This window comes from Ambystoma mexicanum, chromosome 3q (assembly GCF_040938575.1).
Source record: "Ambystoma mexicanum isolate Mex_15411 chromosome 3q, UKY_AmexF1_1, whole genome shotgun sequence".
In the NCBI taxonomy this organism is placed as follows: Eukaryota; Metazoa; Chordata; class Amphibia; order Caudata; family Ambystomatidae; genus Ambystoma; species Ambystoma mexicanum.
Window position 1 is genome coordinate 747,112,041 of NC_090926.1, and position 576,716 is coordinate 747,688,756.

Here is a 576,716-nt window from a genome sequence, read left to right on the forward strand (position 1 = left end):
TCTCCCATCACCCCCACCCCCTAGCAGTGCAGGGGCAGCCTCCACCAGGCCCCCACCCATGTCTACCACCACCCCCACCCCCCAGCCACCAGGGGCAGCCTCCACCAGGCCCCCACTCATGTCTCCCATCACCCCCACCCCCCAGCAGTGCAGGGGCAGCCTCCACCAGGCCCCCACTCATGTCTCCCTGCACCCCCACCCCCCGGCAGTGCAGGGGCAGCCTCCACCAGGCCCCCACTCATGTCTCCCTGCACCCCCACCCCCAGCAGTGCAGGGGCAGCCTCCACCAGGCCCCCACTCATGTCCAACTCATGTCTCCCATCACCCCCACCCCCCAGCAGTGCAGGGGCAGCCTCCACCAGGCTCCCACACATGTCCCCCTGCACCCCCACCCCCCAGCCACCAGGGGCAGCCTCCACCAGGCCCCCACCCATGTCTCCCATCACCCCCACCCCCCAGCCATGCGATTTTCCTGGGTACGTGTACTTCGGGGTGCGCGGGAAGTTCCACACGCGATTGGCCTGGGTACGTGTACTACGGGGTGCGCAGGAAGTTCCACACGCGATTGGCCTGGGTACGTGTACTTCGGGGTGCGCGGGAAGTTCCACATGCAATTGGCCTGGGTACGTGTACTACGGGGTGCGCGGGAGGTTCCACATGCGATTGGCCTGGGTACGTGTACTTCGGGGTGCGTGGGAAGTTCCACACGCGATTGGCCTGGGTACGTGTACTACGGGGTGCGCGGGAGGTTCAACACGCGATTGGCCTGGGTACGTGTACTTCGGGGTGCGCGGGAAGTTCCACACGCGATTGGCCTGGGTACCTGTACTTCGGGGTGCGCGTGAACTTCCACACGCGACTGGGTCTGTGAGAGTGGGGTACGTGTATTCCAGGGGTGGGCGGGAATATTCCCACGTTCGCCTACGACGTGCCAAAAAATAAATGGTCCAATCCTGAAACACGTACACCAGCATGAAGCAGGCGTACGTCGACCCGCGCAGCATAAAAGTGCGTGCAAACAACAAACAAGCTCATACGCCAGGATGAATATACCGTTCCTAGCAGCAGTGGCCGTGGGTTACCAAAGGAGGAGGAGGAGGATAGTGAGGGCCAGAATTTTCACTCCCAGAACCAGCCTTTTTGGGATGCCTGATGACCAGGTGTATGGGAGGTACAGGTTTCCACCACACATAATACTGGACCTGGTCAGTGAGTGGGAGGATGACCTCACATCACCCACCCTGTGCTCCCAAGCACTCAGCCCCCTGGAGAAGGTCCTCAATGTACTGCACTTCTTGGCCACAGGATCATTTCAGCGGACAAGTGCCATAGTGGGTGGGGTGTCACAGGCCACGCAGTCACGCTGCCTACACCAGGTCTTGAACATCATCACTGCACGCCCATCAGTCCGTAGGCACATATACCTGCCCAGGACACCTGCAGAAAGGCAGGCTGCCACCCTCGATTTCTACGGTGTGGCACAATTCCCAAAAGTGCTAGGTGCCATTGACTGCACCCATGTGGCACTACGTCCCCCCAGGGCATCTGAGCACATCTATAGGAACCGCAAGCACTGGCATTCCATCAACGTGCAGGTAGTATGTAATGCTAAGGGAATCATCACCTCAGTATATGCCAACTATCCAGGGTCCACCCATGACAGCTTCATTTACCGAATGTCTACCCTAAGCCGGGACCTAGAAGCTGGGCGGCATGGCGATACATGGCTGCTTGGTGAGTATGAATGCCACTGCACATGCATGCATGTCAGATGCAGAGTTATGTCACTACCCCACTAATGATACCCATCACCCCCCTCACCTCCTCACCAGGGTACAGTGCCTACCCTCTGAGCACCCACATGATGACGCCAATTCGGAACCCCATCACGCCTCCAGAGGTAAGATACAACACAGCCCATATTGCAACCCGGGGCATAGTGGAGCGCACATTCGGAGTGCTCAAGTCACGCTTTCGCTCCCTTGACCATTCTGGCGGGCAGCTGTTATATGCGCCCCCAGTAGTGTGCAGGATCATAGTGGCAGCATGTGTCCTGCACAATGTTGCAACACGCCGGGGCCTGGCTGTGGACATGGTGGTGCCCCCACATCCCCAACCACATGCACGCCCGCTGCGCATGGGAGGGGAGAGGGCACGGGGTGAGGCAGCCCATACGCAGCTGGTGGCTAATTACTTCACATAGAAATCACACCCCAGTGGAGTGCACACAGCCCTGGCACATACCATCTGTAAGCAATGATGACTCGACCTGACAATTAAGACGAACAAAGGGACAGTCAACTGTCAGAACCATAGCAGCCTGAGATTGTTCATGTGGAAGTGTCACAATGTGTGCATCCCTACCTACACAAACACCACCAATGCAGTGTCATCAAAAGACACTTCCATGCTGCAGAAATGAATTCCCACTCGCAAAATACTACATGAAAACAGTGCCATGTCACCCAACCCCTCCCCGGCACGGCCACACAACACACCATGGCATGTCATGCAATGTGAGAGGAAAGACATTAATCCCCACAACATGCCCCAAGTGTCACCAGCTACAGTGTCCCTAATGGAAACATGTCCACACATAAAATGCTCACAGTAATGCAGGACCTACAACACACATTACCAAATACTTACCAAGAATACCAATCACCTACACAACCTCCAACCTACCTTAAACATGACATTACAGACTTAAAAATTTGGTAGCCTCACTACCTGATGATGCCAGCCCTCCAAACACTTCCAAGTATACAGTGTTAGCGCCATGCAAGAGTGTAGGTGCACTGCTTACAACATGGACTCCAGTTCCAAGGTGGACCGCATTGTGAAGACATGAGGAATGGACCTGCAAATTAGGAGGATGATGGATGCAGAGGCACATATCAATACACCATGCAGTGTACAATACAACAACAATATGCACTATGAATGTATACACAGTATTGACTACAGACTGCCCACACAGCTCATGGGAGTCCAATGTCACCATGTACGTCAATGTCACTTGGGCACACCCTTTGCAAGCCCATGGAAACGGGAAGCAGGAGGGGTGTGTGACACAAAAACCCAAGCATCTGAACCAAATTCATGACTAGCCTGCATGTGCCCAGCCACAATGCAGCGTATGCCCACGGGTGCCACACAAGGCAACACACTGTCCCAAAAAAAAAAAATAAAAGAAATCAAAAATGGCCATCAATGGGCCCGGGGGCTGGGGGAGGCCACCCAGGAGGTCCGAGGACAGGGTGCACACCAAAACCCACCTGTGTGGATCTTGCGAAAAAAAACCACCTCCATGGGCTCATGGCCTACACGGCTACCCTATTGTGGGAGTATCACTGCTGTCGCTCTCCTCACCCTCGGCAGCTGCATCAGGAGGTGGTGGCACTATGGGAGGCAGCCCACGCAAAGCCCTAGTCTGTTCCTCCATGGCAGCAAGCATGCGGGTGTGGTAGGTCTCGTTCTGGAGGATAAGTGTGCGGAGGTCCCCATGCAACAACTCACGAGATGCCTGGACCTCCGCCCTAGTTGCCTGCATCTCAGCTGAGAGCGTACGTGTGAGACGCTCCAGCTGCTGTTCTGTCCTTCTGTTTGTTGAAGCCTCAAGCTCAACAAGAGTCGTCCTGAGGTGAAGGAGTTCCACCCTGAGGGCTTCCTTGTGGCCCTGGAACTCTATGGAAATCGCTTCCTGCAGAGTCGCCAGTACCGCCCGCCTGTCCCTGTCAGATGCCAACATGTCCTCCCTGTGTGACTGGCAGATGGAGTCGGTTGCCTGCTGTAGTCGCTCCATCAGCCTTTCGGGAGGGACAATGGAAGTGGCCACCCTATCCATGGCCTGAGCCATCATCTCTGATGATGCTACCTGTTGGGTTGCCATACCGTATATGGATTGCTCCCATGCGGTATTGCAAGGTGGCGTGCGGCCACCACGTCGGCGGGCACCACACCTGTCTGGGGCAAGGCGAACTGCGCCTTGCTGTGCCGGCACTGGCTGAGGCTGCAGGACTGCATTCCCCCTCTGATTTGCTGGCCCAGGAACAGGATCAGATGTCGCGGAGTGTGACCCTGAATCCGTAACCACCAAAGGTGTACCTGCCAACACTGACATCTCCATTGAGGGTTCTAACCCTGGTGCAGGTGGGTCGGACAGAACAGAATCCCTCCCAGGAACACTCACCTGCGATGGAACATAGGTCTGATCATCCGAATCGACACCTGAATACAGGGGAGGTGCAGCCAGAGACACCCCTTGAGAGCACGACCTGCAGCAGTTGTGGGTTCTCACCCACCACCACACCACGTCCCTCACTGGTGGTCGGTCGGCCCTCAGACCCCTCCTGGGTCTGGGTCTGCACCATCTCCACAACCCCAGCAGTATCAAGTGCGTCATCCCCTGCAAAGACATAAAAGAAAACAAATGGAAACAGGCATTAGCACTATGGCACACAATTAGGGCTGAGAGGCTACAGAAACAGTACTTGATTGACACATGTCCCACATGACTAAAACCCTCCCATGCATGCACCGTCACTGCGTGTGAAGGGGAGGCAGATGGCACACATTGATGACACCAAGATAGAAGATGAACACATTTGCTGCATGCTGCCTAGCAGTGGCATCACACATTGGCCAGTGATTGGCAGGTCAAATACACATGCCATCACACAGATGGCATGTACCCTAGCCATGAAGTGAAGAGGGAGAGGAGGTCACCAATTGTTCATTCAGTCCAGTTTGCTCATGTAATTGATTTTTTCATTGAAATGGTTCAAATGTTTAACCTGCAGCTGCCAGTCCAAAATGGTCCAATAGCACAGGGACATGTCTAAACTAATCATGTCCAGGAAACTAAGCCAGTCCACTGTACCATAGCCATGTCAGACATGTGACAATAGGACTGAGAAATCCTGAGTAAAAGTGGTGGTATGCAAACAATCTGCCTGAATAAACAGAGGTAAATAAGCAACAATGTTGTGGCAAGATGACACTCCAAGGGCAACTGGCGTGGTGTTGGGCTGGATGTCTAATGTTGGCAGAAGGGATGCTGCTATACCCAAATGCTGGTGCCAAGAATGTATAGGAAGAGGCACATGGGTGACCCAAACCACTCAGGCACACACACCCTCACCTGGCACCCAAACAGAAGCCCTCCCACACACACCATGCACATGGATGACACACACATGCATGTGCACTCACCGGACAATGCCTCGTAATCTGCCAGTTCTCCCACGCCTTGGATCTGTTCCTCCATGACGTAGGTCCCAGCAACCTGCTCATGTGGAGTGAGTTCTATGTCATCTGCTGGAGACCCACTTCCAGTCACTAGAGTTGCGTCATGACTTGAGGCCAGCTTATTCTTTGCCCTGCGCTTCAGGTCATTCCAGAGCTTGTAGCATTCATTAGCTGTGCGCCTCACGAAGCCAAGGTCACTTATGATGTCCGCAATGGTCTGCCAGTGTGCCTGACGTTGTGCAGGTGTGGTCTTGGATCCTGCAACAATCACCATTTCGCGGTCATGTGCGGACACATACTCTACAAGTGCATTCAGTTCGGCCTCATTGAAGCTGGCCTTCCTTGACGGGCCGGACTGTGTAGCCGTGTCTGGGGCATCAGCCTCTACTGGACGAGCACTCTTCCTCTTCCGCGTGGAAGGTGGTGGGGATCCTGAGTGTCCTACGCCGCTCTGGACACTAGGGGCAGGAGCGTGGGTTTGCACACTCAGCATGGGAGTTGGTGCAGGCATTAGCTCAAGTGTGATGGTGTCAGGGGGAATGTCAGCATGATGGACTTGGACCGACACTGTCCTGGCTGGGTGTGTGAGAGGTGGGGTGGATGGAGCCGCAGCTGCCCCTGCAGCCTCCCCAGCCTGCCTACGTGGGGCAGCAGATGACCTAGCTGCCCCTGATCCACGTGGCCTGATGACACCAACGTTCACCGGCGCACGTGGCCTAGACCTGCTGACCTGGAAGTCAGCCATGGAGTTACCCTGTGCCAGTTCTGGTTCCACAGTGGGCTGGTCCAACAAGGGCTGAGCATGGATGGTGTCAGCCACGTTAACCTCAACCAGGGGGGGGGGGCATGGGTGTCCCTGACTGCTCCTCCACACATGGGGGGCTAGGGGCACCCTGCAAGTCATGGCCACATCCCCTACCGGATCCACCACGGCCACCACTTGGGGCTCGGCCACCTTTGCCACCCTTATGGCTTGGTCGCCTCCCAGCCATGGCACTGATGTTATTGTGCGTATGGGAGTCGATGTGAACTATTGTCATGGGCAATTGGGGGTCAAAGGGGTTGGGTACCAGATGGTAATCGTACCCTAGTGCTCTAGCAAGGCTGTATGTCACCCCTGGGGAAAGATGACGGGTCACGCAACGCACAGGCACCCCAAAAAAGGGAAGTAAGGTGCACGCAACCCCTCCTAGACCAGGTGCGTGGAAAAATAAACCTGCACTACGCTCTGGCACCCAGAAACACAAGAATGAACGTATGCGTGTCACACGCAGCCTAGAATGACCTCTGAAGGGGTACGCGACACACGGGGCAAGCACAGATGTTAAATACGTGCGCGACTCACCGCCTGCCAGGAACAAAAGCGTGAAAAATATGCACGTGTGCGCGTTGGCAACACCCCCGCCAAAAGAAGAATTGTACGCTGTCTGAGGAGACAGGACAACAGTAGAAGGGAACGCTGTTTGAGGAAACAGGCCTAGGAAAAAGAGGAAAAGAGAAAAAGCTGTCAGAGGTAACAGGGAGTACGAACTGGAAACGCTGTGAAGTAAATCGCGTGTGAACCGACAAGAAGTACAGATTTCACCCACTCGCTCTCCACAAAAAGCATGTACAAGGAAATGGCGTTCTACACGTACCTTTTATACACACGTCACAGACGCGCATACGCGATGAGGCCATTTCCACCAATTACACGCTTTAACACTCGGACGTGTATCTCTTTTTTTTTACACGGGCCATTCTCTACGGCCATGCGCGTGATGTCACAGCTGCGCATGGTGGCCTTTGGGCCAATGAAATCGCATATGCAAGCACACGTGGTAAAACTGCACGTCCGAGTGTCATCGCGTGTAATTGGAGGGAAGTGAGCGTACACGCGATTGGCCTGGGTACGTGTATTTCTGGGGTGCGCAGGAAGTTTCGCACGCGATTGGTGGAAATCCACGTGTGCTCTGCCATCACGTGTAATGAGGGAAACACTCGCGCGCGTCACGTCACACACGCGCTTACGCGCTAAGGGCCTTTGGTCCAATGAAATCGCATATGCGTGCTGACATGCATGCGCGCTAAGGGCCTTTCCTCGATTTACACACAGACGTGCAGGATGTTCACGTGCCAAATCACTCCGTATCAAGCTGGCCACGCGTAAGCACACGGAAGACCACGCTCTTGCCCAGAAGGCCGAATTACTGCCCCCCAGAGCCCTGAGCACGCTCCCACCTGCCATCTGCTGCTGCCTGACTGCCTGCTGCCCACGAGCCCTGCTATTTGCTGCCTGCACATCAGCCAGGGGTGCTGTTGCTGTGACCACCCCTGCTGGAACCAAAGACTCCCGACTGGGATTCCATCGCTCCACAGCCCAGCCCCAGGACCCAGTTGCCCACCCACTCCTGCCTCTGGGGTTGTCATGTCGGGCACTGCAACATCTGGCACCACTGACAACCCCCGGCCAGAGAGGCAGAGGGGCACCAGCTTCAGTGCCAGGGAAGTTGGTGTCCTGGTGGAGCAAGTCCTGGGGCAGTATGATGCCCTCTACGGAAGTGTGCGCGCCGACAAGGAAGGACGGACTCGGATCTGGACGGACATCGTGACTGCCATCAACGCAGAGGGGGTGGCAGTCCGCGACTTCCAACATGTCAAGAAGCGCTGGGAGGACTTCAGGTCCAGGACCCTGAACAAGGCCCGGCGCCTCTTGAAGGCAGCGGATGCTAAGGGGCGCCGGGGCCACTTGTCGGAAGATCAGATGAGGGTCCTGGAACGCATATCCCCAGCGCTCCACGTCCAGGTCCTTGAGAGGCAGACCCTTCTGGAGTCGAGCGGTAAGTGTACATGCATCATGATTGTAAGCTGTGCGTGTGGTGATGTGCCAGTAGTGTGCCGGTTGCACATCTGTTTGTATGGGGCCGAGTATGTGTGGGGGTGTACAGGACCATGAGGCTAACACATGCAAGGGCTGTCATGTGTGAGACATGGATGGTGCTTTTGTGTGTAGGCTTGCATGCCAGATGCAGTTGTGTGGGCACACATGTTTGGATGAATGTGTATGTAAGTGGGCATGTTCGTGATGTCACGCATGTATGTTGTTTTCAGCTGCATGTATCAGCACTGTGTACATGTGCATGTGTGTGTATTTGACAAGGGTGCAACAGTGATGCAACATGGATGCATGTGACAGCGGGATGTGGAAGCCTGATTGGCAGATGTGACATGGATGCCCATCGGAACACTGCGACAGTTGGCTGAGGTGTACACATGCATGCAAGTGTGGTGGTGTGCGTGCATGTGTAGTGCACTCGCTGTGTTGCATGTGATGTCTGGCTCACCTTTGCCTGCTCATGCTGTTGTATGTGTATGGATGGTGCTGGCAGTTGCGATGTGGCTGTGGTATGGCTCATGTGTGCAAGTTGAAATGACATGTGTGTTGCCGATTGTGATGCCATGTCTGAGGTTTGCCAATGGAACTCATGTGCAACTGTCATGTGTGTATGTTTCCATTGTACAGTGCCCTGATGCCTGTGTTTTATTTCTCCCTGTCTGCAGCGTCAACTGATGAAGAGGGCGGAGAAGGTGCTGTGGAGCACAGCGGCGGGGATCGCACCGCCAGCCGGAGACGCAAGGCCCGGCTCCCCTCCCAGGTTGTGATCTCGTCGGGGAGTGAGGAGTCCGGTGCCGCGTCCCAGGCCGCAGCTGCCGGGGGGAGGTCCAAGAGGCGGAGGTCAGAGTTGGACTCCTCGGCAGCAGAAGGGGCAGCTGGGACCCCACAGGGCCCAACGGGGGAAGATGGCACGGAGTCATCCAGGTTGGTGGGGGGTTTGGTGGAGGAGGAGGTCGTGCAAGCAACAGAGACACGGTCTGGAGGTGAGGATTCCACTGGCGCTAGTGGTGCAGTGCAGGACCAGGGACAGGAGGCAGCACAAATCGCCGCGGAGGTGCCTGTGTGCAATCCTGTCCCTGATCCTGTCACTGCATCATCTTGCACTAGCAGGGATGCCTACGTCCAGACCTGTTTTCAGGCAGGGGATGAGCTCACGACAACTGGCCTTCCTCTGCCTCTGGACGTGGCTATCCGGGTCCGGGTTGAGCCTGTCCTGACTGGTGTGGCGTTGCGTCAACGGGCCATGCAAGGTGACCTGCAGTCTTTTCATGAGGAGACTGCACGTCATCTCGAATGGCTCGTTGACCGCGTCTGCCTACTGGGACTGGTGACCCAGGCCGGATTCCTCCGTTTGATGGGGCTTGCTACGACCCCCTCCTCAACTGAACCCCCTATGCGCCAGTCGTCCTCCGTGCCATCTTCCCACCCATCAGTCACCTGGGTGCCCTGTGGAGCTGCCTCTGACGGTGCGGCCAGGCTGGTGGAGGAGGCATCCCTGCCACAGTCGGGAGTCGGACGTCCAGCAGGGGTGGCCACATCAACGACTGCACCCCAGCCAGCGGAGGATGTGCAGGCAGCAGGAGACAGTGCAGGGGCAGAGGCGCAGCAGCGCAGCAGCAACGTGGTGGGAGCCATGATGGCTCGGGGCCTTCCACATCGGAGGGGCAGGCATCAGGGGTGGACTGGCCTTTAGGGAACTCTAGAGATTTCCCGGTGGGCCTCTGCACCCTGGGCCTCTTTTCTGTGGTATTTCCAAATTTTCTCGTTGCTGAAAATGTGTCATATAGGGCCACTTTGAACTTTATTTCCAGGGCCTCTTTTGGTCCCCAGTAATTATTTCCAGGGCCTCTTTTAGTTCCCAGTCCAGCCCTGGCAGGCATCGGCCGGAGGGCAGGAGGAACCAGGACGGGAAGTGTCTTCCGTGTGGCAGCGGTTGGGCCACGCCATAGATACGGAGCGGCAGCGGGCGGAAGAGGCACGGCCCACGATGGTCAGGGCGGAGAACTCCATGCGGAGGGCCCTGTGGCGTGCCGAGTGCCTCGAGGCAATCCGCAGTGAGTTTGGGGGGAACATGTGGACGGCCCTGCGGACCCTCGGGGCCATGGAGGAGGAGCGCCTCCGGGACATTGAGCAGGAGTTCGATGATGCCCTGGCCCGGAACATCCCGAAGTGAGCCGTCGGACTAGCCCGCTGCCCTTGTAAATAGTTCTATAGTTAGTGTTAGGTTTCCTTTGGTTTAGCATTTTATTTGGACCTTTTGGACAATGGGCACATTTTTGTATATAGTTATTTTTTTTAGGTAGTGTTATTAGATAGGTTTCATTTCTTCGGTTGAGATCATGGACCCTGGATTGTTTATCTGTATATAGTTGACTTTTGGATTTTCAATTTTTATTATGATTTCGCCATGGAGCAATGGTTTTCGATTTTAATTTTCCATTGGATTTACTTTTGTGGACTGTTACTTTGGACACCTTTCCTTTGCATTATGATTTGTGGTTTTGCATTATTTCACGGACCTGCTGGTTTTCTTTTTTTAAATTTCTACTATTGTTTGTTTATTTTTGATTCAATTTATGTTGCTTTTAATACATATTTTTGATTCAAAGTTCAATGTGTAGTATCATCTCATTGGTTTCATGCATTTCATGATATGGGTTTTGACATTCACTGACACCCATTGGGTGTATGTGAGGGACATGTGTTCATTTCCAAACTTGCAATTGGGCTTCTATCATGTTTTTGCCATTTCTAAGTGGGTGGATGCAATACTCGGGTGGGTGTTTGGCATTTGGAGGCTGACCATAAGGGCCAGGAATCTACATTGTGGTGACATGTTGGCTGGGGGACATGAGTGGGGGCCTGGTGGAGGCTGCCCCTGGTGGCTGGGGGTGGGGGTGGTGGGAGACATGAGTGGGGGCCTGGTGGAAGCTGCCCCTGCACTGCTGGGGGGTGGGGGTGGTGGGAGACATGAGTGGGGGCCTGGTGGAGGCTGCCCCTGCACTGCTGGGGGGTGGGGGTGATAGGGGACATGAGTGGGGGCCTGGTGGAGGCTGCCCCTGGTGGGTGGGGGGTGGGGGTGATAGGGGACATGAGTGGGGGCCTGTTGGAGGCTGCCCCTGGTGGCTGGGGGGTGAGGGTGATAGGGGACATGAGTGGGGGCCTGGTGGAGGCTGCCCCTGCACTGCTCGGGGGTGGGGGTGGTGGTAGACATGGGTGGGGGCCTGGTGGAGGCTGCCCCTGGTGGCTGGGGGGTGGGGGTGCAGGGAGACATGAGTGGGGGCCTGGTGGAGGCTGCCCCTGCACTGCTGGGGGGTGGGGGTGGTGGGAGACATGAGTGGGGGCCTGGTGGAGGCTGCCCCTGCACTGCTGGGGGGTGGGGGTGGTGGTAGACATGGGTGGGGGCCTGGTGGAGGCTGCCCCTGGTGGCTGGGGGGTGGGGGTGATAGGGGACATGAGTGAGGGCCTGGTGAAGGCTGCCCCTGGTGGCTGGGGGTGGGGGTGATAGGGGACATGAGTGGGGGCCTGGTGGAGGCTGCCCCTGCACTGCTGGGGGGTGGGGTGGTGGTAGACATGGGTGGGGGCCTGGTGGAGGCTGCCCCTGGTTGCTGGGGGTGGGGGTGGTGGGAGACATGAGTGGGGGCCTGGTGGAGGCTGCCCCTGCACTGCTGGGGGTTGGGGGTGGTGGGAGACATGGGTGGGGGCCTGGTGGAGGCTGCCCCTGCACTGCTGGGGGGTGGGGGTGATAGGGGACATGAGTGGGGGCCTGGTGGAGGCTGCCCCTGGTGGGTGGGGGGTGGGGGTGATAGGGGACATGAGTGGAGGCCTGGTGGAGGCTGCCTCTGGTGGCTGGGGGGTGGGGGTGCTAGGGGACATGAGTGGGGGCCTGGTGGAGGCTGCCCCTGGTGGCTGGGGGGTGGGGGTTAAGGGAGACATGAGTGGGGGCCTGGTGGAGGCTGCCCCTGCACTGCTGGGGGGTGGGGGTGGTGGGAGACATGAGTGGGGGCCTGGTGGTGGCTGCCCCTGCACTGCTGGGGGGTGGGGGTGGTGGTAGACATGGGTGGGGCCTGGTGGAGGCTGCCCCTGGTGGCTGGGGGGTGGGGTGATAGGGGACATGAGTGGAGGCCTGGTGTAGGCTGCCCCTGGTGGCTGGGGGGTGGGGTTAAGGGAGACATGAGTGGGGGCCTGGTGGAGGCTGCCCCTGCACTGCTGGGGGGTGGGGGTGGTGGGAGACATGAGTGGGGGCCTGGTGGTGGCTGCCCCTGCACTGCTGGGGGGTGGGGGTGGTGGTAGACATGGGTGGGGCCTGGTGGAGGCTGCCCCTGGTGGCTGGGGGGTGGGGTGATAGGGGACATGAGTGGGGGCCTGGTGGAGGCTTCCCCTGGTGGCTGGGGGTTGGGGGTGATAGGGGACATGAGTGGGGGCCTGGTGGAGGCAGCCTCTGCACTGCTGGGGGGTGGGGGTGGTGGTAGACATGGGTGGGGGCCTGGTGGAGGCTGCCCCTGGTGGCTGGGGGGTGGGGGTACAGGGAGACATGAGTGGGGGCCTGGTGGAGGCTGCCCCTGCACTGCTGGGGGGTTGGGGTGGTGGGAGATATGAGTAGGGGCCTGGTGGAGGCTGCCCCTGCACTCCTGGGGGGTGGGGGTGGTGGTAGACATGGGTGGGGGCCTGGTGGAGGCTGCCCCTGGTGGCTGGGGGGTGGGGGTGATAGGGGACATGAGTGGGGGCCTGGTGGAGGCTGCCCCTTGTGGCTGGGGGGTGGGGGTGCAGGGAGACATGAGTGGGGGCCTGGTGGAGGCTGCCCCTGGTGGCTGGGGAGTGGGGGTGGTGGGAGACATGAGTGGGGGCCTGGTGGAGGCTGCCCCTGTACTGCTGGGGGGTGGGGGTGGTGGGAGACATGAGTGGGGGCCTGGTGGAGGCTGCCCCTGCACTGCTGGGGTGTGGGGGTGGTGGTAGACATGGGTGGGGTCCTGGTGGAGGCTGCCCCTGGTGGCTGGGGGTGCAGGGGGACATGCGTTGGTGGGCAGTAGTGCAAGGTGACATGTGGGTTGGCTGGGGGGGATGGCCGTGGTGGATGGGGTGCCTGCAGGACATGTGCAGGATAGGCCCCTGTGGTGTGGGCCACCTGCAAGGGCCGTGGAGGGTGTAGAGGGAACACCTGGGAGGACCCACACGTGCAATTCACGTGTGGTGCTCCCCGCGCACCCCTGAAATACACGTACCCTGCTGCTTTTGTGTGTGATACTTCCCGTGCACCCCTGGAATACACGTACCCTGCTGTTTTTGCGTATGATACTTCCCGCGCACCCCTGGAATACACGTACCCTGCTGTTTTTGCATGTGATACTTCCCGCGCACCCCTGGAATACACGTATCCTGATGGAATCGCGCGTGATACTTCCCGCGCACCCCTGAGATACACGTACCCTGCTGCTTTTGCGTGTGATACTTCCCGCGCACCCCTGAAATACACGTACCCTGCTGTTTTTGCATGTGATACTTCCCGCGCACCCCTGGAATACACGTATCCTGATGGAATCGCATGTGATACTTCCCGCGCACCCCTGAGATACACGTACCCTGCTGCTTTTGTGTGTGATACTTCCCGCGCACCCCTGAAATACACGTACCCTGCTGTTTTTGCGTGTGATACTTCCCGCGCACCCCTGGAATACACGTACCCTGATGGAATAGCGTGTGATACTTCCCGCGCACCCCTGAGATACACGTACCCTGCTGTTTTTGCATGTGATACTCCCCGCGCACCCCTGAAAGACACGTACCCTGCTGCTTTTGCGTGTGATACTTCCCGCGCACCCCTGAAATACACGTACCCTGCTGTTTTTGTGTGTGATACTTCCCGCGCACCCCTGGAATACACGTACCCTGATGGAATTGCGTGTGATACTTCCCACGCACCCCTGAGATACACGTACCCTGCTGCTTTTGCGTGTGATACTTCCTGCGCACCCCTGAAATACAAGTACCCTGCTGCTTTTGCGTGTGTTACTTCCCACGCACCCCTGAATCACACGTACACAGGACAATCGCGCGTGGAGCTTCCCGCGAACCACTGAAATACACATTCCCCGCTTGGCGTTTGCTGTTTGCCAGCCCTGTGAACTGGTCCAGGGTTAGCGCAGCCCTTTGCGATTATTTGGGGATTTTGAAGGCTTTTCCTTGCGCGAGGGCGTTCTTGGGGGCGTAACTGGCACTGCTGCAGGGTCACTGCGCCACGCTGCGCCACGGCTGGTTTTGGATGCGAAAATCCATGAATACGCTGTGCGCGGAAATCGATTTTAGCACACGCGGCTGGCGCAGACATTCGCACGGGCACGCTGTGCGCCAGCCGCGTGCGCCACTTTTGTGCGAATTTCTATGAATTACCCTGATAGGCTTTAGTATTGAAAACAAATGACACATCAGATACAGCCTCACAGTGATGCCGGGACACCATACCGAGTGTTACACACATGCAAGAACAAATAAGCCTGGGTTTAATAGCCTCGTGTTTGGAAGAGGCTTGAGTTTGGTACAGTATTAAGTCATATTTTTCTAGTGATCATGATGTATGAATTTTTTACATCGCAGCCATCTGAAGACTGCCCTCGACAATTAAACATGTAAATGTAGTGGTATGTTAAAGATGTTTGTTGCCCTGTGGTAAATTGGTTTTCACACCAGTATTATGAAATAGAATTTGAAGTTACAAGTGAAAAACATGGAAAAATCAAAAAGAAAATCACTTAAGGAAAGTATAGCATAATCACTTTCTTGTATAAATTAATAATCGCAAATCTCTCTTCAGGAAGTTTGATGTCTTCTGACAATGTATACATGTAATATATAAATATAGAAAAGATGGAGAGTGGTGTATATGTTTTTTAAAACACTATTATTATCAGTATGGTGCAGGACTAGAGCTCGGCTCCTCCAAACAAGGGATTTAAAAACTGGAAAGCCCCCATAATGAAGAGCATAAAGGATAAGTCTGGAGAAATTATGAGGTAGGCACATTTGAAACTTGGGGAACCAAGGTGTCAAGCCTTATATCCTGGCATGGCCAATGGATGATCTTGTGATCCTTGAGAAGTCACCTAACCTCTGTGTATGGTGTTGTGCTCTGTGAAACCTTTGCCTTCCCACATTCCTGGTCAACACACAACTGATCCTGTGATAAAACCTCATTAAAAAACATTCAGTACACCAATACATATTTTCAAGCATGATTGCCCCATCTTTCATTACTTCCAATCATGCTATTCATAATTAATAAAGTGCATCTTACACATATATTGGGGAGTCTCTTGTCTTTTTGTCTTTTTCTAGCTCCCTAAGGTCAACATTAGTACAATAATGTATTCATGTCATTGAGTACAGCATTTTGGGATTCATTATTTAACCCGCCTTCTGTTCCAAGACAACATTTAAAATTGCTATTTGGTGATTCTATAATCAGTGCCCACACATTGGCACTGTCTTCCCTGGGTATATAGTTAGCCATTGTCTGTTCTTTCTTTGTTGTAGTCTTGTTGTAGTCTTTTTTCCTTTTCTAGGAGTGACCTCTGACAATCTTGTTGGGACAAACTTTGAAGATGTTTCTCAGCATATTGGAGTAAGAAAAGCAGTCATCTAACTTGTTAGTTGGATTCTAGGGTCGTCTCGGATTCTCTATTGAATATGTTCCCAGTTTGTTCTTTCATCATCCCCACCTGTATCTTCATTTCATCTCCTCATCCGATATTTGGCCACCCACATTCCTGAGGCAATGCTTAGACCATTGATTTTTGCTTCTTTTCATGTAGTCTATTTGAAAGAAAAGGGTCCTAGACAGAAGAGAGATGACCAAATGCTACTGACCTCTGGCAAACTTACTTTCAGGTTTGTTTATTTGTCACAAAAACGATTTGCTTTTTTGTATAATTGCAAATGTTCTTCATCTCATCATGAATACAGATCTGCAAATCTATGTCAAACAGTGACTGCACGTGGGGGATTGCATCACGCAGTTTCTATTGGGTGTATTTAATGCTTTAAAATATGGTGCTAAAACACTGAGATTTTTAGGCTTACATCAATTCGTTATTCATAACAAGTTTCTATAAGGGTTCCTTTTGAATTGTTGTCATGTTGGGTTATCATGTGATTTGTGTACTTTACAAGTGTGGTCTACAAAATAGGGTATTATTTTTGTTCATGAAAGTCAAACAGTCACAAATAATTGCAACTTGCTATATGACATGAACTTAGAAACAATGCTGACAACTGCTGAAATTGTAGACTGGGCTCAAACCCCAGCTTCACCATTTAACCAGATTGTGTGATTTCAGGCTCCTTTAACCTCATAGGGCTCTTCCTATTAAAATTGCCAGTACCAAGATATTTCAAAATTGTCATCCCCTAAGAGTGATTTAGTTCTAGGATTCACTCTCCAAAATAGCCTCATTCGTGGTTTAAAGTGCTGCAGTGTTGTTTCCTATACAATAATAGCTTCCATTGATATATAAAACACCACAAAGTCATGGGTTTATTTCACTATTTATGACAACACCCCTTGAAAACAATAGCTGCTTTGTAATCTCAGTCTATGTTGGTATACATGATATTTCCCTGAAATCTCTCCTTCTCCGTCTCCCACCCTGACACCCTTAACTTCTCCCATTTCTCTCTCCTTTCTCTCACATCTTCCCCTACGCACCTCTCCTCACCCCCTCTTCCCTCTCACCCGAACAGATTAATTGCTCTACTTACTGTCTTTGTATTGGTTTGATTCATGTTTGTAAATTGCTTCTAATGTAATAAACTTTATGTACCTTCTTGGTATAATGTAAACCGCTTCGGATTAAAGCGCTATATAAACACAATAAATACAAATACAAATACGAACTTCTAATCTGTATGTTATATCTATTTTGTGAAATGTGCATCATCCTTGTTGCTTCGAATGTGTCTCCTATATTCATTCATGAATGCTTGTGCATTCTGTGAGGCTGCTAATCTTGGTTGTGTGTCCATGCCAGGGAATATGTACCTTTTTCATGTCTACTAATCTGTGTCCTGCATTTATAATACAGCCTGTACACTGTCCTTGTGACTCCTATTGTTACAAGTGTGTCCTGTACCGTCTGCTAGAACATGGGTACCCTTGTCATGGACTGCTAATGTTGCCCTTGAAATGTCACTTATTTATTATTCTAATTTCAGTAAGCCTGAGGAAGGTTTGGGGACTTTAAGGGAATATCAATGATAATGTTGATCATTGCTGCTGCAGCATATCAAGCTTTGGGTTGCAATTGCAACAAGACTGAGAATGCAACCAGTCATTCATTGATCGCTTCAATTTTTTGGTTTGTGGTGGGGTTGGGTTTGTGCACCAGGCAACAAAATGCCTTAAGATGGTCCGAGAATCAATGCCCTGAACCATAGCACTCTTTCATGCCAAGGCAGCACTTCGAACAGGAAATAAAGGGATTCCAAGTGCCACCATTACTGCCAGTTTAAGTCTGAAAACAGCATTTCCAAAGGCCTGATTTTTTGAGAGAACCATTATCTACATGGGGATGAACAGGTTCGACAACATACAAGCCACGCAATGCCGATAGCCCATCTTTATCGACAGACCAGTATTGGCATGTGGGGTACCTGCACTGAAAAGGAAGAGACGTCATAAAGGTGAAGGAGAGTGTCCCACTAAAAGCTTGTCAGTATCCCCAATAAGTGTTCTTCAACACCAAATGTAAGTAACTGTGCTGTATTGTGTAGCTATTTCCTGTTTCATCAACCTTTGTAAACTATTACACTTTCAATTGGAAGTGAAAGAGTTCAGCACTGTGTGCTGAGCTATTCGCACGTGTGAGGGTGTCATTCATCATTTTTTATTGGCATTGAAAGGGTTTAATACTATATGGGGTACAGTAATTTGTTTTGTATTATTCCCATACATGATCAAGTCATTCATTTTCTGCTGGCATTGGAAGGGCTTGATATTGTATAGTGTTGGGGTCTGCCACCTGCGGCTCTCCAGATGTTCTGGACTACGACTTCCAGGATCTCTCACCATTGACTGTGCTGGCTAGAGCTGATAGGAGTTGTAGTCCAAAAACACCTGGAGAGCCAAGGGTTTCAGACCCTTACTATATCGGGGATCAGTATTGATTGTTATTGTGTTCTTACCATTTGCGAGGCCCATGACATCAGCTATTGTTGTCTTCTTAATTTCTTTAGCTCCAATACATCGGCTGCTTCTACTGGACATCATCTTGAAGAATGATAATGCCATGGAGTGCGAAAAAAGGTCCAGGGCTATATCAACCTAACTAATGTCTCAGCAGTGGGGGAGGTGCAGGGAGTGCACAATAAAGCTGGTGGACAAGCATGGGTCAGAATCTGCCTACCATATTGCTGATGTAGCTGAGGTTCAGCAAGTGCAGGAATGTCCTTCAAACATCCTTCAAACAATACCTGGAATCTGCAGGCTGCCGTACACCCCTGTCCTCCTGGATGCAAGAATGTTCACTGAACTATGCAGTTAGAAGTGGTATTTGCACATTCTTTGGAACTATATGCACCCATTAAAGAGGGCAGTAAAATTGGAGCAAAGGCAATCTGCAACAGGAGGCACTGTTGGGGACATTTGATATACACACTATATCAACAAGGAAGAATCCGGGGAGGAGTACATGACCCCAGCCATCCATGACATACACCCTAGCATGCAGTGCCTGAAATGACCACTGCCAGTCCTCCACAGACTGCCGTATCCCCCATGCTTTTTAACAGTCATCATAGTGACCTCATCCTCACCTCAGCACCCTAACCCGGCATGCCCGTTGATCCCCCACGAAAACGTTCCCCTTTACAACATCACTAATGAAGTTTTGCCCACACTACGTTTCTGGACATTTGCACCACAGTAACCCCTGTCCATTGCTGGAACCCCTGACCCAGTTGCTTCCGTTTGGCAGCTCAGATTCCTTACCACCACTCATAGTTCAAAGGTTGTAGAGGTCAGGTGCACCATTGCCAAATACCCATTGTGAGCCATTGTGCAGAAGGATCAGTAGGTCATTGTTAGTGTTTCCAAACACCTCCTGAGTATGATGGTCCACCTTCTGCCTCAATATTCAGTCACAGTTGAACAGTAACAAAAAGGGTTAAAAAAAAATAACTTAGGCGGGTCAGAAAAGTCATCCCTGCCTTTTAATCTGAAGATCATGATTCAGTCCTTTGTGACACACATCGCACCTATCAGGCTCTCTTCCCCGTAGTCAGGTAAGTTTCTTTTCCATCTCCCTCAGGCCAACACACAACTCTTCTCTTGATCCTCCAATGACTCTCCAGGACACAACAGGAACCTTCCAGCCCGCCACCCCAAACCATATACCCTCTGATAAATGCAAACTTATTTATTTGTGTATTTTTAATTTATGCATTTATGGTATATATTTATAGGATGTCCAGATAGCCGATTTGGACATGCCATCTTCAACTGGTACAGTACAAGTGACGAATGGTGAAATAATACAATATTTGTACTTAATCGCCCTATTCAACTTTCTCTTTTTGTAATTCCGAGTAATACGGTTTCCTCATTCTAGCATGTACCTAATCACAGAAATAGGGACAGTAGTTTCCATGTGAACGGGCCATATTAGAATGATGTGAGCGAGCATGACACCACATTATGAAGGGCTTGCTTTTCTTTATGAACTGTGCATCTGGCCGGATCATCAATGCTGCTTGGAACCCTCCTCGCTCCACACAACATCCACATACACCAATACACAGATGACATGCAGATCTACCTCAAGATATCCTCCATCGAAGACATCCACAGGCTCAAGGCTGTAACGCTTACCTGGTCTCTGCGGGAGCGCCTGCAGCCTCTGGACGGTAGATGCTGCCGGGGAGTTGGGTGGTAGCTGTCTGTAGGGACTGCACCTGAGTATATATGCAGATAGGCTCTCCGTCCTGCTGTCTGTCACAGGGGTGCCGTTGTACACTACCAGTTCCTTCACTGGTACTTAGCCCCAGGCCAACTGTGGCTTAAGGGTGCACCTTTGCTGTCCTTCAGTGGTTAAGGCCCGGTAGAGCGGCCTAATGGGGTTCAGTTGCCTTGTTTAGGCTGATAGTTCTGTCTGCGCTTCTCTGCACTGTCCTGTGTGTTCCCACACTGTTCCACGTGGATCCCAGGGAACCTGGAGGGTATGTCTGAGGTGGGAGAAGCGTATTGCCTTCTCTATGTAGAGCGTGTGCAATCAGCTGTTTTTGGTTCTGCTGCTGCTAAACCATGCTGCTCTGTATGGAAGTCAGCTGCTTGCTCTGAAAGTTCGGTAGCAGAGTTGTTTGCTGTCAGCTGCATGAGGTAAGTCTTGGAGAATCAGCTGCTTGCGGTGTGTATGGTTCTCAGGATGCGATTTGGCTGTGTTCTATGTGCTTGCCCGTCGGCCTAACGTTGTCTTTTCCTCTTTCAGGAGCTCGGAGCTGCAGCTAAAGAGAGATGGTGTGCCGGTGCTGTACAGACTGATCCGGTGCTTCGGGAGTGAAGAGATACCGGCCGGATGACAAGCGTTTGCTGGAAATGCCCCTGAAAGAGTTACAGGATTCAGGTGTTGTACGCGGCATTAAATGTAAGCCTGGAGTTTCTGCTCACATCTTCAATAATGCTTCCCCTCTAATATATTGGGCCTCATTACGAGTCCGGCGGCAATCAGCCGTTTTTTCCGGCTCGGTTACCGCCGGACTCGTATTACCATTCCGCCTCCGTGACACCCGGAATCACCAGGGTCGTAACCCTGGTGTCCCGGGAATTCCAGAGGCAGAATTTCGGTAAATCCCCATTCCCATTGAGTCCAATAGGACTCAATGGGAATGGGGAAGTGGAAACACCGGCACCATCTCGTGATGGTGTTTCCACATCCGCCTGCAGGCGGGCGGTGTTAAGCCCTCCAGGTCAGACCTGGCGGGAACGCCACCTCCCGCCTGCAGGACTCGAGATCGGGTGGTCTGGAATTAACAGTGGCGGTGGGTTTACCGCCACTGTTATTTCCGGACCGCCCGACCCGTCATGAGGCCCATTGTCTTTTCTCAATTGCCGGTCAGAAGCTCGTAGGAGGCAGAGGCTCGCTGGTAACCGTTACACTGCATTGAGCAGAATAACACAAAGCACAGGCGAATGTCTGGGAGTAGCTAATATAACCAGCCACTCCCAGTAACTAGTAAAGCATTCCCCACAGGAGTCCTATGGCCTGCTAATCAGCCATGTTAGGTGTACCAGGAAGCAACCACCCCTATAGTGTCTGTGAATTTAAAGAGCACCAGGTGCGTCAGGAATCAGCCCAACTTGCCCTCCTACCAGTCTTCTTGGGCCTGAGAGCACCTTGCGTGTGAGTATAAAGCAACCTATACTTGATTGGTGAGGGGGCTTTGTTGGTATTCATGACAGCATTCCCCCCCAAGGCCACTCTCAAGGACGGAGTACCGGGTCCAGGTTTGGTTGGATGGTTTTGGTGGAACCTAGTTATGAGCCGTGATGCAAGAATATTAGGGCTGGGTTCCAATGTTCTATCTTGTGGGCCATACCTCTTCCAGTCTACAAGATCGTACAGGGTCTTTCAGACAACCTTGGAATCCAGTATATCCTTGACCTCGTACTCAGGTTCACTCTCTATGGATACTGGAGCCAGAGGTGCCTTGACCCGAGTGCCAGGTTGGACTGGTTTAAGTAAGGAAACGTGAAAAACTGGGTGTAACCACATATTAGAGGGTAATGACAGTTTAATTGCAACAGAGTTAGTCACAGCCTCGATGTTATATGGGCCCAAGTACATCGGATGGAATTTTCATGGCCCTTTCAGGGGTACATGCCTGTTAGCCAGCCATATGGTGTCACCCACTTGGTAATTAGGGGGCTCTTTTCGGTGACGGTGTGCACATTTCTTGAGCGTCTCCTTGGCTGCTGACAGCTGTTTGGTAGCTTTATTTAAGACCTGAGAGATGGTGTTATGTAACGTCTTTACCGCTGGCATCTCCAGTGTTTCTTGTGGGTCGTAGATCGTAGCCCGTGGATGCCACCCGTAAAGCACTTAGAAAGGACTATGTCCAATAGAGGTGTGTGTCAAATTATTGTATGCATACTCAGCTATCCATAACACATCCACCCAAGAACTCTCAGTTTGATGGAGCATGCATCGAAGATACTGTTCCAGTGTCTGGTTGGTATGTTGTGTTTGTCCATCAGTCTATGGGTGATGGCTCATGAATAACCGTACATCAATGTATTCCAAGTTACAGAAATTGACAAAATACACAAATTGACTGCCCTGATCTGATATTATGACAGAGGGGAAACCATGAAGCCTAACAATGTGTTCCAAAAAGGCTTTATCCAGGGTGGGCGCTGTTGGAAGCCCTTTCAGAGCTACAAAATGGGCCATCTTGGAAAAGAGATCCACCACGACCAGAATGGTGTTATCTCTGTTACAGGATGGGTAATATGTGATGAAATCTAATGATATGGTGTGCCAGGGTGTTGGCGGAACACCTAATGGTTGTAGAAGTCCTGCTGTTTTTTTGTTTTTGAGCCTTATTCTGTGCACAGACCCCGCATGACAGGATATATTGCGTGAAGTCTTTACGCCAAGTTGGCCACCAGTAAAACCGCTCAATCTTGGCCATGGTCTTGGTGATTCCGGGATGTCTTTCCATCAGCGTATTATGGTAATTTGCTATGACCTGTTCTTGTAATGTGTGTGTTGGGAGATACAAGCATCCTTGGAAAAGCGGTAAGCCATCCTGGATGGTACGGTGTGGATCTTCGGCAACCCAAACCTGTTATTTGTCTGCAGGCATGTTGAGTTTTACTTCTGTCTTCAAAGCTTCCAGGGGTGAGATTGTGGTTGTTAATGCACCAAGGAGCTTATCTCCCGGGATGATGACCACTTGTTCAGGTGTAGCATAGGTATCATCTCCCTTCCCTAAGCGCAAAACTGCATCAGCCTTGCCATTGCATACTCCAGGTCAGTATGTGATTACAAAATTGTACCCTGCGATGAACAGTGCCCACCGAAGTTGACGCGATGATTTAGCCTTGGGCGATCATAGATACTGTACATTTCAGTGATCTATGACGACTGTAATGGTGTGTTTTGCTCCCAGCAGGTAATATCTCCATTCCCTGAGGGCGGCTTTGATGGCCAACAATGCCTTGTCGGTAATGGCATAGTTCAACGGTGCTGTAGTGAATTTCTTTGATCAAAATGCCACGGGGTGTAGGTGGCCAGTATCTGGGTTCCTTTGAGAGAGCACTGCTCCCATGCCCACATTGGAAGCATCTGTCTCGACCACGTATGGGAGATCCGGATTTGGATACTGCAAAACTGGAGCCGTTGTGAACTTACGCTTCAGGATTAGGCAGGGGACCAGTCTAATTTCCTACTTTTTCGGAGCAAGGAGGTGATTGGATGTACTAACTGGGAGAATCTGGTGATGAAATGACAGTAGAAATGAGCAAACCTCAAGAAACTCTGGACCCCTTTCACGGTAGTAGGTGAGGGCCAGTTGAGGATCTTGTCCACCTTTCCATTATCCATTCGTATCCCCTGACGAGTTAGGACAAATCCCGGGAACTCAACTTTCGAGACATGGAAGGAGCATTTCTCCAGTTTTGCATAAAGCTGGTGTTGCCGTGGTTTATTGAGGACAACTCGTACATGAACACTGTGGCCTTGGATGGTGGCGAAGTAAATCAGGATGTCATCGATTTACACCACAGCACACAAATCTAACTTTTCCCGCAAAACATTATTCATGAAGTAAAGGACATTGCCTAATACTCATAAAGAGCATATTTGGTGCGGAAGGCGGTCTTCCATTCGTCTCCGTTATTTACTCGCACCAGATGGTATGCCCCCATGAGGTCTAAATTGGTATAGATCCGCGCATCTTTAACCTGATCTAGGAGCACCGGTATAAGCGGAAGTGGGTATTGGTTCTTGATTGTTATCTGGATCGTCAATGCATGTTCTTAGGTCCCCCTCCTTCTTTGGCACAAAGAAGAAGGGAGAGGCTGCCAGAGACTTGGACGGCTGGATAATCTGGTCAATATAATTCTCCAGGTGGAGATTTTCCTGCTCAGTAAGTGCATAAATCCGGCCACACAGGAATTGGGATTAAGAAATGAGGTTGATTTGGCAATCGTACAACCTGCGCGGAGAGCGAGTATTTGCTTGTTCTTTTTGAAAGACATCCAGGAACTCTGTGTATTCAGGAGGCAATACTCCAACCAAGCCAAGGGTAGAACCAGACTTCTGGATGGTCTTTACCTGGTTTCTTGGAGCATAGCCGTCTGTGTAACATGAACGTCCGCACTTGTTGGAGAAGGTCAGGGTTCTTGCACACCAGTTGATGCAGGGGTTGTGGGCTTCCAGCCAAGGCATTCCAAGGATAATCTGGAACTGATGGGCGCTGATTAAATGAAACGAGATATCCTCCCTGAGCCGTACTGACAATGCAACGTGATTTCTTCTGTGCATTGTGTCACAGGGCTGGATAGCAACTGGGTACAGTTTACTGCAGTGACGTCTTCGGCTATGGGTTTAGAATGAATGCAACCCCAGATCCTGTTTGCCAGGTTGTGCTCCATGTAGTTGCCCACAGCCCGGCTGTCCATGTATGCTTCCAAAGCATGCATCCCGGAAGGCTGTTGATGAGATATTAGGATCACGGAATGACTAGGTGTGAGGTCTGAGATGCCTTCTCTATGCTCGACAAGTTGACCTCTATGCTTGCCGGGAGTTGGAGTTTTCCGATTTCACTCTCTCCCTTGTCTAAGGCTCCCACCGTCTTCCTGGGTGGTTTGACTGGGCAGTCACGAAGAAAACGACCTGCCTTTCCACAGTATAGATACCGTTTTTTGTTGTCTCCTTTGCTCCCTTTCTTCTTTCGTGAGCGGACTCCGAACACCTCCCAGCTGCATAGGTTCAGGATGGGTCTTGGGGTGACGTGTTTGAGTTTCTTTCGCACGGACGTATAACGCCCTTCCCACCGAGCACACACAATCTATTCTGCGGTACTGTAACTGGTGGTCTAGTGGTACTGCCAGGTCAATGTATTCTGCGCAGTTCTCAGGGGGGTTGACAACTTGAGCCAGGACATCCTTTAATTCCCCCCGCAAGCCCCTATAAAACAAGGTGTTTTTTTTTTCTTTGGGCCAGTTAGTTTCTGCGACTAGCCAATTGAAAGTAGCTATATATGCTACAAGGTCCTAACTGCCCTGCCGCAATAACAGCAATTTGTTGTCCAAGGCTTGTCCCCGAGTGTGACAGGCAAACAGTTTCTCTAATTCCTGATGAAACCCTGGAAAATTGCGAAGAAGAGGATCGTCCTGGTTTACTAAAGGGATAGACCAATCTGCAGCGTACCCCCACAGACAGGACAAAATGAAGGCCACCTTAGATTGATCGGTAGGGAACACCCCTGGTCTACAAAGGAAGTGCAGGTGGCACTGATTCATGAAAACAGCAAACTTATTGGGGTCCCCTGTGAAACGTTCTCGGGGTGGGGCAAAGTAACTGTACCAGGTACAACCACCTGGTCTAGGGTGACTGGAGGAGCCTGGGGCTGCTGCTAGGCAAGGGAGCCTGCCCTGCTTCAGTTTGAAGCAGCTGTCTAGCCAGTTCCTCAGTGTGATCTCTGTTTACTACCAACTCCCACCGTAATGCGCTTGTCCCCGCTCTGTCGGAATGCACTTCAGCTTGGAGCTCCCCTAGCAAATGGGATAGCTGGTCAATTTCAGAGGTTTCCATTACGCTCGGCAGAGATTTGGTGTTTTGGCTTCGCTTTCTGTTACGCTTAGCTGGTCTCTGCGGGAGCGCCTGGATCCTCTGGACAGTAGATGCTGCCAGGATGTAGAGTGGTAGCTGTCTGTAGGGACTTCATCTGAGTATCTATGCAGCTAGGCTCTCCATCCTGCTGTCTGTCAGAGGGCGTCGTTGTACACTACTAGTTCCTTTACTGGTACTTAAGCCCAGGCCAGCTGTGGCTTAAGGGTGCACCTTTGCTGTCCTTCAGTGGTTAAGGCACTGTAGAGCGGCCTAATGGGGTTCAGTTGCCTTGTTTAGGCTGATTGTTCTGTCTGCACTTCTTTGCGCTGTCCTGCATGTTCCCACGCTGTTCCATGTGGATCCGATCCTAGAGAACCTGGAGGGTATGTCTGAGGTGGGAGAAGCGTATTGCCTTCTCTATGTAGAGCGCATGCTATCAGCTGTTTTTGGTTCAATAACGGAGCTGCTGCTAGAGCATGCTGCTCTGTATGGAAGTCAGCTGCTTGCTCTGAAAGTTCGGTAGTGGAGTTATTTGCTGTCAGCTGCATGAGATAAGTCTTGGAGAATGAGCTGCTTGCAGTCCCTATGGTTTGCGAGATGCGAGTTGGCCGGGCGCTATATGCTTGCCTGTTCTCCTGCTAACATTGTCTTTTCCTTTTTCTGGAACTCAGCGCTGCTCCTAAAGAGGGATGGTGTGCTGGCGCTGTGCGGGCTGATCCGGTACTTCGGGAGTGAAGAGGACCGGACGGATGACAGGCGAATGCTGGAAATTCCCCCGAAAGAGTTACAGGATTCAGGTGTTGTATGCAGCATCAAAGGTATACCTGCAGGTAAGAAGCTCATAGGAGGCTCGCCGGTTAGTGTTACGCTGCATCTAGCAGAATAACGCGAAGCACGGGCAAATGTGTGGGAGTGGCTTATTTAGTCTGATGGCCTGCTAATCGGCCATCTTAGGTGAACCAGGAAGCAACCACCCCTACAGTGTCTGTAAATGTAAAGAGCGCCAGGCGCACAAGGAATCAGCCCAACTTTCCTCCTACCAGTCTTCTTGGCCTGAGAGTGTGCTGCGTGTGGGTATAAAGCAACCTATCCCTGACGGGTGAGGGGGCTTTGTTAGTATTCATGACAGCGGCTTGCCCCCCATTGATTCAGTTCTGGATGTCCAATACCTACTTGAAGCTCAACTCCGCCAAGACTGATACCTTACTGCTGACCAACAACATCAAACACCCGGACATCCAGACCTGGCTCTCTGTTATGAATCACTAAGTCTCTAAGGTTTGACATCAACAGACACCTCACCTTCAAACAGCACATAGCAAAGAAGACACAAATGGCTTGGTACCAACTTTCTCTCCTTTTGAAAATCAAGCCATTCATTCCAGAAACCAACTTCAGATCCGCTGTCCAAGCCTGGGTCCTCACCTGGATGGTGGCAATTCCCTTTTGGAAGGCCTTCCATAGACTACCCTGGCACCCCAAAGATGTGTCCTGCATGCACCAGCATGATTCATCAAAGCATTCTGCAAATTTGACTACATCACCCTGACCCTCATGGAACTGCATTGGCTCCCGTTGCAAGCCTGTATCATCTTCAAATCATGTTGCATCATTTATAAGGCTGTCACCCTGAAGTCCTCAAGCTACATCACTGAGAAACTCAGCATCTCCAGAGGCCTGCGATCCACCAGAAGTAAAGACGTGGGCAGACTTGAACTCCATCAGTGCAGGAAGTAAAGAGCCAGAAGACAGGGCTTCTCTGCCTACGCCCCAAGACACTAGAACCTCTTCTCTGTCAACATCAGACTTGCCCCATTGGTTATACAGTTCAGGAAAGAGATAAACATCCTCTTGTAGGAATGTCTCCTCACTAACACCTAGGTCCAGACACCCTGCACTCCCCACCCTACCTGAGACTCTGTGATCTGATCATCACTGTTTCCTCCCCACGTTGCTTGTAGATCCCTTGCTGCCAGTTATCCCCATCCCCTGCTCTTAGCTCTGCGCTCCCCTTTTCTCTTCTTCCCTCACTATGCTCTTGCACCTCTGACTGTAAAGCTCTCTGTTGCTTTGCAAATCTAGGTCTGCAATCCATAAAATCCCTGATAATAATAATGCTGCTGTTAAGTGGGCTCCTCACATCATGGCAACAGTTATCAGTATAAGGGAGAATGCAACAGTGCACTGATCACTGTAATTCCAAATCAGGCAGGTACACCAGCAAAAAACTTTAATCCTATTGCTTTACTAATCATCATCATACATTTGGATACAAATGTACAGGTAAAGGTCTTGGTCTACAGACTGCAGAAAGTCATCCCCACAGATTACATTCTCCATTGCCCATCTACCCTAATGTAAAGCTTGGTGTCATTGGATAATATTTAATTCTTAAAATGTGTCCTATGGTTTCATTCTATGTCAAGACGGAGGCGAGTATTAAGCTTTCATCTTCTTTATTCTCTACTCTCCAGCAGTTTCAACAAATATAACTTTGTAAACTTTCAATTTAAATTCTTTTTTTTTTTCAAACAAACTTCAAATCCCATCAATCCTGTAGTCCCCTTGTCTCTGGCCATGTGACCTAGTCCTTCCTGTTCCTCTGTCCTTCCTCTTCCTTTCCTGCTCTCCACAAGATAAGTACCTCTTTATCTTAGCTGCGTAATATTCACTTAACAAAACGTATTTTATGTGATTAACGTATATAGAATTGTACAACGTGGACAATAATAGAATAAACATGTACAGTAGAGCGCGCGAGCATTAGTGTTTTAGTATTTAAAAGGGATCCGGAGGCCCCGTGTCGTAATGCACGACACCTCAGGAGCCTGCCGTACCCCCTAGCAGAGCGCAAGTTTGCAGCCCCAACCCTTGGAAGGGCGGAGCTCTACGCAGGCGGGAGACTTCCTGCGAGCCGAGCAGAAGCGGCCACGCGCAGCGAATATTCCAATAACGAATGCCTCCTGCGCGGGGGCGTGACTTTAGACAGCGGCGCCGCACGATTATAGAGTATTACCAGGTAAATCGGAAAGATATATCCTGCAAACATACATATTGTATAAGCAAGGAGCAGCCTCGAGCAAAGTGAATCTGTGGACGTGCCACTACACCTAGACAGGTATTGATTCAGGCACCGGCCAGCACGATGTCGAACTTCGAGTGGAGCGAAGAGGAGCAGGAGGCAGTCTACCAAGAAGACCTAGCCTATAGCTTCAAAGAAGTGCTGGGAGATTCACTGACAGAGGCAGTGGCCCAAGGAGTGCAGCCTTTACAAGAAAGGCTAGATACCATAGAACTATTCCTGAGCCAGAAGGAAGAACGCACCAAGCAGGAAGAAAGCGCGTCCACAAGGGCAACGTTTAACGACCCTAAGGGGTGTAACAGGGCCCGGAAGAGCAAAGACTCTTCTGACCCCCCGGGCCAACCGACAGGGGCGAGTACAGGAGCCCCTGAGGCTACGGACACGTTCCTCAGACTAAAGGAAGCGTTCATGAAAGATTCCCAGGTGCTGAGCCTCCGGACCCCTTACCCAGGGGAAGACAATATGGGTTGTACAGAGGAGGAACCCCCAGAAGGCTTCCCAGACGAGGAACTGCCGATATCCCCCACATCCACTCAAGCGGATGCAGATAATGAAGGGGATGAGGGGAGCCAACCTCCGCCTAAGAAAAGGCAACGAAAACTCCACCACGTAGAAGAGGACGAAACGGCGGACATGTTCCAACTGGAAGAAATCAGAAATCCGAGATCCTCGGAGTGGGTGCCATCGCCGAGAGTGGCGAAATACATGACGCAGAGATTGAGGAAAGCTCTCGACAAAGAGGTCAGACAAAGACTGAGGGCTGAATGTCCAAGACCAGACCTGCTGGGCAAAGCCGCAGAAGGACCAGAATTGGACCCTAAAATGTTGTTGTTCGTCTCCAAATCGTACAGAGACCAGAGGAACGGCATAGACCGCTCCTGGAGAAACTGCCAAGAAAAACTCCTCGACCTAGCATGTCCGCTAGCTAAAATAATGGACCTAGCCGAACGAGCCAGAGATACAGGCGAGGAGGTAGACCCAGGAGTGCTAGCGAACTGGGCCCAACAGGCCGTATGTAGACTAGGAAACACAAACTGCGCGATTTCATCAGAGCGCAGGAGAGGCCTCCTTTTGAAAATCGACCGGAAACTAGGAGATCTGTCGTCATACGAAGCCGGCGAGGCAGCACAGGGCCTATTGTTCGGAGAGACTTTTGGTAAGGAGATGGGGAGGTTTGTAGGGACCTACACCTCCCTGGAGAAAGCACAGGCTTCGATGAAGAAAATTCTCCCAGGGAGAGTTTTTGGCGGGACCGGTCGATACAGAGGTCGCTCGACCGGTCGATACCAAGCATCCAGAAGGCCTCAGAACAACAGAAACCAATACTGGGAATCCAGGCAGCCTGATACCTTTTTTCCCCCAATAGGCCGCTTCCCTAGAGGAAGACGAAGCAGGGGACAGGGAAGAGGACAAAACTTCCCCACAGGTGAGAAATTTTACATATCCGCCAGTAGGGTGGAGGACAGTTATATTCTGGGAAAATTGGCGCTCGCTTTCCAGCGACGCTTGGGTCCTTCAAACAGTGAAAGGCATGTGTATAGAAGTCACAGAAACCCCCGTTCAGGACCAAGTGCCACACCCCGTAGTCACGACGCTGACCGAGAAAGAGCTGCTAGACACAGAATTGCGCAGCCTAGCAGAGAAATGTGCGATCGAACCACGCATAGCGCCGCCAAGATTTGTGAGCAACATGTTCCTGGTTCACCGAAAAGACAAAGTGAGACCAGTATTAAATCTAAGACACATGAACAGCTGGGTGGCCTACAACCACTTCAAAATGGAAGGAATCCACCAGGTCAGAGATACGCTCAGACAGAATGACTGGCTGGCGAGGAAAGACTTGAAAGACGCCTATCTTACAATTCCTGTTCAGAGGGATTTCCATCCATTCCTAGCATTCGACTGGGAAGTGCAATTATGGCAGTTTGCAACAATGCCATTCGGGCTCTCCTCGGCGCCGTGGGCATTCACAAAAGTGATGAAGCTGGTAGCCGCAGCGATCAGAGGGAAAGGAATTTGCATGATTATATATCTAGGCGACATCCTACTGATGGCCGACAGCCGAGAGACCCTAGTCTACCAGACCGACTGGATAGTACACCTCTTAACCTCGTTAGGTTTCCTAGTGAACTGGGAGAAGTCGGAGATGGCTCCGGCGAGGAGGATAGAATTCCTGGGGTTTGTTATAAACACCAGGTCGGCGACATTGGAACTCACAAACAAAAAGATCAGAGACATAAAGAGAGAAATAAGAGCATGTCTCAGCAAAACGAGTATATCACTCCGCACCATAGCGAGAGTAGTAGGCTTACTAGCGGCATCAATACAAGCAATCTTCCCAGGGCCATTACACTACCGAGCCCTTCAGAGGCTGAAGATACGGCATCTTCAACAAGGCCTACACTACCACCAGCTGGTACTCTTAGATCAAGAGTCCAGGACAGAGTTGGAATGGTGGTTAGCGAACATGGAGGCCTGGAACGGCAGAGCCATCTTCGGCGACCACCCAGACCTGATAATAGAATCAGATGCCAGCAGAGCAGGCTGGGGAGCCCGGTGTGGAGATCTCCAGACAGGAGGGAGATGGAGCGCATCGGAACTCCAACTACACATAAACTGCCTAGAGTTACCAGCCGGATCCTTTGCGATCAGGGCATTTACGAAAGGGAAAGTGAACTCCTGTATTCTGCTAAAAATGGACAACATTTCGGCAGTCAAATACATCAACCATTTAGGAGGAACAAGGTCCAAATTGCTGGCGGAAATAGCCAAGGATTTCTGGCATTCCTGCCTAGAATCAGGGAGCTCGGTGGTAGCCGAATACTTATCAGGTTTGTTGAATGTAGTAGCGGACTGGAACTCCAGACATCTCTCAGACTCCAGCGACTGGATGCTGGACCAGATGATTTTTCAGAAACTGGAAAAGATCTGGGGCCCAATATACACAGATCTGTTTGCATCCAGGCTGAACGCTCAGAAAGAGAGGTTCTTCAGTTGGAGATTGGACCCAGCGGCAGCCGGGGCGGACGCTTTCCTACAAGATTGGAGGTAGCACACACTTTACGCTTTTCCCCTATTCATAATGATGAACCGAGTACTAGCAAAGGTACGCAGAGAGACAGCGGACCTAATAGTGGTGGCTCCGATCTGGAAATCCCAATTATGGTTCCCAGGACTCATGGAACTATTGGTAGATTACCTGAGAATATTGCCCCAAGGAGAACGCCTCCTCACGGACCCAGCTGGGTCATCTCACCCTCTGAGAGTGAAGGGGACACTGCCATTGATGGCGTGCAGGATAGCAGGAGACGCTGGAATCTCCCGGGCATTTCGTCACAAGCTGCAAGTCTCATCGCAGAGTCATGGGCTCCATCAACTCGAAGGAGCTACGACGCAGCTTGGAACAAGTGGTCGACATGGTGCAGAAGGAGAAATATTCATCCCGTTTCTGCCCCTCTAGTTGAGATCTTGAATTTCCTATCAGAACTCTTCCAGGATGACAAAGCATACAGAACAATAGGGGTATACAGATCTGCAATATCAGCAGGTCACCTACCCGTGGAAGGAGTACCGGTGGAAGAGAACGTAGCAGTAATACAGCTACTAAGAGGAATAAGATTCAGGAAACCACCGCAGCCGAGATATGAATCTTTATGGGACGTAGCAATAGTATTGAAACTATTTGCGGACTGGCCCGACAACAAGTATCTGTCCCTAGGACAGCTGTCCGAAAAACTAGCCATGCTACTATGCTTGATGTCATGCAGGAGAGTAGCAGACGTGAGAGTCTTAGAAGTGAATAGGAGAACGTACGGGCCGGACGGCGTGACGTTCAGTTTAGCCAGAAGAACTAAAACTGATTCTAGTACCATCACATAACTGTACATGCAGGAGCACCCAAAATGGTGCGTAGAGGCATGTATAAAGGAATACGAAAATAAAACAGCCGAACTAAGACTGGCGGGGATGACTCAATTATTAATTGCGCGCAGAAAGCCACACAGAGGAGTAGCAACAGCCACCATAGCACGGTGGGTCAGAAACATTATGAATTTAGCAGGCGTAGACATGACAAGGTTTGGGGCACACTCAGTCAGAGGAGAGATGGCCTCAAAAGCACTAGGACTAGGCGCAACATTACAAGACATCATGAAAGCCGCAGACTGGGCTAGTGATACGACATTCAGAACGTTTTACTACTGACCTATTAATGCGATGGCAGGAGTAGTAGTAAGAAGCTTTGAACAAGCTTAATGCTCGCCTCTGTCTTGACATAGAATGAAGATTCCCCCTGCTAATAGCGCAGGGAGCTCTTGATTCTATTAAAGACAAGGAGGCGAGCATTAAATTCCCATCCCGAATACACAATGAATGCAATGATGAAATACATGTTGTGAAGTACTGTTGATAATTAACATGGCTATTTCTTCCAGAATAGGGTGTGTATTCCCTCCCTAACATACACAATTTTGTTTCTTATTGACTTTAGGGGATGAGCAAAAGAACAGCTGAAAGCCCTAATCAGAGCAGGTCGCCTGGAACAACTTCGCAAGCTAGTATGTGAGAGATTGAGCCGGTACAAAGCAGGAAGTTCAGCACAAGTTCAACCATTGAGTGTGCAGTTAAAGAGAAAGGACAGTTCAAGCAGTCAAAGAAGAGGAAAGACAGAGGAACAGGAAGGGCTAGGTCACATGGCCAGAGACTAGGGGACTACAGGATTGATGGGATTTGAAGTTTGTTTGAAAAAATTTTTTTTTTAAATTGAACGTTTACAAAATTATATTTGTTGAAACTGCTGGAGAGTAGAGAATAAAGAAGATGAAAGCTTAATGCTCGCCTCTGTTGTGTCCTATTTCTATGGACGTGCATTGTCAGTATGTGTGTCCTTTCTCTTTGTTAATGCCAGGGTGGCGGGGTGACGCCGATAATAAAGAAGAGTAGATCTCATTTACCCCGGCTCCCGTGTCTCATTTCATGCGCCTGATTTATTTGCATGCTTCATTAATCACGGAGTTCCGATCCCGTCGGAACTCAACATTGGCGACGAGGACGACTGACCCAATCACGCAGGCAGCTCCTGGGACGCGCGCGGATCACGGAGGAACGCAGAAAGCCCCGACCCCAGCGTCACACCAAGTCAAAGAGGCGGTGGTGGAAAGGCGCCCGCCAACTCACGCACGCTGCAAGAGAAAAGGCCGTTTGCTCTCCAGTGACGCCCCATGCAGACCAGATCACTGCTAGCCCCCACATTCAACCGGCGAGGCCGTGCTGAAGAAGGAAGGCGAGGTGGACCCGCAGTGCACACCAGTCCAGTGAGTAGAGTGCCACAGCAGCGCAGCTCAGACACACCTACTAACATGTAGGCAAACAACACTGACAGCGGCCTACACAGCCCTCAAGTCAGCTCCACTCCGAGAGCAGCCAGTAACAGTGAGGACATTTCCTCTGAATCTTTGCAGCTACAAGCAGTGCCTCATTTTGATATGACTGATACCAATAGCCTGGCCCCCAGATGGGCTCGCTGGCTGAAAGAACTCCACATTTACATTGATGCACCTGGTGTGAGAGAAGAACGCCGGTTGAGAGGCATCCTGCTTCACTCATTGGGTCCCATGGTGCGGGACATTGTATTCGAAATGCCTGAAGCCAACACCAACTCATTTCAAGGTATAATTGACTCATTAAATGCATACTTCGCACCCCTAAGGAATGTCGACTATGAGAGACATGTCTTCCATACAACTACACAAGACAAAGAAGAGAGCATGGATAACTTCATCATGAGGCTAAGGAAGAGAGCCAAATACTGTGACTTTGACAAATATTCCACTGCAGAGGCCATAAAATCACAAGCCATCGCAGGGGGTGGTTCTCCTGACTTTCGCAAAAAATTACTGCAAAAGAGCAGGACATTGGAAGAGATTCTTCAAATTGCAAGAGCGGACGCTGCATTAACCCTGCAAACCGAGTCTCTGGGTAACATCTCCATCACACAAAATGGCAAGTCAGCGTCGCTCTGCCCCATCCGCACACCTGCTGGCCCGTCAGAACAAAAGAAATGCTACCGATGTGGATTCCGCTTTCCCCATGTAGGCCCATGTCCCGCGATTGGACATCAGTGTGATAAATGCGGGGGGGAAACCACTTCCAATCCGTCTGCAAGAACATTAAATTCCTCCAAGGCACAGGAAGCACGAGAGAAGGCGGGAGACATGAAGGTGGACGCTCCAGGCGGGAAAGCCCGCGCAAATATTCAAGTCGAGGCTCCACGTATGAAAGGAGGCGTTCTCACAGTTCACCCAAGGAACACGCGCCACCCTCGAGGAGGCGAGAAGAAAGGAGAGATACATCCAACCACCGCGAGAGCAGACACCACTCCCCGCACCGCAGAACAAGACAAAGGATCAGCTACGTGGATAATTCGCCTCAGGAGAGACAAACAAACAGGTCATCTTCATCCAGTGGGGAGAGAAAGCGAGCATACGTACACGCCATCGGAAATGCCACTGCGGCTGAATACAGTCCGACCTTGTTACTCCAATTGAATGGGCAAAACCTAGAATTTCTGATCGACACAGGCGCCACTGTTAATGTGATAAATTACATGATATACACATCTCTGCAAAGTAGGAAAGACTTACAGGAAGCTGACACCGTAATATACCCCTACGGGTCCAACAAACCGCTAGACTGTATAGGAATGTTTAATGCACACTGTCAATACAAAGAGCAGAGCCAGAAAATAAAAATATACGTAATTAAAGGAGACGTTCCGGGAGGAAGCATCCTAAGCTTCCGCACGGCCATACAAATGGGTCTAATTAATATCATGTATCAGATCATGTCTGCATACACCTCCAGCGCCAAAGACATGATTCAGAAGTTATTTCCTTCACTTTTCAAGGGACTGGGGCGCCTAAAGGATAGGCAAATCAAATTACACATCAACCAACAGGTGAAACCCATTGCTCAGCACTACCGGGGCATTCCCCTCAATATACAAAGGCAAGTAGAAGACGAGATACACTCACTACTCCAACAGGACATAATTGAACCAGCGTCGGGCCCAACCCCATGGGTGTCACCAATAGTCCCAGTACCCAAGAAAGATAGTACCTCCAAAATACGCATCTGTGTGGACATGCGTGCACCAAATGTAGCCATTGAAAGAGAACGACACTTGGCTCCACGCATGACTGACATGATACACCTTCTCCACGGAGCCACCACTTTCTCGAAACTTGACCTGAACAAAGGTTATCATCAGCTCGAACTTCACCCTTCATCACGGTATATCACCACATTCTCAACTCATCTGGGACTCTTCAGATATAAAAGACTAAGCTTTGGAGTTTCGTCTGCGGCCGAAATCTTTCAGAATGAAATACACCAAATAATAAAGCACATTCCCCACTGTTTGAATTACAGTGATGACATTCTCATTTTCGGCAAATCCCAAGAAAGTCATGACGACACTCTAAGAAGGGTCTGCATGGCGTTAGAAAACGCTCATCTCACTCTCAACCCGGAAAAATGTGAGATTAGCAAAACCACGCTCAAATTCTTTGGACACATATTTTCAAACAAAGGCATGCGTCCAGATCCAGAGAAAGTACAAGCACTGGTGGATGCCCCCACTCCCACTTCATCATCGGCCATAGGATCCTTTCTGGGCATGGCGAGCTATTGCACGAGATATATTCAAGACTTTGCGTCAGTGAGCACCCCGTTAAGGGTCCTCACCGGAAAAGACCAGGAGTTTGAATGGACAACAGAATGCGAAAAAGCTTTCCAGGAAATCAAACAACGCATATCATCAGCTTCATGTATGGCCTACTATGACCCTGATTACGACACAGAACTCACAGTAGATGCCAGCCCAGTAGGCCTGGGTGCCATTCTAGCTCAATCCAGACCGGGAGCCCCTCCCAATTCACCCAAGCGCATAGTAGCCTATGCCAGTCGGAGCTTGTCAAAGGCAGAATGTGCGTATTCGCAACCCGAAAAGGAAAGCCTCGCAGTTGTATGGGCGTGCGAACACTACCATCTCTTCCTATATGGCCGCCCATTCACTGTTGTTACAGATCACCAGGCGCTGACAACGATATATGGCAAACCCACTGCCAAAATGCCTCCCCGGATTGCCAGATGGGGTCTGCGTCTACAAGAATATTCCTTCAAGATTGTGCATCGACCAGGTAAAGAAAATAATCCCGCTGATTTTCTGTCAAGATACCCGTTACCAGCTCAAGTGGAACGCCAGTCCACAAAAGCAAACCAATACATCAACTTTTTGGTCAACAATGCAATTCCAAAGCATGTCTCCATCGCTCAACTTGTGGAAGCCACATCGGCAGACAAGCTCCTACCAATTGTAAAGGAGTGTCTGCAAACGGGCCGGTGGTACATCAAAGAACTGACGGAAGCAGAGAAAGTGCAACTTCGTGTTTTCAAGCTGATACAACACACATTTTCTGTGCCCCCTGAAGGTTTGCTCCTTAAAGAGAACAGAATTGTAATCCCCACCAGCCTGCAAAAACAAATACTGGACATAGCTCACGCTGGCCACCGTGGCATAGTGTCCACAAAGAGACAACTGAGAACAAAGGTCTGGTTCCCAAAACTGGATGAACAAGTGGAACAAATCCTAGGCAACTGCCTCACATGCCAGGCGGTGGGGCCCCGAACATTCCCAGCACCCCTCCAGTCGTCAGAGATGCCTCTGCAAGTGTGGGACAGAGTGGCCGTAGACATGTTTGGACCTTTGGCAAATGGGAAATATGTGCTGGTAATAGTGGACGAAATGTCAAGATTCCCTGAGGTACATCTCATTCACTCAACAAGTGCACAAGCCGTGATACCTGCTCTGGACAAGACTTTTTCTGACTATGGCATAACATCAATAGTAAAGTCAGACAATGGCCCACCTTTCAGTGGGCACGACTTCGCAATGTTCGCGGAACATCTCGGTTTTCAACATAGAACAATCACACCACTGTGGCCACAAGCAAATGGAATGGCCGAGAAGTTCATGAGCTCTCTCAAGAGAACCCTCCAAGGATGCTCAATCACAAATCGTTCATTCATGCAGGCCATCTGCACTCTCCTACGAGAATACAGGAATACTCCACATAGCACCACAGGGGTATGTCCATCCACACTAATGTTTGGCCGTATCATACGAACACAACTGCCTCATAACCCCCGTGCCCTACCATCGCCAACCATAGTAGGTGACGCACTCAATCGTGACAAGCGAAGCAAAGAAAAAGCAAAGGCATACACTGACCAAAAGAGGCAAGCCAAGTCTTGTCACATTCAAGTGGGCGACGTGGTGTTAGTAAGACAAGAACAAAACACCAAGGACACCCCGGCGTTCAGACCTGAACCCTTAGAGGTGACACACGTCAACGACTCTATGATAACAGCTGCCAGCCCACGGGGAACCATTACGAGAAACTCGTCATTTTTCAAAAACTTTGTGGGAAGCACTGAACAGGCCACTGATCGCTTGAGGATTGACTATGAATCCTCAGATGTGGAGTCCGAATACCGGATGGAAGAACGTGATGCAGATGACAGCGACAGTGACAGACCTATGGACTGGGAGAAGACACCACGGAGGAGCCCGTCCAAAAGGAACATACGCCGACCCACTCGGTGGATAGAAGAAATGAAGTAACACGTACTCCTCATTTAAGTGAGGGGGAGATGTTGTGTCCTATTTCTATGGACGTGCATTGTCAGTATTTGTGTCCTTTCTCTTTGTTAATGCCAGGGTGGCGGGGTGACGCCAGGGAAAGGGGAGAGGCGGGGTTACCGCCTCGGAGTTCAGTTTGGCGCCGATAATAAAGAAGAGTAGATCTCATTTACCCCGGCTCCCGCGTCTCATTTCATGCGCCTGATTTATTTGCATGCTTCATTAATCACGGAGTTCCGATCCCGTCGGAACTCAACAGCCTCCTTGTCTTTAATAGAATCAAGAGCTCCCTGCGCTATTAGCACAGGGAATCTTCATTCTATATGTTTTCTATCTTTTTTTTGCAAAGTTATGCTTTTTATCCAAACATCTTATGAGAGCAGCCAGGGCCTTCATCTAGACTGCTGCAAATCTCCATTAGCAAGGATCAAGGTATAACGCCCATGAACACAAGAGGTGTACTTTTCACCCGTTTGTAAAATAGCAAAAATTAAGGGACGTTTCTGATCATTCAAATTGCATCCCATATTTAAAATGCGCAGAAAACAAAATCTGTACCCTGCACTTGTTTGGAACAAGCGCACGCAGATGTGAAATGCATGATATTGTCCCTTACAACCTTTCATTAATGTTCCTTTGAGGGGAACAGTGACAGTATGAACTACTGCTGTCCCGCATGCATTTCTATCCCTCAAATACAGATAGAAATAAGCCCGTCATTATGAAATGTGCTCCCAGTACAAGCATGGATTTTGGGAACCTATCAGCGTCAAGAATGAGCTCTTGACACTAATGTATGCAGGAGGTCTGGCCAATAAGCATATGGGAGATTATTTGTGTAAAACTCGAACCCTCCTCGAATTTCCATGGGTTCAGCCAGGTAGAACTTTGCTGAGATTTCCTGAGGTTCGGCTCTAATAGGTCTGATATTGTGTCTGTGTAAAGGAAGGCGCGTTATAAGCAAAATTGGACTTGTGTATGTCACTTATAATTTTTGAAAACCTTTTTAAAAAGGCTTGTCACACTCTTTTGGGGATTTTGAATTTTCCAGAGTATGCTTCCTTTGGACTAATTTAAAAGCCTAATTCCTAATTATGAGAAGCTTCTCTGAGTGACAGCAGCTGTTTTGAAGGCTGCAGGCAATAGGAATGTCCGTGAGGAAGGGCCTGGACAATCCCAGCCAGCAGCAGATGCTTAGAGACAGGCGGTATTCCACTTGTTTTCGTTTTCTTTTGAAGGGGAATTGTGCTTGCATCTTTTTTCAACTCTTGAAGTAAACTAGTAGGTCACTCCTGGGTTGGCATTGAAGGAGGCAGGCGCAATACTATGACGTTCTGCCTCTGGATACTTAGGGAAAGGAATTTGTGTAGTAAGGGCACCTGGAGAATTAGGATTATTTGTAGTGTGGGTGAAAGTAGTATTACATCGATAATTGTGCCTAGATAGATTAAGGGAATCGGGGTAAAAATGTGGGGGAAGTTTGGAGGCACATGATTTGTGCGTAGAGGCTGGGCAGCACAGCAAAGCAGGAAAATGCAAAATCAGTGAGAGCCCCATGAGCTTTTAGTAGGGGGGAGAGCGTGAAAGCATTGTCAAGCACACCGGAATGTTGCAGGCTGGGGAGTATGTTAAATCATAGCTCTCAACCATTTATGTTGCAAAGGCGGGTGAAAACACCCGATTTTATTTTTGGCGGCTGAGAGGCCCATTGAAACGAATGGGTGTAGAGGAGGCTTGGCGGGTGAGTCAGCTGTTTACAAGGCGGGTGACCCCCGCCAAAAGCGTGTGAGTTGAGAGCAATGGTTAAATTAGTTTTAGACAAACATGCGATATGCTGAAAAATATATAGTTCATTATACAATTATAAATAGAATCTCTATAAGGTAAAATAATTACCATTGATTAAACACAATACAAACACAAAACATCTATTTTAGCAATAATCCCAGACCGGGGGATGGGGGTGGGGCATTACCACTTGTTAGGCAGAAACCTGTGCAGTTCCCTTAGGGAACACTGCAAAAGATTTAAGACTACAGGTGTTGGCAGTAAACCCACTTGGTAGCAGTCTGTACCACCCAGGTTTACCTGGTAGCTGTGGCTGAGCAGTCAGACTTCCCTCAAGAGAGTTAGGCAGTATGCAAAGTATACTCAATAGGCACTCAGATACAATAATACAAGCAAACACCGAGCAGAGCTTTGGTATCAAAGTATATAATTATTTATTTAAAAACACACAGTTGAAACACCCCAGCACTCTTATTGTAAAATACAGTTACTATTATGATATATACACCCCTTTTTCCCTATTAGAAAATCACAGTAAAACACCACTTATTTTCATACAGAGGTGAGCGCTTAACTAGATTGCACTCTAATAAGTTTGTGAAAAAGGGGGGAAGAAGACAGAATATGAAAAGGTACACCACTCTACAATTCCAGAACACTGTTAGCAAGGCAGAGAGCAAAAAGTCACTGGTGAGCCAAAGTCCAAAGGCTGGGCCCACTCTTAGAAAACACAGTTACACTAGGCTTAGAAAGTCTTGCAGAGGGTTCAGAAAAGCGTTGTGAGAGGCTTAGAAAAGTTTAGCCAAGGTGTCCCAGGCTAACCCAGGTTCGAAAGCCGGGGGCTAAATCTACCCCGTACAGTCTGTAGCAAGGGAAGCCAGGCGGGACACGGTACCTTAAGTGGGAAGTATCCTCCAGCGGTGGTAGTTGTTCCTGGTAGTGGGTGCAAGTTGCGTCGTCGTCCAGGGGAAGAGAAGATCTCGACTTGGAGGAAAGATGAAGGTCGTTGCACTACCAGGGCAGAAACCAGCCGCGGAGTTTTCCGGTTAAAGGTGGTACCTTTGTCTCGCGGTCGTGGTAAAACGTGGTATCCCGGTTGCTGGGGTGCTTGGCACGGGCAAGGCGGCCACGAGATACGTCGGGAAAGTGAAAAGACGGTGAAACTGGTTATCCCCACCAGTCAAAGGAAGAAGACTCTCAGGAGGGAGATCTCCTCTGTCGTTGGGAAAAGTGGTGAGGCAGTCCAGCAGGGCTCCACCGGTGGTGGTGTCGTGGCAGGTCGGCTCAGCTTCTCCCTTGTCAGATTCTTAGGTCCTGTGGCGACTTCTGAAGTTCCAGTCCACAAAGCCCTGCTTTTATGCAGCAAACCCCCATTCACTCAGCCTAGCTGTCACTCAAACATGCTAAGTGGTGAGCCGGCCGACTCACCACTTGGGCCAATCAGGACGGAGTGCGACTTGAGTTGCGTAGGCAACTCAGTCCAGGGTGCCTAAATTCCCCTCCACCCCTCCTAAGTACCCCAGACACAGTGGCACCACTTTGGAGGGCTTCTGTGGAGAAGCCCGCCAAAAAGTGAAACAAAGGGCTCGACTTGGGTTGGAGTCACAGAAGAGAACACAAACGCCATTTTAGAATCAAGTTTTGGCAAAAAATACCAACCGGAGAATTAATATTAATTAAATAAACTGGCGGTATGTTCGAGGCTACCGTAAATAATTAAATAAAGGTAGTAGCCTAAAACAATGGGAAATCCCACAGGAAAATATTCGCGGTTGAATATAAAAAGTAGTATCCACTGCCACCAGCCAAAACTCGATCAGGGGGGACAGAGACGTGCCCCCTCGACTAACAGACCCTGGGGCAATCGAATTGCCCCAGCCAGTACGTCCACAATATGATGGTTTGTACTGGTTCTGTTCAGAATTTAAGACTAGTAAAGTCAATGGTGACTTTACATGCCCTGGGAGACAGTAGTCAGTCCCAGGGTATGGAGTCTATACTGGGGGGTCACTATGACACCCCTGTGTCACTGCACTGAGGGTGCTGTGTAACACACATCACAAAAACACATGAAGCCCTATGGGGTAAAAGACCCCATAGCCCATTAAACACATCTAGATTCAAAGAAACACACTCAAATCATGCCCAAGAGTGAGGGTAAAAGAGTCTCACTCTTGGCAGGAGAAAAAAATAAACCCCAAAAAATCCAGCAAAGCTGCTGGGGGACTCACTAGGTTAGGAAATTCAGCCTAAACAGAGAATTCTCCCTAACACCACTTCAGGTAATGCCCTGGGGCCCATAGTTACAGGCCTGAGTGAAGCAAGGGCCTTAACGCAGGCCCCAGGCCATTACATGAAGCAGTAATGGGCCTCCCCTGCCGGGGCTAATTGCTATTAGTAGCCCGGACTGTAAGATCGGGATACTAAAAGCAATTGATTTCAGTTGTGAAACGCTCCAGTGTTGCGCAACAAAAAAAAGACAAAAGAAATGGCCGCCAAGGAAAGGGTAACAAAGTCTGTTCTCCCTTTCTATGGCAGCGAAAGAGTTTAAAACAAACAAACAGAATGCCCGCCATGCAACAGGAGAAGGGACTACACATAGTCCTTTCCCTTTCCATGGCGTCCATTCAAAAAATAGGAAAAAAGTAAACAAAACAAAAAATGCGCAGATGCGCTCGGGACAGAAGTGTTCCCAGCACATCTGCTACGAAAAGGATCCAAAAAGAAGGTAAGGGATGAGGGAAGGGAAATCTGTGGACTGGGGGAGGGTAGAACCTATCTTGTCTGATGGGGAAGATGGCGGCCTCCGGTCCTGAGGAGGCTCAGGGTGGCGGGATTACCCTCTGGTAATGCCCCCGTCCCGAGCACCCTTATTGGCTGCGAGGCTGCCCACTTCCCCCACACCCTTGGGAACTAATATAAAATAATGATTGGTTAAAACCCAAACTACTTCTAAACTAACTCTGTTGCCCATTACCTAGTGGTAAACACATCACAGGGCCAAGGGATGGGAAGAAAAGAGGGACCCTAGACATTCAAAACACACAGCACCACCATTAAACACATTCAGAGGGTTCCATAAACCTCTAAGGCATAGTATTATATACAATACAAACTGCCCACCATACAGTGAATGTACGGCCTACAGGAATAAAACGTGGTTAAATACTTTAGGACACCAAGCCATAGGCCACTGAAAGTCAGAACACACTTGGCTTATATCAAAAACTCATTACACTCCTATGAAAATAGGTATAGTAACCCTTTACAGTAATAGATTGTAAAAAGGCATTCTCAATAGGCAGGAATGTAATGTAAGACTTTACAAATACATATAACAACAGTGATACTTGCTAAAGTTCTAGTCTTTGGCCAAAAACTCAATGAAACCATGGGAGGGGAAGCAGGAAAAATGTCCAGTGTCCTCAAAGGTCATTTAGGAGAGCTGTGTGTGAATTTAAAAGTTCCCCATAGAAATTCATGGAACTAAGTCAGTAGGCACCTCCATGTTTATGGGGGAAAGGACGTTAAGTTCAATTTCTGCCCCACAATTGTGGAGAGGACAGCAGCAAATCCAAGGTGATCCCCTCTTGTAGAGATCCAGAGCCAGGCTTGTAACCCAGCAGCCCCAGGAAGAGAGCAGCCGAGCAGTATTTGGGCCAATGGATGTCTATGCCAAAAACACGGTTGAAGGTGGCCTGCAGAAACCTTTGATCCCTGACCACAGGGACCCAGTAGGGTAAATATCATGAATAACCTACCAACCCAATACCAAAAGATACGTACTCCTTAATCCGGAAGGCCAAAACAAACCGGTGAGTACAGATCTTTTAACATAGGTATAATTTATAGGATCCAGTCACCCACAAACGAGAACCCTGGACCAACAATTACCCAGACGACCAAAAAAAAAGAAGAATCAGTCTTTCCAGGAGTGGGACACCAGCCAGAAGTGAAAACAGCTTAGATTGATGCTAGGAGATTTAGGAACCTGGCCGAGCAGATTTGAAAGGCTTGAAAGAGAAAGAGAGGCAGCCAACCAGCAGAAAATATTCCCACAATAAAAATGTAATAAATAGTTGGGCTCTCCTGACCAGGTAATTCCGAACATGTCTGCTAGTTCCAGCTCCAGCCTTGGCCGACCTCTGCAACCTCTCTTTCACCCCTGGAGTTTTCCCCTCTCCTCGCAAGCACTCTCTCGTGCACCCTCTGCTCATAAAACCTTCCGCCGACCCGTCCATTGCGGCAAACTATCGCCCGATCTCCATCACTCCTTTCCTGGGAAATCTCCTGGAGAAGCTGGCTATCACTCAACTTACCCTCCATACTGAATCTGTTGGTTGTCTTAATGACCATCAGTCTGGCTTTAGAACATCCAGAGGCACAGAAACTGCTCTTCTGAACACCCATGAAGACCTGCTCTCAAATCTTGACTCTAACTTTCCCTCTGTCCTTATTCTTCTTGACCTCTTTTCTGCCTTTGATACAGTAAACCACAACATCCTGATCACCTGTCTCCGTGATACCTTGGGCATCAAAGATCAGGCCCTGGCGTGGCTTGCCTCCTTTCTCTCTGAACGGCATCCCAGGTGGAACTTGGTCCCTTTATCTCCTCTACCACTCTCTCTATGTGTGGTGTCCTCCAGGGATCTAACCGTTCCCCCAGGTTCTTCGATATCTACATGGCCCGGTCCACAGGATCTCTACCCTTACCTCTAACTTTCAGTGTTATGTAGATGATACGCAGCTCTCTTTCAGGCTACTCTCGGCCTCTTCCTCCTCCTAGCTCATCCCTGATTGTCTATCCGCAATTCAGGCTTGGTGTGCTGCTAACAATCTCTGCCTGAATGCCAGTAAGACAGAGATTGTACTCATTGGGATCCCTGCTCCTGCCTTACTACTTTCTCACTGGCCTGCCTCCCTTGGCCCTGCGCCCTTGCCTACCAATGAGACAATATATCTTGGGGTCATCTTCGACACCACTCTCTCCTTCTCTTCTCACAAGTTCAACTACCAACAGCACCTCCTTAGAGGTACTTTACCTTTTCTCACTTTCCCCCAGAGGCTCATCACCTCGAGAGCCCTGGTTCTCTCTAGGCCTCTTTCTCAAATCTTCCTACTTCTACTCTCCGTCCTCTACAATTCATCCAGAACAGAACCGCAAGACTTATGCTTGGCCTCAAGCACTGGGAGCGCATCTCTCCGGCGCTGAAATCCCTCCACTGGCTCCCTGTGGCTGCAAGGATCAAGTTCAAGATCCTCTGCATAATCCACAAGGCTTTCTGGGGTCGAGGCCCACACTATCTACAATGCTCTCTCCCTAAATACTCTCCCTCTAGAGCCCTCTGTTCGTCCTCCTCCAACTCTCTGCCGGTGAGACGCTTTCACAAACAGAGATTTGAGGGTAGATCTTTATCCTCTGCAGGTGCATCCCTCTGGAACAGCCTCCCTGACTCTCTCTGTCTCGAGCCGGAGCACCTTAAGTTCCTGAAACTCCTCAAGACCTTCCTTTTCTCTTCCTCCTTCAAGCCCCCTCTCCCTTGCTAACCTCCTTTCTTTCTCTTCACCCTCCTTTTCCCCCTAACTCTGTTCAGATTTTTCTGACTGGTTGCCTGGCTCACCTCCAGAGCCTAAAGGTCTCAGGCTCCCTGCCAGTCTTTTTGCACATGCCTTCGGGCCGCTGCACTTTGTTCAGCATTACTGCACGTTCAGCTCATGCTCCATGCCTGTGGCAACCTCCCTGCACTTAGCCCAGGGCCCTGCTGGACCGGACTTGTTTTATTCACCCCCACACCCCGTTCCCTGCACCTCTGTCTGTACGTATGCATTACCTATATGTACTAGTACCATTTAGATGTCTGTCCTGTTCCCCACTGTCTCTCGCCCCCCCCCCGTAAGCTTGGTCGCTACTTAACACTTCATGCACTTGCACTAGGAGAAATGTTGTCAGACCTAATATCCTAGTTATCTGTGGTGATCATTCGGAATCTTCAAGGCCTATGAATGATTACTGTATTCTCTTGCTCCCTTCCAGCCTTGTAGCGCTTTGAAGCATTTCACCTGTGTATAAGCGCTATATAAATAAACAATAAATAAAATAAAATAACAGTGTTAGCAAGCGCATAATAATAGTAAAAAGACTAGCAGAAAGACCTTGCAGAGGCCTTTGTGCTATGTTCACCACTAATGCATACTTGCCAACCCTCCCGATTCATGTGGTAGACTATTGCCTACCGATTTTCCTGTCAAAACCTACCGATTAATGATGGCTCCACTGGACCTGGCTGCCTATTCCAGTGTATTGAAGGTGGGCGTGTTAATGGCCCGTTCATTTTGATTGATGGCATGCTGCCTGGCGTGAAACAGACACTCTCTGCTATGCGCACCCTGAGGTCAGTGTCAGAGTGACAGCGCGACCGTGCCATCCCATGCCTCTCAGATACCTGCCTCCTCATGCTGTGTTTGTTCAGAGCAGAGCAGGAAGTTCTTCTGAACTTCAGGCTTCTGTGTCTGTCACTGTCTGTGCTCTGCTGTAAATACATGCAGCTGCTAGCTGCAAAAGTCGTCTGAGTCAGGTTCGTAAATTAGTTACTTTGTACGTTTGTTAAATGACATCAGGGCAGGGACGGCATCAGGGCCTTTCCACCTTTTCAGTTGAAAGGGGCCATGCATGAGCCTCAGGGCAGCCCCAACAACTGCCCCATGTGATCCAAGAGCATGTATGCTTCCTTTTTTAAAGGATCACAGATTTTAACCCCTTTACTGCAGAGCTTTAATCAAGTCTATGCAAAAAGGACGAGCATGCTCGGCCTTAGCACTTCCTCCTTAGCACTTAAGGGGTGTCCACAAAGGAGCTTCCGGCCCTCTCCCCTTGCTGTGCTCATCCTTTCTTTCCCACATCCTGATGCACACTCACCCTTATCCTCACTTCCGTAGGTGGGGAGGTGGAGATGGATTGACCCCGAGCAGCAGGCGAGCTATGCAGCCAGGAAGTCCATGAATGTTTCCAAAACGAGATATCTATGTCAGAGCCGGTTTTACATGTTTGATCTCTACAGCTAGCAACCTGCAAGCAAATGAATGGGCATTCAGCTATAGTCATTTGTCTTTCCCCTGCAGACAGTTTCCAAAAATAGCCAATACGCTGGGTTTCCTTGATGTGCATGCCTTTTGTTATAAATATTATTAAATAGCAGGTGTAGAGCTAGAGTTACATCGCAAATCGGTTGGATTATTCTGAACATTTTCTGAAAATTTTCATAATAATCCAACCAATTTTCTCGCCCTCCTTTTATTAACTCGGGGCACACCTGACAAATGTCATTCGCAGCAAATGAGCTTCAGGAATATTGCGCTTGTACCACACCTAGAAAGAATCTTTTTTTAAATGACCTATGTTGTGTATCATGAAACGCTAACCTACAGGCATATTTCGGACTTTTAAGGTAAGTAAGATGTTAGAGGCGAGTTAAGCTGGTAGGGGCAGGGATGAGCTGAGGTGGAGGGCACAATTGGTAAGCTAAGGTGGGTACATTAAGTAGGGTTGAGGATGGTAGGAATGGGCTGAAGAGGTGAGTGGCTGTAGGCAGGGGTTTGGCTAGGGAATAGGGTTGGTGGGGATAGGCAGGGATGAGGTAGGCTGTGTACAGGATCTTAGGGGTGAGTTAAGGTGGCTGGGCTTAGGATCGGTACGGAAGCGTGGATGTAGGGTGAGTAAGGAGGAGGATCAGTAGGACGCGAATAATAGTAAAGGCCTAGCCATCCCGATAGCTATGGGGGATTCCCTACCTAAAGGAATAACTAAGCTACTCATCAGTCATCAGTGTCCAAAAGAATACGTAAACTGTCCAAACTCTACCTATCTGACCATTTTACTAATACAACAAAAAAAAAGGGCAGGAGAATGACTCCCTTCTCCTGCTTGGTGCTTTCCATACTTATTTTCTTAAGAGATGATCTTTCTAGATTATTTGGTCATTCTTTTGATCAGTTCATACAGTCATTTTTTCACACTGGCCCACTTGTTTCCCACCTTGGGCCTAAGTGTACTTGATTTGGGTTGATTTATGGCATGATGGAGGGGTAGAGTAATGTGAGGTGGGTAGAATGGGGTGAGGGTAGTGTGAATGGGGGTAGAGCTAGGTGGGGTTTTGGGTAGAGTTACGTGAGATGAAGAGGGTGGGCAGTGGTAGTAGAGTGGGCTAATATAGGGTGGGTAAAGTGGGGTGAGTCTTTAGGGGTAGAATGGGATGATGTACAGTGCAGTGGGGATGGGGAAAATGGGTAGGGGTGGATTGTTGTGGGTTAGACTGTGGTAGGGTAGAGAGGGTTAGAGTGGGGTGGAGTACAGTGCATGGGTGGGATAGAGGGAGAGAGGATAGAGTGGAGTGAGGTGGGGCTAGAGTGGTGGTGAAGTGAGTGGGTGGGGTAGAGCAGTTGGGTGGTGTAAACTAAAAGAAGGGATATGGCAGCGGGATGGGGTAGAGTAAGAGAGAATGATGGAGTAGAGTAGTGGGTTGGATTAAACTAGTGGGGTTGGGTACTGTGGTAGAGTTATGGGTAAGATACGGAAATGGGATAGAGTAGTGGGGTGGTGGTGATATTTGGATGAGGAAGAGTCATGGGGTGAGGGCTGTCTCGGTTGGGCATAGAGTGGGGTTAGCTTGTGGTGCATTGTAGAATTGGGTGGGTGGTGGTGGTAGAGCAGGGTTTTTATTATATTTTATCTATTGGGTATTTATAATGAGCCTATACACAATGTGTTTCAAGGCACAATAAGGCAAAGGGGCGCAGGGATGACAACACAAAAAAAGGTCCTACTGGGCCTTGTGTCATTCAGATCGAGCATGTGCAGTAACAAGAAGTGCAGGGGCGAGTGGATAGAGGGAGTGCTGGTGAGGGCAGAAGGGCCTGTGGGTTAAGCGAGTGCCAGGGGAGGCCAGGTGGACAGAGCCAGGGGAATGCAGAGAGTGCCGGAGAAAAGAGCTCCACAAGCTAAGTGCATGGAGCGGGGCTGCAAGGGCTCCAGGGGTTCAGGCCCAGCCAGGCTAGTGCAGGGGGAGGGGGAAGGAAGGGCAAGTGCAGGTTTAACTAGAGTAAGGGTAAGGTTTAGGAATGAAGTTAGGGTGATTGTGAAGGGGAAAGTGGAGGGGGCAGTGCTGTACATGGGATCAAACAATAACAAGAAGTACAGCCAGCAGGTGGCAGGTGCAAGGGTAAGTGCAGACAGCAAGTGTCCAAAAGTGCAGGTAGGGGGACTGTATGGTTACAGATACAGACCCAAGTGCAAGGGTTGCCGGGAGGCAGAGTGGGGGTGCAACTGGGTGGGTAGGGACCTGGACCCGAAATCAGAGGGTAGCCAGGTGACCAGTGCAGACAGGAAATCAGCAGGGGAGAGGAAGAGAGAAGGCAGAAGCAAAGAGGAAGGTATTGAGGTGCTTCCGGAACCTGAGATGGTTCTCCTCAAGTTTCAGAGAGGCAGGGGGGCTGTTCCAGAGGGAGGCCCCAGCCGAAGAAAGAGATCTACCACCTACTCATTGCTTGGAGAAGCGACTGACCCTGAGGGAGTTGGAGGTGGAGGAGCGAAGAGCTCAAGTAGAAAGGTATTTACGAAGAGAGTGTAAGAGGTATTGAGGACCAAGACCCCAAAAGGCCTTGTGGACAATGCAGAGGGTCTTGAACTTAATCCTTGCAGCCACTGCGAGCCAATGCAGAGATTTCAGTGCTGGAGAGATACAATCTCTGGGCTTGAGGCCAAGGACAAGTCTCCCAGTCCTGTTCTGGATGAGTTGCAGAGGGCAGAGATTTAGAAAGAGGCTGTTGCAGTAGTCCAGCCTAGAGAGAACCAGAGCTCTGGAGACAGTGAGCTTCTGGGGTAAGGAGAGGAAAGGAAGAATACCTCTGAGGTGGTGCAGTTGGTGGTTTGACTTCTTAGAGACGTCAGAGATGTGAGGAGCAAAGGAGAGTGTGGAGTCAAAGATGACCCTGAGGTTCTTAGACTCACAGCTGGGACCAGGAAGAGGGCCAAGGGAAGCCGGCCAGAGAGTGACAGGAAAGGAGGGTACAGGTGTGCCGATGAGGAGAATCTCTGTCTTGCTGGCATTAAGGCAGAGATAGTTGGCGGCACACCATTCCTGGATAGCAGACAGTCAGAGATGAGAGAAGGAGAAGAGGTGGCAGAGGGGAGCCTGAAAACGAGCTGAGTGTCATCTGCATAGCACTGAAATTTGGAGCAGAGAGCAGCAATGCAGTGGGCGAGAGGTGCCATGTATTGGTTGAACAGCCAGGGAGAGAGGTTAGACCCCTGGGGAACACCACAGGTAGAGAGTGAGATAGAGGAAAGGAAGGACTCAAGCTGAACCTAGGAGGGTCGATCAGAGAGAAACAAGGTCAGCCAGGCCAGGGCCTGATCAGTGATACCCAGGTCATCACAGAGACGATTGAGCGGGATGCTATGGTTGACCGTGTCAAAGGCAGAAGAGAGATCGAGTAAGATGAGGGCAGAGGGGAGATTAGAATCAAGGTTAGAGAGCAGGTGTTCATGGATATCCAGGAGAACAGTTTCTGTGCTTCTGGCTGCTTGAAGCCAGACTGATGGTCATGGAGACAATCAACAGATTCAGTGTGAAGATTACGCTGGGAGATGGCCAACTTTTCGAGGAGTTGGCCCAGGAAAGGAGTGATGGAGATCGGGTGAGGGAAGGAGGGGTCAGCTGAGGGCTTCCTGAGAAGAGGGTGCACAAAAGAGTGCTTCAGGGGGGAAAGGAAGGCTCCAGTGGCAAAGTAGTGGTTGCAGAAGTCAGCCAGGACCGGAACGAGGGTGTCAATGTGGTCCTTGATTGTCTTGGACGAACAGGGAAGAACCGGTTTTGATGAGACTTTCATAGATCGGACTTGTCTAGAAACCTCATCAGGGGAGAACAGAGGAAAGGAAGAGAAAGAGGGAGGAGATGTGGCCACAGGGGTGCCAGAGGTAGAGGACAGAGTAGAGGGAGAAGGAGGAGAGGACGAGAGGGTGGACAGGATGTCCTGAGTTTTAGACATGAAATGAGAAGCCAGGGCCATTCAGAGGGCCTTGGAGGGGACAGGAGAGGTAGGGACTGCAGCAGGATTCGCCAGCTCCTTGCAGATTTTAAAGAGTTCCGCAGAGTTGTTAGATGCTGCAGAGACGCAGGCTTGGATGTGGGCTCTCTTCTTAGTGCAGACACAGAGCCGGTATTGCCTTTGGAGCAGGCAGCAGGCCAGTTTGTCAGAGGATGCTGAAGAAGCTAGCCATTTCCTCTCAGCCACCCTGCACTTGCATTTAAGGGTGACGAGGTCAGAGCTATACCAGGAGTTGCACTTGGCTTTGGGTTTCAAGTGGATCCTCATAACAGGGACAAGAACATCAAGAGTATCAGAGATAGAAGAGTGGAGCATGGAAAGGGCTGTGTCAGGGTGTGAGTCAGCCAGAGTAGGAGGAAGGGGAGAGAAAGTGGCGTAGAATGCCTCAACTGACACACGCTTCATCGGTCGGATGATCGAGAAGGTAAGTGGCAGTGCTTTAGTTGGCTTGGCCTGGGGTTAGAGAGGGAGAGATGGGAGGAAAGGAGAAAGTGATCACTCCAGGAGAGAAGAGTGGTGAGGGAGATAGAGAGGGGGAGGTCTGAGGAGATCAGAGCGTCCAGAGTGTGCCCTGCAGAATGAGTCGGGCCAGATGGGAGAATAGAAAGAGAGAGAGTCGCAGAGGTCGAGAAAGAGTCCAGAGGAGGGACAGGAAGCATCCAGGTGGATGTTGTCGAGGGCACGAGGGAGGAGGTAAGGACCACCCACTCAGAGAGGAAGGAGGTGATCTGACCAGGTGGCCAATATATTGTAGCCACCGAAGCCACGGTAAGAGAGTGGCCAGGAGAGAGTGAGCCTGCAGACAAGGCATTCAAAGAGGAATAGGCCTGCATAGCAATGACAGAAGCAGGAATCCACTCTGGAAAATCAAGGCTACACCCCCTCTGGAACGGTTGGATCTGGGTGTAGAGGGGATCTTGTAACCATCAGGGCGGGGGGGGTCAAAGCTTGTGACATGGCTGGCCGTGAACCATGTCTCGGTGAGACCGAGGCTATCGAGATCAAGTTCTTCCAGGAGGCGGCAGATGTCAGAGGAGTGTTTGACAGCTGAGCGAGAGTTGAGAGTGGCAATATGGAGAAGGTTGCCAACCTTGAATGACTTCTGGGGAGGGATACAAATCAGAGGTACGCAGAGGTGTTGAAGGAGCCCGGTGGAGGGTGCAGAAGAGGAAGGAGGAGATGGCAAGGTAGCCAAGGAGGAGGCAGAGGGAGGAGGCAAGGAAGCCAAAGAAGGGAGAGAAGGGACAGCAGGGGAAGAAAGGAAATTGATGAGGCACAGGAATCATCTATCAAAGAGGAGAAGGTTGGCCTGCAGGCCTGGGACCAAGGCGCTGCCATTCAAGTGAACATTACTGATGACCATAGAGGAGTGGAAGGGGCCCAGGAGGGCATCCCACTGGGTGCCACCATTAATGGGAGAAGAAGAGAAAGGAGAGAGCACAGAGACCATATGAAGAGTCCATAGGTCTGGCGAGGGAATGACAAAGAGGATGTAGGTGAGGGTCTGTCTGGAGGAAGCACTGGTATAGGTGTCAGTGATAGGGAGGCCTAGGTTGGAGACCAGGATATCCTTTTTGAACTTCTTCCTACCAGACTTAGTGGGGAGAGCAGGATAGTCGATAGAGAAGCAGTTTGAAAAGATAGGAGAAACAGAGAGCACCATAGAGTAGGTGGGGGAAGAGGCAAGTGGAAAAGGGGTGGAGGGGAAAGGTGGGGGGGCACTAGAGGAGGAAACAAGGAGGGGTGCAAGCAGACAAGACAGAAAGGCACAAGACAATAGTGGGCGATTGACTAAGTAGACAAGAACTCAGATGGAAGAGTAAGCAGATAACAAGGCAGTCCGGTAAGCAAATCAGGTTACCAGGGCATCAGGAACAGAGCAGTCATTAAAAAGAGAACCTAGAGTAGGATGGAGCACAGCAGAACACAGAACAATATACAAAAGAGCAAAGCAGTTGACAGTTGACAGTAGAAGAAGGAAGAATGCAGAAGAACACAAAGCAATACAGTGTAAAACAGAGCAGTCAATGAGGAAGAGCAAAGGGGGCGCATGGGTTCAGGCGCCCGGAGATGGGCGGGTGCGAGGCACACGCAATCGGGAGGCGCCACTGCAAGCGAACTGCACACACATGCTGCAACGCGAGAATATAACTTTTACAAATGCACAACTTACTGTGCCACGGAGCACCTGTCCTCATCCCAGTACCGGAGAAGTTGATGTTGGCGTTGCCTGATGATGGTGGGGATGGCCTGTGGGGACAGAGAAAGTAAACACACGTTGGTACATACTTACCTGCTGTCTGGACAGGGGCTCGGGTCCTGGGTCCTCCTGGTCCGAACAGGTCCAAGCAGGAATTGCTATTTTCTTCATCTGCCCTTTGCTTCAGACGCCCAGGGCGAGAGCCGCCCTTGATCTAAGAGTTAAGAGCAGAAAGGAAGAGGCAGGGCTAAGAAGGTCAGTGGTGCTTAGACCAGGTAACCTAGATCCACTTGCACCTGCTCCCATTCTGCAAAGGAAAAGAGGCTGGAGGGCTCCTTAAGTAGGGGAAAAAGAGCAGCAACCAGGAAGGCACCAGGTGGGCGGGGCTTAGGCCAGGAGGGCTCGTTATGTAGGGAAAAAGAGCGGCAACCATGAAGGCTCCTTAGGCCAGGAGTGCTCCTCAAGTAGGGAAAAAGAGCTGCAACCAGGAAGGCACCAGGTGGGCGGGGCTTAGGCCAGGAGAGCTCCTTAAGTAGGGAAAAAGAGCAGCAACCAGGAAGGCACCAGGTGGGCAAGGCTTAGGGCAGGAGGACTCCTTAAGTAGGGAAAAAGAGCAGCAACCAGGAAGGCACCAGGTGGGCGGAGCTTAGGCCAGGTGACCTAGATCCACTTGCACCTGCTCCCCATCTGCCCAGATGTGGGCCCCTTGCTTGCTGCACCATAGAGAACCAAGCTGCACCTTACTGAGGAGGTCCAACAAGGCCGAAACATGTCTGTGGTGGCTTGTGTTTCCTTCCAGAGGGGACCTGGCCTCGCAGTTCGGGTAGGGATGCTCCCATTGGTAGCAGTACCTGACTGATTTGCATATGGCTGGACCCCTGTTGCAATGGTGCACACTGGCTAAAAAAAGGGGGTATGGAAGGTTGCTTAGAGCAATGCCTGTGGTTCAGATTAATTCAATACCTTTCACCCATCACTTTTTTGGTTACATTTTCCTGGGGACATTTTCATATAGAACCAGGGTTAGTGGGTAAAGTGGGTTGAGGAGGGCATAGCGTGCGGTGAGGTAGGGTGTGTTGGGGTAGAGTGAGGGGGTAGACATCCAGTGTGTAGAGGTAGATTGCAGAGAGGGTTAAAATGGGGCACAGTGGGGATGGATAGAGTGGGATAAGAGAAGAGTGGACTGAAGTACAGTGCATTGGAGTAGAGTAGGTTGAGATATGGTAGCGTTGGTTGAGGTGGTAGTTGAGTGGGTGGGATAGATTAGTACAGTAGAGTGGGTATAACATTTTGGGGAGGCAAGTGGTAGGGTAGAGTAGTGGTGTGGCATACTGGAAGAGAATAGTGTGGTAGGATAGGGAAGTGGGATATAGCAGTGGGGCGTGGTTAAACATGGGGAAGAGTAGGTGGTGGGTAGAGTAATTGTTTGGGCTAAGCAAGTGGGTAAGAGTAAAGTAGTGGGGTGGGGCCAAGTAGTGTACAGAGTGGGTAGAGTTGAAGTGGGTGTAGAGAGGGGTGAGGTTGGGGTTAGTGGGGGTAGAGTAGTGGGTTGAGGCAAGGTGAAGGGTATGGTAGAGTGGGCTCAGGTTACAGTAGGTGTGGGTAGAGAAGGCAGAGCAGTGGGCTGTGGTAGAGTAGCGAGGTGTTGGTAGTGTGGTTAGTAGAGTATCAGGATGGGGTACAATAGTGGGGTAGATTAGTGGACTGTGTAGAGACATTGGGGAAGTAGAGGAGTGGGTATAGTATTGGGGTGGGAATAGAGTGGGATGTAGTTACGAAAAATGGGTGAGGTGTGGTGGGATAGAGTAGGGTGAGGTGGGGTTGAGTGGGTAGGGTAGAGTGGGTATAGTTATAGAGTGAGGTGGAGTATTGGTGTGGGCTATAGAAGTAGAGTGTAATATCACACATGGCATCAAGAACACACCAACTCTCAAAGACAATTCAAGGGTTTTTATTTGAGGATTCGAAAAAGGGCTTGTGAAAGACCATCCCTCTCTCTATCATCTACTGCAGGCACTTCCCCTGCAGCCTAGACATCCCTCAACACCAGGATGGTCTCTAGTGATTGGTAACTCCTACTATCTAAAGTTATTTTTGACCTTCTCACACAGTCACCCTCTGGAAATAATCTATGTGGTCCCTGAGCTAGGTTCTCTGATGCAGTGTAAGTAAAGAATAGGTGCTTTTCAGACACTTAGGCACCACTTGGATGTTTCCTTTCACTCCCTCTTCCTCCTCTCCCTAGCTCGCTCTGTCTTTCCCTTTTCTCCTCCTACTCTCCTCCCAGTTACTCCACCCACCGTCTCTCCTCCCTCTCCCTAGCGCTCACTCTTCTGTCCCTCTGATGTTCCTCTCTCTTCTTCTCAATGACCTACCTTCACTCTCTGATCTTACTCTCAATCTCCATTCCTGAATTCAGCCACACTAAAATTGTACTGATTTAATCTCTGCTGCTTTAGAATTTAGCCATTGTTAAACGGTAATGATTTGGTTTCTGTTGTTTTAGGATTTGTCCACTTTTAAATTTTACTGATTTAGTTCCTGCTACTTTTCAATGTAGGCGCTTTTCAACTATACTTATTTGGTGTCTGCTGCTTCTGAATATAGTGATCCTAAAACTGTACAATTTGATTTCTGCTGCTCCTGGATTTAGCCACTTTCATACTGTACTGATTTGGTCTCTGTTGCTTCTGATCTTAGCGACACTAAGTTTGTACTGATTTGAATTCTGCTGCTTTATAATTTAATTCCATCGCCACTGCTTTTGAAGTTAGCCACACAAAGTTTGTACTGATTTAGATTCTGCTGATTTAGAATTTAACCACACAAAAGCTGTATGAGTTCAATGTCTGCTGCTTCTGAATTTAGCCACACTTATGCTGTACTGGTTCAATCTCTGCTACTTTTGAGGTTAGACACACTTAAACTGTACTGGTTTAGTCTCTAATGCCTTTGAATTTAGCCACACTAAAGCTGTATGGGTTCAATCTCTGCTGCTTCTGAATTTAGCCACACTGAGGTTGTCCTGGTTCAATCTCTGCTGCTTTTGAAGTTAGCCACACTAGAACCATGCTGATTTGGTTTCTGCTGCTTTAAATTTAGCCACATTAAAACTAAAACTGAGCTAATCTGGTTTGTCCTGTTACTGAAATTAGCCACACTAAAATGTTGCTGTAATGGTTTCTGCTGCTCCTGAATTTAGCCACACTAAGACCCTACTGATTTGGTATCTATTGTTTTCAAATTTAGCCACATAAAAACTGGGCTGATATGGTTTCTTCTGTTCCTGAATGTAGCCACAATAAAACTTTGCTGATTTGGTTTCTACTGATCCTGAATTTAGTCACACTAAAACTATACTGATATCGCGGCTGCTGTTTTAGATGAACTCGTTCAATCTCTGCTGCATTTGAATTTAGCTACTTTTAAACTGTACTGGTTTAATTGCTGTTTGCTCTGAATTTAGCCACCTTTAATACGTTGATTTGATCTCTGCTGTCTTCTGCTGCTTTGAACCCAAACACACTTAAACTGTACTAGTTAGATTTCTGCTGCTTTCGAACTTTGCCACACCAAAGCTGAACTGGTTCAATCTCTGCTGCTTTTGAATTCAGCCACTTTCTTAGCTTCTTAAATACCAAGCCACATTATACCTTCAAACACAAAACTCCCAACGACATACAACAGAAACTGGAAAAGACTTGACCTTGAAACTTTAACACAACTGTTAGAAACTACCAAGCCAAACAACTCCCACCTTTACCATATGACACCAGACAGAGTCTAAGAGAACCTTCACACCTGGGTCACAGAAGAGTTAGACCAACAAATACCCGGAAAACTCTTCAAACCCACACTGAAAAAAGTCACAGCAAGGTGGTTCACAGACAAACTAAAAAAAAAACCTGCAAGCTAGAAAAGCGATAGAGGAAGCACTACAACCAGACGGACAAAATAAACTACCAACGACAAATTCAGCTGTATAAATCGACAGTTCTGACAGTTTTCCTTAAGAAGGGCAACCCATAGAACTACCCAATTCAATATGATTTATAAGGTACCTGCAGTGGTGGAATCATGTGGTGCAGTATTTTCGTGTGACAGTTGTGGGTCACAATTTGTATCCTCGATTAACTGACCAAGTATTTCAACATTGTGAACCTGATAAAATGCATAATATTGATTGGCTCATGCTCTCCTCTCTGATGTGGAGATGGTTGGGGAGAGTGGCAAAAAGAACTGCTAGCAATCTTAAAGGCATGGTCTAGTAAAACTTTTTATTGTCCCTACGGGTCGGCCATGTTTTTTTAAGCCTAAGTGGCTCGATTTTAGAAAACGTTCCTATGGACCTTACCAGAGTTTTCGTCCATTAAACACACGCGAAAACAGGCACCAGGAAGCCGCCATTTTGTGATAATCCTATCACTTGCCGCATCGCCCTGGCTGACCTGCTTCTGTGGCACTAAATCAATTCCCCCGCCCCTGAGCCTGACATTATCCAAACATTCATATTCCCCGCCTCTCTCCGTGACGTTACTGTGCTGCGTAGGCAAACGCGCCCAGTCGTCTTCTACGCGACTCCACACAGAACCCGGAAACCACACTTGGTAAAGTACATTTATTTGACATTAAATGTGTAGAGAATATTCAGCAATTGCCATATGAAATCCGAAAGCCATTTATTTTCTTTTATCTGTATCCGCAATGGTAGACAGGGTGTTGCTTTTCGTTAAAAGAAGCACTTTGGAAGCACGGTGAACCGCAAGGCTAAGGCTGTTCCATCAACTAGGCACTAGTCCATCGTAAAGGTTGATATGTTGCTTCTAGCCACTAGTACAGCATAAGGGCATGTGGGCCCTTGGCGATCGTCCCATAAATTTGTCAGTGTGCTCCAGTTGTTCATACGAAGCTGCAGGTGTCTCACGAAGAAACCGTCTGCTGGTGTCTCAAACCGATGGTAGTAGCAGAAGGGGAGCAAATACCTGTTATGAAAACAAAAAAATGATAATTAGTCTCGCCAGCCGATCTTCATTAATATTACTCATTTTATTTATTACAGCCGATCAGAAACTATTTGCTTGCAATGATAGTTCAATGGAGTATGTTCGGCTCTAAAATCAATGCGAAAAGTAACGAAATAAATCGAGGCCAACAGACAATGATAAACGACAGTTAGTCTACATGCGTGTGGAATGATATGATATATGATATGGCATTTGTAACGTGCCTATACTCAAGTGTTTCAAGGCGCGACGAGGCAGGTGGGGAACAAGGGCAGACAGACAACGATCCTACTAGGCCAGGTGTCTTTCTGATCGCGCATGGGGAAGGGAGTAGGGGGGTAAAAGTGCTGTACATGGTTAGTTGAATACAAATTAAATAATAGGGCCAGCTGGTGGCAAGTGCAAGGTAAATGCCGGGAGAAGGGGCTGAAGGATACAGAGACAGTCCCGTAGTGCAGGTAGGCAGTGCAGGGAAAAGTGGCTGGGCCAAGGACCGAGATCGGTGAGACCAGTGGACCTGCATGCCCATGTGCCCACTACGAACATGTATTCCTTGCTTTTCCTAGCTCTTCATTCATTCATTTATTCATGCATCCATTCATTAAATCTTAATCCCGGTATAAAAGGGTGTAAAGATTTACTTACATTATATTTGAAATTTCCATTGTGTCTCTTCGTAATGCAGTCTGTAAAACGGACCGTGCTCTTGACAACAATCTTTCGTATACTGAACTAAAATGAAACTCGGTCTAGTTTCAGAATTTTCTGCCTTATCGTCTCTTACGTTATTGCGCACCCCCTTCAAATGTAGTTCTTTCGGCATGGTCCCTGTCTCAAGGTCAAAAGACAATAGAGCCTTATACTTCCAGTGCGACTTGTGGGCCTCATCTGGGCGTGAGCTGAAAATCAAAGCCGCTGTCCTTCGCATTCTTTATTTGCAACATCACGTAGTATAGGCATCTGTGAGAACTTGAAGTTTAGAATCCCTCTATGTAGTGCGCCTCAATGTGCAAATGCAAACTGGCTTCTCTCCCAAATGCCACGGCCCGCTTGGCGCGTTCTAAGGGCCCCAATTTTGTCCCCGTTGTCTGTGAGCTTTGCAGCCCAAATTGAGGCATTTAATTTTTGGCGGAAGGTCAGGGAAAGTATAAAGTACCACAGGAGTTGGGTTAAAAGTGAGATTTATTGTTTGTTTGTTTGTTTTATTATTTGCAATACGCAAGCCTCCCCACCATTAACAGTGCGCAACAGTGCGCAGCATTTATATTTACATGAGATGAGACATGAGAAAAATATATACATACACATATATGAGGTGAATAGAGAGAATTCAAATATGACACCCAGCTTGTTCGCCACCCATGATGGTGAAGGTAGGGGTTAGGGTTACAGGTACACTGTACAATAACATTTATTTACAAAAAGACAATCGTATTGCAATTATTTCAACCGGGATTTGTACTTCACAACCAGCTGTGCTTCGGGTGGGCATGGCACAGTCGCAATGTTCGGTGGCAATGGATCACTGCTCTGCACAGAAACGTCCAAAATTCCATATCTGTGCTTTTCTAACACAGCAACAATAAGGCCTTTCACAAAGTCGAACTGCATTTCATCATAAGAGTATCAGAGTTCGGGAGGATATCTCGCGCTCACACCAACAACTTATTATAAGACCTATTATCACTGTTGCTAAATTTCCTCAGGATAGGTTCAAAAAATCCTCAAATTACATAACGCTTTTCAGTTCAATATATTTTAACTCATCTTCCAAAGTAAAGAACAGCCGACACGTGTTTCGACCTTTGGTCGTTATCAAGGCTGTACAGGTAATTACATTCATCCAATATATCACACATATTTTTTGAGGAAAAACTAAATTATTGTTTTATGTTCATTTTTCTTTGAATATTCATCTTATATCTTGACTATGGCGTGAATTTTCCCATATCCTGACCTGACATGTTGGCACCATATGGTATGGTTTTTGAATTTTCTCTTTTTATTCTCCTTTTTTCGATATAAAGCGTTATGTAATTTGAGGATTTTTTGAACCTATCCTGAGGAAATTTAGCAACAGTGATAATAGGTCTTATAATAAGTTGTTGGTGTGAGCGCGAGATATCCTCCCGAACTCTGATACTCTTGTCTACTATTTTACAAACTTTGTGGGAAGTTTGAGGGAGTGATATCACTTGCTGCCGACCCCCCCTTATTTTATTATATTATAAATTTTTTTGAAATTTGAGAGTGGAAAATAGCGCACGCAATTTGATAGCGATCCCACAACAATTGGTATTTTGCATTTCATCATAGACTGGTTTGATCACCCATTGCTTACTTCGTTTTGAAAACATCATAGTGTAGCGAGGCATCCTTACTTTACCCCTAGTCCTAGATTGTTCACGTCCGACATTGCAGTTATGGGCCAAGACCGCTAGTAGAGTGCGATGTTTCATGCCCCGAAAGCTAAAATGCAAGCGCTTTGGCCTGTACTTTAGGCACATATTGTGGAACACCTCCAAATCTCCTGTGTGACAGAATTCTGTCAGTCCTCTCAAATCTCTTGATAGAGTTTTGTCGAAAACAATCTTCTCAATGGCTTTGTGTGTTGGTGAAGATGGAATCAACCACTTCTTCTTCCGTGCCTCCTCTGGGGACAAAGGGCCATGTTCACATTGGTGGAAATGTTGATTTGCTGTCCAGCTGTTTCAAGTAGTATTTCCACTGACCCTTCACAAGTTTTTGAGCTCCACCAAAGATGGTTGGTGATAGAATGGGACCACTGCAAAATACTTTCAAAACCTTTTTTTTTTTCCTGCAGCCGAGATTTTCTTACTGATTGATTTAGCAAGATGCCATACGTCAAACTGATGATTAATATGTGGGAACTGCTCTCTCATTGTCTTGGCAATTGAAACGTGTCTGTCCGTGGCTATGAGGTCGATGTGCATTCCCCTTGATTGTAGATATTCCACTGATTTTATAAATCCTAGTTTCTCCATGGCCACTGATGATGTACATTGTGTTACCTGCACGACCATCAAACTCATAATTTTCTTACTATCCATGTCCTGAAAGTGGTAGGTGCAGTACTTGGCAGAAAATCCAGGGCTGTCACACTGTCCATCGCCGGCTAGCCTGAATCGTTTGACTTCGAATGTACTTGCTAGAGACAATTGTTCAATTTTCCAAGCATCACTAATGGCCGGAAACAGATAATCACGTTGGTATATGTAGTACAGCACTTTAGAAATGAAATGGAGTCCCACAAACTGAAAGAAAGCCTCTAACTTTCTAAAACTGGAGCCACTAAAAAGTGATGCAGCTGCACACAGTAGATTCCCCAGCATCGGTTGTGCAGACCATGAGCACCTATGATTTAATCTACAGGCGGCATTTATTTTGACGTTACTGCCTTTTATTTGACGAGTCACATTAATCAATGGCTTCCCACATACTTTCCCTCTAATGGAATGCACACATTTCAGCATACTTATAATTTCCATCAAACAACTGTCGAATACAATGTATTTGCTCTCTTTCATTAGACTGTCATCCTGCGTCAACGTTGTTTCGGCCTGTGACGTTGTGGAGATTTCAACACATTGGAAAGTAATATCGCTGATATCAAGTTCTGATGCGTCTATGGATGCTGCGGCTGGTTCGTTCTCTGTCATTTCAACATCTATTACTTCAACATTGATGGGAGAACACAACAATGTCGACAGGTTTGTGGGTGGCAAATTTTTGGCGGGTGTAGATTGTGTGAATTGATCTGCAACTACTTCAGAGCTATCTTCAATACATTCAATAACATCTTCTTGTGGTGGTGCGGTTGCACTGTAGCAATGGTCCAATGCAACTTTGCTGTAGTCTCCAAACACAGTTAATTCATGTTCTGGCCATTGGACATGAGCATCTCGAGCCTGAACACGCCTCGCCTCAATTAATAGTTCCTCCATAGTGTACATGGTCTGGCAAGCAACATCTCTCATTCGCTTCACTGTCTGTGTATGTATAGTTCTGACACCCACGGGTAACTGGAGGAGAGATTGGAAAAGGGATGTTCAGTTTAAACACAAGATAAAGTGTAGTCCAATTGACTGGAAAAAAACATAAAATAGTCCCCAGCACAAACATTTTTTTAAAATTATCAACTGTTTGTAACTAACCTTTTTTTGTTTTTTTTTCTTTGCAACTTTTTTGGCTCGACCTTCAACATCTGCACGCTGTAGCTCCGATTCGTTTCCGCATGTCCTCCCTTCCTCTTGCGCTGCAACGACTATATTTTCTGTATCCGCATAGACAGCACGGAATGAGGCTCCATTGTCTCCCTGAAACATAGTACTTTCATTACTATGTATCAAAATATTGTTAGCATAAAACACACGTGAGGACGAACACACAGGTACATCTCAATAGCCAAACACGATTTAAACATTGTGTGCAACAATCAAATGACAAGTATTCGACCAGTGATGATCTATTTCGATGGAGCTGTCAGTATCCATACCTCTGGCTCTGCATGGACTGCCATGAATGGTTGTATTGGAGAGGAGGCATCCGCATCTCCCTGAAACACAGTACCTGCATTAGTATGGTTTTCAATATTGGAAACGTAACATACACTTGGGGTCGACGGCACAGGTACATATAAAGAGATAACCACAAATGATGCATTGTCTAAAACAATCAAGGAAAATATAAGTATGCAGATTTCATCGACTTATTTCTCCGATTCCTTTACATCTGCATCATCAAAATGGGATGTTGTGATTGTAGTGGAAGCTCCGTCGTCTCCCTGAAACACAGTACTTGCATTAGTATGGTTTTCAATATTGGAAACATAACACACACTTGGGGTCGAACGCACAGGTACATATAAAGAGATAACCACAAATGATGCATTGTCTAAAAGAATCAAGGAAAATCTAAATATGATCACATTTCATAGACTTATTTCTCCGATTTATTTACATCTGCATCATCTAAATTGGATGTTGTGATTGTAGTGGAAGCTTCGTCGTCTCCCTGAAACACAGCACTTGCGTTAATAGGGAAGAAAGTATAGCAAATGGAATCACGTTATATGATCATGCATGATGGAGCTGTCAGTATCCATACCTCGTGCTGCTGAAGAATATCTATGGATGTTGCAAATGTAGTGCGCACTTCCGAAAGCTGTTGCGCTGATTCGTATACGCATGGTCCCGCTTCCTCTTCCCCTGGAATTACTTGAATGTCAGGCTCTGCATCAAGTGCAGGGGTTGACGCTCCATCAACTGCCTGAAACATACTACTTGCATTAGTGAGGATTACAATAGTGAAAACATAACACACACCTGGGGTCGACAGCACAGGTACATATCAATGGCTAACCATGAATGAAACATTGTGTAGAACAATCAAACGACAAGAATTCCAGCTCTGATGATGACGCTCGATGGAGCTGTCAGTATCCATACCTCCTGCTGGTGAAGAACATCTAGAAATGTTGTAGATGTGGCGGACGCTTCAGCATCTCCCTGAAAGACAGTACTTGCATTAGTATGGTTAACACTAATTATAACTGAAAACAAACACCAGTGGACGATAACTAAGGTGTATATCAATTGGAAAGCACTAACCAAACATTCGGTAAAATAATTACACGATAGAATAAAACTATTACTTCACATGCATAAAACAAGTATGTAGCGGATTAGCCTAGTAAGATTACCTGATACGCGCTAGAAGTGGTTGATAACTGCAACCACGTCAAGGATGTAGAATTTTCTTGCTTCAGATTCAAGGGATAGTCAAGAAGTTGTAAAGGTAAATTAATGATTGATAATGAAATGCCAATATTAAAAATAGCCATGTAAGGTGACAGAATACTTGAAAAATGCTCAATACAGCACAATTCTCTGTTCCCATATATATATATACATTGCGTTTGTGGGTTATGAAATCGAAAAAGAATATATGATAAATGTCATTATTCAAAAAACTATACACTCATATCAATATCGAAATTATTACAAGGGATAGAACACCTACAATATCAATTAATCCATTCGGCTACCTACACACTACCGCAAGGCCTAAAGCTAAATCCGGACACTTGACTCACTGGTGGCAGAATGTGGACGAATAGAGTGGGAATAGCGTTTGAGCAATTTCCGTGTCGTTCGCCGTTTATTCTTCTTTGTTACTCAAGATGTTGTGTACATTTCCAAGGAAAAGTGCCGGCGGCAGATGCGGTATCGATCACCCCTTTTGTCCTGTAAGACTTGTTGGACTCTACTTTCCAGCTCATCCAGTGGATATCTGCAATGTCTGACCCATTCTCTTATTCGATCAACAGTTTTTGGGAATACATGCACTGTAGTGCCTTCAGATTTTGCATGGGTCTTCGAAGGGCAACCGCTAATCGAACATGCAGGCATTGTTGATAAATCTGAAAAGTAAATATCGATATTATTATACAATCTTCATGAATAAAGATTTGATACAAAAGTAAATGAATCATACAATGATCAATGCAAGGTTTGTTTTGGTCTCAGGAACTATACCAGTTCATTATGTGCGGCTAAGTATTTGCATAAGTTGCAGAAATGTATAAATGATGTGACTAAAATCTGAACATGTGACTCGTCCCTTGGATGTTCTGTCTTGCACGAGAAGGAAACATGCTTACATTATAGACTGGGCCCCCGAAGGATGCAATTCGATGACAATAGACAAAGATGAAAATAAATAGATCTATTGATAGCATAGCAATGGAAACTCAAGTCAATAGCAATGAGATCAATGAACATAGCACTATTGTGTACTCTACTCGCAAATAGATAGAAATTAAAAAATCTGCGAAATCTGACTAGGATACATGGCCTTACCTTGACCAACAAACAGTTGGATTCAGCAAGCAGAGCAGTATGTTGCAGGAGAATAGGTGGGTGGCCACAGGTAGCACACTGATGGGTTTGCTCTAAGCGGTCACAGAAGTTCACGGATAGCACGATGACGAGTATATTAGCGTAGATCACAGTGGTTGCCAGGTAGCACGTTCAGGAGTTGACTTGCAAAGCACAAAGATGTTCTCATGAGACATATCAAGTGGTTTATAAAGTATTAGAAACAGGGGTGTTTGTGAATGAATGACGTATGTATGTCGTGGTATTAGGGGGGCGGCCTGCTTCAAGGGGAGGCCTGGCTGGAGACACGGGGTCTGAGGAGGCCATGTGACCGATGGCCCCTTGGCGTGGGATACCTTTTGAAGTGTACATGTTGTTTGGCACCTTGACCTTTCGCGCCCCTGCCAGCGCGCATCCACTGGCCCGAACCACCTTTGATAGAGGAGGGTGGGCTGGATGGGCATGAGGCGTGCAGATAAGGCACAGGAAGACTGCTGAATGGAGACACACTTATGTGGATTGCAGGGGGGCGGCCTGCCTCAGGGGAGGCATGCATGGAGACACGGGGTCTGAGGAGACCATGTGAACGATGGCCCCTGGGCGTAAGATACCTTTTGAAGTGTACATGTTGTTTGGCACCTTGGCCTTTCGCGCCCCTGACAGGGCGCATCCACTGGTGCGAACCGCCTTTGATAGAGGGGGGTGGGCCTGGGGCGTGCAGATAAGGCACAGGAAGACTGCTGAATGGAGACACACTTATGTGGATTGCAAGGGGGCGGCCTGCCTCAGGGGAGGCATGCATGGAGACACAGGGTCTGAGGAGACCATGTGAACGATGGCCCCTGGGCGTAAGATACCTTTTGAAGTGTACATGTTGTTTGGCACCTTGGCCTTTCGCGCCCCTGACAGCGCGCATCCACTGGCGCGAACCGCCTTTGATAGAGGGGGGGGCCTGGGGCATGCAGATAAGGCACAGGAAGAGGGTTGAATGGAGACACACTTATGTGGATTGCAGGGGGGCGGCCTGCCTCAGGGGAGGCATGCATGGAGACACGGGGTCTGAGGAGACCATGTGAACGATGGCCCATGGGCGTAAGATACCTTTTGAAGTGTACATGTTGCTTGGCACCTTGGCCTTTCGCGCCCCTGACAGCGCGCATCCACTGGCGCGAACCGCCTTTGATAGAGGGGGTGGGCTGGATGGGCCTGGGGCATGCAGATAAGGCACAGGAAGACTGCTGAATGGAGACACACTTATGTGGATTGCAGGGGGGCGGCCTACCTCGGGGGAGGCCTGCCTGGAGACACAGGGTCTGAGGAGACCATGTGAACGATGGCCCCTGGGCGTAAGATACCTTTTGAAGTGTACATGTTGTTTGGCACCTTGGCTGTTCGCGCCCCAGACAGCCCCACATGCCAGCGCTCATCCACGGGTGCGAACTGCCTTTGATAGGGGGGGTGGATGGATGGGCCGGTGGGCGTGCAGATAAGTGTGTGGGAACGAGGGGCCATCAGGCCTCTCTCGATGGCCCCTCTCATGCTTTACTTCTCAGTAGAAACTCGGACCAAGTGCCTCCAGTAGTGGGTTCACCCCTTGCCCTTATGTGATAACTTTGGTTGACAATCGCGTAGATGGGACCACTGAGCATGACTCTTCCTCTGAGATCACTGTCCTGCATGTGAACCAGCCTGAACTAAGCACATCGCTCGTTCATCTCCATAAACGTGTCCTTGCCCACACACCCTCGCCAGTGGAAACTTACTGCCATTGTGACCCTGTGTACCTGCAAGGTATTCTCTTCAAGTGCCAGACCACTGACCACGACATGATGCCCACCTAGCAGATCCCCAATTAACATTAGACCCCTACTGCAGTATATCGTTGCTTATCAATAACAAATGCCACATACCAGAGATTCTTGTGAGCACAGACCCACACTTCAACCGGTGTATTACAGTGGTCAAGACCCTTAACCTAAGGCCTGTATAATCCAATGTTAATTGTTAGTATAGATATATGTGTGACTTTTATAGAGACATAACCTACTGAAAGACTTTGAACAAGTGTTATTTAGTGCATGCATTATCGAGAATATTTTATGTTAGCTTAGATAGTGACCACCCTGCTTCACAGCGACCAGACCTTCACCCATTCGGAGCACAGATGTCTGATGTCCATCCTTGAATGGAGACACACTTGATTCATTTAAATAAATCGAAACAACCGTTGTTAAAATATATGTGGTGTTTTATTTTGTATCTTATTTTCATGACATAAAAATACAAGACTTTAAAGATTATACAGGTCAGGTTGCAGCACAGCGAGAGAAAATCCCCTGTACTGACCGCTGTCACTCGGGAACGTTTCTCTTATGGCACGAACGGCACAGGTGGGTATCACTCTTCGAATACGGTGTCCAAGCCTCCAGTGGAGCCACCATGTAAAGGAACGATAGGCCACCAGCCTGTTCCACCTGTGAAAAGGAATGAAACAAACTGTTTTTAAATGACCAAGATAAGTTTAATAAACGTTTGCTGTCAATGACAATTCTTGTAACTAATGGCATTCTGCACGGACAAACGCTATCTAGACAATGCACACTATTGAAAGACTTACATGCGTTACAATGATATGTAGATGTAATTTTGGATATAGTAGAAGAACATGAAATAGGAGTGGCATGACAAGCAGAGTATACTTACTCGTTACTCGGATTACGAGGACGAACAGTTGCGCGAAGTTTGTGCATAAGCACCATCATTATTCTCAACACGGCCCGTGTGAGGCAGGCTGCCCTGAAGTCTGGCAGCTCGTTGATGCATTGCGGTCATGGCTCGCCTTCCGAAATGTAGGCCAGGCATCCCGAGTTTTCTCGGCAGCAGCAGTTCTCCTCCTCGATTGGCATTAGCTCGCACAGATTGCATGTGCACCAGGTGGAGACGCCGTCCATGCGACTAGGCCCAGGCTCTTCATCTGTTGATTCGTCCTGCCAACTGCCGTCCGAATCCCCATCGTTTTCGCGTTCTTCCCTTTCCAGTAGTTCCTCCTCGGTATACTCGGGCTAGTACATGTAGGGCATTATTGTAGCCATTGTGTGGTAAACAAAGTAAAATAATTTACCGAGATGGTATAGGTGTTCACACGGGCTACAAGCGGCGAAGATAGCTGACCACGGAAACGAGTCACAAAATACTCTAAGTAACACAGAGAGAGGAATGGAATCGAAAATCTGCTGCTGTGTTTTGTGAAACGGTCTGTTTATACTTATTGAGCAAAGAGGCGTCCTGCCATTTCCATGTCGACACGTCATTAGCTGAAGCGCAGCGAATGTTGACACAAGACGTGCTTTGGCGTTGGGAAATGGGCGGTACGAGTCTGCTGATGACAGGCTCAGGGGCGGGGGAATTGATTTAGTGCCGCAGAAGCAGGTCAGCCAGGGCGATGTGGCAAGTGATAGGATTATCACAAAATGGCGGCTCCCTGGTGCCTGTTTTCGCGTGCGTTTAATGGACGAAAACTCGGGTAAGGTCCATAGGAAAGTTTTCTAAAATCGAGCCACTTAGGCTTAAAAAAACATGGCCGACCCGTATGGACAATACAGATTTTTACTAGACCATGCCTTTAAGACCTAGGGGGCTTTCTGTAGTACCCCAGCAGGCACATGCGGCAGTAGCAGGTGGCCCCTGCATGTCCTAGATCATGGTAGAAGGGGAAGAAAAACGAAAGCCATGTGTGGCAGGTGGCAAGCCACAGGGCTCAGCAAGCCTTCCCATGCCCAAGGCCAGTTGCACAACCCCAACACCTGACTCACAAACTGTGCAGCTCTTGGAAGACCCAATTTCTACAGCCCATAGGTAGGGAAGTGGGAGTAAGAGTAAAAGAAATTTAGTTTGGGGTCTCCTTCCACAGTCATGGTCCCAGCACGCCCCCTCACCAATCAAACATTGCAGTACTTAATTTATTTTTATTTTCTATTAATAGATACACCATGACTCCCAAGTTACAATGCCACAATGAATTATCAAAGAAAAGGACAATTCAGCCTAGGATGTGAACTAAACAACAAACGTGGCAATGCCCTAAGCATTTATATATGGAGGAAACATTGTACTCTATCAAGAACCATATACGAGTTACGCTTTTTGTGAAGAGTTTACTTCACAGAACCACTTCTTGGTAAGCCCAATTTTGACAGCCACAGAATTAAGATCATTTAAGTAGAGTGATAATCCGAGGATCACATAGTTTGATCAAGTGGGGATTACTGGGTGGGAGCCCAGGTTTTCTGAATGCATAGTTTGAAAATGTGCAGGCTTCATACCACACATTCCCCTGTTGCATCTTTAGTTGTCCTAGGTAAAGGATGCCTCGCAAGTCCTGACTTTTTAGCTCACAAGTACCACAACGATAGAGCTGTGAACATTCTCACATGTGCAGAATCAGTGCAGAAGGATGCCACAAGATCCCTGCATAGATATGTCCAGCCTCTTAGGTAGGCCACTATCTTTGGTGAGGCAAAATCTAGGACTATGCCTCCTGGAACCACATATGCAGTTGTGCACGCATCCTGGGTGGCTCTCCTGTACCTGTGACTTGGCGCTAGAGCTGCTAGCTGTATTGAGCGTTCGATGGGGCCAATGTTCACTTAAATTGAGTGAACCATAATGCTACTACAGAGATCCTCTCAACAATCTATGATTGTTGAGCCCGTGCCAAGGCCTAAGATGGACTTTCATTTTGTAAACTCTACTGCTGTTACACTAAGCCTCTGTTTCCATTATTGGCAAGTACAGGGTGGTTTGGTGTTAAATCTAGTAAAGTAGAGTTATAGGCATCCTGTTGAACCTTTTTGTCAGCGGACACTCTGGCAGCTTAGTATACATAGCCATAAGATTCCAAGTTGGCCCGGTAGAATTCACACAGGCTCTTGTGCAGTAAGACCACTGAAACAGAGTTCTTAGCAGCATTTGGTATTGATGCTCTGTCAGCGAGTGGGTGAGAATGTCATGGTTTCCATTCTTCGCCCTTTTAAGCAGGACGGGGAGATATTTACTAACTATGCAGACGACACACATTGTCACGTCCCAATTATAGGTTCTCACTCTCAGGACGAGGAAGAACTGAACAGAGTGTACACTATCATGGAAAATTGGATGGTGTGGCACAATTTTGCCTTGAATAGGGACAAAACTGAGTTGTTGATTGTGGGCACTCAGTCAATGCTGGCTAAACTTGGTCCATCTTACAATAATTTTTATCTTGGAGAGGTCACAATCTCCCCCCAGAACAAGGTAAACACTCTGGGAGTGGTTTTCGATCAGCAGTTAAACATGAAAGCTCATGATGGAGATTTGTCTCCTCAGCAGCTTATTTTATTAAGCTGCTGGCTCACCTTAGACCTTTTATTTCTCAGGATAATGCTGAGAAGATATCTAGAGCAATTATCGGATCCAAAATAGATTACTTCAGTATACTCCTGGTGGGGCTTAGTAAAGCCGATGCGAATAGGCTTCAAGTGGTGCAAAATGGCGTGGTTAGGGTAGTTGTGGGATTATCCCGCAGCAACCATGTTTCAGCTGCCAGAAAGTCCCTGCACTGGCTCTCTGTGGTTGCAGAGGCTCTTTTTCGTCTTTTGGTGATCACTTTTAAATGTAGACATATCTGCAAGTTCTCATCTCCAACAAGGTGAATAGCAGATCCTTGTGGTCTATTAACCAGATGTATCCTACCCTTCCTAGAAGTAGGATTAAGAAGGTTGAAAGTGGAGCATTCTTTATCGCCACTCCGAAAGCCTGGAACTTGCTTCCTTCTGATCTTCGTGGTCAGGAGTCCTTAGCATGTTTCAAGAAAAACTGAAAACATGGCTGTTTATCTGATTCTCTTGGGTAGTGTAGTTTAGGAGTTTCCACGTTAGAATGTATTCCTATTTCTGTTCAGTGTTTTTCAATTCTTGTCTGCGCCCTGATGCCCATGGGTCCATGGTTGTGCTATACAAATAAGTAAGTAAAAGTAAAGTAAAGTCATTGCTCACGTTGATGACTCTTGGAAGATTAGCTGTGAACTCACGGGTTGCATTTGTATTGTTGAGTTGGTGGTAGCCTACATTTAGGTTTGGAGAACCACTTAGTCCCATTCTGATCTGCCAGTATTTTATCAATCATAGGAGTTCTAAACCACTTGCTCTCTCTCTCTCGCTCAATGGCTTTACCTGAGAATATCATGTCTATGCATATGTGTGCCTTAGCGTGTATCTTTGCCATCTTCATGAGGACTATGGGGCTTGCCACAAAGCTGAGCCCTCCACTACTTCAATGCTGCCCCCCTTTTCCAGTTACAGTAGATCCATTTCAACCTTCTCATGGGTATGGGATGGGATACAGCAGTGCCTGAGCTCCACTCACTGCACAGATTCATTGGTGTGATGATGCATCTGCTTCCCTTAAAACCATCCAATTGTACTAGGATGTTGTGGGATACATTATGTAATCTTTGATGTGTATACTTTTGAGTGAGATTCCTGGTTGTCTCAAAATCTTGCAGCTCAGTTTCACTGATTTACAACTTTGAAGGGGTTTTTCAGAATCTACTATGGTGAGGAATTCTGGAAAGCCATCTTAGTGGACCAGAAAAAGTTCACACTATAATCTAACCAAACTTGCAACAGTATAGCAGCATAGCAGTAAGGCGTAGACTCTGGAAGGTGTAGGATAGGTACAGAGTACAATTAACATTTACACAGACTGGTAAGTAACTAAAGTCCACACTTTGAGCAGATCTGCCTTGTCACGCCTTCATCCTTGCTGAAATCCACCCTAGGTGGTCCACTTCTACAAGAAAGGCATGCAGGATGGTCTCTAAGGCTGAGATCACCTCCTCTGCCAAGAATAGGTTCTATAGCAGGGCCAGGTGCCTCAGGCTCAGCTGGAGATGGGACAGAACATTTCACTTTCTTGGCCTTGGGTTTCCTCTGTGTCTTAGGCTTGGGTTGAGACTAGGCTGCAGTCAGTGCCTTTTTGGTTAGTGACCTAGTTCTCTGTGGAAGAGATGGTGTAGTAGAAATCAGTGCTAGTTCCTTAAGATCATTGCTTAAGTGCACCCTTCCTGGAAGCTGCTTCTGAATGCTCACTGGTAAGGTGGCTATGATCCCACTCTTTAAAGGAGTGATGGGCATAACTGGGACATTTCAAAGGGGGCATTCCGTCAGTTTGGTCATCCTTAGAAGAGCCATAGCAAGTTCCTCTAGGTCTACTTATTAAGCAATAAACTCCACCATACAGGTGCATAATGGGGTCAGGTACCGGGTACAGGTCAGCTTTGCTCGGCCTGTAACTTGGCTCTGTGCCGCTCCTGTCCATATAATGCCCCTGCATGGAGGGGTTTATTGCTATTAGAATCCCAACATGCTTTTCCAGGATGCTAATAGTTTTAAAGCGTGGTTGCTGTTTCTCAACTTTAAAAAGCGACAAAGCAAGATGGCCACCAAGGAGAAGGGAACTATACATAGTCCCTCCTCCCTTTTCGTGTTTGTCATTGCTGCAGCAGGGAAGTGCCAGACAGCTGAATGCTCCAGGCATCGGCTAGGGACGTGGCAGCTGCAGGTAAGTGGAGCAGCGGTTGAAGTGGTGGGGAGTGGGTAAGGGAGGTGGGATTTGGAGGGTGATTGGAGGAAAATAGGTCAGGCTAACTTACCTGTTGACGGTAGGGAAGATGGCGGCTGCCCCGCTTCTGAGGAGGCTTCGAACGTGTGCATTAACATGAGGTAAAGCCGCATTCCGAACTTCCTCATGTAGCTTGCACACTTATCACTCTTGTGGCCCTGCTTGTGGGTTATGTTAATTTGACAAATCTTTTTCTTTCTGCTTCTTGCCCTCGACATACTTATGAGAAGCTCCTTTGTCCTTTTGGGCACTCATGGGTCAGCAACTACTGCCAGCTTTTCAGGATTGAACTCCTTTGAGTCTGCCACATGCTGCTACCATTTCAGGGTACTTTGAATGCATCACAAAGTAAGACACGGACAACAGATTCACTTTTTCTGAAATAAAGGATTTTATTTGTCAGTATGGAATAAGGCCTAACCTGCCCTATGCTAAGGTGGGATTCCCCTACCTAAAGAAACTAAGGGTAGTATGCATCGTTAAGTTCAACTAAAAATTCTGTTCTCACAACTAAAGATATAAAATGTATAGGGATGTCAGCAACCAAAGAAACAGTGTTCTAAATAAAGTTCTGAGCTTCTTCCAGCTCTTTGGCTTGTGTTTCAGCCCCTTCTCCAAGTTCAAAACAGTTCCACACAAAAGATCGCAGGATTCCCTTCCCTAAGTTTATCACAGTTCCAAAAGGCAACAGGATTCCCATCTCCAAGCTCAACACAGTTCCAAAAGGTCTCAGGGTTCACTTCCACAAGAAGGCATCTCTTTTAGCTTCCAAACCACAGTCAGCTCTCTTGACTTTCAATAAGTATTCCAAACCAACTTTGCAACCTTTCAGGCTTCTCACTAGTTCAATTAGCTTGCTCTTTTCTTGAATGACTTTAATACTTGATAGGCACAACAGCTTCAGTATCTTATCTTTCCTTGGTTCACTTGAAGTACAGGTTATTCGGTCTAGGCGCAGTTGTCGGACCACACGGTCCACCCATTACAGGTCACGCAACCGATAACCCGTGGCATTTTGTTATATTCACTTTTTCTCATTGGGCTTCCTTGCTAACAGAGACTCCCTCTTTGAACCTGTGTCAATTGCCCATTTACAGTTCTTTTTTTCCTTGGCAGTTTCTTGCCCTGCCACAACATGACTTTCACACCATTCACTTTGTGGGTTGTTTTCCTTGTTACCACATTGCTTTCACACTTCACAATAGTGCTTATTATTTGCTTTTCACTTGCTTCCTAGGCCCTTGTTACTGGCTTTCATTTGGCTCATACATTCACATTGTCCATCAATGCTTTATGCTTGCTTTCACTGTATTCGAAAATGCACATTACTTTAATTTTACTTGTGCGGTACTACCATGGACTTTTATAACTTTTCCTTAGTTCGGTATTTAATAATGCATGAAACACTTTGCAGCTCGTTTTGCATTCACAAACCTTTCCTTAGGTCTCCCGAACCTTTTATCATAAGGTTTCATTTAATCGGCTTCTCCTTGTGCCCAAACCAACCCATGGAGTGCCCCGGCGTGACTTTTCCCTCTCCGTCACTCACGGCATCCGGCAGGTCCACCGGGTGCTTTCAGTTTTCTCCTCTGCTGTCTCTCACTCCCCTTTCACTTGTTGGGAGCTCCGATGAGCAGCGCTCACTTCTTCTGAACATTCCTGCTGCTTTTGGGGACTCCCTGGAGTCTTCATTGTCCCCCGGCTACAGGTGGGTACACACAGCACTGAATTCTGCACGGCTCCCAACATTCTCACAGCCCGTTTGGGCTGCAGCATCTTTCTCGCTCTCCTGCAGTGCTCAATGTCCTTTTCACTGGCCCCTCTCCAGCTTGCTCCGTACCGGGTTGATGTGTCCTGTTCCCCAAGCAGGTTTCTTCCTCCAGGCGGAACGCACCCCCCCACCCCGCAGTGGACCTATCTTTGCCTCTTGCATGTTTCTGCTTATATACACCTGTAGCGTGTGTGTGTGTGTGTGTGTATATATAAAAGAGGGGCAGACTGATAATAACCTACAAAGGTAGGGGGAAGGAAGGGTGTATTCTGACAAGGGAAGGGGGGATACCATGCCTCATCTGAAGACATCCTCTCCCCACTCCCCAAGTTCCCTCTACCCAGGTGATCCTCCCTTGCATATTCACCCCCAGGGTCAGAATCCAAAAGCGATGGCCTTTCCCTGGCCACCTGAGAAGAGGATCCAAGAGGAGTAGATGGGAGGATGCCCTCAGAATCCTCACAGTACATGAATCAAAAATATGCCCAGGTGTGACCATACTGACTACGGCCACCAAAGCGTTACTATGTGGCCATCTATCCAACCATTCAGACTCTTAAGGAAGTCCCAAACAAAAAATACTCACTGCGCACACGCATTCTTGCTTTGCTTTTGTTATCGCTGAACTTTCTTAATTATTGGGCAGGAGTCCTCACAAACTTACAAAATAGCGCTTCTTTCATTCTGTCACCAAATATTGTTACTAGTTTTCAACTCAAGAATAGCATTCTAGCAACTCTCTGGGAATCTAATAACGAGACATGCTGCATGATCCCAGCACCGCGCCTAAGGTATGCTTGTATGCTAGCAGTGTGGCATGGTGTATAGCCTTGCGGATTTAGTGTCCTGCATACATGTTACATGTTATGGACGATGCAGCCCATGGGTGCAATTAGGGTAGTGTGGATAGTGCCAGCGCATACTACTCATTTGCTGTCAAAGCAGGTTTCTGGCTGAGTGACCTCAGTGTAAGCCTGCACATCTTGCAACCTTTTGGTGGACCAAATTTCATGGCTGAAATGCACTGAGCTATTGAGAAAAGACTTGGTAAGTGATCCTAGGTAACTGTATTTCACACATACTTTTCTTGACACGTGGGCAGGTAAAAAAATCAATCTATTGAAAAGGTCTCCAAATATATGGAGACTCCTGTCCCCTGCACACCTTTTCCTATAAATACAGGCAATACCCTAAGTAGGGTATTGCCTGTATTTATTGTATACCCTAAGTAGGGTATTGCCTGTATTTTTAGGAAAAGGTGTGCAGGGGACATGAGTCAGGCAATACCCTGATTAGGGTATTGCCTGTATTTATAGGACAAAGGTGTGCAGGGGACGGGAGTCTCCATATATTTGGAGATTTATTCAATAAAACTGGAGAAGGATGTTGGCAGAAACGAGGTGTAGTGGTTAGAAAAGCACAAACACACACCTAAGGCTCAACTGGCTGAAGCCATGGAACCCCATGGGTCCAAAGTGGCTTAAAGCTGTCTTGTAAATCAAGGTCTACAGTGGCAGCACACAACACTGATTCTAAGAAAAGTAGTAGAAAGTCATGGTTACTGTAAAGAAGGAAGCAGAGTACCGGCATTTCATATGTGAGGGGACTGCAAACAGGACGCATATGCCTAGGCTCCACCACCTTTGGTAAAGTTAGGATAGCTTCAGGTGGGCTTCGTATCCTTTCAGGACAGGTGTACTTAAGGATCAATAGATAATCCAGCACCCTGAACTCAGAATATCACTAGCAAGACCCCCACAGGACAGAATATTGTTGGGGAAACTGGGCTCACTGATAGCTTCTGCAGGAACAGGCCCCTGGTAGGGGATGCACAAAGCTTTCTCCCACTGCTGGGTCTGACAACAGCCGATACACCTGGATTGGTAGAAGATGGCAGAATTCTGAGTCCCACAAAGCTAGTCCCTCCCCATGATGAAGAACGGCAACAGCAAGTGGTCTTTGCTGTCCAGAGAAGGTGCACATGAGGTTTCCAGCCCCAAAGTGAGAAGGTCTCTATACACTGAGATAGTCCTGCTCGCGGAGGACACAGGTGAAATGATGCAGCACTGCAACTCTTCCGAGTTCTGGGCCAGCGAAGACAGCAAGCAGAACTTCATACTGGTTGGTGCCACCAGTACAAGGGAGGTAGACACATCTTGGTGGCCTCCCTAGTTTAGAGGAAGGCAGAGCTTCCCTACATTGTGGTTGGCAGAGTCAAAACTGGTCACAGCAACATTTCCCCAGAATCTCTCTGATGTATCTTCTACATAGGATCCTAAGCTCTAGTGGTCAACATGAAGAAATGGGTTCAGATCCTTTCCCTCTAGACTAACTGCATGCTTGTGGGATAACTCAGCCTTCCCATGGATGGGACCTGCAACATTCAACTAGGTAGAGGCTGTTCATTCACAGTCAACCAGATACCCCACATCTGCCCAGCAACGAGACACATTCTGGCTGGGATTGTACATTGGGGCCGTACAGCCCCGATTCCCAGTTCAGGCACAAATAGCAATGACTGGGGCTTCCTTGGAGGAACCCAGGGAAAGTGCATGACCATATATGGCAATTTCTGACCTAGCCAGGCAGGAAGAGGGCCAACAAAGGGAATGCAACAAAGAACAGTGCTTAAACTACAAGGAGCAGCTGATTTTAGTATATTTTACTTAAAAAGGCATTATAACAGTAAAAGAGAATTGTGCACTGTGTCATGGTTTATTGGACGGTCACTCTCACCCCAAGGAGTCCCCCCAAAAAAGGTGGCGCACAACAAAGTGCTTACCAGATTCAACTTTATATTAACATTCAGCAGATACCCTCTGTACCACCAATAAGCTAGGAACCAGGCTGGTGTATAGTAATAATATATGTATTTATTTAAATTTTACTACAATGAATAATAAATCAATCACAAGGACAGCAGCCACCGACTCCATGGCACAATGCCATATAACAACTTCAAATTACTTGCATCAATTGATGGACATATATGTCTAATAGACCTTCAGTTACTACAACAACACAGGTAGAATTCAGAGATTTGCAGTCACAACTTACGTCAGATTTCTTTGCAAATGAACCGATAGAAAAAGTTTAAGACACACAGTGATTGCTCAGTTTATCCCAATGCTCTTTTCACCCAGCAACCCCCACCCTCCAGGCATCAATTAGATATGACCCTGTTATAATTGGATCCGTGGGTTTGGTCGGTGATGGCATGTGGAGTGTGGAGTGATGTCACTGAAGGTGGAATGTTTGTGCATGTGCTGTGAGCTAGGTTCTATGGATGGCAGTTGGTCCTGAGTAGCTGAGCTGGGTGGATGTCCCAGTGCATTCTTCTCTACATCCTAACTATAGAATAAACATACTTGTAAACTTACCTTCTGGTTCCTGGCATTGTGTAGGAGGTGGCTCAGTTTACATTACTGGCGACGAGAAAATGGGATCCTGCTGGGAAGAAGCAGTATAGAGGAGCATTGCCTTCCTGGAAGACGTCCATCCAGTGGGGTCCAGCCCTGCATTGGCTAGAGGGAATTCGCCTGTGCAGATCTTGTAGGCCGGGCGGTGCAGGAGTGGCGGAGGTCCAAGGTCAAGGTCCAGGACGGGGTCCCTGAGGATCCAGTTGGAGCACAAGGTTTTCTGCAGTCCAGGAAGGTGGAGGAACGGCCTGGGGGTGCCGTGAAGCCTGTTGTGTCAAACAGACGTGCAGTGGGCTGAGGTGGCCCATTACCAGGTGCTGCGGTCTGAGCTTGCATGTCAAGTCTGACCACGTTTGGCTGTGAGGGGCGATCAGTGCACAGAGGTCCTGTTTTGCCTAAGAGTGGCTGCCTGTGTCTCTACAGGAGCCCTGCACGGAGAGCAGTGGGACGGAGCAAGCTGCAGACCGGGTCGGTCTTCGGGAGGAGCACGTTCTGGGATCAGAAATTGTTTTGTCACTTTTCTGTGATGGTTGCGAGGACTGAGGTGACTGGGGCATGGCTGAGGCAGTTGGAGTTTTGCCTGTTGGCCGTGGTGTTGACTCCTTGGTGCCGGAGAGCAAAATGATGATGTCACGGCACAGGGGGCAGGCGTTCAAGTGGGTCCAGCTGGAACGCAACGTTCTTTTGGAACGCAACGTTCTTTTGGAGTGCAGCGCAGGTGCCAGAGGCAGGCGCTAGTGTGTTCCGGAAAGGCAGTTAAAGGCTAAGCTGTCTCTGCACATTGCTGGAGAACGTGACGTTAGAGTGGCTACAGAGTTCTTTGGGGCGCATTTTGTCTGTGCGTGGCCCACAACCGAGATTGTTGGTGGGCGAGGAGACGGTGCGTTTTTAAAACTGTTAATGAGCGCGGAGGGCGCGGCTCCTGAAAGGGGTGTGTTTTTGTAGCTAAAGGAGAGCGCGGAAGGCGCGATTGGATTTGTGGACATTTGCTTCATGTGCGCTTGGAGATGGGAGAGGTTGTTACGAATGCCGTGGTCCTGCAGGAAGGTTGCAAAAGTTGCGGGAGCTGGATCCAGATTTGTGGGGCTCCTGATCTGGGCCCCTGCATCCGGATCAAGAACCCATCAATGGTTTGATTATGGTAGGTGTCTGGGAGGACTGTTATGATTGTTGTCATTTCTGGTGTGCTCTTGGGTGTAGTGCGTTTTACGGGGTTGGGTCCTGGGTGAATTTTAGTTTGTTATCAGGCCTGTACATGGCGGTTGTAGATTGTTGTGTCTATGTCTGTGGCCTGTTACATTAGGATTTTTCCCAGGGTTTTGCCGTGGACTGGAGGGTGGGGGTCAATGGTACTGGGGAGTGTTTTCATTGTTATACTTCTTCTCTGCATAGGTGGGTGGTTCTATGGACATGGGGGTGCGGGGTTGGCGCAGGGACTTTTGCGCCATATCATATTTTGCATCTTTTGAACATGTGGGTGCGGGGTTGGTGCAGGGACTTTGGCGCCATGTCATATTTTGCATCTTTTGGACATGTGGGTGCGGGGTTGGTGCAGGGACTTTAAAGCCATGCTCATTTTTCTTGTTATGCATTTTTGGGGTTGGTCTTGGGTACGATGGTCATTGTTTGGAGAGTTATCTGTTGTCTTGTAGTGTTTTGTTTTGTTTGTTTGTCGTAGGGGAGCGTTACCCTGGTGGATTCCGGAGTGGCCGGGTGGGCTCTGGAGCTGGAGAGTGTGGTTTTTGTCTATTTTGTGGCTGATGTGAGGTGTTTTATGCCATTAGTGGGCAGTCTGAGTGCAATTTTCTGGTGGTGAGGGTATTTCGTCGTTTATGTGGTTGGTCTTTGTATTGTGGCGCTTAGGCTGTTTCCGTGTTAGTTGGGGTTGCAAGGTTGTACTATTTTACACATTTGAGAACATTGTTTTGTCTTTTTATTTGAAAGGCAGGGTTTGGGAAATGGGGAAATGAACTCAATGGGGAAATTGTTTTTCAACACTCATTCAGATGAAATGCAAGGTTTTGGGCTTCTGATTTGGGAATAAATGGGAACATTTGTTTTGCACACACTACATTCACTTGAAAGGCAGCTTTTTATGGCTCCTTATTTTGGAATTAAGGACATCCCTCTTCTGTAAGGAAGTCAGGGGTTACAGGAATATAGGGTCACCCAATTACTTTATTGATTATAATGGCTGGAACAGGCTCGGCATGACATGTGTTAGTTTCAAATTGTAACAAAACTCAACCCGTGATCTTTTCTATATGGTAATTAATTGTGCTAAGGGTCTACACAGTTTTGACCCCTCACCCAGAATTAAATGTACAGGAGTAAGGCAGATGGTTCCCAACACAATTTAATTTAAATGGATAGGGTTTGTTTCTATGAGGAATTAGTTGAGTTATCTCTTTAGTCAAATATGGCCAGGGTCTACACAGTTTTGCTCCCCCCTGCCCACTATGCAAGAAGGAGATGAAGGCTGGCAGAATCCCCTCACACTTTTGTTGTCATCAGAATCAATCTACTTACATGGGAAACCTTGGTTATTGGGTACTCAGGGAAACAACAGGGCCCATCATGGGAAAGCACAGATCTGATCAAAGGCTTCTGTCAAGGATAGTCACCATCACCCAGTCCTCATCTGGCTCCTCCAATGTCAGGCCCAGTTAGCTTCTAGATTTCCCTGTCTCTGCCGCCTCTGAAGGTTTAAGGCCTCTCCAGGTAGACAGCTTTTCTCCTGGCAAAGTGGTACCCCAGTGGTTTTGTTAGCGCTCCTTGCCTCTTGGGTTAGTTGTCCATCGCTAGAATCGCATCTCAGATATGAAATTGATATTATATAGTGCTGATGACACTTAACCATTATCAATATTCCCATGGTATGGATTGGCTACCTCTTTCCCTCCCCTTCCCACCAATTACGCCCACTGCTTGCTGATAGGACAAGGAGTTGGGAGGTGTGGATTATGGAGACTGAAGGGAGGAGAAAAAGGCAGCACTCCAAAATGACATGTTTGTTTATCATGTTGGTTTTCATAAAACTTACCTACATGGCAACTATCTTTATTTTTCAGATAACTGCATGAGCATATATATTTTTGAATTCTACATTTAATGGCTAATCGGGAAATACTAATTTCACTTAGGCACACCCTTCACCGGAGGAGCTATTGTTTTTTGCGATTTGCTCCTGAGCCGAAATAGTCTAAAATATTCCACTTCACAATTCAAACATTAATTTCACAACCTATCCTCACCAACTTTCCACTTCCTCGGAATTATGAGAAGGTCAGAATCATGGTTTTCTTTGTAACTGAAATTTTATACATCACACATGGTTAATATTGACATGGAACTGATGGGCTTTTTATGCCCTTTAATATGAGTCCTGGATGAGCTCACCGGGATGCACAATTCTCTTTTTATAAAGGAAAAAGCAGTACAGTGTCAATCATAGGCAATGCATCACATGGGATCCTGAGTTTCACATCTTTAAAGATCTCTGTTCAAAGTTAATGCACAGTTCATGGGGATGACCTTAAATGTAATTTCTTCTGGCTGTCTTATCTGTACCCTCCACATCTACTCTTTTTATTTCTTTGCATTTTATGCTGAAAACCAGATCTGCTTCTCCTGGTGGACCCAGCCCAAAGGTCTTGAGGTCAATGTTTTAGAGGCGCAGACCTTTCAGTTCAGTGGGGACAAGCTACATACACAATTCTAACAGAATAGCATTTTAAATTGAAAAGATGTATTTTACACATGCCATTCTGTATCACATCTTGTCAAGGAATTAAATATTTATTTAATACAATAATTAAAAAGATATGAGTCTCACTTTCAGTATTATTCACACATAGGCCACAGTTAACATAGGAAACTAGTGTTCACTTCTACCACAAGTAGACCTTTCCTTTTCAATTATGTCATTTTCAATGTTGGTGGAGCTCCGGCGCAGAGTTCAGTCTGCAGCAGGTATTGTCTGTGAGAGGAGCTGCAGCAACTGTTGGTGTTTGAACACTTGGTTTTTTCTGCTGACTGGCCCTTTAAACTTTGCGAGCCCACACCCCCTTAAAAACTCCAGGCATGCGCAGAGCACGTGCAGAGTTCAGGCACAGAGTTCAGTCTGCAGCAGGTATTGTCTGTGAGAGGAGTTGCAGCGACTGTTGGCATTTGAACACTTGTTTTTTTTCTGCTGACTGGCCCTTTACTCTGTGCGAGCCCACACCCCCTTAAAAACTCCAGGCACGCGCGGAGCGCGCACAGAGTTTGGGCGCAGAGTTCAGTCTGCAGCAATCCGCAGGAGGAAGCGGGAAGCAGGTAAGCAGAAAAGCGGCCCTGCAAGAAATGGCGGATAAGGGGCCTTTGACTCGGCAAAAAAGGAAGCAATTTCATGCCAGACCTCAGGAAATAAATAAATCATTCTCGCAAGATGAGACAAATTATATAAATACATCAACTTGTGACTTGGGGGGGTATGACTGGTCCCGACATCATAGTCATGGAATGACCCAAGTGATAGTGCCGCGACTAGCAGTCTTGGCGAAGGCATGAATGAATAAGCAAAAGCCACCTAATACAGTAAACACTTCCAATATCGAGAGTGACGCGGATGCCGCTTTGGGTGCTCCATGGGCAGGGACGGAGGTCGCTGACCATGGAGGCCCCAGTGCGGGCAAAAGCGCCCCGATAGGAAAACATTCCGAAACAAGTTATGCTGAGAATCCAATGGCGATAGAGATAAATATTGCCGCATTCCAATCGCCGTTTGATGTAACAGACATCAAATTATTGGAAATGGAAGTCCCTCGCATGACAACTGGCTTAAATATGTACAAATTTACTTTTCCAACCTCGCCAGTAAGCGAAAAGGCAATACTAACAGAGATTCAACACGATCAAAATTCGCCAACGAACATTAGTGCGATAACGAATTCAAACAACGACCATGTAATATCGCCTTAAAAAAAGCCTCAAGTCTCAGAGTTTGTTCATAATGAAAGCTGTGGTTGCCAAGACAACACAAAGGAATGGTCTTCGGTGCAAGGAGAAGCCTGAATACTAAATACAGGCAATATAGGCATACTTTCAACATATCCCACGCAAGACGTACAGCTTATTGCGGAATATACAACTCTTGACCATTTAATAGGAAAAACAAACTCGACATCAAAAGGACCCGTCTTGGCAGGTCGCGAGGCCAGACTAATTGAGCACCTGAAAGCTGACTTCGAGCTGATGAAAGGTAAGCTCACAGAGAGCTTTTCAAAAACGAACAAAACAAAGGAGAGACACTCTGTTTTGCGAATGGAGAAAACGCCACAACAATTTCTTTCGGTATGCAAAAAAACATGAACTGAACGAACTAGCACTCCGTCATTAGGATACATCAATGAACGCGCAAAACCGAGTAAACTAATAAATTGCAGCGCATTGAAAGATCGACGAATAATGGGTGAAAATAAAAAACTGGCAACAGAAATTCCGAAATTGTAGCTCAAAGTGGCAATGAGCGTACAAATTCCGTAATTAAAACCAAGGCAACTATATAGATCAGGACTGCTCAACCAAATCAAATTTGTCGGTGGCAGCCGCAATACAAAATCATAATAATGTTTTAGCAACAACTTCACTGGCACTGATTCCTTTTGTAAAACTCTATGAATCACTAAATGAAGCAGTATGTAATAATGGAGCAATACTGGGGACATTATCTGAAAAATTAACAAAAATAGAAACTCTAAATGAATTGCTCCAAAAACGGCTCGATAGTGAGGCGGAAAAAAACGCCACATGGCAAAATAGAAGTGATTTGGCAATAAGAGACAATAATGATAAAACTACCTTAATGGAGGCTCAAACACATAGGGCCTCATTATAACCCTGGCGCTCCCGTAATGAAGGGGACCGGCCCCCTTCATTATGGGAGTGCCAATTACGAGGTTCCCTTTGCGGGACCTGGATCAGACGTCTGGTAAAACCAGACATATTTTCCGGGTCCCGCGAGGGGAAGAGGGAGGTAATAACGGGCCATTCGTAATTTGCCCGTCATTACCTCCCTCTCCATTACCATTGAGCCCTACGGGGGCTCAAATGGGAATGGGGAATGGTTCCTTCAAGGAGGAATTACCGGGTCCTCCAATGTTGGAATGACCCGGTTATTCCTCATTGAAGGAACCCGGTAATGGAGCCGGGTTTGTAGGCAGCCATGGTGCCAATAGCACCATGTGCCAATAGCACCATGGCTGCCTCCAAACTCGTAATGAGGCCCACAATGTCGAATGATCACGACACCCACCCTCCACTTAAAAATCAGGGTTGCCAATCCGAGATCTCCCAACAACAGAAAAAATGTCAAAGCCAGGCAAATCGTGCCACACAACCGACATCAGACACTTTAACATCAGCCCAAGTCGCAGAAAGAGAAAGGGGCCAAAATACTGTCGCTCCTATTGCGACACAGGATGATATTGCTATGGAACAACGCAACCTGCAGGCTGAAGAAACTCAAAATATCCAAGCTGAAGGACCTACAAATGCCAACTTGGCTGTAATCGAGAAATTAAAAATCCCCATTGAAGCCGCAGCAGACGCAGTTAATGGAAATGTTTCGGTAGTCTTGGATGCATAGGCCCCAGTCCAAACTTCTAATGCAGGACAAACTGCTAAGGCGACATTTGGTTTATGTAACGGTGCAGCTAAAACTTTTCACAATCCCCCGAATTCGACAAACAAGCAAAAAGACGAGAAAGGATCAAACAAAAAACTGGAAAAGAAAAAAATACTTGACCAAAAGTAAACTCGGTCAAGAAAATGTATAAGGAATCTGTCAACACCAACAAAACCAAGTGTGTTCTCAAGCGAGAAGTTTGATCTACCAAAACAAAGCACACAAGTCAAAAGAAAGAATAAATCTATGGAGGCATCTAATGAGATAAACAAGAGAAATCCGAAAAAACGTCCAAGATTAGATCTTATTGACATCTCGACATATTCAACTGCCTCTTCTGTGGACTTATGTAATATGCCAACTTACTCAGTAGACTCTGATGGCGCTAGTAGTCCAGACAGTAACGAAGTTGCGATGGATTGCCCCACAAATCCAGTGTCTTCGAGTAACTATACATCGGAAAAATCTGCCAAGACTAAGAGCCAAGACTCTCAAAAAGAAAACAAGAACCCTATGAAATTAGAGGTTGCGACTAAGCTAGGAAGCTCATGTGAACAGGAAAACAAGAACGCCCTTCAACAAAAGGTGGCAATTTCAAACAAAACGCAAGCTAACTTAAATCTGAAGTTAACTTCAGCACAGAGACAGAAACAAAATCACTAACCAATAAAACAAAACTTGGTTGATTCGAAGGCCTTGTCTTGGAAACTTTGAATTGAAAACATATTTGTGGACGACAACAAAGTTAATTTAAATAGAGGAAACGTTATGCGTCTATTGCACATGGTTCCAGCTGTTCATACAGTAACCACTAATGACATATGTATAGTTGAGTACGTAACTGAAGAATCCCGTTGACACGGTCCCATTACATTTAAAATCACAGGCAGTACGAAAAACTCTGCTGGCAGCGAGGGAAGAACTACTGTTCCTTGGATTCGATATTTCAGAAGAAGATATCAAATCAAATACAAATGAAATCACCGGAAATGATTCTTCTTCGGACGTTCGAACAAATGAACAGAAACGAGATGAGCCAAGCAAAAGATTGTCTCGACAACGACTGCAGTAATAAGACAAAATACAACATATGAAAGTCAGACAGCTAAGTACCACTCAAAAGTAGGAGTGCCTAAAAATTAGCTAGTACAGGAAGAAAAAGAAGACCTCTCAACATTGATATCATGGAACACGAGAGGCTTCTGACATTTATTCAATGAATTTCCAGTAGACCTGACCAATAACTTTGCCATTTGTCTACAAGAAACCTGGTTGCGAAATCCACCAGCGAAAGATGGTTATCTGACATTTCTAAATTTGGCCAAGAAAAACCTCAAGGACGGCCATTCTCTGGTTTAATAACAATGGTAAAAAATGGAACAAGCTGGGAAGTGATAAAAACGAAAATCCAAACATCTTCGTCCAAAGCACTCTCCTACAACGACTCTTTAGTGGAGTGCCAAAGGTACAATATCTTCTCTTGATTAACGTGTACTGGAATCCAGCAAAGATCTCATCAGAAAGTTTTGTATCTTCTGTACTGTCTCTAATAGACTAATACCAAATACATCATAACGATTTATCAATAATTCTCTGTGGGGACATGAATCTTTTATGGTTCGAATCAGTGAAAGCACATGAGCTGTCTGAATACAGAGAAACATCTAAAACAAGCAGCCGACGAAGTAGATGGGAAAAAGCCATCAATTCACGAGATTGTGAGATGGTCAATGGGAATGTTCACGGCGACTTGCCACCAATGCCTACATGGCATAGTCTGAACACAAACAAGACTCTAGACTATATCTGAACTTTTCGGAACATGTGGAATAAAATCAAAAAGTACACCATAAACCTGACTACCAATAGTGATCACGACGCTTTGGAACTGTCTTGGCATCTACAGTGTAAAACCGGAACACTCAATTCAAATCAATCAATTGAGACAAACTATGGAAGAAATAGACTCAGGATAAATGTTAAACAGATAAATCATTTAACAACCATACTACAATCATCGAAAATCCAAACTGAGGAAATGATCAATTATGCACCATTGTTACTTCACCCAAAAGCTGGATCAAACCAGGTGAAACGAACTTTACAACCATACAAACACCAATGGAGTGCAAACGTTAATAAGGAAAAAAAAAACAACTGAACAAAGACATTCGAGAATTAAAGAAAACATTTAGCTATCTAGCCACAAGCAAAATTAAAAAACGAAGACAGAAATATCGAAATTGGCTAAAAGCATACTCCTATTGGCGAGACCAAGAGCGTGGAGAACAGATGCTGTCCTTAATAAAAACAGACAACTCAAGAGATATTTGGCGCATCTTGAATAAAGGGTATGTAAATCAAAGCGCAATATTGGCAAATGTGGTACCAGAGATCCTCTGGATCAAACACTTTACAGAGGTATTCTATGCGAAAGCAAAAACAATCGTGACACCTACCTGGCAAGACGCAACGATCTAGGACATCTCTGAGTGTGAGGAAGATATTGCTCACGCAATTTCAAAGCAAAAAAACTTGCGAGCAGCTGGCCCTGATGGCATCACGAATGCCATGCTTAAAGCAAATAAACAAGAGTGGTCCAGATTCATCGCAATACTATTCTCAAAAATTGCTGATTTAAAAAGTCTTTCATCTTCTTGGGTCTCCGCGATAATCGTCCCAATAGTTAAGAGGGGAAATCGGGCTGACCCATCGAACTATCGCCCGATTGCCCTTCAGGACACAATCAGCAAGTTACTCATCACTTTCTTGCAGAAAAAACTAACAGCATGGGCAATGAAAGCCGGAGTAATGGACTGCCGCCAGACAGGCTTTACAAAGGGGGTTGGAACTGAGGCAAACCTAGCTATCTTACATCTGCTATAACTTGATGCCGTGGAAAAGAAGTCAAACATATTTTTTGCATTTGTAGATATGCGTCAAGCATTCAACACAATAGACCTTGAGATCTTATGGACAAAACTACAGAAATTGGATTGTCCGAAAAATATACTACAGCCAGTTAAGGCATTTCACACAAATACTTCAATCCGAGTTTGATTAAATGAAAAGGGAGACCTATCTGAGGCCATTGCTACCAACAACAGAGTCAAACAGGGATGTCCTCTTGCTGCGTTGTTATTTAAATTGGTCATCGCTGATATCCCAAGTGCCCTGAAGACCGTGAAATGTTTTCCTCCAAAAATAAATGGTCACTATATACGATGTGCAACATATGCCGACGACCTAGTTCTTTTCGACACCACACAGATGGGTCTCCAACGACTTCCCACAAAACTCGAAACCTATATGCAAGTAAATGAACTACAGATAAATGTGATAAAAAACAAAAATAATGACGATTGGCCCAATCAAAGGTACTAAGAACAGGAATTTCAGTTGGTTTATTAATGAAGAACAAATTGAAATAATCTCTGAAATTCGCTACCTAGGCGTGATGTCCAACAAATCAATCCGAGAATGGAGCTGAGTTCAAGATCTAATCCAACGAATGAGATCCTTCTCCCTACAAGGTGCAAAAATACATAACCAATATGGAAAATTCTCCCTGATTCCAGCACGCACGTTATATATGCAAAAAGTGATTCCGGCCATTACATTCGGAGCAGAAGCAGTCTGGAACATAGACCACAACATCTGGTCATATCTAGAAGGGCTATATTGGAGACGAGTGATGAAGTTACCTAAAAACATCTCAATGACCATCATTCGCCATGAATTGGCCCTAGATGCTCTATATGGAACAGTAATGGGGAAATCAATGGTGTTACTAAGGAAAATGATTACAACAAAAACTGAACCGGCATATGAAATATTCGCACCATCCACATGGAGGTTTATTACTGTTATGGGACCAGAGGTTGAAGGAGATTCTCCAGTTGACTGATATAAAATTGGAGACATTACTGGCTAAACCACAAATCGCCCTGGAAACAGCACTTGATTTGGGACCCACTACGAATGCACTAGAAAAACTGCCAAAATATCTACAAAAGTTTCCGTCAAGACACCATCAAGATTGTTTTATGCAATTGCGGATAAATGCTGTTCATGAGACATGATCGAGACACCAAAGACAATGTATGTAGATATTGCCAAATCAACGTGGAATCAACGAAACATCTAACTATTGAATGTCCACTGCTCAAAGATCAACGAACATTATATCTTGGAAAATGTGCGCCATTAAACACCAACATGGAGGACTGGTGGTTCCTTATCCTAAGTGGGAATATTGTGCAATTAACTTTGGCAACTATAAATTACCTTGATAAAATATTAGTGTGAAATTGAAACGAGTCGCTTCGAAAACTCAAAGTAGCAATGTTCTACACTAGGAAAATAAGTTGAATGCGCTGGAAATCATGTAATTAAAAACTGATCTAGTTGAAAGTTAGAATTAAGATATGAACAAGATGTGGAAAGGAATAAAATGTTTGTGATAAAAAGTTTGTAATAAACTAAATGTTACAATAAAAAAAGAATGTTGAAAAGCAAGGGTTTTCTTTGTGACAAATGCAAAGTGCTTGGCTTCACTTTACATTTCTAGATCACAGTCTTGAGCTGCATTTAAGTCAATGTAACATGCTGCTATCTCTCTCTTTAAGTGAAATTGTAGCTTTTCATATTTTATGAAAAACGCATTTTTAGCCACAGCTGTCTTTTGCAACTGCATTGGGCGCATTCGTCTGTATTAATGATTTAAGACACGCTTTCCTTCTCCTTCCCATTTGGTAATGTTGAGAGGGGCCCACTTTTCGGACACGCTTTCCTTCTCCTTCTCATTTGGTAATGTTGAGAGGGGCCCACTTTTCGGACACGCTTTCCTTCTCCTTCCCATTTGGTAATGTTGAGAGGGGCCCACTTTTCGGACACGCTTTCCTTCTCCTTCTCATTTGGTAATGTTGAGAGGGGCCCACTTTTCGTACACGCTTTCCTTATCCTTCCAATTTGGTAATGTTGAGAGGGGCCCACTTTTCGCATTCAACAGGCCTCATGGAGTTATCTCCGAAATGCAATGGCAAATGAGCCTATATTGCTGAGGATGCTGTTTGCCTCTATCTATGATATTTACCACAGTTAAAATACTATTTTTTGCGAAATATGCCTAAAGCATTGGATATTATTCTGTAATTATTTCACGAGCAAAGAACTTACATTTGAACAAAACACCAAGGATTATATTGGTAGGTTATATAGCAGCTTTTGTATAAGAGCAGCTTGAGAGCGTCTGGCCTACTGTGTGGTTACACCCATTTTTTTTAAACATTTGATTTGGGATCCCTGTGTCACAGGATCTTTTTCCAGACAGCTCCTCTATATATTCTTAACGGAGTAACTAGAATTTAATAAGTATTGAATTCAATTATTTTGAGGTGGTGCCCACTTTATTCCCTCCGTTCCTCCTAATTGCCAGTTCTATGTTCTCTGATGTGAACCCTTGGAGATCTGTGTGCGTGGAGGGGTTGCAAGAGCTTGCTGCTCTGTGATGATCTGCAGCAAAGAGGCCGTCAGCATCATAATGAGCAAACACGCGCATAAAGGTTGCCATTTCTGGAACTTGCGCCCGTGCACAAGGAATGAATGACCTTTAATTGTCATGCGCGCTGATCTTGGTTGCCCATATGCCTATATGTCTGTGTCATAGAAAAGAGCAATCTTCAAAGAGAGACGGCACCCAGGGACAGTCTGTGTTCTCAGAAGATGAGAGCCTGCTTTCTAAGGCACATTCTGACACTGAGAAACCAGGTCCTCCCATAAGTGTCATAGGGACAGTGTGTTCACTGATTTTCAAGCCTGCCACACTTTGAATGATGCTTCCGGCCATTTCTCTGCAGACAGAGAAATCTCTATTATACTTTTATCTGGAGAGAATGGGTACTTCTCTGCACACTGGTTTGTCACATGTAAGTATTATGTAATGTATCAAACTCAAATCTAGATGACAAGCAATGCAGCACGGTACATAGCGAACACACCCGAGGTTTACATGAGGGATGTGGGAGTAGACGAGCCATATGTTTAGAGCATAAGTGCTCCTATAAGGGCAGGCCTGCCAAACGGTTACCAGGCGAGTATGTGCACTTATGATTCAGGAATGTGAAATGTTCCCTGGGACAATATAGCTTTTCTCTGAAGGCTAGACTGCCATAGAATTAAATGGACAGTATAGATTCTTCTCTGAAGGCAGAACGTTCATATGCTTGACAGGACAGTATGGGCACTTCTCTACAGACATGACTTCCATATGTTTAAAATGATGGTTGCAGGCACTTGTATGCATGCGAGGCTGCTATATCTAACTGGACAATGCAGATACTTCTCTAGAGGCAGAAACTCCATAGGTTTTAACAGGGCAGTGATGTGATTGCTCTTTACTGTATGGATGGATGGATAGATGCAGGTTTGGAATGTATGTGGCTGGAGTGAATGATGGAATAATAGAATGTGTGAGTGTGCGAATGCTATGTCCCTGGCGTTCCAACTCTGGCACTTGGAGAGAGGTAGCCTGGGTGTTAGTGCCAGTGAGCTCCTGTCCAGTAACCATCTTTGACCTATGTTGTAACTTAATAAAGCAACTTAATGGATTTACCAGCAGTGTACTGGACGCATCCCTTATAACAGGCAGTACAGACACGTGTCTGCAGCATGACTGCCATATATTTAACAGGACCGTATAGGCACGTGTGTGCAGGCAGGACTGTTATGTGATTAACTGGACATTGCAGGCACTTCCCTACAAGCAGAACCTCGACATGTTTGTCAGGATAGTACAGACACTTCTCTGCAGACAGAATGGCCATTTATACAACAGGAAATGACATTCTCCTTTCTAAGGAACATTCATAGTATTACCAGGACACAGCAGGCCTTTCTCTGCAGAGAGGACTCCTGCCATGTGTTTAATTGGCACTTCTCTGCAGGCAGGTTTGCCATTAGTATAATGAGAGCCCAGAAACACTTCTCTAGTGGAAGAGCTATCGTATACTACAGTAAGCACAATATTCATTGTATAGTCTTTTGTAAATCCTCTTGTATTTTATGTGTAACCCAAAGTGTAACTATTTTAATGTACATTGCTACAAAACCATTATATTAAAAAAAGACAGTCACAAGGAGGCACGGATGGGGTGGTGTTCAAAGACAGTTAGGATGCATGCTGAGCAGTCGAAAAGCAGAGCTTCAGGAGGAGCTTGAGTACCTCAAATGAATGTACAACTACGCCGTGTTACCTCAAGGTTTGGGTGTAAAATCAAATGTAATAAATAAAATAAATAAATAACTTGGATAGGACGAGGCTTCAATGAAGGAATGGCCACCAACTGTGCAGTAGAGCACACCACCTCTTCTGTGCACGGATAGGATAGGTTTAATGTCACGATACTCGCGCTTAGCGGGACACAGGCCTTTCTCTGTCAGGAATCACAGGTCTTCTCGTATATCACTAGCTGAACAGGTCTCGGGGCTATCCCGAGGGACCCAGGCGTTAAGTCGCTGTAGGTTTCTTTGCACGAGCCCAGATATCATTAAGAAGATGCAGCCCACCTGTTTATACAGCAACTTACTAAATCTGATTCTGTCCACACAGCTACTAATTGAAATCACCTGCATACCAGCACAGCCTCCATGATGAATGTTTGTGACAGGAAAGCGCTAGGAGAAGAACAAAAACAGAGCAACAGAACAGCAGAAGGGATCCAACCCTGTTAATACTTTTACATTGTTTTGGGATTCAACCCTGTTATTACTTACTTAAGTGGTTTTTGGCTTACTGCACAAAAACCGAGACTCATTTAAAAGTGGAAAAGGTCGCTTTAATGTGACAGGCCAAAGCTTACAATTAAACGCTTACCTGGCTCCATGGCCTTACAAACATAATAAATATTTTAAACAACCAATTAAATAATTAAACATTTTCATTTCCCCCCAACAATTAAATAATTAAATAAAGCCACTTCCTCCCTAACTATCTCTTGGACCCTACCATCTCCTTACCCCTTTTCCAGGCGTCCCGCTTTCTCCCCGGGGCCATACCCCTCCAGGCTCAATACCTGTTCCCCCGGGGTGGCATGCTTGTGCAAACAGCACCACCCCACCCTTTCGCGTGCCATTCCCCCATTGTGCTTCGCTCCCCCCCACATCAAAAGGGGCCATGCCCCCGGAGCCCAGAACCACTTCAATACCCCTCAGACTCTGCTCTACACCAATCTCCCCCTTCCTATTACCTGCAGCCAGTCTGACCTGCCACATCAGCAACAGAAATTTTACATTACAACTTCACTAATGACCCGACCTGTCACACAAAACTATTAGACAATAGCCCCTTAACAGACACCAAAAAACCCCGTAAAAAACTTGACATGGGACGTAAAAAACCCAGCAGAACCCAAGTACAATGGTCCCCCCCCTTTTAATAAAACCAGTCCACGGACCTAAACCAAAATGAAGGGGTGGGAGGGCAGGACAATCACCAAGTCCAACTGTTGCCTGCCTGCCGAACCTTAAATACCCTGAGGAGGCACTCTGCCCCTCACGACCTCTCGCTGGCCGTGTGCAGCGCCAAAAACATCCCCGGGGGAAACCCTTCGCATTCCCCCCGGCCCCCCTTTTGGCTTACTGCACAAAAACCCAGACTCATTTAAAAGTGGAAAAGGTCGCTTTAATGTGACAGGCCAAAGCTTACAATTAAACGCTTACCTGGCTCCATGGCCTTACAAACTAAATAAATATTTTAAACAACCAATTAAATAATTAAACATTTTCCTTTTCCCCCAACAATTAAATAATTAAATAAAGCCACTTCCTCCCTAACTATCCCTTGGACCCTACGTCTCCTTACCCCTTTTCCAGGCGTCCCGCTTTCTCCCGGGGCCATGCCCCTCCAAGCTCAATACCTGTTCCCCCATTGTGCTTCCCTCCCCCCACATCAAAAGAGGCCATGCCCCCGGCACCAGAAAAACCCTCCACCAAGGTGTTCTTTCTGTATCACCCCCCCACCAATTTTCTTTACCTCCAACTCCTTAACCCATCTCCCAGCCAAGAGCCCAAGTCCGCCAGATAATGATTATTCCCATAAAGCGACAAGTGTACACCATCCTCTCTAAAGATCATGAATCCTTCATAGACTATTTCCTTATGGTCCATAACCTGTACCGCCACCGAGGCACAAAACTTAACCATCTCTCTGTTTATCCCCTTCCTAGCCCGCTCTATCGCTCCCTCACTTCTCACTCCCCTCCAAACTCTCCTCGGCAACAACATAGTCCACACTACCGCTGCTTGTGGCCACATTTTCCGTCACCCAGACTAAATCCCTTTTCATTTTCCTTAGCAGAGCCACCCCCGTATCCCTTACCAGGTAATTCTCCCCAGCATGAATAATCAACGCCTCTGAAGCCCCGTAGCGTTCCCTCAACCCAACATAGGAAGCAACTGATCCCAGCGCAGCCCTCCAAGCCCGGACCATCTTACCACAACATCTTTATAGTTGCAACCCAGTTGCCTACCAACAACCCTTTTTTAAGCTTCTTTCCCCACCCACTTAACCCTAGAATGTCCCACAACCAGATTTTTGACATCTGACCCGACCTCCTAGCAGCATCTGAAAAATAAATTACAAAATCACTTACAAATCAACAACATCCTAATAAATGCAACACTCCTGCTACCTACTGAAAAATTCTATAAAGACATCCCGTTTGCCCCGTTCCCTGCCATACCCTTTGTATCTCCCAGCGACCCAACCTTTTCACCTACTCCTTTTAATAGCCAAGCCTGCTACCTTCAGATGCTGCACCCCTCCTAAATGAATGAGTTCCAACCTCCTAACCTTTCCCACACCACTAGCAACACCTTCCTCAGTACCTTATCCTTCCTGGCCATCTCCTTATCCCTCTCTGGAAACACTCCCTGTCCTCTCCTACCTGTCCCCCTATATTTCAGACCTTTCACCTGACCTTTAAACAATACACCTAAACCCACTTGGCCCCATTTTTTCCTCTAAACTATTACCCTCCTGCTCCCCTTGCCCCCCACTTTCCATCACCTTATTAATATGGCCCTGTGTTGCCCCCCCCTGCACCAGGGGCCCATGTGCACACCCGTCCATGCAGGCCCTTTTCTTTATTACTCCTCTTCGCCACTGCACCAGGGGCCAAACGTGCACCCCCGTCCATGCAGTCCATTCCATATAACTAATCTTCAAGCTCCTTGCATCCATTACCGCCTGTTTCCCACCTGCACCAGGGGCCCTAGTGCACCCCCATCCATGCAGGCCCCTTTTCTGCCTTACTCTTCTCCACCGCTGCACCTTGGGCCAAACCTGCGCCCCGTCCATGGAGACCATTCCATATAAATTCCTCTTCCAACGCCTTGCTTCGTTGCTCCACTTTTTTCCCCCAGCTGCACCAGGGGCCCTAGTGCACCCCCGTCCATGCAGAGCAGACCCATCTCATCACTTCCCCCTGCTGCACCAGAGGCGCTCCCGCACCTCCGTCCATGCAGCCTGAAGCTTACTCACCTTGTCGTGCGGCAAGCGTGAGGGCTTTGCCACCGTCGACCCTGCCCTCCAAACGACGCCACCACCTCTTAACAATTTCCACAGTTACATCCCCCCTGCGGCCCTCCCCTGCCCTACCTACATGTCTTCCTCCTCACCCCTCTCCTACCCCCTTTGGATTGCCCCCAAAACCTCTCATCAATCCTTGTGCCCCCCCTCCTTTTATGATAAACTGAGCCCGACCTACCAGCACACCCTAATTTACCTGGCATGCGGTCCTTCCCCCTACCTCCTTGCCCCGCTCCTTTCCCTGACCCACTGTCCCGTGCCTGAAAACAATCTGTAACCGGATGCCGACCCGCACACCTGCTGCACTCGTGTTTAAATTTGCACATCCAGCTCGTGCAGCCTTCTTTATTGAACGCCCAACATGCTGTTGAGGGCTGTCCTTTTCCTCCTCCCCCCGCCCCCTCATGGGCGGGGCGACCAAGAAAGGGCCGGTAAGGCACAGGCAGCCCATTTGCTGTGTGCAATGTCGGGGCAGGCCTCGTCAGAGCCATCCATTGCAGCCAAAGATCCATGTCTATCTCCCCCCAAACAGCCTGACTGTCCTCCGCCATTCTTGATCTGAATTCCTCATCATAGCGTACCCAGGCAAAACCCCCCAAAACTCGTGAAAGCCTTCCTAATTACGTCCATATATTTAAGCAGGGCAACGCTCCGGGAATTTTTCGCAATAAACACTGGCATAAATGATAAATGCTGACATCCAATTCTCAATAGTCACTGGGACCCTTGGGCGCGAAGCCAGTTCCCTCTCTTCTTCCTTAGACCCCTCCTTTGCTCTCACTTCCCTATGGAGCAGCTTAAAAACATCTACAAATTCCCCCGCCTGAATCTTCTCCCTGGTCGCTGCCATCAAGTGCGCCCCCGAGGGTTTTGTGATACCCATGTATGGCAGTTTTTTCTCCTTGCCTTTCACTTCAACCTCCTTTTCTTTTCCAACTTGCACCTCGAGCACCAATGGCTCCACCACCTTGTCGGTTTGAACCTCCACTGAGCAAATGCTCTTCTCATCCCCAAGGCTCCAATGGCCTGTACACCAACTTCTTTCCTTACCCCTTGCAGTCCAGACCCTTCATTTCCCGTCCCCCTTCTCGTGTCCACTCTCTGCCATGCAGATGACCATTCCCTTTCCCGCTCACCTCTTTCCACACAGGCCGTCTGCGGTCTGGCGTCCACACCGATGCTCCTCATCTCTTTTCTTAGAGGGCTCCTACTGCGGGGACAAAACATATCAGCAGACTCACCCAGCCAATAGTTCCCCCGACCTCTTGCCCCCGACCACCCTGCACCTGCCTTTCCCGATCCCACCTCAAACTTCTTCTCTCCTCCCCCCTTTCCCTTACCGACCTATAACCTTCTACCTCGCCCTGCCCCACATAATCCTCCTATCCAACTTCATCACCCCTTAAATACCATTGTGGATGCGAGCTCATGCCCTAGTTGAGTTGATCTTCTTCATGCGAGCCCGGGGCGTCCGCCCGGCCACTCTTTTTACGTCTTCTAGGTGGGGTCGCAGAAACCCCTGCCTGGTCCTCTTCTCTCGGGTGAGGCGTGCCGTCCTCCACCCTGGAATCCTCATCGCTGGGGCTGTGCTGCACCCTCTAGGCTCTCCTTGCGCTGACCGAGGAGGGGCTGTTCTAAAACCCTCTACCTCCACCTGAACAGCGGGGGCTGCACAGCGCCCTCCGGCCCTCACTCCTCCTACCCGGGTGGGCCGTTCCGCGCCCCACTCTAACCTCCTCAATTGATGGGGACCTCTCCCTCCTTCTCCCACCTGCACTCTTCTGCAGGTATTTACCCCCTCTTCCCCTCTGCTCTGTCACCGCCTTCTGCGCCCCATCACCGCCCCCACCGTGGTTCCATTGGCCCACCTCTTTTTGAGCACTCCTAGCTTCCCTAGGGCTATCATTCACTCCCTCCCTCACTGGCTCGCCACCCGAAATCATTTCTCCCCCGGACGCCCACCTGTTTATCTCCCTCCTCATCTTCCTGCCCCTGGATTCCCAAACTTCCCCTCTCCCCGCCGCTGGGGTGCAAGCCACCACTGCCGCTAGAGCCCCATCAGCCGCAGCTCTACGCTGCAGCCTGCCCCCACCTACCTCTCCCTCTCCCGTTACTTCCCCTACCGCCCCTTCCAAAAGGGCCTTAGATGCCCTGCTAATGATCTCCAGGGCCTCCATCAGAGCCCTAGCATCCACCAGCCCCTTCTTACTTGCTCCCTGTCCCACCATTGTGCCCTAATACACTTAGTGTGCACTAAACTTATGCCCCTGCAGCTAACTAGCTAAGCCACCGAGCCAAAACCTACCCGTGGACAATATCCTAGGAAAATTGGGACAACCCGTAAAGCAGATAGCACTACAAAGCTAATAGCTCTGAGAAGTCCAATACCTTGTAATTACAAGATATAAGTATTATAAAAATATATATATTTTTTTTAAAACCCCTCTTAATATTCCCAAATTCGGCCCCCTCTAGCCCTAACTGCTACAGATGAAAAATGCACCCCCAAAAAAGCAACCCAGGCTCAACTAGGCCCCAAAAAACGAACTTTACACACTGCCCCCTGGAGGATTGACAACCTAACCGCACTTGCCACAAAAAGTTCTTTATTTAAACCCTAAAATGACCCTTTCCGTGATGGACCCCTTCCTCAACTTAAAAATAGCGTCACCACCACAAAAGACCACAAACTGGGCTCACAGGATCCAAATTGTTGAAGAAAAACCGTGGTAGACACTGCCCTTTAGCGGCGTACCAGGAGAACCGCACTGCAGCTGCTCTATCTAATAAACTGGCCCTTTAGGAAACCAGCACTGCCCCCTCTGTCAAGAGACAGCTAACGTGCCACAAAACAAACGCTTCAAAGAGAAATGCTTGCCGGCCCCTTTACACTCCCTGAACACTAAGATACGCATGCCTAATCCTGACGCTCGACGCCACCCCCTCCTCCCCCTTTGCAGAGGCAGAAACGTTCCGATCCACAAAACCTGCACTGTGCTATGTAGCAGCTCCTAAATACGGCGCTTTCCTACCCGCAGGCAAGAAAAAATGGAGGTACCTTATTTACGGTACCTCCACTATAAAAAAAAAAATATATATATATATATATATATATAAATATATTTTTTTTTAATATACATCTTACTACCTATCCACCCACCCACCTACGCTACACTGCCCTACTCCTCACCTCACTTGTAACACCCCTCAAAGGCCCAACTTAGGGAAGGCTCGGGAGCAGGCAACAGGACTTGACAATCACCAAGTCCAACCATCGCCTGCCTCCCGAACCTTCCCTGAATCCTTAAATACCCTGAGGAGGCGCTCTGCCCCCCACGGCCACTCGCTGGCCATGTGCAGCGCCAAAATCAACCCCGGGGGGAAACGTTTCGCGTTCCCCCCGGTGCCCCCCTTTTGGGATCTAACCCAGTTATTTTTTATCAGATATGATTTGACTGGGAACTGGAGAGCGCGCCTCGCCATCCTCTTTTTTTATGAATGTGCATGCTCAGCACTTACTTTGCATGCATTTCTCAGCGGTGCACCAGAAGAGCAACCATGCATGCATGCGCTTACACTTTGCCAGGCTATGACCACCGTTAACGTGGGTGATACTAACATGTATTATTTAAAATGCTGTGAAGCTAATTGTATTCCTTTACCTATGACAAGTATTCTAGTCATTGTGAATGTTTGAGTGATGCACACTGCAATATGTGCATCTGGTGTCAAAGCCACTCCCCCCAGCCCCATGCCTCCGTTGCCAATCTAATATTCCAGGGCAGCACATTGAAAGCCGAAGTAAACCCTTCTTTTTTAAATTGTTTAGTTTAAATGTCTGCTTGTCAGGACCACATACACTGTATTACTGCAAATCTTTCATCACATCACCGACAAGAACAAACTCCAGGTCCTTGTCAAATAGATTTACCAAAAAAACCTTTAACACATAAAAACACACTATTCCATATCCATACAAATCCATATAATACCAGTCTACATAAAAAATGCACTTCTATAAACAAGTTTAAAATTTCACAATAACATTTCTATCAAGTAATGAATTGTATTCTGATAAAAGAAAATTGGTATAGCAGCATCGCAATGCTCGGGCTTGTTACACAGAGCTCTCTAAAGGCATTAGAACAGACCTAGGATCCTGGGGGATGCGGGCAATCTCGTGGCTCGGTATGATATGATATGATAGGTTATTCGTAACGCTTGATACCCAAATGTTTCTAAGCGTGGACCGAACCTGTGTTGCTCTCTGTCGTCTTGCTTCCAAGGCGAGCACGTTGCTACTGAGCTATCCTCCCGAGACAGTACGATTGCCACGGTGTAGATGAACATTTTACCTCCTTTGCTACAGTATTTTCAGGCGCTCCTGGTTGCTATCTCTGCCCACGCGTTAAAAAAAGGTGCAACGGGACATCCTGGAATATGTGTGGAAATGTGGGAGGGCCAGGATAGCCAGAACAACCCAATTCAGACCTAGGGAAGGGGATGGTATGGCAGTGCCGAACATAATGCGGAAGTACCAAGCGGCGCAATTGAGAATTTTAAACATGACTGGGTTAAACCGTACACTACCAAAGGTTGATGTCACATTGAGGAGGATATATCGGGCAAACTGCTCCGGTACATCCCTTGGCTAGTGAGACGATATAGGGCATTGCGTATGAATTAATTACCTATCCCTAGAGTGATTATGCAGGTTTCGGATACAACGGCTATATTATTATTATTATTATTATTATTATTATTATTATTATTATTATTATTATGGTATTCATTGAGCACGGACCTAGCTTCAGGAAACAGCAGAACGCTTTACAGAGGTACACACCAGTACAGATACATAATGGAGTGCTTTACAGAGGTAACAACAGAACAGATATACAGCGGGGGTAGGATACAGATGTACCAGGTGGTGGGCAGAAGAGAGGCGGGTGGCATCCACAAGTCAGGTGGCGCTTGGAGCAATGTGATGGCCTAGGTGTTGAGGAGGAGCCACTCCTTGAAGAGGTGGGTCTTGAGTTCTTTAGTGATATGGGTCTAAGACTCTCTTCTATCCCCTTCCCTATCACTCCTTTTCACTGTAATCCTCGCTTTCAACCGCCCAAGGGAGAGTAGCCTTTGCTAACTGGAGAGTGGGTGGCTGCGGGATTTTTTGCACACATGTTTGAGAATGCCCCAATCTGGTCCTTTAAATCCTGTAAGGGAACCTTTTGGGGTTGGTGAGAAAGATAGGTTTGGATACTGGCAGCTTCGACACTGGGCAATGCAACCTCTCTATAGGAAGGCACTCACTAGAGCATTGACTGCGTTTGAGAAAATGATACTGTCGCAGAGTGACTCCACAAGCCTCTTATCTCGTTTATATAGCTGCCTAGGCAATAACAGGGCACAATACTACACAGCCTTACATACAGGCCTGGCCTGGCACACTGGGTGGAACTCCCAATGGAGAGCTGGCGGGAAGCCTGCAGAGGAATGAAGGGATCAACCAGGAGTGTACAATATGCAGGGAGAAGTTTCAAATTCTCAGCTAAAGGATACTTAAGCTCGGATAGAATAAGACACATGAGCACGGGGAGGGAGGACGGACTATGTTGGAGGAGATGTGGGGGCACAGAGAACCTATGCGCACACCTGGTGATGATATCGAAAGCTTACACCTTACTGGTCAGAGACAATGACTACACTTAATAGCGTAAGCAATGCATCGCTACCAATGGATCCGATTGTCTGCCTGCGAGGCGTCTTCAGAAGTGGTAAAGCAGTTAAGTACTGTACAAACATACTCCTGCTGAGAACTATGCTCCTGCTAGCAAAGGTCACAATCGCGGCCTGTTGGAAGTCACTGAGGCCGCCTACGGTGGAAGACTGGTGGGCATATATGTGGTCGTTAGTGGCGACAGAGAACGTTGTGTACTTTTCGGAAGATGAAGAGCAAACATTCTTTGCAAGATGGCGTCGTTTCCTGTAGTATGCACAAATACAGACTTCACCTGTCCCACTAAGATGGGGTACGGGGTGACAGTGTTATGGGTTTGCTCGCATGCTCCTAATGTCTTGCCCAAGCCTCCCTATGCTCAGTTGTTGAGATGGAGAAATGAATATTGTGGTTTCATGATGCGAGCCATTAAGATCAGCCGAGGACAGAGCACTATTGCTGTTTGGTTTGTGTTATTATAAAATGGCAATAAAAAAGATTAAAATACAAAAAAAAATATTGGGTATAGTGCAATCAGCAGCGCAAAGTGGTAGCAGACAGACGCCCCCACAAGGCCTCCCAGGGAGCGATTCTCAGGTTTGACACATATAATCCGAATGTTCGCAAGTGCCTCCCTTCCACTGGAAGGTGCCTTGTTTCACTGTTTCCTGAACAGTATCTGCAATGTGGAATAACTTCCCCTATCTCTTTCCACAAATTGAAATGTGCTCGAGTTGGTAGCATGTTGAGTCTAAACCTCAGAATCGACATACCAAACCACCAAGATAGATATTTAGCCAATTAAGACGCCTGTTTTCCTAATTGTTTATGAGTTTTAACCAAATCTCTGTACCTCGTGTATTCACCAAATTTGTCGCAAGTGTTGCACCAGTTGAGCCTCCATAGATGTTTTTTATTGGCTAAAGAGTCCATAAAAAGAATCTTCCAATTACTGGCCGCTTTTTTAAACTGTTCTGCACACGCTGCGACATAGGGCTTGACAGCCTTTAATGCGTCTAATTTAAAACCTCCATATAAGGAATGCTGGGTGTTGGGGGAGGGGCGAGGGGTTGGGGTGTGTGTACAAGCTTTCTGTATTCGTATTTGTATTTTGTTTATTTGTAAGGGCATCAGGGCGCATGTTTGGAAAGGTAGTTACAGAACAGAGTTACAGAGATAGGTTCAAAATTACATAGTTACATTGTATAGACATGTTTACAATAAGAAAAAACATGCATCAGAAGTATTGAACGGAAAGGCATAAAGGTCATCAGTACAATATATACAGTGATTAGCCTGTATGCGGTGACAACTGCAGAGTTACAGAGCGGAAGCTAGAGCATCCTGTTCATGCAGCCAACGTTTAGTTCTGTTTTTAAAGGATTTGATGACTGGCACATTCCTAAGATCATGGGTAGAGAGTTCCAGAGCTTAGCAGCCAGGACTGGGAGGCTCGCACCTCTAGCTGTCTGAAGCTTGAATCTGGGAATGGTTAGTATGTGCACCTGTGCAGATCTTAAGGGTCTGTGGGATGTTTTTACCCATGCATCCAAGCCCTACCATAAAACTGTGCAGTACTGGCATGGAAAACATCATGATGGCCAGAACTCCCCAGAGAGTGCACAGGGAAAACATGAAGAATAGGCTGCCACCAATTTTTGCCTATGTTGTGAGCACAGGAGGGCACTGCCTAAAACCACCATTGGGCTACACACACAGTAGCCTGAAACCATTGGGAATGGCAATGCTGATTGCCAAAAAGCAACTCAGAACTGTGGAGAATTCATTTCCTTAATCCCAAAAATGGTTGCATTACCAGTACTCACCACTATCAGAAAGCCGGCGTTTTAAAACCACCAGACTTTTGTGTAAAACTGAACAGAGGAACTCAAACCAGACCAAGGAAAGACTTGCTAAGAGGTGGATACAATGTAAAACTATATTCTGAAATGACTTGAAGGAAGTAATTATTTAATGTATAGGTAAAAATTGTAAGTTTGATTTAAACTGTGAACTAAAGTGACATTTAGCTGAATTCTGCCTGACAACTACCCCCGACAGGAGAAACCTGCTCAGCCACTCTTCCCAGGCCTAGCTGCATCCTGCTTCCCCACCAAAAGGAGTTGACACCTCTCTGATTGAATTACTGGGGACTGCAGGAAACTGAACAATGGACTCAGGCAATTGTTATATTGGGGGGGGCCGTAAAGTGGCTTTCTCTTGGGAGAAGTGGGAGGAGAAGTGCCTCTGGGAGCCACCCGAGCTGGAGGCGGGGGCAGACAGAAGCTTCCCCCATGTGCTTTGGAACCTAAACCACACCCATCTGGGCCAGAGCATAATTTTAAAAAGATAGATAACTCATAGTGCGGACTTGTCAAAATTATATAAGTAATATCATTATTCTTGTGATTTTTCTGTGCACGTTTTAAGAGGCGTTAGGACCCTGTGGTGTATTCTGGGGGGTTGCTAGCGGAAAATAGGGTCTTACTCCAAATGTCTGCATTTTAAAAATCTGACACTTCATCAATTAATGTCCATACTCCTTGCGCACATGTGTGTAATTTTTGGTAAATGTCCGATATTGGTAAACCAGTCAAAAAGTGCAAAATGTTGTCATTTTTTAATGCAAGCCCCCAGGAAGATCAGAGGCGGACAAGCATGGACCATAAGGAATATATAATGTGTACATGTAATTTCAACAAATTGTGTATCTGGGAAATATGTATTTGAATCAAATATAGATTTGTGGGCAAATTGACCAGGGGAGGATCCTCTGACCCATAAACAGACCTCATCATGATGACTCACATTTCCTTCCCCCAATCATGGGAGAGGGGAGAATTGGGCCAATGACAAGTAGAGAGGGGCAGGCTCAGTTATGCCACGCACACACCCACTTCCAAAACACATAAAAAGAGACTGCTGGGACAGGTAGAGACATTCAATTCCATTTTCTGCGGGACGCTCTGCCGGGAGACTCCAGACTTCAAATCCATCAATCTTCAGAGACCAGAAATTTACTTCAGAACTTAAAGCAAGGGCCTAAACCCACAAACTGAGAACTCTTCTCAGCAGGCCTCAGCATCTTTAAAATCATCTGCAAACTATTCCACAGCCAGGCGAGCTGTTTGAATTCTTTGCCAAGAACTTTTTCCGGAACCGCAGACCAGACCCAGACCGCTGTGAACAGAACCAGAGATCCGGATCGCTGTGAGCAGAACCGGTGCCTGATTGACCCGCCGAGCAGAGAGAACCGCCGCCGGACGTGTTGACCAGATCCGTGACGAGGCCTAGTTCAAATTTATATTGTGAGTACCTAGCAGAACTGTGCAGAACCAATCTCTTAGTTAAAATAATCTAATTCAAGCTATTTTAACCTAAGTAGAACTGCCTCCTAGAAATCGTGTCATCTGTCATTTTTAAAGCTGCACAACTCTCACCTGTCAATTCTGCAGCTGCAAGCTGTCACCTGTCATTTTGAGTTTTACTTTAAATCCGAAAATCTACCTTTATTAAATCGTCCGTATCTCTGGAACCGTTTGGGCTAGGAACGTAATTTTCACTGTAAAGCTGTGATTCTAGGCTTTCCAACGAACCTAGAACCGACTTCTTACTCCCTATACTTTTTCCGCAATCGCGATTTACGCACTCACGAAATTTACCGCGATTTGTGATTTGGTGTAACGCTCACCTGATTCCCGTAGAGGCGCCGGTCTTGACTGGGCGTATACCGTATCTTCAAAGGTGATGTGTAACACACGGCTGGCTCTTTGGGCTGGACCTCTGTGCACTGTATGTCTGACTCGAAGGGTAAGATGTCTGCAGATAGAAAATATGGGATTAAGGAACTGGGTTATTGAATGTCTCTCTCTTCTTCCCTTTCTCTTCTCCTGTAGAACCCCAAAGGTTAACGCTCTCACCTTAGGTAAGTGAACGCCGTGCTCTCCATCTGCCTCGGGGCAGGGTGCTGTAACCAGTTTCTTCACTGGATAAGGGGAGCAGGCCTCTTGACTTCAGAGGACTGCTGTCCGTCGTTTACTGCACGAACGGTAAGTTTCGAGTAATTCTAATGTCTTTAAAGTCTTTAGTTATGATGTTTCTTGTTTTGCAGGGTTCCGGCGATGGCGGATGACGGGCTGAAGTGAGTTGAAGATGGAGCCCGTGTGATGAATAGAAGCGCCTGGAAGCACGTAAGTAAGCGCTTGTTGCCTGCTTCACGATGCGCTCTAACTGTCTTTTTATTTTGCAGGTACAAGTTCGGAGCGGCTGCAGGGTGCCAGAATACCCACTGGGTTAGATGTGGAAAGGAGTAATGGCACGTGAGTATTAAAGTTCCCCAATGTCTTTAAACGCACCTTGTTTTGTCTTTCAGATGCGGGATGCAGCGCCGAAGGCCTCCGGAGCGTGCGAAAAGTTGGTAAGCTTTTGTCTTTCAGATGCCGGAATGCAGTGTGAAGAACTCCGGAGCGCACGAAGAGTAGGTAAGCCTTTGTCTTTCAGATGTCGGAATGCAGCGCGAGGCGTTGGTGACAGCCGATGGACCAGGTAAGTGAAGAGCTGTCACTGAAGACCGTAATGCTAACCTGTTCTTTCTTTTCTTTATAGGTGTTGCTGAAGACTGGATTCAGGATGGTAAGCCTTTTTCCTTAGGCCCAGGATCAGATGCAGAAGACACGATGAGCGTTCTGCTGCAGAGGATGCAGAATAACGCAAAGCAAGATTCATCCATCGGGTGTGGTTTAAATAGCCTCCTGTAGTGCTTAGGTGTCTCCTTCCACAGCCACGCCTAGGTAAGAAAAGAGTTCCTGCTTTCCAGAAGAGTTCCAGTGTTCTGAATCTAGGGAGTGGCTCCTGCCCCACCCAACAGGAAAAGTAGTTCCAAACAGAAGAGGATCAGAGGCTCAACTGGCAGGCAAGTAAGCAGCATGGTCTGCTGCAGGTAAGTCCACCCAAGCATTATGAGCCCGGCGCTTCCAGCGCTGGGATTGGGCATATTTATGAGCCTGGTGCCACTGGCGCCAGGACTGGGTCCAAAAGGTCCCAATTGGGACTGGTTGGCACTCGGAACCTGGGTTATGGATCTGCTTCCAAGGGAGTTGGGAAAACCCTGACCTTTTGGAAGCAGAGATCATGACAGTACCCCCCCTCAAGGCCCCTCCCAAACCGGGCTTCTCCGGGGGTTTTGGCTTGTCAGGAAATGTTCGGTGAAATCTTTTGATTAGGCGAGGAGCGTGGACATATTCAGCAGGTTCCCAGGATCTCTCTTGGGGGCCGTAGCCTTTCCAGTCAATTAGGTAAAATAGTTTAGATTTGGAGATCTTGGAGTCCAGAATGCTTTTGACTTCAAACTCGAGTTCTCCATCAACTAGGATAGGTTTTGGAGATTTAGTTAGTCGGGTTTGAGGTTGCACGGGTTTTAATAGAGAGACGTGGAAGACCGGATGTATCTTCATGTGCGGGGGCAAGTCCAACTTGACCGCTACTGGGTTTACTATGGTAGTGATGGAATAGGGACTAAGGTATCTTGGGTTGAATGTGCGTGGCCCTTTTAGAGGTAGATATTTGGTGGATAACCAGACTTGATCCCCTACTTGATATTAAAGGGCTTCCTTCCGATGTTGATCTGCTCCTTTCTTGTATTGTTCTTTAGCCCTTTGAATGTGAGAAACAGCTTCCTTAAAGGCTTGGGTGATTGTAGAATGCAGGTAGTCTACTGCTGGTGTTTCAAGATCTTGGAGGGGATCCAACTCCGAGGTTCGAGGGTGACTGCCGTACAAAAGAAAAAACGAGGTTTTCCCAGTTCCCGAATGGACAGAGTTATTGTAGGCATATTCGGCTATCCAAAGGATGTCTTTCCAAGTTTTTTCAGTTTGTTGCAGCATGCAGCATAAATACTGTTCCAGAGTTTGATTGGTCGTCTCGGTTTGTCCGTCGGTCTGAGGGTGGTGACTGGTCGATAGTCTCACATCAATTTGAGCCGACCGACAGCAACTTCGCCAAAAATGAGAAATAAATTGACTACCTCGATCCGAAATTAGAACCGAAGGAAAACCGTGCAGTCGGACGATGTTTTCGAGAAATTCTCGGGCCAGAGTTGCTGCTGTTGGCAAGCCTTTGAGCGGAATGAAATGCGCCATCTTGGAGAATAAGTCCACGATTACTAGAATCGTATTGTATCCGGAGCATGGAGGTAGATCGGTGATGAAGTCCATAGAAAGCGTATGCCAAGGGCGAGGTGGGATGTCAATAGGGCGTAAGAGGCCTGCTGGTCTTTCCTTTTGACTCTTGTTTTGGGCGCATACTCCACAGGACATTATAAAGTCTCTGATATCTTTTTTCCAAGACGGCCACCAGAAGTAGCGCTTGATCTTTTCTGAGGTCTTGGCCATACCGGGATGTCCTTCCATTAAAGAATCGTGATAACAAGAGTTTACTTTTTTCTGTAAATCTGTGCTGGGTAGGTATAATCGTTCTTGCAAATACAATAAGTTGTCCTTTACTGCAAAGTCCTTTCCCTGCAGATGCCAATTCTGTATGTCTGCTGGAGTTACAAGTTGCCTGGCTTTATCCTTAACTTCCTCTATGGATTCTGTGGAGATTACACCCAGAATTCTTTGTTCGGGAATGATTGGTACAGGTTTAGGGTTGATCAAGTGTTCTTCCACTCCCATCCGAGAAAGGGCATCAGCTTTACCGTTCTTTGTACCAGGTCGATAGGTAATTATGAAGTCAGACTCGGCAAAGAATAATGCCCAACGTAGTTGTCTAGAGGATTGGGCTTTTGCGGTTTTCAAATATTGCAGGTTTCGGTGATCCGTAATCACAGTAACGGTGTGTCGGGCCCCCAGCAGATAATGCCGCCAAGCCTTAAAGGCAGACTTGATAGCCAGAAGTTCCTTGTCAGTAATCGTGTAATTGATTTCAGGAGGTGAGAATTTGCGGGACCAAAATGCCACGGGATGCAACTGATTGGTTACCGGGTCCTTTTGTGATAGAACTGCCCCCATGGCAAGGCTTGAAGCATCAGTTTCCACGATGTAGGGGAGTTTGGGGCGAGGGTGTTTTAAGATTGGTGCAGAGATAAATTTAGTCTTCAAATCCTGGAAAGCTTGTTCCGCCTCGGTAGACCATTCAAAACGTTTGTTTTTCTTTAACAAGGCAGTGATGGGCTGGACTATTCGAGAGAATTCGGGGATAAACCTGCGGTAAAAGTTAGCGAAGCCTAACATGCTTTGCACACCTTTTACGGAGGATGGTGATGGCCATTTGAGAACTGCATCGACCTTCTTTGAATCCATACGCACTCCGCCAGGTGATAATATGAATCCTAAGAATTCAACTTCAGTCACGTTGAAAACACATTTTTCCAACTTAGCGAAAGGTTTGTGTTGACGCAATCTTTCGAGGACCATTTTCACGTGTTTCCGATGTTCAGATTCCGATGAAGAATAAACGAGGATGTCGTCAATGTAAACAACAACACACACATCTATGAGCTCTCTGAGGACATCGTTCATAAAATATTGAAAGACGGCCGGGGCATTGCAAAGTCCGAAGGGCATGACCTGATATTCAAATAGCCCATACTTGGTGCCGAAGGCCGTCTTCCATTCATCGCCCTCTTTTACTCGTACCAAGTGGTAAGCTCCTCTAAGATCCAGCTTTGTATATATGCATGCTTTTCTGACTTGTTCCAGGAGTTCAGGGATCAAAGGTAACGGATATCTATTCTTAACGGTCATCTGGTTCAGGGAGCGATAATCTATACAAGTTCTAAGGTCTCCTTCCTTTTTTGGAACGAAGAACAAAGCTGAAGAAGCAGGGGACTTGGAAGGACGAATAAACCCATTTGCCAGGTATTGATCCAGGTATTGTCGAAGGTGAAGGTTCTCAGGCTCGGTGAGGGCATAAATTCTACTACAAGGAGGAGTAGATCCAGGTATCAGGTCTATCTGGCAGTCATAAAACCTATGAGGAGGTAGAGAGTTAGCCTGATCCTTCCGGAAAACATCTTGGTATTCTAGGTATTCGGGAGGTAACTGGGGAGTCTCTGAAGAAATTGCTGCCAGTGCAACACCAGGTGGAGGGTGACAAGTAGAGACACATTCTGGAAACTGGACCGTTCTTGCTCGCCAATCGATCAGAGGATTGTGTTTCTCTAACCAAGGTATTCCTAGAATAATCTGAAACTGAGGGGCCTTGATCACATCGAACACGATCTTCTCATGGTGTCCGTCTTGACTTACTAGCGTCACCTCTTGAGTGGTATGCGTTACTGGCCCGGAGGCTATCTCCGTACCATCCACCGTAGTAATGACGTCCTTTACAGCCTTGGGACAAAGAGTTAGATTCATCCTCAAAACCATTTCATGATCCACATGATTGCCGATGGCACCGCTGTCGACGTAAGCTTCAATTGCATGTAATCGATCCGGATTATCAGGGCTAATGAGGACCATAGGTATCACGAAATGCGAGGTCACGGAACTGGTTTTCACGCTCGGCAAGATGACCTCTATTCTTGTCGGGCGAGGTCGTTTCCCTGCTCAGAGTTTGTAACTTTGGTAACTGCAGCTCCTACTGCCTTCTTGGCAGGTTTCACCGGACAGTCTCGAAGAAAGTGCCCTGAGTTTCCGCAATAGAGGCATAATTGCAACTGTTTTCTCCTTTCCCGCTCCTTTTGTGTTAGAGGACCTTTCAGACCCCCTATTTGCATGGGTTCCCCGGAGTCTACTCCTTTGGAAGGAGTTGGCGGTTTGGAAAATACTCGAGCATCAAACTTGGAACGATCGGCCTTCCTGTTCTGCAGTCTGTGATCTATTTGAACGACTAAGTCTATATAGTCCGAACAATCTTGTGGGGGATTCACTACTTGGGCTAACACATCTTTGAGCTCTCCACGTAGACCTCTATAAATAGCGTAATCCTTTTGTCCTCAGGCCATTGAGTTTCCACTATCAGTCTGTTGAAAGACGCAATATAAGCCAAAAGGTCTTGATTACCTTGTCGCAACGAAAGAAGCTCATTGTCCAAGGCCTGCCCCTGTGAATGTCTTGCGAACAGTTTTTCCATACTGAGCTGAAAAGCTTGAAAATCATGGAGGACTGGATCATCTTGATTTACTAGAGGGATCGACCAGTCTGCCACATTGCCACTAAGGTACAAAAGCACGAAAGCTACTTTAGCTTGATCAGTTGGAAAGGCTGCTGGCCGGCATAAGAAATGCAACCGGCACTGATTGATAAATACTGCAAACCTCTTTGGGTCACCAGAAAATCGTTCGGGCGGAGCCAGAGGTACATTCCCAGGTAGGTTGATCTGCACTGGATTCATAGAGGATGTAGAAGGAAGATTTCCCCCAGTTGCGGGTAACGGGGTCTGTCCGGCTTGTGACTGTAGCAATTGTCTAGCGAGATCATCTGTTCGCTCCTTGGAAATAATCAGTTCCCTTCTTAGAGCGTTCGTTTCCTGACGGGCTGCATGCACTTCTGCCCTTAGTTCCCCAAGTAACTGGGCTAGCTGGTCGGTATCCGAGGTTTCCATAGCGCCTGGACGGGAGTTTTGTGGTAGGCTTTGCGTTCTGTAACGCTCACCTGATTCCCGTAGAGGCGCCGGTCTTGACTGGGCGTATACCGTATCTTCAAAGGTGATGTGTAACACACGACTGGCTCTTTGGGCTGGACCTTTGTGCACTGTATGTCTGACTCGAAGGGTAAGATGTCTGCAGATAGAAAATATGGGATTAAGGAACTGGGTTATTGAATGTCTCTCTCTTCTTCCCTTTCTCTTCTCCTGTAGAACCCCAAAGGTTAACGCTCTCACCTTAGGTAAGTGAACGCCGTGCTCTCCATTTGCCTCAGGGCAGGGTGCTGTAACCAGTTTCTTCACTGGATAAGGGGAGCAGGCCTCTTGACTTCAGAGGACTGCTGTCCGTCGTTTACTGCACGAACGGTAAGTTTCAAGTAATTCTAATGTCTTTAAAGTCTTTAGTAATGATGTTTCTTGTTTTGCAGGGTTCCGGCGATGGCGGATGACGGGCTGAAGTGAGTTGAAGATAGAGCCCGTGTGATGAATAGAAGCGCCTGGAAGCACGTAAGTAAGCGCTTGTTGCCTGCTTCACGATGCGCTCTAACTGTCTTTTTATTTTGCAGGTACAAGTTCGGAGCGGCTGCAGGGTGCCGGAATACCCACTGGGTTAGATGTGGAAAGGAGTAATGGCACGTGAGTATTAAAGTTCCCCAATGTCTTTAAACGCACCTTGTTTTGTCTTTCAGATGCGGGATGCAGCGCCGAAGGCCTCCGGAGCGTGCGAAGAGTTGGTAAGCTTTTGTCTTTCAGATGCCGGAATGCAGTGTGAAGAACTCCGGAGCGCACGAAGAGTAGGTAAGCCTTTGTCTTTCAGATGCCGGAATGCAGCGCGAGGCGTTGGTGACAGCCAATGGACCAGGTAAGTGAAGAGCTGTCACTGAAGACCGTAATGCTAACCTGTTCTTTCTTGTCTTTATAGGTGTTGCTGAAGACTGGATTCAGGATGGTAAGCCTTTTTCCTTAGGCCCAGGATCAGATGCAGAAGACACGATGAGAGTTCTGCTGCAGAGGATGCAGAATAACGCAAAGCAAGATTCATCCATCGGGTGTGGTTTAAATAGCCTCCTGTAGTGCTTAGGTGTCTCCTTCCACAGCCACGCCTAGGTAAGAAAAGAGTTCCTGCTTTCCAGAAGAGTTCCAGTGTTCTGAATCTAGGGAGTGGCTCCTGCCCCACCCAACAGGAAAAGTAGTTCCAAACAGAAGAGGATCAGAGGCTCAACTGGCAGGCAAGTAAGCAGCATGGTCTGCTGCAGGTAAGTCCACCCAACCATTATGAGCCCGGCGCTTCCAGCGCTGGGACTGGGCATATTTATGAGCCTGGTGCCACTGGCGCCAGGACTGGGTCCAAAAGGTCCCAATTGGGACTGGTTGGCACTCGGAACCTGGGTTATGGATCTGCTTCCAAGGGAGTTGGGAAAACCCTGACCTTTTGGAAGCAGAGATCATGACAGTTGGCTCCATTTCTCCACTTGTCAAAATAGCAGCTCCATTCTTTCCTTTGTTAAAATCCGTTTGCAACCTGGTAATAACTCATAGAGCATTGCTAAAGTGAGCCTGAACTATTACCAACAAGCATCTCTCACTCACCCTGAATCTCTAGAGGGAATTAAAATCAGTTAGCACATTTTCCCATCCATTGCCATCACATGTAAAAGCATTTTGGGCCTGTGTTTCAAACTTCTACCTGTTTCCTCTAAGCTTGCTGGGGTGGAACTGAGTTCCGTATTGTATTTGATTGTATTCCTGAAGACTGTGTGTGTTACTTCCATCTCCTTGCATTGCATTTAGGGGGGGTGAATTGCCACCAGGGGAAAAGTGAACATATTATCTCTTATGAAACCATATCAGTTTATTTTCTGTACTGCATTTATTCCACCTTGCATTTCCTTGAAACCATAAAGCATTTCAGCTACCTCATCCTCTATACTACTCCTAAGTAATCAAGTGTACCACTGTAACATTACCCATTGTGGATCCACATCATATGTCTAAGTGTACTATCAGATATTAATTTGTTATAAAAGTGTGACAAATATATATTGTTTAATTTTTCAAATAAACCTTTTAATTTGCAAAACAAACCTACTTCTTGGCTCAGTGGGGTCAGGGGGATTCTAAGAGGGGGGTGTTATACAAGGGTTGTCATCCAGAGTACTGAACTGGACATAAAAATACATCAATAAGGGTTTTCCTCTGCATCCCAGACTAGGCATTGACTTAGCTGTAGTGTTGATTGATTATCGCTTACAGGTCTAGAAGCTGTATGAAGCGAGTGGACAGGTAAGCAGGAGCAGCATTATTTAGTGCCTTGTATGTGAGGACACATACGAAGTGTAATGGGTAGCCAGTGTAGGTTACGCCTGTTGGATGAGATGTGGGAGCGCCTGGGTATGTTCAGAGCAGCCTTAATGGCATTGTTCTGGGTAACCTGGAGTTTATCAAGGTTCCTTTGACTGGCCCTAGGTAAAGGGCGTTGCAATAGTCAACTTTGGACATGATGAGAGTTATGGCTAAGATCAGACAGTTGTCCGTTGTCAGGAAGGGGCGACAAGCTGTGATGAGTTTACACGTGTATGAAGATGCTGAGACTACGGAATTGATTTGCCTATTAAGCGAGAGAGTGGAATCTAGGTAAAATCCAAGTGTTTTCGTGACGTTGGTGACTTTAATAATATTTCCATCAATAATGAATGAGTTATATTTGGGGCCAAGTTTCACGAGTTTGGATTGAGAACCAAGGATGAGTAACTCAGTTTTCTCATCATTAAGGCAGAGACTGAGTTGAGTGCGTTGACATCGGTTACATAGTCGCCTGTGATAGGAATGAATATCTGGGTGTCGTCCGTGTAATTCGTGTAGGAGACACCCAGATAGCTAAGAATATCGAAGAGCGGTTTAGTAAACACGTTGTACAACGTGGGCGCTACACACGAGCCTTGTGGGACTCCGCAAGGGACATGTGCTGGGTTCCCCGCGGCTATGGGAGAGAGGATCCTCATAGATCTATTTGCCAAGAAGGAGCTGATCCAAGCGGTAGCTGCGTCAGAGAAGTGAGCGGCTGTCCTAAGGTGATGGCATATGATTTGGTTACCGACCAAATCGAATGCTGCGGAGAGGTCGAGGAGGAGTAAGAGAGCTTGTTTGCCCTTATCTTTCAGGTCCTCAATTTGGGTTTTTAGGTCGATCAGGGCTGTCTCCATACCATGTCTTGGACGGAAGCCAGATTGTCTAACCTTGTTGGTGTCAGTAACACACGTTTCCACAAGGCTTTCACATTCAAAGAAGCAATTCCTAACTCAAACTTAATTACTGACATTGGTATTGATTGGGCAGAGCCAAAGTGCCTCTCCAAAACAGACCTACCAAGTTTAGGTCAAGGTCAACCCCCGGATGATACAGTTCCAGACCATAACTGATCATAGGGATAACATTGCCCTCATAACATTTGATAGCAGGTATTATCATTGAGAACTCCCCAAATCGCCTTTGAAAGTTCATTTGTGAAAGTAAATATTGGCCCTTCAAATAACCATGTCAAAAAGTTATTACAAACAGGTGTCATAATCACACAGTTTCTTTCATGGTGTGTCTTGAAAATGCACTAGGTAAACTCAGGAGATAGTTGGAGGTTATGTTTTAGTACAATTGAAGTGGCAATTTGTTTGAATTGTGTGTTAACTAGTTAAAAGTACAAAATAGCCTAGCAATTCTGCGCTGGTCTGCAGTTGCGTGCAAAAGAAACCCCCCCGCCCCCGTATGAAATGAACAGACCTCCTTTGGTTGCTGCTGCGTGTGTACAATGCGCAGGCCCGCCCTGTGTATAAATACTGGCGACAGCACTGAAAGGGCATCTATACATCACCGCAATTCTAAGAAGAAGCCGTCTTTAGAAAGAGTTCCTGCTCCTGCACTTATTCTTTTACCATGTTCCTCGACTGGAAAACGTTGTACTCTAGAGAAAGGGTAATAACATCACAGTCAAGATCCCCTGACTTCTTCAAGTCACACTGTACACGGATATGCGCGGGCGGGTGTGTGTGCACAGCTAGGGTATCCGGCCTATTGTGGCCTGGCCTGCTCGCTGCGCTGCTCCCTTCCAGTAGCCTCCATTGTGCGCTATTTTATGTCTATTACAAAGAAAAACACAAACAGGCCCGCCCCTCAATAAACCTGGGAGCCCTGGTGGGGGAGGGGTTTCGGAGAAACGATGCCTTTATAACCAGGCCCCTTTCCGCTCAGCACAGTTCACTGGCTCACAGGCGTTAAATGGAAGTATTGGCCCCGCGGACGGCAGGCTGAAGTGAGGTGAGCGCGGAGTGGAAGGCGTGTACTGGCCGCACGGGCCTGCTGCGCGCGCACTACGCCGCCGCAGGAGCAGGTGGGTCTTTCTCTCCATCTCCCCTGAAAGCACAGAGGAAGGAGGGCTTTGCGGGGGCTCGCTTTACAAATTCACAAACAAGTATGTTGAAACACGGCATGTCCACTCAGCCATTATCCCTCCGAGGTTGATAAAAAATGAGTACTATTAAGTTGGGTGAAAATAAACATCTGTTATCTGTCAATAGCGCCAAGATATCCTTCTGGGTGAAAGTGCGCTCTACAAATGCACCTGTTAGTTTACGTCATGCCTTTACTTCTTAGAGCAAGAATACGTCAACGATACGTGCTTCCTTCAGGGTATGCCTACTGTACTTTTCAGTGGCGTCGCTAGGGGAGGGCCTGGGGGGGCCGCCCCCCCCCCCCTGTGAAACCCTGTGCCCCCCTTGTCCCCCCTACCTAAGACGAGCAGTGACCACGTTCTCCCCCTACTTTTGTCTTTGGCCCCCCTCTGTACCCCTCTTAAATTTGATTCCTGGTGACGCCACTGGTACTTTTATAGGGCAGTAGTACTAACACTTTTAAGCAGGTCTGACTGTTGTACTTTTGTAGGACTGACACGGGGGATAGTACTGCGCTTTTCAGCCGGGCTGCGATGCTTTCCATGCAAGACCCCAAGACTTCTCAACAATGCGGCTGCCCTTTCAATCGGAGGCCGTCGGCTCTTCTGAGCTGCACTTCTCAACACATCTCATATCATTTTAAGGACAGTTCTCGTGTTTTTCAGCAGGATTTCTGTTTTTTTAGTTAAAGTTTTTATTTACTTTAAACAAACCGAACTGAACCCCTAAATACAATGAGAAGAATTAAATAGTGTATACAAACCGACATCACCATAAATAGGGACATCTCCATCACCAAAAACAGCGTGCCCGCATTTCTCCCACTCAGACCACGGCTAGTAGCTCCTTGTGCGCGCCCCCGTGCTCATAGTGTACTGTGGTCATTATGACTGATGTGCCCTTGACCACTTGCTAAGTTCTCACTCCCAATGCGTTTGCTCTATGACCTGCACAGCGCTCTGTGGCTCCAGAGCTAGGTCTGCACTATTACAATATACCATAATAATTCAAAATTCTCTTTAAACATATATGTTTTGTCATCTGACTGCGTGAGTCATCCACTGTCGTAGTGTTAGTTCGCTGAGGCCTATAGCAAATTCTTTGTCCTTGCATCAAAACGTAAAATTACCTACTTTAAATTACCTATTTTACGCACTTACTCTGCCTGTTCAGACTATTATCGTCGCAGAATTTCAAGGGCTATGAGCGACTGCGTTTTCCCCCCTGTTCCCACCCTCCTTGAGCGCTTTGAAACACTTGCCTGTGTATAGGCACTTTACAAATAAACAATAGCATACCATACTTGTTTCCAATTCGTCACACCTACTTCACTTACACACCCTGACCACATGGGGCGCTGCTGCCTCTATCCGTGGGGTCAGTGTCGATTTCATAGCAGGATCAACAGAACAAATACAAAGAGTGTTCATTTTTCAGATCAGAGCACACAAGTTAGTGCTTATTTATTTGTTTATTTAATTATTTATTTTATCTATTTTGTGTACTTACTGTGCCCGAACCTACCTTGAAGAAGCAACAGAGCGCTGTGCAACAGTCTGGGTTACAGGCATCCATCTGATGCTTAGAGGGTGGGACGTCCTTACACCATAGCATTTATTCCAGGTGTATCTTTTAGGGTAACGGGATAGCTGGCATTTACAGCTAGTGGGGAACATGTAACAGTGCTGAGAGGTGAGATGGGGGAAAGTCTATCCTACAGGGAACCGGCTCCTTTAAAAGGATAGTATTACATTCCTGGATTGAATTATTTTCTGAATTTCATGAGGGTGAGGTTGAGTCTCATGTTCCACAGCAAAGGGCTGTAGACTGAGAATGCCCGTTTCTCAGGATCATTCATGCATGGTCTGTAACTCTAGTTAACGCCGGCCCAGTGTCCACATTTTTTCGACGGACCCCAAGATCTCCTGAGTCCGTAGCAAATGAAAACAGAAATGAGTCTACAGATTAATTGATCCTGTAGATCAGTCAAAAAGCGCTGCAGGCCTAGCCCACATTGGTCATTCTCAACATTTTCAGATCTGTATCCGAATTCCGCCTACAGAAGTACAGAAGAGCGACTTGCAGAAAGCAGCCCGGTAAAGACTGCCCCTGGCAAGATCAATCTTTGTTTTCTCCCTCCACCAGCTAATATTCATGGGGGGTGGGTCCTCCTTCACACTGCATGGCCCCCACACCCATCTCCCTGTGCCCCTCTGATCCCTCTCCCCCAACCTAATCCTAACCTTTGCTAACGATGCCGGTGCTTCAGTGAAAACAATGCCTGCAGGGGCCGGTGGTCCAGGCAGGTCAGACCTGCTAGAAGCACCAGCCCCTGCAGGCATTCTAGTAGTCTGACGGTCCGTAAAGGGTGCTCTACCTGGACACTTATTTCCAGACCGCTAGGCTTGTAATGAGGCCCCAGTCTTTGGGTAACTGTTTTTAACAGTTCTAATGATTTCATTATAATGTACCAAGGTGTTGCCCAATACAAACTAGCCATCAAAGTCTTATAATTGACAGTAAAGCAAATGCATTCCGATCACAAACAGACAAAACCTTCCTTGGGGTTCTGCCTGGATCCCCAGGGCACAGGGTCCAGGCCATGGCTGCTGGGGGCTGCCAGCTGACATACAGAAACAGGGATCATCCTATTTGCCCGTGGTCACAACGGCGCACCATGTCCTTGGGGCACCCAGGCCATTCCAGCACAGGCAGCCAGAGATGCCCGGCAGGGACGCTGCTTATCACAGGTGGGCAGCGTTACCTCGCAGGGGCACTGCCATGGTGAACGGATCTGCAGGGCCACGCTGGCGCAGCGCAGAAACAAAGACACAGCAGACAGAAGTCCGATGGAACTGACTTATATTACCATGGTCACAGACATGTGACATAAGCACGATCCCTTAGCAGGGACTCGATCCTCCTAAAGGGGGGGGCACACTACACTTAGCTGACCCAAAATTGTGTCTTCTTTGTCTACCCTATTTTAATTTTACAAAACATAAATATAACGACAACCTCTGTAATTCAGAGAGCAGATATTCTGATCAAGCCATATAACTCTAGGAGACGTTTCCACCCCTCTGTATAAGCCCACCTTCCTGCTGGATACCCAACTTCGACCCTGAACAGCAAGGAAGCAGTGACAGAGGCAGCTTTTGGTGCTGGAGCTGGGGAATGGGGGGGTGGGCTGGATAATAGGGTACCAGAGGGAGACTGCGGGGTGCACTGGGGATCACGGGGGAACTGTGCGAGAGGTAGGGGGATATGGACGCCCTCTATACCCCTCCTGGCTCCACCACTGCAAGGAAGAAGCCACTTTCTCTAGAGATGAGCAATGGAAATATTGACACAGCACCCTGTCTCCCATCAAACCCGGTCAACTATGGGCCAAATGGACATCTTTGAGGTTCTTGTCATACAGGAGGTGGGGGAGGGCAAGATCTCCTGGCATCAATCTTGCACGCTAGACACAGATAATCTGTAACGACTTCTAATAGGTCAGTTACAAATATTCATGGGAAGGCCTTTGTACATTTACCCACACACAACACTTCACATTTAACTGTCAGGTTTTTTAGATTGTGATGCAGCTGAAGTGCATTTAATGATATCTGCAATCTTATCAGTCCTATGTAGGCGTATAGTATTATCAACATTGATAACATGGTGGACCATTGGGTGATATCGTCCATTTCCGGAGAAACCCTGCCAGCGCCAGTGATTAATAACAGTGAAAGGAGCCTTTTTAGACTGGCCCTCCTCCCATTTTTTGAATCACAGGCACATTGGCCCAAAAACATCCTTATATTTGAATATAAAAAACAGATGGGGACGTGAACAGTACTTTAGCTGGATTGAGAGAATAGCCAACAGATCTTTGATTACTCGATTTCGCTTTGATATTTTATCTCTTGCAGTTTTTACATCAAAATGGGCTAAGGTTAACCCTATGTCTTGTGGCACTTTAGCGGAAACATATATCCATTTCATTTTATTTTGTCCAAAGTGTACTAATCAAAGGAAATAATCGATTAAACCGTAGCTTAAAAAGCATGGCGTTAGACATTTCGATGAACGCCCTGTGCTTTCTTTTTTTAAATTGAATTTAAAGCATAGACGTAACAAAACACAAACCACAACACAGATGGCAAGACCACCCCCATACAACACTCTCAATACTCTTATAGCCAACAGAAAAAGAAATGAAGTCAGACCCAAGTCTCAGCAAGCGGATAGGGGGTCAGACCCCACAGAAGCGTTGCTGCTGATCGACAACACGCAAGCAACCTACGGATCCCAAATGTCTTTCGATCTCGAGGCTGGGTGCACAACAGTTCCATATTCCGTCTACAGTTCATAACAGTTTAAGATGTCTGACCTCCACTGGTTGTGTGCAGGCGGGCGGCCCCTGCCCCAAACCATAGCCACTCTCCTTTTGGCCAGCAGTAGCAACAGACCGAGTAGCTTTCTAACACGCTTAGGTAGCTTGTACATGTATCCCATCAATGCTACAGCAGGCAACGGTACCATCCTTTCACCCGCAATTCCCTCGACTGTGTCACACACCGGAGCCCAAAAAGAGAGGATTCGAGGGCAGTCCCAGGCCAGGTGTAGGAAGGTTTCTGAGGATGCTCCACACCTCCAACGTGAGTCAGGGGTTTCGGGAAAAACTCTGTGTATGTGCTTGGCCGGGAGAAGCAGGGAGTAAAGTCAAGTGCTCACATCTCTGGACTCCAACTCCACAGCTGTCCTCATTCTACTTGATCTCTCTTCTGCCTTTGATACTGTCAACCATTCCATCCTCGTACAAAGTCTCCACGATACCCTTAGTATCACGGAATGGGCACTGGAATGGCTGACTTCTTTCCTAACTGACCGCTCTTCCCATGTCATCCTGGGCACCATGTCCTCTCCTACTTCCTTCTCCACCTGTGGTGTCCCCCAGGGATCTATCCTCTCCCCTTGGCTCTTTAACATCTACCTTGCACAGCTGGCACGCCTCATCTCCTCCTTCTCCCCCAACTTCCAGACGATACTCAACTGGTTTTCAAACTTACTGCTGACTCACTTGCTCCTTCCTTCATCCCTGACTGCCTGTCGGCCATCCATGCTTGGTGCTCTAACAATTATCTCTGCCTCAATGCCAGAAAAACTGAGATCTGTCCAATTGGGATCTCGGCTACCTCCTTCTTCCCTTCTTTCTGGCCTCCCACCTTGGGCCCTCCCCCTGCTCCTTCTTCTGAAGCCAGAAACCTTGGAGCCATCTTTGACTACTCTTTATCCTTCCTCCCTCACACACAGAACATTACCAAGATATCCCACTTCCAACTCTACCTTCTCAAAGGAATTCTCCAATTTCTCACTTTCCCCCAGAAGCTCAATGTTTGCCGAGCGCTGGTTATCTCTAGGCTTGACTATTGCAACAGCCACCTCCTCAATCTACCTTCTTCCACTCTGCGACCCCTTCAGCTAATCCAGAATAGAGCAGCAAAACTTATCCTTGGCCTTAAGCCCCGGGACTGCATCTTTCCTGCCCTAAAAAGCACCACTGGCTCCCTGTTGCTGCACGGATCAAATTCAAATCCCTCTGCATCATCCACGAGGCTGTCTGGAGCTGGTGTCCACTCTATCTGCAACTCTTTCTTACGTAATACTTTCTTTCTAGACCTCTTCGCTCCTCTGGTGCCAAATCTCTGTGTGTAAAGCGTTTCGCTAAACAGAGAGCAGGAGGCCGCTCGTTTTCCTCAGCTGGATCCCTTCTCTGGAACAGCCTCCCCTCCTGCTGCGTCTTGAGCAGGACTTTCTGAAGTTCCAAAAACACCTCAGGATTCTCCTCCTTTCCTCCTCCTTCCCTTCTTCCTTCCTCTGCTAATGCCACAGTTGCTGTGATTGGTGTCTTGGACACTTCATGCATCCTCTGGGCCTCTGACCATTCACACCCAATTTCCCCAGCCTCTGTCTTCCTTCAGCACTTGTCTCGGCACATCTTCGTACTGAAGATTTGCACATTCCACCCAATGCGTCTCTTGGCCGCATAGCACTTACCATACCTTGCACTTCATCTGCGGCTCACCCTCAAGCACGGACACCACAGCACCTACCCCACTGTCCTCTTCCTTCCTGCACTTGCACGTTCTGAATACTCACAAAGCATAGTAGGTTTGGCCGTCCTTTCCCCCTCTTTATTTTTTGTATTTAATTGCACTGCTATCCCATGTTCTCTCTCTGCTGCCCTGTGGGTGCTTTGAAACAGAATGTATTTTCTGTATAAGCGCCTAACAAGCAAACAATAAATAAAATAAAAGATACATTACGCAAGATGCCCTCCATCCTGTTCCAGATGCTACAGGTAAGTTCAACCATATTACGAGCTCTGACTATTCGCTGCGGCGAGGTTAGAACGACTGCCCTCAGGAGCGAAGATTTTATTATCCACATTTTTCAAGGAGATCTGGTGATAGAATGCACAGTTCTCTGCACTCTTCCCTGGTTTTAGCAGAAGTGCAACCACTGCCTCGCGCATTAACTCGGGCAGCGCCATGTCATGCAGCACCTGTTCATACATGCGCAGCATGTGAGGAACCAATATATCCGCCTGGGCCGGCGGCTTTTCCAGAGGGAAGGGCTTTCATGGCCTCATGGATCTCTTTCTCTGTTAAAGGCCTACCCAGCCACTCCCTCTCCCCCTGTGCAGCCCAGTACAGGCCGACCTGTTCCAGTTACTCGTCAATCACATCTTGTCCTACTGTGATCTTCGAGGAATACAGAGCCTTATAGAAATCCACAAGCGCTCCCATTATCTCCTCATCAGTCTGCAAAAGTTTCCACGCTCCATCAGATATCGCAGAGATATGCGAGTTCTCAGACTCGCTCAATCTGGCTAATAGGGTCCCAGTCCTTTGGACCTCCCCATACCATCTCACCGCCACACTCCTTTATAGAAACATCCCATTCTGCTGCATCCCGGAACAGCACCAGTTCCTCTTGGAATCTATCCTGCATACCAATGTCTCTAGAGAACCCTGCTCCGTATTCCAGCTCTCACAATCGAGTTTCATGAGCTGCCAAATCTGCCCTGCTAGACCTAAGGACACCAGCCTCTTTGGCAATGCAAAGCCCCCTTATCACACACTTGAGGGCATCCCAAAGGGAAGAATGGGATGCCACAGATCCCTCATTTTCCTGAAGGAAGCGAAGCACTCCCTTCTGTATCTCCACCCAGAAAACACAGCATCCCATAAACTCTCATTCTTAAAGTACAAACTCCTACCCCTCGCTACTTCCCATGGACTAGGAGAGACGCAATAACAGGAGCATTGTCAAAGAGTGCATGCACTAAGATCTTACACTCGGAGAACCAACCCAACCTATTTTCAGAAACCAGTAGATAGTTCAGCCTGGAAGCAGACCTGTTCACAGAGGATCTTAATGCATATACTTTTTCAAAACCATGGCGATCCCTCTATAAATCCACTAATCCTTCATTCGCACAGATCTGCCATAATTTGACAGTGACTCTAGTTGCTCCCCTACTGTGACACCCCGACCTGTCCAGTGCGGTACAGATTACTGCATAAAAGTCCCTTGCCCAGAATAACATGTTCTCTGGGTATTTCTGAAGGTACTCCTCAATAAATTCCAGGGTCTCTAAAGAGTCTGTATTAGGTGTGAAAACCCTCCCATGAACCCGACCTGAGAGAATCAGTGTCCTCCCCTTTGTGTCCCTCACCACCTCAATGCACCTAAGCCCCAGAATAACCTTGATGATTATGCAGACCCTGCAAGAGAACCTGGAATAAAATGAGAAATACCTGTGGCAACCCCATGATTTGGGAAAAGCAGCCTCTGCAGTTGGTGAAAGGTGGCAATGTCCACCTGATGCCTCTGCATGTAGAGCAGGACCTTTCTTGCTTTGGAGGGACAATTCAGGACCCGGACATTCCAGGTCATACATGTGACCCCCCTGTTAGCCATCCCCTCTCTGCCTAAATGTAAGCATTGCACGATGCTGTGAACCCCCCATAATGATTGTGCCCCCCCCCCCGTTCTCGTTGAGGCCGGAGGCTGTGTGCCATCAGCACTATACCAACAGTAACCAAACATCTAACCAGACCCCTCCCCACACCCTGCCTCCGGCCCCACCGTCAACACCAACCTGCCAGTTAGAATCCCGCCTCCCCTCCAACTTATAACCATGTAGTCATTGCATGGGAGCTTCTCAAGGCTTAGCCGCCCCCACCCGCCACCTCTACAGCTTCAGACTACAAAAATAGATCACCCCATCCTCCTGCAATCGCCACCAATGATAAGGGCACTGGCCCTCCACCGGTTCCTTAACCTGGGTCTCTGGGGCAAGGGACTACCATGGCCCCTCCTGTTCCTAGCTGGACCTGTGCCACTGTCCGCATAGCCCAAGAAGTCACTTGCCTCCTGTGGTGATTGAAAAAACAGGGCTTTTCCATTGTGCTCGACTCGCAACCGTGCCGGGCACAACATGGCATATTTGTACCCCTTTGCTTGGAGTCTCTTCTTCACCTCTATAAAACTTTTCTGTAATGCTTGCACCCTTTTGGAGAAATCCGGGAAGAGCCAAATCTGGTCACCATCATAACTGAGGATATCCAAATCCCTGGAACAGCGCAGTATAAAGTCAATGTCACGATAATTAAGAAGTCTGGCGATAATGGGTCTGGGTGGTACCCCCAGCACTGGCGGACACCCGCTGGGTATGTAATGCGCCTTTTCCACCACAAATGCTGACGAGAAGCACGTCCCACTGAGCACCTCAAGTAGCATCCACTCTACCCATTGCTCTATGGGTCCCTTAATCTGATGCCTCCGGCACTCCAACTATTCAGAGGTTATTTTGCCGGGACCTGGATTCCAAGTCGTCCTGCTTCTCCAGCAGCTCTTTGACCACCTTCTTCAGTTCAACCACTTCCTGCGACATCGACACCGATTCATCCTCCACCGTGGACAGGCACTGTTCTGCTTCATCCAGCCGTCGCCATGTCTGTTAAGCCTAACCTGCATATGATTGACCTTGCTGGTGAGGGTGTTCGATTTGCTATCCTGGGAGTTGATACAAGATTGTAACTGCGTCAAAATCCCTTTTATATATCGCAGAGTGTCTGATGAACGTTCCAACCGGGGTTCCAGCACCTCTTCCATGCCTTGCATCCTTTTTTTGTAGCCTGTTTTGACTGAGAGGGTGTGCCATATGGAAGCTTGGACTGTGTCTTTTCATTTTTCCCAATCCTGCCCGCAGCCCAGGAGGTTGGTCCGGGACTTTGAGAAGTATCTAGCTTTGATTAACCTGGTTCAACCCTGTTGCAGCAGCCTACCACCAATGGCAGGGACCACTCCTCAGCCCTCAAAGCCACCAGAAGGCCAAGCCCCCAATCCAATTCCACAGCTCAGGCCGCCAGATAAACGAAAATTCCCAGCCTCCAGGTCTGAATCACATGCCCTGGGGGTCAGTCCCATCAAGTATTGGGGCCATGCACTCAGGTACACCCTTGGAAAAGTATGTGCAGGGCACCTGTTGCACCTGTCCTTCCCCCTTATGGACTAATGGCACCACTCCCCACACCAAACAGTGGTCCCTCTACCCCTGGGAAAGCCTCCCAGTCGTCACTGCCCAAAATAAAGAGTGGCCGTAACACAGATGAAGGTAGCTGCCTCCTGGTTACACCAGAGGCCTCCCCCCCTCAAGGGCATCTTGATTCCCAGGCTGAGGGGTGTAGAAGCTGGCCAGGCCACCACCTCTGTTGTCAGTTTAATAAAGGTTGCAAGAGGGCCAGGCTGGCAGCCACCCTCCAGCCCCACCACAGACTCTCATCGATGTTGCTTGTCTGCCAGCCCACACAGAGCGTGTGCTTGCATCAGCCTCACCAACAGATATAACAGGGGAGCACCCCCGACCTCTGGCTCCTCCTGCTCCTATGTTGCTGCTTAGGACGGATGCTCAGCCCGGGATAAGAGGATATCCGGCGACCGCCCCAGGCAGGCAGTGACGCTGCAGCAGAGCACTCCTTGCACTGCAGAGCATGGGCAGGGAAGCCCAAGCGAGAGAGCCGCCTGTCACAAGGAAGCAGCCTAACAGGTTCCCGGGCAGAGACGTTTTTATGGTAGGGCAAAAAAGGGGCACTTGCCCAGGTCCCCCACCTTGGAGGGGGGCCCCACAAGGCTAGCTAATCTGAAGAAGTAAGATTCCATTGTTCACCAGTCTTAAATGGCACACATCAGGATATTTTATGGGGTGCTGCTGAGGCTCTAAAACAATTGCCTTTCTGTTTTGGCAAGTGCATTCTGCCTTGATCACATCATGTATTGCTTTCTGTGTTCACTGTGGTATACATAGTTTGTGTGTTTCTTATGGCACAACTCTGTTGCATTCTTTCCTTCCTGTGGGAATTATGTTGATCATATGCAATAGGCAATGGTGAAATGCATATTGATAAATTGAGTGCCATAATGGTTCAGAAGTTAGCTCAGTGTGTGAAGCACCCATTGCAGAGATATGTATTCATATGCAAAACTAGAATATCACATTCCAGCAAGGCTGTTTGAGCCTTTGCTATGTCTGAAGTTTATAAACCTGCCTGCATATGCACTTGGTTTTGCAGAACAACATCTGCTATTATCAGCAATGTACCGGTACCAGATAGGGGTTGCTATAAAAACAAACATATCATCTGTATGGTGAAGCTCTAGAAATTGGTCTGTTCAGATGGGCTGTTGTAAAACCTAGGCAATCGCGTCCAACAATGGCATATACTGTGGACCATATGTTGCAGGCCTCAGGCAAACATATTTTAAGGTCTGCTTAATTGACACAAAAAAAAGTTTGCTTTTTGGTAAAAATCAAAGGTTTTTATGCACGTTTATAAATGAAAATGTCATAAGCCATTGTTTTTGAAGTAGTTAAAGCTTTAAAATACAAAATACAAACCCAGATTTAATGTGTTAAATCACATCGATTGGTATGATGATTCTTCTATACTTCCCTTGATGATGAAGAGAAGGAAGCTAGAATCATTCCCCTTTTGCATAACACCCTTCTATAATATATATATATTTTTTTAAATGGTAATGTTTGCTAATGTGATTTGTGTACTTTCCAAGTCCGTTTTTTAATAAAATGAGATTGTTTTAGTTCATGGTAAGAATTGGAAAAGAAAGTGTTCAAATGCAGAAATATGCAGAGTTGGCACAAATCCCAGCTTCACTCCTTCACCCCTTAACCAATGTGTGATGCTGAGCATCTATTTTAATTTTGTATTGCCGAACCTCTCAATATTGCCACTCCCTAAAACTTTCAAAATTGTCAGCCTTCTGAGTGATTGTCTTCTCATGGTATGATCTTCATAAAAGCCTTATTCATGATTTCACTGTGTTAATAGTGAGCATATTTATATCACAAACCACAGGCATTTGTTCCTTTGATATCTAATGGCAACACCTATTTGAAAACCATATCCCACTTATAATCTCTGTCTGGATAAAGACACCTTCCTGCTAGCTTCTAATCTGCCTCCACTATCCATGCTAAGGTATGTGTACTGTTCTCCTTCCTTCCAATTGGTGGTCTCTATCCATGCATGAGCACATTTGCATTCTGTGAGGCAGCTAATGTGAGTTCTGTCTATTATGGGTTAAGTGTACCTTTTACATACCGTCTTGCATTAATACTACAGGCTGCATACCTTCCTGGATGCTATTGATAGAAAGTATCTTGTATTTACTAGAACAGTAACCCCTTTATAGACTGCTAATGTTGGTCTTCAAATGCTACTTGTTTATCATTCTGATTAGAGCAAGAATGAAGAGGGCAAGGGGAATTAAAGGGAGTAAAAGTGCTTATTATGCTGCGAGACAGCATATCAACCAATAGGTTGTGAGCACAACAGGTGGGGGGCACAACCAGTATTCTTGTTCCTTAATTCCTTTTGGTTTGGTGGAGGGGGGCCCCAAAGATGTCCGTGCACAGGGCCCCAAAAGTGCTTAAGATGGCCCTGTTCCCGGGCTTCCCCCAGCAGCGGCGCTGTGCTGCACCGCGTCTGCTGCACGGTGCCGTGCTGCACCGCGTCTGCTGCACGGTGCCCTGGCTCATGTTAGACGTCCCCCGCCAGGCCCCATCACAGCCGCTGCTCTGCTGTAGCCAGAGATGTTGCTGCCTCACCGCAGGGGCATAGGGAGCGCCCACTCCAAGGCCTCCCTTCATGGCTCTCACTTGCCGTACGGATTCACAGTGAGCCTCCCGCCGAGGGGGCGAGAGCAATAGGCTGACAGCGCCCGAGGCCTTCCTCGCTGCGCACATCGGCCAGGATCTCAATTGCAGAGGCCAGTCGCTGCAGCCCTCAGCGCGGACAGCCCTTCAGTTTCGCCTGCAGGGCACAAGGGACGGCTCCCACCTCTCACCGCTCACGTTTCACTAGGCCTCACAGCAGGCGAGCCCACCGTTTCCACCTTGCAGATGATCAGGGGCTGAGGAACCTCGCAGGCAGCTCTTCCATCATGCCAGCAATGCCCACACAGTTGTTACTGGGGCATCTTAGTGTCAATGTTCAGGATAACACAGGATATTTAGCAAATTAGAGGAGCGACCATGGTGCGGCTATCAAGCACCCCCTCGCCCTGCGCTTTCTTAAAGCATGCAACAATAAGGAAACATCTGTTGCCGTAGCAACATTTTTACACATGGCTTTCATAGAAAGGAAGACAGCTAGCCATTCTAGCTAAGAGTTTGGCCTCCTCTAACCTGGATACTGTTCTGTGGCTTTAATGGGATAAGGCATCCCTTTCCTCAGATACTTTCCTCTCTTGATGTTCCTCGATGTTTGTATTCTTTTATTAGAATTATCTTATTATGAGCCTTTTAAAAACCTGCAAAGTAATATGTTCGATATATTATGAATTTTTGATTATGGATTGTATTCTTTTTGACTATGCTTGTTTACCTTTTTCAATCTGATGATATGACACAATTAGGCTCCTTGTTGTTGATTTTATTTTTTTATGTACCATGATGGCTTGGAGCCGAATAAAGGGTTCATTCGGTGATATCAACAGGGAGGCAAAGGATCTGCCTTTACTTAGTGCCAAAGGAATGCCAGCTAGACACTAATGAACAGGAGGTGGGGGGGCAAGCACACATCCATGCTCCAAGCCTTTGCCCATAATGATCTTTTCAGAAGGATGGCCCTTCCTGTACCATCACACCTGAACTCTATCTAGTGTTTGAGTAAAGGGCCCTAATCATGTCCAGATACCGTGATCATTCACCTTCCTGCACAAAGTGCCCCAAATCACATAGCCAAATTCCCTCCATCTTTTTCCACTGTCTTTTTAGGAAGTAGGGAAAGGATCAGGCAGTGGGGACAGAGAACCCACTGCGAAAACTCCATGGTGATACAGGACGTGGATTTCGATTTCCCTCCATTTTAGCAGAGCTAGCCCCCAGATTTCCAGGTACATGTATCTCTCTACACGGCAGAGAGCCAGCCAATGGGGCGGGACTTTATGCAGACACAGAGAGGGGAACAGAGAGAATACTGCATGCCTGGCGCCGCTGCTCCAGTCCCTGTCTCACTGTGTTCTTTAACCTCTAACTTACTGTCAGGCCATGTTTCTTTTCACTTCCCAACCCCACACCCATATTTCTCTTCCAACCTCATCCCCCCTTTCCATCTCCCCTGCCTACTGTTCCACCTTTTTCATCCTCTCTCCTTTACCCCCACAGAGCTTTGCATCAGACTGGAGTTGATATTAAATATTATACAAGAAGCCTGCACTATGCATACATTTTTCCAGTACCCATTTCATAAAATGCAAAAGGATGTCAAAACAACGACTACACAATATAAAGTGAGATTTTGCACTTCTCCATTTCAGCATTAGCAGTGAGGTCAGCCCCATAGACTCATGGGTATATGACCCCTTCCAAGATGTCACGCATGACCTGCCACAGGAAACCACGAGTGATGAGTGAGTGTCCGCCGGAATAAGATGTGGCGACGGGAGGCATGTTAAAGGCTGCCGGAATGCTTGGGGCAGAGATGAGCACCACGAGGGTCCTGCTGGCTCTTCTTCTCACATCCGCAGGTACCGTATGATGGCTCCTTCCCAATAGTTTTACCAGAGGCCTCTGTGAGCGGCAGTACCATCATCTGAGCTGGGATTTGCATGTAACAATTTAAAGCGTTATACAAATTCTAGCATTTTCTCTCTTTAGCTTGACCTATACCAGGGAAATTCCCCAGGGCCTTTGCTGCAATGAGTATCTATGTAAACGCTCCAACGGAATACAGCCATCACTGCATAGTTTCAATGTTGTATAAGAAAACATTAAAAAAAATCAAAAAGCAGCACGTTTTACAATTCTAAATGTTATCAAAATCAATTTGCAGCATACGTTTTTTTTGTCATTTCATTTCTTGATCGATAGTGTTCTCATTATTCCGACGGACCCTGTCCTCATTATCCTCTATCTCTTTTACCATTGAATTTACCGTCTTTTCGGAGGCTATATGTCGAATCTGGTCCCCTCTTTGCTGGACCACATTGACCTTAATCCTTGGGGGCAGTGACTGCTGGGCCAGCGAACCCTTTGGCCTGACCTCCACCCCCCCATAATAGTTACAGCCAGCACTGAAGCAGCACGTTTACCATTGAATGTAGCTTCTTTTCGCGGCTGTACAGCAAATCTGATCACATTTTTGCTTTAGTGGACCACTGTGAACATAATTCTTGGGGGACATGACTGCTGGGTCAGCAAGCCTTTTGAGCTCACTAACACCACAAAGCAGATCGCCATCAGGTGATCAAGATGGATGGTACATAGGTGTGCTGTCATAAAATCGGAAAAAAAGTCGAAAGTCAAAAAAATCGAAAACATAATGCCGAAAAAAAAGGTTGAATGATTTATTTTTTTATTTATATTTATTTTTTGGCTCTTGCATGTAAAAAAAAAGGTTAAAAAAGAGGGGTTGCGGGGAACCCCCCCATTTCGAATAAAAAACGTAATAAAAAAGAAATTCGATTTTATTTTTTTGACATTTTTTTTCTCAATTTTTTGACTTTTGACTTTTTTGTTTTCGATTTTATGACTATAAACTTGGTACATATCCATTGAGCATATTCACAATTGATGGCGAAATGTTGGAAGAAAGTGTAAAACCTGTTACTGTCAATACCTGTTAGTACGATCTCAGACAAACTAGATGTGATGTCCCAAAAGTGATTAAAATACCAGAAAAGTCAAGTGCCAAAATAACCACCATTGCCCTCACTGCCAAAATAACAAATTATTTTCAACCTAGCGATGACACACAGGGGCTTCCTAATTTTTTGCATTCAGTATCACCACCAAACTGGCCTGCTTGGAAAGTAAGCTGACACATGAAATTGTTCAATCTACTTGTCTTCCTAATGGAAATCAACCAACACTTAATGTATCTAACAACTTGCCAATGGGTTCTGAAAATACCACAGAACTGGAAGGAATTATATCCCCTGATATTCTGGCTAAAACACATACACATGGCCTCGCCCAAACTAAAGACTCTCCTGCACCTCTGTGGATCCGTTAAGTAACAATCGAGGTCATTGACATTCACCATCACCATACTAACCCTCAGGACGAAAGCCTCTTACTCACCCCAGACTAACTCCATCTTTAGTAAAGATAACCCATCTGAGGGTCACGGTCCCCCTAAGACGCTTATCATCGCTAATGCATCGAGAATAAAATTACCCGAGCATGAGTGCCCCTCCTCTACAGCACATTTTCAAGCCCTTGATCATTTTGTGACAATGCTGGTCAATAAATGCGAAGGACTAGAACCCATGACTGTTAGTCATACTACCTTACGTAACGCCATCTTCCTTATTTAAATCCATTTTAGAGGGATTGACGATGCCCAGGTTCCCCTCAAATGTGGCGTTCAAGATGAATACCTCCTCCACCATTGAGTCGGTTGATTCTCAAGAACTACGCACCACTTCCATTAAATTAACCTGTTAAGGGTGTGAAGGAAGGGAGCATGATTAATGACTTAACAGTCTATCTCCTGACACAATGATTAGACGCTTCTCTTGTTGTTAAATAAAATAAAATGAGGTTTACTCAGAACACACACAATGTAATCATAAATAAGAAAAGAAACAAAAAGCGTGGGTTTAATGTAACTGGTGCCCAGACAAGTTCTCTAATAAACAATGATCTGGGCAGATACAAAATAGACAGCAGCGCAAAGTCAACTATTACATTATACCCAGGAGGCCATAAAACCATACAAAGAAAGAATACCAAAAACAAAAGAAAGACCAACCGAAACAAAGATCGGAGCTCCTCTATGTCTCCTAATAACGAATCTGATTACTAATTCTAATTTCATCCTCAAGATACTAGACAAAATAGCAACTAACCAACTGCAGAAACAAATAGAAGTTCAGGTAGCATTGCACAAACAACAATCAGGCTTCAGGGCCGTCCATAGTACGGAGACGGCCATGTTAGACCTGCAAAGTCATATGTTGGAGCTAGTTGACAGTGGCAAAACATGGATGCTGATGTTGCTTTGTCTTAGCGCTGCCTTTGATCTGGTAGATCATCAGCTCCTAGTAAAAAGCTGAAAAGAATAGTCAGGTGTTCTACGGTTGCCTTGGACTGGTTTACATCCTTTCTTACGGAGCGCCAAGCCAGAGTGCACTGGGTGGTTATGTTTTCTGAGGCCATATCTGTCATCTGTGGAGTAACTCAGGGAGCAAGTTTATCCCCGCTGCTGTTCAATAAATACATGAGAAGCTTATGTGACTTGTTGGATGAGGTCGGCGTCTTTTTCATAAATTACGCAGACGATATGCAACTTGTTATTGAACTGGAGGGAGATTATACTAGGGACAGTGTCAAAATAGCGCAAGTGTACAGCAAAATAGACCTATGGATGCAGCAAAACTAGATTTGTCTAAATAACATGAAAACGGAGCTCATGATCTTTGGAACCAGCTCAGCTAGGGCCAAATTAGGAGAGGAGTATGAGACCTTCTCAATAAAAGAGGTGAAAATTCATGTTGTGAGCCAGGTTAAGACACTGGGGATGATGGTTAATGCCACAGTCAGCTCAGAGGCTCAGGTTAACTATTTGCACAAAGATACGGCACATCACTTACGTCTCATGAGAGCAATTAGACTGTATCTGAATGAGGAGAACACAGCAACTATTGCGAGAGCCATAGTATTGTCTAGATTGGATTATAGCAATACCTTGTTAATAGGAGCTACTAAAAAAGATCTCGCTAGGTGTCAAGTCATGGAAAATGACACAGCACGGATAGTGAAGAGGATAAAAATCAGAGATCACATAACAATGGCAAGAAAATCTTTGCACTGGCTCGAATGGAGGACAGGGTGAACGTCAAATCTATGACCATCATACATAGGTGCCTGTTCGGAGACGCTCCCCTCGACCTTAAGAATCAATTTGTAAGATACACACCTCTGAGACAGCTACGCTCATCAGACAAAGGACTGCTCAACGTGCCAAGATATAAGCTTAAGGCAGGTATGGGAAGATCCTTTGCAGTGCTTGCCGCGCAAAAGTGGAACAAACTTCCACTCACTCTGCGGCTGGTAGATAATTACCTTACATTCAGGAAAAGCCTGAAGACGTGTCTCTTCAAGTGATTACACCTAGTTAGGAAACTGAGAGCCCAGTTGGGATTACTAATGGTGACCCCGGTAGATATAGTTTATGTTGTATGTCACAAGCGCCCTGATGCCTGCAGGCTGCCGGCGCTATATAAGTATACATAACATAACAATCAGATGCTGTATTGGCAGAAAATGATACCAACATTTTACCCTCTACTAACATCCGGAAATACCTATGTAAAACTGTCCGACAATTTAAGCACCTTCTGGTCTAGACACATGAGACTACGTGATGCTACTCTGGTCCCCGACAGTATTATAAGTACAACAGACAATCCCTTTTCACCGGAAGGTGGAGCAAACTATTCCATACAGATGATATTGCGCCAGACAGAAGTGAAGAATCAACCCAGACGTTTAACCTGCAAGATCAGTAAAAACTACACACAGTCCAGTGGCCACTTGTCTAGGATGCTTACCTCCATTACTGCAGAGGTTGGCCAAATGAACCCCCTAGCGTACGCAAACTATCAATTTACACCTTGAGAAAACTAATTGTGTAGTCAGAATACACAGTCTTTTAGCAGAATCTCAATTGGTCCACTATACTACAATTGCTCCATTGTATGATACTTTTGCGGAGCATACTGAGTGAAGATATTGCAATAGTAGAACAATTGGAGGAATCTTACTGCTCTACTTCAATTGTGCATTTCTATTCTTTTTCCTCTCTAGAATGTGTGCTATCACACACTTGAGATCTATGCAAAAAAGGATACTCTTAATAGGTAGAAAGAGCAGATCCGTCTCATAAGCACATTTAAAGAACAGTCTAATACGACTTCTCGGGGTTGCTTGCAGCATAACCTTGGGCCTCCTGGGCTCCTACTAAAGCAGGAAGAGATAAAATACTACAGCTCAATATTAACATTGACACATAGGGTAAGATGCAGATGATCTCCACATTGGAACCAGAAACCGTAGAACCCATCCCACCTAATAAGTGTAGTTGGCTACATGGCTTTACAACCTCTGCTCCTTAAGCGACCCTAGCAAGCCTTTTTCCATTTTCACCTGGAACACCCGCGGGTTTAAATATTATACTGGCAAGGGTGGCTTTTTGGATGACATAGTGAACTATGTGGTTGCACTACAAGAAACTTGGCTGACAGACTCACTTAAGATGGAAGGCAGACAAACCAATCATTCTCTTGCTATGAAGGGTTGCAGAGGGAGGCACGGTGGAGGTCTTGCAATTTATGTCAGCTACTACATCACCATCACCACCTCTGCTATTGGCTCAGATAGCCTACTGGCTGGAATATTAGTTAGGGGAGACCGGGTCTATGTGATATTTCAGCATTAAAGGGCGAATACAAAAAAGACATTTTTCTTCGGCTGATTTTGTGCGGCCTTTGAAATGCTGAAATATGACATTCTGAACCACCCAACCCTCTGGGAAGACGATACTAGCCCACCCTCTCGTTTTCTGGAAAATCAAGGGAGTTTTATCCCCCTGAACCCACCCTTTCATCACCCAGCCCTTTTCCCTGCCCACCACATTCCCCCTCCTCTCCGACAGTCACGCAAACACACGCTTACCCCCCAAACCCTCCCTCCCCACCACAAACATTCCCCCTCCTTTCCCACACAGACACACACTCACTCACAAACACACACACACCATAACAACACTGGAAACACACTTCCCTCATCTGGCCGCGCATGTCAGTCCCTGCGCGCACTCGTGTACGCAGGGCCGTTGGATTTTGACTGCCGCTCTGAGCGGTGTTTCTAAATCAGTCTTTTTTTTCTACTTTTTTAAAAGCGTTTTTTTCACTGCATACAGAGAAACCGACTGGCATGCAACGGACACTCACAGCGATTAATGTATATGATCCACCTAATACAAGTAATCACTTGAGCACTGTGAAGACTGAAGGCGAATTATTAGATTCATACTGTTTAACTCCGATCATGATGTGTGGGGATTTCAATGCCAGAATACTTGCAAATCATACTTTTTCTTGCTACAGTGATATTTCATGCACTCCTGTAGGGTGCTCTTCCGATGCGAAAGGACTGCAGTGGGCCAACCTACTTTATCTACATGGGTTTACCATGCTGAGCGGTCAATGCCCTGGAGATTGCCCTAGCAGGCACACCAGAGTAGCTGGGAAGCAGGTGTTGGGGTAGAGGTGGTCTTTTCCCACCCCCTTCCGATCCCCGCATCAACGGATCCCGCTTATGCTCGAGGGGAAAGATGTCCCCTTTCCCGCTTACGCGTGATCCGCATTATCTCCCTCTCATTACTAACGAAAGAATCATGTATCCAAGCCTTATCAAAGCTCAAAGACCTATTTGTCTAACACACCGGACGCCATCTTTTACTTGGCCCGAAAATGATCCCTAGAAAGCTATCTCTCCCCCTGCCCAGCGCCTCGCACAAATAGCCCAGGCCTCCCCTGCCTCCTGCCAGCTCTACACAAACTCTGTTCTCATGGAAGTCCAGCCATTTATTGTTGCAATAATTATTATTGCCCAGAAGGAAGTTGAGCTCACTGCACTGTGTGAGACCGGAACATGCCCCTGCTCTTGTGAACATCCGTCTCCACTAACCCTCGACCCGCACCCCACTTTGCCATAACCCGCTTGGCCCAGGCCCCTCTGCTCTTTGATACAGATACACATCTGACCCCTCACAGTGACCAGAGGAGAACACCCACCATAGCCCTAATCCCATACACCAATATATTCTTCCTAAAACTGTATCGTGAGGCATCAGGTAGATTAAAACCCCCCAATTCGGGCACCTGGGTTGGGGCATTAGGTTTATGGGTGCCAAGGTGCAAAGGGTACAATGTAGATATATAACCTGTTAGTGAGCTTTGAAAGTGCTCCTATTCGGGCCAAATGTTTATGATGGTCATTTGTCTCATGCCCTCAGATTCTGTTATTCTAGCCTAGGCAGTCAGGGAATGTATCACTTTGCCGGCATGGCCTTCACCCCGCAGAGATGAGCCCAGCTGACCCACGTGCTGAGGGAGTGACACGCAAGCAACCGCGTATCCAATGTGGCCAGCACCTAAGGATGCATACTGTACTAATGTACCTCACCAATTATATTGTACAATTGTGTACTTATACTTTGGCGTCATCAGTGACGCGTTTGCATCTTACAATGTGCTGCCCATTTAATGCTTGGCAGAGCGCTGTCCGGGCATCAGAGTTCTCTGTGTGCACAATTTATCTTATATAAAACTTTCTTCCACTTCCATCGCCTGGTCTCATTCCCTAGCACCCTAGCAGGGTGTGTCCATTATTCGAGGTTTTGGATATTGTGTCGGGGAATGGGCGCCTTCATAGGCTTCAACCATTGATTATGTCTTTGTAAGTGCTGCCTTGCGCCCCTTATTTGCAGCTATGACAGTACAGTCTAGAGAGGAAAGTGATCATTGGCCTCTCTACACAATCTTTCATCTGGATACTCCCGAATCCACAATTGACAGAACTGGACCTGTTAGTATTAGCACGGGGTTAAATCGCACTAGTTGGAACTCCACCTCGAAAGAGAGAACACTGCTGCTATAATGGGACTGGGTGCACTTATGCTAAATAGTCAATAACATTTTTCAAATATTGGTTCCATCCTAGGTGCAAAGGAATGTATTAAGTGCAACGAGACTACACTACATGGGTGTAATTTTAGAGGCGACAAGGGTGTTTGTCTCGCCAAACTTTTATGGCACACCATTTTGTCCACCTCATTTGGCAGGAGTCCCTTTCATTTAGATGTCATGTCCCCCCCCCCAACATTTTCAGCAAATATTCTCCACCTCCTCACTATCACTAATTTCGAGCTATTCAGTGGCCACATTGAATAGCAGTAATGGGTGTCCTATTATTAAGTCCAACCTTAGCCATAAACGTATGTTTGACAAGGGGATACATGTAGCGAAACATAACCTGAGGCACGATTTACACACGATCACTGGCATGATTTTAGCCACCTCTGAAATCACGCTGCAAGTGCAGTCCAGGAGTGCCTCATATCAGAAATGACTTAGAGCTCACTTTTGTCAACTCAATTTAGACTTGTGGCCTTCCCTTGCGACATGTGCCAATTCAAAAAACGAACGGGCCTTCTGGACGATCATTGTTAAGACGAATGTCCAGGCAGGTATAAGTTTGGATGTCCTTTATTAAGTGAGAACTTCAAAGACAGCAGGCACCCCCTTGAGAGGCAGGCTCCAACTGACTTGCATTGGAACATACAGTAAAGGAAAACACTCCAAATAGAATTACATGGCATCACAATGTAAAGAACTTGAAACATCACTCTGCTATAACTCAACACTGCTGAGTCTTAGTCTAATGCAAATATAACAACGTAAATAAAGAATAGATAAGATTCACCTCAACAATCATAAATAACAATAAAACTACAAGCGCTATAATTAGTGAGGTCTCCCAGGCTGGTTGGATTACATATGTTAACAGCACAATAGGTTAAAGTACAGCGAAAGTGGTAATACCATTACAGATAAATATCAAGGGGACTATCTGCTCTCTGTAGCTGCAAACCCTCCTGGGCTTCCGGCCCTAATGGTATTTGCAATCTTTTGCTGAGAATGAACCTCCCTTTATTGGCGCATACCTTGCATCGACTATTCATAACGCTTAGTTATACAGGAATATTTCCCTCCACTTAGACGGATAGCACCATCATGCCAGTTCATAAAAAGGATACTTGAGATCTACCCTGCACTATAGAATTCTTGCTATGTTGGATGTGCCTGCTAAAATCTACGCACGTGCCCTTTTGAATAATTGGATTGCGGCATGGAGTATTATTCCCTATAAGCAAACAGGATTTCGCCAGAATTCCAGTACTTTTGATAACATGTTAGCTTTGGTCACCGTTGTTGAGACTGCAAGGAAAATCTGCAACCAGCCCATTTACACAGGCTTTATTGATTTCAGTTCTGCATTTGACATGGTAGTTATGACCAAACTCTGGACTAAATTGTGATACAGGAATATTCTGAAGGGGCCTGCTCACCCTGATTATTGCCCTCTATTCCAATTCTAGAGTTAGAATACGTCTAAACGAATTAGGCGCAGTGTCGGACTGGGTGCAGACATGCATAGAATTAAGACAGGGTTGCATTTTGGCCCCCACTCTTTTTTATCTTTATTTGGCAGACCTCACTGCTGTTCTTACATCCAATAAGGCTTGTCCACCTAAAATAGGGGAAATTGTAATAGAGTGATTGGGATATTGTAAGGAAGGCATGGTATCAAAGAGTGAAGGCAGACACAAGTGATCACAGTTCATGGGTGTTTATTGAACTTCAATGGGTTGGTTGAACGCCTATCTAAGCCTAAATCTAAGGATGGGAGCAAGCTACGACCAACAAATAATAATAACGCAGTCCTAGTGGAGACTCTGTCAAACTAAAAGGGTCTATACTAATAAACATATTGCCAATCCTTACTTCTAAATACAAATGGTGTGGAACAATAATGTATGTAAAAAGAAAAAATGTTCAAGAAATAATATATGAGGACGGTTGGACAGTTGGCTTCCATTCCCCATGTTTTCAGCACGGGGCAAGGTGGCATTTTTGAGCTTCGCACTCACTCTGGCTTCTCTGCCACGAGTATACAGTTAAAAGCATAGGTATTAGGGCCTTCTGCCAAAGCCTCTTTCCTAGTAACAGTCTCTTAATGCAGAGGACCTTTTGTAACAAACAAGTTCCTATCCTATCAGGATTTTCACATTCACAATTGGTCTCCCTCAATCGTGCTCGGACCAGGGATCTCCCTCCTTCGGGCTCAGACCCCTTTAGCACAATGTTCACATTTGGTCTCCCTCGATTGGCTCGGACTACTTTAGCACAATTTTCCCAATTGGTCTCCCTCGATCGGCTTGGACCATGGGATCTCACTTTCTAAGTTTCCCTCTTTGTATCAAAAATCAAAGACTTTCGAATGTGCATTGGGTTTTGCTTAAACCATCGCAGGACCACTTCGATTCACTTCACCTATCATTCTTCTACTTTCGTTTCTGTCACTTCTTGGCTGCATACCTTACAGAGACCTTTGATTGAGCACCCACGTGATGCCGGAATCTCTGTCACTGGTATTAAATCTTTCTCCATAATGTTCAAATATCCATCAGCAATTAAGCTTTCATAGCACATTTGACCAATCTGAATTCTTACGCTCTTAATACAATGTTGCTGCTTGAAACCTTGACTTCAGCACAGACCGTCCTTGCATCAGTCTCCCCAACTCACCGGCTGTGTTGATCTCTCTGGTGCTGCTTTGATCTTGGAGTCAAGGACGGTACCACAGCGGCTGCTGTTCCTCCCCGACTCAGTCAGCCGTGCAGGATGGTGCACAATACAGGATTATTCAGTTTGGTTTCCTGGCCTTATGGTTTTTTTAGCTGGTGGATTCTGGAAAGTAGCGGTTTCTCGCTGGAAAGGTCAAGGGTATCTCCCTCCTTACAAAGCCTTCTTGGTTTGCCGTCTTTCTTCCTTTGTTCAGCTGCCATGTTCCTTCATGTGCTTTGCCTTGCTCAGAGTGTGCTGTTATGCTCCGCCTTTTTTCCATGTGGGGAAGCTTAATGTAAGTCAGGTGTGAGTGGTTACCAGTAATTGCCTGACCTTGCCTGACCACAGTAGTGAGACATGTCAGGTACAATGCTCGGCTGTGAGTCTTTTTTCTCCCAAAACAGACTGTCCGGGTGAAAGTGTTTGTGTAGGGAAAGGGGGGTTTAAGTTCCTAAATATCCTACCAGGTAGGATGTGGTAAAGGTGTTACAGGGAGTGGTATACCTCGTCTCGCCAGCAGGTGTCCAACTCCTACTCCCCGAAGACCCCTCACCCAGGTGATCCTCCTGCACTGGTCCTTCCCTAGGGTCTGGATCCAAAGGCGATGGCCGTGCCCTGGCCACCTGAGAGAGAGATCCCCGGGGACTAGCAGGTGAGACACCTTCTGGTTTCTCATAATATGCAGATGGCATTTTCATCATAGATTACACTCCCAATGGTCTGCGAGGCTTACTTGATTTATTGAGTAGTTATGTGATACACGATGGCCTAAAGATAAATATCGAGCTCATTGTTTTTGATTTGGCTAAATCTAACTTTAAGGGATTTAAGTGGACTCTCAACAAGAGCACTGTGGAGATTGGCAAATAATGAAAATATATAGGCATAATAATTGACAATAGGCTAAACTGGCAAGTGCAACTTCAAAACATCAGTTTGAAGTTCTAAAGCACACAGGTGTGCTTAGAGCTTTTTCTTACAAACATGGGGGAGGGAATGCAGTCAATACCATTGTTAATATGTATCTCACCAAGATACTCCCAATAATTACATATGGTGCTGAAATTTGGGCTGTTAGGTTTTGTAAACGAGTCAATGATACTGAGAGTAAATGTTTGAAAACATTGCTCACATTGCCACCTAATACCCTGATAGAGTGTGTCTATTTGGAATTTTACTTATGTAGACATAGCTCCGCTATGATTGCAAGGAGGTTTAATTTTTATTAGCAATGCCATAACGCAGCCCTTGGCACCTTGCTTCAAATGATTGTCAAGGGTTATGCCTCTTGTACCTTGTATCTCAAGGGGTGCACTCTGCCCATTCTACACTCCACCTATAGTCTCTGGAACCATCGCATTTGTGTTAGTACTAATCACCGTAGCTATGATCTGTATAAGAAAATGGCACGTCTTACTTTTGACACCGAACAGAATTCAGTAGATCTGTCAACAAAGCCTAACAGCACCCTATTTATAGATTCTAAGCTTGCCACTTTGGAGACTACAATTTACACAATTTAATTTCCCTGCACTCACATCCTCTGGAAGAAGTTCAAATTTAACCTAACTAACACACATGAGGTTATTTGGGTTAGATCTAAAATACCTAGAGTGGATCACACTATAAAAGTGGGTGAGGGGGGCCTGTGGGCAAGCAAGAGGACAGGCCAGGCGAAATCCCATGCCCAAAAATTGGAAGAGTCCAAACATTTGGCAAAGAACTGTTTTATTTGACAAAACTCATATAAAACAGGAACAGCTATGAACATCAAGGCGATCTCCCAACTCTCAGGTAACTTCAAGCTTGACAGAGCCTTAAAAAGGATTATGACATCACAATTGACATTACGTCGTGAAAACGTAAGTTGGGGTGGGATTAGTTAGGGGAATCAACTAGATATATGTTCCATATAGGGTAGTACATTCATTGGCTACACCACGACTGGTGACTCCACCTGAGACCACGTACTAAAAAGATACAAGTAAAAACATGTCATCATAATGCAGTGTAATTGGCTGTAGCAACATTGATAGACAAGTGTTAAAGGTGGGAAGGGATTGGTCAGTAGTATCTTTTTTAGCTTTGGCACCTTGGACTGTTAGCAGCACATGAGCGACAATAAGGGTTGCTGAGAACGGCACCAAGGTGCTGCCTTTCCCAATAAGGTTACCATTTCTGATTCCCTAGTTGTTTATCTTTCAACACTACACTATCTTGTAACTTTTGTCCTGAGAAGTAGAAGGGAACGAAGGTCTCAGTCTGTCTATCTCTGACCACATTTTGGATTATTCTGCTCAGAATAAATGAGGATTTTAGCACTTCTTACTGCGGGTGTCATTACCTTCCTTGGCCTCTAGAGACTTATTCAAGCTACCTTCCCCTTAATATTAAGCTGGTGGGAATCTGACCTTCCCGCATTATTTGTTTCCTTGCTCAAGCTAAGAGAAATGTATCTCCTGTCTGGGAACTGTTATCATCTGTTCTTTTGGGTTTCGATTGGAAACCTTCCTTCCACGTTAACCTTGGCGAGGCAGGTGCACCTACTGTCTGAGCTGTTCAGATTTGGCTTTTGTGCTAACTCAGTGTGCATAGTCCCCCTGCAGTTTCAAGGTTTCTCAATGTCTCCCATTCACCCAGACATGGCTGCACCGTCCATCTTGTTTTACATGTCCTCACATTTTAGTTGCAGTCTGCATTAAGCAAGCCTTATGTGTGTTCTTGTGCATCTTGCGTTTCAGCGTATATAAAGCATGTGTCTTCTAATCTATTGGATGCAAGCATCTTCATGTCTAAGGGCAATTTCACCTGTTGTTTGTGTATCTTAGTGGTGGATGCGTATGTGCTTCGTGTTTAATGCACCGACGTTTGTCTGTGCTCAAGAGTGAAGACATTTGCTTTTCTTGCCTTTGTTACAGCATGTTCATATCCTCCATAGCTTGCAGATTTAGATCTTCTGTGATCCCTGAGGAGTAGGGTCGGTAGGGTTGTCTCAGCAGGTTCCATCTCTCATATCTACAGTACAGTGGTGAGGAGGAGTCCGATACAATAAGTGATGTGCACCTGCCATTTCTGTAGCATCGGGACGGGGAGTGGGCTGATAAAAAAATGACACATTCATTTGTCTTTCTTCATTCCCCCCTCTGGTCGAGACTATGACCACATTTTCCAGAGGACCCGGCCCATTGATGGGTACCTTGGAGAGCCATATCTGTGTCACCCCCTCAGGTCATCTGAGTTCTTTATATGCTCGTCCACGCTGCAGGTCATATAGCAGAACTCTGCATCTGGCTTGCAGAACACACAACGTCCCATGTAATTACAAGGGTCTTGGGGATAACATAATTTTGTATCTGGGGGAACAATGGGGCTTTGTTTTATATGGAACAGAAGTAGATCACCCATCTGTGTTTGCTGATCTTTTTTAGTATCTACATCTACCAGTATTTTCATCCCTATTGTCTTCTGGGCAGTCTTCTTACATTTGGCTATTTGTCTACGGCTATTCTAAGGACACAGAATCATCCAAATAACACTAATAATAGTGCAGTTATGAGTTATTTGAACCTGTTGGACATCCAGAAGGGGATCAAAGAGAATAGATACGCAAGCCAATCTTCGTCCTGCCCCACTGTGTTAGTTTCCGCCTCCATCTTCGCGTGCAAGTCTGTAAGCAGTGTTATAGCTTCTGTGAGGGTCCCATTTTCTTCATTGTGCGCAGGTATGTCAATATAGCAGGATGGGCCTATTTTTGTGCATAGGCCACCCTCCATGACGGTGATGAGGTCTAGAGCGTACCTATTTTGAAGAGTTATGAGCCTCATGACTCTGCGCTCCTCCTTTATGGCGTTAAAGCCCTTTACCGTTGAGTTGATTATGTGCAACAGCTCCCAACTAGTGATTTGTAACCATTTGGCATTTACATTTGCTTGTATCCCAGGAACAACAGAAGCGAAGAAGCGAAGAACATCTCTGTTCTACTGAACAGTCTGTGTTCCTCTGGTATCTCATTGAGTGCTACTTCCATCTTGCTAGAGACATAATTGCCTCTTTTTACGCATATAACTTCCAGTGTATGTCTTTCTGGGGTACTATCCGGCCTGGTGTATTCAGTAGCACTAGAGAACATATGACACCCCAGTTTGGGGGAAACTGCATGCAAGCTTTGGAACTACAGGCCCAATAGTGATCCATGAGCACTGCCATACCTACTTTCATACCCAGTATTTTTAATATGCCTTTACGCCCTTCATTTGCTCCAGCCATCATTCGGGAGGCATCGTGAGGCATTCTTGAGGTGTATTATGGGTACGGGTCCTGCTTCATTCTTTACCAATGTGAGCAACTTGGAATATTCAGTCCACTCATTGAGGCACTCATCATTCTCTGTCTGTATTACTTCAATTGGCACTGTCAAAAGTGCTTGTGCCTTGCACCCCATCAGTCTTTCGACCCATCTCCTGTAAACGCCTGTCCATGTACCAGTAGTTGAGGAATTTCCAACATCCATGCATTTGCTTCAACTCTCTCCTCCCATTTGTTGGACACTGTAACTCCTTTTGGTTTACTATTCTAGATGCCCCTCTATTTGGGACATCCAGTATGTATTGTATCATTTTATCCTTGCTCTAATAGTCCCCTATCATCGCTTTTGATTTATGTAGCTATCCTCATAGGACATGGATGTCATTTTGTGGCATCCATTGCAATGTAGCCTATTTCGCTTGGAATTGGCCCATAGTTGTGGAGAGCACCAAATGCATTAGGCACTGTGCTCTAGTCGCCGGGATTTCAATGGACCTGAATGTCCTGGAGGCTGTCATGGCGTAAGGAATGAGAGCACACATGTAGCAGCTACCCCTTGATGTCTCTCTCCCCACCTTGGTCATGTGCTGGTACCACATATTATTGGTCACATGAGTCGAATTAGCCATGTAAGATTATATGTGTTCGAAGTTGTTATTGACACTCCTTTTGAGCCTTTTCATTTCTCTAGTGACACTGGTAAAAGGTTGGGTTACTACTTCATTTACCAAGTAAACAGGGATCACTTTAGCATATGTTTGTTTGTGTATATGGTAATGAGCTGCTTTCTGTAATGCCAGGAGTGTAAAGAGGTACAGACAGCAGAAGGCAAAAAATATTGCTACAATCATCTTCGCTGTTGAATCCATATGCTGCAACTGTCTGTGAGCCAAAAGCTGATGCTTAGCAAAATCTACAATATTCGTTGTCATCATTTATTTTTCCCTGATACCTTCACACCTATCCCTAAACATTGAAGACCTAAAGAAAGAACTGGATCAATATAGCTAGGAAAAAACTTTAAAAAATACATTAAATCTTTACATTTGTGAGTAAGACAATAATTGGTACTCTGCTTTTCTTAAAAAACACTGTAACTGTTCACTATAAATGGGAGAACAGCATAGATGAGTATCTGGAAGGGTAGCATTGAGTACTTGTCTCTTGCATTATCAAAAATGCTTTTCTAGTTTTTTACACTGCAGATAAAAAGTTCCTTAGGGACACAGTTTGTGCAAGCAGATTATTTGCTTCAGTAAAGAAAGACAGTGTGCATTTACTAATTCTCTGTGCATTCTTGTCTGCTCCTTGTCATGGAACAAGTCTGTACTCTTTCATATTCTTCTTGAGCAGCACCTTATGTGGGGCAGGTGGGTCTTACCGTTACAGGGTTTGATGTCACCATGGGTATTCAAGTGCTACGCCCTACCACTTTCACTGCTGTTGGGGTAATGTCCTTGATAAGAAAAGGCCCCTCAAAATGGAGCTTGAATCATGACTTTGTAAGATTTCTCAAAAGGACAGTATAGCCAGGATATAGGGCTGGGGGTTTAAGACATTCTTGTAGATCTGTTTGAGTGTTTTCTTCATCATAATTCTTTGACCTCCCCTGCCGTGCTTGAAGCTCTTGTGAAACAAAAGAAACACTAGCCATCTTTGCCACCAGGTAATCATGCATCTGAGAACCCAAAACAACAACGGCACTCTGGGTATCTGTTAGCGCTCTAGTGGGAGGAGCAAGGGGTATGCTCATGCAGCGTCCAGTCACTAGCTCATGAGAAGTCAGTGATGGTCTGGTCTGAGCTGGGCTAATTTCATAGTGCAAATAGAGTTAAGGGCAGTCAATGAAGCCATCCTTTTTTTCAGAGTCAATTTTAATTTCGTTATTTTCTCTTTGAGCAGGCTATTGAGGCGATCACAGTAGGATTGTGATATGCTTGAACTCTTGGTTCACAAAGTGCAGTCTATTGTTGACCAGAGGACTTTGCAGACCCCCATCGTGGGAATACCTCTTGTACGAGGAATTTGCAGGTGGCATCAGGGTGTTTACATGGACCGGCTTCGATCCATCGAGAAAAAGGGTATACGTCTACCAGCATATATATGTAGCTGTTACACATTTGGATCATGTCGACATAATCTATATGCAGATGCTGGAAAGGTCCAGTAGGACGGGATATTGCTCCTACTACTACTCACAAAGTGTGCCCTAAAGTATATTTCTGGCATTCAATACAATTAAAAACGAAGGCAGCAATATACTCTGCCAAAACAATCTGCAGTGCAAGACTCTCCTTACTGGATTGGGTGGGATAGTGGAGCTGCTCTAAGGGCTAATTTAAGTAAGCGAGGGGCATTACCACATTGGTCGGGAATACTGAGCTCCCCCTCCTTTTCCATAGCTCCTGCTCTTCTGATGAGGCACAACCCTGCAACTCTAGCCTTTTTTCATGATCATGTTGTGCGCTGGTTTGTACTTATTAGGTGGCATGTCAAATTTAGTTACTTCAGGAAAATATGCTGCTCTTTTGGCCTCTGTGTCGGGGGTTTAGTTGCTGCGGGGGGTTATGTCTTCCCCCCTCGTATGGGCCGCGCACTTCACCACAGCAATGGCTGATGGGAGTTATAGCACGCCTATGAGCCTGTCCAATAATAGCACGTGTTGCACTGGTGTGCCATCAGCGCGTAGGAAGCCCTGCCTTTTCCAACGTGACACCGTGATCTCTGCATCTTCATGTGTTTCTAATGTTAATATAAGAGCTACTAATTCTGCTGCTTGTGCTGAAAAATGCAAAGCCAATCACGCATTGCCCACTACCTCAAAGTTTGTGTTTGCCCTCATTTTTACCACTGCATTCCCAGTGTGCCTCTCCTCCGAATCCTGATCAATTGACGAGGAACCATCATAATACTATGATGATATACCCCAGGGTATTTCCACTGACCTGGGGTATATCATCATAGTATTATGTGTATTTGATGTAGTCATGCACATAATCTCGTTACTCTACTGGCTTTGCTATGAGCTTTGCTGGGTTCACTACTCTGCATCTCACTATTTTTATTGCTGGGTTGGAGATGATCACCTCATACCCCGATGCTCTCTGTGTGGTCAATGTGCTTTTGGGTTTCTCGTGAATGGCGAATAGAGCATGCTCCACGTAGAGTGTTGTCTCAAAGCCCATTGTAATATTAGCATACTTCTCAATTGCAAAGGCTGCTCCAGCCAACCCATCTTCGCAGGGATAATGACCCTACATCACTGGATCCAAAGCGCACTATAGTACAGCAATGGGTTGTGTGCCAGGGTAGTCTTCTGTGTGAGCACTGCTGTCATCATCACCCCATTTGCGTGTGAGAAGAAATTCAATTCTGCACTGTAATCAGGGATCCCTAGAACGGGTGCTATGCTATGAATATTGCTCTTTTCGATTCGTCAAAGGCCTCTGTCACTTCACCTGTACAGGCTATCTTGCTGTCATCTCTCTGAGCCTCTTTATATCCTTTTAAGAGGGGCCTAATGTATGTGCTGTAATCAAAGACCCACGCCCTACAGTAGTTGCAAAGACTGACAAATCGCTGCATCTCTCTCACTGGCTTTGGTTGCAGTGTTTTCATGATTGCTTCTGCTCTCTCAGGGGTCACCTTCCTGCCTTCTTGTGATATCAACTGCCCAATGTAAATATCTGCCTCATGACAATATTGCAATGTGGCCTTGTCTACCTTGTACCCCTTGTCTGCCAACACTGTCATCAACTGTATTGAGTCTTTTCGGCACTGCTCTTCTGTCTCACTGCACACTAGGATATTGTCCACATATTAAATTACTGTGCTGTCGAGGTGTACATTCCCTAAATCCATTTGGAGGACCCTGTTAAATATAAAGGAGGACTCACAGTGCCCCTGGGGCAGCCTCATATGTTTCCACTTTCTATTTCTGTGTGAAAAAGAGGTCAAGCCTTTTGACTCCTCGCGGAGGGTGATTGAGAAGAATGCACTTTTTAGATAGATCATTGTGAAATGTGGCTTTGGATGGGATATTGCATAATATCGTTGCTGGGTTGGGGACCAATGGAAATTCTGCATCAACATTATTATTTAGAGAGCGTAAATCCTGAATAAATCTCTACAACCCCCCGTCCCTTTTTTCACCAGGTACACAGCTGTGTTACACAGGGACTCTGATGGCACCAAGGTTCCATGTTGCATTAACATGGAAATTGTCTAAAAAATACCCTCATCTGCTTCCTTCGACATGAGATATTGTTTCACTCTTGGCGGATCGCTCCTGGTTTAAATTTTATGTTCACTGCCCCCAGTCTCTTCATTAGGCCAACATCATAGAGACTACTTGCCCACCATACACTTGGAACCTATGCTAAGTCATCCTCGAGAAATGATGGTGTCTTTTTTTTTTATCAGGGCCACCCTCTGTGGCATTCACTTTTCTCAATTCTCATCCCATAAGTAATGCTTCCTCATCGTCTTTGACTAGCTCTTCACCCGTCAAGTCTGTTAGTCTGTGTCCTTCATCTAAAGCCACACTGCCCGCCATGGTTTCCCCTCATCAATCCTGTGGAGAATTACTCTCTCCTGTCTTTCTATCACTGCTCCCAATTCTAGTGGCAATACATGACCTTCATCTTTATTAATGGGAATCTCTGGTCTAAATATAATCTCTTTGGGTAGTTGCAGAATTTTGCCCTGTAGGCCAGGGAGCCACGCTAATATAACTTTACACTTTAGGATCTAGGGGTGCCGCCCTCTGTGCTGTTTGGCCACAAAATGCTGTCATGAACTTATGTGCATTCATATAATGAATACCTGGAGTGGAGCACACTATTCCCTGATCAGTAAATGAGATTGTCATGTTGAATTTACTCATCATGTACCTTCCAAATATGTTAACTGGTGTCTGGCGGGAATACAATAGGGGCATGGTGAGGTTGTGTTCCCTGATAGTTAATGCTAAATGGAACCAGATTTGTAGCCCCAGAAAAGCCTTGTACATTCATGGCAATGCCTGACATTGGGTATCGCCCCTCCCTAACACAGCATCTGGTCGCTCCTGTATCTACTAGAATAGAGAATGTTTTCTCACCTATGGTCATGCCGACGTGGGGCTCCTCTTGCGGGTCAGTTGTAACAGATAGGATTAAACACATCAAGTCAGTCTGTGGGTGCCCTATTGTGGGTAGATGTTCATCCCCCTCCCAGTGAAAGGGTTCCCTCCCACTACCATCGTGCTCCCTCTTCTGGGTGCAGGAGTCTGCAGGAGTCTGCACTGTGGTAATTGCACCTGCGTCTGTTGCATCTGTGTGGGTGCTTACTGTGCTTACTGTGGTTGCGACTGTGGCTTTTGTGCATACATTGGTGCTTTCTGTGGCAGTTGCAGTTGCGGTGTGTGTCTAATACTGTGTGTGATCTTGGGCATAACAGTCAGGTGGCTCATTGCTGTATGGTTGTGGATAGTTTGTCCCCCTCTTGAGTCCTGACAATTCTGTTAGATCCCTCCCCAAATTCTACGTACATTTTCCCACATGCCCAACATTGCTCTGTCCCATGGGTCTGGGCTGTCCCCTGTTAAACTCTCCTCCTCCTTACGGAGTTTGAAATGAAACCTCTCTCCCTCTAGGCACGCCCCCTCTTCCTCAGGGCCAGTCATTGTATTTCCCTTCCTGCAAAGCCATCTCTTGCCATTGGCTGGCCGTGCTGTGTGTCCTGCATAAGCACTCCGTCTCCACTTGTCAACATAGCCCCTGCCATTGAATACATACAAAAAAAAATCAGAACTAGTTTTGCCTCTTCCAGCTTTCTTTCCTCACGGTTCTTTCTAGCGTTCTCTTACAGCAACCGGCAATGGTGAACTATAGTCAACTGAATCTCTGGCCATGGTTTCGCTTCCATTCTCACTAATTTCTTCAACTGCCTCTGCATTGGCTCTGGTAAACCCATAATATGTGATAAAAAAGAATATTGTCTTGTCTCACAAGTTTTAAGGCGCCAACGCTCTTGAATCTCTTGGATGTATTCAATGGGGTCGTCATCCTCCCACATTTTACGTGTCATTATCGTGCTCATATCTGACGTGTTGGGATATTGTTCTCTAAGCGCTTTCCAAACTGCTGCCCTGCAATTACTAAATGGTGCTCCGTCATGTGCTGTATTCTGCGTAGGCACACCAGGGTACCCTGCTTGTTTCCAAAGGTCATCAACTCTTAAACCAAAAATGCCAACGAGCAAATTCTTTGGGCCTGATTCACAGAAGGTTTTGCTATGGGATTGCGCCATTATAAAACACTTCTGTGAATCAGGCCCATTATGTCACCCACTGCTAACTTCATCCCTGCTGTCATTCTTTCCAACACATAAATCTATTTTCCTGCTCCTGATGTCCATTTGTGGCCATGATATGTATTGTGGTTGCTGTCCCCCTTTTTCTAGCAATGGAAATTGTGTTCATTCTACATCAGGCTCAGTCACTCACCCCCTTCGTCCTTGCAAAGGCCCCAGTCATTCTCACTCACTTTCGCCCTGGCAAAGCTCTCTACCTCTGAGTGTATGGGGTGATGTCCAGTAAGCTGCGCAATCGTCATTTTGAGCATTTACTGTGTGTCACAAGTTCATGCTTTTCCCCTTTTATCTCGTCCCCCTCAGACTATTCTGCCTCCTGTTCTGGACTGGCTCCCACAGAGGGACTGTGTGCACTTCTCCTCTCTTCCCCATCTTCACCTTCCCCCTTTCCTCATCTGGCCCCATTGCCATTACAACTGCCATCACTTTCTTCATCCTCTTCAGTCTTGAAATCCAACCATTTTAACCTACTTTTCCTGTATCGTCCCTTCATTGCCTTATTCAGTGGGCTCTGCTCCACCCTCAGCGGTGACTCCATTATGCTTCTGTTCACCTTAAGGGTAGCACCACTATCCCTCCTACTCATGTACAGTGTCCCAATCCTCCTTCGTATCCCTGCTCCCTCATCCTCATCTGGAAGTGTGATTCTTCATTATCTACTCCATTTCTCTTAAGCACCGCTCCCAACTCCTTACACATTCCCACTCTTGTTCCTTACTTTTCTCTTTCTCTCGCGCATACTCTCCTTAACAAGTCTTTCAATGTCTTTTCGCCTCCTCTCCCTGCTTATCTCTTGTTGTCTCACCATTTCCTCCTCTACCACCCTCTTTACCTTCTCCTCTGTAGAGGAAGAGCCAAAAGCCCCTACCAAAAGCTCTGCCCCCATGCTGCCTATATGTTGGGAACCAGAAATTGCAACACATGCAGTACCAGTGAGGATGCTTATACAGCAAAGAATTCTTGAAACAAGGTATCCACTGAGGAAACCTTATATGAATTCACAAAGAAATGATGGTCTTCTGGACAGTGTTCCGGAAGAAGTGTGAAAATGAGCAAGAAAAAGGATTGGTGACATCATACGCAGCAGAACTGATGCACCCTGAAAAGATAGCAAGATGAAAGAACGTAGACATTCTATAAGATCTGAGTAGGAGGTGTCAAAGATGAGCAAAATTTCGGGCTCGAGATGTAAATGCCCATGCAAATAAATAATGAAGAAAATGCAGTCATTTTAAATTTGTACAGATGCAGTAACGCAAGTAGACAAAGTGATCTTGAAGGTTGCTACATAGTGAATAGATTGCAGCGATGCGCCAATGCATATACATAGGAATGTATAGAACCTGGATGTTACACGATGCACTTTAGCAAGGTTTGAACCCAGTGAATAGAAAGGGGTTTCAGTGTGAAGCAGTTGGAAAATAGCTAATGGCGAAGGAGAAATTCAAGAAAGGCTTGGCTGGCCAGCACCAAGAGTCAAGGCCACCATGAGCCTGGTTGTCTGTCAAGTAGTTACATGAACGTGAGAAAGAAATGAGGTGGCATGAAAATACACTGAAGGCGTGAAGAGTTCATCATTTAATAATATTATATGCAGCAAAAGAGCTCGAAAAAGTGGTCTCCAGTCACATGGTCAGATTGAAATAGACTTTGTGTCGAGCTACACCGAAACCAGAAGATAAAACCAGGCCATACTCCCTTTTATTCTCAGGCACAGAGAGCTTCTACAAGGCCAACTTCAAATCCTTCATTGAATAGCAGACTGCAAGAGTGATGATAGATGTCAGACTTATTGGGTGGGAAGCTATGGTCAAGACCAGCCCACAGTCAGCTGGGGTGCCAGCCTGCGTGCTGCTAGCGTGTGGAATATTCAAGAAGGGTACAAGCATGCCAACCAATTGTATAGGGCCACGTAAAAGAGAGCCCTATAGTTTATATAACCAATGAGTTGTTGTGTATTTTGTGACGATGAAGGAGGGCACTAGAGGAGGGCTTAGTTGTCCATCTGATGTTAGAGACCCAATCACTACCCCTGTTAGAATGTAATGTATACTTAGATGTTCCCTGTAAGCCTATTGCATCCCCAAGTAGGTTTTTGTATTTTGCCACGTAGTATGATGTCAGTAGTGACAAATATTTAGTATAAGAATGTTGTTTTGTCTTGAAATGTTTTGAGTGAGAGAAGTCGAGCGAACGTCCGTTGATATCGGTGTAACTCCCTGTTTTAGATAATTGCAAATAAAACAGTACCTTGTTTTGACAACTTCCTGAGTCGGTTTGATTATTGATGTATGAGTAAGTTCTCCATCCCCATCCATCTCTAAGTATTGCTACCTCGTCTTGAAGGGCGTAGGTCTACGGGTTCGGTTCCCTCTTCTTCCTTCTGTCTTCCCCTGTCCTCATTTTCTCTTCTCAGCCTTTCACGGTCTTCTCTTTCCTTTTCCCTTTCTACTTCTAATTCCCTCATACTCTTCTCCTGCCATTTCTTTCATTCCTTTCACTTTCCTCCACCTGTTCTATTGCCTTTTCCCATTCTCTTACCTCCTCCTCTGACTTCCTTCGCTGTTGTGCCTCTTCTTTCTCCTTATACTGCCTCTCCTGGACTTCCTTTTCTCATTCCTTTATATCACGCAGGTTTTTCCTGTCTAGTTTAAGCAATACCTGTCCTCCCACCCATTCACTTGAGCTGGTCGTCATCCCTTCCTTGTCACTCTCTGTTAGCTTTGCCTGCAGTTCGCAGCGCTCCTTATATTCATTGTGTGTTTGCCCTGGCTTCTGGTTGTGTCTTATATACAGGGTTAGTATAGCCAGATGCCACTTTCAGTTCTTTTAATGGGTAAAATCCCTGTCCTTCAGATGGTGGATCTGTGCCCTGGGGAGGAGGAGGAGCCGTGGCCATTTTGCCCTCTACTTCATGCTGATTGAGCATCCACTCTCACCCTAATGGGTTCTCCATCTCATCCCCAAACATATTCCATAGCCCCAGAATTGCTAACCTATTGCATAGCTTCTGTCCCTTGTAGGCAGCATATAAATATGTGGCCATGTGTTGCAGCACAGATTTCGAAAGACTGCCCTCCTGGGAGCGAGCTTTAGCCATCTTCCCTGGTGTTTCATGAGCCCATTCCGCGCTATATTTACACATTTCAATCTTATACCACGGGAAGGTCTTGCACAAGTGCATAAGGGAGTGTCTCCCATGATGGCAGTCACACTTTCTAGCTGCTGATACTTACTTGACCTCAAACATTTTTTTTATTTTTTGTATTCAAGATGTTTCCACTCAATTTCTCATTAACAATAAATCTGTATCTTCCAAAATTCAACATCTCTTGAACTAACACCAATTGGGACGGGCACCACAAAACGCTGCCCACACCCCATACTCTGCCCTTTAAGGCCAAACCAAAACTCCAGGTGCTCCTAAAACACAGACCAATATCAATGCAACCTCTTTTCGCAACCTCAAGCCAACGTCTCACCCTTTAGCTATTACCTTGCACTACTAAAAAAGAAGACCTTTTCCGTCTCTTCACCACAATCTTCGTGCCCCCTACCATGGGCACACAAACTCCTCACATCGATCCTCCAAGTCCTATTCACAACCCCCTTCTTCCGCTTTTACCCAAACCTTCTTACTTGCGCCACTGACCTCTACACATATAATACATATGAGTGCACTCTCGAAACAACACAATAACCAAAACCCCACGACCATCTTCCTGCCATACTTCTGATAAGGGATCCGTCTTCTCTTAAATACTACCCCTCGGGGCGAGACACCTTCGGCTATGTCCTAGACAAAGGATAACTCATTTACTTCTTTGTTTTTTATACTTTTTATTTTTTATTTTCTCAAAACTCACTACACCTTCTCAGAGTGTACAGTGTCCCCTTCCCTAACCCTGTCTACATGTAAACTCTCATGAATAAACACTATCACTTTCCGGACAGTTACATACACAAATCCTCCAAATACGCAAACAGCTCCCTCCCACCTTTATTGTGAAATCAATGCTCCCACACTCAAATGCGTGGATCAGCCGTAGCCTTCAGAACTGCTCTGCCCACAATGTGCCACTCCGCCTTCCAGCATGCAGGGCGTCCCATGGTAATATTCAACAAACAACCATACCACAACAACAAAACAATTTTTAGAAACAGGTGTGGAACCCAATTATGAACATACCACCGTTGTTCAAAATGATCTGAGCTTTCTATTCATTTACCTGTAATTCTCAGTGCACATGTTTTCCGAACCATCCTATTTCCTGGTCAACCAGTTTCGGTTAGAATATCCACTGTTTGAGTTAAGGATAGAGCCTTCGTGAGGGCTGAATTCTTCCAATGTAGGGGAAAACTGGCAGGTAAACACAGGATCCTTTCAAAAAAGAGAGAAAGCGGAGTATCCACAAGTTTTGTAACTGCTGTACTAGCCCCCATACTTAGCATGTTTAGTGTTGGAATCTAATCCCCAGATTGAATTGAAATCTTTTCCATGAAACTACCTCGTTCTAATTTCAAGACAGATGAGGGAAATATGACTCCTCTGTCCTCATCCCTTTACCAGAACCCAAGGGAACTGGCATGCAATTGGTCCATCTGTTGTCTGTAATCCAACCATATGGACACATGTGGCAAAATATTATGTGTATCTGTTTTACTGTACAGCTCATGTGGTAGGGGCCACTTCAGAGTGCTTTGGGAAACCTACTTAACAAGGTGACAACAGCTATTGTTTGTGAATAAGTTGCAAACACACACTCAACTGCATCCCTGGGTCTCTGTCAGGTCCCTTTGGTTCTCTCACTATCCTCCCTGACGTCTAATTCACTGTCAGGCCTGAATTTGTTTTCTTTAATCGCCCTTTGCATTGATGGACTCCTATGGAAGGAACCGAGACAGTTCTGTTTGTAGTATGCACGTACAGGGAAGCAGCATTACATGACCACACATCCGGTTGCTTCTTCGCCTCTTCTAGTCCTTCCTTTCTATTCTCCTATCCCGTACACCAGTCCTTCTCCCTTCTTTCCCCTCTGCATTTGTAATGACGAAGATGATCTCATGCTCTCTTCTTCCCCATCCCACTCTCTCTTCACCTACCTTCTGTCCCCGCCACTCTATCCTCTTCCTTGCACTGTGATTTTCAGTTTCCTTAGTGTGAAATAAGTGCTACAGATGTAATCAATATAGTCAGGAATTCTTCCTTATGAGAAAGTTCAGCTTGTATAACCCAAAGCAGAGGAATTCTTGGCTCGCTCTTTCATTGTTGGACCCAGAGGAGAGTCCTTGACAGTGTCTATGTTATCTTGGTTTTCCATCCTAGGCTGCCTAACACCAGGTCAGGGTGACCAAACCCAAATGTGGAATTTTTAAGTTCCACCCCTTAGAGTGCCAATCCTGTCTTCGAGTTGTTTAAGCCTCATCCACCTGCACACCACTTGAGAAAGTGCATGCCACCTCCCACCTTCACATGTCCCGGGCTACCGGGTAGCACCTCCCAAATAATTACCGCCTCATCCCAGATCTGTGCTGATCCAACCTCTCAGCCTCCCTCCTTGCTACCTATTCACCTTGGCTTAATTTCTGCAGTGAAACCCAGCAGCAATGCCTAGCCCGCTTTCCTGTCTCTGTCTCCATCCGATGCCCCTCACTTGTCCATTAAAGCTCTGCCTGTCCATTTTGGTGGATTTGCTCATATCTCTCCATTCATGTCCCTGTTAGGACACTGGTCCACTGCATTCCAGTCCATGAGATGCTTAGTCCCTGAATAGTGAGATGATGCTTTGAGTTGTGCCAGCTGCCGTTGCCCTTTGCTCAGTTCCTCATGCACACTCAAGCATACCCTGGCCCCTTGGATCTTTTCATCTTGCTGCTCATAGCAACAGTTACCCCATGGATTCTGGAGTTAAACAGGAGGAATTCTGGTCCCGCGGTTCCATCATGTGTCATTAACGCTCTCAAAAGCAACCATAGCCTGAGTCATGGAGTTCACCATCTGGCCAAGACCAACACAGCTTCACCAGAGCAGCTACTTCAGCAAGAGAGAATCTTAGTGCTTGAGCTCGGAAAGATTAGGTCGAGCACCCTTGGCTTTGTGTGCACTGACCTACGAATAACATCACACAGAGGGAGTCTTCCTTTTTAACTTATCTATCTGTGTCCCTGACCACCTATGGAGATGAGGCTGCGCGTACCTGTCATTTCCCCCCAGATTTCGCTTCTTCCAACTCGAGCCTTGGGCTCTGTAGGTAAATCAATTGATCAGAGGCACAGAGGGCACAAGATTGGCCTGTCTGCAAATACTGTTCGGAATGAGGCAAGAGAGCTCACTCACCTGCTTACATGGGATCTCCTAGTCTGGTTCTGGCTCAGCTGCCTTTCCTATGCCAGCACTCAACCTCAAAAAACACATTTGATTTAGTCTGCCGCACTCTACTCTGAGCTTTTAGGTAAAGCTCTTTTAATAAACTTAAAAGATTAGTACTCATGTACAAAAATGTATTTCTATCAGCTTCATGGTCATGAGATCTTCCTTCTTCAGAATTTTGATCATGTTTCAGCTTCGATGCGCGATGATGAGCACGTTCTTCAAATGACCTTTAGATGGCGGTTTAAGACCACAAAACGTAATGCAGAAAAACAAAGTTAAAAAAAACAAAAAAGTTGATTATCTTGGGAATGGGATGACCTATCGAGCCCGAAATAGTTGCATTAATTCGGGAATGAACTAAAGAATAGTCGTTGCAAAATTCATGACACCAGACTTCACCGTTCATGAGGAGTTACGCTCCCAAGAACGCCAAATGCAAGCTGTCACGGTGCTTGCCCCCAGACATCAGGAGCAGGCCAGCCTGCACCAGGTACCGGCACCTATGGGGACCTTTAAGGCCCCAAAGGGTTGCCTAAAGACTTCCTGGACTCTGTCCTGGCGCCTGTGGCGCCAGGCTCATAATGCTCTTTCAAGTAAGGCAGCTTGCATTACATTCAGCCTTGTCTGAGGCATCCTAGAGGGACTACTTTGTCTGGGACTACTTGTGTAGGGTGTGGTTGGAGGAACTACTTCACTTGGGACTACTTGCATGAGGCTATACAAACCACACCCTAAGAGCAGAACACGCTTCGCCTTATTCTGCACCCCTGCAGCGTAACGCTCACCGTGTCTGCTAGCTTCAGTCAACAACGGTCTTCAGCCACGCCCGTCCTGGTCTTCACGAACCGTTGCCTGTGGAGAAAGAAAGGAAGAGAGAGAGAAAAACAAGAACGAGATAGCAGTTAAGTTCTTACCTGATGCTCCATCTTCAGTCGCTCTGGAGCCGCCGCATCTGCCGAACAGAAAAGTAACATCAGGTTAGCCGGGCAGAGCAAAAGACCACGTTAAAGATATTTCAACACTACGCAGCGCTAATACTCACCTGAAGGCTGCTTACTCTTGCGATCCATCGAGACACCATCACGCGATCCCCGCTCCGGAGCTACCGCACCTGTCGAACAGAAAAGAAACATCAGGTTAGCCGCGCAGAGGAAAAAGGCCTCATTAAAGACATTTCAACATTACGCAGCACTAATACTCACCCGAAGGCTACACCCTCTTGCGGTCCCTCGTGACACCATCACGCGATCGCCGCTCCAGAGTCACTGCACATGCAGAACAGAAAAGGAACAGCAGATCAGTTGCACAGAGGGACAATACTGTATTTTAGACATTGTCACATTGCGCTAGAGTTGAATCTCACCTCTAGAATTCTGCTCATCATTTGTGGAGAGGAGACACTCTTCATCGGGTGCATCAAAAAGGGCATCTGCAAAGAAACAAGCACAGTAGTGAGCATTTTGGCAACTTGAACTCTAAGCAAACCACACCAAGAAATATTGGCATAAAGACTTACCTACAGAGTCACAGTTGTTCGGAACTCTACAGTAACCCGCAGGATCAGTAAAGTAACTAGATACTTGAACTGCACTGCACCCCAGCATTCAGCCTCAGGATGGAGAGTCTGCCATTCATAACTCTAAGGTGAGACATAGTAGAGGGGTGCACAAGGAGGTCACGGGAGGTGGGAGTCGGTCCTCCTCCTTATGGCTAGTTAATATCTTGTTTCAACATTTTAGGCAATCCTTCATTTGTGACGGAAGAGCAAAACAGAGCGGGCACATGCAGCCATTCACCACTACGCTACGTGTGACGTTGGTGGAGACAGTCGCCGCCCATCTTCGTTCGGCGACCCTGTGGAGACCAGGTGAGAATAACAGAACGCTTACCCTTCACAAAAACCTCTACCTGGGCGCCATGGAAACCTCAGAGACTGACCAATTAGCCCAGCTTTTGGGGGAACTCCGAGCAGAGGTGCATTCAGCTCGGCAAGAAACCAACGCTCTAAGAAGAGAACTGATTGTGGCGAAGGAGCGTACAGATGACCTAGCCAGACAATTACTCCAATCCCAAGCTGGCCACACATCATTACCTGGAATGGGGGCATCAGTCCCAACTCGGTCAAGCAACCCAGTGAAGGTGGTTCTTCCAGGAGCTATGCCTTTGGCTCCACCAGAACGCTTTGTGGGAGACCCAAAATGGTTTGTGGTTTTTATGAACCAGTGCTGCCTACATTTCCTATGTAGGCCTGGAGCCTTTCCGAACGATCAATCAAAAGTGGCCTTTGTACTTTCATACCTCAGTGGCAGTGCCGCGGACTGGTCTGTACCACTAGTTAATCAAGACGATCCCCTTCCCGAGATTTCCAGGGGTTTCAGCAGAATATGGAGAAGTTGTTCGCCCAACATTCCCAAGGCCGAGCTTTAGATAACGAACTTCTGTCTCTACGTCAAGGGAACCAGAATCTGTTAACATATATTGCAACCTTCAATAGACTGGTGGTGGAAACCAGTTGGCCTGAAGACAAAAGAACTACGTTGTTTCATCGTGGGTTGAGAGGCGAGTTAAAAGACGTTTTGGCTCAAGCTGACCGAGCTAGATTGGAGAATCGGGTGTTTGTGCGTCCGAGAGACAACACCTCCAAAACCACCGACACGTCCGAACCCATGCAAATTGGAGGAGTACGGGGACCGCTATCCAAAACAGAGAGGGACAAGAGAAGGCAACAACAATTGTGCTTATATTGCGGGACAGCCGGCCATTTTCTTCCAGACTGTCCAGTGAAACCATCCAAGAAGGCATTCGTGGCCGCCGACAAGGTCAGCGCTGAACCAGAGCCAGAAAACTACGTAGAGGTCCGCTTGTCGAGCGAGAAGAAGGACTCTCAGATCTCGCACCTAGCCTTACCAATGATCCTCATTAGTCCCCAGCGACCGTCTCGTATGGATTAGGGCAGAGCTTACATCGACAGCACAGCCATAGGTAACTATATGGATCTAGAATTGGCTTCAAGGATGAGTCTTCCACTTTGCGAAAAGGCAACAACTGATTTGGTCACCACTGTCGATGGAACGGAGATCTCTTCTGGTCCTGTATCGTACTCGATGACAGAGATGACACTGCTGTGCCAAAACGGGCATCAAGAAACCATTGTGTTTAACTTAATCAACGCTCCACAATTCCAAATAATTCTGGGGATGCCTTGGTTAGAAACATACAATCCTTGCATAGACAGGCGTGATAAGAGGTTGACCTTCTCAGAATGTGCTCATACTTGTTATCTAGAAGAATCCTCGACCAAAAAAATTGCAACAGTCATGAGTCTGACAAATCTGCTACCTCAGGAATACCAGGATTATCAGGATGTTTTCCAGAAGGACCAAGCCAATACCTTACCGCCTCATAGACCATATGATTGCCAGATCGATCTTATACCTGGTGCCTGTAACGCTCACCTGATTCCCACGGAGGCGCAGGCCTGGCTTCGAGTGCTGATGCTTCTTCAATGGTGAAGCGCAGGACTCTGAAGATGGACAGGAAGGGCCCTCTACTCTGGCTTCTCCGGCTCGCAGGAATATTCCCCTGTGCGTGAAAAGGGAGTATTACCTACTGACTGAGTTATGCTCAAGCCTCCCACTCTCTTTCAACCCTCCACGATACCCTTCCACGATTCCCTGTGAAGTCTCACCTTAGGGTCAGGAAGGATGAGCTCTCCATCCTGCTTCAGATGCAGGGGCACGTTGAAACCCAGTTACTTCACTGGATTGAGGATTGATGGGAGTTCAGGTAAGCTTGACTATTCAGGTAAGGCTCTGTAAAAGTTCTGTTGCAAGTTCAAAAGTCCAAGCTTAATAATAATGTTCATTGTCTTATTGCAGCAAGCGCTAATGCTTATGTGTTTTTTCCCCTTAGGGGCTGGGGTTCGGAATGCCGGAGATATGGCGCCGACCCGAAGTGAAACTTGCAGTTCCAGTAAATGGCAGGTTAGTTCTGGATGAGCGCTCGGGAACTGTCTTTGCATACGCTCATTCAATGTCTTTGTCTTTTTTCCCCATAGGGGCCGGGGTCCGGAAAATGCCTGGAAGCGGCAAGACCCGAAATGAAATGGGAATGACCCAACAGGTAAGTCTTATTCCCTTCCTTCTCTCACCTCTTATTCTTGTCTTTTTCTCTAGGCTCTGGGAAGTAGCTGTGTATCCGGATGATTGCTGCTGAAGATGGAGGCACCCAGGAAAGGTGAGTGAAATGCAGCGCTGCAGCGATCGTAACGAAATGCTTTTAAAAATGATGTCTTCCTTTTCAGGATCGTCGGTGTGATGTCTCCGTGGTGCAGATTTAGCTGGTAAGGTCTCTTGTCTCCCTTTGCAGGTGACCCAGGATGCTGACAGGCGTGGCTGAAGTCCAGATGCAGGAGCTGACACGGTGAGTGTCCAGCTGCGAGGAGCAGAACAACGCGAAGCGTGAGTTGCTGATCGGGTGTGGTTTAAATAGCTTTGGAAGAAGTTCCAAGTGTGTATCCTTCCTCCGATCAGGTATGTATCCTTCCCTGACCACACCCGGGTGGAAAGTAGTCCCACAGGTAAAGTAGTTCCATTCAGGCCTCAAGAGGGCCTGGATGTGGCAGCATGGTCTGCATCAGGTAAGTGCACATTAAAACACTTGAACACATGTCTAGCTTTATGAGCCTGGCGCCTAAGGCGCCAGGATAGAGGTCCAACATGAGCCTGGCGCCTAAGGCGCCAGGACTGTGTCCAAAGGGCCCCAGCTTGGGCCCGCTGGCACTCCCCTGGGGGAAATGATGCCTGCCTCTGGGGTTGCTGGGTCGGACCTGGCTCCTTGGAGGTAGGGATCATGACAGTACCCCCCCTCAAGGCCCCTCTCAAGGTTCTTCCCTCCGGGGGTTTGGGCTTGTTCGGAAATCTCCGGTGAAACCTTTGCACTAATCGAGGTGCGTGGACATGGTTACTAGGCTCCCACGATCTCTCCTGAGGTCCATATCCCTTCCAGTCAACAAGATAGAAGAGTTTCGACTTTACCACCTTGGAGTCTAAAATGTCTTTAACTTCGAATTCTAATTCCCCTTCAATTTGAACTGGATCTGGAGGCTTGGACAATCGGGTTCCTGGTTGTACTGGCTTCAAAAGTGATGCATGAAAAACTGGATGAATACGCATGTTGGGCGGTAGATCCAGTTTAAAGGCCACTGGGTTGATTATAGCTTTGATGGGATAAGGTCCTATGAATCTGGGATTGAAGGTTTGCGGGCCCTTGAGGGGTAAATGTTTAGTTGCTAGCCATACCTGGTCTCCTACTTGGTATGGAGGAGTTTTACTTCGGTGCAAATCAGTGTTTTCTTTATACTTTTTCTTGGCTTGCTGTAAATGAGTTGCAGCTTCTTTGAAGGCTCGGGTTATTGTGGAATGCAGATGATTTACGACGGGCATTTCCAGGGTCAGAGGTGGATCTAGCTCAGAGATCCGAGGATGGTGACCATACAAAGTATAAAAGGGGGTTTGTCCGGTTCCAGAATGCACTGAATTGTTGTATGCATATTCTGCGATCCAAAGGATGTCTTTCCAATTTAACTCGGATTGGTGTAACATGCACCGAAGATATTGCTCGAGAGTCTGATTGGTTCTCTCGGTTTGTCCGTCGGTCTGGGAGTGGTGGCTGGTGGATAACTGCACATCTATTTGTGCTAGTTGGCAACACTTCTTCCAAAAATGTGAGATAAATTGACTTCCACGATCCGAGACTAATATGGAAGGGAAACCATGTATGCGAACTATATTCTCCAGGAATTCCTTGGCCAAGGTGGAAGCTGAAGGCATACCCTTTAAAGGGATAAAGTGGGCCATTTTTGAGAATAGGTCCACAATTACAAGGATTGTGTTGTAACCAGCACAAGGAGGCAGGTCTGTTATAAAGTCCATTGACAGGGTGTGCCATGGTGCCGGTGGAATATCCAAGGGTTGAAGTAGGCCGGCTGGTCTTTTCTTTTGAGCCTTGTTTTGGGCGTAAATTCCACAAGACAGTACAAAAGACTTTATGTCTTTTCTCCAAGAAGGCCACCAAAAGTGGCGTTTGATTTTTTCCTCCGTTTTAGCGATACCAGGGTGTCCTTCCATTAAAGATTCATGATGATGGGCAATAACAAGTTCTTGCAATTCTTTACTTGGCAGAAACAACCGCTCCTGGAAGTAGGGTAAGTCATCCTTAACGGTGTAATGAGGACCCTTTTGACTCCATTCCAGTAAGGTTGAGAGTCTAGAAGTTGTTTTACTTGCGTGTAACGCTCACCTGATTCCCGCAGAGGCGCCGGTCTTGACTGAGCGAATACCGTATCTTCAAAGGTGATGTGTAACACACGGTTGGCTCTTTGGGCTGGACTTCTGTGCACTGTATGTCTGACTCGAAGAGTAAGATGTCTGCAGATAGAAAATATGGGATTAATGAACTGGGGTTATTGGGTGTCTCTCTCTTCTTCCCCTTCTCCTCTCCTGTAGAACCCCAAAGGTTAACGCTCTCACCTTAGGTAAGTGAACGCCGAGCTCTCCATCTGCCTCGGGGCAGGGTGCCGTAACCAGTTTCTTCACTGGATAAGGGTGGAGGCCTCTTGACCTCAGAGGACTGCTGTCCGTCGTTTACTGCACGAACGGTAAGTTCCGAGTATTTCAAATGTCTTTAAAAGTCTTTTGTAATGATGTCTCTTGTTTTGCAGGGTTCCGGCGATGGCGGATGACGGGCTGAAGTGAGTTGAGGATGGAACCCGTGTGAGGAATAGAAGCGCCTGGAAGCACGTAAGTACGCGCTTGTTGCCTGCTTCACGATGCGCACTAACTGTCCTTTTATCTTGCAGGTACAAGTTCGGAGCTGCTGAAGGGTGCCGGAATACCCACTGGGTTCGTCGTGGGAAGGAGTACTGGCACGTGAGTAATAAAGTTACCCAATGTCTTTAAACGCACCTTCTTTTGTCTTTCAGATGCGGGATGCAGCGCCGAAGGCCTCTGGAGCGTGCGAAGAGTTGGTAAGCTTTTGTCTTTCAGATGCCGGAATGCAGTGCGAAGACCTCCGGAGCACGTGAAGAGTAGGTAAGCCTTTGTCTTTCAGATGCCGGAATGCAGCGCGAGGCGTTGGTGACAGCCGATGGACCAGGTAAGAGAAGCGCTGTCACTGAAGACCGTAATGCTAACCTGTTCTTTCTTGTCTTTATAGGTGTTGCTGAAGACTGGATTCAGGATGGTAAGCCTTTTTCCCTTAGGCCCAGGATCAGATGCAGAAGACACGATGAGCGTTCTGCTGCAGAGGATGCAGAATAACGCAAAGCAAGATTCATCCATCGGGTGTGGTTTAAATAGCCTCCTGTAGTGCTTAGGTGTCCCCTTCCACAGCCTCGCCTAGGTAAGAAAAGAGTTCCTGCTTTCCAGAAGAGTTCCAGTGTTCTGAACCTAGGGAGTGGCTCCTGCCCCACCCAACAGGAAAAGTAGTCCCAAACAGAAGAGGATTAGAGGCTCAACTGGCAGGTAAGTAAGCAGCATGGTCTGCTGCAGGTAAGTCCACCCAAGCATTATGAGCCTGGCGCTTCCAGCGCTGGGACTGGGCATATTTATGAGCCTGGTGCCACTGGCGCCAGGACAGGGTCCAAAAGGTCCCAATTGGGACTGGTTGGCACTCAGAACCTGGGTTATGGGTCTGCTTCCAAGGGAGTTGGGTAAGTCCTGACCTTTTGGAAGCAGAGATCATGACAGCACCCCCCCTCAAGGCCCCTCCCAAACCGGGCTTCTCCAGGGGTTTGGGTTTGTCAGGAAATGTTCGATGGAATCTTTTGATTAGACGAGGAGCGTGGACATATTCTGCAGGTTCCCAGGATCTTTTTTGGGGGCCGTAGCCTTTCCAGTCAATTAGGTAAAATAGTTTAGATTTGGAGATCTTGGAGTCCAGGATGCTTTTGACTTCAAACTCGAGTTCTACATCAACTAGGATAGGTTTTGGAGATTTAGTTAGTCGGGTTTGAGGTTGCACGGGTTTTAATAGAGAGACATGGAAGACCGGATGTATCTTCATGTGAGGGGGTAAGTCCAACTTGACCGCTACTGGGTTTACTATGGTAGTGATGGAATGGGGACCAAGGTATCTTGGGTTGAATGTGCGTGGTCCTTTTAGAGGTAGATATTTGGTGGATAACCAGACTTGATCTCCTACTTGATATTGGGGGGCTTCCTTCCGATGTTGATCTGCTCCTTTCTTGTACTGTTCCTTAGCCCTTTGAAGGTGAGAAACGGCTTCCTTAAAGGCTTGGGTGATTGTAGAATGCAGGTAGTCTACTGCTGGTGTTCCAAGATCTTGGAGTGGATCCAACTCCGAGGTTCGAGGGTGACTGCCGTATAGAAGAAAAAACGGGGTTTTCCCAGTTCCCGAGTGGACAGAGTTATTGTAGGCATATTCGGCTATCCAAAGGATATCTTTCCAAGTTTTTTCAGTTTGTTGCAGCATGCAGCGTAAATACTGTTCCAGAGTTTGATTGGTCCTCTCGGTTTGTCCGTCGGTTTGAGGGTGGTGACTGGTCGATAGTCTCACATCAATTTGAGCCGACCGACAGCAACTTCGCCAAAAATGAGAAATGAATTGACTACCTCGATCCGAAATTAGAACTGAAGGAAATCCGTGCAGTCGGACGATGATTTCGAGAAATTCTCGGGCCAGAGTTGTTGCTGTTGGCAAGCCTTTGAGTGGAATGAAATGCGCCATCTTGGAGAATAAGTCCACGATTACTAGGATCGTATTGTATCCGGAGCATGGAGGTAGATCGGTGATGAAGTCCATAGAAAGCGTATGCCAAGGGCGAGGTGGGATGTCAATAGGGCGTAAGAGCCCGGCTGGTTTTTCCTTTTGACTCTTGTTTTGGGCGCATACTCCACAGGACATTATAAAGTCTCTGATATCTTTTTTCCACGACGGCCACCAGAAGTAGCGCTTGATCTTTTCTGAGGTTTCGGCCATACCGGGATGTCCTTCCATTAAGGAATCGTGATAACAAGAGATTACCTTTTTCTGTAAATCTGTGCTGGGCAGGTATAATCGTTCTTGGAAATACAATAAGTTGTCCTTCACTGCAAAGTCCTTACCCTGCAGATGCCAATTCTGTATGTCTGCTGGAGTTACAAGTTGCCTGGCTTCATCCTTAACTTCCTCTATGGATTGTGTGGCGATTACACCCAGAATTCTTTGTTCGGGAATGATAGGTACAGGTTTAGGGTTGATCAAGTGTTCTTCCACTCCCATCCGGGAAAGGGCATCAGCTTTACCGTTTTTTGTACCAGGTCGATAGGTAATTATGAAGTCAAACTCGGCAAAGAATAGTGCCCAACGGAGTTGTCTAGAGGATTGGGCTTTTGCGGTTTTCAAATATTGCAGGTTTCGGTGATCCGTAATCACAGTAACGGTGTGTCGGGCCCCCAGAAGATAATGCCGCCAAGCCTTAAAGGCAGACTTGATAGCCAGAAGTTCCTTATCAGTAATAGTGTAATTGATTTCAGGAGGCGAGAATTTGCGGGACCAAAATGCCACGGGATGCAACTGATTGGTTACTGGGTCCTTTTGTGATAGAACTGCCCCCATGGCAAGGCTCGAAGCATCAGTTTCAACGATGTAGGGGAGTTCGGGGCGAGGATGTTTTAAAATTGGTGCAGAGATAAATTTAGTCTTCAAATTCTGGAAAGCTTGCTCCGCCTCAGTAGACCATTCAAAACGTTTGTTTTTCTTTAACAAGGTGGTGATGGGCTGGACTATTCGAGAGAATTCGGGGATAAACCTGCGGTAAAAGTTAGCGAAGCCTAACATGCTTTGAACACCTTTTACGGAGGATGGTGTTGGCCATTTGAGAATTGCATCGACCTTCTTTGAATCCATACGCACTCCGCTAGGTGATAATATGAATCCCAAGAACTCAACTTCAGTCACGTTGAAAACACATTTTTCCAACTTGGCGAAAAGTTTGTGTTGACGCAATCTCTCGAGGACCATTTTCACGTGTTTCCGATGTTCAGATTCCGATGAAGAATAAACGAGGATGTCGTCAATGTAAACAACAACACACACATCTATGAGCTCTCTGAGGACATCGTTCATAAAATATTGAAAGGCGGCCGGGGCATTGCAAAGTCCGAAGGGCATGACCTGATATTCAAATAGCCCATACTTGGTGCGGAAGGCCGTCTTCCATTCATCGCCCTCTTTTACTCGTACCAAGTGGTAGGCTCCTCTAAGATCCAGCTTTGTATATATGCATGCTTTTCTGACTTGGTCCAGGAGTTCAGGGATCAAAGGTAACGGATATCTATTCTTAACGGTGATCTGGTTCAGGGCACAATAATCTATACAAGTTCTAAGGTCCCCTTCTTTTTTGGAACGAAGAACAAAGCTGAAGAAGCAGGGGACTTGGAAGGACGAATAAACCCATTCGCTAGGTATTAATCCAGGTATTGTCGGAGGTGAAGGTTCTCAGGCTCGGTGAGGGCATAAATTCTACTACAAGGAGGAGTAGATCCAGGTATCAGGTCTATCTGGCAGTCATAAGACCTATGAGGAGGTAGAGAGTTAGCCTGATCCTTCCGGAAAACATCTTGGAATTCTAGGTATTCGGGAGGTAACTGGGGAGTCTCCGAAGAAATTGCTGCCAGTGCAACACCAGGTGGAGGGTGACAAGTAGAGACACATTCTGGAAACTGAACCGTTCTTGCTCGCCAATCGATCTGAGGATTGTGTTTCTCTAACCAAGGTATTCCTAGAATAATCTGGAACTGAGGGGCCTTGATCACATCGAACACGATCTTCTCATGGTGTCCATCTTGACTTACTAGCGTCACTTCTTGAGTGGTATGCGTTACTGGTCCGGAGGCTATCTCCGTACCATCCACCGTAGTAATGACGTCCTTTACAGCCTTGGGACAAAGAGTTAGATTCATCCTCAAAACCATTTCATGATCCACATAATTGCCGATGGCACCGCTGTCGACGTAAGCTTCAATCGCATGTAATCGATCCGGATGATCAGGGTTAATGAGGACCATAGGTATCACGAAATGCGAGGTCACGGAACTGGTTTTAACGCTCGGCAAGAGGACCTCTATTCTTGTCGGGCGAGGTCGTTTCCCTGCTCAGAGTTTGTGACCTTGGTAACTGCAGCTCCTACTGCCTTCTTGGCTGGTTTCACCAGACAGTCTCGAAGAAAGTGCCCTGAGTTTCCGCAATATAGGCATAATTGCAACTGTTTTCTCCTTTCCCGCTCCTTTTGTGTTAGTGGTCCTTTCAGGCCCCCTATTTGCATGGGTTCCCCGGAGTCTACTCCTTTGGAAGGAGTTGGTGGTTTGGAAAATACTCGAGCATCAAACTTGGAACGATCGGCCTTCCTGTTCTGCAGTCTGTGATCTATTTGAACGACTAAGTCTATATAGTCCGAACAGTCTTGCGGGGGATTCACTACTTGGGCTAACACATCTTTGAGCTCTCCACGTAGACCTCTATAAAACAGCGTAATCCTTTTGTCCTCAGGCCATTGAGTTTCCACTATCAGTCTGTTGAAAGACGCAATATAAGCCAAAAGGTCTTGATTACCCTGTCGCAACGAAAGAAGCTCATTGTCCAAGGCCTGCCCCTGTGAATGTCTTGCGAACAGTTTTTCCATACTGAGCTGAAAAGCTTGAAAATCATGGAGAACCGGATCATCTTGATTAACTAGAGGGATCGACCAGTCTGCCGCATTGCCACTAAGGTACGAAAGCACGAAAGCTACTTTAGCTTGATCAGTTGGAAAGGCTGCTGGCCGGCATAAGAAATGCAACCGGCACTGATTAATAAATACTGCAAACCTCTTTGGGTCACCAGAAAATCGCTCGAGCGGAGCCAGAGGTACATTCCCAGGTAGGTTGATTTGCACTGGATTCATAGAGGATGTTGAAGGAAGATTTGCCCCTGATGCGGGTAATGGGATCTGTCCGGCTTGTGACTGTAGCAATTGTCTAGCGAGATTGTCTGTTCGCTCCTTGGAAATAATCAGTTCTCTTCTTAGAGCGTTCGTTTCCTGACGGGCTGCATGCACTTCTGCTCTTAGTTCCCCAAGTAACTGGGCTAGCTGGTCGGTATTCGAGGTTTCCATAGCGCCTGGGCGGGAGTTTTGCGGTAGGCTTTGCGTTCTGTAACGCTCACCTGATTCCCGCAGAGGCGCCGGTCTTGACTGGGCGAATACCGTATCTTCAAAGGTGATGTGTAACACACGGTTGGCTCTTTGGGCTGGACCTCTGTGCACTGTATGTCTGACTCGAAGAGTAAGATGTCTGCAGATAGAAAATATGGGATTAATGAACTGGGGTTATTGGGTGTCTCTCTCTTCTTCCCCTTCTCTTCTCCTGTAGAACCCCAAAGGTTAACGCTCTCACCTTAGGTAAGTGAACGCCGAGCTCTCCATCTGCCTCGGGGCAGGGTGCCGTAACCAGTTTCTTCACTGGATAAGGGTGCAGGCCTCTTGACCTCAGAGGACTGCTGTCCGTCGTTTACTGCACGAACGGTAAGTTCTGAGCATTTCAAATGTCTTTAAAAGTCTTTTGTAATGATGTCTCTTGTTTTGCAGGGTTCCGGCGATGGCGGATGACGGGCTGAAGTGAGTTGAGGATGGAACCCGTGTGAGGAATAGAAGCGCCTGGAAGCACATAAGTAAGCAAGCGCTTGTTGCCTGCTTCACGATGCGCACTAACTGTCCTTTTATCTTGCAGGTACAAGTTCGGAGCTGCTGAAGGGTGCCGGAATACCCACTGGGTTCGGCGTGGGAAGGAGTACTGGCACCTGAGTAATAAAGTTACCCAATGTCTTTAAACGCACCTTCTTTTGTCTTTCAGATGCGGGATGCAGCGCCGAAGGCCTCCGGAGCACGTGAATAGTAGGTAAGCCTTTGTCTTTCAGATGCCGTAATGCAGCGCGAGGCGTTGGTGACAGCCGATGGACCAGGTAAGAGAAGCGCTGTCACTGAAGACCGTAATGCTAACCTGTTCTTTCTTGTCTTTATAGGTGTTGCTGAAGACTGGATTCAGGATGGTAAGCCTTTTTCCCTTAGGCCCAGGATCAGATGCAGAAGACACGATGAGCGTTCTGCTGCAGAGGATGCAGAATAACGCAAAGCAAGATTCATCCATCGGGTGTGGTTTAAATAGCCTCCTGTAGTGCTTAGGTGTCCCCTTCCACAGCCTCGCCTAGGTAAGAAAAGAGTTCCTGCTTTCCAGAAGAGTTCCAGTGTTCTGAACCTAGGGAGTGGCTCCTGCCCCACCCAACAGGAAACGTAGTCCCAAACAGAAGAGGATTAGAGGCTCAACTGGCAGGTAAGTAAGCAGCATGGTCTGCTGCAGGTAAGTCCACCCAAGCATTATGAGCCCGGCGCTTCCAGCGCTGGGACTGGGCATATTTATGAGCCTGGTGCCACTGGCGCCAGGACAGGGTCCAAAAGGTCCCAATTGGGACTGGTTGGCACTCGGAACCTGGGTTATGGGTCTGCTTCCAAGGGAGTTGGGTAAGTCCTGACCTTTTGGAAGCAGAGATCATGACATTGCGTTTGGATATCCTCAATAGTTTGCAATGAAGTTAAGCCTAAGATTCTTTGCTCAGGTATGATGGGCACAGGTTCTAAGCTCGAATTAGGTTCTTCCATGCCAATCCGGGATAAGGCGTTCGCTTTTCCATTCTTGCAGCCAGGGCGATAGGTAATTACAAAATCAAATTCCGCAAAGAATAGAGCCCATCGGAGTTGTCGTGAAGATTGAGCTTTGGCCGTCTTTAAATACTGTAAGTTTCTGTGGTCCGTAATTACGGTGATGGTGTGTCTTGCCCCGAGAAGGTAGTGACGCCAAGCCTTGAAAGCAGATTTGATGGCCAGTAACTCTTTATCGGTAATTGCGTAGTTGATTTCAGGAGGAGAAAATTTTCTGGACCAAAAGGCCACTGGGTGTAGTTGGTTAGTTTTTGGGTCTCTTTGCGACAGGACAGCTCCCATGGCCGAACTGGATGCGTCGGTTTCCACTGTGTACGGGAGATCTGGGTGCGGGTGCTTCAATACAGGTGCAGAGGTGAATTTGGTTTTCAGGTCCTGGAAGGCTTGTTCGGCCTCAAGAGTCCATTCGAAGCGTTTGTTTTTCTTTAGGAGAGTGGTGATGGGTTGTACTGTTCGGGAAAATTCCGGGTTGAATCTTCGATAGAAATTGGCAAAGCCGAGCATGCTCTGAACTCCCTTCACCGAGCTTGGAGACGGCCATTTGAGGATGGCATCCACCTTTCGCGAGTCCATTCGGACTCCTTGAGGTGTCAGGAAGAATCCGAGAAACTCAACTTCTGTGGTATGAAAAACACATTTTTCGAGTTTTGCAAATAGTCTGTGCTGGCGCAGTTTCTCAAGAACTGCCCTAACATGTTTTCTATGATCAGATTCTGAAGAAGAGTACACCAGGATGTCGTCAATGTAAACAATGACACAGACATCGATAAGTTCCCGAAGAACATCATTCATAAAGTACTGAAAGGCGGCAGGTGCATTGCACAAACCGAAGGGCATCACCTGATATTCGAAGAGCCCAAATCTGGTGCGGAATGCAGTCTTCCATTCGTCGCCTTCTTTTATGCGCACCAGGTGATAAGCTCCTCGGAGATCTAACTTGGTGTACACACAAGCGTCTTTCACCTGGTCGATAAGCTCAGGGATCAAGGGCAGAGGATAACGATTCTTAATCGTTATTTGATTTAGGGCGCGATAGTCTATACACGTTCTAAGGTCACCTTTTTTCGGCAAGAAGAACAGAGCTGAAGAGACAGGAGACTTGGACGGGCGAATAAAACCATTGGCTAGGTACTGATCTAAATACTGACGCAAATGCAGGTTCTCAGGTTCCGTAAGAGCATAAATCCTACTACAAGGTAGTTGAGCATTGGGTACCAGATCGATTTGGCAATCATAAGACCGATGGGGAGGTAACGTGTTAGCCTGTTCTTTCTGAAAAACGTCTTGGAATTCTTGGTATTCTGACGGTAGCTGTACAGGGGTGGAAGTTGCTGAGGCTAGACCCATAGCTGGATTTCTTGGATAACAAGTTGGTTCACAATCAGGAAAACTTATCTTCTTTGCTCGCCAGTCAATTCTGGGATTATGTGTTTCTAACCAAGGAATTCCAAGAATTACTTGAAATTGTGGGGCCTTGATCACATCAAACACGATTGCTTCCCGATGTCCATCCTGACCCACCAGTGTCACTTCAACAGTGGAATGCGTTACAGGCCCTGAGGCTATTTCGGTTCCATCTACTGTAGTAATGACATCTTGGGTTACTTTCGGGCGGAGAGGAAGCTTAATCCTGGAAGCCAATTCACGAGGTCAAAGAGTTAGTTTTCAAGCTCGGCAAGCGGACCCCTACGCTTGTCGGGCTAGGTCGTTTCCCGAATCAGGTGTCACTAATTCGTTATCAGTAGCTCCAACCACCTTCTTAAGTGGTTTAACTGGACAATGTCGAAGAAAGTGACCGGAAGTCCCGCAATACAGACAAAGTTGCATTTGCCGCCTTCTCTCTCGTTCTTTCTGTGTTAATGGTCCTTTAACACCACCGATTTGCATAGGTTCAGATACGTCGGTACTCTTGGAGTTAGCGTGGGTTTTGATCGGTATTCGGTTTTCATACTTGAACCGATCTGCTTTTCTATTTTGAAGTCTGTGATCAAGTTGAACCACCAAGTCAATGTAGTCTGCGCAGACCTGGGGTGGGTTTACTATCTGAGCTAGAACATCCTTAAGCTCTCCGTGCAGGCCTCGATGAAACAATGTGATCCTTTTGCTTTCTGGCCATCCAGTTTCCACAACCAGTCTGTTAAAGGTGGCAATGTAGGACAGAAGATCCTGATTACCTTGTCTTAAGGATAGCAGTTCGTTATCAAGGGCCTGTCCTTGGGAGTGTCGAGCGAACAATCTTTCCATGCTGGCCTGGAAGCCCTGAAAATTCTGGAGAATGGGATCATCCTGATTTACCAATGGAATAGACCAATCGGCAGCACTGCCACTGAGGTAAGATAGTATAAAGGCTACCTTGGTCTGGTCGTTAGGGAAGGCTCCGGGTCTGCATAGAAAGTGTAAACGACATTGGTTCATAAAGACGGCATGTTTCTTGGGATCCCCCGCAAAACGTTCAGGCGGGGCCAAAGGCATGTGTCCAGGTAGATTAATTTGTACCGGGTTACTCAAACCCATTGATGTGGAAATGTCTCCGGAATTAGGTAAAGGAGTGTGCCCTGCCTGGGCCTGTAATAACCTTTTGGCTAGGTCATCTGTTCTTTCCTTGGATAAGATCAGTTCTCTTTTGAGAGCGTTAGTCTCCTGGCGGGCTGAGTGCACCTCTGCCCGTAATTCCCCCAAAAGCTGGGCCAGCTGGTCAGTCTCGGAAGTCTCCATAGCGCCTGGGTGGGAAATTGTGGGTAGGCTTCGCGTTCTGTAACGCTCACCTGATTCCCACGGAGGCGCAGGTCTGGCTTCGAGTGCTGATGCTTCTTCAATGGTGAAGCGCAGGACTCTGAAGATGGACAGGAAGGGCCCTCTACTCTGGCTTCTCCGGCTCGCAGGAATATTCCCCTGTGCGTGAAAAGGGAGTATTACCTACTGACTGAGTTATGCTCAAGCCTCCCACTCTCTTTCAACCCTCCACGATACCCTTCCACGATTCCCTGTGAAGTCTCACCTTAGGGTCAGGAAGGATGAGCTCTCCATCCTGCTTCAGATGCAGGGGCGCGTTGAAACCCAGTTACTTCACTGGATTGAGGATTGATGGGAGTTCAGGTAAGCTTGACTATTCAGGTAAGGCTCTGTAAAAGTTCTGTTGCAAGTTCAAAAGTCCAAGCTTAATAATAATGTTCATTGTCTTATTGCAGCAAGCGCTAATGCTTATGTCTTTTTTCCCCTTAGGGGCCGGGGTTCGGAATGCCGGAGATATGGCGCCGACCCGAAGTGAAACGTGCAGTTCCAGTAAATGGCAGGTTAGTTCTGGATGAGCGCTCGGGAACTGTCTTTGCATACGCTCATTCAATGTCTTTGTCTTTTTTCCCCATAGGGGCCGGGGTCTGGAAAATGCCTGGAAGCGGCAAGACCCGAAATGAAATGGGAATGACCCAACAGGTAAGTCTTATTCCCTTCCTTCTCTCACCTCTTATTCTTGTCTTTTTCTCTCTAGGTTCTGGGAAGTGGCTGTGTATCCAGATGATCGCTGCTGAAGATGGAGGCACCCAGGAAAGGTGAGTGAAATGCAGCGCTGCAGCGATCGTAATGAAATGCTTTTAAAAATGATGTCTTCCTTTTCAGGATCGTCGGTGTGATGACTCCGTGGTGCAGATTTAGCTGGTAAGGTCTCTTGTCTCCCTTTGCAGGTGACCCAGGATGCTGACAGGCGTGGCTGAAGTCCAGATGCAGGAGCTGACACGGTGAGCATCCAGCTGCGAGGAGCAGAACAACGCGAAGCGTGAGTTGCTGATCGGGTGTGGTTTAAATAGCTTTGGAAGAAGTTCCAAGTGTGTATCCTTCCTCCGATCAGGTATGTATCCTTCCCCGACCACACCCGGGTGGAAAGTAGTCCCACAGGTAAAGTAGTTCCATTCAGGCCTCAAGAGGGCCTGGATGTGGCAGCATGGTCTGCATCAGGTAAGTGCACATTAAAACACTTGAACACATGTCTAGCTTTATGAGCCTGGTGCCTAAGGCGCCAGGACAGTGGTCCAACATGAGCCTGGCGCCTAAGGCGCCAGGACTGCGTCCAAAGGGCCCCAGCTTGGGCCCGCTGGCACTCCCCTGGGGGAAATGATGCCTGCCTCTGGGGTTGCTGGGTCAGACCTGGCTCCTTGGAGGTAGGCATCATGACAGTGCCCAGATTCCATGCAGTCGGATCTACGCCCTCACGGAACCCAAGAATCTTCATCTAAAACAATATTTAGATCAATACCTGGCTAACGGCTTCATTCGCCCGTCCAAGTTCCCGGCGACCTCGCCATTATTCTTCATCCCTAAAAAGGAAGGAGATCTAAGAACTTGCATCGACTACCGCGCATTAAACCAAGTGACTGCAAAAAACCAGTACCCCTTGCCTCTAATCCCAGAACTGCTGGTCCAAGTGAAGGACGCTCAAATTTACACTAAATTGGATCTCAGAGAGGCGTACCATCTCGTACGAGTCAAAAAGGGGGATGAATGGAAGACCGCCTTCCGCACCAGGTATGGGCTATCCGAATATCAGGTGATGCCCTTTGGGCTTTGTAACACCCCGGCAGCGTTTCAATATTTTATGAACGACATCCTTCGAGAGCTAATTGATGTCTGTGTCATCATATATATTGACGATATCCTGGTGTACTCCTCTTCCGAGCAGGACCATGTGAAACACGTCCATGCTTTACTTGAAAAACTCTGGCAACATAAACTGTATGCTAAATTAGAAAAATGCTTCTTCCATGTTAATGAGGTCGAGTTTCTTGGGTTCGTTCTGATTCCTCGTGGTGTTCGTATGGATTTGCGGAAGGTAGATGCCATCCTCAAGTGGCCCTCTCCAACTTCAATCAAAGGAGTCCAGAGCATGCTTGGATTTGCAAACTTCTATCGCTGATTCATAAGCGCTTTCAGGGGTCTGATGAAGCAGAAAAGGCCTTCCAAGACCTAAAAAAGAAATTCACCTCAGCCCCAGTCCTAAAACATCCTTGCCCAGACCTCCCGTACGTGGTAGAAACTGATGCTTCCAGTCTGACAATGGGGGCGGTCCTTTCTCAAAAAGATCCTGAGACAGGTCAACGTCATCCAGTGGCCTTTTGGTCATGAAAGTTCACAGCACCTGAACTGAATTACGCCGTAACAGACAAGGGACTTCTAGCCATCAAGGCAGCATTCAAGGCTTGGCGACATTATCTTCTTGGAGCCAGACACACCATTACAGTGATCACAGATCATCGTAAGTTACAGTACCTAAAGACGGCGAAGGCCCAGTCCTCTCGTCAGCTCCGATGGGCGTTATTTTTTGCCAAATACGATTTCGTGATTACTGACCGACCTGGTTGCTGAAATGGAAAGGCGGGTGCTCTGTCCCGCATAGGGATGGAAGAAGCATACTCAAGTCCAGACCCAGTGCCCATAATCCCTGGGGGAAGGATCCTGGGAATTACTACATCTCTGACCATGGACGACATCCACAAGGAAATTTTGCATCTCCTCAACACCAAGGTCTTACAAGATTGGTCGACTAAAAGCAAATATCATTCAGTCACATATCATTTGTCTTATTTTCAAGGGCGCCTTTATTTACCCAGTAAGGAACTTCAGGAAAAGGTAATCTCAAATTACCATGCGTCATTGGTTGAAGGTCACCCTGGAATTGCAAAAACCGAAGCCAAGGTCAAGAGACATTTCTGGTGGCCAACATGGCGTAAAGAGATCAAACAATTTGTGCTATCATGTGGCATTTGTGCACAAAACAAAGCCCAGAAAAAGAAACCATCGGGTCTACTACAACCTCTGGATGTTCCACCTACACCCTGGCATACACTGTCTCTTGATTTCATCACTGATCTTCCCATTTGTAATGGCTTCAACACCATTTTAGTGGTAGTAGACTTTTTTTCCAAAACGGCCCACTTCATTCCGCTAAAAGGTCTACCCTAAACTTCGATTCTGGCGAAGGAGTTCCTAGAACAGATTGTCCGGATACACGGATTCCCCTTCGTTCTAGTTTTGGATCGGGGCAGTCAGCTTATCTCACAGTTTTGGAGAAAATGTTGCCAGTTAGCCCGAATTGGTGTAAGGCTTTCCACCAGCCACCATCCTCAAACGGATGGTCAAACCAACAGAACTAACCAAACACTGGAACAGTACCTGAAATGCATGTTACACCAAACAGAAAGCAGCTGGAAGGAAATTTTATAGATAACTGAGTATGCCTAAAACAACTCTTTACACTCCAGCACTGGGCAGAGTCCGTTCTATACAATATATGAAATGCATCCATGAACCTCTGAGCTCGATCCACCTCAACATTTAGAAATGCCAGCCGTAAGTAGTTGCACACTACCATTACACAAGCCTTCAATAGAGCGACAGAACATTTAAAGCAAGCTAAGGAAAGATACAAGAGTTCCGCAGATCAACATAGGAGTGAAGCTCCAAAGTACCAGATTGGAGATGAGGTCTGGCTAGCCTCAAAATACATACCAATAAAAGGAACCCACACATTCAATCCCAGATATGTGGGACCATACACCATTAAGGCCATCATTAATCCAGTGCCAGTAAAATTGGAGTTACCTCCGAACATGCAAGTCCACCCCTTGTTTCACGTCTCTCTTTTGAAACCAGTGCAACCTGGAACTCGGGTAATGAAACCACCAAAACCAATCTTGGTAGACTGTGAACCAGAATTCGAGGTTAAAGACATTCTGGACTCCAAACTTGTCAAATTAAAACTATTCTATCTAATTGACTGGAAAGGCTACGGACCACAAGAAAGAACATGGGAGCCAAGTGACTACATTCATGCGCCACGTTTAGTAAACCGGTTACATCGAAACCATCCGACCAAGCCTGGACCAGCGAGACAAACCACCTTGGGGGGGGGGGGTGCTGTCACGGTGCTTACCCCCAGACATCAGGAGCAGAGCAGCCTGCCCCAGGTACCGGCACCTATGGGGACCTTTCAGGCCCCAAAGGGTTGCCTCAAGACTTCCTGGACTCTGGCCTGGCGCTGGTGGCGCCAGACTCCTAATGCTCTTTCAAGTAAGGCAGCTTGCATTACATTCAGCCCAGTCTGAGGCATGCTAGAGGGACTACTTTATCTGGGACTACTTATGTAGGGTGTGGTTGGAGGGACTACTTCACTTGCATGAGGCTATATAAACCACACCCTAAGAACAGAACACGCTTTGCGTTATTCTGCACTCCTGCAGCGTAACGCTCACCGTGTCTGCTAGCTTCAGTCAACCCGGTCTTCAGCCACACCCGTCCTGGTCTTCACGAACCAATGCCTGTGGAGAAAGAAAGGAAGAGAGAGCGAAAAACAAGAACAAGACAGCAGTTAATTTCTTACCTGAGGCTCCATCTTCAGTCGCGCAGAGCAACAGACCACGTTAAAGACATTTCAACAATACGCAGTGCTAATGCTCACCTGAAGGCTGCTCACTCTAGTGATCCATCGAGACACCATCATGCAATCGCCGCTCCGGAGCTACCACACCTGCCAAACAGAAAAGAAACATCAGGTTAGCCGCGCAGAGGAAAAAGACCTCATTAAAGACATTTCAACATTATGCAGCACTAATACTCACCCGAAGGCTACATACTCTTGCGGTCCCTCGAGACACCATCACACGATCGCCGCTCCGGAGTCACTACACCTGCAGAACAGAAAAGGAACAGCAGGTCAGTTGCACAGAGAGACAATACCGTATTTTAGACATTGTCACATCGCGCTAGAGTTGAAACTCACCTCTGGAATTCTGCTCATCATTTGTGGAGAGAAGACACTCTTCATCGGGTGCATCGAAAAGGGCATCTGCAAAGAAACAAGCACAGTAGTGAGCATTTTGGCAACTTGAACTCTTAAGTAAACCACTCCAAGAAATATTGGCATAAAGACTTACCTACAGAGTCACAGTTGTTCGGAACTCTACAGTAACCCGCAGGATCAGTGAAGTAACTAGATCCTTGAACTGCAACGCACCCCTGCATTCAGCCGCAGGGTGGAGAGTCTGCCATTCATAACTCTAAGGTGAGACATAGTAGAGGGGTGCACAAGGAGGTCACGGGAGGTGGGAGTCGGTCCTCCTCCTTATGGCTAGTTAATATCTCATTTCAACATTTTAGGCAAGTCTTCATTTGTGACGGAAGTGCAAAACAGAGACAGCACGTGCAGTCATTCACCACTCCACTACTTATGACGTTGGTGGAGACAGTCCCTGCCCAGCTTTGTTCGGCACCCCTGTGGAGACCAGGTGAGCCTAATACAAACCCACAAACCAACACAACTTTGTTTTATATATATATAGATGTAACTATGCTGTTTTGTTAAAAAAATAGTTTTACAAGATAAACTTTGATTCAATTTGCTTCTTAATTTTCATGCAGCTTTCCAAATGACCCAAACTATATAATCGTATTTATATGTTTTCACTTCTCTAATGCATTTCTTCAAACCATCCAATCATATAAACTTCTTATGTTGACCAAAAAACAATATTCCTGTGAATCTTCACCAATACAAGTGGTATTTGCTTTTAATTCCAACACGTTTCAAATAATAATTCATTCATCTTCAGGGATTTACAAACAGATATGTCAAGGACCAAATAAAATACTTTTAGTATTTTATCCGTAACAATTTTTATCCATCATTCTTATAGGGGTATCTGAACCCTCTTACTAACCTGATATCATCTATAACACCCAATTGTCCAATTCAAAGTTGACTAATTGGAAGAACCTCATTCTGCAAAAGGAAGGGAGAACACAACCCCCGTAAAAATTATTTTAATAGTAACATCATCTTCCATACTGCAGTTTAATAAAAAAATTAGTGATCCACACTTACGAGTCTTCATCGATTGACTTTCCCTGAGTTTGGTAACATAAATCCTTGTCATCCCCACTGCAACCTACTGAAACATCATCTATATTAGTTTTAGAGTTTAAACTCCTGTTCATGTTTTAGTAAATTCCTACACACTGCTATCAATCTTTAGTTCAGTATGTCAGACTCATTTGAATCTGAAACCCCTCCCCGTATTGCATTTAACTTACCTATGCTTTGTCAACAGGCGGGAAACTCTGTACGAGTACCCTTGTGATGTCATAGACCTATACTTTTAGGACAACTCTCATAAAAGGCGTGCCTTAATTCAAGTACCATTTCGAAAAAATTGGTATCTTCTAATGTAAAGATATCATTTTCATTTCTATATTATTCCCAACTGTAAATATTCACTAGCCATGCTGTTTCGCTTATTCTATGGAGAAGGACACTCTTCTCATAGACATGAATAATGTGAGCGATCTATGTATGCTTTTAATAATCGTAGATATTGATGTGTCTACAACGGGAACGAAAACACTCATCATCTTGGAATGGTGCACATTTTTACAAACATTCTTGGAAATCTTTACATGTCTCATAAACTCTGTTGTCTTTTTAAACATGTTTTATTAAAGTGTCCTTGGTTACATATAAACATTTGAACACTGCAAAAGCCACAATATCACACAAAAAACCACATATTCATATCATTCAGCATTTGCCTAATTAATCAAATTTAGACATTCCCATATTTTTCTTAACACCATTCTAAAATCACATTATACATATATAAATCATTCCAGCCAAATAACTTCTGAGTATATGCCTTTTCTTGCTCTAATAGAAGTTTCTATAAAATCAGTGTGGTAATATTATCTGGTTACATGTCTTTATACCGAGGTATTGTATACCGAATCACTTATATATCGAAACATATACCTTGAAAACCTGAACATTAATTGTTTTGTCTTCATTTATTTTGTATTTTGGGGAGGGGTTTCCCACCAAACCCCTGTTTCTGACCCCTAAAGACCCACCCCAACCGTTTCCCCCCAAAAAAGAACCCTTTACCCCAGCATAAATATATTCGATATAAGGGTTTTCAAGGTAAATGTTTAGATACATAAGTGATTCGGTATATAATTTTCAATATAAAGACTGTATACCTATTATCCTTGATGTTTCCAATTAGTTCCTGCCAATTATAATAAACATTACAATTTAAAACATGGTTCACCACTGAATATATATATATATATATATATATATATATATATATATATATATATATATATATATGACCATGATCGGTCAATCTCTAAAAATCGGATATCCATGATTTGTTTGTTTGTTTGTTTATTTATTTGTAATGCGCGCCAGACCCAAGGGTAACCGGGCGCAGTGAAGAGAATATACAAAGCTTACAGTGTTACGTAGAATGACAATGTTACATAGAATTACAATGTTACATAATTTACAGTGATAGAGAGATAGGTATATACAGACTTAGCAGGGAGCAGATCTGATCAAAAGATTGAGGCATTGTTATAAAGCGGGGCGGTCAGTTATATACTATGTTACTATAATTATTTACATTTGTGATATATCTCTAATAATACATATATACATTCAGATAAAGTAGCATAACACAAGTGTCTAGCAGTACATTACATATTTTTGTCATTGAGGTGTTTGATAAGATTAATTCTAAAGTGTGAGAAAGGTTGGTCTGTTCTCAAGTTGTGAGGCAGGGCATTACACCATTTATCGGCTGGCACAGGGAATCTGGTGCCGCCAATTTTAGCAAGTTTAAATCTAGGAATTACCAAGCAGTTGGAGTTGGGAGTTCTTGTAGGCCTACTGGAGATTTTTCTTTTTATTTTGTCCATCAGGTAGCTAGGAGCAGCGTTATTGAGGGCTTTGTGCATCAAGTTGATCATTTTTAGATGGATTTTATTGTCGGTGGAGAGCCATTTGTATTGGTGTCTGATAGAGGAGATATGTTCCCTTTTATTTATGCCTAGAGCAGCTCTGAGGGCATTGTTTTGTAAGATTTGTAGCCTTTTGGTGATAGTTTTATTAGCACCACTGTAAAGGGCATTACAATAATCAAGTCAGGATAATATTAAGGCTCTCGCTAGGATCATGCAACTATCGTTAGATAAGAAGGGTTTACCTGCTCTTATTAATTTACAGGTATAAACTGTAGTGGAAACTAAGGAGTTAACTTGATTGGTGAAAGACATGGTGGAATCAGGATAGAAACCTAGTGTTTTTACTTCTCTCGAAACCTTAATGCTATTGCCATCTATGTTAAACATGGAGTAGTCCTTGCCTAACTTGTTGATATTGGCCTGCGTGCCCAGGATAATCAGCTCGGTTTTATCATCATTCAGGCAGAGGCCATGGGATGCCATCCATGCCTGAATGATGAGGTACACCCTATTCACCAACTCCCTGTCCTTACTGTGATCCCCAGAAAGCGGGAGGAGAATCTGTGTTTCAACTGCATAATTAGTGTAGGTGATACCTAGAAGGTCCAGATCATCGAAGAGGGGTTTAGTGAATATGTTGTATAGGGTCGGTGAGACACAAGAGCCTGATTGGTGAAGGGTCGGCTGCTGCCGAAGGGGAGAAGACTCTCATTGTTCTGTTGCTCAAAAAGGATTCAATCCATTTAGTGGCATGGGTGTAGAAGTGTGCAGCAGTGTCCAAGTGTTTGTAAAGGACCTTGTGGTCCACTAGATCGAAAGCAGCTGAGTGATCAAGTAGAAGGAGGAGTGCTGTCTTACCTTGATCTCTCAGTTCATCTATTTGGGTCTTTAAATCAATGAGGGCAGTTTCAGTTCCATGGAGTGGACGGAAACCAGATTGTCTAGCTCCCAATAGATTATGTAGTTCAAAGTGTCTTTGAAATTGTGTACAGGCAACCTTGTCTAGTATTTTCAGTAAGAAAGGTACCGTAGTAATGGGCCAATAGTTGGTGGGGATGAGGGGGTCTGGAGTCTGCTTTTTGAGAAGCGGGAGCACCCATGATTGTTTTAGATTTGCCGGGATGTTACCTGTGGCGAAGGAGGCGTTTATTAGTTTGGAAATGAACAGTGAGAGGTCTCTGGCAGCGTCTTTTATTAGTTGTGCTGGGCAGATGTCACCTTTGCAATTCGAAGGTTTAAGGGAAAGGATGGTTTTCTCTACCTCTGAGGTGGTGGTTTTAGTGAAGGAGAATTTGTTGGTAGGGTCGTTGGTGGTGTCGTTGAGTGGCGGCTTAATTGGGAGGTTTAAGGATTCTTTTTTTAGTTGGATTTTGTTTTGCAGCGTGGTCATTTTGTTTGCTAGGGCAGTTTGGATATCTGTACACCAGGTCTGGTCCTTGATACAGGTATCTGATGTGGCAATGGGAGACTCAAGTTCTTTCAGGATGGAGAAGAGTTCCTTCATGCTTGAGTTAGAGTTGGCAATGCGAACATTGTAAGAGTTACGCTTTGCTAGGCAGATTTCATTTCTGTAGTGCCGAGAGATGTTAGTTAAGTTAACTTTGTTCTCCTCAGTTGGACAGAGTTTCCAGTCTGATTCGCATTTTCTTTTGGTTAAGCGCAGGGCTTTAAGTTCTGGCGTGAACCACTTGTTTAAATGAGCCTTGGGTTTGCTTGTTCGCATTTTGAGTGGGGCGACTTTGTCCATAGTAGTACGCATGATATTATTGTATTCGTTGACCAATGCTCTAGGGTCGAGGTTATCTGGCAGTGCATTTAAGGTTGGAAGGATCAGGGGAATAATGTTATCCACTGTAATATTCTTTTTGTTTCTTGTGGGGCAGGGTGGAGCCACCTGTAGGACTGGAATGGGTGGTTTAGTTGTTAGTAAGCTAAAGGACACCAGGGAGTGGTCGGTCCAGGATAGGGGCGTAATAGAGGAGACTATGGCTGAGCAGTTGGAATCAGCGATCCAGTCAAGTATTCTTCCCTTCACATGGGTAGGGGTGTTGACTTTTTGGGTTAGTCCTAAGGTGATAAGGGTATTGGCAATAGTTGATGCATGAGCATCTGCTTGGTCATTGAAGCCAAGGCTAAAGTCCCCTAGTACCAGCAAATGTGAGATAGTTTTGGTATTGTTGGACAGAAGGCTGTGCAAATCCTCCTCAAAGGTTCCAAGTGGACCTGCTGGTCTGTAAATTAGGTGAATAGATAGAGTTTGGGTATTGTTTATGGGGATTTTCGCAGTGAGAGTTTCACAAGATTGCATGGTTGTGGCAGGGGCTAGTCGTAATGATAGGTTTATTTTGGATATAATGGCGATTCCACCTCCACGGGAGCCTTCTCGGTCCTGCCTGGATATGGTGTAACCGTCGGGAATGGCCAAGATGAGTGATGGACCTGCCGCACTGTGTAGCCAGGTCTCGGTTATAGCAATAAAGTCTAGATTGGCTTCTATAATTAGGTCAGCTAGGTCGATGGCGTGTGCCACTAGGGATCTTAAATTAAGGAGTGCTCCCTTAAAGGAATGTCCTTGATGGTCCATTTTAGTTAGGGCAGTATTTGATGAGTTAGTATTTGTCTTAAGCTTGAAAGTTTGGGTATTTATGTTCACTGGTAGGGAGTGAGGGGGTTTGGGACCATTACATATCCTGGTATGTTGGCCTTTCATTGTACGCTTTATAGCGGGAAGGGATCTTCTAAGTGGTTCATAAAGTTTATTGAGTCTGGCACTTAGTTTGATGTTTCTCTTGTGAGTTGGAATAGGCTGAGAGGTATAGGCTAGTTGGCCTGGTATGGCCTGGTGCATGGGGCTAGTATGGCCAGAGTAGTTGAGTACCTTGGGAGTGTTGGGTGGTAGAGGAGGCGCGAGAACTGACTTGCATAGGGGGACTTCAGTATGGCACTTCTGGGTACTGGGGGCATGAAGCATGGCCATGACCATTATAGTATAGATATTAAGTAAGCTTGACATAGTGCAAAGCTATCCCTGGCGACTAGCAATGCTACTTGGTGTGAGCAAACTAAGATTTCAGGCAGTCTAAGTTACTAGGTGTCGGATATCTATATGACTAAGAACAGGTAGGTAAAATGGCTAGGTACATTTACCAAGTATGGCAGAATCTCTGCAATATAGATGCCATTCACTAGTGGGGCACAGAACTATAAAGTGCGAACAGGCACGTTAAAATGCTAGGTGCATTTTACCAAATGTGGGAGAATCTATGCAATCTAGATGCCATTCACTAATAGGGGCACAAATCTGTAAGGCACGAATAGGCAGTGACTAAAATACATAGCATAGGAGGCACCTAAATGCACCAGTCCCAACAAGGCTAAAATGCAATGAGTAAGGGCACCTAGATATGGCTATCAAACAATGCCTAAAATGCAGAGTATAGTTACCTTTACCGTGAGGCAAGACAAGTAGTGATACTTATATGGGTGAGAGGGTGCATTTATCATATCATATCATGGTGTTCTGATATCCCTTTTTATACAGTTCTACCAGCTTCTCACAACCAGTAAGCAGGTGTCTAGATGTCTCTATCTCTTCCTTACATAATTGACACAGTCTGCTTTCAACCAGCACATTGGTCCAAGCACCCATCCTCCAGAATGTCTGAAGTTGTTCTAATCGTAACATAAGAATGAACCTTTTAACCTTCGCATAATACGCTTTGACGGCTTGTTTTACGTTGGCATGACTTCTAGAAAAGTTTAAATCGGGTGGTGTGAACACAAGTCAAATATTCGTACCAATAATATGTCATTACAAATTACAACTCACTTTTTGGAAAAATCTCATACTATATCCTAGTTACGCTTTATCATATTGAAACAAGTAATGATTTCAAAGAGAGGTGGCAAACTTACAGAGAGCCAAGCATGAAGAGACATGGATACATACATTGGAGAGACAGACCCCAAGGTATGAATCAGGAATGAGATCTTTCATATTATATTTGATCTAGCTTGAAAGTTGTAAGTTGTGTTGTATTGTATGTGAGTGTAGTCAACCACATATAGAAATGCCTTTCACCCCATAAACAGTCTGTATTTTGGTTCCCGCTCTAGAATAATATCTTGATGTAAGTCATGACGGGGATCTAAATTACCAATGATTCTCTAAACAAGAATTGACTGAGGGTAACCAATTAGGGATGGTGGAAAATCACCTAGGAGTTATGACACTGTTTTCGAGTATAGAAGAACTAGAACATAAGCCCGGAAGCTGGTTGACATTAATTCTGGCATATGATTTGGTGCAAGTTATTAACCAGCAAGATGGGGCTGACTCATTGCCATACACATGGTCTAATGGAGAAAAGCACTTATGGATGGCTTATGTGCTGGTTAGACAAACTTGTACATGCCTTAGTGATCATCTGATACTACAATTTGCTTATTTGCAAAGCACAGAAAAGAATTATAATAGTCTGGCTGAGGAATACCATATTAATGGTGCCGTAAATCGTGTAACTTGGTAAGAACAAAACATGCTTGCTTTTAATGAATGCATTTTAGATAACGTATTAAGTGATGGTGTCTCCAATTTTAAAAGTATTAATGAGGGGTGTGGCTTGGAGGGCCATCGATGTGGCTGCTCCTGTGAAGCCATCCGTGGGAAGCCTGCTGCCAGAGCTGGAAAAATGCAGTTCCCATGAGACTTCCGAGCCACTGACTACATCTACGGCTGTTGGAACTGCTGCTGCACGTCTGGCTCGGAGATGAGCACCCCAGATTGCATCGTGATTCTTAAATTTAGATGGGACTCCTCTGCGCCCAACAACTCTCGAAAAATCAAAATGGCGTGCGCACACTACGCTTAGAAGCGTAGGCGTGTCGCGTGGGGAGCCCTGGCATGGAACACCCCGAGACTTGTCGGTCGGCCCGGACCTGGATAACTGCAGCATGACAAGAGCGGAGAATCAGCTGGCGGGTTACCCTGCTCCTGCGGGACATCACAGGCGGCCCCCGGCACCCGGAGCAACAGGCGGCAGAGGCAGATCCTGGTGAGGGCAGACATAAAGTGGTGGAAAGCCAGGTGGCAGGCTCCCCCGCTCCCGCGGAGCAGTACAAGCAAACACCCCGAGACTCGGCGGCCGGCCCGGACCCTAATCACTGCAGCCCCACAAGAGCGGAGTGCCAGGTCCCGTGGGTTATTATAGTTGGCCCGCGGCGCCTGAAGCAACGAGCGGCAGAGGCAGATCCTGGTGAGTGCAGCCCATCGGGAGCGGAGAGCCAGGTGGCAGTCTCCTTTGCTCCCCGGCACCCAGCGTTACAGCGCCTGAGGCTCACGGCTCCCCCCGGGGCTTGGGCTGGGTGCCTTGGCAGGGCCCCGGGTGGCACAAAGGCCCCGCTCCTCAACAGAGGTATCCTGGAGGCATGCCCCTGAGAGCGGCGAAACAGGGGCCTGGAAACAAAACTTACAACAGCGACCCCCAAGGCAAAGAGGGAGATGGGGGTCTGCCATAGAATCTTCAGGAAACCCCCCCCCCCCCGCCCGAAGCAACAGTGCAACCAATGTATTCCCCCAGCAGCTCCTGTGCGCTCTTACTGGGCCTCCGAGGTGACACGAAGACACCAGGAGGTGCCACATTCCTTAACGGATAAAGCCCGACTAACACACTACAAAGGCGGTGATTCCCTGACCGCATGGATGAGGTGCAGTCCAGCAAGGCCCACAGAGAGGAGAGTGGCAGATTTGGGCAACTTAAACCTGGGCTGCTAACAGAGATGGGAGTAGAACCCGCAATAAATTCATAGTGAATGCATGGGAGCAGGGAGGGCAGCGAAGTGCATTAATCAGCGCCCCTCTCACGGTGGACTCACTGATCAGGCCACCGTACAGCCTCCACCGCCAAAAAGGAGTTCCTCAAGACCTGCAGAACTCTAGCCACACTTGAAGCAGCATGGGCTTTCATCCCCGGCCCCAACGAGGCTGGGCTGATCCACCACACTACCAAGGCGGTGTAGATTACTTTCTCTGCCCCCCCCGGCCCACATCTTCAGTCAGCTTCTCTCCCCCAGCCCAAAGAACGAGGAAGGACACCACAACCCCTCTCTTTACCGGAAGAACCATAATCACCCTCTCTTCCTCGCCCAATATTGGGAGGCCACAACCTTCTTGAACACCGGCACTGATAAGACATGACCTGAACTCTTGGGGCCTCTCCTTCAACAAATTGCTAAATCACTACACTTCGGCCTCGGCTAGCGGCCTCTGGACTGGACCCCAAAAAGGAAACTTTAGCACCACTCATCCCTTCCCTCCCGAACCATCACAATGACCCAACAATCAAAAGCTGGCAAGATCTCGGACATCGCCACTATGTTCTCATAGACAGACAGAGGAAAGAAACCCGACCCCTCCAAGCTCACCCCACAGAACCCCAGGAAGAAGGAGAAGCCCTTGCCACCAAAGGAGATATACTGGCCTTCATGGCTGATATCAAGTCTGAATTTAGAACCTGCATGACAGAACTCACCACTAAATTAGAGCACACCGATCAAAGGGTGACTGAGGTGGAGCAGAGGCTGGGGAAGATTAAAGATCGCTCACAAGACCATACAGCCACACTGGGGGAAATCTAATGCTCAATCAGATCCTTACAAGAAAAATGTGAAATCCTTGAATTCAAGCAGGAAGATCTCAAAAACCGGGCCCGCCGCAACAATCTCCGGATCCGAGGAATTCCTTCCTCCGTCCGGGACAAAAACCTGGCAGAATATGTAGGGGACTTCTTCCAGTCCCTACTCCCACAACTGGACAAATCCCAACTTCTGCTGGATCGCACCCACAGACTGCGCCCACGGCGGGGAGTGGACTCGGACCTCCCCCCAGATGTCATCACCAGGGTCCATTTCTTCACTACAAAAGAGGCCATTTCAGCTATCAGCTGCTCACGAGATGAACTCTCCTTTCAGGGCTCACCTCTCCAGATCTATCAAGACCTCTCACTTCTCACCCTTCAGAAGAGAAAATCACTCAGGTGTGATATAGATGGCTATTCCCAACGGCCCTACAATTCTCATATAATGGTACCCTACGGAGAATTACCCACCTTGAAGATGCTAACAAAATCATCCACCCATCCTCACCCAAAGAGGCCAACTCGCAGAGCCCGGCGGTTGACGAAAACTTGGAAACTGCCCCCTCCCCGAAGCCCAGGCGGTCCTCGTGGTCAAAGGTGCAGCGGAGCACCAGGAGGAGATAGTCAAGGGTGGGACCACACAATATGGACCCCCGACTCATGCATTCACCAACCACCCAGCTCTGCTCTGCGGGACAACGTCATCACCAACCCAGCATACTAACAGCTATAGCCATGGCAGCGGGCTACACCCACGGCCCATGCCCATTCCAAGGTACGTTCCATCTCGGAGTCCTTGAAACCACGTATTACTTATATTAACTTGATTGGCCCAGTTGGCCAGGGGCTCAGCCGCACTCACAATGTCGGCCCCCCCGCCAGTTAAAGTTACGGCCTCCCGTTGGGGGCTTGTGTTAAAATCCCAAGAGCAGGATGGCACACTACTAGCTCTCATCCGAGATGATGGCTAACTCTTGCCCCTCTGACCCCCGAAGCGGTGGCGGGAGGGGACCTGGTCCAGGAACATCAAAACTTAAAATTTCTCTTGCTCAATGTCAATGGGCTGAACTCTCCCGCCAAGCGGAGTCGATCCTGCAAAAACGTCAGGATAAAGGTGCAGCGGTGGCTACGCTCCGGGAGACTCACCTATTACCAGCAGACTTTGGCCGACTCCGCTCCCGACCATACCCACTACAGTTCTTCGGCTCAGGAGGCACCAAGAAAGGAGGCAGGATCCTCTTCAGGAAGGACCTAAATCCCCAGATCCTAGACTCGAAAACATGCCCGGAAAGTGGATTTATAGCAATCGAATGCCTTTTGCTGGGAGACCTGTTCACCTTTGTTTCGGTATATGCCCCCTATTCTGGGCAAACAATTTCTATGACTCGCTGGATTCCTCCCTATCGGGCTTTATAGAAGGTCAAACTATAGCCAGGGGTGATTTCAATGGAGTAACAGACCCTACTAGAGATAAATCTCACCCTCTCACCCTCCCACCCATGGAGACTTTACTTAGGCGCTTAGCCTCCTACGCTTATTCAGATCCCCCCAGAGGTAGTGGATTCATGGCGGGTGTTTCACCCCTCCGAAAAAGATTATTCTTTTTATTCCTACGTTCACCTAACCTTGCCAAGGATCGACCTCCTTTTGACATCCCCTCAGGCACTCACCTATGCCAACGAAGTAACTATTGGCCCAAGGATCCTATCTGAACACGCCCCAGTAATCATGGAAATTCGGACATACGATCCCAAACCCAACTCCCCACGTAGGTGGTCTCTCTATGACCCAATCCTCAATGATATGTCGTAAGGGACAAGATCACAACCGCGGTCAAGTAATTCCTGAAAGAAAACCCAGTTACAGACACTTTCCTGGCAAACAACTGGGACGCCATGAAGGCAGTGATCAGGGGAGTCCTGATCGCACAAGGGGTGGCCTTCCACCGTAACAGGCGGCAAATCCGGCTTGCCCTTGAGGAGGAACTTAAAGCGGCGGAGGAAATGCACAAGGAAAAAGGTTGGTCCGCCAGGACCAGGGACGTCATTTAGGGGTCGCCAGAGGTCGCAACTGCAACCTCTGAGGTCACCCTAGGGACTCTGTGGACTCCCTTGCGACCTCTAAAAAAAGAAAAACAGGAAAAAATACTTTTTTTTCTTTTTGTAATGCAACCAGCACCATGTGACTCTTTAGTTCTGGAGTGGCTGGCTTTCTTGTTCATGCCCCTTAAAAAATCCAATAAGAACAGGAGTGCCACAAGTCTAACACTTTCAGCACTGGCCCTAAATAAGAAAGAATAGGAATACCAAATAATGTGTCTTTCTGGAATTCTATACAATAATTGCTAGACTCATTAAGGGTTTATTTCAAGCATACTTCATGGGGTGAGTCACTGATTTAGTTTGTTCATAAACACCTCAACTCAGCCTTTCATCCTTCTGAGGTCGATAAATGAGTACCAACACAGGTTGGGTGATATTGGGTGCATTCACAGTAATTTGGTAATATGGGCCTATACACACTGACTGATCTTAACGATACATATGGTTTTCCATTCTTGTATGAAATGTACATCACATTATAGTGATATCGGAACCATATTTTTTGTAGTGTACAATGCTATGTGATGCCACTTCCTATTTTGTCAACCGGTGAAAGGTTGTGTTCCATCGCTCCACGCAATATCACTTGGAGGTGGGGTCAAATGACATCACTTCCTTTGATGTCATCAGGGGAGGTCAAGGGTCAGGTGATGTCACTTCCGCTACCCCTGGCATTTTGGTGAAATGACGTCCCTGCCCAGGACACAGCGAGCCATCCGCACGGCCTGAAAGAAACTAGAGGCCCACTATGCCGAACACACCGCACAACTGATGACCAAGGCCAAACAATCCGATTATGCGAAGAATAATAAGGCAAACAAAATACTTGTAGCTTAATTGGTCAAAACAAGATGTACCAACACCATCGCTGGCCTGCGTGATCCACAGGGAGTGATCCAATATGCAGAATCGAAAAAACAACAACTGGCAGTGGACCACCTGACCCAAGTAATGACGGCACCACCGCGGACCAGTCTAAACAGGAAGAATATCTACGGGGAGCAGCCTTGCCCTGACTACTGGACTCGGCAAGAGAGATCCTAGAGACGCCGATCATAGATGAGGATGTTGAGGAAGCCATCAAAGCTCTTAAATCTCGGGCCCTGGGCCCAGATGGATTCTCCTCCAGATTCTATAAAACATTCAAACCCCAGCTGATCCCCCCCATGGTGACACTCTTCAATTCCTTTAGGGAAACAGGGGCAGTGACCCCTTCAATGCAGGAATACACCACTGTCCTCCTACCCAAGCCAGGGAGAGGCCCGAGAGACCCGGCCTCATATAGGCCAATAGCCATGCTGAATATAGACACTAACCTGTACTCCAAAATCCTTGCCAACCGCCTAGCTCGCATACTACCCGAGATAATTCACCCCATCGGGCAGGCTTCATCTTAAACAGAGCAGCAGGAGATAAGGTCCGCAGAGCCTTCAACTTGGTGGACATCGCCACCTGAAGTTCCCAGGGGCTGGTACTAATGGCCTTAGATGCCATTAAAACATTTGACAGAGTGGACTGGTCATTTATGAGACTCACCCTGGTGGCTTTTGGGTTTAGCGTGACGTTCCAGAAAATGGTTCTGGCTAATTACAAATCCCCAAAGACTTTCCTGAGGATCAACGGGTCCATCTCAGCCTCAATTCCCCCTAACTTGCGGAACCAGGCAGGGCTGCCCAATATCGCCGCTGCTTTTTGCGCTTACCATGGAACCCTTTGCTCAGAGGATTAGGCTGTATAACCACATCAAAGGTCGGTCCATCTCAGCATAAAATTGCTTTGTACGCTGATGATGTGCTGCTTACGATCACGTAGACCCGCTCCTCATTAAAGTATACCCTGACGTAAATAACCAGCTATGGGGAGGTGTCCGGCTTCTCTGTCAACTTCACCAAATCGGTGGCCTTGGGCATCGGCCTCCCCCCGGAAGAACAGGAGGTGCTGGCCAGGATGTGCCCAATTGCATGGAAGAGAAGGGCCATCCCCTACCTGGGAGTGCACATTCATGCGAACCCGAAAGACACATACCAGGCTAACTTCCCTCAGTTGTTTAGGGAACCGGAAGTGGACCTGAAGCGTTGGACATCCCAGGAAATCTCACTGATGGGACGCATAACAGCCTGCAAAATGAACTTACTCCTGAGATTCCTCTATGCCTGCTCTTCCCTCCCAGCGGCAATCCCAGTACCAACCCTTTGTGACTTACAGTGGAAAATGTTGAAGTTTATCTGGGGGGGCAAAAAGGCCAGAATCCCCCATAAGACACTGCTAGGTAGCTCTAAACTGGGTGGACTGGGGGTCCCAGATCTACAAGCCTACAGGGTGGCAGCGCAACTGGAACACATCTGCGCATGGCAGATAGCTACGAACCGCCCCAGATGGGTAGAATTGGAGCAATCACAACTCCCGCTCCCCCTGCGGTTTCTTCCACATATTCCACCTCCCCTCAGAGAACGTTGGAAAGGACTTCTGCTGGCGACCAAACACACTCTGAACTCCTGGGACTGGCCACTAAAACAAATTCCGAGGGGGCTGAGTCCCCTATCGCCAATCTTCCACAATCCAGCGTTCTCACCCGGGGCGAACCCTCATAACTTCCAGAACTGGATAAATGGAGGCCTCGAGACCTTACCACACATTCAAACAATGTAAGGAAAGGTTCCAACTCCAGGAAAGAGACAGGTTTACGTACATCCAGTTACGTCACTGGTGCTCAAACCCCCAAACCCTCCGAGCAGCCACGCGTGCCCTCACCCCTCTCCAACTAACACTCAAGGACCTCCCAACTCAAGGCAGGGTTTCCACTCTATATCGACGCTTCTTGGGAGACTTCCTGGTCTCAAAAACCTGATGCATGGCCCAGTGGGAGGCCGACCTGGGACACCCGGTGGAAGACCAGACCTGGGTGGATATCTGGGCCCGAACACACTCCTGCTGCAGTGGTATTACTCCCCCCTCAGGCTTCACCATATGAACCCCCGGGTGGACCAAGCTTGCTGGAGAGGGTGCGGCCAACCGGGCTCCTTCTTTCATATGTGGTGGACATGCCCAAAGATCCAGCAATTTTGTAAACTGTGCTTGGTGACTATAGGACAGATCACCGGGACGGCTCTCCCGCTGGAGCCCAAGCCCATCTTTCTGGGGGTCCCAGTCCCCGGATCTATCCACGCTCCGGGAGCAGAGAGCGAAACTGCTGAATCAATGTCTACTAGCGGGGAAAATTGTGCTCGTCCGCTTCTGGAAATCCCCTGACGGCCCTTTCATGTCCCAGTGGTGGGGGAAGCTATGTGATATATTGATCGCGGAGAAGGTGACAACGGCAAAAGCTGGACTCCTCCACCGCTTCAGAACATTTGGGCCCCAGTACTGGAGTATGACCAGCGATTCCCTGCCCTGACCTATAAGCCTGTCAATACCCGGTGGACCCTGAGGGGCCGGGAGGACCCCTAAGGGGGAGCATAGCTGTCTGGGTCACAGAGCGGGTAGCACGTGGGAAGAGACTTCAGACCAAGAATGGGGGTGGGGTGCGTGGCCAGCAGCGAGATGCGAAGGACGTGAGTCTTTCCAGCTCCCGCAACCGCATCGAACATCCTGACCAAATCGCCTGTTTCCTGAGCACTACTGGACCCAAAAGGTTTCTGACTGGTGCCGAACACCCTGGGACACAACTGTTGCAAAAATCGGCAGAAATTGCTCCTGGAATCCCAGAGCTGTGGGCAAGAAGAGCTTCGAGCGAGCGCCGATCAGCCCGCCAAAAGATGGCCGCCTGCGCGTGGTAATCAACACGCCGCAGCGGGAGAGCAAGGCTTCGCGGTGGTGAGACCCAGACCGCCACCTGCTTTCCAACAACGGCAGAGGTGGAGCGCGGCTCCTGGGGAGGCTCCAACATCACTCCGGTCTGCGGGCAGCCTGTGACGGACTGATCGAGAGGACGGGAACACGGGACACCCCGCTTGTGCACAGTGCTCTGGGTCCTGGCGGCCGGGTCCCGAGGCGGACCCCAGCGTAGGAGGAGAGTCCAGCACCCGGGCGGGGGAGGCAGATCGAGGGCCCCATGCCCTGCAGTGCGGCGGGATCCCCCGGTGGCAGCCCGGGGAAGAGATTGAGACAGTCCGGGGCTCTGGAGCAGAGGCCCCCCTGCGGTGCACTTTGGTGTGGCTCTCTGGCACCGGGCGCTTTGATTCGGGAGGCCTGTGTTGCAGTGAAGGCCGCCGACTACCGGACGTTGAGGGGGCTTGGAGGAGCGTAGATGGCGGTGAACGCGACGGTCCGTGGGCGGACCCGGAGGCCTGCATTGCGTGGCGGCCGAGGCGCAGCACAAAGACAATTTCAACCCTTCGGAGGGGGCCCACAGGAGCACGGTTCCCCACATGGACTACAGCTGCGCGGACTGAGGTGGGAGGCCAGGAGCACTGTAGCGCGCCGCAGCCATGACATCCTGAGCACGCACGGCCTGATCCCCGCCCCGGTGCTGAGCAGTCCGTTCCTGGGGAGAGGCAGAGAGGTCACATCACTGCCCGTCATTCCTGACATCCACGACAGCCGCACGCCGCTGGGCCCACCGCAAGGTAAAGACGCACCCGCACCCAGGGACACGCAGCGGGCGGGCTCTGCTGGGCAGCCACTGATCCGCGCACTTGGCGGGGCACCTCCCAGGTCGCGTATCTCCAGACCTGCCAGCAGCACGACACCGGGCCCGGGGGCGGCGACCCCCCCTCCATAAAGTGCGACACCATCACACACAGCCCCCAGCTAGAATTGCAGGTATATCCAGGAGGCATCCAGACAAAGCAGCAAGGCCTACTGGTATCGGACTGGACACGTGGGGCACAGCCAGCCCCCGCTACACTGAGGCATTGGATCTCGTTCAGAGTGCCTACAGACCAAAAGGAAGCGAGTGGTCAAGGCACACACCGTTTGTTAACCTCCGTCAGGTGATCACAAGGCAAGTACTGCATCTACGAGGCACAACAGAAAACATGGGGAAAGATAAAACGAAAAGGCTCCCCACTCAGAGCAGAATGGACCAATATACCATAACCCCACCGCAGGCCCTTGACCCCCACTCACTATCTGCAGAAGAAGCAGAGACAGACAATGTAATCTCTCTGAAAGATGTAATGGCCGCTATTGCGGAGTCCCGCACGTCCATGGAAAAGAAGATGGATGGAATAAGTATGGATGTATCCCTCCTTAGGCACGACCTCCAAAAGCTAACGGCGCACACCGAGGAAGCTGAACAACGCATTTCCACCACAGAAGACGGGATTCACAACATGCAACAACAACTTCAGCACGTTACATCCAAACTCAAGGTGTTGGAGGACATAATTGAAGACAGAGAAGGCAGGTCCAGGCGCAATAATGTGCGCATACTCGGTATTCCCGAGAAAGTGGAAGGCCCCTGCATGGAGCTGTTTCTGGAACAGATGCTCACCGACCTATTCGATCCAGACTCCTTCTCCAAGTTCTTTTCCATAGAAAGAACGCACAGAATGCCATCTGGCAGGCCGGTGCCAGGGGCACCCCCACGAACAGTGATAGCAAGATTCTTAAACTTCAGAGATCGGGACGCTTTACTACAGCTCGCACATGCCAAAGGCACGTTTACCTTCAACGGCTCCAAAATCGCCTTCTTCCCCGATTACACAAGGGAAGTGCAGAAAGCAAAACAGTCCTTTGACCACCTCAAAAAGCAATTGCAAACAATGTGTGTGAAAGACGGTCTGCTTTTTCCCGCTCAGCTCAAAATTTACTACAAAGGGACTACAGTTCACTTTAACGACCCCAAAGAGGCATGGCGCTGAGCTGAACAACACATAGAAGGAGATTGGTCGGCCTCCCGCAGCAGGAGTGGGAGGAACCACAGAACACCGCCTGACCAACAGCGCGCACCCCGGCAGCCACCGGCTCAGGTTCCACCAGAGGACGGGGGGATGACCCCTGCCTCAGCCCATACCGTGCCCGACACTCCGCACTAACAACGAGCTGAATCATTGCCCCAATAGCAGCACACCTCAATGTCCAATCTAAGGTAACTCACACTTGCTTATAGCGGTTGCGGGAACGCCCTGTGTCTGCACGTTAAAGGGCCCCCCGCCCCCGACGAAGACAATCTTATGTCAGCACTAGCAGTGGTAGTTTCCCCCCTAGTTGCACGTTTCGAGGGGGAGCCATCTGTACTTCTAATTCAGTTTGTTTTATGTGAGTTGTCCAGTTGACAGCTTGTATTTTCATGTTCGGGCGACCGATGCTTCCAGTTGGGAGGAGTATAGGGTGGGTGGTTATGGGTTTGTTATGTTTAGTTATGGAAAGGGCCAGTCAAGCACGAAACATATTAAAGACAAACAAGGGAGTAACAGCAAATGAACGCGCTGAAACCCGGCGCCTGGCGCCACCTCCAGTGGCACACACTTTCTCGTCCGTGATTAGTCATGGCAGCAAGCAACACTAGGGCCAACATAAGCAGAACAATAACATTTTTGGCTTGGAATGTCAATGTGCTCGCAATCAAACGCCGATTAGTAGGGCAATACTTGAAAAGGCATGCAGCAGATATAGTTTTTCTAGTTGAAACACACCTTGCAGGCACAGAATGTTCTCTATTGAAACGCACAAGCTACAGACTTGCACTCCATGCAGGCTTCACAATGGGTTCACGTGGTGTCCTGATATTGATACACAAAAACCTCCCCTTCCACTTGCACAGAGTGACACAGGATACCGGAGGCAGGTACATATATGCGACGGGCACGCTCTGGGGAAACTCTGTCACATTGCTTGCTATCTATACTCCACCAACTTTACTAACGCCACTACTCACTGACATTTCCCCCATGATCACAGAGGATACCTCCAACATTACAATAATAGGAGGGGACTTAAACAAAGTCATGGACACAACCTTAGACCGTTCACACTTGCGTAATAGAAACCCTGGTGTTCATACAAAACTTGCCACATTTACGAACGCCCTGGGTCTGTGCGATGTATAGAGGGATCTCCACCCCGAGTCCAGGGAATATACCTTTCACTCTGGGGCCCATCCCTCGCTCTCCAGGCTGGACTACTTCTTTATCCCATCAACTGACTTACACATAGCACAAGAGGCATATATACTACCGAGGGGCATCTCTGATCACTCCCCGTTGGTGCTGGAAATTACAACTTCTAGACCGTCCCCCCTGCCGAACTGGCATCTGAATAACTACTATTTGGGCAATCCGGACATGATAGAGAAGCTCCAAGATTCGACCGAAACATATTTCGAGTTAAACATGGAGTCTGCATCAGACCCTGGGTCACTATGGGAGGCGTACAAAGCAGTACTGAGGGGGGAACTCATCTCATGGACATCCGCATATCGTAAACAGCACCTGCTTAAGGTACATGAGGCGGAACAACAGGTTAGACTGGCAGAAGAATCACATATTACCCATGACATGCCCGAGACGAACCAAGCCCTACTTGGAGCACAGAAACTGCTCCAGAACACAGCACTTGACAACGCCAAACACGCACACACTGCAATGAGGGCACAAGTATATGAGACGGGTGATAAAGCTGGAAAGATGCTAGCGTGGCTGGAACGTAAGGAGCAGGGGCGTAGCCATGTTCATCAGTTACAGGTGGGGAGTTTAAGTCCACTAGTGTCAGATCAAGACATATCCCGGGGTTTCGCGGACTACTATGCTGAACTCTATAAGAAACCCACCGCCCGCATGGACACGTCAATAGTGGATGAAATGAATTTCCCCATTTTGAATCAGACACAAGTAGAATTGCTGGAGAGGGATATAGCGGAAGACGAGGTGTTGTGTGCTATGTCTGCCCTCCAGACGGGCAAATCCCCAGGCCCAAACGGCTTCCCAATTGAACTGTGGCGGAAGGTGGGGACCAGCGTAATTGCCACACACTTACTGAGAATGTACCAACATGCAAAAGAACGGGGCATCCTATCGCCAGACCTAAGAGAAGCCACAATAATCGTACTGCCCAAACCAGACAAGCCCCCTGACAACTGCAATTCATACCGGCCCATTTCACTTATTAACATCGAAACCAAAATCCTAGCTAGGATACTGGCAGATCGTTTGCAGCAGGTGATACCCTCTCTGATTCATCCTGACCAATGCGGCTTCATGCCCCAGAGATTGTCACGCATGAACTTCCACAGACTGCATGCAGCACTGGAGAAAGCTGACAGTATACAAGGCCCGTTGGCTTTGCTTGCAATCGACTTCGAAAAGCCCTTTGATTCAGTGAGATGGGATGCCATTTGGCACTTAATGGGGTGCATGGGGTTTGGCGGAAATTTAATGAGCTGGGTGTAACTACTGTACAAATACCCGACGGCCAGGACTAGGGTTAATGGCTGGCAATCGGATCCTTTCAATCTGGGCAGAGGCACTAGGCAGGGCTGCCCTCTGTCAGCAATGATCTTCGCAATAGCCATCGAACCACTGGCTGTCCTCCTACGTGACACACCACTCTGGGAGGGCTTCCGCTGGTCGGAGACATGGGAGGACAGAGTCTCACTCTACGCGGATGACCTGCTTTTTTACTTGAAAGACCCATGTAACTCCTGTCACAAAGTAACACATATGCTGAAGAGATATGGAGCCTTCAGTGGTTTACGCATGAACTGGTCCAAGTCCATCCTATTCCCCATAGGCAGCGTGGCAGCCGCGCGCCCCGCGGACTGCCCCTACCAAATAGTGGCAGAGCACTTCAAATACCTAGGGGTAATTGTCACGAAGCGTTTTACAGACTACACAGTGCTGAACCTCCACCCAGTCGTGACGCGATTTGCAGAGGACACTCGCCATTGGATCTCCCTGCCGCTAACACTGATGAGCAGAGCTGCCCTATTCAAAATGATCGCACTCCCCAAGTTTCTGTACATCCTGCAAAATGCACCACTGCACATCCCACATCATGAATTCCTCAAGATGGACCGTATCCTTCGTAAACTGCTATGGAGTGGAGGTCACCCGCGGATTGCTCTCTCTACCCTTCAAAGGTCCATCTGGAAGGGTGGGATTGGGTTGCCTAGACTGCAGACTTATTACTGGGCCAGTCAGATGGCGGTGGTGAATGGCATGCTTCATGGGGACAGCGGCCTGCCGCACATCAAAAGGATCGATACTCAGAGTGGAACCTCACCCCTAGAACTCCTGTATCGCGGTCGATGCCGCACACCAGCTCTCAACATGGACACTCATATCACACGCATCTGGACTGAAGCACACCGCTACATAGGATGGGATGCAAAACTGACTCTAGCCCAGCCTCTGTGGAACAACAGCCTTCTTCCCGAAATACAGAAGCTACCCAAATGGCCCGCATGGGCCCGAAGCGGTATTGCCAGAGTCGGAGACGTAATAAGGTAAGAGACAATGGCCCCGTTTGAAACACTACACTCCGAATTCGCCCTTCCTCCTACTAAGGAATACCACTATACTCAACTGAAGCATGCAGTGCACGCACACCGGCAGATCTTCAACGATATTCCAGAGTGCACCCCGCTGGAACGCAACATTGTCCAGGATCAAATACAGCGGAAAGTCACCTCAACCATGTACCAAGTTATCACATCCTTTGCCACGCCCGAATTGACCATCCTAAAAGCCAGGTGGGAGCGCAACGTGGGCCCACTTCAACCTGAGGACTGGACAGAGGCCTTGATGTATCCCCGGGAAGTGGCCATTTCATCGAGACTTCGACTCGTCCAACTCAAAATCCTACACCGCATCTACTATCCTAGAGTAGTACTCTTCCAATGGGGCAGAACCCCAGACGCGCGATGCCTACACTGTAAACGGGAGGAGGGAACTTTCTTTCACATCATATGGCAATACGACAAAATACAGCAACTATGGAGGAAATGCTGTGACAAACTTTCCCGAGTCATAGGCAAGCCAGTACAAAGGGGACTGACTCAGCTCCTGTTAGGAATTTTCAACGAAAGTGATCTGACCCGCTATGAGAAACTACTCTGGTCGACCGCAACAGCAGTCCTCAGAAGGAACATTGCGCAGCTATGGGGATCAGAGAGAACACCCTGCTAAGACCAATGGGTCACAGATGTGGACATCTGAGTGATAATGGAACGCAGGGTGTATGCAGCGAGTGGATGCCCGCAAAAAGCAGACAAAATATGGCAGAGATGGGAAGAGGATGGCTAAGCTTCCGACGAGATGTAACAAACAGTTTGAACTGACTGGGCGGGGCGACTCTGGGTTGGCGAGCCCGGCACGCACAAGCTGTTTCATGTGCTCCCTCATCGAAGACTTGATGGTCCGGAGGGCTAAGGCCCCAGATTTCCCTTCCCCTTCCTTTCCCTGAAGTTGTTTTATCCCCCTTTTTCCTTTTCCTCTCCCTTTAATGTACAGCTATGTGTAATGTTTATTCATGTTTAAAAATCAAATAAAGTCTTTGATTAAAAAAAAAAGAATGGGTTGGGGTAGTGGGTGGGAGTCGAAAGGGATTGTTGAAAAATGTGTTACATGTCTTGTTCATGCTGTATGGTTGTCACCCTGCCATGGTTTAAAATAAACACATATATTTTTTTTTAAAGTATTAATGAGTTTGTGCCCATAGTTAATAGCATTTTAAATTGAGTTTAGAAGAGGCAGAACCTTTCTATAAAAAGGATGGGAATAATCACATTAAATGGCAATTGCCGGGAGGAAGAAACAGTTTAAAATTAACATTAGAGAAATAAAGAAGGGGAGCAAGACTGCCTCGGAGAAAGGTTTGGATATTTCCCTACTTAAGACTAGATACAAATACTGACTGAGAGTATATAAAGGATCTATGAGCACGGCCCACTGCACATGATGCTTAGAATTCTCAGAACTAATGACATTAAAGGTTCTGGTCTCTGCTGAAGTGGGACCCACAATAAAATATAGATACTAAAGAGATTAATCCCATTGTGGAGTCCACTTGAATAAACAATATACCAGGAAAGTATCATAGGACGGTATAATAATGTAAAGAAAATGCCCTTGGAATTACTGGCGATGATATAGAAGGTGTCATTAATAAAATGAATGTCATCAAGGGCCTCTGGTCCGGATGGTCTGGCCAAGGAGGATCTGACGATTTGGACTATAACTATACAGGATATTATTAAGATAGTCAAGACCACTGATCACCTGTCAGCTGGACTAGAACTATACTTATACCTACGGACATCCCAGGGAAGTACCGTCTTTTAGCTATGATTGTTTCTATTGCAAAGATATTCTCGGCCTTTCTTCTCCAAAGAAATAATGATTGGATTAATAAGGGTAACCATCAAACTGGGTTTAAGGGTGGTTTCTTGACTGTACATAGCGTGTACCAAAGAATTTCTCAGGGAATTCCTCTTTTTATAGGCAAACACTGGTAAGTCATTGAAAAATTGCAATAGCTCAGAATCAGAGTACAGGATCCTCCAGTTCCTTATAATTCCGTTTTTGATTTGCTTACTCTTTTGAGAAAATGTTGTAATGGTTACTAGCTTAGGAGCCTTTGTTGGAGACTTTTATTATAACCGTTCTATTCTAGAAATTCAAACAACTTTTGCTTCCGCTTGGAGAAGCATTTATTCATCACAATGTATCTGTTTAAAATTGATCAGTTCTTGTTTTTTTAGCCGAACCTCATGGGGCCGCATTTCGAGTTTGGCGGTAACCTGCCGGTAGTACCAGTGGGTAACCGGTAAACTCAGCAAACCCGATTTACCGTTATAGGCGCCTGATATCCCGGTGTTACTGGGATATCATGGGTGCCAAGAACAGCAGTAAATTCCCAATCCATGGAGTCCAATCGGACTCCATGGAATGGATGTGCCCCAGTCACCGGCACTGGTAGTATCAGTGCCGGTGATTGGGGCAATTCTTTGCCTGTAGTGGCCTGAACTACTAGCAGGTCAGGCCTAGCGGCAGTTCACTGCCCCTACCGGCAAACTCGGATCCAATGTTACTGGCATTTTTGGGAAATCTTTACTGGACCGGCACACCCTTAATGAGGCCCATGGTCTTCAGAAATTATTCTCTTATATCTTATGATTTGGCTATATGGAATTCCCATTGATTAAACTTCTTGGGTAAAAACTGTTGGTTTTAGAAAATAGAGGTTTGCCACCTTTCATTTTGGACACACACCCGCTCTTTTTCCTCTCTGACTTCAAACTCAATCTTAGGTCCTTAACCCTTACACTGTCAACCCCAGATGTCGCTTTCGTCCCCACCCGCTGTTGTTAGGCTCTCCCCCTAACGACTGAATCTAGAGTTTGAAGTACATGTGTTGCAAGCATGGTTTGGGGGACATTTTATAAGTGCAAAATAAGGCAGATAAGCAGGAAGTACGCTGTTTACTCCTTATTTTTACACTCCAAGGATTTTCAATGCGGATGAAGGAGTAGGGGCACAAACCATTTAAGACTTATAACTGCTGAACCCAGAATAAATTGGCTCACACATTGTTTGTCAAGTGTTGGCAATAAAAGGCTGTAGGTTTTTATTGTACAGATATGGTTATGGAGATAACAATAATCACATATCATGAAAGTAACATACTTTTGAGCACCGGGTCTTGGGGTTAACCCCCTCTGGCCCGTGCCCACCTTCTCCTGTCCCACGACTTGTTGTGGGCACCGTACAGTGCCTTGTACTTCTTTTCCTTTGTTCTTCCCCCTTATTTGTAGGGTGGGAGGGTTTTGTGGTAAAGAAGCAAAGATTTGGAAGGCACTGAATAAATAGTGCACCGCCTGCGTGTTTGGGCCCCCGTTCAGGGTCCACAAACTGTTTGCGTTTTCTCAGAGCATGCCGCTCTGTATTTATAAGACCCAGGGGAGCCCTGGGTCTTTGATATGTATAGTAGTGGGGGCTGTTATGTTCCAGCCCCTGGCCGGATAGCCCACTATCTGGCCCCTTGGGGGGGGGGGCAGGTCTTTGAACCTGATCCCTGCCTGCCTGTTGGTTTCCTTAGGTGCTTAGCACCTTGCTGCATGAAGGAAGGGTGAGGTGATTGCTCACACCTCACCCTTCCTCAATATTGTGTTGCGCAGACTGTATGTCTTTCCGGCTTGGGGGAAGGAGAGGAGCAGAAAGGGGGGGGAGATTGGGCTGCCCCTCTCCAGGCCTGGTGATGGTAACAGCAGTTACCCTGCCTCACTTTGGGCGGCCCTGCAGCATTGCCCATAACTGCTGAACCCATATGCATGCAAACATTTTGCCGACCTCATACCCTCACCCAGAATAAATTGGCTCACACATTGTTTGTCAAGTGTTGGCAATAAGAGGCCGTAGGTTTTTATTGTACCGATATGGTTATGGAGATAACAATAATCACATATCATGATAGTAACATACTTGTGGGCACCGCGTCTTGGGGTTACCCCCCTCAGGCCCATGCCGCCACACGTGGGCAGGTTGGCGGCTGACCACATTCCCCTGAAAGTATCTCCTATTGGCAACCCCTGGAGGCTAGAGTTGCTGTAATTTCTCAAAAGAAATGTTCCATGCCTTGGTTTGATAGATGGGTGCCGTCTTTGTGAAAAAGGTCCGGGTCACCCAGTGTAATGGCTGGGTGCTTTATGAAGCCCAGTCCTCTTGCTGTACAAAGTTTTTCTAGCACCCTGTTGAGTTTTCTTCTAGATATGTCTACAGATTTGTAGCAGTTGGCCCCTTGCCATTTCTTTCTGGGTTGGATGGCCGAGAAGTATATTTCCGTTCCTTTCCAACTGTGTGAAAATCCTGCTAAGGAGGAGCACATGTCCTCAAATAAATTTCTCCTTCCAATGGACACCAGGTCATTGCGCCCTAGATGTATGACCACAAATTCTGGCTCTGCTAATGTTCCGTGGATTTCTGCCCATCGTAGGCCTCTGTAACCCCACCATGAAGAAATGGTGTTTCTGAAAGGTGGCTTTTCTTTGGTCTCCTCTGCCCATCGTCCCGTCCTGAAGCTAAAACAGTGGCCGACTATCCATGCTGATTGGAGAGAGTTCCACCCTTCGCCTGGTGTTTCTGTATGAAGGGGGGAGAAAGAAAAATGAGGGCGGCTGGCTATATTATCTGTGGTCTGATGTATCTTTTGTAAGAATCTGACTTCCAACCCCCTATGTTTTTTAGTTGTTGAGGAGCTAAACCTCCTTGCCATGCTGAAGTGGCGGCACCTATTCTGCAGGAGTGGGTGCCAAAACCTTTGGGGTCCCACCCTGCATTGCTGATTGCTTTCATCAGCACCCCTTTGAATTGGTAGCGGCTTAGTGGATTAAAAACCTCCCCCCAACCTTGGGTCTTTGCGTGTAATAGATGTTGGTGATGCATATCGGGCAGTTTACTGCCTCATCAATGCAACAAATGTTGATAGTTCTTTTGGCCCCAGTTTTAGATTGTTGGATTTCTATGCTGACGCTCTCCTGTCTGACCCTGACCTCCATGACACCCAGACCGTTGTTGGCCTTGGTGCTGGAAGCAATGAGCTCTCCCACACGGAAAGCCCCGAAGTATGCCAGGAAAAAAGCTGTTTTGAACAATAAGATATCGTATGGATGCCAGCATATGGCTTCCAGCTGATTTGCAATTTGTACCAGTTGGTTGAAATCCAGGGGGCGGCGGGTGTCCACCTGGGGGCCCTCTATTCTACCCCAACCTTTCAATGCGTAAGAAATTAGGGCACTTTGAGTGGGGTCTGAATCACCCTGGATTTTTGAGAAATATGAGATTGCAACTAGGTGTCTTTTTGCCCAATCTCTCTTAAAGCCCTGGTCATGCGCCCATTTTAAAAATATTTCTATGTCTTTAATCGTTATTAACTCTGCATGGTTTACGCCTGTGGCGTTAAATACTGTTTGTAAGCACTTACTGTACTGCGCTGCGGTGGTGCTTGCCAGTGCTTTCCCTACCATCTCTGTGAGGAAGCCTAGGGAGTTGTTGGCACCCGTTATTGGGGTGCCTGTTTCTTGTTGGGCATCCCGGCCTGGGCTCTCTGGCGCTGGCGTTGATGCCGTTATTTTTTGGTTTCCCATTATTTCCCAGCATTCCGCCGGTATTGGCGACATCTTTTCCTGGGAGTGCAGCGCTAGCTCCCGGAATCTTGGCCACTGAAAGCGAGATAAAGCATCTGCAATGTTATTATCCGCTCCAGCAATGTGTTTTGCTTTGACCACAATGTTTTCTTGTAGTGTGACTGCTGTGATGGCTCTTAGGACTTTTAGCACTGAAGGGCATTTAGTAGACCTTCTGTTTATGGAGCCTACTACTGCCATGTTTTCGCACCAGACCAAGAGTTCCATGTTAGCTAGCTGCCTGCCCCAGATGTGTAATGTTAGCCAGATGGGAAATATTTCTAGGAGGGTGATGTTTTTAGTCCACCCTGCCTGTTGCCATGAGTTGGGCCATTGTCCTGCCACCCACTCTGTGTCTAGTATGGCTCCAAACCCCTTGCTCCCGGCTGCATCAGTGAAAAGGACCCTTTTTGTCCATGTGTACAAAGGCGTTCGCCAAAGTGAGATCCCGTTGAAATCTTTGAGGAAATTCCCCCAAATTTCCAGATCTTGTTTCACCTCTGCGCCTAGTCGGATGTGTAGGTGGGGTTTGGTGTATGATTTGATTTTTAGTTCCAAGCTTCTGGAAAATACTCTCCCTTGAGGGATTATTCTAGCAGCGAAGTTGAGACTGCCTGCTAATGATTGAATTTCTTTAACTGTGCCCTTGTCTTTTGTTGTCAGGGCTTGTATGCTCTCCAATAGTTCTGCAATTTTTGTTTTCGCGATCTTGCATATTCCCTGTACAGAGTCAATTTCAATGCCCAGGCAAATTATGTTGGTGGTTGGTTTGGTCGTTTTTTCCCTTGCTAGAGGTATGCCCCACGGTGCGGCCATTTCTTCTAACTTCGCCAAGGCCCTGTTGCATTCCTCAGAATTTGCTGGGCCCATTACCATGAAATCATTGAGTTAGTGTACTACTTTGGTCCCTGGTCTCTGTTTTTGGAAAGCCCATTGAAAAAAGTAGCTGAATTGCTCGAATAGGGCGCAGGATACTGCTCACCCCATGGGGAGGCATCGGTCTACATAGAATTTGTTGTTAAAAGTAAAACCTAACCATTGCTGGGAATCTGGATGGACTGGCAATAATCTGAAAGCGGATTTAATGTCTAGTTTGGCCATCAAGGCATTCCTGCCACATTCCTGTATGAGTCTTACCGCCTCCTGGAAGTGTGTGTAGGATACTGCAGATTCCGTGTGTGGAATGCCGTCGTTCAGTGATTGGCCTTTGGGGTAGGATAAGTGGTGAATTAGCCCCATTTTCCCAGGTTCTTTTTGGGGACCAGTCCTAGTGGTGATATTATGTAATCTTTGAGGGGCATGTGGTCCCAGGGTCCTGCAATCCTGCCTAAAAGCAGTTCCTTCTTGATTTTGCTCTCCACTATTTGGGGGTTGTCCCTGGCCGACTTTAGATTCAATGGGATGTTCTGTGACCCTGTGCCCTTAAATGGGATGATAAAGCCCTTGGTAACCCCCTGCCAGATTGCCTCGCTGGTTTCCCTGTCTGGGTAATTCAAGAGTGCTTCTCTAAAATTGGTTGGGTTGATGGGAGTTCTGCATGTTGCAAGGCCTGGGGTTGGGGTTGAAAAGGAGTGGTTGGTGCTAATCTTTTGAATTTTTGTCTGGCAGTCTGGTGCAGCTGCTTGTTGCGTGATCACCGTTGCAGTTTGTGCAAGCGTGTTTGTACCAGCATTCCTTACCCCAGGTGCACTGGTTTTACCCAAAATTCCTGCATGGAATGTTAGCTTTTGCAGAGTGGTTCTTGTTTTGCCTGTGGGTATTAGACTTAGCCGCCCATGGCTGGTTCTTCCGAAAGGGCTGTTCCCCCTTTTTATGTTTCTCATTATCGTTATTTCTGGGACCTTGTGTATTTTTGTTATTTTTGGAGGAGTTCTGTGAACCCTCTTCCTCCACTGGGGAATCAGCATTTAACATGTACAAGTCATTTTGGACCTCGTCCCATTCTATGGCTGGCCTCTCTGAGATGCTTCTCCTAAATCGGATATCATATGCTAGCCTGGTCTTTCCTTTCTGAGCGATTTTCACTTCTCTTATTTTATCCATGTAAGCCCATAGTTTTCTGCCATCATTGGGAAATTTCTCCTCGTAAATTGTTGCCAAGATGGCAAAAGCCTGTAGCCAGTTGTCCCAATTCTGTTCTACCTGGGCGTTTTCTGGCTATGGCTTTCTCTTCTATCTTTTTGGGATCCCTAAAAGCATCTTTTCCTTTGTGTTGGGCTTCTATCAGTGAAAAGGTTTCTATGAACTTTTTGGCACATATGGCTTCTTTGATTGTGGTGTCAATGTTCCATGCTAGGCATCTTTTATATCTATTCAGTATTTCAGTCAGAAAGGATTTCAATTTTAATTCTAATTGGGCATTGCAGATCATTGCTATGTTTGTTGGGTTGCTGTTGCTTTGCCCAGTTTGTCCCACTGGGTCTGTACTGGAGGTTGCCCATGCTTTTAAAGCACCTGTTGTGTCTGCCGTGGCTGCAGTTGGTGCAACTGTGCTGGCAGCTGTTGGCATTGCTGGCATTTGTGGCAGTGGTGTGGCTGGGGCTGCTGTTGTTTGGATTGTTGCTGGTGCGGGGGGTCACAAATATGGTAGGTTCTAGTGGTATGTTGTGGTTTGTGGGCCCCTGCTCCCCTGTTTGGGGTAATTGTTTCCCCCTCATTTCCCACAATAATTGTTGCATTTCTGACATGTTCTCGCACAATTTCGCCAGTTTTTCGTTACTTTTTCTAGGGCCATCTGTCACTTTCTGTCTCTTTGATGGTGTTGTGACGTCAACTTGAATGGATGGCATGGGTGTCCCTTCCCTTGGTAGGTCGTACATATTCTCCCTGACCCATGCCCAACCGTAGTGTTCCGCTGCCTTGATGGCTGCCAGAAGGTGGGGTGATTTGGGTTTCTGTGCTGGTGTGGTGGGTTCCCGTGATTTCCGTTTGGGACCCATGTTTCCTTTCAGCCTGTTTTGAATAAAAGAAAGCAATTATTATTATTATTTTTTTTAAAGGCTGTGTTTGGCCCTGTAGGGGTTTGAACCCACGTCAGCAGTCTCTGCACAGATGTCAAAATGAGCTCTCTGATCACTACGCAACTGCACCGGCTATCATGTACCTTTATAATGTTTGTTATTGTCAAGATTGGACTCCTCTTCCCCTATCTCCTCCTCACCTGGATCTTCTTGTATCTCCTCCAACCTTAATGCTTCTGTCTTCTTCCTAGTTCTTATGCTTTCTCCCGTCTTCTTCTCTTTCTTCTGACGTAAGTAAGGACGCGCTCCCTCGGTGGCCACCTTGATCTGGATGTTTTACAGATCTTGGGGAAACCCGAGGAGCACGCCCTTCGTGCTGGGAAAAAGCCCAAAGGCAAAAAACCCTGAGAGATCTTAACTGTCCGTCTGTAGATACGGTGAGTGTTTGAAAGTATCTTTCAATTGTCCTTTGGAAACAGGAAACCAATTCTCCAACAATTCCTCTTTTGATTTAAATATGGGTTGAATATGGAAAAACAGATTCCAGTAGTTTCAATCAAAAGAAAGAAATAGGTAAGAAGAAGATAGAAGATAGCGGGAAAGAAATAGAATAAGACAAGACTTCCGATACAGTGGACGTCAGTAAATAAAGAGAAAAAGCTGAGAGAGATAGCCGAAGTAGACACTTATATGGAAATAGCGGCAGACACAAAGGGAGGTTAGCGCTACGTGTACGAACGAATAGCGAAACAGAATCAACCGCTACCTTACCTTAACCTGTAAACACCCACGTGAGGGAATAAAGGTGAAATACATACAGAGAGGAAAGAGGAGGAGAGGAGGAGAGAAGGAGCTCTGAATTGCAAGTCGCCTCTGGAAAACGAAACTGGCAGCGTACGTAACAAAGTCGATACAACGCGCTAAGCGCCAGAATGTATTGGTGTTTATAGTTTCCGGCGGCCATGTTGGAAAAACACTAGACCTTCAACTTGGAACTATCAGAACCATGTTAGTGGTATTTCCATCTATACACGAATTTCCAGGGCTGGTGCATGACAGTATGCCCCCTTCTATACCTGCTTCCACCAGGCTTCCCCGGATTCCGTCGGTGGAACTGTTGAACCAGTCGAGGGGCATGTACATGGGATCTAGGTTCCCATGTTCTTTCAGCAATCGGATAATCCTTCCAATGGATCAGGTATTGAAGAGTTCCCCTTCTATAACGAGAATCAACCAATCTGGCCACTTCATACTCCTTCGGTTCTTCGGGAGGAGCAGTAATCGGGCTTCTTCTTGTTCTTTTGTAAGGATCGTCCTTATGAGCCTTTAGAAGAGACGAATGAAAGACCGGATGAATTCTTCTTAAGGCGCTGGGTAGTTGTAACTTGAATGCAACTGGATTGATCCTGGATAGAATGCGATATGGACCTATAGATCTGGCTGCAAATTTACCCTTATGGATCCAACGAGGTAAATACCGAGTAGAGAGCCAGACTCGATCTCCTGGTTTCCATAATGGAGTAGGGCTTCTTTTGGTGTCGGCTGACACCTTGTACTTCCTCCTACTGTCTTCCAATGCTCGCAATGCTTCTTTGTGTGAGACCCTGAGATCTAGTAACATCTCTTCAATGGCTGGTGTGGATATCTTAGATCTTGGAGTTATGATTCCTGGTAAGTGATGAGGATGGTACCCATAGGTACATTTGAAGGGACTCATCTTGATAGCCGTATGATAAGTGTTATTATAGGCAAATTCTGCCATGGGTAGCAAAGAAGCCCAGTTATCTTGCTCTCTATTGCAAAAGCAACGGAGGTACTGTTCTAAATTGGCGTTCAGTCTCTCCGTCTGTCCGTTTGATTGAGGATGATACCCCGAGGAGAGAGCTCGTTGAACTCCAAGTTGATGACAAAGGGAGTCCCAAAATTTTGAGGTAAATTGGGATCCTCTGTCAGAAATTATGGTTCGGGGTAAGCCGTGTAGTCTTATAACTTCCTTGAGGAATATGGTAGCCGTTTCGGAGGCAGAGGGTACTCCTTGTAACGCTACAAAGTGGGCTAGCTTTGTGTAAGAATCAATCGTTACCAAAATCGCTGTTTTACCATTTGAAGTTGGTAACTCTACTACAAAATCCATCGAAAGGTCTTCCCAAGGACGTGTCGGTGCCTTGGCTTGATGTAAGAGTCCTAATGGTCTTTGACGAGGTGTCTTATACATAGCACAGATGGGGCAAGTAGAAACATAGGAGGTGATATCCTTTCGCATAGATGGCCACCAAAAACTCCTGGATATCAGTTCATAAGTTGCCTTTTCCCCCTTATGTCCTGCCAAGGGTAGATCATGACAAAAGCGGATGGCTTGGTTCTGAAGAGTTGAGGTGGGTAGAAATAGTGCAGACTGGCGAAACCATAATCCGTCAATGTCTTGCAATTGATAGGTTTCTCTTACTTCTTGTGTAAATTCTTCCAATCCACTATGAACTTCTTGTAGAAAAAGATTTGCGATCATATAAAAATGATGCTTCGGTAGGATTCTTTCCTTCTGTAATTCTGGCTTCTCCTCATTCTCCCAGCTTCGGGATAATGCGTCAGCAACACTGTTCTGAGATCCAGGGATGTAGGTGATTTGGAAGTCGAAATTGGAAAAATAATATGCCCAGCGAGCATGTCTCGAATTTCTACACTCCATTTGTTGGAGTACCTTCAAGTTTCTATGATCCGTGCGGATCGTGAACTGTTGCGCTGCCCCTTGCAAAAGGTGTCTCCATTCTTGACAGGCAGATCGCATAGCTAATAGCTCTCTCTCGAGCACAGAATAATTCCTTTCACTTCCCGTCAAGGTGCGGGAATAGTAAGCTATGGGGTGTTCTTCCCCTTCTTGATTCTCTTGTAATAATACTGCCCCCAAGGCACCTCCGGAGGCATCTGTCTCCAGGACAAATGGTTTAGTCTGATCAGGTTGTAACAAAACTGGAGCAGAAGTGAAGTGTTTCTTGAGGTTCTTGAATGCCTCCTGTGCTTCTGTATCCCAGTGAAAAACTACTCCCTTTTTAAGGAGTGAGGTTAAGGGCAAAACCAGGTCCGAAAAATTTGGAATAAACCGACGATAAAAATTTGCCAGACCAAGGAAGCGTTGTATCTCCTTAACTGAGGAAGGATCTGGCCATCGGTCTATTGCCCGGATCTTGTTAGGATCCATTCGTACCCCATTAGCTGACAAAATAAATCCGAGGTATGAGACTTCGGAAGCTTCGAAGACGCACTTCTCTGGCTTAGCAAAGAGGTGATTCTCTAGTAGTCTCTGTAGAACCCTATTAACCTGAATTCGATGTTCTTCCAAGGACGGTGAGAAGATCAATATATCATCCAGATATACCACGACGGATGTATATAGAAGATCTGTAAAGATCTTGTCCACAAATCTCTGGAATATCGCCGGGGCGTTCACTAATCCGAATGGCATCACGCAGTATTCGAATAACCCCATTGGTGTTCTGAATGCAGTCTTCCACTCATCCCCTCTCTTAATCCTTAACAAATGGTAGGCCCCTCTTAGGTCGAGTTTGGTGAATACTCTGGAGTTCCGGACAGCTTCGAGGATATCTCGAATAAGGGGCATTGGGTATCTGTCACGGATAGTCAGGCTATTTAAACCCCTGTAATCGATACATGGGCGTAACTCCTTTGAGTCCTTTTTAGATATAAAGAACAATGATGCTCCTCCTGAAGACCTTGATGGTCGGATCAAACCGTTCTCCAAGTTGGTATCTAGATAATCTTTCAGAGTAGACTTTTCTGTTAAGGATAAAGGGTACATCCGTCCAAATGGAAGAGAAACCTCCTCTTTGAGGTCAATACTACAATCTTCTTTTCGGTGAGGTGGGAGGAGTCTAGGGTTTATATCTTCAAACACTTTTGAAAAAGTCTGGTACTGTACGGGGATAGAGGAAACAGAGATGTTGGATAGTCCTTTGGGAATGCTAGATTGGACTTCAACCTGGAGTCCCTTCATGCAATGTTCTCCGCAATAATCAGAATCAAAGCTGAGTTTGTTAGCTGTCCAATCTATTCTGGGGTTATGACGTCGTAACCAGGAGATACCTAGTATCAGAGGGAAATGTGCCGCTCTGATGACATCAAAGCTAAGGTTCTCCGTGTGATGTCCCATTCCCAACGAGATAGGAACCGTTTCCCTCGTAATAAATCCGGAAGATAAAGGACGTCCATCTACACCTTCAACCGGGAGAGGGGTTGTCTTCTTCTGTAGTGGAATATGGTTTTCTTGGGCCCAGTTGACATCAATGAAATTTCCCGCAGCTCCACAATCTAGCATGGCTAGTACAGGGATATTCTGTTTCAAGTTGTAGGAGAACAAGACCTGAAATACCATTAAACGGTTGTCTTCTATTCCTTCCTGACTGAATCTGGTAAGATTGCAAGGGTTTGAGCCGTTGTCCCCACGATCTCCCTTGCATAGACCTGGGGTCTGTCGTTTCCCTGTCTTCTGGAGGGAATTTCAGAACAGTCCTTGAGGCTGTGTCTAGAGGATCCACAGTACATACAGAGGTTAAGTTCTTGTCTTCTCTTCCTTTCATTCTTGGTTAAGGGTCCTCTGGTAGATCCTATCTGCATCGGTTCCTCTAGGGTTGGGCGCTCTCTTCTTCCTTGTGGAGGACTATACCTTTGGACATAGCCTCTTCCTCTCCTTCTCTCCAAGCGTCTCTCTTGGATCCGGAATTCGGTCTGGAGGGAGAGGGTAACTAGTTCACGAAAGCTGTTGGGACGAGCTACGCGGGCCAATTCGTCCTTCATTTCTTCGTTCAATCCCCTTCTGAAGATTGTTTGTTGCGCTGTATCTGGCCAACCAGCGGATACTGCTAGGCTCTGGAATTGCGCGATGTAAGCTTGAAGGTCCTGATTTCCCTGCCTTACATCGAGGAAAGCTTCGTATTTGGTATACTGGACCTCCGGACGTTCAAAACGGTCTTTGAAGCCTTGTATGAATACAGCATAATCATTAACCAAAGGATCCTGGTTAGTGACCAGGGGGGTTGCCCAGGCCAGAGCACTACCCGCTAAGTTAGCAATGATAAATCCTATCCGAGCCCTTCCAGACTCGAAAGCTCTAGGTCTGAAGGAAAAATATACAGCACAGGCATCTAGGAACTCCTTTATTGTCTTGGGGTTTCCTTCATATTTACCATATGAGAATGGCATAGGTGGTAGATCATCTCTACTCTCTGTTCTAGCTGCCGCCTGTTGACGAAGTAGAAGGTTCTCAGCATGCAGGGTTTGCATCTCCACTCTGAGTCCTTGTATGGCGTTACACATCTCCTGTATCTGTTCCGGAGACGCCATAAGTTTGATTGGGCGTTGTATACTGTCAAGATTGGACTCCTCTTCCCCTATCTCCTCCTCACCTGGATCTTCTTGTATCTCCTCCAACCTTAATGCTTCTGTCTTCTTCCTAGTTCTTATGCTTTCTCCCGTCTTCTTCTCTTTCTTCTGACGTAAGTAAGGACGCGCTCCCTCGGTGGCCACCTTGATCTGGATGTTTTACAGATCTTGGGGAAACCCGAGGAGCACGCCCTTCGTGCTGGGAAAAAGCCCAAAGGCAAAAAACCCTGAGAGATCTTAACTGTCCGTCTGTAGATACGGTGAGTGTTTGAAAGTATCTTTCAATTGTCCTTTGGAAACAGGAAACCAATTCTCCAACAATTCCTCTTTTGATTTAAATATGGGTTGAATATGGAAAAACAGATTCCAGTAGTTTCAATCAAAAGAAAGAAATAGGTAAGAAGAAGATAGAAGATAGCGGGAAAGAAATAGAATAAGACAAGACTTCCGATACAGTGGACGTCAGTAAATAAAGAGAAAAAGCTGAGAGAGATAGCCGAAGTAGACACTTATATGGAAATAGCGGCAGACACAAAGGGAGGTTAGCGCTACGTGTACGAACGAATAGCGAAACAGAATCAACCGCTACCTTACCTTAACCTGTAAACACCCACGTGAGGGAATAAAGGTGAAATACATACAGAGAGGAAAGAGGAGGAGAGAAGGAGCTCTGAATTGCAAGTCGCCTCTGGAAAAAGAAACTGGCAGCGTACGTAACAAAGTCGATACAACGCGCTAAGCGCCAGAATGTATTGGTGTTTATAGTTTCCGGCGGCCATGTTGGAAAAACACTAGACCTTCAACTTGGAACTATCAGAACCATGTTAGTGGTATTTCCATCTATACACGAATTTCCAGGGCTGGTGCATGACAGTTATATTATTTGTGGATTCGTTGTGGGTTTAGAAATGCTGTTTCCCGTGCTGGGTAACTGTCTAATGTTGTCCCAAAAATATTTTGATTTAGTTCAGATAAACTGCCATGCAGTGGACTTTGGGAGCAGAATTATTTCTTGTGCCCGGTTCGATTTCTGCGTAATACGTTATGCCTTTGTTAGCTGTAACTAATTGCGTGTGCCCGTTGTTGGCCTGTGCCTTAAAAATGCCCCAGTTGCTGAATGAGGGACAAAAATATATGCATGCTGTCAAAAGGACCCGTTGTTGGCCTGGGCCTTAATAATGCCACAGATGCTCTATGAGGCACAGCAGTATATGCATGCTGTAAAGATGACCTGTTTACAAAGTTTGTCGTGCATTAAGAATAATGTTTCCCAGAACGGGGTTTCCCTGCGGCCTCTCTGTTTCAAAATTGCAATGTTTCTATGAAAATAGACGCGCAGCGTGCATTCCAAGTCCGCCAGGGGAGCGGCTGCCTGCGGATGTTTACTTTTGTTTACCTGCGATTAGAAAACAGTGTTTCTATTACGTGCTTGGAGCCCGGCGTGGCGGCTTAGCTTGCAATTGATAGTTTTCTGGAAGACACCGCCTACGCCGGGCTGCACTGCAGGCTTTTCCTTCGTTCACGCTAGTACTGGGATCCTGCTTCATTGTCTGTTCCGTGTTCGCCGCTCGCCTCCCAGCCGTGAAAAGGTTTGTGAACAGTATAATGTTCAACAGGGGACACAAAGACGTTCGAATGCAGCGAACTTCAGAGTATGCTAAAGAAGCAAAGGTTTGGAAGGCACTGAGTAAACAGTGCACCTCCTGTGTGTTTGGGTCCCTGTTCAGGGTCCACAAACTGTTTGTGTTTTCTCAGAGCATGCCACTCTGTATTTATAATACCCAGGGGAGCCCTGGGTCTTTGATATGTATAGTAGTGGGGGCTGTTATGTTCCAGCCCCCGGCCGGATAGGTGACTATCTGGCCCCCTGTGGGGGGCAGGTCTTTGAACCTGACCCCTGCCTGCCTGTTGGTTTCCTTAGGTGCTTAGCACCTTGCTGCACGAAGGAAGGGTGAGGTGATTGCTCACACCTCACCCTTCCTCACTATTGTGTTGCGCAGACTGCGTGTCTCTCCGGCTTGGGGGAAGGAGAGGAGCAGAAAGGGAGGGGAGGTTGGGCTGCCCCTCTCCAGGCCTGCTGATGGTAACAACAGGTACCCTGCCTCGCTTTGGACGGCCCTGCAACATTGACCATTTAAAATGGCCCAGTGTGTTAAATGGAGGAGGAAGAGTGAGGTGTAATGCTTTTCCACCTCCATTTTACACGCTGTGCCATTTCGGAGCAGTGAGAAGGCAGAGGAGGGGCATGGAGGTGAGTAAAGAGCTCTGCTGTACTGTCCTCCTCTCACCTGCGCGTCTCATTGTGTGCCTGCATTAGAACCCCATGCATGGATACAACTAATGGATTCCTGTGGAATCCACTTTGGTTTTGCACCTAGGCAGGACCAGAAATATTCCACAGGGAGTATTTGCAGGTGGCATTCACTTTTTCACAAGACTGACTGGGAAAATGAAAATGAAAAAGTAAAAGTGAGTTTGCCTTGCTTCTAGTCTTTCCTTCTCCCCTCTGCCTCGCGAATGTGTAATATTGCATGCAGGGTATCTCACAGCACGTAGGTGCTAACAATGGTAGTACTCTGCATCCAATTTACATTTCATGCAACACAAGGCTGTTACCATTTCCGCTGTGCATTCCTTCTCCTGGTGTTGTATCTGCATCAGTAAAATGAATTGATTCCAAGTTCACCTGCCACCAGAGATTAAAGAGATTAAAATCAAAGAGTAAAGGGGAAGTTGCCAGTTTTTGCTCTTGCATTACCTCTCCATTTTGTAAACGTTAAGAATTGCATGCAGGCAACCCATCAACACTCACATTTCTGTTCCCCTCTTGCAATTTGCACTTATTTAATAAAATGATCCCCCCAAGTCTTGGATGAGCAATCCTATCAGAAGTCATCCTCCCCGAGTCAATCCTCCAATTGGATGTTGAAATGAAGAAGAATGTCCGGTCTTTGGTTGAATTTGGGGACTCGTAGTCTGGCGCCTTGAGGCAATGTCTATGAACCATGGGAGGCTACCAATTACAGTTGCCGCTTATTTGCTTCTCTGCATTTTAGTGAGGAAACTTTAGAACTTGCAGTTGCCTTGATTCTGGGCTGCAACTCTTTGTCAAAAAGCTGGTGGTAACATGATCCTCCTCCATTTCATTTTTCTACTATTCATTAGAATGTTTTTTTTTTTTATTTACCGGTTTACTGTCCACCACATTAAGGTTGATTTGTCACTAGATCTCTCTAATGCTCCCAGCCTCATCACGCTGTGAATTTGGGTGGTCTCCATCTTAGATATTGGCAAACAGGCAGAAGGGGTCTGTGAGGGTGACCTCTGTGAGCATATAGTAGAATCTGGAAAGATGGTATCTGGAAAGCAGTCTCTGGTGGTATGGCATACGTGAGTGTGACCTCAATTGTAAGGTGCTGTTTGTGAAGAGGCATTTGGAAAGACGGTATCGACCAATTTGGCTTCGGGGAAACAACGCCTGAGTGGATGGTGCAAGAGAGGACCGCGTACGGGAGTCTCAGGTCTACAAGGATGCCATCTAGGAGAGGGTCCCTGGAGAGATAGCTTCCTGGAAGATTGCGTGCTTGGGGTGGCATCTGGGAGGGCAAGGTTTGCAAAGGTGGCAGCAGTATGCAGTTTGTAAAATGGTTTCTAGAGGATGGTGCATGCTTGGATGGCATCTGCATTCATCTCATCTGCAAGAAAAGGAACTCGAGATTGAAGTCTGAGAGAAGAGCATCTCGGTGATTGTGCCTAGTGACTTGGAGTGTAGCATTTGGCTGTGTGGTTGCTTTGAGGATAGTGTCTAGGAAGAGGGTATCTGGGAGGATGGTGTTCGAGGGGACATTGTATAGAAGGTCCAGGTCTACAAGGATGCCATCTAGGAGAGGTAACCTGGAGAGATAGCTACCTGGAAGATTGCATGTTTAAGATGGTATCTGGGAGTGCAAGGTCTGTAAAGGTGGCAGCAGAATGCTCTTTGGAAAGATCATCTTTAGAGGATGATGCACAGTTGGATGGCATCTACAAGGATCTCCTCTAGAAGGAAGGGAACTGGGAGGAGGGCATCTGGAGGATTTTGCCCAGTGGACAGAAGGATAGCATCTTGTCTGTGTGGTTGCTTTGAGGATGGTGTCTAGAACGAGGATGACCTCTGGGAGAGTGGCAGTTGGGAGGAAGCAGTCTGCGAAGTATGAAATGACCCTGCCTGGTTTGAGGGCATCTTTGAGGGTCACTCCTGGAAGTAAGACATCTGGGAGTGTGCTGTCTGAGAGGATGGCATCCCTGAAATTTGAATCTGGAAAGAAGACATCTTGGAGGAAGGAGTTCAAGTGAAGGTGACGGGGAGTAGCATATGTAGGTGCAGGTTATTTGTGAGGGTGTCTGTCTCGTAAGCATGCGTCTGAGAGAATGGTGATTGGCTGGATGGCGACCGGTTGGATCGTAGATGCTACTTCTCAGAATGTAGTCTTTGCAGGGTTTCCTCACTAACATACATCCAAAAATATATGTAGATACTCTTAAGTAATGATACTCCAGAGTTCAGCTGGACGGTGCAGAGGCATTGTGATGGTGGGCAACAGAAGCGTAGTAAAATAATTAAACACTTGTCCATCTTCGTAGGTCTGCGAAGGAGCAGCCAGGAGGAGATCGCAGAGCAGCAGGACAGTTCCCTGATCACATCCCTGCTGGAAACGTACAGTGCAGTCCAGATGCCAAACAACGGCAGCATGCCTCTGCGTGTCTCCATCCTCATCAGTGTGTCCAACGTGATGGACGTGGTACTGAGCTAGCTCGTATTCGGCTCTTGCTGCCTCTTCTCTGTCGCTTGGTGGTGTGATTAGTGTCCAGGCATCTGGTCTTCGTGCTCTGTAATATCAATTGCCATTCTCAGCCTGTGATTGGTAGCTTTGGACCACCCTCTGGGGCTCTCTTCCTATCAATGGTCGTTTGTGTGGCTCTATGCCTGAGGCTGGTGGCTTTGGACCAAATTAAGGGTCATTCTGCCTCTAGATCGGTGGTAATCAGACTTTTTTATTCGGAACCCCTTGTTCAGTAACATATCGTTCTCGTCCCCATGCTATAACTGCTTAGAGCAGTCCCAGTAATCCCTTTTTAAAGTCTCACCCCCCCACCCAGATTTCCTCGGACTCCTCTAAGGGGGCCCGCCCCACAGTTTGAAGACCACTGTTCTAGATATAGACTGAACCATTCTAGTATTCAGCTCTCTGCATGTGACCTTTGACTCTTTTTGCTCAGTGCAGGTCTCAGGCTGTGGTGACTCTGTAACACCCATCAATGGCTGTTGCTCTGTGATAGCTCAGTAAGTTAAGTGCTCACCCCTGCCATCTGTGTTGAGTGAAAGAAAGATACCAGCTTGAATCATGGCAGGGATGCCTCCACTTTTCATCCTTCTGAGGTCGACAAATGATGTACCAATTGCACTTAAATGCAGGAGCAATCCATCAAGAAGCACTATATAGAAAACGTGACATTAGCATTTATATCCGGAAGACTGAGGATCAATGCCTGCTTATGGAGCATGGGCACACAATGTTTTGACCCAAAAAGAAACAAGATCATTTTGTTGGAAGAAAGTCAACGTCAGCAATTTCACTGGTCACAGTACACAGACCTGCTGCGGAGCCACGTAGGCTTTATTATACATATATACATTCTGTATAGGATACAGTTACTCACAGTATGTACATGACATGTTCAGGTATACACAAGTGGAACAGACCCACCGGCCATCCTTTAACTCCCAGCTCAGGCCCCCAACTGACAGTCATAGAACACTCACACATTCAGTCAACATTCTCCGGAGCTCTCTATCATGCATATATCAATATTCCATCAGCATGCACTCCTGGCCAGTGATACAATACAGACTGACTTACATTACAACAGCCATTTCAACCCTTGATGCGGAGAGGGAGTGAATGTGTTTACAGAATGTAGCCAATTACTCTGACGTCAAGGAGTGGTTTGCGCTTTAGCCCTGAAGGAAAGAACGTTGTCTTCCAGGTTCAGGATAGGGAGCTGCCACAAACTCAGACACAGTAAGCTCCACTGCAACACCACAACCCGTCTCCTATCAACTCAATTCCGAAAATCACTGCAGAGCCACAAGCTGCAGAGACGTCTTTCAGGGATGGCAAAAGGGTGCGTTGCCCAGACTCCCACCCTGGAAGTGGCCCCTACCCACATGGCTGCCTGATTCAACCAAGTCAGGGCCTGTTTTTTTTTTACAAAACATACATTACACATGCAACGACATCGTAGTGTGCTTTTGAGGCTTGGCGCCTGCTCCCGCAATGTTGTTGACAAGTAAGTTCCAATGTTATCAATTAATTCTGTAATGCATTCTGAGTTCACTTCAGTTGGCACAGTTTGTGCGTCCAGTAGAGCACAACCCGGGTACCCTGTACACCTTTCTGTGTGGAATATATTATGTACTGTAACCGAAGCTGAAATGCACATTGATCAATTTCAGTGCCACAGTTGTTCAGAGAATAGCTCAGTGTGTTAAGCACTTGTTGCAGAGATCTGTGTTTATATGCCAGATTATGGTACCAAATTCCAGTAAGGCTTATTCAGTCTTTCCTCTTTCTCAGGGTAATTAATGAACGTGTGTGTGTGTTGGTTGGTTACAGTAACACCTATTGTGTTACCAAACAAAGTGCGTGTGACAGGCAGCGCTTGTTATAAAAGTAGCATCAGTAGGGACAGGTCTAGTGCTCAGTTCTTCTAAATGAGGATTGTAAAACCTGAGCCGCAGGCACCCACCAATTAAAGCATAACGTGGTAGTCGGGAGGGCTGACTATGTAGCTGAATTCGAGGCTGCTATTCCGACTTTACCACATCGGTCATTTAGTAGATGGGGGTCCTAGACAGGAGAAAGCCAACGAAATGTCGCAGGTCTCCAGCAAGCTTATTTTCAGCTCTACCTATTTAATATAAAAACCAATCACTTTTTTGTACAATTTCAAATCTTCTTCTGCACTTCATGAGTAACAATCCGGAAGACTGTATGTGGGTGTATTTAAAGCCATGAAATACAGCTGTAAACCACAGGGGAGATTGTTTTGGTTCACATCACTACATATTCTGGTACTTGTATAGACCCTTTGACAATGGAGAAAATGAAGCTAGGATCTTTCTCTAATTTTTTTATATAGTCTTTTTAACAGGATTGGCATGATGCGTTTTCATTTGATTTATATACTTTCCAAACCAGGTCTGCAAAACAAGGTATTTTAGTTGCAAGAAAATCAAAACGTCACAAATAATGGTACCTGGCATTATGACAAGAATTGGGAAACAACGTGGCCGAGTGCAGAAATAGCATAACGGGCTCGAGCCCCAGCTCCACTTATCAAATTGTGTGATCCTAGGTGATAGGTTGTGCTCTCAGGGTTCAATGAAGTGCACCAAGTCAGTAATATGGGTTCAAGACTGTACTGGGTCACGGACTGAAGTTACATAGGAAAATACAGGAGGTGAGTCAAGTAAGTACATGTATAGGGATGGAGACATCCACCGGCCCCTCGTCCAATACTCTCCAGGCCCCAACTGAATTACATGGAACGTACAACCCATACTACAGACAAACATTCCAGTCCAACATTCCAACAGGTACAGCACGCACTCACATCAGCCCAGAGACAGAAGGATCTAAACACAACACTAGGCATCTCATAGTGCCCAACCTGTCACGACTGTCAGTCCCTAAGAGCTATTTAGTTCTTAGGGTACCTCTCCAAAGAAAGCCTCACTCATGGTTTAAATGGCTGCAGTAAGAGTGGCTATAGATATATTGCATTCCACAAAGTCATTTGTTTCTTTGCTCACTGCTGGCAACACCACTTGAAAATCTAAGTCTGCGTTTGGCTATGTGCACTTTCATGGTAGATTCTAATGGCCATACATGATCTCTATGCTATGGTAGTGCATTGCGTCTCATCTGCCTCCTGTATCTATGCTTGGGCTCGTTTACATTCTGTGCTCATGCTTCTCTGTGTCTTTGCCGAGGCATGTTTACCTTTTTCATAGCGCTACTGATCTGTGTCCTGCATCTGTTCTACAGTCTGTATAACCTCCTCGTGGCTGCTGCTGTTAAGTGTCCTGTACCTAAATTAGCAAGCAAGTACACTTGGCATGGATTGCTAATGTTGCTCTTGAAATGCTGGTTGTTTTATTACTCTGATTACATCAAGGAGGATGATAAGGGTAAGAGAACTTGAGTGGAGTAAGGATGCTTATTTTGACCACTGCTAGGGCAGCAGATCAAGCTTTGGGTTGTGATCCCAGCGAGGGGGTTGGTGACCAGATATTCTCAGACTCTTAATTTCTTTTGGTTTGGAGGATGGGGGGGGGGTCTGTGCCACAGGCCCCAAAATACCTTAAATTGGCCCTGATGCCTCAAACCCCATGATCAGTATCACTGGAAAGATAAAGTTCAAATACCAAAACAGCAGAGCCTGTCAGACCGCCGCTGTGACGATGCCCAACACACTTATGGGTCGAAGTATTACCCGCAGGATTGGTGGGACTGATCTTAAGGAACCCATGAAAGTTGAATGAAGAAATATGAATCCTTTCTCGATAGTGGGTGACACCCCTACTATCTAGTGGTGGCTGATGAATTTTTGAACTGCAGCAATGTAAATGTGTGTGTCTAATAGGTGGGAGCGATCGAGCGTAGAGAGGGAGCCCGAACCAAACATTTAAAATAATGCTTAAAATGGTGCATTGTACAGCACTTGCTGTGAAAAATTGAGTAAGAAGCCACACAGTTTGCCATCAATGTTTTATGGTAACACACAAAAAAAACAACAGTACACAGGACCATTTTCCAACACATTTTTATTGTGCCATTATCCCAGTGGTCTTCAAACTTTTTGGTCTGGGCGCCCCCCTGAGCAAAACTGGGCAGGCCGGGCTCACCAAAAATGCCAAATGGGCAGTATGTACAAATGTCTGTGAACTATTGCGTGCCGTCACCGCACCCTACTCCCCGTATCGTCCCTAGGCTCTGCCACCTGCTCCTACCACAGTCGCTGGGCTCCCCCCACCCAGTACCACAGTCCGAGGGCCAGTGAGAGCTGGTGAATTTGAAGTGGAGGGGCATAAATATTTCTCTCAAAAATGCCATAGCGACCAAACACAGTGAGGGAGCCCAAACCAATCAATGGTGGTTCGTGGGGGGTTTTCCGCCTGTGAATTTGTTTTTAAATAATGGGTTAAAATGTTGCATTTTAGAACATACTTTAAAAACAATGGTAAAAAGCCAAACAGTTTGCAATTGGCGCTGGGGGGTGAAGGGGGAAAGCATGGTATTTTTGACTCGACATCTATGAAAGATATCCGTTAAAAAAATACCATCCCTGTCCCCTGAGCTCCACAGCGCCTCAGAAGGAGAGCTGATTTTGGCAGGTGGGTAGGGGGATTGTGCAACAAAAAGCTATTTTTAAAATGCCTTTGTTGTACAACCCCTCTTCCCATCTCTAGCCCCACCCCCACTCGCTGAAATCAGCTCAACGAACCGAAACACACACATTCACACAGTTCAGCCAGCCAAGGAGCACTCCCTCAGCTGGAAAAAGCATTATCCACATAATAATCTGGTATAAAAAACATGTTCATGCTGGCTGCACCAACATATTCAGTATAACCATGCAAGCATATACTCATGTATGCTTTGCTCATATTGCCAGTAATTATACTATAAGGAAACGTGCAAGTGTTGGTTCTGCCAAATGGTGCCATATCCCCACGTAAGTAAGAACATACTCCTTTTGGCTCTACCATAGTAAGAATAGTCCAGTCTAGCCCCATGAGGAGCCGTATCACATTTGCTGTACCTTAATGCCCAGTAAAAATGCTATGCAACAGTAAGAAAATATATCCAGATGAGCTGCACCAAGGTAGGACCATCCACTCATATAATAACACTTAGCATGTTTGCTTTACCCTTGATCCCCAGTAAATAAATGCCATGAGTCAATAGGAATGTATACCCAGACTGGCTGCACCAATGTTCACTAGTTTATACATGTAATAACACTTAGCATGTTTGCTTTACCCTTGATTCCCAGTAAATAAATGCCATGACACATTAGGAATGTATAGCCAGGCTGGTTGCACCAATGTTCACCAGTCTAGCCATGTAATAACACTTAGTAAGTTTGCTTTACACTTGATGCCCAATAGAAATTGCCATGACACAGTAAGAAAATATATCCAGAGTGGCTGTACCAGTGTAGGCCTGCCTAGCCATGTAATTAAACTTATGTTTGCTTTACCATTGATGCTCAGTAAAAAAAAATGCACTGCCACAGGCAGAATATATATCCAGACTGGCTCCACCAATGTAGGCCAGTCTAACCATGTAATAACACTTATCATGTTTGCATTAACCTTGCTTTCCTCTCACAACAGCACATACAAGTTACACCACAAACGTGGCCCCGACGGTGGCACATCCTGGATGCCCTCTTATATGCCGGCATGTCAAACATTTTCATGCTGGCTGTGTCTATACATGTCCATGCATGCTGCACCTATATATCCAAGTATGTATATAAAAGGCCTCCCGGCCAGTAATAAATTTCATACCACAGCAAGCAAGTTATCCAGTCTGACTATGCCACGATAGGCTAGTGTACCAAGTAATCACACTTAGGTTTGCTTTTACCCTTGATGCAATGTACAAAAATGCCAACACACAAAGAATATATGGCTAGATTGGAGCCACCAATGTAAACCAGTTGAGCAATGTAACAACACTCCCCATGTTTGCTTTACCCTTGATGTCAAGTAAAAAGTAACAAATGCCATGCCACAGTAAGAAAGTAAATGCACACTGACACCATAGGCCAAGCTAGCCACTTAATAACACTTATCATGTTTGCTTTACCCTTGATGCCAAGTAAAAAATGTCATGCCTTAATGTGGCATGGCATTTCTTACTTGGCGTCAAGGGTAATGCAAACATGATGTGTTACTTTGTGACTAGACTGACCTACATTGTATGTAGGCCAGTCTAGCTGCGTTATAACATTTCTCATATTTGCTTTACCCTGATGCACCATAACTGTGCATCAAGGGTAAAGCAGAGGTAAGTGTTATTAGGTAGTAGACTGGCCTACATTAAATGTAGGCCAGTCTAGCCATGTAATAACTCCTTGCTTTACCCTTGATGCATGGTACTGTGGTAAGAATGCCCTGCCCACAGCAGACACACACACACACGCATCCATGCATGCAAACACACAAATACTTTCACCCATGCATTCACACATCATTCACACAACTCCTTTGCATGGATGCATTCATTAGAAAAACCATCAACAAACATACATACACATAAAAAAAACACTTACTTTACTGGCATGCACTCCCCAAATGTGCCTGCGCTGCCACAAGGAGGACATGAACAGGAGAGGACTCCTCTCGTGTCAAGCAGCATGCCTATGCTGCTAGCACAATAATAAGATGCAGCAAGACCAGTCCTCCGCCACCCCTCTGCCTCCCATTACTATGCACTATATTTGTTGTGGCACTGAAAGGGCTCTGCAACAAACAAACAAAATGCATAGTGGGGATGAGCCCCTGCTCGGAAACGGGTAGGACAGACCCTGATGCAAATAAACCACAAGGGGGACAGTGCTGCCTGTCACTTAGGTGAGGGGGTGGTGCCCCCACACATAGTGGTGGGCTGCCACTGTTACTACCCCACCTACCTAACACACCTATCACTGGAGCCTTTGGCTGAGCAGAATCTTCTCAGTGTGGTAGTCAGTTTTCCAGAATCGGGGTGTTCAACGCAAAGAAAGTAAGTTGCAGAGTACACATTAACTCTGGCACATATGTGGCCCACCAAAGGGCAGAACAGGAGAATTCTGGTTGTGTTAGACACCAAGTATGCACCCGCTCTGTCAACAAGCCTACTTCAAGGAAGACTTGGCAGCTAGAGAACTAACAACTTTGAACAAATCACCATACCAGCAAGGCCTGCCAAAATGCTGCTAGGGTAGAACAACTGGTAGACTACTACCAGCAAAGATGCTTGGCGCTGGAAGAGCCTGCAACTGATTCCGTTCCTGGTGTCCTACTCATCTAGAGAACCATGATGAATGACACGCCTCAGAGGTTGAAATACTTGAGGATTTCATTCACCAATGCTATTCACCAAAATTGCATCCTGTTGAGGGAGTCAGGGAAGCTCAGTTCAATCTAGCATATGATAGAACAAACCTCCATTGCTCAACAGAAGATTCTTGCCTTGGATCTTCAGAGTTCAGAGTTTGGGGACTCCACCCCTATCGGAAAGAGAGACAGAACAGCTACATGCCAATCTTGTGGAGAAAACCAACACTTTTTCCGCTTACAGATGGAACATTGGACAAGCGCTTGGGGTTGAACACAGTATCAGAGTAACAGACAGTAGCCACTCCCAAAGTCCTGCTGCAATGCTCCAGGAAAGGTTGAAGATGTCCAATGACCCCTCAATGAATGAAGTCAGGATCATGAAGGTCTTAAGTCCATATTCATTAACCAATGTTATGGCCCAGAAATAGAACCACCACAAACACATGTCCGTCGACTACTGCAAGCTAACGAGCTGCACTGTACCAGATCATTACACCACCCCACTGGAGGATGGAGCTCCGAACTTCCCTACTGTGATTAGATGGTTCACCTTTCTGGACCTGAGGAGTGGCTATTACCAGATGTCCATGTAACCACAAGATCCAGAGAAGACAGACTTTATTTACTCACTCATGTAAAAGATCCCAGGTGCACCAGAAACCTTGTAATATATGGTGGAGAGAACAGTGAGTTGCATGAACTTGATGGAGAGGTTAGTGTACCTGTGTGACATTGTATCTGGCTGAACCTTTGAAGAACAAGACAGGACTATTGAAGGTATTCGGTCACCGTAAAGCTCAGGGCTTCAAAGTGTCCATCATGAAGTGTCAATCTTGTAGAGACAGTCTAGAGTATATAGGGCACATAGTATCTGCTCAAGGCATTGCACCCAACTAAACTCTGAACTCCAAAGCTGCCTGGGTTTCTGCAACTATTTCAGGACATGTGCATCAGACTTCAAAAACATCAACTGGTCTGTGGTGAGCCAAACCAAAGAAGGGTATGAGAACTGCCCCAACTAACCGAGAGCTTCTCTTCAAGATTCTAGTGCCCGCCAGGGAGAGATTGACTTCACGCTTTAAGCAAGCTTGTACTGAACTGGTAACAACTCTCACTTAATTGCTTGTCAAAGCCTAAGCAACCTCAACTACCCTACATTGTGCACCATGATTCCATCCTGGATGACATAGGGACTGTGCGCTACCGAAATAGTGATCATGAAACCAGACCAGTTTCTTCACTAGCAGAAGACTGCACAGGACACAATTATCCAGTGCACAAGTTAGAGTTTCCAGCATTTAAATAGGCAGTGTCCGCACCGAAAACAACCCTTTTACTAAAATGTTAAAATCGGTTAAGCTGGAAACCACAGGGCACTGTTGTTTTGCTGTCTCATCCGGCTATGATTTTCAGTGGTATTATTGTACTGGTAGGAACAATAATAATGCCCAAGACCTACTTCACAGGCCTTATGCCGCTGCTGCAGAAAACTGAATTCTATGGACCAAAGTGGCATCTCTAGGCATCGGAGCCAGCTACAAAGCCCCTGCATAAAGGGCACCGACTGAGGTACGAACTGTAGCATTGCAAAGGGAGGAATCCAGAGTTGTCCCATCAATATAGTCCAATCTCATAAGCATTGAAACACAAGAAATTCCAAGACTGAATCAAGAAGAAACGAAAAGCTCAACTTGTCAGACCAATTATTGCAGAAACATCTCAGCACCTAGGCTGTTGGCACAGACGCCCCACCAAGTGCAGGTGCCAATTTCGATGCCTGATTGTTGCTGAAGTAGTGCATAAGACTACTTGTGAAAGGAAGAATCCTGTACAAGGATAGTACACTCCAGCACCAATTGCTTCACAGACTCATACTGCCTTGAAAGTACTGCCTCTTGGTACTCTAAACCCTGCAAGATCAACATGGCCATATGGCCAGGGACAGAACATTAAAGACATCAGTTGTACTGACCACAACAGACCAAGGATGTGGAAGAATACTGTTAGAATTGTTCCAGATGTGCAGTATACAAGACTATTGCTAGGCCTACTTCCTATCGGTACCACCTGGAAAGTCCTGGTCCTAGTTTGCTTTGACTTCCCATACCTGGAGAAATGCAAGGGAATTAAGAACATTCTAGTGATTGCTATTTCACACTTTCTGCTCATTCTTTCTCTACAAAGGATCAGAAGGATGGCACAATTACGAAGTACAGTGGGAAAAGTATGTTGTTCACTTTGAGTAGCCAGCAAGCATTAAGTCAGACTAGGGTGCATACTTCAAATCAAAACTCATCAAGCAGATGTTGGAACTGATGGTGATTAAGAAGACCAGAACAACCCCCCTACCATATGCAAGTAGATGCTTAGGTCGAGAGTTTCAACAGAACCTCAATAGACATGCTTGAAATCCATAATCCATGGAAGATCTGCTGAAGTTAACATGTTTCCACTTTGTCCCTGCCTATCAATGCACCAGAAATAAAGCCACTGGGAAGTTCTGCCTCATGTTTGGGGGTGGCACCTGACTGCCAGTCGATGTCTTCTGAAGTATCCTTAGACTGGGGAGGTCAAAAGGCTACTCGAAATTCGTGCAACAGCTAAGGCAGTTATGGGACCCGGCCCACTGGCCTGCAAAGCGACTTCTGAGAAAAATGGTAGAAAATCAAACACCTGATCAGAAGGTTACATTTCTAACTTTAGAACCTAGAGACACTATAGAGTCCACATCCGAAGTTTGGAAAGACAAGTTCGGAATAAGCCAGGTAAAAAGTAGAGTCCGAAACTGAATGCCAATTGGTCAATGTTCTGTTGTCCCAAATTCAAGAAGAGGATAGTCCAAGAAACTGCAGTGCACTAAATTGCAACCACCTATTGCCAATTGGGAAAGATGTCACCTCCTATGCTGAAACATGGCTGAGATTGCATGTGTGCAGAGGGGACATGGCTTAGCAGTTGCGACTGGGCTGCTACTTTTGGTAGCTGGGCCAAAACCAGCCCCTCCCCCCGAGAGGCATAGCCAGGATTGCCTAGCAAATGGGGCCTGATGCTAATGTAGTTGGGCCCACTGCACTGACAAAAATATCTGTAAATGCCCACACAACGCTGCTGAGTGGGCATTTACAGATTTTGGGTGGGCCTCTCCCCCAGGGCAAAGACTGGGAAAGGCTCGCTACAGCAAGAGTCTTTCAAATCTTTCACTTTTGAGAGCAGAGTGTTTACATTTAAAAATGATGAACAAGCAGCAATAAGAAAGCATACAGTAGCAGAGGACAGAAGACGGCCCTGCACATATCAGTGCAAATATATCATGACAAAGGCAAAGATTTAACTGACCTGCTTAGCTATTAGTGGCTCACACCTCACAATGATAATCATCTCTCTGTGAAGCAAAACATCCTATGAATTGGGGTGAAAGATACATCTAATGTGCCAAAGGAAGGCAACATGGAAATTCAGTTTCCTGCTCTCAGAGGACAGAGGGTCGACAGCCCAATGGGTTAATGCACCTACTACAGCCTCCTATGTGTAGCCTGCAGGCGACACATTCAGTTGCTGGTGAGATACTCATACAGGTTTGCTTGCTATGCAGGGGCCGGTGGACACCTTGCAGTGCATCGAGAAGAGGAGCAGTCACTAGACCTAGCTGCCAGCTTCAATGCTGGGAAGTTCGCTAGTAGATGCTGTGGCTCAAGGGGTGAGACCCCTACAAGAAAGACTTGAAACCTTAGAAGCAATGCTAATTAAGCCTAAGGAGAGCACCACAAGGACAGACTGCACGCCCATTGGACCATCAGGGTCAAAGGGGAGTACTGAGGCCCTAACGAGGAAATCCTCTGACGACCCCAGGGCCCATCGGATGGGGCAAATAATAAGGCCTTGGAGGTCGCCGACACCTTTGCCAAGCTCAAAAAAGCATACTTGCAGCGTCAGGCAGTGCCAGACCTCATGACCCCCACTCCTGGGGATGACAATGATGGAGATTTAGACCCAGGCTCGGAAGAGGAGCCAGCAGAGGGAGACCCCTCGAACCCAGATATAGAAGGGCCAATCGAGGAAGAATGGGTGAATCCCAGCAGAGGTAAATGAGCCCGCAAGGAAAAACTTCACTAGGAGGATCAGGATGACATGTTCGACCCGGACAGCATCCGGATCCCGAGATCATCCGACTGGCAGCTGTCACCTAGAGTAGCTCAATATATGACGGTGAGACTAAGGAAAGCACTAGACAAAGAGGTGAGACAGAGCCTTCGAGCGGAATGCCCACGCCAGGACCTTCCCGGCAAAGTAGCAGAGGCACCTGAGCTGGATCCTAAGATGCTCACCTTTGTATCCAAGACCAGCAAGGACCCCCGTAAGGGCATAGATAGATCTTGGAAGAGTTGCCAAGAGGAAGTGCTGGATTTAGCAGGTCCTTTCGCTAAAATCATGGATCTTGCAGAAAGAGCGAGAGACACAGGAGAAGAAGTGAACCCAGAGGCCTTGGCAGGATGGGCGCAAAGAACAGTTTGCCTTCTGGGAAACGCTAACTGCGCAATCGTCTCGGAAAGAAGGAGAGGGCTCCTGCTCAAGATCGACCCAAAGTTCAGTGACCTAGCGTCTTACGAAGCAGGAGAGTCAGCACAAGGTTTGCTGTTCGGAGAGACTTTCGGGAAAGAGATGGGTCGCTTCGTAGGAACATACACAACCTTAGAGAAAGCACAGGCCTCCATCCGGCCATTTCAGGGGCCGTTCTGCCGGTCGCCAGCAAGGAGGAAGAAGGCCCCCCAACCAAAGAGCGCAATATAGGGAAAATAGACAGAAGGACGATTTCTTCCCAGTCAGAGTTTGTAACCCCATGGGGCACAGAGGCAGAGGCTTCAGCCGAGGGCAAGGATTTACAGCAGGTAAGAGTGATTGCCTACCCCCCAGTGGGGGGGAGAACAAGCATATATTGGGAAAACTGGCACACGCTTTCCAGTGATGCCTGGATCTTGCAAACCGTGAGAGGTCTGCAGATAGAATTCATTCAACCACCTGTACAGGCTCGCACCCCCATCAGCAGTGCCCAGCGACAGTAGAGCAAGAATGCCTAGACTGCGAACTAGTAGTACAGAAACAAGCTATAGAGAAGTGCACAGAAGCCCCCAGCTACATAAACTACATTTTTCTTGTTCACTGGAAGGAGAAGGTACGACCAGTAATACATTTGAAGGAGCTAAATGGATGGATAGAGTACCACCATTTCAAGATGGAAGGCATCCATCAGCTCAGAGATTGTCTGAGAGAAGGAAACTGGTTGACAAGGTTAGATCTGAAGGATGCTTACCTCACAGTCCGAGTGCTGGTGAAATACAGGACATTTCTGGCTTTTCGCTGGAGGAAGCAGCTCTGGCAATTCAAGACGATGCCCTTTGGGCATGCGTCCGCGCACCCTGGGCTTTCACCAAGCTGATGAAACCAGTGGCAGCAGCGATCCGAGAGAAAAGGATAAGGCTAATTATATATCTAGATGACCTACTGCTGCTGCTGGGTGCTCAACCTGATCCAATCTCTAGGTTTTCTAGTGAACACAGAGAAATCAGATACCAAACCAACACAGAGACTGGACTTCCTGGGGTTTGTGTTAGACACAAAGAAAGCCACGCTGAAACTTCCGGCAAGGAAAATACGAGATATCAAGAGAGAGATCAAGCTATGTCTGAAGAAGCAATTGATTTCACTGAGAGTTCTTGCAAGCATTGTAGGGATGTTAGCAGCTTCCATTCAGGCCATATTTCCAGGTCCCTTACATAATCAAGCTTTACAAAGATTGAAAATAAGACACCTCAACAAGGGTTGAAGTATCACCAATTGGTACCACTGGACCCGGAGTCCGTCTCGGAACTGGAATGGTGGTTGCAGAATATGGACGCCTGAAATGGGCGTGCCATTTTTTTCGGGGACCGACCGGACCTGATCATAGAGTCGGATGCCAGCCGCCTTGGCTGGGAGGCAAGGTGCGGAGAGTTGCAGACAGGAGGCAAGTGGAGCAAAGAAGAGCTGAGTCTTCACATAAATTGCCTAGAGCTCCTTGCAGGTTCTTTCGCGATCAAAGCATTTACAAGAGACAAAGTGAAGTCATGCGTACTGCTGAAGATGGACAATATCTCAGCAGTGCGTTGCATAAACCACCTCGGTGGAACGATATCCAAGATGCTAGCGGAGTTAGCGAAGGATCTGTGGCATTTTTGCCTACAAACAGGGACTTCAGTGACAGCGGAATACCTGCCCGGAGCACTGAACGTGATAGCAGACTGGAACTCCAGATACCTCACGGTTTCCAGCGACTGGAAGCTGGATCCGACAGTATTTCAACTACTGGATCAAATGTGGGGACCAGTGCACAAAGATCTGTTCTCTTCTCGTGTCAACACTCAGACAGCCAGCTACTTCAGCTGGAGACTAGACCCAGGGGCACAATGGACGGACGCATTCCTGCAGAACCGGTCAGGCGAGATTCATTACGCATTTCCCCCCTTCATGAAGTTCAGCAGAGTTCTAGCGAAATGTCGGAGGGAGAAGGCGGAGTTAGTGTTAGCAGCGCCCTTATGGAAGTCTCAAGTGTGGTTCCTGATACTGATGGAGCTGTCAGTTGATCGGCCGAGAATCCTCCCCGAAGGAGAAGGGTTACCCACGGACCCAGCTGGGTTGTGTCATCCTCTGAGAGTGAGGGGACACCCATGCTCATCGTGTGCAGAATATCAGGAAACGATGGGGACTGCCAGGCATTTTGATGCAAGCTGCAGAACACATTGCAGAATCCTGGGCACCTTCCACTAGGAGGAGCTATAATGCGGCTTGGGCCAAGTGGACTAGCTGGTGCAAGGGAGAAATCTTCATCCCATTTCTGCGCCTGTAGTGGCTGTACTGAACTTCCTTGCCCTGCTCCTCCAAGACAGTAAAGCATTTTGCACAATAGGAGTGTATAGATCTGCGATCTCAGCAGGCCACCTGCCGATCAAAGGAGCGCCGGCAGGAGAACATCCAGCCGTGATTAGACTCATCAGGGGAGCTAAGTTTAAGGTACCGCAAGAACCCAAGTACAACACACTATGGGACGTGACCGCAGTTCTGCGGCTGATAGAGTGCTGGCCTACAGACAGGTATCTATCTCATAAGCAGCTGTCAGGGAAGCTAGCAATGTTACTTTGACTCATATCCTGTAAAAGAGTGTCAGAGGTCAGAGCTTTAGAGATCAATAGGAGGACATTTGGGCCGCAGGGAGTAACTTTCACAATAGTGCAGAGAACTAAGACAGGAACGTCTTCAGTTCACTATCCGTACTTTCTGAGTAATATCAAGTGGTGTGTTGCGAGCTGTATTAAGGAATACGAAGTTAGGACAGCGGAAAACAGAGCAGCGAGTACTACCCAATTGTCAATTGCGTGCAGGAGGCCTTTCCACGCAGTAAAAACAGTAACCATTGCAAGATGGGTCAGGGAAGTCATGCAAGCAGAAGGGATTGATTTACGAAAAGTATGGAGCACACTCTGTGAGAGGGGCTAAGGCATCCAAAGCGTATATGATGGGGCTCATTTACAAGAAATTATGTTAGCAACAGACTGGGCTAATGATCGTACCTTTAAAGAATTTTACTTTAAGCCATCTGACAGTATTGGGGAAGCTTTGAATAGGCATAATGCTCGCTACCAGTCTTGCCATAGAATAAAAATTACCCCTGCTTTCTGCGCAGGGAGTATTAATTCTATTAAAGACTAGGAGGCAAGCATTAGTTTCCCACCCTGAACGATATTGTGGATAATGTGCATTGTTGATGATATGTATTGCTGTTTATAATGGATAATGAGATGATAGCAATACATGGACACCACCCTTATTTTCTGTTTTGTATTCTTTCCTAGGAGAGGAACAGAAGGATAGTTGAGGGAGATGTTCTATCATTCGTGTTATGAATAAGCAGCCGGGAGACTAGCGGCAGCCAGTTGCAGTGGATCAAGTTTTGCACGGTTGGCGGGACAAAAGTTGATCAGAGCACATAAAATAGAAGAGTAGCTCAGAGACAGGATGTGGTCATAGCTGAGCTGAGGAGTTAAGGGACTACAGAGACTATGGGACTTGTAGTTCAAAAAGAGGAAAGTCACTTAGGACATTTCAGAAGTTGTTTGTTTTTGGTATAGTTGTTGAAACTGCTGAGAGTGGTAATGAAAGAAGTTGAAGCATAATGCTCGCCTCCTAGTCTTTAATAGAATTAATACTCCCTGCGCAGATAGCAGGGGTAATATTTATTGTTGACTAACTAGGATTGCTAAGCAATATGCATTTACGCAATGTTCAGTTTCAAAGGAAAGCATGACCCTTGTTGGCGCTTCTTCTCATATTTGTATGGACACCATGGTAATATCAAATCCTGCTATCACCATGCAGTGCCCATGAAACGTAGGTCAACACATTGGGCCTCATTAGGACCCAGGCGGAGTGGGTTTCCGCCAGCGCTAATCGCGGCGGACCCGTCCGCCGTACTACGAGTTCCCTTAGCGCCATGGAGGTTTTCTCCGCCTGGTTTTACCAGGCGGAGAAAACCATGGCGCTACGGGACCTCGTTGTTAATTACGCCACCGTATTTTACGGTGGCGTAATTAACTCCTTCCCCACTCCCATTATACCCTATGGGGCAAGAATGGGAATGGGGAAGGGCAGAATGGGGATTGGGGATTTACCGCTCCGCCGAGGTCGGAATGGGGCGGTAAATCCGCCAACCCCCATGGCGCTATCGACGGCTTTCCGCCGTGCTTCGCGGTGCATTTAGCACCGCGAAATCCGCCTGGGTCCTAATGAGGCCCATTGACTCTAAATGTCAATGGCAGAACTTTAAAGGAGACACTTCTCCTTTTTTAATCTTGGAGTTTGTTTTATGATCTGACTTCCAATTGATTTGGAACCGCTCTAATATTTTGGCTCTGTTTAGGGAAATCCCACACTTCGATTAATTTCCACTAAGGAAATTGAATTGGTCGACTTTTTGATTGATGGAAGAAAATACATAGTAGTCATCAAGATTCCCTCTGAAGCAGTCTATGTCATGTTGGTAGAAGAAGGTGAAGCTCTGAGGTCAATGGTGTATGACCTTTGACCAAGTTCTATTGGTCACCCATCAATGATAGTCCGTGAGACAGTAAATGTAAGGAACACTGTGGGCCACCGAGTCATTGGTGCTGGGTTGAAGATCTCTTGGGCCAGGGGAATAAGGTGAGGAAAGTCGCTCTTACAGACCCTCCTAAGCCAATGTCATTGAAGACCGGTCATGGTTACCAGCAGCATTTTATATGCACAATGAACGAAAAGCAGAGGGGAGGCATTGCCAGTAATGTTATAAAGATAACTCAAGGGCAAAGACGGAAGATATCTCTGGTATCTTGGAATTTGAGAGGATACAAAAAATTGTTGTCTAATAGAGAACTGTGTGGAGAAGGAAAACAACATTCTATTATTTTCAGGAAACTTGTACTAGTAAGCAAATCTTGTGGGATGGGTTCTCAGTATATCAACAAGAAGCCTCCAATATTAAGTGATGAAGACCCACTGGTGGTCATTTGATCTCCATTAAAAATAATCTGGGCCTAAAAAATTGAAAATCCCACCATTAATCATTTCTACAATTGACTGCTGATAAATATTTATCAGCATCCTTTCCACTCATTACAGGTGAGCTTTCTCTCTGCTCTTGAGAATCTCTTGTGTGAATATAAACTTAATTCTCCGGACCGGGATATTGGGGGTCATTACAAGGTAGAAGGTAAACATGCCGCTATTAGCGGCATGGCTACCCCCTTACCGGGTACCGGGTCCGGGTTCCTTGAATGAGGAATTACCGGGCCATTCTGACCTTGGAGGGCCCAGTTATTCCTCATTCAAGGAACCCATTCCCATTCGAGCCCCCATAGGGCTCAATGGGAATGGGGAGGGTGCTAACAACAAGCCCATTAATAACGGACTTGTTGTTAGCACCCGGGTCTGCTCGCGGGACCCGCTAAGGGCGCCTGGTAAAACCAGGCGTCCTTAGCGGGTTCCCGCGAGCAGACTCGTAATGGGGCGTTAAGGGGTTGACGGCTCCGGCACGATTACCGGCGCCGTTGACCCCTTACCGCCTAATTGTAATGACCCCCATTGTGTAAGTTGGTGAGTGGAATTTGATTTATATTCAACCTGAACTCTGTGATAACTTTATTATTAATGGGGGACAGAGATATACCTGTAGACTTAGGACATTTGGTGAGCTGTGCACCAAAGTTTCCAAATATGGGGTTTGTCATTTCTTAGCGGCAATGTAAATGGCGACATACCACGTAAGCCCACTTGGCATAGGGAAGACTCAGTAGCTTGGATAGATTATATATGTCTTTCAGAGACTCTCTTCAACACATGTGAGCATGTTAAGATAAAATCCACCAGCTTCAGTTACCATTGCATGCTGATCGCCACCTTTGATGAGTACAATGTCAGCGTTTTCCTCAATTTGCCAATATCTGAAGTTGGATGGTACAAAATGTTGTGTAGTCTGGAATTCGAAGTAAATTGATGTTTTCAATGAGCATGGGTATGGGATTACGAGAGGAACTAAATTGTTGCAAAAAATGACAATTTTTAACCCAGACACATTCTCCACTTTTATTGAAAATGAAGTTATAGCAATGGTGGGGCATGCAGCAAGACAATGTTCTATTCCCAGAAAACATGCATTTGATATACTATTGCAAAAAGGTTAAAGGCTATAATGGTGGGAGTTATGACCTATTACATTGTCTAATATAAAAATAGGGGTAAAAATGTGTTAGATTAGAAAGTATAAACAACAATACAGATACTGGGCCAAGGCGCACATGCATTTACTCCTGCAAAAAGATGGAGAGATCCTGGTCTATAGTAAAACATAATGTAAATAATTTCTGGTCTCTAGTGCAAAATAAGGGGAAATTTCCAAATGAGGCACAGGCCAACCCCATTGCAGAAGATAGCTAGGTATAATTTGTTTTAAAGCAGTATGAAGGTAATTCGATGTTTCCATATGAAGACATTTTAGCAGCCATTAAGGTGTCATCGAGCCTCTGGCCCGTATGGGCTAAGTAACAGAGTCTTTGAAGTAGACTCTGATATTTGGGCTGTCATACTTTTTGTTCTCTTAACAACATTGTACAATCTAAACACCTTCTGGAAAGCTGGAAAGTTTCCTTTATTATTCCGATCCATTAGATAGGCAACCACACTAGCCAATAAACTACAGGCCAAAAGCGCTCCTTGATGCTGATGCCAAAATCTTTATTTCACTTGTTTTGAAATAAATTGAGAAATGGATTTCATCATTGGGGTGCCTTTGTATGTTTCAACCGGGCTCTAGGCAGGGCATTAGGGCTGTTGTAAATGACCTTATCATCAAAGCATTAGTGGAAAAAGCATGCAAAAAGTGCACCCACCCTTTGTATATCGCATGTGTTTATCTAATGCATGGATTTGCCATGATACACAGAAATTACAGAGATGTGGTCTACTAATGATCATACTATCTATTTTGGACTGCCTCCATATAGACACTTCCCTGCGTATATGACTCCATATGAGGGGGGCTTTCACCAAGTCTATACCAACAAGCAAGGGCTACGTCAGGGCTGTGTCCTTGCCCCTTGCTTGTTTAATTTGTATTTGTCTGACTTGGGGAATCATTTGGATCATGCAGCATTTGTTTTGACAAAAATTGCATGGGACAGTATAACTTGATTGAGCTTTGTGGATGACGTAATTCTTCTAGATCAAACGCAACTGGGTTTACAGCAGCTCTTATCAAGTTTTGAATCATACACTGTACTGAACGAGCTAAAAAATTATCCGACTAAAACCAAGATTATGTGCTTCCAAAGTAACAATAAGATAGAGCATTTCTGGAAACTGGGAGATGTCCGTCTGGAAGTGGAAAAGAACCTACTTGTTTTTTGTAATTGTTCAAATGTCTCAACGGGAATTATGTAAAATCAGTCCGGGAATTATGTAAAATCAGTCTCTCGTGAGCAATTTGGTGTTCAAATGTTTTATATTGCACGCAAGTATTGAAAGTTCTCATTCATTCCACTTAAAAAATATTACAATCAGAAAGTGATCCCAGCTCTCCTGTATGTGTTAGAAACTTCCTTAATATCTGAGGAATTTAACTTTGACAAGTTGGAAGGGAAGATTTGGCACAAAGCCCTGTCTTCACCTAATTGTATGTGAAAAGGAATGGTACCTCAAAACAGCTTGAGATATAAACAGGGGCACAACATAAAAAACTCAAAAAGTTGTAAACTCAATTCCAAGACAAGTACACATGAGAAATTACTGACAATTAATTAGCATTTTCACTAGATGTATTTTCAAATTGAAATAAAATAATTTTCCAGACACAATTAGATATACATTGTGTACCACAAGTTTTCATAAATTACAGAATAATATTTGCATTTGTACATATATCAGTACGTCAAAATTCACAATCAATAATTTCTAAGCATTGTTTCAACAGAAAAAAATGTTTACTACTAGATTTCCTTAATATACTACAAAAATGTTGCGTTCAACAGAGCTAGATAATATCACGATATCTAGACAGGGAATAGCTATCTGAATAGACCTAAGGGTACTCCACCAATCTTTTACTACGCGTTTCGTGCGTAACGCCCTTCTTCAGGTATGGATATCGTGAATATGCTTTCTCAAATTTTAACAGAATAATTAAAATTTAATTACACTGAATAAAGATTGTTTCATTAGAGCTCATATTAGCGTTAATTTATAGTAAATCTAACTAATGGTAAATGAAAAGGGGTCTCTTCACTAACCTGTGAAGTGCATTCATATAGAGCTAGAGTATATGTTTTGAAATGCACAGAAATGTCTGTTTACTTTGGCAAATGTGCAAACAGGTTCGGAAACCACATCCGAATGTGTGCATCTATTTTTTTTTTTTTTACATTTTATTCACATTTATAAATTGTACGTTACAGATTATTCCTTCATATTTATCATTACAGTGCCATTTCTTGCCATTATATTACAACTTCAAAAACGTACCAACAATAAACAACAACTGTCTTCATCTACTACTTCACATTACTTTACTCAGATGGGAGAAACATAAATCTGATCAGGGCTTTCCATGCTTCGAATATGACACTAACATCTCCAGCGTTTACAACTATACCGCATCCCAAGCCTCTGTTTCTGCTGCAGCCCATCTTTCCGTTTCCCTCTTCCACCTTGCATATTGCGGGCCCATCTTCGATTTCCATGCCATTGCTATTGTCCTCTTTGCCAATATACATGCCATGCCCATGAATTGGACTGTATGCTTAATCTTGCTCAGTCTGGGATAAGTGCCCAAGAAACATTCTTTTGGGGACCATTCGTATCTGGCGATTCCAGCCTTCCTACAATCCTGCTCAATGTTTGCACCAAAAAATTGTGTTTTCTCACACCCCCGAAACATATGCATTAGGTTAGCCTCTTCTCTACCACACCATGGACATGCTGATCTGGTTTGTTTGCTGAAGCTCGCCACACTCATAGGGGTCATATAAGTTCTACATAAGACATTCATCTGGGGTGCATCAGCGCTCTCTCCCATTCGTTCTCTGTGATATCTACTCCCAGATCCTTTTCCCATTTAGCTTTCAGCGCCACCATGCTGAAAGCGCGGGGGTTTGGCCTGTCATTTAGTTGGGCGTACAATCTCAACACTGGCCTCCATCCATCGCTCAGATTATATAATTCTGTCATCAGAGGGTTAACTTCTGGTTCTTCCAGCCACTCGTCCCAATTTGTTCTAGCTGCATGTTTAATTCTATGATATCATAGAAATTGCCCTATTGGTAATCCCTCCTTCTCATGTAGTGAGTCAAGTTCTCTAAATGTTCCTTCTTCATATATGTCTCCCCAGGTATACAAGCCCAGTCTTTCCCAATATCTAATGGTGGTAAGGTCAGTGGTGAGCATTCCTGACTCTGCCATTAGCGGCATTTTAGGCGAGTAAGGGTGCACCAAGTGTAGGACTGTTTTTTTTTTTCAAAAAAACATTTTATTGGTTTTACAAGATGGAGTGATTACATGTAGCAGCGCAGCATCTGTCGATACAAGCTTTAGTTAGATCCTTTATAATCTATTGTAGATTGTAAAGTAGGGGGAAGGTGGTTGCTCCTCGGAATGGCGGTTGGGCGGAGCCTTTCTGGTTAAGTGTGCTCTTATTTGCTGGAGTGTTCGGGGAATGGACGGTCGTTATTAGTTAGTAGATGGGACTGCATTGGAGCCATCTGGTGAGTGGCGGCCTCCTGGTGAGGGTTGGATATTTGGTCGCATAGTCGAAGAATGGGTCCCATATATTCATGGTTCTGTTTAAGGAGTCGGTGCGAATAGCAGTGATTTTTTCTGCAACTGCAATCTCCCAGCATTTAGCCCACCATAGGGCGATTGAGGGGCCATTTCTGTCTTTCCACAATCGAGCCATTGCGATCTTTGCGGCCAGGAGTAGGTGGGTGCAAAGGCGGGAGATAAGGCCTGAGATTGGGAACGCTCCATTGCCGGTTTCGCCCAAAAGGATAATTCCTGGGTCCCATGGGATTGAGAGGCCAGTGATTTCTTTAATGTGCTTCAGCACTTCCTTCCAATATGCTTCTGCCTTTGGGCATGTCCATACTAAGTGGTAGAGGGATCCCGCGGTTTGGCAGCCCCGCCAGCATGAGGCGGAGAAGTCTGGATTGGATTTATTGATTTGGGTGGGGGTGACATAGTATCTGTAGCATAGTTTGTAGCCTCCTTCCTTATTTGTGACGCATTGTGAGCTCTTATGGAGTCTAGCCCAAATTTGCTCCCAGCTTTCCGCAGCTATTTCCTGGCCAATATCCTTTTCCCATTCCGTCATGTATCTTTCTTTCTTTGCTGGATCCGATCTGTCTAGGAGACGGTATATGGTGGATATTCTACCTTTGTTGGACGGGGATGTTAGGGTGAGTTCCATGGCTGTTGGCTCTCTCGAGCATTTGTCTCGGGTCGCTTTGTGGGACATCCAGTGCCTGATTTGTGAGTATCGGAATCTTTCTCGTTCATCCACTCTGAATTTTGTTTTACATCTTTCGAATGTGATGGGGGAGCCCTCTTCTATAAAGTCGCTGGTTTTGGCTAAACCCCCTGCTATCCAGGCGTGGAAGTTTCGGGGTGTGTTTCCGGGGGAGAAGGCTGGGTTGTTCCAGATGGGAGACATAGGTCCTAGGTGACCACGAAGACCCCATTTCCGCGCTGCGGATTTCCAGCTTTGGATTGTGGTGAGTGTGGCCGATAGTGGCCCCGAGTTGGGCTGAGCTTTTGTTGTTGGTAGGTGTGGGAGATCATGTAGTGGGACCGGGCTCCAGGATTCTTCAATTAGGCGCCATAATGGGGGGTCTGCTTCTTGCATCCAGGCGAAGGCATGCGATAGTTGGGCCGCTAGTGAGTAGCCGGCAAGGTCCGGGACTCCCATTCCTCCCAGCGGTTTGCTCTTCAACATGATTCGTTTGTTGATTCTGGGTTTCTTCCCACCCCAGACAAACTCCATCACCTTCTTCTGTAGAGCTTGTATGGCCGGTGGTGGAATTTGTATTGGTAGGGATGCACATTGATATAGCCATCTGGGTATTAGATTCATTTTCACGGCTGATATTCGACCGAACCAAGAGATTTCTTGTTGTTTCCATCTTTTGAGGTCGCTTTGCAGAGCGCTAAGTAGTTGTGGGATGTTTTTGGAGTATAGGCGCGTTGGATTTCCGGTGATCTGGACTCCGAGATATTCTATGGCGTCTTTGGCCCAGGGAATCGGCGAAAGTGGTGCGAGTGTGACCTCGTCCAGGTGAGAAAGATTGATGGGTAGTGCTGAGGATTTAGTTAAGTTGACTTTAAATCCTGACATGGAGCCAAACGTCTCGATCTCTTTCCACAGGGACCCTAATGAGGCTGGGAGGTCTGTCATGGTGAGCATGACGTCGTCGGCATAGAGTGCGATTTTATATTCTTGTTTTCCCACCTGGATCCCTTTTATGGTTTCACTTCGTCTGATTCTGGCGGCAAAGGGCTCCATGGATAGGGCGAAGACCAGGGGTGAGAGCGGGCAGCCCTGTCTAGTGCCTCTCGTAATGCGGATGTGTTCAGATCTCGTTCCGTTAACTCGGAGTTGTGTGGTGGGGATTTGATAGTTGGCCATGACCCATGATGTAAAGTTGGGGCCGAAGCCAAAACGATAGAGGACCTCGCGAATATATCCCCAGTCCACTCGATCGAAGGCTTTGTGGGCGTCTAGTGAGATTACAGCCATTTTCGTTTTGAGTTTATGAGCGCTTTCAATTAGGTTCAGGACCCGGCGTATGTTATCATGGGTCCCTCTGCCGGGGATGAATCCCGTTTGGTCGCGGTTGATTAGGTCTGGAAGGGTCGGGCCCAGTCTTCTGGCTAGCACTCTGGCAAAGATTTTTCCGTCGTTATTCAGGAGTGATATGGGCCGGTAGGAGTCAGGCAGTTCGGGGTCTTTTCCAGGTTTGTGGAGCAGGATCGTGATTGATTCAGCCATGGATTTTGTGACGGTTTTCGTGGACAGAAAGGAGTTGAACAAGGTGGACAGCTGTGGGGCCAGGACTCTGGCGAATTTTTTGTAGAAGGTTGCGGTAAGGCTGTCTGGGCCTGGAGCAGAAGGTTTGAGGACTTTGATGGCTTCGGTGATTTCTTCTTCCCCGATGGGAGCCTCTAGGTGTTCCAGATGGTCGGCGTTGCGGGGCGGAAGTGCATTTAGGTATTCTGGTAGGTCTTTTGGTTTTAGCGGATCGCTGGACATTATAGAGGTATGGTATCTCAGTAGTTCATTTATTTTCTCCGATGGGGAGAAGAGTAGTTTCCCATTTCCACTTCGTAATTTGAGAATATTGTTCCGGCTGCGGAGAGCTCTTAGCTTCTGTACTAATATTCTATTCGCTTTGTTTCCTTTAGCGTAGTAAAATTGTTTTGTGTATGCTAAGGACTTGGCTGTCCGGTCGGCGCAGTGCATTTCCAAGGCTGTTTTTGCCTTCCTCAGGGCTCGCTCGGATTTCCTTGAGTAGTGCGTTTTTAGCTGGGATTCAAGGCGGGTTGCTTCCTCCTCCAGTTTGGAGGAGGCTATGTTTGAAATCCTTCGCTGCTCTGCTCCAGCCCCTATTAGCACTCCCCTAACCACCGCTTTCATTGCGTCCCAGATTATATTGATGGGGGATGATTGTGTGGTGTTCTCTTCGAAGTATTTTATCAGTGATTCCTCCACTTCGGCCCTTATACTTATGTCCAGGAGGAGTGAGTCGTTCAGTTTCCAGTATCTTTGAGGGGGTGATTTCTGGCCTGAGATGAATATGTTTACTGATATCGGGGAGTGGTCGGAGATCATGCGAGTGTGGATGTCCGTGTTGATGATGCATGGGACGAGGCAGCCGGGGATCAGGATTAGGTCAATTCTTGAGTATCCCTTATGAACGTTGGAGAAATGTGTGTAATCTCTTATGTTGCCCTTTTGTATTCTCCATGCATCTACTGTCTCTGTTTCTCTGAACAGTTTAAGTAAGGCTAAGGCCTGTGTATAATCGTTATTCGTGGCGGGGAGAGTTTTGTCTAATAGCGGGTTGGGGAAGGCGTTGAAGTCTCCGCCGATGAATAGGTGGCCTTCCCGGAATGATAGTATTATTGGTAGGATGTCGTTTAAGAACTTGCTTTGGGCGGTGTTGGGGCTGTAGATTGAGGCTAGGGTGATGGGGAGTTCTTCGAAGATGCCTTTGAGGAGCAAATAACGGCCTTCTGGGTCTCTTCTTATTGTGATATTGAGTAGTGGAATTTTGTCACTAAGTAGAATTGCCACCCCCCTTTTCTTTGAGCCGGACGTGGCGAAGAATGACTGTTTGTATTTTTTGAATTTTATGCGGCGTTCATCTTCTGTGAGCAGGTGTGTTTCTTGCAGTAGGATGATGTCTCCGGCCAATTGATCCAGGCGGTGTTCTACCGATTTGCGTTTTCTTGGTGAGTTCATCCCCTGTATGTTCCAGGAGAGAAACCTTAACTCGCTTGTGTTAGTCATTTTTGGCGGCTTGGTGATGCTGTTGTGTTGTGGGGTTTATCCCTGGGCTGGTCTGTAAGGTTTGAATAAGGCCTGTTGCGTGTAGAGGGTTATGGGCTTGTTTTCGCATGTTGCTGCATGTTGTGCTGCAGAGTCCAAGAGTGACTCTGAGGACGGTGCGTAACCGTGCTAAATAAAACATTCTTGTAAGTTTCCGAACTTCTTTCTGTGTATTCACTTCTTTCCCAACGTAGGACTGGTAGATGGAACTTCTACCTACTGCCACTGGGGAACTTGTGGCACCAATGCGCTTGATATGGCCAACTGGGCCGTCGTGGTGAACCGGAAGCGGGCTCGTCGGAGGTTAGACCCCTGTATAAGTACACTAGAGTTGTTTGCGGTGCTAACAGGGGGGCCTCGTTTGGTCTTGGGAGAACGCTGTTTGAGAGAACCACCACCTTGTGGACCGGTGCATTGCGGCCGTGTGCTCAGCCCCTGTCGCCATCTTTTTTCGGGGGGCCTCTGAGTCTGCGCCGTCTGTTGGATTTGGACCATGACCCTCCTGGGGAGCCGTCACGGGGAGGGTGAGCAGGTTCATCCTGTTCGGAGCTGGGGACGGTGCTGGTTATGCCCATTAGTTTCTCCGCCTCTTTCAAGGATTGTATTTGTCTTTGTGTTCCTTCCCATCTAAATTTCACTGAGGTGGGAAATCCCCAGTGGTATGGGATTTTCTTTTCCTGTAGCCATGTTCTGAGGGGCCGCATTGCTTTCCGTTTCAGTAATGTTGTGCTCGCTAGGTCTTGGTAGATGGAGATCGTAGCCCCTCTGAAAGTGATCTGTTTCATTTGCCTTGCTTCTCGCATAATGTCCTCTTTTATCTGAAAGAAGTGAATTCTGGCCAAAACATCCGGGGGGAGCGAAGAGGTTTTCCTTGGCGTGGTTCTGTGCACCCGGTCCAGTTCTAGAGGGGAGGTGTCTGGGAGGGTGATGATGAATCTAAAGAGATCCGATATGTAGGATTTCAGTTCTGGCTCCGGGATAGTAGTGGGAATACCTCGGACTCTAATGTTGTTCCTCCTTGATCGATTTTCCAAGTCCTCCTGTTTTGCATCAAGTATGTTACAACTTGCTTCGAGGGCGGCTATCCGGTCCTTGTTATGTTCATCTTCGAATCTATGGTCACAGATTTCGGATTCAATTTCGGCGGTCCGATGTTCCACTTCCCCCATTCTCTTGTCAAGAGTGTTTATTTTCTTAGTGATTTCCTCAGAGCTTTTTTGGATTTCCTTGGTTAGGGCTGCTAATAGGTCTTGCAAGTCAGCTTTGGTTGCAGCTTGAGGCGCCATGGGATCTGTTTCTACGGGTAGTGGCGTGCTGTTTTTGATCGCATCCCCCGGTGGGTCAGCTTTCTTAGCTCTTTCGGTAGCAGCGGAGGACATGAGGGTGATAATGTCAGATTGTTTAGGTGGCTTCCCGCCTTTAGACATTGTAGTGAGGGATTGAGTGGTGGTGCCTCGGTGATGTCGAGGTGGAGAGATCAGGGCGGTGTTCAGGAGCTTTTAGAACCGGGCCTCCGAGTCCAGCGACGGAAGCTTATTTGAGCCAGGGGGGAAGCGCATCCGGGTCTGGAGGAGGTCCGGAGCAGCAAAGGCGCAGCCAACGGATTGGGGGCGGCGCTGGGGACTCCAAGCTTTAGTGATATGGGCTCTCAGATAGACTGGGCCGCGAGTTTGTGAAGTCTCGCTTCACCGCACCCCCGGTGCATGAATAATGCCCTCCCGTGCTCCCCCCGACTCCTCACCTCTCGGCCCCGGTGCTGGGGTGTTATGCGGTTGTGGTGGGCACGTGTATCTTCTGCGGCCAGGATCCACCTGCGGAGGTGTTGGGGGGCCTCCGCCCCAGCAGGGTTGTAGAGTGATGGTCCAGGAGGGGGGGTCAGATGGCAATTGGCCTGGGGGTGATTGATGTGGTGGCCGGGGGGGAGGAGAGCCAAGGCGAGATCTGCTGTTGTTTTGGGAGAAGGAGGGGGGGCAGGGGGCCCCGTTGCTCCGATGCGGGCCTCAGGCCTTGGCGGAGGTCCTCAAGATGGCCGCCGGGCTCGGAGATTGCCGGGACTGCAGGAGGAGTAGGTCGGAGTAGCCCTGGGACCTTGGGCCACCGAGATGGAGCAGGTGGGTAGTGCTGTGGTGATCCGAGAATACCAACGGGAGCACCACCACTCATCTAGTCTTCTAATCAGGGTGCGGGGGTCCCGGGAGCCGGATACTCTGTGGTACTGATATGGGTTTGGAATGCGGCCCCCCCCTGGCGGGCTTGATGGCTGGTCGAGTTGCGAACCCTCGAGATCCGGGGGCGCGGGGGAAGGCTGATGGACTTCTGCGGCGGGCCGAAGGGGTGGAGGCAGGCCGTGTACGTGGGGCCGGCACCGCTTCACTCTGGGCGCAGGAGGAACAGGGGCTGCGCACCGGGCAGCGGGCGAGAGGGGAGTCGATTGTACCTCTGCTCAAGGTGCCGCCTTGCCAGTCGGGCTCCACTGTTGCGGATTCCTGTTGGGACTCCCGCGTCCGCCGGAACAAGCAGGAGCCTGTAGGGTGTCTGTGCTTGTCGAGTGTGCTCGGCGTGCATCAGGTCGAACCCCTCCACGCCAGTCAGGGCTCGGTCGCACAGATCGCGGCCAGCGGCTGTGTCCCGGCAGGCGAGGGGAGAGTCCGCTTTGGCGCCTTCGCCTCCTTGGGTGCAACGCTGCTTCAGGCTGTGCTCGGTTGGGGAGGCAGAGGGATGGGTCCGTGGGCAGTGTGGTTCCACAGCGTGCGACGAGCCAGCAGGCTCCGAATCACCAAGGGCGGATGCCAGTCGGATCAGCTTCTAAGTCCGTTCCGCCCCCTCTTGGGAAGGCTCCCGCTCTCGAGGCTGCGGCGGCCATTTTACCGCCGAGTGGGTCCCGGGGCTGTCGAAGGGTCTCCCGCGGCCGTTTTAGAATGGAGCCGGGACCCACTCGGGCTGTGGGAGCAGGAGAGGTTCCCCCGCCGGTGGTTTCAGTTTCGGGAGAAAACGGGGGCTGGAAATGGGGTCTTTATGTGTAGGACTGTTTTAACCCTGTTCCAAACTTGCCTACCCAGTGTCACCAGCATGGGGTCTTGTCCCATGCGGTTTTGTGGGGACCATAAAATTTCTTTCAAATGCACTGCTGCAACCAGATCTCGCAACAGTCTCGTTTCCACAGTAACCTCATCTGATAGCCATCTAGTTGCATGGCTCATTTGTGCCTCCAGATAGTACCTTTCAAAGTCCCGGAGTTGTATACCCCCTTCTTGTAGGGTAGTGTTAGTGTGGTCAGTGCTAGTTTGTGGCGTGTCGTCCCCCAGAGAAAATCCCTAACCATTGCTTCCAAATTGCAAAAGAAAGATGGCTTAATGTAATAGCAAATGTTTTGAAAATAATATAGGAACCTCAGTAATAGGATCATTTTGGCCTCCCCATCATTGATAGTGGTAGTTTGGACCAGAACTTCATTGAGTTGCGCAAACCCTGTATCACAGCCTCTGTGTTGTGTTCATGTGTGAGTGTTGCTGCGTGCCTAATTTTAACCCCCAGGTATCTGAACGTGTCTCGCTGCCATTGTATTCCAACCTCTGGTAGTTCCTCAATTCCTATCCCTCTCGGGCATGCAAGATTTATGTCTACTGAAGTGTATTCCAGAATAGCGTGCAAAATTGTCTAATACTTCTAGAATTGTCGATGCATTTTGTTTTGGGTCCCTCAAGTAGAGCAGTACGTCGTCTGCACAGAGTGATATTATATGGTGTTCCCCACCTATTTTTATCCCAGCGTCAAATAATTGCTTTCTGATGTAAATCACAATGGGTTCCAATCCCAGGATGTAGAGCATGGGTGATAGTGGGCATCCCTGTCTGGTACCCCTCTGTATGTACCAGGCCCCCAACACCATCTTCCCTGTCTTTACCCTTGCCTTCAGGTCTTTGTATAGTACCTGTACCCACCGCACAAAGCCCTCCCCAAACCCGAATTCCCGTAGGAGCTCTACCAGCCATTCCCAATATATAGAGTTGAATGCCTTAATGGCGTCTAGTGACATCACTGCTAGGTGTTCCCCATCTTGTTGTGTTTGCGCCATAGCATGCTGCAGTCTGCGTAAGTTAGCGGTTGTGTTGTGTCCCGAATGTGTGCATCTATGATCCATACATTCAAATGCCTTTTGAGGATAGGGTTCATATTCCCTTGGGGCAGCTCATCATTTGCACTCAAAAACGTTTTGAGACATTGTCTCTATATATTCTGAGAACTTCGTCTTCATGATTATCCTACTTTGTCTAGTTTACTGCACGTGTTGTCCTTGCTACTGATAATTAAAACAACAGAGCATGGCACCCTCTTGAATACTTATCTAGGATTTTGTTTTCTAATACATTTCTCTGTGCCCAGAAAATGTTCCAATCAGGGCTCAAGTTGTGGGTACAAGCAGGTGGACAGTGTCCACCCACGTTTTTCAGAGGACAGACGTCGTTGTCGAAAGTATGGGCCCTAGAGACAGTAAGTAAAACTATTTTCTTTTATTTAATGCAATATGCAGTTGCATGGAATCATACGAGTCCTGCTCTCAGGCCCCACCAATGGTTCTCTCCCAGCATGCTCTCCTCTCAGGCTTAACCTCTTGCATCACATCATAGGTTCTATGACACCAGGCAGCCCTGCACTACACATCCCCTTTCTTTCACCACAGTTATTCCACTGCTTCAACTAATCAGCATAGTTGTCTAGGTAAAGTGGTCTTCTATAACTCCTTCTCCATCTCAAAATGGATGGCAAAATATCTGATGTGCTTGACAAGGAAGATTTGCCAATCCTTTCAACACTCCACCTCCCACCAGCCTCACCCCTGTATCTTCAATCCTTCTCCCAATCTTTTCAAACAGTCTCGATTCCATCACCTTTTCCATATTCCACACCATACCATCATTCGTCCTCAGGGCATGCTGGAATACCTCCACCGCTTCAGTGGGTTTAGACCATCGACAGCCATCACCACACAATGCACCTGGCAACTTGATTCTGACCCAGCTTCCCACATGGGGAACATTGCGTCTCCTGAACCGTCTGTTTGCCCTGGGCAGCCTTATTTTTCAATTGGCAATTTCTGATCCTCTCTCCCGTGCCACTCAACTTCATCTCCATTCCTGGCACAACCCCCATCAAGTCAAGAAAGAGCCTAGTTGTACCCTTTCTTCCTCTACTGTGTTCGAATTGGGAAATATCTGTAGTGCTATGTGGGGTGAATCTATGGGCAACAATCGTTCACCTTACCACTTCCTTCCATTTCTTTCCATTGGGCCATGCCCACCTGATGGTTTCCTTAATTGTTCTACTATACCTTTCCACAATTCCATTAGTTTGAGGGTGATACATAGCACTTATATACAATGGCTTTCTTTTTGAAATACATTTCCATTTCTTTTGATTTAAATTGTGAAACGTTAATGGTGAGAACTACACCCGGGTAGCCCTCACGCTCATACAATTCTTCCAAAAACTCAGTATACTTTTTGTGGTCACATGAGGTGTCATCTTCACCTCCGCCCATCTAGTCAAAACATCCACAACCACTGTCCAGTATGTATGACACCCATCACTCCATATCGGTCCCAGAACATCCATCGCCAATTTCTTCCACAACCTTTCGAAATGTCTGTTCAAGTCATGGGACACCTCTCACTCACACACACTTTGTCACTATTAGCGCAAAGGATACAATCCCAGACTTTCTTCTCTATATGTGCATTGCACACCGGCCACCAGTAACTTTTCTTTATGATGTGCTTTGTCTTCACAATCCCTTGATGGCCTTCATGACCAAGACGTATTATTTTCTCCTCCAATCCATCTGGAGGTACCAGTTTGTCCCCCTCATGAGAATACCATCATACAAATGTAGTTAGTTTCTTATGTCCCACAACCCTTTGACACCCGCTTCTCTCCCTGTGTCTTTACTCAATTGTCCTTCCAACAAATCTTTAATTATGATTTGCAACTTGTCGTCTTTCTCCATTTCACTATACCACTCCTGTTAAGAAATTGCAGGTTCCCATGCTTCACAAATTTCCTCTTGCTCCTCATCATCACTTTCCGCTTCCACACTGCGAGTCACATGTGACAAGCAGTCAGCAGCATAATTCCTTACTCCTGAAATATATAGAATTCTGATATCAAATTCCTGTAACCTGAACACCCACCTTCTTATTCTGCCGGATACTTTATCCAATCCTTTAGTTGAAAAGATTTTGACTAACGGTTTGTGGTCAGTGTGAAGTTCACATCTGGTGCCCCATAAACTATTTAGTGGCCCACTTCACCACCAGAGCTTCTTTCTCAATGGTTGCATAGGCTTTTTCTGGCCCTTTCAATAGGCGTGACACAAATTCTATCAATTCTCCTTCTTGTCCTCAATTTGCGAGAGTACAGCACCTAATCCCACATTACTGGCATCTGTGGAAATTACAATCTGTCGTTCTGTTCTATAATTAGGTAATGCTGGAGCTGTTGCCAAAACATGTTTAATATATTGGAATTCTTCCTCACAATTCCTATTCCATGAACATTGCACATTTGATCTGAACAAACTTCTTAAGTAGCTTGTCTGATCAACAAAACCCTTGATGAATTTAGAATAGTATTCAGCCATTCCTAAAAATGTTATCACTTGATCTTTACAGTTGGGCGTGGCCATTTGCTCTATTGTGTTGACTAGTTCCTTCTTTGGTGAAATACCATCCTTAGAAATTTCCCTACCGAAATATTCAATTTCTTTCCTATTAATTTTAGATTTTTCCTTGCTAATTGTCAATCCCACTTTACACCGTTTTTTAAATACATCCTCTAGTCATATATCGTGCTCTTCTTTGTCATTAGTGTAAATCAAAACATCATCCTGGAAAAAGATCACACCTTCTTCTCCATCAAATATTCTGTAAATAACTCTGAAAAACTGAGAAGGCTGAAATGGGGCCAAAAGGCATCCTGCAATATTGAAATAATCCCTCCGGTGTAATGAACGCTGTAAAATGGTGAGATTCTTTGTGCAGCTTGATTTGATGGTATGCTGAGGTAAGGTCGAGTGTTGAAAAAAACTTTGCAGGGCCCATTGTGGAAATTAACTCTTGAATATTGGTCAGCGGGTGCCCGTCACGTATGACATGTCTGTTAGTTGACAGAGATCCACACATACTCAGACTTTACCTGAAGGTTTCCACACTACCACCAGGGGTGACACCCATTCCAGAGCATCAATGATTTCTATAATACCTTGCTTCTCTAATTTTCTTAGTTCATCTTTTACTTCTCCTCTCATGGATAGCGGTATGGTGCATAGTTTTTGTGCAACAGGCTTGCATCCTTCTTTCAATAAAATGCGGTGTGTGATCCCCTTGAGGCTTCCAATCCCTTCTTTGAACGCCTCATTTTCAGTCAAACTCTTGTGCTGTTTCACATCTTCATTTGCAAACAGTGCATCATAAGTATTTGGATCCAGTCGTACCTTCAGGAGTCTTTGATGTGTTCAACTTAAGAGAGAGGACGCTCGCTTCTTTGATACGCATACGTCATCTTGAACCGGCCAATCAGCTCAACCTTCACCCCTCCATATGCTCTGGGATATATGTCTACCGCATGCAAATATTTAGGACTGATTCTTGGCACCAGAGTCATCCATCATAGTAATCGGAGCACCGTTAACATGGACAATTGTCATTGGGCTATCTGTGGTATATTAATCCGCAACAGCAGATATGCATTTTTCTCCTTCATCACTTTCTTCCTCTCCAATCCAATTGGTGGAATCTTTGTTCCTACAACATTTCACTATATGTCCTCTGCCCTTGCAAATCTTGCATTTCATCATTAACGCTGGGCATGTCGTACTGTTGGCTGGATGGGAGGCGCTGTCATACCTATAGCAGGTCCTGACCATTCTCCCTCCTCTCGTGCTCTGACCTCTCCCACGTCCCTCCATGTCCGGCGTTCTTTCAGAGCTTCTACTCAATATTTCTCTACTCTCACTGTTGTATCTGAAACCTCTGTTATCATTACTCCATCTTCTCATCCCACTTTGATTACTTGTTAACGCTATGGATTCATTACATGGCTGTGGAGAACCTGCAGTTGTAGACTTAACTGAAGTTTCCTTTACTCTGTCTTCTAAGGTCTTACACATTTTTCTGTATGTTTAACCTCTTTGGCCTCCCTCAATACTGTTTCCAATAGTGGCTCACCCTCTGCCCAGAGTCTTTCTCTTACTTTGCTACTTCTACATTCTAACATAAATTGGCCTCTAAGTCTCTCACCCAAATGCTGATAAACCTGCAAGTTCTTGCTAGTTTGCGTAATGCACTAATATATTGTTCAACACTCTCTCCCGCATCTTGTATGCGCTTACTAAACTTGAACCGATCCAGGATTACTCTGTTTTTTTCATGATGTTTGCTCAATTCCTTTACGGCTTTCTCATATTCTTTCATATCTTGACCCTAATCCGTGCCTAAATCTGCTAAATCTTCACGTTGTTCCTGTCTGGCTCGTCCTAGGCAGTTTTAAAATAGGGATTTCTTCTGGTCTATGCTGTAATTTGTACCACAAACTATGTTGGCGTAGTGCTCGAAACCTTTTAGCCATCTTTTCCAGGGCAGTGATGGCTCACCAGCCTCCGGTAGAAACATAGTAGTTGGAGCGACACTGTGCACGGCCATGTCTCCAACACCTCTGTGAGTAGCCATGGTGCTATTGTTATCCACGTGGTCTTTGGCCAGTTGTCACACTTAAAATTGCATGTTATATATTCATCAGCAAGTGGTTGTTGTGTTATTATCATGCTTATCAAGCTTGCAAAGAATTTATTTATATTTGACTGCGATGAGGTGGAGTATATCTTAAATGTGGATGCAGTTCATCATAGTCTTGCCTGGCCTTTGAAGATGGCTGCCTGTCGTGTGATTACGTCACGTGCGGCCGGGTGCTTTCCTGTAATGCTTTCCGCCTTGTGTCGTCACAACTCAGCGGAGATTCCTTGTTGCCCGTTGCTGCGTGTCTAATCTCAGGCACGCCCTCTATTTTGCGTTGTTCCCCGTCCTCAAACCTGACTGTTTAAGGGAGGCAGGGCTTGCTTGCCACTCGTCGGCACTTAAAGTATGGGACTGGGAGTCAGTAAGTAAAACTATTTTCTTTTATTTAATGAAATATGCAGTTGCCTGGGATCATGCGAGCCCCGCTCTCTGGCCACAGCAACGGTCCTCTCCCCTCGCCCTTTCCTCTCTCGGGCTCAACCTCTTGCGTTGCGTCATCGGTTCTATGACGCAATGCATCCCAGCACTACATCGTCCAATGGGTATTTTAAGTGCGTCCTTGGGATTCAAAACATGGTCGCCAGATTTACTGGTCGGAGCTTTCACCACTGCTCCAAATAACCTGGAGAAAAATAATGAACTAAAGGTGGAATTTCACTTTTTGGGACTGCACTCACCAAGGAAAACTACCATTGATTCTTGCGGTTCAAAACGTGCACACTTATGAACATTTTCAAACACTATTCGAAAATATCCTCGCCCAAATGTGCACAGAAGGGGCATTTGCCTTTCATGAAATCAAAACACACAAAAACAAGTGAGGATATTTTCTTGTAATAGTATTTGAAAATGTTAAAATGAATGAACGTTTTGAATATCCCTTTGCACTTTGTATGGTTATGCAAAGCCAATTGGGTTATATTTGCATATTTCACTTTGATAAACTAATTTCTGATGATGCCACATCACGTTGTTTATATGAGTCGCCCCACCTTTTCTTTAGGACTTGACCCCTGCTCCCAGAGCTGCTACTGGCCCTAAGCCCAAGGAGAGATTGCCACAGTTCCCCATTAGGCACAACAAGGAGGAGCAGGCAGCACTGACATATCCTGCATGGTGGCACAGAGGGGAGAAAACCTAAAGCAATATGTTGGAGGTGGAAATCTTCAGGTCTAATCAAACATACCGGGTAGTAATATAAGGTAATGTAAAGTGGTCTTCCATAGGGCCCTCCTGCCATTTTTCGGTGGACTCGAAAGGGGTGAGGTTGTTAGTGATACAAAGGGAGATGCAGATGCAAAACCTGTGCCGTTGATGGATGCAGGTCACAGCAATCCCAGTTGAGATTAGCATTTGATGCAGGGGTGGAGGGTGCAGTGGAGCTAAAGAGGAGAGCTTCAGAAGAGCTCAATCATGGTTCATGTGGTAATTGATAGGCCTGAGGAAGGAAGCCATATGCAAGGTATTTATGTGTAGTGCAGGGTGGCCGGCGATTTCAGAGGGGTGCAGGTAAGTCGGGGAGAAAAGGGATAAGCAAATGAAGGGCCTTAGGGAGCCATCCTGGTGTGAGGCAATGGGTACCATCGGGGAAATTGGCTGTTTGTGGTAGTAACTATTCAATTCAATTTCGCTTGCATGGAGCCTGACCTGAATGAGTCCATTCTCTGAGAGTTGGGTGGTGTGGGTTCCTGTCAGGTTCATATCATTTGAGGGGTGCCCTTTATTGGGTCCAAGCTGTCAAAAGTAGGTGTATAGTCGGTTGGAATATTGGTGCTGGTCTCGTGTGATTGTGCTTGCTGACTCTTGACACAGTCTAATCCCATGGCCCAGGAAGGTCCACCTTGCCTACGAAATATTGTAGTAACATAATGTATTTAACTTTTTTGTTAGGAGACAGCCATGGCCCACAAGTGATGGGGCCATGATCGATGAACAAGCTGAGAGAAAATGTGGTGTGCACAATTTGTGATTTATTCAATCTCTCCTCTGAGTAATAGATATGTGATGCTACAACCGGCTCTTAATCATTGCTTGATGTAGTTGAGTATCTTGTTGTTACGCATGATATGAATTCAAGTTGCATTTCCACAAAGGAAACTTAACATACGGTAACATTACAGATATCAAATGATGATTTTCCTTTGAAGAAAGTGATGTTACTTTGGAACTGAGAGGTTGGAATACTGTGGCAAAGAAGACGAGCACAGGATTTTGCAATGATGATGCACTTTCACAGCAGCCTACTTGGGAAACCAAATGTGCTACAGCAGATGCCACCCCGCCATCACCATCCCACAGCTACCAACCTACACTATCTGTCGCATGGGGGTGAAAGATGTAATTGGCCAAGGTACACAAAGAATCAGTGAAAAATGCATGTGCCATAAACAATGGTGGTTACTAAAATGGTACTTATTTTTATTAACCCTTAGAGGATAGAAATCACCACTGCCAGATACAAAACTCTGACATGACAATTTTCTCACAAATCACAGCAACAAGTGCTTAACTCACGGAGCACTCTTGCTGTACAGGGTGGGGGGATTAATCTAAGGGATATACTGTGCCTGCTATCTGTTATCTATTTACACAGCTGAACTAAACAATAGGTCAGAACAAATCATTAAATGCTTACATTTACACAGAGTGGGTGCAGCTGCCATTAACAAACAAAACATCAAAAGGCAATACAGTGAAACGAGAAGAATCAAACATAACAAAGAAAAACAATAGGTACATTTGTCCAGTGGACAATTGGAGACGTGCACATGTTTCCTATGAATAGGCAGGAGCAATAAAGCGTAGCGCGGACGACCAAACAATCAAGGTGAGTTTGGACGGTGCTCTCCCCGCCAAGAACATTTTCATAGTTATGGGTTAAAAAGAAGCACTTCACAGCAAACCTTCTGTAATAAATTGGGTAAAAAGACACATTGTTTGCATCCCTTTTTTTTGTAAGGGTAACACATGATAAAATCCAAATGATGCAAGTCACCAAAGGTGCACAGGAGTATTTTCCAAAACATATTTCTCATGCCTTTGTCCACATTATATACCAGTATAAAAACATGTTCATACTTGCTGCCCATGTTTGCTGCACTAACATATTCAGTTTACCCACATAACGAAATACTCATGTATGCTTTGCCCATGTTGCCAGAAATTATGCTATAAGAAAACCTGCAAGTGTTGGCTCTGCCAGTATATGCCAGTATCCCCACGTAAGTAAGAACATATTACTATTGGCTTTGCCACAGTAAGACAACATGTCCAGACTGGCTACGCCATGTAATCTAGTCTAGCCACGTGAGAACTCGTGTCACTTTTGCTGAACCCTTAACATCCACGAAAATGCCCTGCCACAGTAATAAAATATATCCAGACTAGCTGCACCAAGGTACGTCCAGGACACTCATTTAATAACACATATCATGTTTGCTTCACCCTTGATTCCCAGTAAATAAATACCATGACACAATAGGAATGTATATCCAAACTGGCTGCACCAATGTTAGCCGGTCTAGCCATGTAATAATACTTAGCATGTTTGCTTTACCCATGATGCTGAATAGAAATTGCCTTGGCACAGTAAGAAAATATATTTAGTGGCTCCACCAATGTAGACCAGTATATCCACGTAATAACACTTATCATGTTTGCATTAACCTTGCTCCCCTCTCACCCCTTCCCTTTAAACGCCAGCATTGTCATGAAGTTTTGTCTTTGGACTTTTTCCCCAGGGACTCACTGTCCCCCTGGTCACCTTGGTGATTGTTTCTACCAACACCAAGGTAGCTTCTGGCATGGGCCACCCTTTCCTTCACAGCAGCACCTGGAAAAAGAAAGTAAGTGACAAATTGCGACACGCCTTTAACATATTGTGACACCAATGCGAATCAGCCTCGCATAGTAATATGGAACAAGTATAGGATCTAGTGGCGGTGGTTCAAACGCATACGGCAGAGATCCAGTCACTTAAGTTGGGGAATGCCACACTTCGCCAGAGTGTGGCCGATCGCAATATGATAATGGTGGAGTCAACACCATCTGCATCAAGTGCGCCTCGTGTTGATGGCAATCCTAAGATGTCTAAGGAGTTCCTGAATGCCATGTACAGTTAACCTTTTGGACCACCCAGTAGCCCACACAACGATGAAGGATTGGGTATAAGATCAGCCATTTGTACAGTATTGCCCTTGTCTGCGTCATGCCCTATGTGTCTACGTCTGACGTAATCCTTAATGATTGTGATACCTTTATTATGGCTCTCAAATGCAGGTTTGACCATCCGGATCTGGTATATACCAGTGATGAGGCCATCTTAGATCTATGCCAGAGGAACCAGGATATTCTGTCGTACATTATCAAATTTTAGCAGCTCACCCACGGAACCAGTTTGCCAGAGGGGACACAGTTTACCCTGTTCAGGCGGGGCCTACAAGAAGGCCTAAAGGTCAAATTAGCCTGGTTTCCCAGACCTGTGTCCTTGCAAGCCCTGATTGACTGGTTTTTTCAAATTGATTTCTGTATGCAAGAATGGAAAACCAAAAATAGAAAAGATAGGCCTCTTGTTTCTCATACTTTTCCCTGAACATACTTACCGAAGAAAACAGACACGCAATCAATTGGGTATGGCTAGGGATCCACTCACTGATGAGGAACGTCAGTGATGATGAACCAACGGTTTATGCCTCTACTGTGGAAGTAAGCGTCATCTTTTTAAGATCCTGCCCTCTTCATCCTCTTCCCCAGTCGGGAATTAAATAATTCTTGTACATGAGTGTAAGGGGTACATGGAAGAGGACGGATCACTTCCAAAAAAGGGAGGAGACATCAACTACATCCCCTGGCCAAGAGAGCTCGGCACTACACCAGAACCATCATCAACTGTAAAAAACCTGATGGATAACAACCTCACTCTGGGGCCACAAGTAAACTCGGTAATCAAGAAATGTTTCTTCCTCCTGGGAGCAGCAAAAAGGATTCTACCTATCCTGTCATTCGCCAACAAAACACTTACGATCATCGCTCTGATCATGTCCAGAGTGGACTATGCCAATAGCCTATACCTTGGCATGCCCGAACGACTTCTAAAAAAACTGCAACGGATACAAAATGCAGCAGCCAGACTCCTCCTCAAGCTACCCGGAAGAGAACACGTCACACCCGCGCTAAAAATACTACACTGGCTACCACTGAAACAGCGAATAAAGTTCAAGGCCATGTGCATCACGCACAGAGCAATACACCAACAAGGTGCAGAATTCCTAAGCGACAAACTACGCCTACACCAAACGAGAAGAACACTAAGATCAAGCACCGACATACGCCTGGAACCAAAACCCTACAACAGAAAAAAACTCGGAGGATCGTCTTTCTCTCACCAGGCACCTAAAACCTGGAATGACCTACCTAAGAATATACGGAATACAACAAACCACCTAGCATTCAGGAAACTCCTCAAATCAGGGCTCTTCAAAACATAACCACAATGGAGACGCACTAGAATGCCCAGACATTAAAACAATGATGAAAATAACTCCAACCTCGACCACTCTCAAATTGGACAAACACTCAAACCAAAGAACCAACCACTCGACAGAGCAAAAGACATCATGGAAAATAGCCACAAAGGAAGGCTGCAGAGACTACCACATACCTAGACCCACACGAAAGCCCAATTGACTCTCCGACTCACACGTACCGGACAAACATATCCAGACCGGCAGACGCATCGAGATAGACGCTGGCCTGCATCGCATCTGGATAGGATCGATTGAAGGATAACATGTCCGCACCTAGGAAAACGTGAATACTAACATGGGTCACACCTAGAGTTGTGAACACCAGCCTGCGTGGCGCTCAGATGGAGTTGTGCATGTTAGCATGTCCACACCTGGACGGGTCTCCAGACACTAGCCTGCGCCGCATCTGGGTGGGAGTATGAGTGTTGGCATGACCACACCTGGATGGAGTCCTGAGTGTTGACCTGCACCACGTCTGGATGGGAATGTGAGGGCCGGCAAGTGCCACACTCAGACAGAACTGAGAATGTTAGCATGGTAAAGGTCAGGTAACCCACTAACCAATATAAGCTCAAACTCTGCATACTTATCTCACTCAAAAAACTCATACAACCTTCTCTCGCACAACAAGCCACACACACTTGACAACACTGCAACAACACATAATCCAGAACAACAGCACACGCAGACTGACTCCGATCTGATACCCACACCAAAGCTCAGCACCCAGTGTATACCGAGTTGAAGCTGCCAACAGAACACCACTCCTATCACTATCCTACTCCCTTCTTCACTTTACTAACCCATCCCACCTTTATCGTTTACAGATCCGCCTGAGCGCCTGGGGACCAATTCCGTTGGTGACGGTGCGCGGTACAAATACCTTTAACATTTAACATTTAACTTCCTTGCATCAATGAATTGTATCCTAAGGCAATCTTGTTTCTGGTTGTGTATTGGTGCATAGGACACCAGAAGAAGCACTTGAAGTACCTGCACTGATCGATAGTGGGGTCCAGTGTCAGGGGCTTCAGGGCAGAGACATGCCCAAAAAGCCTAGAAACACATGTGTACAGGCCTGTTATAAATTACTTATATCATATAACGCAGAGGGGAGAAACTTATATGAGAGACAGGAGTGTAAGGAATCCTCCAGACTAGAAAGGATAGGCAATAACTACAGGCATGCACCAAAGGCAGTGAACAGAAAGGGGCAGGGAGTACAAGTAGGACAAACACAATAGGATCCCAATTGTGATGTTTACAGAATGGGGGAAGAGTTTCCCACAGGGTCAGGGGAAACACTAGCCTTCTGAGCTGGTAACTATTACAGGGCCCCACTCTGAATGATCATGGAAAAGAGCAGCAGGAGTGGGTGTCTGTGTCTGGACACTATGGCACAAACAATGAAACAGTACTCACAAGACTTCCACACTTGCAGGCAGAGTCCTGGGTGTTGTAAGCCCAGAGAGCTCATTTTTGTAGGCAGGACCCTCAGATAGTGCACTGGGTCCTCTATCACAGCTGGATGTGGCTAAGGAAAAAGAAACATTATTGAAGGACAAACCACTTCATCACAGGTCAGCGTCCCTCCCACCACAAAAATGCCCCCTAGGGCAGGATGCCTGGACCAGGGTGTTCCTTGATCCTGTAGACAAACTGCCCCAATTAAACATAGGCAAAAACATTGAACCCTGGATCGGAGTTGTGAAGGAGAACCCTGGAGGGCCCCCAAAAGAATATGAACCATTCCTACCAAACATTGCGTGTGGAAATGGTACCCCCGGCCCGAAAGAACCCCGTGGTAAAAACGTAATGCCCTGAGGCAAACCGGGAGTCACATCTTTTACAACACCAGACACAGAAGACTCACGACTGGTGCTCATTCGACTGGCGCTGGAGCTGGTTGCGCTTCTCTGCTTCGTTCACAGGCAGAGTTGGGGAACCCATAGACGGCAGACCGGCCGACCGCTCCTACTGGGCCATTTGGATCGATGCCCCCCCCCAGCCCCTCTCCAGACTTTCTCAGCTTCTTTGCTGGAAGCTCAGCACTGGTGTTGGTGCTTCTTGTGGCACTTTAGGCTTCCTTACTCTTGAACCTGGCGCTCTTGCATGTGGCCGCGGTTCAGACGCCTCTCCTGCTTCTGTGCCCCCATCCAACAAGTTGTGGACCATTGCATGCCTTCTCTTTGGCTGTATCCAGGAACATAGTCATCAAAGTCAGTTGTTCACACTAAGATTCTTGCTCAGGAGCTGGCACTCCGGCCATGCTCTTCTTCTTAGGGGCCATGACTTGGGATGCTCCCTCAATTAATGCCTGGAGCACAATACCTATGGGGAGCACGAAGAGAAGACATCATACGTTATGTTTCTCCTACAATAATTCACACACACATCAAAATGCTATCCCTGCGTTGCCATCTGAGCCCTGGGCACCTTAACAGAACATTTTCAGAGTTACTCTCCCCAAAAGTATATGTTTCCGCGAAACCCAGTCACTAGTTCCAATTGTCAGGCCACTTCGTCACTATCCCTGAGGCTTGGGCTAATTACTGGTTGTAAACTAAATAACTGCCCATAAACACAATAGCCTGCGCTAACTAATTATGAATGTACGAATAGCCCTTAAATGCAATAGCCTGTGCGAACACAATGGACTGTGCTTCTTTGCGGCAACTAAATAAATATTAAGCACAGGTAAAATATTCCTGCACTCCCGACCTGCCCCAATGTAGGCCGTCATCGGGGCTTGAACCATGCCACCGGATTCGCAGTTTGGGACCTTCTCCACTGCACCACATACTCTCATGCAGGAGTCCCTGAACCGTAACCCACATAGCGCAACATAGAAAATGTTTCCCTCCGCCTGCTCCAGTCCCCGGCGATCAGAAAAGAAATCCAGCGAATGTGTCAAATCACCCCATGGCATGTTACGGCCATGCATAGGACCCTGTGTAAACACGCAAACCATGCCCCACCAACAGTCCTTAAAGTAGGGACTGTCTAACAATTACTTCCCGCGCGCACCGGCCACACGTCACATAAAGTGCTGTGTCGAATACGCTTCTAAACATCAGCCGCTACTTCAGTGTGACCCTGGACAGCAGACTCAACTGGGAAAGCCACATTGAGAATACTCAGCCGAAGGCAACAGGAAAGATGGCAGCGCTGTACCCACTCCTGAAGAGCAAGTCCATGCCCCTCCGGACAAAGATCAACGCCTACAAGGCGATCATCAGACCAACCCTGATTTATGCCTCCCCAGCATGGATGACCTGCCATGAGCGACACCGGAAGAGTCTTCAGATAGTCCAGAACAAGGCCCTGCGGATATCGTCTGGAGCTCCAATCTTCACAAGGATAGCAGACCTTCACAGAGACCTGGACATCGAGATGTTGGATGAACATCTAGCGAAGCTGAGTAAGAACTTCTGCCAAGAACTGGATCAGAACCCGAACCCTCTGATCAGAAGACTCACTGCCACCACTGCAAACCCCTTCGACCGCTACCCGCGGCCCATCACTGCGAAGACCCTGTGAAACCAGCCCTACTGTGACAAGACCACACAGACCAAGAAGAATACAAACCCACGACTACACACTCAACCCGAGAAGATGGAGTAATGAGGCTCAAGCCTCGGTATCCAAAAAAATCACCGCTGATGGATAAAAATCTATCAGCAAGAAGAAGAACAAGCAGGGGGCTTCTAAACATGAAACTAGACAGTGCATGTGCATACAAGATGCGACTAGTTGTGACGGGAGTAGCAAACATTTTGAATAGGTGGCATGTTTTGTTCAGGCTGACGGGGGCTGCATGTGTTCGGTGCTGGGGAGGTTAAAGGTGACACGGTAGTTGGTTGTTGGTACGTGTGTGGTGGGTGTCCTTGCCCGCTGATATGAGTGGGCAGGGGAATGCTCTAGAGAAGGCGGCTGTGGTACGGGCGTGGGGGTGCAAGATGGCGTATGGTCTGCTCCTGGGCAGGGTGATGCATTGAGCAGTAAGGGTACCCTTGGGTCTGCAGGGGTTGATGGTGGTGAACCTGACATGGGGTCCCTTAGGACTGGAGGTGGGAGAAGTGCGAAGAAAAGTTGCAAGGTTGATGGTGGGAAAGGGAAATTGGGTACATGTGGTGGTCGCCAGTCTCTGGTCGAAGGTTTGGCGGGAGCCGGTGTTGAAGGTGGGGGGACAAAAAGGGAGTTGCATGGTGATGACAGTGGGGCGCTGCTTCGTAGAAGATCCCCTGGGGATAGGAGGGTTGAGGGCAGTGGGGGTTCTGGTGGTGGACAGCAGTGTGTGGGTGGGTGTGAGTCTGGGGTTGAACCCATGGAGGCAGAGTTGGGTTGGCAGGTGGTTATGAAGTCGCCGAGGCCCGATCAGGAGTTAGCCCTTTTGTAGTGTCAGAGTGGGTCCGGAAAGGGATTGGTGCTGTGCAGTCTGTCCAGGTAATCAGTGGGGGGTGTTTGTTGGTTAAAGGTGTGGGTGAGGTGACCAGGAACAAGGCATTGGATTTGGGTTGTCTTGGGAGACATCCTGTGTCCGTGTCGGAACAGGGTGGTGCACTGTGTAAAGGAGTGATTTATGGGCTACCGCATGACAAGGATATTGTGAGTTCCTTGCAGGAGTTGGGGGTTTTTGAGGGGCGGCGGTTGGGTAGGGAAGCCCCTGGTGGGGGCATAACCTCTATGACTGTGGCTCTTCAGTTTAGGGGTTGTGAGGTGCTGGAGCATGTGTTTTTGGGGTTTCAGCGTTTTAGGGTGAATCCTTATGTTCCATCCCCTCTTTGGTGCTATAAGTGTCAGGTGTATGGCCATGTGGCCCGATCTTGTAGGAAGGAGAGGAGGTGTGGTAAGTGTGGTGGTCCCCATGATATTAAAGAATGTGTCTCGGTGTGTACGCCAAAGTGTTGCAACTGTGGTGGGGATCGTGTTGCTTCCTTTAGGGGTGTGTTGCGTATGTGGAGGCCTGTAAGGTTGTGAGTATGAAGGTGAGCCATAACATCAGTTATGCTTCAGCAGTTCAAAAGGTGTGGGCAGAGCAGGAAGTTGTGGTGGGTAGTCCTGCTGCAGTGGTGAAGCAAGTGGAGGTGGGGGAGGTTCAGTCTTTGGGGGTTGGAGGTGATTGGCGGGGGTGTCACTATCAGAATGGCAGATTTGTTGTGTTTTATTATAGCAACTATTAATATGACGATGAAGTGTGTGTCAAAATCGGACAGGTTGCAGGCAGTGGTGAAGGCAGCAAAGATGTATTTAAAGATTGGAAATATCACAGTTAAGGATGTTCATAGGTTGATGAGTGGTGGTGACGTCCCTCATGAGAGTTCAGGGGTCTGAGGTTGTGGCAATGGAATTCGTTTGTTGGCGAATGGGCAGGAGTTGAAGAAGGAGTTGTTGAGGGTGGGTGATGTTGATGTCGTGTGTGTTCAGGAGACGCGGTTGAGAGAGGGTATTAATTTCCGCTTTCCGTGGTATGTGTTTAAGAAGGATAGAGTGGTGGGTCATGGGGGAAGGGTTTGCATTTTTGTGAAGAATGGTATTCAATGTTCTGTCCTTGAGTTTGGAGGGGAGTTAGAGATGATTGGTGTGAGGTTGTTTGTGGGTGATGGTGTTTTGGTCGTTTAGAATTTTTACAATCAGTGTAGACCTCTTGACGTGGGGGCATTGCAGCATGCCTTGGGGCAGAGCAGCAGATATGTTTTCTGTGGTGATTTTAATTGATACAATACGCTATGGAATAGTCCTCTGACAAACTTTAATGGGGCTATTTTTAAGGTGCTGCAGGCTTGTTTTATTGAACTCGCTGGGGCATAACAGGACTGATGTTCATAAGGGTATGGGGTCTTGCCTGGATTTGACCTGGGTATCAGCTTCTTTGGTTTCTAAGTGTGTGTGGAAACTGAGGACGGAAGGGGAGATGGGGAGTGATCATGGGTCTATATCCGTAGAGGTGGATATCAGGGTGGTTAAGTCGACAAGTCCTGCCCCGAGGGGTTGTAACTTACGTAATTTGGAATGGGTGAAGTTTGGAGAGGGGTGTAGCAGGTTGATGGTTGTGATGGGGATGGGTAATGCCCTGGGGTGGGGGTGCCAACCACTGTGGATGAATTAGATTTGACTCTTATGGGCATCTTTCAGAGTGTTGTGGCAGAACTGGCCCCGGCTCGAGGTAAGCTCTTCTGGAAACCTGAGGTCCTGTGGTGGTCGTCAGATTGTACAGTAGCTGTTCAGGATAGGAAGAGGAAGTGGGGAAAGGCTATGCGTACTAAAGCAGTGGCAGACATTGTCGTGTATAAAAAGGCTAGAGCACTGGTGCAGCGGGCGACTCAGTGTCATAAGCAGGTGTATTGGAGGAATTGTTTAGTGATACTTGTTTGTCGAAGGTGTGGGCAAGGTTTCGGCGTATGTCCAGGCAGGCGAGAGTTGGATCTCGAATTTCAATGATGACTGATATGGGGTGTGATATGGTGGATGATGGTGGTAAAGCAGTGGCACTGGGTAAGTATGTTGCAGGTGTGCACCGTACAGAAAAATATATCCTCTGGTGTCCAGAAGGAAAATGTCTGAGTTTGTGGCTGTTAATCAGGGTGTGCTAAATGCTGTGGACAATTGGACATCCAGTATGGATATGTCCTTCACTTTGAGTGAGTTGCGTGCTGTGATCAAGGGGCGACGGGATTCAAGTCCGGGTGAGGATGGGGTGCGTTATGTTTAATTGCAGCATTTGCCGGATGGTTGTTTGCTGGAGGTGATACAGCTGTTTAATGTAGTCTGGGGTAGCGGTACATTGCCTGCTGGGTGGAAGAGGGTTGTCATTCTGCTGATTCTGAAATTGGGGAAGCTGGCTGGCTTGTGTTTGATTCCTATTGCCCCATTGCTTTGACTTCTGTTTTGTGCAAGGTGATGGAAAAAATGGTGTGTGCCGTCTGGTGCACTTTTTGGAGTTGGAGCAGCGGCTGTGTGTGTTTCAGCATGGGTTCTGTAAATTTAGATCAGTGATGGATGCGATGGTGGCATTGGCAACATATGTGGAGGAGGTTTGTCCTGTCGGGAGATGGTGGGGGTGACCTTTGTTGATATGGAGAAGGCGTACGATATGGTGTGGAGGGATGGGTTGCTATTTGTGTTACGAGAGAAGGGTGTTAAGGGGAAGATGTTTTCTTGGATTAAGGATTTTGTGGGGAATATGGTGTTCGGGTGCGCGTTGAGGATGTGTTGTCCCGAGAGTTTTTAATGGCAAATGGGATGCCCAAGGGTAGTGTTGTCAGCTCTATTTTGTTTCTTGTAGCAGTGGATGGCCTTATAGAGAAGGTTCGGGAGTGTGGTTGTCAGGTGGGATTCTATGCAGATGATGGAGTGATTTGGGTTAGGGGTAACGTGGGCGGAGTGATTCAAGGAAGGTTGCAGGGGGCTTTGGAAGTAATGAAAAGGTGGTATCAGGCTTGGGGTTTTACTCTGTCCTCCTCCAAAACGTTGTGTATGCTGTTTAACAGGCGATGAAGTGGAGTCAGTTTGGACCTCAAGTTGAGCAGGGCTGTTTTGATACTGGTGTTGGAATTCCGGTATCTTGGTGTGCTCATGGATGAGCGCCTGTAGTGGAAGTTACAAGTGGAGAGGACAGTGGTAACGTGGGGTTGGTCAGGAGTGTGCTGGAGTTCGGAGTTCAGCCTCAGAGCAGTTATAGTTAGGCTCAGCTGAATCTGTTGGATGGTGTCCAGGCAAGGGCGATGAGGATTGTGACTGGGACGGTTCGGTCATCCTCAACAGAGGCCATGCAAGTGTTGGCAAGGATGTTACCATTGGATATGAGAAGGGAGAAGCTGAGTGCTAGGTTTTGGTTGAGATGTGAGTCCCTCAGTGTGTGGCATCCTGTGAAAAAGGGTCTGGTGGTTCATTGGTTGCATGCCTATAAGAGTGGGAGTTGAGAGAGGAAAGGGGGGACTTTTGGGTTCCAAGCGGACAGGTTGGTGAAACGATTTGGGGTGGAGGGGTTGCGTATGATGGAATATGTGGATAGGGTGGTGGTGCCGGTTTGGATGCAGCATGATCCAATTATCTGTTTGGATTTGGTGAAGGCGGTGGTCAATAAGAGTGGTGATCGGGGGGTGATTAAGAGATTGGTGGTGCAGTAAGTAGGGGGGGAGAGTTGGCGCTCAGGAATATACAGATGGTTCCAGGGGCCCGGAGAGGGACAGGGTTGAAATGGCCTGCTATTTTCAGACGGATGAGGAGTTTGGGGTGGATAGGTTGTCGGATAATGTGTCCGTCTGCACGGAGATGATGGCTGTTAATATGGCAGTGCTTAGGATTATGGGGAAACTGTTGGCTAAGGTGGTAGTGTTTGTGGATTCGATGAGTGTGTTGTTGGCTATTAAGGAGGGGAATTGTGATAGGGGGGATATAGTTGTGCTCATTAGACAGCAATTAGAGGAGTGTGTTGCGGGGGGTACTGTGGTTGAGTGGGCATGGGTCCCCAATCATTGTGGGGTCTTGGGTAATGAATTAGTGAATCAGACTGCTTATGGGGCCACGCTGAGGGGGAGGTGGATGTGGAAGTCCCATTGAGTGTGGCTGAGGTGCAGGTGATGGTGCGTGGCAGGATTAAGGATATGTAGCAAGATCGATGGGATATGAGTTTGAAGGGGAGGTAGTTGTATGCAGTGTGCAGGGAGGTGCGAGTTTGTGCGTTTAATGGGGGTGTAGAGTTGGCACGCAGGGAGGAAACTATTTTGAATCGCCTTAGGGTGGGTCATGCAGGGTTGGCAGGGTGGAAGTGATGGGTAGAGTCGCCTCGGCACCGTGTGAGGCTTGCGGTTGCCTGGAGACATTGTCTCATTATATGTTGGATTGTGTGAGGTTTCATGTACAGAGGGAATTGCTCAGAGTTCGGATGAGTGGCATTGTTGTGGTTGCATGGGGGTTATCTGATATGTTCTGTTGGAAAAGAGGGGGGTGGAGGATAAACAGTGTAGGTTTCGCTTCAGTTTGTGCGGGAGACTGGGAAGTGGGAAGAGATTGAGTGGTGATGGTTGGATGATTGGTGCATATTTTGGCAAACATCATCTAGTTAGATGGAAATCGCCTGCTCTGGGTTTCTGGAGTTACCCTAACAAGAAGAAGAAGCTTCTAAAGACAAGGCATGAAATTCTCAATGACCTCTGAATGGAGAAAAAGCTTGGAGCGGAATGGACTCTCCCCGTCTACACAAGCACCCACAGCCGCTTACTTTGATCTCCGCTGCAAAGGCAGTGATTCCGTCTGCCTCGAAACTTGATGGTTGTTCAGTCCCACCAAGGATTAATGGACACATAGCACCGCCGGCGTAGACACAGGACCTGGACCGTAGAACACAATGCGATTGCAATCTTCCTCCAATCCTCTTCAGGGCACGGGCGGTGGGAAACAGGATGAAGCAGTGGCTCTGCACCTTTTCAGTAGGCAGCCCACCGGATGCAGGTAAGAACAGACCCTCAACCTCCATCACTGCACCCCTTGCCATTGGCCCCACCATGACCTATGAGGCAGCCCCTAATTGCGCTGCTCTTTTAGGGACATGGAGGCTCATCCACCTTCGTCAGCTCTTTAGGCACGCCTGCCACTGCCATCTGTGACACTGTTTCTATCCTGAAAGAGTGGGTGCCATATTCTACTGCATCAAGCCCCGCTTCTGTCAAACAGTTCATCATAATGCTGCCAAACTGGTATCCTGTCAGAGGTGATGCATCCTTCTGAGTGAGACCATCTTGTCTCCTCCTTTTGCCAACAGGTAGTTTATGACCACTCACAGTGGCATCACCTCTGTTATTCCCAGAGCCATCCTCGCCCCTCAGCATGACCCAAATGTCTTAGTCCTCAGGATCTTAAGCCCAGTTTGGTCCTATCCCACCAAGCAGTTCCCCACTGCCAGGGGCCGGACTAGCAAGGGGGCAAAGGGGCAATTTCCCCCATGCTGACTGGGTTGTTGCCCCATGGGCCAGAGCTCCAAAATGTAAAAAGAGCTATCAAAAAAGACGAAATCCTTCATAATCTAGCCTCCCACAAACAAACTGAGTGCAGCAAAGCCTGCTCAGATTCTGTGTAAATGAGGCGAGGCATTCGTCCTGATTTCTGCAATGTTGTAGATGTGCATTGATGGCCCCAACACATGGGCCTCCACAGCAATTGAGAGGTGTCTGGGCTGCAGGGGGATGTTCATAGCATGCAGTGCCAATGCATGACTTTGAATAACAGATTCTGTGACCCTGGATGGCAATGTTGGCACCACTGCTCCACATACACCATTGGTCTGTTACAATCCAAAGCAGCTTAACATGACTCCTACTTGCCAAAGAAGTAAGGGTCCATATCTGATTAAAGACTGTCCTCGGTATCATTCTGTACTAATGCTCCCCTATGTTCTGGTGAATTTCTTGAACACCATTGCGTTCATACAAAAAGAGTTTAATAGCACCCTGAATAGCACCCTGGGATATTACTTTTATAGTGGTTATAGAAATGGCTGTTGGTTTTTGGTACTTACGTTTGGACACAGTTGAAAAACATCAAAGAAAGATTTAATATTCAGGTATTGTTAGAAGACTACGAACCACCGCTGAAGAAAGTTGCTAGCTCCAATCGTGGTATTTCTGGAAATCCACCCTACTCAATTTTTCCAACCAGTAGAGGTGGTATTACTGGAATACCTCCAGTGCTATTTCAGCAACACCACCATCAATGGCGGTAATGTAAAACGTTTTTTACCATTTGTTTTCAGCCGTTTTTAGCATCAATGTGAAGGGAGAAATGGATGTACAGTAGTGGCTCATATCACTACTGTTGATTTTATGTATGCACAAAAGGATCAACCCTGGTCCTTTTATGCATTATATGGGTAGGGTGGAGAGAGGAGGCAATCGTAGATGCTCACCCCATTAGCTCCTCAAAATGGCCATTTGTAAATACATTTTTCACTCTGTTGAAGGGTAGCACCTGTGCTTCAGTTCTGTACAGTAAAAAGAGAGATTCATACAATTAGCGGTGAGCTTAGATGTATTACCTCCGCCTAAAACTTGGAGGTAAAAATAAGTGACTTTTCTGCAAAATAGTATTCCTAAAATACCACTGCCGCTATTCCCACTGGATACCACTAATGGTATTTGATCAAACCCTGAATTGGGTGAACAGTAAAATCAATGGTGTTTGCCAAATAGTGATGATATCACTGTTATCACCCAACTGTGAATGACCCCCTAAATCTGTGATTGTTTTTCATTTTCTTGTCCAGAACACACTTCTCTTATGTGATCAACAAAAGACACACATAAAAAACAACACCAGATCAACACCAGATTCAGATATATCGATATAAAATTGCATGAGCACAGATCCATCCATCCATCCATACACGTTCACAATTACACTCAAGCACAATAACAGAGTCACAGAGGCTGTCATGGTGCATGCTCCCAAAACCCTGAAACTGGTGAGCCCATCCCGGACTGTGGCTTCCTTGGGGACTTCCCAGGCCCCAGCTAGGCTTACTGGGACTAGCGCCAGGCTCATGGTAGCTGCTTAATACATGTGCCATATACTTGGCTCCGAGAAGCTGAGCCATTCAGTACAGGGTGTGGCTTGGGACTACTTTACCTGGAGACAGGATACGGTTAAGGGGGACTATTTTCCTTGGACTACTTGCAAGGCTATTTAAACTGCACCCTACAAACTGAACACACTTCACGTTGTTCTGCACTCCTGCAGCGTGCTCACCGTGTCAGCTCAGCTCTTGCTTCCCTTCTGCCACGCCTGTCCCGAGTCTTCTTTCCATCGGCACCTGAGAAAAGAGAAGAACAGGAGTTAGAAACGCATTGAAGGCCTTACCTGCAGAACATCCTGATCTTGCCTTCTGCTTACCCACGGACCGCCACATCTGTAGAAGAGCAGAACTGAAGGTACCCTCTCAGGTAGCTACTCACCCGAAATCGGCCACCTCTAGAAACTCCATCGAGCTGTTCTTCATCATTCCAGCATCGCGCCGCAACTCAACCCTTCCATCATCGTCCTGGGACTGCGCCGCACCTGCTGAACAGAACAGACAAAGCAGGTTAGTTGCACACAGCAAGGAAAGCTAAATACAGCAAACAATTAGCGCGCCCCGCACAGCGCTATACTTACCAGCTGGAATCCTGCTAATCATCGTCAGGAGAATCATCCATCATCCGAAAGCTGCTTAAAGCCGCACCTGAAAGACAAGAACGAACATTAGATATCTCGGGCAGAAAGACTTAAGGCAACTATTTCAAGGAGTTATTGGAATAGAGACTTACCTGCTTACTCCGGCCTTCTAGATCCTGGAAAGACTGTGAAACCGCGCTCCTGCCAGAGTGTGCAGGACGGAGAGCTCGTCCATTAAAAAACCAAGGTGAGGCAGAGGAAGAGAAGGGTAAATCGGAAGGAGGGGAAAACCAAAACCAGCTCCATTCAATTGGCTAAAATCTTGTTTCGAGTTGCAGACGAACATCTCCTGAGGCAAGAACGAAGGGAAGACGTGAACTAGCACCCTCAGTTAAGCAGAGCAACACCAGTGCAGACATCATCCTTCGAACACGAGCATGCCCCTGTGGAGTCCAGGTGAGCATGACAGAAACTGAAAAAAACACACAAACTGAACCTTATTTGAAATAAATGTAATAGGCCGCTCTAGCTCCCTCTTCCTCACTAGGTCCAATTCCCCTTGCATTTCTCTCTGCTTCTGTGAGTTAAAAAATGCAGCTGACTTTCCAAGAAAGTACAATTGGGAGCACAACAAAAAGCCCCCCCCCTCACCGTTTTTCACTCTGCTTTATCCAATTGCAGACCCCATAGCCACAATTACCAGCAAGACCCCGACCACAGCTTCTTGTTGTGTCTGGCAGAGGCTGACTAGCAAATCAAGGTGGTCTATTGTCTAACTGTGCGCTAGCGCAACGGAAGGTGGTGTGAGGCAAGGAATTTATTTTATTTATTTATTTGCTTTTGTATAGTGCAACTGCAGCCCAGAGGCATCGTGGCGCTTGTTACATGAAGTGTATAAGCATTTTCAGTTGGCCGGTTAAATGTGACCGAGAGGTCTCTTAGTTACAGGTACATAATTCAGCAGCAATACATACACAAATTTTTGCAGTAATACATACAGATAGTTTAGTCAGACATAGGGAGCAGTTGAGTGGTATTAGATGAAGAGTTGTGTTTTGATTGCTTTGCAGAAGGCTAGGTGGGATTCAATCATTCTTAGGTTGGGCGGAATGGCTTTCCAATGTGTGGTGGCTATTGTGGGAAAGCTGGATCCTCCTGCACGGGCCTTTTTGGTTTTAGGCACAAGGATGAGGTTAGAGTACCCCTCTCTAAGAGGTCTTGTGGTGGTGTGCTTGACACAATGGAATGGGCTTGGTATGATGGGCAATTAAAGGGTGTGAGTAGCAAGGAATTGGTGACTGAGCAATGTGAGCAAGGGAAGGAGATTGAATTACTAGTTAAAGGATGGAGCAAAAGGGAACGCAGCCCTGAAAGTTAATTGTAATAAACAGGGGGACTTGCAGATGTGGTGAAAGGGAAAGACACAGAGGATGATGGGTAAGGAAAATAGGGTAAATAAGGCAGAGGTACACATCTGAAACGGTAGGTCAGTAGGTCTACTGTTGCTGAGATCTATGTCTGACCTGCATGCCACTGCACCAGATTGTGGGACAGGCTTGACCCGTTTTTTTTAAAATTTATTTATTATTGATATCGTTGAAATAAATCAACTTTTCAATACAAAATATTACATACAATTGATCTTAAAAAGTACATAAGATTAGGAAATAAGAAAGGATGCATTAAAATTGATTGATTGGGGCATTGAAATTGATGCATTAGAATAATATACAAATCACCTGAACAAGAAACAGTGAAAAACAGATTATTCAATTCAGTTCATAATAAACACATTTAACTAAAAATACTGAGAATGAGAAGATTCAACAAGCCATTCCTGAATAAAGGACCGGGGGCTCAAGTAAACAGCAGCAATTGTTTAACATGTTAAGTTCACTCCGTAAAGAAATTTGACAATAGCAATTTGGAGAGAAACGTTGGTCGTCAGCAATAATGTAGACCATCTTTCTACTGAATCTAAGTTCCCTAGGTAGCTACAATGCCATGCAAAAAATGTTAAGCGTTTTTGAATTAGCGCGGGGCAAAGTGAAAGTATATGCTCTAAGGTTTCTACGACTTTAGTATCACCGCAAAATCTACAAAAGGAGGCCACCTCTTCACTGCCCTTCCGTTTAGCCAAAAGTTCACGAGTATGCCATAAGTTCAGACGCATTCTAAGAATGGCTGAACGCGTTCTCTTACAAGGAAATTTTAAGAGATAAGGTTCAATACATCCCAATCTCTTATGTCGAAATTTTTCAGGAATTGCAGACTTATATCGCAAACATTGGTTTCGAGTGTTAATCCAATCATTGCGGTAAATTAATTGTTTTACTTTGCTTGGATTGGTCAAAAGCAATTCAAGTGATGCATCTGCCTCTACCAATGTGCGATAAATTGCCCGCAACCACTGTTTGACAAAAGAGTGATCAGTGTGAAAAATGTAATTTGATAAAAATTGTAAAAGATTATGTTCATGATGAGGTAGGAGAGTTTTCCGGAGTAAGGCACATGTTCTCCATTGATACTGAGCATGGAGAGAGGAAAGACCCAATTCATATCGTATCCAGACAATCGGAATACATTGAGGCAGCTGAAGAATGGCTTTCCAGAATTTACCTTCAAGCTTGTCAAAGACTTTTGGTAGCCATGGTGATTGAGACTCTAAGCCATATAGAATACATAGGGTGGCTTTTTGTTTCCAAAAGAGGACAGCTGGTTGCATAGAAAAGGCACCATACCGATGCATTATAATTTTAGTTTGGGAGATGGCAGAGTTAAGCTTACACTTAATTGCATCGAGGTGAGCATTAGTAGTGATACTGACATCAAAGACCATACCAAGGTAAACATAGCTTGATACTATCGCCAGATTTATGTGGTTAATGGACCAAGATGAAAGAGATCTTATTGTATTATGTGGTCTGTAGACGACAACCTGGGTTTTAGTTGTATTCACATGTAAATCGTTGGCCAGTATATAGTTATTAAAGCCATCGAGAAGTTTTTGTAATCCAACTGGAGTTTTGGAGACTAGCACCAAGTCGTCGGCATACATTAAAGTTTGAATCTGGCAATTGTTTAACCTGGGGGAGTCTGATGTTATTTCCTCGAAAACCTTGCGCACGTCATACATATAGTAGTTGAAGATTGCTGACGCTAGAAGGCAGCCTTGTTTAAGGCCACGAGCAGTTGGAATTGCTCTAGATAAAAGACCTTCTAGGTTCAGTCTAATGCGCACTGAGGTATCCCCATGCAACAACTGAATAATTTGTTGTAGAGTGGGCGGACACTTATCTCTAGTAAGTTTGGCAAAGAGAATCGGACGAGAGATGGCATCAAGTGCCGTGTGGAGATCCACAAAAGCAAAATAAAGTGCTTGTTTGGTATTTTGCGCTTGAGATTTGAGGGCGTTAAGACAGAACAAATTAATGTTTGTGCCTAGCCCTGCAAGGAAACCTGTTTGAAACGGGTCTCTTGCATTGGCTGCTTTGGTCCAGATGTTAAAATCTCTCAAAATAAGTTTTGAAAAAAGCTTTCTGGGAGCATCTAGAAGGGCAATGGGTCTATAATTGCATGGTAAAGTGCGGTCGCCCTTTTTGTGAATAGGAACTATAATAGATGTTTTCCAAGAGTTTGGAATCTCGCGAGTCCTGATAATAGATTGAAAGAGATTATTTAGTATTTTAGCCCACTTTATAGGGTTCATTTTAAACATATGGTTACTAAGGCCATCAGGGCCTTTAGCCCGAGAGGAGCTAATATGTCTGATGCAGTCTTCAAGTATAAGAGGGGAACAAGCAAGAGACCAACGCTCGGAGTTGCTAGGTAGTTTGACCAAAGGCACAAAAGACGAGTCTGCATATAGACTAGAATAGTGTTCAATCCATTGGGTCTCAGTAACACTAGAGACCTGTAAAATACCTTGAGAAGTATTAGCACGTTGGTTGAAGATTGCCCAAGTTTCCGCTGTATTCTTATTCGCTATTAATTTGAGCATATGTTCACCATCTAATTGTAAAATGTGTGCACGATGTTGTTTCATCCAATTATGGAATTTGCTCTTCACAATTCTCAACTGTTGAATAGAGTTAGGCAAGTTCATTTTAAGAATCATTCTTTTTTCACGATGATATTCAGTCTTTTTGGCCTTGATTAATGGGTTGAAGGTATGTTTATGTGGAGGAAGCACATGACTTTTCATACAAGAATCAAAAGTAAGGAGAAGGTTAGTATACTGTTTTGGACAAGTAGAGCTATCATTTAAAATGATTAGACGATTCAAAGAGAACAGCTTACTATTTGACCAACGAAGGCGCGTTTTAGCATTGTTAACTATTAGGTCATTCGTATAGTATGACCTTTTAATTGGTAAATAGTTCCACTTAATTGTAAGCACTAGTAGATGGTGATCACTATGTATTTGTGGAAATATGTTAAAAGTGCTTATTTGTCCAGATAAGTTGGAATGTGTATAGATATAGTCTATTGTAGTAGATATGGAACCTCTATGCCATGTGGGCTGAGCTGGAATATCGCCTTGAATTACACCATTGGTCATATGAAAATGGCGATTTGACATAAAGGAGGTCCAACGCTTAACCTTCTCCATTGTAATCTTTCCTTTAGGATTAATACAGTCCAAATTAAGATCACCTACGATGAGGGTATCCGTGATATCTTGGGAAAGGAAAACCAAATCCAAAAGTCTGGACAGACCTGTATAAAAAGCAGTATCAGTCAACCCTAAAGGATTGCGATATATATTCATCAATGCAATGGTATGTACTGGACCTGTAATCTTGACAAGTTGGATAAAGGCAGAAACAGAATCCCAGGCTTCAATGGCGAAACCACTGGATATGTTTACTCCTGTCAATAAACCTGATGATGGTCGACCTCTTTGGCTCCCAATGGCTGGAAGCAGAACAATTTCATAATTGTTCCATACAGGTGTTTGCAGAAGCCAAGCTTCCTGTAATGCTATTATGTCCATAACTGCTGGAAAGTTAGCAATAGAGGTTTGTAGATGAGAATAACCTCTAGTGTTCCAGCTAGCAACATTAATTAGATGGTCTTTAGGTGTTTCTAATGGTTATGACATATACGACTCGGCACGAGCACTGTTCTGCGTCGAAGGGAGACTTGCGCTAGATTGATAAGATGGTTGCTTTACATTAGAGTCCCCATTTATAAATGCAGGGTCTTGTGCTAATAAGAATCCCATTGAAAATAATTGCATTTTTGATTTCCAGATGGTATTTAGAACGATGCCCGAAGGTATCCACAAACGCACCACCGAACAAGTATTGTCAGAGATGAATTCAATCTGCTCAATGTCGCTCGAGCTTATGTCTTCGAGCTCTACCACTTCAGAAAAGATGTTAAGCACCCTGCAGCGATTTAAGTCATAGGTGCCAAAGTTTCCTCCTCGACACTTCAAAATTAAAGAATGGCATTTACGCCGTGCCAAGGGATGAGAAGTGGGTACCACAGGGATGTTATTTAGGGTATTGTGGGTTACAGTATAAGAAGGAGTCTTTAGATTAGGTTTAGGTGGATCTGAGGTGTGAGCTGGAGTAGCGTGAGGGCGATTATCAATACGCAGAGAGGATTGTTGAGTTACTATAGATGTTGGCATGGAACTCGGTAAGAGCCACTGGCTCAACAACGAATTTGGACCACTTGGTTTTTGTGGAAGCTTAGAAGGAATAAACTGAGAGCATGAGGCCAAATATGCATCTACAGCCTCACGTATTTGTTCCGCCGAGACTGTGATCGGGGGGTCAATGCTCTTTTTGGTGGCTGAAGATACAATTTTTTCACTAACAACTAGGTTTGTTTGGCCTTTGCATTTGTTTGGAGGTTGGCAGGTGGAGGCTAACTCAATTCGCGAATCAAAGCATCTAAGGGAGGATGGCTAGAGGCCATGGTGGTAATCGACACTGGAGGCAGCACTGGGATAGTGGACTCAATATTGGACTGAAAAGGGTTCTGACATGGAGGTGGGGCAATTAAAGTCAGGTTTGGGGAAAACGCTGCAATATTAGCCAAAGGAACAGTGGGAAGTCCTAAAATGGGTTTAGGATTCTGCAGACCAGGGATAGGGAGCAATGAGGAGGGGGATATTGCTATCGATTGTGTAGAATCAAGAGTTTGAACTGGCTTGCTTGCCAAAGAAGCAGTTATCACTTGAGTCAGGGAACAAGAATTTGTACTACTAATAGGAGGAACTGAATCGGGAACAAGCGTAGGTGAAATTTGTTTAGACACCAGCACTTGTATTGAATCTTGAGGAGCTTCTGGTGCTGCCAAAGACTCAGGTACCGGAATTCAATTTTTAAAAAAAGTTTTCATAGTTTGCTTCTGTAATGTTAAGGTAACCAGATTAGAATTTTTCTTATTTTTTTTTTCTCGGTATTGTAAGAACTTTTAGAGGGCTTTTTTCTGTTTCTTCTTGCTGGTAAGAACGGAATATCATTTTCTTTCTCAACAGTAATTGCAGAAAATGCAGGGGCTGGGGAGGGTGAGAGCACTAAAATAGAAGAATCAATTGGGAGAATGATATGAGGATCATTTATCAGTTCATAAATGGTGGGAGGATTCCGCCGTCCTTCAGAAGTAATAATAACCGCAATTGCTGGTATAATCTGCGGAGGTGGAAACTTAGACATGGGACTTGTAGATCCGATGGTCATAATTGAAATATCGTCATCATGAGCATTATTAGTTGGACAAGAATGGCGAGAATTTTATGACAGATTATCAGCTAAAGTCTTGAGTAGTACTAAGGTTTCGTGTGCTTCTGCTGAATGAGCAGTAACTTTAGCATCTAGACATTCAAATAGCTTAAACAGACTTTGTAAATTTAGCTGCATAGCGGCCAAAGTAATGTCGGATGTTGATGGAGCAACCCTGACTTCTATAGGGAGGGTAGTCAATGGGAGATGAGAATCAACTGGTAGTATAGCCCGCACTGGCGATGTTATTGTAGCAGGAGATGGGCTCTTAGATGGAATGTTTGATTTGTCCACCAAATTATCTAATGAAGTGATACATAGATTCTGAGATGTGGGTTTTACCACAGCACTTTGAAAAGAAAGTTCCTGTGGGACTTGTATTTGGACTCTGCGAGGAGTCGGATAGACAAAGGAAAATGAAGGGGAATTTGGTGAACACTCCAAACATGAACTGGCTGAAATAAGATTGATTACACTCTGAGAATCCTGCAATATCGAATTATTCAAATCAGAGTGTCTAGCATGTAGTGAGAGTTCAGGCTCAAAACATGGAGAGGACGTTAACGGTCTATCTAAATGCTTAGCGTCTCTTCTTTTTGTAGTCATACATGGCAAAGGTGTATGCAACATTGTGTTGTCTGAGAGTGGTAGAGCCGCTCTCAAGGTGTCACTTTCAGTGTGCTCCTTCATTAAAGGCTGGTAGGGAGACGGAGTGCCAAGAACTGGAAGAACTTCACTAGTGTGATCAAGGATTGATGGAATCTTTGTGCAGTGGGAGCTACCTAGCATGGTAGCAGATGGAAAATGGACAATCCTACGAGAGAGACAAGGGAGTCGTGCCGCAGGTATTATCAATCCCTTCTGGTGCAAATTTTGAGGCATGCCCGAAGTTAATAAATAGGCCATGTGAATCAAATATAAAAATGCCCAACAATTCAAGATTGAAAATTAAAAAAAAAATACAAAATTGAGTTTTTCTTAATGGTATCACAACAATCGAAACACAGTGATTGGTTTGAGTGCTTTCAAAGTTCGGTAGAACGCTTCATGATAATATATAATAGACACTTAAATTTCTGAATCAGATAAAGGTTCACAGTTTATCCAGCCACAGGGTAAGGAACGCCCGACAGCTTAAGGAGCTGCCAGAGTACACACTGCACACGGCCAAACAGCAAAACAGCATCTCCAGCCCTTACTGCCTCCAGGCCTTAACGCCGCAAGGGTGGTTGTACCGGCGATTTCACTGCTGGATGAAGTCACGTGACCAAACACGTGTCGGAGTTCAGCTCCGCCCCCTCCAGGAAGCGGTTACTGCAGCAAGAGCAACGCTCGCAGTGCTGCCAACAGGGTGCGGAGGGTAAAAGTAATTAGGAGACACAGCACTCCTTTAGAGTATGAATGAAGCCGCCTCGCGGGCGGTTGTGCCGGCGATTTCACTGCTGGATGAAGTCACGTGACCAAACACGTGTCGGAGTTCAGCTCCGCCCCCTCCAGGAAGCGGTTACTGCAGCAAGAGCAACGCTCGCAGTGCTGCCAACGGGGTGCGCAGGGTAAAAGTAATTAGGAGACACAGCACTCCTTTAGAGTATGAATGAAGCTGCCTCGCGGGCTGTTGTGCCGGCGATTTCACTGCTGGATGAAGTCACGTGACCAAACACGTGTCGGAGTTCAGCTCCGCCCCCTCCAGGAAGCGGTTACTGCAGCAAGAGCAACGCTCGCAGTGCTGCCAACGGGGTGCGCAGGGTAAAAGTAATTAGGAGACACAGAACTCCTTTAGAGTATGAATGAAGCCCGTTTTCTCTTTTTGGGCAAAGTGATGCATACATGCTTTATGAACATATGTTTCAATTACTTCTCTTATATTTTTTCAGGTTGCTTTATCATGTGACTTGGTGCTTTGAAAGTACACACAATTGTACAGACTTAGATTATAATTATAGTACGTTTTCATCATAATCATAATCTTAGTTGGTTTCTCAGATGTATTTGCCTCAGGATAAAGATGATTAATAGGCTGCCCCTTGTAGATATATTGGTGCTTTGAAAACCAGTTTTATTGAACACTATGCTAGTTTAGACCTTGAATAACTTTGCAGAACGCATTTATTTTTTGTTTCTAATTTTGAAGATGCCATAGGAGAAGATGAAGTCTCCCCTGCTTTCTGCATTGGAAACTGTGGAACCAGGAAGACAGGGCTCAAATCCCAAGCTTCACACTTCATACATTTAAATCCTGAGCAAATAACTTTTCATCATTGTGCATTATTTTCCTTAACTATCTTTAGAGAAGCCTCACTCTTATGGGTTTATACTCTATAGTGTTACTCTATAAATAATTGTAACAATGTATGTTAAGCATACTGGCGAGGAGGCAGGATGACAACTGAGGGTCTTCTGATATGGGGTATGGAGAGAGTGCCAGGTATGAGTTTTCTGTTGTAAACTGAGGAAGCAGGAAGCCAGGTATGGGTCTTTTGACATGCCAGCTCATGTTTGGCTCTGAGAGCAAACTCAGACCCCTTGGTTCAGCAATGGCTGTGCTCTATCAATGAATTCTCTAGGTTTGCCACTTCTTTACATTGTTCTAAAACTAAAGATGAGATGAGATGAGATGGGAGGACATGTAGCCTTCAGTCAAATTACAAACTGTACCACAATGAAAACTGGGCTAAATCTCATCTTTCCCATTTGACCAATTATATTATCCTGGTGAAATAATGTTACTATTGTTTGGTAAGTGGGAGCATTTCCAGGGACCCGGGTCTCTATGAAACCACAAACATAACTGAAAAATATGTTGCATAAAATGAAAGTAATGTCAATAGTGTATTATATATACATACAAATGTGTGGGAGAAGGAGAGGTTGGTATTGAGTTGACTTTTTCTGGAAGATGGGGCCACTGCACAGTGGGCCAGAAAAGTAAACACCCCCGCAGGTCAAATGTTGCCAGTCCTCTCCAGCCCAATGCACAACCTTACTTGCGTCTCCTTTCTTTTCTTCATGTATATGCTAGTTCACTCATCCTGGTGGCAGCATAAAAGGCCACTGAGAATGTGCACAGAAAGAGGAGGCATTCAAAATCATCTGCGCATACTCTTGCCAGACAGTCTATGATGTCCTGCAAAGACTTCCTGGAAAGGCCCCTTCTTTTGTCCTTCTCACGCTTGGCTAATCTACTCTCCGCCTGTTGCTTGTTTAACCAAAAAGGAGAACGGCATTGTCTTCCTCACCTAGCAAGGACAATGCATGAAATACACTTTTAGGGCTGCCCACGCTATGAATGTTTCCAATTTCAAGGCCAAAAGAACAAGTGCCTGCACTGTCTTTTCTGACTGCCAAAGGTACCCATATTTAAACAAGGCATTTTAGCATTACCCATATTCGTGAATGCCAGCTTCAAATTCCCCTTAGCCCCCCTAGTCAGAGACAGCGTAACCGGCGCGTTCAGTCCTAGAGCCCAATGGTCCAGAGGCTTGGCGGGAATGGTGAAATCTCTTTTGTTTCTGGTGCCAGATTTCCAAAGGTGGCCCCCTTGAAACAAGGCAAAGCATCTGCAATTTCATGTTGGGTCCCGCCACAATCTTAGCAGTAAAATAGATATTCACTTCCAGCCAGCGTACACCAGTGACCCCAAATGAAGCAAGCTGTGAGGGCACCATGCAGATGGCTTGTTCAGCACATGGCCAACCAACCAGCTGTCGGACCAGAAAACAAACTGCCTGTTGACCAGCTCTTTTCCCTAGATGTTTAAGGCAACCATGAAGGGGAGCAGTGCCATAAAGTTGATGTTCCTAGCCCATTCCCCATTAGATGGTTTACCATCCTTCTTACATTCGCCGGTTGCCTAGTGCCGTTCTACTTTCAGCTGGTCTGTAGGGAGGGGGTCCCTCCCTCTCCTGGGGAAAGGAATGTGCAACCATGCCCTTGCCCGGTCAAGAAACGTCAGGGTGAAGCATAGACATTCTCCCATCCAACACCACTTTTACATTGTAAAGCAGACTTCTGCCAACACGCCCTTTATATTACATGTGTAGTATAAAACATATGATAGCTCAGCTTCCCATGTGTGCAATTATCTGAAATGGTGAATTGTTTGCATTTGTGCATGTGTCCCCATTTGTCGATGATTGGTTGTACTCTAAGGTAGCTTTCAGATCTTCCTAGGTCAATGGCAGTTCCAAAGCTTACTTATCCTTGGCTGTGATTGGTGGCTCTACATGATAGCCTATGATTGGTTGTGTGTGGTTTGTGGTTGTCTTTTTTTAGTACATATTTGCTCAACTGGGCTTGTTTGGACTCTACAAAATAAAATTGGAGATGGGTCGGTATCAAATGCGGGGTTCCAATCCACCGAGGGGTTCCAAGGGACATCTGATGAATGAAAGCGAAGGCGTAGCTGTCTAAAATGGATCCGAGTCATGTTTCAGCAGAACGCTTTTCCACAGAACATGATCCTGTGCATCCGGATTCCACACCTACCTGCTCTCAAGGCCCCCTGCTCCTTCATGTCCCTTGGGGCACTTTCTACCACTCATCCATCCCCGGCACCTACTTCCCTCTTTTTGTTTTTTTTTCTGCATTCCCGGCCGCCCAGCAGCATGCAAAGGGCATGTCCATTGCACACGGTGGGGATAGGTGTGTTCTTTCCTGGAGGACACCCCCTCTTTTGCTCTACAGAATCCTAGTCCACAAAATCACGGCCCTGAACCAATGAGCAGGTCCCATCTGAAATAATCCTTAACACTAGGTAAAATGCACCCTGTAGCTGAATCTATGTTGTTCATGCCCCCCTACATTAATTACGAATGTACTGTCCCTTCTAGACACGCAGTGCAGTAGTTGTAGAATGGAGGCATGAGGAAACAATACATTACATACAAAATACTGGATTCACCCCCCCAGCACTACATTAACGCAAAAAGGAAATTAAAACAATCCTTGCAGAGACAATGCTGTCATGTCTGAGGTGTGACATCGCAGCTGTTGATTCTGAACTGCATAATCCTCTGTCAGGGCATCACATTAGGAGAATACAGCATTCAGAAAGGGAAATTGTTGCTAATGGAAGCTGGATGCAACAGTTAGAGGTCCTCAGGTTCAGAGTGTGTCTAGCTATTTGGTGCACCAGAACCCTAGGTCCAGGCGTAGGCAAACTACCTTCGGTTGAGAAGTATGGATGGATGAATGGCCAGGAAGGCGCAGAACCCAAACTAACAGCTGTCCTTTTCTCACCTCAGGATATCCTGCAGTACACCATCTCTTCTGTCCTGATGCTGAACCAGGTAAATCCTCTTTGAGCACATTTGCTTCTTCACAGGCGTTATAGTGGCTCATGGCAGACCTGGAGCCTTTGATGAGTAACACTGCAATGCATTTGGATCTTTCTGCCGCATTCATCACCCATATGTGTTGATTTATTTCTGTAGTGCAACATTCACCACTGAGGTGGCCGCTTGTCACTAAACCCAGGATGGGGCAAAGGATCTGGAAGAATCCTATTTTTTGAACCATGTCTCCAGAGTTTCTCATAAGAACTGAAAGCTGGGAACAATCATGTTCTGCAGGGAAAGACAGTTCCAGAGTTCTTTTTATCAGGGGTTTGATGTATGCTGACTTGAAGGCGGACAATATAAGTCCTCTTTTGAGTGATAGGTTCATTAGGTTCCGGAAGTGTGTTGCCGGGGTTCTGTGGTTGAGGATTCCTTTGACGATGTCAGTGAGCAGGGGTCCCTTGGGGATCCTGCAAGGTTGGTGTCCTTGATAAATGTGGTGAAGGTTTCTACTGTGATTGTTTCAAGGCAGGTGAGTTTTGCTGTAGTCTGTGTTTCGCCCGGTGTTCGGTGGTTCGGCGGTTGTGGTTGTATTAGCCCGGGTTGTGTTGATGGTCTGCTGGATTGTATCTATTTTTGATCTCAGGTGGTTGGTTATGTTTTGACAAAGTGCTTGTGTCAGGATGATGGAATTCTTGCAGGATAATGTTTTTTTAATCTCTTTGATGATTTTGAAGGGTTCTTTCTGTGGATTGTTTACCGATTCTATTCTTGTGTCGTGATAGTAATTTATTGCTTTGAGAACTGTTGATTTACACAGTCTGAGCTATCTTTGGATTATTTTGTTGTGTCGTTTGAATTGTTCTCTAAATTATTTTCCATTTTGCAGTTTTCTTTTTAGTTCTTTCAGCACTTCTGTGAACCATTTCGCTGCCAGAATTATTTGTTGTGGCTTTGAATGGTTTTGCGGTGGTCCATGGCCTTAGTGATCCAGGTGTTGAGTGTGTTTTCTGCTGCGTCTATTTCAGTGGGTTCTGTTCTGCTTGGAAAGGTTGAATCTAGTAAGTTTGTTAAGGCCTCCAGGTCTATGTACTTCCAGTTTCTTTTCTTGCTGGCATGGAGTATCTGCTTTCCAGCTGGTAGATGGGTTTGGAGTGTGATGTAGAATGTTATCAAGTAACGGTCGCTCCATTCCATCGGTGAAGGTGGCAAAGATAGTTCTTCTCTGCAGAAAATTGTGTGTATGGTGTGTCTGGCGTTGTTGGTGCATCCATTTACTATTTGCTTGAAGTGCAATGTTTCCAGGAGTGCGCAGAGTGAGTCCGCTGTGGTTTTGTTTTGTTTTTCAAACCAGATGATGAAGTCTCCCAGTATTACTAGGTTGTCGTGGTAGGTTGATAAAAAGGTGGCCGTGGCAGCTAATTTTGTTTCGAAGTTGGGGTTGTAAAATGGTGGTCTGTAGATCAGGTGGAATACTATGTTGGTTTGGTCATTGAGTTCATTCTTGATGAGGAGGGATTCACAGTCTTCTACGTCGGTTGGGATGAGTTGAGACACTCTGATGTGTTATTTGTGTATAATTTTGATTCAGCCTCCTCTTTGTTTTTCTCTGTTGGCATGTATTAATTTAAAGTTGTCCGGTATGGCTTCATTCTCGATGGCTTTGTAGTTGTCCGATAACCAGGTTTCTGTAAGAAAGAGCACGTCTATGCCGCCTTCACTAAGAAGGTCTTCGATTTCCTTTGAGTGGTTTGACTTGGATCTAATGTTGAGAATGCTGCAGTGCAGTTTGTTTGATTTTCCTTTAGGATTGTTGTGTGTATTGTTAGTTCAGTTCGGTGTGTTGTCAGTTGTGTTTCTGTTGCTGGTGGTTCTCTTCAGGTTGTGCCTGTTGGGAGGGGGAGTTCTTTGTTGGTCAGTTTGTTCATTGAGTAGACTGATTAAGTTGATGGCAGAGTTCATTGGTTTTGGTTCATTTCGGCTGGTGAGTTGTGTTGGTGCCTGTCCTTTATTCCAGTCTTTGTTGATGTAGGGCGTGTAGAGGGTATTGGATTCCAGGTTGTCCCTGATTCTAGTCGGAGTATTGTGCATGGTGTAGGCCAGGTAGGTGGCTTAACAATTGTCGTGTTGCGTTTGCCGTCCCGGTCGTGTCTGTATTTGATTCCCTTATTGCCTGATGGTTTGTTGTTGGTGGTCCGTTTTTTCTTGCAAAGCAGTTGTATGTGGAGAGGTAGTGAGCAATGTAGTCTGTGTTTGCTCTATTCTTTGTATGTGTCCTCGGTCCGTCTAATCTCTTCTTCACCAAGGGAGTTGTGGGATCTTGCTGGTTGACACCTTCCCGCGAGACTGAGGTTTCCTTATTATTTCTGTTGTCCATTCTTGCTTTTTTGCCTTGATTGTGGCGAGGCATGGTGTTTGATTTGTGGGTTGGATTCCTTTAAGTGTGAGTCCTCTTTGGATTGTATGTTTTCTGGTCAGTGGGGTTCAGTCTTTACTGTTTGTGGTTAGTTGTTGCTTGTGGTTGGTGACGTTGTAAACCCTTGCAGTTCGGTTGTTTACTGGTATTTTCTTTGTGGCGCCATCAGTCTGGCAACATGCAGCTAGTCAGTCTGGCAACATAGTTGCCAGACTGACACAAGACACCCATGTGAACTTGTCCCCTAGGTATCCTTCTAGGCATCTGGGGAGATGTGGCGATCACATATAATATAGTACATTAGAATGTGTGCCTAGTGCCATAATGGTGGCTAAAAGGGATATTGCAGTGATGAGGGGTAGCTACAAACCTTACTACAGACAATGGGGAAAAAGAGGGTTAGCCACTATATGTACTTAGGTAGTACAGAACATAGGGTTAACACATGTGAGGGGGGTGGAGTGGGAGGATTCACACGTAATGTTCTTGTGGACGAATCTTGACTCCAGTATTTGTTCTATGTGATCTATGTATGGTTAAACAAAAAGACTAAGGGTCTCAAACTGTGAGATCATCTTGCTTATTTTTGGAATTTGGTCTTTTCTCTGCATGTTCTAAAATTTGACATCTTTATTAGCAACGAGGGGGGTCATTGGCCACTTGAACACAGATTCTTTGGTCCAATACCTTCTGTGCTGTGATTTGCTTTGAAAATGCCAATAAAACTGTTTATAAAAACACTCTATTACAGTTAACATGGGCCATTGAGGTTCATCAAAAGAGAGACTGTCTTCCATTATGAGACTTCAGGTGTCTGGGCCACGAGGGCTCTGAGTAGGCTGTGAGCCAAGCTGTGCAGGTGCTTCACTACTAATCAAATTTTGCTATGCTTCCTTTATACAGTCCTGGTACGATTATCGCCTGCGATGGAACGAGACTCAGTACCCCCATCACTCCATCACTGTGCCCTTGGAGACTGTCTGGACACCCTCGTTCAGCATCAGAGAGGCGTGAGTTTCCGAGATCACCTTTCCTGGTTTGCCTCAAACTCATTAGCCCTTACCCTAGCCTTCTTTCACATCTCTGTCTCTCTGTCTTATCAACATCTATCTGACTCCGCACTTCTTCGCAACTTCTTTCATCATATTTACTCCACCACATCTAGTACTTGCCATCGCCAAGTGCCTTATGTAGGCAGGTCGAAGCAAAGAGTCAGGCAACCTCATCACTGCAATCACCTAGCGCAAGATGGTATGAGCAGGTACAATGTGTAGGCTCCTGGCATGAGAACATGCGGTAGGCACGCACACTGACAGGTTTCAATTTGGGGTAGCAAATCACAGAGGTCCTAATCTTTAGTCAACCTGGGGCAAGTATTACACAGCATGGTTAGCTTCTTGTGCAAGATAGTTTGCACAACCATCTTGGGAAGTCTGTCAAAAACAGGTTTCATAAGAAATGTGGTTAAAACTGGTTCCACACAAGATGAATAGAAAAGGCAAGCCATGCTGGCTAATGAAAGCAGGCAGGTATATAGTGCAGACTGCTTTTAACCAGCATTATGTGCAGGCAGAATAACTGTCATATTGTATTGTGAGTTGTATGTATGGTATTGTACTTTGCTCAGTCGTCACCCAGATCATGGTCTTGCAGGGGTTCAGACTCCGTTTCCAAGATTGCTTATGGGGTTAGGCCCATGCATCCTGTGTATAGGCAAAGTTTATTAGGGCCTTTTCAGACAGGTAGTTGAGTGTCTGTATGAATACTCTAGCAGGGTGCTGATATCTCCCTGCCTCGGTTAGTACTGTCCTTTGAAGCCTAACTTCAGAGCTGTCTAGCTACTAGTTAAGTGGCCAAAGGACCTTAGGAAAGCAGTTCACCAATACCCACGGTGAAGACCGCCTAGTAGGTACTGCTGCATTTAAATTGGGATCTAGGAATATTACCAATATTCTTAGTAAACAAGCAACTTATAAAGCGGGCGGTCAAGAAAAGAAAATCAAGTAAGCTCTCCTGGGCAAATACCATCAGCTTCCATGATGCACATGACCAATGAGGATAGTGTAGGAACAGCTGAGATGGTGATGCCTAGTTCCATAAAGAGATATATAGACAACCTATCTCTGACCCACTCATGCTTTGCTCATGGTTCAAAACAAATGTTTACTAGTATCAAAGAATAGTGCACAGCTGAACTGTTTTGCAAGCGACACCACAACCCTTTGGCTACAGTTATCTAACCTTGTATCGACTTTGCCTAATGCTACCCCCAAACCACACATTGCCTCCTGTGGGAAACCAGAGGGTCTTCTCACTTCTATTCTCTTTGAATCCTCTATGCAGGTGGCCAGGGAAAGGCCATCGCTTTTGGATCCTGCCCCTATGGGCAGTCAAGCGAGGGAGGATCACCTGGAAGGAGGGTCCTTGGGGATTGGAAGTGGAAGTCCCATGGGCGAGGTGCGGTATTCTCCATCCTCCCTTCAGAAAGAGAAACCCCTATCCCAGAAATGGTTATGGGATGATATTCATCTGGTTCCCTAATTTAAGAGAACGGTAAAAGATATTATCAAACCAGACATTTTAAACAGAGCAAGAGAAAGAATAGGGATAGGATACTTTATAACAAGACATGGTATCCCCCTTATCCTCTTGATAACCAATCTAACATCCCCCCGACCTTTATGGGCCATTTTAAAAGTGTTCTCCTTCATCCCCCTTTTAAAATACATTCAAGTGCTGAGAGGCGGAAGCGACAACTGTGAGTAATGGAGATGACCTCCTCTCACCACTGTGCTAATGGGACGAAAAAGATGCAAGAAGGTCAAGCATGTACCACTAATGAGGGTCAGGCAAAAGGTATTACAATTAGATAATTAAGCGTTTATGCTGCTTTTCGCTATTTTATAACAGCACACTCTGTTAGCTTCTAACTGTGTCATTGCCGAGACTCGCTTGTGTTTTGCTTCTAGCATTTACATCTACTGCTCTGTGTTTTGGTGCAGAGATAAAACGCTCTCAGTTTTTGACTTACATGTTTCGGAGCTGAACACTCCGCTTGAACTACAATTCTGAGGTTCCCCTTGGTCACATATAGAGAAGCAGCAGGCGCTTCAGCATCAGTGCTTGAAAGCCAGGCCGGTCTTCGCCGTATGCGCCAACTCTGCCACTATATATTATCGTTTTTTCTTGTACGCTTCGGATTCTGAGGTTAAGTCACTTATGTAGGTATTGAGCTCTTCTGCCCAGGGCTAGTCATTGTGGATAAAGTCATGGAAAATGCTGTGTGCTGATCTTTTGACTTTGAGATTCCAACTAGATGACCTTTGACCATCTCACCGGACAATAACAGCATAATCTGAGATGAATGAGTCGGGATGGCCATGTGGCCTTTTATTCTTGAACATTCTGGGCCTCTTTTATATGGTGGTTGACAATGTTGAATTGCTTCCTTTGAAGAAAAATAGCCATTTCTGACCTTTGTTTTCTTTTGAATTTCTTCTATTCTGTCTTTTGGTTTTTAATAGAGCTCCCATCGTAACCATTTCCCCTCCTCCTGTCTACCTATGCCCCCTTCCTTTCATACCTCTGTCTTCCCTTTCCCACCTATTATTTCCATCTTTTTCTGACCTTTCCCGACCCCATTCAATTTCTCTGGGTGTCCAGGAGTTTGTAATTAAAATGGCGGGTGTTCGCCATTGTTTCTCGTCATGCTGAATGAGTACAACAACGTTTTGTTGAAACACTGCAGAGGCCAAGGTGACCCCGACTAACCCAGATAGTATTGAAAGATGAAAAAACACCAGGTTCCTAAATGCCAATTGAAGACCCTTTTATGCCAAGGTGTCTGTTAATTAGCATTCAATATATGCATGGGTCCTCCGGCAGGGTTTTATTTGGATTAGCAAGTGGAAGTTGACTGCATTAAGCGGCAGCCACTAGTGGGCTCAAGGGTGGACAGAGGATTCATGTTGGCTTAAGAGATATTCACATCTAGATGTGTTGAAGTAATCTGGCCTGCAATTGGCCAAAGACTGGAATACTTGCGTGTATAAGTCTCCCCTTCCGATGGGCTTAGGGCGGAGGCTATGCACTCAACACCTTGCACTTCCCTTCAGATTAAAGAACTCGGGGTATGGTTTGGCCAAGGTCTGCCATTTTGGATGCAGACCTCACAACCAGTAGATCTACCAATTTTATTTAGACAAAAACATGACAGGTTTTCCTTAACACTCATAGATTTGCGTTCATTTGCACACTTACGCTATCAAGGCTTGACTACGACACTTCCATGTACAAGTGGTAGCTGGTCAGTGCTGTGGACTAGCACCGGTGACTACAAAACTAAGAAGTACAAGTAATGTTCACATTGAAAAAACAAATCACTGCGCAATTGGCCAGTCTTCACTGGCCGCCTTTAACCAAAGTGATTAATTCTACTGCCCAGGTTGGGCTCTGTTGCAGGGGCAGGCCTGATTCTGCTAACCTATCACCGGATACACAACATTAGACCCATCAGTGTGACCGTTGGTGGCCCGCAAACATGCAAAAAGCAAATCAGGTAGCTGGCTGCACTCTAGCAGTTCATGGGGTGGGGCTCTGCAATGACATTCGTTTGTCAGTTTCTCCTTAGGCTCTTTTAACTGTTAAAAGAATAGGCACCTTTATTTTGTGGGTAACTGCAGTCACCCTGTGCTGAAGATCAGCGTGTTTACCTGGCAGCCTCGGAATTCTGGCATTGGGGTATGCACCTGGCAGTGGTGGTTAGAGGATGCATTGAGTGCTAGTGATCAAAGTATAGACAACTGTCACTGGTTGCATGGAACAAGTACCACAAGTGGCAAGAGCACCAAGTGCATAGGTGGCCTAGAACTCTGCTGGGTGTGAGGGGGGGGGGGGTCAGCATATAGGACTTTGACTGGTTGAGGTCGGCTGGCACATGGGAAGCAGGAGTAGAGGAGGTGTGACGTTATGACTGAAGTAAGCCACTTCTTTCTGATGCAGGCATACGGTGGAGACCAAGGATCTCTCGCCCAAGGTGAAGCTGCATAGCTCTGGGTGGGTGCAGCACATCCTGGGACTGCGAGTGGACAGCAACTGCAACTTCGAGCTCTTCCGATACCCAGAAGATGACACCGACTGCCAGCTGACCTTCTCCTCTTTGCTGGACACTGGTGAGTTAACGTTCCCATCTCTGTACCCCAAGGTGTGCATCTTCCAACCAGAGGCCAGTGCTGGAGCTTTAATTGGCACTGGCCTACAAACAGAATCGGTCTATTTCCATTTGGGCCAGTCATTCGGGACCCACCTGACCCCCGACCCCTCTAACTTTAGTGACATCTCCCATCAGGTCTTCTCTTCGTTCTTCCTTTCTCCTCCCCTATTACCCTGCCCTCCTTTTTCACTTTCTCTGTATTAAGTGCTGGTCTGGTAATGCTGGGGCTCGGTTTAAGTAACTCGGCCATGGACATTACCTTACCCGGTAATGCACCTGTCGTCGGGATTTATGTCTTAAATATAAGCCTTTTAACAATCAATGTTGTCTATTAAACATAGACATGCATCTGAAACTCCATATAGAAACAGCACTGTTTCTATACAGTGAACTCATGATGTGACAGCAATGACATAATGTGACGATTGCCTCTGCATGGAGAATGTGTGGTCGGTAGGATTGAATATATTAATTTTAGGCAGTGTTCGAAGTGTACGAAAAGAAGTAGTGGAACTATGTTCCCTGCTGGCCTGCCCCCGCTCCCCTATCACTACGCCCTCTCCCACACAGAACACAACCCCCCTAACACATGCACCTGCTGTTTAAGGGAATGTTCTGTTAAAGTAACAACTTCTTCCTACACTTTAATTTGAAAACTAAACCATTCCGGAACGGTTTTGTTTTAAAATAAAAGTATAGGAACAGTAAAACTTAATTTAAAAAAGTAGTGGAGCAATGCTTCCAACCGCTCCCGCTCACTTCGACCACTAATTTTAGGGGCTCTATTCAGACTGTGTCCAATGTGTGTGTTGCATGCAATATTATCCAATTTGATCGATTTTAATTGATAGAATTGCACATCTGGCCGAATTCCGCCATTACCATTCGATGGATAAAAATTGATCAAAGTGGGTAATCACTACCAAACATTGGGAGCAGGGGTTGTGGGGGTATCCCATGCTCCACATGTTCGGTGTTGATGGCCTTGGGGGGCAGCGGGGGTATCCCCCACTTCCTGAGGACTGGAGGCGGGGGACAAAAAAATAAAAATAGAAAAGCGGACCCTGCGGCGACGGAACTGACGCTGCAGGTTTAGAAGGAAGCGGCCGTGGAAAAGGTAAGTAGGGGAGGGTGGGCATACATTTGTGGATATTGGCCACAGCAAAAGTGGTTTCACAGCAAATTGACTACAGTCAATTCCGCCGCAAACAATTCTGCCACGGCCAAATCACGCAGATCCCTTGCATACCACGTGTGAAAAATGTAATGAACGTATTTATACTAAGTGAGTTCTTTTGTTGATATAAGACATTGTAATACAATATGAATTTTCTGTGGAAATCAAAATATCCCCCTTTGGTTTCCCATAAACAAGTATATTGACTAAGCAATGTTAATAGTTAAATGCAGACACTGATAGGCGTCTACCTATTTCACTGTCCCTAGTGGGATTATGTATTCGCGCACTGTTTCCTCCCATTCCCGATGGAGGTTCAAACAGTTCCTTTTCATGGTCCTCTTCTGGCATATTATTGCAGTGCACATGCTATACAATTGTATAATGTCCTTGGCATATGTCGGCGGTGCCCTGGTTAATACACAGTTGTTTTATAAAGCAGCCTTCTGCGTCAGTAACTTTTTGTTTTATCAATATTATACTAATTGTAGTTTTTGGTTTAATTAATTGATGTCACTTCCTGTGAAGTCATAGCGGTCAAATCCTGAGAGGATTTGCTTGTCAAATCCTGAGGGGTCTAATTTGAGAGTGTTCAAAGCTCATGTGATATTACTTCCTGTGATGTCATCAGAGACAGACCTTTTATGAAGTTGTATGTGTTATCCTTGGGGTTTTTCGTTGAATTGACCTGACTGACATCTTTCTTTGGATCCTTTGTTGAAAATCAAGAATTGGCCTTCGAAGTCAGCTATGTGAATGAAATTGAGAACGTAAAACATGAGTACTTAGTAACCACGTTGGATGCTCGCACCTCACATGGACCTGGACCCCCCAGCTTCAGCCTGACAGTAAGTGACCTCTCTTTAGTACACACCCTATAACCACCCCGAAGAGTAATGCGGTGACTGTGGCCAAACAAGTCTCAGGTTCTCCTCAGACTTGAGTAACATGTGGCAGGTCAAAGATGGAGGCATTCATACATTCAAGCTCCCTGTCTTTATTTGCAGTGTTCAGAGAATGTAAACTAAGCACAGAGGGTCCATTGATCAGGCAGGTGCATTACACAGTGGATGCAACAATTTCCCACTGCACGTACACTGTAGAGGTGGGAAAGCCAACAATGGCTCGAGCCAAATATCGGACAGGACCTTTTTCAGTAGGAAGAGCAACATCTGATACAGGATTTCCTGTTAGCAATTATTTGACTGCACGAGAATAGGACTCATGGCTCCTTGGAATGTTTGTATTTTCAAATCCTTCTGTCGCCTTTTTAAACTCAATCACTGGCTCAGCTCACGAGTAGACGCTTGGAGCCGAGTCAAGTGTTGGCGCAGCTCTTCTTGCTAATGTTCAGGCATGCTCACCTCTGTCCATCCCAGCTCCTGCATTAGCAACTAATCACCTGCCTGATTACCACCTGTCTGAGTCCTGCCCCACCACAGAAGCTCATCGGTTGAGCACCTCAGAGGCACTTTGGCTGAGAACTTGCGTCTATCAGAAAAACACAATAGCCTGGGCCATAGATTTCTGTTGTCTTAGTCTAAGTGACAATTGGCTCCACTCATTTTCTTCACCTCTCCTCCTCGTTAAGCCATCTTCTGCATGGTTGAAGTGTATTGCATGCATGCCTAATCAAGTTGGCATCCGCTTACTGGTGGCGCACTAACAGAAATGGCTCTTCCAATGGCTGAGTAGACACTCCACAGTTACATTGGTGAACACATGTTTTACCACCGAGGACCATTGCCTTAGTACATGCCATCTCAGAGGCCCCTTAGCTGAGAACAAACCTCATCACAGACCCATCTATCCTGATTCCATGCTCCACCACAGAGGCTAATTGGCAGTAAACATACGCACACACACACACACACAGCCCACCCACCACAGAAAGCAGTCAGCTGAGCATACGTTCCCTCACAAAGGCCCAATGGCTGAATACATGCTAGATCACAGAGACGTATTAGATGAACTCATGCTTCACCACAGAAACTTACTGGCAGAGGACGCAATCCATTGCAAAGGCGCATCAGTGCAGCATATTCCACTGCGAAGATGAGCATTGGCAAGGAAACGTTCCTGCTCAAGCCTGTTCATTGATTGATATTATTATTGATTCATTGATCTGCAGGTCGCAGGTTCGAATCCCGGCCAGGCCAACTCAGCCTTTCATCCTTCCGAGGTCGATAAATGAGTACCAATTTCGGTTGGGTGATATTGTATGTAAATATGTGCTCTGTAAAGCGCTTTGGATAAAGGCGCTATATAAATAACACATCATTATAATTATGTATGTACTCAGTCAATCAGACGAAGACATGTTCACCACAGAAGCATGCACATCTTTCAGCATTTACACCTGTTGGCTAATCATACCCTGCCAAAGAAAGCACCATTAGCAGAGTAGATGACCCGTTCAGACACCCATTGGGCCTCTTCCCGAGTTCGGCTGTAGCCCTTAAATGCGGTGGTAACGGTATTACCGCTGCATTTAAGGGCTGGCCCTATCAGGAGTTGAGCGCTAAATTGGCTGTTTTACCTCCAGCTTTTTTCTGGAGGTGAAAATCCCTGTTTTCGGCGGTATTACAGCCGGCTGAATTGGCCCGCAGTATTAGCACCGAAAATTCCCCATTGGATCCAATGGACCCAATCAGGAATGGGGATTTACCGTTAAGGCCCAACCCGTGATCCGGTGGTAATACCACCAGGCCGGTCGGTGCTAGGGCTATTACAGTCGGCAGTATTACAGCCAGAAATACAGCCCAACTCGTGATGAGGCCCATTGTCTGAGCTAATGTTCCACCAGGGAAACCTATTGGCTAAACATGTGGTCCTTCAGAGGCCCATTTGCTAAACACACAGTTTTCCACAGACGCCCATTGTCTCGCCACATGCTTTGCTGCAAAGGCTAATTGTCTTGTACATGAACCACCATAGGGGCCTATTGTCCAAACATGCAATTACTAATTAACAGGTGTTCCTTCCTGAGCCAGCATCTCGAATCAGAGGTTCGGAATACTGATGGTAATGAAGACCCAGGCATACCATTGAAGATATTGGTTAAACACAAAAGACACCGAAGAGGGCATGAGTGAGATTTATCAGTCGCATAGAAGGCCTAAGAACTCTTCATGAGCCATGTCAAGCCTTTTGTGGTGATTCTTGGGAGCACTGTCTAATTCCACGTTATCAGTGATGTCTGGGTGTGGGGGTGGGGGCAGCCAGCATCTGGTGGTGATTACCCTTACTGCTTTCATCTTTCTTTCTCACCAGCTTCACCTCCAACACACTCCATCCAAGACGGTCCTCTCTCTGATTGTGCCAAGCTTTGCCGTGCTTATTGCTGATGTGTTTGGATTCATGCTGCCAATTCTTGGAAACGAGAGGATTTCCTATAAGGTCACCCTTCTGCTCGGATATCTGGTCTTCCACTCATCCCTGGTGAATGGGCTGCCTGGGTCTTCATCTTGCAACCCGTTGCTCAGTAAGTACACGTTCATAGCTTCAGCCCACAAGCACGTCGCATAGCCATCTCCATGAAGCGGGCATCAAGAACATCCGAGCAGACATGCCCGGGGCATTGCTCCCAGAGGAGCCACACTACAAAGCTGACCCTTATTTAAGGGTGCCCACAGTTTCAATCCACTTTCCTGTCTATATGTAGAGATGGGGAGGGCATTTACTGGCATTTCTCCAGTGCATTGTTTCAACGCCCTCTCAATAACACTGACACATAGGTGTAACAATAGGTCTCTCAACCTGACCATCCCTGAGCCAAAGACATTGGGTCTCATTACAAGTTAGCCAGTCCGGATTTAATGGTGCCCGTAAAACTGTACCGGCACTCTTTTCCAGACTGGCTAACTACGTGTTCTGTGGCTGTGTGGTGTTACACCCAGAAGTAACGCCACCTGCCACAGATGAACAAGGAAACACCGACACCATTACCGCATGGTGCCAGTGTTTCCTCGGCCCCCATTCCCATGGAGTCCTATGGAATGGGGAGTAACGGAATGCCGGCGCCGGAATTACTGGACTACCGGGGCTGTAATGCTCTGGTAATTCCAGCAAGTCCGGCGCCGGTAAATACCAACAAGGCAGGCTGCAGCCTGCCGGTTTTACCCGAACAGCTACCTCCGGACTCATAATGACGGCCATAGTGTTAGATATATTGAGATTGATATTTGGCTAGTACACCAAGTGGTCACCTTGATCAAATGCCGCCTAGTTAGACAGTCCCACCCCAAAATTCGGGGCAAGAAACAACCATTTTTTTAAACAACTGAATTAAAGGTGAAGACAAGGGAAAGGTGTCCCCAGCTTTATGCAGGTGAAGTCACCACAAAGTTACACAATCACAGACATCTTGTCTACGAAATCAAAAACGGCTTACCTGAATTTATCTCTCAATCTCTCACACACAACATACATTTCCATAATCAATTCTGTATATACTTTGAAGTCTGGATAACTAAAACATTCTAATTGTTACTCTGCTGCTTAGCGGACATTGGGTTTAAATGCGCTACATAGCGATAAAGATGCCACATGGGAAAACATTTTAGTTTCTCTGGTATGCTAAAATCTTTAAACTGCACATAAAGTTACACCTGCACATAATACACAGGACTTTTGCTTTCCCCAAATATTACCAACACATGCTGTCATCAGGGACAGGTTGCATACCACCCTTTCCCATAAACATATGGTGCTAATGTTTACTAGTATGTGTGTATCATTTAAAGCAAGCGCATAGTGAATTGTCTCAGATCCCTGCAGGTTTCAGGTTAGGGACGCGTGTCACCAATTTAGAACGCATATAATTTCAGCGCATACCGAAACACTGGTTGCTTGATTCCTAAAAGCGCATACCCTATTTTGGAGTGCATAATGTTCCCCAATGTATTGCATTTTCTTCATCTGTACGGCCCGATCCTATCATCAATAACTCTAAAGTCAGTTGTGTTCAATAATTTATTATTCCTCCAATGTAGTGGGATCCAAAAACCAATTTAGCCCAAACAATCAAGCCTATCCTGTTTTGAGCTATGCTCTTCTCTTCTTCAGGACGCTGCAACAATTATTTACCAAAATATATTTTAAAATTCAACTGTGAGATATGTGTTAAATCTGCACATTGTGTAACTAGTACATAGGAAATAACACCTTTCCTGTGCACAATGCATGTTAGTTTGAACAGTTAAACGTGACAGAAAATTCTTAGAGAGAATCAAACAAAAGAAGGTATCATTATGGTTAGTCAAACATTTAAGGCGCAGAAATCCACTATCGCCAAACAGAACCATAAGTGGGTTGGGGCAAATGATAAGGGGAATGGTAAACTTCAAATTATAATACCAAAGGTTAAGCGAGGTATGGGGCGAAAAAACATAAATATGAACTAGAAAATAAAGACAATGAGCAGAACACATTTGCATTTATTATATTGCTCATTGAGCAAGTTAGTTAAACAAAAAAGAGATTAACTGGTGTGACCCAGAACTATCATCCTGCCCTCGTGAGCACTGCACTCAATACAAGTGGGTATATTCAATTATGATAGACTATGGTCAATCCAATCAGGGTCACACTGATTATGAGACAGATACTAGTGCTTTTAAATAGGTAATTTCTGTATTCGAGTGTAGTGTGGTTAATGTTGTAATCAGGTGTGCAGAATGACTCCAGAGTGAGGGTAAATATCTCACTAGGCTTTCGAAGGGTTGTCTGTCATGTCAAATGTTCTAGGTATCTTGAACTAAAGGGTCTCTCGTGTGAATGTTCTGTCTGGAATAGGGAGGTAAGTTAGCGATGCCCTCTGAGGCTGCATGTTAATGGTGTGAATGACTTGAATATGTGATGTGCAATGAAAAGAAATATGTTAAAACAAACTGGGCTCCGTTTATGCAAAGTCGCGATTCACTGTAGATTATGTGTTTATAAAGTCAATGTTATAGGAACAAAACCTATGTGTACGATGTCATGGAGCGTGTTATCATCCTGAAAAGAAAATAGTAATGATAAAAATAAAAATAAACTAATAAAAATACTTTGTCTGGAACTTTAACTATTAAGTATGCAAGTTGCATTAAACATATCTAAGGAATCTTCCTCCAATATATCCTCCCCCAGGTGGCCAGGCAAAGGCTGTTGCTATCGGATCCTGACCCTGGGGGTGGATATGCGAGGGAGGATGACCTGGGTGGAGGAGACTTGGGGGGAGGACATGAGGTACCCTTAGTTAAGAAATGATATCCCCCTTTTTCCTCTCAAAATGTCCCCTCAATCCCTGAGACCTTTGTGGGCTAATGTAGGTGAGATCCTTATATTTCCATTGACATTCATTCATACACACACCACTTTAGTACTGGGACGAGGAAGAAGCAATAGAAAGTGACAAGATTCTAGAACTCACAATGTGCGATCTAGCTGTCAAAGAACCAAACATCTCGGGGGGATGTTAAAATACCCGCAGTACTGGAAGAACAAGAGGACAGTGTTGGCTATGGCTGTGGACGCAGACAGACACAATCTCCATGGGAAGCTGTGCAGAGGAAAGATTGAGTGCCAGTGTTGTGGAGCAAGGAGGCTCTCTGACGAGAGTCGGGGCAAGTAAGCAGCAGGCTGCGGGGACGCCTTGAGCAGAGGAGAAGCTCTGGGGTGTTCGCAGGTGCGGGCAAGCTGGACAAGGCCTACCAGAGCTTTACCCGAGATGCTGGGAGAAGTGCCGACCGTGGAAGCCAGAGGTAGCCGAATGAAGAGAAAGCAGAGCAGACTTCACCATAGCCAGAGCTACGGTTCAATGCAAGAGAAACCAAATGCGCCCAAGGAGACCAGTGAGTCCCGTGAGATGGGAAAGGAACACCAGGGCATATCGGAGGTGGCCTGTGTAAATAAATAGCAGATGTGCATAGTCCTTCCCTGGAGAAAGTTGCATCCAGAGTGTGTCTGGCGTCATGGGCGGATCCATTTACTATTTACTTGAAATGCAAAGTTTCCAGAGTGCCCAGAGTGAGTTTGCTGTGGACTCTTTTTATTTTTCAAACTATATGTTGAAGTCTACTAGTATGACTAGGTTGTCATTGTGGTTGATACAATGGTGGCCACAGCCATTAGTTTTGTTGCAAAGTTGGGGTTGTAAGAAGGTGGTCTGTAGATCTGGAGGAATACTCTGATGGTTTGGTCGTTGAGTTCTATCTTGATGCGGAGGGATTCATAATCTTCTGAGTTGGTTGTGATGAGTTGAGGTGCTCGGATGTGTTCTTTGTGTATGATTGCGATTCTGCATACTCTTTGGTTTTCTCTTTTGGCATGTATTAATTTATAATTGTCCAGTTTCACTTTGTTCGTGATGGCTTTATAGTTGTTTAATAAGCAGGTTTCTGTAAGAAAGAGCATTTCTGTGCCTCCTTCGCTTAGAAGGTCATGGATTTATATTGAGTGTCTTACCATGGATCTAACGGCTGTGATGGCTGCAGTGTAGTTTGTTTGATTTTCCTTTATGGTAGTTGGTTGTATTGTTTTTTCGGTCCAGTGTGTTGTCGGATTGGGTTTCCGTTGCTGGTGGATTTTTCATGGTGAAACCTGTTAGGTGGTGTGGTTCTTTGGTGATCAGTCTCTTCATTGAGTAGGCTGATAAAGTTTGTGGTGCGGTTGGTTGGTTTTGGTTTGTTCCGGGTGGTGAATTGTGTAGGTACCCATCCATTGTTCCAGTCTTTGTTGATGTAGGGCGTGTAGAGGGTGATGGATTCCAGCTTGTCCCTGATTCTAGTTGGGGTGTTGTCCATGGTGTAGACCGGGTTGGGATGGTTTTCCAGTTGCTGTGTTGCGTTTGGTGTCTTATTGCCAGTTGATTCGTTGTTGTTGGTCAATTTTTGCTTACCACGCAGTCATATGTGGAGAGGTACTGAACGATGTAGTGTGTCTTTGCTCTGTTGTTTGTATGTCCCCTCGGGCCTTCTGGGCTGTTTTATTCCAGTTTTTCAGAGTGGGATCATGCTAGTCGGCACCTTCCTGAGTAGTTTGGGGTTTCTTATTGTGTCTGTTTAGTAAAGAGTATGCATTGGCAAGCGCCACAAGAATCTGGAAAAGGGCAACATATGATTAGTGGCAAACTTGTGTGTTGTGAGAGAAACAAATATTGACAAGAGCCACAAGAGAATGGGAATGTGTATCATTTGCATAGCGCCCAACAAGTAAAAGTAAAGCATCAAGAGGATCTCAAATAAGCCTGATCTAAATCCCACTGTGAAGCTGAAACAGTGGCAACATGCAAGTGAAGGAGAAACCAGTTAGGTGTATTGGTTGTGTGACCTGTAATGTGTGGACCATGTGGTCCAACAACTGTGCCTACACTGAGGACACCCATCAATGGAAAGCCAATGTTAATACCTGCAACAGAGATGGTGGGTGAATCAGAAGGAAACTCAGTGTGAACTGGAACTGAGCATTTGCACTTTGTGAACTGTGTGAAATTGTTGAAAAACCTGAAGCCTTGGGGATGGGAGACCCCTTTGGGCTTTGTGAACTACCTGGAAGCCTTGGGTTAGGGACACTTGTTTGTGTGGCTTGTGAAGTATATTAAATCATAGGGAAGGGAGATCTTTTTAAAACCAGAGCTGGAAGAAACTTGGAACTATTATTTGAAAACTTATGACTTTGAAGTGACATCCCTACACACTGTATACAAATAGCAGTGAGAGCAAGTATAGGTTTTGACAGAGACAGATTTTTACTTTGGACGTCCTGACATAGACTGTCCTTAGTTTCCTTCAGGCAAGAAAATGCTACTTTAGTTTAGGCCTTTTCCCATCCCTCTTTTGATATACTAAAAGTACAAAGAGAAAAGTTGTAATTCAGTTGTCTGTGTCTGCTGCATGATGCCTTCACACATGTTAAACCAACCTTTGCTTTGATAATTGAAGATCATAATTCAGTCTTCTAAAGACTGCATGCTTATGAGATATATGTTATTAAACCAAACACTGTATGTCCTCTGGCATGGAGCATATATAAATTCTAGAAGATAGAAGACCGTGGGCCTCATTACGACCTCGGCGGTAGGGCTGGCGCTATTAGCGCGGGGGCTATTAGCGCGACTGCCATAGCCCCGGCGCTAATAGCTCGGGATCACGAGTTGGCCAGATTTGGAAGTCCCCATTCCACATTGAGCCCATTCGGGAATGCCCCATTCCCCATTGGGCTCAATGGGGAAATTTCGCACTCATACCGCCGGCGGATTTCCCGCCGGCGGTATTAGCGCGAATTCTCAGCGGATTTCACACCAGCTCAGAACTGGGTTGAAATCCGCCGAAGCCCTGATTCGGCGGACCCTTAAATCCGGTGGTAATAGTGCTACTGCCGGGTTTAAGGGTTACTGCCGAGGTCGTGATGAGGCCCTGTGTCAGGAACTTTCAGGATAATTTCAGCTTGTATTCAACATATAAAAGCCCTCCTCCTCTTTCACTTCACATATTAATCTCACTGTGCAATTTCAGAAAGAGGGGTTGCATGGGCCATTTGCACCATTATTATGGGAGTAGAAATTACACAATTAACCTTGCTCTCTTTAGCCAGTCTTTATTAAACAGCTATGGCCTTCAAAGAATACACATTATCAAGAAAAATCTTTATTAGGCTTTGCAATGGACATCTTCATAGCACAGCCCAATGTTACCTATTTCTGTTACAACACTTTGGGTAAAGTTTAATGAGCTTACTATTTTTAAAGGTTGGTGCATCAAATGCACAGAAGATCTGTCTATATCATTGCGCACACACCTCAGAAAGGTATTTTAAGTTGAATTGAAATGTCACTTAAATTTACTCGCAGTGACTTACACTGTTTATTTCTCTTTTAAACCATTATATTTGATAACACCTTCCCAAACCACCCCCTTTCTAGGACTAAGCAGGAAAATAGCTATAGAGAACATATATAATTTCTTTTGGTGAAATCTCATACTCACCTTTGAGAAGATGTTTTCAGTTTTAGGAGCAGGCTGAATCTTTGAATTGAAAATCTCCCAGGGAGCGGGATCTCTCCACATCTGCTTCTATGAAATTAGGACTGCCTCAGATTTCCTCTTTGCAGATTTCTTTCTAGACAGGGATCATTCCCTGGAACAGGAATCTTCCTTTCTGCAGCCCTTAAATTGGTCTCTCTCTGATGCATCCATCCATAATCATAATCCCAGGTGGTGTTCTTTCCTGCAGCTTTTCCAATATCAGTCTAATGCCCTGTATGCTCACACTTTTAAAGTGTCAAATATTCCCATGCTTATGTCATGATTATGTCACACTATCTTATTGGCACGATCATTCCATTGGCCTGCCTTAAAGTCAGTCACGCCTATCGAACACACACTGCCAGTCTTCATTGGATGATTATAATTTCTGTACTTGTGACCAAAAAAAGACAGGGGCTCAATCTGCTCTTAAGATTCTTGACTGCAGAATGTTTTTTGTTCTACAATTTCTGGAAGCAACCTGCTACATCAATAATATATGGATTGCTGTACTCCCTTTTTTTCCGGAGATACATGTCTGCATATGCTTCATGGATTTGTAGTGTAATTTGTTATATTTTTATGAATATGAATCATTTTGTTAATTATTAAAGATCAATGTGAATGGTGTCAAAGAGAGACTCTTACCTTTGAAATACACAGAGTGCCATATTCGCATCTGGTATGGTCCCAAAGCTATGAGGCAAAACTGTTTCCATATATAACGTGATTGCCAATATCATTTCAGTTTTAAATTATGCATTCTTTTCTATGGATTCCCATCCTTAGTTTCTTTTCTAGGTAATGAAACTCATGATGCTAGCAGGCTTCTCAGCCAATGATTGATTCGGGTTCTACGACAAGTCCCTTTGTTCTCATTCCATTGGAACAACAACCATGTGGTATATGTAATGGAAGGCAGGGTTGAAATGTGAATACCCTAAGAGCAATAATGTATTCTTTGAAGTCTGACTAGAGCCAGGGCTCTCTGCTCACTTCAGATCTTAATCTGTGTGAGCCACATGAATGTAATGTCTGTTGGTGTTTTAGTGTATATTCATAAGAGGATCTTGTCTTGGACTTGCAAAGGTGGGGGCTGCTCATTACTCCCAAGGCCTGTTCACATGGCCTTTCGTCCTAGAAATGTACACTGCACCCTTCTCAATGTTAGATACATGGTTAAAGCACACAATACATCTTTCTACCCTGAAAGGCCAAGACTAGCCCCATGGGAGCCCTAGCCTACCCACATGGGAACCAGTACACAAGGCTGAAGTGCATTTAGTTCATCAGTGATTTTACTGGAACACTAGTCAGTATTGCCCCAAGCCAACTCATAGCATTTTATGTTTCTGTTTGCCTAAAAGGCATACTGACTTCTATTGTAATGACAAAATATACACCAATACAAAACACCATATATTGTTAAGTACATAACACATGTTATATAACTCTGAATACATCCACAATTGCCAATATAAATAAAACATCATCCTTTAAATAGATTTTCTCTGGTATAAACTTTAGAACCTGTGTTTAGGTCATTTCATCCATGTACAGTAGAAACATGCTTCTTTGAAAAACATGGCTACATACTATAAAATGAAAGGATGATTTACTTTTCTCGCTTTAAAGTGTATTTCTCTAACACAGGCTGTGGTATTCTGTTAGCAAAATTACATTTCTGACACATTTGATCTCCATGAATAAATGTAGTGTTTTTACCTTGGAGTTGTTTAGTGTTTGTTGCCCTTCACTCACAAGTATTCAAACATACTCTTCGGTGCAAATTGTACTCAAGGCCCCATATTGTTATTGGGATGGTTTAAATGAAGGTGCAATCCACATCATGCGCATCTAACTCTGCATTAGGCAGTCTCCATGTCTTGTATCTGGTTCTGTCCATTACAAAAGGCGGCATGGTCTTCATTTGCCTTTAATCCCCCCCCCCCCACAATACTCACATGATACTCTAAGGTGTAGCACAGTTGCTACCCTCCCATGGGAAGTTTTCTTTGTGGGCAACCCACCCCTGGTGAACTAACCCCTTGCTTCCAGGACCTCAACTAGTGCCAAAAAGCCATGGACTGTCGCACCCTACAAATACCGCTTATCATTATTTAAAATAACAATCGGAAAACAGTGCAGTCCCCTGATGACAAGACTGAGTACCCACCACAGCAATAATATATTTTCATCAACAAAACACTATATTCTAGTAATCCTAGCACGGCAGTTTCCCTGTGACACGTTATATTCTGCCGAAGAACATATTTTCATTAGCTTTACGAGACAAAGCCAAACAAGAGTGTGTCTAATCCTGGTGCACCTCCGCTGGTGAATTATCAAATAAGAGGCCACTGAAACAGATAACAAATTTCAAATAGAACGCAGGAATATCAGAAGGACTTGTAGTACAGAGGAAAAAATAGATTGAATGAGAAGTAGTGGCAAGGGGGGAAAAGCAACAACAATAGCTATCTGAAGTCACAGTCCCAAATACAATATTGGCACTGACTGAATACAGGGAATACATTCTGATGGATCCAACTAAACACCAAGTAATAGACCCACAACGGATGTACACACAAGCAGGTGAAATCTGGATCAGGTTGAAAAATGGCATGCACATTTGGCGTTAAACCCAGCCAGGAACACAATGGCAAAAGGAGAAAGTCTGCCGGCACAAATTAATCAAAGGTAAATAGGAAACCAACTCCAGTGACTTAGTCAGACTGAACATGCAGAACAGGACCAACAAAAAGAAAACTGCAGTACCTGTAGCAGAATTCTGCAAAACTGGAGTGTCATCCCTGACTGATACAATCTTCTTCAGAGACGCCTGGGTGCAAATCAATGGAAGTGTCCAAGTTTTATTAGTGAAAGACAATGTGGTAGAGAATGCAGAGCCATCAATAGTGGACGAATCAGCATTGCACAAGGCGGACCTCAAGACCTCCACCTGTCCACCAACCTTCCCACACAGAAAGTCGCTAATATGGGCACATGCCCCCTAACACCCAGTACCCTACATGTCTGTAGGTAGATAGGTGCCAATTGAGCACTGTGCAGGCTAGGATGGCATGTACACTCATGTAAAATGGAAAGGAGGAGAAGAAGGATGTGCAGGAGGGTGGTCGGAGTTAGGAGCACTAGTGACCTGGCCAGAAATTGGGAGCACTAAATCCAGAGGTCGTTGAGGTGTTCTTTGAAGAGTTGCAGCTTAAGTTCCTTTCTGAACTAAAGGAGCAAAGGGTGTGTGGGGGGGGGGGGGTAGTCTGCTGTGGTGTGGGATGCAATTTTTTACACTGGGTGCAAAGATGCAGTAGGATTGTGTTCACATGTTCAACCTTTAACATTTTTCGGTTTCTAGTCTCGCAATGTTGTGCTGTCTTGTTTTGTGTTAGCCTCCAGAAATGGTGGGTTTTTCAGACATGCTGGAGCCTTTGTCATTGTGGCTTTGCATGTGAAACCAGGGATCTTAAAATTGATGCAAGACAGGAATGGGAATCCAATGTAGATCGCCTAGGGTGTGGATGAGTCAGGCTGTGTCATGAAGACTGCTAATCAGTATGGTCAGTGAAGAAGAGAGGGCACCGAAGAGGAGAGCATAGCCACCACCCAGGTGGGAGTGGACCAGGGCCTTTGTAATGTGGTTCATTGTACAGAGAAGTGAGAGTTGGTATCAGGCTGTCATGGGTTTCTTGGTGATTGACGGAGTGCTCACTCGGTTCATGATGAATATAAGTGACTTGCGTTTGGGGTGAGTCAGGATGTGAATTGGTTTAGTTTCATCTCATCGAGCCAGGTCTGCATTTGGCTTTGTTTTTGAAATGGCTGGGTAGGATAAATACAGTCTTTGTTTGGTTTAGTTTTAGGTAGGTAAATGAGGTTGAGGCAGTGGTTAAGTTGAATCTATGTCATTATGTGTGACCCCCATTACTACGACCTCAAAAAGGCTGATTTTGTTTATTTTATTTTGACCCCTTTTACACCACATATATATGCGGGGGAGACCCCCACAGCCCTCCCTACTTGTATTATATACCATACCCCCCGCTCCCACATATAGACGTGAAAGGTCCGCATTTTTGGCAGTCGCAGTTATGGGGGCACAGTTATAGTATTATTCGGTTGAGTCTATGTATGCCACTGACTGAAACTTAGCTACAGTGTGTGTTGTCTCCATAGTTATGGGTCTCAACAACATGGTCCATGAGGTGTTCTCCCAGTGACTCCATGTACATCTTCAACTTGATCTTTGGGAGTTACATGCCTAGGGTACCCCCAGAGGCCACTTGCTGTCATTGGCATCTACTAATTTGCATTGTACAAGTTGGTGAAATTTAGTGTGGTAAGAGAAGAACAGTTGCAGAGCTGTGTACTTCAATGCAATGCCCAAATGACAGGGTGTTGATCTGGGTTTTGTGGAGGCTTTGTGGAGGACAGTTCCAAAAGCTGCATAGAGATCAAGCAGACCCTGTAGGTGACAGGTGGTTAAGGTTGACTTTGTCTTCACATTACAGTTGTGATCATTGCCATCATGATCACTCCCAAAAGGAATTAAACAAGACTGATCATGATAGTCTCGGGGGCACAGAATAGATACAGAGACTGCTGCACAGGATCCAGGCTGCACTATAGAAACGATAAGATTAATGCCCTGTCCTTGTGTGCCTCAATACAAACTCAGTAAGTTGCTTCCGAATGGATTGTGTCCTCCAATGTATTCCACATCTTTGACATGCAATGTCCACAGCTGTGCACATTACATGTCAAAGATGTGGAATACGTTGGAAGAACATCCAGTCGAAAGAACGTTACCAGTTGGTAAGTAACTTGTTCTTCTGTAGTTTTATCCCACCCACGGGCCTGTCTTAGGTTTCACAGTTTATTGGCCTTTCCCTGGAATTATAGGTATGACTTGTGACCAGATCTCTATTTGCAAAATATGATTCAATGACTTCCTCTGCGCTTCATTACATCATGCTTTCTGCTTGTTCCTCGCTGATGCTCTTTGCCAGTGGGTTGATAATGTATAACATTACATCATGAATTGTTAAGCTAATGTTATTAGGTCGATATTAAGTTCCCTCTCACCTTTAAAACATGCATTAGAACTGCTGCGCCCAGCTAAACCTGTACCCTTGTTGGTGGTTTTGAAGAATGATGGGGTGTCAGTCTCAGATTGCTAACATGAACTATGAGCTTTTCATTAGATACATAATAATTGATTTTCATTTGTGGCAAAAGGAACTGTGTGCTTCCTCTCTGACTCATATCAGATGTCTCTTTATTGTGGATCGCTATTAAATAAAATATTTCTTAATCATGGATTTATATTCGGACTCAACTGAAAAGCCCTGACTGTTTGTTTCTTCTTTTTGTGATGAAGGGAGAGTGAGCAAATCTGGGACCAAGGGAAGGCGCATGCTCCATGATGTGAACCTTGGAGTCAATAAATGGGGGATCGGTGTCGCGCAACGCGAGGTTCCAGCTCATTCAATTTAATATCCTGCATAGAGTTTATGTGACCCCCACCAAGTTGCATGTCATAAATAATGCGTTGGGCTTGGACTGTCCCCATTGTGAGAGGGGGCCGGCGGGAGTGTGGTACGTGCTCTGGGGATGCCCAGTAGTAACATGTTACCTGCAAGTGGTGATCGCAGAGATTAATTAACAAATTGCTCAGCTCCAATCCGCCCGAAGGTGTGTTTGTGGAGTCTGCTCCTGGGTGGATCGACAGAAACTATGAAACTTACTAGCCCAATTCATGTTGATACCCGCAAAAAGACGGTTGGCGATAGCTTGGAAGAGACCCCAGGGTCCATCAGTGCAGCACTGGAAGGAGGATGTGAGCAGGTGGGGAATGGCAGAGCTAGACATATAAAAAAAACTAGAGATCCTGAGGAGGACGATGAGATAACGGTGGAATGAGGCCCACTGTTGGATGAACTGAGATTTCCAGCGGATCAAAAACCCCCATGAGAAGGAGGTGTGAATTGGTAATGTTAAAAGATGGGGGGAATGGACCTGGGAAGGTCGTTGGGGTATATCCCAATGTGTCCGGTATCCCTTTGTCACACCTACACTGTTATGGTATATTCCTATACTCAGTGCTGTATTTCCAAATGTATGCAAAATTCGATTAAACATATGGTTTGAAAAAAAGGGGGGTTCCCCTAGTGCTTCCTCCCACAGGCTGACCATGAGCACATATGCCTCGGACAGATAGCTGGTGGCCCCTATACAGCTTGGTTAGACGACCTATTAAATAAAACAAGGTCAGCAGATCATTGCAAGTTGTAGTAGAACCAGCACAGCGTGCAACCGAGGTGCAAAGCCTGATGTGGATCAAGGAAAGAGCCTTCAAGCAAAAAAGACGGCGAAGACAGGAACTAGGTGCTTGCGCTTGGCACGCGACCACAAACAACAACTTTGCATTTACTGTGAATGGCCAAAGAGAAGGGAGCCATATCCACATATCCACATGAAATTAGAAGGCTGCCTAACCGTAACCTTGTGGGCCTGAACTAAACCATTAGAAATCTCTCCTCCCCTGCAAGTAATCAGGGGGAGGGGTTACCCACAATAGGATGAAGTGGGCACACACAGTGCCACGGGCAATAAGGCCTAGAGAAAATCAGGAAGAAATTGGTCAGCCAATTAGCTAACCTATTGCCACAATCACCTCATTTCCCTCAAGAGGAGAGCAGGAATAGCTGGAGAAACGGGAGTGAGAGGAGGAGCCGGAAGACGTGGGGAAGCAGGAGTGCTAGCAGTAGAAGGAGGCAGAGGAGCAGGGGAAAAAGCAAAAGGATTGCAAAATTTAGAGTGTAAAGACCACGAGGGATACTTTACAGCAGAGCCAGGGAGACCAGGGGGATATACTCCGTGGCTCCACAGCAACCCAATACCCAGGGGAAGGAGCTAGGCTAAGGCAGGAGATGTGGACACAAGCTTGCAGAGGCCAGGCTTTGAGTGATAGGTTGCTCAAGCGAGTCAGGGGCATTTTATCCCCACAAGGTTGCTGAAGCGAGTCAGGTGCACTATATCCTGTTAACGTTGCTAAAGAGAGTCAGAATTGCTATACAACGTTAAGTTGGAAAGAAAGCGGGGCACTTAATCCTCGGGCCGGAACGACTAGAAATACAGTGTAGTGTGCATGCTAGAGGTTAAGGTGCAGGCTATCGCCCCCTCCCAAGATACTAGTGTTATTGCCCAGGTGTGGAGAGAATATCCAGTCCAAGCCAACCCAGGTCGGAATGCATGTCAGGCCATGAGACCCCTAAAGCAGGAGGGGAACTACACACCTGCTCGCTCCAGACCACTGTGAACATGACCCATCCAATGAGAGTCAGAGATCATCCCAATGCCCAAGGAGCCAACACAGCCAAGGCAAGACATCAAACCAGGAACAGACTCTCGGAGGAATAGACCCACCATGAATACAAGAAGTGCGCAGAGAAACTCTAAATACCTGAGACTGAGTGACACTGTCACAGGGTAACTCTAGAACCTTGCCTTCAAGAACACGCTCTAGACTTTTGGACTAAGAACCATTGGTCTTCTGTCAAGAGTAGGGGATACAAGAACAGAACTGGAGGTCACAAGGATTGATACAACAATTATTCAATAGGTAATTGACTCAGGTGGGTGAGGGGGTGATAAGAGGCTCATTACAAAGTATCATCATAAGCGCAGTTTCAACGACCAAAAAAACAATCTAATTCAGTCAAAAAAGGTCGGAAAAAAGCTGATAGTCGTCTTCTTCAGGTCACACAAATGACATAACAATTCAATTTTTGGAAGGCCACAACATTTTTAGGATACAAAATAGCAGCAAACCAGTAGGTCGCATAATAACAGATATACTGTGTTTCAATTTTGATTGAAGATCTGGACCTCTAATGCACAGAATAAAAAAACATATAACAAACTTTTTGTTAAAAAAACTGTGATTAAACATGACTGTGACTCAGCACACACCCAACACCCATTAAAGTTCAATTTATAGGACTACCTAACTGAAAGAGTAGGGGATAACCTATATAATTTTACCACCTGTTAGGGAGAATTCTCTGTTTAGGCTGAATTTCCTAACCTAGTGAGTCCCCCAGCAGCTTTGCTGGATTTTTTGGGGTTTATTTTTTCCCCTGCCAAGAGTGAGACTCTTTTACCCTCACTTTTGGGCATGATTTGAGTGTGTTTCTTTGAATCTAGATGTGTTTAATGGGCTATGGGGTCTTTTACTCCATAGGGTTTCATGTGTTTTTGTGACGTGTGTTACACAGCACCCTCCGTGCAGTAACACAGGGGTGTCATAGTGACCCCCCAGTATAGACTCCATACCCTGGGACTGACTACTGTCTGCCAGGGCATGTAAAGTCACCATTGACTTTACTAGTCTTAAATTCTGAACAGAACCAGTACAAACCATCATATTATAGACGTACTGGCTGGGGCAATTCGATTGCCCCAGGGTCTGTTAGTCGAGGGGGCACGTCTCCATCCCCCCTGATCGAGTTTTGGCTGGTGGCAGTGGATACTACTTTCTATATTCAACCGCAAATATTTTCCTATGGGATTTCCCATTGTTTTAGGCTACTATCTTTATTTAATTATTTACGGTAGCCTCGACCATACCGCCGGTTTATTTAATTAATATTAATTCTCCGGTTGGTATTTTTTGCCAAAACTTGATTCTAAAATGGCGTTTGTGTTCTCTTCTGTGACTCCAACCCAAGTCGAGCCCTTTGTTCCACTTTTTGGCGGGCTTCTCCACAGAAGCCCTCCAAAGTGGTGCCACTATGTCTGGGGTACTTAGGAGGGGTGGAGGGGAATGTAGGCACCCTGGACTGAGTTGCCTAGGCAACTCAAGTCGCACTCCGTCCTGATTGGCTCAAGTGGTGAGCCGGCCGGCTCACCACTTAGCATGTTTGAGTGACAGCTAGGCTGAGTGAATGGGGATTTGCTGCATAAAAGCAGGCCTTTGGGGACTGGAACTTCAGCAGTCGCCACAGGGCCTAAGAATCCGACGAGGGAGAAGCTGAGCCGACCTGCCACGACACCACGACCGGTGGAGCCCTGCTGGACCGTCTCACCACTTTTTCCCAACGACAGAGGAGATCTCCCGCCGGAGAGTCTTCTTCCTTTGACTGGTGGGGATAACCAGTTTCACCGTCTTTTCGCTTTCCCGACGTATCTCGTGGCCGCCTTGCCCGTGCAAAGCACCCCGGCAACCGGGATACCACGTTTTACCACGTTCGTGAGACAAAGGTACCACCTTTAACCGGAAAACTCTGCGGCTGGTTTCTGCCCTGGTAGTGCAACGACCTTCATCTTTCCTCCAAGTCGAGATCTTCTCTTCCCCTGGACGACGATGCAACTTGCACCCACTACCAGGAACAACTGCCACCGCTGGAGGATCCTTCCCACTTAAGGTACCGTGTTCCGCCTGGCTTCCCTTGCAACCGACTGTACGGGGTAGATTTAGCCCCCGGCTTTCGAACCTGGGTTAGCCTGGGACACCCTGGCTAAACTTTTCTAAACCTCTCTAAACTCTTTTCTGAACCCTCTGCAAGACTTTTTAAGCATAGTGTAACTATGTGATCTTGGGCACATTTGTGCTCTACTCTCTCTAAGAGTGGGCCCAGCCTTTGGACTTTGGCTCACTAGTGACTTTTTGCTCTCTGCCTTGCTAAACAGTGTTCTGGAATCATAGAGCGGTGTACCTCTTCATATTCTGTCTTTTTCCCTCCCTTTTTCACAAACTTATTAGAGTGCAATCTAGTTAAGCGCGCCCCTCTGTATGAAAATAAGTGGTGTTTTACTGTGATTTTCTAATGGGGAAAAAGGGGTGTATATATCATAATAGTAGTAACTGTGTTTAGAATATTTTACAATCAGAGTGCTGGAGTGTTTCAACTGTGTGTTTTTAAATAAATAATTATATACTTTGATAACAAAGCTCTGGTCAGTGTTTGCTTGTATTATTGTATCTGAGTGCCTATTGAGTATACTTTGCATACTGCCTAACTCTTCTTGAGGGAAGTCTGACTGCTCAGCCACAGCTACCAGGTAAATCTGGGTGGTACAGACTGCTACCAAGTGGGTTTACTGCCAACACCTGTAGTCTTAAATCTTTTGCAGTGGTCCCTAAGGGAACTGCACAGGTTTCTGCCTAACACCACCCCAACTCTGCATTACAGAACGATCTTCTTTTGTATGTTCTGTAGGTAACCTCCAAGGAATCCATAGGTGTTTCCTCTACCTGTCCATGAGATCCTTACTTTCGGGGTATCTGGGCCTGCAGGCTGTTGGCAGATGGAAACCTAGCAGGGTGATTGTGAGCTGGGGGTTGTCTTCATAAGTTGATATTTTTCTCCAATTTGCTATTCCCAGAGATGTGCAACTGTCTGTGTTCATAAAACTGTAAGTAAAAACTCTGTTTCTAATCTCTGGGTGATCTGTTCCTCTCTGCAGCACCCTTTTTCAATGATTAGCTTAAGTTCCAAGTTTTTCAAAATGTATTTTCAAGTCTCTTTGCCTGAAGATCCGTTTATATTTCTTTATGTCTCATTAGCCCAGGTGGGAAAGACTTCACACACTGCAATAGTATACATTCATTTGACATAAAAGCCCATTTTTAAAAGTCTATAAATAGGTTGTAATTACAAATGTTGAATAAAATGTGTATGACTTGTGTATGAATGTGTCATAACACCAGTGTGCGATGGTGGGGCTATTGTTTAGTAGGATTAAGAATGTAGATGATATGCTACTATTAGCATTTAGGATGGGTAAACCAAATTTCATGTGGGCCTACAGAAAACAGATAGTCCCTGGGGTTGGTATTCAGTGGGTGGATCGCATGGGGAGGGCAGACTCCATTGAGAGTAGTGACTATCTCGGGAGGACGGGATATCCCTTTGACCCTCCCACCTTCCCTCAACTCCACACTACCCAATGTCCCCATGTCTTATTACGGTATATCTCAGGCAAGGACTACATGGACGAGGAAGAAGATCACTGACAAGAACAAATGCGTACACTGTAGCCTTTTTAGTGATCCTATTGGACAGCTGCCATTCAACGGCAGTGGGGGAAGAGACAGATGTAGTCTTCATTGTCGGCTGGGCCAGAGCCGAGAGAGCGTCCAGGGACGCACAGGACCACAGAGGCAGACATTGCCAAGGAGGGAAGCACACTCGCGGCAGGCCTGTGATGCGGAAAGCAGACCGGAGGATGGGAGAAAACACCCGCCAGTGACCGAAGATGCTGGAGTGCCTCCATACTGCCAGCGAGCTGCAAGCGAGATGCGCGTAAGACCGCAGAAGGTCCAGGTGAGCCAGGAAAGCCTCAGAAGCACCTGGGAGATCCACCAACAATGGGAGGGACATGGGCAAGACCCTGCAGGTACAAGGGTGGCTAGCCCCAGGATTGGGGAGACCCAGAGAGTGCTTGAAGAACACAGTGAAGGACAAAAGGAATACTCATGGGGGCAGAGTGACCTAGTGAAAGGGGTCTGGGACCTACATCAGGAAGACATAGCCTGACCAATAATAAGGGGGAGTACGCACTTTGCAGATACTAGTGGCATGCACAGGCCTTGGCAGGAGAGTAAACCAAGGCTGTGGATCAAAGAAAGATCAGCCAAGGAGAACGTTATAAACAACCAAGTGAAGGGGGTTTGGGACCCATATCAGGAAGACATACCCAAACTAGTGATGACAGGGAATACGTACTTTGCATACATAGAGGATACTCAGATAGCTTGACAGGAGAGTAAATCGAGGATGTGGCTCGAAGAGAGATCCAATAAAGACTACTGGAAAAGTAACCACGTGAGGGGGGTCTAGGACCCATGCTGGGGAAACGCACCTCAATCATTAATAAAGAGAAGTACAATCTGTACTTATAACAGTGACACTCAGAGACCTTGGCAGGCAAGTGAAACAAGGCTGTGGGTGGAAGTGAAGAGAGAGAACTGTGAATCTAAGAACGTTGAGTACCCTTCTTGGCAGGAGAGTGGGCCAAGGAGGGGGTACTAAGAAAAGGGCCAGGGACCTTCAGTACAGCTTGTGAGAGATAACCCGGCTATTCATCCTCAGAATAGGAGGGGGACCGGTCTGCTCATCAAGGGTCTGGGACCCTCAAGATGGCTTGGAAAAGGTGTCCAGGGCATTCTTCCTTGTTGTAGCTCCTAGGAGCCAGGCCTGCTCATTAAAGATAGAGAGATAATCTGGCATAACGTGGAAAGACTCAGGGGAAAGGGAATCGACCCCTTGAGTCTTGTGGAACTGTAACTTGCTTTAATAAACCTTTTTCAAACTTTTGGGTCTGAGCTACAAAGTCAGGCTGCGGGTCGACTGTCAGAGAGAAATTTCCCTTTTCACCTTTTGTTGAGTTTGGATTGTGAGGGATAGGTTAGGATTTTTACACAGAACTGCGAACTTTACTTTGACATTGTGACATAGACAATTTCATTAGCTAGTTTTGTTGAGGTAGGGCTACTTAGGATTTCCTCAACCCTCCCTTGCTTTTGTTATTAATAAACATCCTTGCAAATCAGCATGCAACCCTTGTGTCCGACTCTTACTCCTAAACCCTCACAGCACCCTGAGTATAGAAATTGAATTCTCACAGAGTATTGACACAAAAGATGAAGTTGTACATGCAAAGGAAATTACCTCTGGACAATGGGTTGACAAAAAACAATACATAAAAGCTTGCTTCACCCCAGAATGACCCTGCAAGAGTTTAGCCTACCGTCAGCCGAAGGGCCCAGATACCTGACCAGGCTGGCGCATCCCAGGGCTTAATGAACACTGCATGCCCTTTAGGACTGCCCTTTCTCTGCATTCTGAATTTTGAAAGGGTTGTTGATCTCATGATTTCATCCTCTCGGGTCACTTGGGCCGTTGTGTGAACATGTGGAGTTTCTGCTCATAACCAAATAAATACTAAATACTAATAATATTGACAGGTGTCAGGATGGGTTGTAAGCAATCCTGTAATCCTGTAAATCACCTACTCTAGGATGACCTGCAGTCCAGAGTCCAAATGTATGGGTCCTATTCTAAAAACCCAGCTTCATGAGTGATCACACCCAGGACAATGACAAAGTCTCAGGCAGTTCTAGGGACCCAGTATACTTCTTTATCCTAGGTGGGGCCATGTCCTATGGGCCGCTGGTTATTGCTTTTTGTCTGTGCCTTGGCTGTGTTGTCTCATGGGAAGGTGAACACGAACTGGACCTCCTAGCTTATTCTTGCCTCTAATAAACTTTAATGGGCAATGTATGTAGTTCCTCATCTGCCTTAGGGGTATCTCTTGCTTAGTTGCTTTGCTTGGAGAAGAAGGGTAGGTATCCACCCCATGTGAGTGCTTCCAATTAGGATTCCCCCCACAACCTGGGTACTAACTCTTAAGGGGATTGGGATCATGCTGATGCCCTGACCACTGCCACCCTAGTTTCACCACCTATCCTACCCCTCTATGATCTCCTTGTCTGGTCCCGGTTTTAACACCACACATGCCATTCTAAGTTTCTGAGTTTTCAAAAGTCCCATTAATCTAGCCTGGAGCTTGGACTTGGCATTTTTACCACCGTCATGCTATGGAAAAAGCAGCCTCCTGATCACAGGTGCTGTGTCCAGATGACCCTGCTTGACAAACCACCACAGCTCATGCCCTCCTCCTTGAACTCAATCTCTTTCCTCTGATCCTCCTCCTCCTCCAACCCTTTGCGCCAACTTGCTACACTAGAACACCATCCTTTTCCACACACTGCTACAATTCTGCATCCTTTTATATTCAAGATAATGGTGTGAGAGGGCCAATAAGGGTTCTGATTCGCAAGTCGATTTTATCGCTAGATTCAAGGGTGCTGATTGGAACTCACCCCATGAACACACCCGCTCCCCCTATAGGAGTTCCTTCACCCTCCATAATTCAATATGCTGAATTGTGCGCCATTGTTGCAGAGCCACTGCACAGGTCTCCTTTTTCAAAATCAAGCTAAGGAATCATGGGAATGAAGTGCCTGGTTTGCGGGGCATTGGCTCTCTTCTCGCTGGTCTGGTGCATGCATATATATGCAGCAGTCTTTGTTCCTCTGCTGAGTGCAAGCCCATCCTCATATCTCTATCCTCGCTGCTGTGAGCTTTTCCCTGAGACCCAGTTGCAATGCATGTCTGGATGTGTCCCGCTAATGGAGCTATGGGCTACGTCCATATTATGTGGCGGGTCTCTCTTTCATGTGTCTGCTGCCAGTTAGCCCCTATATTTGTATTTCTCTGGAGTTTCCTCATCAGCTTTTGGATTCTTGCTGGATATCTTTAGGAGACGCGTGGTTGTAAGCCCTCTTGTACCAGCTGAGGGAAGATAGGGGGAGTCTTGGGTTCCCCCATTTTCATCCCTTAGGGGTCACATTATGCAACTGTTGGCATCCTTTGGCTCTAGCATAGCCTAGTGTCCCTATGCTGGCACGGGCCTAGTGACTTCATCACACCCCTGTTTAGATCATTTGGCCACAAGAATAAACACCCCCATCAATGTCGAAGAACTGTGTTTGGAGTCGTTTGACAACTTTTTGCTCCAGTAATGTGTTCTGGAAATTACATCATTTCTAATGGCTATTTGGATGTTAATATGGAATGACATTTGCTGGTCTCCATGGATACTGAATCTATGTATAGTGAGATACACCAATGGGAGACCTTAGAAGTCCAGTGATTTTAACGAAAACAATTACAAAGAGATATTTTTCAGAGAAACAGTTACATCGGCGATATTTGTCCCTCTTGTCAGAGATCGTTGTATATCATTCTAAGGAGAGAAGGATGTAATGGGTATATTAATGATATAATCATGATTTGTTCGGGGGATAAGTATACTATCTGTGAGGGTGCTACATAGATCAACAGCCTCAATCACCATCGCTTTTCACCCATAAATTAAGCAGAGCATAAATGCATGCATTATATATTGAGAGCATTGAAATGAACTGGACACTACAAACCAGGCTTTACGCAGAGCACATAGACAGGCATTCTTTGTCGAGATCATAGAGTTTTCACCCTAAGGCATTCAGGGAAGCGAACGTTAAGGCAGTTCTTGAGTGTAGGCTATTTGCATAAATCCAGAAGGCTACAAATAACACCCTGCTGTCATAGCAGAGAAACCCACTCAATGGGGATACTAGAAGCACTTGTAACAAACACACCTGTAGCATCTTCAGAGACTCCTTTCTCGATTCTAAAGGAAATGCTAATCCGGGTTCTGAAACAGTGTCCAGTGTGGCTAGTTACACACCGTTCTTGAACACGACATGGAAATCCTCTTCAAAGACAAGAACATTTGCAAATGTGGGAATCACAACTTTCATTTCACTTCAAATGATTGATTGACACATACACACAGTCACAGAAGCATCCAAAAACGGTGTGACACTCCATGTTATGGGAATTTGCTCCAATCACTGGAAATTCAGTCTGCCCTACATTTGTGGAATGGCCCTTGACTCATGTGCTAAACAATGAAGATTACCCAGGCTAACAGCTCAGGGAATCTTGATTCTATTAAACACACGCAAGCAAGTCTTATGCTTCAACTTCTTCATTCTTTACTCTTCAGCAGATTTAAATCTTTAACTTTGTTTACATTTCTTTTTTTTCTTTTTTTTTATAAGGGAACTACAAGTCCCTGTTAGTCCTTTCATTCCTGGGGTCCTCTACTAGACCTGCTTATTCCTAGACCTATTATCGAATTTCTTGTGTAGGTCCCTTGCTTCACTTTTGATGCTCCAACATGGCACCTTCACTCAACAATGTCCCATTTAGGCAACTTGAGATGAACACCAACCAAACTCAACCCCTACAGGACTTGAACTTCCTCTCGTCTCTGACGACTATGATGCCTTTCCACCTATCTTGCATTTAATCCGCTGGTCTTTTGCTCCTCCCCTCTAAGACAAGAAAAGGACACCATCAGAGAGGGGCATATGCATTATAACTGCTGCAAAACAGATAATCTCAAAGTCAACCCTGCTAACTGTGCATTTGCTGGGCTGGAATCAAGACTCCGAGCTGTAAAACTGGGTAATCTTCATTCTGTGTCAAGACCAGAGGCAAGCATAATGCTTGTTCAAAGCTGCGAAGTACTGTAGTCACCACTGGCGTTATTGGCTTGAAATAAAATGCCTTAAAGACGTTATCACTCGACCAATCTAACGCCCACAAAATATCTTGGAAACTGACCCTGCAATGAAGGCCTTGGAAGCTATGGCTCCCCTAACTGAATGCACTGCAATCTTAGACATACCTACTCCTGCTTGCGACATGACTTTGCACACCCATCTAGCTATGGTGGCTGCCGCTACCACCTTAAAGAGCTGCTTGCGTGCTATCAACAGTTGATTCTCACCAGCTGCTCTCATCTCTTCCGTCCTGATCTCATACTCTTTTATGCATGACGCCACACAAAGCTGCAGCTGGTCTGGCAAGTAAGGAAAAGAGATCGAGGCATACGTCTTTGTCCTTTTTGCTATCATAAATGTGCCGCCTACGGGCCGTAAATCTTCCTGTCAATTTCCAAGGCTTTGACGTCTGAAACTCTCTTACCCGAAACTAAACATAACAGCATAATCATCTTCCCTAAAGCTGAGTTAATGATAAATATTTGTTCAGGGAACCTTGCTGAGAAAATATAGGATGATGTCCACATCCCAGAGGTATGCATATTTAGGGAGTGGCGGTATTCATCATTTCACTCCCTTAACCAGCCTGACTATGGCTGGGTGGTTGCCCACTGTTTTCCCTTCGACAAGGTTATGTCTGGCTGATCTGTTGCCACCCAATATCCTAAAAGCTATACAGTCTGCCACTAGTGAGGCTAGTAAGTTAAGTACCACCACTATAGACGCAGAAATGGGATGAACACCTTGTTGCGGAAACCAGTCCTCCCACTTCATTTGATAAGCTGGGGAGCCTGTCTCAAAATGCCTGGCAGGCTCTAACGTCCCCTGACAAGGGTGAAACCTCCCAGTTGAGTCCATGACCAGGCCTTGGTCCTGAGGAAGCGCTCTCGGAAAATCCGAGAATAGTTACATCAAAAATGGAAACCATGCTTGCGTCTTCCAGGCGGGGGTTACGATCACCACCTTTCCTTGTGAATCTGTGCCAATACTCTGCACAGCATTATAATGGGCGGGAAAGCATACTGAAGATCCACAGGAATGGGAAGGTACTGTTCCTCCTCCGGCTGTGATATCCCAGTAGCACCGGAATGTCATGTGGGAAAAATGGTAAGGCGAGGCTGCTGGTAGGCCGCTGGTACTACTGGTGACCTCGTAATGAGGCCCATATTCCATCCTGAGGAGAATGCTGCTGTTCACTCTGTCTCTTGTAAATGCTTTGATGGCGAACGACCCAACTAAAAGTTCGAGACAGTTGATATGAAGCCTATTTTCCCCCTGTCTCTATGGTCCTGCACCAGGCTCCCCAACCTGCTCTGCTGGCTTCCGATTCTATGGCCAGTTCTGGCACATCCCCGAAAATGGCTTGTCCATTGCATGCCTCCATTTTCCAGAGCCATCATTTCAGTTCTGTCCTCCCTTCCTGATCCAAGAAAACCATCTGATTATGTAGGACCTGCTGTAGATTCTTCGTCTTTAACCTCTCAGTTGTTCTGTAGTGTAAGGGCCTGGATGGAGGAGGCCAATAACCCTACAATCCTTGCTAGAGTTTGTATCAATATCTCCACTCTCCTGAGGCACCCACTGATCTCCTTCTTGAAGTCCCCTATCTTCCTCACTGGAAGCTCCAGAGTGGCTTTCCAGGTATCTACAATGAACCCCAGGAAATCCATCCTCTTGTTGGGTCTGAAGTCTGACTTCTCTTGATTGATCAGAAATCCAAGGGCCATTAGCAGGTTCCCTCACCCATTGTTTCTGCTCCACTAAGTTTTCTCTGCTCTCTGCTAGAATCAGAATGACATCTAGGTAGACTATCGTCCTGATATCTCTCTCTCCGATCACCATCACGAGTCTCAACAATTTGGTAATCGCCCATCACGTTGAGCAAAGTCTGAATGGCAGCATCTTGAGCCGCCAAATATGTTCTCACCATCAGAAACAGAGCCACAACCTTTGTTTCAGTGCCACTAGAATCGTAAGCTATGTGTTGTTCATGTCTCTACGGGCAAGCCAATCGTGCTTCCTGAGAATGCCCATGAGAAGATGAATGCCTTCCATCTTGAAGTGTCTGTACACAATCCACCTGTAGAGCACTTTTAAGTTTATCACTGGTCTCACTTTGTCGTTTCTGTGTACTAGGAACACATATTGCTGATGAAGGTGCCGGCCCCCAAGTCGCTACACTCTATGGCACCCTTTTGGCGGGGCTCCTGCCAATCGGTTTCTGGCAGGCGGGATTCCTTCTGGGATGTATGAATGTGGGGGAAGGGGCATGCTTGTGTGGGTTGTGCTATGAATTCCAGCTGAAACCCGGCCTCTGTCTGCAGTACCCAAACATCGCTTGATAGCTCACACCACTTATGCATATAGTCTATGGTCCTTCCTCCTACCTGAGGATAAGACGTGGGGATGTGTCCCACCTGACTTTGCCACCTGTAATCTGCCATAACGTCTTCCTCTACGACTTCTTGTATTTCGTCCCCTCACTGGAAAGAATTAATTTTGCTGCTGTGATTCCCAATATTTGGCTCTGGCCCTTTTTCTTAATAGAGGGTTGGACTTTGACAAGAGCTGAATACGTGCCAACAAATGTGCCCATTTCTTTGGCGAATGACTCTCCAAACAGCAGCCCCTGTGCTGCTTCCCCTGATTCATTAGATGCTAGGTCTCCCAGCTTGGCATAAAACCTGAGGAGGATGCTCTGCCTTTCGGATGACAACACACAGTTGCCGTTACCTAGGAGGCAGACTGCTCTCTGTGCCCAGCTGGCCAGCATGCCTGGGTCTACAGCTTTGCTGGTGTCCCTGGCTCTCTCGGCTAGGTCCATAATCTTGGCGATCAGGCCTGACAAGTCCAAGAGTTTCACTTGACAGCTCTTCCACGATCTGTCCATTCCTCTATGCAGATCCTTCAATACTTTAATGACGAAAGTGATGGTGTGCGGGTCTAGTTCGGGTGTCTCTGCCACTTTTCTTGCTAATTCTGGTCTTGGCCATTTGGAATGCATATGGAGCTTTGGTTACAGTTGGTTGGAGTTGTCTGGGTCGGGTCTCCCTACCTACCGCGCACCTTTCTTTTGGGACAATTGGTGAGTCAGCCTGCAGCCTCGCTCCTGGTTCGTCTGGGGACCAACTCCAGGGTTCCCAATTGGCTGAATGATTGGGTGGGATGACAGACCTGCGGATAATGAAAGGCACTGGGGGGATTCAATAGTCCAAGAATTTAGCAGTTATGCTTAGGTATTGGTGCTTATAACCTTTTACTTTATTATTGCTTTTGGAATTCCACAAGGCAAATTGGAAACATCATAGTGGCGGATAATGCCAGTTTTTGAACATTGGTGAGTGCAAACAGCCGACGCGTGTTTCGACCTAATTCTTTTTCAGGGCCAATTGAGTAGTATGGTGTGCTCTGAATAGGGCTGATAGCTGGTCCTTCCGGGTCCGGGTACCAGTAGGGCTAATAAGCCTGTTCTAGCGCCGCGGCTCCATCATGCTACTCAATTGGCCCTGAAAAAGACTTAGGTCGAAACGCGCGTCAGCTGTTTGCACTCACCAATGTTCAACAACTGGCATTATCTGTGGAATTCCAAAAGCAATAATAAAGTAAAACGTTATAAGCACCAATACGACTCCTCTGATCTGACCATGAACCAATACCTAAGCATAACTGCTAAATTCTTGGACTATTGAATCCCCCCAGCGCGTTTCATTATCCGCATGCATATGGAGCTTTGTCTCTTTTTCTAGCGGCTTCCTCATTCTCTGCCTCATATGCTGGGCTATATATAGGGGATGTGGATCTTGGATGTCTGATACTATCCAGGTGAAACATATCGAACAATTCTGTGTCCTGTTGCTTGACATGCTTCTCTTTGCTGGCTCACTTTCTACCTTGCACTGGCTTTTTCTTCACCTTCTTGTTAGGCTCACCGTCTGTTGATGAGGCGTCAGTGTCTTCTATATCACCCATATTATCATCCTCTGGGGTAGGGGGTAGGAGGCCCGGCATTGCTGACTTTGGAAGGAACCCTTCTCTTAGCTTCCCAAATGCATCAGCAACCTCTGGGGTACTTTTCAAACCCTTGGCATCTTGACCTGGGGGAGTAAAAGAGATGTTGCTCTTCTGCGTCTGTGTACTCCCCTGCTTGTCACTCTTGCTAGTGGTGACATTGAGGGGCATGTCTTTCATTTTTCCACTCTGTGCGCTATTGGTACTATTACGTATAAGGGTCTCAAGATTGTCTAATCTCTTTTGCAGGGGGCAAACCCCTTGGACCACTGCCTCAATTAGCAAGCCTCCCAGCACTTTTCTGAAGTTGAGCACCAGCTCGGTCTCTGCTTTTGTGACCTCTTGGCTCTCCTCACTCCATGAGTATTCCTCCATGTCTGGAGGGAAACTGTATTGATAAGTAATTGACCTGGAGCTGTGATGTTGTCCTGTCTGTTCCATTGTCTGGACTTGCAGGCTGCGTGACACGCCCTCAAAGACTGCAATTGGGCTTTATTATAATCTTCCTTTAATATTATTTAATTATTATTATTTTTTTTGTATCCTTCAGTCTGGCTCTGCTTTCACTGTAATTCAATGTGACGCAGAGAGGTGTGGCAGCTTTCTGATTACTGCCAATAGTACCCCTGGGCTGAAAGCTGTGTTTTCTCACACTGCTTCGCTTCTGTGACTTCTTTTACTAGATTTCTGCTCCCACAGTGAGTGATGTACTCTCAGACCGCCCGGGGAAGATCCTGCTGTATTTTGCACCACTTGCTGCTGGCGGGTCACAGAGCTGACAATGCTCATTAACCGCTGCTGGCTACCGAAAGTTGCTCATGTGGATTACGAGATTTGTGCATGTGCTGAACTCCCCGGTCTGTTCCTTCGAGCTCGAAACTCCACCCGATACACATGGGAGACCCGACACGCTAGGGAAAGACTGTCATAAACTGTAATTCCCTCCTGTAACTCCTCCTCACCTGGATGCTCAATGGAACTTTCTTGTGTTTCGGAATCCTTCTTTCTCCGTAGCCTCTTCTGCTCCTTAGTCTTCTTTTCCTTCTTTTGGTGTAGGTAGGGGCTAGCTCCCTCGGTGGCCACCTTGACTGGAGTGGAAACCAGGTTCGGGGGACCTCTGAGGAGCAAACCCTCAAATCAGGGAAAAAGCCTTCTAGGCACAAAAAACCCTGAAGGTAGGTATAACAGGATCTGGTCTGTATTCCTTGATATGGCAAGTATTGGTCCAGATGTGTTTGCTTGATGACCCAAAAGGGCAGGGAAGTGGTCTCGAGTCTATAAAACATTGGAATGGTGGAGGGTGACTTCAGAATGGAAGTACAAGTGCTGGTACAGGCAATGCGGTCTCTGGACGCAATATGTACTAATATACAGCTACCATGGAACCATAAGGAAGGGTTCAGAAGCTATAAGTAGAAATACAGCACTGAAAAGTAAGCAGAACGAGACATAAAAAAATAACGCTGCTGGGATAGAGAATACGGCAGCAGCAACAAAGCGGAAAGAAGGGCGAGTAGTAGAATCGGAAAACAGAAGGAAAAAGAGGATAGGGTACAGATGCGAAAGTAAGAAGGGCTACAAGGACAGCTAAGAGCTAAAGAGAAAGAGGACAGAATCCAAACAGGTACCGTAACGAAAAAAGGCAAAGAAAGAAACAGAACCATGCGCGGTAAGTGGAAAGTATAGAGAGGGCAAGAAGAATGAAACTGAAAGCAAGGAGGAAATCGACATGGAAAGAGGTCAGCTAATAAAAAAGGAAAATCAGAATTGTGTGCAAAAGAAAAGGGAAAAATACTGCGAAGGATTACCTGTAGAGGATGTCAGCCGAACGTGCAGAGTTGTAATCAAAGGTAGAATAGAGGAAGGCAAAAGGCAATGCTGGAACACTGAGCAAACAGGAACCGGCAGCATGAACCAAAGAGACGGATACAACGCAAAGAGGAAGAGGATTCCTCCCAGTGTAAGGTATCGTCAGCCATATTGCAGGAGGACTAGACCGTCAACACGGAACTAGGGGAAGCCATTTTATGTGTATTTCTAGCTGTGCCAGCACTTCCAACGGTGGTGTATGACAAAGACACACACAGGCCCCGAGGCACTCCATTATGAGTACGGGCCCTTTGTGTGTTCCTTGAGGCTTGAGCCACACTACTTTTAATCAAAAGCAATTATTAATGCTGACACTAAACAATGAGTGCGCACGGTGAGCTCACAAGCTGGCATGCGTGTCTGCCATAAAATGATGTGAAAATATATACTATCCATGCATTACACTATGTCTGAAGATCAGAAAAGGAAGAGGGAGGGAGCTAGACAGGAAATGAGATAATAGGTCCAGGAAGAAGGAGGTCTAGTAGAGGACTCCAGAATTGAGAGGACTATCAGGGACTTGTAGTTCCCAAACATAAAAAATGTAAAATACATTTAAACTGAAAGTTAAAGATTTAAATATGCTGAAGAGTAAGGAAGTTGAAGCATAATGCTTGTCTCCGGTATTGATCTAGAATTGGACTTCGGCATAGAATCCCAATGGATGCAAAAAGCCAATACTAATGGAAATACATCTAGAGTGATTTGTCTAATACATTTTCCTGGATTTGGTTTCTGTACAGTTGCTAGAGAAACTGGGAAGTGTCCCTCTGGGTTTCTTCTGGATGGTTCTGCTGGCCAACAGAGCCTGCTGAAACATTGCTATTCTGGCTAGCTTGTGGCATCCCACCCTTCCTCTTTCTTAAGTTCCTTATTCTTCTGACAACTACCCTGTTATGGTTGTGCTGCATCCTAGTGTCATTCTGACCTCTTCAACTTTCCCTGCCCTCATCATCTCAAGCCTTCTTTCCAAACTGTTCTTGCCAAAGTTTGCAAACCTCTTCACCTCCCTTCAAACACATATTGATCGTCTCCAACCGCCTCCCATCATTTTCCTAATTGACAATCTTTAAACTTGTTCTGGATCTCTAAAACAACCTCATGTTCATGTTCATACACCTTCTTTTCTGCTTCATCCACACACAATGGTAGACTGTCAGACACCTCCAGACTCCCGCCATTCTCCTCCTCAACCTTCTGCTTTGTCTTCAAGCTTCTTTCCACCAACACATCACCTCACTATTACCATGACCTCCTGATCGTAACACCTCCTCCTTACCACTAGCACAGACTCCTGGTCTCACAATTTCCTCCTTCCACTACCACCACCTCTTGGTCTCAAAAACCCCTCCTTTCATGTACCCCACCCTGGTCTCACTATTTCCTTCTTATCACTACCATCTCCTGGTGTCATCGCCTCGTCCTCACTACGAACACCTCCTGGTCTGGCTACCTGCTCCGTGTTACTACCACAAATTCCTGCTGTAATATCATCCTCCTCCTTATCTCTTACCAAACTCTTCCTCCCACTACTCTTAGGCTTCTTCGATGTCCTTCTGTACACGCCATCCTTGTCCCCTCTCCACTCCCCAACCAACTTGAAACTGCAGCCTCTTCCTCCAAAGTCCCACACTTACTCACTGTGCTGCAGCCCATTTATAGGCAAGGGGCTGCCTATGTGAGTTGATATTGGTAAGAGCCTGTTTGGCTAGTGCAAACAGCCTCACTTGGGTCTACCAGAGGCTAAGAGGGCTGGATTAAACCTAGGGACCAAGAGAGCATGACCAGGGGCTACTCCCCATACCTCCCTCACCCCATGATCCACTCATTTGGGAAGACACCCAGCTCCCTAGGTCTCTATTGGTCCCCCAAATCTGGCAGGGGGTTTCATCACTTATTTCCTGCTCTTCCCCCCGGCCTCACCACAGTTGGTTGATATGGGTGGGAAATGCCCCGGAGGGGGATAGACAAGCTTCTGGCGTCCATGTAAGGTCATTATTCCAGGTGCCTCTCTGGGTTGAAAAGTTGGATGGCCGATGTAATTTTCCCCTTTAGGAAGATTTTACACCACCCTAGAGTTTGTGAGATTGACACCCTGGCCTTTAAATGCCTATTGGCCCTCCCTTGGGTATTCACCAAATCCATCACTTACCACCCATTCAGAGCTGAGAGTAGAGGTCAGACCCTTTCCATCACATTTTTTGGTTTTTTGGTTTCAACCTTCCTGGAACCAACATGAGAAACAGGAGAATAAGGTCTGCACTTAGGTTCCCTGGTCTCCCCTCAACTCACAGGCAGACCAAGCCTCCTGTAACCTCCTTGAGTGGGGTATGTGTAAGAGCAGAAGAACATCCAGTTAAATTCAGCATATCAGGGTTGTGGATTCACTGGTGATTGTGCTCTGATTCTAACTACCTGGGTAAACTATCCCTTCTTTTAGCAGGTTCCTCACCGCTCCATTCATCACAGGATGTCCTTGGCTTGTTACGTGAGGGTTTGGGTTTTCAGACTCTTCCTATTGAGCTGACGGTGTGCCTGGCTGTGCTACTAACCTTGGTTCCCTACCAGCAAGGGGATCTCAATGGTCCTTCACACAGGGGTTTCTGCAAGGATACATTGGAAGCTGGTTGTGGAGACGTGTCCTGGTTCTGAGGTTGTCCATAGAAACTTCCTTCTAGATCCTGCGGTTTTTCTGATTGAATGCCCCAAGGTTCGTCACAATCTGGAGTTTTTCATCCTGTGGATTCTGTTGAAACTGCTGAGCCCCTGGGATCATCTTCCTGGACAGTCGTAAAAGATAGGGTACCTACCCAATAACCATGAGCTGACACGCTCAATGTACCCCTGGGAACCCGTTCCAACACTAGCTTTGTCTCTGCCTTGGGGATAGTATTTGGTCCCTCTGGATTATCTCTGCCTTTCTTTAGGCTGGGTCTCACCGGTGCATCTCCCTCTGGTTCCAGTCAATATCGAGACTCCACGTTGAATTTAGCCAGTACGTTCCCCTTTCTGATGTGGACTGGTGTTCGGGTTACGTTTACCACCAATAGGGTAATTCCACCTTGGTGCCCTTCTGGGGAAAGAAGAATGCCTGTGACAGAGATCCTCTTGGCTAAAGTATGATTATAAGGGGCCTTCTCAGATTTCCACCCTCACTCCAATCTCCATCACTAGCTTCTCAAAAGCCAGCACATCCAATTCAGTAGTTGCAAATACCTGAAACTGTTGTTCCCATAGTTGAGTGGTTGGGGCTCTGCCAATTAATTATATTTGTGTTTCAATCTTGCTGGGGTCAGTTTGAGTTCTTCTATTCCTAGCTCTTTTAGAAGTGGAGATCCTACCCCACCTACTTTCTAAAAGAAAACAAGAGTATGGCAGCAGGGTGGCTGCCTACTGAGGAGGTATTGTACCCTAGAGCTCAGTGAAGCCGAGAAAGACCAGCTTGGGTGGAAGGAACAGGGAAAACTCTAACTACTTTAGGGTAGAAGAGTTTAGTTAGGCTGCACTTGAATACCCCTTCCATCAAAAGAAAATGAAAAGGAATTCCAAGATATGCCTAGTTTTCCTGGCATTGCTATATTTTGCTGGCTCATTCGTCTAAACAAGTCGATCCCACTTCGGACACCACATTTCATGTGATGTGACTGGATCAAAAAACCAGAAAGACCATGCTCCAGTTCTTGTCAAGTGTTTTATAAGAGTCAACGTACAGTGTTTATTAGGGTTGGTCAAAATAACACCCTTCTTCTAGAAATGAAGTAATGAGGATGGTTATCCTTTCCAAGGTTAGGTAGTGTCTCAGGAACTGAACTGACAGAAAATGTCCAGACCGAGGAGTCAGAACCTATTGCATTGTCCACAAAGAGGGTGCCGGGAATCTGTGTCTGCTTCTGGATGAGGTAGTCCAACAAGCTCTCTGGGATGTCGACCTCTGGTGGGAGTTGGTTTCTAGATGATAGGGAGAGACACAGGGATGGGTTCCTATGGGTTTCTACTAGGTTGTTCTGCTCAAATGTCTATAATCTCCTCTCACTACTTGGGCATGCCCCCACCCACCTCTCTGAGCATAAATTAATATTTCTGTCAGTTCCAAGTTCTTCCTCCCAGTTCTAATGCCTGCCTAAATCTAGCTTCGCAGATAGTACCTTCTTAATCGGGCTAGGTTGCAGCCTTTCTCCGTCCTCTTGACAAATTTTCTTCTCCCAACTCTTCCCTATTGCATCAGTGGGGGCGTCCTACAACCTCCCTCCAGCCTCCTTGTCAATGTTTGCAAACCTCTCCACCTCCCATCACTTAATGGCGGCCTTCAACCTCCTCCTGTTGTTCTCCTACTCGACTATCTTCAAATACCAGAAGACACCTCACAAGAAATAAGAAATGCTATTCCATAATTTATACTATTAAAAATATGTTTTTGTGAAAATACACAGTGCCTATTCTGTAAGGGACCTTACCAGAAGAGAAAATAGACTAGAACATTTCCCCAAAATATACCAAATGAGGAAAATGCTAAAAAAAGTTGAATCTCATTCATTTTAGAATGTTCATATTTTTTTAAAAGAGCACTCATGTATCACAAGAAACCTATTTATCAATTCCAACAATATTCATTGAATGCATTACATTAGATCTATTTACCAAACATTGATCTGGTAGTATTAATTAATAGCAATTGTAGTAGTAGTGAAGTACTTCACTGTTTAGGACAAAGTAGGTACTCATACCTTTCCTATTATAGACATGTGTACATTTATTTATCATATTTTAGCCTGTGGTCATGCATCGCATCATACAACTGCAGCAACTTTCAACTGTTCTTAATTGGACGTCTTTGTCACAACCCCATGGAACCTGCTTAATCCAAAAAAACATAATAGCATAAGTGTTGTGACTTGCATGTTCCCTTTGCCAATGTAGACCTAAGGACTAGTGGTCATCTTTGATTTCAAATGTTCTGATGGGTTCTAGGATGCACTCTCACAATGTCCTCTTTGTGCTTCTTGTATAGACGTTTTTTTTTATTAGTAATAGACCACTACATGAATCACAAAATGGTTTCCACGGTTAATGAAACTGTTGATCTTATAATGTCTTACGTTGTGTAATTACATGTATTAAGATGTATTTAAATAATAGGCGCACACACAGTACATGGGCCATGTTTACAAAAGCCATTTGGCAATGTTGGTAGCCAAGTTCAAGTATTGCATTTGCTTGCTTTTAGAAAAGGTTTACAAAAATGATCTTTTAATGTTGGGACTCTGGTGTATTTAAGTGTTGAAAAATCTTCCATGTAGTTTGATAAGTCCATTTCAAGTTTTATTATAAGCCAATGTTTACACTGCATTTTATGAATCGAGTGTCTTTCATTTATATTCTGTGATAACACATATTTTTTAATCAAATTGCTTATACTTTATGAGAGTGGTACATTTAGTTCTTTATATGTTGGCATCCTTGTTAATTGTTTTATTCAAGTTACCTTTAGGAAACATTTACAGATTAGTTGTTTCATTGTAAATACAGTAGCGTCAAAGCAATTTCTTTGATCTAGAGTAAGTTATCCAATGTGGATTTTCTTTAATTGTCATCTGCCACCACTTTGAGCATGGAACACTGAGTTAACTGCAGCTGTGTACGTTGCAATTTGGTATGAATGTCAGTGTTCAGTATGTAATTGCTAGATCCAGAAATACTATTTTGGTGGGACTGCTTCCATAGGTAATTCCAAGTTCAGATCGTTTTTGTTTAACCACATAAGATAGTCATCCAAATTTTGTGATCTATTGTTCCAAATGATCAAATTATCATCTATAAATGCATCTATTATACTATGCATTGTGCTAGACTATGTTGATTTCTGTGTAATATTCATGTACAATAATCTTACATTCCCAGTTAATCTAAACAATTCTAAGCATATCTTTGATGTGCTGTTGGAGTCCAATTTAGTGACAAATAGACTAAGTATTGTGTCTATGTATTATGAAAATCGTTTGGTTAAAAAACCTGTACAGATGATTATTGGGCAGAAAGATGAAAAAAAGATTATCTGTTTTATGATTCTTGAGTAAAAGGTGGCCTTTGTGGTGTTGTCACCTTTCATGTATTCATTTTTCTTACAGCTCTTGTATTTCATGTGTTTTTTTATAGTCTTGTGTAACATGTTCCATCATCTGGTATTGAGGGTTGCACCTCAAGGTGTGGCCTTCGAGAGCCCTTAATGGCAGTAATTACTTTATATAAATAACTGGAATTTTGCCATCATCCCTCCAGACTAATGAGATGTCACTCATATGGATATCCAATAAATCAAATGCTGGAGATTGTTAGAGGGGGAAGTTAGATGGATTCTCAACAAAAATACAGTGTGTATCTTTTCAATACACCAATCACAGGTTTCCCACAAAACTGCATTCCTCTCATAACAGTGCATTGTACTCACAACACTTCATTATCTCTCTCAACATTATCTTATTTTATTTTTGGTATTTATTGAGCATAAACCTAGTTTTGGGAATCAATGGAGCACTGCATATCAGAAGGGGTTACAAGCATCAATTAAACTGTTAACAGAGGGCATCGGACAGTTTACTGTAACCTTTCCTCTCTCTTCAGTTCATCTCTTCCTCAGCATCCTCACCTTGCTCTTTATTAGCATGATCGAAACCATCTTCGTGACCAGGATAGCGTCTGAGGACCTGCCTAGCTGGATGAGCCGTATACTCTGGACACACTACACACCAGGCAACCAGAACACTGGCGATGATGGCAAAAGAATTGAGGCCGAGGAGGACAGAGTGACAGGTTAGTTTACATTGTTTACTCTACTTGTCTTCATCTCAATCCTTACAAAGTGATGGGAGTCCATGATCGGGAGACCTTTGATCTGAGTATACTTATGCTTGACACCATGCCCAAAACATCCTGTTAATCATACCAAAACAGTATTATCACATTGGACAGTAATGAAGATGGCACAGCACCTGTTACAAGGAAGAGTAGGACTCAGTGTCATGAAGAGAAAGGTTAAGTGTTGAAGGACTTTATACTTTATACTGTCATTCGCTCTCATCACCAATCGTATAACATAAAGTTATACAAAATATAGAGTCAGATCTTTGACTTACACCACTCAGAATCCACTCACATGCCATATATAACAATGATGTTTCATTTGTGGAGATATTGTAATCAAGCAACAGATCCAAAATTAGAATGTTGTGTCTGGGGAATCCACAAGTCAAAGATAGCAAAAGTGAGCTGCCAACTCACATTGTCTGGGTAGTTCAAGAGGATTGGAGCCAACTGTCTCCAAGATGGATGTCCTGAGGTCTGTGTAAGGGGTCAGAAATGAGAGGCGAACACAAAGGTATACTTTTCTCAGTTTCAGTGATGTTTATTAAACAGAAATGGGTTAGATGATGGCCTCTTTATCCCTATCCTACGGCGAGTTTCCCTGCCTAGGAAACTGAAACTAAAGTAAAAACATTACAATCGGACCCTCACACTAGAAATGAACAACTAAGAGTGTAAGGAACTGTCTTTGACTTAGAGTTGGCATAATCAAAATTAAACGAGTAAATCCAACAGAAAAGTATTTTCCAAGGAGAAACCATTAGATCCAGAGGGCGATTCCCTTCCACTGGATCTTTAGGCAGAATGACAAAAGTGTCTCTTTCAAATAACAGTTTCTTGATGTTTAGGTAGAATGGCAAAAGTGTCTCTTTCAGGCAACAGTTTATTGGTCTCTTTAAATTAGGTTCAGAAAATATTTATGAAAAATACATTCCATAACATTCAACTCTTTCTTGGTTTATTTGTATTGGATTCACAAACGTTTTTATTCATATGATGAATTTCACAATGGGTTTCCCTTTTACAGCTTTAGTGGATCTCCTGGTATACTCCCCTGCCAGGAATACTCTTATGCTTCTTCAGATCCCTTCTTGTACCATCCTGCCAGGTATCTTCCCACAATTTGAAAAGTTTGTATTCAATTTCAAAGTGCATGTTGTATTTGGCTGCCAGGACTTCCTTTATAGAATTCTCAGATCCCCTGTTCTACTCCCCTGCCATGTATCTTGCCACAATGTCTTGCAACTTCTATGCCTTTGGTGGATTGCCTGGCACACTCCCCTGCCAGGAATCCTTCCCCCTCAAATGCCTGGTGTACATCTTTTGCTCAATTTCACTGTCCTTTAAGTAAGTCAGTTATGTCACTTCACTGTGTTTCTATTTGCTTGCTTAAGGTAATACTTGTTCCAAATTTCCCCACATTGACATCTGCTTGCATAAAAACTTGTCAAGTTTTGGTGTTGTTTTTATCTCATTGGTAGTTATTTGCTTAAGGTAACACATGCTCCAACTTTCCCCACATTATATTTGTAATTGGTTATTTATAACGCGCTTAATACCCAGAGGTTTCTAAGCGCAGACCCGGGGATCGAACATGTGTTGCTCCGCATTGTCCTGCTTCCAAGGCGAGTGTGTTGCCCCTGAGCTATCCTCCTGTAACATCTCATACATGGGGACCTGTTCATGTTTTGTCATTGTATGTTATCTGGTCTGTATTCAAATGTTCTTAATGCATGTACTTGCGTGCACGCCTGTCGGTATGCCCTGGGGCCCCCAATACCTCTGAGCAGACTCACTGGTACTTTGAAGCATTCCCGACCTACTGCGTGTCTCTGCGAGGAAGCTCCCTCTCTGGTACATTCTCCTGTGCACTGCGGACCTTCCTACAGCGTTCCTTACAGCTCTGCGCTCACCCATCGGCTTCTCACTGTGACCTGGACTGGAGAATGCTGCTTTTCAGCACGGCTTCATCTGCGAGAGCTCCTCTGCTGCTCCCGGTACTCCGATAGTCCTCCAAAGGTGCCCGCTGAGTTTCTCATTCCTTCTCGCCACGCTGGTATGTGATTCTCGCATCTGCAAGCTGCTGCATAGATGTGCCTGTTCTCGCAACTTCTTTTGGCACGATCCTCTCCCGTTCTGCCTTCTCATGGAGTGCGGATGCCATTTTTAAATGTTCTGCGCACTTGTGATTTAACCAAACAAATAGTCTGCAAATTCAACTTTGGGTTTCCTTCAACCTGCATCAACTCCTTCCTCTTCTTTCTCGTTTCAGTACTTGAGGCTTTATGGGAGTTGAAATCCCTGAAGTTTAGGAGAATTCTAAAATAATATTGTTTAGGGAATTGTACTTAGAAAAACATCTTAGCCAGGAGGAGTTATATGTGTATGGTGTATGTTGGAGGTATGAATGGGGTTTTGACTAGAATGTCAGTATGTTATCAGAAGTCTGGGTGCCATGGGGTTTTCAAGCGAACGGGGGAATACTGCCTCTCTTCCACTGGAGTCATCAACTCTGGCTGTGGGGTCCATTCCTTGTGCCGATTCCTGTTCTGGAATCCTGAATACTCATGAGATCACTGGTCACAGAAGAAGCAAATGACATGGTGTCGGGTAGGTTCCAGATAACTTAATTTTAGAGATGCTCATTGGGAGGAATTGAAAGTTTCCCATTGCCTTGTCAGTGTCTGGTCAGCGATCGAGGAGAGCAAGATAGCACCTGCACTTCTCATCAGCACACAGTGTCCCATTCCCGCAACTGTGGCCTGGTGAGCCAGCACATCAGTAGTGCTGCATGAGACAAGGAGAAGGAACCTGCGAGCTGATGCGGGACACAATGCGCCATTAGTCAGCCAATGCAAAGCTACAAAGCCCCAGAGCAAATTTGTGTTGAGACAGTGAAGTGTGTGTCCTGGGTGCACTAAAGCTTGGAGGGGTATCCTGACAGTCTCATGGGCTTTGGCACCCAGATTAGGAGTTCCAGCAGGTGAATAGATGAAGCACCAAAGGTGAATATTTTGCAGAAGATTGAAACTACATAACACCAATTTGACTTTAAGGTATTGTTGAGTCTTGCTGTTTCTCAAACTGGCCCGAACTTGTAGATGGGATTAATGTGAAGTCACTTCTGCTATGGCTCATGTCGTCCCTGTGCCAGAAAGTTCAGGAGTTTGAATACTTTCTTTCCAGATTCTTACGCAGATCGTCATCTTCCCCAGAAGACGCAGAGTTGAATGCATTTGATTCCAACGGTTTTAAGACAGAGAGAGGCACTCAAATATGTGAGGAGGCAGTCAGCTAGGCCCAGCTGAGGCAGCAGTGACTGAGGTGACATTGCGGAGCACACAAGCTTGCAGAGAGCGGTACTTAGTATGTTAACAAAGGAGGCCGAGCAAAGGATTATAGACCGGAGGTGAAAAAATAAAGGAAGACTGAACACAGTAAGTGGTGGCACACTCCCCCCATTAAGCGACAGGGACAACAACCCTGGATTGGTACACGGGAACAGTCACTTAGGGGCTGTGATGTAGTGGCCTGTTGGTAAAGGAGGTGTTCCTAATTCACACAATGTGTTGACTGAGAAAGTCTTAGGATAGCAATGAGTGGGGGATTAAGGGTGGTTTATGAATTTGCTGATGCATCTAAACCACCACCCACCGACACCCTTTTCCTTTCCTGCCTCCTTAGACAGGGAAGGAAGAGTGATCTGGCAGTAGTAAATGTTTGTACAAATTGGGGAAATAAAACTATATTTGGGGGGGGGTAAACTGAAGCAGGGGACATTTACGGGGCCCCACAGAATGGTTAAATGGCAGTAAAAGTGACAGTAGACTTTTACCTAAATGTTTACTGATCTGCTGGATTTTCAACAATTTGTCAGGAGGAGTTGGGGAGCAAGGGAGACTGAAAGTGTCCGCCTGCTGTTCCCACTCCACGTGACAAATCTCCTGCTTTACTGCCAGCCTGCTGGTGGTAATGCATTGTATTCCTTAGGAGCATGCCTGAAACCATATATATTATTCTTTATTGTTTTAGTTGTGATTACAACTTTTTCAATAGGTATAGATTAGTGATAATGTTAGAAGCACATTGTATATTTTTCATACATATTTAAAAGCGCAGAAGTTAAAAGGAGACAAGTTAAACTAATTGTTTGATAATAAAAAGGAAAAGCACACCGTCTATGGTAAAATATCTAAGACCAGTATCGCCAGGGGCGGGTGTGATGTCCTACACATTGGCCTTACGGATGGGTAGATGTAGATCTTTGCTGTATCAGGTTTGTTCAACCAGAGTAGCATTTAACAAGCATTGAGGTTTTAGGGATGAAAACACAATAAAGATGCGCAGTTAAAACAAATCAGTTACAATTAAGATGCACAATTAAAACAAATCCATTACAATTGATTAAGAATAAATAGCTAATTGTTAAAAAAATAGGTGAGTTGATTTGAGGGAGTGCGAGGAAAATAAGTAACTAAGTATGAATTCTTCCAAACATAAAGGGTGGCAAGTTATAAATTCTTGCAGGGATGTAAAAGTGTGATTTGTATTATTGTGCGATCTGTATTATTTGATATGATATCATAGTTTATTTATATAGCGCCTATACACAATGTGTTTCAAAGCGCTTCAAGGCAAGGGAGAGAACAAGGGAAAAATACAATGACATTCTTACAGGCCATGAACAGTAAGGATGTGAAATTAACTATCGTACTCTGCCGGACGACATTTCAGATAGTGCAAGAGCTAAGACATGAAAAGGAAGGGAGGGGTAGAGTGGGAAGGAAAGGAAACAGACAGGTGACTACCATACTAGGCCTGCAACATTTCTGGTAGAGCCAGAGAAAAACAAGAGGTGAGGGAGAGGGGTGCAGAAAGGTAGGGGAGGAACAAAACAAGCGACTATCGTACTAGGCCTGATGACATTTCAGATAGTGCTGACGGAGGTGCGGGGGCAAGTAAGGGGAAGGGGAGGAGACAGGCGAGGTTGCTAACATACTAGGTCCAGGGACAATTCTGATAGAGTAAGTGCATTGAGGGGACAAGGGGAGGAGATGGGAAAAGAGAGGAAGAGAGAACAGAATAAGCAGTCAAAAAGAGTGGAGAAGCAAGAGGGGGGAGTGAATACAATTACCGAAGTCTGTAGTGACACATACTGTTGCAAGCCAGGATACAAGATGAAGATGGGAAAGCATGATTCAGCATGATTCAGGGCCACCATGAGTACAAGATACAAAGGAAATACAGCATGAGAGTTGAGAAGGGTGACGCACTGTGAATCAATGAAGTCCATAAAAGTTAAATCCAGCATTGGCCACAATACGGTGATGGTGAAACCAGAATGTATCAGGACAGACTCCTGCAGAAGTAGGATGGGGGTGGGGCAGGGTAGAAGAATCAAGCACACAGGCAACACCTGTGTGCGAGAACGGTATCATCGGGGGACCAGAGTGGTTGGGGATGGCCTATCACATTTACAAGGAGAGTCACATTGGTGCAACCCGACTAGCATATAATAGCATTGAGATTTTAAATAATTTGAAAGCAGTTGAGATGCACAGTTAAAAACAAGTTCATTGTAATCGATTAAGAATAAGTAGCTAAAACTCAAGATCTCTAAAAATGAAGATGATATAAGAGAACGCGTGGCAGAAATTAAAAAGGTATGTACAAACGTCAGTTATGTTATTGTCAGATTTTCAGATATAAAAAAAGTCAGAATGATAGTCGTGGGAACATTGTATTAACAACTTAATGCACATCACGCATGAATTAGGGAGGAGTAGGGCTGTCTGATAGATTTAAGGCAATCAAAAATCTCACTGTGGAAATGTTCAGAGAGACCTTGGTCGCATTAAAGATCTTTGTCCACATTTGGTCCTTTGTTAATAGTTTAACTTTGTTCAGGTGATTGTAGTAAGAGTCCTTCCTCGATTGTCCAAGGGCAGGGCATTCAGTTATCAAATGTTGGAGTGACTCTTTATAATCAATCATTTAGCAGAATCTGCAAGTTGTATCTGAGATTAAAGCTTTGTTGTACTGAGCTATTTAGGTTCTTGTGGGTGAAAGGTTCAGACAAAGTCTTAAAATCGCAAGAGCATATCTCGTGTCAGGGAATTTAGTCAGGTACATTGGCATCTTGTGAAGTGATTTAAGTAAAAAAGGACCTTTATGTATTGCTGATCTCCCAAGTAATGCGCCAGTCTTATATTGCCAGAGTTTTCTTTTGGCTTTATCAAGAAATTCTTGGAGCATTTCATTGGTTATATCAGCGTCTTCTAGGATGGAGGTGCAATATGCTTTCCAAGTTTGGAAAGGGTTGTTAGCCCTGGAATTTAGCATTGCTTTCAGGGCTGGGAGAAGGGTGTTATTAGAAGTTGTGCTGCATGTGCTTTTTCTGAAGGAGGACAGAGCTTGCCATGCAACAATGGCTGACAGCGAAGTAAGAACCAATTCATATCTAACAATTGCGATTGGGGTGCTTTGCGGGAGGGAAAAGCTTTTTTCTACCAATGTAAGCCAAGCAAGTCCCATTTAGGACAGTTCAATGGGAGGTTGGTTTGGGCTCCATATGTGATTGTGGGTATGACTTTGTGCTTATAAAATATTCTCGATGGATTTAAAGAATATTTCCCATATTTATTTTGGACAGCTTTGCCTTGGGTTGTTAACAGTTTCATTTCTGCCTAGCTAACTTGAATGAGGGAAGTTTTTTAGAGGTTCCAATTAAATTTGTATTAATGGTTGGTTATTTTGTTCTGGAAAACAATGGCATTTGACTTTTGCACATGTATAATAAAGTGGTTGCTATGAGCATAGTCATCTAAAGCAGATAGCTTTCTTTGGAGGCCTATCGGAGTTCTATCGAGTATGACAAGATCGTCGGTGTAGAAAAGCCAAGATATTTCTTTTGTGCCGAGTTTCGGGGCAAAGGAGCGTACCGAATTGAAAGCTTTATTAATATCATCCAAGAGGGCTATTGGTCCATAATTTATGGGGTCGCTACGATTGCCTTTTAAAAAAAATGTGTATTACAATTGACTCTTTCCACGTGGGCGGAATGAGACCATTTGTGATGACCTTAGTATATATGATTTCTAAGATTGCTGCCCATTCCGTTGGGTGGGCCTTGCTGGTTACGTTACGTTACGATACGTTTGTCAGGCTGTCTGGCCATGGGGCTCTAGAGGGGCTGAGCTTTTCTATAAGAAGTAGGATATCTATATGGTCAAATGTCGAATTTCTAAGCTCAGGGATGGAGCTAAAAGAGAAGGATGTTTCTAGTGTGTGCTTACTAAGAAGTGTGGAGAAGTGTGTACTCCATGTTCGTTCACTGATAGCATTTAGTGTCAGTAATAATGTGGCGCATCTATTTTTTTCATTTAAGAGATTCCAAATTTGGGAAGTTGATTTATTTGTTATGGCTCTCATCATCTGTTCAGCGTTATTTTGGATTCTACTGGCAATAATTTGCTTTATAGGAAGTTTTCAGACTACGTTTTTGTTTTGAGTGTGAATGCCTCAATGCCTGGCATAGGTTCATCTTAAGATCCTGGATTTTCATATCGTTTGTGTATTTATGTTTGAGTATTGGGCGAGTTAGGGTAGTAGTCGATAGGGTGATTATTTTTAAGGCATCGTTGTAATGCTGTACTATTGGAGCTGGATTGTCATAAATGTTTAGTGATAGCTGATTTTTTTTTTTTATAAAGCTAGCTTGTATGGTTGCCAGATCAAGCGCTTCCTGCCTTGATACAGCAGTATTGCTGCTTTAAAATATTCTTGTTGTGATGTTATGTATGGGGCCCAGGTTACTTCCAAAATGTGATGCTGGCTCTATTTGTTGGGGATGACTTTGAATATTGATATTTGGCTGATGGACATAGAGGAGATAAAGACATCAATGGTTGAGCAGGCGGCGCCACTCGACCAGGTAGGTGCTGGGTGGGGAGGCCTCTTGAGTAGAACCGTTAAGCATGACAAAGTTCCATATTTTCATAAAATTCATCCATTTATCGGCTCTGGTCGGGCAGCGTTTGGTATTTGCTATAGTGCAATTTGTGTTAAAATCGCCTACCATTAGAGTTAATCAAATGTTTGGGTCAAGTAGGATACGATCTAGCATGTTTACAATTTGGTCTAGAAAATGATCTTCTTTTATAACTGCTGGGTTCAAGTATAGATTCAGAATTGCTGCTTGTGTTGAAAATAGATGATGGGGATTTGTTACTGATAGCATGACAAGTTCAATCCCTGTGTAAAGGGAAGCCCAGCTTTCCAAATGAATTTGGGAGTCGAGTTTGACTGCTATCAATAGACAAGTGGCAGGATGCCCTTTTGCGGATTTTATGGCAGGGACCAGGCAATTTGGAATCCCGGCCATACTGGTTGGGTAGTAATCCAAGTTTCTTGGAAGAGAAGGATGTCATATAGATCTAGTGTTTTGCTTTGGAAGTTAGTAAATGAGCAAATCTTCTGGTGTTCCAGACAGCCATAGTGCAAGCATGCGTCTGTTGTTGTAAGTAGGTCTAGTGATTGTCAAATCGGTTAATAGTCCGGATGGTTTCGGAGAGCCAAGTCCATTTTGATTTTGGACACAGTAGAGAGTTTTAATTTAGTTGTGTTAGATGTGTGGGCGCATTTTTGCTGCACTTGCAATTACAACAATTCTGCTGTGATAAGTCTGGTCTAGGTTCATAATCTCTACTATACTGGTCTTGATCAGGATATGCTTGCGGTTGACGATTATATCTATTTTCTTGACATGAAGTGTCTATTTGTTGATTGTTTGTAGGCATTAAATTCGGAGGGACTAATTGCTTTTGCACTTAAAGATCAAACCTACGCAATTGAGATTGTGTTTATTTTGCCATATTAGGTTCTTTACAATTTGCGATGGGATAGTTACTTCAACGGTGTTGTAGTTATGAAGGATCAATGAAGGCAATGGCTTTAATGTAATTCGAGCAGATATATTCGAAATCTATGATGGAGTGAAAGGCTGTTAGCAGAGTTGATCTATTAGGAATGGGTCTGTTTGTAGTCTGTCCAACATTGTTATGATGAGCTTGTCGGATGCTAGTAAAGCCGCTTTCTGAGAAGTGGGGGGGATTGAATGTAAGACTGGTGGCTGGATTGGTATGTCTTGCGTTGTGTGACATGGTGTAGGCTCTGGTATTTTAGAGTGGAGCTTCTCTAGATTGCGTTGGAGGCATGTGTAGAGCCATAGTAGGCAGCTGTTCTGCTAGTCTAGTATGAGTTGGAATGTCTTTGTTTTGGATTGGGGACTTATCCAGAGAAGGTTTAGTTCTGACTGGTTCAGCGCTTTTTTGTTCCAACGTCTTGAAATCTGAGTAGTCAAGGTCTAGGTTGACATAGATTGTTTGTTTGGGGTTGTTTTTTAGGGTCTGCGGACAGTGTAGACTCTGATGAACAATGTCTAGTATTGGTATGGACGACACTGAATACACTGAAAAGTTCACGAGGTGAACATTGTCATTGGTAGGGTTAGTTAGAACATCATTCACAGCCATTGAGTTCACACTATTATCATTTACATTTAATGCAGAATTAGACAAGTTACCTTGAGTGCTTGCCGGGAACCTCGAAGGAGGGAGAGCAGAAGTCAGTGGAGGCAAACTTCTTTGCTGGTCGGGATATTTTCTTCTCGATCAGGAGTTAGTGGAGAGGAAGGGGTGTCGTTTTTGGGGATAGTTAGGCCATCAATACATTTTTTTTGCTTTTTGCTAGGTATTCGTTTTGTTTGGTTCTGGTTAGTTCTTAGATATTTTTGGTTTTGAATGGCAAGCGGACAATTCGCTTTTTTCTTTTGTTGCTTTGGTTGAAATAGGTCAAAGATGTGAGGTTCAGCACTAGTGATTTTGGTGCTGTCTGGATTATCATTCTGAATGACAGGTCCTTCAAGCTGTTCATTTAGCGTACCCAGTAGGATGACTGAATCAACTGAGTCCATAGGGGGACTTGGAATGCTCTCTGTCCGGGCTTGTGGCAAGTTCAGGTTAACTTTGGGAGGAAGGATGGCGCTCTCATGTGGAGAGCAGGGAGGCGGAAAGGGTAGTGTCTACGGGTAGAGATGTGGGGTGTGGGAAGCCAAATAAAGGTCTTGGCGTTGGCTTAGAAAAAGACGCTACCATTGAAGTTTCAGAAAAAGACGAGGTGATAGTATCTGGTGCCTCCTGATTAGTGTACAGAATGGTAGAGTTTGTTAATCTAGCTGTTGCATCGTTTCTGTTTTTTTCCAATTGGCAGTGACGATCAGTATCCGGGAAGTTCTGCGCAATCTGTGTGGACTGCTTCAATGGGGTCTCCCCTGTAGGCTTGGTGGGAGGAGGTTGCGAGCATAGGTTCACAATGAATTTCTCATGAGGAGCACCTTGGAGAACCTGTGAATACAGTGGGGGGATTTGCGTGTAATCTACTGTGTGGATGGTTGCAATAACTTAGGGTTGCAGTGGACTTTCCATATCGGCATTGGGTGTCGGATAGCAATCAAGGTCTTGTTCAGCAACTGTTAGAATAAGGCATTTTTGGATTGCTATGTCCGAGAGCTCTAAGGGAGTACTTTTGTTCGATGGAGTTGTCTCCCCCTGCTCAGTGTGTCAAACTGACTCGTCAGAGTGAGGGAGCAAAGTTTCCAGGTGTGGAGTAAGTATTCTTGTAGCGCAGTCTCTGTTATTGCAACAAATTTGTCTTATGTCTGCGATTCCCATTTAGATGCGTTTCTGGGTCTGCATGCGCTAGTGGCAGGAGATTGGGGTGTTCACTGATGACGAGGGTGGAATCTTCGAGTGTGTGTGGAGGAGGGATGCAGTCTACAGTGGCATCGCGCTTGTGGGACGGTATGTTGCCGTGATAGACTCTATTAGACTGTAAATGAAACAGTGATAAAGAATTGCAAAAAAAGTAGATATGGTCGTATGAAGAGTTAGTAGGATTCCAGGGGAGACATGGGCACACAGCACAGTGGAGCAGCGGACAGCTGACAGCACTCGCCTTTGCACTCACGGATGCGCGCGGGTTCACACTGAAATTGAGATCACGTGATTGAACGGACGTGGCTAATCTGAATAAAAGAGAAATTGAATTAAGTGATATTATGAACATTTAGAGTTCATATATGAAAAAGTTATGAGTCCATATGAGTGTATATACCAAGTGAAAGTTCCAGGAGTTGAGTAAGTTGAATAGAGTAGGTCAAAAGCAAATTCTGCATGGCACATTGTTGGAGGAGTCAGCGAGTAAGTTGAGCAGCAGGTATAGCTGACAGCACCCACTTGTGCACTCCCCGAAGCGCACGTGCGATGCTCGCGGGTTCACACTTAAAATTATATCAAGTGATTGAATGGGCGTGGCTAATCAAGTGAACGTTTCAGGAGATGAGTAAGTTGAATGGAGAAGGTCAGAAGCGAATTTTGCATGGCACATTGTTGTAGGGGTCATCAAGTAGGTTGACCAGAAGGTACAGCTGACAGCACTCGCCTGTGCACTCCCCGATGCGTGCCTGAAACTACTTCCTGCTAAAAGCAGGCGGATTCCATAGGAATCCATTGTAAAGGCATCTGACTTTTGATAATTGTGGGAGACATTTACACTTTTCCACACACATGGTGGAAAATGAAAGTTCAATGCAATGTTGCCTTTGTTATCTGTTTTACTTTTACATGGGGCGAACCGCTAGAAATCTTAAGTGCAAACTGAAGTGGTCCTGTCTATGCAATTAACGTGGCAAAATAAAACTTCACCCACTGTTTTTGATAAAATGAAGGATTATGTCAATTGTTATGAAGTGTGTAATTGAAACTTCACTATGGTTTAGACTGTATTTCTAAGACTGTTGCCAAACAGAACATTTGAAATAAGTAAAATAGACTAGGGGGTGGGGGACCTCGGAAATCCACCGTAAACTGCATACGACTTCTCATGAGGCTATCCGGCCCATAGCGAAATGGTATGAGGCACATGAGTTAAGACACCAGACAGTAGTGTATTGCAGAATATCTGCAGAGCTGATAGGCCCATCAACCTTGAAACCAACAGCAAGAATGAGTAGCACAAATCCCAAAAGAAATACATTAGATCAGGAATAACTGAATGTGGAAACCTTGAGCAAGCAAGGCTTACAATCGCAATTAGTTACAACTCACCAAGGCATCCATCTGCTGAGCATACAATCCAGCACAATGCGCAAGAATAAGTGACTCTACGGCGGTTCTCCAGTAGTGAATTGCCACAGATGTACGACACATAATCAATATACTCCTTGCACATGAAGCACTGTCTGGCAAGACGTAAGGTACAGCCTTATTCAAGGTGCTACATCACAAAGAGAAAATGGCCAAGCTTTCAAGAACCATCAGTGAGGCCTGAATGGGCAGATTTAAACATTAGAACATAAGAGAAATAAGACATTTCCTAGAAAACTAGCAAACACCTGGAGCGTCCACAAAAGAGATGCAGCTGTAATGAAATCTGCTGTCTCCATATCTGGACCCTGGAGGTGACCCAGAGATGGGAAGGGTCGAGGCATAAATAATAGGCAATGACACCGACAAATGAGTTACCTAAAAACCTGAACAGAATACCATCAAAAAGTTGTTTTTTAAAACGGCAGATTCAAAGGAAAGTCAAGCCAAACTGGCAGAGAGACAGCCTCCCCATCCAATAGCATAATGAACAGGAGCCCACAAATGACAGGCTGGGCTGTCATTAATGTATTCATGAATGTAAGACACTGTACTGGAGTAGTCCATATGACTCTTATCTTTGGAACACAACTGAGAGCCATTTGGGGGCACAAGACCACCAAGGCTGACTGGATGTGCCACAGGTAACCACTTGGCTCCTCTACTTTGTGCTGCAGCTCTACACCACTTCTTGCCCTTCCCCCTTAACATGCCCCTGCAGCGGATTAGAATCTGGCACCATAATATCTCTATTACAGCATGACAGCTCCTCAGGATCACCCCCTAAGTAGTTACCATTCAATTGTGTTGTGCCTTAAGGTCTCTTACAGACTATTTCAATTGTGTTGTGCTTTATGGTCGTTTACAGTCTATTACAATTGTGTTGTGCCTCTTGGTCGCCTACAGACCATCTCCTGTCCCTGCCAACTAGCTCATAGGGAACCCACTCTGGCAGCCAGCACCACCATCATGCACATCAGCGTGCACCTTCTATTGCACTACCTCCTTACCACACATCTGTCCCTACTCACTCAACCACCCAAGTCAACCACTCCTACCACTGAGGCTAATAACCTGGCCTGCCCTTACCCACTTGACCTAGCGTCACCCACCATGACCTTGACACCCTCACCGAGTCCTTCAGTAACTACCATTGACGCTCACCACCCCTGCAACCAGATTAACCAATACCTCAATGACCCAGCCCTCTGGCTCAAACACTTTGCCACAAAACCTACCCCCAACCAACCCTGCCCTCTCACTCTCAGGAACACGAGACTAGGCACCAGATTCCGCATTCGTCCTTCCCGCACCAATAATACCAAGCAAGCCCCACGCACTCCACCCAGCCCACCCTCGCCCACTGCCACTTGCAAAACTAAGACCACAGGGGCTAAATTGCCTGTGCTCAAGGGTGCCCTCATCAATGCTAGATCTCTCACAGCACACGCTCTTGACATAGCCGACCTTATCACCACTGCCGACCTTGACTTCATTGCCATATCTGAAACCTGGCTACATGCCGCCTCTGGCCCTTCTCTATCCTTGGCCTTACCGCCTGACTATGGCATCACTCGCTGTGACCGCTCCTCTACCCATACTAGAGGTGGCGGCGTGGCATTCATCCACAAAAACTCCCTTGACCTAAGAGTGGTATCCGAATCCAAACTTGAATCAGCTGAACTGCTGACAATCAAATTACTACTGACACCTAACCAAACGGCCACCCTTCACCTTATCTACAGGCCTCCAGGGCCGGCACCCACCTTTGTCAGTGAAATGTCCACTCTTCTTCTTGACAAAACAAAAAACAACTCCCAAACAATCATCTTAGGTGACTTCAACCTTGGTCGAGGTGACCCTAAGGATCCTGTAGCAACTGATCTGGAATATGCTCTTACCGACCTTGGCCTCACCTTGTACATACAAGAACCGACCCACATCAAAGGCAGGACCATCGATTGGTTAGCCGGTTCCAATTGCAACATCCAGGTCCTCAATAACTCCCCTTGCTTATGGTCTGACCATCACATCATAACATTTAACATTGAAGCTACCCCGCGAGCCCTAACACCCATAGCCCCAGCCCTCCCCACCCGTAATAAAAAAAACATAACAAGAGAACAACTCCTCCCACTGCTACTCCCCTCTCTTAATGCGGCGACCAACGCCTGTTCTGATCCCACCTCCCTAGCAGACATCTACAACCAAACGATGCTCACGGCCATTGACACCATAGCACCAATTAAAACCAGGAAGGCTAAACCACGAGCACATCTCAACTCATGGTTCACTCCACAGCTAAGAATCCTCCGCAAAGCCAAACGCTGCACGGAAAACCGTTGGAAAAGCCACCCTTCTGATGAGCATAAAGACGGCTTCCTTCTCGCCTCCTTCACTTATAAAGACGCCATCATCACTGCTAAAAAAGAATCGTTTAATAATCGTATCATGCAAGCCGACTCTAATTCCAAGGAACTCTTTAGAGTCCTAAAAGAGCTCGAAACCCCAGTCTCCCCGCCAGACACTTGCACGAAAGACAGCAAATGGTGTGCTAACATTCAAGCAGCCCTTCTAAACAAAATCTCTACGCTCCAATCTAAAATAAATAAAAAACAGGACTGCCTGAGGCGGGACAACCGCTCATTCTCCCCCACTAGGCCCACCTTCTCCAACTCTGCCAACATCAAACCTTTCACCTTCGCACCGCTTACTGTCACCGAAGTAGAAAACATCATCCTCAGGATGAAACCTTCCAACTGCCAAGGTGACCCGTGCCCAGCTCCCATCATTAAGGACTCCGCCCATGACCTAGCCCAATTCATTACAACATTCATTAACTCATCCTTTGAAACAGGTATTGTCCCGGACAACCTTAAAGATGCCTGGGTTATCCCGCTACTAAAAAAACCGTCCCTTGACCCAAGCATACCCACGAACTTCCGACCCATCACTACAGTACCATTTCTGCTGAAGATACTGGACCGTGCAGCTTATCTGCAGATCCAAAACTACCTTGAATCTAACAATCTGTTAGGTCTACGACAATCCGGATTTCGGCCCAGACATGGGACCGAAACGGCTTTACTAGACCTAAAAACCCAGATCGAAGTCCTGAAGGACAAGGGCAAATTAGCAATGCTATTACTCCTCGACCTCTCCGCCGCATTTGATTTGGTTAACCACCAGATCCTTTGCAGGCACCTCCACTCTGCTGCCAACTTCTCTCCCTCCGCAGCGGCCTGGATCAAATCCTTCCTGAGTAACAGATCTATGAGGGTCTTTGCACCTTCCGCTGCCGCAGCTCCCTCCCCTATTCATTGCGGTGTTCCTCAGGGCTCTTGCGTGTCACCTACTCTTTACAATATCTTCACGAAACCACTCTTTGATGTGCTTGATTATCTGGGTGTCTCCTACACCAACTATGCGGACGACACCCAGATACTCATTCCCATTTCTGGTGATTATCTTGCTGACACCAAGGCCCTCAATGACGTCTACTTGGTCATCCAAGCCTGGATGGCCCAGCACCAGCTATGTCTGAACGACGATAAGACGGAGCTACTTATCCTGGGTACTTCACAACGCCTTAGCAAACTTGAGCCATCCTATCAGTCATTCACCATAGACGGCAACTCCATACAAGTCTCGAAAGACACTAAAACACTAGGCTTTTACCTAGATTCCACCTTATCCTTGTCAAGACAAACTAATGCAGTCAGGTCCACCTCCGCCTACACGTGCAAACTCATTTCAGCCTGTAGACCTTTCCTCACCACCCACAATAGCGTCACACTAGCGAGAACACTTATCATGGCAAAAATAGATTACTGCAGTGCTCTATATTTAGGCACTAGCCAAGAAAATCTATCCAAACTCCAAACCACCCAGAACAATGCAATTCGAGCGGCCCTGAATATCCCTCGTAACCACCACATCTCAGAAGCCAGAACTAGCCTTAAGTGGTTACCCGTGAAGCAGAGAATTTCCCTAAAAACACTGGCCCTCACGCACAAATGCCTAGCCAACAAGGCTCCGATCTATCTCTGCAGTCGGCTTTCGCGCCACTCCACTGCCCGTCCACTAAGAACTGCCCAGACTAACTGCCTTACTATCCCCAGGTTTAAGCTCCAAAAAGCCGGAGGCACCAGCTTCCCTGTCCTAGCATCCAAACTTTGGAATACCCTCCCCGCTGCCATCAGAGCTGAAGACTCCTTCAACACCTTCAAGAATAAAACCAAATCCTGGCTCTTTGACCAGCAATAGTTGTTTCAGACATTTGTCCTACTTACCCAGCCCGCCTGTTCCCTTACATGATTTCCGGGCTGCTACCCTCCTAACTACCTCAGGGATACCTCCTCTGCTGAGCCTAGGGTTACTGTACCCTGTGTAATATTTGTAATTATTAAGTTTGTTTTTTGCTGTTTTGACACACTTTTATTGTAATTTATATCCCTGTATGTTCTTTTCTTGCAACCTTGTACAAATTGCGCCCTGATGCCCTTGGGCCCGTTGGCTTGCGCGTTATAAATAAACAAATACAAATACAAATGATCACAATCATTAGTATACATTTCAATTTCCCATTTGGCAGGGCAGGGCAACCCACTGTGAGTGAATTGGAAAGAGAATCACTTCAAAACATAGTCCTGTCTTGCAGCAGAGACTAGAGTCCCAGAATGCATTATGTGGGGGTATTACCAGATGGGGATCTATAACATTCTTATTTTCAGTAGCACAGGGTCAACTTTGTGAGATAATTATGATATGATATGATAGGTTATTTATAACACGTTTAATACCCAGAGGTTTCTAAGCGCGGACCTGGAGATCGAACCTGTATTGCTCCATGTCGTCTTGCTTCCAAGGCGAGCACGTTGCCCCTAGGTTATCCTCCCGAGACATATACACTGCACACCTTCTTCTATCCATACACTTATTTATTCATTTTATCTCTTCGATTTCTCTGAGTTTGTTCAAACTCTACGACCAAACATTAACTCTAATGAGAACCTGGTAGTAGCACAATGCACAGAGCTACATCGGCCGGTGTAAATATTAATATGTCAACTGAATAACTATTATTCTATTGGCTTCTGTTTGAAACAGGCTGGCATTTCAATGGGCAAACGATAAACAGAAAAGGTCCTGCTCAAGCTCGGAAACCCCATAAATACAGTCATGGAAGTCACTGCCCCTTCTTTGGGCATCAGGGATATTCACCCATTGCCACGCAAATGCATAGCGCTGAGCATAGAGACCTGAAGAAATCCTTGGCAACCTTTTCTTGCATATTTCTTGGAGGCAGAAACATTTCAGCATATGTCCCAGTCAGGGCTTTGCTGATGCTCTGGCAGACAGGGCATTCCACTAGTGCCTACAGTGTGATGACTAGGATTCTGCTCTTCAGGAGCACAAGGATGAGTAGGAGCGAAAATGCCCAATTAGCCCTCACACTTCTACAAACCAAGAGCCAACACAATCATACATGTAAAAGAAGCACAGCTAAGAGATATACCTCCTTCACCTTTTGTAGTAATATGGGCTCATGGAAGGCTCTGTTCTTAAGAGGGGCCTGAGTGTGATAAAGAAGTGACCCAAACAGCAAAGTAATACAGTCCAAAATAAAGGGAGTGGCCAACCAATGTTTCATACAAAATATATATACTTTAATCAAATACACCATCTGCAATAGTACTATCTAGAAAACACTGTAAAAAACCACCCCTGTGGAAAGACCGAGAATATGCAACAGACAGAAGAATGGTAACACTGGGTATGAATACCAGAGTGTTAGGCAAATTGCTAACCACAAACAAGGATAGTTCTTTGTGTAAAAAAGGTGCAGTCTCTAGGGCCCAAATGGAACAAAGGGGCAAGCTCAGTTTGTGCATCGTGGATCGTGTGGGTTCAAGCATCAAGCAGGTGTTGTCAAGGTTTAAATGCTGTAGATCTTGTGCTGCTCGGAGGCAGCTTTCGACGATGCAGGTCTGGTCGGATCACTCACCAGAATCTCTTCGAGGTTGGGCTGAGTCAGGCATGCTCCAGCGGTTTGAGTCGATGGGTGGTGGTTGTCGAAATGATGATCCTGTTGCTCTGATGTGCGCTTCGGTTAAGCAGCAATTTGAAAGGGAGTTGGATCGAGTCGTGGTGTAACCCCTGGTTTGAGTCGACTAGTAACTCTCCAGCAGTTCGAGATGCTGTCCTAGTGTTCAGCGGTTGATCTCAGTCTAGCAGGTGACGGGCTCAGCGACGGCACGACACAGCTTTGAGGGGGCTCTATGTGCAAGCAACTGTTTGAAGGTTTGGAAGAGTGCCATAAAGTAGCACTGGTGGGATCCCTCGTTGTCAAATTCGCTTCACTGGCTGTCCAACTGTTTCGGGGTGGTGGAATAGGGAGTCTTAGCAGATCAAGACCTAATTCAAAGGCTCAAGAACAGGCTGAAACCGTTCAGGGACTGCTCTCCTATCTCTTGAAGATTCTAGCGCTGAATGGCAGATCCTAGTCCACAGCAAATGTCACCCGCAATGTGCCCTGGGAGTGGGTAGGGGGCAGGGCTCTCCTCTGCCTTGGAGTACTCCTTCTTCACCACATTGGTTGAGAACTTCGGAAAGTATTAGTTTCCCAAAAGAGTTTGAGCGACTCCTCAGGTGTTATTCCAGAATGAAACAAAGAGGCAGTAGGAGAGCCCTTCATTTAAAGGGAACTAGCCAACCTCTCCACAGTCTCCTCCTCCCCTTCTCCTTCTCCTTCTCCTTCCCAGGCCCTCTGCAATGCACTGGCCTCACACATTTTTACCAAAACTCAGGACATTCTGACCACCCTTTCTACACTCCCTCACAACCCATCCCACCCCCCACCAAACCCCCTCCTCCTTTCCCTCCTTCTCTCCTGTCACACCTGAAGAAGTTACCAGAGCTGTCTGCTCCGAGAAGGTCTCTTATAAACAGGTCTCCCCTTGCTCATCCAGGACCATGAAGGATAACATTGGCTTTCTTACCCCTGATCTCGCTGATTTATGCAATCACTCTACTATCACTGGATCTTTCACCTCCCCCGTTAAGCACTCCCTTGTGCGCCCACTTCTGAAAAAAGTCCTCTGACCCTACCTGCCCTGCCTGCTATCGTTCTATCTCCAGCACCCACTTCCTGGGAAGCTACTTGAGAAGCTGGCCTTGCCCCAACTTATCTCTCACACTGCACTTGTTGATAACCTCCACGACCATCAATCTGGATTCCGAGCATCCAGAGGCACGGAAACTGCTCTTCTGAACACCTGTGAAGAACAGCGCACATCTCTGGACTCCAACTCCCCAGCTGTCCTTATCCTTCTCGATCTCTACTCTGCATTTGACACAGTTAACCCTTGCATCCTTATACAAAGGCCTCCTGCAGTGCTCCAGATAAGATTTTGAGATGGGAGTATTTTTACTCCCCATTTTTAAACTTTGAGAGTAAATGTGTTTTTAAGAGAGTAAACATGACTTTTCTCCTTTGCAAGAGAGTAAAATGTATGTGAAAGCCAGCCAACGTGTACAAAAACAGTATGGAAATCATTGCTATGCGGCAGCTTTCTGCATTGTGACAGAATACACCTTTCATTATTTCTCTAAAGTCTGGCCATTTGATCTCTCCTGTATATGTTTAAATGTTGAAGACATAAAAACCTAGCCAATTACATAGTAAAGCAAGCATGAATTGTATTGTGTGTTTTGAGCTTCTATTTCAGAATTGTCTTTTGATGTTTAATGAAGTCCTAATTTCCTGGAGCTATTACTACCTATTGGTATGCCAATGTTATGATACAACAGTGCAGAGAGGCAAGCACTCCAATGTTAAATTCTACATCTAATCTCATGGTCAAATGGTTATTATATAGCTTTTTTTGGCAAAGTGCTGTACATAGAACATAGATATCAAAATTATAAAAATCAAAAGCTTTCAGGGTTTCTGTCAAGTAACCTGACTTTTGCACTGTCTGCCCTCTGCTCTAAACTTGTGTGTAAATTTACACAGGAAAATAATAAAGCTGTCGTATTTGCAAGATTTTCATGCATAAAAAGGCCTAGTACACACCTTATCTGGAGGCCTGGCCTCATGATACACTTGGTATCTCGGAACAGGCACTGGATTGGCTGTTCTCTTTCCTCTCTAACCACTCGTCCCAAGTCATCCTGGGCCCCTTCTCCTCTCCTACTGCCACCTCCACCTGTGGTCTCCCCCAGGCGTCTATACTCTCCCCTGGCTCTTTAACATCGACCTTGCTCTCCTTGCACGCCTCATCTCCTCTTTCTCCTCCAACTTCCAGTGTTACGCAGAGGACACATAGCTCTTCTTCAGACTCCCTGCTGACCCTCTTGCACCCTCCATCATCCCTGACTGCCTATCTGCCATCCAGTCCTGGTGCGTCTCCAATGATCTCTGCCTCAACGCCTGTAAAACTGAGATCCTTCCCATTGGGACCCCTGTTCCCTCTTTCTTCCCCTCACTCTGGCCTTCCTTCTTGGGCTCTCCCCCTGCACCTACAACTGAACCCAGAAGCCTTGGAGTCATCTTTGACTGCTCTCTCTCCTTCCTCCCTCACACTCTGGACATTGCCAAAAAGTCCAACTATCAGCTCTTCCTTCTCAAAGGAATTCTACCTTATCTCACTTTCCCTCAGCAGCTCCGTGTGACTCAAGTCCTGGTTCTCTCTAGACTTGACTACTGTAACAGCCTCCTGCATCTTTCTTCTTCACTCCGCGACCCATTCAGCTTATCCAGAATAGGGGAGCCAGACTTATCCTTCGCCTTAAGCCCAGGGACTGCATTTCTCGTGCACTAAATATCCTTCAGTCGCTCCTGGGTGCTGCACGGATTAAATTAAAATTCCTCTGCACCATCCACAAGGCTGTATGGGCCCGGGACAATACTATCTTCAACTTTATCTCACTAAATACTCTCCCTCTAGATCACTTCACTCCTCTGGCACCAACTCTTTCTGAGTAAAGCGTTTTGCTAAACAGAGGGCAGGGGGTGGCTCACTTTCCTCTGCAGGCTTCCTCCTTTGCAATAGCCTCCCGCTGTGCCTTGCGCAGGATCTTCTCAAATTCCAGAAGCTCCTTAAGACTTTCCTCTTTTCCTTCTCCTTCCCTCCTTCTCTCCTCTGCTAATCCCACAGTTGCTGAATCGGTGTCCTTGGCCCTTATGCATCTTCAGGACCTTGACCTCCCACACCAATCAATTCTTCCCTGTCTATCCACAGCACTTTGCATCTGCACACCCTGCACTCTGGAGACTCGCACTTACTCATCCCGCGGCACAAGGCCATGTAGCACTCAACATTCCTAGCACTTCGTCCATGGTTCACCCACGAGCTCAGACTCCCCATCACTTACCCCCTCTTTCCTCTTCCTTTCTGCACTTGCCGTTCTGAGTACTCACAAGGCATAGCAGGTTCGTCCCTCTCCCTCTTCCCCCTGCTCTTAAATATTGTGTTGTAATGTATTTCCCAACCTCACTCCCTGCCCTGTGGGCGCTTTGAAACAGTATATTCTTATTGTATAAGCGCCTAACAAGCAAACAATAAATAAATAAAAAGGAAAACGTCCACAGGTGATTGGACTAAAGCTAGCCTGCCTAATCTGTCCAATCCCTGTTCTTTAGAAAAGTGGACTTTGCCCTTCTGACATCACACCCAAAGTGCTTTGCTCCAGAGGAAGTGGCAGGGACAGGAAGGAGAGAGAGAGGCAGAGAGAAACAAAGTGGTGGAAGTCTTCATCCACTGTGCAGATCCCTGACTACTGTAACCCCGCCCCTTCCTTTCTCACTAGGATGAAAAACCTTTAGAAATGCTGCACCCTGGTGTGAGGCAACTCCCTATGAATGGGTGTGCTCCTTTGATGTCTGGGAACAGGGCAGCTGGCTTGTGGGTGGCTGGCTCTGGTGGACAGCATTGCCTATACTAGCAAAGTGATCAAAGAAAAGGCATGGCCATTCAGGTTCCTGTCCTGTCATTTGGCAGGCTCAGCCTGTCTAGCCCAAATACACATCAACCTCTATAGCTTTGTTGACCCAATCCTTGAACTTCTGTCCCACAAACGTGTGCTTCCCTATTTCCATTTCTCCTTCTGGGTTACATGTGATTTTAACAAATAGATAATAACGAATAACATTTTGATCTAAACATTAACGAAAACAATACAGATTATTTTATTTTGGGGGTCCCCCTCGCCTCTAAGCCCATGTTTCCCTTCATTTAAATCCCATCCCAAACCCCTCCCCACCCATGTTAACCCCTTACCCCAGCCACCATGTATGGATTCAAAAACATTTGGTATGTTTTTTTTGTTGAAAATGTTTAGATCAAAATGTCATTCGTTATTATCTATTTGTTTAAATCACTGCATACTACATACTTGTCCAAAAGTTTTGGTGGAGCACGTTCAGACTTCATAGGTCAATAATCAGGATATCAGGGGCCTGCAGTTCTTTCGATTGATCGGTTATGCCTCCTAAGGGCAAAACCCCCACGCTTTCACGATTCTTTAGAATAACTATATGTAGATAGATGTTTTCAATCATGGATGGTTCCACTTCACAGGCCATCTCTTGGCCCCCTGAATGTTGACAGTTGGTTCCTTACGGGAGATACTACTGTCAGTAGTTTCTTACTTTCTTTTTTTAATGAAGATGGACGCCACTTTTGTGAACTTGGTGATGTGGGCTGAACTTTCTATAGAATCAGCGCCCCCATGATCAATCTCATTTGAATGTGGAGTGGGTATAGAACGCAAACTGTGTAATTTTGTACTATTATTGATGTTCTCTCTTCATATTTTTGTTCCTGAGGTTCCCCTCCTCGAGGGACTGTGTTCTCTGTCCTTTATTCTTCTTTTTCATCTTCCTTTTTGGGGTCTCAGGTCCAATCAGTGGTTCTCTTGGTAATTCAATTAGATCCCTTACCTCCATCTCTTCCATTCCCCCATCTCACATGGGAGATGAGCCAATCGTGCAAACTCTTCCAGTACCGCCTCTGAGAGTGGTGAATCATCCAAGTCATTACGGACTTGTTCTACCTCTTTCATTGGTGCTTCTTGTTCAATTCAGTCGACACAGGCCAGACTGCCACTTTTCAAATTTGCCTGTGTTTTTCCCAAATGGGCCGTTGGTTCTAATGTTTGTGATTTCATATCACTCAATAGATGTGCATGATGTTTCAGTTCTCCTTTAATGGAATCCATCACCCCTAAGAGATTTATATTTATTGTTGATTTCAATCCAACTCACATTTCCAGCAAAATCCAAGAATTGACGTGCACTTCACCTTTTAATAATTAAAACAAATTCATGAGGACATTGAGGACAAAGTTCAATGCTGACAATGTTACCTCACATGTCCTTTGTTCTGCCCTCCTTGACTTTCAGGGATTTGCTGTGGAAATCGAAACAGGTATTCAGTTTTCGTAACCCGGTTTGGCTCTTCTTGTATGGCTAATGAGCCCCCAACCACCGGCGTTACTGAAATTGAGCTCAGATTGAGCTCGCACACAGTAGCATTTTAGAGTGTTTGATTGGTTCGGTGTAGAGGCCCCAATTCCACAGAGTCCACAAAGACCACTACCAAATTTGCCTCAGTATCCAGTGTCAAAGAGGGGGGCCTCTGCATGCCATAGATCACCTAGGCTCAGACCAAGCCCTTTAAAAAAAGAAGTCAGTAATCTTTTATTTCATAGAGGAACGCCGACAGTGTAATTGTTAGTTATCTGCCTAAGTGGCCCCACCACCCCACTGTATGGAAGGGGAGTCGAAGCTATTGTAGGTGAATGAACCCCTTCATTATCCAATGTCTTGGGTAAACGCTGTACCAATGCTTCAGTGTATTTTGCCTGTTTCGCTGACACAAGTCTGACCATCCAGCGTCTCCCATACAAGCAGTAGTCTTTTTGAATTGCCTTTGGATCAACACGGTAGCATCCGCTCCGTAGATTATACATTCTGTTTGGTTTGCAAAGGTATTTGTTGAAAATGTAACAGCAAAATGATTCCCTGCCGTGTCAGATTTCGAGGGGTTCTTTTAATGATTCTTGACGGATGACAGCATGCAATGACAATGAGGACACGCATTACACATGCACATTCACCAGGCGCAGGTCTGCAATGAGACCAGGAGACTTCAGCAGGTTGAACTATCTTTATTCAACTCCTGCGGCGAACTTGCACTTCCCGTGCTCCTCACCTCGCATGCCCGAACCTCACTCATGCTCATTGGCCCATCCCTCAGAGCTCCAAGGCGCCTTTAACTGTGTCTTTGCCAGGAGACTACATCTCCCCCTGTCGAACAAACAAACTCAGTCACAGTTCTGTCTTTATATTTTTTCAATTAGACGGACCGTTCTTCTGAGGCATCTGGCCGCCCTCGCTCAACATCCTTCTGGCTCTGTCTCTTCTCTCACTGGCTCACTACCTTAGGTCACTAATTTGCCTCTTCTTCCTTGTTCTTGATCTTCTTACTTATACCGTTTGAACTGGGAGACATTTCGAGTGAACACCTTGGTAGGAGATCGAGCAGTCACCATCGTTCCCTTGAATCAGCACACTGTTCGGTTTTCTGGATCAAATCTCGAATCCGGTTTTCTTTCCTGCCTTCTGCAGACGATCACCTTGTCTCCCCACTGTAGATTGGAGCTCTTGGCTGTCAGCATAGACCTTCATGTCCTGCTTCTTGTGGGCGTCCGTTTCTTACACCGGTTTCTCATCTCCTTTCGGAGTGCCTGCCAGGTAAGGAGGTCTGGTTCTGATTCTCCTGCCAAATAACTCAGAGGGACACCTGCCCACTGTGCCGTGAGGAGAGTTCCTGTAGTCACGTAACATGTTGCACAGTGCTTGATTGAGCGACATGGATCTTAACTGGTTCTGTTGTCAGACTCTTTTGAGGCTTCAAATGAATCGCTCCACCATGCCATTTGCCTGTGGCCAGAGGAGGGTAATCTTTCGCTGGTGGATGCCCATGTACTTCATGAATTTCGCCAACTCTAGACCGCTGAATGGCAGGCCATTGTCTTTACCTGGGTCGAGGTCTTTACCTGGGTCGAGGTCGGAGGTGGTTGTGCCCTCACTACCTCGGTATTCTGATTCTCTCCCTGACCTGTATACTAGACATCAGTCCGGGTTCCATAGCAAGATGGCCGCCGGAGCCACACAACACCTTGCCTCCCTCTGCACTTCCAGCCAGAGGCACCCGGTAGTCAGTCACACAGTGATTGGATCAGCTGTACTGCAAATGGGAGGTCGGCTTCAAGCCAGGAGGTGAAGCCGGCCCCCGTTACAAGGCCCCTGGACCTCTCTTTACCTGTCTCTTGCCAGGATTCTGAATGCAGATCTGACCAAGGTAAGAGCTGCACACCCCCTTGCAGACTCTCCAGTACGCCTGTCCGCTCTCCCCATTTATACCTTGCCGCAGCCGCCGAGCAATGCCTGCAATCATGCACGACTCCTGAACCTTTTCCTTACGGTAACGTTAACCATGTTTACATTGCCTCGGCCCATTGAGTCTGCAACACTGTTATTGGAATACAAACTGCCATCCTCTTTGCCACTTATTCGCGTTCTTACATTAAAATGGGATGCCTATCTTATCTCCGATCCTGCCTCCTTACCACCACTGCTATGTTCATTAGTCCATGCCGTGTATACCTGTACCTACCCCCTCATGTCTGTATACTTGAAGCAGCCACCGTAACAGGATGCCAGGCCTGCTAAAAGACCTATGTATTCCTGTCGCCAACCTTTCACACCCACTGTTCCCAACGCTGCATGTGTTTGCACCAATCTGCATTTACCCAAAATGACCCACCATACCATGCACTGTACTTGATTCTCTTATCTGTAACAACCTAACATGACCTGCCTAGCTCTGCGCTGCGCCTGATTGCACCCGATTAAACTATATAAAGTGACCACCCCAGCTCCGCTCTGCACCCAAATGTACCTATTGCAACTATCTAATGCGACCAACCCAGCTCCGCGCTGCACCAATTCTACCTATTGTATCTATATAATGTGGCTAACTCAGCTCCGCACTGCACCGATTGTACCTATTGTATCTATCTAATGTGACTAACCCAGAAACGCGCTGTGCCCAATGGTACCTGCAAACTTACCTATAATGTCCACTTGCGCTGTGCAGTGATGGCAAGTCTCCGGCTTATTTTTATAACGCTGCGCTGCTCACTGATTTTGGCTGTAATACTACCTATTAGGACATCTCAGCTGTTGGCTGACATGGAACCAACTCGTCTATGAGTCTACAGCCTTTGCAGCATGTACAACCTGCCTATACCACCTGCACTTTTACTGTTTCTCTATCTACTTGTAACTGTATGTTTGATGTAGCTCCTTTGCAACATGAGGTGAGGCTTTCCAAACTGCACTTCCTGCTCACCGTAACAAAGCTCGAATGACTGTAACCAAAGTATGTATCCTATGATATACGCAACTATTGTGACCAACCATCTTAAGTAAAAGCGCCTAGATGCCTCTGGGTTCGGTGTGCTATACAAATGTCAAAATAAATAAATAAATTGTCCGACCTAGGAACTTCCGGAATGTCCCACGCAGAGAAAGTGCTATCCAGCACTGGTATGATGGCACTGGCACCTGTGGATGATACCATGTGCACCAGAGTTAATCGCGAATACTGATCCACGAGGATCATCCAGTATTTACTCTCCCCAAATGGGCCGATCGCCAGGTGAGTTCATGGGAGTACTGTAATTCCCGACATCTTTAGAAGTTCTGGGTTATTTGGCCTGGATGTGCACTGACATAGGTGGCAGGTACCAATTGTGCGTTCCACCATCTGATCAAGTCCTGGGAACCACATGGTGTCTCTCACCTGTCTCTTCGTGGCCACTACCCCCGGTGTCCTTCATGAGGCAGGTCTATGACTTTCTGCTGCAGGTCCAAGTAGATCACTACTCTGATCTCGCATGACAAGCCCTTCCGCTAATGATAACAGTTCCCCTCTTATATTGCTGAAGGTTTGCAGTTCTGTCACGGTCCAGTCACTGATCTCTCTATTTGTGAAATCTGCATCTCTCCACCTTCCAGACCTAATGAGGTCTTGTATTCGTAAAAGCATAGCGTCCCATTCCGTGTGCTTCAGTATCACTTCTGGCGTGATGGCCCTTGGGGGCCCATTATGAGTGAGGAAGTTCAAATACTCCTTGGCCATTGATTTGTCATTTGACATGTACACAAGGGGATGCTGTGACATGAAGTCCGCCGGGTTGTACTCCTTCAACGGCTTATGAATGATTGTTAAATCAAAATCCTGCAATCTCAGGCCCTACCTCTCTATTCGTGGAGGCATCTTGCATTTGGAGCTGCCATAGATGGTCACTAGAGCTTGGTGATCCGCCACAATCAAGAAAGTCTTGCCGAGGAGAAACCTCTGAAAATGCTCACAAGCCCACACAACGGCCAGACTCTCTTTTTTCTGGTTGTGAATATCGTGTCTCCCACTCCGACAGGCTCATGCTAGCATAGACAATCACAGTTCTGGGGATTCTCGCCCGGGTTGATGTTCAACTAGGATTGCCCCCAGGCCAACTGGACTGGCATCAACTGTCACTTCAGTGCACAAGTTTGGATTGAAATAGGTCATGCGTTCCACCAAGGCAATGTCCTTTTTAATTTGTGTGAAGGCTTCCACACATTGCTGAGACCATCAGAATTCCCTTCCCTGCTTGGTGAGCTTCCTGAGCGTGGCACTGACGGTCGGGAAGTCTCAGAGGTATCGGCTCCAATAGCTGGCCATCCGCAGGAAAACTTCAGCTCTCTGACATCCTGGGGAGCTGAGATCTGCAATATGGCTATCACTTTTCCTGTATCGGGGCTCATGCCTTCATGTGAGAAAATATGCCCATAGAATTTAAGGCGAGATTTATGAAACATATATCCTTGTTCAGCATCAGGCCAGCCTCTCCGAATGCCATGCATCTTTGGTGAAGTGCTTGATCGTGCTGAGCGAGGGTGGCTCCAAATACCAGGATGTTATCACTGTAGTTGAAACAGTTGCCAACATGCTTAACCAGTCTCCGTACCCTCTCCTGAAATATTTCAGCTGCCGAGCAGATGCCGAAAGGGTTCTCTTGTATCTGAAGAGCCCGACCGGTGTGGCGAATGTGGTGATGTAGCGAGAGTGTTGGTATATCATGATCTGATGGTAGCCTTTTTTCAAAATCAAGCTACGAGAATACTCTTGCCTCATTCAGCAGGCTGATCATATCATCCAGATGCATTCCTGGATGCCTCTCACGCCCAATGGCCTTGTTCACTTGTCGCATGTCCACACACACACACATTTCTTGTAGAGGATCCTCCTTTGGGTACGGCCACTATGGTAGACACTGAGGGGGGTGGACCATCAGCCGATTCGATTATTTCTACTGTTAGCAACCACAGTATCTCTTCTTCAACGAGAGGTTGCAGGGGAACTCGAATTCTCTTTGGGTGCTGAGCCACGGACTCTATGGATTCATTGATGTGAAGTGTCACAGGGTCTCCTTTGAGGCATCCAATGCCTTCGAACAAACTTGGGAAAGCTTGCGTGACTATTAATCCGTGTTGCATGGTGTAAGAAACAGCCGCGATTTCCATCTCAAGGGCAGTGGGGCACCCAAGCAGATTACTTGCAGGAACTTCCCCTTGCAGGACATGACATTTGGCTTTCACACACTTTTCTTTGTAGCGGATTGTCATGACAAACTTCCTTTGGTTCTGCATGGGATCTCTCGCTGCCCACTGTAAAACTCTGAGGTCCAGCAACCTTAGCTGGGGTGGAGACGCCATCTTGCAATATTTCAATAAGTATATAATGTTTATGGTTTCACCAGTATCAATGAGGAACTTGGCCTGGTGATCGCCCACTAGTAAGGTGATGTTGCCTTCCGATGTCGAGGTCATTCTGTTCATCATGTAAACATATTCCCATTGGGAGCCATCTGTAGATGGCGAGGGCAACAGAGATCTTCCGGTCACTTACCCGACGTGTCTCACAAGGTCTCTCCTTGCAACAGCATCTCTTCTCCCAACTTTGCTGCGTGCGCTGGACTTTGATCGGCATGGTGTGGTGCTGTATCCCTGCGAATGTCCGGGTGGGAAGTTGCAGACAACCGCAAGGTGGTTTTCCCTACCACACTTGGCACAGGGTTGCCTAAAAGCATAACATTTCACACCTTCCACGGCTATCGATGAGACCCGTTAAGCTTGTTTTCGGCCTGAAATCTTACCGGTCTCAATTTGCAAAGCTTGCGTGTCTGCTCTTGACTCCTTCCTAGCCATTTGTAATATCGTCGCCAGCGGGAGCGGTTCACGTAGTAATGTCTTCCTGAATGAGGAGGACAAGCACCCTCCTGTAATCATCAGTCTGATGGCTTCCTCATTCGTGAACTTGTGAAACTCACAATGCGCCACTAGTTTTCTAAGTCGAGTAGAGAAAGCATCCATGCACTCATCCGCCATTTGGCATGCCACGTTGATTGTGTGCTTCTCGCATGTCAATATTGCGCTTGCGGTCGAAGTAGTTGCTCAGCGCTTCTTTGAGGCCATTGTAGGTCCTTACATCTTCAGGCGGGAATGTAGGAATGAGATCTTCCACCTCATCTCCAACCAGATTCACCAGCAACCGACCAGCGAACTTGTCAGGTGCGGTCTCATCAAGGGCATGCAAGTAATTTTCAAATCTCCGAATCCATCTTTGGACGACTGCAGACCACCACTTGCACGCCCACTTCACAGAGTTTTCTGAAACTATCCTGGGCCAAGTTTTCCAGCCCCACCTCCTCACAGTCCTATTTGAATCTATCAACTAAAGAGAAAACTTTAGTGCTTTATAAGTTGTTTTCATTGTCATCCTGACCCAATCCTGATGAGTCTTCTGGAGCATTCTCCTTTGCCTATAGCGCTTTCCAAAAATCTAGGAATATGTATTCTGAAAAAGCAAATGTATTGTGAATACAATTCCTAGCTGCCACAAAATCTGCCACGCTTAACAAAAACTTTAAAGGGGAAACATTGGCTAGTATAATTTATGAAAAAAGGCGAGGGGCTACAGGTAATGGTTACACAATTAGGAAGTGTGTGTACACTCCACTGTCCTTGCAGTGCAGACCTGGGTGACCATTCCCTTAAGCCATTGTGGCAACTCTTGACCAAACAGAGAAGTATGTGAAGAGAGCTGGGGATTGAGACCCTGAACTTGGGAAAAACAACCAGGCAGAAGAAAACTCCAGTACAGGCACATCCTTTGGTGCAAAAACACAGGAAGGTTCCAACAGAGGCCAAGCTAAATCCAGTAGCACAAACGTGGAGGCGAAGAACAGGAAAGGTTGTCTTGTGTCCCTTTTAGAAAGTTGGTTCATGATCTACCAGAAAGGTAGAGTATGCCAGCCTTGATGTTCTGGGCTCCTTCTGAGACACTCCAATAGAGGAAAGGCAGTGTTTCAAAACAAAGAAGACATCTTAAACAAACCTGAAAAGTCGGAGGCCTGATCCAAGCCAACACAGCACACTGTATTTGTGATCTTAAACCCCCAAGTTAACAGCCTGTGGGCACCAGGCACATGGCCACATTGACAGCCCTATTGGCTTCACCCATGAACCTGATGAGCATCTAGGCCGGAGTACCTCTGATGTAGATCTACCGTTATGATCACAGCATATGCTAGAGCCACAACCCTCAGGCATCGTGATCACCCCAATGCGCTCACTGTGTGTCTCCTGCTTCTAATGCTGGTCATTTCAAATATCTTCCTACAGTATCAGCACTAATCTACGATATGTACCAACTATTATTCTGCTATTATGGGACCTTTCATGCTTCCTAGCAGCACAGGTGTTGCCATTAACTACAGTCTCGGTTCCGCACAACCACTCATCACATATCAACCTCTGTTCTGACCATCCTACTAGCCTGCAAGCTCTTATCAAATTATAATATCAACTCAAGAACTGTAACTACAGGGAACATGAAGAATTGTGCCTAACACTTTCTTATATACTTCTCAGAACGCATTACACCAACTTTGAAACTGGACCTCTATTTTTAGAGTTTAAAATGCTTGTCAAATTTCATGACCCTTGTTTGCTTGTTAAAAACATAACCCCACTGATTGACTAGCAATCCTTTGTTCAAACATTGTTTGGTAGTCTTCTTGAAAGGCCGCACAATCTTGAGTAAAGAGGTTAAAGGAATAGACCATACCAATGCATCCCTGCGTAAATGACCTAACGCAACATTTACCTCAGCTTGATCATTAGGGAAAAGAGGGGAGACAGAGGGTGAAAGTCATGGAATTTTCATTGTTTGAATCTCATGAAACCTCTTGCCACCCCCCTGAATCTTTACCATCCTGAGCATACTAACCTTCCCATCCGTTCTTCCACCCTGCAGAGCCTGATTCCTATTTAACACCAATTCAATTGATTCAGAGACCATGAAAATTAATACTTGTCACTAAAGCATACCTAAATTATTCCTTGAGCTCATGCGCCTACTCAGTGAGCTCAGTCTCTCACATCTGTATTGATGAGGAACTTACTGTATTTAACTTGGAACGTGAAGGGTTACTGTTACTGCTACTTTTTCCTCTCCTGTCACTTTTGACATATGGTCCTCCCCTCCCACCTTCTCCCATGTGGTGTCTTGAAGCTGCTCCGATCTGCACCAGGGGCCTTATAAATCACCAACATGTACATGAATGAAATAATGTTGTGGTCTGGAGGAACACAAGGGTTGCCCCCAACTTAAGTTTTTTAAAATGTGCAATAAATGTTTCAAAATCCTGTGGTCTTTCTTTAATATGTTTAATTATCAATTGCGCCTTATTGACTAGCAGGCTTATGTTCAAATATTTTCCAGAATGTTTGTTGAAAGGCATTTCAAGTAAATGTTAGTTGTCTGTTAGAATAGGTGAGACCCCAGAGTAAGCTGCATTATATATCACACAGGTTATCGTAGATTGATCATCAGAAGCACCAGAGTCTGTGGAAGAAATGTAATTTACACTGCATGCAACGACGGGCCAATTTCCACTGAATGTTTCAAGCAATGGAACTGGATACCCCATGAACATTGCCGATTAACCTGGTAGTCAAGGAAGTCTTTGCATAGTTACTCATCAGAAACACTGCCAACACGGGTTTCAACACATATTAACAGAGTCGCGTCAAGGCAACACCACACGCAGCACTCTGCAGTGGAAGCCAGTGCTGGAAAATGAAAATGGGACCTTTATACTCCTGAAACCCATAGAGCCTCCAGTGAAGCAATAGTCTCTGTGACACTGAGCAAGCTCTGCAGCAACTGACTCAACCCTTAGCAGCTCCACATCACAGAAGACCCCAGGCCTCCTGACATTGCAGAAACCAGAGCGTATCTGCTGCTTCATTATCATCATTGATGGAGATTGGTGTCTCTGCAATTCCGTGCACACTGAGGCAGCTCACTTGTACCGTCTTGCTATCTCTCAGTATCACTTATATGCCTGCGTTATAAGCTTGGCAGTCTGGAAATAAGGACGCCGGTAGCAACATACTGGCACCCTTTCCGGACCGCCATACTACAACAATGCCAGTAGGGGCCACGGATCCACCGGCAGGCCTGACCTGCCGGATTTTCAGGCCCGTACCAGCATGGTCGTCACTGAAGCACCGGCACCGTTAGCAACGATGCCGCTGCTTCAGTGACCACATTTCCATGGAGTCCTACCGGACTCCAAGGAAATGGGGATTTACCGTTATCACCGCTGCTTGTGATATCCCGGTGGCACTGGGATATCAGGCAACAGTAAAGATGTTACATGGTTGGCGGTAACCCACAGCCTACAGGCGGGGTTAACTGGCAACCCTGTAATAATGCCAATAGACATCTTGTCAGGTCCAGTTTACCACTAGTATTTTATACTTGGAAAGGTCTGAGCCAAATAGGAATACACTACTTAGCCAATGCCCTGACAACTTCACATAGGTCACACTTCTAAGTTTGCTCTCTGAGTAGTCTCGCCTATATGTAGAGAGGAGTACCTAACTCAGATCTATGTGGACACGGTTTCACCAACCTACGCTAATTACCTCACTTAGGACCAATGGCAGTGAGAACCACATTCACAGCTACACTGCTGCACCTCAATTCTAATGTGCAGCATGCCCATTTATTCTACTCCGGATACCTACAAGGAAACTAACAATGCCCCTCAATTCTGACTTGCAGCACCTCCTCCTTCAACTGAAGCAACACTCACCTCATGACTACGCCAACACACCTCATCGCACCATGGTCTACAAATGATTTACATGTGCACTTGGGCAGGATAATAATCTATGTGCTTGCATACCTGTAATGTGGGGCTGAGAGAGAGAAGTAAAGGGTCTCATCAGGTTTGTCATTCTTTTCTTCTTTCACACAGAGCCCAGAAGCGCACAGGAGATGGAACAGCGGCGCCAGAAATTGGCAGCAGGCTTGGACCGAGGGTTTACCATCGTGTATGTCTCCTTCTTGTTGTTATTCTATGCAGGCTTTGCTGGCACTTGGTTCCTTATGGAGTGCCACACTGAAGCCAGACCTAGGCCCAGGCCTGGGTTCTAGTGCCGGGAAGGGGGGAGAAGATCATTCTTCATCCTCAAGAGTCCAGATGCCTTGATTCCTGTACATCCTTGCTTGTCAACTGGAGGGGTCCCGACCGCTATTTCTGCGACCATCTGGCATGGTGGGATGTCACTCCAGATTCTTCGCAGTCACAGCGCGGCATGTCAGACATCATCACGTCATGTACCCTCAGAACTGTCTAAAGCATGAGAGGACTGCTTTATTCCCTGGACACATAAGGCTACGAGTCTACAGAACCCTCATGCCCAAGCATGCTATTTACATGGTCAATCAATCCTGTCAAAAGTTAGGCAGTGTTTAATTACCTCCACGTGTGTATTTTACCCTTATGCAATTAAAACATGGTGATCTTGGTGAACATACGGTCTGGGGTTCACATGGGTTTATTTTTAGTGAACATACGGTCTGGGGTTCACATGGGTTTATTTTTGGTGACCATACTGTCTGGGGTTTCCATGGGTTTATTTTTGGTGAACATACGGTCTGGGGTTCACATGGGTTGTTTTGGTGGCCATACGGTCTGGGGTTTAAATGGGTTTATTTTTGGTGAACTTACGCTCTGGGGTTTACATGGGTTTATTTTTGGTGAACTTACGCTCTGGGGTTTACATGGGTTTATTTTTGGTGACCATACGCTCTGGGATTTACATGGGTTTATTTTTGGTGACCATATGCTCTGGGATTTACATGGGTTTATTTTTGGTGCGAGTATATAGCAGTTAAAAGGAAGACCAGAAAGTCATTAAAGCAATGGTCATTGGGCATCAGCAGAGATTATGCTCGTAGAGGTTCTATGCAGAGAACTGAGCATGAGAGCTTGTTCTCGATGGAGTTCCTCTGTGTACTGTGCTGATGCTAAAGGTCAGGCCTGAGGACCCACGTTAGAGCTGTGTGTGGGTTTCAGTGGTAGACTAACAGGGTTGCTGCAGGCCAGGGCTGAGGAGCATTTGCAGGGATGTCTGAGGTTCTAGCACGGGAATAGCAGGGAGTGGCACGAGGAAAATGGTGGCTCCTTGGCAGAGTGGCATGAGCTTACTGCTGAAATAGCAATAATGATAAGGACTGAACAAAGGTACAGCTGCAACATTGTGTGTGGTGGACACTGTACTGGACTACTATGGTATGCTGTACATACAGTGTGGAGGTCTTTGTTGGGGTTGACCTGCCCTTATCCAATAAAGGAGTGGCCAGATGCGCCATCTTATGTGCTTAGTTTGCTGATGGGAATATTTCCACCTGGTGACAAGGGTTATACAATAACCTTTGAATGAAAGAGTCCATTCCGAGCTGAGCAGCAAATCTAGGTGACACACCATGGAGGCAGCATTCCTTAGAGGCAAACACACACTGTATTGGTGCAGCTGTAAGTAGGGGCCATCTCCAAGCATTTCCACAAGCAATAACCTTCTTAAGGGACACCATTTCAACCACCATTAAGTGGACATCAAATTTAAGTGAGATGAGTTGCAACATGTTTGTGGTCTACATGATTCAAGGACGACACAAAAAAATCAACAGAACCATGGAACACAAATCTGAAAAGTTGGACATCAAACTAAAAATCGGCAGAAGCAAGATATTTTACAATACAACACACGAGATTGAGTCCTTCAAATAACAAAGCAACTCCCAAAAGAGTTTAATAGAGTAGGTTTTGGCAATGGTAAACTTTTGGATCTGATCCTTCAAATCAGTGCATCCAAATGGAGTGAATATTTATTTGGATTGGTGCCAATATTGATTGACGAGATTGGAGATTACTGCTACTAATAGGGCAAGCAGACTGGTTAGTACCTTTATTACAAGTGCCCGAATTCACCTGGAACAGATGAGCAAATTGTGCCTGTCATGTCTATTACAATATAGAAAATTACGGAGGAAAAACATGAAGGTGAAAGGGCACATCTGAAATCAAGGATGGGATATGATGAGAGGAGAGACTGAGCCCAAACTTCCAATTTTTTGCGGCGCCCACAAATGGGTAATTACCGGGTCCGACATGGCCGTAATGACTCGGTAATTGCCCATTTGCGGGCGTCGCAATAAATTGGAAGTTTGGCGGCAGCCTGCCCGTTTTACCGGCATGGCTACCGCCAAACTTGTAATGAGGCCCAATGAAGCTAGAATAATTCCCATTTTGCATAGTTTGTTTCTATAACATTTTGTTTTAAAAAAAATTCCATGTCAGCTCTATAAAATTGTATTATTTTAGTTTATTGTAAGTGGAAAATAAAGTAGTAAAGCGCAGGAATTGCCTTGTGCGGGCAAATCCCAGTGTCACCACTTAACCAATGTGTGATCTTCATCTCAATTAATCTCGTATTGCCTAACTGGTCAAAATTACCAGTCCCTAAACCTTTTAAAAGTGTCACTTTTCGGAGTGATTTCATTCTCCGGGTATGATCTTCAAAAAAGCCTCAATCATGGTTTCACTGGCTATAGTGTTGCTTACTCTATAATAATAGTGAACAATTTATATGTTGCACAGAGCAGCCACTTGTTTCTTTGCTCTCTAATGGCAACACTACTTGAAAACCATGCCGGACGAGGGTAATGGGGCTTAAAGGGAGGACCTCATGTCTGTTATGATTGTTGGGTGACAGCATATCAAGCTATGGGTTGTAATTGCAATGAGGGGGGGCGCAACCAGAAATTCTGGATCCCTCAATTCTTTTGGTTCAGCGGAGGGGGGGGGGGGGGGCGCCAAAAGTGGTTAAGATGACCCTGTGGCTTATGGTTATTTCACCTGGACATGTAAGGAGACTATGCAATTACATGCCATCTGACTGTTGGGGTCCAGTCCTTCCGGAGAAGTAGTCCTTGTACAGTCAGTCAAGGAGACAAGGCTAGCCCTCAATTCCCCTGCATGTAAAAACAGTCAACGCTGAAACAGGCAAATGTCGGTATTTGACAGGGTCTACAATGTGCACATACGTTTATTGACATTGTCAGAGAGAGGCAATGTTGAACCTTTTTTAAACAAGCCATGTTACATTGCTTCATACCAGACCACATGCCTTTAGGTTCAAACCAGAGGATTATTCACTTCACCATACCTTCCTGTGAATCTTGCGTCACCTCTGGTGGGTGAACATGGCATTAGGTGGTCTCTAGTGATAGCCAGCACAAGGCAATGTGAAACTCCTTGCTACCTTCCTGGCCCAGAGCACACCCACAGGCACCCAACTCCTGTTCTGCGGTGGGAATAAAGGCAATTTTAATGAAGGGCGGGCCTTGGTCTGTCAGCTCTCATGAAGGCTTTAGATAGGAGAGCAATCTTCAGATCACACAGCTCTCCAAAAGGGCTAGTTGCATACTGCGGATCCTTAGGATTGTAGCCGACTTTCCGTATATCTAAAATGAATGATATCACATAGAACCCTTCAGGTTATACAGCGGTCTGTATCGCCTGAGATAGCAATGCTAAACCTCATTGCTCTTGTAATCTCATATGCATAAGCAGTCAAAACCTTTTCAGAGGAACATCCTGCCAGACAACAAAGCTCTCCAGGCATACTGACACCTCTGAAAACATATTTCCCCCACTTCACAATCTCGGCTGACTTGACATATGACTGATCCTGTCCTGGACCCATCAGCCTTTTGGAAAGTCTAACAATATAACTACTGGCCAATGTGTCTCTGCCCTTTTTCATTTCAAACATAAACCCAGCCCTACTGGCTTTAACAGTGTGCAGGGGAGAAGGCAATGCAGTTTAACCAATCAGAGTGAAGGGGTGTGTGTATGAAACTAGGAATCTAGAAGTAGGGTGAGAAGCCAGGAGGACCAAGTGATGAGTTAGTAGGATGTTAGTTCGCTAAGGGATTAAGGATGACAAGTAAAGCAGAGAAACAAATACATAAGAAGAGAGAGTTATTGGAAGTGAGGGAGAGAAATTAAAGGAGGAGGAGAGAGATATGAGAGGGAGAATTACTGGAGACTTGGGAGAAAGAATGACAACTAAAGAGGAGCAGTGATGACTGGCGTTCCGAAGAGGAACATTAAGATATGAAGTGCGAGGATGACAAATGAGAAGTGATGATGACTAAGAACGAGGAATAAGCAATTGTCCGGTTCGGGGTGCTGCTGAATCCTGCTTCTATGCGAAAACGAACTCTGTGCGCGCCCTTAGCTCACTGGCTCGCTCAGCAAGTTCTCCGATGGAGCGTGCACACACTTCTGAATCGGCTCGCGCCACACACATGCTGTCAATTCTTGGTGCTTCAGTGAAGACCTACCAATTGGCCAAAACACACAAACACAACACAGTTCATAAAATGTAAACGGCTTAATCTCTCCTGACGTGCTTACCCTAAAATCTACAAGCACTGCTTCTGAACAAATATATGAAACATGAACGTTGTTTTGATTTGCTAGGTAAAACTAGGCTACTGCCCTAACAACATTTCCACCCTCCAGAGGTTCTGCACCCTGTCGCTTGCTGATTTAAAGGGATTTCTAAGTCTTCATTTTACAGACAAACAGGCCTCTTTCAAGAGTATCCTGGAAACAGGTCTTGTTGCTGGCTAAGAAACGGTTGAAAATAAAGTTAGAGAACACTGGCACAAATGATATGCTGCCTGGCTGGAAGGTCTCAGAACAAATCAGCACTTGGTCCCCTATTCCAGTCTTGGATTACTCAACTCATCCCTTGTGGATTGGTTTTTAGAATTTACTGCTGACTTGCAGGTCCAACACCCTGAAATATTTGTTGCAAGTGATCTTAATCCTAGAATTAATGATTTGGCAGATCAAATTTCCACTCACTTTTTTTTTTACTGAAATGGCCGATTTACGCCTTCATTAACTTGTTTCTGAACCAACGCATCAGCTTCGCAGAGCGTTGGATCTTGTTTTTTCATCCATAACCTTAACGTCTATTTTTCCTGTTCTCTTGTTCTCCGTACGACCTGGGACTGAGCGTTTGTTGTTCCCTTTTCTATTAGGTGCAAGGTCCATTCTCCTACTTTTAATCATCATGTGATGAAACGTAGATGGAGTTTAGTTTCCACCTGTGACGTGTCAGCCCAAACAAATGATTACTGTGCTGCTTCTCAAAACTCAATTTTCTCACTTATGCAGGCTTTTACTGCCTCTGCCGCCTGTCTGGCCCCACTTAAGTGGTCTAGTCATTGTTGTCGCCCTTCTGAGCCTTGGCTCAATGAGGACCGTAAGCTACTTCGGCTTAATCGAAGACAAGCCGAGTGGAAATGGCGATCAACTTATTCTCAGACTGATAAAATATTGCTATGCCAAGTCACGTACCATAAGCCATCTGGAAGGCTAAACGTATTTTTTATACCAACAGAGTTGATACGGCTCTCAACCAATCTAAAGAGCCGTTTAGTCTTGTGCATTTGCTTTCATCTTGCTCAGCTTCTCAAGAGGTGGTTGTTCCTCCCTAGCAACGTTGTGATTCTCCGTCTACATTTTTTATGCAAAAGATTGCTGACATTCAGGACAAATATCTTCGTCCAGTTTAAGGACTCAAAAATTTGCTCTGAATATCTCGAATTTTAAGTCAGACCACCTGTGGTCTTGCTTTCCTGGATTTACCCCTAACGGCATGATTGCTGCTACCAATAAGATGAAGTCTGCCTCCCCTCTCAATCCGATCTCTCGCCATATTGAAAGATATCATGCCTGATATTGCAGTCTGGGTTGCCCAGGCTGTAAATTATTCATGTCTGTCTGGTTCTATTCCCTCATTTGTGATTCCTCCCTTAAAAAAGCCCTCTTTAGACCATGATGTTCTGGCTAACCTTTGCCTTATATCCCTTTTATCTTTTCTAATGAAGCTTTGTAAAACATTATTTGTCCTCTATTCAGTTCATTTCTTGAAGAATCACACTTTTTCAATCCTTTCCAATCGGGCTTTCACCCTGGTCGTGGCACGGAGAGCGCACTTGTCTCGGTTGTTGATTACCTGGCTTGCCCTGCTATAAAGTTGGAGTAGGGGCACTGATTCTACTAGACCAGGGGTCTGCAACCTTTGGCTCCTCAGATGTTTTGGACCACAAATCCCATCATCCCTAACCAGCATAGTTAATAGCCACATATCATGGGAATTGTAGTCTGAAACATCTGGAGAGCCAAAGGTTGCAGACCACTGTACTAGACCTATCAGCTGCATTTGATACCGTCGACCACTCAATCTTGCTCTCTCGCCTAGCAGGGGCGTGCCTCACTGACATAGTGCTATCTTGGTTTAAATTGTTTCTCACCAACCGTGCCCAATCTCTCTCCCCCTTTCGTTCTCCTTCTGTTGCCTTGTCCCCCATCCTGTTCAATGTATATATTCAACCATTGATGAACCTCTTCCACTCCCACAGCCTCCTTTGCCACTCCTACGCAGATATGCAGATCATTGTTCGGCTGAATCTTGCTCAGTCGGATACTGCGCGTCTGCTGAGGGGTTGATTGGAGGCGGTGGGTTGCTGGATCTGCGATAATTGGCGTATATTGAACAGGGACAAGACAGAGGTGCTGGTTATCGGTCCCCCCACAGCTGCTTCTCTTTGGACTCCATCTTTTGGCCTCCGGTGCTTGGCCCTTCCCCCACTCCAGTTTCTGTGGTCAAAGACTTAGGTTTTAAAATCTCTGCTTCTTTATCTACTGAAGCCCAGATTAGTACTATCTGTCAATCTGGACATTTTCAATTGAAGGTGCTGCCTAAAATTCTGCATTTTCTTCGTTCCCACCTACATGTGATTGCTTATTTGGTCCATTTCTCCATCCACTACTGCAATTATTTATTTCTGGCTTAACCTATGTATTTGATTTGCGGTCTTCAAATACTCCAGAATCTTGTGGCTCAGATTGCGACCAAATCTCCTTTTGGAGCCCACATATCTCTGCTCCTTTGTTCCTTGCACTCGCTCTCTCTACACGGATTCACTTTAAATATGTGCGTATAGTTCATCAGGCTTTCTACGGGGCTGGTGCAGAATATCTTCAATCTAGGTTCTGCCCATATGTCCCCCATGACGTCCTTCCATCGCAGGATGCCCATCTTATCCTTGTACCCCGCTTTAGACTCTTGCAGATCGGGGGTCATGCTTTCTCAGTGGCTGCAGCTAAATGGTGGAACTCTCTTCTTCCCCCTTTACATGCCACTGAGAACCACTTGCTATTTCGTCGTTCTTTAAAAATATTCCTTTTTTAGGACTAGATTGTTATGATCTGTACTCTAGTTGCTTTCCTGTCTAAGGTTTAGCGCCAAGATGCCTTTGGGCGTACGCTGCCCTCTATCAATGTTGGTAATATATCATAGTTGTTCCCACCATTTTATTGCAAATCCAAATAGTTAAGAAAAAAGAGGAAAGAGAAGAGAAACTTGCTCACACTCACTCAACTATCCTAATTCCTTCCAGAACAACCTTCACAAACTTCTGAAGGAAAAACAACCTGCCACTTTATAGGTCCCCACAGCCAAACCCATTCTGACCTTGGAGAATTTGATAGAAAGACTGAGGAGGAACATTATAAAACCTAAAATATACCATATACGAAGAGTGAGGAAGAATGAGCTGTGAAACATGAGGAGTGAGGAGTAGGAGTGTGGAGGAGAATTGAGGAGGACCCAAAAAGGATTCTGCATTCCAGGTCCTTCGCTGAGCTGTTATCCGATGATACTTTAATGGGTTTATTCTGTGCAATGGTCTTTGCATAGCAGTTTACTTTGTCAACATAAATAGTCATGACACTTAATATGTTATACTACTGTTGTCATTTTGGAGCTATCCAGTCTCTGGACACTGGTCAAAATTCCTGAATGTCCTCCAGTTCGGTTTAGAAGCCTTATGGGGCCGGGTTGCCTTCTTTATGAGAGGCAGTTCCACTTGAGACAGAATAGTCTCTAGAGGATGTTATTTGCATAGTGCAAGCTATTTTCTACCCTTGCCTTTGCAAGCTAAAGTTAAACGAGGCAGTAGATGGAAGATTGAGTGAGTAGGTTAGGGTTTATCATACCCCATGTCGGCTGGGGGATTTCTAAAGTAGTGCAGGTGCAATCCAGAACCAGCTCAAAGGCACTAGAGTAGACGTTCCCTCAAATTTGTTTTTAAATAATTGTTCAATATGGTGCATTTCACAACATACCTTTCAGGACAATTATGTAAAAGGCATAAAACGTGCAATCAAGTTCTATAGGAGAACACATTAATTTCTTTAAACGACTTCAGAGAGCCAACACTGCACATGAACATTTTGGGACATTTTCTACCTGGCTATACCCAAAGAAAAACACAAGGTCCATCTCAAGAATATATACCATGCTGGTTGTGCCCAAAGAATACCATTGCACATCAAACCATTTAGGACTGATATCAGTGGAATCTTCTCCATAAAGGATTGACATCACCCATTACGGTCGGATCACCAATGGCAAAAACGGGGCACGCCTTCTCCAGTGTCGATTTTAAACAACCCTTCTCTTCCTTCTCCTGCAGAGGCTCGCTCTGGAATCTGGTGATTCCAAAAGCACAGGCCACCTCAGCAGCCTCTCCCTTTTTTTTTGGTGCACCACTTCCCTAACCTGGACCACCTGCTCTGAGGTTCAAGTCACAACCCAATAAAGGTTGGTTTCACTGTTCACTGCCTAAGCTTCTATTTTCAGCACCATTGCTTCAGGTGATGTGTCTGGTGTGCGCAAATTCGAGAGATTGTATTTTCTATGTGTACAACTAGTACCCTAGCAACGGTAGCAACACTGTTGCCTGCTAGATTCCGTTATTGGCTCACTCACAGGTGGAATAGGTGACACGCATTTGCTCATTGTAATAATGGGCGGAGTGGCGGTGAGTGGCAGTCTTGCAGCAGCCAGTGTTTTTTCCAGCTCTACCCTCGAGAGGTGTGTCTCCTGCTACACCTTTCCCTACAAAACCTCATTTACTCCGCGGAGCGGACGCGGAGTGGCGGTGAGTGGCAGTCTTGCAGCAGCCAGTGTTTTTTCCAGCTCTACCCTCGAGAGGTGTGTCTCCTGCTACACCTTTCCCTACAAAACCTCATTTACTCCGCGGAGCGGACGCGGAGTGGCGGTGAGTGGCAGTCTTGCAGCAGCCAGTGTTTTTTCCAGCTCTACCCTCGAGAGGTGTGTCTCCTGCTACACCTTTCCCTACAAAACCTCATTTACTCCGCGGAGCGGACGCGGAGTGGCGGTGAGTGGCAGTCTTGCAGCAGCCAGTGTTTTTTCCAGCTCTACCCTCGAGAGGTGTGTCTCCTGCTACACCTTTCCCTACAAAACCTCATTTACTCCGCGGAGCGGACGCGGAGTGGCGGTGAGTGGCAGTCTTGCAGCAGCCAGTGTTTTTTCCAGCTCTACCCTCGAGAGGTGTGTCTCCTGCTACACCTTTCCCTACAAAACCTCATTTACTCCGCGGAGCGGACGCGGAGTGGCGGTGAGTGGCAGTCTTGCAGCAGCCAGTGTTTTTTCCAGCTCTACCCTCGAGAGGTGTGTCTCCTGCTACACCTTTCCCTACAAAACCTCATTTACTCCGCGGAGCGGACGCGGAGTGGCGGTGAGTGGCAGTCTTGCAGCAGCCAGTGTTTTTTCCAGCTCTACCCTCGAGAGGTGTGTCTCCTGCTACACCTTTCCCTACAAAACCTCATTTACTCCGCGGAGCGGACGCGGAGTGGCGGTGAGTGGCAGTCTTGCAGCAGCCAGTGTTTTTTCCAGCTCTACCCTCGAGAGGTGTGTCTCCTGCTACACCTTTCCCTACAAAACCTCATTTACTCCGCGGAGCGGACGCGGAGTGGCGGTGAGTGGCAGTCTTGCAGCAGCCAGTGTTTTTTCCAGCTCTACCCTCGAGAGGTGTGTCTCCTGCTACACCTTTCCCTACAAAACCTCATTTACTCCGCGGAGCGGACGCGGAGTGGCGGTGAGTGGCAGTCTTGCAGCAGCCAGTGTTTTTTCCAGCTCTACCCTCGAGAGGTGTGTCTCCTGCTACACCTTTCCCTACAAAACCTCATTTACTCCGCAGAGCGGACGCGGAGTGGCGGTGAGTGGCAGTCTTGCAGTCATGCCAGGCAAGACGGGCCTGGCGGCCTCATCACCTTCAAAACCACAATGGTTGGACTCAGAAGACTTTACAGGCCGCTCTCTAAGAAGTAAAATCAAGTCGCTAACCAAAAACACAACTACATCACTCACACAACATCAACTTCAAACTAGTCCCCCTTTGACTGCAATGGAAACATCAGACGATCGTGATATCCCCACGAACCCAAGCTTCAACACTAAAACAAAAGTGGGAAATAGAATCTGTGTTGCTAACGCCCAATTTCCCCACCATAAAACCATCGAGAAAGGCTCTGCCACCTGTAGCAACAAACATTTACCACCTTGCAGCGAAGCTGCCTTACCCGAGGAGGAGCTTGCAGTCCTGGGAGTAGACGCCACGGGTTTCCCCCCGACCGCTGTGTTGAAGCCGGCCGCTGACAGCCCGCGGCCCGGCACTCTCGGGGGTTTTGCTTGGCCCCGAGAGAGAGTCGGCGCCGCCCGCGTCGGCGCCCTCATCGGTCGTTGCCTCGTCGAGGACTCGGGGACCCCCCGGAGGGGGGACCGCCTTGAGCCCGGAGTCGGAGCCCCCGAGGGCGCTGATAGGGCCGAGTGCTCTGATCGTCCCCGCCACTGCAGCCGCGGCTCCGCGGCCCCTCGAAGGCGAGGCGGCGTTGAGCGGGCAGGCAGCGCGGGTCTCGACGGAGATCGAGGTTTACACGGCGGGGTTGGGGGGGGACCCCAGAGAAGGCGCCCGGCACGCCAACCAGTTGAGAGAAGGAGAGACACAGCCAGTTGGAGCCTCTGAGATCCGGCGCCCATCGGCAATAGGGCAGGAGTGCCCGAGTGGCTTGAGAGTCAAGCACGGCTTATCAACCTTGGTGAAGGAAAGAGAAATGGACGCAGCGCCACCTATAGCTGGTCTTACGGTATCAGCAATGATACATAGGGAAACCCATATCAACTTACCAGCAAACATACCAAATCCAGAAAACAACGCGATGGCTTCAACAAGCTCATTTGTGCCCCAAGAAACAAAGTCACCATCGCAGGAGTCTAATATCATAACAAAAAAAAAGAGATCACGACCTAGAGACGTCTCTACCAAGAAAAATTCAACCCTAGAATTGTCAAATAACCAAGTGGAACCCACAAGATTGGTTAAACCTCTACCTAAACAAACACATCCTACTAAAGCTCCTCGTGCCGGCTCCAAAGCAACAAGAAAGGGCAGTAAAAAACCACAACGCCCTTTTAAGCTATTATCAGACTTTTTCAATAGACACTCCAAAGCCATCCAAGAAAAATGTGAAGAGCTGACTGACGCAGAAATCCTTGAGGCAGCTGATGCAATAACACCACCTAGCAAGCATCGTAGATTGTTACAAGCAAAACGAAGATCCCCTATCCCCCAAACAAAAGATGACACCTGGCCAGCTCCGGATATTGATCCAACAAAATGGCATTTCTCAGGCCAAGTGTCCTCAAAAATACCACAAATTATCCAGGAAGAGTCGGGGACTTCGCAGGTTCGAAACTTGGCACTACTATCTATAACTAATCTAACACCAGCCCCAGAAAGCACTACTTCTGCGAAAATCTTCATCAGTGATCAAGAAGTGCAGAGTCGCACCCAGACTTTCACGCGAGAGCAAGTCGAAGCAGAGAGCTCTGTTCCTCTCCCAACCATCTCGGCATCACCAAAGCAAACTGGCTCTACGATAATAAATCCCACTCAATTTCTGATACAAGACCAACAAATGATCAATGACACATTACATCAACCAAACGACAGCACCAAGCACAAAGATCAGGTTCTGTTGACTTCACCACAACAACTAAGCGAGCCCTCAAGATTAATCCCCCAAACTCAAGACAAAGATGGTGGAAGTCAGTATTCTGTCAAATCTAAAAACAAGTTACAGTTTGAGAAAACTTTAGATTCTTTCTACTCAAACCTAGACAATTATAGTAACCAAAGAAGACATTCTTATGACTTCCCCCCTAGAAGATCATTAAACATCATTACACCACCTATACGACCATCAACTCCTGGGATAATTAAATCAGCTGTTCATCGTGACACCAATGCAACTGACCCACATCCAAAAAAGCTTGACACTTGTACTTTAATGTCAGCACTATCGATAGCCCTCAACCCTTTCATTAAACTATACGAAACAATAGCGGACTCGTTGAAAGATCACACAGCGATTCAAACTTCAATGCTGAACAAAATAACTTTTTTAGAGGGTTACATCATGGCACAAGAATCAAAGACTTCCGCATCTATGATCAAACCGAACCAAGATCAGATTACCGAGCCACCTCAAAAATTGGCTCCAACTACGTGCTATACCCCCCAGGTCATCTCGCAAACAAATTCAGAAAGTACTCAAATTTCTTCATTCATCGACCTAACTGCCCCACCCACTTTCTCGACAGAAAAAACCAAGTTGACAAAAAGGGTGGAAAAAACAAATTCTCACCAACAAGGATCAATACTAATAACACCTTTAATTCAACAAGCGAACTCAACAAGCTTAAAAGCTATAGATGCTCAAAGAGACCTCTTTACTCCATTAAAAATAAAGGATAAACCAAAGAAAACTGGGGTGGTAAGCAGAGTCGAAAAAGAAATACAAAATGTATCTCCTAGAGGAATAGAAGCATTTCTAAATAACGAAGAAATGATGAACATCTCTCAACATATCACTGACCAATCAACCACCTCGAACCGAAACTCGGAAGAAATATTTGATCCATCTACAATTCCTACACTGCCGGTAGGAAATTCCAATAAAGAAACAAAGACTAGAGAATCTCCATTTCTAACTCTAGAGGAACGAAGAACGCGACTGGCCATGACCAACCATAAATTTAAAGATCCTGCACTTGAAAAGTCCTTGATAGCCCCTAAAACGAACTATTCTAAACAAGAAATTGAAATACGGAAAAAAACTTTTTCGAGTAAACAGCCAGCAAGACGATCCCATAGATCGCATAACAATTCCCAACGTTCGTGGCCAAAAGCACAACCAAAGAAATTTTCAACAAGAGCCCCCAGCAAGGAAGCCCAACGACCAACCTACAAATCAAAAACCACAAAACACCACACAAAACCTCTAATACGATGGATATTGAAACTAGAACAGATCCCGGGAAATCATGATGAGGTAATATTAAATAGAAGATCGGTTATGGACTTATTCAGTTACATTCCGAAACTACGAGTAGTGAAGTCTGATGATCTCCAAATTGTTGACCCGAGCCATCAGGGATCCAGGGCAATTTCACACCTATACATAGCGTCATACGCAACAAAAAATGCCCTGGAATCTGCCCTTGAGGAACTTTTAATAATGGGCTACGATCTCACCGAATCTTCAAGAGAAATTAAAACCTGCAACTACCAAGCTAATAAAGATTTCTTGGCATCTACAAAAGTAACAGAATACTCCCAGTTTTCACGTCAAAAACATCACCAATCATCAAAAAAAACGATCAACGGCCCAGCCTTGGATCAAAAACCTAATCAGTCTGAAATAATCAATAAATCAAAATCTAAGGAGCCATCTAAAGGCCCGGAAAATCTAAACCCAGAGCATAGAGAGCGGGCTGGTAGACTGACGCTCCCAAAAGAAGGTCAAAAACTTCAAAGGACAGTTCAGAACGAACCCTATCCAGTGACAACAAATCCATCTTCAAACCCATCTCTACTTTCTCTCTGGTCATGGTTACCAAAGGCTCTAAAGTTAAACCAACAAAAGTAGCCATTCGAGAATACGATCAACAGCAACACAACAGACCGTCTAAATGTAAATGTTCAAAACCAAATAAAATTGTGCTCGTGGAACACCAGAGGTTTCCTTCATTTAACATCAGGACCTTCAAACCTAATAAACTATGATATTGTCTGCTTACAAGAGACATGGCTTTTACATTCTCCAGTACTTGATGGCTATGAAATCCACACAGTGTTAGCTAAGAAAGGTTCTTTAGGCCGCCCAACGGCTGGTCTTCTGATCGCAATCCGTAGCGGACGAGGTCTCGTAAACTCGCAAAAGCTAAAAGAAAACCATTTCATGCTGATGGTAAAGCTAAATTGGATTACCAAAAAAAGAGAATCGTCTAAAACCTTGCTAAAGACACTCATAATTGTGACCATCTACTGGAACCCAGCCACTATTGAAAGTTCAAGATTCATCAATACAATAGACAAGAACTGGACTGGGTGCAAGTTACACATAAGCCTGACCACGTAATTTTATGTGGCGACCTCAACATAAACAGTCAACCCTCGATAAACCCAAAGGGATATAGATCAAAAAAATCAGCAGCAGACCAGAGGCCGACAAAATGGCAAAACTTAATGAAGTCTAGATCTTTTGACAACTTAGATCTAACATTTCCCGACCCTAATAGACTTCCAACTTGGGAAAGAGCAAACTCAACCTCCACAATTGACTATATCTTTGTATCTCGTTCTCTATTACTTCACATCATCTCCTTTAAAGTGATTAAAACAAAGGAAAGTGACCATAACCTGTTAGAAACAATCTGGTCTACGTCCTCTCCGATTAACCACACCATGACTTCAGATATTGAACTCTCCACGCAAGGAACAAGACTCAGATTAACGGAAAAAGCAATAACAATTATTACAGCACAATATAAAGACTACAGTAATCAACTCCCTAGGACAGACGTGGACTACCTACCCCTACTGACCATCTTCAAAGCTCCTAAAAAAAAAAGAAGACTTCACCACCAGACCGAAAACATACCTATGACACATTAGTCATGGAAAAAAAAAGAGAACTGAGGAGAATAAAAAGACAAGCAAAAGGGTTGGAGCCCTCATCTGCACTTGAGACCATTAAAGCGGCCGTTAAAGACTACAAATCATGGTTAAAATGCTTAAGTCATAAGTTGTACCAACAAGACGCGGAAAATATTCTCACGGCCATCACCAGAAACAACGCCAGAGACTTTTGGACCTTACTTCATTCAACTGCACCAGGAGATCGACCATGTCAAATAAACGGAATTGGTCAACTGACCTGGGAATACCACTTCCAAACTCTTTTTAAGAGTCCAACTATCAAATCCCCTTTGATGGAACCAAACGATACCCCCTGGATCAGTGTGGACAACATTGAGGACATTATCGCCTTAATTAAAAAGTTAAAACCATCACGTGCGCCTGGACCGGATGGCATCACGAACCTCGATTTGAAATCTCATTCAGAGACTTGGGCTCCTCTCTTGAGCCAAATATTTAAACGCTGCACAGCCACAAAATCAATTCCATCTTCATGGACTTGTGCAAATGTTGTCCCTATCTATAAAAAAGGGGATAGATTAGATCCAGCGAATTATCGTCCTATCGCCCTCCTTGATCCAATAGGCAAAATGTTTGGGTCCTTGCTGTTAAAACATTTCATTACCTGGGCCAAAGATTCCCCGTGCCACGACAAGCTTCAAACTGGCTTTAAAAAGAATTTGGGGACAAACGCCAACATTTTGATATTGAGTGCCCTCAAAAGCAAAATCTTGGAGGGTCGCCCACGCCTATATATCATCTTTGTCGATCTCACACAAGCTTTTGACAAAGTCGATCGAGAAAGACTGTGGAGAAAGCTTACCCTATGGAGATGTCCATTAGACGTACTCAACCCAATTAAAGCCCTCTATTCAAATACTACCATGAGGGTCCGTCTGAATAAGCAAGGTACACTAACACAAGCAATAACAACTAACAGAGGCGTCAAACAGGGATGTCCACTGGCACCGGCTTTGTTTTTGTCCTATTTAGGCGACTTTCAGGACACGGAAACAAAGATTCGAGTTTTTCCCCCTAAACTCGGAGGAGAACAAATTAGTCGCCTACTCTACGCCGACGACCTGATTTTGCTGGATAATACCCCTATTGGTCTTCAACGCCAATTAACAAATCTTCAACTTTACATGACGTCAAACAATTTGGAAATAAATGAATCCAAAACAAAAATGATGATAATAGAGAAATTCCCTAAAAAGAAATCAGCACCGAATTTGAAACTCGGCACTACTACCATTGAAAAAGTCACAAATTTTAAATATTTGGGAGTCACCCTAGATAGCTCATACAAAGAAAAAGCAATGCAAGAGTCCCTACGCGCCAAAACTACCAAGCTAGCCACACAAGGAAAGGCGATTGACATCAAATATGGTAGATTCTCAATTAGACCTGTAAGAGATTTCTACAAAAGGAAAGTTATCCCATCCTTGACATATGGCGCCGAAGCAATGCCGAATCTTCCTCACGACTTATGGCCAAAACTAGAAGCAAACTTCTGGCGCCCAATCTTGGGCCTGCCGAAAACAACTCCGATATCAGTAATTAGACGAGAACTAACTCTCTCCTCGTTAAAATCAATTGTGGATTGCAATAGCGTCATGCTTTATCGGAAATGTAGACAGAAAGAAACGCCCTACGCATACCAGCTGATAAGTGAAGAAATCCGACTGGGTACTTGCCATATGCTCACTCGATGGGAAACTAAAGTTTTGAACCTCTTAGACTCAGTTGCCTGCAACACAGAAGACCTCATCGCCAATCCCGTTCGAGTTGTCAAGAAAATCAAAGAACTCGACTGGATCAACACCAACGACTTTGCCTCAAAGTATAAACTTGCCAGTCACCTACCTCCCTTCTCTAAGAAACTCGACTCTATCCAACCTTTTCTGAAATTATTTCCAAATAGAGCGGCCCGAAATTATTTTTTAAAAATAAGATTGAACCTTCTAGAAACTAACGAAATACTGGCGATTAGACAACAATCCTTATCCAGCTGCTGCCGTCTCTGCAAGTCCACGACGGACAAGGAAACCATACGCCACCTACTCCTGAGCTGTCCGGCGACGATAGAAATTCGTGACAGATACCTGACAGACATTTTTACAAACTTTACTCTTCAAAAGGAAGAAACGTGTTGGAACAAACTGTTGGACGGAGACAAACAGGCATGGCAGTTGGCAACTATAAACATCATGAAATACATCCTTAACGTGCTTCTTCCAATACAGACTGAATGAAAAGTTCCACCGTTTCTTCCGTTTCTTTCGAACAAATCCTTTCTTCTCAACTGTTTTTTTTTTTAAACTTTGTTAAAAAATCTATAAAGATTATATACAAATAAAAAAAAAATAAAAAAAAATAATGGGCTCTGGCTCAAAGGTATTTCCAGGTCCCAGGAACAAAGCAAAAACATATTACCTGAAGGAAAGGTGGCTCTATGCATTCATAGATGATAGAGAATCTGTCCCTTGTAGGAGGAGTGGATTCTGGGAATTTGCTCAGGGAAAAAAAAAACTTTCCCTTGCAGGAAGTAGCAGCTCTGACTGATCACGCATGGACAAAGAGCCTATCCACTATATGACCTATGGGTTTGCAGGATTCACCCATGAACAAAGGACTGGGTACCTATAGAAAGAATACGCTCTGGGGATCAGCACAAGGACAGATAACCTGCCATTAATATGCACCCTTGTGCAGTAAGCACTTTTGCAACCACAAGGTTTGGTGATTTTGGAGCAACGTGTTCTGATGATTAGCAAAGAGTTGGCTAGCCATTCACATATAGGAAAGATCACTTCTGGAGAGTGGCCCCAGGACAACCATCTAGTTATTTGGGACAGGGGTGGCTTTTGTGATTCACCAGAGACAGAGAAATTGGTCGCCTCAAGGAAGGGGTACGAAGGAAGGGGTAGGCTCTTGGAATTTAGATGATGATCAAGACCCTGTGAGGAACAAACAGAGCAATTGCATGCCTCAAGCTGAGCTCCCACAACATCCTATTCAATCAACGGTAGCTAAAATAAAAATAAAAAAAAATGCATCAAAAATGGATTCATGAGAATAACACAGGGAATATAGTCTGTTACCTGTAGGATGAGTTCTGGGATTCACTTACCAAGGGAAATTAAAACATGTAACTCGGAGGAAGAACATAGACAACATGCCACCTGTAGGACGGACAGGTTTTGTGGAGTCACCCAGGGACATACAACTGTCAAACAGCAGCAAAGGTGGGTTCTAGGGGCTCATACGATTTAGGAAATTGTTGACCATAGAAAGGATGGGTTCATGCAGGGACGGTGAATCTGCCAGCTGCAGAAAGAATGGGTCTGGGCATTCCTTACAGGGACAGGGAATTTGGCTTATAGAAAGAATGGGCTTCAGAGGATTCACACAGGGTACGATAAAAGGTCACATTATGATTAAGATAGCGTGGTGAGTTAAGCACTCCCATCAGACATTTACATTTTTAGTCTAGAGGAAATAAGTTCAAAGCGCTGCAAGGCCAATTTATCCCTAGTGCAGTCTGAGGTCTATAAATTAAGTACCATTACAGCAACTAATACTACATATTGGTTACAGATTTCGATGCAAGAGAGTCCAGCAGGAAGTGCGTTATAACACATTATTAATCAATTGGTAAATAACCTTTCACACAGGGTAAACCTCTGGAATGCACATTAAATCCCTGAGGCTGGATGGTCCAGGGCACTGTCACAGAGATAAAAAGCACCGCCCCCCCCCCCCCCCCCGCCCAAGACAGAATGGGCTGAAGTGTTTAAACCGGGGACACAAAGCCTTTCACCCACAGTGAAGGATGCACTCAGTGGTTCAGAGCAGGTATACAATGGCATTCACCTCAGATTGTGTATACACAGAATTAGACTGGAAAGTGGCAAAGGATTTAGGAAAGAAACAGAACTTCCTATTTCTCAGACTTCATGGATTACATTTGTTACTAGGAAACAACATGGGTTTGGGAAATTGAAACAAGGGTATCCACAGCACCCTTAATTAAGAATGGATGCCCTTATGGGAACTGCACAAGATGCATCACTGCACATTCCACCATTTAAAAGGTGTGAAATCTAGAAAGTGATTTTGGATGCTAGGGTAATGCTGGCTGGCCTATTATTGCAAACACCCCTCAAGAAATTAGGTTTTCTGTATGCATGCCCATTCTGTCCTTGTCCTCTCTCTGGAGAGAGCGCATACAAAGGTGAGGTGCACACCCTATTTCCACATGTATTCCATTGTATCCCCATTTTCCTACTTTGTATTTTTTTGTTTAAAGCACAGACCTAGATCGAGAGCACAGTACAAGGTGTGGACAGCCAGCGTTTGGGTTGGCATCTTTTAACAGTAGCGCAGTAATGTGTGTATCAGAGGGACATCTCCCTCCATACCCTTCTCCTCCAAATGTTTAACCGCCCTGCTTTCTGCCCGCCGCTTCCCATGATCCATCAGCATCACTCTCCATGCACTTATTCGGACCAATCAGCCATAGCGGTTAAGGTATAATAACTTTAGCTCATTATCCTAACCACAAGCTCAGCTCTTACTATGGCTGTGAGCAGTATATGAACCATGGGGATAGGGAGACCCTGGGAGAAACACAGGAGAGGTGAAAACGAAGAAAATCATATTGCAGAGAAGAACACGATCTCATGAGAAGCCCCAACACATTTGTCCCATCGTTCCCTGAATTTTTACTAAGTGGGAGGGAGGTATGCTCAACCCAGGCAGTGTGTTGCAGGGTTTGGAATTTGGAACGCGTTTGTTTCAACTGAAGGATGAGTTGATGTTGGCTGCGTTGAGGCTCTCCTCTGCCTCATTCTAGCGTCTGCGGTTAGTGACGTGGCACTGCGTTAGCGGTTACACTCACCACATGGGCAAGCATCTTGCACTTGCACGCCAGCCGTCAGTGCTGCATAAACCTGACGGACTCAGAAACAGTCGCAAAGAAACAGTTCACTGCAGCAGCCAAGGCCCAAGGAACAAAACAGCCATCATCCTAAGTCAAATATAGGCAGCAGCACATCAAAAGCAGGATGCTCAGATTTCGACAGGCTCATTGACCATGTTATCGCCAGGGCAGCACAGGATTTCAATTAGGATTAAAGTCCGTCATAGGAACTAAATGCGCAGCGCCCACTAGAAGCCCAGCTAAGAAGTGCATGCCACAGTCGCCCAGGCCAGCGTGGACAATGACACATGATGGCTATGATGGAGCAGGGCACTCCTCATGCTCATCTAAGTGAAAGATGAAAGTACATTTTTTTGATCAAACCATACATCATTCAGCTAGCAGAGAAACAAAGGGGGAGGCTGCTGGTCCTTGGCGCCCAAACATACCAGCTGCCACTGTGCGCAGCTATTAACGTTATTATGTGTATGCCAGTAGAGAAGCCATTTAGTGGAGAGGCATTACCATCTCCTAAGCATGAGCGTGAGGGACCGAGTGTAGCGAGGTAACCCTAGGTCATGTAGGGAGGTACCCCCTGTGAACATTTTTTTAAATATGTTCAAATGGTGCATTTTCAACATTATTTTTGGGAATAAATGGGGGAAAAGGCAATGCACTTGCCAACTTGGTTCTCTAGAGTAACACAGGAGAAAATGAAGTCGCTGCAGAATTGAAGGAGGAGATCTAACAAGGGTGATGGCCAAAAGAGTGGTGGCATTGTCTAAAGGGAGGCATGGGTATTCCCCAAACGAATAAATAACAAGACCCTGCAAACATGTATTTCCCCCAACATGCTCTCTGGTGGTCTTGTTTTCACGCAGTCTGGATCAGTTTGTAAATAAATCCATGTCTTTAAATAAAAAATTAAAAAAAACTCGCTCTCTGAGTATATACACGATTTAAACAGACAGGCTCATTTTCATTCATAGTGAAAATCGCATGCAAGGCAATGCTAACATTAACATGCTGGCGTGTCCCCTGCATGCAATTTTGCACTGTTCCAAAAAGTAGCGCAATAGCAAAGAGTAATAGAGGCAACATCACCTTTATGCTTTCATTCCCTATCCATTTTGTAAAAAATGTAAAAGCCGCCAGCAAAGTAAGAGTAGTTACCATGGTTTCCTGTGACATACACCTGCTTTTAGAAGGTGCTAAATTCAGGCAGATTCATTCGTTTTATCCGTGCATGAAAATCTCATTCAGGTGTAAAACTAGATGGTTTTTCTGGAGAAGTAGGAATGAGGGGAAGGAAATGTATTTACGCTCCTGTCTCCCAATGCGCCTGCAAAAGGTTTTAAAAGTGCCCTGTTGCTGTAAAGACTGGTGGACGGCTTTTACGTCCCATCTTCAAACTATTGCACTGCACTGCGGCTTTTAAAATGAGTCTCAATAGGTAAATTACCCATATTCTGTAAATAAATCACTGCTGGAAACGACAAGTAGCACCTGGCTATTTTGCATAACTCAAAGAATAACCACAGATTTGTATACTTGGCAAATATGTTTTGGAACATTACTCATGCTGGAACCCTTCTGAGCCTGTATTGCACACTGGGCTTGGTCTTCATTTCGTTTAACACAACACTTACCCTAACAGTAAAATGTCTGCCTCTCATGAGATACATATACCCATTTGGACAGGTTTTTTCAGTTGTGAAATTTGACCTTTCTGCTTGAGCAGCAGACATACAAAGATTGTCCCACAGTGAGACAAAGGGGGATCCAAGGGTCGTGTTTTACATTTTGAGGGTGTCTGGACACCCTTAACCCCCCTGCTGTTTGCGCCCATGGTCCAAATGAGTTGCACTGGTGAAGCAATGGAGACACTGAACGAGCATTTGATTCAAATGCTCCATTTGGCTGTTTGACTGGGGGCTGACATCCAGATGACTGCACCCTTTCTATCCCCAGAGCTTTACACAAGTCTGACCCCCTTTCTGAGATGATTTTTATTAGGAGCCCCTGTAAATATACAATAACTGCAAGGTATTCCTCCGCTGCTGAGACAGTAGCACATGTCTCTATGGGCATAAAGCGTGCCTTATTAGAGGATAAGACATTGGTTGCCATAATAGTTCTTTTCATTAGATGGAGACCGATTAGTTATAAAACTGTGGATAATCTATGCAGTGGAACAGAAGCTTCAACGGGCCAATTGGTCTTTGTATAGGAATATTGATCAGTTCACTTACTAGATAGGGGGAGGCATAGGATTCAATATCTTCTATCATCAAGGCCCACCAGTAATACCAGGACATTTACTCCATGGGGGCAGACATGGGTTATCATGATACACAAAATGCTATCTGTTGCACTTCTGGTGTATGTAGAACCATACATATGTGTTTAAGGAAAAACACAGTCACTTGCAGTTTCCCCTTTCCTTCTGAAAAGATGAACGCAAGCCGACTAGGGGAATTTCCTTCTAGGCGATGTCAGGGAACGAAGCCATCAACAGAAGAGGACCCTAGGTAAAAACTGTCTGCGTCTGAGAAGCCATGCCAAAGCTAGTCATGGGATAGCAACGGTATTAGGTTATAGCCGGCCTGTTGAGAGTACCAGATCTATAGGTAATGTGAAAGTTGCATTGGGCAAAGAAACATACCCAAAGGACTGCTGGCTGTTCTAGTGTTCAAAACACTGGAGTAGATGAAGATTTCTTTGAGGGGTATAGCACTCTCACTCAAAAGAGGTACCAAGCCAAGTAGCTGCACATACAAAATAATTGGAAGATTGCCATACTAGGCAAGACATCATTTGGTAAGCCTAGTCAATTTGCCCTGAAAAATTACTAACATAGCCGAGAAACACATGTTGGTATAACGCAAGACCTACCAGAACAGCTGCTAGGTCACTTATCTCAGCTACTGTTTTGCCTTTTTAGCTACTGGATTATATTTGCTGGCCATATATAGTATCTTGTTTGTTGGCCACTAAAGCTCAGATGGTGTGAATCAAACACTGGTCCTACTGTTCATATCACAAACCTGTTTTTTTTACTAAGATAACGTGTGCATTGTTGGAGAGCAAGGAAAGCAGAGCGAATCTGTGCAGTCCAGCGCCCATAAATACCAAGTCTACATTAGATATTTGGAGGCGGCGGCAGGCAGCATCCTACAGACCTCTGCTGCCCCCAGTGCGGCCATGTTAAGAGCAGAATTCTACACCATGAGTACAGCAAAGGTGTAGATATACATTTCATGCTGTACGACAATGTTGCTGCTGTCCAAAGCTGAGGAAATGCGAGGAAGGGTCACAAATGGCCTGTCTGTGCAATGCACTTTGCCTTGCTCCGGAGACCTCCCTCCCGCCCCTCCACCAACCCAAGTATCTTCTAGAGTGATCCACCCAATGAAATGGCAGCAAGTCCCAAAGCCTTCCTCTCTCTTCCAGTGAGAAAGTTAATTACAGAAGCTCTGACCTAAAGTAATTGATTTTAAAGTAAGAGACAAAAGAACAGCCATGTGGAATAGGAGGGAGGGTCACACGTGAATCTATAAAAGATGCCAGTCTGGAGAACCAGAGTTAAAAGTAAGTAACTAATTCTCTCTCCAGCATTGGATCTTTCACAGATTCACATGCTGTGAATAGATCACAAAGCAGTATTACAACCATGCATATGGGTGGAGGTAAGCTCCCAGCATAACTTACAGACCGGAGTCTTATTAACCTCACGCAAAAAGGTTCTGCATAGCCGACTGTAGACTCTTCTGAAGAATCTGTCGACACAGTAGAACATAGTGAATGTATGCACTTATCTCCAGGTGGCTGCACGGCAGATGTCAGGCAGCGGGATTCCAGAGAGGAAAACAGTGGTCACCGGCCTGTTGATGGCAGAACGAGATGCAGGCTGCAAGCCATCTTGAAATGGAGGACTTTCAAAGCCTTCCCAGGCCCCTTAGGTTCAAATGAAACAAACAGTTGATCTGTTGTACGGAATGACTTCGTACGAGAGACATAGTACTTGAGGGCACACACTACAGCCGGCGTGTTCAGGGTGCAGGGTCCGCTAAGCTGGAGACGTTGGTGTGGTAAAGAACACAAGCAAAACCACCCCCCCCCCCCCGATTGAGATGGAAAGAGGCTGGGACCTTAGGCATAAAGGTCGGGTTAGTATGTAGAATAGTCTTGTCCTCGTGAAATGTCAAATAGAGCGGTTTTGAGGAAAATTCCTGGATTTCACCCACTCGCCTGAAGTTATTGCCACCAAGGACACTTGTTTTCCAGAAAAGATGTTTAATGGATGCCTGGTGCATGGATTCGAAAGGCGGTTTCATGAGCGTTGCGAGTAGCACATTCAGCTCTCACACTGCTGCTGGGCGACGGACAGGTGGAAAATATCAGAAAAGCGCACGCAAGACTCATTCACCAGCTGGTGAGACTGCAGGGATGGTACCCCTGTCGAGCGGTTGTACATGGAGATTGCCGCCAGGTACACCTTAATGGAGGAATGCTGCGTCGGGCCAGACTGAGCCAGTTACAACAGATAAGGCAACAAATCCTCTGGTCGGATGGTTTAGAGGTTGCAATTGATGGGTCCTGCACCATACTTGAAAACGTTTCCATTTGCTCTTGTAGAACTTCAAGGTGGACATAGCACTTGCCTGGGCGAGGTCCTCCTGCCAATTTTGCAGAAGGGACAGAGCTCTGAATTCTAAGAACACAGGAGGCAGGCTTTCAGATTGAGCACGGCCGGGTCGTGGTGCAGTACCGCCCCCTGGTTCCTGGACAGGAGCGGCAAGTTGGTGCAGGCTCAACTTGATTGGTGCTGCTGAGGAGGCAAGGAGGCCGGAGTACCAAAACTGTTTCGGCCACTGATACAGTCTGAAGGTGTGTAGGGCTCGATGCACCAGAGGAATCAGGAGGAATGCATACAGAAAAGTCCCTTCCCATGGAAACGCAAAGGCGTCCCCCAAGCGCTTTGGATGTGGGAAACGGCTGGCAAAGGTCTTGCAGCGACTTTTCTCATAGGTGTCAAAAAGGTCAATCTCAGGAGTGCCACACTTCTGAAAAGACAGGTGAAGCTGGTCGTTGTGCAGTTCTCACTCAAGACAAGAGTGCAACTCCTGGGTGAGGGAGTCCGCTAGAGTGTTCTGAATCCCCAGTAGATGAAGGGGAATGAGAAACATGCTGTACTGTAGAGCCCCATTCCACAGGGCTTGGGCCTCCTTGGAAAGCTGTGGGGACCTCATTCCTCGTTGCTTGCGGACATAAAACATTGATGTTGTGTTGTCAGTGTAAATCTGTGCCACCTTTCCCATCAGGAGCGGGAGGAAAGACTTCAGGGCCTTGCTCTTTTCCTCATCTGACCAAAGGCCTCTGGTATGTTGGTCCTGACAGTGGGCGCTCCAGGTTGATGTGCTTGCTCTTTTCCACATCTGACCCAAGGCCGCCGGTATGTTGGTCCTGACATTGGGCACTCCAGCCCTCCAGTGAGGCATCCATTGTAACGGTGGTCTGATGGTCCGGCAACCTGAAGGGGGCGCCTTGCACCAGATGTTCCCTTGCTGACCACCAGCGAAGGCTCTGCCTGAAAACTGGTGTCAGAGCAATGTAGTCGTCCCAGGACCCTGAGGCTTGGATCCAGCAGGTATCCAGGAATCCCTGCACCGGTCTCATGTGTAACCGGCAGTTGGTGACCAACTGGATGCATGTGACAACATCCCCAGCAGGGATTCTTAGCTGCGCACTGACGTTACCTGGGCGCCGTTGAGACAGCGCACCTTTTCCAGAAGAGCCGCCACTCTTTCGTCAGCGCAGGTTTGGGTGTCGAGTCTTGCTTTGAGTGTGCATGCTGCAACGCAACCAGGCATGACTTTGGGAAGTTGATAGAGAAGCCCAGCCGTTGTAGGTACTGGATGGCGGTGGCAGTGTTTGTCTCTGCCAGCAGGTAGGGGGGGGCTCTCATCAACCACTGGTCTAGATACGGGTAGACATGAACTCCCCTCAGCTGTAGGTGTGCCACCACTGGGGCAAGTCATTTGGTAAACACCCGTGGAGCAGACCGCAGGCCGATGGAAGGGCCTTAAACTGATAATTTACTCCTGCCACCATGAGGCATAGGTAGTGCCAGTGCGAGTGCCGAAGAGGGATGTGAAAGTAGGCGTCCTCAGGGTCGATGTCATGATTCCTGCCCCTCATGTCCCCAGCCCTCCAAGATGTCAGGCTGGAGCCAGGCCACAATCACCTACATGGCCCTCAAGGGCCTCTCCATCCCTCCAAAGACCCACTTGGAGTCAGACTTGGCGCTTGTGGCACCAGACTCACTCACTCCCATAGGATAACATTGGTGATTGGACTTGAAATGCATTGAAGGGGACAAGATGGATGCCCCCACATATTTCGGTTCCCAGAACTGCATGTGCGGTCTAGTCTTTTGGGTGTGGTTCAGCCCAGAGACACCTGGGATACCCAGAGACTATTTAAGCCACACCCAGGCTGAGAAACATGCACCTGCTGCGTGACACTCACCGTGTTCGGATCGGTCTCCAGTAGGCCTGCATCTTTCTTCTGCGCTCAGCTCCTGCAAGAACACCGTTAGGAACAGCCTTACCTTGCGGCACTTCTGCCCATCATTCATCGCTCCTTCTGTTCTGTGGGCATCTTCGGCGGTGTAATTCCCGTCCCGGCACGCTGCTTCCTAAGGAAAAGGGAAAAGAACAGAAAAAAGGCATTAGTAAGCATTCTGCAAATCTTTGCTTATTTTTTAAATACTGTACGAGCTTCAAAAGCTTACCTGAATCCCAGCCGCTCTGGGGGAACTCTGTCTCCGGAACTTCTCTTCCATCTGCAAGAGGAAAAAGACACTCCAGGTTAGCATGGAAACATCTAGAGGCGCCGCATACTGCGCTTACCCATCGCATTTGTTCTTCATAACCGGCATCCATGCTGAAAACGTTGCGGCACCTAAAAGACACAGAAAAAGAACTCAGTTCAATGCAAATACGAAAGGGGTACATTGCGCATCGCGCTCTCACTCACCTTCAGCGCTACTCATCTCAGCAGCACCCGCCATCCGCGGACGCTGTCCATCATCTAAGGAAGGAAAGGAACGAAGTTAGAGAACTGTTCAAAAGACTCATTATACTTACCTGTCGGACTCTTGCCAGTGAAGTAACTAGGTAACTAGGCAGCAACGAGCCCGCATCAATCAACGCGCCCCTGCGCTGAAAGCAGGACGGAGAGCACACTATCCAAGAAAACAAGTTGAGCTGTGGATCAAAGGGAAGAGTTGGACCCAGGGGAAGAAAGGGTTCAAGCACACAGAGACAATAGGGAGTTAAACGCTACCAATCCTGGGTTTCAGGCCCAGTCTCCAGTCGAATAGCCTCCAGGGAAGGGTTCGAGGTTGTAAGAGGTCAGAACAGGCTGAGTGATGTCCCTGTGGATACCAGGTGAGCGTTACAGTCGAGGGAGGCCAAGAAGTCTCCTTGTTGTAGCTGGGACAACACCTGCTGCCTTGTGACCATGCGATACCTTTGTGCCTTTAGGAACTTCTTGTGCACCCTTAGATCTAATATTGGTCTCCAATACCCTTTGTGGTGCAGAGACTTTTTCCTTACCAGGAAGTAGCGCGAGTAGACTTCTCTGCCCAGCTCCTCCATTGGAACCTTCTCCACTGCTCCCTTTAGCTGCAGAGCCCGTACTTCCTGCAGCAAGAGGTGCATTAACTTTTCTGGTTTATGTGCAGGTGGAATGTCCGGTGGATAGTCCACGAACTCCAGCGAGTAGCCCTGCTGGAGGAGGGATAGCACCCATTCATCAGTTGTGATGTTTGTCCATTCTTCGACCAACAGTAACAGTCGTCGCCCCCATCGGGGTACTGAAGCAGGAGGACCTGGCCCTGGGCTGGTCATGTCTGTTTGCCCGACTGGCCTCTAGATTCAGACGAACCACAGCGTTGCTGCGATTCCCTGTAAGACTGGGACCTTTTTCTATACTGGTCCCCCGATGAGTATGGAGACATGCAAGAGGATGAGGATTGGTACGTGGAGTGGTTATCTTACAAAGTCCTGCCATAACGCCCTTTTCCTGAACAAAATGACTGGCACCTTTGCTGAAAAGTGCCCATGAAGCGAGCGGTTTTTGTGTTTTTATGGACTGCAAGGCTTCCTCCACCTGCTTTCCAAAAAGGGCAGATCCATCAAAGGGCATATCAACTACTCTGGACTGAACATCAGGTCTAAAGTCTGTGGCCTTAAGCCAAACCTGCCTGCGCAGCACTGCTCCATTTCTGAGCTGGCAAAACCCAGTATGGGTGATGTCCACAGAGACCATGATGGCATGGTCCGACACCGATTCGCCCTCATGGAAGATGTCCATGGCCTTGTCCTCTAGCAGAAACTCTAGCAGGGGCACCCATCTTGTACCATAGCTCGTGATCGTAGCGCGTGAATATGGCCATTGCATTTTCTGCCTTGATCGTTGTGGCCGCTGTGGCAATGATGATCTTACCGAAGGTGTCGAGGCGCTTGCCTTCCTGTCTGGAGGCACAGAGCAGGATGACAATGGGTTAGCTGACCTCTTTCTGGAAGCAGTAAACACAACACAGTCTGGCGTGGGCTGGGTGCAGAGGTAGGCCCAGTGTTCTCTGGAGCTCTGTACTTTTTGTCGAACTGGTCTTTTTTTAGCTGGGGCAGTTGCGAAGTGCACTAAGGTGACCAGGCCATCCTCCCACACATCTTCCAACAGAGGGATGGACATGACAGATTTCCTCCGCTGTTCTCTGCGTTGGTATAGCACTCTCTCCTTGCGCTGCTCCTCTGGCGCAAGGCCAAACATGTTGGCTGCCCTGGACATGAGAGCGTGGAAGGACCCTACTTCGTCAGGGGGCGAGTCCCTGAGTGCAATGTCATCCGGTTCCCCCATCACCTGCGATGAAATCGTCAAATTCGGCAGTGTGGGAAGTATGAGTGGAAAACTGGTCAGGATCAGTGTCTCTTCCAGTATCGGACAGTCTCTGTGGTGCTGACCGGTATTTGCCCCTTCTTGTGGGACGACGGTTGTCATCTACCTCCCTGGACGGCCCAGGGACATCTGCGTGCTGTTGCCTGGAGGCACCGGAACTGGGGCAGGCAGCCGTTGTTGCAAGGTTGCCACCAGAGTGGGTAATGTGGATAAAATGTCCAATTAAATGTTTCCCTGTGGAGGCAGCAATGGAGCTGGCTGCATTAAAGGCAAACTGTCCTCAGCCTGAGATGAGTGTGGAGGAGGTAGACTGGATTGCCTTCTGGGAGGCGATGTCCTGCATGCTGGAGACAATGGCGGTGACATGGTGGCCTCTTCATGTGATTCCTTTACCTCTTCTGATTGGGAAAGACTTGGCTCTGTGACCACAATACCTCCCGGTAGCAGGGCCACCCCAAGGTTCGGGACAGATGTCCGTGGATGGGCTGTCAATGCAGATACATGCTGGTGTGGGTGTCGGTGACGCCAGTTACAATGGCGGTGGCTCCATCGACGGGGTCATCAATGGTGCCGTTGACGATGTCATTGGCATAATTAAGAATTGAGAGTGGTTTATAGTTTCCCAAAAAACAAACACTTGTGCACTATGTGGTATATTTCCATTACATCACACACAAATTAAATATTATTATGGCATCAAGTAGATAGGGTACTCCACAGTGACTTTGGTTATTTTTTTTTAGCTCGCAAATAGACACATAATACAGCTTTACAATAGTTAACTTTAACGTAAGCACATATTTCATCTAGGTTTACTATTTGTGACTGCTGGCTTGTGGTTGCCATCAGTGAAAAGTGATATATTTTTTGTAGAGCACGTGGTCGATTTCATCACAGTTAGGATAACGCTTTAAGGGAATTAAGGCCCTCAGCAGCATTGAATGACTCTACATGGCTACGCCAAAGTAGTTTGGGATTGCTTCCACTGAATCACTCATTTAATTATAATAGTTTTGGTTTATGCTCGCACAACGTTGTCTTTTCTTGAGCGTCGTAAACACGTGGTCTGTCGCAAAAGCATTCTTAACTGCGATGCAGGACGGGAAGCTGTACTTGCAGCCGTGTTCCTGTTCCCGCATCGCAGTTAAGCTGAAACATCATATAGGTGAGTGGAAAATGTGGGACTTTAGATCTTTGTTTATAAGATATTTTTTGTGCGGATTAGAATTCGTACATAATTTTTTTCACTAAGGCTATTTTGTCTGCCCTTTAGATCCTAGACTGGAGGTAGACCAGAGTGCTTAATTCGTTTTCTCACGTATGCAACCAAGTGGACAACATACATTACTTCTTTGTAAAAACATCACATATGATTACCATGAGAGGTGTAAATTAGGCAAATAGAGTTACATATCGGCACTATTTTGGTATGTTTTCCAGATTTTGGTGATACTCGACATTAGATCTAGCCTATTAACTCTACAAGGAGCTGAGTCATTGTTGTCTATTAAGGTCAGTTGATTGACAATATTACCACAATACGTTCACAAGTGTTCTGTTTGAGGAATACACATTAGTTACATTGCTGTTTTATCTATTTTCTTTGACAGTTATGAACCATAAATAACATCTACACCTGAAGGAGGAGTCAGGGAACCCCGAAACACATAGTGTGAAGCATTGACCATATCTACTATATCTACAGGAGTGGATGTAGTAAAAATATAGAGGGATCAATACATGGATGTTACTATAATATCTTGACAAAGTTTATATATTGTTTTGAAATCTAGAATAATTCTTCTGTATAAACCCAGCAAGGGTGTGAATATATATTTATGTTGTTTTCGGCACCAGTGAGATTCACTGAGTGTTCAATTTAAGTCAACATTGAATAAGTAAATGTTTAATAATATATCATTTTTTTGTAAAAGAAACATGTGGATGTGTTGTTGATTATTTACTTACCATGTAAAAAAGTAGAAACTATTGAAGAGGTAAAACCCTCGACGAGAGTGACCAGGTTTTGTGCCTCAGTTGTGTCTGAGGTAATCTAATTTGTGCATTTCCAGCTCTTAGCAGCAATAGCTTTTACTTGGAGCACCAGAATCAGTTTGAATGATATATAGCAGATCACTTTCTTAGAATAAATGTACAAAAACCTAGATGTCGGTGCACTATAGTTTACATTAGCCCTGCCATTGACGATGGTCTCACAGCCATCGACGTAGATGTTCTTGATGATGCAGCAGCACTGGTTGTGGCCCGGACGGTGTCATCGATGACGAAGTCGTGGCTGTTGACGGTTTCTTCGATGGCACGGTAGTAGTGGTTGATTACGGCTTTGCTGCCGGGGAATCGGTGGACGATGACGACGGCTCTTGGGGTAGATGACCTGGAGGAACGCTTGGTCGTCGACAACGCACCCGTTGCTGATCTGGACAAGTCATTTTTCAACACTCAAGGTGAAGAGTGGCCACCAGATTTAGACATGTACTTAGATGAAGACATATCTTTGGGGCGATGGAAAGGGCCTCGACTCTCCTTCCCTGCTGACTCCGCTCAGACACTGACTTTGGTGAAGATCGCTCCTTGTGCGAGGATATGGGCTGGTTGCCAGAGGTGTCTTTATGCCTCTTCTTGCTGGTGGTCTGGACTTTATTTGCGTTCTTGACTGCCCTCTGTAACTAAGCATGACTTTGTACTGAAGCGGAGTCAGAGGCCCTGCCGGCGTCCCCGAGGCACGTGACGAGATGACTATGTCGATCTTTCTGCATCTTATTGGAGAACGAATGGCAGATTTCGCAGTCGTGGATGACATGGTGAGGGTGAAGGCATTAGAGGCAGTCGTCATGATGAGCCTCTAGAAGACATTCTTCAGGCCGCATCGGGCATAAGCCTTGAACAGGCTCTTCCTCGTTGATTCAGCCATGAGGTAGGCCCAACTGCGCAGACAAAGCTTCATAGAAGATTACCGGCGGCAGGAACGGTCTATGGAGCTAGCACTGTCACCGCCAATACCGGTCCAGTAGAAGACGAAAAATATAATTTTTCACGGAAAAGATGTTAAAATCCAATAGTATTCGAAGAAATGCTGAAGAGATGATTTTTGGGGACTCCTTACACTAACGTGCAGTAAGAAATAAATCTGAAGATGGCCGAAAGGGGTGGAGTTGAGGGAGGTATTCCTATTGGCTGTGGGTAGTATGACCCAAAATGATTGTAATAGAGCACAAAAGTGACTTAACGTTTTCAGTTTAAGTTTAAACTGCTCTACGTTACCAAGGATTACCAGCCTGACGACTGGTAGCATGTGAATCTACGAAAGATCCAATGTTGAAGAACATGGTTCTTTCAACAACACCTGACCAAGGGCTAATTCCAATGGATGCACATACCAACGCACAGACCTCACAGTACTGCGCTACTGTTGAAAAATGCCAGCCCAAACATCAGCTACCCACACACTATACAGCTCTCTGCTGCTCTTGAGCTAGGTCCACAGTTTAAACAATAAAATGAATAAAACAAATAAAAATAAATATCTTTCTAAGCCCTTTCTGGAGAAGTATACACCTGATCTTAAGGTGTGGAGTACATCTCCTTTCCAAGTTGATGTTTTAGGTGATAGTGAGATTGAGGATAAAGTTGTCTCGGAAGGATAGCTCAGGGGCAACACGCTTGTCTCGAAAGCAAGACGATGCAGAGCAACACAGGTTTGATCCCCAGGTCTACGCTTAAAAACCTCTGGGTATTAAGCGCGTTATAAATAACCCATTACTATTACAATGCACTGACGTCTTGTGTCCAAGAGAATGACTTGACGCGGATTGCTTTGATTTTGAATGCATCAACGGTTCCTCGTCCTTGAAAGAGATGTGGAGTGCTTAAATGTCAATAAATTGTTAGTGTCAAAATGGACAAAAGGACCAAAAACAGGATGAGAGACACTGCAGATAAGTCCCTCGACAGAGAAGCAGCTGATCCACTGTGTGAGAGGAACCAGAGGGATCAACAGAGGCACCGGGGTGGTTCTTTTTTCAGGCAGATAGAGATTTTCCTACCTCCATGCCTTTCAGCATCACGTGACAACCCGAGGGTTGTGACCTAGGGCATTCCAGTGAGCACATCCTTGATGGACGTCGCCACCAAGACGGGTCCTGTCACACTATCAATTACTGGTAATGTCTTCAGGTAAACAGTACATGCACATATTGTGATCATCATGTTTTGTCATCTTAACCAGACATTCTAGCAAACTGTCAAACATAGCATGCCTGGTAAAGGCATGAGGCAGTGGAGAATCCAAGAATGACACAAGAAAACGTCAAAAATTTGTTAGTAAACTCAAAATTCATTTGAAAAGTTCAACATTTAGAGGTCACCAAGGGTCGCAGACAAAATGGCTGCCTGTTTTCCAAGTTCTGTAACCCCCTTCCCGAAAAGTGGCTGTGAGGCAGTGAAATTTGCTCCCGATACCAACTGAAGTTGTGGAAGTGGAGATGAAACACGTGGGCATCCATGGAAGCGATTTTAGGGTCAAGCACCCCTCCTAGACCATGGCACAGAGCCCTCCATCGGAAGACCGCCAGAGTGGTGCTCGGCCCTCACTGGGAAGACTGCTAGTGGTGGTCGGCCCTCACCCTGCAGGCAGGAAGTAAGGTTGGAGATGTGACATTGGCCCGGATGGTGGCAGACCCTAGCCATGGTGAGAGTTGGGGCGGACTGCGACTCAACCTTAGGAGGACCCCCAGAGGGTCTCTGGAATTTAGAGGCTTCCTCACATCACCAGCTGGTGAGGGCAGGCAGGGACGTGGGAGCGGACAGGCCTGGGCCGAGGAGAACACCAGCCACAGAGGAGCCCATCAGAGTTTGGAGGGCACGTGGTAAAGATAGGGCGGGTGTCCCCCTAGAACGGTAGAGAAGAAAGGGAGGTGAGGGGCATCACCAGCTGCCCTAGGAGGTCCTGTAGGTTGAGGGCACATCCTGTGAGTCACTGCCTTGTTCCCCATGGAGTGACCGGATTGGGCAGGTCTGGCGACACAGCTCACTCAGAGGACATTTGAAACTGGTGGTGATGGCAGATAGGAATTTGCCGGTCGAATGGTGAGGAGAGTGACCAGGAGTCTTAGTGGAGGAGCTCCATGATAGGGATCTGGATCTGCAAGGAGACCACAGAATAAGACTCCCAGTGTAACAATCCTGAGGACAACAGAGGAGACCCATACAGTGCTGTGAAGGTGAGAGACTTTGCTACGTCTTGTTCTAGAAGGTTGAATGAGCTGGAGAGTGACACTGCAGCAATACCGTCACCAAAGCCCGGAAGCAATGGAGGGGCAAAAGCTGACCAGGCTATGCGCAGCTCACCTGACACAGAGGTAGGGGGAACCAAGAGTGTCATTAAAGCAATTCTGGAGGAAATGGGGGGCATGAGAGATGACATTGGAGCCAAAATGTTGGAAATCAATGGAAAAGCAGAGGGAAATGAAGTGAGACTGCTATGACTGGAAACTAACCAGTCCTCGTAGAGATTCTCAAAACCCAGATGGATATAAGCTCGGAGGTGAAGAGGCAAAGCAATGAATTACGCCTTAAGCTGGAGGATGTTGAAAATAGGGAAATGCGTAATAATCTCAGGTTGTTTTGGCATTCAAGAAAGGGAAGGCGAATCCCCCAAGGACATTGAAAAGATGATCCAAGATATTCCTTCTCTTGTCTTCAAAGGAGAAGAAAGACCCAGAAGTGTCATCAAAGGGGCACATAGAGCAGGCAGTCGAGACTCGGATCCTGATGAAGGCAAGGAGCATGGGATCTTTAGAATATGGTAACCCCAAAGTTGCGATTTATCAGGACCTCTCCTACACCTTGTTGCATCACAAACAGCGTTCAACCCTTACACAATGGCTGATGTATAGGGGGGCGAGATACAGGTGGGGGTACAGTTATTCCGCTATCTTTTGAATGGTAAGGGATGAAGTACCATCTTATGACCAAAGATGACAAACGGTCACAGAGGAACTGATGAGAGGGGGAGGGGATGGTCAGGAACCGCTCGGCCCATAGCTAGAGGTCTTGCCTGAGGAGATTGGAAGCACAGATGGATGTAAAATTCAGGAGGCGAGGAAGTTTAAGAAAGTGAACACACCTTCCCCTAGAAAAATGAAGATCTGAGATGCAGGGTTGTGATATTTCTTTGTTCATTGTGTACTGCATAATGGCCATTTGGGCCTCAATGGGGAGGGCGTTGAGGTGACCTGGGGGTTGAAGTTATGGTGTGGATATAAGTTAGAGATTGGGTTGAAGGGGTATAAGGCCTTCTTGGAAGGTAGGTTCAGACCATAAGGAAGTGGTCTCAATCAGAGGTTTAGAAAGATTGGCTGGGGAGGGGGTTCTCAGCCTCAGGATCCCTTTTTGTGCTGGGCCCCTATGAGTAGTTATCTCATTGTTTCAATTGTTGTTGGGAGTGCTGCCAAGGTTATACATGTTCTTGGGTGTTGGGAAGGAGGGTGGGGGGGGGAAGTTTACCTGACGGTTGGTTCCTGTAGGCTGGTGTGGGGGTAGACCGGGGTGAATGCCTTTTGTACTGCATAACAGTTTGATGGTTATATGTCTTTATGTCTTCCCCTTTCCTGGTATGCTCCTGTTCATCTGCTCCCGAGTACTGCTATTCGTCCTGAAAGGATCTGCTTGCAGGTTAAAAAGGAGTGCTGGGGATGGAGCATGTTTGAGACAATGCACGTCATGTGGAGATGATAGATTTGGGGACTTGCCTTAAAATAGGCATGTTTAACGTGATGTGCTTAAACTCTCCTTTCAAGAGATCACTGCTGAAGAGGAAATTCAAGACCTTAGACCTGGATATCCATTGCACACAGGAGACCCACCTGGTGAGGGGGACTGAGCTGTGTATTAGGAGAGGGAAGGTTTTGAAAGTGTATTCCTCATCAGGGTGACAACGAAACTGGGAGTAGCCATAGCCCTGGGAACTTCATGCAGATTTCAGGAGTGTGCAGCGGAATGTGAACGGGAGGGAAGGGTCCTCTTTTTGAAGAGCCTTTATCAGGAAACTAGACTAGACTTACGGTGGCCTCTGAATACTGCCCCCACTCCGGTTAGATAATTTTTAGGGAGGAGGTGGGACAAAGTCTGAACAGATTTGTGGAAAAGGTTTTGCTGGTGGGTGGGAATTTGAATATGGTCCTGGACCCGCTGATGGATAGGTTGAGAACGAATGGGACCCGTGAGGTGGTAGACAGGGGAGGAGACTCTATTAAATTCAAGGAAATTAATGAGGCGCCGGGGTTGGTTGATTAATGGGAAGCATGGACCCGAATTGGTATACAACTGGGTGCCCCATTTACTTATCATTCAGTAGTGCACAAATCTTTCTCACGTATAGATTTGGTACCGATGGCTTCCGGTACCCTTAAGTGGGTCCAGAAGAACGATACGAGTTCCGTACCCTGGTCGGATCATGACTTGGTCACAGCAGTGATTGGAGTTTGGGATGAGAGGGTCAACCGAGGCAGTTGGTACTGTAAGGACTACCCTGTTGAAGGAAAAGGAAGTGGGAGCAGCCATTCCCATGAAAATTAAGGAATATTTTGAATTCAACAACACAGGGGAGTGCAGTACAGCAATTGCGTGGGAGGGATTTAAGGAGAGCATCAGGGGAGAATCGATTGGGGTAGGCTCTCGAATAAGGTGTGACTGATTAAAAAAGGAAGAGTCCTTGAGAAGGAGGATTGCGATCCTGTGTCTCAAAGGTGATGTGGGGGGCCACTAGCATAAGCATTAAAAGGCTGACTGACCTTAGGACATATAGGGCCAAGCTTGAGGCTCTTCTTGCATACAAAACTGATTGGGCCTTCAAGCACCTTAGGCAGAAGTATTATGAAAAAGGGGAGAATGCAGATAAGCAGTTGGTGTGGAGATTGAGAGCACAAACGCAGTCTAGAATGGTAAATGTTGTGTAGTGAGAAGGAGGTGAAATTCAGAGAAGCAATTTGGATATTGTAGTGGAATTTAGGAAGTACTATGCTCTTCACTATACTTGAGTGGAGCACTGATGTTGAAAAGGACATTCCTTAATGGGTGGAGTTTCTGGTGATGTCGTCAGACAACGCTGCCCTGTTAAGACTCTCCCGTTACTGTGGAGGCGGTGGTAGTAAACATAAAAATGCATGAAGAGTGGTAAATCCCCTGGGGAGGATGGTCACACAGTCAGGTTTGACAAAATGATCTGGTCTATCACAGCGCCCAAGTTGGTGAAAATATTCAATGAGGTATTGACGGGAGAGCCCCTACTGAAGTTGATGCTAAAGGCTATCATTAGGGTTATCCCTAAGGAAGAGAAGGACCCGAAACTATGCACGTTATACAAGCCCATTTCCGGACTCAACACAGATGTTAAGAAAATGGCAAAGATCCTGGGGAATAGGCTCGATAAACTTCTCGCCTTGCTTATTCATGGGGATCAGGTGGGTTTTATTTGAGGGAGACAAGGATCCGTTTATAAGAGGAAAACGCTGAACCTCATGTACCGAGCCCAAAAACTAACTAGAGAAGCATATTTGGTCTCCCTCTCCCTAGACGCTGAAAAGGCATTTGACTGGGTGGAGTGTTTCTTTATGAACGAGGTCCTCGTCAAATTTGGTTTTGGAGAATGCTTTAGGGCCTGGGTGGCTGCGCTTTATCAGGGTCTATCAGCGAGGGTGCCGGTTAATGGGATTCTATCTGATGACTACCCCCTATATAGGGAAATGGGCCAGGGGTGGCCCATCTGTCCCCTTCTCTTTGTCTTGGTGATTGAGCCCCCGACAGCAGCAATTACGGCAAACCCTGGGCTAGATGGCATTGATTTTGAGGGGGTGGAATTTAAGATTTTGCTATTCCCCTCCCACCCTAGCACTTCGCTTATTGCGCAGACTGACCCCCCACCCCCTTTTTGCTCTGCACTTGCATGATCCGAATGTCACAAGGCCTAGTAGGACTGTTATTGTATCTTCCACCCTTGTTCCCCCACACCTTGTTTTGTCTTGTGGCACCTTGAAACACTATTTGTTGTATAGGCGCCTTACAAATGTCTAATAAATAAAAAATGTGCAGACAACTGTGTCTATGTTACACACCCTGGGGACTCTATGAAGAAAACTAAAAAGTTTGAGGTCTGTGGTGCTATTGCAGGCCTTAAAATTAACCATTCGAAGGCTTTCATCCTCCCGATAGGGCAGGATGGCTTGCTGTCTATGCCCAGTCATGAATGGTATGGGTTGACATTGGTAGATGAAGCAATACCGTACCTGGGTTTCAGGATTTCGAGGAATTTTACAGATCTGTATAGGCTAAACTATGACCCCGTTATGGGAGTGCTTCAGTGAGATCTGAAGAGATGTTCTGACCTCACTTTCTCTTGGATAGGGAAGATGACGGCAGTTAAGATAAATATGCTCCCCAGTCTGCTCTTTCAGTTTATGATGCTTCCCACGTCCTTACCGGACAGATTTATTAAGGGCATTTCCCACATATGCGTTAGCTTTGTGTGGTGAAGGAAAAGGGCACGGATATCGTCTAAGACCTTGGTGCTCCCTAAAGGGGAGGGTGGGTTTGGATTCCCAAACTGCTTTCTATATTAGAAAGCGGCCCAACTTAGGTTAGTGTTGGAACACAAGTCAGAGAACTTGTGGACCTATTGTACTTATCTGGAAGACTGCGTCACATTCCCAAAAAAGTGCAGGGGTTTTTTATGGTCACTGATTAAATGTATGTGGATTTTGTGGAGGAAATGTATGTGGATGTTGCGGAGGAATAACTGGTTGAATAAAGAATGATCCTTGTGGTCAGGGATAGGGACCTCCATACATATGTGGTGGGCTTGTCCTTGTGTCCGTTTTTTTTCCAGTCAGATTTAATGAGCTAGATCAAGGACATTACCGGCAGCTTGACCCTCTCACACTTTTCATGGTGATCCCACTCAATGATTATGATACATTTAGATTTCCAAAGATGTGGGAAACCCTCATACGTGTGAGGAGGATAGCAGTGGCACAGAAGTGGAGACAACCCCCTGTACCTATTTTTGGCTACAGAAGGTGTGGAATGTTTATCTGATGAAAAAATAGACATACACGGCACACAATGATTTGACCACATTTATGGATGAGTGGGGATGTTTAAAGCAAAATTCGGCTCTGGTCAGGGGGATTCCTTCCCGCCAGATACCCATTTATGGGTACACCACGAGATGCAGGTTGAGAGTAGAGTTGATTAAAGTGGCATTTGTAGCCATCAGCAGGGGGCAGAAGAACCCCCTCGGAGTGCAAGGGTTCCCATGCTCCCAATAGTTGTATATATGACTTGCTTGGTTGGTCAGTGATGATGTTGCTTAATAACAGAATGGCTCCCTTTAGACACTTGCACTGTCAGCCCCTATGTTATTGCTTTGGGGCCTATCCAGTTATGAGGTGGCAACATACGATAATATGCTCTACTAAGGCCGGTAGGCCTGATGGGCCAATGTTACCATGCTGGAATCCTCCTGGATATGATTTAGATGGTTTTATGTTGTTTTAATTCTTTGCTTGTTTTTTATTATTGTTGACAGTATTTCTTTGTAATGCGTTGTGTGTTATAAAACTTCAATAAATACAGAATGATAAAAAAGTTCAACAATTTGAGGGACATCTCACGGTGGAGAATAACATTTTATAACTGCAAAACACAAGAAAACCAACTTTTTAATATTTGAGCTTCTGGAAAAGGACAATGTTCAGCTCTCTGCCAATAACCCACAAAGGGGGCTGGACTGACGGTCGGCGAGAGAGAGAGATAAAGGGAAAGTGCTGTATTTCAGTCAAGTGTTTAAAAGAGTGGGCTCCAGGTCAAGCCGATGTGTCGAATAGTTTCTCAATCATCTCGCCCACATGCTCCACCCGATATTTGATGTATTTCTCATGGTTCTTCGTGAAAGGTACACTTCCGTATCTGCAAGGGGACAAAACAGTATAAGTGAGATTTCAGCAGTTCCACCCAATGAACATTTCTCTCCCCTCACTCCAGGCATAACTAATGCTCTAAACCCCAAAAAATGAGTAGACACGAGACTCACAAATAGAACATTGTACAAATGGCAATTCTAAACTGACTGGAGGCTTAAAGAAATGGGAAAAAGGGCCCTTAGAACGATGTGAGCAAAGAGATTAAGGGTGGTCAGGAGTCTGTAGCATTGTGATTAAAGGTGTTCAAGTGGTTATGAGAGCATGGATTAGGAACGAGAGAAAGGCATATTGAGAACGAGAGTTTAAGTTTTTTAATTTATTTATTGGACATTTGTATGGCGCCTATACACAAGTGTTTCCAGGCGCCACAAGACAAGATAGGGGCGGGGGGGGGACATGGGAATCACAAAAGTAGAACAACAAAACGGTTATTTTGGCCTTGTGACAACCCTACCGTGCAAGTGCATGACAAGGTGGTAAGTGCAAGGGGAAGAGTGGATGAGTGCGGTGGACAGGGAGGACCAAGTTGGGTTAGTCCAGGAAAAGGAGCCTAAGGGCAAGTGCTGGCAAAGGATCCTGGGGGGACTGGAAGGGGGTGGTCTGACCCCTGTATGACTCTGAAGGCACCAGGTCCCAATTGCAGCAGCAGAGGGAGAGTAAGCAGGAGAGAGGGAAGAATGAGGAGAAAAGGAAAGTCTTGAGAAGTTTCCGGAACTTAAGAAGATCTGGCTCAAGTCTGAGGGTGTGGGGGACCCATTCCAGAGGGAGGAGTCAGCTAAGGAATGGCATCTACCTCCCACTCTCTGCTTAGAGAAGTGTTTGACCTGCAGAGAGATGAAGTCAGAGGACCGAAGGACTATTCGAGCTGATTCTAACCTGGTTCGAAGGACTAACCGGGAGGTATTTAGGGATGGGAAGCTGGATGCAAAGAGGTCCCAGGCCCCAGACAGCCTTCTGGATGATGCAGAGGGTCTTGAATTTGATCCATGTGGTTACCGGGATCCGGCGGAGAAATATTAGGGCTGGAGAGATGCGGTCCCTGGGCTTGAGGCCAAGGATAAGTCTTGCAGTCCTATTCTGGATTAGTTGAAGGGGGCGAAGGGAGGAAAGAGGCAGATTGAGGAAGAGGCTGTTGCAGTGGTCTAGCCTAGAGAGAACCAGGGATCTGGAGACATTGAGATTCTGGGGGAAGGTGAGGAAAGGTAGAATGCCCCCAAGGAGATGCAACTGAAAGTTGGACTTCTTGGCAAGGTCTGTGATGTGTGGAGAGAAAGAGAGAGGAGTCAAAGCTAATCCCATGTTTTTTTTGCCTCACAGGTGGGTGAGGGGAGAGGACCCAAAGAGTCTGGCAGGAGAGTGGGAGGGAACCCAGGAGCAGGTGACCCAATGAGAAGGATCTCTGTCTTACTGGAATTAAGGCAGAGATCATTGGCAGAGCACCATGCCTGAAGAGCAGTCAGGGATGAAGGAGGTGGAGGATGGCAGCTTGAAAGAGAGCTGTGTGTCTGCATAACACTGCAAATGAGGATAGAAAGTGGAGATCAGGTGGGCCTGAGAGGCCTGGTAGATGTTGAAGAGCCATGGCGATAGGAAAGAGCCTTGAGGGACACCACAGGTAGAGAGTGAGGTAGAGGAGAGAAAAGGACCCATTTGCACTTGGGTATGTCTGTTTGAAGGAAGGAGGTAAGGCACACCAGTGCCCTGTCCGTGATGCCTAGAGTATTATGATGATGGAGTGGTTGACTGTATCAAAGGCAGAAGAAAGATTGAGGAGGATCAGAACAGAGGGAGTGTTAAGTCCAGGTTAGAGAGTAGGTCTTCACGGGTGTTCAGGAGAGTAGTTTCCGTGCCTTGTCAGAAGAAAGAGTTTGACAGAATAATGTGGGAATCAGGATTAAGGACTGGAAGGAGTTTGTAAATTGGCATACATGGTTGTAATGAGGATCTAAAGAAATCCCGGGCTGCATATACGTAGTGAAGATGTGGATTCAGAGGGGCTGTGTCACAGTCACAGAGTGGATGCAAGGGAGGATGCATGAACAGTTATTGAAGAATGCTATGAGAAAAGAAATTATAGGTGGTCAGGAAACCTATTGTGAACAATGAAATTAAGGGTTGCAAAAAGTGGTATGTAAAGACTGTAAGGAGGCTTGGAGAATACAGATAAGATGGTGCCAGGAGTCTTGCAAAATGGGATGTATGGGATGTATGCATTCCAGAATGATCCAAGTTTAGCATCAGAGGAAGTGGTGCCGCCCAATCAGGAGGCACGGAACAGAGCTGCCATGTCTGTTGGCTCCGCAACCCTGTTCCCAAGCCCCATTTCTACTCCTGTCTCTACCAGTTCCTCTGCCATTCACACCTGAAGGTGGGCAATGTTATCTTTTTTCCCAATCCCACACCATACCCGCTACACAGAAATGTCACACAAATAAGTTCCTGGTCCCACTGCTTCATACGTCTGTATGAATATTCTGTAAAACTGTGTTGGTAAAACTGTTTCCCAACACCCTAGTGTCTCACCTCTGGAGAAATGCCCCATATTCATTCTGTACTATTTTCTTCTGTGCTTGTCGAATCTTGTCCCTCTGCTCCTGGTCTGGTATGGCCCATGCTTTCTGAATTTTACATAGCTCCTCCAGGCCATCGTTAAACCCCTGAGAGGCAAAGAAAGAGGGAAGAAAAAATAAAACCACGAGAAACGCATCACAGACCGCAATAAGACATGATATTTGACACAGCATAATTGAAGAACAGGTAGGCCTTATGGAATGCCATAGTGGGTAACATTGCCCTGCACAAGCAAAAATGATTGCTGTCCCCTGCAGCATATGATTAACGTTTAATGGGCACACAATGCAAGTCTTTTGTAAAAAAGAGGTTTAAACATTTGGCAACATAAACCTTTGCTGCAATGAAGTAAAATAATAGTTTACACTTGTTACCATGCTGACGCAACAGCCTGAATTACGAAGATAAGCAACACTATTTTTTTCACACCTTGTGATTGCCCTTTCATGTTATGCTGAATACCTTGATAGGGTGTGCAGGCATGGTAAAGTGATTCATTTGGTAAAAGGAAACGTAGATGGAAAAGGAACACCCCAAAAAAGCTATTTTCTGGCCTACTGTTAAGTCCAAGTCCTTGTGCATCACGCACAGAGCAATACACAAACAAGGCGCAGAATTCCTAAGCGATAAACTACGCCTAGATCAACCAACAAGAACACTAAGATCAAGCACCGACATACACCTGGAACCAAAACCCTATAACAGAAAAAAACTCGGAGGATCCTCTTTCTCCCAACAGGCACCCAAAACCTGGAATGACCTACCTAAGAATATACGGAACACAACAAACCACCTAGCATTCGGGAAACTCCTCAAATCATGGCTCTTCACAGGGTAACCACAACGGAGACGCACCAGAATGCGCAGACATTAAAACAACGATAAAAATAACTCCAATCCCGGCCACTCTCAATCTGAACAAACACTCAAACCAAAGAACTAACCACCCGACAGAGCATAAGATATCATGGAAAATAGCCACAAAAGGAAGGCTCCAGAGACTGAACACATACTTAGATACAGACGAAAGCCCTAAAGTGACTCGCCCACTCGCACGTACCGGACGCACCATATCCAGACCTACAGACGCATTTAGATAGAACTGAGAATATTAGCATGGCCACACTTGGATGGAGTTGTGGACATTGGCCTGCGTCGCATCTAGAGGGGACTTTGAATGCTAGCATGCCCGCCCTTAGATGGAGTTGTGAATGTTAACATGTCTGCATTTGGACAGAATTGAGAATGTCAGCCTGCATCGCATCTAGATAGGACCATGAGTGTTGGCATGCCCGCACCTAGGTGAAAGCTGAATGCCAACATACCCACACCTAGATAGATTTGTGAAATATAAGCCTGCATCGCATCTAGATAGGACCATGAGTGTTGGCATGCCTGCCCATAGGTGAAAGTTGAATGCCAACATACCTCACCTGGATAGATTTGTGAAATATAAGCATGCGTCGCATCTAGATAGGACTTCGAGCATTAGCATGCCCGCACCTATGCGAAACCTAAAGACTAGCACAGGCCACACCTAGAATTGCGGACACTGGCCTGCGTCGCATCTAGATGGGATTGATTGAAGGATAGCAAGCCCGCGCCTAGATGAAACTTGAATGTTGGCGTGTGCCACACTTGAATTGTGAACACCAGCCTGTGCAGCATCCAGATGGGGTTGCGAATGATAGCATGCCCACACCTGGACAGATTTCTGGACGTTAGCTTGCGCCACATCTGGACAGGACTGTGAATGTTGGCTTGCCCACACCCACATAGAATTCTGGACATTGGCCCGGGCCGCATCCAGATAGAGTTGTGGGGGTCAACTGGTGCCACACTGGGACAGAACTGCAAAGGCTAGCATGCCAAAGGTCAGGTAACCCACTAACCAATATAAGCTCAAACTCTGCATACTAAACTCACGCAACCATCTCTCGCACAACAAGCTGCACGCACTTCACAACACTGCAACAACACATAAGCCGGACCAACAGCACACGCGGCCTATCACAGACCCGATACGCGCACCAAAGCTCAGCATCTGGTGTATACCGAGTTGAAGCTGCCAACAGAACACCACTCCTCTCACTATCCTACTCCCTCTTCACCTTACTAACCCACCCCACCGTATCATTTACAGATCCGCCAGAGTGCCTGGGGACCAATTCCGTTGGTGACGGTGTGCGGTACAAATACCTTTAACATTTAAAATTTCTCACTCATCACAGGTGAATAGAAATTACGCTATTGCCCACTCTTCTGCACACAGAAAACCTCTCCACTGCATCCATTGCGCCAAATCAAGAGGTCGGGTGTGACAAATACACATACAGAACCTTTGCAGGCCATTGGTCTAGAGTAGACTTGATTGGCTATTTTCCTGAGGATGATATTGTACAGAAATGATAACCTTTCTTTATTGACCTCCTTTCAGCAAATCAGAAAGTTCAATGCAGTCAATAACTACTGCATTCCAGACATTATTACTTCAGAAGCAGCCAGGGAAACAACAGAAAGCATTTCTCTACATTTGCCAACAAAGCAATTCCCCAGCAAGATTTCGTTCAACAAAACATTTCAACCTAGTTTAACACACCAAAGGGAAGCTAAATAAATTGAACAATGCTTTCACTTTTGGGGGGGAAGAACCCTTTTCACTTTAACATTGCACCCACCACAAGCTCATGCTAAAGCTATTCCAGTTCAACCAAGTTTACCATTAAAATGCTTACATTCTAAAGACAATCTAGTTATTTAAGTATGAGTAAATTAAATGTGATTTTAGCACGTTTTGTGTACTCACTGGTTTTACTTCACCACCACAATGATTATTCCGATTAGCACTATATGCAGATAGCCTTATAGACCTCGGGATGGGATGGCTCATTATCGCTTGGAATAACAACCCGTCCCTAACTTCTAGCCCTCAGCGAACTCTGCACCTCCCTCAGTCCATAAAGCCATATTAGGCACCCCTGTTCATAACGTTTTGCTTGGCTCAGCCAAAGAGGCATGCAGATTTCAAGCAAATCGTGTGGCACGAATACCTGGTATTTGCTCTAAATCCTATTCATTGACCAGCTGGGCCAGGGTGAAGGCCCATATCCTGCCTCTCCCCCACCATGTCCCTCTGCACGCTTACCTGCCTTTCTTCAGCTAGCTGCAGGTGGCTCTGTCCTGTTGCCTAATTCATGCATTGTGACCCTTCCCTTTGCCGCAACGCCATGTCTGGGGAGTCAGTGTTGCATCCTCCCACTGTGCTTTCTCTCAACCCACCCATAACAACCCCCTTGCCCCCATATATTTTGTAAGCCCTTACCACCCACCTCCAGGAGTGCTTAAAGCCTTATCATACGGGGGGTTGGAATTGCCAGTCATTAGGTGCGCAAGGCCCTCCTTCACCCCTGTGCTTCGCTCAGACCATTAAATTGGACTTGCAGGCACCCAATGCCCTGGAATATCAGCCTCCAGGGGTGGCAAGGCTTGAGTAGACGGGCTTCAAACGACAACACTTAACTCATGTAAGTAAATGATGAAAGTTCACAAGGCTGGATACCACAACAGGGTACCTATTGGAATGTAGATCATGCGCTAGGCCTGAATATGTGTTGCTAGGGGGAGCTCCCATCCTTGTGTCTATGAGGGGCAGGTTACACAGTTCTGAGGGAGAATATGAACTCATTGAAAAGGCACGGAAGGTCACAAGTTCACACAAGTTGGCCAACCAAATATGCCATGTAACACCACATTGTATTGCTGTGGATGGGGCCCAACTGAAGAAATACAGCTTATTCAGTTGACATCACAACTAACCCTTCAGGATTCAGCTCTAATCTACAGAATTCAAAAGGGAAGTATTGTTGGACTTTCTCGATCTCTCTGCAGGTGTTTGTTTAAAGTAAATCAATCGTACGACCATTGAAATATACCATTTCTGAAGTTTACCGAACACATAAACAGAAGTTTGATTTGTATTGCAAAACGTGTGTTTGGTCTATATAGAAACGTGATGTTTTTAAATAATATCTTACCTAGGCCTTGCCCATTTAAAAATTACAGCATGATAGGTAGTGGTTTTCAAATGGAAAGAAGTGGGCCTATTAACAGGCCAACAGATGGAAATTGACAGCACAGCAATGACAAATACCTTCTTATTCTTTGCCATCCATGGTGTATGCCTTATCGCCATCTCATGAGAGACCGTGATTGTGAGGGCATAAATACATTTGGTGCTGCTCTATGGGAACAGCAGTCTTTTGGAGCATCTTCGGCATCCCAGCAAGAGACTGGGACAGGCCCCACATTTCCCAGCATCATTGTTGAGATGGATTTCTAAAATAAGCCTCTGGAAAAAGGATTTAGGAGACCCCTTTATTTATTGTAAATAGGGAAAGTTAGCCCAAACACAATCAAGGTAGGTGATGAGCAGTCAAAGCTTAGTCTCTGGAAAAGTGTGAGATTGGTATAAGGCTACAATGAGTCCACACAGAACAACAATAATAACTCGTCAGTAAGTATATAAAAATACAATTATGTATTGGCCCTTTAGGAACACAATAGGCATTTAGAAATTCAGGGTAAGTAATGTAAATAAAAAATATACATACATCCACCCATAGAAATAGAATTGCGTATGAATTATGTACGACTGTTTAACAGGTGAGTAATCAGATGCAGAAAAATAAATAAATAAAAATCGGAGGAATTGTTAAAGTAAGCACAAACTCAGTTCCCTCCATCCTATGAAGTCTAGCCCTCAGATGCAAGGGGTCTTGTGCTCAAAAGGCACAAAGACCAAATTGTGGTTTCTTCAGGACTGATGTAATGGGCTGTGGTGGTGCTTTGGAAGTTCTTTAAAGGAAGGTAAGCATTTACTCCAAATCAGGTAAGTACCCCACTCTAACCTATTCCCAAGGTAGGCGTTAGGAGAGGATCCTCAGCCCAGGTTCGACGACCAGAGGCCAGGCCAGTGGGAGTTTAGGGACAAAGACTACACCAAATGTTACCCTATGGAAGACATGAGTACACAGTAACAGGTTTGTTCACTTACGCACCGACTCGGATTGTTCCAGATGACACTGAAGGTCTTCTGCAATTTGCTGGGGACACAATCTTCTGTCCTTGATTTAGGTGAGGGAAGCCTATGGGACCTGGGTGCAGAAGTCACTTTTCAGGGCAGAAGCTCACCAGATGCATCGAGTCAGTTTCAAGAAGAAGACCACGTTTTCTTCATTTGGGGGGGAAGACTTTGGTAGTGCAGAACCTTTAGAAAAGCCTCACAGGGGTGCAGAAATATAGTTCAAGTGGAGGTCACCATGGTCAGGTGGTGAGAGGCGATCTTTCAACTGTGAATACAGAAGCAGCCCCTGCACAGCTTTCCTTGTAGGGAGACGACGAGGACGGAAGACTTACGGCATAAGCTGAAGATCTTGCAAGTTCCAAGGCTCTGCTTGGAACAGCGACGGCTGCAGTATGGTAGTCCAAAATGGATCTGGTCAGACCACAGGGTGGTCCAGGGACACTTCCAAAGGATTCCAAGGAGTGGATCCTTGAGCAGGGGGTCGAGACTGGTTGTTCCCATCAGCCCACGAGTCAAAGCACCAATAAGGGTCTTCGGAGATCAAACAAAGGAGCAGAGCTTTACAGTCACTGGAGTCAATGCTGGTTAGCTGCAAGGGTCGTCCTCAGGTCGTCAGCAGGCTGCTCTTCGTAGAGGTCTAGGTCACAACAATGATGTGCCGAATAGCTGCAGGAGCCCTCCTTTTATCCAAGTTTGAGGCTGGGAGTAAGCAAGCCCACCAATGAGAAGGATCTGCACCATTCAAACAGCCTAGGGTTGCAGCAACAGACTTTGGGCAGAAGAAGTGAACTGGGACCAGACAGTTCCATCCCCCTCCTCCAGCCCATACACCCAAAGCCCACTTGCCCTCGAAAACAGCAGTTTTTTCCAGGAAAGGGGTTACCATATATGGCATTGCCATACCCGAGAAGGCAGGCAGAAGGACAAATAACAATATGGCCAAAGAACAAGCGGCACAGCCATTCTAGGATGCTAGCCACCATTAGTAACCATTCACGGTAAATGCAAAATTGCACAAGAGAAACATCACAAACTGTAAAAATTCACAAAGCTGGTGGCAGCTAGTCTTAGGCACATTGTCAAAGTAACCAAAAATCAATTAGATAAAAGGTTGCAAGGATACCAAGTTCCCTAACTGCACTTCACGCAAAGTGATGTGTGCAATTGTAAAAACACTAAAATCCCAAAAGAGTGACAAAGTCCCTCAGTACGGACAGTCTTAGGGACTAGTCAGTTTCCCCATAAGAACGAGCAAAACAAGCAAGGGAAGTAAAGCAGAAGGCTTTACTGACCTAGAAAAATCAGGACAGGGTTAAAAAAATGAGCAAGACAACTGCAATGCCATTGGAATCTATGGAGGAAAAGGTGCAAAAAGAAAATCTCTCCTAACTCTGTCCCCACTCCCCCAGACTAGGGACAGGAGGATCTAATCCACCCCTTGAAGGTTTTCCCGTTTCATTTGTTATACATCCTGGGCAGCACATTAACACTGCTATGTTGAGTACCTGGCCTATGCCCAATAGTGAAGTCAAAGCACTGGAGACTTACGGACCACGTGAGCAACTTAGCTTTCTCTCCCTGCATGTTCATCTGCCATTGTAAGAGCTAACAGTAATAATTCTGTATAGAGAAGGGAGTCCAAAAGAGGGAGGGTCTCGGGTGCAGAAGGGCCCGAACGATGGAAAAGCACTCCTTTTCCATTGTGGCCCACCTTAACTCTTGGATCTTAAGCAGCCGACTGATGAAACGCATATGGTGCTCATTGCCTTTGTTGTCTAGCTGAGAGAGGACTATTCCTATTTCAGTGTCAGAGGCATCAGTTTGTAATATTAAAAGGCCTCTGATAGTCAGGTTCTTCAGGTGCCTGGCAAAGGGAATCCTCCAGGACCTGAAAGGCCTTCTCATACTCCACTGACAAAGTAACCTTGTTATGCTTCTTTTGAGTGGTGAGGGCAGTCAAAGAGATAGCTATGGTTCTATAATATGCCATGAAATTCCTGTAATAGCCAGTGAGGCTGAAAAAAGCTCTCTCCTGGGTTTAGGCTGTGGGAGTTACCCAGTCTTGTACTTTACTAGGTATAGGCTGAATTTCACCCCCACAAACCTCACACCCAAGTGTACTGCTTTTTAAAAATGTAATATCTTAAAACATGGAGTCTACTGGAAATGCATTCTGAGTGCTCTCAGCAATGGACATTTTCCTCAGGCCTCAGTGAAAAGCTGCATTTTAACGCGAGCTCTGAATACAGTTTTCTCTAGAAACTGTCTATATTAGTCTACAGTGCTTCAAGGACAGCTTTGCCTGATAACATTGCAGGATCCGAAAGCAAACTTTACGCTCCCATGAGAAGATTGGAGTGTTTACCTCTTGGAGTTTTCCATCTGACATTTTGGTCGAATGCTTGTGAAGACTTGCAACAGGTGCACTTCCTGGAAAAGTACTGTCCTGCCTTTATGGAAAGTTTAAATGGGAGCGCACCAGATTAGGCTGTCAGAGAAAAGGCTTCAGGGCTGGAGAAAAGGTGGATGCATCTTTTCCGGTCAGACCCGTTGTGAAGGTTCTCTCTGCAAACCTGGTCTGGAAGCTGTCCAGTGAAGTTCTTGGCAAGATGAAGTGGCCTATAGATTCACCAACGGTGATGTATTTTATCTAGTTTACTTTTTATTGCATTTTATTCACTTGTGTATGCTTTTGTTTTGATTTAATAAACAGCCATTAAGAGCCCATGTTATAATCTAGCTGAGAGTCGAGTGAGATCTTGCGTTTCAAGTGTACAATGCTTTTTTATTCAGTGTATTGGGGAGAAATATAAGTAATATGTCTGTGCACTTATTTTGGAAAACGCAAAACAAATTGGTGTCACAAACATCTTGGCTGCCTTGTGCTTTTAAATTACAGGCAGCTGCAATCTGTACTCATACCTTGAAGTGCATGATTATGTTAAATGTGTTTCTTTGAAGTGAAAGCTTTGCTGTGTGTTGGAAGCACTTTGTGTGCAATTGTTTTGAGGGACTTCATTTGGACTGTAGTCAATTATTCATTGTACGTAGAGCTGCTCGCAGAGATTCCTGTGATATTATAATTCCTGGTTGAACTAAAGCACTGTCAGATTTATTAGCTAAGGAATTCGCATGTGCTGCGGTTTTAAAAGAGCCATGGGATGAATTTTTGGAACAGCGCATAGCCCGCTGACATTGTGTTTTGTTTACATAAGGTACCAGTGCAAAAGGGGAATGAGTGTACAGCGCTGGGAAGGCGGGGCTGGGTCATTCTTCATGCTTACTGTAGTATACATCAGAAACTTATGGAATTACAGACAGATGTGTTACATTTGGAGAAATAGTTTGCAGCTGAGAGACATTTTTTTGATGCATCAATTGCGGTAGAAAATCTGCCATGACAAGGCTTCTAGGTATCAAGAAGTGGCAGAGAGCTGCTGTTCGGGTTGCAAGGTTTAGGTATAGGAAACGAAGGGGTCGTGTTGACAGACAAATTGGAAGCAGTAATTTCCACTGCTGATGCAAATTGGAATCCAGATGTATGGGACGGTGACAATTAGCGTTCAAGAGAGACAGATTCTAGTCCTGAAGTGAAGACAGAATCTACACTTAAACAGGATGGGAAGACTGTTACTGCTAACCCAGTGACTAGACGTAGGACAGGTCTGCACCCACACAATCCGGGTGGTGGTGTGGTAGATTTTACCACACTGGAAGATTACACACAGCAAGAGGTGGGTGAGGTTATTTCTCCATTAAGGCAGAAGTCAGACGAGCCCTTATTGACCTGGATGGTGCGCATGCATGAGGACAGCACTGGTGGCTTGTTTGTGGATGCCACGTCCCACGCTTCCTACCGCTGTCCACTGATACTATAGGTGTTACAGGCTGGGCCTCCGCCTGATGCGAATGGGCAGGCCTCGCAGGTGTTTTTGTTGCACCTGGCAGCTCAGGGGTGTAACCAAAAGTACCCTATTGCAACAGATTGGCCCACTGAGGAGAAAAAGTGGTATACCTTAAAGGAGGCAGTTCAAAAAAATCAGAGAATATGCTATGAAGGAGGCAGTTCCCAGTACATATGGGGGTGTTGCCATTTTCAACCAGAAGAACAAGTTACTTCTTACCTTGTAACGTTCTTTCGACGGGATGTTCCTCCGACGTATTCCTCATCTTAGATATCTCCTTCCAGCTCTGCTGGCCTCGGAAAATTTTTTCTCTAGAGGGCGCTGCGCGTCGACGTCCTCCGAGTCGATGTCCCTCGACAGCCGCCGTATCGACGTCGACGTCATCCTGCCTATAAAGGCCGCACGCAGCGTCCGTTGCTCAGTTCCGTTTTGTAGCCCACAATAATACTTTCTGGACTAGACTAATCACCCTGAAGGAGCGTAAGCTGCAACACCACGGGAAGTAGAACTGCGGGGATGGATGGGAGGGCCGATGAGGAATACGTCGGAGGAACATCCCGTCGAAAGAACGTTACAAGGTAAGAAGTAACTTGTTCTTCGAAGGGATTGTGTCCTCCGACGTATTCGTCATTTTAGATAGGCTCCCATAGCAGTATTCTATTATTGGAGGAGGGAGTACTGACTTCACGCTGTCTTCTATTGATGAATAGAATGCAGTACAGCCCTTCCAAACCTAGTCTCTTGACTGGAGGAGGAATCCAAATTGTAAAAACGTGTAAAGGTATGGACAGACGACCATGTAGCGGCCGCACAGATGTCTTTAACCGGCACGCCTCTTTTGAGGGCCGATGAAGCTGCAATACCTCTGGTCGAATGAGCCCTAAGGTTTTGAGGGGGCTCTTTCCCTGCCAGTTTATAACATTCCAGAATGGCTAGAATGATCCATCTGGAAATGGTCTGCTTAGTTATTGGTAACCCCAGCTTGTGACCTGCATAACCTACAAACAGCTGGTCTGCCTATCTTATCCTGGCTAGTCTACTAATGTAAAAACTTAAAGCCCTTCTAGGGTCTAGCCTGTGTAACCTCTCTTCCTCTTTCCCCGGGTGAGGAGGAGGATAGAAAGATGGTAGGGTAATCTTCTGAGTGATATGGAATTCAGAAACCACCTTTGGGAGGAAATTAGGCTTCACTTGCAGGACAACTTTGTCTTTGTGAAATATTGTGTGAGGGGGTTTACAAGAAAGAGCTTGTAATTCGCTCACCCTTCTAGCAGATGTAAGTGCTATTAATAAAACAGTTTTAAGGGTAAGGAATCTTAACGAACAAGAATGGAGTGGTTCGAAAGGTGTGCCCATCAGGAAAGTTAGTACTAAGTTTAAATCCCATAGGGGAACTTGGAATGGTCTTGGGGGATAAACATTGGTTAACCCCTTTAGAAACTGTATTACCAAGGGTAATTTAAAATAGGATGGTTCTTCCGCAGTGCGTTTAAAGATGGATAGCGCTGCGAGATAGCCCTTAATGGTGCCAACTTGAAGGCCTGAATTCGCCAATTATAGAAGGAAGGACAAAACCATTGGTGTACCACATGAAAAAGGGTCGATATTCTGTTCTCTACACCAGCTGCAAAATCTGTTCCAACGGCAGTGGTATAAAGACTTTGTTGCTGGCCTCCTTGCCGAAAGCAACACCTCCATAACATCATCAGGGAGGTCCCAATCCTTGTACCTCAACCTTTCAGAAGCCAAGCGTGAAGGTTGAGGGTTTTGATGTCTGGATGGAGAACCTGACCTCCCTTCTGTGAGAGTAGGTTCTCTCTGAGAGGAAATCGAATTGGAGGGCAGATGGACAAGTCTAGAAGGTCCGGGCACCACGTTCTCCTGGCCCAATCCGGGGCAATTAGGATCATGGTTCTCCGGAATCTTCTCAACCTCCTGATCATTTGAGGAATGACAGGGACCGGTGGGAACGCGTACAGAAGCGGAAACTCCCAGTCCACTATGAACGCGTCTCCCAGAGCTCCTCTCGGGGGAAATTCCCTTGAGCAAAACAGATCGCATTTCCTGTTGACGCTGGTGGCGAACAGATCCAACTGAGGGGTTCCCCAAAGGGCGAAGATCTCTTGAAGGACTTCCTGAGCTAGTTCCCACTCGTGGGAGACTGAGCTCTGCCTGCTTAGAGCGTCCGCTGTCAAGTTCTTCTCTCCGGCTAGGTGAACTGCCGATAGAGAGATTCCTTCTTGGATTGCCCAAAACCAGAGCTGCATCGCCTCTCTGCACAGGGGTAGTGATCCTACGCCTCCTCTTTTGTTGAGGTAATGCATGGCCACTGTGTTGTCTGTCATTATCAGGACGTTTTTCCCTTGTACAGCTGGCAGGAACGCCTTCAGCGCAAGTCTGATGGCTCTCAGCTCTAACAGGTTGATATGTAGTCTGGACTCCGATGGAGACCAACGACCGCTGATGGTCAAGTCGTTGGCGTGGGCTCCCCACCCCGTGAGTGAGGCATCCGTGACTACTGTTATCTCCGACCAGGGTTGCCAAAAATGTTCTCCTTTCAGAATGTTCTCCTGACAGGCCCACCACTGAAGGTCTCGAGCCACCCTGTCGGGAACCTGAAGAAGATCTGTCATTCTCCCTGAGAATTGTGACCACTGAGTCCTCAGTGCCCACTGGAGGGATCTCATTCTCAGGCGAGCCTCTGGCACTAGGAAAATGCAGGATGCCATGAGGCCTAGCAACCTCAAAAAGTCGAAGGCTGGGAGACGTTGGGCATCTTGGAACTTGGTAACCATCTGTAGAATATCTTGACCCCTCACCTCTGGTGGCGAGGCTTTTCCCAGGGAAGTGTCCAGGATCGCTCCTATGAACTGGAGTCTCTGCGATGGTATCATTTGTGACTTCTTTAAATTGAGGGAGAAGCCCAGTCTGTGAAGGGAGTGGCACACGTGATTTAGCTGGATCTGAGCTTGTTCCGAAGAGACAGCCCTGATCAACCAATCGTCCAGGTAGGGGTAGACATGAATCCCTTCCCTCCTTAGACTTGCCGCCACTACCGACATTAACTTGGTGAAGACCCTCGGGGCGGAGGTCAGCCCAAATGGCAGCACTCGAAATTGATAGTGAGAGTTGCCAATTGCGAACCTCAGGTATTTCCTGTGTTTGAGATGGATAGGCACATGGAAATAAGCGTCCTGAAGGTCCAGAGATACCAACCAGTCCTGGAACTGAAGGGCCTGGAGGATCTGAGAAAGAGTGACCATCTTGAATTTGTCTTTTCTGAGGAATATGTTCAATTCTCGCAAGTCCAAGATGGGTTTCAGTCCTCCGTCTTTCTTTGGAATGAGAAAGTAAGGGGAGTACCAGCCCTTGTTCCTCTCCGCTACAGGTACCGGTTCTATGGCACCTTTCTCTAGCAGGTCCAAAATTTCCTGCAAGAGGAGCGGATCTGGAGCTTTCTGAGAGCTGATCCCCGGTGGATGACTCTGAGGTATGCGTAGGAGAGGCAGGCAGTAACCTTGGGCAACTGTTTCCAATGCCCAAGCATCTGACGTGATAGCCTGCCATTCCGCCAGATGTTGAGTCAACCTGCCTCCTACAGGTGTCCTCTGAGGGAAGTCCTCAGAGTGGTTTTGGGGCGGCTGATGCAGATGCCGATGGTAAAGAGGCACCTGCTGTTGCTGCGGCCTTTGAATATCTACCCCGTCCACCTCGGGTAGTTCTTCTTTGTCCCCTTTGAGCCGGTCGTCCTCTACCTCTTACGAATGCGGAGTAGAAGCGAAAGGACTTGCCTCTCGCAGAGGTTCCTGTGGGACGAAAAGGTGTCTGACGGATTGCAGCGCCTAGGGATTTTGCTGCTGCTTTTGAAGTTTGCAGTTTTTCTAAACTGTCATCCGCCTTTTTCCCAAACAAAGAAGAGCCATCAAATGGCATGTTCAAGAGCCTGGCTTGCACATCTGGGGCAAAACCAGACTTTCTCAACCAAGCAAATCTCCTGGTTGTTGTACTTGCCGCCATTGCTCTGCTGATACTTGTCGCCATTGCTCTGCTGATACTGTCAGCCGAATCAATGCCCGTCTGGAGGGATTCGCACATAGCGTCTTTACCGTCCTGTATGATATTCAGGAACGCCTCCCTTCCTTCTCCCTCCGGGATTCAGTCAGCCGCTGTAGAAGCACACTCCCAAAGTGTATGGCTGAATCGAGCAAGGGTGCAAGTAGCATTCACAGATTTTAACGCCATGCTACATGCCGAAAAAACTTTTTTTGCCATAGCATCATACTTTTTATCGTCCCTGTCCTGTGGGACGGTAGGATAAGCCGTCTTGACATCGGTAGAAGATGCTGCCTGTACCACCAGACTTTCTGGGGATGGGTGTTTTGACAAAAACTCCGGGTCTGTAGAGGATACCCTGTATTTTGTAGACAGTTTTTTATTTACTGCCGGGACGACATCTGGGGTTTCCCAGTTCGTCATAATCTTCCTCTGAAGAGCTTTATGGAAAGGCACCACAGGATCCTCCTGTGGGCCTTTATCAAGAATATCCGTGAGGTCATCTTGTTGGAAAGATTGTGAAGGTGCAGACCACCCCATAAACTCTGTGATCCTGGCCATTAAGGCTCTATAGGGGGTTTCAGCATGCTCCCCCGGGTCTGGCCTAGCAAACTCCACCTCAGGGGAAGTGTCTAACCCACTTGCCTCATGTAAGGAATCATGAAGATCCTTTAACCTGCGTTCTTCAGAGGAAAATTCCTCTCTAGTTGGGGTTACAGGTCCCTGCAACTCAAATGTGTCTTCCTGTTCAGACAATTCACCCTCTTCCAAAATTGAGGACATAGTTCTCAATTGTTCTGAACTCATAAAGGGTGTAAATCCCATTTCCAAGGCAGAGGGTGCCGAACTTGTCATTATCGGCCTCGAAAACGTCGATGTCGTCGACGTCGAAGGCTTCGAGCGTGGCGTCGAAAACAAAGGCGGAGGCCTCGATGACCTCGACAGAATTGGGATTCTACTCGACAATCTCGAAGCCATCGTCATCGAGGACCTGGGGATAGTCACTGGGTGTGTCGTGACCGTGACTTTTCTTGGCGTCGACGTCGAGTCGACAGACCCGTGTGTCGAAGGTCCCTTCGACAACGGCGTCGAAGACACCGACCTCGGCGTCGACGGAACCCTCGTCGACGGCGTCGACGGAACCTTCGAGGAAGGTTTGGAGGTCATAGTCCTACTCGAGGGTTCGAGACGCGCTCGAGAGGTTTCCTTCGCCGGGTACTGCGACTCGCGGCGTTTTTGACCTTCGGGTCTTTCGACCAGAGCATCGCTCTCGGCAGTCTTCGAGGGGGTCGAGGCCGCTTTCTCGAAGACGCTCATCATATTTTTGCGGAATTCCTCCCATTCAGCCCGGGAACTATGTTTCGTGGGGCAAGGGATTCTTTTTGGCGAAACAGAGGAAGAGGAAGACTGAGAAGGGGATCTTCGACGTCTCCTCTTCGAGTGCTTCGATCTCGAGGAGTGATGGGACCCACTCCGAGACCTGGAGCGCGAATGGCGACGAGGAGACGAATGTCTCGACTTCGTCGACGAAGAAGAAGCTTTAAAAGTCTTACCTTTCTTCAGCTTCCCCCTACGCTCCTTCAGGGCCTTAGCTGTCATGGACATACAGTCCTCGCACTCCGAACAATGATGTTCAGCTCCCAAACACCACAGACAAACTCTGTGAGGGTCAGTCAGTGACATCTTTTTTCCACAATCTCGGCATTTTTTGAAGCCGGATCGAGGAGTTGTCGGTTCCGACGAGGAAGCCATCGAGTACGGATCGAATAACTCGAGGTAAATAGGTTTAATCTGACAAAAACTGAGCAACGGTATTCCGAGGCACTGAGTAAGCGCGGTAAAAACGGAACTGAGCAACGGACGCTGCGCGCGGCCTTTATAGGCAGGATGACGTCGACGTTGATACGGCGGCTGTCGAGGGACATCGACTCGGAGGACGTCGACGCGCAGCGCCCTCTAGAGAAAAAATTTTCCGAGGCCAGCAGAACTGGAAGGAGATATCTAAGATGAGGAATACGTCGGAGGACACAATCCCTTCGAAATATGGTTATCAGAACTGCCCCACACGCATATAAAAGTGTCATTCCTACTTTGTTGGTGGGCATGACTGGGAAGGCAACTGATAAAGTGGTGGATGCTATACCGCAATTGTCAGATCTGGGTGAGGGGGACAAAAAGAGAGAGAGCTAGAGAGCGCGCCAGAGAGAGGAGAACGGAGGGCAGGAGACAAGATAGTAGAGATTCCTGGGTGTCAAGAAAATAATTATTTTTGGCATTGTTGAAAGATGGTGTACCATAGTAAGAGATTAATGATATTGAAACCAGGGAGATGTGTGAGTTACACAAAAAGAGAGGGCTTGCTGGGAAAGTCAAGATACAGGTGGTTTCCAAACAGAGAAATGACACTTCGCGTTCAGCGCCTCCTGGGGAGGAGCAGGAAGAAGGGTCCATGGGGATTGTTGTAGGAGGCAAATGTGTTCATATGTAAATATATTGCTCTCCAATTACAAACATGTGTAAATATGTTATTCTGCCATTTTAACCTTGTAGCCAATGGAGTGTACAGTATAACACCTTCCATTCTGGAATGGAACATTGGGGTACTGTTGTTGGAGAGAGATGTTATGACTTGAAGGCAGACTGAAGAAATGGCAGTTTGGGGCTGCTTACTACGTAACTTGAGAATTTGATGGAAGAAATAAATGCTTACAATTACTTCAATGTGCCTCAAGTGTGCATCTCATTACTAGTGATGAGGATCTACTGAAGCAGCTCCAGCCGGAGCCTACCTCTGGCCATACTGCAGAGGAAACAAAGTGAAAGCGAGATGTGCAGGTAGAGGAAATGAAGCGAAATATACACACAAAGCGATGTGAGAGTCCTGTTGAGGTCCTAAAAGCAAATTGGGGACGGCACACAATTTTTGGAGATGCCCCTCATCCAAGGTACTGAGCGCCAGGGGGCTGGTGGCCGCACTGACAGCCGTAATAAGTAAAGCATGAGGGTGGGCACGCACGCACGCGCAAAAAGGGTGCAAAACAGACATCGTAAGGTCAGACGAGCTCGAAAAAGCAGCAGTGGCCATTTTAAAGTCAGGCGACATACAGACATAGCAAGCAAAAAGGTGCTGGGCGGCTATCATATGGTCAGGCGACCTTAAAAAAAAAGTGATTTTTTCCAGACAAAGAAAGCTCCAAAAAAAGGGATGTGCAGCTACTTTAAGGTCAGATGACCTTGGAGTAAAGGACAGTTTGCAGAAAACACAAAAATTAACATCCAAGGAACAATACCGTTTCTACCACATCAAGGGGAACCAAACATGAAATGGGATGATTGGAAGGAAGGATTCATCCGATATATACATGGGGTATATAGCAGCAAATATTTTAGCGAAAGAAAAGACTCCTTGCTTTATTGTTGCTTGGGACAAGAAGGACAAGCAGTATTCAAGAAACTACCAGAACTGCCTGGAAGTGAAGCTGAAGGTTTAACCCTTTAAGTGCCATGGGTATTTCTCCCCAGTGCCAGGGCCTTTTTTGGTGATTTCGGTATGTGGCCATTCAATGGCATGTAACTTTTTTGTTACATGAGATATCTCTGCCAAATGTGGCTCCTTTTTCCCCACATGTAGGTGGTCGTAACGCCACCCAGGAATCCTAGGTTGCTGTAGGGGGGTGAGAGAAAATAAGCAAAAAGGGCGAACATTTTGGGTTTTTTCAAATAATGCCAATAAAATGATGCACAAAGAAGTGTTTTACACTTTCCTTGCAGGAGCTAGGAACAAACAGTTTGCTGTGCTGAATTCCCCAATTTCCTGGCTTTCAAGAACAGGTTGAGTGGAAACGGAAAAAAATTATTTTGATGTGATTATCAACTGTTTTGTGAGAGGTAGGAGATTTTGGCCATTTTTGCCAATTGGACATGCATGGACGGAATGGGAGAAAAGGGTAGGAAAGCCAAATTGGTGGACGGAAAGGCAAATGTTTCTGAAAAGTAGAAAACATTCCAAGTTTAGGAAGGGGTGATTTGTGTAGGTCAGGCAAACACTAGGTAGGGGAAAATGCCATAGATTGGGGGAAAAACCGGGAAAAAAAATCGAAAAAAAGCTATGTGTTGGACATGGTTCGCTTGGTACGGCAATGGCTTCTATGAATTTTGAGAAAAGCACTGCTCCACTACATTCCCCATGACTCTGGCAGTTAGGAAAGCACACATTTTATAAAGTGTTTTACAAAACAAGCAATACCACAAGCCAAACACTGAGCCATGGTACACAGGAGTTTTACGCTCACGACCTGAACAGACAAACTTAGCATGTGTAAATTGGGAAAACCAATGTGGTGAGGAACGGCAAGCATAAATCTTTTGAAAGAGCACAGACAGACCTTTTCAAGGGTAGGTGACTTGTGCAGGTTACAAAAGAGTATGGTGCCTAAAGCAGCGTCTAAATGTAGGTCACATTTGGGAAATGAAAGGGTTGTGTGACAAAGGGCACCAGCAAATGGGACAAAACGTTATGAAAACCACACAAACACAACACATGGCCTACCATCCCGCGTCCCCACTGGTGTCCCGATGAAAACGGTACCTCACATGTGTGGGTGCACCTACTTGGCCGCCAAGAGGAAAGCCTAAAACACAAGTAACCCCAAGTCTGTTTTCAGACCGGAATTTCAGACACTCTGCCGACCAGCACAACATACAGATATGGGCCTCGGGTGTCCAAGCCACCAAGGAAAACAGGGAACCCCATGCATTTTCGAAAAGAGGACATCTGTGGGAATCCGCAGAGGTATGATTTGGGCAAATCGCCCCAGAATTTATTACCCAGACACCCCTACAAAGTCCGAAAAGTGGATATAAAAAAAACGCATTTTCCGTACATTTCGCTCGGCTCACCCATCGAAACACCCCCCCTCCCCCAACAACACATGGCCTACCGTCCCGCGTTCCCACAGGTGTCCCGATGAAAACGGTACCTCACATGTGCGGGTGCACCTACCTGACCGCCAAGGGGAAGAACAAGTTACTTACCTGGAACTGTTGTTCTCCAGCATGGGTCTGGCATGGATTCACATGCTCATGAATATTCGCCGTCGTCAGGCTGGGAATCCTCGATAAAGAAAAAATCAGTATCAGTTTCGTTTCTGATCTGTCTTTCTTAGTAGTAACCAATCACTGATCTCTGGGTCATACTGCCCCCAGCCAATGACTGCCCTCGCCCTAAGCCCCGCCTCTGGCAGCCATCCTCAGATTTGGTAGCACGCCAAGTGGCAGTATGAACAAGTGAAGAGCCGCAGAGGGGTAGGTGGGAGGGTTCGCATGTGAATCCATGCCAGACCCATGCTGGAGAACAACAGTTACAGGTAAGTAACTTCTTCCTTCTCCAGCATGGGGTCTGGCATGGATTCACATGCTCATGAATAAAAGAATACATAACAGTATACACATGCACAACCACGGGAGGTGGCAACAGGCTCAACATTAAGCAATACAACAACTCAACATTAAGCTTCTCTTACCTCCTCACCAGGCTCACCTTAAGCGAACAGGTTGTGCAGCACTTCTTGGCCGACCCTGGACTCCTCCCTGGAGTCCCGATCGACGCAGTAGAATCTTGTGAAGGTGTGCGTCGACCTCCACGTAGCAGCCCTGAAGATGTCCAGCAGGGGCACACCAGACAGGAACGCCGAGGTAGCAGCGATCGCTCTGATTGAATGGGCTCTGGGACGGTCGGGCAGCGGTCAGTTTGCCAACCAGTGACAATGCATGATGCAGCCGGAGAGACATCTGGAAATGGAAGCCTTCGAGAGAGCCTTCCCTTGGTTCACAGGTCCAAAGTTCACAAACAGTTGTGACGTCTTCCGAGAACTCTTCGTGCGGTCCACGTAGAACTTCAGCGCTCTAGCTACATCCAGCGAGTGCAAAGTCCTCTCGGCCGGCGTCGAAGGGAAGAAAACTGGTAACACCAAGGGCTCGTTGAGGTGGAAGTCCGACGGCACCTTGGGCATGAAGGAGGGGTGCATCCTCAGCACTACCCGCGTGTCATGAAAAGTCAAGTATGGAGGCTTGAAAGATAGGGCCTGAATCTCTCCCACTCGTCGTGCAGAGGTGATGGCCACCAGGAACGCTGTCTTCCATGACAGGAACTTCAAAGGCGCCGAATGCATAGGCTCGAATGGGGCTCCCATGAGCCTGGTCAGCACCACATTAAGCACCCACGCGGGGCAGGGGCCTTCACCGGCGGGAATGATCAGAATAGTCCCTTCATAAATTCCTTCACCAGGCGATGAGACCACAAGGACGCCCGTCCCATAGTCCTGGTATATCGGGAGATGGCAGCCAGATGTATTTTGATGGAGGCGTGGGCCAGTCCAGCTTTGGCCAGCGACAGTAGGTACGGCAGCACTTGAGGGGCCGTAATCCGCAGAGGGTCAATCTTCTGTGCACGGCACCAGACAGAGAACCTCTTCCATTTATGACAGTAACACTTGAGAGTTGAGGACCCCTGGCCTTGGCAAGAACCTCTCTGCAATCAGCCGGGATATCGTACCCTCCAAACTCTAGTGCTGCAGGAGCCAGGCCTGTTAGTTCAGCGACTGTGGGTAGTGATGGAGAATGGCGCCTCCTTCTCTGGAGAGAAGATCCGCGTCCCCGGCAGCTTGACTGGTGGGAACGTTGACAAGTCCAGAAGGTCCGGGAACCAGATCTGCCTCGGCCACGCCGGTGCGACGAGGATCATCCTGCACCTGGACTTCTTGAGCTGGTTGATGAGGCGGAGCAGCAACGGCAACGGAAGGAACGCGTATAGAAACAGGCCGTCCCAAGGGAACGAGAAAGCATCGCCCATGCTCCTCTGCTGTGGGAACCTGCTGGCGAACCTCTGGCACTTGGAGTTCGTCGCCATCGCGAACAGGTCGATCCGGGGTTTGCCCCATCGTTGGAAGAGTCGATCCACTTGGTCCTGGCGCAGCTCCCTGCTGATTGAGTCTGCGATGGTGTTTTTTGTTCCTGCCAGGTGGAAGGGAACCAGAAACATCCCCTGGGCGACGGCCCAGTGCCACAGATCCTGGGCCTCCTTGGATAGGGCTGGGGATCTGGTGCCTACTTGCTTCCGTATATAGAACATCGTGGTGGTGTTGTCGGTGAAGATCCTCACCACTTTGTCCTTGAGGGACAGAAGGAACGACTTGAGAGCCCAGAACACTGCTTGGAGCTCCAGAATGTTGATGTGGAGGGACCTCTCCTCCGGGAGCAAAAGGCCTCTTGTGTGGAGGTCTCCGGAGTGGGCCCCCCAAACCTCCAGAGAGGCGTCCGTCGTCACTGTCTCCTGAAACGCCGGGATTTGAAATTCCGTGCCTGACGTGAGGTGAGCACGGATGCCCGACCATAAGATCGCCCGAGGGAACTCCTCGTCGAGAGGGATCCTGTCCTCGAAACAGCCCCTCGCCTGAAGCCAGTGGGCGTCGAAGAACTCCTGTAGCGGACGCATCCGAAGTCTGCAAAGGGGTACAAGATAGATGCATGAGGACATCATCCCGAGGAGGGACTTGATGGACCTCACCCTGGCCACGTCCGTGGCTAGCAGGCGCCGCACCTTGCCCAGGACGGTCTTGGTCCTCTCCTCTGAAGGGGAGGCCAATTGCCCCACTGTATCGAGCTTCGCTCCCAGAAACAGTGCTATCTGCGATGGAACCAGGTGGGATTTGGGGTAGTTTAATGGCGAACCCCAGGTCCGTGAGCAACCGGACGGTCCTCGCCGTGTGTTTGACGGCGAGTTCCCTTGTCCTTGCCCGGATTAGCCAGTCGTCCAGGTAGGGGTAAACGTGGATCCCCTGCAGACGCAGCCATGCCGCCACTGGTGCCAGGCACTTGGTGAAAACCCTGGGTGCCGACTTTAATCCGAACGGTAGGGCTCTGAATTGGTAGTGGCGTCCCTGAACCACGAACCTGAGGAACTTCCTGTGCCTTTTTAGAATAGGGATGTGGAAGTAAGCATCCTCCAGGTCCAAAGACGATAGGAAGTCGCCTTCCTCCAGCTGTCCCCAGCACGTGCTGGAGGGTGACCATCCTGAATTTCTGCGCCTTGATGTACTTGTTTAAGTGACAGAGGTCCAGGATGGGGCGCCAAACGCCTGTCTTCTTCTTGACGAGGAAGTACCTTGAGTACACTCTGGAGCCCCGGAGTCCTCTGGAGACGAGCTCGATGGCACCTTTCTTGAGCATCGCCCTTACCTCCAACAGCAGTTGAGGGACGTGGTTTTCCTTCCTGGCCAGGGGAGGAATTCAAGGGCACTTCTTTTGGAATTCCAGCGAGTGCCCGTTGGCCAGGGTGTCCAACACCCAACGGTCCATGGAGATGGACTCCCACAAGCTCACGAACTTAGTCAGCCCGCCTCCCACCAGGGTGCTTTGGTGGGGGCCCAACAACATGGCCGGGTCAGTCTTTCTTGGAAGCGGCCTTGCCGCCTTGGCCTCCTTGGCGACGACGGCGGGATGCCCCTGGCTTGCCACGACCTCTGTAGGCCTCCTGGGAAGAGGAGCGGGCCGCCTGGCGGTAAGTGGAGGAGCCACCGCTGGAACCTTTGGAGGCATCCTGTCTGCCTCCAGAGCACCGAAAGGGCCGCCGCTGTTGAAGCACCCCTAGCGCCCGGGCCGTATCCGAGTCGGTCTTGCCGTCCACCGCCTTACCAAAGAGATTGTTGCCGTCAAACAGCATGTCCAACACTCTGGTCTGGACGTCCTGGCGAAAGTCTGTCGCCTTGAGCCATCCTCGTCGTAGGAGGCAAACTCTGTTGCCTAGTTTTGCAAAATCCGGTATCGGCAATGTCCGTTGCCACCGTTATGGCGTGATCCGACGCCACCTCGCCTTCCTGCAGAATTTCTAGGGCCTCTGCCCTCTTGTCGTCAGGCAGGAAGTCTAGCAGGGGAGCTATTTTGAACCAGAGCTCCCTGTCGTAGCGGGCCACGATCGCTAAGGCATTGGCCGCCTTAATCGTCGTTGCCGCCGACAAGATGACTCGTCGTCCCATGGAGTCCAACTTCCTGCCCTCGCTGTCCGGCGGGGAAGTGGAAGTTGAAGCCGCCGCACCCGCTGCCTTCTTCTTAGCCGCTGCCGAGACGACAGAGTCCGGCGTGGGCTGGGCCCTGAGGCACAAGGGGACAGTATCAGGGACTCGGTACTTCTTCTCGTACCTGTCCCTCTTGGCGGAAGGATACTTGAGGACAGCAAGCCCCTCGTTCCAGATGTCGTCGAGCAAAGGCACCACGAGGACCGTCTTCCTCTTGGCCTCTCGTCGTTGGTACAGAAACCCTTCCTTTTTCTGTTCTTCAGGGCAGAGCTGGAAGAACTCGGATGCCCTGGTTATCATGGCGTGGAAAGAGATGTCATCACCGCCGTCATCGTCAGTCCCCGTCGCTGTGTCTGTCGCCGTATCCTCTCCGGCGAGGACGAGGGGTCCACAGGTCTCGCAGGCACGAAGGGCGGAGCGGGGTGGACTCTCCTCTGCTTGTTCGGAGGGCTCCCCGATGGGCCCGGTTCTGGATCCTCCGTCGGGGTCCGTGGTAACCTCGTCCTTATCTCAGTACATAAGGATTGGATTGCCAACAAAATGGGCAACGAGCTATCCTGAGGCTCGGGTAATGGCTGCGACGGATGGGATGGCCGTTCCACTGGGCCCTCTACATCGCCATCGTCGCTATCCTCGATCACGTCAGCAGGGGCCGCCCGATGGGATCGAACCCTCTTGAACCTCTCATTGAAGCCTATGATGAACCTCTCCTTGAGGCCTATGCTCTCGTTGAGGCCTATGGACCTCTCGTTTTCTACCAGCTTCTCCTCAGAGGCTGATTCCGAGTCTGTAATGGCCACCGCCCCCCCCCCTCTTTTTCCGCCGGGGGCTTCACGGGGGTCTTAACGATGGGCTGGAAAGAGGATTCCCTCCGCGGTGGCAGGGATACTCTGGGCCCAGAGGCCGTTTCCACTGGCGTAGTCTCATCTGGCTTCGCCAGGGTCGCAGCGACCACTTCGGCAGAGGCCTTTGCCAGATGGATCAAAGCCCTCACCACCTTAGGTGCGTCCTGGGCCTTCGCCTTGGGGGGAGGGTCAGCACCTCGCTCCCCCTTCGAGATCGACCGGGTCTGCTCCAGCGGCTTAACTGGGTTCTCGGACTTCCTCTTCCCCGAACCAGAGCGCTGGCTCGTGGTCGAACGTGCTGGGGAAGTAGCGCCCTGCCTGGCAGTCGAAGAGCCCGACCTTTCGGCGCTCCCGGTGCCCGCGGACTTGCAGTGCTTGGCCTTCTGTTGGGCCCCCGTTGCTGGGGCGCCCTCACAGGACTTAGAAGCCCGCTCAGACTTTTTCTTTGCCTTCTCACCTGCTGTGCCCTTCTCCAGCCAGGCGGCGAGGCAGGAACGACGATCTTGTTTGGTCCGTTCCGAAAGGTTCTTGCAGAACGCACAGTCCTCCTCCACGTGCGTCTTGTCCTCATGAAGACAGTAGGGACAACGCGAGTGCTCGTCGTCCTTGAAAACGTTCTGCAATCCGCATCCAGGGCAGCACCTGAACAGCTTGGATCCGGGCGTCGAGCTGCCCTTGTCCTGGGCCATGTCCGTTGAGGTAGGCCGCAGATCTTCCGGAATCCTCCAAGAAGTGTAAACTCGACGAAAACTTCACCCTTGAGGGGCGTAGAAGAATTCCAAAACAGCTACCCGTTGTCGGAAGTAGAAACGGTGGAGCTTGAGGCTCGAATAAAATGAAAAAAATGAATAAATCTTCTGAAAAGCGTGAAAACGCAGCAAAAAAAACTTGAGAGCTAAACACGAGGACTCCCAACACTTGAGTGTGCGGTAAAAATCTGAGGATGGCTGCCAGAGGCGGGGCTTAGGGAGAGGGCAGTCATTGGCTGGGGGCAGTATGACCCAGAGATCAGTGATTGGTTACTACTAAGAAAGACAGACCAGAAACGAAACTGATACTGATTTTTTCTTTACCGAGGATTCCCAGCCTGACGACGGGGAATATTCATGAGCATGTGAATCCATGCCAGACCCCATGCTGGAGAAAGCCTAAAACACAAGTAACCCCAAGTCTGTTTTCAGACCGGAATTTCAGACGCTCTGCCGACCAGCACAACATACAGATATGGGCCTCGGGTGTCCAAGCCACCAAGGAAAACAGGGAACCCCATGCATTTCCGAAAAGAGGACACCCGTGGGAATCCGCAGAGGTATGATGTGCGCACATCGCCCCAGAATTTATTACCTAGACACCCCTGCAAAGTCTGAAATGTGGGGAAAAAAAATGCATTTTACGCACATTTCGCTCGACTCACCCATCGAAACACGCCCCCAACAAAACATGGCCTACCGTCCCGCGTTCCCACAGGTGTCCCGATGAAAACGGTACCTCACATGTGTGGGTGCACCTACCTGGGCGCCAAGGGGAAACCCTAAAACACAAGTAACCCCAAGTCGGTTTTCAGACCGGAATTTCAGACTCTCTGCCGACCGGTACACCATACAGATATGGGCCTCGGGTGTCCAAGCCACCAAGGAAAACAGGGAACCCCATGCATTTCCGAAAAGAGGACACCCGTGGGAATCCGCAGAGGTATGATGTGCGCACATCGCCCCAGAATTTATTACCTAGACACCCCTGCAAAGTCTGAAATGTGGGGAAAAAAAACGCATTTTACGCACATTTCGCTCGGCTCACCCATCGAAACACGCCCCTAACAACACATGGCCTACCGTCTCGCGTTCCCACAGGTGTCCCGATGAAAACGGCACCTCACATGTGTGGGTGCACCTACCGGGGGCGTAAAAGGAAAAGGGTAACCCCACTGGGAACCCCAAGCCTTTTGCCACTGCCCATTTTGTTCATGTGGGCAACCTACAGATTTGGGCCTAGGGTGTTGAAGCCAGCAAGGGAAACAGGGAACTCCATGCATTTCCCAAAAGAGGACAGCCGTGGGAATCCACAGAGGTCTGCCTTGCGCAAATTGCCCCAGTTTTTATTAGCCACAATCCCCGACAAAGTGTGATATTTGGTGGGGAAAAAAAAAACACAATGTTCACTTTGTCTGGGGTTCTGGGTAATACATTCTGGTCCGCTTCGCGCAAGTCAGACCTCTGTGCATTCGCACGGGTGTCCTCTTTTGGGAAATGCATGGGGTTCCCTGTTTTCCTTGCTGGTTTCGACACCCTAGGCCCAAATCTGTAGGTTGCCCACATGAACAAATTGTGCTGTGGCTAATGGGTTGGGGTTACCAGTTGGTTACCCTTTTCCTTTTGCGCCCCCGGTAGGTGCACCCACACATGTGAGGTACCTTTTTCGTCGGGACACCTGTGGGAAGGCGAGAAGGTATGATATCTGTTGTTGGCGATGGTAGAACACACAGAAAGATCCATAAGAGCATTGAATGCTGAGGCCGGTAAAATTGATGTACCAGCGGCCAACGTGGTAGCGAAGATGGCACCAAGAAAACAGTCGGTGAACAAGGAGGAGGTGAGAGCACCGAGAAAGAAGATGGAAATAAAGTACACGAGATTCCCCTACAAAAGGTTACAGGTGCGGCAATCCAGAACACATAGCAAGTGACAAACAATGCTTTGCACATAATATAGTACGCAGACTGTGTGGCAGGAAGGGTCACATTGCTCGCTGTTGCAAGCAATGGAGCAAACCAGGAGAAATCAAGACAAATGTACAGTCTACTGGCAGCAAAGTGGTACAAGCAATGAAGACGATGTGTGGTAAATGCAATTGATGCGAGACCGAGAAGAATAAAGCCACATGCATTGGTTGATATAAATGATGTACTGTTGAATGTACTAATTGATAGTGGACCAGACTACACGCTGCCTGTGCAAACTACAAGAACCCACTGTGAAAGCACATGCTTATGGGAGCATACCGATAGACACGGTAGGGGAGTTCTGGGCACCTTCAAGTATGGTATGGGTGAAGCTCAAGGGATGGTAAGAGTCACGGCAAAAGGAGGGAACCTACTATTGTGGGACACACAGGCTGATTTGGGTCTGAGACTAGACCCCGACCACCCAACACAAGTGATGGTCATATAAAAAACTCAGGAAAAGTGGAGTTATTGGAAAAGGAAAGAATTACATCACAAGATGGTTTCCAAAAGTATAAGAGAAGAAAACTGGTTTGAAACAATTTGTACATTTAATATAGATGAAACCAGGTGCCATGCCGCTGAGGTCCAAGGCACGCACTATACCTTTGGCTTTAAGTGCGGATGTCGAAAAAGAGTTGGAACATAGGTTAAGTGAAGGGATCATCGAAGAAGCAGAGTGAATAAGCCCATAGTAGCAGTACGCAAGCCTAAGGGAAGTGTGAGACTATGTATTGATCTGAGGGGGCTAAATAGGAATGTGTTATCAGATAGGTTTTCATTGCCAAATATTGATTGTCTGTTGTCAGAAATTGAAGGGGGAAAAGGTATTCTCAACAGTAGATTTTTAAGCGTCTTACCATCAGGTCAAGTTACACCCTTCTTCTATGGATCTAACAGCATTTATAATGCCCTTTGGTTTGTATAGGTGCAGGAGGATGCCATTTCATCTGATTTCTGCATCTAGCTTATTTCAAAGTGTAATGAATAAATTGCTCAAGGAATAGAAGGTGTAAGGAATTATCAAAATGATATCTTAGTGTGGGGAAGGGATATAGAGGAACATAACGAATGATTAAAAAGTGTGTTGGAGAGGATGGACGAAGCTAATTTGACTATATCAATGGAAAAATGCAAGTTCAGAGTGAAGAATGTACAATATTTGTGTCATGAGTTATCCACTGAACGACTATAGCCCAAAGTGTCTACAGTGGAGGCGATTAGAATGATTAAACACCCAAGAGACAGGAATGAGTTATCTTCATATTTAGGTCTCGTCGCTTATTATGGCAAATTTGTTCGAAACCTGCCGGAAAGAACAAAAGCAATGAGAATGCTGGTGAAGAAAGGAGCAAAATACATTAGGTCTGAGGAATGTGAAATGGAGTTTGAAGATGTAAGAAGTTCTTTGACGCAGGCACCCATCTTAAAAGGATTTAAAGAAGATTTGGATGTGACATTGTTTACAGATGCCAGTGAGAATGGTTTGAGGTGTGTGCTTATGTAGCAAAAGGGGAAACAATTGGAGACCATAGCATTTGCGTCAAGATTATTGAAGGATGCAGAGCGGAGATATTCCATCATAGAACGGGAGGCGTTGGCTTGTGTGTGGGGAGTGGAAACATTTAAACAGTTTCTACTGGTTACGGATCATAAACCCCTCGTGGGTGTTTTCGAATCAAAAGGCATCTCTTGGAGAATTACTAGATGGATTTGTGGGCTGCAGGGTCTGGATATGGAAGTGAAACACATGAAGGGTGAACTTAATGTAATTGCAGATGCTTTATCACGAAATGCAGTAGAGGATGAGGAATGGAAAGGGTGTTAGGCGGATGCAGACGTGTTCACGAATTGCAGAGTGGCAGATGAAAAGGAATAGAGAGAACAGTGCGAGAGGGACAAGTGTATACCGTGTGAAGTATGTGCATAAGGGGTGGCCAAAGAAAGACGCTGAAGAAGAATTAAAAGAATATAGAAGAGTAAAAAATGAGTTGAGTGTTGAGAAAGGGATTTTGACTCGAGGAGACAGAATGGTGGTACCGGAAGGAATGAGGGGAGTGGTATTAAGCATAGCCCATGACCGTCATTTGGGTGTGTGTAAGAACAAGGCCTTGATTCTGCAAGATATTTGGTGGCCTGGATTGGATAGGGATGTGGAGAATTTTTTCAAGGAATGAGAGGGTTGTAAAAATAGTGACAAGATTTTGGTCGCCAGGACGCCAACAATTACTGTGACTGAACCACCCAAATCTGTCTGAGATGTGGTCGCTGTAGATATTCTAGGTCCGATATCGGCAAGAGGACAACAAAGCGCTTTTGTAACAGAGGTTATGGATTTATTGTCCAAATGGCCGGATGTGTGCGCATTAAAGGACATAAGTGTGCACAAGGTCGTGCGTTTTTTGGAAGGAGGATTTTGGAGGGAGGGAATTCCCAGGAAATTGGTATCAGATAATGGGCCACAATTTGTGGCTAGAGAAATGGAAGACGTTTAAAAAGAGAATGGAGTGGGGCATACCACAGCAGTGTTATATAATCCCAAGGGAAATGTGACTGTGAAGAGATTCAACAGGACTTTGATGCAAGCGATACGAATTGCTGTAGCGACAGGTGGAGATTGCTCACGGGCTGTGATGGAAAGGGTCATGCAATACAGAATTGCACCGCATCAGGTCACGGGAGTTTCACTGTTGAGAAGATTACCTAATACCAGGTTGAAGCCAGGATGAAAGGGGACATTTGGTGGTGATCGCAACATAGTGCCTCAAGAGGTGATACGTGAGAGGGTGATGATACGTGACCAAATAAAATCTAAAAGGAGGTATGATGAAAAGAATTCTGGAAGGGAGTGTTTGATATGAGAAGGTGAAGTGGTGAAGGTGAAGAGTGGAAGGAGAGTGCAGAAAGGATATATGAGGTGTTCCAGTCCTCTTAAGGTGGTGAGAGATTTTGGAAATACGGTACTTTTAAGCAATGGTGAGAAATGGAGTAAGGAGAGGGTGGCGATATGTGGAATGAGGGAAGCACATTAAGGAAAGGTCCTTATGCATATCATTCAAGGGGAAGGAGGTGTGTTGTATCAGGTAAATGTGTACATATGTAAATACATTGCTCTGCCATTACAAACATGTCTAAATATGTTATTCTGCCATTTTAACCTTGAATGTTTGTAGCCCATGGAGTGTACAGTATAACACATTCCATTCTGGAATAGCACATTGGGGTTCTGTTGTTGGAGAGCGATGTTATGACTTGAAGGAAGAAAGCAGAATGATGAAATGGCAGGCTGGGGCTGCTTACTATGCATCTTGATGAGAAGTAGCAAATGCTTACAATTAGTTCAATGTGCCCCAAGTGTGCATCTCATTACGGATCCCTTCCCGGTACCAGCCAACATATGCTGAGTTGAGAAAAACAGTGAGATCAATGTTGGAGGCTGAGCCTGGGTACATTTATTCTAAGTTTGAATAGGAGTATGGCCAAGTCCCGGCAGTGTCAGCTCACATAAAAGTTGACAGACGACCTCATGTTAATGTTAAGATATTTTGGAAACCTGGGAACACACAAGAGGTCTGAGCTTTGATAGATACTGGGGCTGAGCTCTCATTGATTCATGAAAATCCTTCAAGCTTTAAAGGTCGACATTTTACCATTACCGGGTGGGTGGAAAAGAGGCACCCACAGTACAAACAGAAATGGAAATGAGGATAGGCAATTTGAAAAAAACAGAAATATCAAGTATTGATTGTCCCAATAACTGAATACATTATTGGATTTGAAATTCTGGCAGGGTTGACTCTGGGACTAGGAGGTCAAACCTATCAGTTTTGGGTAAATGCATTTACTTGTATACCCATGATTGTATGCAAATTGAAAACCCCTCTGGTGTATGTGCCATTGGCCACAGAGCGTGCATCTATGAAGCAATAATGAATTCCCGGGGGACATAAGCAAATTCCAGATACCATTAAAGAATATGTAGAGGCAGGTGTATAGAGGCCAGTCTCTATTGCTTGGAATAATCCTGTCTGGCCTGTGAAGAAGGGGATGTAAGCTGCAGAATGACTGTGGACTATAGAAAGTTAAACAAATACACTCCCCCGGCAGTGCCAGATACTGTTACTTTGACTGAGAACATACAGACGTTTGAGGGAACCTGGTACGCTGGGTTAGATTTGGCAAATGTATTTTTCATAGTGCCAATTGCCTACGAGTGCCAGGAGCAGTTTTCATTTTTTTAGGGTGGCCGTCAGTACACCTTCACAAGATTGCCTATGGGGTACTTGCATAGCGCAACCCTCTGTCAGCGGCTGGTGGCAGAATACTTAGACAAAATACCATGTAAGCCTGACATACAAATCTCACATTACATTGATGATATTCAGATTCAGGGCAAGGTTGAGCACAGTGTGCAAAATCAATTGGAAGCAATCATTTATGGGTTGAAGAAGGAAGGCTGAGAGATTAACCGTAACAAGATTCAAGGGCCATCTGAGACCGATATTTTTGGGAATTCAATGGCACAATGGGCACCGAGAGAAAGTGCTGAAGTCAGAGAAAAGATACTTGAATTTACTAATACAGTGAACAAGAAACAAGTTGAACAGTTCATAGGGCTGCTTGGATTCTGGAGACAGCATATACAACATTTAGGGCAAATCTTGGCCCCACTTTACAAAGTGACACAAAAGAGATATGAACTTGAGTGGGGTGAAGAGCAGCACAGCGCAGTGTGTGCTTGATTTGTGGCCTTTGAAGTCAGGAGAAGTGGAATAAAATATATCTGTACAAGAAAATTAAACTAACTGCAGTCTGTGGCAGAAGCAAGACAATAAGCGAGTTCCTTTAGGATTTTGGAGTCGCAAATTACCTGGGGCAGGTGATAAATACACTCCATTTGGAAAGCAATTGCTAGCATGCTATTGGGCTCTTATTGACACTGAACAATTGACAGTGGTTCATGATGTACTGAGGGTTGCAAAATGACATGAGCAAGTGGCTAACATACCACCCGTAGATTACATACCACAGGAAGTGACTGGGGTACATGGGTCTCCAGTGAAAAGGGGAGTACCTTATGGAGATCTGACAGTGGAGCAGACAGAGCATGCCTGGTTTACCAATGTTTCTGCTCGCTATGTAGGAACTGAGCGTTACTGAAAAGCAGTGTCATATAATCCAAAGACAAAAACGATCTTGACAATGTCAGGGAAAGGGAGGAGCACTCAGTTTGCAGAACTCTATGCAGTATATCAAGCTCTGAAACAAGAAACACCTGGTCAGTGTCATTTGTACACAGACTCATGGTCAGTGGTGAATGGCTAGCTATGTGGATGCTAACATGGCAAAAGAATGGGTGGAAAATCCATTCAAAAGAATTGAGGGGAAAAGAACTGTGGCAAGACATCTGGGAAATGCTATCACAAAGTGAAGTAACAGTGTATCATGTGGATGCACACTACTACTGACTCTTAGAACATTGGTTTAGTTCTGTTGCAGATGAACACATCAAGATTTCATCTGTGGGCGTAGAGGCTCAGGAGGGCAATTAGGAGGGTCTGGCCAAAAAATAAAAAGCTACTTGCAGGAGGGCACAAGTTTGGGGGATCAATATCCTTTAGAGGTAGTGAAAACAATCATTTTGCAATGTCGTGTGTCAACATCAACCGCATAGGCCTGTCCCTCATATTGTCCAGGGCACTTTGCAGAGATGCAAGTTACTGGGTGAAAGCTGGCAGATCGATTAGATTGGTCCTATGCCAATCAGTAAAAGTAGCCAGTATGCATTTACCATTGTGGATACCTTTTCAGGATATTTCATGGTGTTTATTTATTTTTAAATGTTTTTATTGGCATTTATAAATATACATACACAAGAAAAAGAAAACTGTTGAGCAACTACTCTGGGTTGTATCGTCTGATGCATATATTGTGTGCCAATTAATCTTACAAAAATGTAACAACAAATAAATAAACAAAATAACAACATCGACTGTCCCACCGTGTACTAGGGCCTTATATTCCTTGTTTCTATGTTAGGGGCATGGGTGCGGAGCCAGTTCTCTGCATTTGCCCACTCAGGGTGGCGACAAAGTTGAGAACATAGGTTTGATGGGCTGTTCTCTGCTGCCTGTTGTCTTCTGGGGTTCGGGGGGGGACAGGCTCAAGGAGGTTTATAGGTCGTTGAAAAGATAATGTTTCTCAGGAGGGCCCTCCAAGCCTCTAGCGTGTTGCTCACGTCGTCGCCTCCCCGTCTGTTCCCCTCCTCCCAGGCTCTAGTTTCAGCCGTGGTCCACCTTTCCATCTCTTTGATCCAGGGCTCATACCTGGGGCCTGCTGGGGATTACCAGGCCATGGCAATTGTCCTCTTGGTTAACACGCAGGCCATGTCCATAGGCTTCGCCAGGTGCTTGATTTTAGTTAGTCTCGGGTAAGTGCCCAGTAGGCACTCCTTGGGTGTCCACTCGTATGTCTCTAGGCCAGCGTTCCTGCAGGTTTGTTCGGCGGCCTGCCAGAGTTTCTGAGATTTGGGGCAGGTCCAGAACATGTGGATCATGTCTGCCAGGTCTGAGGAGCACCAGGGACATTTTGGGTCGGCTGTGTTTTTAAACGTAGATATCCTGTGTGGGGTCATATATGTTCTGTAGAGTATGTTCAGTTGGATCAGTCTAAACCTGGCATTCCTAGATATCTCCTTTGGGTATATCAGGGCTCTCGACCACTCGCCCTCTGTGATTTCGGTCCCCAGGTCTGTCTCCCATTTTTCTTTCAGCCTTGCACTCTTTGGATTGGATCTGTTGTTTATTTGGGTGTACAACCTTGATGTCGGTCTCCATCCGTCGCTGAGTTCGTATATTTCCCTCAGGAGGGGATGTGTCTCTGGCTCCTCAGGCCATTCGGCCCAGTTCTCTTTGGCTGCATGTTTCACTTTTTGGTACCAGAGGAATTGGCCTGGTGGGAGTCCGTCCCTTTCTTGGAGTGAGTCAAAGTCCCTGAAGAGTCCCTCGCAGAACATGTCCCCCACCATGTGTAAAGGCCGTGACTCTCCCATCTCCTCATCGTTGTTAGATCGCTGGGGGTTTTGCAGATGTCCGCCAGCATGGGAATGTCGGGTGTGTATGAGTGTTGTAGTCCGACTATGGATCTCACCCTGCTCCATACCCGTCACCCCACCTCTAGTATCATGCGTGGGTTGGGCGGCCCTGCTCGAGTGTTCCAAATTAACTCTTTGGGGTGTAGCGATGAGGAGGATTGGGATAAGAGATTCAGCTCCGCTGTATGTTCATCTGAAAGCCATTTTGCTAGATGTGTCGATTGAGCCGCCAAGAAGTACCTTTGGAAATCGGGGAGTTGGATGCCGCCCTCGGCATAGGTGAGTGTGAGGACATTTAGCGTGAGTCTGTGCCTAGCTCGTCCCCAAAGAAAGTCTCTAATCAGGGATTCTAGCTTCTTAAAGAAGGATGGGGGGATGTAGTATATCACGTTGGTGAAGTAGTAGAGGAACCTGGGGAGAATTATCATTTTGGATATTGCAGCTCTGCCCATCATGGAGAGCGGGAGCTTTGACCAGAATTGTATGGATCTACGCACTCCGCTCATTGCAGCCTCCGTGTTGGAATTGTGGGTGGATATTGGTGTGTGTGTGATGTCCAGGCCTAGGTATCGAAAGGTGTCCACCTGCCAACGGATCCCGATCTCAGGAAGCTCCTCCACAGGTTTACCCTTTACCCTTGCAAGTGGGAACGAGCATGACTTCCGTCTACTGAATCTTATCCCCGAATATTTCGCGAAGTTATCCAAGACATCCAGTACAATCGGGGCGTTTTCCAGGGGGTCGCGCAGGTATAGGAGGACGTCATCTGCGTATAGGGAGATAATGTTGTCCGACCCACCAATGCTAATGCCAGCGTCGAAGAACTGCTTCCCAAAGTATATTGCCACTGGTTCCAGTCCTAGGTTATATAGCATTGGTGAGAGCGGGCATCCCTGCCTGGTGCCCCTCTGGATGGGCCAGGCCCTTGATACCACAGCGCCTGTTTTTACTCTTGCTACTGGGTCGCTATAGAGGACCTTGATCCAGCGGATGAAGTGCTCTCCGAGCCCAAATTCCCTCAGAGTCTCTATCAGCCATTCCCAATAAATAGAATCGAAGGCTTTTATGGCATCCAGTGAGAGTACTGCTAGGTCTTCCTCGCTTTCGGTCGTCTGTGCTATTATGTGTTGGAGCCTCCTGAGGTTGGCAGTGGTGTTTCGTCCTGGAACAAAGCCATTCTGATCCTCGTGCACCAGAGATCCGATCACCCTCGAGAGCCTCTTAGCCAATATGGTTGTTAGTATTTTGCCGTCATAGTTTAGGAGCGCCAATGGGCGATACGAATCACACCTGTCGGCTGGTTTGCCTGGCTTGAGCATTGGGACGATGAGGGTTTCTCTCATGGAATTGGGAACAGTGCCCGACTCATATGCCTCCGTGTATACTGCATGTAGTAGAGGGGACAAGGTCTCCTCGTAGGCTTTGTAGGATTCTGGGATGAGGCCATCTGTCCCGGGGGACTTGCCTGTGGAAAGGGATCTAATCGCATCCGTGATGTCCTCAATCGTGACAGCTTCTCCCAGTTTGTCCCGTTGTTCTTAATTCAGCCTGGGTAGTCCTACTTCGGCCAGGGTGTCTCTTATGTCTGCCGCGGGGATCTCGTTCTTGTGAGCGTATAGGTCATTATAGAAATCCGTGAAGGTGTCATTGATCTCTTGTTGTGTCCTGCGGGTCATATCCTTGCTGTCTTTGATCTCCTTGAGGGCTTGCCTCGGGTGTTCCTTTCTGCATAACCATGCGAGTATTCTGCCCGGCTTATCTGCTTCCCTGTGGGCCTTCAGAGTGCGGACAGAAAAGTCGAACTTTGAGAGTCTCTCCCATGCCGCCCTGCAGTCTTCCCTGATCGGTTTCAGTTCTGATTCCTTTTCAGTGGTCAATGGACCGTCACTTTCGAGTTGTTTGATTTTCTCCTCCACTGCCTCTAGTTCCCTGCGTAGTTGCCTCCTGATCCCGCCAGCTTCGGCGATTATCTCTCCCCTTGTCACCACTTTCATCGCCTCCCAGAGTGTGCTCCACTTCTCGACTGAGCCCTTGTTTATCAGTAAGTATTCTTCTAGCTTTTCTCCTAAGGTTTCCTTGAATGCTGGGTCGGTCAGGGCATCTACTGGCATGCGCCACATCGGGATGGGTGGGCGAGGGCCCTTGAAGCAGAGCTGCAGCAGTAGAGGGGAGTGGTCCGATATTGATCTGCCCATGTATTCTGCCAATTCTACTTGTGGGGTTAGCTCATTGGCGATGAAGAAATAGTCTAGCCTGGTGTGGAGGTTATGGGGAGCCGAATAGAATGAGTATGATCTGTCGAAGGGGTGGAGGTCTCTCCAAATGTCGGTTAAGTGTAGGTCTGCCACCATCTTGGAGAGGGGCCCTGGGGAAGGGCTGTTAGGTATGCGTGGCGTTACTGATCTATCTAGTTCAGCATTCATGACGGAATTGAAGTCTCCCCCCCATATGAACGTGTATTCTCTGTAGTGCAGCAATCTGGCACATAGTTCCTTGATGTGAGAGGGTATGTTGTGATGAGGAAAGTATGAGTTTACTATGCACAGAGGGGAGTCCTCAAGCATGCCCCACACTATTACATACCTTTCCTCTTTGTCCAGTTCGGCCCCCATTTGTTGGAACGGTATTTCCAGACTCACCCACGTGTAGACTCCTCTTGCATGCTTTGAGAAGGATGCGCCGTTGCCCTGGCCCCCCCAGTAGTTCACCATCTTGTCTGTGGCCTCCTTGGTTAGGTGTGTTTCTTGAAGAAGGGCCAGTGATATTCTTTTTCTCTTCAGGTATGAATATATTTGGTTTCTCCGTATGTATGTTCCCATCCCTCTAACATTCCATGTGATTAACTTGAGTTTTGCTGCCATTGCGCAAGTGGGTTCCTCGTTGCGGGGAGCGCCTCCCCTTCCTCCTGTGTCATATGCGTCGCATCATGTGATACATGTTGTTCCGCTTGTGTGGGATGGGCAGACCCAGCCTCTGGTTCGGAGTTCAGACCAGGCCAATCATTGTTCATCTGAGGTAGGACAGTCGAAACGATAACAACTTAAAAAAAGTAACTGTAACTAACGCACCCAGCTTCTGTCACCGGAGTGCAGTGCTCGGGGGCTCTCGCGCTGTCTGACCTAATCCGGGTCTCTGGCACGAGTGGGTGCGTGCAGGCAGCTGGCCTGCACTGGTCATCAGTGGGTCCGTGGTCTGTGTCCATGGGCGGGAGGTCAGGCAAGCCCCGCAGTCGTTTAGCATTCTCACTTAGTAGTTTTGCTTCAGTGATAGTGTAGCTTTGTTCTGGTTTAGGGTGCGATGCAAGGGGCTTGGGTGCCCCGGCCGTGTTATTAAGCGATCAACCTTGGCTGCTTTCGTTATGTTTCTCAGATGTGGGTTCTGTGGGGACCTCAGCCAGGTTGTTGTGTTCCATCCACATGGTAGCTGCCTCTGGTGACTAAGAATATTGTGCGCCCTTTATGGATTACTTTCAATTGTGAGGGGTATAGCAGCATGTATTTCAGGTTTAGTTTCCTCAGCCTGGACTTGATCGGAACAAAGGAATTCCTTGCTCTCTGCACCGATTGGGTACAGTCAGGGTATATGGTGATCTTTGAATTGCCCCGCTCTATTTCTCCTCCATCTCTTGAGAATTTCAGAATCACCTCACGATCGCGGAAGTTGAGAACCTTAGCAATGATGGGGCAGGGAAAAGATCCGGGAGGAGGCCTCTTCTGAAGAGATCTGTGGGCTCTCTCTATGGCAAAACCCTGTGAGAGGTTTGATGCCCCTATTTCCTGCTGTATTAGGGATTCTACATAGGCTGTCGGGTCCATGGTCTCTGTCCCCTCCGGTATGCCCAGAATCCTGATATTATTTCGTCTGGCCCGCCCTTCTGCTTCCTCGGACCTCGCCTCCAGGGAGCTCACTTTGCGTTTTAAGTCTGCAACCTCTTTCTGCAGCGACGATGTCCCGTCTGAAATGTCTTTCTGGGAGGATTCAATGATGGTTACGCGCTCCGTTAAGTTGCGGGCGTCTTGCCTTATGAGTTGGATATCCGCCTTAACCTCCCCTATTTTCGTGTCGATAAATGTTCTCAGGGCTGCGATCGCCTCGAGCAGTTGGTTATGCCTGGCCTCTTCTTCCGGGCCATCGTGATTTGCTGAGCTCTTCGGGGTGGATTGGGCAGTGGGGTGAGGCTTGGGTGTTATGAAGGGGTCTAGGGTAGCGTTCTTGGCTTTGTTCCTGGCGGCGGCCATCTCTCCTTTGCCTGGTCTCACCAGGTAATGCAGCGTATCTGTAGCTCCCCTTGGGGGAAGTATCGTGTGTGGGCTCTCAGAGGTTGTTTCAGCCCAGTGTGCGACTGTGTGGTTCTGCCACTCACCGTGATGGTCTGGACCCTAAGGCGTGGTAGCGTCTAGCCTCGGTGGCAGAAGTGGCATTAGGGACCGTGGGCACGCCCCCCTGGGGTGGTCTATAATGTTGAAGGGCCTCTGCGGGGGCTCTTGAGATGGCACCGTTCAAGTGGTGTGATATGCGGTTGGAGCGGTGCGAGGGGGCTCCCTAGCGTGAATCAACAGTGTCCGGTTGATTGATTCGTCCACTATGGAGTGGCCGTAGTCCTTGACGGCTGTGGTCTCACTTGACAGGTGGAGGAGGTTGGCAATGGGACCCGCGCCAGCCCCAGGGGGGACTGTCCGTGAGTGCCGCGGATGGGCTCCGATGTTCTGGTGTTGTAGGGCTGTGGGGTTGGGTGATGACCCGGCCCCCGTCGGTGAAGCAGGATCTCCTTCGGGGAGCGGACGCTCGGCTCCCCTATGTCGAGGTGGCCGTCCGGGAATCCGGAATTATAATGCTGTGGGTTGAGGGAGCTGAGCGACGGCCACCAGCACCGCCGATGGAGGAGGCTCTGTCCCGGGGAGCGGCTCCCCGATGTTGGGGTGTCTGTCGGGTGGTGGGGTGAGTGGTCCCGGAGGGGTTCGTCAGCGTGTTCACGCGTCACCCTGGAGCGGAGCGGCGTCTCCCCCCAGCGGGTACACCGGGGTCGTGGATCGGGGGGGACACTCACCAGGTGCGTTGGGGGGGTGCAGCCTCTCGGGTGAGGGTCAGCACTGTTCCTCGGCGTGCAGTCGGTGTGCTCCCTCCAAAACGGACCTCAGGCGCCGCCGGCTCTGCCGTCTTTATGTGCTCCAGCCGCACAGTGATCCTCCGTGGCGCCGGCCCTCGGCGGTTATCTGGGGCGCTCGGGCCGTGGGGGGAGGGGCCACCTCCGGTTCTTGATAGCGTCCTGGTGGGCTCTAGCTGTCGGCCCGTGGGTTCGCCCCGTGCTCCCAGGGACGGACATCAGCAGGGGGGCACTCATAAGCAGCCTGGGTCTGTGGTCGCTGGTTCCCGGCCCCGATGTGCGCCACGGGTCCGTCAGCGCGAGGCGGCCGCCATCTTGTGCGCCTCGCACGGGGAGGAGAGGGAGCTGGGCCGGATCGCGGCAGAGGCTTCTCGGGCTCCGATTTTTGTCGGAGTAGGGCGGAAAGCGCAGTTCTTCGCCTCGGTCGTTGATGGATCACCGTGTCTATGGTGTGTCTGTGGGCAGAAGCACCCAGAAAAGGATCGGACTGCTGTGGCTTAGCCGGAGCTCAAGGAGCCCGCGTCCTCACTCCTCGGACATCAGGCCACGCCCCCGATATTTCATGGTGTTGGCATGTAAGAGGGCCACACAATTGAACACCATTGAGCGGGTAGATCACATCGTATTGCATTATGGAGTGCACTTGCAAATTCAGAGTGACAATGGCACACATTTCAAAGGCAAGTTAATTCCGGAGTACTATCAGGAGAACAATGTTGAGTGGCTCTACCATGTGCCGTATCATCCACAAGGGGCGGCCCTGATTGAGAAGATAATGGTTTGTTGAAAGAACAATGAAGAAAAAAAAGAAAATCAGGAATTGGCAGTTTGGTAGGTTGGCGTGACCGCGTGTTTAATGCTGTAAAAGCAGAGGCGTTGCTAGTGGGCGGGCTAAGGGGACTATAGCCCCGGGTCTTTTGGTTGTAGCCCCGGATAGAAGCTCAGGGACTTCAACCAAAAGGTTATGGCTAGTCCCGAATCACGCCAGACCCGACATTAGCATAGCCCCTGATCTTTTCCAGACCTAGCAACTCCCCTGTGTGAAAGTACTTCATAGAAAATTATAAGAGAACGAAACATCTTTGACACGCCTGTTATCATCTACAGTGCAGATGCAACCTAATTCAGCTACTGAAACACCAATGTATTGGGAAATCACGCAAGTTGTCCTCGCCACATACCGCGCAACTCCAGAATCTGCAGGAGTAGACTTGCATGCTAATGGATAAATCAGATTAGAACCCAGGGGCATAATAGTCATTGAGACTGGGATTGGAGTACAAATTCCCTCAGGACACATGGGATTGATTACCCCTAGATCTGGATTAGCATTGAAGGGCATCCGAGTACTGGGAGGAGTTATAGATGCTGACTATCAAGGAGAAATCAAAGTCATTTTAATGAACAGTGGAGATCAGATTTTGCCTATCCATGTAGGAGATAGGATAGCTCAATTGATGGTCATACCTGTAAAACTGCCCATGATCAGAAAGGGAGAGTCCACTAAAGTGTTAACTACTTGGGGGAACCCCGGATTTGGCTCATTAGACAGCATGGTACCGGGTGCAAAGGTGTGGGTAGAAAAGCCATGTGGCCCACCAGTACCCGCTGATGTCATAGCATCAGGCAGAGACCAAGTTGTTTAAGTGATGGAGCCTGGGAAGGAGAAATGGGACTTTGTGCGTGCTGATAAATGTTATTTAAGAGAATGATCATCAACACTGAAATGTTTTTTTCTGGGTTTTCTTTACAGAGTCTGTGCCTGGCTGGTGTAACTGTACTTGCAAATGGACTCCACTTGGAAGAATTAAGCAACACGTTGCAACAAACAAAAGATGTCGTATTTGCGCAGCTTTATACACCACCCTCATAGCCCCTGTTATCTCCGCATTTGGCATCTCCCACCATTTCTGTGCTGACGACACTCAACTCTTCCTTTCTCCTCTTTCTCAACTGACCTCCACCTAAAACTTTCTTCGTGCCTTACTGCTATAAAGAATTGGATGTCTTCCCGCTTTCTCTCCCTTAACACTGACAAGACTGAAGTTGTATTCTTTCCCTCCAACTTTCTTCCCCCTCCCTTTGCTCCGCCTTTCATTCACTTTCCTCCCTCTAATCTCCCTATCTATCTCCATGCTTGTAACTTAGGCATTCACTTTGACTCCTCCCTCTCTTTCTCCCCCCATCTCTCTCTCTCATTTCTTGTGCCTTTCGCTACCACCTCTTCAATATTCGCAAAGTCCGTCCCTCTCTCATCTTCCATGCTACCAAACTTTTAATCTCCTCCCCTATCTTCTCCCGCCTCTTTTACAGCTCTTCCTTATTCTTTGGACTACCTACTTCTCATCTCGCCCCCCTCAAATCTATCTACCATTCTGCTGTTCGTACCCTCTGTCTCCTTACCTCCCGTGACTCCATCTATACTTCCCTCTCTTCCCTTGGCTGGCTTCCATTTCACTCCCAACTTAAATTTCACTTTCTCTGCCTTGTCTTCAAATCTCTCCATGGTCTTGCTCCCCCTTATCTCTCCTCCCTCCTCTCTTTCTACTCTCGCTCCCGTTCCCTTCGGTCTGCTGACCATTTCCTTCTCACTGTACCTCTGTCCCCTTGTGCCCCCTCCTGTTTCTGCTCCTTCCAACTCCTAGCCCCCCTGCACTGGAACTCCCTACCTCTTGCAATCCGCTCTACCCCCACCTTCTCCTCATTCCGCACCTCCCTTAAATCTCTCCTTCTTCACTCTCCTCCTTGAAACCCCTTCCTGCCTCCCCTCCCTCCTTTATCTTTCCCCTTGATTATCTCCCTCCCCGCCCCTACTTCCCCACTCTCACCTTTTCCCCATCCCTCCTTCTACTCCTCCTCACCCCTACCCCCACACAGTCCTACTCCAATATTCTCCCTATTCCCTTCAGTTAATTGCTCTTCTTACTGTTTTGTTGACTGATTCATATTGTAATTTGTTTCTACCGTTATATTGTTTAGGTTTCATGTATTAAGTTGTTCAATTGTGCAGCGCTTTGGTGTAAAGCGCTATATAAACCAATAAATACAAATACAAATCTGACGATGATGAGGAATGATGTTCGTGAGTTGCTTGATGCAGACATACCAGCCACTACAGGCACGAAGAAACGGATTTGCAAAGCATTGAGGATAAACCAAATACAAGCTTCCCAAACGAAGAACATATGGATTTACCTTGCATGCAAAGTCCTCAACATTACGTATTTCCGTTTATCGAATGCGCACAATGTAATGGACCTATTGACAACATGTCTGGTAGCGGTGCCAACACCTGCTTCAACTTTTGAGACAAATTTGAGCATCACTCAAAACGACCCTTTGGTGGAGGATAATGACATTCGTTTTCTGTTTATGAATATTTCAAATTTTGCGAAGAGACCAACCAAAAATGGAAGAATTTGACTAGGATTTTTACATACAATATTGCAAAAGGTGATGTTTGCTTTTCCATGACGTGTCAGTCAGAAGAGGTTGTCAAGTGTCAGCAATTGAATATGACCAAACAAATGTACCGGACTGTGTTTGAAAAACAACTGTGCTCACGTGCTCCAAGCACATGCACCAACGTTGACAACACAATGATCTGTAATCATACAATTTTAACTGCTAGCCATTTGAACCATGTCAACCCTCCAGTAGGATGGCTGTTTTCATGCAGGAATTCTACTTTTACTTGCATTCCTGCCAACATCTCTGGAGGATCATGTGCAGTATCACGACTAGTCCTTACGTTATTTCCTTTGCAGCCAGCACTACCTAGAGTTAAAAGATCAGTTTTTGAATTTATAGGTATAACCGCAGATTGTGATTCAAACGTGCATTCATTGGCTGAATCCGAAGTCTTACCTCTTGCATATTCATTGGGGGGAGTCTGGGGATTAGCTGCTGAGGCTATGCATCTTTAAGTTAGCATGTTTAGTAGTGAAGGGGTTACATCATACCTCTACAGCCTTAGAAGAATTGCTTTTAGCCAATTTATGAGAAAAGCAGTTTTGCAGAATAGAACTGCTGTTGACTATCTCTTATTAAAACATAATTTAGTGTGTATTGCATTTGAAGGAATGTGCTGGTTGAATGTGAGTGACCCTTCCCAGTCTATGCAAAACCATATTCAAAGTTTGAAGGATTTGACAAAGCAGGTGACATCTTTTCATAATTTTGATAGGGGATAGATTTAGTTCTTAAACACTCCCTCCCCTCCTTTGCTATGGACCCTACTCAGTTTCTTTCATTTTTGTTTTATGTGGTCTGTCTTGTGAGCGCCCTGAGGCCTTCGGGTGTGTGGCGCAATATAAGAAAATTATAGATCGATTGATAATGGGAATTGGTGGGATTGGTTGTTTTCATGGATTCCAAATATTTGAGAAACCTTACAGTATGCATTTGCTTGCATTGGATTTTTTTTGTTGTTGTTTCCAATGCATTTCTAGCCTAGCTATAATGCTCCGTCGGTTTCAGAAGGCAACTTTAGTGTCACTGAGGTATGAAAGTCAAATGTCCAAGGTTGGAATGTAATGCTTTTTAAAAATGTAATATCTTAAAACATGGAGTCTATTGAAAATGCATTCTGGGTGCCGCCAGCAATGGACATTTTCCTCGAGCCTCAGTCAAAAGCTGCATTTTAATGTGAGCTCTAAATACTGTTTTCATTAAGCGTCTGTTAGTCTACAGTGCTTCAAGGTCAGTTTTGCCTGATAACACTGCAGGAGCCGAAAGCAAACTTTACGCTCCCATGAGAAGATTGGAGTGTTTACCTCTTGGAGTTTTCCATCTGACATTTTGGTCGAATGCTTGTGAAGACTTGCAACAGGTGCACTTTCTGGAAAAGTACTAGCCTGCCTTTATGGAAAGTTTAAATTGGAGAGCACCGGATTAGGCTGTCAGAGAAAAGGCTTCGGGGCTGGAGAAAAGGTGGATGCATCTTTTCCGGTCAGACCCGTTGTGAAGGTTCTCTCTGCAAACCTGGTCTGGAAGCTGTCCAGTGAAGTTCTTGGCGAGATGAAGTGGCATATAGCTTTGCCAACGGCAATTTATTTTATCTAATTTACTTTTTATTGCATTTTATTCACCTGTCTATGCTTTTGTAGTGAGTTAATAAACGGCCATAAAGAGCCAATGTTTTAATCTAGCTGATAGTCTGAGTGAATTCTTGCGTTTCAAGTGTACAATGCTCGCCTATTCCATGTATTGGGGAGAAAACGAAGTAATATATTTGTGCACTTATTTTTGAAAAGCAAACCACCTAGGTAGGTCACTGAACCTTGACCAATCTGGCATTTGGTAGCCTTAATGGTCAAGTGGCCTGCTGAATAGCCTGTAATACAATCCCCAGGTGTTTCACATGTTCTCCCCAACACATTGTGTATAGGCGCTATAAAAATAAACTATCAATATCAAGTAGGGCTGAAGACTACAATATCATCAAGATATGCCATACAGAATTTGCCTAACCCATTCAGGACATGAATAACCTTTTGAAAAGTGGCAGGCGTAAGCTTTAAGCGAACATGCATTTCCCTAAACGAGCAAACTCCCTCTGATGTTAAGAATGCAGTCTTCTCCTTGGAGTTTTCTGTCAGGAATATTTGGCAATACCATGCAGTAAGGCCAAAGGTGCTGAGGTACTTTGCAGCACCCACCTTTTCAAGCAACCCATCAGCTTATGGAAGGGGGTGAGCATCTGCTTGGGGACAGTATTAAGAGCTCTATGGTCCACGCAGAATCTAAAACCTGTGGTGCTTGCCTTTGGTACCCATACCAACGGACTGAACCATGGTCTGTTACAGGGCTCTATCACCATCAGATCCAACATGTTGTTGACAGATTTGATGTGTGATCTAATCTTGGCCGACATCCTTCAACTCCTACTTTTGGTAGGCACACTATCTCTAGTGTCAATTCCATGCTGACACCAAAGTGTTAAGTGTGGAGTTGGAGAAAACTGCCCAAGCAAAGTTTCCACCTCACCTTGCTGTTGCAGAATGTGTTGAGGGGACAATCAGACATCCTTAATGAAGCCATCTGAAGTGTTACCCTGGAACTGATCAGGGAGAGGTTCAGACTCCTCTTCCTCCCTATCTGAAGCCAGAAACAGGGCACCCTTTTCAACCATAGTGATGAATGCCTGCAGTCTATTTACATGGAATGCTTTGGGAGATTGATTAGGTCTTCCAAGGTCCACTAAATAGTTCACCTCAACTATCTAGTAATGCCCACACCATTCATCTTGTAAAGCTCTCAATCTTATGGGATTCATGATCAGGATTTCTTGGCCTGGGGAGTACAAGTGAAGCTTTCTGGTCATGCTAATGTTTCACCAGTGCTCGTCTAGCCTTCAACTTGTCATTGACCAGAGCCATCAGAAGGTCCATCCTCTTTCTTTCTTATGCCCAGCACATATTCAACTACATTTGTAGTAACAGGAGAAGTGTGGGCCTCACATCTTTTCTTGACTATAGCTAAGGGTCCCCTGACAAGGTTACCAAAATGCAATAAGAGGTTCCAAGGGGCTGAAACCAACCACCTCTGGAGTCACCTCCCCGTAGTCAAAAGGCATCATAGAAGAAGGTTCCACATCCTACTCTGGGCTTTTCAAGAGCTTTTGAGTTCGGTTGAATCTCTCAACTGGACTTTTTGTCTACGATGGTATGTGGATGAAATGTTATATGGCCACTGTGAGAAACTGGAGGGTATTCTCCCAAGTAGGCCCCGAGAATCACTTATTCAGGTGACCAGGGAAGGGCTGGCGCTCTCAGATCCCAACCCTGGGGGTGGACGAGCAAGGGAGGAGCACCTGGGTAAGGGAGCCTAGGGTTGTGCTCAGAGGAATACCCTAGGTGAAATGCAGTATCGTACCAGGGAAGAAGGAGAGGAGGACGACATACCTTTACATCTTGTAGGCTGTAATAGATGTAGCCCGCTCCTCCTGTTGAATTTATCTCACCCAGAAACCATCTCTCCCAGAATCCCTGATTCCCTGCCCAAATTCTCCCAATAGTTCTTCTCCATGTCCCTCTGACACAAGGGTCAGGCAGAGTCAGGCAATTAACCTGAATCACACACCCCTGATGGCCTTTCCTTTCCCCACAGGGATAAAAGGTGGAGCAAAAGAGCACAGGCCGAGCAAGGCAGATCGCACGACGTGAGAGCTAACTCAGCACGGCAGTTCAAGAGGAGGAGAAAGAAGGCGCAGACCGAGAGGGTAACAGGGAGAGAAACAACCTTTCCCTTTCTGACTATGGCCTGCGAATTCTCCATAGAAGGAATCATAAAACTGCAAACAATAGCCGAGTGTGTTGCAGCAGATGTCTAGGGTACCAAAGACCCTCCTCTGCTGATAACCAAGCCGGGGAAGGACGCTGGTCTCGGGAGTACCAACCTTAACCCCAAGGATAGAAAAGTAAGCCGTTCATCACAGCCGGTGAGTTGAGGGGAGAATCGATAAGAAACCGAACTGTGTGGGACGAAATGCAGCCAACGGCTAATTTGAACATTGAAAGAATTAAAGATCCAATTGACGAGAGAGGGGTAAACCAGCAACAGAGGAGTCCGGCACCACGTGGGTGCTCAGGCAGGAAACTCTGGGCGATTACCCGATGGTAGACACTACTGTAACCAGAGGTCCTTGGGAAGAGGCAAAAAGAGGTCAAAGTGTTCATACAGGGGTCTTGTAAAATCCTCTGTACCATCGAAAGTCTTTGACCGACAGATGATTATGAAGCTAAGAGAAATGTATCCCGCATGGCGAAATCGTTACATGAACAGTGTGTTTCATAAAAGGTTGGCAAGAGTAGACCTGGCAGAGGGATGCTAACAAAAAGGGGCAAAGTCCAAAGTCATGAAGTACAGTGAACTGTTTGTAGTTGGCGAAAGTGAACCCGGCAGAGGGAAGCCGACAACCAAAATAGTGTGTTGATCGAAGTGAAGCTGACCAAAGGGTGTCCACAGTGAACTGTCTGTAAAAGTTGTCGAGAGTCTACCCAGAAGAGGCAGCCAACAATCAGGGGTGAAGCCCAAAGAACTGTTTAAAAAGAGATTAAGATTTTTGAAAGTACAAGAAGCCACAGTGTACCCGAAGGAGGGAGGCGACCGTCTGCAAGGGGACCGAGCCCAAAAGAGGGAGATCCGGTTTGGAAAGTTGTCACCCTAAGTGCATTGAAAAAGGTACTGTTTAATCGACTGGAAGAGAGAGACCAAGGGGTGAAACCATCACCCAAGGTATACGTGAAGCAGAACTTGGTGTTTGTGTGTTGGATACATCAGGCCTCAAAGGCAAGAGCATTTTGTGAAGAGACTTGGCCACAAAAGAACCCGATAGCTGATACAGAACAGTCGGCTCGTGCTGAGAAAGCTTGAGTGTGTACGGTGCTAGCTGGAACGGAACAGTCAGCTCGTGCTGAAAAAGCTTGAGCGTGTGTTTTGTGCTCAGAAGTCACACCTTGTCCCGTGGGGAAGGGAGACACTTGGCAATAACATCATGACTTATTATTAGGAACACTTCTTTTCTATATTGAAACCCTATCCCACACTCTTTCTATAATTAGTTGTAAGGAAATTAAAATCGTTTTTTTTTTTTTAGCATTTGCCCTTTTATTTGACACACTGCCACGAAGACTGCCTTATTTTTCTTTTGATGGTTGATGCTCCCATCTTAGATTTAGGTTAGGCGTTTTTCCACCCTGCATTTATTGTTCAATAAACACCCTTGAACTGTGATCACTTGTGTCTGTCTTTACTGTTGCCACCATGATTTCCCTACATTTGCCACATTCATTTCACATGGACTGAATATAGTTAGTGCCTCTGTCTGACACCATGTTTTTTAAGGAAGACAACCCTAATGAAAATGCCTCACAATGCTTTAGAAACTGACTTGGCAGTTACTGTTGTCAGTGAAATGGCTTCAGGATATCTGGTGGCATGGTCAACTACCACCAAGATAAACCTGCTGCCTGATGATGTAGAAGGATCAAGGGGACCAACCATGTCAATGCCTCCCCTCTCAAATGGGACACCCACTACAGGAAGTGGTACCAGTGGAGCCTGAATCTTTGTTCCACTTTTGCCAGACAATTGACAAGTTGTGCAACACCTGCAGTGACTTTCTACTTGGACCCCCATCGTAGGCCAGTAGAAATGCATGGATAACATCTTCTTGTGACGCCAAGATGACTTTCAAGGGGGGGGAACTTCATCAGCCAGCTGCAGGAAAAAGGGCTTCACAAGCAAAGGCACCACTAGTCTCCTAAGGCTGCCTCCAATGGACTCACTCTATAGTAACCCAGCTTTCCAATAGATTCAATTCTTCTCAGGGGATGCATCTTCCAACTGGTAGCAGGCCTGTCTCTTCAGGCTTTCCAGAGATGGACACTCTCTCTGACTCTTACTAAACTCATCTCTAGAGGGACCTCCTTCTGCAAGTAAATATTGCAGCTCAGTGTGCTCATGAGGATTGAGTATTTCAAGCAACCCTTCTTGCTTGTCAGGTTCTAGGGTTTGGTCAGCCCAGTAGTAGTTTTTTTTTTATAATTCTTTCTCTCTTTGGCTTTGGTTTTCCCCTTTGGCTTAGGCTTCTCCTTAGGCTTGGCTAAGACAGCCTTCTTCATTTGAGACGTAGTACGTGGCAGCTCTCCTGTGTCGCCCATAAGAACTAAGTCTCTGAGGTAATTTCCTAGCGCAATACTACCTGGAACTTGGCTCTGTACACTTGCATGTATCCTGAACGCTCCTCCATTTACTGATAGAGTGACAGGCATTACTGGGAATTTAAGAGGGGGACCATAAACCAAATTGATGGGTATCAGAGGAGCTCTGGCCAGAAACTCTGGGTTTACACCAATGTGGAATCCACTACAGTTTGGCTGGTTCTACGTTATTTCGCCGCAGTATTTTTCATCGCAGGTTTTTTCATCGCTGTTTTTTTGTTCGAAAAACTCATCTTTTTTTTTGGGGGGTTGGGGGGGTTGCCCCATCGCAAGCCACCCTTTTGTTTTTTATTCTCTTACACCCACAACCATATATTTAATTTTTAACCCCCCCCCAAAAAAAACGAGTTTTTTTTCGAAATAAAAACAGCATTGAAAAAACACGCGATGAAAAATACCGCTGTGAAATGCGTGTATACCGTTTGGCTGGCCCCAGTGTTCCTGATAGCAGAGGTGTCAGCATAATCTAACAGTACACTACCATTGAAATAATGTTTACTATTGTCAGGGATGGTAGCATACACTTCAGCAACTCTACGCTCCCAGGAACACTATACCTACTAAAGATCCAATGCCTCTGAAAGGGTTCTCTCTCTCCCACATCATATGAAAATGCCAGATTCACAGAATGGAACCCCCAAAGTCTTAACCTTACATCTGGGGTCCCCTTCACATGGTCACTTGCTCCACAGTTGACACAGATCGTGAGGAACCTTGTACGCAAGGAGGCTTACTGTGCCCACTTTCTTGCTTGAGCTGCTAAGACCCTTGTAGTCTGGCCAAATCCAGCTTGACTGCTACGTCCTCCTCAGCCACATCAAAGTCCATCTTTGCAATATTCTCTGCACTGAAGCTCTTCCTTTCTCAAATTCAAAATCATTAATACTGCTAAGCCCTGCCCCAGCATCTTCTACACCACTAACATCAGTTAAATATGTCTTTTCTTGCTTCCTGGTAATCTATCAGTTTCTGCACAAGATCAACATTAACAGTAGACCTAGATAAACCCTTCTCTATACACAGTTTCTTTAAATAAACCATTTTGTGGAGCAAAGCAAGAGTATTTCTAGTCTATGTTTTCATAATACAATAGGTTAAATGGCTTTTACAGGCCTAACATCTTTAAAGCATATTATTCTGGGTAACTAGCACTATGGTAGTTGCAAATCAATTTAAGATGGATTTAGCTAAGTACCCCACTCTATCCTAGTCTCAAGGTAAGTCCTAGGATTCCCTAGGAAAGGATAAATGACCCCAGGTTCGACGACCAGAGGCCATGTCAGAGGGAGTTTAGGAACAAAGGCACCACACCCAATGTTACCATATGGAGAAAAGAAGGGGACAAAAATAGGTATGCTCATTTACCCTCCCTGTCTCTGATCCTTACTAGGTGGCACTGCAGGTCTTCCAGAATTCTGTGGGGACACAATGTTTTGTCCTTGGTTTGGGCGAGGGAAGCTCAGGGGCCACAGTTGCAGAGGTCACTTTTCGGGTCATGGGCTGGTACGGTTCCACTCAGCTTCAAGAAGACCTCCCAAACGAGGAAAAGATGATGACTTTGGCAGTGCAGACCTTTCAGAACACCTAACGGGCGGGAAGAAAGAGTGTTCCACCGTAGAGCAACACGTCAGGTGTCAACAGGCGATCTTCCAGCGGTGAACACAGGGCAGTCCCAGCACAGCTTCCCTTGCAATGACATAGCTGAAAATGCGACGGAAAACGACTTATGCCATCAGCTGAAGATCTTGCAAGTTGCAAGGCTCTGCTTGGAACAACGATGGGTACAGCGCGGTAGCCCAAAAGGGTGCTTGTCAGCCACCAGGTGGTCCAGGGACATTTCCGAAGGCTTTCAAGGTGTAAATTCTCAGACAGGGGCCAAGACTGGTTGTTTCCACTGGTCCAAGTGTCTAAGCACCAACGAGGATTTTCTAAGATAAAACGGAGGGTCATGGCTTCACCAGGCCAAGCACTGGAGTCGATGCTGGTCAGCTGCAGTGGTTGTCCTCGGGTCGTCAGCAGGTTGCTCTTCCTCATAGAACTCTTGGTTCCAACGATGATCTTCCGAATAGCCTCAGAAGCCCTCCTTTTATCCAAATCAAAGCTTGGTGCAAGCCAAAGTCCAACAATGGTAAGGATCTGCAACATTTAAAAAGCCCATTGTTCAATCCTGGACAACCACTGGCCATTACATCCAACCAGAAAGAGACTTTCGGGCACCAGAGGATGTGGACTGGGTCCAGACAGTCCCAGCCCCCTCCTCTGGCTACACACACAAAGCCCACTGGCCCATCAAAGCAGCAGCGTTCCCTGCAAAAAGGGTTAACATATATATATATATATCATTTCCTGACCTGCGAAGGCAGCAAGAAGGCCAAAGAACAATATGGACAAAGCAAAAATGTAGTGGCACAGCCATTTAAGGGTGCTAGCCACCTTTAGTAGCCATTTGCGGTATATGCAAACATACAGAAGAGAAATAACACACGTGCCACCAGCTTGTCTTGGGCACATTGTCAAAGTAACCAAAAAGCCATTAGGTAAAACTTATCCTAACTGCACTTCACTGTAAGGTGATATATGCAACTGTAAAAATACAAGAATTCCAAAAGGGAGATCAAGTCTCTCAGTACGGACAGTTTTAGGGACTAGTCAGTTTCCCCATAAGAATGATACAAATACAAATACAATGCAAGAAAACAGGCAACTAAAGAAGGCTTTATGGACCTCCTAAAATCATTAAAGGTTTAGAAAAATAAGCACAAAGGCTGGGGCCCCCATAGGAATCTATGGAGGGTAAATTGCAAAAATAAATATTTACTAACAATTATTAATCTGACTTGTAATAGTGTCAAGTTTTATATAGAGCTTCATGCTTTTTTCTTCTCGCTTCTAGGCATTGTAAGAATAGGTGCAATTATTTCCCAATATAATGGTACTCAATTCATCGACTTCAGGAGATGAAGGGCTGATTAGCCCTGTTGTAATTTAAACCTGTGACTGTGGATTACACACAGATGTCTGAACTACCACCCTGAGCTAGCTTGGCATACAGGTGAATAGCATTGTATGATGGCATCCTAATAGCGACTCAAGCATGTTATGTTGTTCCATGGGAGGTTTCTGACAAGATTGCCCATGTACCTGCTCAGGCAGTGTGTGATGTCACAGACAACATTCAACAAGCCCCCTCCATCCCAATTGAAAATATCTGGAGGTCAGATATCAGAGATCCTGCAGCTCTCATCGGCTCACACAGAGGAGACCTCATATCACATGTTCTGGTGTATTGCATAACCCAAAAGACAGGGAGAGACATTAAAAGATAGCACAATAGTTGGGACTAAACAAATTCTCTCGTGATAACCTAGTATAGTCTGACTTATGTCAAAGACTCAAGAACTTGCATATTTTATATATTTAAACAGTTTTCTATAGCAGGGACCAGGTTTATTGGCAAATAAGCACTATATAAATAATAAGGCATTTCACTCATCAGAGCCATCATCTTCTCAAGACGTGACTTTTCCCAGTCCAGCAATGCCTGGCTCCATAGTTTTCAAAACAAAGCTGGCAGACTCATGTACATTTTAAAGCCACGAAGCCATATCTCCCAAGCCTTGCTTCCATTACATTGCCTTCCATTTTCCACCCATGGAAAATGTATGCCCCATGTCTCACCCACAAAACAGTGACTGAGAATGGTCCGTCATATCATTCCTACCAACGTGCTCAGTCACAGTGTCACTTTTGTAGTTCTTCAAATAAATAATGGGAGGTTCCTGCGATATTAAGTTAGACCTTGGTAACGTCTGTATGTGTATATAACTAAAACCCTGAATTGTTAATGAGAGAAACATTCTTTTTGATTGGATTGAGGCCTTCAAATCACTTTTTGGGCTCAGTGCCCGGCTTATAGGGCTCACAGACACATCCAGGTCATGTGGCTGTGTGAAGTAAGCCTCAAAGTAAAGAAGAAAGGAATGTGAAGAATGAAAAAGGAGAGTGGTAAACTTAAAAGAGAAGATGAGAAGCACAGCCAGAGAGGTATTAGTTGAGATGGAGGAAAGGGAGCAAAAATGCAGAAGCACAGAAAAAGAGGGATTGACAAGGGGACAGGTGGGTAGAGATGGGAAGCAAAGAGGAGCATTGAGTGAGAAAAGGCTAGGCATGATGGGGTAGCAATGAGAGGAAAGAGAGGGAGCAGATATACTGATGCATCTTACCTTAAATCGTTCCTTAATCATCTGTCTCTCTTTATCTTTGAGCTGCATAAAGTGGAGGGAGACAAGAAAAATCATAATGATTATGTGAAAAAAACATCTCCTTGCAAAACCACAACTTAATGCCTAGGTAGAAATGGGATCTAGAAAATATTAAGTTTATATGCTGCTTTTCTTTCCCAACTTCTCCAACTGTGTCACCACACCAATAAATGTATGGGCTTGTTAATAGGCCTTAAGTGTGATTGTGAAGCCTCTTCCCAGCATCTGTGGCTGGGAAGGACATCTCATCCAGGTATGCCACACTGACTGTCCAGGTACACCACATCTTTGACAGGGTTCTAGGTCCAGGATCCCCCTCCACAACAACTGAACAAATATAGTATGTCATCCAGCTGTGAAGGCAATGGCCAAATACGTCTGGACTTTGACTGGAAATTCTCAGTGATAGGGAGATTATTCTTAGGCTCTCTTTCCAGGGCCCGATAGATCAGCCTATTTGGTTTACAGAGTGGTTCCTCCAAGGTATGCCGACTCTTGAAGGAGTACATTTCCGGAGCAGTCACGGTGAACTCTTTGGAGGGGGGACATATGGTTAAGATGTCCTATACACACTTTCCAAATACCAATGTTTGTCAAAATAGGTTATCAAACCTTGTGCAAAGGACTATCTACACTTTTACAGGCAAGTAAAATAACTTTCTTAGACACAGTAAAGCATTTAGAAAATGTGATTATGCAGGGTTATACAGCATGTGCACAATCCACCAAGTCCACCACAACTTTAGGTGAAGCTCACAGGCCCCTTTAGGAATTCAATTCCATAACCACACTAGAAAAAATATTCCTTTTAGAATAAAGGAGTGCTTTCACTTGCTGAGCAGTCCCCAAAAGAAGTCAACGGCCGATGCAACTCTATAGGTGATAATTTCAGGAGCCCCATGGAATAGAAAAGCACAAGAAAGTCTTAGATGGAGGAGGGGACCACATTGAAGGGATCCAGGGACAAAAAATACACACCACTTCAGTGAACCCGAGACCACTGGGAGGTGCTTTGATTCCAGATGCTGGAGGTGCTGATCCGGATGAGCCAGGATCTGCAATGAAGCCCACTCAACACCAGGTAAATGGAACAAATCTGGGTAAATCTATGGACCCCAAGTGGGGATCCAGTTGAAGAAAGGATGTTTAAGTAACATGATCTTCAAGCTTGCAGACAGGACCTCTTGGAGGAGCAGCAGCCAGACACATCACTGTTGTTTGCAGAAGGGGCAAGATCGGCAGAAGAGGACGCCTGGGCCAGAGGAGCAGAACTAAGAGGCCAGTCGGAGCCTAGAGACCCCAAAGAAGTCTGCAGAAAATATGCTGAGTTTCACGGGTGAATGGGCTGCAGTGTGTATTTCAACTTAGAAGGGTGCAGAAGTAAGGCTCGGACACAATGGTCACATGTTTTCGGGTATAAACCTTTATTTATTAATGAAAGGGTGGAAAAATGCCTCTATCCCTATAGCTAAGAAGGGTTTCCCGACCACAAAGAAAACTAGTGAAATTGCAAGGAAGTCCAAAGCTAAAAAGTCTGTCACTGTCGTGTCTCAAACCTACCTCTGTCCCCAACACTAACAATCTAAAGTAACTGTGCAAGGATGATCTCTTCTCAAAGGAAAACGTTTTTTTTGTTTTCAAACAGAAAAGTTCCCAGGGCCTGGTAATAAAAAGTGAGGGAAAATAATGTTAAAAAAATATAAGCTTCCAATGCTAGGTTTGTGCACCTTTGCCCTAGACTTCTTATCTGATGCTCATTTCATTAGGGCTCCCGAGCACCCTTTTCGCTTAGAAAAAATGTCACTGGACAGTTCACAAGGTAACGCGTCTTGTGTTTGTGTTTCTTTATCCGAGAATCTTGGCAAAGTTTGCTATCAAGCTTAAGATTACTTTTTGTCAGTACCAGGATTTGTTTATCCTCTTGCTCTCAACTTCTCATATGGGTGCAAGTCCCAGACTCACAATACTTTACACAGCTTGGTTGACTCTCCTGCCAAGCCAGTGTTTCCTCATTGAATGTCTCTTTCTATCACAGGGTCCCAGACTCTCGTTCCTCTTTGGGTGCAGATTCCAGACTTGCGGTGCTTGGTTGTAGCCCCTTGGTTCACTCTCCTGCCAAGTATACAACTTATTCAGGGTCTTAGACCCTCTTAATCTCATTTTCTGTTTTGGGTGTGGCTCCCAGACTCGCACAGCTTTGTAGTATCCCCTTGGTTCAGTCTCCTGGCAAGTATATAACTCACTTGGGGTCCCAGTACTTCTAACTCTGTGTGCCTCCTGTTTGCTTGCACCTCCGGCACCTCCCAGACACCCCATGTACCCGTTTCCTTCTTTCTTACAGGTTACAAAGGTTCCAGGGCAGCTGCGACCCTCTGCAAGGTTCCGGTAGTGTTCAGGCTTTGAGTGGGGTATGGGGCGGCTCGGCAGTGTTCCGACACGTCTCAGCTGCGCGTTCCCTCCTTCGTGCACTTTGCCAGGGCCTGAGACACCTGGAGGACTTGCTCAGCGGCAACCCGAGTAGTCCATTGCTGGCAGACCACATTCGGGTTCTCCCTTTCCTCAGTGCGGCTTCCCTTGCGGCTCGCGTCTGCTGCTTTCCTGCACGGCTCCTGTTGCTCTTCCTCAGAGGAACTTTCTCGTCTCAGTCCCAACTGAGCTACTTTAAAAGTCCTGCATGGACCGTTTTACTTCCTTGGACTAATCGGTTGTGGTAAGAAGCTAGACCGCTCATTCTGCTTTGACTCCTGGTCATCTTCACAGTACCAGTTCCCAAAATATATGTATAACACTTAGTACTTTCTGGTCTCTCAGTCTTCTCATGCACTTTGTTCTTACGGACTTCACAACAAAATATATTATCTCTATCTAGATAGGAGGAAGGAAGGCCTAGGGTTGAAAGGAATCATACTGCTTTCTCCGATGATGATCGTCCCCAATCCCATAGAGGGATTCCTTCCCCATGTGATCCTCCCTCGGTGCACCACCCCCAGGGGGACTATTGTACTGTGGAGACACCGCCCTGGCCCCATGAGGGAACCAAGCTGCACCTCACTGAGGAGACCCAACAAGGCCGAAACATGCCTGGGGTTGCTTGTGTTTCTGTGCAGAGGGGACCTGGCCTAGCAGTTCAGGCAGGGCTGCTCCCATTGGTGGCAGTACCTGACTGATTTGCATATGGCTGGACCCCTTTTGCAATGGCGCAGACGGGCTAAAGAAACGGTGGTGTGGAAGGTTGCCCAGAGCAACACCAGTGGTTCAGATTAATTCAAAACCTTCCACCCATCACTTTTTTGGTTTCAGTTTGTCTCCCTATGTGAGAGAGGGTATGCCCAGACGTGGGTCCCTTGCTCGCTGCGCCATAGGGAACCACGCTGCACCTCACTGAGGAGGCCCAACAAGGCCGAAACATGTCTGGGGTTGCTTGCGTTTCCGTGCAGAGGGGACCTGGCCTAGCAGTTCGGGCAGGGCTGCTCCCATTGGTGGCAGTACCTGACTGTTTTGCATATGGCTGGACCCCTTTTGCAATGGCGCCGACGGGCTAAAAAACGGTGGTGTGGAAGGTTGCCCAGAGCAACGCCAGTGGTTCAGATTAATTCAAAACCTTCCACCCATCACTTTTTTGGTTTGAGGTTTCTCTATACCTCATAGTGTCTGATACACTTTAAAGGTAACAAAAAAGGATTTACACGGGATGCAGATTTCAGTTGGCTTCTTACCTTTGTAAAAGAGTGAGGATACAATTGCCCTCAGTCTGGTACAGCCGATCTGATGCATGGATCAGGACTGTATTTGGTGGGTTTATATGGTGCTGGGCGACGCCGCATGATGACATCACGCCCGCGTTCATTAGCACGATGACGTCATCACTCCGCTGCGATGTGGCCATTTTTATTATATTTATGTTGCTTTTTTTCACAACAACGTTAATTCCCACGCTGCCTACCAGTCCACAATAGGTAACAACAAATTTGAGTGGTTTTAGGTGTGGCTCTTTTCAAAAAGATTATACCTGGTTAGCGCTTTCGTTCCCTTTTTTGTAAACCGCTATTGAACTATATTTTTAGTTACACATAAGGCTCTATTTGATTATTCAAATTGAGTATTCCTCTCTTAATGGTGATGAAATATATGGAATGGAGTCCACAATTAACCTTTCATGTATGGACTCCTACCATTTCTCTAGATTACATTACCCTTAGTCCCTATGTGGTAGCTGCTTTTCCGAGAGCACATATATAGCCACGTGGCACACTTGCCAAAAAACAACTTGAAATTGAGCAGAGTTTACACCATAGAGGCACTGATTAATATGATATGATGGGTTCTTTATAACGTGCTTAATACCCATGGGTTTCTAAGCGCGGACCCGGGGATCGAATCTGTGGTACTCTGTATCGTCTTGCTTCCAAGCCGAGCACGTTGCCCCCGAGCTTTCCTCCCGAGACTTTCTACCTTATCCTTATAAAAATGGAATACATGCCTCCTTTTTCATTGTTAAATGAATACAGTTTCCTTGAAATGCAAAACCAACTAAATACTAAGGCTCCTAATCATATTTACAAATTTGGCAATTCTCATATTATGATCAATAACAGTATTGAAGTTGGGAATAATTCTAGCCAATTGTAGATCTCATTATCGCAATTGAGCCCAGTGTTACATGTGTCCATCTGGCAAATCCACTTGGCTTCCTTTTGTCTCAATAGCAATTCTCCATTTCCGCCCCTAGGCAATTACTTTATCCGGTCAAATCCAAAAACGTTCAATTGTTCCACTGCACAGTCTGGGTGTTCCATGCAAAAGTGAATTGTAATAGCGAACCTCAAGTCATTGTTTCGGATTGCTGGTAGGTGTCAAAAAATTCTTGTCTTTAGTGCCCAAATTGTGCTCCCTATATAGAGTTTATCACAAATACATCTTATTCCATATACCACAAACGTACTGTTACAGTTAATAAACTGAAGGATTTGTTTATTTTACCGTTAGGTAGATTCACACTTTTGGTCCCATTCGCCATTTGTGGGAAAAGTTTGTAATTCCCACGTGTGTGTGCCCAAAATTGGGTCCAAATTAAGCATTCTGCTTAGGCTTCTCATTTTCAATGGCTTGAGATGAATAGGACTAATCATTTTTGATTTATGGAACCCTCTGGTAGCAGATTCATGGAGTGTCATCCAAATGTTTACGCACATTTTCATCCATTTTGAGGATGTGCCAGAATTTGTTGAGGATTTTCTGCATTTTAGATGCTTCTGAGCTGCACGTTGTAATACATTTTGTGGTTGTGAACTGTGTGTTGGTTTTGGGTTTATCCTTTAACAAAAATTCTCTAGTGATGTTTTCTGCTTTTTCCACAGCTTTATCGTATTTTTTTTTTTTTTTTAATCAGTGTATCCTCTTTGACTGAATTTTTTTATGTTGTTTTCAATGTTGGCTTGGTAGGGTCATTGAGTGCTACAGTTTCTTTTGAGTCTTAGGATCTCCCCATAGGGGCTATTGTCGATCACATGCCTCGGGTCATTGCTATATGCGTGCAATATGCTGTTTCCAAAGGTGGGTTTTATAAGTTTGTATGAATTTTGCCATTTTCTGTGTAGAGTTCTAGATCCAGGAATTGTTTCATGGTAGAGCTTTCATTCATGGTAAATTTGAGATTAGGTGTTCTCATTGAAATGATTGACATAGGTGGAAAGTTCTCATGCATCTCCTTCCCAAATCATAATGATATCATCAATATAGCGACCCCAGAATATGATATTTCTGGAATCGTTAAATGATGGGTGTTTCCAAGCATGATTGATCTCGAAGAAACCCATGAATAGGTTCGCATAGGCTGGTGCAAATCTTTACGCAATTGCAGTTCCTTGAAGTTGCCTATAGATTTGTTTTTTAAAACAAATATTATTACAAAGTTAAAATATTAACATTTGATTTAGCATGTTGTTTTGTTCCTTATAGGAAATGGAGCGGGTTTCAAGGAAGAATTCAGTACTCTTGATTCCTAAATCATGTTGGATGCTCGTGTAAAGTGAGACAACATCCAATGTAACAAATCTGTAACTGGCCTGCCATGGGATGGACTCCAACTGTTGAATGACATGTTTGGTGTCTTGAATAAAGGAAGCTAGATTTGATGCTAATGGTTGAAGATGGATGTCAATATATCGCGAAATTCTTACTGTGAGCGAGCCTATTCCATTGATAATGGGGCGACACAGGTGGAATTTTGTGCAATGTTTATGAATTTTTGGAAGAAGATATATTGTAGCCATTACTGGTTCCTGGGCATTAGTGTAATTAAATTCTTCTTCCAGAATTAAGCCTTGATTCAGCCTATTTTTTTGCTCATTTCAATGCATTCTTTGACCAATTCTTGAAGTGGGTTGTCTTTGAATTTTTGATAGCACTCCCGGTTAAGATGCATATTCCCTTCTTGGACATAATCAACTCTATTCATCAGTACTACATTTCCCCCTTTGTCCACCCTTTTGGTGATGATTGATTCTTTTTTAGAAAGATCCTGAATTGCTCATTTTTCATTTAATGTGAAGTTGTGATACATTTTTCCTTTTTTCTTTGATAAGTAGTTAAGACAGTTCATTGCGAATTGCTTTATGTAACAAATCAATCACGTTGTCTGAACTGAACACTGGTATGCATTTTGATTTTGGTTTGAGTGATGCTTCTTCAGATAAAAATGTATCTATTTGTAGTTCTTCAAAAAATCTAGTTGTAGTGAATTCTTACTCTTCTGTTAGGTCAAGAAGTTCAAAAGTATTCTCAACTAGCTCAACTGAGTGAGTAGATGGAGCTACTTTTTCAATTCTATAACGGTTTCTTCTAGGCGTTTCTTCAAAAACAATGTTACGTTTTAAATGTCAACAAAACTTGTAAACATACAGTTGTGTTTGAAAGTAGCCCGCTTGGCAAGAAGGTCCTTTATTCAGTGCATATTTTAAGGTTTGATTGATTTCAAGGTCCGGAAGGTTTAAGATGAGATCTATCTTGTGTTGCCATGTTGCTGCAATCTTGTCATCATTCCTTGTGTGTGTTTTCCGCTGTGATTTGGTTGACCCTCTCGTGAGATTGTGTTGGTTGTTGAGGTATTTTGCTTGATAGCCCATGTATTGAGCAACAGCAGGGAATAGCACACCAGGCCTCACACCAGGCCTCTGGAAGGATGCAATGTTCTTACACCAGGGACAGGTAGTAGAGCAGAAAAATGCCTTGCTGAGGTGGTGTTTGACTGCACCCACCAGATCAACGGGAAGGAGTGCTGCACATGGTTCTTACTGGTCACAGGAGAAGCAGTGCATCAAAGTCAGTGAATCAAGGGTTCCAGTGCTGCTTCTGCAAAGCTTCTGTCAACGTTTTGCAGGGATTGCTTCGTTCTGGAGTGCTAGCATGAAGTGCCAATGCTTGACAAGATACTGGTGAAGAGTCTCAGAGTACATTCCAAATACTGCAGAGAAGGTCTGACCCTACCCTCCAATTATCTACTCCGACCATTCAAAATTTGGGCGGTTAGCCAATAAGGAACAAGTTACTTACCTGTAACTGTTGTTCTCCAGCATGGGTCTGGCATGGATTCACATGCTCATGAATATTCCCTGTCGTCAGACTGGGAATCCTCGGTAAAGAAAAAATCAGTATCAGTTTCGTTTCTGATCTGTCTTTCTTAGTAGTAACCAATCACTGGTCTCTGGGTCATACTGTCCCCAGCCAATGACTGCCCTCTCCCTACGCCCCGCCCCTGGCAGCCATCCTCATATTTGGTAACATGTAAGTGGCAGTATGACCAAGTGAAGAGCCGCAGAGGGGAAGGAGGGAGGGTTTGCATGTGAATCCATGCCAGACCCATGCTGGAGAACAACAGTTACAGGTAAGTAACTTGTTCCTTCTCCAGCATGGGGTCAGGCATGGATTCACATGCTCATGAATATAAGAATACATAGCAGTACACACATGCACAACCACAGGAGGTGGCAAGGCTCAACATTAAGCATTACATAAAATTCAACATTAAGCATCTCTTACCTCCTCACCAGGCTCACCTTAAGCGAACAGGTTGCGCAGCACTGCCTGGCCGACTCTGGACTCCTCCCTGGAATCCTGGTCGACGCAGAAGAATCTCGTGAAGTTGTGCTTCGACCTCCACGTAGCAGCCCCGCAGATGTCCAGCAGGGGCACACCAGACAAGAAAGCCATGGTAGCAGCGATCGCTCTGGTCGAATGGGCTCTCGGACGGACGGGCAACGGTCGGTTTGCCAACCGATGACAGTGCATGATGCAGCCGGAGAGCCATCTGGAAATGGAAGCCTTCGAGAGAGCCTTCCCTTGGTTCACAGGTTCAAAGTTCACAAACAGATGTGATGTCTTCCGAAAACTCTTCGTTCGGTCCACGTAGAACTTCAGCGCTCTAACTACATCGAGCGAGTGCAAAGATGGAAGGAGGGGTGCGTCCTCAGCAATACCCTCGTCTCGTGGAAAGTCAAGTATGGAGGCTTGCAGGAAAGGGCCTAAATCTATCCCACGCGTCGTGCAGAGGTGATGGCCACAAGGAACGCTGTCTTCCACGACAGGAATTTCAACGGAGCCAAATGCAAGGGTTCAAATGGCGGGCCCATGAGCCTGGTCAGCACCACTTTGAGCAACCCACGCCGGGGCTGGAGCCTTCAGCGGCGGGAACGATCGAAGCACTCCTTTCATAAACTCCTTCACCAGGTGATGAGACCACAGGGACGACCGTCCTGCAGTTCTGGTCCATCAGGAAATCGCTGCCAGATGTATCTTGATGGAAGCATGAGCTAGTCCAGCTTTGGCCAGCGACAGTAAGAATGGTAGCACTTGAGGGGCTGTAATCCGTAGAGGGTTAGTCTTCTGTGCACGGCACCAGACAGAGAACCTCTTCCACCTGTGTCCGTAGCACTTGAGAGTTGAGGACGCCCTGGCCTTTGCAAGAACCTCTCTGCAGTCAGCTGGGATATCGTACCCTCCAAACTCTAGTGCTGCATGAGCCAGGCTTGCAAGTTCAGCGACCCCGGGTCGTGATGAAGAATGGCGCCTCCTTCTCTGGAAAGAGGATCTGCGTCCGTCGGCAGTTTGACTGGTGGGGACGATGACAAGTCCAGAAAGTCCGGGAACCATATCTGTCTCAGCCACCTCGGTGCGACGAGGATCATCCTGCACCGGGACCTCTTGAGTTGGTTGATGAGCCTGAGCAGCAACGGCAACGGAGGGAATGCATACAGGTACATGCCATCCCACGGGAACGAGAAAGCATCGCCCATGCTCCTCGGCTGGAGGAACCTGCTGGCGAACCTCTGGCACTTGGAGTTCGTCGCCGTCGCGAACAGATCGATTTGGGGCTTGCCCCATCGCCGGAAGATTTGATACACTTGATCCTGGCGTAGTTCCCACTCGTGGCACGAGCGCAGCTCCCTGCTGAGTGAGTCGGCAATGGTGTTTTTTTATCCCTGCTAGATGAAAAGGTACCAGAAACATCCCCTGGGCAACGGCCCACTGTCACAGATCCTGGGCTTCCTTGGACAGGGCTGGGGATCTGGTTCCTCCCTGCTTCCGGATGTAGAACATCGTGGTGGTGTTGTCGGTGAAGATCCTTACCACCTTGCCCTTGAGGGATGGGAGGAATGACTTGAGGGCCCAGAACACTGCTCAGAGCTCCAGTATGTTGATGTGGAGCGGCCTCTCCTTCGGGAGCCACAGGCCTCTCACGTGAAGATCTCCGGTGTGCGCTCCCCACCCCTCCAGGAAAGCATCCGTCGTCACCATCACCTGGTATGCTGGGGTCTGAAAGTCCATGCGCGCGTGTGACTTCGTTGAGCGAGATCTTGTCCTCGAAGCTGCCCGTCGCTTGCATTCAACGGGCGTCGAGGAACTCCTGCAGAGGGCGCATCCGAAGCCTGCACAGGCTCACCAGATAGATGCAAGAGGACATCATCCCGAGAAGGGACTTGATGGACCTCACTCTGGCCACGTCCGTGGCCAACAGACGCTGTACCTTGCCCAGGATGGCCTGTGTTCTTTCCTCCGATGGCGAGGCGAATCGCGCCACTGTATCGAGATTGGCACCCAGAAACAGCACAACCTCTGACGGAACCAGGTGGGATTTGGGGAAGTTGATGGAGAATCCCAAGTCCGTGAGCAGCCGGACAGTCTTTGCTGTGTGTTCGACGGCGAGTTCCCTTGTCCCTGCTCGGATGAGCCAGTCGACCAGGTAGGGGTAGACGTGGATTCCCTGCAGGTGCAGCCGCGCCGCCACTGGTGCCAGGCACTTGGTGAACACCCTGGGTGCCGACTTCAATCCGAACGGGAGGGCCTTGAACTGGTAGTGCCGCCCTTGGACTACGAACCTGAGGAAACCTTTGGTGTCCTTTTAGGATGGGGATGTGAAAGTACGCATCCTCTAAATCCAACGACGATAGGAAGTCGCGTTCCTCCAGCTGCCCAGCACGTGCTGGAGGGTGCCCACCCGGAACTTCTGTGCCTTGATGTATTTGTTTAGCCGACACAAGTCTAGGATGGGCCCCCAACCTCCTGTCTTCTTCCGGACGAGGAAGTATCTTGAGTATACTCCGGAGCCCCAGAGCCTCTTTGGGACGAGCTCGATGGCTCCTTTCTTGAGCATCGCCCTTGCCTCTAACAGCAGTTGAGGGACATGGTTTTCCTTCCTGGCCACTGGGGGAATTCGGGGGCACTTCTTTAGAAATTCCAGAGTGTGCCGTGGGCCAGGGCATCCAGCACCCAACGGTCGGTGGAGATGGACTCCCACACGCTGACTAACTTCGCCAGCCGGCCTCCCACTGGGGTGCTTCGGTGGGGGCCCGACGCAACTGCTGGTTCAGTCTTGCATGGAAGCATCCTTGCCTCCTTGCCCTCCCTGGCGACGATGGCGAGATCCACCTGAACTGCCTCGTCCCTGTAGGCTTCTTGCGACGAGGAGCGGGCCGCCTGACGGTAGGTCGAGGAGCCGCCGCCGAATCCTTTGGAGGCACCTTGCTTGCCTCCGGAGTTCCGAAAGGGCGGCCGCCATTGCTGCAGAACTCCCAAGGCCCGAGCCGTCTCCGTGTCGGTCTAAATGGCCTGCAGCGACTCATCCACTGTCTTTCCAAACACATTGTTCCCATCAAAGGGCATGTCCAAAACCTTGGCTTGCACGTCCTGGTGGAAATCCGTCGCCTTGAGCCACCCCCGCCGTCGAAGGCAAACGCTGTTGCCAAACTGGCGGAAACCGGTGTCAGCCATGTCCGTGGCCACAGTTATGGCGTGGTCGGACGCCACCTCAATCTCCTGTAGGATCGCCAGGGCCTCTGCCCTCTTGTCGTCCGGGAGGAAGTCCAACAGGGGGGCGATCTTGTACCACAATTCCCTGTCGTAGCGGGCCACAATCGCTAGGGCGTTGGCCGCCTTAATCGTTGTCGCCGCCGTCGAGATGACTCATCGTCCAGCTTCTTTCCCTCGCCGTCCGGTGGGGAAGTTGTAGATGAAGCCGATGCCCCCCTGCTTTCTTCTTGGCCGCTGATGAAATGACCGAATCCGGGGTCGGCTGTGCCCTAAAACACAACGGGGCGGCGTCAGGGACCCGGTACTTCTTCTCGTACCGGTCCCTCTTGGCAGGTGTCGTGGACGGGTCCTTGAGGAGGGCAAGTCCCTCGTCCCAGATGTCATCCAGCAATGGCACCGCGAGGACCGTCTTCCTCCTGGCCTCGCGCCGTTGGTAGAGGAAGCTGTCCTTCTCTTCGGGGCAGAGCTGAAAAAGCTTGGATGCCATGGCAATCATGGCGTGGAAGGAGCCAATCTCATCGGGCGGGGACGCCGTCGTCATCCGTCCCCGCCGTGGCCGTGTCTGTTCCTGTGTCGTCCCTCGGGACCGGGGAAGGCGACAAAGGCTGAGAAGGCCGTGAGGGCTGAAGGGGCATTGGATTAATTCTCCTCCTCTTGTTTTGAGGGCTTCCCGACGGACCCGGTACAGCTGGGTCGTCCGTCAGGGGTAGGGGCAGTCTCGTCCTCATCTCCGTGCAGAAGGCTTGGATTGCTGTCAAAATGGCCACCGAGTTGTCCTGCGGCTCGGTTTGCGACGGGCGTGCTGGGAGCGACGGTTGTTCCGCCACCACGGGAACCTCGTCATCGTTGCTACCCTCGCTCTCGTCGTACCCCCCGTCGGGATTCCTCCCGTGGGACCGGGCCTCTTCCAAATTCTCAGTCATTTCCTCCTCGGAGGTTGCGTCCGTGTCCGTAACGGCCACGGCCCCCCCCTCTTTTTCCACCGGGGTCTTCACGGGGGTCTTCTCGATGGGCTTAAAAGAGGATTCCCTCCGCGGAGGCAGGGAAACTCTGGGCCCTGAGGTCGTCTCCACTGGGATAGCCCCCACAGGCTTCGTCAGGACCGCAGCGACTCCCTTGATAGAGGCCTTAGCCAGGTGAATCAAGGCCTTCACCACCTTGGGTGCGCTTGAGGCCTTCACAGAGGGTCACTGCCTCGCTCCCCTTCGGCCTGATCCTTCGAGATCGACAGGGGCCTCTCCAGAAGCTTAGCCGGGTTCTCGGATTTTCTCTTCCCCGAGCCAGAGCGTTGGCTCGCAGTTGATGGCGTTGGTGAAGGTGCGCCCTGCCTGGCAGCCGAGGAGCCCGACAGCTCGGCGCTCCCGTTGCCCGCGGACTCACGGTGCTTTGCCTTTTGTTTGGCCCCCGTCGCCGGGGCGCCCTCACAGGACTTAGAAGACCGCTTGGACTTCTTCTTCTCACCTGCTGGGCTCTTGTCTTCCAGCCAGTTGGAGAGACGAGTCTGACGAGCCCTCATAGTCCGATCCGACATGTTCATGCAAAACGCACAGTCCATGTGCGTTTTGTCCTCGTGGAGGCAGTAAAGGCATTTTGAATGCGCGTCCTCCTTGAACACATTTTGTAGGTTGCAACCAGGCCAGATCCTGAACAGTTTGCCGGGAGTCGAGCTTCCCTTCTCCTGGGGCATGTTCTTCTCGTCCGCGAGGTAGGCATCAGAAACTTCTGGAATCCTCCAAGAAGCGTAACTCGACGAAACCTTCACCCTTGAGGGGCATAGATAAATCCGAAAAGGGTCCCCGTTGATCGGAAGTAGAAACGGTGGAGCTTGAGACTCGATTAAACCGAAAAATGAGATAAATCTCTTTGAAAAGTCGCAAAACGCAGTAAAAGCTCGAGAGCTATAGCACGAGGACTCCCAACACTTGAACATGCGGTAAAAATCTGAGGATGGCTGCCAGTGGCGGGGCTTAGGGAGAGGGCAGTCATTGGCTGGGGACAGTATGACCCAGAGATCAGTGATTGGTTACTACTAAGAAAGACAGATCAGAAACGAAACTGATACTGATTTTTTCTTTACCGAGGATTCCCAGCCTGACGACAGGGAATATTCATGAGCATGTGAATCCATGCCAGACCCCATGCTGGAGAACTACAGGTTTCCACATACACATTTTCGCAAGCATTTAAGCACACAAACTAGGGGGGCTGTGAATTCCCAGACATCCACCCACAGGTGCACACTTGCACACACAAACCAGCCATTTGTCAGCTCCTTGACCAGAGCTCTCATCTGGAATGACCCTTTATGGTCCTTCCTGGTAGCCATAAACCAAAAAGAGTACCAAAACCTAGTTCAATCGCCAGGTTACTGAATTTAAACAAACTATGGTAAAATGATCACATAAGGTGCAGCTACGAGACAGGGTAACACTGCCACCAACCCCCTGCCTGAGTAATCTTACTTGCCCAGGGAAACTAATGGGCGCTATCATGATAGCCCCCTCCTTAGGGGTATTTACATGTTCCTAAGGGGTACAAACTATACAGAGTTACAACCCATGTGATGCCTGGAGTATGACTTACTAGGGATAAAGGGACAGGGCATCACTGGAAAGAATCAAAATTCTCAATGGACTCAGTGTGCAAAAGAGAATGTACACCTTACACTTCGTTTTCCACAATCTCTAAGAGGAACTACATTACCCCACTGTAAGACAAAGTTGGCTCCCATCTTTCTGTACACCTGTGAGAAAAATTGTCCTCTTTGCAAGACGCAGTTATAAAAAATGCCTTACCCCACAGAATACCAAGGCTCCCATCCAATAATCATTGACCGGGATGATGATTTCTCATGAGGGTGCCCATCAAGTTTGTCCAAACCTAACTATTACATAGCAGAGCAGTCCGCCTTCAGTCTTGGGAGGAGAGTAAATTACTATCAAGATTCAATTATGCCCATACGGACAAAAGAATTGTGTGTGTGTGTGTCTATACATAAACAAACACACACACATATATATATATATATATATATATATATATATATATGTATATATATATATATACACACACACACACTGATAAAACACTTACATTATAATACATATACATCACAAATGTACAACCTCCACGTTGCCAACTCTCAACATTTTTCACCATATCACGGCATGAGACCTCTACAAGAACGGGGCAGGACAACACTTGTTTGGCTACCCTCATCCTATATCCGTTCCAAATAGAGCTACAAAATATCATTCTGCAAGGCAAGTGAGGCCTTGCAAGATAAAGTGATTGGAAAGGTCTGAAAAATATATACAGGAGACTTGGAACAAAGTCAATTTTAACAAATAGAATTCAACCAAAACAATTGGTAGCCAATAGCCCCAAAGAATGCAAGTCCTTCCCAATCCAATAGCCCCAAAGAATGCAAGTTCTTCCCAATCTTAGTACATTTAGAGGAGGCGGAGTGTTGGCCCTGCAGTTCCTGCGTTTGCTGTGCTCCCTTTGTTTGCCTTGATGCTGCTCTCTGTAGCTGCTGTCTGGAGGAGGAGCAACCCCCTTACACTTGCCTCTCCCGATGCAGAGTGTCGGCTGAGTATTACCTGTAGTGGTAGCCAATGGAGCCTCCTCCACCTGTCAACTGCATATTGACAACCCGGAGCAAAGCCCGACTCCTACTGCAATGTGAGGTGAAGAAACCTTATATGCCCAGGTCCGGCTCATCCAGTGGTCTCTCCCGCGAAGTCATGACGGCGGCCAACAAACTATTACCACCAGGTACTCTCTGTGAGGTCACTCTTGAATCGGTGGCATTGTGTGAATCACAATTATCCCTTACAGATTTAACACCTTATCACCTCCCTGCTCCACCTACCGCCATAACCTTAAGCCGGATCGCAGGGAATAGCGAAGAGACCTCCACCGACACTGCCTGCATGGAACACACAATTTGCCGTGTGCAGAGTCCCTGCGTATCGATGACGTTGTAGGGCAATGCGAAGGTGCGCAAACAGATCACCTGAGAACACCACCCAAAAGCAGATATTGGTAATGGTTGGCCCACTCAGTACTGAAAAGAATAAACAATAAGCTCACCCTTAAAGATGAGTATTATTCACAAACTCCAAAGTACCCAACTACTGAAAAAAAGAAGCAAATAGGTTGCAGACCCAGTGATTCTCAGATGGCATTTTAAACGGATACACTATTGTCATCGCCACTTAACCAGGCCCTTTTATGCGCGCAACAGAAAAATGTCACGAAAGAGACAAGTCTGATGATGTCGAGTTGGAGCCCCGATGATATTGAAAAGCAGCAATGTCCTTTTGTTAGAATCTAAAAAAGTGCTGCTGGGCAAAATTTCTCCTGAAATTGCTAGCGAAAGTAAGACTGCACTAAATCCTAGCACGAGCGACATGACTGCTTGTTCTGAAAATGACAATGTTCTACTAACAAGTGTAAGAACCACTCCAACCTGCTCTCAAGCGGCGTTGTGTGGAGTATCCAAAAGATAGAAGCTAGACCACTACATACCGATATGCCAGAGGTCGTCAAACAATCCATGGACATATCTGTAGACCAGCTCCACTCACACTGTGTTTTAAGATGGGTCTGAGGACTGGACTCCCCAAATGAATTCAATACTGGCGGCACGGCTAACAAATGACATTGCCGACTTAACTCTGCGCCTAGAAGCTGGACGTCAGAACGGAAAACGCCTATGGCCTGACCCGAGTGAGATTGTGGTCTCGGTCAATCCTTTACAAAATAAAAAATGTAAATTTATTACACCTGGACTGACCTCCCTATCACGGACTGAGAATGAGTTCTGCTCTCTACATAGCTCGCCACCTGCGGGTTCTTGTCACGCAAGTAACCACCATAGCCACAGATTCTTTGAAGCAAGTGCTCATTTTCACCAACAAACTAGCTCTAGCGACAAATCTGACGATGAATCAGATGCCGAACTAACTAGTGCGTCACCACATGAGACCGTTCCTAGGAACCTTTACATGTGGAAACACCTCTCAGGGAAACCCAATGATTCCCTGGAAATCCGAAATGATGGATTAGAGAGCAATCAACTTGACCAACTTCAATCCAACATAATCTCTGCAGTCTCAATTATGTTGTCCCCTTTACTTAAAGCTCTACGAAAATCTGAGCGATAACTATAAAGACCACACAACCCGGATTGCCTTAATGAACTCAACATTTATTCATACAGAGTCCTTCATCGAATTAACTAAAGAAAGAAAATCTAAGGACAAAGAACTGGAAGGTCCTGTCCTGAAGTCTTTGGTTGAGCTAGCCAAAGATGCGAAAGCTGACCAAAAATCTTCCTTGAAGGTGTATTTGACATTGAACCACTGCTCAGTCTGTTCTTTGACCACCAATTGTAAAACTATTGAGCTCAATGGCAAAACTTGGAACCTTTGCACTTTTTCTAACTGCGCATCTGACTGGCTCATCTGTGGCATCAAATGCCCATGCAATTTACTTTACATAGGCAAAACCAGCCGAGCGGTACGTTTAAGAATATGCGAGCATATATCTTGTTTGAAAAATAAAACTGATAACAAACCCCTCGTAGCTCACTACCTCTCTGAAAATCACAAATACACTGATTTACACTGGTTTGTTATTCAAAAAGTTCCATCACCCCCCAGAGGGGGCAATAGAGTATTATCTCTTAGTATGACAGAACAAAGGTTGATTTACAACCTTAACACAGTTAATCAGGGTTTGAATTCCTCCGTTGAATGGAATAGTTTGATGTCTTAATACAGTATCATCAGCCTTGATCTCTCTCTTACAATACCTCGTGATTTTTTCTTTCCTATGGGATTCTCTAGAGATAGAATGACATCTTTTTTTCTCTCCCACTTATATTGTTCTTTAATCACAAGTTTTTGTGCATATGCATAAAGAGAGGTTACGCTTACAATTAGAAACGTCTGCATTTAGGGCGTTTCTCACCAGGGGCATAGTTGGCCCTTCTGAGCCCACATTCTCATTCATTTTTCTATCCCGATGGACTCATGACGCACCCTGTGCTTTTATGTTTTGTACATTGCTTTCCATTGTACTCGTTTAACATCATTGCCAAACGAGTGCGCTACCTCTTTAAGAACAAGGTCGTTTTCGCTTGTTCAGGTGATCTCAACACGCATTTTACGTTGTGAGGTATTGAAACGCACATCCCATCTGCTCTCTCCTTCAGTTGGAGTGCAGTCGGGGATGCGAGCTGACGCTCTGTGCAGTACTTTGATAATACCGGTAATCCTTCTCTAACTACTTTTAGGATCCCACATACCCGCGTTCGCGCTGGGACATGTGACTTGAGTTCGATGTACAGCTTTTAGTTGCCTACCGTGGTTTATCCTTTAATTGCTCTACCTCTTTATCTGTAGAGCTGTGCTACTGACATGCCGTTAATTTGCTGCTCCATTGATTTAACAGCGACGCAACTAAGCTTCTTCATTGGCATTCTAGAAACCGTGCCACGAGTGTGTCTCGCGTTGTTTTACACTATTTAGTGTTTTGAGGTATACATAATACTGTTCTTTCAAATAAAGCATGTGCAGATTTCTCCGTGCGAACCACCTTAAATAGAAGTGCCTCTAACATGATGCTCTCTCCTATCTAGGGAGGGCGCCACTAGTACAGAACCTCGAGACTGCGGGACCGGCCATTTCTGCATTCATATTCGGCACAGCAGTTAGCCCCGAAGCACCATCCCTTTTCTTTTTTTCTAATTTTAAAACTAAGGAACATGTAAGGGATTAGTTTGGGTTTTGAACTAATTTCATTCCGTCCACTTTCTACAACACTTAATTTAGAGTGTAACAGAACTCTGTGGCAGAAATCGCGTAACAGAGTCAGTTCAATCATAATAATGCACAATACTAATGATATGGTCACTTTATATTTACTTTTAGAGTGACTTTTTGTGCTCTCCTGGACGAATACATCTAGATGTACCTGGCTTCAGTCTTGCTGCTCAGGGACCTCCAGTTTTGACCGCCACAAGTCATTTATTGACCCCGTGTGTCTTCTTCACACGTGATCCTATGATGAAAAGTAAGAGGTTGAACCACTTTATGTGTCACACTGTTATGTTACTTATTTATGTCTCTCTTTTATGATCTTTTCAACAACTTGGTGTAGACAACAAATATATGTCGCAATTGTCTCCCATAGTGAAACAAAGGTCTGTTAAATATTAAAATGGTTTGTTAATACGAGAATATTTATATGTTTTAGTTAGTTGCTTATACACATTGAATGTATATGTAAATTTAAGGGAAATGTTTGTATTACATGTGTAATACCACCTTTGTATGGACATCTGAAAAAATGTCCAATCCAACTTTTGGCCGAAACATGTCGACTTTCCACATCTCAGTAAACGCCTAAAGTTAGGCGTTTCTAGAAATTAGTACATAGGATTATAGGGTGTATTTATTTACCCACCTAGTCTCTTTTTTCCTTTTTCCTTGCCCCCTCCGCCTTGGTTGTTTATGTGTTGATACAAAGAACATTTGTTTGCTTTTGTGTCTTTTTATTATCTAGATGTATTAAATTGATCCTTCTTTTTTAACTTTTTATACAATTAAACTTTGTTCTCAGGTACGCGTTGGCATCCGACCATTTGTATCTGCTGACCTTTGTGTAAATGTTGTCATGTAGACATTTGTGAGTGTGACCATAAGTGCTTCAACTTCCTTTTAGGATCTCTGTAGTGAGGGGTAAGTAATTCTCAGTGCCGGTTCCCGGCACATTTTCTCTTTTTTTTCTTCTTGTGACATTGAACTACTCAGGAAAATGGAAGAACATACACTGTGTAAATCCTTCATCTATTTCAGTAGATCCTCGGCGAGACAGTCAACGCGCAACCAGCTTGACAGGGATACCCACTCAGTCCAACAAGGACATTGTGAATGCCTGCCCAACTTTACCCAGTGACAATCCGTAACTATCTGTTTCTGTACATATACATCAATCAGCCTGCCCAAATGTTGCTCAACAGTCAACATTCGATAATCCAAGTGGTAACTTGGAGCCTGACACTATTATCATAATTGAGAATGAAGAACCTCAACCTATGGGCAATGTTTCCAACTACTCAATATTTAGTTCAAAGCCCCAAGGGAAGCTTAAAAATGCTTTGAAAGCATTGAAAGCTAAGCAGGCAAAGGAAACAAAAAACATCCCCACATCACGAAGCTCCACGAAAACGTCAAGTTCCCAGAGCTTTGTAAGGAATCTAAAGGCACCACCAGTTGAAGCCCTGACTGCTTCAACCTCTGACCTTAGTAGAAAAAGAAATACCGTCATGATGATTATAAGGAACCTGCAAGAGCGCTTTCGCAACAAGCAGTCGATTTAACTCAACCAGAACTATTGGACAAGCTGTTGCTGCAGCTCTCAACATATGAGGAGGATTATGGTGAAAGCGCAACAAGCAAAGACCTATACGAGGTTCCAACGAAATAGCGCTCTGCGAGTGCTAATGATACTTCCATCATACACTCTCCTTATCTTACTTTAGAAAAGAGACAAGTGAAAGCATCTGCGTCAGCGACTGATTCCTTGCAGCCAGCAACCCTGTTGGCACAGATGCTTAGCCACTCAAAAAAATTAACTTCAAACTATCGGCTCAATCAGAAAAGGCAATCACAGGAGTTTTGGCAGCCAGAACTCCAGGCAATCACACAATCTATTTGTGATTCACAAACAAGGAAATCTGGATTGTATCCAGTACTACTAGAGAGAGTGCTCAGAGCTTATGATGGCTTCATTTGAAGTCGCTTCAACATCATGTGCTTTCTCCATCATGTACTAAAGTTAAGAGTGATTCACTCCAATGACATTAAAATTGTGGACTTTTTAAATGACGAGGAAAACGATAGTGTGTCTGTATATGGCCTCAGCTGCCTTGTCTGCTTTGCTTATAGACTCACGAGATGAACTGCAACCGCAAGGCTTCGACATAAAATATTCAGAGTCTCTGCAGCGCCCACGCTCTCCTAGGTCCCCATCAACTGCCAGACACTCCTGCAGCAGACGACCTACAACTACAAGTGAGAGTTCTGTTGAACACCTGCCGGCTTCAGACATACCCAGCTGCAATAGTAGAGAAAAGAAGCTCCAGTCTATTGACTTAGAATCTTTCAAGAACACTATAAAAGGACGTAATTCTTTCCCAGAAACGAAAAAAGTAGCACATCAAGATTTCGCTGAACAGACAATGCACAATCGCGGGACTGGCTCGCGAGAGCTTTGACCTCCACCAAATAGGATTAAAGCCAGACGAATGATGATCAGTGGGCGTTGGAGATTGGGTCATGGAACAACAGGAGCTTCGCCCACCTTTTCAAGGGCTTAACTCCCCTCCGATGTCCAATCTCAGGATTATATGCGTACAGGAAACTTGGCTCCTCGAAGCACCCATCCTTGATGGCTTTGTCATGCATCATAACAAAGCCGGAAAAGGCTCAGCTGGTATACCCTCGTCTGGTTTGATAATTCTCCTAAAAACAGCCTAAAACTGAGTTATTCCGTGAAATCCAGCCAAATCCATTCATCCAGATCCTCATCATTAATCTTAACGAGAGGCTTCTAAATAATAACTCAAAGCATCTGGTACTTTTCAACCTGTACTGGTATCCTGTCTGCGCAGAATCATCTTGCTTTTTCGATACCATGATGGTTTCGATTGATGAACTCTATGCAATCCCACACGAGACACTACTGATAATCTGCGGCAACCTGAATATAGACTGCTTAAAACTACGCCATAGGAACACTAAGTCTGATTCATCCAAGTTCAAAACTAAAAGCCTTCGATATCAGCAATGGTCCGAGGAGACAAAGATTCGACATCTCCATATTCTGAACAGGAATCTGCAAGGAGATTTTCTAGGTGCAAAGACTTGGCACAATGGAGATTTAAGTGCCAATCTTGATTATTTCTTTATATCTAGTAACAGGATGTCAAGAGTTGTGGCACTAAGAGTTCTTCCAACTTTAGCTAGTGACCACGACTCAGTCATACTATCATGCTCCCTGAAAGGCAAAACAAATCCCGATTTATGGACACAAGGTCGAATTAGAACCTGGAAGAAATCGGGCTCATATTAAACTGCACAATGCAATAAGTTTAACGGAAGAGTAGTTATCCTGGCAAGCACTCAACGAATATGGGGTGGAGTGCGAGCGTGTGTTGATTGTATTTAGAGAACAATTACATAGGAGCAGCAGACAGCATTTTAAATCAAAACACCCTTTTGATGATCAGATCTGTACCCAAAAACGTCTCCTTCGAAAGACCTTAAGAGAGCGTTGAAATGCTCCACTGATTGTGAGGGGCTATTTGATCAAACAGCAGAAACAGAAATATAGAAACTGGATCGCGCACATAGATCAATGATGTACCAAAAGGATGCAGAAGCGATGGATGCTACAAGCTATGGGCTCACATAACACGAGAAACCTGTGGAAACTGCTAAATGGAGGGAAACCAACCATCTGTTCCTTCCAATTAAACCCCATGCCTGAAAAAACAGTGGGTGAACTATATAGACATTTATTCAATATCACCACTCAACAGAGAGATGATCATTTAGTTACTGAAGGTATATCATGGAAAACCAGCTTTGACAAAGAGGACATTTTATCCATAATCATGAAAGCTAGCAGGTCACAACCCCCTACTCAATGTTCTAGGAAAGATCTTTGCTACAGTTCTGCTAAGACGGCTAAATGAGTGGGTCAGCGAGTAAGGCGCTTTTGATATCCGCCAACCAGGCTTCGTCAAAGGCATGGGGTGCAACTTCTCTTAATGAGCCTTTTGAAAACAAAGACGGTCCGAGGTGATTGTATGATCTACATAGCATGCAACAACATATAACACGCCTTCGATAGCATTGTTAGAGAGCGTCTGTGGGAATAAACTGTCTTAACTCCAGAGTGTCCTGCAGATTTACTAGCAGCTATTAAAGATCTGTATACTACAATGTCTTTGCAGATCAGACTTGATCAAGAAGGACACCCGACTAAAAACATCCCTACATGTAAGGGATTAAAGCAGGGATGTCCTCTAGCTGCTACATTATTTCATGTTTCCATTGCTGATCTGCGCAAGGCCATGGACCCTCCACCTTCCTGCTCTCCAAAGATCAATGGTCACATGACACGGTGGCTCCTGTATGCCGAGGACTTGGCGATATTAGATAGAACCCTGCATGGCCTGTAGAAGAAATTGGATATTCTTCAATGATACGTGGAACTAAATTGTTTGCAAATCAACGCCAGCAAGTTCGAAATACTAATCTTGGAGAACAGAAGTAGCCGAAAATCAAAGACCATGAGCTGGACCCTAAACAATCATCGAATCAGGCCGGTTCCAACTATATAATACCTAGGGCGCTATGATAAGTAAAAACCCATGTAAAAGCCCATGGAAACATCACTTAGAGAGCAAAGTCAAACAACTAACTGCTCAGGATATGCTAGTCGGACGGAAATATGGAAAATGTCCACTCCTTCCGATTGTACACTTTTATAATCAGAAGGTGATCCCAGCTGCTGCCAAAGCCTGTCTTGGATTGTCATGAGAAATATGGGATCGCCTCGAAGGAAGGTTCTGGAGACATATTCTGCACCTACCAAATGCTGTCCCTATTGGCCTGTTATCACTACAAGTAAGAGTGGTATGGAAATCTTTACTCCTCTTTAGCAAACTACAAACAACAGACTGCCTGCCCCAATTCAGTATTCTGGTGTCAAACCAAATTGTAGCCCCAGACTGGTCATTGAATATGTGGCTGGGAAGATGTATTGCAATTCTCTTTAACTTGGGCTTATCGATTGACATTATATGTCGAAATCCAACATACGTAAAAAGAATACTGTGGACTGACGATTAGAGGGACACTGAAATAAAAAGGAGCCAACTCAAAAGGCACACATGCTCTCCCAAAAACTTTCAGCTTCTCCTAATGTGACACCGTTATACCTTAAAAGGTTCCCTAGCTCAAGACACAGATTTGTTCCACAGATTTCGGCTAAATACTACATACAAAGACCAACCTATGATGCAGACTGAGAGCAGAAAACACCAAATGCAGACTGTGTAATGCTCAAGTAGAATCCTTGCATCATCTAACCCTGTTTTTCTCAGAGTTGAGATTGTACAGGATTTTCTATCTTTACAACTGTTTGTTCAAGAATCTCTGAGTCAATGCTGAAGCATGGTGCGAGGCCTTGTATTGTGGGGAACATGTCAGGCTGACTTGCGCTTTGGTAACATTTTGGGAGATTAAGGAATTGTAATTTATGGAACAATTGGGATGATTGTGATCTTGACTGGCAAAAGGTTGTAATTAACTAAATGCCAAATAAAAAAATAAAAAAAAGAAGAGGTGGCCAATTTGCAGCAAAAAGGACAGATACATTACTTGTCAATTGTAACACAAACTATTTTAAAGAGGAGGCAGCAAACTTAAACTTAAAAGTTCTCTAATATTATTTAACTCATTAGGGCTTAGGTGAAGGTTTCTTACTATTGGGAGACTTTAATCTACATCTATCTTCTATTAATGCCTCTTCTCCATTGTTTGCTAATATTGCCTCTTATTGTCTCTCCCCCCTTCCTACTGCTCCGTCCCACATCTCTGGATCCTCTTTGGATCTTATTTTTACCTCTTCTATGTCTACTTCTGATGTTTCTTTGTATCCTGTTTACTCCTCTGATCATCATTTGCTTTTGTTTTCCATGTATCCTTCTTTTCTTGACACATGCTTACCTCCTGCTGCTTTTACACCTTCATTTTTCCATTGTGATCTTCATACTTTCAATGTCCCCTCTCTTTGCATCTCTTCCATCCCATTCTACCTTTTCAGCTCTCTCTGTGGATGATGCGGTCTCAGCTTTCTCCACTTCCCTTTCTACCTCTCTTGATACTCTTATATCCTCTCTCTAAATGTCTCCCTTCTCATAAGACTTCGCAGCCTTGGCTTACTCCTCATCTTCGCTACACGCAAAGGGCTCTCCATCGCCTGGAGCATTGCTGGCATAGATCTCGATCTATGTCTGATGGTGTGTCCTTCTCTTCTTATCATACTCTATATGATGATGCACTTCTTTCTTCTGGAGTGCTGGCATCAATTGCCAATGCTGGACAGAATTCTGGTGAAGAATCTCAGAGTACATTCTAAATGTCTCTATTACTCTGATCTCTTGCACTCTCAATCATCTCACCCAAGAACCTTTTTGCAGACTGATCAAGCATAATCAGTAATAGAAAGACACGTGCATGGGGAGCACAGCACTATAGCGATTCATCTGAGGAGTACCATTTGTCGTGAGAATAGATCATGCACCTCTACTTAAAGTACTCAGTGCAGGGGGAGCAGAGAAATATCACCCAGATTGTTTAGAATGGTATCTGGATTGGTGGGATACAATTACAAAATGAACACTAGAGAGGGACAACAAAACAAGCTTACAAATTGTCTTTCAAGGATGCCGGTGTTGGAGGAACAAATTCATGATACAATGGATGATGAAGTGTCTGTTATCTGGGAGCACTATGAAAAAAGAGAGTTGGATGAGCACACAGAATGAGGATACTATGTTACAGGAAGTGAGTAGCTATTTGTTGGAAGTCTGGCCCCTGCCTAAGAGTTAACCTGGGAAACCAACACCACTGGGTATGATAGAAGAGGAGTTATCCACTGAGGATGGAATACCGAGGAGAGGGTAGTACCTCCTAAGGATATCAGAGGACAGATAATAGCAAATGCACATGTATGCCATTCGGGTACAACAGGTACAAAAGAGCTAGTTGGAGAACATTTTTGGTGGGCAGGCATGGACAGGGAAATCAACAGATTTGTCAGAATGTATAGCCGTGTAGCATGAATTATAACATTTTGGTCACTAGGACACCACCGATGATACCTTCTAAGGTGCAGACAGAGCCACAGACTAGGGTGGCTATGGATATTATAGGACTGTTTCATGGGATGAAGGCTGGAAAGTATTATGCAATAGTGTTGATGGATTATTACAGTCATTGGCCTGGAAGTACAATTTGTCAGAGAGATTACCATATATGTACTAAAACATTTTTGCAGTCTCTATTCCATAGGGAAGGAGTGCCTTTTGACATTGTCACAGAGGATGAGAAACAATTTGTGTCAGTAAGCATCACCCACAAGCAAATGGTTTGGTAGAGTGCTTCAAATGTGTAATCAAGAACACTGTACAACCAAGTAAAAGCCAGAGTCTGGATTTGAGGAGGAAATTGATAGATGTTTATTGTACAGGGTAAGAAGGCATCCCTGTACTGGTAAATCACCTTTTGAATTGACGAGGGGAAGGTGCCATAGGGATGCTAGATTCACAGACTGGTTGAAGTGTATGGTGAATGGTAAGAAGGAAAACGCGATTATGTGTTGAATACAAAGTTGTTGGAGAAAGGAAAGCAAGAATGAAAGATGAATACAACAGAAAGAGGAGTACAGGATATATTGGTACCAAAATGGGAGATATACTCAATATACAGTTGCCATACACACTGCATAAGTACGATTCTAGGTTTAATAATCCTGTTAAGGTGCTTAAAGTTACCAGGACAGGCTTCATGCTTAGTGAATGATGTTGGTGGAATCAGATTTGTGTTGCTAAGCTTAAGGTGTCTGAATGGGATTTGTAAAAAGGGAAAGATGTGTTGTGATCTTATCTTAGGTTCATCAGGAATGGAAGTGTGAACAGGATTCCATTCTAGAACCGAGAGCCCAGAAGAGATGAGTGAGCTTCTCCAGTGAAGTTGTCTGTGGCTGTCCTATGATATCCTTGACAAATTAAAAATAAATAAGAAGATGGAACTTATCTGCAAGTTGTGAATCCGTCATTACTAGGAGCATAACATACTAGGGAAAAATATATTTGAAATAGTACAGGAATGGCAAAAAATGCAGGAGTTCCTTCTAGAGCCGCAGCTTAGGACCTTTGGTCTAATGACATTAGGCAAGTATCGCGGGAAGGGGTGGGCCATAGAAGTGTAAGCAACACCATCTGAGAATGGAAAGTAACAATTAAAGTTTGTTTTTTGAAAAAGTGTTTGCAAGCTATATTAGTTTTATTTCGCTATATTAATAAGAATTGTAAGATAGAGTGTTTTTCCTTTGTTTAGTCATAGAGAAAGGGTATGGATATAAATCATTCTGATCTGAAGAACTGTCTTCTCGGGCCCCAAGTTTCTAAGCAAGAAGTAATCTAAACATATAATAAGCAATTTTCACTGAAGCAATTCCCTTCAAGTGAATTAGAATTGACTGTGTTCCTTTTATTAAATATTGTGCCATCTAGTATGGGCTAAATGCATCTGGCAGTGTGATTCATGTTAGGAAATAAGCTATGAGATTAAAACAGGGTATATTATTGAGCTCTGTTAGAGGGCACCAGATGCAGAGAGATAGCATTAGGGAGCGCTGACTGCAATGCTGTCACCTTCTGAGAAGATGATACAGAGGACGAGTCACCCAAGTCAGATTTTAAGGCGCTGCAAAAGGAGAAAATAAAGAACACAGAACCAGCAGGTAAAAGCAAAACCAGTAGATGAGCCTCTCTTTTTCTTAAAAGTGAAAACAATCATTGGGATCTCCTTCTTAAATAGGTTTAGCACAAGCTGTCTGATTCGATTACAGGATCACAAACCCAGTAAACTTATTTGCATTTAGGTACTTCTAGTCAAGGCCAAGACAGCTTGTGAAAAGGGAAAAAGAAAATGTATCAAAAGAGCTTAGTTAAACTCAAGAGCAACGGGCCCTGACCAGATTTCAAATATCATGTTGAAGAAAAACAAAGTACATTGGGCCAAGTTCATGGAATCTCTATTCAGAATAGTGTCGGAAAACAAGAAAATTCCTGAGTCATGGTCAAAGGCGATTGTGGTACCGATCTATAAGAAGGGCGATAGGAACGATCCGATGAACTATCGTCCAATCGCCCTTCTTGACACAATTGGGAAAGTCTATGGCTCCTTCCTTCGAAAGAAACTTACTTTATGGGCCCTCAAGACGGGAATACACGATGTTCGACAAACCGGTTTCACCGAGGGGGCCGGAGTTGACGTAAACCTACTCTTGCTGAACATTTTAAAACTTGAGGCTCTGCGCTCAAAGAGAAAAATCTTCTTTGCATTTATAGACCTAAGGCAAGCTTTCGATACGATAAACCGCGAGAAACTTTGGTCCAAGATAAAAAAGTGGGGATGTCCATCAACAATCCTGGAACCACTGAAGCTCTCCATTCCAACACCTCGATACAGATCAGGTTAAACCAACAGGGTGAGTTGAGCCAACCGGTAATATTTCATAAAGGCGTCAAGCAAGGTTGCCCGTTGGCAGCTGAACTATTCAAGATCTTCATAGCTGACCTACCGGCATGGTTAAACTCAGTATCATGTTTTTCGCCTAGGGTCAAGGACACCCAAATCAAATGCATCATCTATGCAGACGATATAGTACTAACTGATTATACACAGATCGGCCTACAGCGCCTTCTGACACGACTGAACGAGTACATGAAATCAAATGAGCTACTGATAAATACAGACAAAACAAAAATCATGAGTATCAGTCACACTCACAAGAAGGCAGGAAAAAAATTCATATGGCGAATCGCCAGTGATAAACTGAATATTGTAACATCCATAAAATATTTGGGTGTGATGTTCAACAATTCCATCTGTGAAACGGCATGGGTCAATGACCTGACCAGTAGAACTCTCAAACTCGGCCTACAAGGAGCAAAAATCAACCATGACTATGGGAAATTCACTATTGCACCCATATTGACTTTCTATCTACAGAAGGTCATTCCGACCATTGTATTTGGCGCGGAAGCCGGTTGGAACTTGGATTTTCGCTTATGGCAAAGACTAGAAGGTACCTTCTGGAAACGTGCCTTGAGGCTTCCCCACAATATCTCGATATTGGCATTGAGATACGAACTTGCACTCAACTCGCTGTACATGACAGTAATTTGGAAATCCCTCTCCACCATTAGGAAAAGGTATTGTAGCAAAAAAATACCAGCATACGAAATCTTCAAGATCAGAAACAATGACACCCAATCCATATTAATCCAAATTTGGAAACAAAATCTTGAAGCCATCATGGACGCCGCAAATATAAGCCGACTCGAGCTAATCAATCGAACGCAACACACAAAAGAAAACCGAGAAGAATGGGACTGGATGCAAAACATTGAAAAACGCATGAAACTAAAAACAGGCCTTCCATTAGGACTAGGAGAAATCAAATTACACAAGCCACCGAAATACCTACTAGACTGTCCTTCAAGATATCACAGGAACATGTTTCTAAAATTCAGGCTAAATGCCCTAAACAATCGAGAAATGCTCTGGATAAGAAAAAACAAAGATACCGCAGACAATAAATGTTGATTCTGTGAATCAGGTGAAATAGAATCCCTCAAGCATTTGGTACTTGAATGCATAGGCACAATTACCCAGCGGACCTTGCATTTGAATAGCTTCAAACCTCGGAACCATGACATGAATGATTGGTGGTCATATGTAAGTGCCGGCCATAACATCAAACTATCATGCAGGCTAATTGACTACCTAGCCATGATTCTCTGCGATACAACTTGTGATAGGAAAAATCAAAAGTCTAACCAATAGTGACCTAAATGTATCACCACCATAAAGAATAGACTGTGATCAAAGACTTGGGGGGATCGACGTGATGTGGAAGAGATTTAATTGTAACAAAAGTTTGATATTGATTTATTGAACTGTAGTTTTCTTTTACAATAAAAAAAAAGAGAGCTTTAATGGCCTAACGGAAGGTCCTCAAACCTGCAGTACTATGAATGTCCAAAGTCAAGGCATTCCAGAGGTTAGGGGACCATATGGAACATTGTTAAGAGCCCACACTAGTGTAGGATCCTGGAAAGCCAATTTAGTGGACCTGCAAGGAGTTTTAACACTTTGGTCAAATCAAACTTTGAGAGTAGCAAGGGTGAGCAGTAAGGCTTAGACATAGGAGATCAGGGGCTTGGTGGCATTTACAACTGACATCAAATAAAGTTGATAAGTAATTAAATGATCACATAGATGTAACCAAATACAAGTATTATGAAAAACAGACGTACAGTAAAAGTCAATATTACTACTCACTATGCAAAAACAATCTAAATATGCATACAGTGTATAATGTCATGCAAGGGGCTACTCCCCACTTCAGTGTACACACAGTGATATTAGTAGTTTTAGTAATGCAAAGCACGTGCAGCACTACCAAATTAAAGTTGGAGTAAAAGCAATATTATGATGGATAAACAGTCAAAATGCTTAATAATTCCTACACTACATAACCAGTACAGACATCCGATTTTCAGTGGGTCCAGTTCAGCAGTAAATACCTGGAAAGAGGCAAAGGCAGTTACAAGTTCTGAAAATGAAGATTTGGACAAAGCCGACAAGTAAGTTCCAGGCAGCAACGTTGTTCACTCAGAGATTGGTCCAGGCACAGGGACTATCCATCGACTCTTCTCAGCTGCAGGGAGAGCAGGACAGCTGTGCAGGACTGCAGACTGATTGGGCCAACCAATCTAAGGAAAGGAGGCACCTCACCTGGTGAAGGTCTCTACTTGTGACTTGAAGATGGTCCAGAGGTTCCAGAGTAGTTGACTTTGACAATTCTGGTCTCCAACTGCATTCCTTTGGCGTTCCCTTACTTTGTTCGTAGTCTTGGGACTCTTGGTTCCAGTCGGTCTGCTGTAGAATGGCGCTAACCTCTCTTCTTACATCTCAATCCCAGACAGGAAGCAATCCCAGCCATATAATGTTAAGGATGGACACAATTCAATTGGACAGCAGCTGCCCCAATATATAAGGACCTGGCCAGCAAATGACATTCCCTGGCTGGAATGTGGGTTGGAGGCGGGACCAAACAACCCCAAGAACCAGTTCCATCTGGAGCTGTTCAACCATCCACCAAGTTCAGACCAACACAGCACTGCCAGGGAGCACATGAATGGACTCTACAAAAGGGCATGACCACATTGAACAATGTCCAGCCTCAAAGAGCAGGAAGATGGTCACAAAGCAAGATGGCACAAATAACAGGACTTTTACCACATGCAGCAGCCATTTTGAGATTATGGCTTTATTAAGATAAAAATACTGTTTCACTATAGTGCGCCATAATAGAAACTAAAACTATGCTCATTGCCACCAGCCTGTTCTTTGCAAATCTAAAAGGGTAAATAAGTTAAAGTTAACTGGGCCAACTTTCATGATTGGATTGATGGAGGTGATCTATGAAACACATGTGTATGAGCGCAATACAAATAAAATATCAATATCAATATGAAGAGGTTTACTGTCATCATTTTTAATAAGTTAACATCTGATGGTTGCAACTGTTTTATGCGTTTCATTTCCCTAATGTGTCCCTTAAATAAATGTGCAATTAATTATAGTTATGATGATGTATTGTGTTTGTAGTGGGGTGGAGGATTGCTGTCCTGTATATTGTGACCTGCTGTCTCTTAACAGAGTAATTTCTAATTTATAAAGAGAAATAGTCTATTCTGAACACCAAGAATAAGCGAATGCCTCAGTTTGTACGTACTTTTTACAGCAACATTTTTTTTTAAAAAGAAAAGAAGAGAATTCATCTGAGCAATAAGACTGAAATTGGGTTGCCAGACGACTCCTAGACTTTCTATTTTCTTCCCAAATGGGAGAACCTCACAAAAATGGTGGGTTAGGCAAGTTCTGCTGGAGAAGATTAGGTCTAAGCAGCAGCCCTTCCGTTTCAGAAGCATTGAAATCTAGTCTGTTCCAACTCACACAACAGCCTACTTTTTTTTAGTCCAAAGATAAGAGTTGTGAAGTCTTCATGGGGGCACTTGCATGCGGATCTATCAGCGTAAGCATGGTATTTTAAATTGAGAGAAGCAAAAAAGTTGAGATATGCCACAGATAGACGTTCCATAGGACAGGAGTGTGTGTGAGCACTGTGGAACTCTGGATAACACAGCTACTGGCGATGAGCAACAATTGCCAACTGACTCCCCTCCAAAGGGGTTCCAATGGCAAAGGCCACATGGTTTAAACACTTAAGCAGTTGTGAGAAACCAGAAGGCGTCTCACCCACTAGTCTCCAGGCATCTGCCATCCTGTGGCCAGGACACGGCCATCGCTTTTGGATCCAGTTCCTGGGGGTGGGCCAGTGCAGAATCACCTGGGTGAGGGGTGTTCGGGGAGTGGGACACTATATGGTGAGATGCAGTATCCCTGCCCCTTTAGCACCTGTACCCCCATGCTATCAGGTAGGATATGTAGGAATTTGCACCCCCCCCACCTTTCCCATCACAAATACTTTCACGCGGACAGCCCGCTCAGGGAGAAAACCGACTCACACCAGAGCAGTGTACAAGACATGTCCCATTACTATGGTCAGGCAAAGTCAGGTAATTACTGACAATCACTCACACTTGACTTCCATTAAACTTCGCCACACGGATAAAAGGCGGAGCACGAGAGCACACTGAGCGAAGAAAAGCACACAAGGAACAACAGTTTCGAGCAAGCAGCTGACCGAGGGGAGAAAGACGTCAAACCCAGAAGAGTTCGTAAGAAGGGAAATACCCTTGACCTTTTCGGCAAGACGCGGTTACTTTCAAGAAACCTTCAAGGCAGAAAGTGTAAAGCCAGGAAATCATGCTTTGTGTGTCGAAGATACCAAGGGCCCTTCCGTGTAACAGACCAAGGCGGGGAGGAGCAGCAGCAGCTGCCGTGGTATCGTCTCTGGCTCCAAGAATAAAGAAGCGCCAGAGAGAACAACAAAGCCGGTGAGTTGGGGAGACGGAGGCAAAACTGGTCTGTGTTGAAGTCAAGGTTGCAAGCGGCAACATTGTATAAAGAGCGCTGGAATGTACATTGTTAAACGCGTGTGATGAAAGACCTGAGTAAAGCTAAACTGCAGATTCATTTTTGAACGTAAGAAGGCAAGATACAATACCGTTGACAGAGTGGTCCGGCACCATGAATGTGCTCAAACGAAGGTCTCTGTAAGGTATCCCGCCAAGAGAAATTAAAGTAGAAGATTGATGAAAACAATTGTGTGAAGTGAATCGAAGTGGTCCTGCGATGGTTTAAGCAAAACCCATTGCATATTCGAAAGTCTTCGATTTGGTAAAAAGAGGATCTGAGCTCGAACGAGGGAGGTCTATGGTCTGAGCCTAAACGAGGGAGATCAAATGTAAACACAGATAACAAGAGGATTCAAACCCAAACGAGGGAGATCTGTGGTCCAAGCCTGAAGGAGGGAGACAAAGTGTGCACATTATGAAAAAGGAGGTCTCAGCCTGAAAAGGGAGACCCACGATGAACATTGAAAGCGAGAACTTGTGCATGTAAAAATCCTGATAGGAATGGAACTTTGAGACTTTGTTTTACAACAGACCCTATGCAGTAAGAGACTGTTATTGGAAAAAAAGCTCTGGCAAAAGGCCCTGATGTCTGTGCTTTAACTGTATCCTTGTGGCCGAGAACACTGTGTGTGCGAAGCTCGAACGTGCCACCTTATGCCGTGCTGAAAACGTGGGGAAGGGAAGCCAAATGTTCAACTGGCCTGACATATTATTTCTTTAACACTTTTCTTTTTGCATACATCACTGTCCCACACCCTTTTGTATTTAGATGTAAGGATTAGCAATAGGTTTAATAGTATAGGCCCTTTTATTTGACAGTGACTTGATTAGGACTGTGTTATTATTATTTGATGGTCATTGCTTGCTCCCATCCTTCGATTTAGGTTTCGATAGGCGTTCAACCAACCCATTTGAAGTTCAATAAACATCCTGGAACTGTGATCACTTGTGTCTGTCTTCACTGTTTGATACCATGCCTTCCTTACACAGTAGACTGTGGTCAAACGTGCCAACGGGTGCTGAAAAAAATCAAGCATAACAAGCAATGAGAGACATCCGCTGTCAGCCGCTTGTAAGGATATTAGGGTGAAAACCTGAAGGAGAAGGGCCCAGGATGGAAACCACAACCTTCTCCAAGATTGTGGACAGCCATGACAGTTTGGTGATGGGCAGGAAATTGTTACAAACATTACAGAAGCATAAAGGTAACATCCATGTTTATGAGATTCCATCCAACATGTTAAAAAGTTTCAGAAGGCGAGGAGGCCACCAGAGGACGCACAGGCTATGGCAGCCTGAAGTCTGAGCTCCCGCCGAAGCTGAGCTAAGACCAGGGATTGAGCCCCCCCAGGACCCACCCACGGGTCAACCTCAGCCAGCCGAAGCAGTGAGCCCTGGGGCCCACTCCCCCGGTCGAAAGAGTGACGCTCAAAGACCCCCGGGAGCCAGAGAACGAGACCCGTGGCCCAGCCCAGTGAGAGGAGACGCGAGTAATCTGCGCGCCGCTGCGGCAGCGGGAGGAGACGCGGGGCACCGGAGTGGCGGAACTCGCCGGTACGACCACTCTTCCCCCTTCCGGCCCCTGCAGGGTGGACACCAGAGGATCGGCAGGGAATCCACCTGCGGAGGCCCACGGTGCTGGAGGACGGCGCGGGAGCGAGGTGAGAGCCCCTCCCCCCAACCAGTAGTGATCTGCATCGGATGCCCAGGCCCGTTGGCGGGGAAGACGCCTGTCCAACTCTGGACCCGGACACTGCAACAAGCTGTGTAGGACCCGCAGCCCAGGCCCACAGACCCCAGTGAAGACCATCACGGTGGGGCCACCGCAGGCCTGGCCTCGAAGGCCCATCCGGCCCTACTCAGCCCAGGAAGGGAAGGAAGAACCATCCCCGGCCCACGCACCGGCACGCCCCCAGCTGCTAGACGACGGGTGCAGAGGAGTCGCTGGGCCGGCACAGCAGTGGCCGGGTCCTCGGAACCCCCCCCCCCAGCGGGGGTAATGGTAGGAAAGCAAACCCTGCTCTCCCCGAGCGACAAGAAGTGAAGAGGTGGGGATCCTACGCCCAGAACCCACACGGGTGGTGGCCCCTGGCTCCCAATCCAGGGCATGTGCCCGCTCGGTAGGGAAATAAGAAGGGAATACGGACAGTCAGAGCAAGCTGGAGTGGCCCGAGTGAACATCCCACGGTTCTGCCCCGGCGGACGCCACCAACCCCTTTGCGCCCCACCCTCCCCCGCAGATGTGACAGAGGGACTCAGAAGGCCACGAGGAGAACGGACAGGGTGTGTGGCCCCTACCCCGAGGTCGGTGGGGTGTGTACCCACCCAGAAGCTGTCTTCCAGAGACGGTCAGGTCAGAAGGAAAGAGGGCAGACTCTCAATTTGGACCGCTTGATTACTCCCTGAGGGATTCTAGCCGGAGAAAGGGGAAGGGGGGCCTAATGAGCTGGCAAAAAACGCTCCAGGAATATCGGTACCAGGACACCAGGGGTGAGAACAGCGGTCCGGTTCGAAAGAGTGCAATGGCCCAATTGGAGACTCTCCCTCCGTCCACCATAACGGATGAGTAGATAGAGTGGATGAGTAGATGAGTAGATAGAGTAGATGAGTGGATAGGGCGGATGAGGGGATAGGGCGGATAAGTCGATAGAGTGGATGAATTGACAGAGCGGAGGAGTGGATACGTGTACAGTGAAGATGAGTGTACAGAACGGTTGAAGGTATAGAAAAGATGAGTGTAGAGATGAATATATGGAACAGCATAATGCTGTTAATGTGTGTAAAGCACAAGTGCAGAGAGCGGACGAGTGCGCAGAGAGGGGACGAGTGCGCAGAGAGGGGACGGGTGCGCAGAGAGGGGACGGGTGCGCAGAGAGGGGACGGGTGCGCAGAGAGGGGACGGGTGCGCAGAGAGGGGACGGGTGCGCAGAGAGGGGACGAGTGCAAAGAGATGATGTGTGCCTAGAGGGGATGAGTATATACGACCGATGAGTGTATATGGCGGATGAGTGTATATGGAGTGTATACGGCGGATGAGTGTATATGGCGGATGAGTAGATGGAGCGGATGAGTGGATAGTGCGGATGAGTGGATGGAGCGGATGAATGGATAGAACAGATGAATGTATAGACCAGATGAGTGGATAGAGCTGATGAGTAGATAAGTGTACAGAGAGAATGAGTGTACAGAACGGATGAAGGCATAGAACAGATGAGTGTAGAGATGAATATATGGCACAGGATATTGCTGTTGAATGCGTGTAAAGCAAGAAGTCCTTAAAGCGGATAAGTGTGGGGAGCAGATGAGTACGTAGAGGGATGAATACGTAGAGGGGATGAGTGCGTAGAGGGGATGAGTGCGTAGAGGGGATGAGTGCGTAGAGGGGATGAGTGCGTAGAGGGGATGAGTGCGTAGAGGGGATGAGTGCGTAGAGGGGATGAGTGCGTAGAGGGGATGAGTGTATAAAACAGGTGAACGCATAGTGCGCCCACTAGCCGCTCTGTGAATTTAGAAGTATGCCCAATAACCTCTCTGTGAATTAAGTAGTATGCCCAATAGCCTCTCTGTGAAAAGTTGAACTTAGAAGTGCACCCAATAGCCTCTCTGTGAATTTTAGAAGTGTGCCCAACTACCTCTCCATGAAAGTTGAACTTAGGAGGGTGCTCATTAGCCTCCCTGTGAATTCAGAAGTGCGCCCAATAGCCTCTCTGTGATTCTAGAAGTGTGCATTTAGAAGCTGAATTTAGAAGTGTTCCCAATAACCTCTCTGTGAATATTAGAAGCATGCCCAATAGCCTCTGTGGATTTAGAAATGTCTGGTAGGGCATGTAACCCATCATATCTCACCAACACGCTTACTCTCTCCTTACGTCACCACTCAAACAGAGATACTATGACACCATTCGGTATAACTGTTCTCATATCAACATTCGCTGCTCACTCCACATCATTCTAAGTAATCACTGCTGGTTACACACCCCCCCAGCCTGGCGTTCTCCTCAGGCCTAACGCAGCCACTTCTGATCTGAATAAATCCTGCCAGAACGAACACATACACCTGACCTCTCAACCATCACACCTACCGCTAGAAAGCAGCAATTACACGGATACCACACGAGCTGTACACATAACCGGTGCTCACACGCACCTTTTTGACTCTACTCTCTCTACTGATATGAACTTCGGTTCCCAAGGGCGTTCAACCTACCAGCGCCTTCAGACCATACCAATGGTATATAAGGCGCTATATAAATGCAAAACAACAATAACAATGGAAAATGGTTTTGCCTCTGTGTTACAGGAGATCAGGGACATGCGAGCGGACATTGCCCAGAAAATGGACCAAAGGGTGGACAAGGTTGAGGACAGACTGGTACAGCTGGAAACCAACCAATCATCGTCATTGACCCAGGAGATGGAAATGAACTTGAGACTGTCGGCTCTGAAGAAGAGAGAGGAAGAGCGGACCAGGCAAATGGATGATTTCGAAAACAGGGAATGGAGGAACCACCTCAGAATTTTCGGGGTTCTGGATTTGGAGGGAGAAACGGAGAGAGATCTGGTCCGGGCGGTGAGAGACATCATCACCCTCCTCTTCTCAGATGACATGACAACGGAACCAACATTCGACCGGGTCCACAGAGCCGGAGGTAGGGCGGGGGATCCCCAGTCCATCATGGTCCGATTCCACTATTTCACTGAAAAAGTAAAGGTGCTGGAGGCGGCCAGGAAGGCGCGGGAGATTACGTACAACAATGCTCAGGTGTCCATCTTTCAGGACCTCTCCTCGTACACACTGGCCAAACGCAGGATGTGCTGCCCTCTGATGCAGTTGCTAAAGGGGAAGGGGGTGCGCTACAGATGGGGTTACCCCTTTTCCCTCATGTTTGAGTACATGGGCCAGCGGACGACCCTGGTCACCGCGGAGGACATAAGGGCTGCCAGTCAAGACTACGTGACGGACCCGCCTCTGCGGAGGGAACCCATAGGGGTTGCCGCAGAAGGCGCTAGAGGACACGGGCCTCAGGGAGACAGGAGAAGGAACACAGGGTCGAAGAAATTCAGAAAACTAAACTCACCATCCACGGCGAAGGACAGTGAACGGAATGACCCCGCCTATGGGGGAATGGGCCAGTCCGGCCCACGAGGGGGACAGGGAGTTGAAGTATACAACGGAAGAGGAGAAGGGGCCTGGGGGTCCTGGCGGGAATCTCCAATTGAGGGAGAGCAAACCTGTCTGGCCCGAAAGTGAGCGGGCACCATAATCCGTGGGACTCAAGAACACATAGGGTCCCCCTGGACAGCAGGTATGGGGGGTCCCCATGGGAGGGTAGAAGGGGGGCTCAAAGTGGAGTGATTTTCGATATCAGCCTAGCAGCAGGCGGTAGGCTGGTGGTCCGGCCAATTACCAGTAATGGTAGGACTATTTGCCTGGACGCCAGGGTGGGTGGAGGGGGCGAGAGGGAAGTTGGGGTTGTTAAAGTTGAAGAAGGGAACAGGAGGCAGTTAAGGAAAAGTTTGAGGCCCACCTGGAGGGGAGGGAGGGGGGGTAAAGGGGAACCAAACGCAATCCAAACGGAGCTAAGAGGGTGCGGTGCTGGGAGAAGATTAACAGAGAGAAAGGAGAACCTGGTTAATGGCTGAGAACCTGCCCGCCCTGGGCATGGGTACCCTTAATGTGCGGGGGCTGTACACCCCAAATAAGAGGTCCTTGGTCTGTAGGGAATTTAGGAGGGCCAAGCTTGACCTGCTCCTCTCACAAGAGATGCACTGGGCGCGGGGGAAGGAACCCAAGATGCGGGGGGGAGGAATCAGAGAGGTGTTTAGTGCATCGCACTTGACAAAAAAAAGGGGGGTAGTCATCCTGCTGGCAAGGGAAATCGGCTTTGAAAAAGAGGCCATGTTGAAGGATCCGGAGGGCCGATATCTGCTGGTGAAAGGCTCATTGCGAGGCTCCCCCCTGACTCTTGCGGTAGTGTATAGCCCAAACGAAGGCCAGGCTCAATTTTGGGAGGAATTACAGACTGAAACTTTTCGCTCATGGTATGATGGTGGTGGGAGGAGATTTTAATATGGTCTTTTACCCTGATACTTGACCTGGGGCCCCAACCCTCAAGGGCCGCGGACAAAGCCATGGCCCGATCTTTCCAAAAGGTTAACGCTGAACTGGGCCTGGTAGAAAATTCCGAGCCCCAGGACTGGAGACCACTCTTTTACTTTCTACCCAACAATTCACACGTTATACTCCAGAATAGACTACATCCTAATTGATGAGCTTCTCCGCCTGAAAACCTATGTTTCCGGTCTCAGGGTCGACCCAGTCCCCTGGTCTGACCATGATCTAGTCCGTGTCACTATAGCGGGGGGATGGCGGAGTGCCAGCAGAGGGAGATGGAAATGCAACGACTCTCTGCTGAAAGATGAGGTTCTGGCACAGGACGTGCTAGAAGCCATCACGGACTATTTTTAACTTAATGACAACGGGGAGGTGGGCACGCATGTACTGTGGGACGCTTTCAAAGTGATCATGCGGGGAGTCCTCATCAAGATGGGAGCCCTGAAAAAAAGGGAGAGGGAAGCCCAGGAGAGATCTTTGAGAGATAAAATAGCCCAATTCCAGCCGGTAGGTCCCCCCGAGGAACCCCTGGAGAGGGATAAGATAGCCTCCCTGGAAGACTATAAGCTCCAGCTGAAAGACCTCCTGCTGCATAAGACGGAGCGGAGCCTACAACTGGTGAAACAAAAGTACTATGAGAAGGGGGACAGGGCGGATAGAATCCTAGCCTGGAAGTTGAGGGAGGTTCAGAGAAGCAGAATGGTAAAGGCAGTGAGGAACGAACGGGGGACGTTGGGCTATGACACCCCACATATAGGAGCGACCTTCCGCCAATACTACAAACAGCTATACTCGTCAGAGTATGACGTGGACAACGCCCAGATCGAGGGATTCCTGGACTCCGTCCGGATCCCAGCCTTGACAGGGGAAATGGCAGAGGGATTGGAAGGCCCAGTGACGGAGGAGGAGGTTGCGATCAGTCGGATGAAGGTGGGGACATCCCCGGGAGAGGACGGCTTTTCAGTTTATTTCTATAAGAGGTTTCGGTCCACCCTAGCCCCACACCTGGTGAGAGTGTTCAATGCGGTGTTAGAGGGGGGAACTCTTCTGGAAACCATGATGAGGGCCATAATAGTGGTACTGCCCAAAGAGGGCAAAGATCCAACAGAATGCTCCTCCTACCACCCGATAGCTCTCCTTAACATAGATGTTAAGATCCTGGCCAAGGTGGTGGGAAAGCGAATGGAAGGGATAATATCTAAACTGGTGCATGGGGACCAAGTAGGATTCATAGGGGGCAGGCAAGGCTCCGATAACATCAGAAAGACGATAGATCTAGTCCATCACGCCCAGGAGGCAGACCTCGAGGCGAGCCTGCTTTCTCTGGGCTCCGAGAAAGCCTTTGACAGGGTCGCGTGGAGATACATGGAACTCCTCCTCCAAAGAATGGGTTTTGGGGTACACCATTAGGAACTGGTTGTCTGTGCTATATAAAGCTCCAACGGCACGGGTACAGGTGAATGGGGAGTTGTCGGACTCATTCCCCCTCACGCGGGGGACTAGGCAGGGATGCCCACTCTCCCCTTTGATATATGTGCTAACGATGGAACCTCTGGCCATAGCAGTGAGAGCCCACCCTGACATCAAAGGGATTAAGAGAGGTGAAGTGGAGTTTAAGGTTTCCCTGTTTGCTGACGACATCCTGGCATACTTGGTGGAGCCAGGGCCCTCGATCCCCCCCTCTCCTATCCCTGATGATGGCCTTCGGGAAGTTCTCGGGGTTAAAAAAGTCAGTGCTGCTCCCTAGGAGGGTCCGGGACCCGGGGCTGGATCACCTGGATAGATACAAGGGAATTGTGGTGGTGAAAGACTCCATCCGATATTTAGGAGTTCTCTTTACCAGAGATCTTTCAAAGCTGGCCCCAACGAACTATGGCCCTATGGTGGCAGGGATCACATCAGACCTGAGGAGGTGGGGTGGAATGATCCTGTCCTGGTATGGGCGCATGACGGCGGTTAAGATGAATGTCCTGCCGAAACTGCTGTACCTCTTTACGGCACTCCCAACAGGGGTCCCCGAGCAAACACTCTGCGATTTACAGAAGGCAGTTAGGGAGTTTATATGGCAGGGTAGGACCCCGAGGATAGGGAGGGCCACCTTAACGTTATCCAGGGAGGAGGGTGGTTTCGGGCTGCCAGACTTTCTCCTGTTCCACAGGGCCGCCCAGCTGCGCGTCCTTTTGGAGCATATGAAAGAGGGGATGGGCACCTACTGGTCGTATCTGGAAGACATGGACGCCCACCCTCTAAAAGTGCGCAACCTTCTCTGGATGCCGCGCAGGTTTATCCCGAGCAAACTGAAGGCCCATCCAACCTTGGGAATACTCTGGTCGATCTGGAAGGAAGGGCCCACGACCGCACACCTCACCTCTTGGCCCTCTTCGATGTCCTCATTATGGGCTCGCCCGCTGAGTCCCGGTAGCAGGGGGTTCAAGAACGCCCAATCCTGGTCGGACAGGGGGATGGAATGGGTGGGGCAACTGTTCAAGGAGGGCGAGTTTCTCGAATATGAGGAGAGGAGGGGGGCTCTGGGGTCACTCTGTCTTCGAATACCTGCACCTAAAGGGCATCCTTTGTGACCAGAAGTGGGACCAGAACCTACAGAGACAGCTAACCCCCTTTGAAAAGCTATTGGACATGGCTACAACAAGGAAGGGGGCTGTGTCTAAGATGTACCAAATTTTGAACACTGAAAAGTTAGAGGGATTTCGTGGGTTTTGGAATGATTTGGCCAGGGAGGCCCTCTCAGAGGACGCATGGGCGAGGACATTCAGAATAGCATTTCATGGGAACCTTTTCACGTCGGACATGGAGCACAACTTTAAGATTTTGCACGGATGGCGCAGAGACCCGTTGAAACTGTCAAAGATGTTCCCGGGGGTGTCTCCCAGATGCCCGAGGGGGTGTGGCCAAGTGGGAACAAGGGGGCATTTGTGGTGGTCCTGCCCAAAGGCCCAGAAGTTCTGGGAAAACGTAAGGGGGTGGATGGCAGAGGTCACCGAAGAGCTTATCCCGCTACACCCGTTGACGATGTTGTTGGGCCTCCCCCCGGAGGAGGCGGAAATATACAGGTACCCAAGAATGTGGGAAACGATGTTGCGGGCGGGTAGGGTGGCCCTGGCGCAGAGATGGAAGAGCCCGGAACCCCCCTCCAAGGAGGACTGGCTGAAGAAGCTAAAGAACATGTTTCTCATGGATAAACTGACGGCTATGGTCAACAACGAATCAGGCACCTTTCAAGAAACTGGTATGGGGTGTATCAGGCTTGGGGATGGGATGCCCATTGATACCACGGGGTCACTTCGGTGCTTGAAGGACTGGGCTCGCAGAGAGGGGCACCCAAGGTCAACTGTGAAACCCATGTCCAGAGGGGCTGCAGACGTAACACAGCCATTGCACAAGTGAATGTTTGGTATTTCTCCCAGGCACCGAGAGGAGGTGCTCAAAAGAAAGCTCCGGTAGACATCAGTTTTGATTGGACTTTTTTCGGGGGGGAGGGACGGGGTTGGGGTGGGGGGACAGTGGGAGGAAGGTTTCGGGGTGGGGCTTCGACAAAGGTGTTAATTCAGCATTTACAATGAACATGTTTGTTATATTAAAAATGCAAATAAAACCAAAGTTAAAAAAAAAAAAGGTTTCAGAAGTAGGAAAACAGTACTTTTCAAGTTTACAGTTTTTAAAACCTAGTTTAAGAGGCATTCAAATTAAAAGGAGACAGAAAACTGCTAAGGCAACTGTTGAAAAAACAAAATGTCCAAGGAGAATGGTACATCCTCTTCAGAGCAGGTTTTGGACTATTCCACAAAAAACATTTACTTTTTGACAGAAAGGCATGGTTCGGTCACACACCTCAAAATACTTTATGGCAAAATGTTTCTTTGCTTACATGCTGAAAGGCTGTTCTACTTTCCACAGTGCAAAAGCAGGGCAGTTATCGGTTTTGTACGAGTGCAACAGGATTATAAACTTTCCCAGCTTTCAGGATTTCAAGGAATAAGTTTCAGATGTTGGATCACAAAGCTAGTGGTAGATTTCCCAGCAGCATGATTAGTGCAGTCCTGAATTTGGAAAAAGAACACAACTGCTTTTTCTTTACAGTCACTAATAGCCCAAACTGACAAGTGTGGGCTGTGTACACACGTTTAAAGGTTTCTAATATTCCTGACTCTTTGAGCACTTGTTTTTTTCCCTAACAAAGTCCAAGTTTCCCTGATGCTACTCTAGTTGCCACTACTCATGCTGTGCTTCTGTTGTCATGTGCTTAAGTCTACCAGTTGCAGCATTCCAAATCTTTATACCATATATTCAAACTCATGAATAATTCTTGCAGCAAGTTTAAAAATCAGATTATCTCGACAGGATTCCACTCTCCAAAAGTAAGAGAAGTAAGCAATACTGCAACCGACTTCTGTGCAGTTTCTGTATTTTTGGGTGTAACTCACAATTCGATCCCCTGTCTATGCAGCATGGCAGGCAATCTCGTTCATGTTTTGGGACAGCAGCACCCGACTCACAGAGACGCAGGTTAAAATGAGCAGCTCAGGAATTCCAGATGGCTGCCGGCAGAGGAGGACGTGCAAAGGTGTCTATCCCCGCCGCGCCAATAAGCAACTCAACAAAGCGATTCCGCAGGGAGCATCAACCCCACGGACCTTCACATGGAACTAATGTGGACTCCGATGGGAAGGAGAATGGCGGGCGAGCGCTCCAGCGAAGGTGGCATGGTGGGCCCCGCCCCTTGGTGGGGGTTGCCCAGCCTCCCTCCTCCCCCCACGACTCAAACAGGTCAGGCGGCGGGGATGGAGGGGGGGGACACGTTAGCCCGCACCCGGAAGAGGACGGTAGCGCGTGAAACGTGAGGGTCAGGGAACCGAGGGAGAAGCAGGCCCCAGAAAAGGCACGTTTTTTTCTAGACCCCATCACATTCTCCCTCGGTTTCCTGCCTCACCGGATCGTGTTTTTGTTTTGTTGCAGGAGTGCAAGGAGGAAAGATTCCAGTGGGTGGCCTATTCTGTTTTAGAGTGGATATCGTGGTGTGGCGTTTCCAAGGAATCTGGAGGAGAGTTTCCGGTGTGCAGGGGCAGTTTCTTTGTTCCGGAAAGAGGGCCCCGTTCCAGCCAGAGGGTTTGGTGTTGCGGAACAGTGGAAGAAAAGGTACGGCCTTGGACGGAGATAGGAAGGTATGGGGGTTCGCGGGTGTTTGTTGTGCAGCTGGACGCCGGGTATTTAAAGTCGTCGGCGGTGGTACGAGTAGTAGGGTCGGTGAGGGTACTGCCTTAGGGAACAGCCTTGCGGGCGGCGGTAATGAATATGGGGAATAGGTGCATGTGATGCAGAGGATATGTAGTTGATGCATGGGGGCAGACTTAGGCCTCGGGCTACTAACGTTGTGCCGGTAGATGCAGGTTGTGAGGTTAGCGAATGCAAGGTTAAAAAAAAAAAAAAATGCAGGGGACAAGGCCAAGGGTGATTTGTGGTCTGGATTGCGGACGGTCGCGGGCGGAGTGGGGGGTTCCACTGCAGGAAGCTCCATTTACACGGTGCATGGGGGATGCCACAGCCGGGCGGTTATTTCAGCGTCGTTCGGGGGAGTAGATCACCACGGTGCCGGGGGGCAGTCTGACCCAATGGTTATGGGGGCGCAGAGTGGCTGGGAGCAGGGGCGGGTTGAGGGGTGGGGGCGCAGGGACTGCAGGATGGTGAGGTTGGGGGGCACAGGCAGGGGAGGCACCCCTCCCCCTTCTTGCCCCGTAGCACAGGTTCCGGCCGGATCCGGAGGAAGGTGACCAGTCGGTGCAAGGAAGGTTGCTCCAAGAGTTCCATGGCAGCTGTTGTCGGTTCCGGTCGGGGGTGATAAGGTAACGTATAGGAATTTTAGCTTCGTGTTACCCCTGTCGGCTGTTAGGACGGACTGCAGCGCGTCGTGGGTGGCGGGGAGAGCTGGCTAATGTGCAAGGTAGCATGGCGGCTGCGAAGCAAGGAGAGGGAGGGGTATCGGTGGGGGCATCACGGTGTAAAGGTGGGGACAAGGGGACAGTTTAACCCAGTGACCAGAGGGGCCAGTATGTGAAAGGGATTATGGAATTTGTAGTACATGGGTCGGATTGCAAAAAGTCTGTGGGGGGATCAAATAGAAGGGTACTGGGTAGAACAGAGGGCGGCATTGGTAATACCAAGATAGACGCGTGTGTGGGTGAGCATTAATGTGTTGTGGAGGGTACGGGTACCGCAGTCGCATCGGGCGTATCAGATGGCCAGAGGATCAAAGTCGGTCGTTGTACATGGAGGGCGGTATCGGCAGGGCAGGACATTCAGCGGTGAAGGCGGCTGCTTTGCTGCTTGCTATTGTGTAAGCATAAGTGAAAGTAAAAAATCAGAGGACTGGACATACACGGGGGCTATGGGCAGACCAGGATAGTGGGGAGCTATTGTTTAGGCAGTCTTGTTCCATGGTCGCTCACCGGGGTAACAAAGTTGTGGCAACAATATGTTACGTGCGGCAGACTCACACGGCCTAGGCTATACTCGGCCACCCCACCCCCCGTCAGGAATATGTTTCATAGTCCGTGCGTACGGGCGGGCCCCCTTGTAGGCGGTAACTTTAACTATGCGTTGGAGGTATGTGATATGTTGTTGTTATTGCAAGGGCCGCCGTGCCACGTGCTACTAAGCCAAAGCATGGTGTTCCGGTGGTGGTTGAATGCAGCAGGTTGTTTTCAATTTCTATGGCCGCCGCGCCATGCGTTTAAAGCAAAGCCAGTATGTTCGTGCGGAGGTAGTGCAACACGTTCTTTTCAATGGCGATGGCTGGCCGCCGCGCCACGTGTTTTAATTGTGTGTTGGAGGGAAGTTACTGGGGGGATCTAGCATGTTGTTTCTTTCACGAGCCCAAACCAATGGCCGCCGCGCCACGGGTACTAAAGTCGAGTAGGGGCGGCATGTTTTCACGGTTTTAGGCTGCCGCGCCACGTTTTCGTAGGTTCGAATAAATGCAGCATTTAAGTATGATATTATGGGCGCACAATAGTTGTATTAAAGATTAGGATGCGCCATTCTTTAATTTAGGAATCTCAGGATACCAAGAATTCCCAATTTGAGTAGAGGTGTAGGTCAAATGGCGGGTACAAGACGTTGATGCGGCGCTAGCAGAGGGCCCAAAGAAGGAATGGAGAAAAGAGGGGCGGGCGTTATCGCATTTGGGGTGAAATGTGGGGGGAAGGGGGGATTGCAAAACATGGGGGGGGGACCTTGTTGGAGTGGCTACAAGGATCTTGTGGTTTCGGACGCATAGGCTGAGGAAGGCGCTGGTAGTTGCATGCAAGGACAGAAGGGGGTCCTCAAGGCAGCATCAAGGCCCGGTTTAGCGGCCAGAGGGAGTACGAGAATTTAAATTTTCAAACTCGGCGCGGCGCAGGGCTTGTGGTGAATTACTTGTCATGGAGCTCATTCAGGGGGCGTGTGGCGTTGTAGGATAGGAAAATGTTATGTCATGGGGGAAGATGAGGGTAAGAGGTGGGGGGACAAAGAGCTTGCAATGCCTTGTGGGCAAGTGTTACGACTGAATTAGGTTGACCTCCAACCAAAGGAAATGGACAAAATAATATTTTAAAACAGCGCAATTTCTTTATATATGAATTCAACTTTAAACCACTTCCATGGCACTGATGACGAGTTACTTCACTGTGCGGCTAATAGTTTTGACCAGTGTTGGGAGAAAGACCACACGGAGCACCACACATTTGCTTCGAGCCCACTCACCCCATGCAGAGAGTGGCTGGGGATTGGGGTGCTCGGTCCGGCGAAACAGGGAGTAAGGGGGGCACAATATTAAGGGATACAGAACTGGACACCGCAAATTGGGGGGGGGCAAGGGTAGAGCACCAATAACACATCCAAGCATGATCTGTTGGGCAAGACCGTTATAATGAACCAACAAGTAAGTATCACAAAGTAACGTGCCGCAGGGGCAAAGTGCGGATTAATGGAGAGGCATCGCCTGAAGGGGGCAGTAGAGAATTCACGGGAACTAATTTCCAATCCACTATAAATCCACATGGTAAGGAAGCTAATCAAACAACAATGCAAGGGCATCGCGTATTTATTCGTGGCATCTATGGTTAATAGATCTTTGATCATTCGCTAATGTAACTTCTATAAAGTCGTTCATCATGAAGTAATCGTACTTCAAAGGAAGGTCCCGCGCGAGCGCCTGCGACCCGGCAGTATCATATTCTCGTCTGGGACTAAGATACGTTTATTTAAGTAAATAAAGTAATACAGCTGGGGGGTGGGGGGGATGGGAGGCGGCAGGGACCAGGGTGTTAGATTAGGTTTGCAAGGAGGTGCGGGGAACATCAAAATGCTAAGGCCCAATGCTGATGGTTACGTTATGGCAACAGTACGTTGCAGTGTGGGCCTCACATGGCCCCCCAGAGTCAGGAACACGCTGCACAGGCTGTACGTGCGGGCGGGCCTTTATATGCAGTTATATTAATTATGAGTGGAGGAATGCAGCATGTGGTTTCTATTGCGATGGCCGCCGCGCCACGTGTTGTTTAAGCAAAGGTGCCAAAGAAAGATTTGACAATGCGCCCAGTATTGGACTTACGGCCTGCCAACAAGTATGTCAAGCCCCAAACATTTTGTATGACCACGCTACAAGAGGTAATCCCCCTCCTAAAAAAGGGGGACTCTTGGCACAGTATTTATTCTTCCTATTGCTAACATATTGATTTCGTGTCCGGCACGGGTGGTGTATGGAATGGCATTATAAACTGCGCCAACTAAAACTATTGGCAGGCGGCACATCCAACAGGGGAAGAGAAGACTGGGCAGCACTTGCTTACTGCAGCCTTTCCAAATCAGATTGAAAAGCTCACTTAACGGTATGAACGGTATAACGGTATAATCAACGGGACGGTTATTGTTCAATTAAGGGGTTCAGGGTATGTTAAACGTCATACCGTTACATCCCTACGAGGGACCTGGTCAGCAGGCCCCGGATGGTAACACGAAGCATCACACATTCGGTTTGAGCCCCCACACCCTGAGCAGAGTGTTGCTGGGGAGTGGGGTGTTCGGTCCGGTGCAACGGGGAGCAAGGGAGGCAGTACCGGACACTGCGAATTGGGGGTTGCAAGGGTTAGAGCGCAGATGATGCACGTGAGGGGGTACTGATCGAAAGGGCGTGGGTGGGGGGTAGGGTCTAAAGGGGAGGCAATTCCTCCTCTTACCACCACCCATCTCCCAAACATCCACACGAACGAGCAGAGGTGGAGGCGCGGGGGCATGCTAAAGCAAAACGAATACTAGGAGGGGAGTGCCCTGTGCAGGCTGGGGGGAACTCTCCGCCGCCGGCAGCCAGCAGAGAGTCTTGGAGGTGTCACAGGTCAATCCCTTTAACGAAGCACTGGCAGACCCATAGGGGAATGACCAGCCAACAGTTTAGATTTACGGCGCCCCAAGAGTAATAGGCTCGGGGGAGGCCCTGGGAAAAAAGGGGAGGGACGTAGGGGACTTGGGAGCCAATTCCAAGCCCAAAATTGCAGGGGGGGGGAACGAATAACAAACTCACAAACAAGGCCATCAAGGGAAGTCGGTCGGGGGGGGACAAGAGGAGACGACGGGGGGTCAGGTAACGGTGACAAAATAACAGCAAGGGGAAGTCTTCACGGAAGGAGGGGGGCATGAGGGGGAGGGAGGTGGGGGATCCAAGACAGGGCGGCAAGGCGAATAGAGGGAACAGGGGGGATGAAGCCAGTCCCAAGGAACGGAAGGAAGGGGGGGGGGCAAGGACCAAAAGCTGGGGGGACAGGAGATGGGGTACGGAAGAACAGGGCTGGGAAGTCTGCCTCTGGGGGGAAATGGAGCTATGATATGGAGGGGCAGAAACAACAGGGAGGGGGGGTTTGGCGGGACCCAAAAAACTGGGGACCTGGTGAGTCGAGGAGCAAGCTTGGGAAAGGAAGGAAGGACAAGGGATAGGGTACCCGGAAGAGATATTACTATGGCAGGGGGGCACTGGGTCAGACTTCACAGGGAGGCCTTGGGGGAGAGGGACTGGGAAGTTCTCAGGGGCTCGGCAAGACGGAAGGGAGACATGGGGGGCAGCATAGATAGGATTGGGCTTCCAGTACAAGCGGCAATCGGCGGACAAAGGGGGGGACAGAGTAGAGTAGAAACGACTCAAAATAGACGGGCATCGCAAAGCGATGACCATATAGGCAGGCAGAAAGGTGTGGGCCGGCACCGGAGGGCGGTGTCGGCCTTAACAACAGATGTGGGATATGTGTAACGTTGGGGCACTTGTGGTGGTGCCGGTATAGGAACGTGAATACTAGCGAGGCACCGCGTGGCTGCCGGTTTTATCTAGACCCAGACCCAGGACACGGGGTAAGTGTCAGGGTAGGTGGGGGCGGACAGGGCATTCCCAACAAAGACCTAGAGCAAAAGGGGGGGCATATGGAAAAACTCGGTCATGGGAAATCTACAAACGGCCGGGGGTAGAGAGAGGTTATTAGCAAGGGCCGGGCGGGCAAGGGATACCTAGGTAGCCGCACACAGAGTAGTATACCTGTGGTGGTGAATTACGGATCGCCTGTAAGATAACTCCAAGACTTTATGCAAAATAAAGCTGCTGAGGCATTTTAATCTTCCAACTTTACCAAGTGTCTGAGTTGTTTTTTCCAACATGTGATGTATGACATATGCCGGGTTGCATGAGGGGAGGAGGGGGGTGGGGGGAGAGTGAGGGGCCAGGCATGGAGGAGGGGGGAGGACAAGGCACTGGGATGCCCACGCTAAGCCCTCGGAAGGTGAGGTCCACAAATAGACTCAGACTTCAGCACGGACCCAGATTGGAGGTGGTCCCATAGGCGGGCCAGGTAAACGTACGGCAGCTGCCAGTAAAGACGGTGGAGGAGGGACAGCAAGCTCCGCTGTGACATTCACACCCCCACAGAGCATCAACGGAGCATAGACCGGACGTGTGGGTAGTCTTCAGCGAGAAGGGGAGAGCCCTCAGAACAGTCGCGCGGTGAGGTACAAACACAAACCAGACCACATAACTACAAAGCAACTACTGGGAAGGCATGGGAAGGTGAAAGAGGGACATAAGGTGCCCTCTCAGGCCCCCCCCCCAAGAGACACCGAGACTGGGAAGGATTCAATGCCGGCACCGGAGGGGCACACATTCGGGAAATGACACAGGAGGGACCGGCCCATACCCGCATCCCGGGAACGCATATGGCAAGAGTGGGGAAAAAAACATCAATGAACAGGACCATGTCGGGGGAACGCGGCACTTCACGCATGAGCTCCGGCAACACCAGCAACAGGGCTATACAGACCCCATAACAACAACATAAAGCCATGAGGAAACAGCGCATGCCACCACAACAAAAGACCCTGCAGGGCTCCAGCAAACAAAGGACGGAGGACAAAGCAGGGAGCAAGCCACAACTGCCGACACCAAAGCAAAGCCCAGCCAAAGAGAAAAGGCAAGTGCTCAGCACCCCTAAGAGCAACCCACCCGGAAACAGGGCCTGTGGGAGAAATGACAGACTGAAAACCCCAATCAACACCTGGCCCTGGCGGGGTGGGGGGGGGTACGGCAGCGGCATTGAGACAAAGTGAGTATAAGCAGTGTGCCGACGGGAGGGTCACCCACAGGTCCATAAAAAGCTGCACCAGCAGCTGGTAGTTCAGGCAGCAGCATATAAACTAAATAACACCCGCTGATACACAGCAAAGACAGTATACATGGTGCGGGCAAGAAGAAAAAAAGGCATCCAACACCAGCAAGGGGGAGGATGCCCTCAACACAGACCAACGACACAGAGCAGAATCCCATCCTCCACAGGGCCGCTGATGCCACCTCCCCCCCCCCCATCACACACCAGCAACAAATACCAATCCCGGCAGGGGGACCCAAGAACATTGGGGTGCCCCAAAAGGCAGTGCAAAACAAGAAGCAGCAAGGAAGCAAAGCCCCACTGGACCACCCGCAAAGGGCTCAGAGAGGAAAAAGGAGCGAGGAAACCCCCCTCCACAAAAAAACAGTGACAAAGGGAAGTGAAAGACACCAAATAATTATACAGCCCCAACACAATTGGCTGAAACGTGCGCAGGGGAGGGCCGCACATCATGACAAGCAATGACCCAATGAATACCACAGGAAGCCAGATAAAAGAAACGCCACATCAGCATTTATATCTAAGTCCAGACAGAAAACCACGACCCCAGCTCAACCAGACTCCCCCCCCACCCCCCCAGGGAAACGCCATAAAAACCTAAAACAGCTTTGGAGCACAGGCAACATAGCTACATCGAGACGAGGCGAGATAATCCTCACCCAAGAACGGCAGGAAATGGGTAGAACACAATGTCCAAAGCGGACATGTAAAATTGCTTTAAAGAATTTCAGAACCAATTCCTACTCTCCTGACAGGAACAATTCAAAACGCTGAAGGAGGGTATGATATAATCTCTACTGGAGGTAAAGATGGACATTGCGAAACTGGAGGAAAGAACGGACACGTTGGAAAAAGTGGTGAAACAAATAGAGGACAACTACCAAAAATCGGATGAGTTATTAGAGTATCTATTCCGCCTCACTAATAAATTGGAACTCCAATGCTAGGATCTGGAAAACAGTTCAAGAAGAGACAACATTACAATTAAAAACCTACCGGAAGCGGTAGATGACAAAGACCTGCCTGAGACAGTCCTCCAACTCTTCTCGGAAGTTCTAACAAGGAACACGGAAACCCAGGTCCAGGTCGACAGACTGCAACAAGTAGGCCCAAAAAGACTAGCCGAACCAGGGGCACAACTGTTAGGCAGAATCCTATGCAGTTCCCTTGGGGAACACTGCAAGAAGATTAAGACTATAGGAGTAAGCAGTAAACCCAATTGGTAGCCGTCTGCACCACCCAGATTTTACCTGGTAGCTGTGGCTGAGCAGTCAGACCTCTCTCAAGATGAGTAGGGCAGTATACAGAGCATACACAATAGGGCCAAAAACACAGTGGAGCAAACAAACACTGACTAGAGCTTGGTATCAAAAGTATATAATTATTTATTTAAAACGCACTTTAGGAAATACACTAAGCACTATAGATCAAAGCAAGTTCAAACACAGTCAGATAAAGTATACACACCTCCCTTAATAATTATTAGACAAGTCTAGGTCAAAACACCACTATTTGTAAAAACAGATGTGAGCGCGTAACTTAGAGGGCACTCCAATAATTAAGTTAAAGGGAGAGAAAAAGGCAGGTCATGAAAATAAAACAGTTCCCAACACTTTTCTAAGACCACAGCAAGTTAGTGAAGGCAGAGTCTACTGTAGAGCCAAAGTTCATAGGCCAGGCCCACTTTAAATGGAGCAGGGCGAAATGTGCCCAAGATCACACAGTTTAAAAAGCACTCAAGTCTTTGCAGAAATGTTCAAAGGAGGTTGGTTTGATGCGAAAGATAAAGTAAGAAGGTCTGGGGCCAACCCAGTTGGAAAGCCAAGGATTTAAGGGTCACCTTTAGCAATCCGCAGAAACGGAGGCCAGGCGGAACACAGTACCTTAAAGAGTGAGGAAGCTCCAGCGGTGGCAGTTGGTCCTGGCAGCGGTTGTAGTTCGTGGTTTCACCCAGGGGAAGAGAAGATCTCATCGAGGAGGAAACTTTGAGTCGTTGCACGGCCCAGGGAAGAGACCAGCCGCGGAGTTCGTTCGGTAAAAAGGTGCGTTCCTTTTATTCGCGGTCACAGTGGTGAAGCTTGGCTATCTGGCCGCCGGGGTGCTTGGCACGGGCGATTCGACCAAGGGACATCAAGGAAAGCGAATGGCGAACTGGTTGTCCCCACCAGCTCAAAGGGAGAAGACTCTTACAGCAGAAGATCTTCTCTTGTCGTCGGGAAAGTGGTGTCGTCATTGCAGATGGCTCAGCTTCTCCCCTCTTCCGATTTCTTAGGTCCTGTGGCCAACTTCTGAAGTTCCAGTCCCCAAAGCCCTGCTTTTATGCAGAAAAACCCCCATTCAACAGCCTAGCTGTCACTCATACATGTTAAGTGGTGAGCCGGGCGGCTCACCACTGGGCCAATCAGAACAGAGTGCGACTTGGGTTGCTAAGGCAATGCAGTCCAGGGTGCCAATTCCCCCACCCACACATCCTGTGGAACCCAGACAGAGTGGTACCAGTTGGAGGGCTTCTGCGGAGAAGCCCGCCAAAAGGTGGAACAAAGGACCCGACCTTGGTTGGAGTTACAGAGACGGACACAAATGCCATTTTGCAAAAGAGTTCTGGTGAAAAGACCCAACCGGTGATTTTATATTAAATAAATAAACCGGCGGTATCTTTAACATTGCACCAAAAAGTGGTGCGTTTAAAATCAATGGGAAAATCCCATAGGGAATATTCCGGTGGAATATTTTGCGTGGTAACCACTGCCACCCACCAGAAACTCGACAAGGGGGGACTGGACAGTGCCCCCTTGGGAACAGACCCAGGGGCAATCGAATTAACCCCTTCCATTACTTCCACAATATGATGGTTTGTACTGGTTCTGTTCACAATTTTGGACTACTAAAGCCAATGGTGACTTTACATGCCCTGGGAGACAGTAGTCAGTCCCAGGTTATGGATTCTATGTTTGGGGGTCACTATGACACCCCTGTGCTACTGCACTGAGGATGCTGTGTAACACATACACTAAAACAGATGATACCCTATGGAGTAAAAAGACCCCATAGCCCATAAGCACACAATAAGTCAAAGACATACCTCAAATCATGCCTAAGAGTGGGAGGAAAAGAGTTTCACTCTTAGCAGGAGAAAAAAACAAACCCCAAAAATCCAGCAAAGCTGCTGGGGGACTCACTAGGTTTGGGAAATTAGCCTTATAAGAGAATTCTCCCTAACAATGACCAAGAGACGCACAAGCAGCAATAAAATCTTACGGCCAAAAAGAGCAAATCCTGCGCAAGGCAAGAACAACGGGACCATTAAGAGTAAATGAACAAGAAATACAGTTAAACCAAGACCTTGCTCAATCCACGCTCCAAAAGAGAAGAAGAATGGGTCCTATAGTCCAGCACTTAACAACCAACCAAGTAAAATACAAATGGACGTTCCCGTTCGGACTCCTGTTCACATGGGAAGGGCGACAACACAGGATCACTACATACGAGGAAGGAGAACATATTCTTTATGAGAAAGAACTTTGGGCGAGTCTATTACAAGACAACAATGGGAACACGTACAGAGCTTAATCCCCAAACTAACACGCTCAATACAGGTGAGGGAAATGTGGCAAAACGTCTTACTACAATGGCATTACACCCCCGGGAGACTTCACGCAAGGTACCCGTCCACAAGGGACACATGCTGGCGAGGATGCCCCACGAAAGGAGACTGGAAATACATATGGTGGAGTTGCCTGAACCTCCAGCAGTTCTGGGGGGAAATAAAATCCCAGGTGGCCAAAATGATGCAGAGACCAGACCAAATAGCGGACAGGATATCGGTGGCGGGAATGTGGGAACAGGACCTGGGTCCCACACGAAAATGCAACAGAGGTGGGTGATGATCTTGGTAATAGCGGCATGGCTGACGATAGCCCAACAATGGAAACAAAAAACCCCACCCACGATTTATGACTGGTTACAAAAAGTGTGGAGATTTGTCTCACTCGAATGGATGACTTACAAACTACAAGGCTCACCCCAAGCGTTCAGAAAGACCGGAGTCACATCCTAACTTACTTACAAAGTGACTATATGCTGCAATGGTGCCCGCATAGCACCAGAATCCTGGACATTATGTAAAGCAGTCAACACCCAGATCGGAAAATCGGCCAACACCACAAAGGATGGAGTGGGGTGGGAGGGGGAGGGGGAGGGTGAGTGTCAAGGGAGCTGGGGGGTGTTGATGGCATTTATGCATGATTGTAAAATCAACAAAATATGTTTTAAAATGAGCGGCTCGGCATGGTGTCCCACTTGTTTTATGGACTCTCTGAAAACTCCTTCCCTACCCTCAGTGAGTATAAAAAAAAGGTTTCAGTTAAGTGGTCATATGTAGGGTAGGCAGAGTTGAGACTTTCATTCGGGACATTAAAACTAAAAGATTCCCTGTTGTTAGAGGTTATGATGACCATCTTAAGTTTACTTCCAATGTAACCTCCAACAGAGGGTGTAGCTTGAATGGGGAACATTTGTGAGCACCTCTGTTGCACAACAATGTTAGCGCCAAGATCAACATTGGGCGTTAGTGCATTACATCTATATCATATCATTCTGTGGGGTGGGAAGTCCTAAACTGTAACGTCTAGTGAAAAATCCCTGCCCTTTTTTGGGTTTCTCGGACTAGTTTACTGGCTTTATCCTAGATATGTTAAAACCTGAAACATCTTTAGGGTTAGTATGATGTGCCCTCCGTGGTCCTTCAGCCTCTCAGGGTTACGGTGCCCCAAATGCACCCTGTTCCCTGAGTGAGTAACCTCGAACAGTTAACTGTATGGATTCCACTAGTTTGTGGAAGTCTATGGTGTATGTGTATACATTTAGTGGGGTACTTTCTGATGTGCTCCAGGGGTGCGACTACTGGCATCCCCTGAATGAATAGCAGTACATGGCCATTGGTCTGTGAGAGTGAATGGGACATGGAGGTTGCCATATATGGTCATAGTTTTGTTCTGTATCAAAAGAGCAACCAATTGTGGTTAGTTGCAAAGAAGAACTCGAATGAAAGAGGTACGTTTTCAAACTATTACAGAAGGGGAACAGGGACTTAAGACTACACAGATCCAATGGAAGTGAATTCCACATGCAAGGCCCAATTACCAAGAACTGTTAATCACCTCTGGTTTTGCATCCGAGGGTGGGAGACGACCAGCAAGTAGCTTATTTTGGCAGCAAAGTGGCACAGAATGCAGAATAGTTGAATCCTGTCAACTAAATACTGTCAGGCAGGCCTGTCTAGGAATTTTAAAACTAAGCATAACAACTTGAACTGATTTCTATGGCAATGTAAGGATCTGGGTAGACGGATAATGAGACAAACAGCAGAATTATGTAGTCTGTAGACAGGAGAGTTTTTTTATTCAGGGATTCCTGCATAAAGTGCATTCACATAGTCAGGTTTAGAGTTGACTAAAGAATCCCACAAAGGCTGTATGATTCTCTCTTGCAAGATGGTGGGAGAGGGGGGGGGGGGGTTTCAGAAGAGTGGAAGTCTAAAAAAAAAAAAGCAGATTCACAACCTCAATCACTTGATAGTCAATGCCCAAGCCAGATTGGCAAACAAAGGCTTTGTTCCTAACTCTGTCAACAAAAGAGGTGGGAAGCCCAAAGCACAGGGGGAGGTGAAGAGTGATTAGACCCTTAAGCAGATGCTCCAGCCCAGGAGGGCTAACTCTGTCTTGGACGGATTCAACTGGATTCACACCCAGTTCTTCATAACAATAAGACAAGAGACCACCTGAAAATCCTTGCAAGGGCCAGAAGTCCACAAATACACCTGGATGTCCTTGGGGTGTTAGTGGTATTTATATCTAAACCTGCAGAAAATGCTCAATTAATAAAAGAGGCAACAGGGAAGACCCCTCAAGGTCCCTGCAAAGGATTGGAATAGATTTGGACCTACCTGAACTGAGCTAAACTCAGATTGCATGCACTTTCTGGTAATTGAAACTGACTTCTGCCTCTGGACAAGCTGTGGATCTCCTCACATCAGCAGTTCATCTTCGCTCTGACACAGTGCCATATCCAGTAGCTCTTCTGCAGACCAGCGTCATCCCTCATCCGAGACTGGAAATCAGTACCCTTGACATGTAGCCTTGAGAGAAACTAAAATGTCGATAGCTAGTGACCTAAACATCTGAAGATTTACTACCAAGATGTTGCCTTGTACTCAGATCCCTCCAGAGAGATATACAGTTATCACGAACCTCAGCTCTCGTTCATTATCATTGGGTCAATTGTGGGTACTGAAACATCAGGAACAGTATCATACTGTATCAATTAGAAGCCGTTCCACTGCTCGTTAGCTCCTGTTGATTTCAATGAGATACTTAATTGGTTTACCCACGATAATCAAAGAAATACTTTCCGAATGGAGGTGCTCCAAACCCTGCCCAGAACACAGCTCTCTCCGACAGCACTGCTGTAAGAAATGGGAACCGATGCAGGTAGTTTCTGTGTCTGTGACCTGGCACAGTGTAGTTAAAGGGGAGGAGAGAAAGGAGTAGGAAGCAGGATGCCATGCAAAGGTAAGGTCAATATTGGATGGTGGGCTGGGTAGAAGTGTGGCAGTGCAGGGTGGCAGAGGACAGCGGAATTGAGCAGGGTGATCAACCCATTCAAGAACGGCAGGTGTGGTGCAGAGAAAATGGGTAATAGGGACAGAGGAAAGCAGCAAGGTGAACAGTCAAATTGAATTCTCCAATTTGGTGAAGGGGTGCAAAGGAAAGGGGATCAGTGGGTAAGGATTGATGGGTGGGATAAACAGCAAGCAGGATTTGGAGAAGGCACATAGATCCAACTAATGACTAGTTGGGTGGATGCAAGTTACAAGGTACCTCTGGGGTGCTGTCAGCCACACTTGTAGCACAAAGGACCTGTTTGACCTAGGACATTTCCTATGACGCTTAGTTGTAGGGTCACTACCCTTAACCAAGAAAGTACTATTTCTAAACAAAGTCTACTTACCTGCACATCATTTATTAGCTTCACAGAAAAAGAAGTATTATTTCATTAACATCACAGTATGTAGATTCTGTGAAGATGTGACCTTGAGAGACACCAAGTGATCAACCCTCGATAATACTAGCTGAGGTGGTTTATTTTGGACGATTTTGTGTAGCCTCCAAAATGCTCACATATCACACATTGAACCCCGACCCCCACCTCCATCCCCCTGCCCAATACAACACATTCCCTCCTCATTCGCCACCACTCACGCAAACGCACTATTACTCGCACCCCTGACTCCTCCATTCGCCACCACTCACGCAAACACACTTTTACTCGCACCCCTGACTCCTACACACACACACACACACACACACACACACACACACACACACACACACACACACACACACACACACACACACACACACACACACACACACACACACACACACACACACACACACACACACAAACTCCTGCAACTTCCCTCACATGGCCACGCATGTTAGCCCCTGCATGCACTCGTCTGCGTCACAGGGAGCAGCTGTCCTCCAAACATGGTGGGCGCATCTGAATGAAGCCTCGCTGACAGCAAGGTAAGTAAAGGGCGTGGGGTGGGTGAAGGGTGTTTCTCATGATCATTTTGGAAAGAGCGAATAATCGCTTTCATGCTGTCTTTCTAAAGCCATCATAAATGGAGTCGGAAACAAATAATCGTTTTTTTCACTTAGTCCCATTTGGGCCACAGAAGGTTTGCAGACAAACATGTAGCCTGACTCTGTCTCACTGAATTTCACATTGGGCACAGGGCTGTAAGAGAAACCACCCTAATCCATCCAATGTAATGGATTCAAGATAGATTAATGAACATTTTTAGCTTCCTGGATCTGTAGAAATGTCTATTGCAATGTGAAGGTCCAGATTCCCAAAAAGGCAGGTGCCTATTCTTAAATTGGCAGATGTTTGTAAATTTACCCAGCACTTACAAACCCATCACATTCTCTTTTCTTTTCTAATGTTGATAAATACTAAACAAGCTTTCTCTGCAGAAGGCAGCGTTACCTCCTACCTTCAGATGCGGGCACTGTTGCCCCATGCCCCAGCTTCTGTCAGACAAGCTATTGGTGCTAACTCCCAATAGCAAACATGTACAGATCAAGGGGAGTTAAATGACAAGGCTAACATCATCTATGTATTTCCATGAAACTACAGGTAGGAGAGAGTTCCCTAGAGGTGACGTCTCATCAAAGGACAAGGGAGTGAATTGTCCTGTGTGACAATCATGGGAAAATGTAGGGCATAAAGCCCTCCATACCTGTGCAAGATGTTCCCTCTGACTCCTATTGTGCATTACACCTGCTCAGGGTCGGTCACTTCAAAGTTAAATAGATAAATACCACCGACGCTGCCATTTGCCCTGCAACCTTGATTTGCTTTGAACCATTTATATCACGTAGCGACATGTATATCTGGACACAGAATGGTACGGATGGTTAATAAGGATACAGAAGCAGAACAAAAGAAAAACATAGAAACTACTTATATAAAGAGGTAGGTGTTAAGATTCTTCTTAAAAAGAGTCAGAAACTGCATACATTTCAGAATAATAGGGAGGGGGCTCCAGAGACAGGGGCCCAGAACAGCAAAAAAAAAGTTTTCATAGATAACTCTTGTCAAACACAGATCTGGAGATTGCTAAACAGTTTGCGGATATAATTTACATGAAACAGGGAGAGGGCTCACATAATGTGAAAACTGTGGGGGCTGCATTACCTGTGTTGGACGGGAAGCAAGTACAACCAGTATTAGCATAATTGTTTGTTTTTATTTGGTCGAAAGGTACATTTGACCGAATTTGGCCTGTACTATTCAACTGAATAAAAATGAACAATTAGGCCAATACATACCGAACATGTGGAGGGGAGGTTGCCAGGGTCTCCCCCGCTCCTTATGATCGGTATGTATTAGCCTTGAGGGGTTGCGGGGTGTCCCAGCTTCCTCAACATGGGAGGCGGTGGACTGGGGGAAAAAAAAACACAAAAGAAAAAGGGACCCTGCAGCGTCGGAGCCGACGCACGTTAGAGGGACGGATCTGATGCCGCAGGGATGAAGGGGACCAGGCGGCATCCAAACAGGTAAGTAGGGGAGTGGGGTGGGTTGGTGTGCACGCATTTGGTTTGCGCTTTGTTCCTCTGACAATTGATCGCATGCGGGCAGGTTTTTTTTGGTCGGCTTGCCGCGATCAATTGTCAGACGAACGAACTCCACCAAACCGTACAACCTTCCTTGTCAACTTTGGGGAACAAAGGAGAGGCCTCTCAACCCCCTCTAATATCAGCCCAATACCATATCGATGTTTTAAAACAGTGTCTCCCCAGAAACATGCAAATTGGCAAAACCTTTATGCCTCCAATTGCTGATGAGTCCCTGAAGAAATCTGTCATGGACCACAGACATTTTGTTATTAGTAATGTGAAGCACTCCAAAGGTCCCGAACCTAGAGCTGCCCTGAGGAATAAGGTACTGGCATGGTTGCGACAAAAGACTGGCCATGGGCTAGTAAGAATGTCAGATCTTAAAATCATTTGCAGGATCAAGATCGAACCATGGTGCACCCAGAACGGTCGGAACTGCATTTTGTTTGGTTGGGGCAAAAGCAATTTGATTTCCTTTTTGTCCATTTGCAACAACCTGGTGAGAGTTTCCTCTGATTTGAAACTGGTTATGGACTTTCCTGATGGTACTTGTCCAAAGGTGTCCTGAATTTAGGACCTGCTGTTGATGAGCCGTATCTTACCACCTGTCAAATGTCTTCATGATTATTCTTGTTTTGATGTTTTCTTTTTTCTTTTTCAATTTATTACATGTTTCGTTTTATTTATACTGTCTGTAAGATGTATGTAGCGATTTGAGGCCGATGGGCGTATAGCGCTTTATAAGAAATAAACTAAACACCTCCAGAAACATAACATGAGGTAGTTACTAGTAACACATGGTTTTGTGTAGACCGAAGCTTTCATGTCAGACGATACATTTGAATCCGATCATCAAGATTGCATGGCCTAGCACCATGCTGACATTTAAGAATAAGACACAAGATTTTGAACATTATCATCTGCTTAAATGGTAGCCAGTGAAGGGACCTTCAAAATTGAGGAAGATTTTGGAAGATGGTAAATATGTCTAACATCTGCATTTTGTGCAACCTGCAGGCGAGACAATTGCCCCAGAGGTTTACCGGCTAAAATAGCATTGGCATAGTCCAGCTTGGAGTAGACCACAGCCCCTACCATAGAGGGATGATTTGCAACTGTTACAAAGGGAAGAGCAAAACCTAAGAAACAAAGCCTTCATGAGATGGACTTAATGGACCAACCTGCAGCCCAAGTCAGGACACAAGTCAATCTTATCCACAAAGTAAAATGTGTTAAAGAAAATACAAAATACACGTTTATCTATCTAAATAATATTTGCCTCATAAACCACCAGTGTATGTCGATATACACCCATTTACTCACACACAAAGCGATGTAGAGATTCAGACACCTAATATACATACCGACATATGTGGCACACATGCAAATACATCAAAACAAAAACGAATGTAAACACATACAGGCATACACAGCACTTTTGGATGCTCTACCCTCTCCCCCTTTTCCTCCAGAATTTTACCTTTGCACCTTGAAACACAATTAGATTTTTCTCAGAGACATAATCTGTGACCTTTGACCAGCTGCAGGAAAGAGAATGAAAAAAGACTCACTAAGTAACAATATTCACATAAGAAAATGGGGAGTGCAACAAAAGTGTCTATAGGAATGGAGCAAGGCACAGCATCTCATAGAAGAACAGTATAAACAGCAATTATTTTAAGGGGGAACAGAAGAACAAGTTACTTCTTACCTGGTAACGTTCTTTCGATGGTATGTTCCTCCGACGTATTCCTTATCTTGATAGATCATCTCCAGCTTGCTGGCCTCGGAATTTTTTTTTCAGTAGAGGGCGCTGCGCATCGACGTCCCTCGAGCCGATGTCCCTCGACAGCCTCCGTATCGACGCCGACGTCATCATGTGTATAAATAGACTCGCACAGCGTCCCTTGCTCAGTTCCATTTTGACGTTAACAGTTGTTTTACATGAATTGGTTATTGACCCAGAAGGAGCGTTTTACTGAGGGGATGGATGGGAGGGGCGATAAGGAATACGTCGGAGGAACATCCCATCGAAAGAACGTTACCAGGTAAGAAGTAACTTGTTCTTCGAAGGGATTGTGTCCTCCGACGCATTCCTTATCTTGATAGACTCCCATAGCAGTGGTGTATAACTGGAGGTGGGAGTAAAATTGCCATGCTTCCCTTCAAGAATGAACAGAGTGCAACACAGCTTTGCCAAATCTAGTCTCTTGGCTAGAGGAGGAATCCAGGTTGTAAAATCTTGTGAAGGTATGTGCAGACGACCATGTGGCAGCCGCACATATGTCTCGAATCAGTACCCCTCTTTGGAGGGCCGAAGAGGCTGCGATACCCCTGGTTGAATGAGCCCTAAGATTTTGAGGAGGCTTTTTCCCTGCCAGTTTGTAACATTTCAGAATGGCCAAAATAATCCATCTGGAAATGGTCTGTTTTGTTATCGGTAATCCCAATTTGTGCCCTGAGTAACCTACGAACACAGTTGGTCTGCTTGCCTAATCCTAGCAAGTCTGCTGATGTAAAAGCTCAAAGCCTGCCTTGGGTCCAGCCTATGCAGCCTTTCTTCCTCTTTCCCCGGATGGGGAGGGGGATAAAATGACGGTAAGATAATCTTCTGAGTGATGTGGAATTCAGAAACCACCTTTGTGAGAAAATTAGTCTTCACTTGTAGGACAACTTTGTCTTTATGAAAAATTGTATGAGGGGGTTTACAAGATAGACTTTGTAATTCGCTCACCCCCCTAGCAGATGTCAATGCCACTAATAAGACAGTTTTAAGGGTGAGAAACCTTAGTGAACAAGAGTGGAGTGGTTCAAAAGGAGTACCCATCAGGAAATTTAAGACTACATTTAAGTCCCATAAGGGAACTTGGAATGGTCTTGGAGGATAGACATTGGTTAATCCCTTCAGACATTGTATTACTAAGGGTAACTTGAAATACGATGGTTCCTCTGCAGTGCGCTTGAAGATCGATAGCGCTGCGAGATAGCCCTTGATAGTGCCAACCTGAAGGCCCGAATTTGCCAAATAGAGTAGAAAAAAAAACAATGTTTGTGTACCACATGAAAAGGGGTCGAAATTCTTTTCTCTACATCAGCTGCAAAATTTGTTCCAACGGCGGCGGTATAAAGTCTTTGTTGTTGGCCTTCTTGCCGAAAGCAACACCTCCATGACGTCATCTGAGAGGTCCCAATCCTTGTATCTCAACCTTTCAGATACCAAGCGTTAAGGTTGAGGGTTCTGTCTGGATGGAGAACCTGACCTCCCTTCTGCGAGAGAAGATTCTCCTTGAGTGGAAGGCGAATTGGAGGGCAGATGGACATGTCCAGAAGGTCCTGGTACCAGGTTCTCCTGGCCCAGTCTGGGGCAATTAGGATCATGGCTTTCCGGAACCTTCTCAACCTCCTGATCATTTGAGGAATGACAGGGTCTGGAGGAAACGCGTACAGAAATGGAAACTCCCAGTCCACTACGAAAGCGTCCCCTAGAGCTCCTCTCGGGGGAAATTCCCTTGAACAAAACTGATCGCACTTCCTGTTGATGCTGGTGTCGAAGAGATCCACTTGAGGGGTTCCCCAAAGGGTTAAGATCTGTTGAAGGACTTCCTGAGCTGGTTCCCACTCGTGGGAGACTGTACTCGCCTGCTCAGAGCATCCGCTGTCAAGTTCTTCTCTAAGTGAACTGCCGATAGAGAGATTCCTTGTTGGATTGCCCAAAACCAGAGCTGCATCGCCTCTCTGCACAGAGGCAGTGATCCTACACCTCCTCTTTTGTTGAGGTAGTGCATGGCCTCTGTGTTGTCCGTCATTACCAGGACCTTTTTCCCCTGTAGAGCTGGCAGAAAAGCCTTCAGCGCGAGTCTGATTGCTCTCAGCTCTAACAGGTTGATATGTAGTTTGGACTCCGATGGAGACCAACGATCGCTGATGGTCAAGTCGTTGGCATGGGCTCCCCACCGCGTGAGTGAGGCATCTGTGACTACTGTTATCTCTGGCCATGGTTGCCAAAACAGTTCTCCTTTCAAGATGTTCTCCTGGCAGGCCCACCACTGAAGGTCTCGAGCCACCTTGTCCGGAACCTGAAGGAGGTCTGTCATTCTCCCTGAGAATTGCGACCACTGAGTTCTTAGTGCCCACTGAAGAGATCTCATTCTCAGGCGAGCCTCTGGCACAAGGAAGATGCAGGATGCCATGAGGCCTAGCAACCTCAAAAAGTCGAAGGCTGGGAGACGTTGGGCATTTTGAAACTTGGTGACCATCTGCAAAATATCTTGAGCCCTCACCTCTGGTGGCGAGGCTTTTCCCAGAGAAGTGTCCAGGACCGCTCCAATGAACTGGAGTCTCTGTGATGGTATCATCTGTGACTTCTTTAAATTGAGGGAGAAGCCCAGTTTGTGAAGGAAGTGGCAGACATAATCTAGCTGGATCTGAGCTTGTTCCGGAGATACAGCTCTGATCAGCCAATCGTCCAGGTAGGGGTAGACGTGAATTCCTTCCCTCCTTAGACTTGAAGCCACTACCGACATTAGCTTGGTGAAGACCCTCGGGCGGAGGTCAGCCCAAATGGCAGAACTCGAAATTGATAATGAGAGCTGCCAATTGCGAACCTCAGGTATTTCCTGTGTTTGAGATGGATTGGCACATGGAAATAAGCATCCTGAAGGTCCAGAGATACCAGCCAGTCCTGGAGCAGGAGGGCCTGAAGGATCTGAGAAAGAGTTACCATCTTGAACTTGTCCTTCCTGAGGAACTTGTTCAATTCTCGTAAGTCCAAGATAGGTCTCAGTCCTCCGTCCTTCTTCGGTATTAGGAAGTAGGGGGGAGTACCAGCCCTTGTTCCTCTCCGCTACAGGTACCGGTTCTATGGCACCTTTCTCCAGCAGATCTACAATTTCCTGCAAGAGGAGCAGATCTGGAACTTTCCGAGAGCTGTTCCCCGGTGGATGACTCTGAGGAATGCGTAGAAAAGGCAGGCAGTAACCTTGGGCAACTGTCTCCAATGCCCAAGCATCTGACGTAATAGCCTGCCATTCCGTCAGCTGTTGAGTTAGCCTGCCCCTACTGGTGTCTTGTGAGGAGAGTCCTCAGAGTGATTTAGAGGCGGCTGATGCAGGTGCCGAGGGTAAAGAGGCACATGCTGCTGCAGCTTTTTTATTTTTACCCCGTCCACCTCGGGTGAATCTTTTTTGACCTCTTTGAACCGACTGTTCTCTGCCTTTTCAGAATGCGGAATAAAAGCGAAAGGACTTACCTCTCCAAGAGGTTCCTGAGGGGCGATATGGCGTTTGATGGATTGCATCTCCCAGGGACTTTGCTGCTGCTTTGGATGTCTGTAACTTTTCTAGGCTGCCATCCGCCTTCTTACCAAACAAAGAAGAGCCGTCAAAGGGCATATTTAAAAGTCTGGCTTGTACATCTGGAGCAAACCCAGACTTTCGCAACCACGCAAATCTGCGGGTTGTAGTACTTGCCGCATTGGTCCTACTGATGCTGTCAGTAGAATCCATGCTAGTTTGAAGGGATTCGCACATTGCGTCTTTACTATCCTTAATGATGTTTAGAAACGCTTCCCTTTCTTCTCCCTCTGGGAGGCAGTCAGCCGCTGACGAAGCACACTCCCAAAGTGTATGGCTGAACCTTGCGAGCGTACAAGTAGCATTAATAGATTTCAACGCCATGCTACATGCTTCTATGGCTAAGAAAAAACGTTCTTAGCCATAGAGTCGTATCTTTTGTCATCCCTGTCCTGTGGAACAGTAGGGTATGCCGATCTACTGCCTGATGCCGTTGCTGCTTGAACAATCAGACTCTTTGGAGTTGGATGTTTAGACAAAAATTCAGGGTCAGTAGTAGATACCCTATATTTGGCTGACAACTTCTTGTTAACCGCCGGGATAACCTCAGGAGTTTCCCAGTTAGCCAATATTTTTCTTTGTAATGCAGCGTGAAATGGAACCACAGGATCCTCCTGTGGGCCTTTAACTAAAATGTCTGTAAGGTCATCCTGTTGGAATGCAGGTGAATGTGTAGACCAACCCATGAATTCTATAATTCTTGCCATTAAAATTCTGTAAGGGGTCTCAGCATGTTCCCCTGGGTCTGGTTTGGCAAATTCTATTTCTGGGGAAGTATCTAACCCACTTGCCTCATGTAAGGATTCTCGAAGGTCCGTCAACCTATTTTCCTCAGAGGTAAATTCCTCTGGTTCTGGTGTTGCAGATCTCTGCAACCCAAAGGGTCTTTCTTGATCCGAATCCTCCCCTTCCTCATAAATTGAAGACAAAGGTGTGAAATGATCAGACCTTGGAAATGGCTTAAATCCCATTTCCAGAGCAGAAGGGGCTAAATTTGTCATAAATGGTTGGGAAAACGTCAACGTCGTCGACGCGGACGTTAAAGGCTTCAAAAACACAGAAAAAGGCGTCAAAAAGATTGGAAGAGGCCTCGACGAACCCGAGAGGATCGGGATCCTACTCGAGGTTGTCGATGACCTCGAAGTCATGTTAGAGGCCCTGGGTATGACCACTGGCTGTGAGGTAGTAACGGCCATGGGTTTGTTTTTTTTCAGCGTTGACGTCGAAGACGGCGTCGATTCGATCGATCTATGCGTCGATGAGCCCTTCGATAATGGCTTCAATGACGCAGGTTTATGCGAACGGACCTTCGACGAAGGCGTCGACGGCACAGTGCTTTTGCTCAAGGGTTTGTGACGCTCTCGAGTAGTTTCTTTCGCTGGGTGCAACGACTCGCAGCGTTTAGATTTTTCGGGTCTTTCACCCAAGGTATCACCCTCAGCTGTCTTCGAGGGGGTCGAGGCCGCTTTCTCGAAGACGCTAAGCATCCTTTTATGGAATTCCTCCCACTCAGCCTGAGAGCTATGTTTTGTGGGGCAGGTGACTCTTTCCGGAGAAACAGAAGAAGAAGACGAGGAAGGGGATCTTCGACGTCTCTTACTTGAATGTTTGGATCTCGAAGAGTGGTGGGAACTGCTTCGAGACCTAGAACGAGAATGTTTCCTGTGTCGGCGAGGAGACTAATGTCTCGACTCTGCGGAGGAAACTTTCGAAGGAGTTTTAACTGTCTTACCTCTCTCAAGCTTCCCCTTACGCTCCTTCAAGGCTTTCGCCGTCATGGATATGCAGTCCTCGCACTCCGAACATTGGTGCTCCGATCCCAGGCACCACAAACCGATCCTGTGAGGATCTGTCAACGACATTTTCTTTCCACAGTCTCGACATTTTTTGAAACCGGACCGTGGAGTCGTCGGTTCGGATTAGGAAGCCATCGAGTAAGAGTTGGTATTCTCGAGGAATAATGAAGAATATATTTTCTGACTAACAAACTGAGCAACGCGATTCCGAGGCCCACGAAGCATGGAGAAACGGAACTGAGCAACAGACGCTGCGCGAGTCTATTTATACACATGATGACGTTGGCGCCGATACGGAGGCTGTCGAGGGACATCGGCTCAAGGGACGTCGATGCGCAGCGCCCTCTTCTGAAAAAAAAATTCCGAGGCCAGCAAGCTGGAGATGATCTGTCAAGATAAGCAATAGGTCGGAGGACACAATCCCTTCGAAAGGGGCATTTAATTGAAGAACAATGAGGGGACATGTAAAGGCATAATAGGATAAAAGTGCAGCAACCGATAAGTGTAAGAAGGGGTATCTGATGAGGGTGCATAAAATCAGAGTTTGAGGAAGGAAGTACAGGTTACTCACCATAGTAAGTAAATGGTTACTTTCCTGTATCAACATTTTGCAACTTCATGCCTTCTATACATTAAAATGTGGTTTTCCATCCAGCTATGTACTGGTTGAATATGAAATTGACCAAGATGTTTCTTTAAGAAACATGTAGCCAAGTGGGTATTGAACCAGGGCATGCCTTATCCATCATTTCAGAGGCATCTAATCCCGACCAGAACTCCACTCAGTCCAATCTACAAGTTATTTCTAAAAATTCATGGGTCATTTTAAAACGATATCAACCTGCGTTACTATGGGTTCAGATAATTAACATTTCCCTTTTACAACATGTATCGTTTCACATAGTTAACATGACATTCTAGGTCTTTCCTTAAAGACGTGGCCTCCAAGAACTGCTTGTCCTACCTGTGCGGCGCACCCAGCAATGTTGAGAACACTGATTGCATGCCAGATAGCCATTGTATAGGTAACTAAATAATACCCGACACTGAGTTGAATTTTAGGTGGGGTACTGAGTTTCTTACATATAGGAATTATAAAGCACGAGCCTATCTGGGAAGCAACAGGGTGCTGTAAATAGGCAACACGCCCAGGGTTACAGGTAAGGGTGCAGGGTAGCAAATGAGCTGCTATCAATAAGTATATACAGGGTTGAGTGAAGCAGTCTAATCTGCATTAGTAATTTGTCTCAGAGACGGGGTCCATAGTAGGAAAAAGCCAATTTCCTGTTTTTCCCACTCTTGCAGTTTTTTGTTTTTGTTTCCAGCCTTGCAGCATTATGGCTTCTGGTGGTGCACTGGCAACTGGAGATGGTGTGTTTCTCGGCCAGTAAGAGTGGTGCTTTGCAGGTGATGCTGGCTTGAACATGACACATGCTTGAAGGGGTAGCCAGTGCAGCTCCATGAGGATGGGGGGTGATGTGGTTGAACCTTCTTAGTCCTGGGATCAGGTAGGCCGCAGCATGCTGGGCGGGTTTTGGAGGGGCCAAGTTGGCATGTGGAAGTATAGTGTTGCCACTGACTAGGTGGGAGATCACTGGGGCTTGGACAACTAGTCTGAAACTCAGGGCAGTGGTCTTGGCTTTGCAGAGGAGTGCAAACTGGTACAATTGTGCTTTGCTCTTTTTGGAGATGTGCGTTTTGTTTGGCTGAGAGGTCACAGATTATGGTACAATAGAGAGATCATGCACTGAATATGAGATAAGAAATCAGTCTAGCTTCATGTCAGTCATCCAATTCTGGACTTGGGTGTGATGGTGGAGTTCCCTAGAAGAATGGTTTCTGTCTTTGTAAGGTTGCGCTTCAGGTAGGTGAAGAAAGTTACTGATGCAACTGAATTTTAGGTAAAGTGGTGTGTTATCGGCGTGTTGGTGTATCATGCCGTCAGGGTTGTCGAGAAGTTCTCCCCCAAATGTTTGATGTAAAGCAGAGCTCGGCAACCTTTGTCTTTCCAGATGTTTTGGACTACAAATCCTGCCTTACATGTGCTCGCCAAGGAATTACAGTAAACCTATCACATTCTCTGTCATTCTGAATTATCCTATGAGTCAGAGTGGCTTTGGGGATTGCCCAAATCGTAGTACAGTAAATTGATGGCCCTGAACTCAAGGTCTTCAACAGATAGAGGGGCCAGTTCTTTATTGACTGTGAAAATTGGAGCAGACAGAGATACCAAATTTATTTTTCATAAATACATCTGCAGGGGGGAAAAGGCAGCTGGACAAGTTGCATCTGAAACCACCTTGATGTAATACACTTTTATTTTGATTGTAATCTATCGGCAGCGCTGAGTAAAAATAATGATTCTCCACCCCAATAATTGCTTTACTGTAGTTCTTGTTTATTTATGTGCATGCACCATCTCAGGTTTTTAGCAAACCACATTCCAAACTAATCAAATTCCTTCATTTGGAAAATCGGCTTACCCTCTACCATATAGGCACATACTTACTTGGAATTGGGACCAAGTGCCAATATGCCCGATTTCTTAACACTTATCCTAAGGTTCGGGGATTTTGATGAATTTTAGGGGCTTTAGGCTCCTAGCTAGTCATCAGCATAAAACAAGGACATGATTCTCTTCCCTAAAGGAAGAGGAAAAACAGATGTATGAGGCAATAAGAAAACGTGCAGAAATGGTGCATCAGGTTTGAATAACAGTGCGCACGCCTGGTGAATACCGTCTTTATTGGAAAAGGGTCAATACAGGAACCTAATTTCCCAAACATAACCACTAAATGTGAGTTTTTATGATGTTGGGTCAAAGGCTTAAATAATCTTTTACAGATAACCAGATGATCTAGGGCTTACCATGATTAGCCACTTGCAAGATGCATTTTCAGAATCAACCCTGTAGCCAGATTCTGAGGGGCCACCCTCCTTTGGTGAACAGGAAAATAAACTATCATCTATCAAGGTAGTGTGACTGAGAAGCAAGAACACTAGATAACTGTAAATGTAGTAATTGAAGAAACCAAAGTAAGTAGTAATACACCAGTGAGAATTAGGTAAGTAACGAAAGAACAGTTGGAACAAAATTAAACTGCCTTATTTAAATAGGCCCATATCATTTAAACAGTCCTTCCCTGCTATGGGATATGGGCCTTAATGCCATAGGAATCACAAGTCCCAATGTGAGCTCTTTGCAGGGAGTTAGGATTCTTAAGAAGACAACATGTAGGGTTAAGTGTTCTTAGAAGTTCAGAACAAGGCAAGCAAAGTTATTTTGGTGTCCTCTCCAAATTCCATCACTTTAGGGGAAGCCCAGGTGGTGGAGATTCTGGGTCAGAACTCCACTGATCACAACCAGGCAATGGAGAGGTAGGGATAGGAGTCTGCACCATTAAACCCTACAGAAGGAGTGGGTACAAACCGTTATGTAAGTTCACCCCCTGTACTCAGATTCCATCAGAAACCACTTCTGGGGCTTCTGAATCTGCTGGACACACTTACCTCATGTATCAGTTCAGTTGAGTTGAAGGGGGTCTATGGGTCGCTAGTGCAGAGGTCACTTTTGGCATCAGTATTTTGGGTCTGGCTAGTGGATGGGTTGGGATGGAACAGCTGGATGATCCTGGCAGGACGGGAAGACCACTACCATGAAGCTGATGACCCAAGGACATGATGATGAACACAGCAATCATGCGGCAGAAGATTACCTTTGTGGTGGGAACACAGAAGCTGATCCAGCAAGCCCCTCTTAGAGCTGAATAGCTGAAACTGCACCCAACAGCTTAGTTTGGTCAGCACTTAATTTAGTCACAGTGCTTTTGCTAACACTAGCACCGTGGGAGGAGGTCAGATGCTGCCACTTCAACTTCCCTTGATTCCTCAGGCACACATTACTGGATAACTACATCTTTCCATTTGGGTAGGTTCTTGAAAAGGTGTACAGCAAATCAACTTCCCCATCACCTTTCCGAATACAATCTTCTTAGAGAGTATACAATTGATTTCCATCCTTTGTGTGGCACTCAGATAGCTACCCATCAGGTGGGTGATGAGACAGCTATGCTGAATGTTGAGGATGTACCGTTTACTGGTGCTTCTCAATCTCTCAGCCACATCTGACAAAGTCAGCGATGAAATATGTATTAATACCGTACCCAATAGCATGGGATTTGCTGGTTTCATCTTAGATTAATACTCCTCCTTTATTTGCGATCACGCATGTGTGCAGGTGACCTCCTCCTGGTAAGAGCCCCTCCCCATGCACTGTGTACTATGCAAAGACTTAATTCTGGTCTCCCATTCTTTTTTAACATCTAAATGTAGCAGCTTTGAGAACTGGTCAAGCATCTCAATACACCAGTACGCTAATAAGATACAATTATATCTTAGAGTGCCACCCCATTCTGACATACATTGCCTAAGTGACTGTTGGGGTAGTACTAAAGACTGAATGTTAGCCTCTTCACTCAATTGTAATCCCAGTAAAAATGTACGTTATTTTGATTTCTACTTCTCCCCCTATTTCTTGGTGAAGGTTGGTTATATCTACTCTTTGGGAATCTCTCATAATGTTGCCCTCAGTAACATATTTGGACTTTATTCAAATTTTTTAAAACTTGATTAATTAACATATTAGACTCACAGCACAAATCAAGAAATTCAATAGATCATGTGAAACCATGTCTCATGTTCTGCAAAAAAATAAATAAATCACATGACGACAATCGGGGAGAAGGTTACAGTCTGTGTTAGGGCCAACAAATAGCTTCCGAAAGGGGTCCATTTGACACATGCCTTTCGCCTTGATGGGATGATCAAGAATGGACGCCTTCACGTCAGCACACCAAACAATTGGCCTCATTACAAGTCTGCCGGTCCGGAATCCGTTATTTCTGTGAAGGCATTACCGCGTCCGCAAGCATGCGGAAATAAGGTGCGATTACAGGTTGTCGGTCGTGTGCACCAGACCTTCGCGGAAACAGTGTCACCGCTGGGACGCAAACACCCACTGATACGGATGTACCGGGAAACGTGGCAGCAGTATATTCATATCCGCCTCTGTCACAGAAACGGAAATACCGGTTCTGGAAACACTGTGATCGCGAAAACAGGAAGGAGAGCGGCAGCCATTACTTAAACCACAATCCACTGCCATCCTCTGCAACCACAAGGCCTACTTCGACTGGGACCTGCTACACACCACAAGGAAGATGGCATTGCGCATCCCAGCCATCCGCCAGCGGAAGCCACGATTCAGAGAGCTTGAAATGACAGTGCTGGTGGAGCAACTTGTAGAAAATGCCCCAATGCTGTTTAGTGCCGACCAAAGGCGCAGCACTCAGCAGCGGTGCAAGGAGATCCAGGCGGCAGCAGCACAGAAGTGCACTGCAGTTGGTGTGACTGTGTGCACAGTCAAAGAGTGCCACAAGCAGTGGGACGATCACTGGCTGCGTGTGCGCAACCTAATGGCAGCACACCGCCAGCACAGCACCAGCTTGCATAACCCCTGAAGCTCCAGACAGGGAGGAGATTTGCAGTAGTGTCCTGCACCTCAAAGGGATCCAGGGCGTAGGTGAAGCAGAGGCCGGAGTCAGCCCACCTGGCGAAGCTGGTAAGTACACAGAGTTGAAAGCCTCGAGTGTGAATGTTGGATCCCCGCCAGGCCCAGAGTTACCCAAAGCATCCACCAATGACTCACACCACACTCCACACACACGCATGCCCCCCAGGACAGGCAGACAGCATGCAACTGAGTGCAAGCTGAGATACACACACCTGAGTGCATCACCCGTCAAATGAGTGTACATGCAAGTGGACAATGTATGAGGATTGCGTTGCATGTAATGGACCCATTCACATCCTGCCACACAACTAACAGCATGCCCTGCATCTCTCCACAGGCACATCAACCGGCAGGGATTCTCTGCAACAAGCCACACCACGTACTACCGCACGGAGCCGATGTAGCCGTCCGTCGCAGGATGCCACTGCCAGCACCTCTGCAACACAACCATCGGCACTGCCAATGGTGGCTACGGACACCCTCATCCCCGCTGCACCCCCAGGGCAGCATGTTGCCACAGATCCAACACCTGCTGCCACATCTGGCGCACCCATCAGTGCCCGTCCAGATAGCACTGAGGAGGATGCATGTAGCAGCAATAGTGCACCGGTTGAACAGTGTGCTGACGCACCACAGGATCAGGATGACGTTGGAGGCATCACTCCCCTACAGGACTCAGTATTCAGCCGACAGGCCTCCGCAGCCCGATGCGCTCACCCAAATCCTCAATCACTGAACTCAGCGCCCGCCTCCTGCGCATTGAGCAATACCAGTCCAGCCTCACGCAGTTAGTAGAGCAACAACTACAGGAATCGAGGCTGCAACGCAAGGAGGCCAGAATGCAGAGGGAGAGCACTGCCACCTCTGTGCGTAGGCTGTCTCGGGCAATAGGCAGATTCGCAACCACTAACATGGTCCTGTCATGGCGGGTGAGGGGGGCGGGGAGACAATGTAATGTCGACCGTAGCCTAGTCAATGCAAGTGGCCCAACAGGCATTCATGGGCAATGTGCCAGCTGCAACACCACCAGTGCCATCTACAAGCAGCACCCCCTCAAGTTCGGTGGCAAGTAGCCCGCGGAGGCGGTCCTCCCGGCTGACCGGACCCTCCGGGAAGAACACATACACCCACAAGCGTGGTCGAAAATAGTGAGATAAACATTGGACTGTCATCTGCACAATTGGGATGGGGTTGTCGTACGGGGGGTGGGTATATTGAGGAGGTGGTCCTTAGTGGGGTTAGTCGGTTGGGGCGTGGGCATGTTGGGGAGGTGGGTGTGCACGGGTGTACTTCTTTTCCATCCAATTCCCCACACCCCTGTTATGTTGTGAATAAACTATTTTGGAATTGCAAGTGACGAGTGGACATCCTTAATTTCATGTGCATTCAAACCATTTAATGTTGTGCAAAAACATGAAGTACATGACGTGCATGTGAAGTAGTTCAAAAGATATTTTGAACGAGTGCTGCCCATGCATGTTGTCCATCCTGGGCACCCCTGCCAGGGAGTGCACCCATCCCATCGTCATCATCGTTGTCAGCATCATCATCCTCTGTGTCCGGGGGCAGTGGAATGTTCCTGCGTATGCACAGATTGTGAACATGGCACATGCAAGCACTATTTTCCCCGTCTTGACTGTGTTGTACAGCAATGAGCCTCCAGATCGGCTCAAGCAGCGGAACCTGGCCTTGAGTAATCCAAAGGTATGCTCTATCATGCCACGTGTGCTCTGTTGTAGGCCTCCTCATGCCTGTTCCTCGGCCTTCGTATGGGCGTCATCAGCCATGGTGCGAGTGCATATCCTGCATCACCTGCATGGGAGTGAAAGCAAAGGCACATGTTAGTGTTCGTGGTTTCTCTGTCTGAATCAGATGCAGTACAATTATGGCCCGTTTGTGAATCTGTTATATGGGGCATCTTATGATCAGACATGGTGGACAATACCATGCAGGGGTCATTGATGGTCACATTAGTGCATTGGCATTGTGCAACGACTTGTTGCACACAGTTTGATGCCCATGAGTTCATATGTGATGGGTGGCTATTTTATGGACACACCTGCAGCAGTCAGACACTGGTCACTGTGATTATGTGAGCAATGTACACAGCCGGGTAAGCGCACATCGTTGGCATTGTGTGAGCACAGGTGCATTGGGCGGGTGAGGGACTCACATCCTCATGTCGACCTTGCTTGTGGTGCCACAACATGTCTAGGGTGTGCATGGCCATTAGCAGGGTAGGTACTTGCACACTTTGGCAGTTTTGGATGTGAAGCGTTGCAATGTTTGGGGTGTGGTGACTGTCCATGCCATTGGGCAGGGGTAATGCATCGGCATTTGGGCGCAACCAAATGCATGGGACATGTGTGCCTTTGTCCCCCCTGCACAGGGGTCATGCATTGGCAGTTGTACTTACCCAATAGACATGTGCGTTGTCCTGCATCGCGTTCCATGTAGTGTGGCAATGTCGAATTCCGCAAGTCCATTGAGTCATGTGTTGACCCAGGGAAACTGGCACAGCAATGGGTGATCACTAGTCCTACATTGCATACCATCTGGACATTCAGTGAGTGAAATTGCTTCCTATTGCGGTACACCGCCTCCATTGCATGTGTAACTGTCAACTCAACGTGGGTGCAGTCTAATGCACCTATGCAGTTTGGCATGCCTGCGATGGCATGGAAGGCCAACTTGATGGCAATGACCTGGGCAAGGGTACGGAGTAGGGAAATGTACTCTGACGCATGGGTCAGCAGCGCATCCAGTACCTGGTCAAGTATTCCAGATAGACAGGGCTGCGACAGCCCGTGCAGCTCACCAACAGTGTGCTGATATGTTCCAGTTCCAAGGAAATGCAGTACCGAGCTAACCTTCAGCAGGGGGGCGGGAGGGATTGCAGTCTGGATGGCAATGCGGCTGCTGATGGCCTCCTCGATTAGGGTGATGATGGACATGATTGATGGACGGTCAAGCCGGTATAATGTGTGGATCTGCCCTGGGGTCAGGTTCCAGGGTGAACCCTGATGCAAGGTATTGCAGGCTGCCTGCGAGGTCGTGCTGGCTGCACATTTATGTTTGGTATGGGTGCCGGGTTTGCGATTTGCCGCCTGCGCTGCCGCCACCTCCTTCTCCTCTTACTCCTCCTCCTCCTCCTCCTCTGCCCCGCTGCTGCCACAATGTGCACTACTGCCTGTAGGTTCACTAGCCCAAATGCTGCTACAGCGGCAGTCAGCATGGCTGTGTTTGAAGGTGGCCTGGGTGTGGCCCTTTTTTAGGCTCCCAGTTGCCTACGTGGTGCAGCTGGCCTCATTGTATGCACCTATGGCCTGATTCAGCTCACCTGCCACTGTTTAACGCCATCTCTGCGGTGCCGGCGGTAACACCACGATGGTCATGGTGTTTCCGCCATTATATGGGCGGCGTTTCCGTAGCTGTGCTACTCGTAATGAGCACTGTGTTACGCATTGCCAGTGACTGGCGGTGAGTCGGTGCACCACCGACACAAATTCCAGGTAAGTTGTCATCGCGGGGGTGGCTTCGAGGTGATGGCGTTTCCGGGATCACAGGTCGGAATTAGCCAGTCCGGTAAACGGTGCCGGTACGGTTTTACCGGTAACGTTATGTCCGGACCGGCAGGCTTGTAATGAGGCCCAAAGTCTCTCATCCATTCGGTATCAGTAGGCAGCATTGGGCATGTCCAGGTCTTCAAACATCTTTTCACTATTAGTAAGGCTTTATTCCTGATACATATCAAACTTGACGGTTCACATCTCACCTTTAAGTATTACTTAACCCTCCTTTTGCACAGAGGGTCACAGTAAGCCTGGAACGAAGGGTTAAAATGAACAATAACGACGAAGTGTTTCATGCAGCTAGTACTGAGGCAAGACAGAGAAATGTGCTTTTTTTCCTCCTGGAAAAAGCCCCCTGGAGCTGCATTGGCATGGAAAATGAACATGCTTAACTGAAATGCATAAAGAATGCTTACAGAGACATTTGAGACCGCAAGGAATTTATGTAGACCTTTGCATGACCACTTCGACTTCTCTTTCAACAATCCTTCAATTCATCAACATCTTGTGGCACCAATACTTCCTGTGTAATACCAATACCTCTTGGTAGTTGTAGTTCTTATTCTCTTTTAATTTTAAGGTTCAAGTTCATATTCAACACCAATTGCCTCTTGCTACTTCGTAGTGCTTGTTCTCTTTCACCTGCCTTCTTGGCCTTTTTCCAAAGTTCTTATATTTTACTTTTGCCCTCTTGGCATATTTCACAGTTTACAAATGTCACTTTCAACTAATTCAACTCTTTCCTTATTCAGGTTTCTTTGATCTCCGCTTGTAATATCTTTCAAAAATCATAACATTTCACAGAGATGTCATCTCGCAGGACCACTCTGCTACTTTGTATCCTTGTCTTTCATTGTTCTCTTCATCTGCATTTTACCGGCACACGCGTGCACATCCTTCAACTTTCAAATTACAGTTACTTTCCCTTTAAAAACAACCAGACTTTTGTTTCCCTCGATAACTCACCGGCTATGTTATTTGGATTTCTTTCATCTCTTTCCTGCAGCTCAAGACCGTTAACAATGCCTCTTCTGCTCCTCCCCAACTCTGCTGTTCACCCGCGAGGGTAGCGGGCCACTTTCTGGTAACTTGAAGGTTTCATTCCTCCGCTCTCCCGGCTTTGCTCTTTGAATGCTCACGGTCTTCCGAAAGCATAGACATCTTGCCTGGCTTTCTCTTGATTCTCACAACTGTCGAAAAGCCCAGTGGCCTTCCACAGCCTGGTTCGCATCAGCCTCGGAAGAGCTGTTCCTTCTCGTACCCAGCCTCGCTCAAAGCGTGCCTGCGCGTGCCACCTTTTGTGTTCAAAGGGAGTGCTAATAAGTGGCAGGTGTACATTGTTAGAGTTACGTGCCTGACTCTGCCTGGCTTCATTACAGGGACAGGGCCAATGCAAGTCAGGGGAGGTAATCCTAACCACATTCCTCATCTCCCTGATGCAGCCTCTTTGTCACAACAAAGTGGGGAGGAATTATGGGAGTTGTAGTTTCACATAAAATAAGCAGGGATAGGGCTTAAATGGGTTGTGGGGAAAAGGGGATACCATGTCTCACCATTGGTTGCTTCTCCCTTATTCCCCAAGGACCCCTTACCCAGGTGATCCTCCTTCGCTTGTCCACCCCCAGGGTCGGGATCCAACATCAATGGCCTTTCCCTGGCCACCTGAGCACGGTATCCCCGGGGACTAGGTTGTGAAATACCATCTGGTTTTTTACACACCCTTAGCGGGTGCGTCAGCCAATCAGGATGCTCCAAACACAGGCTGACAGAAGATGCAAGCCTGGGTTCGGAGCAACATCCTCCACTCCCACTCTCCTGATCTTAACAGGGCTCCTCCTCATGTCATGGAAATGGAGCCCTGCCATCCATTTCCATGCTAACCATGACTCTTCTTGGCCGCTGCTGCGAATGAAGCAGAAGAGGTGTTTTTTTTCTTTTAATTGCCATTATCACCTCAAGGGTTTGCCTTGAGGTGCTAATGGCAGTAATCATGCGGTCAGTTGGCTTCACCTACACAGTAACGGCAACGGGACCCAGTGTTAAGGCCCTTGCTTCGCTATGGCCTCTAACTTGGGCGCCGTCCTGTTACCGGCCGGTGGAGCCCACTGAAAACACGATTATTCCCATAGTAAAGTATCCCTAAAAATCCTAAGCAACTATCTACTCAAGTATTCAAGTCAAGTTTACAGATAAGTATAGTTTAAGAGATTTAGAAACATTTGTCCATAGACAATGGAACAACTTCAGTAGGCAGCTGCTGGTTATATGTAAAAGTAAGCAGAGTCCAGGGAGAGCTGTAGAAAAGATCATCATCAGGTTGGGATGGAGGATCCCACAAGAGGAGATCACAACCTAGGTTCAATGTCCAAAGGCACTTGAAAGGCGGTTGGTCAAGAAGACTGAGGAACTCAGATGTAATGTGGCTCGCAGTTAGAATACCCAGGAATGAGGACTGCAGGCACTATAAGGAGGCATTCAAGATGCCGGATCAGAGACAGGATGGAAGTCTGAAGACCCCCAAGATTTTCTGTAGCACTGACTACTGAAAGAGGTGTAGGTAGCCTAGGAGCCATGTGCCCAAAGTTCAAATCTGTCGACAGAAGTTAGTTTTGGTTATGGTACCTGTTTCTGCAGGAGGATCTCCAAGCATGAGGAAATGGTTTCCTCATGGTTGGAGGACCCCCACATGATATCCCAAGAAAAGCTGGTCTAAAAGCACAGCAGCGAGGAAGCACAATGGTGGACCCTTGAAAAAGACCAACTGAAGAGATCTGGCCCAAGATGTTCCACAAGGGAGCAAGCGCTATTTTATGAACAGCCTGTATAAGACACATACCTAACCAACTAGTATCAGAGCACGCAGCACATCAAATAAAAAAAGCATGATTTATTGACAAACAAAACAAGACATAATGTAACATATGTATAATTAGTACCCTGGGCGAGTGAATAACTCCTTCCATAATAGTCAATTTGTGGACTAAAAGCTCAAAGTTTTTGTATAGCATGCAAACTGAAGCGTTGCTTTACTGTTTCTCAAATCCGCCCACTCTACGTCCCCCCAGTAGTGGCTTGAGTGAAACTCATTTTCTGACAGATACCGTCCTTTTTTCATTTGTTGGTTTAAATTTGTCAAAAGAAAAAAATAACTATAAATAAGCATCACTTACATTTTTGTGATGTTATTTTTCATGTTTTTTTAAAACTTAAATATTCCAAATGGAACATTGAAGTCCCCAAGAGAAAAACAATACAATAATTTAAAACAAATTATATTTTTGCATGAAAACATTTTTGTGTTTGGCCATGGGTTCTAATAGCTTTATAGATATCGGCCGTGGGTCATACCGTTGTTCTGAGCCCTCATATCTCTTTAAAGGCGCTTGCTGCGCTCAGCCTTTAACTCAGTCTTCTTGGTCCATAACTCCCGGTATAACTCTCAGGCCAAGTCTTTAAAGCTACATTATACAACCCGGATGAAATTATTTTACAAATATATAAATACAAAAGCAGCATAAGCAAACAGCTAAATTGATATCTAAGACATTTTGGACATGAACGATCAGGAACCAAGACCACAAACACTTAGGTATCGTTTGAATAGTAAGTAGAGCTTTCAGCTTGTTGTGGAAACATGTCTTTTGAGTTAAACGCAGTGAGGATGGGAAGGAGTTCCAAAGCATTGGGGCATAATGAGAAAAAACTCTATACATTTTTCCTCAACCACTCACTGCTCTTACTCATCATCCACTGATCACCTGATATTTTTCGCTCGTCTGTCAGATAGCTGGGTTTATAAAGTAATAGGAACCTTTATTTGTATCCAATAGAAATCTACCGATATTGGGGATATAGGATCAAGTTTTCTTGTTAAGGAAATTTAAGTTTCTGCTAAACAAAAAAATCATGTTTATGTGAGATTTTGAGATGCCCATGAATAACTAACTTTCCCCATCAACATGAGCAGGCACTAAAGAGTGGATTACCGTTGTAAAATGTTCATCTGGGAAAATGCCTTGATCTTATTTAGAAAATGGAGTTCGAAAAAAAGCAGTCTGCTCTTTTTCTTAATATGTTTCTTAAAATTGGTGGACGGCTCATAAAAAAGCCTAAGGTTTTTGCCTCCTTTGACAGAACAGTAAGGAAGAAATTTAGTTGCACGGCCATCAATCAGGGATAATGACATCATTCCTTACATAAAGTAATAGGAAGAACTCAGTCTTTAACAGGGTTTATTTCACGTTCATTGACACGTGGATGGCATTAGTCTATTTAAAACTAGACTCTTAGGAGATGGACGTCTGCAACAGACAACACCTTGATATATACTTGTGAACAGCAGCCTGTTCGGCTTTAAGTAGGCAGAAGGGACTCCCACATTTATCCCAGTGGGGATCACGTTTCTGGAGCTTTCAGAGGAACACACAGGGCTGTGTTGTTGAGCTGCTCCTGTCGCATCAAAGAGGATGAGCCTGAAGCAGGACTTATCGGGGCAAAGAGAGGAAGAGATTCATCTCAGGAGGATCAGGAGACAGTAACAAGTAGGCTTGGGCTATCGCACCACTCCACACTTCGATGCACTATTCAAAGATTTGGCGGCGCCCAAACAGGGTACGACACCAAACTCCACTTTTGCTGAGGGGAGGACGCAAATGGATGTTGACTGAGGGCTCTGGAAGAACCTCATTCAGTCAAAACTAGATCAAAGGATCTTTGAGTTAGATCTCTTAATTAGAGCTTACGTATTGGACAGTCAATTTGGCATTCCTTCTGTACACACAAGAAGGCTATAACGAAAATGGTCAGGCCACAGGACTTAAAAGCAGGACTGCAAGCAATTATTCTAGGGGGCAGTTCAGTTCATAGACCTGCCCATTCGTTAAAATTAAAGAAGTAAAAAACAGTATCCTCTGTGCTTTTGCACGAACATATTTTTGAGAACCAGGCTCAGTGCCACCTAAGGACTACAAAGTCGCTATTCTTGCTTGTTATGTCAATGCCTAGGACTTGCTTCTCCACTGACTCATCTCTTGTATTAGCAGGTTTCCACACAAAAGGGTAGCGTTTACTAAATGGCACAATGTCTTACATGTACACACATGGATTTCAAACCTGAGCTTAGCAGCCTTAGGTGAGCCCCTTAGTGAGACAAAAGCACTTCACTTGGCAAGTAAAATAAGAAAACAATATTAGAGATATGCATGCCCTCAGTAAACAAATGGTTCAATGCTCAGGGCTGAGTGGTACAGCGTGTATTCCCACAGATAAGGTGAGCAAGCATTCTCTAAATTTTGAGAAACTGCGTGAACGGTTGTCTGTCGTTGGGAGCGCAAGTCGCACAATGGTCAGTGGCGATTGTACTACAGTCGTCACTACCGTGTCAGCCATGCAAACGCTACAGTAAATTGCACTATGTCGCTTTTACCATGCACAAAATCAAATTTGCAATGATGGAGAGAACAAAGTGTGCTATGATTCCAGGGTGGTTGAGTTCTTCACAAAATGGGTGGCAAATATAAAACATATGCTGTCACCAGTATTGTCCCATGTAAAACCTCAATAAACTCTTGGCCCTAGGACTGCTATGAGTAACTCATCCACTACTGTTTTTTTCTTTGCATTTTGGTCCATGTAGTTTTGCTTTCTTTTCTTCATTAGTAAGGCAGGAATACAAATATCAAAATGCAAAAAATAAATGCGTTTTTTACCTGATCTGTCACAACATAAAAGATCTGTAAGCTTTCACAACAATGTTACAAATCGTAACAGGGCAGGTGTTCGTTCAACAGCTAAACAGGTAACGTACAGCAGTGTGCTTGGTGCACACTGCTGCAGTGTGAGGCTCTAGTCAGGAGCTCTATATTTAGATGAACAGCATGTCACATAGTTGCACGCTGGAATAGTGTACAATAAGCTTCTATGAAAAAACTAACTGTTCCTGCCGTAACATTTGCCATTCTAGCATATCTTAAAGGTCAATTATGGTCTGTATTTAATAGGGTCACTTCGGTCCCCCTTCTTAAATATCGGAATTACCACTGATCGCTTCCAGGAAGGGGGTGTAGGACCCTCTGATTTATTAATGGTCATTGAAAAGGCTAAACATATAGGAAACTGTCTTCTTTTGAATTTGAAAGGCATATTTGAATCATATATATTGTCACTGCTTTACTGTTTCATGTTCTATGTATTCTTGTTGTTAAACTGTAAAGCGCTTTGGATTAAAGCGCTATATAAAAACAAATACAAATATTTGTATCAGATGGAATGAGAGGTATGTGCGGTATAAAAACAGTATCTAAGTTTAATCCATCGATTACACAGGCCTCTATGATGGGTCTTTATAGACGTGTAATTGTCAACCTTGTTCCATTGCAAAGTCCCCGAGATGGCATAAGATTGCGTAGTAGCATATTTACAGCAGCTACATTCAGTTTTAGCTTGTGAGGAGGAATTAGTCTACAGCGTTTCACTCTTTAGAGACTGAAACGTTGATCAAGGAATTAACTTTTCATTGACACTGGAACCGGCGTGCTCTGTGTGAAGAGAAGTGGGGGTGGAAAGAAGTAACTTGAAATAATTCTGAATTTTTGCGAAAGTGGAAGGTGAAGGAGACTGCGTAGAACCATGCCCATTCTATTTGTTAAAATGATAGCTTTTGTTGAAGTGGAAGGGCACACAGAGGTGCACTTTGCCATTTGGACAGCAGAGGGCAATCTAACGGATGGATACGATTTGGCCGTGGCAGAATTCTTCACGGGCGAATTGACTGTGGTCACTTCGGCCGCAAAGACAATTATGCTGCGGCCAAATCTGGCCAAACTTTAACCCCCCCTTCCGCCCCTGATACATCCCCCCATACACTCCCTACTTACCTTTTGACATTTGGTTTTCTTCTGACCCTGCGGTACCCATTCCGTCCCTCTTACATGGGTCATATCCGACGCAGCAGGGTCCCCTTTTCTTTTTTTTTTCTTGTCCCCTGCCTCCAAACCCCCGGAAGCAGGGGACACCCCCGCTCACCATGTTTGGTAGTGATTACCCAATTTGATTGTTTTGAATCGATCGAATGGTACTGGCCAAATTCAGCCAGATGTACCATACGATCAATTCAAAACGATGGAATTGGGTAATACCAACCTAACACTAATACATTGCATCAGCTGAGTACGGAAACATACCTAAGCGTTTTATATATAAATAGATAGATGGGGATATTATCTGAAAGAGGGATATCAGCATACCTGGAAATGGGAAACCAGTTCACTTCTACTAAAAAGCAATACACCTGGTCTGGTGCCTCAAAATAGACTGAAAGATCTGAAGCATTGGAGCATAATCAATAAGTGGCTCCGATGTCCCTTCCTGCCCAGCAATGCTACATCATACAAGCAGCATCCCTGCGAGGTGCACAGCCACTTTAACAGTGGAATTTCCCCATAGTTCGTGCTAACCCAATCACTCCCTGTGCTAAAATGAAAAGTGGGTGAAGCGAGAGGTAGTCTCAATAACATGGACTGTGTCCATTGCTGTGCACCCCACTGCCCCTTAGTTTTCTCTCTCAAAAACCATTCTCACGTTTCAAGTGTTTTGCATCTGTACAAGCCATGAAGTTGGAGGGCCAAACCCTTCTTTTCCTTGCATTGAGAGACAAAACAAAATCAGAATAGGACCATAAAAGCATCTAATTCGAACAAACAGATTTTAATGGGAAGTTCAACTATAACAGCATATTAACATTAGACAAGTTTCTCAACTTAAAAGTTGAACTGTGAGTGTTCGGACATTAAAATGCTGTACCAACCGTAACCTCTCATAGAAAAGAATTTCACTGCAGGAATATTTTGTGGGGTCACATTCTAGCAGCTCAATTTGTTTTCTAAAACAAATTGTAAGAGGTCTCAGCATGGGCTATTGGGCTATGCTTTACCATTATAAATGCAGAAACATAGAATGCAAAGAAAAAACAGGACTTGATGAGCCACACAAGGCACAACATAGCCAAACACTTGCAGACTATAATCACAAGATTTCTTATGATGTTGTGCTATCTTGAAATCCCAAGCGGGGCCATACAGACAGTTAATCAAAAAGTTGTATTTATTGATGCACTTACATTCCAAAGAGTCTATGATGAACACATGGTGATGATTGAATGTAGAAAGTTTGCATTTTCTTTCTTCCGAGTGTTGCGCTTGAGCGACTTTTATTGCACACACTGCAGTTTAGTAGCCCTGCATCTGGAAGCACCAAGACCTGTTCCTTTCCCAAGTTGCCTATGCATGGCCTAGTCTGTCTTAAGTGGCTTATGTGAAAGGGTTGTTATTGCACTGCCATTAAAGTCCTTTATTAGGGAAACATGCTTGAAATTGGCATGCCCGAGGTAAATGGCAAACAATCCTTTCCTGGAAAAGCCTTTCAGTCTTTGGTCAGGTGTATTTAGTTACCTTTGCCCGGTAAAGTCTTTAGTATATTTATACTGGGGTGGGTCCTGTATGGGAATGCAAACATGCCTTATCCGACAACTGAGGGAGGAAAGTGGGTGCTGCCAGGGCCAGCGAGAAACAGTGCCCCCTGTCCATATTATCGAGAAAAGCCATTTGCAGGTCTGAAGGAATAACATTAAGCATTTGAAAATTAGGGGCTTAGCTAGTAAAAGAAATTAGGAGGTCTGACCAGAATCTCAGAACTATTTCCAAGGGACACAAAGAAAGCATAAACCTAAGGTCAAAGGAAACAGCAACTAGGAAGTGCTAGGAGGTAAGACCTAAAAGAGGTGTGTTATGATCTGGTTGCATACATGACGCTCAGGCAAGGATTAAGAAGGGCATATTTATATTTGCAGTGATCAATTTCTGCAACATAAATCTGAGTAACTCCATGGGTGTAGAAAAGGCTTGCAGGAAATGCAGGAAAGAGCTGTTCCTTCTGCTGCATATGAGCGAGCAGTGCTTGAAATGGAAAGAAAGAAGTGCAGGTACCTCCCAATTTACATGTAAAAACAAAAGAGGGGTGAGGGGCGCACTCCAAATCCTGGCCAATATACTACCTGAAGAAAGAAAAAGAATAACTGGGTGAAATCCCAAAGTGTCCAATTCACTGGGTTAGATCCCATTTGTTGCAAAAATGTTCACAGGGTTGGATGCCTTCTGCTGCATTTGTACTGCTGTTCTCCTCCTGGCGTTTTCGCGTCCCAACACTCTTCAGGGAGGCTGTGTTGCCTTTCTTTTCAGGTGAATCCAATTAAAATGCTAATGCAGTCTCTAAGTAAGGATTATGGGAGCTGTAGCTGTACCTCCCAATTTAGGCTTAAGGGGGCCAGTTCTCAGCCACAGTAGAGTCCAAATATTGCTCTTGAGCTCTCCTTCTGATTTCTATTTATCTCAATCTCTGTGTCCAACTGAAAGTGAGACAGACAACTACACAAATACAATATGTGCCTCACTATGTGTCACGCTCTTTGTGACCTTCCATTTGTGACCCTTTTTATATGATTCTCTCTTCCCTGCCACTTTTAGTAATGTTCTCATCAATCTCTCTGCAGGTCTGTTTTTTCAAAGCCTGGGTCTTGGAAACATTGCTACGCTGAATAATGTCAATCAGGTACATCAAACTATGAGCCGACTTGTTCATAACTTGACTTCAAACCTGCTAATCTTAACTGGCTGTTTTGCATATCTTCAATCAGAGAAAATGTTATTAGCAATGTGTATTTACGTTTAGGGTTCATAGAAGGAGAGCAACGTCCATATCAAAAGGATGGAGGGAAGATCCTCTCCAGCCTACACCCACGATCAAGTCCGACAAGGCCTGCTTCAGATCCACTTCACCCTGTTGTGGGATCTCCTGCTTGCTGAGTTCATCATATCCACTCCTGCTCCTTGAATTAAAGTTCACCAATCCAAAGACAACGTGGCATGTATCTACAGAGTTCTTTTGCATTATCTTTCTCTTTTTTTTATAGCTCTTTTGATCACTGCCTGGGATCTCACAAAGATGTTCTGCTTGACTTTCTTGCTGCTGCACTCCTATGTTATGTTATGTTATGTTACTTTGCATTTATATAGCGCCTTATATACCATTGGTATGGTCTGAAGGCGCTGGTAGGTTGAACGCCCTTGGGAACCGAAGTTCAAGTCAGTAGAGAGAGTAGAGGGAGACAAAGGTGCGTGTGAGCACCGGATATGTGTGCAGCTGGAGTGGCATTCGTGTAATAGCTGCTTCTTAGCGGTAGGTGTGGTGGTTGAGAGGTCAATAGTATGTGTTCGTTCTGGCAGGAATTATCCAGACCGATCGTGGCTGCGTTAGGCCTGAGGAGAACGCCTGGCTGGGGGGTGAGTAACCAGCAGTGTTTAGTTAGAGTGATGGGGAGTATGAGGCAGATGTTGGTATGAGAACAGCTATACCGAATGGTGTCATAGTATCGCTGTGTTCTATTTGAGTGGTGGTGTAAAGAAGAGAGTAAGCGTGGAGATGTGAATATGGTGGTTTACTGTAGGTGCTTGAGATCGCGCCCACTCCAGTAGTTCCATGAACTTCATCCGTTCCATGTACTCCGACTGTTCCGTGCATTACGACCGTTTCAAGCACTCAGACCGTTCCTTTCAATGCTCATTCAGGCATTCCATGCGCTCCAAACCATTTCATGTACGTCCCGCCATTCTGTGCACTCCAATCCGCTCGGTGCACTCCAACCCGTTCCATGCACTCCCATCCGTTCCATGCACTCCCATCCGTTCCATGCACTCCCATCCGTTCCATGCACTTCAACCGTTTTATGAACTACTCCTTTCATTCGTTCTATCCACGTTATCATTTTTCCATGCATCATCCATACGGATAAGTCATCTTCACACTGCTCCTTTCATTCGTTCTACCCAAGTTATCCTTACTCCATGCATCAGCCATCCACATATGTCATCTTTGCACGTTCGATTCTTGCACCAACTTCACTCGTTACACCCACTTCACTAGTTCCCCCCACTTCGCCGGTTCCAAGTACATCACCCGTTCATTTGCCTACTTCATCCGTTCTACCGTTTCACCCTTTCCACGTCACTTCACTCGTCCCATCCACACACTTCACCCGTCCCATCCACGCCCTTCACCCGTCCCATCCACGCCCTTCACCCGTTCCATCCACGCCCTTCACCCGTCCCATCCACGCCCTTCACTTGTTCCATCCACATACTTCACCCGATATAGGGCATCCACTTCACCCGCTCAGCCTATATAGGGTAGATTTTCAAGACTTTGGCACAGTGACGTTATTAGGGACACTGTCAAATCCCGCTATGCCAGAGGGGTGGTGTTATATACACTTCTAGAATCAACTTTGTACCGAGAGGATATTAGGCACACATCAAAATTCAACCAAGGCACGCTCAAACGTGCCCTTTCAGACAATCTCTACACTTCTAAATTCAACTTCTAAATGTACTTCTAAATTCAACTTTCACAGGGAGGTTATTGAGCGTACTTCTTAATTCACAGAGAGGCTATTGGGCATACTTCTAAATTCACAGAGCGGCTACTGGGCACCCTTCTAGATTCAGCGAGGCTGTTGGGCATACTTCTATAATCACAGAGAGGCTATTGGGTACACTTTAAAATTCCACTTTTCACAAGGAGGCTTTTGGGGACATTTCAAAATGCAACTTTTCACAGAGAGGCTATTGGGCACACTTCTAGATTCACAGCGAGGCTATTGGGCACACTTCTAGAATCTCAGCGAGGCTATTGGGCACACTTCTAGAATCTCAGCGAGGCTATTGGGCACACTTCTAGATTCTCAGTGAGGCTATTGGGCACACTTCAAGATTCTCAGAAAAACTATTGGGTACCTTCTAGTATTCACATCGAGGCTATTGGGTACACTTTAAATTCAGCTTTTCACAAAGAGGCTAGGCTATTGGGCACATTTCTAAATTCTACTTCTAAATGTGCTTCTAAATTCCACTTTTCACAGAGAGGCTATTGGGGCCACTTCTAAATCCAACTTTTTACAAAGAGGCTATTGGGACACTTCTAAATTCAGCATTTCACAGAGAGGCTATTGGGGCCACTTCTAAATTCAACTTTTCACAAAGAGGCTATTTCGCACACTTCTAGATTCACAGCGGGGCTATTGGGTACACTTTTAAATTCAGCTTTTCACAAAGAGGCTAGGCTATTGGGCACACTTCTAAATTCAACTTCTAAATGTGCTTCTAAATTCAACTTTTCACAGAGAGGCTATTGGGTAAACTTCTAAATTCATCTTCTAAATTCAACCTTTCACAGAGAGGCTATTGGGCACACTTCTAAATTCATCTTCTACATTCATTTCTAAATTCAACTTTCACAGAGAGGCTATTGGGCACACTTTTAAATTCAGCATTTCATAGAGAGGCTATTGGGCACACTTCTAGATTCATCTTCTAAATGCAGTTCTAAATTCAGCATTTCACAAAGAGGCTATTGGGGACACTTCTACATTCAGCATTTCACAGAGAGGCTATTGGGTACACTTCTAAATTCATCTTCTAAATGCACTTCTAAACTCAACTTTTCACAGAGAGGGTATTGGGCATACTTCTAAATTCATCTTCTAAATGCACATCTAAATTCAACTTTCACTAAGAGGCTATTGGGGACACTTCTAAATTCAAATTTTCATAGAGAGGCTATTGGGGCCACTTCTAAATTCAACTTTTCACAAAGAGGCTATTGGGACACTTCTAAATTCAACTTTCACAGAGAGGCTATTGGGTACACTTCTAAATTCATCTTCTAAATGCACTTCTAAATTCAACTTTCACAAAGAGGCTATTGGGGACACTTCTAAATTCAACTTTTCACAGAGAGGCTATTGGGCACACTTCTAAATTCATCTTCTAAATGCACTTCTAAATTCAACTTACACGAACAGGCTATTGGGTACATTTTTAAATTCAGCATTTCATAGAGAGGCTATTGGGCACACTTCAAGATTCAACTTTTCACAGAGAGGCTATTAGGCACACTTCTAAATTCATCTTCTAAATGCACTTCTAAATTCAACTTACACGAAGAGGCTATTGGGTACACTTTTAAATTCAGCATTTCACAGAGAGGGTAATGGGGCACTTCTAAATGCACTTCTAAAGTTCAGAACTCCATACTAGGGTGGCAAATGCTAACAGTCACATTTCTATCTAGATGTAACGCGAGCTAAACTTTGTGGTTCTCTCGGGGTATGGTGCTAGTTAAATTATACTGCACGCAGTGTTTGCTGTCCAGCCATGAATAGGTCTAGGCTGAAGGTCACATATGTCTCTAATAATGCATGGTGTAGGTCTGTAGCCGTCTAGGCCATTGAAAGGTAAGTTAGAGTGGCAGGAGCTTTCTGGAGTAGAGTAATTGCTCTACCCGCCACCCATGCCAGCACTTACAGTATTGTCGGTGTCTGGTGGCTTCCCCTGCTGACACCTGCGGACACATCTTGGGGCCGTCCTTTGCCTCGGGGTCCTTCGCCGCAGGGCTGCCAGGCAGAGGGCTGCCCTGGGGTGTCCTTGATGTCGGATTTGGGAACCAATCCGGATGGAGGGGGGGTGTTGGGAGGCGGGCAGAGGGGAACCAGGAAGCAGGTGGGCTGGGGAGAGGGACCACGGTCTCCAGGGCTGTGTGGTGGAGGGGAAGGCTTGTCCAATCAGGGCCATTGGGAGGCGGGGATAAGGGAATCCAGGAACTGTGAAGCCCGGGGAGAGAACGCACTGCCGCCATGCACCGCATGCTTTTTAAGGCACTGGCGCTGTTTTGGGGGGTTGTATGGGGCCATGGCGCAGAGAGGCAACTCACCTTGCCTGGGGTTTTCCAGCGAATGGCGCTGGTGCCGCGCTGTTCGCAGGTCTCCAGGCCTGTGTGGTGGAGGGGAAGGCTTGTCCAATCAGGGCCATTGGGAGGCAGGGATAAGGGAATCCAGGAACTGTGAAGCCCGGGGAGAGAACGCACTGCCGCCATGCACCGCATGCTTTTTAAGGCACTGGCGCTGTTTTGGGGGGTTGTATGGGGCCATGGGACAGAGAGGCAACTCACCTTGCCTGGGGTTTTCCAGCGAATGGCGCTGGTGCCGCGCTGTTCGCAGGTCTCCAGGCCTGTGTGGTGGAGGGGAAGGCTTGTCCAATCAGGGCCATTGGGAGGCAGGGATAAGGCAATCCAGGAACTGTGAAGCCCGGGGAGAGAACGCACTGCCGCCATGCACCGCATGCTTTTTAAGGCACTGGCGCTGTTTTGGGGGGTTGTATGGGGCCATGGGACAGAGAGGCAACTCACCTTGCCTGGGGTTTTCCAGCGAATGGCGCTGGTGCCGCGCTGTTCGCAGGTCTCCAGGCCTGTGTGGTGGAGGGTAAGGCTTGTCCAATCAGGGCCATTGGGAGGCGGGGATAAGGGAATCCAGGAACTGAGAAGCCCGGGGAGAAAACGCACTGCCGCCATGCACAGCGTGCTTTTTAAGGAACTGGCGCTGTTTTGGGGGGTTGTATGGGGCCATGGGGCAGAGAGGCAACTCACCTTGCCTGGGGTTTTCCAGCGAATGGCGCTGGTGCCGCGCTGTTCGCAGGTCTCCCGGCCTGTGTGGTGGAGGGGAAGGCTTGTCCAATCAGGGCCATTGGGAGGCGGGGATAAGGGAATCCAGGAACTGAGAAGCCCGGGGAGAGAACGCACTGCCGCCATGCACCGCATGCTTTTTAAGGCACTGGCGCTGTTTTGGGGGGTTGTATGGGGCCATGGGGCAGAGAGGCAACTCACCTTGCCTGGGGTTTTCCAGGGAATGGCGCTGGTGCCGCGCTGTTCGCAGGTCTCCAGGCCTGTGTGGTGGAGGGGAAGGCTTGTCCAATCAGGGCCATTGGGAGGCGGGGATAAGGGAATCCAGGAACTGTGAAGCCCGGGGAGAGAACGCACTGCCGCCATGCACCGCGTGCTTTTTAAGGCACTGGCGCTGTTTTGGGGGGTTGTATGGGGCCATGGGGCAGAGAGGCAACTCACCTTGCCTGGGGTTTTCCAGCGAATGGCGCTGGTGCCGCGCTGTTCGCAAGTCTCCAGGCCTGTGTGGTGGAGGGGAAGGCTTGTCCAATCAGGGCCATTGGGAGGCGGGGATAAGGGAATCCAGGAACTGAGAAGCCCGGGGAGAGAACGCACTGCAGCCATGTACCGCGTGCTTTTTAAGGCACTGGCGCTGTTTTGGGGGGTTGTATGGGGCCATGGGGCAGAGAGGCAACTCACCTTGCCTGGGGTTTTCCAGCGAATGGCGCTGGTGCCGCGCTGTTCGCAGGTCTCCAGGCCTGTGTGGTGGAGGGGAAGGCTTGTCCAATCAGGGCCATTGGGAGGCGGGGATATGTTCCAAGGCTATGACAAGTTCTGAATACCAGGTCTGTGCAGAAAACACCTTGAAACCGAACATCACTCATATTGAAATCAAGCCCCAAGCTGAAAACATGCCCAATTTTTAAACATTGCTTATACTGAAAATGTCTCCTTGCAAAAATGCCTCCTCTCTAAAACTGCCACTGTTCTGAAGGACCCTGATGTTGAAATGTTGTATGTTGTCTGACATTTTTGGCTACTCAGATTTGTTTTTGACATGTGCCCAAACATTTGATTGCTCCGACATCCTTTTCTTGGTTATTTGGTGGTTTATCTCTCCTCTGTTAGAGCTTTTTGACTTTGTCATCAAGTCGTAAGTGACCCCCTCCTTATGCCAATGAGGAATTGAAATGAACAGGATAAGCCTATGCCATCTATTAGTGCACTGATCTCAATTGTTTTTGCTTTACTTGACACCAAATTCCATCTGCAGAAGGATCTGCAAATGTAAGAAATCAGTTGTAGGCAAGCGTATGGGATGATGCCCTGGGCTCGCATATTGCAAACAGGAGTATCCATGTCTTGGACTACATGCAATGCAACACTGCATTGATAGGTGTGGTATTGCACCGAGCAGGCACAAACAATTAAAGTAAAATAAGTCATGACGTACTGCTTTGAGTATATGTGCAGAATCGCGGGGCCCAGGGGACGATTCTGTGACTGGTACTGACAACTGCTCCTCTGATCCCTGTATCACACTAAACCAATTCTGCCATTGTGAACTCAGTCCATTTGAGGATCATTACAGCTGTTGCTGTCCAATGCGAACAAATTGACAAATTAAAAGTATTCCTCCCTTCTCCCCAGGGAGGAGCCACCCCATGTGAGGCAAGGGAGGTGAGCCACTCAGCAAGACCCTCACTAGCGGTCAAGGCAAGTGGGACCTCACTGGGGGTGACTCCCAACTAGGGGACAAAGACTCTCATTCCCAAGCGGAACTCCCTAGACAAGCAACAATATCTGCTTATATGGGATTGCCTTTAATATCAAGTAATGTGCCTTTCGTTGTATTCAGGCAATACTGGTTCAAATACAAATCATGAAGGAAAACGGAACGCCCCTTTAAATTCTTATGTGTATGTAACTGGGACGAACCGATTGAGAATAGAGAGAGAGTGACATATACAGGGGAAGCCCTCCGACGTAGCTATGAATTACAGAAGGGATATCCCCTACGTTGGTACAAACTGGGGAGAATAAATCGTACACAGAAAGGGTGTTCCTACCAGTAGTCATTCAGCATATATTTAGCAATTTCTTCATATGAAACTAATTCAATAGGTAATGGTATCTCATTAAAATAAATTGAGATTTTTAGGTGTATTATTGGTGTCTTGATTTAATAAAGAGTATTTAATCTCAATCATCATAGTGCATAATTTCACATCATTTTTTGAAATAGTTCAACACAGGTTTACACACAGACAATATTCCAGAGGAAGTGCTGGGACGTAATATACTTCAGACGAAATTGTATGGAACAAGTTACTTACCTGTAACTGTTGTTCTCCAGCATGGGTCTGGCATGGATTCACATGCTCATGAATATTCCCCGTCGTCAGGCTGGGAATCCTCGGTAAAGAAAAAACCAGTATCAGTTTCGTTTCTGATCTGTCTTTCGTAGTAGTAACCAATCACTGGTCTCTGCGTCATACTGACCACAGCCAATGACTGCCCTCTACCTAAGCCCCGCCTCTGGCAGCCATCTTCAGATTTGGAAGCGCGTGAAGTGGCAGTATGACCAAGTGAAGAGCCGCAGAGGGGTAGGCGGGAGGGTTCGCATGTGAATCCATGCCAGACCCATGCTGGAGAACAACAGTTACAGGTAAGTAACTTGTTCCTTCTCCAGCATGGGGTCTGGCATGGATTCACATGCTCATGAATAAAGAATACATAGCAGTACCCACATGCACAACCACGGGAGGTGGCAAAGGCTCAACATTAAGCATCACATCAAACTCAACATTAAGCAATCTTACCTCCTCACCAGGCTCACCTCAGGCGAACAGGTTGCGCAGCACTGCTTGGCCGACCCTGGACTCCTCCCTGGAATCCCGATCGACGCAGTAGAATTTCGTGACGGTGTGCGTCGACCTCCACGTAGCAGCCCTGCAAATGTCCAGCAGGGGCACACCAGATAGGAACGCCGTGGTAGCTGCAATCGCTCTGGTGGAATGTGCTCTCGGACGGCCAGGCAGCGGTCGGTTTGCCAACCGGTGACAGTACATGATACAGCCGGAGAGCCATCTGGAAATGGAAGCCTTCGAGAGAGCCTTCCCCTGATTGACAGGTCCAAAGTTCACAAAGAGTTGTGACGTCTTCCGAAAACACTTTGTGCGATCCACGTAGAACTTCAGCGCTCTAGCCACATCCAGCGAGTGCAAAGTCCTCTCAGCCGGCGACGAAGGCGACGGGAAAAACACAGGCAACACCAAGGGTTCGTTGAGATGGAAGTCCGACGGCACCTTGGGCATGAAGGAGGGGTGCGTCCTGAGCACCACCCTCGTGTCGTGAAAAGTCAAGTACGGGGCCTTGCAGGAAAGGGCCTGGATCTCTCCCACCCGTCGTGCGGAGGTGATGGCCACAAGAAACGCTGTTTTCCACGACAGGAACTTCAACGGGGCCGAGTGCAGAGGCTCGAACGGAGGTCCCATGAGCTTGGTCAGCACCACGTTGAGCTCCCACGCCGGGGCCAGAGCCTTCACCGGCGGGAACGATCTGAACAGTCCCTTCATGAACTCTTTCACCAGACGATGAGACCACAAGGACGTCCGCCCCGTGGTTCTAGTGTATTGGGAGATCGCAGCAAGATGAATCTTGATGGACGCGTGTGCCAGTCCAGCTTTGGCCAGCGTCAACAGGTACGGCAGTACTTGGGGAGCTGTAATCCTTAGAGGGTTAATCTTCTGTGCGTGGCACCAGACAGAGAACCTCTTCCATTTGTGTCCGTAGCATTTAAGAGTCGAGGACGCCCTGGCCTTTGCAAGAACCTCTCTGCAGTCGGCCGGTATGTCGTATCCTCCAAACTCTAGCGCTGCAGGAGCCAGGCCTGCAAGTTCAGCGACTTCGGGTCGTGGTGGAGGATGGCGCCTCCTTCCCTGGAGAGCAGATCCGCGTCCACTGGCAGCTTGATTGACGGGGACGCTGACAAGTCCAGAAGGTCCAGGAACCATATCTGCCTCGGCCACGCAGGTGCGACGAGGATCATCCTGCACCGTGACCTCTTGAGCTGGTTGATGAGCCGGATCAGTAGTGGCAATGGAGGGAACGCGTATAGGAACAGGCCCGCCCAGGGGAACGAGAAAGCATCGCCCATGCTCCTCGGCTGGGGAAACCTGCTGGCGAACCTCCGGCACTTGGAGTTCGTCGCCGTCGCGAACAGGTCGATCTGGGGTGTGCCCCACCGTCGGAAGAGGCGATCCACTAGATCCTGCCGTAGTTCCCACTCGTGGCACGAGCGCAGCTCCCTGCTGAGTGAGTCGGCGATGGTGTTTTTTATCCCTGCCAGATGAAACGGCACCAGAAACATCCTTTGGGCGACGGCCCAATGCCACAGGTCCTGCGCCTCCTTGGACAGTGCTGGGGACCTGGTTCAGCCCTGTTTCCTGATGTAAAACATGGTGGTGGTGTTGTCGGTGAAGATCCTCACCACCTTGCCCTTTAGGGACGGAACACTGCACGGAGCTCCAGGACGTTGATATGGAGGGACTTCTCCGTCGGGAGCCAAAGGCCTCTCGCGTGCAGATTTTCGGTGTGCGCTCCCCACCCTTCCATGGAGGCATCCGTGGTCACTGTCTCCTGGTGGTCTGGGGTCTGGAAGTCCATGCTCGCCGTCAGATGCGCGCGGGTGCCCCACCACCGGATCGCTCGGCGGAAACTCTCGTCGAGTGTGATCCTCTCCTCGAAGCTGCCCGTCGTTTGGATCCAGCGCGCGTCCAGGAACTCCTGCAACGGGCGCATCCGGAGCCTGCACATGGGAATGAGGTAGATGCAAGAAGACATCATTCCGAGGAGGGACTTGATGGACCTCACCTTGGCCGCGTCGGAAACCAACATCCGCTGTACCTTGCCCAGGATGGACCTGGTCCTTTCCTCCGACGGGGAGGCCAGAAGGGACACTGTGTCGAGCTTCGCTCCCAGAAACAGTGCGTTTTGCGCGGGTACCAGGTGGGACTTGGCGTAGTTCACGGAGAATCCCAGGTCCGTGAGAAGTTGGACGGTCCTTGCCGTGTGCTCCACGGCGAGCTCCCTCGTCTTGGCTCGGATGAGCCAGTCGTCCAGGTAGGGGTAGACGTGGATCCCCTCTCGGCGCAGCTGCGCCGCCACTGGTGCAAGGCACTTGGTGAATACCCTGGGCGCTGACCGTAGACCGAAGGGAAGGGCTCTAAACTGGTAGTGACGCCCTTGGACCACGAACCTGAGGAATTTTCGGTGCCCCTTTAGGATGGGAATATGGAAGTAGGCATCCTCCAAATCCAACCACGACAGGAAGTCGCCCTCCTCCAGCTGACCCAGGACGTGCTGGAGGGTGACCATCCGGAACTTCTGAGCCTTGATGAACTTGTTCAGCCGTCGTAGGTCTAGGATGGGGCACCATCCTCCCGTCTTCTTCTTCACGAGGAAGTATCTTGAGTAAACTCCGGAGCCCTGAAGCCTCCTTGGGACGAGTTCGATGGCGCCCTTCCTTAGCATCGCCCTTACCTCCCGGAGAAGCTGAGGGACGTGAAGCTCTTTCCTGGCCACAGGGGGGACGCGCGGGCACCTTCTTTGAAACTCGAGCGCGTGGCTCTGGGCTAGGGCGTCCAGCACCCAACGGTCGGTGGAGATGGACATCCACACGCTGACTAAGCTCGCCAGCCGGCCTCCCACCGGGGTGCTTCGGTGGGGGCCCGACCCCACGGCCGGTTCAATCCTGCTTAGACGAGGCTTTGCCGCCTTGACCTCCTTGGCGACGACGGCGGGGTCCGCCTGACTTGCCTCATCCCCTGTAAGCTTCTTGAGACGACGAACGGGCCGCTTGACGGTAGGTGGAAAATCCGCCGCCGGAACCTTTGGAGGCGCCCTTGCCTCCGCCGCTCCGAAAGGGCGGCCGCCGTTGCTGGAGAACCCCGAGAGCCCGGGCTGTCTCCGTGTCTGCTTTAATGGCTTGAAGGGAATCGTCCACTGTTTTCCCAAACAGGTAGTTCCCATCGAACGGCATGTCCAGGACTCTGGTCTGTACGTCTTGACGGAAGTCAGTAGCCTTGAGCCATCCACGCCGCCTAAGGCACACGCCGTTGCCCAACTGGCGAAATCCAGTGTCGGCGATGTCCGTCGCAATAGTGATGGCATGGTCCGACGCCACCTCACCTTCCTGCAAGACCTCCAGGGCATCCGCCCTCTTGTCGTCCGGTAGGAAGTCCAGCAGGGGAGCCAGCTTGTACCACAGCTCCCTGTCGTACCGGGCTACGATAGCCAAGGCGTTAGCCGCCTTAATCGTCGTCGCTGCAGGCGAGATGACCCTGCGCCCCATCGTGTCCAATTTCTTTCCCTCGCCATCCGGCGGGGAAGTCGACGTGGAGGCCGCAACCCCCCCCCCCCCCGCTTTCTTCCTGGCCGCCGCGGAGACGACGGAGTCCGGGGTAGGCTGCGCCCGGAGGCACAAGGGGGCCGCGCCCGGGACCCGGTACTTCTTCTCGTACCGGTCTCTTCTAGCCGGCGTTGTGGATGGGTTCTTGAGGAGGGCGAGGCCCTCATCCCAAATATCGTCCAGTAGAGGTACCGCGAGGACCGTCTTCCTCTTGGCCTCGCGCCACTGATAAAGGAAACCTTCCTTCTTCTTCTCCTCAGGGCAGAGCTGGAAGAGCTCGGATGCCCTGGCGATCATGGAGTGAAAAGATCCAATCTCGTCGGGCGGGGAAGCCCGGGTGGGAGGAGATGACGGCAGATCCTCGTCGTACACCTCGTTGTCCGTACCCGTTGCGGCCCTGTCAGTCCCCGTATCATCCCCTCGAGTCGTGGACGGGGAGGAGGGCTGAACGGGGCGCGACGGCTGAAAAGGAGGTGGAGGGTGAATCCTTCTTTTCTTAGGAGGGGGGCTGCCCGAAGGGCCTGGTTCCGGGTCCCCTGACGGGAGTGGTTCCTCCACTGGTAACGGCAGTCTCGTCCTTATCTCTGAGCATAAGGACTGTATAGCCAACAAAATGGCCGCCGAGTTGTCTTGCGGCACTGGCAGAGGGGAATCCGACGGGCGGTCAGGGGCCCCGTCGGTACCCTCGACGATGTCGTCGTCTCCTGCGTCGGGATCCCTCCCGACGGGCTGGTCTTCTTCCACACCAACGCCGTGGCTTAAGACCTCGATCAGTTCTTCCTCAGAGGTTGAGGCCGAATCCACAGCGACCTCCTGCCCCCCCTTTTTCTTCTCCGTCGGAGGTTTCACGGGGGTCCTGTCGATGGGCATAAAAGAGGACTCCCTCCGCGGTGGCAGGGAGACTCTGAGCCCCGAGGTCGCCACCACCGGCGTAGCCTCCACAGGCTGAGCCAGGGCCGCCGCGACTGTCTCGATAGAGGCCTTGGCCGGATGGATTAAGGCTTTCACCACCCTTGGTGCGCTCACCGCCTTCTCCTTGAGGGGGGGGGCACTGCCTCGCTCCCCCTCCGCCTTCGAGCTCGACCGGGGCCTCTCCAGGAGCTTCGCCGGGTGCTCGGCCTTCCTCTTACCCGACCCAGAGCGTTGGCTCGTGGTTGATGGTGCCGGGGAGGGTGCGCCCTGCCTGGTGCCCGTAGAGCCCGACCGTTCGGCGCTCCCGGTGCCAGCGGACTCGCGGTGCTTGGCCTTATGTTGGACCCCCGTCGCCGGGGCGTCCTCAAAGGTCTTAGAAGACCGCTCGGATTAATTCTTCTTCTTCTTCTCGCCGGACGGGTTCTTCCCTTCCAGCCAGTTGGCGAGACGTTGATGGCGGTCCTTCATGGTCCGCTCCGACATGTTGCCGCAAAACGCACAGTCCTTCTCCACGTGCGTCTTGTCTTCATGTAGGCAGTAAAGACAAAAGGAGTGCTCGTCTTCCTTAAAGACATTCTGCAGCTGGCATCCAGGGCAGACCCTGAACAGCTTTCCGGGCGTCGAGCTTCCCTTCTCCTGGGCCATGACCGAGATGGGCCTGAGAAACTTCTGGAGTCCTCCAAAAGCGTAGCTCGACGAATCTTCACCCTTGAGGGGCGTAGACCAATCCGACACGGGTCCCCGTTGATCGGATGGAGAGTCGGTGGAGCTTGAGGCTCTTTTGACCGAAAAAAACGAAGTTTTTGAGAAAAAACGTGAAAAAATAGCACTAACGCTCGAGAGCAATAGCACGAGGATCCCAACACATGAACGTGCGGTAAAAATCTGAAGATGGCTGCCAGAGGCGGGGCTTAGGTACAGGGCAGTCATTGGCTGTGGTCAGTATGACGCAGAGACCAGTGATTGGTTACTACTACGAAAGACAGATCAGAAACAAAACTGATACTGGTTTTTTCTTTACCGAGGATTGCCAGCCTGACGACGGGGAATATTCATGAGCATGTGAATCCATGCCAGACCCCATGCTGGAGAAGTACATAATTCCGAAGGTGGAAGACACCAAGTGATTAAAAGTCGCAAAATAGCTGTGTTTCAGCAAAAGATCATTTGCCGCCTTCTTCAGGACAGGACTCCCAAATCTGGTACAAATCCAAGGAAACGGTCTACAGTAAGTAGTATTCTCAGCAGGTGATCTATATTCTTGTTCCGTTTGCTTTTACGGGGGACATCTTCAGTAGTCAGTTGATAGGAGGAGGCATGTAGTGATCCCGTTCGCTCTGCATCCCCGGAGCGAACAGGATCACTGTAATGTTCTTTCGCGGAAATGCAGCTACACTGCGCCGACCCGGGACTACTCCCAAGAATACATTTTGCAAATTTTAATCACTTTGTGTCTTCGACCTTCGGAATTATGTTCATTCAATGTCATCTGAAGTATATTATGTCCCAGCACTTCCCTCTCGAATTCTGTCTGTATGTAAACCTGTGTTGAGTCCTCATCTTTGATATCCATTTCCCAAAGCAGTTGCTTTTCGGAATCTTTTCCACCGCCAGGGGTGGTGCATTGCATCTCTGCCCGATGCCTCTATGCACACCGCGTCTTGGACAAATATAGAATCGAAGCAGTAATGCTTAGCAGACGTGTGCAATGAAGCCCATGTAACTGCTTGGCAAATACCCAGAGAAGGAACATCCCCGCTGCAGAGCTGAGAGTGGCGGCAAGCCCTCTGGTAGTATGAGCAATGAGACCCTCAGGGAAATATGATAGCGGAGCATTGAGCCGAGGATTGAGCAGTCTGCAGCAGTCTGTCTACTCTGTCGTTCGTGGGAGGTACCACTTAACCCCAGCAAACACCGCAGAGCGGTGAGCGGAGCATTGAGCTGAGGATTGAGCAGTCTGCAGCAGTCCGCGGCAGATTCCCGGCTGTCGGCGGGCTTGTCCTTATGGAGCCCGTTGTTGAAACTGCAAATCTAATTCCAGAATTTTCCTATCTGACGACTTCTGTTGGGTCAGCTTTGGAAGCACGGAAACTCAGGAGTAACCGCAAGGTTCCAGATCACCACGTACTCCATGTACAGAAGTCTTTAACCAGAAAAGTGAAGGAGACAAGGACTGTTATCAACCCCCCCTCTATCGGAACTAATTCACCAAACAAAGTCACAGAAACGACAAAACCACAGTTTGACTTCGAAAATCCCTTCGACACTACTCGGCGTTCCCCATTTCCGTCTCCCATTAATCCCTCCATCACTAACCTACCGGTGGAGCCTGTGGAGACTATGACTGCCACAAGTCATTTTAACTTTTCTGCCGCCGCCGCCGAAAAAAGGACATTTACATTCTGCAACACTCCATCTGTTGCTTCGTCCCAAGCAGAAGACCCGATTATGCCTCCGACCCTTTCCATCTCACCTGTGCTGTGGGCCGCCGCGCTGGAGGCGTGCCCCTCCCCTGGGGGAGCATGCGAGCCGCGCTCACCGCGACTGAACCCCGAGGTGACGATTTTCTCTTATTCCCCGTGTGCGGCTTTGTCTGTCCAGCCTTACCGCCTGCCCTCCGGGGTGGCGAGTGGAGCGGAAGCCGTGACTGCTGGAGGGCGGCCGGCCTCCGCCCCTGAGCTGGTTGCTTCACGGGGGGAGCGACGTGATATTGCGCCCGCGGGAGTTAGCCTGCCTCCCGGAGGACAAGCTCCGGGCCAGGAGCCAACAAGGGAGGGCGGTTGGAGGGTTCCGCCAGGGGATGTGGATTTCCCCTCCCCCGCAGTAACTAAGTCCAACCACCTCCACCATTTACAAACCGCGGAGGATACGACCGAAGGCTCACAGGGCCGTCGACTAGACATCTCTTCTACCAGCACTATCAATGTGAGGCCAGTAAGTACGACGGTACTAGCACAAATCCATGTACCATGGAGTCCTAGCACGGACTCGCAAAAGCAAAAAAACGAAGGCCTACAGTCTGAAACTGAAGAAATGGGCAATAACACACCATCGGGGACGTCCCTATCCCAACCCTCGGAACGACATAGAAACAACGAAATAAACGTTCAAAAGGTGCCAATACCCATAGAGGCAGCTTCTACTATTCCAAAAAAATCTTCTGTTTCCTTACCAAGACAACTACCTGCTGAAAAAGACTCAAGCAATACCATAGAAGCGGATTGCTTTGCACCAAAAAATATCAAAACCCCTAAAAACCAAAAATCAAAAAGTCAAGTTTCTCTGGACAAAGTTGATAAAGCCGCAAAAACATCGCGTCAAAAACCGTCGAAAGACCCCAGTTCGTGTTTTCAGAATATACAATCCTCAAAACTTAAAAAAAAATCCTCAACAAAAAAAAACCTCCCACACCCGCTTCTATCAACTGCACTTAAAGATTTTTTTAAAAGACAATGCAAGAGAAAACTGGACCAAGTACACGAACTTTCGGACGCTGAAATCCTTGAAGCTATCCAAGATCTCCCCCCAGTGTCCAAAGTAAGGAAAGTGATAGAAACAACAAAACAAAAGTCATTTGGTCCATCTACAAATGACGAAATCTCACTGGAAAAAAAGAAGGACCTCAAAGGAGTTTCAAGATCTACGGACGCTCAAAATTCGTCCATAGTAAATCATCCTGGAGAGATCACGGATCATGGTACACCAATAAAAATGATTCCAGAAGGTCGGCCCGAAACAAACCCAATACAACCAGAATTGCAAATACAAATACTCAGTAGCATTAAAGCCACTACAGACCAAGCTCAGAACGGAACTGCACAACCCCGATCCGGGGAGCGCCCTCCAAAAGAAAAATCACCCTTAAGAACAATCTCGGGATTGATGCCATCCTCCACCAAACACCGACCTTCTGGCCGTTTAGCAGTTGACCAACTGGAACCCGACAACTCTTTGCCACAACCAACAAACTTGAAAAGAACAATCCAGACAGATGAAAGCTTTGCACTATTAATGCCATCATCGCCGCTCAGATCAAGAGATCGCTCGCCACCTAAAAACAGGAGGCTTAGCGAAATATCTACAACTTGTACCAAAGAAGCCACTCCGAAAAAACCTGACCTCACAACTATCATGTCTGCTATAACAATAGCATTGGCACCCTTTGGAAAACTGTATGAGAACATTAGTGATTCCTTAAAAGATCACATTACAGTTACAGCAATGATGCACACTAAACTGATCTTTGTTGAAGGTTTTATAACTGCCTTGGACCAAAGGAATAAGATACATAGCGATACCTGGGACTTAAAACTAGCCGCGCTAGACGAACAGATCAATTTCCTAAAATCTATTACCAGAGCTAAAAAAATCTCGATTGATAAAGAAACCCAGACAACGCTACCACCTACATCCATAGAACTTGCGCCAATTGACAAACTCCCCCCCATACCAAATAAAGCACCCAAACCTGCTTCACCCAGTGAGGGGCCCCAAAAAGCGGCGCCCGTAGGGAAGCATCATCCGGTGCTGAAGCTTGCTTTGGGTGCCCAACAAGATTATTCCCAGTTGAAAACAGTATCCGCTCTCGATCTAGTGTTAGCGCCGAAAAAAATCGCCAAAAAACAAACAAAAAATGCTCGATGGAAACCAGGCTACACTACACCGGAGCGAAAGCAACATCAACATAGAACCGGATTCTATGCCTTCCCCCAGGACCTGTGAGGAATTTCTGTTTCGAAGCCCTTTGATAGATCTAACGCAACATTGGGATACTATAGAAAACACAGAACTGCAAGCAGAAAGTGTATCTAATTCAAAGCTCGAAACATCTAATGAACCCCCTGGATCTAAGAACGACAAACTTATGTCGACATCAACTAATCTCAATCCGGAGAGAAGGGCCAAAACTACAACAATATTGCCTTTACAACCTCCGAATCTACATCAAAAGGAGACCTCAAAACATATGGCAACTTTACCTGAGCAAAGACATGTCAAACAACGTAAACTGTCAACTACAAAATTGAAAGAGACGCCTCTAAGTTCTCATGCTTTCAAATCAACAGATACCCGGCTATTCAAAATAGAACAAAAAATTATGGACGATCATTATATGATTCTGAATAGAAGAACAGTACTTAAGATCCTAAAACAAGTTGATACCCTTCGGTCCTTAAAATCAGACGACTTTATCTTAATCGAGCCGTACCATAGGTCCAAGCAAGCGAAAGCATACCTTCACATTAAGTCATCGGCAATTTGCGAAATTTCAGAAGGCGTCTATGCAGAACTAGAACAATCAGGCTTTACGCTCACTGAGGTCCCGGTCCAAAATACAAGTAACAAGAGTGAAGAAAACTCTAAGACCTCTCCCAGCAAAAAATACAGATTTAAATCTCGTACGGAGGACTTATACGGCTCATCGGGACAGAGAAAAACCCCACTCTGTTGGAGTGAATCCAACTACAATTCTACTAGATCAACTAGGGACCGCCCAAGCACCTGGGACAAACCAAGATACGAAAAATCGGAAAACGGAAGAACTCGAACAAGACGAGAGCCTAGAAGCCAAAATGACTACGGGAGATCTCAAATCCGTAGATATTCCCCAAGAGTACGTCACCAAGATCGCCGACCTTCCCCATCTCAAGAAACTGAAAGCAGGAAAAATCCACCACACCCTTCGACACCCATTACGGATAGTGTCCCAAAAAAGGGTCGCTGGTCTTGGATACGAGAGGTCTTAACATCAGGACTAAAAAAAAAATAGCAGCAAACAGGGGCCCAACTCCATCTTTTCAGCCCCCCTGTCTGAGTCAAAAGGATCCTCAAAATTCATTTATGTCTATAGCATCATGGAACACCAGAGGCCATATGCATTTAACTAAAAGTGACAGCTACAATCTAGGAATCCACGACATCGTTTGTCTCCAGGAAACCTGGCTATTGGATAAACCGGCTCTGGATGGTTACAACATAGAGATCTCTCCGGCCCACAAAGGCCCTCTAGGCCGCCCATCATCGGGCCTACTTATAGCCGTCCGTATAGGCTCAGGGATACACATCACTAAGAAAATAGAAGCATCCTACGGACTGCTGGCAATCCTGGCCACATGGCCGGAGGAATCATCGCCAAAAGGCAAAATTTCCTCAGAACCGTTTGCCGTCATCAACATATACTGGAATCCTCAAAAAACATCACCAGAAACCTTTTGCGATGCTGCCTCTAACATCATTGACGAAATCAGAATCAAACATCAAACTTCGAATATTGTTATCTGTGGGGACTTTAACGCAAACTGCGTGGCTTCAAACATGCCAAAAACAAACTCACTACCCAGAACTCTGGCCGAGAGAAGGGGTAAAACATGGCTTACACTAATGAAGTCTAGAAACTTCCATAACGCTGTCAACGCAATGAAGAATCAAAACTTGATCCCGACATGGGAACGCGACAACTCATCGGCCACCCTTGACTATATTTTTGTTTCTGAACAAATCTACCACCGCATAACCACCTTTGAAATAATTAGAACCAAGGAGAGTGATCATAACCTTTTGAACCTCATTTGTAAAACTGTTGCTCATGATCGCCAATTTTACAAACAATCGATTGAGATAAATTCCCAGGCAACCCGCCTTTGTATGTCTGCCAAAGACATCAAATCATTGACTGCCAACTATAAAATGCTAACTTCCGCCATTGACACTAAAGATGATACTTTTAGAGACAGCTATATTCCTCTACTCCTTCCGTTTAAAAAACCACGGAAATTTTCTAACGATTCAATGCTTCAACATAATCACACCTACAACGCCAATTTGGTAATTAAACGTAGGACGCTAAGGAAAGCAAAGAAAGAAGCTGCTGCCCTGAATACAACCATCTCATGGGAAATTTACCTCACAGAAAAGAGAAATTACAAACAATGGCTGAGATATGTACGGAGCTCTCTCTATCAGTGTGACGCAGAAAACATGCTTAAGGTATTAGCCTCGAAAAAATCGCGGGATTTCTGGTCTATGATTAACCAAACAAACCATCACCCGAAAGCTGCTATGACCAACTCGGTCACTGAAGGAAATTGGGTTAAACATTTTTCTGATCTTTTTGAGGCACCCCCAATAACTACCACTCCTCAGAAGCAATCGCCAGCGAGAAACTGGGTCGACCTCTCTGACGAAGATGCGATAAAAAAAGCCATCACAAGATTAAAACTATCCCGAGCCCCTGGTCCAGACGGGCTAGCAAACTCGGACCTCAAGCGAAACTCTGACGACTGGGCAGCAGCAATGAGCCTAATCTTCAAAGATTGTAAAGACCAAAAGATAATACCTGACTCTTGGACCCAGGCGGTCGTCGTCCCGATTTTTAAAAAGGGCATTAGGGAGGACCCTTCGAACTATCGCCCTATAGCCTTGTTAGATGTTATAGGCAAGGTCTTTGCTACGATGCTTTTGAGCCATTTCCAGAGCTGGGCAAGGCTTTCCCCCTCTGCAGACCCACTGCAAACGGGTTTTCAAAAAAATGCAAGTACGGCAGCTAACATAATGATCCTGAATATCATCAAAGATAAAGTCTTGTTGGGAGCACCAAGAGTCTTCCTAGCATTTGTTGACCTCTCCCAGGCGTTCGACCGAGTCGACAGGTCAATATTGCGGAACAAATTGAAAGCGTGGAAGTGTCCTGAAGACATCCTGGACCCCATAATCGCCCTTCATTCGAACACTAGGATGGCCGTTCGCCTGAATAACCAAGGACTGCTATCCGATCAAATTCCATCTTATCGTGGAGTGAAGCAGGGATCTCCGCTGGCCCCCGCACTCTTCATATCTTTCCTAGGCGACTTTAAAGACTCCCAAGACATGATCAGGTCATTTCCACCTAAAGTCGGCAATGTAGGGGTCAAGCGGCTTCTATACGCCGACGACCTGATAATCTTGGACCATACGCAGGTCGGACTTCAGCGGCAACTCGACAATCTTGTCCAATACATAAAGGATAACAACTTGGAGATAAACAAATCAAAAACTAAAGTCCTGATTTTTCAAAAACAGGGGACTAAAAAGAAAGAAAATCTACAGTGGTACCTCAACCAAGTAAAAATTGAAGTAGTTACAACGTTTAAATATTTGGGAGTCGAAATTGACAGCTCCAAGAACGCTACCACAATGCAACAAACTCTATGGATAAAGGCGAAACATCTAACATCTCAGCTGCAAGCAGTCCACAGAAAATATGGCAAATTCAGTCTCCTCCCTGCAATCCAGTTTTACAAAGCAAAAGTAATCCCGTCTTTAACATACGGCATGGATGCAATGCCTACAATCCCGTCGACGCTCTGGACCAAACTAGAAGGCTACATCTGGCGAACAGTACTTGGACTTCCTAAATCTACATCTTCTGCAGCAATAAGACGTGAACTAGGACTGCTTTCTATAGCTGTAGAGGTGACACAAAGTACGATTCAACTATTCAGAAAAATAAGACATCCAGAGAGTCTTCAAATATACCGTATGATTAATGAAGAAATCAGTAAGGGAAACAATAAGTTACTTAAAAACTGGGTTCAAATTCAGCAACAAATCCTGCAGGAGATAGCCTGCTCAGAAGATGAACTACTCGGGAATCCTCTAAGAATAAAATCAAAAATGGAGTGGTTAGATTGGATAAATACTAATGAAAAAGCATCATCAAACAAGCTGCTAAATCATCTACCACCCGTTTTTAACAAACTCAAAGAGCCTATGGAGTACTGCAAAAGATATCCCTGCAAGCTGTTAATGAAAACCCTACTGAAAGCCCGTCTCAATTTGCTTCCTACAAAAGAAATTTTAGCCATCCGAGCTGCCACTAACGAGACAACATGTCGTCTCTGTAAAAATCCTGAAACTACAGAATCTGTAAGACACCTCCTGATGGTTTGCCCGGCGATCGCACAGGAAAGGAATGCCTTTTTTGGTCCCTTGCTTATAAACTCTTTCATCAATGACGAAGACATGTGGTGGAACCGCTTAATTACAGGAGCTCAAACTAGATGGCTAATCCCGACGGCAAAACTACTAAATATCAGCATGGAAAAGATCTCCCATCTCTCTGACATTTAATGAGAAATTCCCCTCAACTTTGATAAACCGTGGACGGTGTAAACAATAACAATAATATTGCTTTAAACACCTATTAGCTCACAACTTTTTACATTTCTACATTTCTATTGTCAGCTATATGTAATCACAAGAACTTCTTTTGTAAAAATCTAACAAAGATTATATACAAAATAAAAAAAACATTAAAAAAAAGATAGCATTCTAAGATGCAGAGAACGATCCACCGAGACAGCATCTGTTTGGTTACAGCACTGCCAGCCCGGGCACCCGCATAACCAATGAAAAGCTGGTCATCTGTTATAGTTTTCCTTGCGAACAACAAACTGGAATGGAGGAAACTTATTAGAAAGATCCCACAATAATTGCATAAGCGTGGGGGAATCATGAAAAAAGGGCCTTGCTCCGGTGTCCTCTTGTAGCACGATAGCCCTTTACAGTATAGATTTGCAAGCCTGTCTGGGCTTAAAAAACAAAAGAAAATCCAAAGAAGAGGATATGAAGCTCTCCCGGTGCCAAGTTGAAAATGTACACCACCTACATGCATAGATGGATTTGGTGCCAAGTCTTTTAACAGAGAACGTCTTCTGACAAATCCCACTGCCTATATCTCAGGCTTTCAGCAGCAAGGCATGGAGATCAAGGTTGCAGAGGTTCGGGTGCAGGACCCACCACTCAAGGGGGAGAGGAGGTCTGTCCTCTGTGGAGGGCAGCAGGGAGGGGAGATGGCAATGTCCTGCAACTCTGGGTACCACGTTCTCTGGGCCCAGTATGGCGCAATCAGAATTATGCTGGACCTGTACAGGCTTAGCCTCCTGAGAACCAATGGTATGACATGGATCAGTGGGAACGCACTGAGCAGGTCCAAGTCCCACTCGACTGTCAAGGTGTCGCCCAGAGCTCCCTGATGAGGTTCACACTGAAAGCGAAGAGATCCACTGGAGGAGTACTCCAACTGGAGAAAATCTCTTCTAGGACTTTTTGGCAGAGCTCCCACTCATAGGAAGTCGAACAGAATGTCCACCAGAATGTTTCTCCTCGTCAGCCAGATGAGCCACAATCCGAGGCACACTGTTCTCCAGAGTGCAGAAGAACCATCACATTGCTTCTCTGCATAGGGATAAGGAGCCCACACCATCCGACGTGTTGGGGGAATGCATGGCTACAGTGTTGTCCATCAGGACCAACACAATCTTTCGCTTCACAGAGTGGAGAAAAGAGACTAAGGGCCAGCCTGATTGCTCTCAAATCCAGCAAATTGATGTGCTCCTGGCACTGATGGGGATCACAGGCCACTCACTAAGATCTTGGAGGGGAGCGCCCCAGCATTTCAGGAATGCATCGATAACCAGAGTCACTTGTGGCCAGGGTGGACGAAACAAGGACCTTTTCAGGAGGTTGTCCTTCACAGACCACTATGGCAGGTCTCTGAACACTCTCTCTGAGACTTGGAGAAAGTCTGTTTGTCCTTGAAACTGCAACTATAGTAAACTTAGAAGCTACAGCGGCAACCTCATGCAGAGCCCAGTCTCTGGCACTATAAGGACGCAGGAGGCCATAAGGACCACCAAGTGTAGAAAAGCAGAGGCTGGAACACTTGCCTATGGTTTGAAAACTTCAAACATCTTGTAAATATTTGCCACTCTTTCTTTGTCTGCGAAACCCCGGCCCAGGTAAGTGTCAAAGACAGCTCTGATAAATTGGAGGGACTCGGATTGCGAAACCTGAGACTTCCTTTAGTTCAAGGAGAATTCTAAGTTGCGCGAAAGGCTGCATGTATGGCACAAGTGTGCCGACACTAGGACTGGGGAGCAGGCTCGTACGAGCCAGTCATCAGATAGGGAAACAATGAATGCCTTCTGAGGCGAGCCTCCACCACTGCTAACAGCTTGGTGAAGACTGAGTGCCAAAGAAAGTCCGAATGGTAGGACCGACCTTGAACTGGTAGTGGCTGAATCCCGGGTACTTCCTGTGCCCAGGATGTAAACTGGAAATCCAGGGAGACCAACTGGAAATCCAGGGAGACCAACCAGTCATTCAGGTCCATGGCCTGGAGGATCTGGGCTATAATAACCATCTTGAATTTGTCCTTGCATCGGTACAAGCTCAGAAGTTGCAGATCCAGGATGGGTGTCAGACCTTAGTCCTTCTCTGGCACCAGAAAATAGGTTGAATATCAACCCCTGCCTTATTCCAAGCAGGGCACCAGTTCCATGGCCCATTTTACCAGAAGCTTATGGACCTACTCAGTAGGAGAGGGTCCAGAGGCAGGGTTTGGTGTCTTGGGTGATGGTCTGGAGGGCAAAGCGAAAATGGGAGGCAGTTCCCCTGTTGGATGACCAGTAAGGTCCAGGCATCAGAAGTGGTATATTTCCCTTCCTCCCAAAACTGGGATATCCTGCTTCCCATGAGAAACTGATGGTGAAAGCCCACTTCATAGAGGCTTCATGCCAGGGGCTGCAGAGGGCACAGTGGTAGTGGAAGAACCCCCTCTGGGCGCATCCCTACCCCTACCTATATAGGGACGACAGTGCCAATGTTTGCCCTGGGATTCCTGGCCTATACCCCTCTGGGCGTAGGAGTCAAAGGGGAAAAATCCCTGCCCACAAAGCTCGCCAGCCGATGTTTCTTGACTGCTCTGCTGTAGCTTTGGAAGCCTGGAACTTCTGTAAGGACTCATCATCTTTGTTATCAAACATGTTCATGCCATCGTAGGCCATTTCCAGATGTTTCTCCTGAGCATCCGAAGCAAAGCACAACATCCTGAGCCAAGAGAATCTGCGCAGAACATTGCTGATGCCATTGTTCTTGCTACACAGACTCTTGTATCAAGACCTGACTACAGGATCTGTTGGGAGGCCTCCTTGACGTCACTGACAAGAGCCTCGCAAACCTTCACGCATATCCCCTTCAGCGATGTTTTCCGATGCCTCCGCCATGACTGAACAGAGTCCAAAGGAAAATTTGAGCAGACCACAGGAGACATTTACACACCGGAGACCCATGGTTGAAGAGCCAAAGCTCCTCCTTTCCCATGTATCTAGCCTCTTGCTCTGCCTGTCCCGGGGCAGGGATGGAAAGTATGTGGTTTTAGGGTTTGCTGCAGTGGCATGGACCACAAGCTTTCTGGTGAAGCATGGGCGGAAGGACACCTGGTATCCAAATGTGCCGGGCTGCCTTTCTTTGCCAGGTTGCGGTCCACCGTGAGGACTGAAGCCAGTTTAGCCCATAGTTCCATCACTGATCCCTCAACTGCCCGACTGAAAGGCAATAGTGTTCCTTCCTATGCCCCTCATCCAAGCTCGAGCTGAACCTTTGGGCCCAAAGGGGTGGTTTGCCCGGGGTAGAAGCTGGTAGCATGCCGGTGAGATGTCCATGCCACTTGCCTCTTGGAAGTCTGCTGCAAGATCCACCAGGCCCTGTTTCTTCTCCAGGAAGTTGATGACCTCCCTTGGATGCAGGGGTTTCAGTTCAAAGGGAAAGGGGTCCCCCTCTTCATCATGAATGTCCTCCAAATGGGACATGTATGCTCTTCTAGGGAGCGGGGCAAATTCCCTCGTTACACTGGCATCGTAGGCCTGCACCGGTGGTGCCATGAGAGGGGGGCTTAGGTCTGAAGGCCGAAATCCGAAGACGGAATGGTGTGACCCTTGGATGGGATCTTGTCTTGTCTACTTAGAGTCCTTGTCAGCTCATCTGAGCACGGGGGGGGGCGGGGGGGGAAATCGGTCGGCTTGGCCGGAGCCTTAGGCGCTGATGTCGAAAACGCTGGCATCGAAGCCGCCATGTCAGGACCGAAGCCACTGGTGCCTTCGCAAAGATGTTAAGAATCTTCTGCCTGAAGGCCTCCAATTCCTCTGCATTAGAGGTTTGAGTCAGGAAGGGTACCTGTTGGACCTCCACGTGCGGGGCTTACCTGGAGTGGGGACTACTCCTCTTAGACAAAGAAGAAGAGGGGTGTTTTAAAGAGCCACTTGGGGATCTCAACCTCTTACAGTGCTTCCCTTTCTTGTCCTTTCGGACAGGGGGCCAATACTCTGTGCTGTAGTCTGCACCTGGCGTCCTCAAACAGGTACTTTTGTCACCTCTCTTTGTGAGAAAGGTGAATAGCTTTGCTTTGTGTTCTCGAAGCATTCACCAAGACAGTAAAGATAAATGCGGTGCAGGTCTAAAACTGATATTTGGCACCCACAGATGGCACAGGGTTTGACTCCCGTAGACTTTGTTGGATTTGACGTGATGTCGGGCAGAGTCGGCGCAGAGCCGTGCTGCACCCCTTGGTGGCAGAAAGGTTTTCGAAGAGTAATCTACTGGGAAATGGATATTAAATAGGTGAAATCAGTGGGAGGAAGGAGTCCATTAGAAAGAGTCCCATCTATGACACGGAAGGAGCATCCCTGGATTTGCATCCTTGCAGAACAGGTTGCAAAGCCACATCCTAATAAATATTTATAACTTGTTGCATATAGCCTTACACACAGCACCAACACTATACACACTTGACAGTAGGCGAAGAACACTGAAAATCACAGAGCAATGATGCATAATGACAGCATTGGGTAAAAAATGGCAATAATAAAAAAGTAATCTGCTGGTGTTGTGAAAGATGATACAGTTAAGTAGAGTTACTGTGGGGGTGTAATAGGATGCAGCATGCCAGAGACGGTGTGAGACGTAATGTTAATAGAGCATGGTGCTACTAAAAATACACAATGTAATGTACCCAGACAAGACCACTTACGGAATGCAAGTAGTTTGGCATGGTAACATTACTTAACGGAGATTATTTAGCCCACTGTTGCAGATCTTGCATGTGACCATTCCATCAATTGCTTGAAATGTGCTCTGTTTTTACATGTGTGAGTAAATGAGGCATATACCCTTCTGGACTTATAATCACAACCCATTAGCTTTCATTCCAAGTTAGGGCTTAACTTGCATAAAAACAAGGGATTGGGAATTTTGCGATTACCACACACACACACACACACTGCAAACAAGGTTATTTGTAGGTTATAAGAACCATCAGCACATCTGCAGACAGACCTAACAGAGTTAATGATACAGGATTCAAAACAGTCTTGCAACTTCAGTTTAGGAAGACATGCGCTCATGACAAGAGGGATAATTTACAGCAAAGTGAACGGAATTAAAGTTTTTGAAAATTACCAAACAATTTTGAGTGATTGACTACCAGATGGACATTGGGAACAAGACACAGTAAAAAAACTGGTGCAAAGCATAGCCTTCTACCATAAGTCAACGGATCAAATTATAAAAGTAGTGAAGTCAGACTTCCTATAGTAGTGAGAGAATAGCACAAACCTATTTATTTTATTGATCAGCAGTTGTTTATGATCTGCCCATTACCAAAACAATTAGTATGCATGTGCAATTAACCTATCCCACTTTGAAGCTGTGCTATTTGCCACTTGTGACAGATTACCTGGCAAGGCCATTAAGAATATGCAGTCAGAAGAACAGGGGAAGGCATGGCGGTACAGCTGAGCAGGGAGGCTTGTGTTTAATGGCATGAGTGAAGCCCCCCTGTAATGCCCCGGAGTACTGGTGTGTGTTTGGCTTTAGCTTGTGTAGGAGACCCGGCAGTTGAAATGATGTTAAGACGATTGACAAGAGGGCTTCAGCCGTCTGCAGGGTGGGAACAGAAGGAGTCCTGACTGGATGGGTCACAAGGGGTGGAGGGGGCTGGTACAATGTAGTGGACTGCTTTCATTTTCCACTTGCGCTCCAGTACGTCAGCTTGTAGAAGTCCCAGTACTGGAAAGAAAATACGAGTTGCAGCCCTAATGGCTAGCTATAACTGCCCCATTTAAAGCTATGTGTGCAAGGGACTGGGGGCAAGCAAGCACAGTGGTTTCATGTAAACTAGACCTCTGTGATGAATCAGAGATGACTCCTCCCAGAAATCTGGTCTGGGACCGTTCTAATGTGACCGGGAAAAGGCAGACGCTTCCTGATCCCGATCCTGGGGGTGGTGTACTGCAGGAGAATTACAATGGGGTGGGGAGGCACAGACCGGGAAGACTGGGACAACCCCCTTTTTAACTTTCCCCTTAATACCACACTTTTGATGTCCGTTTGCCAAACTGCACAAATTGAAATAACTAACTCTGTTGAAGGGAACTACGAGTCCCAGCATTCCAGAAGTACTGGGACGAGGAAGAGGGCTGAAGATGCATGCAGTTGTAACAGTCAGGCAATTGGGCCTAACAACCACTGTACTATTCAGGCATTTGGGCTTAACAGCCCACACCTGAAGGAACCTAGGAGGCATAAAAGGCCCCCTCAGATGCAAGCAAGAGGAAGGAGAGGAAGGACTTGGAACGTTGGCTGGAGTGCAGGCTGTAGCTGTGGAAGCAGAAAGAAGGCACAAAGCTGGTAAACCAAGCAGAAGTGGGAGAACAAGAGGTATGCCGGAACATGGAGACCGCAGATTTCACCCGCATGTTCTGAGAGAGTCTGGTTCCCACAAACTCTGAGGTGCAGAGGCTGTGCAGCGGAAGACGTGTAGGAGAGATCATTTTCCACATGTGAGCTGGATTGCTGTGTTTGCTGAACTGCTGGTGTGCAAGAGATTGAGGCAATTAGCAATTGTCATGCACACGTGAGCAACACCCAATACGTATCCCAGGACCGGAGACACCTGTTCAGGAGAAGGGTGTGGGTCCCCAGCGAGCCAGGAGCAGTAAAAGTCATAGTGGAAGTCGGGAAAGCAGTGTGACCCAAAGAGCAAGTATTTCAGAACCCGGTGAGTGAAGCGCAGTGTTCTAAAAACATTGCGCGAGCCTTGCCGGTAACAGTAACCAGCTCCTGAAGTTGTTTGTTGTATTGAAAATCCTCTGAACAATGGAACTGTATCACACGAGTATAAAGTAAAAAGCTTCTTATTTGCGTAAGAAGCTAACGTTACCAAAACCCATTGTTCTGTTATTGAAAGACTATTACTGTTCAAAGAGTAGTCACGTGTCCCTAATTAAGAAAAGGGAATGCTGGTAAGACCATTTCCGAACATTTAACTTTCACAATACAAGAGTTACAATCTTTGCTGTGGGAAAACTACATTAAAGAATTATCACGTGTGCCCAATTGTGATTCCCCAAGGAGGCCTGAACTCTATCCTTTTCTTCTATGCGAATACAATTACATATCCATATTTAAAGCTTGAAAACTACATCAAAGAGTGGTTGTGTGTGCCTAATTGTAGTTTCTACTAAAATACTGAACCTTATACTATTATACAAAGTGACATACCTTTCATTCACAAGAAGTTAAAGAGTGTAAACTGTTGAAGAGAGGAACAAGCATTGCCCGGGGCCAAGAAGCTCCCCATTCTAACAGTGAAATCAACCTTACTCAGAGTTCAAAAGCAATCCAGCAATACTGTGAAGTTACTAACAGTTAACTGGCCTAAACCAACAGCATGCAAGTATTACCCAAAGCTAAGAGAGTGGCACCAAGGTTTCTGGGTAATTGTTGGGTTGAAAGCTGGCAGAAAGGTGCAGGTAAAGTTGGGGAAGGGGAATTGGCTGCTTGCAAAGACTATTCTGAAGCAGACTCAACCTGTAATGCCCAAGACAATGGAAGCCAGAGGGAAGTGAGTCTTAAAAGGCAAACCCAGGTTGTTACCATGGCAGACAGACAGGAGAGGCATGGATGCTACCCCTTTGAAGACAGCTATTAAGAGTAAGAGTGACTTGCCTATCTGAGGAGGTTGAACTGCTTTAAAAATCTATCTTGTCGAAGTCAAGTCTAAAAGGCATCGAAGCTGTGGCAGTAGTTCAAAGAATTGAAACTAAAGAGGTATATCTGGCTGTCAGTAGAAGCGACATTGCAGTTGTTGAAATCAAGGTGAAATACTGTGGAACAAAGGTAACTGTTCTTGTGGTAACACAAGCAGAAATATAGTTGTTGAAGTAAAAGCAGAAGTATTAAGAAGTCATCCTGACAAATATACCATTTTGACTGTTCCAGCTATAATTCAAGGAATCCTAACTGTTAACCAAGCACTGTATGTCAATGACAGTGTGGATATTGTATTTTATTTTGAACTGTGGCAAATCTTCCTCTGAGAGTGACAAAGCATCGCGGCCGGGGTTACCATTGGGGCTATTTTGCTTAAGTGGGACTTTTGTTGATGAACCTTTTCTTTGACTTTGAAACTTCACAAACTGAGTTAAGACATTTTCTTTCTTTGATTGAGTGACTTTGAATCCTGGGGAAGGGAAATCTTCAAGGACATTATAAGGTCATTTAGGAAATATGATTGTTGGTTATGTTGAAGTGCCATATCTTTTATGTATTTGTTGTTTAGTGTGAGGGCCATTTATCCTGTGTTAGAGTGTATTTCCTTAGCTTTAGGTTAGGCAGGGAATTCCTCAGTAGAGTAGAGACAGTGAGGTATTTTGAGATATTTTCTTTTATATTAAAAATTGCATATTTTGAGAAATCCTCAAACAGTTGTCCACCTCGCATTACTGGCTCCTCACACCTTAGTCCATAGTCAACCTTCTGTAACGCTCACCTGATTCTCGCAGAGGCGCCGGTCTTCAAAGGTGATGTGTAGCACCCGGTTGGCTCTTTGGGCTGGACCTCTGTGCACTGTATGCCTGACGTGTAGAGTAAGATGTCTGCAGATAGAAAATATGGGGTTAATGAACTGGGGTTATTGGGGTGTCCCTATCTCTTTCCTCTTCTCCTCTCCTGTAGACCCCCAAAGGTTAAGGCTCTCCATCTGCCTCGGGGCAGGGTGCTGTAACCAGTTTCTTCACTGGATAGGTAGCGCAGGCCTCTTGACTTCAGAGGACTGCTGTCCGTCGTTTACTGCACGAACGGTAAGTTTCGAGTCATTCAAATGTCTTTAAAGTCTTTAGTAATGATGTCTCTTGTTTTGCAGGGTTCCGGCGATGGCGGATGACGGGCTGAAGTGAGTTGAAGATGGAGCCCGTGTGATGAATAGAAGCGCCTGGAAGCACGTAAGTAAGCGCTTGTTGCCTGCTTCACTATGCGCTCTAACTGTCTTTTTATTTTGCAGGTACGAGTTCGGAGCGGCTGCAGGGTGCCGGAATACCCACTGGATTAGATATGGAAAGGAGTAATGGCACGTGAGTATTAAAGTTCCCCAATGTCTTTAAACGCACCTTGTTTTGTCTTTCAGATGCGGGATGCAGCGCCGAAGGCCTCCGGAGCGTGCGAAGAGTTGGTAAACTTTTGTCTTTCAGATGCCGGAATGCAGTGTGAAGACCTCCGGCGCGCACGAAGAGTAGGTAAGCCTTTGCCTTTCAGATGCCGGAATGCTAACCTGTTCTTTCTTGTCTTTATAGGTGTTGCTGAAGACTGGATTCAGGATGGTAAGCCTTTGCCTTTCAGATGCCGGAATGCTAACCTGTTCTTTCTTGTCTTTATAGGTGTTGCTGAAGACTGGATTCAGGATGGTAAGCCTTTTTCCTTAGGCCCAGGACCGAATGCAGAAGACACGATGAGCGTTCTGCTGCAGAGGTTGCAGAATAACGCAAAGCAAGATTCATCCACCGGGTGTGGTTTAAATAGCCTCCTGTAGTGCTTAGGTATCTCCTTCCACAGCCACGCCTAAGTAAGAAAAAGTTCCTGGTAAGAAAAGAGTTCCTGCCTTCCAGAAGAGTTCCAGTGTTCTGAATCTAGGGAGTGGCTCCAGCCCCACCCAATAGGAAAAGTAGTTCCAAACAGAAGAGGATCAGAGGCTCAACTCGCAGGCAAGTAAGCAGCATGGTCTGCTGAAGGTAAGTCCACCCAAGCATTATGAGCCCGGCGCTTCCAGCGCTGGGACTGGGCATATTTATGAGCCTGGTGCCACTGGCGCCAGGACTGGGTCCAAAAGGTCCCAATTGGGACTGGTTGGCACTCGGAACCTGGGTTATGGATCTGCTTCCAAGGGAGTTGGGTAAACCCTGACCTTTTGGAAGCAGAGATCATGACACCTTCCTCCATATTTATGGGACGTCCCGCTTTATGGGAACGGGGAAGGAACCAAAGTCAGTTGCTTAGCATCACTTAAATGATATTTCTACAACTTCCCTTGCATGTCATGGGCTATTCCCCACTTGGGTGTTCCTACATTCGCTCTGATAAACCATCAGTCCCTTTATTATAGGTCCTTATCCAGAACTACCCCATTTGCTCATAGACCAGTTTGCTCGAGGTCCATTTGGTTATATGTGATTTTTACCACATTTTACCGCAAAATGTAGGTGGGGTTTTAAGTATTTAGAAAGGTGGGAGGGAGTATGGGGTGGAGGTTTAGGGGGGTCTCCCACTGTATTTCTTGCGGTAAAATATGCTAAAATATGCTAAAATAAATTCGACCAAATGGGCCTCCAGCAAATTGCTGGGAGGAAACATAGATGCCTTTATCATTTAGGACTCGGTAGAATTCTGAGTGGGAGAGGCCTGAGGACTTATGGAGGGAAGGGGTCTATGGACTAAGAGTACGTTGAGTAACCTTTTTGTACTCTTAAGTCCCGCCCCCTTTTCTACATACTTATGGGATATTCCAAAGAAGCACCTCCAACCTAAAATGGATGGTTGGACATTAATTATCAATTTAAGAAAAGTGGCACAGTGATACCTGCCCAAAGCTGGCTTCCGCGTTTGAGCAAGAGACCAGGATGTAGTGTTTGCAGAAGGTGCGAGGAGTAACCCAGGTTGCATCCACACACACACACACAAAAAAAAAAAAAAAACACATTTTCAGGGGAATATGCCTCTGAAATGCAATCGATGCAGATATGGCTTTAAGGAGGTGAGATTGAGGAGCTTGATTCCTTGTCTTGCAGTCTTTACCGGAATGATTGATAACAGCAATGGAGCTATGGTGGGCTTTTTAGATGCCGATTTGCCAGGTGAACTATCACCAAAGGTGACAGTTGTTTCATTTTTCTGATCCCCATTCTCCTTTCCAGTGAAACTGGTCAGCGGCCTTGCCACGTCCAGGGAGTGCAGGGTTCTGTCACCATCCGAGTAGAGGTTTGGGAAAAAAATAGGCTAAAATATTTTTTTAGTTCATTTCAAAGCTCGATACCACCTTCCACAGGAAGAATACCTGAGTTCTCAAACCAACCTTGTCGGTCTGAAAATTCAGGTATTTTTCCCCCCCATGTATAGCGCCTCGTAATTCAGCAATCCTATGGGCCGAGGTGATTGGCACTAAACATTTGCATTCAGGTAGACTCTGAAAGATGACAGGTAACGTTTGATAGCTTATAGGTATGTCCTACAAGGGGGGGGGGGGGGGCACTGAGACCCCTGTTTCCATGACACAGGTAATGAAAGTTAGAACATTATACACTGCGGCTTCCAGTGGATTGATTTTCTTGTCAAAACATTAATGACAGAAATTAATCCAATTGCTCCCATACTGTGACCTGGTCAAATTCTTCCTTACAGCCATAATGATTTTAAAATTATTTTCTGAGAGACCCAGGTGCCCAAACACTAAGTCCTGACTAGACTGTTCAGGACTAGACTGCTAAATTAAGAAGTGGGTAGGTGTACAAGACCACCACCCCCTGCTGTAGATCTTGATGAAGCAGGTGAACCAAGAGCGTTGCTCCTCAGGTTCTGTAGATCCAAAAACAAGATCCGCTTGGGCCAATTCCAAGCAATCGGAACGAGGTGACAGCCTGGAGACCATTTGAGCTTGTGTAAGACCTTGGGAAGAAGCAAACTAGGAGGAAAGGCCAAGGTAGACGAAAGGCATCACCCAGTCCAAACCTTTGCCCTTCCACGACACATACATGGGGGGAATTCCTGTCCACCTTGCTGGCAAACATTTCCAGGAAAGGCACAAGACAGGCCTCAAAAATCGATTCTAGTACTTCCCTGTGGAGTTACCATTTGTGAGGGGGTGGAGGTCGCCTGCTCAGGGAGTCTGCCAACAGATGCTCCTATCTCACTAGATGGATGGGAAAATGGTGTGGAGTAGGCACCAGTCTGAAATCTCCACCAGGAGGCATAGGTCCTGTGAATATGTTCCCCCTTGTGTGTTTGTAACGCTCACCTGGTATCCACAGGGACGTCACTCAGCCTGTTCTGACCTCTTACGACCTCAAACCCTCCCCTGGAGGCTATTCGACTGGAGACTGGGCCTTGTTTTCTTGGCTAGTGTGCTCTCGGTCCTGCTTTCAGCGCAGGGGCGCGTTGATTGATGCTGGCTCGTTGCTGCCTAGTTACTTCACTGGCAAGAGTCTGAAAGGTAAGTATAATGAGTCTTTTGAACAGTTCTCTAACTTCGTTCCTTTCCTTCCTTCCTTAGATGATGGCCGGCGTCCGGGGATGGCGGCATGCTGCTGAGA

At 46.7% G+C, this 576,716-nt stretch overlaps 2 protein-coding genes across 10 annotated transcripts in view; one reads left to right on the top strand and one right to left on the bottom strand.

Moving 5' to 3' along the window:
* Positions 1-115,372: 115,372 nt before the first annotated feature.
* ZACN (zinc activated ion channel) lies at positions 115,373-364,038 on the top strand. The gene is made up of 10 exons (XM_069652861.1): positions 115,373-115,508; positions 129,469-129,678; positions 217,915-218,072; positions 282,047-282,091; positions 285,399-285,505; positions 289,497-289,666; positions 291,614-291,732; positions 294,158-294,368; positions 329,588-329,776; positions 363,481-364,038. Exons 2-10 carry the CDS (start codon positions 129,600-129,602, stop codon positions 363,657-363,659), a joined length of 1,257 nt encoding a protein of 418 aa, XP_069508962.1. The 5' UTR covers positions 115,373-115,508; positions 129,469-129,599; the 3' UTR covers positions 363,660-364,038.
* A 39,027-nt stretch (positions 364,039-403,065) lies between these two features.
* EXOC7 (exocyst complex component 7) overlaps positions 403,066-576,716 on the bottom strand; it is a 704,768-nt gene continuing 531,117 nt past the window's right edge. For 8 of the 9 annotated variants that reach the window (XM_069654713.1, XM_069654709.1, XM_069654707.1 and 5 more), the window contains 4 exons: positions 518,589-518,649; positions 457,784-457,825; positions 405,915-406,048; positions 403,066-403,377 (listed from right to left, as the gene is read on the bottom strand). In XM_069654713.1, coding sequence (XP_069510814.1) covers positions 403,275-403,377; positions 405,915-406,048; positions 457,784-457,825; positions 518,589-518,649 — 340 coding nt within the window. In that variant the 3' untranslated portion in view covers positions 403,066-403,274. The remainder of the gene's footprint in view (positions 403,378-405,914; positions 406,049-457,783; positions 457,826-518,588; positions 518,650-576,716) is intronic. The other variant, XM_069654714.1, reaches the window with a different exon arrangement.

Coding starts and splice junctions, on each gene's coding strand:
- ZACN (XM_069652861.1), top strand. CDS start 129,600: ATGTTAAAGGCTGCCGGAATGCTTGGGGCAGAGATGAGCACCACGAGG. Junction 218,073..282,046: donor TGTCCAACGTGATGGACGTG/GTACTGAGCTAG, acceptor TTCTCACCTCAG/GATATCCTGCAGTACACCAT. Junction 291,733..294,157: donor CCCCCAGCTTCAGCCTGACA/GTAAGTGACCTC, acceptor CTTTCTCACCAG/CTTCACCTCCAACACACTCC.